This window comes from Schistocerca cancellata, chromosome 4 (assembly GCF_023864275.1).
Source record: "Schistocerca cancellata isolate TAMUIC-IGC-003103 chromosome 4, iqSchCanc2.1, whole genome shotgun sequence".
NCBI classification, from domain to species: domain Eukaryota; kingdom Metazoa; phylum Arthropoda; class Insecta; order Orthoptera; family Acrididae; genus Schistocerca; species Schistocerca cancellata.
The window spans coordinates 224826661-225403376 of NC_064629.1; the positions used below are offsets into that span (position 1 = coordinate 224826661).

General features: G+C 43.9%; 1 protein-coding gene, 1 non-coding gene and 1 pseudogene across 2 annotated transcripts; all 3 read left to right on the forward strand.

Moving 5' to 3' along the window:
- Nucleotides 1–19734: 19734 nt before the first annotated feature.
- Trnat-ugu (transfer RNA threonine (anticodon UGU)) lies at nucleotides 19735–19808 on the forward strand. Its single transcript has one exon. It is a non-coding gene; the product is annotated as a tRNA-Thr (tRNA).
- Nucleotides 19809–114232: 94424 nt separating this feature from the next.
- On the forward strand, nucleotides 114233–381166 carry LOC126183722 (glutamate receptor ionotropic, kainate 5-like). The gene is made up of 10 exons (XM_049925913.1): nucleotides 114233–114425; nucleotides 142277–142449; nucleotides 235921–236096; nucleotides 251582–251878; nucleotides 263636–263724; nucleotides 266810–266986; nucleotides 277782–278014; nucleotides 324718–324935; nucleotides 367315–367571; nucleotides 380502–381166. The coding sequence occupies exons 2-10, from the start codon at nucleotides 142290–142292 to the stop codon at nucleotides 380962–380964; spliced, it is 2070 nt and encodes a 689-aa protein (XP_049781870.1). The 5' UTR covers nucleotides 114233–114425; nucleotides 142277–142289; the 3' UTR covers nucleotides 380965–381166.
- Nucleotides 168378–168495, forward strand: LOC126185441 (5S ribosomal RNA; annotated as a pseudogene).
- Nucleotides 381167–576716: the final 195550 nt, after the last annotated feature.

Below are 576716 nucleotides of genomic sequence, written 5' to 3' on the forward strand. Positions count from 1 at the left end.
GCGTTTTCTTAATCGCCGTAAGGGACCACATCCTAACTACGAAAATCATCCCCATACCGTAACATCGGCTCCTTCACACTTTAACGTTGGCACTACAAATGACAGCAGGTAACTGTCTCCAGGTACTCGCCAAACCCAAACCCTTCCATTGAATTGGCACAGGGTATAGCGTGATTCTTCACTCTAAATCACTTGTTTCCAGACTTCCACTGTCCAGTGGCGTCGTCCTTTACACTATCTCAAGCGCCACTTAGATTCGACTTCATGAATGTTTGTTTCGGACGCTGCCCGACCATTGTACCCCTTTCTTTATAACTCCCTACGCACAGTCACTGTGCTACCTGGACTGCTGGTAGCGCTTTGGAGCTCACTAACGATTCCTTCGCTGATTTTATTCGATTTTTTTACAACCACCATCCGCAATGCTCCAGTACATGTGGTCTGCCTGTGATTGTTCGTTCGCATTTCCGCTTCACAATCACATCACCAACGGTCGATTTGGCCAGCTTCAGAAGGGTTGAAATTTTCCTTATGGATCTGTTACTCAACTGATATCCAATGACTAGTCCACGTTCTAAGTCACTAAGTTCTCCTGGTCAACACACTCTGCTGTTATTGCTTCACTACTGACAACAGAATACTTCCTGCCTTATTTTGTACTGGCGGGTCTGCCTCTCGTGACATCCAGTGGTCACTTCCACATTACATAGGAGTGTTCAGATACTTGTGATCAGATATGGTACTTCTGGAAACCTATCAAGGATTTGTCGAATGTATCCCATGCAGAACTGCTGTTGTATTACATTCCATAAATGGGCCTACATGCTAGTAAGCAAATGGTCGCAAAGTTTTAGCTTATCAGTGCAAGTATGTATGAATGAAATACTAAGTGCCGGCCGAAGTGGCCGTGCGGTTAAAGGCGCTGCAGTCTGGAACCGCAAGACCGCTACGGTCGCAGGTTCGAATCCTGCCTCGGGCATGGATGTTTGTGATGTCCTTAGGTTAGTTAGGTTTAGCTAGTTCTAAGTTCTAGGGGACTAATGACCTCAGCAGTTGAGTCCCATAGTGCTCAGAGCCATTTTTTTGAAATACTAAGTACTAGGTTATCAGCTTTGATAAAACATGTAAGATGTATTTCCTGTGTCCAATTACCAAATATAATGTTGTCAAAATTCAGTGTCTAGTCTTAAGATCACTTGTATAGACATCACATATTTAATATACGTACACAGGAAACCAATCCACGTGAGTGTAATCATTAATGTGGGATTATATCAACAGCTTGGCTGCTATACAGAGGAACTGGGTTTGATTCCCGGTACTGCCAGGGATTTTTGCTTGATGAGAGGACTGGACGGGGTGCATTCAGCCTCAAAATGCCAACTGAGGAGCTGCTTGACTTTGGATCCAAGGTCAAGGAACAGGACAGCAGTGTCATCACCCTATGCCCCCCTCCCCCTCCACACTGCATCCAGAGGATGACACGGCAGTTGGTCTGTTCCAATTGGCCCATCTTGGCCAGAACATGGAGCTAATACCAAAAGTCGAGATATATTTTTTTACAGTTCTACAATCTACCACTTTACATGGTTGCCATCGCAAACAAGTGAAACAGTTATACGGAGGCAAGATTTTGCCGCCATACACTTACTATTCTTTTAGATTTCTGTTATATTAGATCATCTACATCTACGTGATTACTCTGCAATTCACAATCAAGTGCCTGGCAGAGGATTCAATGAACCACCTTCAAGCTGTCTCTCTACCGTTCCACCCTCGAACGGCGCGCGGGAAAAACGAGCACTTAAATTTATGTGTGCGAGTCCTGATTTCTCTTATTTTATCGTGATGATCGTTCCTCCCTATGGAGGTGGCTGTCAACAGAATGTTTCCCTATCGGAGCAGAAAACTGGTGATTGAAATTTCATGAGATCCCGTCGCAACGAAAAACGCCTTTGTTTTAATGATCGCCACTCCAATTCACGTATCATGTCTGTAGCACTATCTCCCATATTTCGCGATAATAGAAAACGAGCTGCCCTTCTTTGTACTTTTTCGATGTCATCCATCAGTCCCACCTGATGCGGATCCCACACCGCACAGAAATACTCCAGAATAGGGCGGACAAGCGTGGTGTAAGCAGTCTTTTTTTGTAGACCTGTTGCACCTTTAAGTGTTCTGTCAATGAATCGCAGTCTTTGGTTTGCTCTACCCACAACATTATCTATGTGACTGTTCCAATTTAGATTATTTGTAATTGTAATCCCTGAATATTTAGTTGAATTTACAGCCTTCAGATTTGTGTGACTTACCGCGTAATCGAAATTTAGCGGATGTCTTTTAGTACCCATGTGAATAACTTCACACTTTTCTTTATTCAGGGTTAATTGCCACTTTTCGCACCATACAGATATCTTATCTAAATCATTTTGCTAGTCGTTTTAGTCATCTGATGACTTTACAAGACGGTAAATGACAGCATCATCTGCAAACAAACTAAGACGGTTACTCAGATTGTCTCCTATGTCGTTAACATACACTCCTGGAAATGGAAAAAAGAACACATTGACACCGGTGTGTCAGACCCACCATACTTGCTCCGGACACTGCGAGAGGGCTGTACAAGCAATGATCACACGCACGGCACAGCGGACACACCAGGAACCGCGGTGTTGGCCGTCGAATGGCGCTAGCTGCGCAGCATTTGTGCACCGCCGCCGTCAGTGTCAGCCAGTTTGCCGTGGCATACGGAGCTCCATCGCAGTCTTTAACACTGGTAGCATGCCGCGACAGCGTGGACGTGAACCGTATGTGCAGTTGACGGACTTTGAGCGAGGGCATATAGTGGGCATGCGGGAGGCCGGGTGGACGTACTGCCGAATTGCTCAACACGTGGGGCGTGAGGTCTCCGCAGTACATCGATGTTGTCGCCAGTGGTCGGCGGAAGGTGCACGTGCCCGTCGACCTGGGACCGGACCGCAGCGACGCACGGATGCACGCCAAGACCGTAGGATCCTACGCAGTGCCGTAGGGGACCGCACCGCCACTTCCCAGCAAATTAGGGACACTGTTGCTCCTGGGGTATCGGCGAGGACCATTCGCAACCGTCTCCATGAAGCTGGGCTACGGTCCCGCACACCGTTAGGCCGTCTTCCGCTCACGCCCCAACATCGTGCAGCCCGCCTCCAGTGGTGTCGCGACAGGCGTGAATGGAGGGACGAATGGAGACGTGTCGTCTTCAGCGATGAGAGTCGCTTCTGCCTTGGTGCCAATGATGGTCGTATGCGTGTTTGGCGCCGTGCAGGTGAGCGCCACAATCAGGACTGCATACGACCGAGGCACACAGGGCCAACACCCGGCATCATGGTGTGGGGAGCGATCTCCTACACTGGCCGTACACCACTGGTGATCGTCTAGGGGCACTGAATAGTGCACGGTACATCCAAACCGTCATCGAACCCATCGTTCTACCATTCCTAGACCGGCAAGGGAACTTGCTGTTCCAACAGGACAATGCACGTCTGCATGTATCCCGTGTCACCCAACGTGCTCTAGAAGGTGTAAGTCAACTACCCTGGCCAGCAAGATCTCCGGATCTGTCCCCCATTGAGCATGTTTGGGACTGGATGAAGCGTCGTCTCACGCGGTCTGCACGTCCAGCACGAACGCTGGTCCAACTGAGGCGCCAGGTGGAAATGGCATGGCAAGCCGTTCCACAGGACTACATCCAGCATCTCTACGATCGTCTCCATGGGAGAATAGCAGCCTGCATTGCTGCGAAAGGTGGATATATACTGTACTAGTGCCGACATTGTGCATGCTCTGTTGCCTGTGTCTATGTGCCTGTGGTTCTGTCAGTGTGATCATGTGATGTATCTGACCCCAGGAATGTGTCAATAAAGTTTCCCCTTCCTGGGACAATGAATTCACGGTGTTCTTATTTCAATTTCCAGGAGTGTAGATCAGGAACAGCAAAGGGCCTATAGCACTTCCTTGGGAAACGCCGGATATTACTTCTGTTTTACCCGATGACTTTCTGTCAATTACTACGAACTGTGGCCTTTCTGACAGGAAATCATGAATCCAGTCACACAACTGAACGATATTGCATAGGCACGCAGTTTGGTTAGAAGACGCTTGTGAGGAACGGTATCGAAAGCTTTCTTGAAATCTAAAAATATGGAATCAATTTGACATCCCCTATTCATAGAACTCATTGCTTCATGAATATAAAGAGCTATTTGTGTTTCGTAAGAACGATATTTCCTCAATCCGTGCTGTTTGTATGTCAATAAATCGTTTTCTTCGAGGTACTTCATAATGTTCGAATACTGTATATGTTCCAAAACCCTACTGCAAATCGACGTTTGAGATATGGGCCTGTAATTCAGCGGATTGTTCCTACTTCCTTTTTTGGGTATTGGTGTGACTTGAGCAATTTTCCAGTCTTTAGGTACGGATCTTTCTGTGAGCGAGCGGTTGTATATAATTGCTAAATATGGAGCTATTGTATCTCTTTATCTGAGAGAAACCTGACTGGTATACAGTTTGGACCGGTGGCCTTGACTTTATTAAGTGATTTAAGCTGCTATGTTACACCGAGGATATCTACTTCTATGTTTCTCATATTGACAATAGTTCTTGACTGGAATTCAGGAATATTTACTTCGTTTTCTTTGCTGAAGGAGTTTCGGAAAACCGTCTTTAATAACTGTGCTTTAGTGGCACTGTCATCAGTGATTTCACCGTTGTTATCGGGCAGTGAAGGTATTGATCGGAATATTAATCATTTCATTGGGTGATAGTGGCTAGCACAACATACCAACAACTTCTGTGGTACTGCATGTCTGGGAGTTAATTGAGGCTGAGCACGGAAATGGCGTTGCATTGCTTAGAAGCTGCTAGCAACTAAAGAGGGCCTGGGAAGCGTCTTATTGCGTTCTGCAGGGGGAAAATTTACTGCCCTGAAAGAGAGCGTTGGATGGCGGCGGTAGTTTGCGATGCTAATGGTTGCCTAACACCTGTAGCATGAACAGAGGGGGTGGAAGGTTACTCCTTGGTGAGACTAAGAAAAATCTGAATAGCGTACCTGGAGAAAGAGCTTTGATGGGGGAAGATGGTAAAGTAATAATCTTTTGGTGCAAAGAAATGCACGGAGTCACAAATGAAGGTCATAAGCTGACCGAAAAATCTTATGGGATGCGCCAAAGCACGCTTCCTGTCATAAAACAGGGACGTATTTCTGTTCGGTGGAGTGCAAAGGATGAAGTATGGGAAATGGAACCTTCCAGGAAATCTTCTGAAAGGAGTGTGAATTTCAGGTGATTGGCTGGCTTAAATACTATCCCACAAACGCTGAAAACGCGAAATAAAATCAAGTCCGTTTTCACAACCCACTTGCTCCTGTCACCAGCATATGGCTGCACTTTAGAAAAGGTGTCCTTCTGTCACCAGCAGATGGATGCATTGTAGAAAATGAACAAAGGTAATTCTTTGTACCAGAATTTTCGTTGAGGTTATTACTGCCACCAATAGCTGGCTGTACTGTAGAATAGTTGATAGTTCATTTTTTGTAGTATGAGTAATTCTCACTTTTACCAGCAGAGGGCTCCACTGCTAAAAACGCAATAGAGTCTTAAATTAACTATTTTCAACATATAATATGTTGCAATACTCTCAATGGTCTGCAAAATACATACACAGCGCAAAAACTGCGATGTTTGCACCCATTATGTAGATCCTAGTTGAAAACATGAAACAACGTTGTGAGACTCAAATTAATTACTGTGATTTCACGACATTGACAAAATATATCTGCAGTGTAAAAGACAGTGCAAGTTAATTTCCACATATCCACATATTCGCCAAATTAATGCCCAAAATTCTGAAGTAGGTACTCTAATGCAAGATTTTCATGCCCAATAACAGATGACGTTTAAGACGGTAAGCCTAAGGGTTTGCTGTTGTAAAACTAGCCTGATCAGGCTTATAACTGCAGAAAAATACTTATTAGCTAAAATGCAATGCTTAGCAGGCAAGCAAGCAAGTAAACTGACTGATTGAATACAACTAATTAGGCCTACTCTTGATGTAGGTCACAATACGCCTGCAAATTAAATATTTCAGCATTTAAATTCTTCTCAAGCACCATTTTGGAGGGGACGAAGATAATGCATATGGTTATTCACTAGAAAAAATATATTCGATGCTACTGATCGCCAATTAATGCTGCTATTACAAATGACACAGGTGTGCTGAAGGCTATGTAAAATAACAACAGCTATCTAAAAGCTTCATCGACTGTATTATTTTCCACAATTCCAAAAATGTTTGCAAAGTACATCGGCAACCCAAAAAGTGCTATGTTTATATCGAGTGTCTAGGTCATAGGACCTAATAGATATTAAGTACAAGAGAAATCGCTGTAAGCAGCTGCAGATGCATTTTGGGAAACTATGCATCGCAAAAATTGTAAAAAAGAACTATACTCAACTACACAACGATTCATAGTGTACAACACAATTGTCTTATAAGGAAGGAAGGAATGAGGCTCTTTGATATGATAAGTTACTTGAACTGCAGAACGAAAGGAATAGTTTGTAAACACACAGCCAAGGACGGTAACAGTGAGAGGTGTAACATTTCGAAAGACAATGTCAGAGTCGGTATCTCAGAAATCAGTAAAACTACCTACTATATATAATGAGATGTTACATATTTTTCAACCACAATGGAGCTCCAAAAAATAAATACTGCTTCATCTAAACTGTCTGGATAACTCATTAAAATGCATGCTTATCCTAATATAAACAAGACCTCTACGAAAATTCAAGCAAAAATAAAATTGTACTATTAGTAAGAGAACCATGAGGCATTAAATACGTTTAATGCAAGATATTGTACGACCACCTTTCATTGCTATAATTGCTAATTGCTAACTGAATGCCACGACACGTATTAAAAAGATGTTATTATTTATAACATACTAATATGCATATGTAGCTGCAGACGTATATGTAAAATTTAGTGTTCAGCCAGAAATGACGTGAGAGATCCTACCAAATCACGATGCTACCTCAACAGAAGTATACACTTAATATCAATAATTGCCAAAGTAAAGTAATTATAGTCCATAACAAAGAAGGGTACAAGTCATCGTGTAGATGGCTAAACAGTTCTGCACGGGGATCAACTACACGATCCATTTTGTAATGGTCTCTGGTTGGGTAATATCATGTTCTTTAGCCAAGGAAGACGTAAAAGTTTCCCATAGTCGCATGTCTGGATACTTTATGAAATCTGTAATGTGGTTACCAATGACTTTGTTCACTCCTGGGCTTGTGGTTTGAGATATAAATATATAGGTTTTACTCTACAACTGGAGGTTATCCATGTCAAACAGTCGATCCCAATTGTCTTATTGTATAGTATAATCCTAGATGTCACTGTGCATGCGAGATTCCACCTCCAAGGGAACATTATGCTCCACCTAAGAAACGTTGTTGGACTACAAAAGCAAGCTGGTTCTGCTAACGTATATTTATAGTGTAGTTTCATGAGGCAGAATAGCATGTGAATCCCGGTTGCACTGTGGATAAATTAATGATGTCATAAAATATTACACAAAAAATGGCTGTGACTAATAATGTAACGTAATAACTTAATGGTCAATTCCATGATTTGTATGTGTCAGAATGCCACTGACGGCGTTGTAGAGAACAATATTTCCCTCTGTTTTAATAAAGTACTTATGTGTCTCAGAGTTGCTCGTTATAGCTGTATGCAGACAGTATGTAGTCAATAGTCTACTAATATACCAGTAGACAAACAGCAGGAGCATTTTTAAACACCACACTGCGACTATTCTGTGAGTTATTTGTTAATTGACACCACACTGAAGCAATTTGCACAGAGTAGTGGTACTCCTACTCAGCACTCACTGCCCCTGTCAAGTCCAACATAGTGCTGCCCAAACCCTTGCAGCCCAAGGGCCCTCTGATTCAATGCTAGCAGAAAGTCACAGCATACAAGTATAGGAGACACATTACCAGATTGGGGGCTCAGTTAACATGAGTTGAACTTTCTACTTTCTATACTTGAGTGATTGTAATTTGTCGCACACACTCACACACACACACACACACACACACACACACACACACACACACACCGAAAAATCTAGCATTCTTTCCGTATTTGAGTCCACATATTTATGTGAGCAATCATTTAAAAATATGAACCCTCTGAAGAGTAAATTAAGTATTCTTAATGATGAGCATGTGAAATCGTGCCAAAAATTAAAACGACATACAAACTTAACATACCAAAACTTTCTGAAGAGATACAAGGCCATAGTTCACATTAGTGTTTGTTAATCATTTTTATGATTTCATTTGATTGATACCTTGCAAAGTAACTGTATCAATAAATAATATCAGTTTTAAGTTTCATTCAATGTACCTGTAGTTTATCTAAGACTTAAAACTTTAACTACGGTCTATTAAGTGAAATTTAAGTAGCATTGTGGAGTGAAGGAACATGTAGTATCGAGTATTGAGAGAGGTATGTTGAAATGATTTGGACATAAAGGTAGAGACGATGAACGAAAGGAGATAGACGAAAGAAGTGTACAAGAAGTGTGTGTAGGGAACATATTTAAGAGTACATCCACTGTTCACACAGTTATGCTACAAGCCGTGGCCACTCCATCTGTTTGTGTATCAATGTTATTGTTAAATTGAAAGTTGTTTTGTTGTAGTACTAATTTTAGAAGCTGTATAACTTTCGTTAGCGCCTGTTAACGAAGTTTTTTTCTGTATTGTAATAGGTTATTTTCAGTTATGATCCACACACAAAAAGAAAATTCAACACAATATAGAAATGCAATGCCCAAAAAGAAATCTAATACAAAACCAAACATCTCCATACAGCTTTATAAGATAACTGATAATCTAACTGATATTAGGTGATTCTTGAGTTTCTCCCGGCGTATTTGATAATCAAAATATCCACGGGTGTGCTGCCGGTCTATAGTGTCCAACGGGCACAATATTTCGGCGATCATACATGTCGCCATCATCAGGTGAACTGACGGACTGAGCTCCTGTGAACGTGCCGGCACGGAGATCCGTACGCTATGGCTGCTCAGAGGGAACTGGGTTCGGTCACCGTCACCGTCACCGTCACTTGTCCATACGGGTCTGCCCTGACCCGTGTAGGGAGCAGGCTAAGCATTGTCTGCTATTCCTGCGTAATCCTGTATCTGTGGATTGGCTTCCTCACGGTACGAATTGGCCTGAGGTGTTTACTGATGTGGTGTTGTCCTCTCTCTGCCACGAGATATTAGTCTCGTAACAGGTCAGGCCAACGCGTGGTTGGCCTGTGGTGAATAGGATGGCCCAAGTCCCTAATGAGCCTGTTATCGGACTGTACAGTCCGCTCATAGAAGAGCCACGCCGATTGTTTAAATCGGTCGCGGAGGAGGGGGATGCCGGTTTGGCGGTGTAGCCGAGCGGTCGAATAGAGCCTCGGCAGGCGCAGAGCGAGCTTGAGCGCCCTGTTCTGCACCCTCTGCAGCTTGTTGATGTGTGTGTCGGCTGCGTTGCCCCACACCACGGCCGCATATTCCAACACTGGACGAACCAGCGCCAGGTACAGCGTGATGCCGTGGTGGGGAGGCAGGGCAGACGACGGGTTGAGCAGAGGGTACAGAACGCGTAGGCGCCCTATTGCTCTGCCCCTGACTTCCTCGATGTGGGCTTTCCACGTCAGCTTCTGGTCGAGAGAGACTCCCAGGTAGCGGCCAGTCCTGCTCCATGGGACGGGGCTTCCCATGACGGTGACTGGCGGAAGATCTGGTGGCAGTGGTCTTCTTGTGAACACCACTGCCTGGCTCTTCGCCGCATTCTGTTTCAGGCGCCACTTCGTCGACCAAGCTCCAAGGGCCTCACATCCACGCTGTAGCAGGCGGCGCATCTCGACTGCCCTCATACTCCGCACGAATAGCGCCGTGTCGTCGGCGTAGAGTGCCAACTTCACAGGCGCCACGCGCGGAGCGTCGGCCGCGAATAAGGAGTAGAGCAGGGGACCGAGAACGGACCCCTGCGGCACTCCAGCACGGATGGGTCGGTGCGTGGACGTCCCCTCGTCCAGGCGGACGTGGAAAGTCCTGTCGGCCAGATACGACCGGAGTAGGACCACATGCGACGTCGGGACCCCGTGCACAAAGAGTTTGTACACGAGGCCGTCGTGCCACACGGAGTCGAATGCCTTGGAGACGTCCAGGAACACCGCCCCAAGGTATTCCCGAGTCTCCAGGGCGCGCATGGCTTCTTCTACCAGCCGCATCAGCTGGTGGACGGTGGAATGGCCCCTCCTAAAGCCGAACTGCTCGTCGGGTATGATGCCTTCCGCTGACGCGTGGCGGAGCAGTCGTCTGGCGTACAGGCGCTCGAACACCTTCGAGAGCGCCGGCAGCAGGCTGATGGGCCTGTAGTTGGCGGCGTCCCGTGGGTCCTTGTTCGCCTTGGGGATTGCCACCACCTCTGCATGTTTCCATACAGTGGGGTAGACCCCAGAGCGAAGGACCTGATTGAAGATGCCCGCCAGGAACGGGTATGCACCCGCCGGCAGGCTCCTCAGCAGATGGTTGGTGACGCCGTCAGCACCGCCAGCCTTCTTGGTGTTGAGCGCTGTAATCTGGGCGGCCACCTCCTCGTCGGAGATGGGGTCGATCTCGTCCGCGTCGTCCCTGGCTTCCAGGAACACAGGGAGCTGCTCCTCAACCCGGTGGAGGTGTTCTTCGTCTACGTTGCCATCCACCGGGGTGAATGACAGCTCGAAGTGGTCCGCCAGGGCGCCTGCTTTGCCGTCCGGGTTGCAGACGACGTCTTGTCCGACGAGCAGAGGCGGGACGCGCTGCCTTCTGCGTAGAAAGGACTTCACAGTCCGCCACGCGCTGCCGTCCTCAGGGTTTAGGGAGGCGACGAAGTCCGCCCAGACGTTGTTCCTGTGCGCCTCAGCCGCCGCTTTGATGTCTCTCCGCATGCGGTTGAGACGTCTTTTCGTTGCGGGTTGGCGGGTGAGTTGCCACTCCCGGAAGAGGCGGTTCTTCTCCCGTATTGCGTCCCGGATGGGAGGCGGCAGGTTACGGGAGAAGTCCCTGGTACCCTGTGGAGGGGGAGGGGAGGCCGCGTCGGCTGCTTGCAGCAGCTGGCGGGTGAAGAATTGAAGGGCGGCATCCGCCCCCACTGCCGCGGGGTCCGGTGAGTCCGCTAGCGATGCCAGAACGTTGTCCTGGAATCGGTCGCAATCCATGCGCCGGTACGTCCGCCGACGTGGCGGGAGCGTGGCACCAGCGATGTCGATTTCGTAGACCACCGGCAGGTGGTCGGACGACATCGCGCACCGCGTGGTGGCGGTCGTGTGATGCCCGATTCCCTTGATGACGGCCACGTCGAGCACGTCAGACCGCCCCCTGGCCGGGAAGATGGTGTGTTCCTGTGGGCCCAGGACCAGGGCGCCATTCCTCTGGGCAGCGCGAAGAAGTCGGCGGCCACTGATGTTCGTGAGGCGGGAGTTCCATTCCGGGTGCTTCGCGTTGAAGTCACCCGCAATGAAGGCCCTTCCCCCAAACGTCAGCAGCTCGTCGATGTCCGCCTCCTGGAGGTGTCCACGCGGTGGCCTGTATGCGGCCACGAAGGTTATTTGCCCCGCAGCTGTGGTGGTGTTCACCCCGGTGGCTTCCAGGGTGGTCAAGGCTGGGAGCTGTACCTGGTGGTGCCGGAGTGAGGCGCGGATGTAGATGGCGGTACCCCCGCCTGCCGTCGGCCTGTCGTTCCGGTAGCAAACATAGTTTGCTACCTTCACGTGAACTCCTGGCTTGAGGTGAGTTTCGCAGATCAGGCACAGGTCGATGGCCTCGTCCTGCATGAACTGACGAAACTCACCTTGCTGCGGAAACAGGCTGTTGGCGTTGAAGCCACAGATGGTCAGGCCATGGATAAGAGCATTATCCATGGTGTGGCTTCGCGGCGACGGTAGCGGCCTGGAGGGCCCCCGTTACGGCGGTGACGAACACCGGCAGTTGTTGTAGCAGGGCAGAGAGGGAGCTCAACATTGCTCCCAGGTCTGCTGCTGGTGTGGTGGCTGGAGGCGCCGCACTCGCGGGTGCGGGGGCGGCGGGGCGCGGAAGAGTAGTCGCGTCCGACTGCCGGGCCGCATGCCTGGCAGCTTGAGGCGTGGCTGTGGTGGGGGGACGGGTTTGCCGTCCGCCCTGGTGTTGGTCGTCCTGGGTGCCGGCTGCCTGGTTCGGCGCCGTGGTGGCCGGGAATTCCGCCTGCCGCCCCCTGGGGGCGTCCGAGGACTCCCCCTTGGCGGCAGAGGCGAAGCTGGTGCCTGGTTGCACCTTTCGGGCGGGTGCCGCACGTCCTTGCTGCCGTGGGCGGCGCTTGAAGGCGGCGCAGCCTCTGTAGCTCGCCACATGTGGCTCGCTACAGTTGCAGCACTTCGGCGCCTCCTCCCTCTTCTTCGTGCAGTCCCGACTCTGGTGGGAGTCGGGGCACTTGACGCAGCGGGCCGGCATCGTGCAATAGCGCGCCACGTGGTCAAGGCCTTGGCAGGAGAAGCACTGGGCGCGCCTCCCCTTGGCCTTGAGCGGCTCCACTTACCGATCCTGGCCACCATCTGTAAATGAAAAATCTTCCGGTTTTCGAAGTTGTCCGGAAGGACAACCAAGAACAGTGGCATGGGTCTCCTCGTCCTGGGAGACTTCATGAGCGTTACCGAGCTGGCCATGTAGCCCAGCTCGGCTAGTTCTCTCTTAAGGTGCTCAGTCTCCATTTTCAGCGGAAGGCGGCGGAAGACCACCACCTTCAGCTGCTTCACTGGCTCAGCATTGTGGGTGAAGCAGTGAAGCTTCTCTTCCTCAATGAGCCGCATGGCAGCTCGGTACTCATCCATTGAGCTGATCGAGACTTTGTACAAGTCCCGACCAGCGCATTTGACCTTGGCGGAGGACACCGCCTTGAACTTCTCGAGGAAGGACTCGTACGTGTCCTTCCACGACACGGTGATCGGTGGCGGAGCGGGTGCCCGCCTCTTGGGTGCCTCAGCAGCATCCATGGCCTCTTGCTCGTCAGGTATGTCGACGAATGTGTTCGCTGTCGGCAGCGGCTGCACAGTCTCAAGCCGTTTGGCCCGAGCAGTGTGCCGCCGCTTCGGGACAACGAAGCCGTCGTCGGTCACCTGTTCTGCCTCAGAGGGGGCAGGAGCTTCCGGCATCTTCTTCTTCTGACTCCGCCTGAAAGCAGAATCAGAGAATGCGGAGGACTCGTCCTCCTCCGACGCTGCAGGCCTCTTTCTAGAGGGCTGCGTTGTGTCCATGTCTGTCGCCTCGATCAGGTCGCCCAGGTTAGCCTCTGGGATCATGCTGTCACGTGGCAGGACGGTGACGTCTTCTGTCGTCACGCCTGGCGGTACAGCAATCGGTGTATCTGTGGTCTCTTCACTGGAAGAGACCGGAGTGGCAGTCAGCAGTACACCAGTTTCTTCTGTAACTGGGCCTGGTGACGCAACACTCATCGGGGCCGCCGCTGGCAGAACAATGTCGTCTTCATTCGACACGCCTGGCAGGGCTCCCGACGGTACCCTCTCCTCGGTCGCTGAACATTGTTTGTCGGAAAATCACGCCATGGAGTATGACCGCACGAGGATTCTGGTACAGACGTCGAGATACTGGGACAGCGTTGTTAGAGAGGCCATCGAAATTCGCACCAATGACGACCTCATAAACCGTGACTGTGGCTATAATCTTAGCAAGGCTTGGGCACAAATGGTTCAAATGGCTCTGAGCACTATGGGACTCAACATCTTAGGTCATAAGTCCCCTAGAACTCAGAACTACTTAAACCTAACTAACCTAAGGACATCACACACACCCATGCCCGAGGCAGGATTCGAACCTGCGACCGTAGCAGTCCCGCGGCTCCCGACTGCAGCGCCAGAACCGCTAGACCACCGCGGCCGGCGGCTTGGGAACCAGCGATTGGGTTAATCAAGAGTAAATCGAGCAAACGTATAGTTGTGACGACCACGGCGGACAGAGCCATCACACCGACGTCATCTCAGACGCCGTCGCAATCTGTTCCACCGCGCGACCGTGGCGTGGGGCGCGGACGGCGGAGGGAGCGCGCCGCGGGCGGAGGGTATTTAAATCGGCCGCCGCCGCGACCGAACCCAGTTCCCTCTGAGCAGCCATAGCGTACGGATCTCCGTGCCAGCACGTTCACAGGAGCTCAGTCCGTCAGTTCACCTGATGATGGCGACATGTATGATCGCCGAAATATTGTGCCCGTTGGTCACTATAGACCGGCAGCACACCCGTGGATATTTTGATTAACTGATATTAGGTTTATGGAGGAAGAACAAAATCTACTAGATAAAGAATTAAAATATAATCTTGAAACTAAATTTCATACTACTAACAACAACAAAACTAGCAACAGACTCCACTGAAATAGCAACAAAACGAAATAACCATTATGGCAGTTAATACAATAGAAAAAGAAATAACCTAAAAAGCTTACATTACAAAAACATATACAGACAACATTGCATTACGCCAGATCAACCATAAACTAACAACTAACAAAGCTATAGCAACAAAGACAAACAAAGCCAATAACATAGTTGTATTAAATCAAAACCGACAACATACAAAAGGTAGACAATTTAGTTAAGGCAAATAACAGCACACAAACAGGGATCCCACAGACAGATTTGCAGCAAAAATGAGGGAAATTGTAAAACAATGTAACACAATCCTAACAGACTATGAAAAAAGATTATACATATTAATGAACCTTAGAACACCTAGACTACATGGACAACCAAAAATCTATAAACCATGAACTGTGATCCACCATGTGGTAGATAGCACAGATAGCCCTACATCTCCTGATTAGTATAAAATTAAACAACCTTCTAGCAAAATTATATACATATAATAAAAAAAATATACAGTAAGAAACTCAAGATCATTAGCACAAAAAAAAGATATAAAAAGGCCAATAAATGGAAAATTTATATCATTTGATATTACAAACCTTTATGCTAATATTTTGAGTTATGAACAATCATAAGTATTGAAAATAACATACTAAAATACAGAAAAACTTTAATAACAAGCACCAACGAAATTATAAAACTACTAAAATTAGTGCTACAACAAAACTACTTCCAATTTAACAATAAAATTTATACACAAACAGTTGTAATGGCCATGGGATGCAGCATGTCTGGGAGAATCGAGGATATATTCTTAAACACGCTAGAGAATAATTTTTCAGCAACACGAACATGTTCGCTACAAAATTCCTGTATTATTATGAATACGTGTATAATACACCAATGTTAATAGCTAGAGACAAACACAAGTCACTGTGTTCACTGCAACATAAAATGAAATTTACAGTAGAACCAGAAAACAATAAAGCAATAAATTTCATCGACCTAACCATAAAAAACATTAACAAATTCGAAATTTACTGTAAGCCCACTCCAACAGATAACATTACTAATGCAAATCTGTGACACTCAAAAGCGCTCAAAAATGCGCACAAAACCAGGACAGTATACAATTAAAAAAACAAAAAACACTCATATGAGAAATACCAGAAAAACCAAAATTTACTTATATACCAATTACATATCTGAGAAAGATGTCTAACAAAGTTAAAGCACTAATAAAAGAAACACAAATGTAATAAGACATAATCATAGATCACAAATTCAATCGGGTAAAACAAAATCACCAATATACTCAAATCCAAGAATATACAAAATCCAATGTAAAGACTACAATAAATTCTACATAGGTCGAACGGTTATAAACTTCAACATTAGGTACCGAGAAGACGTTAGAGACAGTCCATCTACTTTTTTCCATCAACAGAAGACCGAGCAGCACACAGTAGATAATTTAGAGCAAGCTGTCCAAATGCAAACACATCCTATACCGAAATTCGTATACGAAAATAGATTACAATGTATTCGGCGATGTCATATGAACGTGCAAATAATACGTAAAATAAGTAATAACTAAGAAAACAGAAGTATCAAAATTTGTAAATAATACCGAAAGTTAAGAAATATGTACAATTGTAAAAAACAAAATATATAGACATAATACACGGAAAAAGTATGGCAGTAGCAAAGATCAAAAACTACATAGCAACAGTGATAAACAGAACTGTCTGCAACGAAACAAATCGCTCAATTATTTGTTATTTAAGCTGTCACGAAAATGCTGATATACAAAATATAGTCTGACAGTTACATGAAGTAGTAAGTTAGATAAGGTTATAACCAACCACTATTACTCCAATAACACTTAAGAAAAGTAATTAACAAACAAATAGATGGTGACAGAAATATCGATATCGCGTGGATGTCAAAACTACCACACTAATGTAAAAAATATATAATAACGAAATCCATTTAATAATTACCAATAAAATTAGAAAATGATGGCAATTCAGACGAAATAGGACTGTCGTAAAAATAAAAGAAGTCAAACTTAGCAGCGTACGTGGAATTACAATTACCTAATGACTGTATTCTGTTGATTGGACACGCAGTGGAAATATTTTAGACCTCGTAGGTAGAAACTGGACTGACCTAATCGACGGCGTCAGTATAGAGAGAGAAATTAGTGGCCATGATGTTACAATAGTTACGATGGGTACTTAAGTTAATAAATCAGTGAAGAAAGTTAGGAAAGTATTTCTGATAGGACGAGCAGATAGACAATTGTTAGCATCCCAAATATGTGAATTCCTAAGGGACCAAACTACTAAGGTCATCGGTTGTTAGCATCCCACTTAGACAGTGAACTGACATAAATTAGTTCCAGTACGATGGATGTAGAGGAATTATGGACAAAGTATAAACGGATAGTAAATCGTACTCTGGAGAAATATATGCCAAGTAAGCGGATTAAGGACGGAAAAGTCCCACCGTGGCTGTTGCACTCTCGGTTGAAAAGAGAACGCGCATATGACGACAGACAAAAGTCAATAGAAATCCATGCGTTTGTAAAAAGATCGATGCTCGAAGCTTACAACAGCTACCACCATCATACCTTAGCAACAGATCTTGCCGAAACCGAGAGAAAATTCTGGTTCTACGTAAAATCGCTAAGTGGGTAAGGCTTCTGTTCATACACTCGTTGACCAGTCTGTTGTGGCAGCAGAAGGTAGCAAAAGTATAGCCGAAGTTTTAAATATCGCATTTAATAAATCGTTCACGCGCGAGATCGTTCTAACATACCGTCGTTTGACCATCGCGCAGACTTCCGTATGGAGCACATAGTAATACTGACGGCCGAGCGGAGTCACCTGTGCGCGATGCCAGGATAGCTGTTGGGAACCTGTGAAGCGCCAACAACACCATTAAAATATTCTTAGAGTTCAATTATTTATTCACAATATTTAGAAGTTGTCGTTCTTTTGCAGCAACTTCAACTGTTGCTAATTCAGATGCGTATTGAATTCTAGTTGACATCCGTCGAGTCAGCTCAGCGTTTGCACGCCCAGGAAGTGATGTCGGCGAGTGGGGCGCCGGCTGTCTAGCGCGAATCGTTCTTACGCCGGCTGTGGAGTGTACTCGGTCCCAAACCGAATTTTTCGATGACCCTTGATGACCCATCAGCGATGTACCTGGTGTCAAAAGCCGCGTGGTCGGCTGATCTCCTCCTTACCCCTGGTAGGTTTCAGCACCCGAAGGTGCTTGAATGTTGAACGAGGTCCAGTTGCTGGCTTCCGTGTTGAAGTCCGGTACTGGCAGTACTTCTGAAATGTGTTGTTGACAAAAGACAGCCAGTTTCCCCATCAGTAGATGGTAGGTGGCGAGGAGCATGAAGTTCATCCGGTGAAGGCCACCGTCTTGAGTACATCTTCGGCTAGTTCATAGACTGTGCTGGAGCATCTAGTACGTAGATTCACTATAGTATCGTAATCGTGGAATCGGGTGTTATTACTATGAATGCCATAGATCCCAATGATCAACTCATCACGAGAGCTGGAGTATTTAAAGGGAGCCAGCGTGAGACTATGACGCAAAGGTCGGTTCGTAATGACTGAATGTGTCCTCAGAAATGGCTCTGAGCACTATGGGACTTAACATCTGAGGTCATCAGTCCCCTAGAACTTAGAACTACTTAAACCTAACTAACCTAAGGACATCACACACATCCATGTCCGAGGCAGGATTCGAAACTGCGACCGTAGCGGTTGCGCGGTTCCAGACTGAAGCGCCTAGAACCGTTCGGCCACACCGGCCGGCTACGAGCTAACAAACACGACTGACTCGCTTTCTTCGGTCTTATGTTCTATTTTCTGCTGAATGTTTATTTCTTACTCTGCATATAATCTGACCCTCTTGCGACATGATGGCTCGCTTCCTGCTTCCACCCCTGTCTCTGGCATGACTTGAATTTTTCTGAGGCAATCTGAGTGAGTTTTACTAAAAAATTTTCTAATTTATACCCCTTAATTTTTTGTGCCGTAACAGTACGAAGCATCGCTGGCATAGAGAAACAACTGATAGAGTTGAAAACAAATCAGTCGCTAGGTCCTTATGGACACCTATTTCGGTTCTACAAAGAGTACTTTACAGCATTCGTCCCTTACTTAGCTTGCATTTATCGCGAATCTCTATCCCAGCGCAAATTCCCAAGCGACTGGAAAAAAGCGCAGGTGACTCCTATATATAAGAAGAGGAAACGAAGAGACTCGGAAACTTACTGACCAATATCCTTAATATTAGATTTCTGCAGATTACTTCAACATATTCTCAGTTCTAATATAATAAATCTCCTTGAGAGGGAAAATCTTTTGTCCACAAATCAGCGCGGGTTTAGAAAGCATCGCTCTTGCGAAACTCAGCTCAGCTGCGACACGTGGATGAAGGGCAACAGACTGATTCCATATTCTTAGATTTCCGTAAAGCATTTGACACAGTGCCACTCTGACGACTGTTCTCGGAAGAACAGATACCATTGATGACCGTGCAGCTTCTCTAGGATAAATGATAATTAATTGAAATCCTCAGCTGCCGAAAGGTGTTGTTGATATACCTGGATGGGGACAGCTGAAAATGTGTGCCCCGACCGGTACTCGGACCCGGGATCTCCTGCTTACATGGCAGACACTATCATCTGAGCCTCCGAGGACACAGATGAATAGCGTGACTGCAGGTACTATCAGTTGCACGCTTCCCGTGAGAGCTACATTCCCAACTGTCCACGCCGGCCGCGGTGGTCTCGCGGTTCTGGGCGCTCAGTCCGGAACCGCGTGACTGCTACGGTCGCAGGTTCGAATCCTGCCTCGGGCATGGATGTGTGTGATGTCCTTAGGTTAGTTAGGTTTAAGTAGTTCTAAGTTCTAGGGGACTGATGACCTCAGAAGTTAAGTCCCATAGTGCTCAGAGCCATTTGAACCCAACTGTCCACAGTCTACATACGTAATGTTCCTGGCCATTGACCTTCGTCTGTGCGAATGCGCACATGTTGCCCGAACTTTTACGGGAATCGTCACCTTAGTGTGAGCGAGTAATGAGTGAATGCTCAAATATCTATTAGGAGCATTACGTATGTAGATTGTGGACAGTTGGAAATGTGGGTCTCACGGGAAGCGTGCAAGGGATAAGTCCCTGCAGTCGCGCTATTCATCTGTGTCCTCGGTGGCTCAGGTGGAGAGAGCGTCTGCCATGTAAGCAGGAGATCCCGGGTTCGACCCCCGGTCGGGGCACACATTTCCAGCTGTCCCCATCGAGGTATATCAACAACACCTGTCGGCAGCTGATGGTTTCAATTAATTATCAGGTACAAGATGACTTAGACAACATTTCTACTTTAACAAAGAAATTCGCCAAACAGCAGTGCAAATTGAGAATTTATTTTGTTTTATTTCTGATACGAGTTTCGGCAGTTCAATATGCCATCTTCAGGCCCCTTATGAACCTCTCAAAAATTGTCGGTATTGGTATACAGGGGATATCTGTTTTGCCGGCCGCGGTGGTCTAGCGGTTCTAGGCGCTCAGTCCGGAACCGCGCGACTGCTACGGTCGCAGGTTCGAATCCTGCCTCGGGCATGGATGTGTGTGATGTCCTTAGGTTAGTTAGGTTTAAGTAGTTCTAAGTTCTAGGGGACTGATGACCACAGATGTTAAGTCCCATAGTGCTCAGAGCCATTTGAACCATTTTTGATATCTGTTTCTGGATGTCGTGCATTCTCAAGTGCTTCCTTCCAAGACTTGATTGCAACCGCTGGAGGTAAGAAATTCGTATTGCAAATACTATGATCATGCTAAACGTCTGGACTTGCATCACTTACAACTCAGCAAGTTGTCAAGTTCAGTTGTTAGAAGTGCATATGCGGCCTGAAGATGTCATATTGAACTGCCGAAACTGGTAGCAAAAATAAAATAACTTCTCAGTTTACTAGGCTGTTTGGCGAATTTCTTTGCTAAATATTTGTGCAGCCGCTGTCCCATGTCCAAAATGAATCAACAGAAACTGAAATTTCTAGTTTGTGTGATGAATGTCGGCTAGCTTTAAATGTAGAAAAATGTAAGCTAATGCAGATGAGTAGGAAAAATAAAACCATAATGTTCGATTACAGATTTATCAATGTGCTGCTTGCCACAGTCACGTCGATTAAATATCTAGGCGCTACGTGGCAAAGCAACACGAATTGGAATGACTGTGTAAGGATTGCGGTAGGGAAGGCGAAAGGTCGACTTTATTTGGAGAATTTTAGGAAAGCGTGATTCATCTGTAAAGGGGACCGCATATAGAACACCGGTGCGACCCATTGTTGAGTTGTGTTGAGTGTCTGGGATACGCATCAGGTCGGATTAAAGGAAGATATCGAAGCAATTCGGAAGCGGGATGCTAGAAATGTTACCGGTAGGTTCGAACAACACTCTGGTATTACGGAGTTGCTTCAGGAACTCAAATGTGAATCAGTGGAGGGAAAGCGACATTGTTTTAGAGAAGCACTCTTGAAGAAATTTAGAGAACCGGCACTGAGGCTGACTACAGAACGATTCTACCGCCGCCAACGTACATTTCGTAAAAGGACCATGAAGATAAGACTAGAGAGATTAGGGATATAGACAGTCGTTTCTCCTTCGATCTATTTGCGAGTGGAACAGGGAAGAAAATAACTAGCAGTGGTGCACCATACTGTGGCCTGTGGAGTATGTATTTAGATTTAGATGTAGAATCCAGTTAACTGAAATTGAACAAATGTTATACTTTACTTCTATATCTATTCACGTGTTCCCTTTCCGGTAATTAATCTACCTTCTAGCTTTCTCATTACATTAAATGTACTTATATGTTTTATTGTGTCAGAGCTTATCTAATTAATAATATCCCTGCATTTTACGGTCTAAAGAGCGTGCTGCAGAGTTTCTGATATGTTGATAGTCCTTGTCTCGCCGAGTTTAGAGTGCAAAATGAGGCTACCGGCCCTGATATCAAAGATTTGAGTAATGAAGAGGCTCAAACTGCAGTATAACAGTTTGTATATTTAGCGAGGCCTGTAATTGGCTTCTCAAATGGATCTAATGTTCGAGAAAGATTAGGAGGCGGGAAAGAACAGGTACATCACATTAAAAGATGACAGACGGGACACAATTTAACAAATAACTCACCAGTTCAGAACTGGACGAGGACAATCGGTGAGCAGTAATACTATCGTGGTAGTGTGGTACAGGAGTCAGCAAACACAACCTTACGTCAACACGTCACAGTCACGAAATCAGCTTGGTTGCATGAGTACCGCCATTGGACGCTCAAAACATGGGAAAAGGTAACCTGAACGTATGGATACATAGTGGTTTATGACAAGCTATGAGTATGAAAGCGATGAAAGTCACATGATGTAACAGATATTTACAGGGGTTGAAATGGGGCACCTACAGTGATGTAAATGGACAGTGTTACACCAGGAACACTTTGACCGAACACCACTGAACGGATACTCCAGATTGTCCATTGCCGATTAACATTTCGTTTCTATGGACGTTTGCGAAGGAAAAAGTCATTCTCACGTACGAAGAATGGTTTGAGTATACAGGGTGAAGCGAAATTCGCGCACTCGGTCTTCGCAGCGCGACTCACAATATTTCGTCCGGCGAGTACATCCGGCAGAAAAAGGACGTTAAAGAGTGGCTATCTGGCAACAATGTAAAAACATGTATGGTAACTACCTCTGTCAGCACACATTACGTGTGCTGTACAGTAGGTGCAGTGAGTAGAGAATGCCGGCACGGTAGCTCAGCGTGTTCGGTCAGAGGGTTAGCAGCCCTCTGTAACAAAAAACTGAGTTAATCGATCAACAACGAACTTAAACGGATGTCTTACGACGTCCGCCCCGAGCAGATTCAACGAACAAAAGCGAACAAAATGAGATTACAAAAAAAAAAAAAAAAAAAAAAAAAAAAAAAAAAAAAAAAAAAAAAAAAAAAAGTTTCGGGTTAGCATACAGGAGGTTGAAGGTTCGATCCTGGGTTGGGGTGCATTTTTTTTATTTGCTAATTTCATTCTGACATTTAATACTGTAATATACACCATTTCTTAGGTCACATGTATCCTAAACTTACAACATTTTGTAGCGCTGAACATAACAAATACGTGATTAGACAAATAAGAAATAGACAGTTGAAACAAATGACCTGTCATAGGACAGAATAACTACAAAAACAATATCAATTTCGAGATGTTAAAGATGGTAGCTCATTACAAGAACACAACATTTCATTTATACTACATATAGTATGATCGCTCAGATGTCGCACATTAACAACCAGTGACAATAACAATAACCATATTAATGAGTGCAAGACCTTCACAACAGAATACATTGGCCTCAGAACAACAGATGCTTAAAGCGACATCCCTGCACGTCCAAACATTGCGCAACCCGCCAGATCATATAGCTCTGGACCCTTCGCAGCAAAGCTGTGTCCACAGTAACAAGAGCAGCATGAACACGCATTACCAATTCTTCCACATTCGTCGGCGGAGTAGAGTACACGTGCTTCTTCAGGTGTCCCCACAGGAAGAAATCCAGGGGATTTAGGTCAGCTGAACATGGTGGCCATACAACTGGGCCTCCACGTCCGAGCCATTTCCCTGGAAATTTTCTGTCCAAATACTGTCGCACATTAATTCTAGAGTGTGGAGGTGTACCATCATGTTAGAACCATATCCTCTGCCGAACATGTAGTGGAACATCTTCTAGCGCCTCAGGCAAATAGTTTGAGCGGAATGCATGATACCTCTGTGCAGCCAACCGGTCAGGCAGGCAACATGTAGGGGCCCAAAACACTTGTCGCCCAATATTTCGGCCCAGATGTTGATACCAGAGCAGACTTGATACCCACAGTAGTGGGTGATGTGCGGCTTAACCTCACACCAATGTTGGACATTGTGCATATTGAAGACACCCTCACGAGTGAATGCTAATTCATCCAACCACATTACGGTGTTCACGAATTCATCATTGGTTCCTTGTTCTTGTTGGAACCATTTAAAGAATTGCATCCTCTGTTGGATGCAGGATGCAGATGTTGCATGAAAGCATAATGATACGGGTACAGCCGATGCTCGTGCAGCACTGTACTTCGCTGAGGTTCTTGGCGTATGACTTCCAAAACAGCTTCCTCAGTAGCTGGAGTATGACAAGTTCGTGGACGACCTCTGTCATGGGATGGTGGAAGGTGAGAATCTGTCTCCCGAAGGCATGGCTCCAGACGACGAAACACGTTTTTATCTGGATTACGTCGACCTGGATATTTAGCAGCATATTCACAGATGGCAACACCAACAAGTTTATCAGATTCGCCACGGACCAGAAGCATATCCACATATCCATCGTTTCTGTATGACATACGTCATCCACATTGTTTTAGAATAACACACGAAGAAACTACGATATGCATAAAAATGTACATGGAGTCTGTCACGGGCGCGTTACACCGCTAGCTACTAATCCCTATCTGGTGGACAACGCATACAGTATAACCACACCAGGCATAATTAGTGGGGCCATGGTGATAATACATACAAATAGTAACCGAGTTTGGACATTACTCGCAAAGCACGTTGCTAGATCTACTGGTAAAGTAAGGCCCTAACGAAATGCAATGGACCTGAACGAAGCAAGAATAGTAGTTGGTACTAATCTATGGGATCCTTGGAGGAGGGAACAAAGAAAACTGGTTTCGCATCTAGAAGGTGAAGTGGTGCGAATAAATTCTCTTTCAAAGCTGACCAATCTTCCATTTCCAAGATTGTAGTATGTAAGTGCAAATGTTTTCTAGAAGACCCGCTGAAATCGCTGTTGATGATTAAGATGCCACATACCGTACCACCTGGACTACATTTACCAAATAAAAAATATATGCCTCAACTCAGCATGCTAAACCAACACTGTACCCACTGCACCATCTGTACAGCACACGTAATATGTGCTGACAGAGGTAGTTACTGTACGTGTTTTTACAGTGTTGCCAGATTGCCACTCTTTAACGTTCTTTTCCTGCCAGATGTACTCGCCGGACGAAATATTGTGACAGATATTTTTCCATCGCTGCCATGTGATGACTCACACGGCGAAGCCCGAGTGCGCGAATTTTGCTTCACCCTGTATATGGATATTGTGTGTATCTAAAATTACTGGTGCTTTCCAGGAGGAGATTCCCCTAGGACGTGCACGTACAGCTTATAGCCGTTTTTCGCACACTAGGGAAGGTCGAATCACTGGCAAGAGGGACATGGAGTAGTATCATACTGCTATATCGCCCAAATATATGGCTGTAGTGCGATGGCTGAAGAACAAGAGATGGACTCAAGGACGACCATTTAGCAAAAAGAGTACGGATTGGTCGTTCCAGAAGGACTACACTACGAGAAGATGATAGGAGTGTTCAACTAGCTCTGGTGAACAGATAGATGACAACAGCTAGAATCTCGGCAGAGGTGGCAGGCTGAATGTCACCGTCAACAGTCAGGAAAGGATTACTGGATGCTGAATTGAGATATCGGTTTGACTTTTGTGTTAGCAGAAGAGCCAACACCGTGTTACGAGTGGAGGCAGAAATGCACGCGTTTTAGCTCACGCAGGCTGGCGTGAGGAGGGAAGAACTATACTGACGTGAGGTCTGGAACATGACAAGGAATGAGAATTCAGAAAGCGGACGTAATTAGCTTGATACTTAACTTTAATCCATTAATGATGAACGTCGCCCTTTATGGTACATGATTCACAATATTATCTCTTCAGAATACATTCTTGAAGTAATTACAGTAACTGAATATAGCGCCTTGCTAGGTCGTAGCAAATGACGTAGCTGAAGGCTATGCTAAACTATCGTCTCTGCAAATGAGAGCGTCTGTAGACAGAGAACCATCGCTAGCAAAGTCGGCTGTACAATTGGGGCGAGTGCTAGGGAGTCTCTCTAGACTAGACCTGCCGTGTGGCGGCGCTCGGTCTGCAATCACTGATAGTGGCGACACGCGGGTCCGACGTTAGTGGCGACACGCGGGTCCGACGTATACTAACGGACCGCGGCCGATTTAAAGGCTACAACCTAGCAAGTGTGGTGTCTGGTGGTGACACCACATTGCCATGCGCCATTTACCACTGACATCATACCCAGACAACAGAGACCTGCCTGGTGCAGAGCCAGAGTCAACTTGCACACTGAGTGACATTCTGTGGTGTTCAGCGATGACTTTCATTTTGTCTGTGGTGATCACTTCGGGCCCAACGTGTGGGAAGAAGACGTGGTGAAAGGTCGCAGGAATCAGTGATTCTCTAGAATCATATCTCTGCAACTCCTGGGATCATGGTCTGGGGAGCTCTTGGATATGACAAAAGGGCTGATTTGGTACTTGTTGAAAGAAGACGCAATGCTCACCAATATAAGGTAAGAATGGTAAGCCCTGTTGTCATACCAAATGACGTAATCCAACAGAATAGTGCAAAATATTGCACCGCAGTTCACACCGTAAACTTCCTGAAGTTTGTATGGATCCCTGGCCGTTCCCGGAATAATATTTCTGGCTTTTGCAGCCATCATATCTACGAGGGGCATTCAATAAATAATGCAATACATTTTTTTATCTCGGCCAATTACGGTTGAAAAAATGTGGAAATTTTTGCGAGATGTCGTGGAATATTCCAGCTTCAGCTCCTATAGTTTCATGAAGTTGTGACAGGTGGCGGCGCAATATGTAGCCTTCAAAACGGCGTCGGTAACGGATGTGTGAGTACCAAGCAGAGAGCTGTCATTGAGTTTAGTTTGGCGGAAAACCAGAACATAGCAGATATTCAAAGGCGCTTGCAGAATGTTTACGAGATCTGGCAGTGAATAAAATCCCAGTGAGTCGTCGGGCCAGGCAACTGGAATCATCGCAACAAGGGCGCGCAAACATGTCCGATCTCCCGCGTGCAGGCCGGCCACACACGGCTGTGACTCCTGCAAAGTTGGAACGTGGGGACCCTCTCACTCTAGATGATCGACGGATCACAATCAAACACCTCGCTGCACCACTGGACGTCTCTGTTGGTAGTGCTGAAACATTTGTCCACCAGTGGTGCTGCCGGCCTGTGTGACCGAGCGGTTCTAGGCGCAACAGTCTGGAACCGCGCCACCACTACGGTCGCAGGTTCGAATCCTGCCTCGGGCATGGATGTGTGTGATGTCCTTGGGTTAGTTAGGTTTAAGTAGTTCTAACTTATAGGGGACTGATGACCTCAGAAGTTAAGTCCCATAGTGCTCAGAACCATTTGAACCAGTGGGGGTACTCAAATGTGTGTGCTCGCTGGGTTGCTCGCCGCCTAACAGGAGATCGTCAAAAACAACGAAGGACCATGTGTGTGGAATTGCTTGCATGTTACAAGGCTGATAGTGACAATTTTTGTTGAACATCGTCACAGTCTATGAAACATAGGTTCATCACTTCGAACCGGAAACAAAACGGCGATCCATGGAGTGGCGCCACGCCACATCTCTTCGGAAGAAAAAAGTCGAACTCGCACTCTCAGCCGGTGACGTAATGGAGACGATCTTCTGGAACTCTGAAGGAGCTATTCTGTTGGTGCTCTCCCCCATGGTGCAACGATCAACTCGGAAGGAGGAAATTGAAGAACAGACTTCAGCATGTTCATCACCACAAAAATGCGAAACCCATGGCATCACACGAGTCTGCGCAACCGAGAGCAGCTCACAGAACTTCATTGGACCGTTCTTTCTCAGCCACCCTACAGCCCGGAACTCGCACCTTCCGACTTCCATCTGTTTCTTCCAATGAAGGATGGACTCCGCGGGAAGCAGTACGTGGATGCTGGGCAGGTTGTTGATGCAGCAAGACGTTGGCTACGAAGTCGACCAGTAGTCGACCAGTCCTAGTAATATGGCGTACGGCCGTCGCACTGAACGGAGATTCCTTTCAAAAATAAGGTTTTGTAGGCAAAATCGTGGGGAATAATATGGCATATTGGAAACTTAAATAAAACCAATCTGCTTTCAGAAAAAAATGTGTTGCATTAGTTATTGAACGCCTCACGTAGCTCCAAGTGTCTCTCAGAGCACTTAAAAGTTCAGCCTTGAGCAGATGACGTAATAAGTTGTGTGAGAGACCTGTAGTGGATGGTATGACAGGTATCTCTATCGTGGGAAACACCGTCCGAATTGTAGTCCACCACTGTGATTTTCTGCTGTGTTCGGCGCCAGCGCACCAAAAAGCTACTCTCCTATTATTAATGTTGTAAAAACTACACATAAAATTTCCTTGACACTCAAATATAGGCATCTTTAAATAGCAGGCTATCGCTCACTTATTCCAGAAGTCATAATAATGAAAAACAAAAGTTAAACAAGAAGGTAGACGAAGCAATTTGGGTATCTTCGGGTCCCGCCTAAACTGCGCGCCTAATCGTCGTGGAAGGAGCAATCATGGGGCACAGACGCATTGTCTGGTGTGATCGGTTGCATTTCAGTTCTATAAAGAAGAGATGAATCTAGAAGAGTCAAAAGAATAAGTAAATATGTGATCATTTACCGGTGTTTGGACAGAGAACTTATGAAATTATTAATGACGTTTGAATTGTTAAATAGATAGTGGATACAGATTGTAATTGGCAGTTTCTCGTGTTCTGCTCAAATAAACACGAGTGGCATCTCATAAAAGTGAAAGAATCAGTCATTTAAACAGTATTAGTTCCTCGCTAACAGTTCATTACAGCCTCAAAACAACGATTCTACGACCTATGTACTGTTTTCTGCGCAAGGGACATCTATAGAAGACTGCAGGTTGGTTAACTTTAGGAAACCACAAACATTAAACTCAGAGCGGTGAAAGCAACTAGGCACCTCACGTGTACTGCTTTCTCCGTACATATTGGAACAGTAGCACGTGATCTGTGGTAACACAGAGGAGGCAGATATTTGGAAAAGCATACAAAGTCTTTCTAAAGGTAAAATCCTTTTACGCCGTTCAGGTCCCCTGCATGGAGGCTGTTATGAAATGAGATGGGAAAACATATACGTCAAAAAAATGGCTCTGTGCACTATGGGACTTAACATCTGTGGTCATCAGTCCCCTAGAACTTAGAACTACTTAAACCTAACTAACCTATGGACATCACACACATCCATGCCCGAGGCAGGATTCGAACCTGCGACCGTAGCGGTCACGCGGTTCCAGACTGAATCGCCTAGAACCGCACGGCCACACCGGCCGGCGTATACGTCATTAATGGCCTCCAGCCAGCAGTTATTATGAACCAACTGAAACAGCATGTGTTTCAGGCGCGGCAAGAAATTCGCCAAGATGACATTCAGACGCTGTTTACTTCAGTGCCACAACGAATTTGATGCCCCTGTGGACCACACCAGCCGGCCGCGGTTGTCTCGCGGTTCTAGGCGCGCAGTCCGGAACCGCGCGACTGCTACGGTCGCAGGTTCGAATCCTGCCTCGGGCATGGATGTGTGTGATGTCCTTAGGTTAGTTAGGTTTAAGTAGTTCTAAGTTCTAGGGGACTGATGACCATAGATGTTAAGTCCCATAGTGCTCAGAGCCATTTTTAGCCATTTTGGACCACACCAAATGCTGATGGACATAACTTCAGAATAGAATTGATTAATTATTTAATATTCGCTATGTTGTGAACATCTCCACGAAGTTTAATACATTTCGGACGGTTTTTAATGGTTTAATACCTTCCATTTCCGTCAGAGTGAAATGTACGCCATTGTCTCCCACTGGCGTACAATAGAGAAACTTACTGTTCTCTCATGTGTGTCCTTTTGTTTACCTTATCACCCTACAAGCGATTCGCAAGTGCATAATGACAGTAGTCTGTTCCATCAGTTCCGAAGTATGTGCGAATGGTTTGAGGATCGCCCTAAAAATGTGAGGGTGCTTGTGTGTCCACGAAAGTCATCTGAACTAAATCCTATTTGCACATCTGGGAAGCCATCTGAACTTGTGCACATTGGACCCAGCTATGACTAATATGAGTTGTGGGTGGCAGTTGAACACTCATGAATTTGGTTGGCTCCCCAACGGTTTGGCACCTCGTCGACTGCAACCTACATTGCATCACTGCTCACTTCAGAATGAAAGTGGAGTGCAACATGCTATTGGGTAGGTTTTTATAATTCCAGTGCTCTCGATTGCATCACTAAATGGTTAGAAACAACTAAATGTATAGAAAAAAAGGAAGATAAAAATGACACTCTGATTTTAGTCAACTAAATACAGTGTTCAGAACTACGTTTATTTTGTGTTTGAAATGGAACTTTTACAACGTGCGTGTATCAATTTTGACTTGTAACAATGACTCATGGACTTTTAATGCAAAAACTGAGGGCTGTGCTTGTAGGGACAGAGAGATGGTTTTGGGGCTTACTCGGAGAGACAGGAGAAGAGACGAACAGATGATATGACCTCTTCGTCTTTCCCAGAAAGTTGAAGTACTTGTAATAAGCACTTGTTAGATAAAACATTATCATCACATCCTATTGCGAGTGTGCATGCCTTTGGTGGCGTTGAACTTAAGTGACGTGCTAAGGAACGTATATAAACGCATTAGAGACGAATGAGAAACAGTTCTAGCACTGATGCAGGCCGCAAATGGGGAAATCCACTTTGATAAAAGACAGATTGTTATCGCCTACCACCTGGGACAGGCATTGTCGAAATGGCGAAGCTGGTAACTGTTCGCGTGCTACTGTCATGCGCACCTGTGGAAAGAGTCAGTATGGCAGCGAAACCGGAAGCAAGCGGCAAGGTGCTGAATACCCACACCTCGTACAGCGTGGAGGCGAGGAGCTTGTCCACACTGTGAAGCAGGACACAGCGATATGTGGCAGATACGACGACAGAGTGCAGCGTTGGTGCAGGTACAAGTGTTTCCGAGCACAACATTCAGCGCACGCTGTTGATGTGAGGCTCTCAGCTAAGAAAAGCTATAAAGGGTTGGCTGCACTACACGTGTCTACAGACTGCACTTTAACAGTAGCATGCTGTTGAAATGAGTCAATTTGTCCGGGTCTGGCCGAAAGTGCTAAATGAAGATAAATCCTTGAATTAAACAATTGCTTCTTTATTTCACTTTTGTCGTGTCCTAAAATGGGACAGACAGAAGTCAGGGGGTTACATGTCAGTCTGCAGTTCTGGAGCGGTTAGCAGCAATTGCAGGAGGACAGACTCCCAGAGATGGCAGGTTGATTGCTTAGACTGGAGCCAAACACTGTCTTGCCGGCACCTACAGGAGGCGCTGATTTAGGGACTCAATGGGGTATTCGAAGCGGGAGACTCAAGGAACTCAGGGATCCGAATAATACTATTGATTTTCATTCAGACTAGATACTACACAGAAGGCTAATTCTAAACATTAGGAAAAAAAAGGATGCAACTGGTTGCACAACAAAAATCAGCGTCTGAGACCGTGGGGTGAGAGCTAACAGAAAAAAAAAAAAATGAGTGTGTGAATTCCTAAGGGACCAAACTGCTGAGGTCATCGGTCCTAGACTTACACACTACTTATGCTAAGAGCAACGCACACACCCATACCTGAGGGAGGACTCGAACCTTCAGCGGGAGGTCCACGCAATCCGTGGCATAGCTTCTCAAACCGCGTGGCAACTAACAGAAGTAGCAATCACTAGCAGCATTCTAAGACACGAACTATGAGAGAAGCACTCCGAATGAAAGAAACAGACTTGTCGGAGTTTACGCGAGGTTAGAAGTCTGATTGGGAATTCTTCTGAATATTAAAAAAAAACATGGGTTCTTAAAACACTGTGGTGATGCACTATTTCTCCCTGTCAGTAGTGACCCGCCAATCCATCGGCACTTTACAGGCATCAGCCAGTCTGACGAGGGCTCTTCACCTCCTCAATGGCCGCGCGGTTTAAGGCGCTATGTCACGGATTGCGCAGCCAGCGCACACACACACACACCTTCCTAATGCCTCTGGCCAACCACGTTGACGTCATGCTCATCCTTTGTCTGTGGGGATGTTTCTAGCCTTTGCATTAACAAACTCCAGGTCTGGTAGCAACAGAGTTCACCTAAAAGATACACGCAACTGCCCTTTCTATTACGGCTAACAACAGTGTTTTACGTAACTTGGCCCAGTCCTGAGGCCTCTCGTGATTGATGACCGCTGTTACTGTAGTTTTATCCACTCCCCACCTCACTCTAACCTGTGTAAACCCACAGACGTTGCGGTTCTCTGGCGCAAGTATCAAACTGGCTGCCTAGGTTAAGACGTGCCTGTTTGTGACCATCTTCTACCGTGATGCCTTGGGCGTCTGCAATTCGTAGGCGCCTTCCGTTGCTGTTTATCCCTTGTATCCTAAACGCTAACACATTTTTCAAGACGCATAGGAATTAAAGACATTAGTTGCCAGTGGGCATTGATTTATATCAAAGGAGAAAGTTGAAAATTTGTGCCGGCCTGGGATTCGAGCCAAGACAGATGCTCTGACCACGGTCGCAGTGATCGTCACAACTTCACGGAACACCCTAGCATACCTCCAATCAGACCAAACTCTCAACTTATCCACACACTATTGATGTAGTGCCTCTTGCCCATTATCCTCACTACTCGCGGCATTTCGCCGGTTCCCGTAAGAGTTCGACCTTGGTGTGCATCTGCAGTGAAGGGATCATTGGCCGTCCTCACCTTAATTATATAATTATGTGGTGTCTATTCTTTCTGAATTGTTCAAAAGAACAGATACCACATACATAATTAAGGGGAGGACGCCCAACGAGTTCTTCAATGCAGATGCACACCAAGTTCGAAATCTTACGGGAACCGGCGAAATGCCACGAGTAATGAGGATAATGGGCAAGAGGCACTGCAGTGATAATGTGTGGATAAGTTGAGAATCTGGGTTTAATGGGAGCCCCTGCAGTTGTGATGACCACTATGTCTGGGTGGCGCAGTTGTCAACACATCTGCCTAGTAAGCAGGAGACACCATTTCTAATCCCATTCCAGCAAAAATTTTCAACTTTCCCCATTGATATAAGTTAATGCCAATTGGGAACTAATGTCTTTAATTCGTTTCTGTCTTGATTCATAATGGTTGCAGGATGAAAATGGTGTCTGTTCTCTCAGACGTGTCTGAAAGAACAGACACCACACGTATGCTAACACATTTGCATGCTCTCTGCCTATCTTAGAGTCGCGAGCCTTGCCATGGCATGTGTGTCACAGATCTCAACCTCACTACATTGCCACTTCACGCTATCTGAGGGGAAGAGGGGGAAACTGCGAATGCGTCGCATTTAAATGGCAGTGCAGTCCCACTGCATACGACTTAGTTTTGTGTTTCACATTTCGCAACATTATCGATCACAACGGAAACAAACTTTCAGTATTATGATTTTTATCTGTTGTAAAGTATCGTCATACGGAAAGATGCAGCAATTTCACAGACTCTCGCACTCAGGTTGGTTAGTTGATTCAGGGGAGGGGACCAAACAGTGAGGTCATCGGTCCCATCGGATTAGGGAAGGATGGGGAGGAAGTCGGCCGCGCCCTTTCACAGGAACCATCCCGATATTTGCCTGAAGCGATTTACGGAAATCACGGAAAACCTATATCAGGATAGCCGGAAGCGGATTTGAGCCGTCGTCCTCCCAGATGCGACTCCAGTGTGCTAACCACTGCGCCCCCTCACTTGGTCGCACTCAGGTTGCCTCGTAATTATGACTTATTTAGTTTCATAATAGAAAAAGGGTTTTTCACAGAAATATGTTGATGGAAATATTGTAGCACTTTTGCAACCTCTTTATGGAGACGTGGAAACTCTACCTGCGGAAAGCAACGAAGACGTATTGGACAGTTTTAACAGAAAAGGATTTGCATTAAACCGGTAATTATCTTGCGGGTCGATCATTTGCACATCCACAGCCGCGCTTTCAACTGAAACGGCAAACGGTCTCGAAAACAGCTCGAAAACAAATGTAAGATTGATAGTGTCCTCAAAATGTTTAGGAAACTATCCTTGTAAGTCTTTCAAGGCCACAATGAATTCTTCAACTCTCGCATTTTCTTTAACGGCAGTGAGCTTAGGACACTGGACTGTGTTTGTCAGAACGCGTCCTTTGTATTACGCGATTTTCTTTTTGAGTGCATCCCCATCAAATCAGAGATAAGTAGTTTCTCACCTTGTAATGTCTTACAATGGGCAATGTGCAGTCACGTCCACTTAAAATGCAAGATCTGCAATATATTCTGGATGTTCTAATTTTCGTTCCTTGTACGTCAATTCCTTCATAAATTCAACAAAAGTTAGTTTTAAACCGAAAAATCGTTCCATGCATGTCCCTTGACTTAATCGATGTAGTTTGCAGCAATATATAAAGCCTCCATACTATCCTTTCATTTCGATAGGAATCTTTTGCGCCGGCCGGAGTGGCCGAGCGGTTCTAGGCGCTACAGTCTGGAACCGCGCGACCGCTACGGTCGCAGGTTCGAATCCTGCCTCTGGCATGGATGTGTGTGATGTCCTTAGGTTAGTTAGGTTTAATTAGTTATAAGTTCTAGGGGACTGATGACCAAAGAAGTTAAGTCCCATAGTGCTCAGAGCCCTTTTTCAAACTGTTGCAACTGACAGTATAATAATGCATGTGACATCAGAAATTTTACTATTCATACCACGAATTTGTTCACGTGACGCATGTCTGCAAATTTAGGACAAAGTGCATCCTTATGTACAAAACAACCAATCCCGTCTGTCGATCTTCGTAATTTTTTTGCTCTTTCATTGTCAACTAAACCTTTAAATTCTTCTTACATTGTAATGTAATATCTTTTCATAGCCACTTTGTGTAATTTTCGCTTATGCGGCTGCATGATATATATATGATCATCCCCTTTTTTTAATCATTCCCACTAATTTTAAAGCCTTGTGACGATAAATCGCTAGACAACCTATTTTGTGCAAACAGCCACTGGACGTGGTACGTCCTTCGTACCGTGAACAAATCGCGAAGGATAAACAGCGCTCACTCCTCGATTCTACCGAAGTAAAGAGACTTGTGCCGACCGAAAAATGCTACAGCACAGTACTTAATGAAACGTCCCTCTGCACCGACAACTTCCAGAAGGAACGAGCAAAGCCGAGAGAGTCCGAGTCGTGGCCCTACACGGCCTGCACACACAGCTCGCGTGAACTTTGGCACACTCCGGCCGGTCCTGCTTCATAGTAAGTTTTATGTATCGGCAGTAGCGAAAACTGGCTACTTCACAATTAGCACTTAATCACCACGAGTGTGACTCACATCAACGATGTGCAGTCAGATTTCCACGCTTACTAACACTTAGTTATTCACAAACAATTGTTCCTTCTTCACGTGTGTGGCGAATCTATTCCTTCAGTCGGGCAGACAGCATAACAGATCCACTGAAAAAGACACTTTTTGCAAGCTGAGAACATAACATAATTAATGTTGTTGAACAAAATGTTCTTTAACTGTTTCGGTGACTAAATATTGAGTTTAATTCATCCTCTGATGTAACTCCAAAAACATTAATTTGTATGAATTTCGAATGTAAAGGGAAGTCATAACATCTACATCCACATCTACGTGGATACTCTGCAAATCACATTTAAGTGCCTGGCCGAGGGTTCATCGAACCACCTTCACAATTCTCTATTATTCTAATCTCATACAGCGCGCGGAATGAATGAACACCTATATATTTCCGTACGAGCTCTGATTTCCCTTATTTTATCATGGTCATCGTTTCTCCCTATGTAGGCTGGTGTCAAGAAAATATTTTTGCATTCGCAGGAGAAAGTTGGTGACTGGAATTTCGTGAGAAGATTCCTCCACAACGAAAAACGTCCTTGTTTTAGTGATGTCCATCCCAAATATTGTATCAATTTGAAATCCCTTGTCAACAGCGCTCTACACTTCGTGCGAGTAAAGAGCTAGTTGTGTTTCACAAGAACGATGTTTTCTAAATCCGTGCTGACTGTGTGTCAGTAGATCGTTTTCTTCGAGGCAATTCATAATCTTCGAACACAATATATGTTCCGAAATACTGCTGCATAGCGACGTTAATTATATGGGCCTGTAATTTAGTGGGTTACTCCTACTACCTTTCTTTAATGTTGGTGTGATCTGTTAAGTTTCGTAGGTAACTTTTAATATTACTGAAAAAACGGTTGCCGGCCGCTGTGGCCGAGTGGTTCTAGGCGCTTCAGTCCGGAGCCGCACTGCTGCTACGGTCGCAGGTTCGAATCCTGCCTCGGGCATGGATGTGTGTGATGTCCTTAGGTTAGTTAGGTTTAAGTAGTTCTAAGCCTAGGGCACTGATGACCTCAGATGTTAAGTCCCATAGTGCATAGAGCAATTTGAACCATTTTTTGAAAAGCAGTTAACCACTGCTATTTTTCAAGGTTTTATAAAATTTTGTATCCAGTGATCTATGTAGAAGGTCTTTATTAGTTCCCAGGTTGGTGTGTCTACAAAGTGTACATGCGAGACTAGGGCTACAACTGCAAATGTGGAAATGTTTTAGGCAGGGCATCAAAGACACTGAGATGAATCCGAGGCCCGTTTTACACTGTCAAAGTTCTACAACAAATCTTTTACAAAAGCTAGGAGCACACCTTCACTTTTATTAAAATTTATAATAAAAGTGCTACAGTGCACTGCCAAAAATTTTATTAAACGTCTATTGACAAAAAACTTTTACAGTATAATACGAGTCTTAATGTGGGAAGATGCAGAAAGCTGATAATCTGCGTGCCAACTCACTGTGCCATTTAGCACAGGTGCAGACAGAGAATGCTAATTAACCAGCCAATGACTGCAGCAAAAAATGTTCAAATGTGCGTGAAATCTTATCAGTCCCTAAGCTTACACACAACTTAACCTAAACACACACACACACACACACACACACACTCATGCCCGAGGGAGGACTCGAACCTCCGCCGGGACCAGCCGCACAGGCTATGACTGCAGCGCCTTAGACGGCTTTTTATTTATTGTATCGTTGTGTTTGGTCGTTGCGGTCGTCACATGACATCCAGCCAAGTTCGTTTGTTGATCCTACGACTCAGTTTTTTTTATTACAGAGACCAACCAGCTCTCTGACCGAACACGCTGAGCTACCGTGCCGGCCACTGTTTGCCGGACCTAGACTCGAACTCGGGACCTTTGCCTTTCGCGGACAAGTACTCTACCATCTGAGCTACCCAAGCGTGACTCACAACCCGTACCGCTCGGCTAATCCCGCGCGGCAATCGCTGCAGCAGTACTGAAGCATCAGCAGTCTGCCGATGACATGCTGCCTGTTCTACATTCTTTCTAACACAGATTTACAGAAGTTATTATGGTAAAAATTTTTAATTCTTTCATTACTTATAGCCTTATATGTCAGCTTCATGGCAAGCAGGCTGTCTTATCTTTAATGTTCAAAGTTATGGTGATACTTCCCAATTAAGTAAAATACGGCACGAAATTCGAATAGTTTGGAATGAAAAACAGGGGTCACTGTGAGTGTGCGTTTAGTTACACACTTCTGTGGTTGAAATGAAGCTAACATATCCCCAGTTTGAGAAAATGAGTATTATGTAGCACGCTATTTCCACCTATAAATGCTTCAATTCGCAAAAGTGAATTATTCATAAAATCCATCATATTTGGTAAACAGTTCAAGCTATCGAAATGAGTATTTGGCAAATGATAGCACACAAATAGGAGACTATTTTGCCATTTGGTTAATACGGGTGTAGTGTACTGGGCACGCTGGGGGATGAGTAAGTTGTGGTGGAAGGCGGTGGGGCCAACGACAAATACTTTTAACAATTATAAAGAACTTTATTGAACTTAGTCCGTGGCATAGTGAGGCAGGCACTTCTCTCCTCGTTGACCTGGCTCAGTCCGACGAATGAGCGGCTGCTCCCGCCTGGTCTGACGGGCTGGCAGCTCATGCTGCTGAGGCCAGCAGCCTCTGTAGGCCACGGGCATTGACGTCAGTCGCGCGTCGTTCTATGCTGGAATGACACCACGCCACGTGGGAGAAAGCCCCTCGGCTCCTCATGTAGATGCAGTGGCGTTGAGAGGAAACTTATGTGAACTGCTTCCTTCAGTATCTTGTAGGCCCGGCAGCCACTCGCACCTCTCACGTCACCCCGACGAAACTTAAAGACGGTTGTGTGTAGGGCACAACTCACAGCCCTCAGATAACAGTCAGCACCGAGTCCCGCTAGGAACTCAGCGTCGGAGTCGGCAGCTGCAGACAGCAGATCGTCAGGGCTGACGCACCGAGTATCTCGAAGGGCTTAGTGCAGATGGCAGGCACAGCCCAGTCTCGAACCCATCACTGGTGAAGCCCAGTCGTCTACATCTACATCTACATACATACTCCGCAATCCACCGTACGGTGCGTGGCGGAGGGTACCTCGTACCACAACTAGCATCTTCTCTCCCTGTTCCACTCCCAAACAGAACGAGGGAAAAATGACTGCCTATATGCCTCTGTACGAGCCCTAATCTCTCTTATCTTATCTTTGTGGTCTTTCCGCGAAATATAAGTTGGCGGCAGTAAAATTGTACTGCAGTCAGCCTCAAATGCTGGTTCTCTAAATATCCTCAGTAGCGATTCTCGAAAAGAACGCCTCCTTTCCTCCAGAGACTCCCACCCGAGTTCCTGAAGCATTTCCGTAACACTCGCGTGATAATCAAACCTACCAGTAACAAATCTAGCAGCCCGCCTCTGAATTGCTTCTATGTCCTCCCTCAATCCGACCTGATAGGGATCCCAAACGCTCGAGCAGTACTCAAGAATAGGTCGTATTAGTGTTTAATAAGCGGTCTCCTTTACAGATGAACCATATCTTCCCAAAATTCTACCAATGAACCGAAGACGACTAGACGACTATCCGCCTTCCCCACAACTGCCATTACATGCTTGTCCCACTTCATATCGCTCTGCAGTGTTACGCCCAAATATTTAATCGACGTGACTGTGTCAAGCGCTACACTACTAATGGAGTATTCAAACATTACGGGATTCTTTTTCCTATTCATCTGCAATAATTTACATTTATCTATATTTAGAGTTAGCTGCCATTCTTTACACCAATCACAAATCCTGTCCAAGTCATCTTGTATCTTCCTACAGTCACTCAACGACGACACCTTCCCGTACACCACAGCATCATCATTAAACAGCCGCACATTGCTATCCACCCTACCCAAAAGATCATTTATGTAGATAGAAAACAACAGCGGACCTACCACACTTCCCTTGGGCACTCCAGATGTTACCCTCACCTCCGATGAACACTCACCATCGAGGACAACGTACTGGGTTCTATTACTTAAGAAGTCTTCGAGCCACTCACATATCTGGGAACCAATCCCAAATGCTCGTATCTTAGGAATCTGCAGTAGGGCACCGAGTCAAACGCTTTCCGGAAGTCAAGGAATATGGCATCCGTCTGATACCCTTCATCCATGGTTCGCAAGATATCACGTGTGGCTGGCTGGCAGTTGCCGTGGCATCGTATTGGTACTGCTGGCTTCCAGCGATGACAAGTGATCCCTGCCTTAAAATTTGTATGCCTCCACTGGCCATTTGTTTCAGAAAAACCTGGCGCCTATTCACGTTGCCAAAACGAAAGACTTGCTTTGATGTGGTCATACCACCCCACTTGCTACATGGTTACGGCTGGCTGGTTCAAATGGCTCTGAGCACTATGGGACTTAACAGCTGTGGTCATTAGTCCCCTAGAACGTAGAACAACTTAAACCTAACTAACCTAAGGACATCACACACATCCATGCCCGAGGCAGGATTCGAACCTGCGACCGTAGCAGTCGCGCGGTTCCGGACTGCGCGCCTAGAACCGCGAGACCACCGCGGCCAGGTTACGGTTGTGCAGCTCGGCTATCATCGCTGCACATTCCACTCACGTAACCCACATATCGCCGCACTTGCGGCTACTGACCGGCAGCTGTTAACGCAGCGCTCTATGGCGGTTCCGTGGAACTTTTCCTTACATTTGTTAACGACTAATAACTTTCCGATCAAAGACTGGACTGCAGCGCTACACTGCCCTCCCAACAGAGAATATCTAATATCTTGGGTTTTGCCCCATTCCGGAATTCTATTATAATTACTTCTACCATTGATCCATAAAGCCTTTACCTAACACTTAATTGGCTATTCGTAACTTCTACACAAATTGCTGTGTTCATCCCTGACTCCGTAAACCTACCTTTCATATCTCACTCATGACACCCAGGCTACGGGAACTTGGATTAATCATCAACTGGCCTTCGCGTGGTTTGTTGTTTCAAACAGATGAGAGCTGGGCAGAGAAATATCAGTCACCACAGTGTTACAGAATTGCGACACTCAAAAAGAGTCACGGTTGCTTGACACCTACCATCCCAATACTGTTCCAATTGCTGCAACAACTGCTCTGCAGCGATCCACCCCTCCTGGGCTGCTATCAGTGAATGGTCCAGACTAGGTTCCCAGGTCTCGTTAAGGAATGTAAGGTTTCGCTTGGACAATATCTCTAAATGTTCGTCTGGCCAGTGCAGCTGTGGCTGTGTCACATTTGGTGGATTAGCTCCCGTCATAGTAGCTGGAAAATGAAACGTGGGTCCCAAAATATCACACATAATCCAATTTACGAAGAACCCACTGCCTCACACTTCCGAACGTTTCGCAACCATTAGTTTCCCTGTTCATAGCAAACATCATTACATTATTGTACACCGAGTATAGGCAATATAAACCTGTCTTACGAAAATACGGTTCTGATTCGATCACATCTTTTTGGCAAGAACATCTTTCTGTTTTACCCCTGAAGAGTTGTATGATGCCTATATTCGCACTTGTCACAATTTTGCGAGTCGGGCATATGGTGACTACTCCGCTCTGGCGTTGCTAGAGCTCACCCTCGATCTTCACCACGTGTTGATTCCCACCTTTTGCCAATAGCACTCCTTCCTCTCTTACTGGCACAAATTTTCCAACTTTCACTGAATTCAGTGGTTAGACGTGTACAATCTAATACCTGAACACCTTGTGCTTGCCGGCTTCCGGTACACTCAACAATAAATTCAGTCATGCGGTATCCATTGTTACACTCACTGTTGCCCCATGGTAGTATAATGGGAAGTTTGGCTGCTCGGCTCCACCACTAGCTGTAATTCTGGCGGTGTTCTCCTTGCAGCTTCCTCAGTCCTCTCAAATACTGTTTAGGTTATAGCAAGACAGGTCTTAATTGTTCATATAACACTCGATAGATGGCTTCCTGCAGACTCATTAATTTTTCCTTGGCGTCACAGATACTGTCCTCCAAGGACTGCAATAGCCTCGTTAACGTTTGCATCCAGTATCTGCATTAGAGTTTGTACTGCTTCCAAATCCTGGCGTAATCCACAACTGCCTTAGTCATTTTCCGGAGCGTGCGTGAGTTATTCGGCATGCCTCTCTCCAGGTCCATGATCCACGTGGAATGCCGCTCCACACTTGCTTTATTTCCTCCGCTGACCCCTTTGTGGTCTCTGACTTGATTCAACTTGCTTATGTTGCTTGCATCGGCTGTCCTGAAGGTGACCTTTAATATTCTGCCCCCAGCGTCCGTCCATCCCCTTATCACTCTTCTGGAGTCGTGCAAAACCACTCTGATGACCTCCTGCATCTGATTGTTTAATCGTCCATATGCCTTCCTGTATCCCAGTAAACACTTTTCAGAACCTCCTCATTTCATTCCACAACTCCCTCACAATAACCACTAAACATAATGACCACCTGTGGCTGGATAACACCACATCTTTTTGCCCGGAAAACATAGCTCTCCATCCACGTCAAAACTAGCATCCTTCTTCTTCGGCCTTTCTCCCGTACGGCAATCTCAGTACAGTACCTTAAAATTCTACATAGTTATGTGACATTGTAAGCGGAAGCGCTCCACAGCAGCCAGGTTTCGTGTTGTACAGCTTGTCTACTCCGATTCGACCAGTAGATGGAGTGTTTATTCTGAGAAGCTGGGGCTTGCTAAGGCCGGTATTACACTATCAAATATTCCGTCAAATATATTTGACAAAGATCTTTGACGTAGCGCTAGAAGGGGTATTACGCTGTCATCATATTTTTCGTCAAAGTTCAAGATGGCTGACAACAACTTGTTATTAACCGCAACAGTTGCATGTACCACAATTGCACTGTGTCCATATGCGGAATAGAAGCGGGGGAAAACAAGGAAATATACCTGGGTGAAGCCGTGGGTTTTGCGACGACACGATAAAAGCATTCAACAAAACTTGTTACTTGAGCTTATAGTGAAGGACGTCAAGTCGTACATCAATTACTTAAGAATGGATGAGCATACATTTCTGTATGTGCTCAATGAAGTGTATCCTCATATCACAAAGCACAATATTCACTTAAGAACTGCTACATGCCGGCCGGAGTGGCCGAGCGGTTCTAGGCGCTACAGTCTGGAACCGCGCGACCGCTGCAGACGCAGGTTCGAATCCTGCATCGGGCTTGGATGTGTGTGATGTCCTTAGGTTAGTTAGGATTAGGTAGTTCTAAGTTCTAGGGGACTGATGACCACAGCAGTTAAGTCCCATAGTGCTCAGAGCCATGTTTTGAACTGCTGAAGACAGGGTCACTGTAACACTCTGATTCCTTGCTACAGGAGAGGGTAAGGTTAGGTTAGGTTAGGTTAGGTTAGGTCTTCAATCTTCGTAATCTGTTTTTGTATTCAGCGTGCCTCACGTTGTAAAGCGCCGCATCAGGTTCATACATTTCTATTAATTTTGTAGTTGTCGGCACACACCAATTGTATTTACCCGCAATGTTTATAAAAACATTACAGACGACAGAATGCAGCGATGCTAGCGCTCCATGTGGTAACATGTCACATTGCAGTGACCAGAAGACAAGCGACCTCTGTCATCAAATCTACAGCGAGGCCCTAGATTTGATCAAATATTGGACGACATTTGACAAAGTTCCCTATTACACCATCAATTATCTTTGACAAAGATATTGGACAAAGATATTTGACAAAGAAATTTGATAGTGTAATACCGGCCTAAGGCTAGGCGCAAATTGAGACGCGTATAGCGTGTGTGGCGCGGCTCAGCGTAGCGCGCGTTTTTGTAACATCACAGGTTCAAATGGGACCGCGCAAATTGCGACGCTACGCGACTGGGACGCGACGCGCGCCTGCGCCAGGCCGCGCGGCGTTGTGGTTGCTGCACAGTTTCTCGCGCCGCGCGTCACGCGAGCTCTGTGGGAGGGGTGAGGCGGGGAGATGGAAGCCAGTCCTGCCATATACTCACTTCGGCCTTGCGCACATGGTCAGTGGATGTACTGCCCATTCGAATAATCAGCATTACAGTATACTGAGTTTTATTGTCACTGAGTAGTGTTTCGTTTTTCGCCGTTTAAGCCCTTCTTTTTGTTAATTCATAATAGTTTCCAGTTACATATATCAGTATACTTTTTGTTTTGTTCATTCTTTAGTCAAGAGCTATGTACAGTTCAATAACTGGAGAACCATTAGCTACTGAAAGTATATCTTCTGCTTCCACAATGTTTTCAGATCGTAAAAAGGGACGGACGATTCATCGCGAGGGTAATGAATAAGGTTCAATTGGCTCTGAGCACTATGCGACTTAACTTCTGAGGTCATCAGTCGCCTAGAACTTAGAACTAATTAAACCTAACTAACCTAAGGACATCACACACATCCATGCCCGAGGCAGGATTCGAACCTGCGGCCGTAGCGGTCGCTCGGCTCCAGACTGTAGCGGCTAGAACCGCACGGCCACTCCAGCCGGCCATAAGTTTCACTATCATTATTTGGATATGGATGTAATAAGAGACATTATACTACGTACATGTGGACATCACATTTCCACTGCAAGCCGCTGATAACCGCGCAGTTGAGCGCCCCACAAAGCGAACATCATTATCCACTGCAGGCTAGAAACAGTCGAGAAGCCCTCATGAATAACAATGTTTTAATCGGATCGTCGCGACGAGAATAAGCATTTCAGTGGTCGCATACACACTATCAGCATTAATCAACTAATTATACAACAGGCTACACAAATGAAGTAGGGGTTGGCATTAATAAGAAAGTGTGAGTATCGTGATAGAGAGTGGTGATTTTATATATTTAATTTGTTGAAATGTATTGCTGACAAAGGCAGATCTACTTTCATGACAATGTTTTTCGAACGACGTGAAGTCTTCCTCTCAAAAAGCACGCTTGGCTAGCTTCCACATTGCCATCGCGCCCATCATTATCAGATGCTGGCGATACACTGACCATTGTGTTGTGCCACGTATCAGTTGTTTACTTCTATCAATAACAACTACTTTATTCGCGAATCACGCATTGTCAGTTTGGCAAGGCGCAGGTGAGTAACCAGCATCAGGGATGTGCGTGTTATTCGGTCTGAAGTGTACGCTCGTCATTACTTTGATACTGCTCGGATGAAGAAAAGGAATTAAATCCTGTGGTAAGTTTCCATTCCAGTCGTTCAGTGTTAAAAATACGATGGGTTATGGGATTCAACCAAAATACCAAGAGAACTGGCGATTTATTTTTCTGTGAACTGTTAACCTTTTCTCATTCGAAGAAGCATCACCATTTAAGAGTAACGGCCACATTTCTCTTGTTGACAGGTTTGATAGTACTTCTTTTGCCAAAACACAATATAATTTGCACAAGCTCATTTTTTGCAGCAGCTATTGTGAAACACAGTGTCTCATTAAACGAGAAATTGGCGACCAGAGAGCTCAATAGCTTACGAAAAGCCTCATTGTGTCGGTTTGTGGTAAAATAATAGAAGAAATTTCATGTTTACTTTCATACTAGGAAACTCTTAAACAATTACAGTCACTGGAACGCAAATATATATATAAAGTACAAAAAATGGTTCAAATGGCTCTGAGCACTATGGGACTTAACTTCTGAGGTCATCAGTCCCCTAGAACGTAGAACTATTTAAACCTAACTAACCTAAGGACATCACACACATCCATGCCCGAGGCAGGATTCGAACCTGCGACCGTAGCGGTCGCGCGGTTCCAGCCAGTAGCGCCTAGAAAGTACAACTTCTGATACATCGTCATAGATAAGAAAGTCCATCGTTTTTACGAACTGGCAAAGTACTCTCCTGCTTGGGTGCCATCATTCGCCAAAATCTCGTTTCGATATCTCGAGCGGTTTATGAGGATGTAAGAATATTTCATCCCCGTGGGCGTGAGATCGGGAGTGAATGCGCTGCATAGGATCCATTTTCTTGAGATCGGGGCAGATGGAGACCTCCTCCCAAGTAAAAAAATAAAAAAAATCATGCTCATCCATGCGCACCATCGTAGTGTGTTACCAAAATGTGTACATCACAATGAGCATGACCATTAGCGAGATGATGGGCACTTCGCCAAGAAGCTGACATATAACGCTACAAGTAAGGCAAAAATCAAATATTTTCAGTGAATAGTTTCTGTAAAATCGTTTGAGAAAGGTAACAGGGTGGGCGTGCTTCCGTTCTATCAGCGCAGAGCGTCGCCAGTCGGCGCGTGCGAGGTATGTGTACGCGTCTCAATATGCGTTGGACCTGCGCGACACGTGCGGCACGTGCGTGTCGCGCTGTAGTGTCGTGTCACGTCACACGTGCTATACGAGTCTCAATTTGCGCTTAGCCTACAATTTAAGCCAGGTTGGCTTGCCATGAAGGGCACAAAACGGGGCATAGAATGTCGTCGACGTTCCGCTGTGCTGTAAGGGTGCTACGGACGACAATGAAAGGAGTCTACCAAGAAATGAAATGGCACCGCAGACCATTAGTCCCAGTTGCGGGGCCATGTAGTGGGCGACAGTCAGGTTGGTACCTCACAGCTGTCCAGAGTGTCTGCAGATACGTCTTCACTGGTCATCAGGGCTCACTTCGAAGCGGGTTTCATCACTGAAGACAATTCTGCTACAGTTAATGTGATTCCAGGCCGAAGATGTGACTGGAGGCGCCCCTGACAGCGGTGGAATATCAATCTGACTGTCACCCACCATAGGGCCCGACAGCCAGGAGTGATGATCTAGGGTGTCATTTTCTTTCATAACTTGTCATCTGCGGAACCTTTACAGCACAGCAATACTTGATAATATTCTACGCCCTGTTCTGTTGCCCTTCACGGCAAGCCATCGTGGGCAAGATAATGCCCATCCACTCGCAGCGAGAGTTTCTAGTGCTTGTCTACGTGCTTGCCACAACCTATCTTAGCCAGCAAGGTCGCCGAACCTCTCCCCAATGTTTTGGAACATTGTAGGCAATGCCCTCCAACCATCTGGGGGCCTTGACGATGTGACGCGCCAGTTGTACAGAATTTGGCACGATATTCCTAAGGAGGACATCCAACAACCTTATCATCAATGCCAAGCCGAATAGCTGCTTGCATAAGGGCCAGAGACAGACCAACATATTGTATTGTATGTAAACCGGGGACCTAGAAACGACGGAGAGGCTCCGTCCCCGCCGCAGCCGCTGTAGTCCACAACCTCACGACGACTACCGCAGTCCACTTCACCCCTCCGCCGCCCCACACCGAACCCAGTGTTATTGTGCGGTTCTGTCCCCGGTGGACCCCCCAGGAAACGTCTCACACCAGACAAGTGTAACCCCTATGTTTGCGTGGTAGAGTAATGGTGGTGTACGCGTATGTGGAGAACTTGTTTGCGCAGCAATCACCGACATAGTGTAACTGAGGCGGAATAAGGAGAACCAACCCGCATTCGCCGAGACAGATGGAAAACCGCCTAAAAACCATCCACAGACTGGCCGGATCACCGGACCTCGACACAAGTCCACCAGGCAGATTTGTGCCGGGGACCACACGCTACTTCCCGCTCCGGAAAGCCGTGCGTTAGACCATTCGGCTAACCGGGCGGGGTTGACCAACATATTACTGACTTGCTCAATATGTGAAGCTCTTTCTCTTGAATGTGTCATCCGATTGTTCCGAAACTATGATCATTTGTTTGTCTGTACAGGTACATCTACAGATTTCCGTCCCATTCAGATAATTCCTTCGTGATGCATCTTTTTATGTCATAGAGGCCAGTAGGGGGACAAAGGGTGCACCACCCCACGCTGCATTGTTGCCAAATTTATTCAAGATGGCGGCGATGACGTCATCCAAGATGGCAGCATGTAGACTTGGCAACATCGCATGACGTCATCCAAGATGGCGGCTTTTGGCGGGAAAATAGTCCAATTGTGCTACCTCCACTAGCCTAACCTTCAGAAAAAATGGCGAGAAGTTTAAATTTTGGCGAGAAAATAGTCCAATTGTGCTACGTCCACTAACCTAACCTTCAGAAAAATGGCTAGAAGTTTGAATTTTGGCGGGAAAATAGTCCAATTGTGCTACCTCCACTGACCTAACCTTCAGAAAAAATGGCGGGAAGTTTGAATTTTGGCGGTAGAATTGTCCAATTGTGCTATGTCCACTAACCTAACCTTCAGAAAAAATGGTGAGAAGTTTGAATTTTTGCGGGAAAATAGTCCAATTGTGCTACCTCCACTATCCTAACCTTCAGAAAAAATGGCGGAAAGTTTGAATTTTAGTGGGAAAATAGTCCAATTGTGCTATGTCCACTAACCTAAGCGTCCAGAAGAAAAAATGGCGGGAAGTTTGAATTCCAACAGGATAATGCATGCAAAGACCATACTTGTCTTTTTATTATTATTGATTATCATTCATTAACATTCATTGTCATTTATTATTATTTATTATTATTTATATCATGCACGTGTGGGTGCAATCCAACTGTGTTAGTTCATGCCCTTGCCACCAGAGAGCATCATCGTGACGTCATTAAGGATGGATGATTTTGGCGGGAAGAAAGCCAATTGTGCTACCTCCACTGAACTACCATTACCGTTCTCCTGGACATTCAGTCTTCGGTGAGCTGTTGTTGCCATGTGTTCGATCGTAGAGATAGATGTGGGTGATAGAGCAGCCTTTAATAACTGCAATTCATGTCGACATTCGAGGGAGGACTGTAGCCACAGTTCACTACATAAGGTGTGGAAGCGTATGATAATGGAGGAGTGTCGGAGCAATAAGTACAAGAATTCTGTTCAGCAGATTTCGGCAATGCAGTGGGATGGAGCTAGGATGCACCCCGTAACCAGCATATGCTCATGTGCATGCGCAAACTGCAGGCTTATTTACCATCAAACATTCACGCTTCCAAAACGCAAGAGACGTTCAGTTGACGCCAATTCGCTTCGGCTTCGGCGTAAGCATATTCATATACAACGTATATACCATCGAAGCCCATCCTCCAGAATGTGTTCAATTGATGAGTTATTGGTGTTCGACCGCGATGAGTTTAACAGCAGTGTAGATTGCAAGCATACAGCCGAGGACTGCCCCCATAACCTCCTACATGCTGAATGGAAACATGCATTAATCCTGGAACATATGAACAAGAACACAGTCCTCCAAATAAATTCCCTCCAACGAAATGCTTTAAAAATGCATTACCCATCTCATGGAAACATCTGCTACTGTTGGAACTGTCTACCTTTTCTAAAGCCCACATATAAGCTCCCAGCCAGCAAGAGACGACTGCCTCCGATCCAGCAGAGCGACAAACTGATCTAGTTCACGAGTTCTCCGCTAGAGTGCACTTCGATAGGTCACATGTTCACCTTATTCAACCAATAGCAGCACAGCATCATGATGACTTAGTTGGCTTCTATATAAGGAGGATTCAGCAGCTCCTCCATCTCAGTCGGTCAAAATGAAGCGTCAGTCACCACCACAGCAGAATAGGAGGAGGAGCAAGCAGCAAAAGAAAAGTAAGTCCTCAAATTATTATTATTATTGACTTTTTTTTCTCAGACTTAAGTCTGGTTAAAAATGGAACGTGACGCGGACCTCGGTCAAGCGTGACTTCCTTGTAACTGTATGGTATATGTTATATTGCATTTAGGAACTTTCGGGTAATTGAACATGTATCAATAATTACAGATTTTTGTAGTTGTATATATATGTTTGGATGTAGCTGTATTGCATTGATGTACTGGTGGATATTGTGAGGTATGACTCCTGTAGTTGATAGTATAATTGGGATAATGTCGACTTTATCCTGATGCCACATGTCCTTGACTTCCTCAGCCAGTTGGATGTATTTTTCAATTTTTTCTCCTGTTTTCTTCTGTATATTTGTTGTGTTGGGTATGGATATTTCAATTAGTTGTGTTAATTTCTTCTTTTTATTGGTGAGTATGATGTCAGGCTTGTTATGTGGTGTTGTTTTATCTGTTATAATCGTTCTGTTCCAGTATAATTTGTATTCATCATTCTCCAGTACATTTTGTGGTGTGTACTTGTATGTGGGAACGTGTTGTTTTATTAGTTTATGTTTTATGGCAAGTTGTTGATGTATTATTTTTGCTACATTGTCATGTCTTCTGGGGTATTCTGTATTTGCTAGTATTGTACATCCGCTTGTGATGTGATCTACTGTTTCTATTTGTTGTTTGCAAAGTCTGCATTTATCTGTTGTGGTATTGGGATCTTTAATAATATGCTTGCTGTAATATCTGGTGTTTATTGTTTGATCCTGTATTGCGATCATGAATCCTTCCGTCTCACTGTATATATTGCCGTTTCTTAGCCATGTGTTGGATGCGTCTTGATCTATGTGTGGTTGTGTTAGATGATACGGGTGCTTGCCGTGTAGTGTTTTCTTTTTCCAATTTACTTTCTTTGTATCTGTTGATGTTATGTGATCTAAAGGGTTGTAGAAGTGGTTATGAAATTGCAATGGTGTAGCTGATGTATTTATATGAGTGATTGCTTTGTGTATTTTGCTAGTTTCTGCTCGTTCTAGAAAGAATTTTCTTAAATTGTCTACCTGTCCATAATGTAGGTTTTTTATATCTATAAATCCCCTTCCACCTTCCTTTCTGCTTAATGTGAATCTTTCTGTTGCTGAATGTATGTGATGTATTCTATATTTGTGGCATTGTGATCGTGTAAGTGTATTGATTGCTTCTAGGTCTGTGTCACTCCATTTCACTACTCCAAATGAGTAGGTCAATACTGGTATAGCATAAGTATTTATAGCTTTTGTCTTGTTTCTTGCTGTCAATTCTGTTCTCAGTATTTTTGTTAGTCTTTGTCTATATTTTTCTTTTAGTTCTTCTTTAATATTTGTATGATCTATTCCTATTTTTTGTCTGTATCCTAGGTATTTATAGGCATCTGTTTTTTCCATCGCTTCTATGCAGTCGCTGTGGTTATCCAATATGTAATCTTCTTGTTTAGTGTGTTTGCCCTTGACTATGCTATTTTTCTTACATTTGTCTGTTCCAAAAGCCATATTTATATCATTGCTGAATACTTCTGTTATCTTTAGTAATTGGTTGAGTTGTTGATTTGTTGCTGCCAGTAGTTTTAGATCATCCATGTATAGCAAATGTGTGATTTTGTGTGGGTATGTTCCAGTAATATTGTATCCATAATTTGTATTATTTAGCATGTTGGATAGTGGGTTCAGAGCAAGACAGAACCAGAAAGGACTTAATGAGTCTCCTTGGTATATTCCACGCTTAATCTGTATTGGCTGTGATGTGATGTTATCTGAATTTGTTTGGATATTAAGTGTGGTTTTCCAGTTTTTCATTACTGTGTTTAGAAACTGTATCAATTTAGGATCTACTTTGTATATTTCCAATATCTGTAGTAACCATGAGTGGGGTACACTATCAAAGGCTTTTTGGTAATCAATGTATGCGTAGTGTAGGGACCTTTGTTTAGTTTTCGCTTGATATGTCACCTCTGTATCTATTATCAGTTGCTCTTTACATCCTCATGCTCCTTTGCAGCAGCCTTTTTGTTCTTCATTTATAATTTTGTTCTGTGTTGTATGTGTCATTAATTTCTGTGTGATGACTGAAGTTAATATTTTGTATATTGTTGGTAGGCATGTTATGGGGCGATATTTAGCTGGGTTTGCTGTGTCTGCTTGATCTTTAGGTTTCAGATAGGTTATTCCATGTGCAAGTGTATCAGGGAATGTGTATGGGTCTGCAATGTAACTGTTAAATAATTTAGTTAGATGTGAATGTGTTGAGGTGTACTTCTTTAGCCAGTAATTTGCTATTTTATCATTTCCAGGGGCTTTCCAATTGTGTGTAGAATTAATTGCTCGGGTGACTTCATGTTGCAAAATTATCACTTCAGGCATTTGTGGTATCATCTTGTATGTGTCTGTTTCTGCTTGTATCCACCGTGCATGCCTGTTATGTTGTACCGGGTTTGACCATATGCTGCTCCAGAAGTGTTCCATGTCTGTTATGTTCGGTGGATTGTCTATTTTAATGTGTGTGTTATCCATTGTTTGGTAAAATCTCTTTTGGTTTGTGTTGAATGTTTGGTTTTGTTTCCTTCTATTTTCACTTTTTTTGTATCTTCTAAGTCGTTTGGCCAATGCTTGCAATTTCTGCTTTTTTTCATCTAATTGCTCTGTTGCTTCTTGTTGTGAGATTTTACCTAACCTTTTTCGTTTTTTGTCTGATATTTCATTTCTTATAAATTGTGTTAGCTGTCCGATGTCTTTTCTCAGTTTTTCTATTCTGATCTGTAGCCTGTGTTGCCATGCTGGTTTTGTGGGTTTCTTCTGTGTGTTGGTTTGTTCTGATCTCTGCCTAGTGTGTATATTTAGTGTAGTGAGTGCTCCTATATAAACCAGTAGTTGTAACTCTTCCATAGTTGTGTTTTCATTTATTTTGTTGTGTATGATTGTGTTGATAGTTTTTATTGTTGTTTCGACTTGTGGGTTATTTGGCGGTCTATGCAAGAATGGTCTAATGTCTGTATTTGTGTCTTTGTATTCTATATATGTCAGCTGAAATTTCTCTTCTATGTCTAACACATGTGTCTCTTCGTGTTCTATTTGTGCTTGTTCTGGTGGCTGTCTTAAGATTTCGTTTTCCTCTGATTGTTTAATTGATGCGTGTTGGTCTTTGTTTGTTTGCTCTGGGATGTTTGAGTCCATTACTGTATTTTCTTCTTCTTCTGATTGCACATTACTTTGTTCCAGTATTTGTTGTACTTGTTGTTTGATGTTTTCTAATTCTGACTGGGGTATCCTGTTATTTTTGATTATTACACGGATCTGATCAGCTAGTCGTTGTTCTGTTAAAAATTTTAATTCCGGGTATCTGGTAATAAATGTTGTGTATACTTGTGATCTGTATCCAGTTGTGTTGGTTCCTAGGTTTGTTGCTTGGTAATAACAGAACATGAGGTGTCGATTGACTTCATCTGACCATCTCATCCTCTGTCTTTGTTTTCCTTCTAGGGTGGTTGCAGGAAGCATATCCTGCAAAACACCTCTATTTGGATTTAAATCATTTTCCAGTTGGCTAGCAGTGTCGTTACCATTGTGGGCGGGCATAGGGTTCAAGCGTCGTCCCCGACCATGACGGCGCTTGTCCGAGGCTTCTTTAGTTCTGTCCTGAACCAAGTAATCACACTAAAAGGGGGGTTAGCCCTATTAGTGGTTTGTTCTTTTCGTCGCCTTTTACGACTGGCAGAACATACCGGAGGCCTATTCTTCTCCCGGGCCTCCACGGGGTTTATTATTATTATTATTATTATTATTGCTATTATTATTATTTCTCTACCAACATCACATCATTTCTTATGGATATTCGTCTTGGTCCTCCAGCAGCTCCGCCCGTGACGCCAGCATCAGCAGGTCCCAGCATGTCCTGGTCCACACACGTGAAGGCCTCGGACTCGTCCATGCAGGATCCTGTAGCTCAGCTTCTCAGCATGCTGGAGCAGGATAGCCAGGTGTTAATGTCGGTGCCAGAGGCTGCGCTTGACGGGGCTTCACAGTACTGGGCTCCTTCGTACGCGCCGTCCACTGATCATAATCTCACAAGGGACATACCGCCATCAGTGCAAGAACAGCAGGCTAACAGCGCTGGTGTGGATGTCGTGGATGAGAAGATACCGACCGCCGCTTCACCTCATCCTTTACTATTCGCCTCAAGGTATGTGTTATCAGTTAGTGGTTCAAAACGTATCCATGTAGGACTTGAAGTTTCACAATACGGTAGCCTCTCAACTGTGTTAGTGCTGGAAAATGTGCTTAAAAATATTAAAGTGAAATTTTCTGACTATGAGTGGGATGAACTGTGTCGTTTAAAAACACAAATCAAGAATCATATGACTACCGAATATTATCCATCCCACTCCTACCAGGACATGTACTGTGGTAGTCTAGCTGTGAGTATTCTACCAACGTATGATGAAGCTACACTAAACATTAAAAGTGCTGATGGTTGTAGTATTTTCATGCATCACGCCACTGTTGATAACTTGTTCAATTTAGACATGGCTCTAACTAGTACGATAGAGAGACTAAATAGATGGTGCCCATATGTTCAGGCAGTGTATACAGACGTCATTAACTCGCTTCACACATGTAGCATCCACATAGATGATATAGAACATTGTTTTAGTATGTGTATAACACCAGTGCCCAAGTCTTGTGCTATTCCTCGAATAAGTGTTGAAAATGTCGAACTCAAATTTACTGATGGAATGCGGGACTATTGTAATTCACCCATAACATTACGAGATATACATGCTGAATTTCAAGCATACAAGAAGCAGCTGTTTTCCAAATACCGCTTAAAAAAGAGTGTACTGATTTTTTCTCATGCTGATCATATTTGTAAATATTTTAATAAATAAATATATTATTTTATAGTATTAAATTTGTCATTGCGTGTTTTTTATTTGCCAACACAAAATGTCACCTACGTTAATCTATATGACTGCTTTCACTTTAAATATACCACCTCGAGTTCATTCTATTGTGTAGCCGCTGTAGCTCAGTTGGTAAGGTGACTGCACTATAGTGACTACACACAAACACATATTTTTAATCATATAAAAGCGTATTCCACACCTTGACCTACCACAGTAGGTAGCATTGCGGGCTGGGTGAAACACCCTCGCCTCAAGCGCTTTGTTGTATGTGACTGGTCCTGTGATGATGACCAAGACCAGAAGACCAACAAGAATGGACCACTCTTTCCCGACAGCATACGAGCTATAATTGTAGGTCCATCCAGCTGTGGTAAGACAAATGTCCTCGTGGCTCTGTTAATGCACATAGACGGAGTCCGCTTCGAGCACCTTTTCGTCTTCTCCAAAACACTCTTTCAGCCCAAGTACCAGTTACTGAAGAAAATATTAGATGGAGTAGACGGTGTAACGTACAGAGCCTTCAGTGAAAGCGACGACGTCCCCCCACCTGAAGAGGTAAAGCCTAACACAGCATTCATATTTGACGATGTCGCTGTTGAAAAGCAAGATCAAATCCGTAAATATTTCTGCTTTGGCCGTCATATGGGTGTTGATGTATTTTATCTGAGTCAAACGTATTCCAGGATCCCAACACAGCTGGTGAGGGACAACGCAAATCTCATTCAAACAAGACAACCTCAATTTAAAGCACATTTACCATGCTCACGTAGGAACCGACATGTCGTACAATGAATTTGTAAAGATATGTGCTGATTGCTGGAACCACTCACAATACGGCTTTCTCGTTATTGATAGAACCCGTAAACTAAATGACGGTAGGTATAGCCGGAACTTCCAAGACTTTCTCCATATACAAACGTACGAAAATACCTAATCCCATCAGTTAACATTTCACCATGGACAAATTCGCACGCATGGCGGACGCTCAGTCTGAGATATTAGGTGTGCAAAGACAGAGTCCCCGAATGTACACCGATATCAAATTTAAAAATCTTGAGTCCAGACTAGTTAAAGGTTTAAGGGAATTAAAGGACACCCAGAAACTTCTTGCCATTAACCAAAACCGGATAGAGAACAGAATTAGCGCAATTGAGGGCCAGATAGAAGCCGAGGCCGTTGTTATTGAAGAGGGTGGCGTAGGAAAAAAGGAGAAGAAGAAGTACAACAAAGCATATATAAAACCACGTGATATTCAGAGCTCTGATTAGTACCCTTCGAGATGTCGACAAAGCAAAAAGTCATTCAGGCGCGCAAAGCAGTTCGAGAGAAATTACGTTTGCTGATGTTGGGGCATATAGATCGCGAGCAAACACTAAATGAAACTTTTAAACCTGTTACCGAATCTATCACCAAGATAGCTTTGTATAATAATGACCCAATTGCAGAATTCACCAACCAGTATCCGACCGTTAAGATAGATAGAACATTTGGTGTCAGCAGGGCAAGACCGTACATGCTGGGCTCTCAAACTATAACTTTATCCGCTAGCACAATACTTGTGTCGCCACTGTCAGTAATAGCAGACCGAGCGCCACCACACGGCAGGTCTAGAGAGACGTACTAGCACTCGCCCCAGTTGTACGGACGACTTTGCTAGCGACTACACTGACGAAGCCTTTCTCTCATTAGCCGAGAGACAGAATAGCCTTTAGCTAAGTCCATGGCTACGACCTAGCAAGGCGCCATTAGCCATTTATAGGGAGAGTCTCACTTGTATCATCAAGAATGCTGTATACAAATGATGGATTAAAGTTAAGTATTCATGGAGCTACGTACTTTTCTTTATAGCCTTCATTACGTATCCTGTTTCAGACATAAGCAAGCCTGCGTGAGTTGACGCGTGCCCTTTCGGCTTCCTCGCCTTGTGTCTAGACTGTCTTGTCTAGACACAACAACCTGGCTTAATGAACCTAATCTTCTCAAGGCCATCAAAAAACTTAAAATATTCAGCCGATGATCGCAAAGTCTATCGGGAAATAATTAACTTGACTGATCTGTATAAAAATCCCGACGGAACACTGAAAAAGCCTGAAAACTCTAAATACACCACCATTATACAACCTTTACTCAATGAGCAAACTAAAAGTGTCAGTGAGGGTGTAGACTTTCAGCATAAAGGAGTTAGCAATCAAGTCCCGCAGTATATATATTACGATGACCCAGATGAACTAATAGACAGACTTCGACTGAACCTAAGACAGACTTCGACTGTTGATGGCTTCGGCTGCTGCGGGCAATACAGCTCATTCGAATGAGGTTGTATCCATAATCTCAGAGTTTCGAGAGAGAGGTATCATCGAATAAGTACGGAAACCGTGGTTCGAGAACTGCACAAGCCAGCACACAAAACATACCCCCGTAGACATGTCATGATTAAAGGGCTGGATGACCTCTGGCAAGCTGATCTTGTAGATATGAATCGATATTCACCTCATAATAATGGATTGAAATACATTTTAATGGTTATTGATACATACTCTAAATTCGCCTGGGCATTACCTGTGAAAACGAAAACCGGTAGAGATATTGCTGTGGTGTTTGAGCGTCTGCTGCAGACAGGAACAAATCGATGCCCGACCAATCTTCAAACCGATCACGGTGGGGAGTTTTACAATGACAATTTCAAGACTGTGATGGCGCGGTATGGCATACACCACCACTCCACGTTTACCCACCTTAAAGCTAGTATCGTCGAGCGGTTGAACAGAACAATCAAAGCTCAAATGTGGATGCAGTTTAATCTTCGCGGTTCGTACAAGTGGGTAGATATCCTCTCACAGATAATTGCAAAGTATAATCGAACCAAACATAGTACAATAAAAAAGAGACCGATCGATGTACGCGATAATTCACTCATGGACACAGTATATTTAGGGATTGAAATGCTCGACCCTCGCAAACAGAGGTTCAGTATAGGTGACTTAGTACGTATTTCAAAACACAAGACCGCGTTCGAGAAATCGTACTTACCAAATTGGTCGGCTGAGATATTCACAGTGTCCAAAGTGCAGCGAACCAACCCTAGGACATATACCTTAAAGGACGGCAAGGGCGAAGAAATTGCAGGATGCTTTTACACGGAGGAATTGCAGAAGAGTTCTGAACCATATGTATTTCTCATCGAGCGGGTGATAAGACGTCGTGGGAATAGGGCACTGGTTAAATGGCTAGGATTTCCATCATCAGAAAACAGTTGGATCGAAGCTGACATGTTAGTATATAACGGGGAGAGTAGACCTCTATCTCCTCAGTAGCGTACCATGCACGATAGGAGGCACATCATAAAAAAAGGTGGAGGTGGTGTTCTCGACAAGTTGCCTGTTGAATTGCACATTCCCGGATATAACTTATGTGGGCCTGGAACAAAGCTTCAGAAGCCCCTGGCACGAGGCGATAAAGGTATTAACCTACTAGACGAAGCCTGCCTTGAGCACAACCTCGCATACGCAGCAAATAAGGATCTCCCAGCACGCCACGTCGCCGACCGGATATTAGCAGATAAAGCCAAGCAAATAAGGCGAAGAAAAGATCTCGGAATAGGTCAACGCGTTGATGCATTCGTGGTTGATAAAACCATGCGTGGGAAAATTAAGTTGGGCTTGTGTGTGATGAATTTCAAACGAATTATGAAAGCAGCGCGAACAGCTTTGCCAGCGAAGAACAACAAACTTGGTTGTTTGAAAAACTGTATTCTCACCTCGATGTCTGCAGCTAAACGTGTGTTCAATGGTGGGAACAAGAAGAAAAACACGACTTCAATTAAACCACCTAGGGTCCTACCACTACCAAAGACTTCGGGCAGAATTATCCCCTTCCTCGTTCCAGCCCTTGCAGCACTGTCCGCTATAGGTTCACAAACAGGCGGTGCCGCAGCTGTAGCCAAAACGGTCAAAAACGCACAGAATGCACAAACCCAACTAGAGGAAGCCAGAAGACATAATCGCGCTATGGAGGCAACAGTTATCGGAAAAGGTCTCTACTTGAAACCATACAGGAAAGGTATAGGTCTCTTCATAAATAAAAAAAAAGTCCGTTAGTTATCCTACCCGACCGAGCGCTCACGAATAAAGCTCTAGTTAAAATTATTAAACAAAAACTTCACATTCGTGGATTTCTCGGCGTCTTTATGCGGAATACATTACCGAAGACCATGTGGCGGACTAATGAGTGCGGAATTGTAAATTTAGATGTTGCTGGGGGTCCAGGGACCCATTGGGTTGCGTATGTTAAGAAAAGTCCAAATACAGTTCAGTATTTCGATTCATTCGGCGATTTACAGCCGCCTGAAGAATTACAGCGCTACTTCACCAGCAAAAGACGCGTCTTCTACAATGTCCGGCGATATCAGGACTTTAACACATATCTCTGTGGTCATCTCTGCGCTATGTTCCTCATCACAGCGACGGCGAACCCCCTCTAGAATGCGTCATCGTCAGATCATGTGCGCGATATATAAAAGAGCTGTCATTGAACACATGACCATCATTTGATGTTTAGATGCAATGTCGTACACTCTGACTTTAAAAGAGTGAGGATCAGTATTACACGAAAATTACTTTCCGCCGATTGATTTAAGTGCAGGGGACTGGAGTATTGCACTGATTGGTCTAGAGACGAGCAACAGCATTCCAAATATTACACAGAGCAACAATAAACTACATCTTGAAATTGACGGCCGGAAGGAGATTCTACAAATACAACCTGGTGCCTACGATATTGATGATTTAAACGAACTCTTAAAAACAGTCAGGAAAAGGTATTGAACTACTGGCAAACATTAATACCCTTAAGTCTGAAATACAGACAGACTTTATACAGAGACATTCAATTGGTCCACTGCTGGGTTTTGCGAAGGATCGTGTTTTGGTGAAGGACGGAAGTAAATTTTACCCATCAGATCATGTTGTAGATATACTCCCAGTGAGTACAATCCACGTTGACTGTAATATTGCCACAAACTCATACCTGAACGATAAATTGATTCACTCAATTTACGGATTCTTTCCTACAGTCGACACAGGGTATAAAATAGTTCAAGCCCCCACAAACGCTATATATCTGCCGGTGACTGTTCAGACACTGGACTACCTTGAACTGCGTATTGTGGATCAGAATAATCAGCATCTAAGGCGGGATGGGAATAAGGTATAAAGCTAGCACACCAGGCTCACAACCCGTTAGTGCAATGCGGAAGGGCAAGGTGATAACAGGCCTTAATTACGAAGTCCTCATTTCAGCAGGTTTAAAGCCGCAGAATGACGTCGCTCAACGTCACTCAGTCAGTAGAGTATGATGACCGAATTATTCGTCATGAATACCACTAACACAAACCCTACGCTTCAAGCACATTTAACAAAACTGATGAAATTAGGATTGTTATCCAGCATCAGGACGCGGTAACACTGCCTAGCAAGAGCTTCCTCTATCTGGACTACACATTTAAGAAAGCTGACGGGGCTGCCGTAGCGCTCTCGAAGCTCACTCGAAATGCCGTAGCATTCCTGTTTCAAGAGATACGCTATAAACTCAACGGAATTGAAATAGACCGAACTAGAAATGTTGGCATTACGTCAGCTCTTAAGACGTACGTTTCAGCCTCACCCTCTGATTCAAACAGTTTGGAAAATGCTGGGTGGTTCATAGATGCAGCAGATGGGGAGGGTGGACAAAGCCGATTTACCGCGTGCGTGCCACTAAAAATGCTTATGGGTTATTTTGAGGATATGCAGCGAATAATTATCAACGCTAAACAGGAACTTATTTTGGTGAGAAGTGCAAGTGACGCGAATTCATTCTCTCAAACAGCTGCAGAGAATGTTCAAATCAAGATTAATAGCATATCATGGAAAATGACGCACATCACCGTTGCCGACGAGGAGCGCTTGAAGCTCTTAAAAGTCCTGAATGCTGGCACCTACCTACCACTAACTTTCCGACCATGGGAGCTTTTTGAAAACCCAGTCCTACCTACAGCGTCCACACATACTTGGGCTATTAAAACATCAGTGCAGTTGGAAGCACCTCGATTCATCACACTAACATTTCAAACTCAAAGGCGTGCTAGTGTATCAAAGGACTCAACTGAATTTGACCACTGCAAGTTAACTAACGCCAGAGTCTACTTGAATTCAGAATACTACACATATGAGAATCTACATCTACAGTGGGACAGCAATGTATACAGTCTGGCATTTGACATGTATGCGAGATTCCGAGCATCTTACTACGAAGGTGTTGAGAATGAAGGATGCCTACTCAGCCCACAGAGTTTCAAGAAGCGCCAATAATCGTGATTGACTGTTCAAAACAGAATGAGATAATTAAATCAGGACCTATAGATGTACGGATTGAATTTGAATCTTCAGCAAACTTCCCTGATCAGACTTCGGTATATGCTCTGGTTTTGCATGATCGTTTCGTTAACTACTGTCCGCTCACTGGTGTAGTGCAACGAGTTGTATAAATTAATACGCACTGTGCTAACTCTAGCGTAGATCACGATGTTAGCTGAAGGTGTGAGGATCGTAGCTGACGTTCAAAGATTTTACTATGATGAGTGCAGGTGTTTCACAATTAAAGACTGTGCATTAATAGCATTCACGCGAAGTGATGGAGTAATAGGAACATTTGTATCAAGAGTTGAATCGCCGAAACCATTTAAAGAGGTCAAGTGCAATAAGACAGTCAGAAGCGCGATGTGGCTAACAAGATTCTATCATGGGATTAAGTGGGACGCCCCTGGCATCTCTTATAAATATTTGCTGCAATTGCTGAGAGTATTTGATCACAAGGAGACAGTAATCTACGTTAAAGGCGATGAGAAGAGTAGCTGGCTGCGTCGAATCTTGAAATATGCGGCTATCCAGAACCTGGAATACTACGACTGTACACCTATCCATCAACTTAGACAGCGAATGTGTGAAGAAGAAAAAAATAGTTTTGTGCTAGCATCTGAAAATGTAAACTTACTTTTAAAATGGCTCACAAACAAATAAATAATTTTTTTCTCCATACGAATTCTTGTTGTTTTCTTTCTGTGACACCTACTTCCATAGAAGTAAGTTTATTGGTGATACTGTTCGTGAAGCGTATTCCACTGGAGCTGTCTGAGGCAGTTTACCTGCTTCCACCTCGCCGGCGCGCCGATGAGTCAACCGTTGAAAGTGACAGGACCTGAAAGAGAGTGCTAGGGTGGGCTTCGCCAGATGCCCGCCGTTTAAAGTGACAGGACCACAAAGAGAGTGGCGGGGTCTGTTGTGACCGGCGGACGAAGTCCAGCACGCGTCATTCAGATTTCATCTCTGTCTTTAAATCAGTAAAAATCTTATAGGTCTCTCTCTGTGCCAGTGCAACGTATATGGATCATGACTGAGGGTCAAATAATAATAAACTCGGGCATTTTTTTTACAATAAAATAATTGAATTTATTATTAAATTCAGATTTTGTTTGCGACATATCAGTTTACAGTACAATGATTCACTTTTTTTCCCACATTATATGAATTTACAGGTACATTATTTGTCTTCAAGTAAAAATATGAAAGTTCTGATCTTTGCAGATACGTGTTTTTACATCATTCATAAAGACATAAGCACTGTACATATATAAAACTAAAGCAGAGATACTAGAATGGTTCTGAGCACTATGGGACTTAACATCTGTGGTCATCAGTCCCCTAGAACTTAGAACTACTTAAACCTAACTAACCTAAGGACATCACACACATCCATGCCCGAGGCAGGATTCGAACCTGCGACCGTAGCAGTCCCGCGGTTCCGGACTGCGCGCCTAGAACCTCTAGACCACCGCGGCCGGCGAAGTTCCACTGGAAGCACTTTTTTAACTGAAGGCAAACGTATTTTTAGTTCAAGATAGTGGCTCTAAAACATTTTCCTCTAGCAATTTAAATTATATTTCATTGAAATAAGTAGCTCTAGACATTTTCCACTACAACAAGCAGGTGAACACATATTTGTGGGTATAAAGATTTTTTTTCCACAGTGAAGTATATATAAAGAATTTAATTGGTGGAACTCACATTCTTAAAAAACTAGTTCTGACTGTATGGCTAGCGGCAGGTGAAACTTACAACTACTACTAAGATCAAAGCAGATACGCACTGTGAAAATTGTATTTTCGTCTTCTTCTATTTGATTATAAGAGGTGTAAAATTTTTATCTGCTTTCAGTCATATAGTCCGCAGCTCGTGGTCGTGCTGTAGCGTTCTCGCTTCCCGCGTCTGGGTTTCCGGGTTCGGATCCCGGCGGGGTCAGGGATTTTCTCTGCCTCGTGATGACTGGGTGTTGTGTGATGTCCTTAGGTTAGTTAGGTTTAAGTAGTTCTAAGTTCTAGGGGACTGATGACCATGGCTGTTAAGTCCCATAGTGCTCAGAGCCATTTGAACCATTTTTTTTTCAGTCATATAGCCATTGACTAGTAATAGTGGAGAAAAAATATACAAATATATACAGGGTGAGTCACCTAACATTACCGCTGGATATATTTCGTAAACCACATCAAATACTGACGAGTCGATTCCACAGACCGAACGTGAGGAGAGGGGCTAGTGTAATTGGTTAATATAAATCATAAAAAAATGCACGGAAGTATGTTTTTTAACACAAACCTACGTTTTTTTTAATGGAACCCCGTTAGTTTTGTTAGCACATCTGAACATATAAACAAATACGTAATCAGTGACGTTTGTTGCATTGTAAAATGTTAATTACATCCGGAGATATTGTAACCTAAAGTTGACGCTTGAGTACCACTCCTCCGGTGTTCGATCGTGTGTATCGGAGAGCACCGAATTACGTAGGGATCCAAAAGGAACGGTGATGGACCTTAGGTACAGAAGAGACTGGAACAGCACATTACGTCCACATGCTAACACCTTTTTATTGGTCTTTTTCACTGACGCACATGTACATTACCATGAGGGGTGAGGTACACGTACACACGTGGTTTCCGTTTTCAATTACGGAGTGGGATAGAGTGTGCCCCGACATGTCAGGCCAATAGATTTTCAATGTGGTGGCCATCATTTGCTGCACACAATTGCAATCTCTGGCGTAATGAATGTCGTACACGCCGCAGTACATCTGGTGTAATGTCACCTCAGGCTGCCGCAATACGTTGTTTCATATCCTCTGGGGATGTAGGCACATCACGGTACATATTCTCCTTTAACGTACCCCACAGAAAGCAGTCCAGAGGTGTAAGATCAGGAGAACGGGCTGGCCAATTTATGCGTCCTCCACGTCCCGTGAAACGCCCGTCGAACATCCTGTCAAGGGTCAACCTAGTGTTAATTGCGGAATGTGCAGGTGCACCATCATACTGATACCACATACGTCGACGCGTTTCCAGTGGGACATTTTCGAGCAACGTTAGCAGATCATTCTGTAGAAACGCGATGTATGTTGCAGCTGTTTGGGCCCCTGCAATGAAGTGAGGACCAATGAGGTGGTCGCCAATGATTCCGCACCATACATTTACAGCCAACGGTCGCTGTCGCTCTACCTGTCTGAGCCAGCGAGGGTTGTCCACGGACCAGTAATGCATGTTCCGTAGATTCACTGCCTTTGTGAAACCCGCTTCATCGCTAAACAGGTAGAACTGCAACGCGTTCTCTGTTAATGCCCATTGACATAATTGCTAGCCGGCCGGCGCGTCAGTTTGGAACCGCGTGACTGCTACGGTCGCAGGTTCGAATCCTGCCTCGGGCATGGATGTGTGTGATGTCCTTAGGTTAGTTAGGTTTAAGTAGTTCTAAGTTCTAGGGAACTGATGACCTCAGTAGTTAAGTCCCATAGTGCTCAGAGCCATTTGAACCATTTTTTTTGACAGAATTGCACTCGATGATTAAAGTCATCACTATGTAATTGACAATGTAGCGACACATGAAACGGGTGAAAGCGGTGACGATACAGTATGCGCATGACACTACTTTGACTCAGTCCGCCGACTCTCGCAATGTCCCGTGTACTCATGTGTGGGTTCATGGCAACAGCAGCTAACACACCAATTGCACCCGCTTCTCCTGTGACGGGCCTGTTACGGACCCGTTTGCGTGCTACGACCATACCTGTTGCATACAGTTGGCGGTAGATGTTTTGCAATGTGCGGCACGTTGGATGCTCTCTGTCCGGGTACCGTTCTGCATACACCCTGCAGGCTTCAGCTGCACTTCGTCGACACTCGCCATAGATGAGTATCATCTCCGACTTTTCAGAGTTCGAATACACCATGGTCACAGTTCCTACAACACTACACCATCACAGACGTCTGGTAACACGGTGTACTACAGTTGGTCTGCGTGCGGAGACGAATGCAGAATAACAATAGCAGCAAGCGCTACATGCGGACACTGCGACAGCTAGACCAAACCACAACAGTGCACTACAGCCACACTCGTAAACACGGTCGTCATCGTAAACATGTCGCTGCAGGTGCTGCTCGCCGACCGTGGCCCGTGTTTGTTACAACACGCAACTGAACGTCGGAGGTTTCAAGCGTCAACTTTAGGTTACAGTATCTCCGGATGTAATTAACATTTTACAATGCAACAAACGGCACTGATTACGTATTTGTTTATATGTTCAGATGTGCTAACAAAACTAACGTGGTTCCATTTAAAAAACATAGGTTTGTGTTAAAAAAACATACTTCCGTGTATTTTTGTATGGTTTGTATTAAACAATTACACTATCCTCTCTCCTCACGTTCGGTCTGTGGAATCGGTTCGTCAATATTTGATGTGGTTTACGAAATATATCCAGCGGTAACGTTAGGTGACTCACCCTGCATAAAGACTTTTTTTTATAAATGAGATTATTTTAGTATTTTTCTTTTTTTAAATGATTTTTTATAGAATAAATAATATTTACACACATGCACACTTAACACAGGCTCACACACATTCACACACACTCAGACATACACGGAAGTTCAAATGGTTCAAATGGCTCTGAGCACTATGGGACTTAACATCTATGGTCATCAGTCCCCTAGAACTTAGAACTACTTAAACCTAACTAACCTAAGGACAGCACACAACACCCAGCCATCACGAGGCAGCGAAAATCCCTGACCCCGCCGGGAATCGAACCCGGGAACCCGGGCGTGGGAAGCGAGAACGCTACCGCACGACCACGAGATGCGGGCTACACGGAAGTACGCAAGCTGATACACACTACAAAACACTCCCATTCAATATTTACACTATGATAAAAGGGTCATACTACTACTCTACAGACACCCTCGCCGTCTCTCCCTCTCTCTCTCTCTCTCTCTCTCTCTCTCTCTCTCTCAGTCAGAGTCCCCCCACCCCTTCTCTCGCTACAAGTGAGTAGTGTGAGTACGGGCGAGTTTCAATGGCGTCATCACAGATGACCCTTTTATCGTCATGAGGCGACAGACCGATTTTAAACTGCAGCACAGTGTACACCTCGTGCTCTATCGATCGAATACTAGTTTGCCGGACAATATGTGGCGGCTGCAGCTCAGCACCGCGAACACCACCACGTAGGCACTGCAAATAGTCTTCGATAGACAGAGCTCGTGATGCCATTCGTCGTACCCCCTTAGCCCGTCTCTGAGTGGGACCTTCCAATGTGCGATATGCATACATCTTGGACCGAAGACCTACAAACTCCACAATCGGCAATCCATTCGATTCGTCTTTCATGAGGCCGATAACCTTCTTGTTTTGCGGAACAATACCATAAGGATTATCGGCTGCATAAGAAGACGTGTCGAATTCATTGGCGTGGTACCTAATTACTTCATATGGATCGCAGTTCTTCACCCAATAGATGAAACTATCTGTATCCATATAAAGTAATTTAGGATCTGCGAAATGAGTTTTCGCAAACTCATAATGAAAGCGGTACATGTGGAGTTTGGATAGGTCTAGTATGCATATCCTAACATAGATAGGTTTAGTAAACTCTACTGCAGTTTTAGCCATCTCCACAGCAACAAAATTCCTATTGAAAATAGTGACCCGTTTAAAATTTGGTCTGGCAATGCATTTTCGTACGCCATAACGCCCATCCCATTGCGTTCTAATAAAAATTTCACGTCGTTCCCTCAAATTCTCCATAGTTTTTCCGAAAATTGAATTATTCATTAATTTATAAAAATCTTTCTCAAAGTCACACGACGCGGAACTTCTCTGTCTCGTATTCAGATCAATATACTCCTTCAACCAGGGGGACTGCTTGAAGGAGATGGCCCGGGTGATTTTAACCAGCTCCATACCCAAGCTGAGGCATTGCTGGAGGTTAAGATAGTGAATGATGTACCTCTGCTTGCCCCCCAGCGTTGTTATCAGTTTCGGTGTGGAACCTCCTCGCGGAACTAGTTGCTCTGGACACAGCGGCAAATCGGCATGCGCGTCATGCAAACTAATAGGATATGTGAGTTCTGCCTCCACAACATACCCTACATCAGAATCGGCGGCCGCCGACCCCCCTCCCCCCCCCCCCCCCCCCCCCCGCTGATTTTTCCACCTAATCCCTTGCATTCAACTTCGGACAGCCAGTGAAACTCGCGAATAGACAGACATTCATCCATAGCATGTCCGTATAAGTTATTCACATCTAGATACAATATATAACTTGAATCAAGGGATGCGTTAAACCTGTCACCCATCCGTGGGTTATGTGCTTTTGCGTGTCTATGAATACATTGGCAGAGCCCACCACGGATCCCTCGCTCAAAGGAAAGAAGCATGTCAGCATCGGTCAATAATTCGATACTGCACTTCGTTTTCTTGAGCATCGCGTCCCAAGACAACCCCGGTGCCGTGTAATAAAAGGCAGGGTCCAGAGAATATGTGGTCATACATAGACTCCGGAACTTCTCGAAAACGTCCGCAAGCAAGCGCACGTCTGTGTCCATGTAAAAACGTGGATACTCTCCTAAATTAGAAATGTTGAATTCCCGCCAGACATTCACGGCATGCTCGTACTCTGCATTCGTTATCGTGTCGCCTGTGAGGTTGCTGGAGAATGCAGTTATGTCCGGTAGGCTGGTTTCGTCGAGTTTGGCCATATTATTCACATACTTGTATGGAAAACCGAGCGGGGTGGTGCAGTGGTTAGACACTGGACTCGCATTCGGGAGGACGACGGTTCAATCCCGCGTCCGGCCATCCTGATTTAGGTTTTCCGTGATTTCCCTAAATCACTCCAGGCAAATGTCGGGATGGTTCCTCTGAAAGGGCACGGCCGACTTCCTTCCCAATCCTTCCCTAATCCGATGAGACCGATGACCACGCTGTCTGGTCTCCTTCCCCAAACCAACCAACCAACCAACTTGTTTGGAAAAACCCCTTTCCTAGTCACAAGTTGAAACTTTTCCTCGTCGGGAAATGCAGCTCGAGTGATATGTATATCCGCCGGAGGTAGAGTTTCAACAAGTTTCTGTAGTGGTGCCTGCATAAAACGTAGTGTATCGAGGAAGCGCAGCGTAATTCTTGACGTCATTCGTTTGGAGAATGATATATACTTCTCGACGCTCTCAGGTAGGACACTCACCTGATCTTTCTCCAAACCGAAATCGGCCAAGTGCTCAACTAGAAAATGAGCATCATACCCACCTAAATTATGAAAGAAAACTGGTATGAGCCTAGGTAATTGGTACTTCAAATTGCACGCATTGTGAGCAGCGCCACGGAATTTCCCTGTAAGATGACAGTGGTCCCTACGAGGAGTTTGCCGGCCGAAGTGGCCGCGCGGTTCTGGCGCTGCAGTCCGGAACCGCGAGATCGCTACGGTCGCAGGTTCGAATCCTGCCTCGGGCATGGTTGTGTGTGATGTCCTTAGGTTAGTTAGGTTTAACTAGTTCTAAGTTCTAGGGGACTAATGACCTCAGCAGTTGAGTCCCATAGTGCTCAGAGCCATTTGAACCATTTGAACCTACGAGGAGTTTCCGCTTTTCTGTCCAACGGCAGCCCACAGATGTGACGCTCGGTGGCTTTATTACGCAAATCTTCATTCTTCTTCGATTTGGTCATTGGAACGTTGCCGCTGTACAGCTTATCAACTTTCAGTGAAAATTTCTCAAGCTCAGAGAGCAACCAAATCGATGGATTATCGCCGACGTAAGATTTGTATCGGTTAAGGTTGGTGTCATATGACGATACAATTTGGTACGCTGCAGCATAAGGTACGTGTTTTTCCGTAAAGGTGGTGTGTGAGGTCGTAGGATCGCCTTCACAGCGGGTCACAGGAGCGAGGAGGCACTCAAAGTCGGCGTACACAACAAACGGGCACCGCTCCTGGTGGTGAACATTCCTAAACTTTATGAATTTGTTTTCCTCAGTGGGCATAATAACACGTACCGCATCCTTGGAACTACAGTCTACTAGATGTGTAGCTAATAATCGTTCAGAGGAGAAATAATTGAGACACCTTAAACAAATATGTTTTTTACCGTTATTGTAACTTAACCGGGAATAAAGGAGGCGGGACATGTCCTTGATCCAGACATAGTGATAATTGTCACCTTCAGAAAAGAGAAGCATATTTACATGCAGCTCACGCTCACCGGCAAATTTTGAGAAATGGAGGGGGCCGACTACGACATGCTTGTCTTGCTCGTCTGACTTGCTTTTCTTCTTCTCCAGGCCATAAACGTGTACCGATATTCTGGTATTTTGTGCCTCGAATTTAGGTATGTCCTGGATCTTGACGGGGAACTCAATACCATTAAAGTTATAATATGTGTTAATATCACTGACTTTGTATGTACTGGGACGTTCAGGATGAGCTCTATAATTATACTTTCTTTCGCAAGCCAGGATTGACCATGCAAAACAAGCCTGATCTTTTGTATTTTCGACATTAATGCACGCTTGTTTATTAGCTATATCTTTAGGGAGCTTGATATAGCTAGACCCTCCATTTAATGGATCGTGGACATGTATATGGATGTCCAGGTGTAGAATTCTGCTGTGTGCCTTAGCTGAGCCGTAGACTTCCATCTCGGAAAAGCGGCCCAATATGACACTCAAGGTGGATTTACGAAACCACTCGGCGATTGATGTGCTCCGCGTTATCACGCCATTATCGCCCCAAAGATAATGAATGCTGGTCTCTTTCTGACCAGACTGAACTTTGGGGAGGGGGGGGGGTTCGATAACTCAATGCATAGCACTGCACTGCACTTAAACGGCGGGATAAAGCGGATTATCGACTACCCTGAGGAGCTCGGTTTCCAGGACAGGGAGGCATGAGTTTATAAATCCAACAGGATCGCGGTACCCCCCTGCCGGGTTTTCGATGCTAGTGACCGAGATTCGCTCCTCGAAGGCGTCGGCAATCGCCGAGTACTGCAACTGAGGTATGGTGTCACCGACTTGATCTACTTCACTAAAAGGGCGTGTTAGAGAACTGCCACTAGCCACAGGATGATCACTAATACTATTAATGCTAATGATACTGGGGGTCCAGCCAGTGGATGACGGTGTTGGCGATAGTGCGTCATCATCATTTAATGGGAGGGGTATGCGTCTTGGTACACGGACCTTGCGCTGGCGGTGTCGTGGACGGTCAGCTTGCGGAGGCGGAGAAGGCGGCGAGGGACTCCTGACAGTGCTGCTACCCGCTTGTTGAGATGCCCGTGGATGCAAGATAGTTTGGGCCGCTGTCGCCGCGGCCTGTCGAGCTGCGGTGATCGGTGCGATGCAAGGTGGAGCGTGTCCTCGCCCACCCTCGAGCCCCGCGACTGCAACCGCCGCTCGCGGAACACGGGCAATGCCGTGTGATATACCTGTAACATAAATATAAGTTTAATGATCTGGATTTAAAAGAGGGATAAATAATAATAATTATTATAACAGTAAATAATGGTAATTATTTTGGACTAATGATGAAAACTATTCACCTTCTCCGATCTCATTCCACGGCTTCAGCAGTTCATTGCCGGATTCGACAAGCCCCTCAAGCCAGTCAGGCATGTCCAGTTCGTCCTCATCTAAAAAGTTATTACTGTGTTCGGCTCCCTCGCTCTGCGTGGAATTAGGATGATCTAGAAACAAAATATATGTTAAGGCTAGATCAATAGACTAGGAAGAAGGGTATATATTAAGAGAACAAGAAGAAAAAATTATTTAATTTTTTTAGCGAGTATGATTTTTATTATTATTAGAGATGTACTGACATTCACGACGAGCTCTCTCCATTTCGAGTTGGCGATCAAGCTCTTCTAGCGCTGGGCCAATGTAATCTAGAAAGATGGAATATAATGGGTATAATATAAAGCAAAAAAAGTTTGTAGAAGAAGTTTGGTGATATAGAAATGAGAGGACGAAGGTAGAAATGTATGAAAAAATGAAATCTTTATAGAGAACGAGTATAACACACACACCAAGTGAAAAGCGGATCTCTATATATAGCTATCGAAAACAGATGTAGCGCTGGTACACCGAGTTAATGAGTAGAGATATCAAAACATTGAAAAAATGTACTTACCAGGTAATGGAACTTGTTCAGGACAAGGCTGATTGACGCCACCTGCTCGCTCCTCAGACTCGATGATAAAGTCCGCGAGTCCAGCTATAACAATGATATATATAATTAATAAGGAGAATATATAAGATATAAAGGAAAAATGATAATTAAAAATAAAAATTATTTACTTACTCGATAATGGCGAATCGTGGATCTAAGTCTCTTCGCAGCAGCAGACTCCTGGGTGTTGTTAATTCGCTTCATCTTAATAAAACAGATACAGCACACACACACACACACACACACACACACACACACACACACACACGAGAACAAACGCACGATGCGGCTGACAACTGAAGAGTGAGAAAGATGACCAGGGGATGACTCCTTATACAAGTGTGATGACATAGTATCACATGATCTTAGGATGAACGAATGGCTGTTGAGAATTCTGTGGGGGTGGTGAATGAGTTCTCTAGCGCCCCTACTAGTTGAAAGCTGAACTAGTCAGATGGTTCCTGGAAATGGTGGAGGGCTGAGCATTTTATAATTTATAAAACTATACACAAATAATTCATAGTATCAGTGAAGATCTTATTTCGGTTAGAGAGAGGATGATAGTGAGATCCTTATGTGTGTGTTAGGATGAATGATTATTATTATTATTATTTAAAAGTATGTTATATAGGCGTAATTGGAGGTTGATGGTATTAAGAATGGTGCTAAAGGTAATGTTTTTGGAGATGAATATTATTAGCTATTTTTTTAATGGCGAGGAGTTTATGGTAGGGAGCGAATATATTTTGAATGAATAACGGGGAGGTTAAGTATTTTGGGAACATATAGAATTTGAGTGAGTTGATAGGTATGTGAGTTGAGAAGTTTGCTAGGAGCGTGCGATGGCTCCCGCATGTGCGCGTGATATTGACTTGTTAATTTTTTTTGTTTGAGTTGAGAGCTTCGTGTTAAATTGACTTGCGGAGGTATGTATCTTGACGGGAGCGACGGTTCACGCGTATGTGTGTGTTTTCGCGTAGATCCTGGATTAGGTAATCGGGGTATGTGGGGTGAATAATTAGAATTGGGTGATCAGTTAACTTAGTGAGAGCGTTCTTTGTCCCACAGAGCCATGTGGTCGATCGCCCGTTGTAACGTCAAGGAAGTTTCCAACTCGGAAGCAAACATTCCAGTTCGAGCGTGTCGGTTCCTGTCTATCAGTGAGAGAATTGTAGAGTTTATGGGGCGAGAGCGTAGTTTGTGCTCCATCATCACACGTGCTGGTGGCGCCGTGGAGTCGCGAGCATGTGGCGTGAGGGTGGTTTGGACAAAGCAAGCGTGTCTGTTCCTGTCCGTCAGTGCTGGGAATTTGTGAACTTTAGAACCGATATAGCTTTTAGTGTGTCATGTGATAGAACTTTCCAAACATCTCAGGCGGTTGTGTGAGGTAGGTATCGGCAGGTTGGAACACGTTCAAAAAAAAAAAAAAAAAAAAAAGAATTTGGAGTGGAACGTGTCCTTGTACGGCACGTGGTCGACAGGAAACATCGTGTTCGGTGTCAAGTGCTCGCGGGCGCGGCCGACCGTTTGTGGTGGGACCCTCAGGCGCCACTCGCCGCCGCCCCGCTCACGTGACAGGTGTAGGCAGTGTCTCCGCACGCTGGCCAGGGAGTGGCGAGGATTTGAACTAATTCAGTTGGAGCGCGGACGTCATGGTGACTGCACTGCGATATCAAAGATGTGTGTGCTGACTGTGTTGGAAAACAACTGATGACCGTACTGCTTGAAATAATGTCTTCAGCCCCCCTGCAAAATCAAAGGACGTGAATTACGTTACTATAAGTACAGTTTATTATTTGACGCGATTACGATAGGCTACCAGTAAAAAAAGATAAGTGATGGAGAAAGCTCATACTTGTGATCAATTATAGTGCTGGGGATTTGAACTTGTGATAGATTTTTGTTATGGATGTAAGGAGAATGGCTTTCTTCAGACATCTTAAATAAATAATAAATGATGATAATACATAGAAGTACAGTTTTCGAGAGAATATCAGGTTGGAATTTGAATTTGGCGCAATTTTCTAGTGGAGGTAGGACCTTTAATAATAAATGATAATGAATGATAATAAATGATAATGAATGACAATGAATGATAATGAATGTTAATAAATGATAATAAACAATAACAAACAAAAGTATGGTTATGCAGCCATTATCGTGTAGGAATTAGAATTTGGAGGGAATTTTCTAGTGGAGGGAGGTCAATAATAATAAATAATAATAAATGATAATAAATGATAATGAATGTTAATAAATGATAATGAATGATAATGAATGTTAATGAATGATAATCAGTAATAATAATAAAGACAAGTACGGTCTTTGCATGCATTATCCTGTTGAAATTCAAACTTCCCGCCATTTTTTTTTCTTCTGGAGGCTTAGGTTAGTGGACGTAGCACAACTGGACTATCCTCCCGCCAAAATTCAAACTTCCCGCCATTTTTTCTGAAGGTTATGTTAGTGGCACAATTGGACTATTTTCCCACCAAAAGCCGCCATCTTGGATGACGTCATGCGATGTTGCCAAGTCTACAAACCGCCATCTTGCATGACGTCATCGCCGCCATCTTGTATAAATTTGGCAGCAATTCAGCATGGGGTGGTGCCCCCTTTGTCCCCCTACTGACGACAAACAAATTGTTTAACATACGCGATCGCTAACCCATATTCACGAATCACAGCATCCAAACATTTAATGTAAATGTATTATATAGTATCAATATTTATCGAGTGCCTGTATAAAATTTCCAGTAGTTTTCTGAAAGATAAAAAAGCCATTAATTATGCTGATGTTGGCTGCAATTTTTGGGTGAGTCACACACACAATTTGCCTAGAGAACTAACATTTTTTTGTAGGATTCATGCACACACCGTAATGTCAAAGTACACTACTGGTCATTAAAATTGCTACACCAAGAAGAAATGCAGATGATAAATGGGTATTCTTTATACAAATATATTATACTAGAACTGACATGTGTTTACATTTTCACGCAATTTGGGTGCATAGATCCTGAGACATCAGTACCCAGAACAACCACCTCTGGCCGTAATAACGGCCTTGATACGCCTGGGCATTGAGTCAAACAGAGCGTGGATGGCGTGTACAGGTACAGCTGTCCATGCAGCTTCAACACGATACCACAGTTCATCAAGAGTAGTGACTGGCGTATTGGGATGAGCCAGTTGCTCGGCCACCATTGACCAGACGTTTTCAGTTGGTGAGAGATCTGGAGAATGTGCTGACCAGGGCAGCAGTCGAACATTTTCTGTACCCAGAAAGGCCCGTAAAGAACCTGCAACATGCGGTCGTGCATTATCCTGCTGAAATGCAGGGTTTCGCAGGTATCGAATGAAGGGTAGAGCCACGGGCCGTAACACATCTGAAATGTAACGTCCACTGTTCAAAGTGACGTGAATGCGAATAAGAGGTGACCGAGATGTGTAACCAGTGGCACCCCGTACCATCACGCTGGGTGATGCGCCAGTATGGCGATGACGAATACACGCTTCCAATGTGCGTTCACCACAATGTCGCCAAAAACTGATGCGACCATCATGATGCTGTAAACAGAACCTGGCCGGCCGGGGTGGCCGAGCGGTTCTAGGCGCTACAGTCTGGAACCGCGCGACCGCTACGGTCGCAGGTTCGAATCCTGCCTCGGGCATGGATGTGTGTGATGTCTTTAGGTTAGTTAGGTTTAAGTAGTTCTAAGTTCTAGGGGACTGATGACCTCGGATGTTAAGTCCCATAGTGCTCAGAGCCATTTGAACCATTTTTTAAACAGTACCTGGATTCATCCTAAAAAATGAAGTTTTGCCATTACGCACCCAGCTTCGTCGTTGAGCACACCATCGCAGGCGCTCCTGTCTGTGGTGCAGCGTCAAGGGTAACCGCAGCCATGGTCTCCGAGCTGATAGTCCGTTCTGACCCCATGACTTATCTTAGAAGCTAGATTAAGGAAAGGCAAACCTACGTTTCTAGCATTTGTAGACTTAGAGAAAGCTTTTGACAATGTTGACTGGAATACTCTCTTTCAAATTCTGAAGGTGATAGGGGTAAATACAGGGAGCGAAAGGCTATTTACAATTTGTACAGAAACCAGATGACAGTTATAAGAGTCGAGGGATATGAAAGGGCAGCAGTGATTGGGAAGGGAGTGAGACAGGGTTGTAGCCTCTCCCCGATGTTATTCAATCTGTATATTGAGCAAGCAGTGAAGGAAACAAAAGCAAAATTCGGAGTAGGTACTAAAATCCATGGAGAAGAAATAAAAACTTTGAGGTTCGCCGATGACATTGTAATTCTGTCAGAGACAGCAAAGGACTTGGAAGAGCAGTTGAACGGAATGGACAGTGTCTTGAAAGGAGGATATAAGATGAACATCAACAAAAGCAAAACGATGATAATGGAATGTAGTCGAATTAAGTCGGGTGATGCTGAGGGAATTAGATTAGGAAATGAGACACTTAAAGTAGTAAAGGAGTTTTGCTATTTAGGGAGTAAAATAACCGATGATGGTCGAAGTAGAGAGGATATAAAATGTAGACTAGCAATGGCAAGGAAAGCGTTTCTGAAGAGGAGAAATTTGTTAACATCGAGTATAGATTTAAGTGTCAGGAAGTCGTTCCTGAAAGTATTTGTATGAAGTGTAGCCATGTATGGAAGTGAAACATGGACGATAAATAGTTTGGACAAGAAGAGAGTAGAAGCTTTCGAAATGTGGTGCTACAGAAGAATGCTGAAGATTGGTTCAAATGGCTCTGAGCACTATGGGACTCAACATCTATGGTCATCAGTCCCCTAGAACTTAGAACTACTTAAACCTAACTAACCTAAGGACAGCACACAACACCCAGCCATCACGAGGCAGAGAAAATCCCTGACCCCGCCGGGAATCGAACCCGGGAACCCGGGCGTGGGAAGCGAGAACGCTACCGCACGACCACGAGATGCGGGCCCTGAAGATTAGGTGGGTAGATCATATAACTAATGAGGAGGCATTGAATAGCATTGCGGAGAAGTTTGTGGCGCAACTTGACTAGAAGAAGAGATCGGTTGGTAGGACAGTTTCTGAGGCATCAAAGGATAACCAATTTAGTATTGGAGGGCAGCGTGGAGGGTAAAAATCGTAGAGGGAGACCAAGAGATGAATACACTAAACAGGTACAGAAAGATGTAGGTTGCGGTAGGTACTGGGAGATGAAGAAGCTTGCACAGGATAGAGTAGCATGGAGAGTTGCATCAAACCAGTCTCAGGACTGAAGACCACAACAACAACAGTCCATGCTGCTGCAAACGTCGTCGAACTGTTCGTGCAGATGGTTGTTGTCTTGCAAACGTCCCTATCTGTTGACTCAGGGATCGAGACGTGGCTGCACGATCCGTTACAGCCATGCGGATAAGATGCCTGTCATCTCGACTGTTAATGATATGAGGCCGTTGGGATCCAGCACGGCGTTCCGTATTACCCTCCTGAACCCACCGATTTCATATTATGCTAACAGTCATTGGATCTCGACCAACGCGAGCAGCCATGTCGCGATACGATAAACCGCAATCGCGATAGGCTACAAATGGCTCTGAGCACTATGCGACTTAACCGCTGAGGTCATCAGTCGCCTAGAACGTAGAACTAATTAAACCTAACTAACCTAAGGACATCACACACGTCCATGCCCGAGGCAGGATTCGAACCTGCGACCGTAGCGGTCACACGGTTCCAAACTGAAGTGCCTAGAACCACACGGCCACACTGGCCGGCGCGATAGGCTACAACAATCCGACCTTTATCAAAGTCGGAAACGTGATGGTACGCATTTCTCCTCCTTACACGAGACATCACAACAACGTTTCATCAGGCAACACCGGTCAACTGCTGTTTGTGTATGAGAAATCGGTTAGAAACTTTGCTCATGTCAGCACGTTGTAGGTGTCGCCACCGGCGCCAACCTTGTGTGAATGCTCTGAAAAGCTAATCATTTGAATATCACAGCATCTTCTTCCTCTCGGTTAAGTTTCGCGTCTGTAGCATGTCATCTTCGTGGTGTAGCAATTTTAATGGCCAGTAGCGTATCTTACGTTAATATTTATTACGATTTTGCGGAATGTGCTCTGTTGTGTCACACACACTGCAGTGTCAAAGTATCTCAGCTCGCCATTTTCTTTGTTAACTCTAAACGTATAGACTCTTTGGTGGTTAGTAAAAAATGTCTCGGAGCACTATGGGACTTAACATCTTAGGTCATCAGTCCCCTAGAACTTAGAACTACTTAAACCTAATTAACCTAAGGACATCACGCACGTCCATGCTCGAGGCACGATTCGAACCTGTGACCGTAGATGCGTTATCTTAATGTCAGGCACTTGTCTATTCGTTCCCTTTTTAGGCTTGTTACCCTTGACAAAGGCAATATATAGACATGCTTAGCATTTAATGAAATAGTAGCAATAGTGACTACCCATAGATTGCACTGAAAATGTGGGAATGGAGACCCTTTACTGCATTAAGGCATACACGAAAAAAAACTATTAATACAATTCCATTCACATCTGTATCTACTCAGATGATGCATACCTAGCAGTATAACAACCATTTTTGCAGAGTTTAAAGCAGATTAAATAATGGCTTTTAATGGTAATTCGTTTGGAAAAGTTGTTAACTTAAAGTTCTACACGGAAATTCAGCAGGAATGCGGAATAGAATAACTAGCAGCGATCTACCAGGCACATATGGAGTGTTATTAACAGCAGCCCTATGCAGAAGATGCTCTGCACTGGCAGACATGCGCTGCAGGCCGTTTGGGCCACAGGGCCCCACCACCGCTTATCGTTGCGAGAACACAGCTGCGATCTGTCCATAGTGGGTGATGTGAGCATGTACTGTATCTTGCGCATACCACTGGTATGTCCGTATTTCATCATCTTAACACGTCCTGCAAAGAAAAAAGTATGATTTCTCAATGGTATGGAAGCAGTCAGGATACATACGCATAATTTCGGGAACTCAAATCGTGCCACAGCGTTCTTCTTTCATCAGCTTACACATACCATCATCTCAACATGTCCTGCAAAGAAAAGAGAATGGCTGCACGATGGTATGGACGCAGTCAGTGCGTATATACGTAATTTTGGATACTGAAATCACACTATAGTGTTATTCTTTTGGGCTATTGGGAGTGCAGTGTATTTGGATTTGGCAGCAGCACTCATATGCATAATTTTGCGAGTATGATTGCGTCATGGAAGGGCCTGCGGCCAAATCGACCCTCAGCGTTCGCGCTTAACACATCGCGTCTGCCAGCGCAGAGGATCTCCTGCATAAGGCTGCTGGTAAAAGCGTAACACATCTGCCTGGCTGTACTCTCCTAGCGAATAAATTCCACATTCTTGCAGAATTTCCGTGTAGAACTTTAAACTTAATAATATTTGCAAACGAATTACCATCAAAAGCTGTTATTCAATGGGGTTTAAACTCTGCAAAAACAGTTGTTATGTTGCTATGTGTGCAAAATTTAGTCCATGAGCTCTATAAATCTTAATGCATTAAAGGTCTCGATTGCGACATTTTCGATCCAACTTATGGCTGCTCACCATTGCTATTTTTATAGTAAATGCTAAGCAGGTCTACATATCGTCCTTTTGGACTGTATCATAATTTATGAAGTGTCACATTAGTTGTAGTTGACAGGAGTGATCTCCTGGGATTTGGTTTGAGGTTAGCTTCCCACAAATTATACACTAATACCGTATTTTTCACAAATAACATACATGGAAGGGAGCTTTATTTTTTCCCACAGGGGAACGATTAAGTAGGATGCTGTTTAGTTACTTGCAGTATACATGCAAATCACATCAACTCACTTATATACAGTCAGAGAACCAAAGAACTCAAGCCACACGTTGCTCATTCTCCCTCTGAAAGAGACACTTACGAACATAAAGGAAAACGTACTGTCACACAGAGGGGCTAATGTGCACATGCAATGCACAAAAATGTACCAAAATATATTTTGATGTGAAAGGAATTCAGAAGGTAGCTTCAAATACTAGGGCCTCAGTCCATTGTGGCTATTTGCAGTTTCTGGTGTGAGGAACTTAGGTTTATACTACATGGTATATGTTTCAACAGCAAGATCGAATCAATGGAAGTCCTAAGTGAGTTGTACATTTAACTGCATGTGATATATCCAGATGAATACGAGGTTTAGGAGTGGCAGAAAATTTTATTCACATGAGGTTGTTGTGCACTGTGAATGCAATTGTTGGCTGGGATAAAACATCTAAGTATGCAATGCCGACTTGTGATTTGTTGGAACTGTATTTCGAAGCGTTCAAAAAATGTTTCGCATCTGAAAAAAGACGCGAACTGCCATGCCATCCCATGCCCCTATAGCGTCCCTAGTGAAATAATAAGAAAAGACTTAAAAACAGGTATTTATAAAGAAGAGACATATAAAAATTGAATAATATACATTTTTCTCATGTATCCGTATTATAATAATTTCTCTGTGTAAGTTTCAAGGGCAAAGAAATATAACAAAATGATCTAAAGAGACGATAAGATACGCTCTTTTGTTAATTTTTTAGTCGTCTTCACTTCTTCTCTTGTCTTGGTTGCGTGTAGACGGACATCTTGCGAGTGCTGGCAAATGTAAGCATATTTGTACTTATTAAGCAGATAATATATGGATTTAATATTATTGTGCACTTTTAATTTGTAAGAGGCGATCCCGATTTCATGTCCGCCTTCCTTTGAAGTAACCTGCATTCGAGTAATTTACAGTTCAACAATCGCAGCGGCCGATGCAGCCAACGACGCCATTACGTGGCGATATTATAAAAAAATCAGCGGAAGCGAAAAACTCGCCCGCTATTAACATAATATACATTTTTCTCCACAGCCGACCGATGTTGCAGAAAATACGTAGCTTTAAGATTCTTATTTTCAGTACAACAGCCGAGAGCCAGAGCCAGGAGTCCGACTACAATGCAATGGTTAACGGAGGTAAGAAGAAATACTCTCGCGCGTGTATGGGCCGCAATTCTAATTAATAACTAAAGATTTTTTTGCTTTAAAGTGAGCTGACTAGCCGAGGGAATTAATATGAAAAGCTTATTCCATTGTTCAACTTATATGTTCATGCTTTAAGATTCAGTGAGTCTAACGTTCATTAACGTAAAAAATAATTTCCACTCAAGTTTAATATTGTTAAGAAAAGGGAAAACTTCACAAAAGGATTTCATTGTAAATCAAAATAAAATGAAATATCGTCTTTATTAAGGCCCACCACGTAAGTCGGCAAAAATAACCATTACCAATAAGTAATATATTAAATTACGACGGCCGACGGACGCGAGATTGGCGCCGCAACTTTGGGGCCCGATCAATATGATACTTACTATTGTAATGAATGTAATCATGTATGTGCCTAATTGTTGTAAAATATTAATGCCTATATGAATTCTTTTACATGTACAACAACAAAACCAAACCCTGAGGAGATCTGGAGAAGAAAAAGTGTAGAAAAGGAAAAGGATTACGTGAAAGAGAAATAACAAAGGTAAGGCCTATTGTGCAAATATCCTGTGTAGGTCTGTGCGGAATATCGAACCCATGTGCACATGAGATACCTTCGGTGAAAAAATAGTAAGTAAAGTGCAAATTGAAAAGTGTGTATTTGTGTGTTCATGTGTTTATTTTTTGGAGGGGATAATTATTTCTGTATGTGTCAGTGTTAAAGATTTGTCAATGGCTTAAAGTGAATTTATTATGGGTAAGATAGAACAACCTAAAGCATCCGCACCAGAAGAACAAAATTCTGTTAACATGGAAAGTGAGGATCAATTGCGAAACGTAAACGAATCCCAAGCCACCGCCTCGGGTAACATAATTTCCGGAGAGTGGGGCGAGGATCTGTGGACGGTGAATGACGCTCCACAGCAGAGTGGGAATAGAATAACAACTCCACTCCCTTGGCAGGGGGGGGGGGGGGGGCAACCGAGTGCTAGATTACACGGGGCACCAGTATGCTCACCGACTGCAGACCCATTTGCAGAATTTATGCGCAGGTTAGAAGAAAGAGATAGGGAGAGAGATCAGAAATTTGCTCAGATGCTCTATGCACAAGAGCAACAAAGAGAACAGAAAGAAAGGGAAAAAGAAAGAATGTCAGAACAGAGGGAAAAAGAAAGAGACGGAAACTGGCTCAGATCCTACATGAGCAGGAGAAAAAATTAACGCAAAAGCTCATTGAGCAAGAGCAGCGCAGTAAAGCGAAACTAGACAGTATCCAAAAGCGAACTTGCCGAGATGCGGGACGCTTGCAAAGAAATACCCGATCTTGTGCAAAGCTTAGCCGGCGAGATGCAAAAATTACAGATATCGCAGGCTAGGCTTGAAGACAATGTCCAGACTTTAACCACCCGCGTGGATAATGTGGAGAAAGATGCACGGAAAAGTATTGATACATATTTGGAAGTGCAAGCTCAAAAAGTCGAAAAAGAATTTAATGAATGGCTAGAAGTAAAGGATCGCGAGATATCTGCAAAGATTGAAAGCGATGTAAAAACAACTGTAGAACAAGCGACTGCGGCCGCGAGTGTAAACATTAACGCTAGCTCTGCCGCACTACACGCCAAATTAACACAGATCAAATCCCGTGTGACAACGTAGTTGCCGAATTGGCAACAGGAGGTCGCGCGGAGACTGTGTTGGAAAGCAATGTAAACAGTGGCGGACAGATAATGAATCCGACTCCGTGTACTGATTACTATAATAACGCAGACAGTATGCAGGGTGCGAGTGCGCAACCGCAACCTAATGTGAATTACGAGCACGAACAACATGCGATACCGTGCAGCACACATCTCTAAGTAATGAATGCCACAGAAGGTAGCAATCAGATGTGCAAAAAGGGAGCCGGCCGGAGTGGCCGTGCGGTTCTGGGCGCTACAGTCTGGAGCCGAGCGACCGCAACGGTCGCAGGTTCGAATCCTGCCTCGGGCATGGATGTGTGTGATGTCCTTAGGTTAGTTAGGTTTAATTAGTTCTAAGTTCTAGGCGACTGATGACCTTAGAAGTTAAGTCGCATAGTGCTCAGAGCCATTTGAACCATTTTTTTGCAAAACGGAGGACAATGTGATGAAACACAGGACATTCCAACCCTTCAATAGCGAAAAACGAAATGTCCACCCTGTGGTGTTCATTAAGAGCTTCAGGAATGTGTTTCCTAGGACATGGACGGAAAGACAAAGAATACAGTTCGTGGTCTCCTTTATTCAAGGTGACGCGGCACTGTTGGCGACCGACGTGTCCGAAAAATGTCTAACGATGCAACAGTTTGAAGGTGCATTCTTGCAAAAATTCTGGTCCGATAGCATCCAAGAAAGACTACGCAAGGAGTTGTACAGTCCAGATATGTACAATCCTAATGTGGGAACGTTACGCAAATATTTTGAAAAGTATATAAACAAAACCAGGTACTGGGACGAGCCCATGTCCGATCGTGACATAATCAGATTAATAAAAATGAAGTTGCCAAGTGAAATTAAAAGATATTTCATCAGTGTGCCGGAATATGATATAGAACAATTCATGGAAATAGTGGATTCTGTTGACTTATTGATCGAGGACGTGAAAACCGAAAACAAGTGGAACCATGCAAGCTGTAATCAACAAAAAGCCGATTACAATGGCAGCAGCAGTAACGGTAGTAACTTAGTACCAAATGGTAACGGGAATAGGTAAGAGAACCGGCAACAGAATCGAGGCACAAACACTGGCAATGGTTATAACGGCAACGGTTATAATCGTCAAAATCGGAAGAGACGTCATGATGGACGCGTGACTAGTGGATATACTGGTAACGGCAATCCACAATGGCGGAACAACCGAAACCAGTGACGTGTTTGTAGTCAACAAACACCACTGTGGCAACAAAACACAGCACCACAATGGAACGCCAATCCAGGTCCATCACAGAACATGTCAGGAAGTTACAACCGACCACCGCAAAACCAGAGCCATACACAGTATCAAAATACACCATCGGGGAGGCAGGGCGGCCAACCCAACAGTAGCAACAACAACAACAACCAGAATGTGAGATCACTGGAAGTGACAGACAACTGTCAGCCCACTAATGCTCATCCGTTAAACTAAAGACAGCCACAATACGCTCTCCGTTGTTGGCTGCAGGATGGTGTAGTGAGGGCACATTCACGGATGACAGCCATAAACTTTGTATGCTGAGATACAATGAGAAATAAAAGTAGAAAAGGAACTTGTAGACATACCGCAGAAATGTAGCCGAACCGACAAAAGTGTTGTGCAGGCTATATTGCAAGCAGATATGTACGGAGCACCAGTACAAATACACTCCTGGAAATTGAAATAAGAACACCGTGAATTCATTGTCCCAGGAAGGGGAAACTTTATTGACACATTCCTGGGGTCAGATACATCACATGATCACACTGACAGAACCACAGGCACATAGACACAGGCAACAGAGCATGCACAATGTCGGCACTAGTACAGTGTATATCCACCTTTCGCAGCAATGCAGGCTGCTATTCTCCCATGGAGACGATCGTAGAGATGCTGGATGTAGTCCTGTGGAACGGCTTGCCATGCCATTTCCACCTGGCGTCTGTTGGACCAGCGTTCGTGCTGGACGTGCAGACCGCGTGAGACGACGCTTCATCCAGTCCCAAACATGCTCAATGGGGGACAGATCCGGAGATCTTGCTGGCCAGGGTAGTTGACTTACACCTTCTAGAGCACGTTGGGTGGCACGGGACACATGCGGACGTGCATTGTCCTGTTGGAACAGCAAGTTCCCTTGCCGGTCTAAGAATGGTAGAACGATGGGTTCGATGACGGTTTGGATGTACCGTGCACTATTCAGTGTCCCCTCGACGATCACCAGTGGTGTACGGCCAGTGTAGGAGATCGCTCCCCACACCATGATGCCGGGTGTTGGCCCTGTGTGCCTCGGTCGTATGCAGTCCTGATTGTGGCGCTCACCTGCACGGCGCCAAACACGCATACGACCATCATTGGCACCAAGGCAGAAGCGACTCTCATCGCTGAAGACGACACGTCTCCATTCGTCCCTCCATTCACGCCTGTCGCGACACCACTGGAGGCGGGCTGCACGATGTTGGGGCGTGAGCGGAAGACGGCCTAACGGTGTGCGGGACCGTAGCCCAGCTTCATGGAGACGGTTGCGAATGGTCCTCGTCGATACCCCAGGAGCAACAGTGTCCCTAATTTGCTGGGAAGTGGCGGTGCGGTCCCCTACGGCACTGCGTAGGATCCTACAGTCTTGGCGTGCATCCGTGCGTCGCTGCGGTCCGGTCCCAGGTCGACGGGCACGTGCACCTTCCGCCGACCACTGGCGACAACATCGATGTACTGTGGAGACCTCACGCCCCACGTGTTGAGCAATTCGGCGGTACGTCCACCCGGCCTCTCGCATGCCCACTATACGCCCTCGCTCAAAGTCCGTCAACTGCACATACGGTTCATGTCCACGCTGTCGCGGCATGCTACCAGTGTTAAAGACTGCGATGGAGCTCCGTATGCCACGGCAAACTGGCTGACACTGACGGCGGCGGTGCACAAATGCTGCGCAGCTAGCGCCATTCGACGGCCAACACCGCGGTTCCTGGTGTGTCCGCTGTGCCGTGCGTGTGATCATTGCTTGTACAGCCCTCTCGCAGTGTCCGGAGCAAGTATGGTGGGTCTGACACACCGGTGTCAATGTGTTCTTTTTTCCATTTCCAGGAGTGTAGTAGTCGATACCGGTGCGTCAACCAATGTCGTGAGTGCAAATTTTTACAAGTACTTGAGTCAAAATAATAGAATACCAGTATTTTCAGTGAAGAATTGTCGTTTAACAGGTGAAATAGGTGCACAATCTCATATCATAAAGCACCAGGTGCAAGTCGAGTTTACGATAGGAAATGAAGCAATGAAAAGCTCGTTCCTAGTAGTTAAGGGATGAGGTGTTGATTGCATCCTGGGGATGGAATTTTTATGCCAGAGGGACGCAAAAATCGGCCTCTTGTGCGGGGAAGTAAGCCTAATGAATGAGGGTAGACGTGTAATTTTGCCATTGTTGAGGACACGGGAAGTACACGGTAAATATTGCCGGAACTTTCAGTTTAGAAAAAAATGGTGCAAATGGCTCTGAGCACTATGGGACTTAACATCTGTTGTCATCAGTCCCCTAGAACTTAGAACTACTTAAACCTAACGAACCTAAGGACATCACACACATCCATGCCCGAGGCAGGATTCGAACCTGCGACCGTAGCAGTCACGCGGCTCCGGACTGAGCGACTAGAACCGCGAGACCACCGCGGCCGGCCTTCAGTTTAGATTCGAAGGAATACAGGTAATGAATTTATATTCTGACTTAAGTACAAGACAAGCATATTATAAAGAGTTTATTACTGAAGACAGAGAGGAAAAAAGGAACTGATAGCCATGAAAGTCATGGAGTCAGAACATTTGACTGAAGCACAACAAAACGAATTGTCTCAGCTACTTACAGATTATGAGAATGTGTTTTCGGAAAAAACCCGGTGTTATCGAGGGCTACACCTGTAACATGGAAGTGGTACCTCACGATACTTTGTGTCACGCAAACTACACCGTCCCGTGGTCCAACAGGGAGGCAGTTACGAAGGAAATAAGAAAAAATACTTACAAAGACTTACAGAAGTTTGCGCAATAGAGCAACTTTTACATATATTGTGGGGCGGCGAGTGGGTACTGCAAATTGCTTGTGAAATAAAGTTTGTTATTTAAACGTGGGAAAAACACTGCACTTCCCGGCTTTTGGAATGTTGTATAATGCTGTCTTTCGCCGTTCTCAACACTGGCTCTCTCTTTACTTCTTAGCACCCAGAAAGTGATTTAACGAAACGTGGAGCCTGTAATGAGAGTTCCTAGTGCCCACTTAACCTGAGAATATTGTTATAGTTGCAGCTTATAGCTCTGAGGAAGTAGGAGATTGTTCGGGATTTCTAATCAAAAACGATTTTCCAAAATAGTTGAGTATATTCTGAAAGTCACTGATAACATCACAATTATCCCAACAGCCTAACAAACAGAGCAGTTCAGAGTTTAATTCGCTGATGCAACTATAAATGTCCGAATTGAATGTCAAAAGAATGCTCGCCAAAATTTGATGAGAAAATCTCATCAAACGCCACGCTAAAATGATTGGTAGAATGTCTGTCCCGCGACGGCACGTGAAAATACAACAACACGCAAACTGAAGCTAGATAATGAAAATCATTCCAAAAATAATCCTTCATTTGAAATGTTTTCACAGTTACGCGTATACATCGTAACTCAATACGGCACCCGAGGCAGTTTGTAGCAGCGCTACCGTAGCGAAGCGACTCCCGACACAGCTGACGTGCTATTCAGCGTCTGGAGAGAACTGGGGCCTTCCTTACTCGCGCAGTGCTCTTATATATATAGCCTCGGTGCGGACGGCTAAGAGAACGCCGGCTCTAACTTGGCTCTCACGACTGGCCGCTGGGCTAGTAACGCACCACTTCAAGTTACATAATAATTTATAGCTTCTTTTGCTGATGGCTTATGAAGCTGTTAATTTAATCGTGCATTTAGCACGCAGGTAAGTATTTATAATAAAATTATGACGTGGCTAAGTTAAATATCTTGGGCGAGAGAAATAATGAAGTTACGCTGCACGCAGCAGATGAGCTCTGAACTGGTCCTTTTTAGATCCGCTATCGCTATAATTTTATAGGTATTCGAAAGAAACTTTTCACATCTTCATAGTCATAGCGGACCTCCAACCTATTTAAATCTAAACATCCTAGTCTTATTCATTAGCCTACTTAATCTATCTTGCTTCCTTCAGTTTTGAGATGAAAACCAGAAAATCATGAATTTCCACTAAGGTCTTAACCTGTGAAATCCAAAGTACTGTTTTTATTAAATCATTATGAAAGATGAGTCTAAATATAAATTTTGAAGTCTCTAGCTCCTTTCTGTTGCGCCAATTATTTTTTTAGAAAAACGCCCAAATTACAAAAATGGCTGAAGTTATCGCACTGATTTTTAATACACATTAATTTAGTATTATTCCTTACATGCTGGAAAAGTTTCAGATCATTTGCTTGAATTTTAAGGTATTGCGCAACATTTATGACGTCAGAGCTAGTTACAGCAGACTGGCTGGCACACAATGGAAACTGATGTGAATTTACTACAGCGTGAGTAGGCTGCTTCCCTACATCACCCTCTACTTAAATTTTTTGTTTATGAATGTTAATGAATGAGAAAAAAAAATTTAATTACAAAAAGGGAAGCAAGAGTACAAATTAACTCCCTATAAAAATCAAAATTGAAATATAAACATGTAGAAACATTAAAGAAAACTGATTATCTACATTAATTATTTAAATTGTGGGCATGTTCACTGCCTTTTAAACAATGTCAGTACTCAAAATTTTAAGCGAAGTCACTGAAATATTTCGGCATACATATTGCCTTAGACCAACAAACACATAATAATTGAAAAATTATGAAAATCTTAGGCCCATTAAATACATTAAATACACTTTTACATACACAAATTCAAAGAAAATAACATGATACATAAACAGATGATTATCTCTTAGCAGTCTTTTCTAAACCTGAAAGAAAGTTCACAAATAATTTTTACACACGTGGTTGTAGCCGCTTTGGCTGGCGTCCTACACTTCCATTCACAAGGGTAGAGGAGGGGAAGTTGCTATGGTGTGCGTCCTTCACGTTCTCTCTAACTTACATGGGGGAAAGGGGAGGGTCACTGTGAGTTGTGTCCAAGTCACTCCACGCTTTCACGCAGCTACCAGGCTGCCATTATCTGGTTTGTCCTGTAGAACAAACAAAAAGAGTGCCTCAGACTCTGTTCACTTAACATCTAAGGGTGGGTCACAATGAAATGGGGTTATATACATTTTATCCTTAAATATTTTGCTGGAACAAAGTTAACAGAACTTTTTCAACATTATTCTCGCGGTTACTTAAAGGTCATAAAATCGGTAAATAAATGGCTCAAAACGCCGTTAGTCACGTATTAGAGACAATTTATGCTCATGGCATACAATCATGAATCCAATTTAACGTCAATTTATTATTTCTGGGCCGGAACACTGAACCAATGCTCGTTACATTCCTGACACATTTGTATATTAAGCACTTAACTGAACCATCTTTGATTATCTTAGAGATAGTATGAGTATGATTAGTGGTTGTTTTCTCAGCTTTTTTGTATATGTGAGTAACTTTTGGTAATAGTACAGTCCTGAGTGTTCAAAACACACTACGTTTAGTTGCCTACAAAATCCACTTATTGGTCCTCTGCTGTTGTCAGTTCCACATCTGCAATTAGGTACTTACTTACTTTGAAGTGTATTTATGCTGAGCTAAAATAATGTTCCACGTCTGTCAGTATGTTATTTATTTATGTTGCTAGTGTATGTCCTTATTTAATACTCACTCCATTACAATTTAAAGCATAGGATAGCACATTTATTTCATATTCATAGTGTATTGCGGCTGATTAGTTTGCTCACGTGGCAATCCATTTCCACTCGATCGGATGGTGAAACCTCAGGTAGTCTCTCTCGGACCTACCACTAAAGTGCATCAAATAATTATGGACGAGCGTAATGCTAAATTCCTTAAACCTATAGGACACCATGAGCTGCTCTGTCTCATCTAACATAAGGGTACCTATGGTCGCATTCACGCTTCCAACTCACAACCTCAATACACGTAGGTGTATCCTGTCACACACTACACTAAAATAATGGCCAGCTCCAACCTTATAAATACTTCAGGGACGTGTCCTTCACGACTCAACCACAAACACTGCTCACTTCTATTACACTGCCTTTCCTTGCTACATCAGGTGAGTTTAAACTTACAACTTATCTGCATATTTTTCATAACACTTAGCAATCTCTTTCTTATTATTTATTAGTTAGCTCTAATGTATCCACTAGGTTTCATTACCACTTCAGATTCTGCTTGTACACGAATTCATACATCTCTTTAAATTACTGTTGATGGACCATTTCCAACCAAACAACACTTTGTACTTACTATATTACCAGGGTACTACACATAATTGTTACTCAAATACATTTGTATCTTAATTACGTCATACTTCTCTATTGTTTGTCACTATTCAGTTTATCACATTAGGTATCTTTCTTCACTGATCGGTAGATAGAATGGTAACATAACTCATGGCCTGATAGTCATGACAGAAAAATTTCATGTCTGAAAGAAGAGATCTAAATTTTGGTGGATAGGAAAGATGAAGAATGAGTGAGACCTGAAAGGGAAAGAAGATCTCACACAGCTGGGACTGCACAGCTGCCACACTGTGTAGAGGTTACAGAACAACCTCCTCCCTACAGCCTTCATTGGCTGCCTGCTGACTTGATAGTCATAACGGAAAATTTTAGTGTATGAAAGAAGAGGTCGAAATTTTTTGACGACAGGAAAGAGGAAGAATGAGTGAGACCTGAAAGGGAAAGAAGATCTCACACAGCTGGGACTGCACAGCTGCCACACTGTGTAGAGGTTACAGAACAACCTCCTCCCTACAGCCTTCATTGGCTGAATGCTGACTTGATAACCATACCGGAAGATTTTAGTATTTGAGAGTAAAAGCCGAAATTTTGGTGGATAGGAAAGATGAAGAATGAGTGAGACCTGAAATGGAAAGAAGATCTCACACAGCTGGGACTGCACAGCTGCCACACTGTGTAGAGGTTACAGAACAACCTCCTCCCTACAGCATTCATTGGCTTAATGCTGTATTGATAATCATACCGGAAAATTTAATGTATGAAAGAAGAGGTCGAAATTTTTGTGGATAGGAAAGATGAAGAATGAGTGAGACCTGAAATGGAAAGAAGATCTCACACAGCTGGGACTGCACAGCTGCCACACTGTGTAGAGGTTACAGAACAACCTCCTCCCTACAGCATTCATTGGCTGCCTATGACCACGCCACGTCGATCTGAAAATACCTTATGATGCCTTTTTAGAACCTGTCTCAGTTCTTCCTTCTGATTGTCTGAAATCTTATCTATTTCCTGCAATTTAGCTTCTATTTTGTCCAAAATAATTGCTTCTTCTTCTTCTGTGTTCAGCTTATTGTTACTAAGATTAACACCTTCGTCCCAATACCTCCTATTTTTCAAAATTCTTATAGGCAACTCCCAAGTTTCATGATCAGTTACTACATGCTTATCACTAAAAGGTACTATAATTACTCCGGTTATTGGTAAGACCATTTTTAATTGGCTGTTCTCAAAGTCCACAACACTCTGATATTTTGACAAGAAATCTATGCCAATTAAAACCTCAATACTGAGATTGTCTACAATTAAACATGGATGATCTATTAAATTACCATTAATGTTAAAGGGTAGTAAAGCTTCTTGCTTTACCGTTTTTGAAACCTTGCCAGTAGCACCAATTATTCTTAGTCCTGATACTCTCATTACTGTAAGCTTATCTTTACCAGGTAATGCATCAAAGAAGGACTGAGATATTGCACTTACCTCACTTCCACTATCTAAGAGACAACGTACATTGATACCCAACATATTTACTATTATTATAGGGTGGCTTATTCTAGGTTGTACAGGTGGTTCCTCAAATTCATCTAGTAGTTCCTTTTGGATTTGTCTCCAACTAAAGTGATCGACATCTGTCTTCATTACCTTTAGGTCACAGTGTGTAGGGGTTTCCTGAATTATATTTTCAGCTGCCTTTTCCAGTCTGTCTATTAATTTTAAATCGAAACACCTCACGACTTCATTACATTTAGTTTGCTGAACATAACCCAAATTACTGTAGTCTGAGCGATTCTGCGTCTCCAGACCGGGCATAACACTAGTTACAGCTAAACTATTTTCACCATTATCGTCGGTTTCCTTCTCAAGTGACAACTGGTCACAGCTACTGGGTTCATTGACCCTCAACAGCCTACCCTCTACATTCTCACTTATCTCCTGTCCTAAGTCTATTAGTACATTATCAACATCCTGCACAGGCACTTTAGATAAGAGCACATCATCCTCATCGTAAATATAAGCATGAATTTCTTCTGCTTCTTCACCTGTCAATTCAATATTTTGTAGCTCTTCCCTATTGTTACACTGCTGCGCCTTCTCTTTCTCTTCCCACTTAGAAAGCGTTTCTAACACGGTATCTATCAAATACTGTGAGTGATCTAATATTTCTGTTGTATCTTTAGATGCTACCGACTCTTCATCCACATGTTCAGTTTGAGTATTCTGATCTGTCTTACCAATTCCCTTAACTACTGGCTTAGGAAAAGTAACCGCCTGGTGAGCGCCAGTGTCCTCATAGACGGGAACTAGTTTTCCTGCCTCGGCCTATTGCTGTTTTCTTTAGTTTCATTATAATTGACTGGCACAGCATTGCTTTCCGTACTGTTGTTTACATGCATATTTCTGTTCGGAACAAAATTATTATCTCTTGGACGCCATTGTTGGTTCTGATAATTATTTCCCCAATTCCTACGTCTCTTAGGATGGCGAATACCTACTGTTCTGATGTTTACATTACCATTTTGCTCATTCCTAAAATTACTATTATTGTTAGTGGCATTTCTGTTATTACGTGCCTGCTCCTCATTGGCAGCAACACGTTCTACACGTTCCAAATATTCAATGAAACGATCAAGATTGTCTCTAGGGGCCGATATAATTCTGGTTTGCCAATACCATGGCAGTTTGGCTTCAAGACCTAATATAATCATTTCTGGCTTTAGTTTTTCCGACAAATGTGACAAACGTGAGATCCATGACCTAGCAAACTCTTTAATCGATTCCTTGCCTGCACTGAAGCGTTTTCCACTCCAAAATTCTCTTAACACTTCATTTTGCTTATTGCTAGACCAATATTCATTAATGAAAGCTGTTTTAAACTCCGCTAATGTTTTACACTTTAACATAACATCAGCTGACCAACGCATGGCGTCACCTGCTAAATGACTTCTAATAAATGAAATTTTCTCTCGTTCAGACCAAGCTGATGGAATCACATCTTCAAAATCGTTCCAGAAATCTAGCGGGTGGATATTTTTATCTGGATCAAACCGCAAGAACTGCCGACACCCGATAAAAGCGGCGTTTGCAGCTACAACTTGTTGTACATAACCATTACCAGAAGTTACTGAAGCTACTTTACTCTCAATGTTAGCAATGTTAGTACTGATATTTTCTACTCTCAATTCGACATTATCTACTCTTTGTACAATATGAGTAGTATCACTTCTGATTGCATCTACGTCTGCCTGACATATGTTTACTTTTATATTAACATCTTTAAATCTATCTGAGCACAGTTCAGATTCCGCCTCGATCTTTTCTGTTAACTTGTGCTCTAGCTTCGCATCTTCCATTTGGAAGTCTTTGCGAACCTCAGCAACTTCGGATTTAACTGTTTTATACATTTCAGAAAATTGTTGAGCAACCTTTTTCTTAATATCCTCATGGTTGTAGTCAATTTTATAATTCAAACTGTCTAGATCCTCTTTCAACTTATTGCAACCAGCCTTGAAGGTATTGTCCATTGCCTCAAACCGTTTATTAAAATTAGTTTGACTGGCAGCTATTGCTTGTAATATAACATTTAAATCAACAGCCCCAGCATCTTTGGGTTGCTCACTAGCTGGCTTTTTATCACACTCAGGTGACGAAAAACTAGCTCCAACACCAGAATCATCAAAACTAAATGAAACTTCTGATTGATTAGTCATATCTAACTTCTCCTTCTTAAACTCTACCATCTCTGATGACTGATTCGTTTTTAATTCATCAGATAAACTGTCATCCAATAAATTTACAATTTCTACTTTCTGCTTTACTACAGGGGTCTCTATTATTGAATCATTGCCCCTTCGCACACTACTGTCAGGAGACAATACTTCATATTTTACTTTAACATTACTACTTTCATGCATATTTACACCTGAACCGTTGTCTGGATTTACAGTTCCTTCAACAGACATAGGTTCTGATTTAAGTTTAACCTCAGTTTCTTTTGGCGGTTCCATCGCAGACAGTCTTTTAGTGCAGGTTAGTAAAATTTTTAACAGTTTTTCACTTAACTTAGTTCCTTCTGCAAGACGTTGTCGGTGCGGCGTACCAGGATTACTGATGCGACGTGGCACGTTGAACTGCAGACGGCTCTCCGACGGCTGATGTGTGTTTCCGTGGCCCGCAATTGCAGGCGCTGCGCCGGCTGCTCCAGCGGACGTCTGCGGTACGGCAAAACTGGCTTCTCGCGATGCCGGCAGCACCGCTAGACTCAGTGCCAGCTCCGTCAATCCAGATGCGTTGTTACTCCAACTGCGTTGTGTACATGCCCACGTAACACTTTCACTGTTCTATTACTCAGCTGCGTGTCGCATTCCACTCGCGAATCCGAATAGTTAAAAATCACTTTCACTTAGTTAATTTCCCGGCCGATGCACCATATGTGGGGCGGCGAGTGGATAAGCAAAATTGCTTGTGAAATAAAGTTTGTTATTTAAATGTGGGAAAAACACTGCATTTCCCGGCTTTTAGAATGTTGTATAATTCTGTCTTTCGCCGTTCTCAACACTGGCTCTCTCTTTACTTTTTAGCACCCAGAAAGTGATTTAACGAAACGTGGAGCCTGTAATGAGAGTTCCTAGTGCCCACTTAACCTGAGAATATTATTATAGCTGCAGCTTATAGCTCTGAAGAAGTAGGAGATTGTTCGGGATTTCTAATCAAAAACAATTTTCCAAAATAGTTGAGTATATTCTGAAATTCACTGATAACATCACAATTATCCCAACAGCCTAACAAACAGAGCAGTTCAGAGTCTAATTCGCTGATGCAACTATAAATGTCCGAATTGAATGTCAAAAGAATGCTCGCCAAAATTTGATGAGAAAATCTCATCAAACGCCACGCTAAAATGATTGGTAGAATGTCTGTACCGCGACGGCACGTGAAAATACAACAACACGCAAACTGAAGCTAGATAATGAAAATCATTCCAAAATAATCCTTCATTTGAAATGTTTTCACAGTTACGCGTATACATCGTAACTCAATACGGCACCCGAGGCAGTTTGTAGCAGCGCTACCGTAGCGAAGCGACTCCCGACACAGCTGACGTGCTATTCAGCGTCTGGAGAGAACTGGGGCCTTCCTTACTCGTGCAGTGCTCTTATATATATAGCCTCGGTGCGGACGGCTAAGAGAACGCCGGCTCTAACTTGGCTCTCACGACTGGCCGCTGGGCTAGTAACGCACCACTTCAAGTTACATAATAATTTATAGCTTCTTTTGCTGATGGCTTATGAAGCTGTTAATTTATTATGTAACTTGAAGTGGTGCGTTACTAGTCCAGCGGCCAGTCGTGAGAGCCAAGTTAGAGCCGGCGTTCTCTTAGCCGTCCGCACCGAGGCTATATATATAAGAGCACTGCACGAGTAAGGAAGGCCCCAGTTCTCTCCAGACGCTGAATAGCACGTCAGCTGTGTCGGGAGTCGCTTCGCTACGGTAGCGCTGCTACAAACTGCCTCGGGTGCCGTATTGAGTTACGATGTATACGCGTAACTGTGAAAACATTTCAAATGAAGGATTATTTTGGAATGATTTTCATTATCTAGCTTCAGTTTGCGTGTTGTTGTATTTTCACGTGCCGTCGCGGTACAGACATTCTACCAATCATTTTAGCGTGGCGTTTGATGAGATTTTCTCATCAAATTTTGGCGAGCATTCTTTTGACATTCAATTCGGACATTTATAGTTGCATCAGCGAATTAGACTCTGAACTGCTCTGTTTGTTAGGCTGTTGGGATAATTGTGATGTTATCAGTGAATTTCAGAATATACTCAACTATTTTGGAAAATTGTTTTTGATTAGAAATCCCGAACAATCTCCTACTTCTTCAGAACTATAAGCTGCAGCTATAATAATATTCTCAGGTTAAGTGGGCACTAGGAACTCTCATTACAGGCTCCACGTTTCGTTAAATCACTTTCTGGGTGCTAAAAAGTAAAGAGAGAGCCAGTGTTGAGAACGGCGAAAGACAGAATTATACAACATTCTAAAAGCCGGGAAATGCAGTGTTTTTCCCACATTTAAATAACAAACTTTATTTCACAAGCAATTTTGCTTATCCACTCGCCGCCCCACAATATGAGTAGAAGGTTAAGTTTATAGCGTATTTTTTTCTGTGTGTAAATGTTCAAATTTTAGTGTAACAGGTAAAGACAATGAGGCACACAGGATTTGTACGATTCAATTTTGTAGACGTTAAGGAATAACAGTAATTTTAAAGTAATTACATTTAAAAAGAATGAACGTAGGTTTAAGAATATTTTACAAATTTCATTTAGAAAATGCTTTAAAATATTAAAAAAAATTCAACAGCATGTAATGACGAAAGAATTTTTCATTAGTGTGTCATGAATATTTTTGAACTGTAGTAGTAATGAAACTTACGAAATTCAACATTATAGTGTATATGTTATTCCATGTATTTATGTCTATAGCGATCCTGAAATATGATCAATCATAATTTACCATACAACATGAGTGCAGGGTGTACATCATCCAAGGTACCTCATGTGTTGTGGACAAGGTACAAAGCAAATTAGTAAACGCGACTAACGCTAAGCACTGTTAAAATATATTGCCATCTGCTAAGACAGAGATTTGCACGAATTTATCGAGTAAACAGAAGTCACAAATCTAACATTAATCTAGGAACTTGCACGCTAGGCCTAGATTACAAAATGTGTAAAATAATGCGAGAGGCAAAGTTTTGTAAGGTCGAGCCTGGCTCTGGAGGGCAAGTATGCAATGAATAGGCAGACATGATATGGGGACTTACCTCAGATGAGACGGAAATGCAATTGTATAGTCAAAAGTCTGAAGGCAAGTACGACTCTGTAAGTGAAAATGAAACGAGGTAATTAGTGAGAGAGACTGGTAAAATCCAGCACGAGCCAAAATCCAGTTCAGACTGTTTGAAATACATTAGTGGTTGTGAACTAATCGAAAGAGTTACTTTAAGCAGTGTGAAAAACTGTGAAGGTGAAACTTTGATACGGACAGCGAAGTGCTAGTATTGAACGTTCAACAGCGGTGAAGACGCAAAACGCCAATATTACGCACGAAAAACTGTTAATTTGCTTATAAATATGAACAGTTAACATGAAGTGAACCCACAGTCAATATTTTTGGGACAGACTGTAATTTCAGTGAGTACAATAATGCGAGATTTGAATGCGATGCGTGGACTGTTGCAAAACAGCGACCGCAGAAACGGCGAATGCTTGTGCTAAGCTCGTATTGGGACACTCACCAGTGCCTGCGAGTGCTGCGAAAACATAAATAATTTTATCAAAAAAACTGACGTGTAATAGAAACAGTATCGAATCAAAACTGCATTCACGGGAGAAGATCCATGTCATGTATTCTGCAGGACAATGCTGGCTTGACACTCGGAAACTGGCGAAAACTTAACAACAACTGCCGCACTAGTAAATGCTTCTTTCCCACTAGCGTAACCATCTGCAGCGGGAGGGAAATATTACGTTGGTTGCGTGTATGTTTCATGTACTACGTCGGAGATGCGTAGCAGAGCTGATTCCTGCCAACAAGCGCGGGGGGCGGGTATCATCCCACTCCGCCAAGCCCAGCCGAGACAGAAGCGCATCGCCAACGGTGCAGCGGATCAGCTGATTCTGACGTTCCGCGACGGCGAGAGACACGCTGGCGTCGAGCTGGCGTTGACCTCTCCGAAGCCGCCGCGAACGCCGAGCACCGAACACACCAACCGGCGCCGTCGCAAGCTAAACGTCGCGGCGTAGATCATCAACTACACCGCAATCAATAACGACGATATATTAATTGTTATAATGACCTAATTTCTTTGCATAGTGCAACGAAAAATTGTTCGTAACGTATGCACATCCTGTACTCCAATGACATCATAGAAAGAATTACGTGAAAGTAACCAAAGCAGATAGTCTGTCGCTCCGCCGAGGTTTTCCTTAGAGTTTCCCTACGGCCGCGCCAAATGGGGAGCGAACAGTTGACACCCCTGGGACTTCAAGAATTACAGACTAACTCGTAATTGTACACCTTTGAACACTGCATAAGCTGCAACCCCAAAAAGAAGCAGCCAAAATGAATGTATCAATATAACATGTCATAACATAACTGTCAAACCAATTGTATTCTATATCCTTTTCTTTTGTACATGACTATATTCGTAACCAATTGTATATTATATTGTTATGCAAATAACTTCATCTGTATTACTTTGTGTGCAACAAACATTATTAAGTACAATGACTAAAACATACGATGTGACATATGTAGACTGTGAAAGAAAAATCTGCTTGTGGACACTGTGGACATGAAATAGGAAATATTTATGTCAAAAACCACTAACATTTTTATGACATAAACATTTCGGCGTCCCCAGTGATATAATAACAAAACAAAACTATTCATTTTTTTCATGTATCCGTATCATAATAATTTCTCTGTGTAAGTTTCGAGGGCAAGGAAATATAACAAAATGATCTAAAGAGACGACAAGATACGCTCTTTTGTTAATTTTTTAGTCGTCTCCACTTCTTCTCTTGTCTTGGTTGCGTGTAGACGGACATCTTGCGAGTGCTGGCAAATGTAAGCATATTTGTACTAATTAAGCAGATAATATACGGATTTAATATTATTGTGCACTTTTAATTTGTAAGAGGTGATCCCGATTTCATGTCCGCCTTCCTTTAAAGTAACCTGCATTCGAGTAATTTACAGTTCAACAATCGCAGCGGCCGATGCAGCCAACGACGCCATTACGTGGCGATATTATAAAAAAATCAGCGGAAGCGAAAAACTCGCCCGCTATTAACATAATATACATTTTTCTCCATAGCTAACCGACGTTGCAGAAAATACGTAGCTTTAAAATTCTTATTTTCAGTACAACAGAGCCAGGACTCCGACTACAATGCAATGGTTAACGGAGGTAAGACGAAATACTCTCGCGCGTGTATGGACCGCAATTGTAATTAATAACTAAAGATTTTTTTTGCTTTAAAGTGAGCTGACTAGCCGAGGGAATTAATATGAAAAGCTTATTCCATTGTTCAACTTAAATGTTCATGCTTTAACCCTAGAAACACAAAGCACGGGCAAAAATTGCAGTACATTTATATTTTTTAAAAATGTCATGGCAAATATACTTCTATGTTTTTGGATCTTTTTCTATTTGTCTGTTACCTTATAATACACTATGCTGTATTTTTTATGGTTAAATTTTTATAACTGCCAGTACAAAAAAGGAATTTTACACCCAAGGGCACATTTTGCGTGGGGTTGGTACTCCACGCGACCATAATTCTTAGTATCTTCCCTACAACCACCAAGCATGGGCGAAATTTGCCCATACGTTTTTCTTTCTTTTATTCAGTTGGCAACCTCGAACATGAGTTTTACAGTGGTTTTGTTGAGAGTCTAATTGTTGAGTTTCACTTTCATTGTTGATTGTAGACTTTCCATTATTACTATTAGCAGTTTGTCACAGTAGAGCGACGCCTTTATAGTAGAGTATATTTTGTAAGATGACTTATAGAGGTCTGAACGACGCAGAAGTTCTTCCAAAACTGTTACTCGACGACGAATTATCAGATTTAAGTGATTTTGAGTCAGATCATACGGAAGTGGAAAAGGATTCCAGTGAAGAAGCGGAGGTCAGTGAAGAAGAAACAAACCATGCAGTAACGCTCCAAATAAATATGTTACAAGTTCTGGCATAGTGTATCTTGCAGAAGCTCCGAGACATAGTGAAAGGGATTCTGGTAACATAGTCCGTGAACGTCATGGAATAACCAGTGCTGGGAAAGTAACAAGCATATGTGAATCATTTTTAAAAAAATTCACTCCTGAATTAGTATGGAAAATACTTGACCATACAAATGAAGAAGCTGAAAGAGAAAATGTATCTCCTGTTATCGATTCTGAAATATATGCATTGATGGGAATTTTAATTGTAATGGGAAGTTTACCAGGACACCAATATTTCTTTATCTGATTTATGGTCAAATTTATTAGGAAGAGCGATTTATAGAGGAGCTATGGGTAAGACAAGAGCATATCAGCTATTGAAAACTCTTCGCTTTGATGATAAAGGCACCAGGTCAGAAAGACATGTACATGACAAATTTGCGCTGCTGCATGAAGTATTTGAAGTATTGAATGGAATATTCTCACGTTACTTCAGAAGTGGACCTGACAATACAATTGATGAAATGTTGTGTCATTTCAGAGGTCGTTGTCCTTTCAAAGTTTTCCTCAAAGACAAACCTGGAAGATATGGAATATTAGTAAGAATGCTTTGCAGTGCAACTGAACGATACATAATAAAAATGGAAGTGTATGCTGGAAAAGACAGTAGACCTGCCAGTGAACAAGGTCCTCTTGAGATTGTGAAGAGACTGGTGAAACCAATAAAGAATACAGGCTACAATGTCACAACTGACCGCTTCTACACTTCTGCGGAGTTGGCGGACATTCTCTATCAAGACTACAAACTTACATTGGTTGGGACACTCAAATCAAACAGAAAACATCTACCGCAGGAACTTAAGACGACAGCAGGTAGAAAGCAGTATTCCTCCAAATTCGCATTCAGAGACCCATCTTCTAAGAAGCCGCCAGTAACAATTGTCTCTTACATCACAAAGGAAAAACCAAAGAAAAATCTGTTGGTGTTGTCTACACAACATCGTAATGCAGGAGTAGAAGTTGACACACCAAAAAAGAAAACCTGTACTATAATTCCACTAAGGGAGGAGTGGATGCCGTACATCAAACGATTAGGACATATTCTACAAAAAGGGGTACGAGAAGATGGCCACTGTCAATGTTCTACAGCCTACTTGATATAGCTGCAGTTAACTCATACACTCTGTTCAAGATGAATGCGCATAAATGGAATGAAGAGAAACCAAACACCAGAAAACTATCTCCATGAATTAGGCCACGAACTTTTGAAACCATACATAGAAGAGCGAGCCATGGATTTGAAAGGACTCCAGTTACCTATTATTTGTGCGATGGGAGAGATGCTAGGAAAGAAACTAGAGGTAAACAAAACTGCTGCAAATGAAGAACCAACTAGGAAAGCAAGGTGATACTTACACTTGAAGAATGCAAGTAACCAGAGAGCAAGAGAGAACATCAGAAAAACCAAGTTAACATGTGGAAGCTGTGGGCGCCATCTGTGTCAGACTCTTTCAAAATCAACCATTTTGTGTGCAGGAGGTCAGTGTCATCTGTAAGTGAAAATATTCTCTCCAAGTGAAAAGTGTTTTCCGAGAGTTTTCAATGTGCAATAAGATGTATTTTAGCAAATGTTTTCATTTCCGTTTTTGAAAATTTCTCTCAATGACAAAGCTGTATTATACAGTTCATAGATCAAAGAGTGCATAGAAACTTTAGACAGCCTTTATATTCAATTACAAACCTTCTTAACTTGTTTATACAAACTTCCATTGATCAAGATTTGATCATTCTTGGTTGTTATATTCACCCTATGAGTGTTAAAAAATTAAGCTTTCAATTATGTTGTCACTATTTCCTGTTAAACTAATACCTCAATGAAAACAAAATTACATAAAATAAATACATATTACAACAAATTACAAGATTTACAACTTATTGTAACACGGGCAAAATTTACCCTTGGTTGGTGCTCCGTGTAACCTAAAATACCTTGGTGTTTCTAGGGTTAAGATTCAGTGAGTCTAACGTTCATTAACGTAAAAAATAATTTCCACTCAAGATTAATATTGTTAAAAAAAGGGAGTACTTCACAAAAGAATTTAATTGTAAATCAAAATGAAATGAAATATCATTTTTATTAAGGCCCACCACGTAAGTCGGCAACAATAAACATTACCAATAAATAATATATTAAATTACTACGGCCGACGGACGCGAGACCCCACAGACAGTCCATAAGATAACAGTACGTACTGTTAAAAACGCATCAATAGGTCAAAAAACACAGAAGCCAGTCGGAAACAGATGGGATGAAATGGGAAGACATACTAAGTTTTAGGTGGTGTTGGTAGGTATGAGTTGAATCTATATCACATTTGTTGCATCCATGGCTGCACGATATAAGTCAATGAACACAAGGCAAAATCTTGTAAAAAATAACACCACGTACAGCTGTATGACGATATTTAATGGGACACGATCAGCTTCGTGCCCTATAGCCACATCCTTAGGTGCACATCTGAACAGAAAAAATCCGAATGATTATCCATATGGTCCAGTGAACCCACGTCATAACTTTACAGTCACAAAATGCTAATAATGAGAGTCCCTAAAAATATTCACAGCACTTTAAGTCATTAAAGACATCGCTGTAGAAAAGAAGGGAGACTCAACGTTCACCAGTAAAACGGCATTGCCTACCAAGTGCACACACACAGTTACAAAACAGGCAACCCAATATCACCTCATAGAATAATACGAGGTGCTGGACTAGTATATCTAGCAACGTTTGTTCTACTTGAAGCCTTCACACATGGGTCCGTCCGTCATACAGCTGCACACAGAACAGGCACTTACCTGAAAGATGGTGTGGTGCCACTCCTCTGTCCAGTGTTGTCGTTGGCATGCCTCTTTTGTGCTGCTGCAGTAAAGGAAGTCATAACATTGGTCGCCGTCCTGACACTCAGTGGTGCTCTAGATGTTGTCGCCCTGTCCATGTGGACACATGTTGCTGCAAACAACCATGTTTCCTGAATAAAGGTACATGACATTGCTCTTCAATCCTGTACATTTGAGCAAACAATATGCCTGTCCTCTCAGGTGCTAGTCGAGTGTGGCCATTACGATTCTGCATGGGGTTGAGTATCGCCCTCCTGAATACCTCAGTTTCATGTTTGCTCACAGATACTTGTCTTGCTGCAAAAAACCTTCTTTCATAACAAAAAGGTATGTGGCATAGCAACATGTAAAATCCTACTTGTCTGAGCAAATAATATGCCTGTCCTCTCACGCGCTAGCCGAGTGGAGCCGTTGCTATCCTTCATGCGGTTGAGTATGGTCATCCTGAATACATCAGTTTCACGTCTGCATGTGAGTTGTGGGATTCTGAACAACACAAGCAGCAATTTCGCCGAACTATAAATCACACTCTCAATAGGCCACGATCCAGCTACTGTCGAACTGGTAGCCGCTTCTCCTTTTACTCAAGGTATAAAATAATCTTCTCACAAATAAAAAACATGCAAATGCGATTTATCAATGAGAAACAAACTCCATGATCTTTCTTTACAGGCAGAATTTAAATCACGTTACTCCTACCCACTTCGTGTGGCTCTGCTGAAATGATAATCATCTGCACAGCCACATATGTAGAACAGTTGACATTTGTTGCAGGTCGCAGGTTCGAATCCTGCCTTGGACATGGATGTGTGTGATGTCCTTAGGTTAGTTTAAGTAGTTCTAAGTTCTAGGGGACTGATGACCTCAGAAGTTAAGACCAATAGTACTCAGAGCCATTTGAACCATTTTTTTGAGGGATGTATATTAACTGACGATATTCGAGGGTATTCCCGACTGGAGATGACAGTGTTTGGGGAGTATGGGTTTCTTCAAGGTTTATTCTTTTTATTAGGAATATAATTTTGGATTGAATGAAGAGTGTTTCGGGTTCCTTAAAATTTAAGTATATTTGGAGTTGGAGAGACATGTAAAATTGTAATGATATTGGTGAGGAGTGAGTCCATACAATTGGTTTTCTTAACTACATCTCATGTTCATAGTTGGAGCCGATAAGCTTCTGATTCTTTTGGTAGATAGAATGCAGAAAGGTTTTCCTGTGGCGGTAAGGGATAGCTGGTGTTGGGTTTGTAAGTTTTTGAGCTGCCAATTGCATTCTCAAAAGAAGTCACCAAATTGCATGTAATGAAGGTAGAATTTAATTAAATATAAGTTATGTTGCTGCTGTTGTTGATGATAATGAAAGTTCTCCTGTTACAGATACTACTGTAACTGGTAAAGTCGAAAGCTGTGACTCTCATGTGAAAGCTGATAGTGAGTATGTGGTTTGGTATTCTAGAGTCATTTGACATTTATTATTATTTAACTCATTTCGTACAGTATGCAGCCAGGTTATAGGAATGGGCAGTACTATTTCTGATAAAACTGTTTTAGTCATATCCACAGTAAGAAATTATAATGTAAATCCTATAGTACAGCCTCTTTTAAATCATTGTGCTTAACAGCTGCCATATAATATCATTGCACTTAATGTCATCATGAAAAAGAGCAGGTAAGCGGGAAGGCTAATAACTGAAAACAAAATAGACTAAACTAAGAAGTATTTATGAATCAGATTGTATAGGAGTGCAAAATTGATCTAGTCGGCGTGAAATACATAAAGTCTTCTATGTGTATAGACATAGACAATGTTGAACAATTTTGCTTTAAAATATGTAATTCTATCAGTAGATAAAATACTCATAAGATATAGATTACACGTTCCGTCAAAATATCATGGAAAATTAAGAGAGGACTATACATAATACCAAGTAACACTGATATTATTGAATTACTCACGTTCCGTTCTAGAATTTTTTTTTAAATCTCTAGGCTACTGAAATTTAGATACTTCCAAGAAAAAATAAGCCCCTATAGCAACAAAATAAGAACTATTTGGAACATAATCCGAAATGAAATAGGAAAATGAGAAATTTCTTTAATTTCAAGAAATTTCTTTAATTTCAAAAAAAGAACTTATTACAGACAGCAAACAAAAATTTCGAAGAAGAGCATTCTGATTTTGATGTAATTAAGGTGTAGCCTACATCAAGTCTCTGCAAGATAAAGTTTTCCAGCTGTTACATGGCAATCAAAAGTAAGACACAGGAAGTTAACAATATAACGAACTACTTCATACCTCTAGTTTTATAGACAGACCTAAATCTACTATTGTGAAGCCACTTTAAAAGGAAGAAGAAAGAATACTAGTAATTTATTGCCTAATCTAACCACCAGCAGCGTTTCCCAAATTTATTTCAGAATAAAATTGTTTCATGAGTGGCTTAGAAAATAGCAGCTATGAATAAAATAATTCCACAAATGTATTTAGAAAAAAACACATAACAACAGAAATTATAAGTAATCTGACAAGAACAAAGTTTTAGTAACAAACAGTTTGAACTTCAAAAAGCACTGTAAAGTAAACAGATAAAGTTCAGTTACCCCTATGGTATGTTATATTCATTAAACTGAAATTTCTACTATTGGAAATATTTTGCTACTTAGATAGGCTTAAAATTGTGAGAATAATGAAACCTTTGTGCAAAAGTTAAAACATTATAAAATAGTCAGTAGAACATTTTTATGGTTTTTACCCAAGATAGCCGGCCGTGGTGGCCAAGCGGTTAAAGACGCTACAGTCTGGAACCGCGCGGCCGCTACGGTCGCAGGTTCGAATCCTGCCTCGGGCATGGATGTGTGTGATGTCCTTAGGTTAGTTAGGTTTAAGTAGTTCTAAGTTCTAGGGGACTGATGACCTTAGAAGTTAAGTCCCATAGTGCTCAGAGCCATTTGAACCATTTTACCCAAGATATATGATAAAGAGCTGCAAGCCCACAATGTAGCAATGAGCACTTTGAATTTGATCGATTCAAATATGTTGATTCGCTAAGATTCTGCCTTGGATTATTTGTTGTTTCTAATTCATATTAATGATCTCCCACTTTCACTGTCACAGGATGAAAACTGTAGTATTTGTATACGATAGTAGCATAGTAAAGAAACGTGGCATTTAAACAACCGCATCACTACAAACACCATCAGTAATATCCCTAGCCGTAACTAATGTTTCTTTTTCCTCATAAACTTAAACAAGGGATGATTGTAATACTATGACCAAAACCAGTCTCTACCAAGACTTCAGGGGTTTAATATCAGTATGGAAATGAGTTAGATGCATATGTACACATATATTCAACAACCTGTCTTCCAGACAGTATAGTGGAGTTTAAGAGTTAATAATGGATTAAAATTAATGCCAAAGCTTTTGTGAACCGAGGAAGTGGTCCAAAAACTCAATTTATATCTACTTCTTATGGACAATGTCTGTTATCTGGTTTACTTTCCGACGCATTGAGGTTCATTCTGTGGCTCGTTATTGAAGTATTAGTGCTTGGATGATTTTTTTAAGAAATTTCCATTTACAGGATCCATTGGTGTCTGTTTCTACAAATAGGATCCCCATCACACATGATTATCTTTTAATCTCCAAGTCCAGAAGTGTAAGTATGTCTCCAGTTTCCGTCCAAGGGTTTGTTACACTGCCAGCAAGAGTCAAAGATTTCACTTCAGTGTCAGGCTATATGATTTTACAATCTTCCTCTAAAGGGTGGCTGATCACAGATATCCAGTGCACATTTACTTCTAGAACTAAGTTTTTGTAGTCTTCGTGTAGATTAGAGTTTAATGTCTTCGGGTCATCGCTGTCAGTAGACACATAAAATTAGAATATACTGCACACAGGTGGGCGAAGGGTGATATATAACATTGTAGATGAATGGAATTACCCAGATATTCGTATAAAGTATTGTAGAGAGACCATGTAAATCCTAAATCAGAGTAGTTTTATTGGGAGTTGAGCTACATTCTTTTGGAATAACAGTCCTATGTTTTATCTGGCCTGCACCATTCTCGTTCATGTTACTTGATTAATTCAATCTGCGTGTGCTTTATATTTTCCTTGAGTTCAAACAAAATTTCATTACGCTCCCCCACCCCCACAATTTTTATCTGAAAATTTAAACTACTTATACATGTTATTTAAAATGTGCTTATCATACGACAGATGTTATTTTCTCACCAAAGGTTATCTCAGCAACATGCTTTTGTGATGAAAAAATCAAATAAACCTTAAACGTTTTGCAATTTTTTTGTATTTTGTTTCAAAGAAGCAAGTACAGGTTGGGATCAAAAGAACTTTACAAATTCAAAAATTCATACAACCGAAACGGTACAACTTATTCACTTCAACGGTTTTCATATCGTTCCCAAACCTTGTGCAACGTGTCGGTGGTTGATGGTCTTTACCACAGACGTGATTCGCTCCTGAAGTACTGAAAGATTGTGACAGGAGTTGAAAAAACATTTTGTCTTTCATTTAACCTCACTAAACATCATAAGGGCTTATGTCTTGCCGGCCGCTGTGGCCGAGTGGTTCTAGGCGCTTCAGTCCGGAACGGCGCTGCTGTTACGGTCGCAGGTTCGAATCCTGCCTCGGGCATGAATGTGTGTGATGTCCTTATGTTAGTTAGGTTTAAGTAGTTCTAAGTCTATGGGACTGATGGCCTCAGATGTTAAGTCCCATAGTGCTCAGAGACATTTGAAGCTTATGTCTTGTGATCGTGGTGCCCATCTGCAACACACGTAATCATCAGCACATGCACGGGCGAGCCTTCGTCTAGACAAATGTGTGTTCAGGTATTCCCGTACAGCCAAGTGGAAGTGAGGAGATGTACAATCTTGTAATATCAAGTTGTTAAAGTCTTCTTGCGACTGAAGTAGATCCCAGAAAGAAAGCATGTCGAGATAGCAGATGCCTGCAACAGTTTTCCCCATGAGAAAGAAGGGGCTCGACATTGTGCAGAACACGTTGATCTTCGGGGGATCTTGTTCATGTACGATCGAAAAATTAGAGTTTTCTGTTCTCCAAAAACGAACATTGTCCCAATTAACTTTACCATTACTGTGAAAAGCTGCTTCGTCGCTAAAAGTTAACCACTTTGATGTGTCATTTTCACTATCCATCCTTGCCAACATCTCAGTGCAGATGATGGATCGTGCACCATAGTCTCCTGGAGTGAGTTCTTGGAGCAACTGCATTCCGTACGGTTTCGTGCGCAAGTGTTTAAGAGAGATTTTGGAAACGGTTGTTTGTGTGAACTGAAGCTCACGACTTGCTCGAAATGTTGATTTTTGTAGGCTTTACTGGTATGCTGCTCAAAAGCGATCAACGTTTTGCTCCGATACATGTGGTCGAAATAGACTTTTGCCTTTGTAAATGCAGCGATTCTCTTAAAACTGTTTGTACCAGGCATAGACGGACATTCTGCTGGGTCGCTGCTGGTGAAAGTGTGCGCGAAATGCTCGTTGAACGGCAGTTACCGACGCTCACTTTGCAAAGTGAAGGACACACTAGCTCTTCTGTTGTGTTTTAATTGCCATTTTCTACAATAAAATTTTCTAATGGCAGCAGCTTGGAACGGACGAACCGAGCCAATACACAGAAGAACTTACAGAGACACTCTGTCAACAAGTTAGGGGTTGAAGCCCATGAGTTGTACCATTTCGCTTGTACGAATTATTGAAAGTGTGAAGGCCTTTTCAATTAGCTGTCAATTGTTGTTGTTGTTGTGGTCTTCAGTCCTGAGACTGGTTTGATGCAGCTCTCCATGCTAATCTATCCTGTGCAAGTTCCTTCATCTCCCAGTGCCTACTGCAACTTACATCCTTCTGAATCTGCTAAGTGTATTCATCTCTTGGTCTCCCTCTACGATTTTTACCCTCCACGCTGCCCTCCAATGCTAAATTTGTGATCCCTCGATGCCTCAGGATATGTCCTATCAACCGATCCCTTCTTCTAGTCAAGTTGTGCCACAAACTTCTCTTCTCCCCAATCCTATTCAATACCTCCTCATTAGTTACGTGATCTACCCACCTAATCTTCAACATTCTTCTGTAGCACCACATTTCGAAAGCCTCTATTCTCTTCTTGTCCAAACTATTTATTGTCCATGTTTCACTGCCATACATGGCTACACTGCATACAAATACTTTCAGAAACGACTTCCTGCCATTTAAATCTATACTCGATGTTAACAAGTTTCTCTTCTTCAGAAACGCTTTCCTTGGCATTGCCAGCCTACATTTTATATCCTCTCTACTTCGACCATCATTAGTTATTTTGCTCCCCAAATAGTAAAACTCCTTTACTACTTTATGTGTCTCATTTCCTAATCTAATTCCCTCAGCAACACCCGACTTAATTCGACTACATTCCATTATCCTCGTTTTGCTTTTGTTGATGTTCATCTTATGTCCTCCTTTCAAGACACTGTCCATTCCGTTCAACTGCTCTTCCAAGTCCTTTGCTGTCTCTTACAGAATTACAATGTCATCATCGAACCTTAAAGTTTTTATTCCTTCTCCCTGGATTTTAATACCTACTCCAAATTTTTCATTTGTTTCCTTTACTGCTTGCTCAATATACAGATTGAATAACATCGGGGAGAGGCTAAACCCCTGTCTCACTCCCTTCCCAACCACTGCTTCCCTTTCGTGCCCTTGACTCTTTATAACTGCCATCTGGTTTCTGTACAAATTGTAAATAGCCTTTCGCTCCCTGTATTTTACCCCTGCCACCTTCAGAATTTGAAAGAGAGTATTCCAGTCAACATTGTCAAAAGCTTTCTCTAAGTCTACAAATGCTAGAAACGTAGGTTTGCCTTTCCTTAATGTTTCTTCTAAGATACGTCGTAAGGTCAGTATTGCCTCACGTGTTCCAACATTTTTACGGAATCCAAACTGATCTTCCCCGAGGTCGGCTTCTACCAGTTTTTCCATTCGTCTGTAAATAATTCGCGTTAGTATTTTGCAGCTGTGACTTATTAAACTGATAGTTCGGTAATTTTCACATCTTTCATCACCTGCTGTCTTTGGGATTGGAATTATTATATTCTTCTTGAAGTCTGAGGGTATTTCGCCTGTCTGGTACATCTTGCTCACCAGATGGTAGAGTTTTGTCAGGACTGGCTCTCCCAAGTTTGTCAGTAGTTCTAATGGAATGTTGTCTACTCCCGGGGTCTTGTTTCGACTCACGTCTTTCAGTGCTCTGTCAAACTCTTCACGCAGTATCATATCTCCCATTTCATCTTCATCTACATCCTCTTCCATTTCCATAATATTGTCCTCAAGTACATCGCCCTTGTATAGACCCTCTATATACTCCTTCCACCTTTCTGCTTTCCCCTCTTTGTTTAGAACTGAGTTTCCATCTGAGCTCTTGATGTTCATGCAAGTGGTTCTCTTTTCTCCAAAGGTCTCTTTAATTTTCCTGTAGGCAGTATCTATCTTACCCCTAGTGAGATAAGCCTCTACATCCTTAGATTTGTCCTCTAGCCATCCCTGCTTAGCCATTTTGCACTTCCTGTCGATCTCATTTTTGAGACGTTTGTATTCCTTTTTGCCTGCTTCATTTACTGCATTTTTATATTTTCTCCTTTCATCAACTAAATTCAATATTTCTTCTGTTACCCAAGGATTTCTACTAGCCCTCGTCTTACCTACTTTATCCTCTGCTGCCTTCACTACTTCATCCCTCAGAACTACCCATTCGTCTTCTACTGTATTTCTTTCCCTCATTCCTGCCAATCGTTCCCTTATGCTGTCCCTGAAACTCAGTACAACCTCTGGTTTAGTCAGTTTATCCAGGTCCCATGTCCTTAAATTCCCACCTTTTAGCAGTTTCTTCAGTTTTAATCTACAGTTCATAACCATTAGATTGTGGTCAGAGTCCACATCTGCCCCCAGAAATGTCTTACAATTTAAAACCTGGTTCCTAAATCTCTGTCTTACCATTATATAATCTATCTGATATCTTTTAGTATCTCCAGGATTCTTCCATTTATACAACCTTCTTTTATGATTCTTGAACCAAGTGTTAGCTATGATTAAGTTACGCTCTGTGCAAAATTCTAACAGACGGCTTCCTCTTTCATTTCTTAGCCCCAATCCATATTCACCTACTATGTTTCCTTCTCTCCCTTTTCCTACTGTCGAATTCCAGTCACCCATGACTATTAAATTTTCGTCTCCCTTCACTACCTGAATAATTTCTTTTATCTCATCATAAATTTCTTCAATTTCTTCGTCATCTGCAGAGCTAGTTGGTATATAAACTTGTACTACTGTAGTAGGCATGGGCTTCGTGTCTATCTTGGCCACTATAATACGTCCACTATGCTGTTTGTAGTAGCTTATCCGCACTTCTATTTTTTTATTCATTATTAAACCTACTCCTGCATTACCCCTATTTGATTTTGTATTTATAACCCTGTATTCACCTGACCAGAAGTCTTGTTCCTCCTGTCACCGAACTTCACTAATTCTCACTATATCTAACTTTAACCTATCCATTTCTCTTTTCAAATTTTCTAACCTACCTGCCCGATTAAGGGATCTGACATTCCACGCTCCGATCCGTAGAATGCCAGTTTTCTTTCTCCTGATAACGACGTCCTCTTGAGTAGTCCCCGCCCGGAGATCAGAATGGGGGACTATTTTATCTCCGGAATATTTCACCCTAGAGGACGCCATCATCATTTCACCATACAGTAAAGCTGCATGCCCTCGGGAAAAATTACGGCTGTAGTTTCCCCTTGCTTTCAGCCGTTCGCAGTACCACAACAGCAAGGCCGTTTTGGTTAGTGTTACAAGGCCAGATCAGTCAATCGTTCAGACTGTTGCCCCTGCAACTACTGAAAAGGCTGCTGTCCCTCTTCAGGAACCACACGTTTGTCTGGCCTCTCAACATATACCCCTCCGTTGTGGTTGCACCTACGGTACGGCTATCTGTATCGCTGAGGCACGCAAGCCTCCCCGCCAACGGCAAGGTCCATGGTTCATGGGTGGAGGAGCTGTCAATTAGCAGCCTCAAAGTCAGACAGTTAATTTAAAAATGCAGAAAATTCAGTACCCCTTTAGTTCTTTGTTTCGTGGTCTATAGCAAGGCTTTCGACTGTGTTCGACAGAAAGAACTGTGGAGTGTGCTAGCAGAAATGGGCGTTCCTGATCTTCTTGTTACCCTTATCAGAAATATCTTCTCTGATAGTACGGCAATAATCAGAATATATAGGGTGCATTCTGTCACCGACTCTATTTAACATCTATTGAGAAAATGTTTTGAGAAAAAGTCTTCATGACTGGACTGGTGGGATCCGAATTGGAGGACGAAGAGTCAGTAATTTAATATTTGCTGATGGCACCACGTCGTGCTCAGAATCACAAGTGGAAATGAAAGATTTACTGGATAGAGTTAAGAGAGAAAGTGAGAAACTTGGATTGTCATTTGATAGGGGAAAGACTAATTGTAAGATCATGATAAGTGAAAGAAGTGAGTCGCTACAAGCTACGGATCTACTATCAGGATGTGGAGAAGTTGATAACTTTGTCTACCTGGACTCAGTGGTTCAGGAAGAGAGTGGCTCTACATAGGAAATACAACGTAGAATTGCTCTGGGAAGGGAGCTGCATCGAAACTGACAGTAATTTGGAAAGACCGAGCCCTAACCAGACGTACCAAATTAAGAGCGCTGAAATCTCTGGTATTTCTAAGTTTCCTTTATGGCGCTGTAACATGGACAATAACTGAACAGCAAAAGAATTGATGCTTTTGAGATGTGGACATATAGGACGTTTCCAGAATGAGATTTTCACTCTGCAGCGGAGTGTGCGCTGGTATGAAACTTCCTGACAGATTAAAACTGTGCCCCGGACCGAGACTTGAACTCGGGACCTTTGCCTTTCACGGGCAAGTGCTCTACCAACTTCTTTTTTAAAATCTCATTTTGTTCGTTTTCGTTCGTTGCATCTGCTCGTGGCGGACGTCGCAAGACACCCGTTTCAGTTCGTCGTTGATCCACGAACTCAGTTTTTTTTATTACAGAGGGCAGCTAACCCTCTGACCGAACACGCTGAGTTACCGTGCAGGCAAAAAACCAACTGAGCTACCCAAGCACGACTCACGACCCGTCTTCACAGCTTCAGTTCTGCCAGTACCTCGTCTCCTACCTTCCAAACTTCACAGAAGCTCTTCTGCGAACCTTGCAGAACTAGCACTCCTGGAAGAAAGGATTTGGCTTAGCCACAGCCTAGAGGATGTTTCATATCAGCGCACACTCCGCTGCAGAGTGAAAATCTCATTCTGGAAACATATCCTAGGCTGTGGCTAAGCCATGTCTCCACAATATCCTTTCTTCCAGCATTGTTAGTTCTGCAAGGTTCGCAGAAGAGCTTCTGTGAAGTTTGCAAGGCAGGAGACGAGGTACTGGCAGAATGGAAGCTGTGAGGACGGGTCGTGAGTCGTGCTTGGGTAGCTCAGTTGGTAGAGCACTTGCCCGCGAAAGGCAAAGGTCCCGAGTTCGAGTCTCAGTCCGGCACACATATTTAATCTGTCAGGAAATTTTATATAGGAGGTTGCTGAGAATGTCATGGATGGACAAACAGACCAAAAAACTCTATCCTTCAAGAACTCAGGGTGGAGAAGGGGTTGTGCGGTATTGGTTTCCATCGAATCCTGCAGTTCTTTGGCCACATAGTTCGAGAGAGGAGGATAACTTGGTAAAGATGATCGTCCAAAGCAAAATCGAACGGAAGAGATTGCAGGGAAGACCACCGAGACGATGGAGGGAGCAGATAAAGGAGAAGACACACGAAACATTGAGGCCTGCTACATTGAGATGCAGAAGACCGCAAAAAAATGGAAGGAAACAGTTAAGAGGATTGTGTGATGGGCCACCAACTTTCAGGTAGAAAAGACCAAGTGTTTATGATGAAAGTTCTTTTGTGCTCACTCTGCACGTAGTGACATTACAGTTACATTGAAAAGTCCATGCAAAACACAGACTGAGGACTGATTGCACTCTTTATTGATAACCATTTATAGAGTAGAATGTAATAAACATATGGGTGCAATTCTGATGGAGAAATGGAAAGAAATGTTATTTTAGTTGGCCTTTGTAATAAATAAATGGGGTAGTCCATCTGTAAGTTAGGAGAAAAAACTGGCTGTGTTTTTCTAAAAAAAAAAAAAAAAACACCATACATCAGTTAACTATAGCATTCGAAACTCGATGACGAAATGTGTATAGTGTAAACAGAAAGTGGAGGGGGCAGAGGAACTATTGAGGTTAGCAGGGTCGGGACTTTATGTAGAATCAGCAGCGACGAGTGACAGTGTGTGCTGGATCGGGATTCGACCTCAGGATTTCCTGCTTACTACACAATTGCGTTAACGACTGCGCCACCCAGACACAGTGATGATCGTAACTGTGCGGACTATAATGGAACGCCTTTCGGCCGACCCTCTCCGTAGTCCCTGCCCATGTTCTCCATGCTCCTAATTTGAGATCCCCACATTCATATAAAATGGGAAAATGGGTATAAAATTTTGACCTGTCAGTAACTACTCGATTTTATCTAAAATGCATGTAAGATACTATGTCACATAAGAATATAATTACATCTGGACCTGAGAAAGGGAGAAATGTTAAATAGACAGATGATGTTTGTTTCAGGAAGATAACGTGTACTGAATTTTTTTACTGCCATGTGCCGTATGGCTCTTGTTCTCTGATTGCCGTAACTGTTGCTTACTAATGTTCGGTTATAGAACTTGACTGTCGCAAATTGATAGACAGTGTCTGAGTGCATAAGGTAATGCTACGTGTCTAGGGATCGTTTGAAGCCGGTTCATTAGTTGTCCCTATGTTTGCATAGGGCGCGAGGAAAACAAACTAGAATTAGTTTAAGTGAGTGTGGATAACTACGTAAAAGCCGTAGGTAGACTGACCCGTAATTCGTAGGGAGTTAGATGTCCTCTTTTGGTCTTGACAACAAGCGCGTAGTCCATTACGTTATCCGAGTAGGTCAAAAGTGAGATAAATGTGAAGACGAAAAACCCGTTGTATTTAAATGAGAAAGGACGTGAATGGCAAACTAAATACAATGAGAATAACAAAGGCTCAAATGTAGAATGTCATTTATCACAGAAATCGATAGAAAAGGGAAAATATTGTGAAGTAATGGTTCTGCAGGTGTATTGTCTAAAGTTAGGAAAATACGAGCTCATCTTGTGTAACCAAAAATTGGTTTCAAAATTGCTCGGAACTAAATTTAAAGCCGGCCGGGGTGGCCGAGCGGTTCTAGGCGCTACAGTCTGGAACCGCGCGACCGCTACGGTCGCAGGTTCGAATCCTGCCTCGGGCGTGGATGTGAGTGATGTCCTTAGGTTAGTTAGGTTTAAGTAGTTCTAAGTCTAGGGGACTGATGACCTCAGCAGTTAAATCCTATAGTGCTCAGAGCCATTTGAACCATTTTTGAACTAAATTTAAGATAGCACAGTGAGTTACCACGACCCATTGTAAAAAAAATAACGTCGATGTAGAGGAATGAAAATGTTAATGCACAAAAACCGAAGATAAAGATTTTCTAGGAAAGGGATTATCAAGTAGGTAGTTTCAAGTAGTAGCTAAACAGGCAACTACACTACACATTCTATGACATTCAAATCATATTCAGTTTATACTACGTCTTTGACGGCAGTGAAATGTTTCTCAAGGTACAGTATAAGTTTTATTTTGCAAGTGAATTTCCATTTCAATGTTAGTGTAGAAATTTCTTACGAAATATTGCAAAAATTTCTTGTTTTTGCAAGACACTGTTTACTACATTTAAGAAGCACTGAGATAGTACCTTTCACTATTTTGTAGCATAAATTTCACGTGTGTGTCGTATACGATACAGTGGATTTGTATTTCGTAAAAACGTTTGTTCATTTGTGCATATTCAGCAGTAATTTGCTGTCAATTTTGGCAAATTCCGGTGTTATTGAACGATAATAAGTGAAGTAACTATAATAACAACAACTAAAAAAACGTTAATAACAGTGATAAGGAAAGTAAAGTAAACAAACATTATTCCGTAGTGTCAGAATAAGAGATGCTTCGTGAGCTGGAGAAGCCATTCGACTTCCTTCCACGAAGCTCCACATTTAACTTCACGAGAGCGGCTCTTTGCACCGTGTGCAGCAGAGAAAGTATTGACTTTGTCCTTGTGAGCAGATTACAGACACACGCAACTCTGTTTCACGGCTTGCGGGTTGGCTAACGAAGCGGTTCGAATTTTTGCATCGATCACGCATGCGGTTCGTGGCGGATGGCGAGAAGCCATTACTGCGGCAAAGATGTAGCTGCCGATACCCGCTGGGGGTGCATTAGGTACCGGCATTTGCTTTTAACGTATCACGCTGTTCGGACCCCAATGGCTGATCTTTGGTTTAAAAAGCCGCGGGTAAGTGCAAAGACCTCGCACATCGTGGCCACAACTGTTGCTGTGTTGAGAAAGGCTACACCTCTTCTCTTATCAGTGGGATAAACCGGAAGGACCACCGAGATATTCTTAGCTGAGTCGCTCGTTAATTTGAAGAGCAGTCTGTTAGCAACCGAGGGGTAAGTTCTGATCCACAGGTATATATTTATTTTCTGTAGATTATTGCGGATATTGAGAAAGAGATATATGTTCATTTGGAATAAGTGAATTATTCTGTTGGAGTAACATAGAATTACGTATTTCTTGAAAATTTTGAAAAACATATTTATTGTTTTTAATGAATTCTTCTGCCAGATTCCATTTTTTAAATTTTTAATTTGAAGTTAAACTAAACATTTAATTTATTTAGTACACACAGTCGTGGTCGCAATAACTTGTTACTTTTTATTTATGGATGACCGGTTTCGATCTACTACAGAGATCATCTTCAGATCTACATTCCTTGGTGATAGTAGGAATCCCTCGTGGTAGAGCAGACCAGTCAGTATCCCCCCCCTCCCCCCCCCCCCTCACTGGTAGTAAACGTTACTGAAAGTGTAATGATATTATCGACCGTACTTACACATCAGTACGCATTTAAAAAGTATTTTGTTGATATAAGTCAACAACGAATAAATACTTTTATATTTTTTGATTGGGCAACGCGCATTATGGAAAATGTGTTGGTATTGCTAGGGTTAAAGCTGAGCGACCTACTATATAAGTACTTAATATGTAGCGCTATAGTTTATGGGAAATTCACAATATTAACAAGTGAGTTATCATTTTAGCATCTAGTCAGCCAGAAACGTTGCCGTCACAGTTTGACACGTTGTAGTTAGATTTATATATGTATTATAAGTGATATATGGCTGTAGTGCCATGCTGCCTTTGGCAATACGTTATCATGTGCTAGCCAATGAGAATCGCTCACTATTATAATCCGGGTTGTCACTTATATTTGGCTGTTTTTGCCGTATATGTCACGATTACTAAGGTTGTGGTTGGGTTGGGACCTGAGAGGTCCTCCAATAATAAAAAAAGAAGTTCTCATCAATGAACTTTGAAACAGTCATGCAACACACACGCACACTGACGAATAAACGACGAAAAAAGAGAATGAAAAAGTTGTTAGCGGCACTGCTTCTAGATCGTGGCGTCCCAGGTTCGATTCCCAGCCAGGTCGGAGATTTTCTTTTTTCAGAGAGTGTGTGTTGTATCGTCGTAAGCATTTCATCTTATCTTCATCGACGAGCATGTCGCCAAAGTTCTTTCTATTGAAATAATGCACCAGGTGGCCGAACAAACTCAGAAGAGCTCTCCCTGTCAATCATGCCACACAATCATTGCACCTTAACTGTTATAGCTGACTATTCACTTTTATTACTGACCGAGTTACACAGATCTGTGGATGTTAGGTTCACACTGATTCAAAACACTTCGCTTCCCGCGTGCTGTAAACGTAACTTCATCTGCGTCGTGGGCCTCGGTCTGCATGCAGAACCTACGTAATGCCAACAGTTTCCTCACCTTCCGCTAGGTGTCACTACCTACCGTAGAACGTTTCAGCGCCCTGCGGCGTCGGTTATTGCAGTCAGTCGTTGTTTCCCTAACGACTGCAGTCGAGGAACAGCAAAAAGATGTCGACACAACGTTGTGCAAGGGGCTGTTTTTATTCGTTTATGCGCGTCCTGTCTACCTTGAGTCGATCCTATTTCATTGTTAACAGAATGTCCTTCGAAGCACTGAAATAGTACAGGGTAGGGCAAATAAAAGTGGTCTGGTCGAGTGGATACGATTGGATGTGAATGTACGCATATATACACACCCGTGAAGCGCACATCACGTGTACACCCGCCACGTGATCCATACCGGTTCAGAGCGTAAGGCGGGCTGTGTCAGTTTGAGTGCAACAGTGCAAAGGGGACGATGGTACTCACAGTGGAACAGCGGGTGTTGATTTGTTTTGAACAAGTCCAAAAACATTCTGAAACATGGCGGCAGTTCACCAGAAAATGCTTCAGAGTTCTACCAACTCAACCCAACACATGTCACTAGAAACCGGCATATCACATCGATGATGCGGTCGAATACCTGCACACGTACCCCTACCGAGTGTCTGCTGTTCATGCATTAAATCCAGCAGACGCTCTCAGCGCATCCAGTTTTGTGAATGGCATTTCACTGAGGCAGCAATGAATGACTTGGACATGCATCTGTTACTTATGTCTGATGAAGCTTGGTTTCACCTGAATGATTATGCCAACTCACAGAATCACAGATTCTGGCCAACAGAGAATCCGCTTAACTTCCACGAAACGCCATTGCATTATCAGAAGTTTGGTGTTTGGTGTGCAGTGTCTGCAAGCCGCATTATCGGTCCCATCTTCCTTCATCAGACGTTGACTTCGGTGCGCTAGATTGCCAACATTTTGGAACCATTTGTGGCAGCATTAATGGAGGAGGAAAAGACCTACAGTTACTTCCATTAGGATGGGGCAGCTGCCCATACAGCGGGAGGAATCTTGTAGCACACTTACAAAAATTTCATGCCTGACAGAATTATTGGCTGAGGTCTGGCCACCTAGGTCACATGATCTGTCAGTGTGCCATTACTTTGTGTGGGGAGACTTCAAGTCTAAGGTACATCGCAACAACCCTCACAGCCTTCAATAACTGCAGCAGAATATTTCGAATGAGACTGCAGCATTTCAAGCAATCCAGATTCCAACCAGGGCCCAAAAGCGCCAAGAGACGAGTGGTGGTCACTTTCACCATTTGCTATAGTCAGGTTAGTGATGTATTTCCTTTCCTCTGTTTTTTTCTGTGTACCCAGCAACTCTGTTCTCCAGATCACTTTTACTTGCCCCACCATGAACTTTCCACTATTTTGTAGCACGAGTTTTACGTGTGTGTCGTATATGAGACAACGGATTTGTTCATTTGCACGTTTTCAGCAATAATTTGCTATCAGTTTTGGCAGATCCTGGTGTTACTCGGTGATAATAAGTGAATAACTATAAGAACAACAATAAATAATGATAATATTAATAAAATTGGAATAATGATTTGATTGAATGTAAAATAAAATAACTTTTTTCTTCGTGTCAGAAGATGAGATGCTTCATAAGCTAAAAACGCCATACAACTTTGATGGGAACCAAACAGAACATGATGAAATGTGAAGCGTTGATGAGGATGATGAGACCTTTGTTGCACGTACAGGCACAGCATATGTCGTATTGCCGTCTGATGACGACTCGAACGTGACAGATTCAATATCAGTTCTGCCCAACGACGAAGTTGTTCTCCTTACCGTCACACAGATGTGTCTGAGCCCTTGCCATTTGCTCATTTTTCAAGAAGCAGTCTGGGAATGCAAAGTCTATCAACCATACCAGTACTTCATAAAATACATCACAGCAAGGATTTTTGAATTGATCTCCATATACGCAAACCAGATGTCATTCATTCATACTGGAAAAATCACTGAACACAACAGCTGAACACAAAAGCTGAAGAAATAAAGATACTTTTCGGAATATCTATTAAGATGTCATATCTTGTACTATTCTAGAGTGCAAAAGTACTGGTTTTGGGTATCAGAGCCCATGATATGTGTACAAAAAGTCGAGGAATTTTTTCTTTCCTGTAAGGAGTGCCTTGAAAACTGTTGGTCCCAGTCACTGCTCGCCTAATAGATCTATGTTTAGCTGAAAAGTTGTAGAAGATACGGCCAGGACCAGTTCGAGAACACTTTGCCACACAAGTGACATTGTAGTTTGGCGCCTCCCTTCCCCCCACTCCCGCCAGCCCCTACGCCCTTTACCTCGTACACCCTTCACTCGTTGTGATGTGTGCTGTATACAAGTCTTGCTCTTGGTTGACACTGGCATCCCTCCCCTCTTGGGTCCCCAAGCGACAGCTTATGTCGCTTGGGCCTTAAGCTGGCCCTGGAGACGCCCCATACGGAAACTGTAAAATCTGGCTGCTTTTAGAATCCAAGGGAATTGAAAGTATCCTTAGATGAGAAGATTGCTCCATCCTGGGAACAAACTACAATGAGACAGTATATTGGTGACAAACCAAATCCATGTAATTTGAAAAATTCCATTTGTATGTCACGAAATTGACTTCTTTTGGATTTCTTTATGTGCGGTGGAAATATTGATGCAGCACTGGAATGTTTTGATTTTTAATTATTGGAGGCAAAGTTGTGATGAAATTGGCAAATACATTACCTGCAGGTTCTATTATTTATATGGAGAGATACTTGCATCCACTGAGCTGTTAGACACTCCACTTAGAGCTAGATTGTAAGGCAGCTGGAACCATACAACTAAGCTGAACTTCATGGTGGTGAAAGCTACAGCCTCACAATGAAATGAGAAAGGCAGGCCTTAGTGCAATTGACCAGTTCATACGAGGAGACTGACTAATTTCTGTTGTCAGATGGTATGACAGCAAACAAGTATTCCTTACTTCGTCTGCAGAATGCAAAATTCCTATGGGACAAGGCAGGCAGTGGTCAAAGAAAGAGAGAAAGTAAATCATCATCAAGACACCACAAATAGTTGAAAGTTACAACGAAAATATGGGAGCAGTCGATTTATTTGAGCGCGTCATTACAGCATGCAGGCAAACTGCAAAAACTACGAGGGTCACTCCAAAAGAAACGCACACTATTTTTGTAAAAATAGTTTTCATTCTGCATGTGTGAAAGTTTTACAGTGTGTAGATACATCCTTCCTGCTTGTTTTCAGACTTAGTTCAACCTGTTCCCGTGAGTGGCGCCTTCACAGCATGTCTTCAAGATAGCTGCCACACTTGACGTTCGTCAGAAACAACGTGCTGTCATAGAATTCCTGTGCTGTGAAAACGAGACAGTGGGGAACATCCACAAGAGGTTGAAAAAGTTGTATGGAGATGCTGCTGTCGATCGAAGTACAGTTAGTCGGTGGGCAAGCAGGTTACGTGATGAAAGCGGGCACCGCAATATTGAGGATTGTCCTCACAGCGGCAGGCCTCGTATTGCACACACTCCAGACAATGTGCAGAGAGTTAACGAATTGGTGACTGCTGACAGACGCACCACAGTGAACGAATTGTCACGCTACGTTGGGATAGCGGAAGGAAGAGTTTGCAGAATACTGAAATTGTTGGCGTCAAAAAAGTTTTGTGCCAGGTGGGTTCCCAGGATGTTGACAGTGGCTCACAAAGAAACAAGAAAAACGGTAATCAGCGAACTTTTGGAACAGTACGAGAATGGTGGAGATGGATTTCTTGGAAGAATTGTGACAGGTGATGAAACATGGTTCCATCATTTTTCACCAGAGACGAAGAGGCAATCAGTGGAGTGGCATCATGCAAATTCACCCAAGAAAAAAAAATTCGAAACCACACCTTCTGCTGGAAAAGTTATGACTACAATGTTTTTCGATTCCGAAGGACTCTTGCTTGTGGACATCATGCCAAGTGGAACCACCATAAATTCTGATGCATATGTGACGACACTGAAGAAACTTCAAGCTCGACTGAGTCGTGTTCGACCACATCGCCAAAAGCAGGATGTTTTGCTGTTGCACGACAATGCACGCCCACATGTCAGTCAAAAAACCATGGAAGCGATCACAAAACTCGGATGGACAACACTGAAACACCCGCCTTACAGTCCTGACCTGGCTCCCTGTGACTATCATCTCTTTGAGAAACTGAAAGACTCTCTTCGTGGAACAAGATTTGAAGATGATGACTCCCTTGTGCACGCTGCCAAACAGTGGCTCCAACAGGTTGGTCCAGAATTTTACAGCGTGGGTATACAGGCGCTGGTTCCAAGGCAGTTGAGAGGGATGGAAATTATGTGGAGAAATGAAAATATTGTTCCTAAAGGATGTATCTACACAATGTAAAACTTTCAAACATGTAGAATAAAAGATGGATTTTTTAAAAAAATTATGTGCATTTCTTTTGGAGTGACCCTCGTAGCAATCGGAGAGTCCACTTAATATTACATTTGTTTTTCGTTTTGCCTGTGCTGCCGGATGGATTCAGTACAGGCGGAGCTGCACTGCTCTGAAAATAAACAAAGAAGCAGTTCACGATTCAGGTATCACAGTGGCTGCTCCGCGCTAAAAAAGGAGCACATGACAACACAAGAGAGTATAATAAAAACATGTAATGCCATATCTAGCCCTCCAACAAAAAGGAAGCTCCTTGTGCCGCATACAGCTCAACAAAAAAGGAATACAGGAGCAGCACACATGCCAGAGATTGTTAGTTATGATAAGACTCATCGCTGCACAATTTCTGGGTGTGAAAGTTTAAGAGAAAGAGTCTTCTGCACAGAATGTCATGTTCAATTGTCTCTCTTGAGAAGAAAATTAAAAAAAAGAATTTGCTTAAAAGCTTATCATATGATTTAACCCATAAGTATTGTGTGTCACAGATCATTCTCTGTATGCAAATATAAATTAGTTTTTCCTGTACCATGATCCAACTGAATAATTTACTTTTGTTGGTTTCTTCTTCATAACAATGTTGTTAAATATAAAATCAGTACATTATACAACTTTATTCGTATAATTTCCTTAGTGCCAGTGTGTCTGAAGTAGGGATGGGCTATGATCGCGCTCGAGAAACGGGCGACGCGAAGGCAATTTCTCGAGAATGTCTCGGGTACGCTCGAAAAGTTGACAGTGCTGCGCTCTCTGAGAAATTGCGCAAACCTTCAGTACACGAAGCACTGAGCCACAGTGGTCGTACTCGTCGTAGTATGTGCACGGAAAACTTTGAAATTCTATGATTGATATCAACTGTACTACCGTTATTAATGTGTACTGAAGTATTAGTATATGTCTCATAAGACAAAAGTCATAGAATTGTTTAAAAAAAAAAGCACAGAATTCGCATGAAACAGAAGCTTTATTCTTACAAAATAAATTACCTTGTACATTCTGCATGTATGCATGCATGCTTAAACGTAAAAGAAAAGTGCTGTAGCCTTTTATATACAGAAACTGCGTACATGCGTTTACTTACTGAAGAAAGAAAGGAAACAAAAGTTGTTCAGCAGAAGGCATTTTTACATCCCATTTGCTGCACTGCCGTCGATTTTTGTTTAGAAATATGATTTTATTAACCAATTGGCCTTTTAGTCGGCTTCTTTGTTTGTTTGTTTATAAGTAGTCCTGTTTTCGAAAATATTCTTTCACTGGGAACAGAAGTTGCAGGTATTGCAAGATATTTTTTTGCCACGACAGCTAGACCTGGGTAACTGTTTTCTCCTTTTTTCCAGTAGTGTAAAGGATTATCCGTGCGTTGTAGGTACGGTTCTTTCAAATATCGTTGTACTTCCAGGTCTATGCTGTCACAACCGCTTTTCATTAGATTTTTATTGGAAACCTCTTCATCGAAAGAAGCACATAAGGAACTACTGGCGTTTTGTACGAAATGGTACTCGTGGTTAGTGTCGTTAGCAGCCGAATGAGTAGATTGTACGGTCTCTACCACGTTTGTGCACTCTGCAATTAGGCTTGCAACGGCATGTTTTGAAAGAATGGGATTCGTAAATGGTAACGTTTTGAATCTTGGGTCGAGAACTGTGGCAACGGCATGTACTTTGTTTCTATTAATCCTAGCCGGGCTATTTGTGAGTTGTGCAGATGTTGCTGTAGCTCTTGTGCTGTCGTGGTACTCCACTTCCCATTGCATACGGTTAGGATGAGCTGTCTGATTATTGGAATAGTTTTCGGAAGAGAGGTATAGTTTTCAAAAACAGATATAATGTCTTATGGGATAACAGCAATCAGTGATTTTATAGTGTTACTTAAAATGCGTCTTGATTGCAAAAAAAAAATTTTTTTTATTATTCATATGACCGGTTTCGGTTCATTCAGAACCATCTTCAGATCTGTAAAAATAATTATACTAATTTACTATTTTACGGAAGCAAATGCTTTTCATCCTATCTAATCAACATCAAATGTACCAGAACGTACCTGATATTTCAGTTACAGGAGTAACCCGTCCAAATCCAGCAACTTTCACATGCTACGTCACATAAAATTGGTTGGCAGAGTGCACGTCATTTATATTAATTATAACACTATTACCGACAGGTGGCGTCTGGTACATTTGTTACATTCCATTTGTACATACTGTATTCAGTACTGTACTGAATACAGTATGTACAAATGGAATGTAACAAATGTACCAGACGCCACCTGTCGGTAATAGTGTTATAATTAATATAAATGACGTGCACTCTGCCAACCAATTTTATGTGACGTAGCATGTGAAAGTTGCTCGATTTGGACGGGTTACTGCTGTAACTGAAATATCAGGTACGTTCTGGTACATTTGATGTTGATTAGATAGGATGAAAAACATTTGCTTCCGTAAAATAGTAAATTAGTATAATTATTTTTACAGATCTGAAGATGGTTCTGAATGAACCGAAACCGGTCATATGAATACTAAAAAAAAATTTTTTTTTGCAATCAAGACGGATTTTAAGTAACAGTATAGTTTTCAGTTGAGATTTCACTTGTTACCACTTCAAATCGCTCCAGTACACATAAACATTCGCTCAAAATTCGTCACTCGTCAGCTGTGAGGTTCTCTACACCTGGATACAAAGATGATAAACAGGCTGCAATGCATTCCTTTTGCTCCACTAGAGGTTGTAGCATATAAAACGTACTGTTCCATCGGGTTTCGGTTTCCTGAATCAATTTATGAACAGGTTTTTTCAGTAGATCCTGGATCTCATGGAGTTTTTCATTAGCATTGCAACTTGTTTTAAAATAGCTAACAATTTTTCTGGCATTTTCCCGCATTATGCAGAGCTCACCGTTGCTTTTCAAAGAATTTTTCACAACTAAATTGATGGTGTGTGCTAAACAAGGCACATATTGCATTTCTACACTCCTGGAAATTGAAATAAGAACACCGTGTATTCATTGTCCCAGGAAGGGGAAACTTTATTGACACATTCCTGGGGTCAGATACATCACATGATCACACTGACAGAACCACAGGCACATAGACACAGGCAACAGAGCATGCACAATGTCGGCACTAGTACAGTGTATATCCACCTTTCGCAGCAATGCAGGCTGCTATTCTCCCATGGAGACGATCGTAGAGATGCTGGATGTAGTCCTGTGGAACGGCTTGCCATGCCATTTCCACCTGGCGCCTCAGTTGGACCAGCGTTCGTGCTGGACGTGCAGACCGCGTGAGACGACGCTTCATCCAGTCCCAAACATGCTCAATGGGGGACAGATCCGGAGATCTTGCTGGCCAGGGTAGTTGACTTACACCTTCTAGAGCACGTTGGGTGGCACGGGATACATGCGGACGTGCATTGTCCTGTTGGAACAGCAAGTTCCCTTGCCGGTGTAGGAATGGTAGAACGATGGGTTCGATGACGGTTTGGATGTACCGTGCACTATTCAGTGTCCCCTCGACGATCACCAGTGGTGTACGGCCAGTGTAGGAGATCGCTCCCCACACCATGATGCCGGGTGTTGGCCCTGTGTGCCTCGGTCGTATGCAGTCCTGATTGTGGCGCTCACCTGCACGGCACCAAACACGCATACGACCATCATTGGCACCAAGGCAGAAGCGACTCTCATCGCTGAAGACGAAACGTCTCCATTCGTCCCTCCATTCACGCCTGTCGCGACACCACTGGAGGCGGGCTGCACGATGTTGGGGCGTGAGCGGAAGACGGCCTAACGGTGTGCGGGACCGTAGCCCAGCTTCATGGAGACGGTTGCGAATGGTCCTCGCCGATACCCCAGGAGCAACAGTGTCCCTAATTTGCTGGGAAGTGGCGGTGCGGTCCCCTACGGCACTGCGTAGGATCCTACGGTCTTGGCGTGCATCCGTGCGTCGCTGCGGTCCGGTCCCAGGTCGACGGGCACGTGCACCTTCCGCCGACCACTGGCGACAACATCGATGTACTGTGGAGACCTCACGCCCCACGTGTTGAGCAATTCGGCGGTACGTCCACCCGGCCTCCCGCATGCCCACTATACGCCCTCGCTCAAAGTCCGTCAACTGCACATACGGTTCACGTCCACGCTGTCGCGGCATGCTACCAGTGTTAAAGACTGCGATGGAGCTCCGTATGCCACGGCAAACTGGCTGACACTGACGGCGGCGGTGCACAAATGTTGCGCAGCTAGCGCCATTCGACGGCCAACACCGCGGTTCCTGGTGTGTCCGCTGTGCCGTGCGTGTGATCATTGCTTGTACAGCCCTCTCGCAGTGTCCGGAGCAAGTATGGTGGGTCTGACACACCGGCGTCAATGTGTTCTTTTTTCCATTTCCAGGAGTGTATGTTGCCACTGTGAATAAGTCGTACGGCTGCCGTCATGTTAATGGCGTTGTCAGTTGTGATGCTTACAACATTGTTTTCAATGTTCCATTTTGAAATCACGTTATTTAACGCCTCACTAATATTTAGCGCTGTATGCCTCTCCGGGAAACGGAATGTGTCGAGAGCTAAAGCTTTCAGGCACCAATTAGTGATAATGCAATGACCAGTTACAGCAATATATGCCTCACTATTGAGTGAGGTCCAAATATCGGTCGTTAAAGAAGCACAAGTAGAGTTTTCCACTGCCAAGTTTACAGCCTCTTTCTGTTTATGGTAATCGTCCTCAATCATGAGGCGCAACTTTTTTCGATTTGGTATCGAGTATTGTGGGTCCAACAGTGAAACAAAATGTCGAAAACCAGTGTCCTCGACGATTGAAAGCGGTTGAAAATCGTCTGTTATCACAGCCACTAGTGCTTCATCTAGCTGTTGTTGCCGTTTACTTCCCTCTATGAAGAGAAACGTAAGATTTAGATCAGTGCTCCAGCAAGGGGATACATTATTCTCGACAACTAGTCCAATAAAATTACATATCGTATCGTGCTAAAGCTAGGATAGTATAGGTTTGATTTTGGGGTATGTTGTATGTTATCGGAGTACGATTAAAAAATCAATGTTTTTTTAAGCGTGCCGGACCGCTTCGGACACTATCCGAACTTTTGCACGGAATTCACCTTTTGTACCATACGTACCTGGATATTTTGTCTGCCTCGCACTATTGGAAGAATGAACTTCTGTATCCACGGACGTCGCTGTTTTATTGCTCGATAAATTGTGCAGTTTAAGATGTCTTATCATGCCCGTTGTATTTTTTGATACATTACGGACATTTTTACGACAAATGTTGCAAGTAACGTTATCTCCATCCTCCGGAAAGTATTGCCAGCACCATGATGTTCATTTTCGAGTGTCCATATTGATGTGAATAACAACTTTACTCGAATGAAACCTGAGACATACTAGTTGCGAGCAGCGAGCGTGCTTGTCTAGCGGCGGCATTCAATTCATAAAACAACAGGGGTGCGGCGTATGTTGTCGCAGCCAATTGGCGCGCAGCGGCACACACCGCCGAGCCGTTTCTTGTGAGCTTCTCGAGAATTGCTTGAGAACTAGAGGCTCGAGGAATTCTCGGTGCGCTCTAGTCGCCGCGCCTCGCCATCCCATCACTGGTCTGAAGAGCAAGTCAATAAGTTTTAAAAACAATTACATTTTCTTCATCTTGTTGGTGAAAAAAAGTGTGATAAAAATTAGATGGATGAAAATACTTTTCTACTAGTGCTCTAAATAGAACAATATTTTTTAAAAGTTATGCTTTTTATTACTCCGCATTTTTACTTGCGACTCTTGTCTTGAAGGTTCCAAGATCTTCCCCCTCCCCCCACCTCCCTCCCCCCCCCCCAGAGCAGTCTGCGCTGTGTTAGTAACCATCTAATCATTGTCATAGTATTAATTACAGACCTGCTTGGTCATGTATAGACAACAAGGTTGGTTGGGTTGTTTTGGGGAGGAGACCAGACAGCGAGGTCATCGGTCTCGTCGGATTAGGGAAGGACGGGGAAGGAAGTCGGCCGTGCCCTTTCAAAGGAACCATCCCGGCATTTGCCTGGAGCGATTTAGGGAAATCACGCAAAACCTAAATCAGGATGGCCGAACGCGGGATTGAACCGGCATCCTCCCGAATGCGAGTAGACAACAAGGGCACCGAAAACTTAGCAGCCGGCCGCGGTGGTCTAGCGGTTCTAGGCGCTCAGTCCGGAACCGCGCGACTGCTACGGTCGCAGGTTCGAATCCTGCCTCGGGCATGGATGTGTGTGATGTCCTTAGGTTAGTTAGGTTTAAGTAGTTCTAAGTTCTAGGGGACTGATGACCACAGATGTTAAGTCCCATAGTGCTCAGAGCCATTTGAACCATTTGAAAACTTAGCAGCTTTGACGTTTGTGGGGAAAAAACCTCAATTTAACTCAGCAAGAATTTTGCACCCTCTCGGACCTAGTAGCATATCTTAAAATTGTGCGAGTGAAACGAACAGCTATGAAATTTATAGTCTTTTTTTCGCACGGCTATTTTTTCGAATATGTCACGATTTCCGAGGTCACAGTTATGTTATGATCTAATGGGAAAAGGGCAAAGCTCCCCTTTCTGGCCCCAGACGAGCCAATAGGGACTGTGGGAGCGCAGATTCATCGTCTGCCTGGGGCGTCATTTGGATGTTGTCTGGAGGGGCAGGGGGCTCAGCACACCACCCACACGACCGTTGCTGACTTTCTTGATCTTGGAGCCACTCCTTTTCACTCAAACAGTTCCTTATTTTGCATCACAAGGCTGAGTGCGCTCCATTCCAGTCCTCTCGCCAAGGAAAAATGCTTGGTGGGGCCGGGAATCGAACTCAGGTCCTGTCAGTACATATCAATCAGATACACTGCCCACCGAGCTACAGAGGCGGGCTTGGGAGCTAACAGCCCAGTAAAAATTGCTAGGATTAAAGCAAAATACCAGCTAATATCATTTACGAATCAGCTTTTTGTTCGTCACGCCAACCATCACCAGCAGCACGCACCACTGTAAGTACACTCTTACCTATGTTTGGACTGATGACCATAGATGTTAAGTCCCATAGTGCTCAGAGCCATTTTTTTTACCTAGGTTTCTTTCAGTGTGTGCAGTGGTGGAGGCTCTGAGCACTATGGGACTAAACATCTATGGTTATCAGTCCCCTAGAACTTAGAACTACTTAAACCTAACTAACCTAAGGACAGCACACAACACCCAGCCATCACGAGGCAGAGAAAATCCCTGACCCCGCCGGGAATCGAACCCGGGAACCCGGGCGTGGGAAGCGAGAACGCTACCGCACGACCACGAGATGCGGGCACCAGTGGTGGAGCTTGGAGTCATGAAGGACGAGCAGGTGATCGCTACTAATACCCAAAATCCAATTAATTGCCAGTGTCTTTACTCTTATCACGACACATAGATACAGGCAAGTTATTGCGGCCCTGGATGTCTACAGACTTAAATCCGGTGCAGACGTCACTAGCGGCGACAAGAGTACAACAGCCAGCCTTGGTCTGACAGGGACAGCTTTTATTGGCTGTTGGCGGCCTCCCGTTGTCAGCTGCGGCAGGAGTGTGCGTACTGGGTGCTCCAAGGCTCTTAGACAACTATCATTAATAAAAATGAGCTAGCAGAGTGGCTCCGATATTGTGTCAAAAGTGTGGTGCGCTTAGACACCTGACTTGTTACGCTTCATTTGTAACAGGTGGCAAACCAACCGCAATGGGATATGCAGTATGATGGCTGGTTCAAATGGCTCTGAGCACTATGCGACTTAACTTCTGAGGTCATCAGGCCTAGAACTTAGAACTAATTAAACCTAACCTAAGGACATCACACACATCCATGCCCGAGGCAGGATTCGAACCTGCGACCGTAGCGTTCGTCGGCTCCAGACTGTAGCGCCCAGAACCGCACGGCCACTCCGGCCGGCTATGCAGTATGATTGTTCTTGCGTTTGCACATCAATAATCTCAACAAAACCTGTATTTCTTCATTCCATCTGATGAGTTCATTGGAATAATGACAACAGCTGCTCGCCACAGACTATCACTCTCCTCAATAATGCCACCAGCTGACTGCTGATTGATTAATTCTTACATTATGCACTCCTGGAAATGGAAAAAAGAACACATTGACACCGGTGTGTCAGACCCACCATACTTGCTCCGGACACTGCGAGAGGGCTGTACAAGCAATGATCACACGCACGGCACAGCGGACACACCAGGAACCGCGGTGTTGGCCGTCAAATGGCGCTAGCTGCGCAGCATTTGTGCACCGCCGCCGTCAGTGTCAGCCAGTTTGCCGTGGCATACGGAGCTCCATCGCAGTCTTTAACACTGGTAGCATGCCGCGACAGCGTGGACGTGAACCGTATGTGCAGTTGACGGACTTTGAGCGAGGGCGTATAGTGGGCATGCGGGAGGCCGGGTGGACGTACCGCCGAATTGCTCAACACGTGGGGCGTGAGGTCTCCACAGTACATCGATGTTGTCGCCAGTGGTCGGCGGAAGGTGCACGTGCCCGTCGACCTGGGACCGGATCGCAGCGACGCACGGATGCACGCCAAGACCGTAGGATCCTACGCAGTGCCGTAGGGGACCGCACCGCCACTTCCCAGCAAATTAGGGACACTGTTGCTCCTGGGGTATCGGCGAGGACCATTCGCAACCGTCTCCATGAAGCTGGGCTACGGTCCCGCACACCGTTAGGCCGTCTTCCGCTCACGCCCCAACATCGTGCAGCCCGCCTCCAGTGGTGTCGCGACAGGCGTGAATGGAGGGACGAATGGAGACGTTTCGTCTTCAGCGATGAGAGTCGCTTCTGCCTTGGTGCCAATGATGGTCGTATGCGTGTTTGGCGCCGTGCAGGTGAGTGCCACAATCAGGACTGCATACGACCGAGGCACACAGGGCCAACACCCGGCATCATGGTGTGGGGAGCGATCTCCTACACTGGCCGTACACCACTGGTGATCGTCGAGGGGACACTGAATAGTGCACGGTACATCCAAACCGTCATCGAACCCATCGTTCTACCATTCCTACACCGGCAAGGGAACTTGCTGTTCCAACAGGACAATGCACGTCCGCATGTATCCCGTGCCACCCAACGTGCTCTAGAAGGTGTAAGTCAACTACCCTGGCCAGCAAGATCTCCGGATCTGTCCCCCATTGAGCATGTTTGGGACTGGATGAAGCGTCGTCTCACGCGGTCTGCACGTCCAGCACGAACGCTGGTCCAACTGAGGCGCCAGGTGGAAATGGCATGGCAAGCCGTTCCACAGGACTACATCCAGCATCTCTACGATCGTCTCCATGGGAGAATAGCAGCCTGCATTGCTGCGAAAGGTGGATATACACTGTACTAGTGCCGACATTGTGCATGCTCTGTTGCCTGTGTCTATGTGCCTGTGGTTCTGTCAGTGTGATCATGTGATGTATCTGACCCCAGGAATGTGTCAATAAAGTTTCCCCTTCCTGGGACAATGAATTCACGGTGTTCTTATTTCAATTTCCAGGAGTGTATGTTGTAGGTGCCTTGGTAATCTGTACGGCTTTTAGTAGACTGTGGGTTATTGCCCGTCCGGATTTTATGCTGCATCTCGGATGTCGCTGGTAATGGTCCACTAGGTCTTAAAAAATCCACATAACATATTAACAAAGCCTCCATAGTTGACAAATCCCTTCCTTTTACGTGCTCTGCTTGCTCGCGTAATGCAGATGCGTTGATAGTTTGCTTGTGGAAAAGGTCTCCGCTTGACCTCATATAGGACGTCTAAATTGGCAGTCAATAAACCTTTTGTTAGATCTACTTCGTCAGAGCCAAAATTATCCACACTCACCAGAAGCCTGTTATCTCCATCTATTATTTCCTGCACGCCTGCACGCTTCTACTCGCATAAAAATATAAAGTATGTATTTCGTCAGTGTGTTCCAACGCTTCTTCTCGTATAATACACAACACATCGTTCAGTAGGTCATTACCCACAATCATCCAAAGTAATTTTTCTGTAAATCTCGGTATTTCATGACGCGAATTGAGCGCAATGTGCACTCAGTTTATTCGGTTCCATCTTCATGATCGGCGATCCTTGCGGCACTGCACCAATTGCAGCTGTTGCTCCCAGCTGGAACGACGTCTCACTAAGTTTTATACAATACTGCAAAAGATCGGTTTCTGCATGATACTTATTCAGAAAATGCAGTCCTAGGATTGTGCAGTTAACCTGAGTGGTAAACGGTAATACTTCCATATATTTCTGAAAATTGCTTGCTCCGATACAGAAATTGAGCAATACTGACTCCAATGATTCCATATCATAGTCCCCTACCCGACATAACCTACACTGCTGACCGTTAAAATTGCTACACCAAGAAGAAATGCAGATGATAAACGGGTATTCATTGGACAAATATATTATACTAGAACTGACATGTGTTTACATTTTCACGCAATTTGGGTGCATAGATCCTGAGAAATAAGTAACCAGAACAACCACCTCTGGACGTAATAACGGCCTTGATACGCCTGGGTATTGAGTCAAACAGAGCTTGGATGGCGTGTACAGGTACAGCTGCCCATGAAGCTTCAACACGATACCACAGTTCATCAAGAGTAGTGACTGGTGTATTGTGACGTGCCAGTTGCTCGGCCACCATTGACCAGACGTTTTCAGTTGGTGAGAGATCTGGAGAATGTGCTGGCCAGGGCAGCAATCGAACAGTTTCTGTATCCAGAAAGGCCCGTACAGGATCTGCAACATGCGGTCGTGCATTATCCTGCTGAAATGTAGGGTTTCGCAGGGATCGAATGAAGGGTAGAGCCACGGGTCGTAACACATCTGAAATGTAACGTCCACAGTTCAAAGTGTCGTCAGTGCGAACAAGAGGTTACCGAGACGTGTTACCAGTGGCACCCCATACCATCACGCCGGGCGATACGCCAGTATGGCGAAGGCGAACACACGCTTCCAATGTGCGTTCACCGCGATGTCGCCAAACACGGATGCGACCATCATCATGATGTAAAAAGAACCTGGATTCATCCGAAAAAATGATGTTTTGCCATTCGTGCACCCAGGTTCGTCGTTGAGTACACCATCGCAGGCGCTCCTGTCTGTAATGCAGCGTCAAGGGTAACCGCAGCCATGGTCTCCGAGCTGATAGTCCATGCTGCTGCAAACGTCGTCGAACTGTTCGTGCAGATGGTTGTTGTCTTGCAAACGTCCCCATCTGTTGACTCAGGGATCGAGACGTGGCCGCACGATCCGTTACAGCCATGCGGATAAGATGCCTGTCATCACGACTGATAGCGATACGAGGCCGTTGGAATCCAGACGGCGTTCCGTATTTCTCTCCTGAACCCACCGATTCCATATTCTGCTAACAGTCATTGGATCTCGACCAACGCGAGCAGCAATGTCGCGATACGATAAACCACAATCGCGATAGGCTACAATCCGACCTTTATCAAAGTCGGAAACGTGATAGTACGCATTTCTCCTCCTTAGAAGAGGCATCACAACAACGTTTCACCAGGCAACGCCTGTCAACTGCTGTTTGTGTATGAGAAATCGGTTGGAAACTTTCCTCATGTCAGCACGTTGTAGGTATCGCCACCGGGGGCAACCATTTGTGAATGCTGTGAAAAGCTAATCATTTGCATATCACAGCATCTTCTTCCTGTCGGTTAAATTTCGCGTCTGTAGCACGTCATTTTCGTGGTGTAGCAATTTTGATAGCCAGTGGTGTATATTGAGGGAACAGTCCCTTCCTACCCAGTGGGCCCAGACTAGTTACGTTACTGACATACAAGTCTCTGTGTCCACTAAAAACTTGCTTTCCGTTCCGTTTACCATGCCCAAAAGCGGCACCCCGCCTCAACCGCCTTTGCTGCCTTCGCAGCATTCTGTTCCACAGGGAACGCCATCCAGCGGCTGAGGATTTCTCATTGGCATTTAACGAAACGTTATTATGATGCCGCTCGCTTTGCTTTCTGCTTCGACAATCCCATGCCCGATACCCCACCATCTCACACTCATAACACCGCAGTTGGTGCCATTGTTTCGGAATGTACCCTGTGCGTCTACAGCTACGGCATTTTGCTTCTGAGAAAAATACATTCTGCTTATCCTGTAGGCCTACTCGCGTTTCTATACCCACCCCCTCCAGTTGTGTATCAACCTTAATGGTAGCAGCCAAATCCTTCGGATTTTCCCTCCACACTCGCCTTGGCATATCGAGTGGGAGCCTTCTCAAAAATAAATCAGACGGCCTGTGCTCCATCTCCAGCAGAAAAAATTCATCCACTTCCTCCTTCTGTGTCAACTCCTAGGTCTGTGCATTGATTTTCCTTGATTTTCCTTATCCTATCTAAGATTGCTACCATCAAGTCATTTAATTTAAGGGACATCTCAGAAAGTTATTCTCTGAAGAATCCAGCACTGTTCAGCTTGCAGTAACGCTGAGTTCCGTCTTAATGTGTCAAAATGTACCTACCTTATTCAAATTCTAATGATATGTAAGATGTATGTTCGTGTCGCCCACTAATCGTAACTCAGCCACATACATATCTGTATGTGCGTCGTATTGTGAATTACCAAAACAAGCAGTAACTTCCAGATTCTCAGTAAACGTTGACACATCCTCGTTGCTGATTTACCTGACAAAGCAACCACTAGGCTAGCCGTAACACCATCTACAGAAGCAACAGTATACTGCAGCTTTTGTTTCCACCGTTCTGGCTTGTCTATGCTCAATATCCCCTGTTAACGTGTAGACCTGCCTTTGTAACGCTGTATTCTTCCACTCTAGTTTGGCCGTCTGTTTCGTCCAAATTTTGACTGCTTCCTGTGTCGTCATTGCTCGTGTTTCAGGCATTTGTGTAACCTCTATCTAATACAATACAATACAATACACTTAAAGGCCCGCATCTCGTGGTCGTGCGGTAGCGTTCTCGCTTCCCACGCCCGGGTTCCCGGGTTCGATTCCCGGCGGGGTCAGGGATTTTCTCTGCCTCGTGATGGCTGGGTGTTGTGTGTTGTCATTAGGTTAGTTAGGTTTAAGTAGTTCTAAGTTCTAGGGGACTGATGACCATAGCTGTTAAGTCCCATAGTGCTCAGAGCCATTTGAACCATTTGAATACACTTAAAGTCCACCATAAAGCAATGCCATCTACCACAAATACTCGTTTAGAGGTATAAAAGAACTGACAGTAATCCTTATAATGGGTCGTAGCCTGTCAAGACTCTGAGAAATGATGTACACTTCATGCCTATAGCGTCGCCATGTGTCACTCGTAGCTGGCCCTGCCTGCGTACATTGGCGTACATTGTTATTCATGACCCACTAAATTACAATATTGGCACCTCACTGGCCGCAAGCACACTGACGGAAAAAAATCGCAGCACCAAGAAGGGGTTGTGTTACATAAACGACTGTTGGTAAGCGTGTTTCTACATCCGAAAGATGATGTCTATTCAAACTTCAAACCAGTCGCATAAGAGTGGCGTTGGTGACGCCACTGTGAGTACGCAAATCACGTTTGCTTTAAATACACGCCGTAGCTGTCCTGGGCGTTAGTTATTTTTGAGACTGGACTGGTGACTTGATGTTAGTGAAGAATGTCTATAAGACGACAAAGGCGCCATTATCAGCACGTCACTGAGTATGAACGAGGTAGTGTAATAGGCTATGAGAAGGTGGATCTTCCTTCTGTGGTACTGCACAAAGACTTGGCAGGAATGCAGCCACAGTAAACTATAGCTGGCAGCGTTGGTCACGAGAACGTACGATAACAAGAAGACCGGGGTCAAGACGGCCACTTAGCACTACCGTGAGGGAAAACTACCATGTTTGGCGTATGGCTCTGGTGTATCGTACTGCATCTGGAGCAGCGATTTGGGCAGCAGTTGGCACCACAGTGACACAACGAACTGTTGCAGGTCAGTTACTTCAAGGACAGCTCCGAGCCAGACGCCCTGTACGTGCATTTCACTGACCCAAAACCACCGCCGTTTGTGTCATTGGAGGACAGGGTGGAGGTCTATTGTGTTTTCTGATGAAAGCCAGCTCTGCTTCGGTGCCATTTAGGAGGAGGTCAGGTGACCGCCTGCAACGAACCTGTCTGCAGCCTAGACACACTGGACCTACACCTAAAGTTATGGTCTGGGGTGCGATTTCGTATGACAACAGGAGCACCCTCGTGGTTATCCCATACACCCTGATTGCTAATTTGTAAGTCAGTCTGGTGATTCGACCTGTTGTGCTGCCATTCATGAACAATGTTGCAGGGGGTATTTTCCAAAAGGATAACGCTCGCCCATATACCACTGTTGTAGCCCCACATGCTCCACAGAGTGTCGACATGCTGCCGTGGCTTGCTTGATCACCAGATCTGTTACTAATCCAGCATATATAGGACATCATCAGTCATGTAATAGGGCTATTAGGAGCTGGTTTTTCCTTCTGTGATAATGGAGAAAGACTTGGCAGGCATGTAGCGACTGTGACTTGGCAGTAGTGGTCAGGAGATTGTACGGTCGGAAGAAGACCAGGCTCCGGACAGTCACGTTGCATTACCGAGAGGGAAGACCATCATGTTTGGCGTATGGCTCTAGCGCATGGTAGTGCGTCTGCAGCTGCAATTTGAGCAGCAGTTGGCACCACAACTGTGTGACAGCGAACTGTTACAAGTCGGTTACTGTAAGGACAACTCCGAGCCAGGTGCCCTCAAGCGTGCATTCCAATGACCCCAAACCACCGCCATTTGCGACTTCAGTGGTGTCAAGCGAGAGCTCATTCTAGGGCAGGGCGAATGTCTGTTGTGTTTTCTGGTGACAGGTGGTCTGCCTCGGTGCCAGTGATGGCCGTATGTTGGTTAGGAGGAGGTCAATTGAGGGTCTCCACTTAACTGTGTGGGTACTAGACACATTGAACCGACAAACCTGGATTTAGGGTCTGGGGTGCGATTTCGCATGACAGCAGGACGAGTCTCGCGGTTATCCCACGCACCATGACTGTAAATTTGTAGATCAATCTGGTGATTCGAACTGTTGTGCTGCCATTTATGAACAACATTCCAGTGGCGTTTTCCAACTGGATGGCTCATCCACATACAGCTGTTGTAACCCAACAGTCGACATGTTGCCGTGGCCTGCTTGATCACCAGATCTGTCACTGATCGAGCACATATGGGACATCATTGGACGGCAACTGCAGCGTCATCCACAAACAACATTAACTGTCCCTGTATTCGACCAGATGCAACATGCATGGAACTCCATCCCACAAACTGACATCTGGCACCTGTGCGACACAGTGCATGCATATTTGCATGTTTCAATTCAACATTATGGGGGTTACACCGGTTACTAATGTACCAGCACTTCGCACGTGCAATAGCTTATTTCGCACATAACACATCAAAAAAAGTTTTGCATCACCTTGGTTCCGAGAGTTCCGGAACCTGTACAGAAAATTGGAATAGGGATCAATATAAACATCATTTCTGCCCTTTTCATTGCTCATTAAAACCACACATTGCATGTTGTACCACCACACAGCGAGACCTTCAGAGGTGGTGGTCCATATTGCTGTACACACCGGTACCCAGTAGTACGTCCTCTTGCATTGATGCATGCCTGTATTCGTCGTGGCATACTATCCGCAAGTTCATCAAGGCACTGTTGGTCCAGATTGTGCCACTCCTCAACGGCGATTCGGCGTAGATCCCTCAGAGTGGTTGGTGGGTCACGTCGTCCATAAAAATCCCTTTTCAATCTATCCCAGGTATGTTAGATATGATTCATGTCTGGAGAACATGCTGGCCACTCTAATCGAGCGGTCTGTAGCTCGTGGTCGTGTTCTCGCTTCCCGAGCACGGGGTCCCGGGTTCGATTCCCGGCGGGGTCAGGGATTTTCACCTGCCTCGAGATGACTGGGTGTTTGTGTTGGCCTCATCATTTCATCATCAGTCATGAAAGTGGCGAGTTTGGACTGAGCAAAGGTTGGGAATTTGCACGGGCGCTGATAACCCCGCAGTTGAGCGCCCCACAAACCAAACATCATCATCATCATCATCCTCTAGTCGAGCGATGTTGTTATCCTGAAGGAAGTCATTCACAAGATGTGCACGATGGGGGCGCGAATTGTCGTCCATGAAGAGGAATGTCTCGCCAGTATGCTGCCGATGTGGTTGCACTGTGGGTCGGAGGATAGCATTCACGTATCGTACAGCCGTTACGGCGCCTTCCATGACCACCAGCGGCGTACTTTGGCCCCACATAATGCCACCCCAAAACAGCAGGGAACCTCTACCATGCTGCACTCGCTGGGCAGTGCGTCTAAGGCCTTCAGCCTGCCTGGGTTGCCCCCAAACACGTCTCCGACGATTGTCTGGTTGAAGGCATATGTAACACTCGTCGGTGAAGAGAACGTGATGCCAATCCTGAGCAGTCCATTCGGCATTTTGTTGGGCCCATCTGTACTTCTGCATGGTGTCGTGGTTGCAAAGATGGACCTCGCCATGGACGCCGGGAGTGAAGTTGCGCATTATGCAGCCTATGCACACAGTTTGAGTCGTAACACGACGTCCTGTGGCTGCACGAAAAGCATTATTCAACATGGTGACGTTGCTTTCAGGGTTCGTCCGAGCCATAATCCGTAGGTAGCGGTCATCCACTGCAGTAGTAGCCCTTGGGCGGCCTGAGCGAGGCATGTCATCTGCAATTCCTGTCTCTCTGTATCTCCTCCAAGTCCGAACAACATCGCTTTGGTTCACTCGGAGACGCCTGGACACTTGCCATGTTGAGAGCCCTTCCTGGCAAAAAGCAACAATATGGACGGTATTGACCGTCAAGGCATGGTTGAACTACAGGCAACACGAACCGTGTACCTCCTTCCAGGTGGAATGGCTGCAAGTGATCGGCTGTCGGACCTCTCCGTCTAATGGGTTGTTTACATCTTTGACTGGGTTTAGTGACATCTCTGAGAAGTCGAAGGGACTGTTTCTGTGATACAATACCCATAGTCAACGTCTGTCTTCAAGAGCTCTGGGAGCTGGGGTGATGCAAAACTATTTTTGATGTGTGTACATTAACGTGTGATCTTGCGATGTTAATCACTTACATGTATTACCTTGACAATTGTATTCCATAAATTTCATTACACTACATTGATTATTTTCTGGTGATCCGATTTTTTTAACTTCAGTGTACTACTTTCTATGACCAATCCCTTAACTTTTCACCGGACTTGAGTCCATCTGATTTCTGAACTCATACCCACGAATTCTTATGCACCTAAATCCCATCCACCTTGATTGTGCACAAAAACAATACAACAAATGCCACAAAAATATAAAGGCCATTCAACGAATTGGTACCGTTGGAAACGCAGTCCAGAGCCGCTGATGACATCAGAGATGGAGTGTCCTGACGTTGCAGTACATACTTCTGACACCAGATGTAGAGACTGAGGGTGTGACCTTTACTGTGGTGGAGAAAATGGCTATGCAAATGGAAGGAAGTAGTACTGCCTACTTCACCAGGATGTGGGTTGAGAGTGGTGACGGTGACTGGTAGCTATTGGCAGACCGCTAGTAAAATATCCCTAGTTGAATTAAACTTTTATTCGTGTTAGGTACACAGCTGTGATCTCTGCTGGAGAGTCAAGGATGTCAACCCTGGAATGACATAGGGAGTTGCAGGCCTCAGCGAGCCATCTTCAGTAGGTACACACTGGCAGCAATGTGAATAAGGAGCGTCACCTGCTGTGTCTGCAGGGTAGCCATGCCTGGGGACGAATTGATATCCTATGAACTTTGAAAACTACGATGGTGGTGAGTTTTATAAGTAATTACAGATATAATTTGTAATGGAGGGTATGTAATACATCACTGTTCAACATTTTCCCAGATGATAGCAAGTACGAGGGAACATTTGTGACAGAACAATAAAAATTCACATGTGGATGCATTTTAATCTTCATGGATCATGCGAATGGATGGATATTCTTTCACAAATAAATGGGCAGTATAACTGGACCATACAGCAAACAATAAAAATAAGGCCATTTGATGTTAGTGATAATATGATTCTAAATGTAGTATACAATCATATTAAAATTGTGTATCTACGCAAGCAGATATTTAATGTAGATGGTTTGTTACATATTTTAAAATAGAAGACAGCACCATACCTGTTGAACTGGTCAACTAGCTGGTAACTTTTACACAGAAGAATTACAAAGATGCAGTGAATCAGATGTGTTTCTCATAGAGCATGTCATAAGATGACAGGGGAATAAGATCTTTGTTAAATGGCTTGGCTCAATAGGTCAATGTTAAAGACTTGGTATAAAATAAGGTGCGCAAACGCTTATTACCCACTTAAGAAGAAGAAGAAGAAGAAGAAGAAAATGCAAAGATATTTAAAAAGTTGCATCCAGCCATCAGCAGTTAAAAGGATCCTGAAGCAGAAAGGAGTAAGAAGAAGAGGATTGGTTAAAGCACATCGAGTTGTACCATTACCTAAGGCACTGGGTGGAATTGTCCGATTCCTAATTCCTACACTGGTAGTACTTTAAGTTACTGAATCATTAGCCATCGCCCACACACTGACGTATGTACAAAGCGCTCAAGAACAGCTTGACGAGGCGGAAAACCGGGATAGGGTGATGGAATTTGTCGCCAACAGAAAATGACTATGTTTAACACCACACAGGAAAGGTTTCAACTCTTCACAAAAGTAGCTCATAGCTTTACTACTTGACAGAGCACTTACAAATACTGATCTGTTTAAATTCATCAAAAGTTCCTGCATTCCAAAATTTCATGGAATCTTTATGCAGAATGTGATGCCTAAGGCTGTGTAGAAATCTAAAGAAAGCGGAGTTGTAAATTTAGTTGTTGCAGAGGGACCTAGAACTTACCGGGATGCACATGTTAAAAAATAATGGAATAATGTCTACTACTTTGATTCATTTGGAGACTTACACCCACCTGAAGTACTTACCAACAGTCGTCTTTTCTACAATTTTCAACGCTACCAAAGCTTTGACACATATCTGTGAGGACATTTATGCCTGATGTTCCTCCTGGTGCCTGCATAAAATCAAACACTGGCACAACGATGCATAAGTTGAGGTTTACATGTAATGTTGTACTCTCAAAACTTTAAACGAATGATCGTCAGCTCTACGCACGAAATACGTCACACCAGTTGATTTAAACAAGGAGGAGAGGAGTACTGCATTGATTGGGCTATTCGTAATATCACTTAGTCAAACAATAAAGTGCATCTAGAAAGTGACCTAGTTGTTAGAAATACCCCCCTGGCTCATACGATACTAATGATTTATATATATATTTATAAAATGAGCTATAAAAGACATCGAGTTATTTACGATTGTTAATACAATTAAAACAGTGATAAAAGCAACAAAAAAGACAATATACTTTCGATATAAAGGTTTAATAGGACCACCATTAAGTTTCTCAAGGAATTAAGTTTTGCAGAGTTCTGAAAAAAAAATTATGAGTCAGCTCAACCAGTAGATATTCTATTGGTTAGTACAATTCATATCAAGTGTAATACTGAAACGAATGTGTACCTCAGCAGTAAACTGACTCACACAATCTATAGATTCTTCCCTACAGTGAGGTACCCGCCAACACCTTATTCCTTCCTTTGACTGTCCAGACATTAGAACATTTCGAGCTAAATATTGTAGGCCAGGATTGGGATCTAGTCGACTTCTGAGATGAAGAAATCGTAATATGCCTACATTTCAATCAGGAGCAGCATGGGTGCAATCTATAAATCAAAAGCACACAGCAGTCCGTACACCACCTCACACTGGAAGCACAACATTGCAACGCGGGAGAATTAAAAATCCTTTAAATTGATAGGCTTGAAACCATGTAATGATTTCACTTAATACAACCACCCTAGTTCAATGTAATCAGTGAATTATACATCTGGAGTATTTCTCCCACAAACCTTATGCTTTGGTGACATTTAATAATAATGATGAGATCAGGATTCTCATTCAACACCAGGACGATTTAACAAATCTGAGAAACAGTATCCTAAGTTTGGAAGGAAAGATTATGAGAAAGGATGGAGACTGTAGAGTGACATTGCAACTTACCTGTAATGTTTTCGGCTTCCAGTTTCTAGAATTAAGAAATAGACTGTACAAGAAATTGTGGAATCGCATCATCTCTTAAAACATTCGTTTCTCTGTTTCTGTGTCAACTGTGGGCTTGAATGGCTTAGAAAATGCAGGATGATTCATAGATGGAATGTTAAGTGATTAAACATGTATTAGCATGTGTTCACCACCCAAGATGCTAATGGGATACTTTGAGGACGTGAAATGCATTACCAAAGCAAGAACTAATTCTGGTATGAATTGCAACGGATAATAACTCATACATCCATGTACAACAAAGTGATCAGAAAAGAACAAAATGTGCTTGAGAAATCAGTATGGAAAATGTCTCATATTTCTGTAACCAATGAGAAGAATTTAACTTTTTTAAAAGTAATGAATGCTGGTATTCATTCATGAAATCTCTTTGAATATCGTGAAGTACCAACTATATCCAGACCGACATGGACTGTTAAATCAGTTGTTGGATTAGGAACACCTAGAATCGTTATAATATCACTGGAAAGCAGCTAAAAGGGGAACCTGAACTGTGATTACAATAAATTTGATAACAGTGAAGTAAATAATTCTGAAGTTTACCTTAATTCAGAGTTTTACCTATAATTCATAGCTGAACTGGGGCAATAACGTTTACAGCCTACTGTTTGACATTTATGCAAGGTTTCGCCGTTCTTTCTACGAGAGAATTAAAAAAGATGAATTTGGGTGCATGCTCAGTCCACAGAAATTTAAGGAATTAGCGCCATTCATCTTGACAGATTGCTCAAAGTAACCAGTTAAGCAAACCTCATGCAAAAGATATATTTTAGATCTTGTAGCTACTAACAGGCTTTGCCTTATTGGCAGCGTCAGCATAGAGACAAGGATCGGTGATCATGGTGTCTTCATAACGACAATGCTTACTTAAGTTAATAAATCCGTCAAGAAGGCTAGGAAAGTGTTTATACTAGAAGAAGTAGATAGGCAGTTGCTAGTATCTCACTTATACAGTGAATAGATATCATTTAGCTCCAATATGACAAATGTAAAGGAGTTATGGGCAAAGTTTAAACTGCTCGTAAATCACGCTCTGGAGTAATATGTGCCAAGAAAGTGGATCAGGAATGAAAGTGGTACTCTGTGGTTTAATAATCAAATTCGAAAAATGCTCAGGAAACAGAGATCGTTGCATTCTCAGTTCAAAAAGGAACACATAGATGTTGACAGCCAAAAGTCAGTAGAAATTCACGGATCCGTAAGAAGATCATTGCATGAAGCGTGCAACAGCTTCCACCGTCATAACTTAACGAAAGATCTTGCCGAGAATCGGAGAAAATTCTGTTCATATGCAAAATCACTAAGCAGGTCAAACACTTCTATTCATCGATCAGTCTAGGATCACAATAGAAGACGGACAAAGGAAAGGTGAAGTTCTAAATTTCGCGTTTAAGAAATCATTAATGCAGGATGATCGTACAAACATCTTTGGACCATCGCTCAGACTCCCATATGGAGATACAGTGATAGGCATCCGTGGCATAGAGAAGCGCCTGAAAGAGTTGAGAACAAGTAAATCGTCAGGTCTGCGTGGAATCTCAGTTCGGTTTTATAGAGAACTTGACGGCGTTGGCCCGTTACTTATCTTTCCTCCATCGTGAATATCTCGCCCAGTGCAAAGTCCCCAGTTACTGGAAAAAAGCGCAGGTGACTCGGTATATAAGAAGGGTAAATGAACAGACACGAAAACCTACTGGCTATCTGATGAATGTTCATTGTCTTCTTCTCAATGTTTTCCTCTGTTTTTTCATAGGACAAACATACCTATCATATCTAAAATAATTACCTTAATGATATGGAAGCTAACAGAATACTGTTCTGATTTTATTCACAGAAAAGCCAGACCGATGGGGAAAGCATATGTGTGGAGCATCCTCATATTGAGTGTACCAGCGGCGTGTGAGCTGCTTAGCGTGCCATCATATGCGAATCTCGTCGCAGCTTTACACAAACATTTTGCGTCAAGATGCACTTACATTATACACGATGAACACTACAATGAAGGCAGTAAGTACAATTCATCGAAATTGCTAATAACCTACAGGGTGACAACTATTGAACTATATGAAAAAAAACGTAAATTAGTTACAAACTACTACACAAAAAGGAGTCGCATGTATTCGGAGCCGGAGAATATGGTGGCCAATCAAGGCCCATGCCAGTAGCCTCTGGGTACCCCAGAATCAGAATGCGGTCCCAAAGTGCTCCTCCAGGTGATCAAACACTCTTCTACTTCGACGGGGTCGAGCTCCGTCTTGCATGAACCACATCTTGTCGAAATGAGCGTCACTTTGGATAATGGGAATGAAATCATCTTCCAAAACCTTCACGTACCGTTCGGTAGTCACCGTGCCATCAAGAAATATCGCACCGATTATTCCGTGACTGGAAATTGCACACCACACAGTCACCCGTTGAGGGTGAAGAGACTTCTCGATCGCGAAATGCGGATTCTCAGTCCCCCAAATGGGCCAATTTTGCTTACTGACGAACCCATACAAATGAAAATGGCCGACAACAACAAGGCGCATACGCATACGCATACGCATACTATTCCCATCATGCCAGTGGCCAGTAGTGCACTTTGAGCGTCCTATCTGAAACTGTTCAGAAGTTTATTTCATATAGTTCAACAATTATTACCCTGTAGATGAGTTCCACAACTGATCAAAACGCAGAATCGTAATGCCACAAACTGGACCACTAGACCCTACGATGTGGTTAATACATAGGTTGTTCCACGCAATAGATATCGAAACGAGGTTTTCTGTTAATGATAGTATGAAAAGGGTTGAGTATGTTTCTTAGTCTGTAATATTTGTCACTTTTCATCGAACGACATGTTGAAGGAACGTCGGTTTTTCTGAAAAAAGAAAATGGAATTGAGCATTTTTAATGGCACAGCACACTTTCAGCCCCACGACTTCATTTCCACTTGGTAAGGGAGATGAAACTGTATTCTGACAGCAGACTTGTGTCTAACGTAGTTCACATTTCCCTGATATTTTTTCCGAAAGGCTTTGCTTCAAATACTAACAAGCGTTACATCAATGTAATCCCCTTTTGAACATCTCTTGAAGACTGTTAACGAACCCTCGTTGTCAATAAGCAGAAGTATTGCTTCAATATCCTGGTAGGCAAGGAAGTTGCGAATATGAACTATACAGTAGAATGTTCTTCCTTTAATGACCAACACTTCCCGTAAATCCTTCGCGATTTCTTGAACCGTTTATGACATATTACAGCTGTACAAGTTATATATTTATCTCTACTCAAAGTCACGTTTACGTGTGGCAACATTTAAAAAAAAATGGTTCAAATGGCTCTGAGCACTATGGGACTTAACATCTGTGGTCATCAGTCTCCTAGAACTTAGAACTACTTAAACCTAACTAACCTAAGGACATCACACAAATCCATGCCCGAGGCAGGATTCGAACCTGCGTGTGGCAACATTCATCACCAGGTCTCATACATATATCAAACACTGCCTGCGATCATTAACAGCAAACCTCTCTAGACCATAGTCATGAGACGACTTCCAACTCATGTCCATCGATGGAAAACCTGTTTCAGTACCCTCCTCTAGACGAACGAAGGTACATTTCCCATTCCCCTGCCGCATCTTGTGCATAAATCGAGTCTTCAGTGTCATATAGATACGAAGCGACTGTTACTATACTTTTCATGTTCGTCCTATCCGAAATGTATGCATGTGGGTCATCGAGGAGAGGGCAAGTCTTAGGATTTTTTAGTTCATTGGTGTATAATATGCTCAAATATCCTCGCAGAAAATCAGACAGCACATGGGTATGTCAGCAATATGACCATATACATATTGAAAACTGTGTAAAAAATATGAACAATGACGTAAAATCGGTAAAATTCGAGGAAAAGCTAGTGTAATTACGAAAAATTGATGTGAAATACGTAAAAATTGAGGGAAATACGATGAAATATGTAAAATCGAGAAACAGTAGTAAAACTATGGACATTGATTGAGAATGCATGAAATCAGAGCAAAAAACTCTGAAATGAGTACTGAGCAAAATTAATAACATTGCTTGTTCTGGAGGAGGAGAGTAGACTGATGCCACAAATACACACACCTTAATAGTGGAAAGATGAGGCATTCTAGAGATCTGGCGTCAAGGCGAAACGGCAATATTGTCCCACACATTAGCAATACAGTCTAACACTGGATCATGATTTCTATGTGCAAGAGGAAGGTTACCAGGGGCGGTGCCTACTGATCGTGATGATTATTTACTTCTTCGTATACATTTTCGGATGACGACGATCATTTCATAGGACTGTTGTGAACATGTCATAATTTCCGAACCGTAATCGGGCTTGAACTTCATATACGGCAGCCATCATACATCTCTGGAAACGTATGTAGTGATTGTGTTACAAAGATGTTTTCTTCGGTGTGCATAGTAGTAGCTTTATCACTTTACAGTTTGTAACCATAGTTTATCGTAGAGAAACTTGTATGGAGAATGTATGTCATGTGCTGGAAATATATTTCTTGCATTAGAATATAGACAGCGTTGCATTCCACATTATTAATAGGTCGGAAACCACCTGGTTTTAACATTATAGTGTGTTTAAGTGCAGAACCGTGTAGTCTTAAGAGTGCACGTGTTTATCTTCTACAATCATATTTCCCTTATCAATATCTGGTATGTACTGATCCGAGACACTAGGACAATACTTCAGAATTGATAGCGCAGCTGATTGACATAAAATGCTTAAACTCCCTATGTCTGGAGCTCCATCATCGCGAAAACCACATGTTTCTTCTCAACTGTCGTATATATCATCACAACACTCTAACATCTCCTATACACTGATAATGGGTGGTAGCCTCTTTGACATGTGCGCATCTGGAATGGTCTTGAGCACTTGGAGGGTGCCGTGAGTAAGATTGGTATGGAACAGTCTTCACTGAACAGCAGTTATGGAGTCAGCTAGCTGAGTTCCTTCACGAGATGTGGAATGTAGTGTGTATAGTAGCCTCCTATTTCTGGTCTGCTGCAAATTAAATTGGTGACAGTGTTGCAGGAAGGGTTGGTCAAAGACAATGCGGGCAGATCTTTCAAACTCTAACTTGATCCTAAGAATGCGAGCATGCTCTGTGACTCCCATCTGCATAGGGAAAGTTGGCAATAGTGCTAGAAATATGTAGATCAGTACAGGATGCTGATGTTGGTATATACATTTGAGAATTAACCACCAATGGATGTACTGCACTGTCATCTATCTACATTTGTAATCTAGTGAAGTAGTGAAGGGGTGGTTAGTGATGATACAGAAATTGAGAAGCATGCTGTCATGTCATTTGTCAGAGTTGAAATTGCAGCAAAACTGGCAAAATTGGTAAAATTGCTAAAATTGATTGCACTGTCAGTTGTGCTTACTGAAGTACATTGTCCCATATCGACAGTGTCTTTTCCATTCAGTCCATCCAGTGGTGTGCTGTTGATTACCACATAATGATTGACTGATGAAACTTGTTTCAGATGGAGAGAGAGTCTTGGTAGAAGCAACACCTTCAGGGGATGGCCTGCGTGAAATAGTGATTGTGTACATGACTGCGGTATAAGGAATCAATTGAAATGGAGCGCCGGTACATCTTCTACCACGTCATTGTGAAAGATGAGTTTAAATGTAGGGGTCATGAATCACCTTCGAGCAGCTGTTTGGATATGCTCCACAATGCAGAAAAGCTCTTCCAGTTTCCATATGTTTGGTTTCTTCCAGATTTTTCGCAATAAGAAACACACCCTCCGTCTTTTATTTCAGTCATCCTGTGTGTTGTGAGAGCAGCATCAGCATCATAATTTGTACTGTGCAACGTCTAGGTTTCTGTGAGAGCCAATGGATCAAGATGTGTTAATGTCAGTTTAGCGCCTGACACAGACCTCGAAGTCGTGGAGGAAAAACAAAATGTATGGTGGTGTACAAAGCTGCAGTCATACAATGCTTTGATACGTTACAGCAGAAGAAACACTGTATCAAGCAACAATACAGGGACCCTCTCTTCCGACTGATGATCTGTGGAATATGGTCCTCCTACATTGAAACTTTACACTGGTCTGTGCAAGCAACTTCGATCACTTACCACCTGCTCCCATGGACCAATACATGTATATGGGATCATCATGTATGATAAACATCCACATGCAGATTATTTTTGTTTTCGATTTATCGTGAGAGAGAGAGAGATGCAGTAAAATCTTATCGAGTTCTCTGCTGGATGACGCTAGCAGAATTTTTACAGTTTGTAGTTTTTCTCTGTTGGATGGTACAAAACAACGAGGATAGAGAAAATTTTTGGGTGACAGACATGATTGCACCCTGAGAGATACAGATCTCCTTCGGACTGTGGTAACTTCATGGAGTATGGAGACACGCTGCGGTGCAGTAGCAGAATCCTCATACTTCTTTCAGTCCCTCTATGATGCGCAATCTTCCTAATTTTCCTGATAAGAAACACTACCTTAAATGCTTGTACTGTCTTTACTACTACTGCGTACTGCAGGATAAATCTGCATTAGGCACTGGCCTTCAACATTGTATCAGGTAGGCAGAGCTACAACATGCTTACATTTCCACTGAGTCGTCAAAACATGGTCTTGTCACATAACTCACCTAACCATGTTTGTCCACGGGATGTGGAAGGAATTTTATACAGCGCTGACTGACTTCCGTTCAGTTCTGACTTAAACTGAAAGATCACATGTACATAGCTGCAGGGGAGGTGGGGCAGAGGCTGAGGAACAGTTACAAGATGAGCAGGGACTGTCTAAAATCCACACTGGACATATTGTCACGTAGAGGAAGGTGTAAGTAGATGAATGACGAACACTCACTTCACTTAACGAAGGTTTATTCAGCACTTGCACATACAAGAGAGTGGAGGGAACTGCCTCCGGACAGACCACATATGGTGTATACATAGCTACAGAACATTCCACTACAATGATTCTTGCCATTTGTGGATACTTCTAGAATGTACTCGAGCCGAATACAGAAATTAAAATTTTTCAGTTCAGGTGACTTTGGAACTAAGGAGCCTCCATGCAACTACCTGGTATCATAACCACTACACTACGGCGACTGCGCTACTCGGCTTCTTCTGCGACATTGCTCCCTCCTTAAGAGAACAGCGTCTCGGTGTTACGTCCTCCTAGTCCGGGAACGAGTCATCGGTCCTGCATTCTCCGACTCCCGATGACTGATGTTCGCCCTGGCGGTGATCTTCTTAGAACTTCCCTTGCCGCTACGTTCTTCGTTGCCTTTCTGTTTGTTGCCTGTCGCTCGAGCTTCGAATTTACCCTGGGTTGCAGGATCCTTATAGGGCTTCATTCGCAGGACGTGGACTGTATCTCTGATCTTTCGTCGTCTTGTGTCGGGGTCGAAATATTCAACTTCATAAGTAACAGCAGACAACTGTCTTACAACCTTATAAGGTCCAAAGTAGCGCCTGAGGAGCTTCTCAGAGGGACCAACCTTCCGAACAGGAGTGAAGATCCAGACAAGGTCACCAGGCTAGTAGACAACAGGGCGGTGGCTCGCGTCATACCTTCGGCGATCGTTTTCTTGAGCCTGCGGAGTAGAGGTAACTGCTCAGCTTCCTCAGCTATGGTTAACACCTGGCTGATGTAGTCGTCATCCACGTCATCAGGATGTAACGGAAACACAGTGGCCATCGTCGTCGCCGCCTCACGCCCATGCACCAGAAAAAATGGCGTAAATCCTGTGGTGTCTTTTTTGGCAGTGTTGTAGGCAAACGTCACGAAAGGTAGCACCTCATCCCTGTTGCTCTGCTCAACATTGACGAACATTGATAGCATGTCGGCCAAGGTCTTATTAACGTGTTCAGTAAGCCAGTTAGTTTGCGGATGGTAGGCAGTCGTCATGTGATGAGTAATGTTACACCGATGGTTTATCTCTGTCAGAAGATTCGATTGAAAAACTTTCCCTCGATCCCTAATTAACGACCTTGGGGCACCATGTTTTAATACAATGTCTTCTACAATGAATTTGGCTACCTCGAATGCTTCGGCTGTATTCACGGCTTTTGTAGTGGCATAGCGCGTCAGATAATCAGTGCAAACAATAATCCACCTATTGCCACTAGCAGACGTTGGAAATCGTCCGAGGAGGTCAATCCTAACACGCTGGAAAGGCGTTTCGACTGGTGGAATTGGTATGAGTCGGCCAGGTGGTTTCTAAAGAACTGCCTTTATCCTCTGGCACTCTCGACAGTGCGACACATAGTGATGGACACCCCTAAATAAACCTGGCCAGAAAAATCTCTTGCGGATCCTATCGTATGTCTTAATAAATCCTAAATGTCCGGCCTCAGGTGTGTCATGGAATTTCTGTAGAATATCTAAGCGCAGGTGTTTAGGAATCACTGGTAGCCACCTCTTTCCAAACGGATCTAAGTTTTTCTTGCAAAGTAATCCATTAACTACCTTAAATTGTCCTTTCACATCCTCTGACCGGTTTAAGTCAAGCATAATTTGAGATAGCTTGGCGTCCTGCTTCTGCTCATCAGAGAGATCCTGGAGTTTTCTTCCACTTTTGTACACTGTGGTAATGTCGTACTCTTGTAGACGTAGTGCCCACCTGGCGAGTCGTCCTGTTGGAACCTTAACACTTGTCAACGAACGAAGTGAATGATGGTCTATAACAACTGTGAATGGCATTCCATAGAGATACAGTCGAAATTTGCACTTGGACCAGATCACAGCAAGACATTCTCTTTCTGTAGTTGAGTAGTTTCTCTCGGCTTTTGTAAGTGTACTAGGCTATAACCTTCTCTTTTCCACCCGAAATCTGCACCAGAACAGCACCGATCCCATACCCACTGGCATCTGTGTGTAGTTCTGTAGGTGCTCTTTCATCATACGGACCAAGTACACGGTCAGTCGTCAGAGCTTTTCGCAACACATCGAAAGAATCTTGTTGAGCACCACCCAAGACAAATTTAGCATCGGCTTTTAACAACTCTTTGAGTGGCCTGGCTTTGATACAAAAGTCTTTGATAAAACTACGGTAATAAGAACACAATCCGAGGAAGCTTCTCACACCTCTAATACTTTTAGGAGTATGAAATTCCGTCATATCTCTCATCTTTTTTGGGTCTGGGCGCACACCTTCGTTTGACACAAGGTGCTCGAGTATTTTAATTTCTTTTGCTCCAAAGAGACACTTTCTTGGATTAAGTTTCAGTCCGGCACTGGTGGAGACACTTAAGAACGGCCTTCAGTCTTTTTATGTGTTCATCAAATGTCTCTGAGAACACAATAATGTCATCTAAATAACAAAGACACATCGTCAACTTCTGGTGCCTTAGAAGATTATCCATCATTCGTTCAAAAGTTGCTGGTACATTACACAAACCAAACGGCATTACCTTAAACTCATACAGACCCTCAGAGGTGATGAATTCGATTTTCTCACGATCAGCCTCATCTACTTCGATATTCCAGTATCCCGAGTACATGTCCATGGTTGAGAAAACCTTAGCCCCCTTCAGACAATCTAGTGTATCGTCAATTCGTGGAGGAGGGTAAACGTCCTTTTTAGTTATCTTCTTAAGCTTCCTGTAACTAACACAAAAGCGCCAACTGCCATCCTTCTTCCTGACGAGAACCACTGGTGACGACCAAGAGCTCTGCAAAGGCTGATTGATGTCATTCTTCATCATTTTCTCTACCTCGTCGCGAATTATTCGACGTTCCGTTGCTGACACACGGTATGCTCTCTGGCTTATTGGTTGATGGTCTCCAGTGCTAATCTGGTGCTTCACCGTCAATTTGTCAAATTTGCTCTTCACCTGTGTATTGAAGCATTCAGAGAAATCTTGAAGAATTGCAAGTAGCTTTTTCTGTTGTTCCTTAGTGAGATCTGGTGATGGTCAAGCTAGAAGATCTTGTCTCGTAGTAGTAGCGCTAATTTCGCCCACAGAATCGGCATGGGAGGTTACTATGACGCTCAGCTGTTCTGCAATTGACAGCTCAGCGTTTGTTACGCACATGCGTCTTGGAAGGGTCTGCGGTTCTCGGCGACAGTTAACTATCCATAATTCACCGAATCCGTTCTTAAACGAGACGGCAGAGGCTGGGATGACCAAGTTATTCTTCAGTGGTATGCTTCTCTTATATTCCACTACAAGATCCATGGGTTGATGCATGGCATGACACATGACAGCTACCTTTCTAGCGCTGACTGCAGGAATGATCACTTCATCCAGCACACACAGTCTCCACACACTCGGATGCGCATCTTCCTGTCCACAGTATCTCATCTCGTCTAGCATAATCTTCGAGCGACCACAGTCTATAATTGCTTGAGAAGCTTTCAAAAGTCCCATCCGAGAGTGACATCATGACGACACTCTTGTAAGACGATGAATTCTAAGGGCTGTGTATGGCCACTTATACCCACACGAATGACACATCTTCCTGTAGGTTTTACATATTTCCCATTAGTCGCCTTCAGCAGAGATGTTTTGCTGTCGAGGAATAGGGTTTTCTGCAACTGGCGACGGTACTTCTCCGAAGTGACTGAATATGATGCTCCAGAGTCCACAAGAGCTTGGGCTGGTCGGCCATCCATGAGAGTATCGACGTAGTTTCCTATCATTTTTGTATTGATCGACTGCGGAGGATTTTTGTGTTCGGCGGCCTCACCTCCAAGGAAGGTCGCACCCTTTAGTTTACCAGGTTGCGGCGGCTAAGAGATCGTCTGGAGATTATAAACGACGACGGAGACCTTGATCGGCGTGTTGGGAAGCGTCCTCTCCAGTGGCTAGCTTGCGGCGATGGTGACCTACGTCGTCCTGCACCCACATCTTCTTGTTTATCTCCGTCGACCCAGAGTTGGTGCCGGGCGGGGTGGCCGAGCGGTTCTAGGCGCTACAGTCTAGGACCGCGCGACCGCTACGGTCGCAGGTTCGAATCCTGCCTCGGGCATGGATGTGTGTGATGTCCTTAGGTTAGTTAGGTTTAAGTAGTTCTAAGTTCTAGGGGTCTGATGACCTCAGATGTTAAGTCCCATAGTGCTCAGAGCCATTTGAACTATTTGAACCAGAGTTGGTTAACATCAGTCTGCTGTCTTCTGGCGCGGGCGTCATCAAATATCCGCCGTCTTTCTCGAGAACAGCGCACCACATGTCCCGGTCGTCCGCAGCAGAAACATACTGGATGGTTATCCTGGGTCCTTCAGACGTTTTTGTTTTTCATGCTGCGATATTTTTTGATTAAACTTCAATCTCTCACCTAGACAAGGGAGAAACGACGGTCGTAATAAAATCGGATGTATTACCGAAGTTACTAAGTAATACATAGTATAAACCTGATATTTACAACTTCTCTGTGCTGTCATCTTAAGAGATTTCATATGTGGCGAGGCATATGGTTACTTTAAGAGAGAATTTGAAAGTGAGGAGGCATCCTGTGACAGACGTACAGCATGCTCTTATGAGCCAAAATTGAGTTTAATATTGTAGTCCAGTGATGCTGGTCGTAGCAGATAAGAAGATACTTTTTTCTACGTGACGAGATAATACTTAGAGAAAATGTAGCCTATGTCATACTGTTAGAGGATTTTCACAACAGGTAACGATAGTTTAGCGATGTGAAAACGCGTATATTCACCGATTTCTTGTCTTCGAAAATAACTTATATAAAAGAGAGAAATCTACATTTGATGTGAGAAATTCTAAGTTTATGGCCAACAAAATTTCTGTCTCGGATTGGATAAAGTGGATTTTATAAACTGGAGGATCTACGTTGGGGTGGAACTGGTTAGAACTACTTTATACGTCAAAGCCACTGGGAGGTTCCTACCCCATTCTGTGGCATCTAGTAGTTAGGCCTACCAGATGAGTGGCTTGCCAAGCGAGTGCAATTATTATTCCTACATCAGAAATATTTTCATGAGTATCATACCCATTAAGCTATGCTTGAAAATGAGCCATAGTGCCTATCAGTTAAGCTATAATTTATTCTCATCCTTACTTCTTAATGCAACGGAATGGATAACGCATCTGACTAATAGCTAGTGCACATTTCTGATGGACTCACTACACCGTGGCAAGGCCACATTTCCTTCCTGTCGTATATATTTTATCCAAAGCTTGGACATCCCAGCAAGAAAATGGAGGTTATGGTGAAATACCTCAACAAAATGGCTACCCGCAACTCAATAATCAAGACCACTGTTTGTCTCACATATCTCCTCTATTATTACAATAAAATCTTTCACGCTAATGTTGCAAAATTTCTTGCACTAGACTTAAACACAATAGTTAAACAAGGAATTCTCTACCCAATGGGCATGACATAACATAAGCATTTCATTATTCTATGGTCTCTTAATATTTCTGTCTATTGCTACTGTGCACTTTCTGGATTGGTAAGGAACCTTTCGCTACTTCATTCTCCCCCACACTCTCGTAATCTCATTCATTAGGAACATAACGAATTTACTGACGTTCGTGCTGTACTAGGAAAAATCATTCCTGACCCACTAAAATCGCTACTATCACATGCAAATCCCACATTAAATACCCATAATAAATCACTCTGACAGTATAAAACACATCTCAAAAAACAAAATGTTTGGTTTTCTACTCGTTCTACATTCCCACATAAAACAATAGTCATCCCAGATTCACACGTCACTGACCCACGTAATAATTTTCCTACCACAAACTCTGGAGGATTTATGCACATCTCCCTGTGCAATGCAACCCACATGTAGTTGCCGGGTAGACGGCTGACTCACCTTATTTCACTCTCAGAGTATCTGAATATCAAGCTGGCGTCACATGAATGTATCTCATAATGGAAGTTTTGGTATCTTATTTATCTCACACACGGATCCTCAACCGAGTGCTAGACCAAGCACATCTAATTCTTTTTATTGTCATAGTCAGGTTGAGATTCACACTGTACTCACCACGTGGAAGTGCTTGTCTCTAATTCAAGTTCTGCACACGGAAATCTTAATTATTTTCAACTTAGATTTACACACGCAAGTATTTCATCTTAATACTACCACACGCTAGTATTTCGTCTTATAATTACAACACGTGGTTTCTTTGTCACTTCCGAAGAATCCTACGTTTCTCATGAGTTTTTACCTGCCTATCTTTTTCCGAACAATTTACATGAGCGTCCCACCAAATGTTTCTGAAAAGAGAAATTATTAGTTCATCTACTACCATTTTCATTTAAATTTGTTTTCCTGTAGCACATATAGAGCACGTCTTCACACCTCAGGAACCAGCGACAGAGTGCTGAAACATGGCCATTCATGCGGTCATCCCGCGCTTCCGCAGAAGTGGGGTAGGACCTTGCCACCGTATTGGTCAGCCACATTCCAGGCCCTCTAGTGCTCTGGTATACTTCCTTTCTTTGGTTTGGCCAAAGGTGACCAGAGAACCGCATCAAAGATGATTACAGAATCTACCTTCACTATCTGTGATCAGCAGACGACCAGCCATTCATTTAATTCACAAACATTACCAAACTGGATTCAAGGATCTATTTTAAAGAAGTGCACACCTGAATAATTAAACATACAAATTGCCCTTCTTTCCTACATTGGTATCTGGCTTCGGTGTATTAAATAAAATGGTGATGTTATACAAAAAACGCTGTTCTGACAAGAACAACGAAGTATGTTGTTGTCCATCTTTTCTATGTTGGGCAGTACTGTACCCTTTCACCACAAATGTTTGTTTTGCAGTGCACTGCAACAGGTGGCAGGGGTGGTCATGAGGAGTTGGCAGCTGGATATAACATATTAGTTCAATTTGTGATGGGTGGTTAGGTACAGAGAATGCGCCGACCTGTCTGACCTTGCCCATGGCAGCAGGGTCTCGCAAAGTAACCAGTGTTCTGCGGGTGCAGGGATAGAAATGGAGGTGTGTGTTGTGTGAGAGAAGATTCATAAGGACAGGTGTTTACACTGGGCGTATTGATAGCATCTGAATTCCTACCACTTGAGTCACCCCCTGATGCCCTCCATGGCCATTACTGGTGCACTCTGGCATACATGTGCGTCCACGACTGCGGCTGCAGCAGTGGCGGTAGTTTTCGCCGACCGCTGGGTATTAGCGCCAGCAGCATATGAGATTATTGGCGTGCTGTGTGTGGGCCTCAGGATATGAGCGTACAGGATGTGTGACTGTTTCAGTGATCTCCACCATCTAGTATTTCTCAATATACACTCCTGGAAATGGAAAAAAGAACACATTGACACCGGTGTGTCAGACCCACCATACTTGCTCCGGACACTGCGAGAGGGCTGTACAAGCAATGATCACACGCACGGCACAGCGGACACACCAGGAACCGCGGTGTTGGCCGTCGAATGGCGCTAGCTGCGCAGCATTTGTGCACCGCCGCCGTCAGTGTCAGCCAGTTTGCCGTGGCATACGGAGCTCCATCGCAGTCTTTAACACTGGTAGCATGCCGCGACAGCGTGGACGTGAACCGTATGTGCAGTTGACGGACTTTGAGCGAGGGCGTATAGTGGGCATGCGGGAGGCCGGGTGGACGTACCGCCGAATTGCTCAACACGTGGGGCGTGAGGTCTCCACAGTACATCGATGTTGTCGCCAGTGGTCGGCGGAAGGTGCACGTGCCCGTCGACCTGGGACCGGACCGCAGCGACGCACGGATGCACGCCAAGACCGTAGGATCCTACGCAGTGCCGTAGGGGACCGCACCGCCACTTCCCAGCAAATTAGGGACACTGTTGCTCCTGGGGTATCGGCGAGGACCATTCGCAACCGTCTCCATGAAGCTGGGCTATGGTCCCGCACACCGTTAGGCCGTCTTCCGCTCACGCCCCAACATCGTGCAGCCCGCCTCCAGTGGTGTCGCGACAGGCGTGAATGGAGGGACGAATGGAGACGTGTCGTCTTCAGCGATGAGAGTCGCTTCTGCCTTGGTGCCAATGATGGTCGTATGCGTGTTTGGCGCCGTGCAGGTGAGCGCCACAATCAGGACTGCATACGACCGAGGCACACAGGGCCAACACCCGGCATCATGGTGTGGGGAGCGATCTCCTACACTGGCCGTACACCACTGGTGATCGTCGAGGGGACACTGAATAGTGCACGGTACATCCAAACCGTCATCGAACCCATCGTTCTACCATTCCTAGACCGGCAAGGGAACTTGCTGTTCCAACAGGACAACGCACATCCGCATGTATCCCGTGCCACCCAACGTGCTCTAGAAGGTATAAGTCAACTACCCTGGCCAGCAAGATCTCCGGATCTGTCCCCCATTGAGCATGTTTGGGACTGGATGAAGCGTCGTCTCACGCGGTCTGCACGTCCAGCACGAACGCTGGTCCAACTGAGGCGCCAGATGGAAATGGCATGGCAAGCCGTTCCACAGGACTACATCCAGCATCTCTACGATCGTCTCCATGGGAGAATAGCAGCCTGCATTGCTGCGAAAGGTGGATATACACTGTACTAGTGCCGACATTGTGCATGCTCTGTTGCCTGTGTCTATGTGCCTGTGGTTCTGTCAGTGTGATCATGTGATGTATCTGACCCCAGGAATGTGTCAATAAAGTTTCCCCTTCCTGGGACAATGAATTCACGGTGTTCTTATTTCAATTTCCAGGAGTGTGTTTCAGTGCACTCTGTCCTGCAGTGGTATATGCCCATTCTATCACGCAGTAGGCTCTTGCTCTTTCCGAATGTAGAGGAGACAACAGATTTAGGAATCCTATAGTGCTTTAAAAAGCCAGTCACGAAGTCAAATTCCAGATTGATAGCTAGCTCCGACATCTAGCCATGATAACTTATTACTATGGATATTATCGCAGTTTAAGTGTGTTGTGTTTAGTGCTTCAATACATTGCAGCGATATTTGTGGTTGTTGTTACTATCCTATCATACGCTAGACCCTTTCCTCCCTTCTTCTTCGTCGTGTTGTAACTGAGAAAACCGGTCGACTTAGGAACTGTATAGTACTTTTTAAAGGTAATATACACTTAGCAAACCTGTTGTGGTCGGAAATTCCATAATCGTGATGGTCTAAATCCACCTCTAAATTTGAAACTCCAATTATCATTTCTTGCATCACAACTTCCAGGCATGAAATCAAGTAATAATAGGTTTGGATTATTTAATCAAACTTCTCAGCAAAAGCATAACACTATTGTTTAGGCTCGCAAACTACTTTGCAAAGTAGGTCTTTTTATTTCGAGTAGTTTTAAAATGTGTGTGTGTGTGTGTGTGTGAAGCAAATTATTTAAACGCTGCCTATTTAACGATTTAATTAATATTTCTGTCGGCACATTTACTGAAGCAACATTTATGACATCTTCAAGATATGTGTGTGTTTGACAATATCCCGCACATTGCGTAACACCACATTTAATAACTCCTGAAGCAGTTTGTGATGTGTACCACAAGAAAGCAAAACAATAAGGCTGGAGGCAGTATAGAGTCCATGGCGGAATGAAGAAGTGTAATTATTTAAATATTCCCTGCTAGTTCCTATGTCAGCTGCAAAGCAGACTACAGTTCTCTCTCTCTCTCTCTCTCTCTCTCTCTCTCTCTCTCTCTCTCTGTATACAACATTTAGTTCCGATCTTTTTAAAATGTATTTCGAGTCAGCTAGAAGTTCTATGACACTGTCAATTGGCGTGTGTGTGTAATATCTACTGTGTCTGCCTTGTATCCCCTATATCACGATCATGTGACCAGAAATTAATTATTTATTAACTTCAGCAGTATTTCTGGATCGATTCCCTGTCAGGCATTTGCTTTGGAAGGAAGACGTCTCTCATGTGTGCTGGTATCCGACAGATTGGTTCATGCATACAAACCACTTGAGATGGCACGATACACCGACGGGATGTGTGCTTTTGTTCCAGGCATTAGTACAGTACTTCATGGAGATGTGGGGGCAGCCAAAATCTAACGGCCTGCACTGGTGGCGAGCTGCGAGAAAGTTTTTCAGATGCTTTTAATTGATCTGTGGCGGAGTAATTACATGTTTCCTTATGTGATTGGAATGAAGAAATGTAATTATTTAAATATCCCATGCTAGTTCCTATGTCATCTGCAAACATTAACTATTCCAAACACTGCAACCGATTTGCTGACAAATTCTTTAAATAAACGCTATTCCATACACTACAATGTGTCCTTAAATTGTTTAAACAAACAGTATTTCATACACTGCAGCCAATTTCCTGACAAATTCTTTAAATAAATGAATAACCTATTTTTCAAAGTCCGCCTTGTATCCCTTAAATTGTTCAAATAAACAATATTCCACATATTGCCTAAATTGTTGAAACAATATATCATATGCTGCAATAGATTTCCCACCAAATAGCCAGTTAATTCAGTCTTGAGGTAGGGGTGAGGGAGGGCTGGGGTGGTTTCCCAGGGGGAGAGGGCTTAATTAGTTTATCAAGTTATTTAATTAGTCAATCAAACTGATACCAAAAGTGTGCATGTATCGGTAAGTGGAGTTCCCAGAGGAGTGGGGGACTAGAAGGTAGTGGGGGAGGAGGAGGGGGCGGGGTGGGTGTTGCTCTGTAGAATGAGTTGTACCCAGGTGCTCATAATCCACTTAGCAGAAGAATATGTTAAGGACCTTTTAATCAAAAGGAGAGCTTATCGCCAGAGGTCATAATCCACTTAGCAGAACAATAGGTTAAGGACCTGTCAATCAGAAGAAAACATTAAGTTTGGCCCTGAATGCATACTTGCCCCTGACGTAGTCACCCCGCACTAACGACTGTTCTGATGCTCTTATTGTCTCACTGCTAATGGCAATAGGGGGCGAGACTGGAGGTGTCCAATGGTGAGTATGGAAGAAGGCTATAGAGCGTAGTTCAACTACTTAGTCCATGAGTAACTCCAGCCTGGCCTGGCTGCACGGCTAGAGGCGCCATGTCACGGATTGCAAAGCCTCCCCCATCGGAGGTTCGAGTCCTCCCTCGGGCATGGGTGTGTGTGTTGTTCTTAGCATAAATTAGTTTAAGTCAGGGCTTCACAACATACGTGCTTGCGGAGCAAGCTGTGAGCAGCAAGGCGCGAGCACGGAGCAGCGCGAGCACTCTACCCCCACTACCGGACCAGAGCTGAGAGTGGGGAGAGTCACGTGGGGCACACAACAGCTGCCGCCAGTCAATGTAAATCCGCGGCCACCTGCAGGGATATCACTCACGAATTATTACTGCTACAATTGAAACAAATAAAGGAGAATGTACACGTGCCACATAATTTTATTAGCTTAGTGTATGCCTCTACATTCGTATTATTACACAATAAAAGGTGTCACTGAAGTGTGAGATTCTCGGTTATCTTGTACTTTTTGCCCTTTACAATTGCGTCTATGTTCGGAGTAATTGTTCTTGTGCATCGCAGGTGCAGCGTGCAGTTTAAATTTTGATCAGACAATGCGTTTCTCAGGCGCGTCTTGTTACATTTCATTGCAGAGAACAGTTGTTCACAAACATACGTGGAACCGAACATTGATATTATTGTAGCCGCCAGTTTGTGCAAACGAGGAAATCTATCCTGAGGAAAGTGTCTGTAGAATTCCAAAATGTTTTTCTTGTTCTGAAATTTGTCCCTGTATTCTCTGTCACACTGCAGGTCAATAATTTCTAGTTGCAGCTCAGGACGAATCTCTTCAATATTCGCTGAATATGGAGAGTAGAACAGATCAAAATCACTGTCTAGTGCTGTCAGATCTTGAAAGCGTTGATCAGATTCTTCCTTAAGAGCAACTAAACTATGTGAATAACGTTCACAGTCTTTGTGAACATCTTGCATGGATGATAATTTAGGAAAATGAGCTAGATTTCCTGTTTCCAGCTGACTCACCCAAAGTGTCAATTTCATTTTAAAAGCTCGTATTCGATCTATGAAATGAGTAATTATCAGATCTTTACCTTGTAGTGGAATGTTCAAAGCATTCAGATGGCTAGTTAAATCTGCTAAGAATGCGAGATCACATTTCCATGAAGGCTCTTTCAATTCAGGAACACACATGTTATTTATTTCCATGAACATATTTATCTCATCAAATAGGCAAAAAACTCGATTTAATAATTCGCCACGACTAAGCCAGCGGACCTCACTGTAATAAGGCAGGCTGCCACACTGGCTTTCTACATCCTCAAGAAAGCTTTTAAATTGCCTGTGTTGTAGCCCATGTTGCCATATATAATTGGTTGTACGAACAACACTCATTACATTTTTTAGAGTGGTACTCTTTGCACATAAGTTTTCCTGGTGGATCTCACAGTAAACGCCGCATATTTCATTCGGCACGATCAGTTTTTGCATTTTCTCCTTCAACAGCGCAACGAAATCTGATTTTTCTCCTCTCATCGCTGGTGCACCGTCTATAGACACTGAAACTAAAGAATTCCACGACAATCCTATATTTTCAACACTTTCTTCAATACTACTTAAAATATCACCTCCGGTTGTAGTGTTCTTCATGGCTACTACATCGAGGAGCTCCTCCCTCACCTGAAGATCTCTTTTAACACCTCTAATACATATGCAAGCTGCGCTATTCCAGTGATATCAACACTTTCGTCCAGAGCTATAGAATAAGCCATAAAATCTTTACAGATATTTGCAAGCTGGCTCTGGACGTCGTCTGCCATGTTCTGTATGCGTCGCATAATGGTCATGTTAGATAATGGCACAATCCGAAACTGTTCAACTTGAGATGGACACAAATGTTCCGCTGCAACTGCCAAACATTATTTTATTAAATCGCCATGAATGAAGGGGCGCAGGGATTTGGATAAAAACAAAGCAATTTTGTAACTCACTCTTAGAGCTGCCTCAGTTTATTTTTCTTCATCGTCCAGATCTTCTTCGGATGGCTTTCTTTTAAGTTTAATAACTTCCTGTGCACGATCTGGTCCATCACATTTTCCACTTCCCTAGTCTTTCGCGTGGTACGACATATAATGTCGCTGCAAAATAAATTTCCTAAAAGAATTCAGCGTTTTGTGACATACTAAACATTTTGCAACACCATCTTTTACTGTAAACAGATACAATTCCTCCCAACTGCGAAAGCATGGTTGGGGTTGCACAACGGCGACTTAACACGATTCTTAATGTACGTTGTCCAAGACGCGACGCACACTAGCGACTGCGACGGGTCGCTACGTGACGTCAGAAGTTGCCTGCTGGCGCATGCGCAGTTCGAGTTTGGGATGCGACGCGCGACTGTTGCGGCAGCTGCCGCAGCGCTGCACCAGTGAGCAGTGTTGCGACAGAAGTCGGACGACACAAAGACGTATGGCTGCCAGAAAGATGTCGAGCCACTCAAGGAAAACTGAAATGAGCCACTCACAGGATGTGATGCTCTGTGAGCTGGTCTCGCAACATCCTTGCCTTTACGATTTGAAGAACCCTAAATATAGAAACACTATGTTCAAAGACAGAATTTGGGAAGAAATTGGTGCACAGTTGAAACTGGCAGGTGAGTGAAATATATAATATTTTCCCATTAATGCAAATTTTTCAGGCCTGTTATGAAAATCAGTATAATCCATGCAGATGTAGAATTAGAATGATGAAAATGAACTTGAAGGTCAGTTTTCGCATTACTCTTTTTTGTGATGATAAAAATTGGAAACGGCAAGTACCTTATAAAATGAACAATCTAAAGTACAATGAGAAAGTTACATTTTACAATACCTTCACTTTGAAAGTAAACGGAAGATTGGTGTCTTGATGATACCTTCTAGTTGTGAAAATCCACCACCAGATTGTTGTACAGCTTTCTGTAATCAATAGATGTTCGTTTTTGAGGAAGGCGTTTCTCAACAGATTGCGCAAACAGTATGCTGCAATAAGTAATTTGTCACATTCACTTCAATTCATTGGTAGAAGATGGTGCTCTAAAAACTTGTGCCAAAAGTGCACTACTGTTTTACAAGGCCCTTCTGGTCTGACACAGTTCACAATTGAAATTCATCTTTTGTAAATCCTGGAGTCATCATTTGAGTGCAGCTTGGCAAGATTAAATGTTCATGTCATCCATAACGATGTATGCTGTCAGAATATAAGAATATGGAATTTCATTTGGATGGGAATAAAGAGTCAGTCGGCTATGAAAGTTTCCTTAGCTTGTTCCAAAAGTTTCTGCATGGGAGAAACTGACAAGTATAATTTGGGGAAATTTTGTGAACAAGCACGGACATTATTTCTTCCACATTTCTGCCAGTGTATACTGTAGACGTTCAGAATGAAAATTCTAGAGATGTTTAAGGTGTAACCCTATCTTGTTATCAAGAACTTGAAACAATGCAATGACGCTAGCGTGCGCTTATTGTTAATAAACTTATCTTTCATTGGAATTTTAGGTGAAATGTGCAAAAACAGATGGAGGAATATTCGGGACTCGTATCAGAGAAATAAACGAGAAAGAAAGCTTGGAACAGGTTCAGATGCCTCAGCAAAACCAAGAAAATGGGTTGTGCTTGATCACTTGGCTTTAAGAAACCTACATTTCGTGGCATTTTAAATGAAATTGTCAAGAGCATATGGAGAAATATTAGTAACTCATACCGGAAAAATATATGACATAAAATGATTTCATTAGGTCCAAATGTGGCAGCGAAACAAAACAAATGCATTCTCTATCGTGTGATGACCACACGATTCTCGTTGCGCGTCGACAGAACTGGCGGCTAGTCGCGACGCTCCCGGAGATATATGAGCCCAAATCTCGGAAACGGAGATCGATATCATTCTGATCTCAACTTTAAAAATAATTTCGATATGTTAGCTTCTTTTCATCGGCAACGATGTATGACCTAACGTGAACCATACGTAAAGTAGCCAGCGACCACATTTTTCACTGTACACAATTCAAATTTTATGCAGTAGGTTATTTGTAAATTAAGTATCGGATTAACTGTAACGAATATCGGAAAAATAGACACCCCATTATCAAGCTGTGATGTGAAACTGTAAGATACGCAAACATAAATTTTTTGTGCCTTTTACTTTCCTCACAATTGATAGAGAAGTAATATACAGCGAAAAAAATACGCGAAACCGGAAGAGATACTTTTCAATTTTTTAAAGTAAAAGGAGAATCTGTATCGAAAAACTAACTCTGGGAGCCGATGTAACTTTGTTGCATTAACATACAGTATTTTTTACAGCAAGAAAATCAGAATTCTTATTTTTCTTATGTATTTGAATCCGCCGCCGCCGCTTGGGAAACGGCGACGACTCCAGTCGTGTTGCGGCCGTGTCACCGTCTGCCAGGGTTGGAAAAGAGGAGGGGGCAGCGTCGCAGTCGCAGCCAACTGTCGCGTCTTGCACAACGTAACTTTAATCAGCGAAGTGACTGTTAGAGCTGATCGTAGTACTTTAAACGTTGCACAGTCGTCGCGATTTCAATAGGCAAGCTGCGGCCCTATTCAAACGTGCGCGCGCATTTCCCCTCCCTCCCTACTCCACACTGGACTCGCATTCGGGAGGACGATGGTTCAATCCCGCGTCCGGCCATCCTGATTTAGGTTTTCCGTGATTTCCCTAAATCGCTCCAGGCAAATGCTGGGATGGTTCCTTTGAAAGAGCACGGCCGACTTCCTTCCCCATCCTTCCCTAATTCGATGAGACTGATGACCTCGCTGTTTGGTCTCTTCCCCCAAAACAACCAACCAACCTCCCTACTCCGCGACCTTGCACCTGCTCGCGAGCACGTGCCTGAGCAGACGCGAGTACTCGCGCTCAAAACCGGCCAGTTGTTAAGCCCTGGTTTAAGTAGTGCGTAAGTCTAGGGACCAATGACCTCAGCAGTTTGGTCCATTAGGAATTCACACACACACACACACACACACACACACACACATGAATTACTCCCAACAATGCTACAGTGCTAGTGGAGTAGTGGAGTTGATACAGAGCAGAGAACTGACAACGATAAACAATGCAAAAATTGCATTATATCTAGAACAACAATTGCCAAATTTGACATTTTGTCAGAAAGGAACCTAAGGAATTTCGCGTAGTGAGAAAAAAGTGGCAGATAAAATATTAGTGAGTCATTGGAATGTGTGGTGTTGTATACACACAACTGTGCGGACAGTGTATATGAGAAGTAAAATGATGGGGATACGTGCTTAACAAGTGAAAGGGATATTGAAACAGGTGTCGAGCCATGTAGTTCATCGATCTTGTCGGACAGGAAGCCTTAAGTCCCGTTTCCAATTAAACGTCGTAAAGGGTAATCATTGTCCAGGAAGCGGCTACTGAAAATTATTACGTACATGGAAGATCATACGCAGCATAGTAAATAAACAATTATGAACAAATATTGAATTAGTTCGCAGCAATATGATCGTATAGTGCATAAGAAAAACTACGGATATTCAAGGGAGGACAAGGCGCATTTGTTACAACAACTGATATTTGCGCATTTCAAGGATGCTCGATACAGTTTACAGTATGTGCATGATAACGGCCTACTACATTACGCACATCAGATTGCGTGCGAGCCGGCCGGTGTGGCCGTGCGGTTCTAGGCGCTTCAGTCTGGAACCGCGTGACCGCTACGGTCGCAGGTTCGAATCCTGCCTCGGGCAGGGATGTGGGTGATGTCCTTAGGTTAGTTAGGTTTAAGTAGTTCTAAGTTCTAGGAGACTGATGACCACAGATGTTAAGTCGCATAGTGCTCAGAGCCATTTGAACCATTTGAATTGCGTGCGACATACCATAGATGACAGTGATTTCAAGGGAAGCAGTGGATGGTTATATAACTCCAAACGGTGCTACAGAATTGGAAGGCGTTAGATAACAAAATTTCATACGAAACGTCAACCTGACCATACACAGCAAACTGCGCAATCGGCGCGAAAATTTGTAGATGAGATAAATGAACGTATCCCATCATTTAGTAAGGAATTCGTTTTGAACTCTGACCAACCCAGATTTGAAGAGGAAATGCGTATCAAAGGTACCAAGAGAGTTGTATTAAGATCGACTAACATCAATGCCTTAACGCATTCGTATATACACTGAAGATTCAAAGAAACTTGAACACCTGCCTAATATCGTGTAGGGCCCCCGCGACACGCAGAAGTGCTGCAGAAGGACGTGGCATGGACTCGACTAATGTCTGAAGTAGTGCTGGAGGGAACTGACACCATGAATCCTGTAGGGCTGTCCATAAATCCGTAAGAGTACGAGGGGGTGGAGATTTCTTCTGAACAGCACGTTACAAGGAATCCCAGATATGCTAAATAATGTTCGTGTCTGGGGAGTTGGGTGGCCAGCGGAAGAATTTAAACTCAGAAGAGTGTTCCTGGAGCCACTCTGTAGCAATACTGGACGTGTGGGGTATTTCAATGTCCTGCTGGAATTTCCCAAGTCCGTTGGAATGTACAATGGACATGAATGGATGCAGATAGACAGGATGCTTGCTTACGTGTCGCCTGTGAGAGTCGTGTCTAGGCATGTTAGAAGTCCCATATCACTCCAACTGCACACGGCCCACACCATTAAAGAGCCTCCACCAGCTTGAACAGTCCCCTGCTGACATACAGGATGCGTGGATTCATGAGGTTGTGTCCATACCTGCACACGTCCATCCGCTCGCTACAATTTGAAACGAGACTCATCCGACCAGGCAACATGTTACCAGTCATCAACAGTCAAATGTCAGTGTTGAGTGGCCCAGGCGAGGCCTAAAGCTTCGTGTCGTGCAGTCATCAAGGGTACACGACCGGGCTTTCGGCTCCGAAAGCGCATGTCGATGATGTTTCGTTGAATGGTTCGCCGACTGACACTTGTTGATGGCCCAGTATTGAAATCTGCAGCAATTCGCGGAAGGTTTGCACTTTTGTCACGTTGAATGACTCTCTTCAGTCGTCGTTGGTCCCGTTCTTGCTGGATCTTTTTCCGGCCGCTGCGATGTCGGAATCTGATATTTTACCGCATTCCCGATATTCATGGTACACTCGTGAATGGTCGTACGGGAAAATCCTCACTTTATCACTACCTCGGAGATACTGAGTCCCATCGCTCGTGGGCCGACTATAACACCATGTTCAAATTTATTTAAATCTTGATAACCTACCATTGTAGCAGCAGTAACAACCTAACAGCTGCACCAGGCACTTGTTGTCTCATATAGGCGTTGTCGACCGCAGTGCCGTCTTCTGCCTGTTTTCGTATCTCTGTATTTGAATATGTATACCTACAACAGTTTTTTTTGGTACTTAAGTGTAATTATGTCGACTGTTAATCTGGATGGTGAATTGGCTAGAAAGTTGTGCTGCGATAAGTTTTAGGTGCTCTGCCCCCTAAGGTGCTTTCTCGTGTACGTAATCTTGCCATGGAAGTTTGGAATATTTACGTCACAGCAGGAAAGAGTGGAAAAATGGGTGAAAGAGAAGTACAACTATGGTATGAGAATTGCTTTTGGGCAATAGCTGGTCAAAATAACTTAGTTTTGTTTGATTCCTGTTCAGCGTATAAAAGTCGTACTCTCTTAGAGCAAATTATCCCTCCCGAAACGTGTGTCAGATGGCAGTTAATACCATCTGGAACTACTGGACAAATTCGGCCTCTGGATGTTTGTTTTTTCCGTGCCTATAAAACGTATTATCGCACTATTTGCAGCCACGTCTTAAAGAATAGCCAGTGTCACGATACGCTTCACGAAACTCGGTTTCGCATTCGATTAGATGCCATCACATTCCACCAGTTTTCATCACCCCGCTACACCAATACAATTCTACATTCATTTTTTAAGAGTGAGTACCTATCTGAACGTCCTATACGGTTTGAAACTCCCAAGGAGTTAACCTTCGATCGTGATGGTGCGAACCTTTGTGATCCAGTGATCATGGTGCAAGTTACTGGTTTGTTTTGAACGTTTCTTGAATGTCGAAGACGCCCATTTTGTTAAACGTAATATATACATCCCACAGGTGGTTGATCTCTGCACCTCCTAGACACTCATTTTCTGTCACTCTCCTGATGCACATGGTGAATCGTTAGTAAATGGTTCAAATGGCTCTAAGTACTATGGGACTTAACAGCTGAGGCCATCAGTCCCCTAGAACTTAGAACTACTTAAACCTAACTAACCTAAGGACATCACAAACATCCATGCCCGAAGCAGGATTCGAATCGTTAGCAGCTAATATTTTTCCTGTCATAATTGTTAATACAACTCTTGCAAATGAGCCTTGCTAATGATTGAACTTGGGACCACGCACTCAAGGGGCGCCTTGGGAGGTTCAGAAGGCAGTAGAAAGCTGTGCACAGTTTGCTGACGTGTTATTTGACTTCCAGAACGCGTTGTTATGGTTACACACTGTGGCGTAGTGAGCATGATAGAAGCATACGTAATATGGCCAGAGCTTTGCCACCGGACCGCGGACTTTGAGGCACACAAAACCTAACACGTCGTTCTTAACAGAGAGAAACCGTCAGAGATGAGACTAACTTCGGGCGTGTCCCAAGTGAGTGTTAGTGAGCCACTACCGTTCACGATACATGCAGTGTGTCTCATTTATTTTGACCACCACCAATAACTTTTTGTCTAGAAGTACCTTACGAAACCATCACTCAACTGCTTCTTAAGTATTTCTCGGGAATCTGGGACCCTTACCAGGTCAGCTTAATTGAGGAAATAGAGAAGACCAGAAGGAGAGAAGCGCATTTCGTGATGGGCATATACACTATCTGATCAAAAGATTAAGAAGGGTTGAAATCGCACTGATGGACTTATTACTCAATGTCTAGTCCATGTTTGAACTCAATGAGCTCTCCTAGTCGACCCATTTTGTTGTTATTAGTCGACCGCAGTATTACAGCACGTGGGAGTGGGGGCGCTTCGGTTGGCTCATTGGCTTGTGTGTTTATCTGTTCTCTGCTGTTTAAACGACCAGACAACTTGCGCTCGAATCAATCCAGAATTTGACATTACATACGACAGTCGAAAAAACTGATGTAGTTTACGTTTACTGTAATGCCGCCGCATGTTCCGATAACGACCACGGGAGGCAAAGAGCAGTATGAGCGTGGCAGGGTAGTACTAAGAAATTATCCAGCAAATGTTTTTTAACTACCAGAGTAACAGTTACCATCATAATTGCCTTTCTTGTATATTCGTTCGTTACGAATGTATGAGCGGCAGTAAGTTTTTTTTTTTCAAATAGGACCCAATATTTTTTATTCCACCCTTCATATCCAGTCCTGAAGGCCTGTACAAAAACGTATCGCATATTCACGTAAACGCAACTTCCAACTTAATAAGAAACAGAAACAGGGATCTTGAATACCAGTTTGCAGTACGAGAGAGGGTTGCACTTTGGATCACTTTTCATACTTTCGCCTCTAGTCAGCCCTGTAATAAAAGTTTAATGTATTTTCTTGTTACGTTTTGAAATGATAACATTCAATTAATATGTAATGCAGTCTTTTTCTCAAATTGCGAATATTACTCCGGAGAAGTAAGGTTTCTCCAAATGTGAAAAACTGTTCCAAGATACGTAGGATTAAATATTTAAGTTAAGAGTTAAAAATACGTCTTCACTGGTCATCGGAGATCAGTTCGAAAGGGGAGTCATCACTGAAGTCAATTATACTCCAGTCAATGAGATTCCAGGCCGACGACGTGTCTGGAGACGACTCGGACGGCAGTGGGATACCAGCATGAATGTCGCCCGCCGTACCGCCCGACAACAAGGAGTGATGGTCCGGGGTCTCATTTCTTTTCATAGCAGGACCCGATTGCTTGTCATTCGCGACACCCTTACAGCATAGCGATACGTCGACGATATATTCTATGGCTCGTTTTGTTGCCCTTCATGGCAAGCCATCCTGGGCTTACATTTCAACAAGATAATGCCCTCCTGCCAACGGCCTTGCCGCTGTGGAAACACCGGTTCCCGTCAGATCACCGAAGTTAAGCGCTGTCGGGCTGGGCTAGCACTTGGATGGGTGACCATCTGGTCTGCCCAGCGCTGTTGGCAAGCGGGGTGCGCTCAGCCCTTGTGAGGCAAACTGAGGAGCTACTTGATTGAGAAGTAGCTGCTCTGGTCACGAAAACTGACAACGGCCGAGAGAGCGGTGTGCTGACCATATGAACCTCCACATCCGCATCCAGTGATGCCTGTGGGCTGAGGATGACACGGCGGCCGGTCGGTATCGTTGGGCCTTCATGGCCTGTTCGGACGGAGTTTAGTTTAGTTAATGCCCACCTGCACACAGCGAGAGTTTCGACTGCTTGTCTTCCTGCTTACCAAACCCTACCTTGGCCAGCAAGATCGCCAGATCTCTCCCCAGTTGAGAAAGTTTGGAGCATTATGGGTAGGGCCCTCCAACCACTCGGAATTTTGACGATATAACACGCCTATTGGACAGAATTGAGAAAGATATCTCACAGTAGGAGATCCAACAAGTCTACCCATCAAGCCCAATAACTGCTTGTATTAGAGCCAGAGGTTGACTTGCTGAATTTGTGAAGCTGTTTCTCTTGTATAAATCATCCAGTTTTTCTGAAATTTTAATCATTTGTTTGTCTGTACGTGTACATCACTTATACTTAATCTCTTCCCATTCGGATAATTCCTTCGTGATGCAACGTTTTTTACTGTTTAGAGTGTATCACGTACTCCGTAATATAAGATCTTCCTCCTCTTCAAGGTACAAGAGGGTGCTAGACCGACGAAGTATAGCTTATCCGTCTTCATGGTGTATAACTAGCTTTAGAAATATGCAGAATTTTCCTCCCCATGAAACGCTATAACTGAGGAATTGACCCGCTGTGGCCGAGCGGAGCCGGCCGCAGTGGCCGTGCGGTTCTAGGCGCTACAGTCTGGAACCGAGTGACCGCTATGGTCGCAGGTTCGAATCCTGCCTCGGGCATGGATGTGTGTGCTGTCCTTAGGTTGGTTAGGTTTAATTAGTTCTAAGTTCTAGGCGACTGATGACCTCAGAAGTTAAGTCACATAGTGCTCAGAGCCTTTTTTGGCCGAGCGGTTCTAGGCGCGTCAGTCCGGAACCGCGCTGCTACTACGGTCGAAGGTTCGAATCCTGCCTCGGGCATGGATGTGTGTGATGTCCTTAGGTTAGTTAGGTTTAGATAGTTCTAAGTCTAGGGGACTGATGACCTCAGATGTTAAGTCCCATAGTGCTTAGAGCCATTTGAAACTTTTTTTTTTTTTTTTGAGGAATTGACAATATCCTCCAACTAGCTTTAATATATTATAGAACACTAAAATATTAGAACTCTTAATATTTACAAAGTCTGCACAAAACACAAAGTCATGCCTCACAACAAGAAAAATGGCGGAAAAAGACGGAAACTGATGATGGCGGTTTCTATGCGCATTTATAGGTACTGCACTTTCCCAAACTCTGATTCACTGTAGGCATAAAAACGGGTAGAACATTCATTGCTGTTCAAAAGGGTGACCGTGGACAGTAATACACTGGTTCACCCTTTGGATGAAAGAATTCATCGCTGCTTCCAGTGTGGTCTGTTGATGTAATTACAGACAAGCACGATACGTTCCTGTATGTTTTCCTGAATTGTTGAAATATCGCGATAGACAACACCTTCTGTGCATCCCAAGAAAAAAGTCCACAAAAGTTAAGTCAGGAGACCGAGTAGACCAATCGACTGTTCCTCCTCGACGAAACCCTCTTTCAGGATACCTTCGGCACGGAGCACGACGTGCACACAAGACATTGTGTCCTGGACATCCTTCGTGTTGGTACCACATAAGCATTCCGGTTCTTAGCGGCACTTCATCCAGGAAACAAGGAAGAAGTGGTTCAAATGGCTCTGAGCACTATGGGACAACTGCTGTCGTCATCAGTCCCCTAGAACTTAGAACTACTTGAACCTAACTAACCTAAGGATATCGCACACATCCATGCCCGAGGCAGGATTCGAACCTGCGACCGTAGCGGTCGCGCGGTACCAGACTGTTGCGCCTAGAACCGCTCGGTCACCCCGGCCGGCAACAAGGAAGAATTCGTGTGAGGAAGTTGGAACACGCCCTGCGGTAGAGGCTACCATTGCTGATGTGTCACGTTCTTAAGGTGACATTTCCGTGAATGGTACACTGTGATACGTTTTTGAATAGATCTTGAGGAGAGGAAGGAGATTACCAAACAAAAACTACATGGAGCCATTTAAAAAGAGAAGGCGCTAGCGTTCAGACATTCGTAACGACCGAAGTTACAAGAAAGGCTATCATGCTGGTTATTGTGTGTCACTGGTAACTAAACTACATTTGCTTAATACATTTCTTATTTTGTTTATGGATGAAAAGTTATTTGGGTGGTCAAAATAAATGGAACACCTGTATAAATGATTCGGTGGAGAATATCAGAAACTAAGCAAGTCTTTTCGCTGTTATTTACAGGGAAGTCACAAAGTCAGAAAACTGTTACGAAATGCAGGATCGACGCTTCATGCAGTGGTTGACAGCTGACTATCAGTACAAGCAATTATAAATTATAATACATAAAGAGGTGGAAAGCCTTAGCATTGTTCGATTACACTATCAGAGATAAACACTGGATACAGTCAAAATCGCAGCAAGTTTAGTAATGTGCTCCTAGAGTGAGTTAAAGTGGGACAGACACGTAGAACTGGTTGTGGTAAAGGTAGGTGACAGACTGTGCTTCAGTGAAAGAATACTAGGAAATGCAGCTCATACACGGAAGAGGTACCTTACGAAACCGCCACTCAACTGCTTCTTAAGTATTTCTCGGGAATCTGGGACCCTTACCAAGTGACATTAATTGAGGACATAGAGAAGAACAGAAGGAGAGAAGCGCATTTCGTCATGGGCATACAGGGTGTTACAAAAAGGTACGGCCAAACTTCCAGGAAACATTCCTCACACACAAATAAAGAAAAGATGTTATGTGGACATGTGTCCGGAAACGTTTAATTTCCATGTTAGAGCTCATTTCAGGTTCGTCAGTATTTACTGTACTTCCTCGATTCACCGCCAGTTGGCCCAATTGAAGGAAGGTATTGTTGACTTCGGTGCTTGTGTTGACATGCGACTCATTGCTCTACAGTACTAGCATCAAGCACATCAGTACGTAGCATCAACAGGTTAGTGTTCATCACGAACGTGGTTTTGCAGTCAGTGCAATGTTTACAAATGCGGAGTTGGCAGATGCCAATTTGATGTATGGTTTAGCACGGGGCAATAGCCCTGGCGCGGTACGTTTGTATCGAGACAGATTTCCAGAACGAAGGTGTCCCGACAGGAAGACGTTCGAAGCAATTGATCGGCGTCTTAGGGAGCACATTCCAGCCTATGACTCGCGACTGGGGAAGACCTAGAACGACGAGGACACCTGCAATGGACGAGGAAATTCTTCGTGCAGTTGACGATAACCCTAATGTCAGCGTCAGAGAAGTTGCTGCTGTACAAGGTAACGTTGACCACGTCACTGTATGGAGAGTGCTACGGGAGAACCAGTTGTTTCCGTACCATATACAGCGTGTGCAGGCACTATCAGCAGCTGATTGGCCTCCACGGGTACACTTCTGCAAATGGTTCATCCAAAAATGTGTCAATCCTCATTTCAGTGCAAATGTTCTCATTACGGATGAGGCTTCATTCAAAGGGTGGTCAAACTGTAAATTTTCACAGTCAACATGTGTGGGCTGACGAGAATCCGCACGCAATTGTGCAATCACGTCATCAACACAGATTTTCTGTGAACGTTTGGGCAGGCATTGTTGATGATGTCTTGATTGGGCCCCATGTTCTTCCACCTACGCTCAATGGAGCACGTTATCATGATTTCATACGGGATACTCTACCTGTGCTGCTAGAACATGTGCCTTTACAAGTACGACACAACATGTGGTTCATCCACGATGGAGCTCCTGCACATTTCAGTCGAAGTGTTCGTATGCTTCTCAACAACAGATTCGGTGACCGATGGATTGGTAGAGGTGGACCAATTCCATGGCCTCCACGCTCTCCTGACCTCAAACCTCTTGACTTTCATTTATGGGGGCATTTGAAAGCTCTTGTCTACGCAACCACGGTACCAAATGTAGACTCTTCGTGCTCATATTGTGGTCGGCTGTGATACAATACGCCATTCTCCAGGGCTGCATCAGCGCATCAGGGATTCCATGCGACGGAGGGTGGATGCATGTATCCTCGCTAACGGAGGACATTTTGAACATTTCCTGTAACAAAGTGTTTGAAGTTAAGCTGGTACGTTCTGTTGCTGTGTGTTTCCATTCCATGATTAATGTGATTTGAAGAGAAGTAATAAAATGAGCTCTAACATGGAAAGTAAGCGTTTCCGGACACATGCCCACATAACATATTTTCTTTCTTTGTGTGTGAGGAATGTTTCCTGAAAGTTTGGCCGTACCTTTTTGTAACTCCCTGTATACACTGTCTGATCAAAAGATTAAGAAGGGTTGAAATCGCACTGATAGATTTGTTACTCAATATCTAGTCTATGTTTGAAGTCAATGAGCTCTCCTAGCCGACCCATTCTGTTGTTATTAGTCGACCATAGCATTATTGCACGTGGGAGTGGAGGCGCTTCTGTCGGCTCATGTGTTCACCTGTTCTCTGCTGTTTTAACGCCCAGACAAATTGCGCGCGAATCAGTTCGGAATTTCACATTATATACGACAGTTGAAAATATTGATGTAGTTTATGTTTACCGTAATGCCGCCGCATATTCCGATAACGACCACGTGAGGCAAAGTGCAGTAAGAGCGTGGCAGGGTAGTACTACTACTCTACTGACAACACACATCGCGTCTTCTTATACTGGCGGGTTCGCCTCTCGTCATATTTAGTGGTCAGTTCCGGATACTTTTGATGAGACAGTGTATAGCAAGCGCGGGGGAGTCACGGGTGTGCTCATCGAACTACAGTGACAGGCGTTAGAAGAAAGCGTTCAGCGTCGTGTGGATGTTGAATGATAGAATGTCGAGAACGTACGTTCCAAGAAGAATTAAGGAGCACGATATTTTCTCGCACATACACATCGCGATATGACGATGACGTTAAAGTCACGCAGATGAAGGGTTACTTAAGCAGTAACATTCACAAATGGAACAGCAAAGGCAGGAAATGTTATTGATACCACAGGTACCCTCAGCCACACAAATTTGGTGGTTAGCGTAGTAAAGAAGTAGGTGTAGATACATTAGTTGCGTACAAGCGTGTACTCGGTAAACCCTTTACGAAATAGTTAGGTAATCCTGATACTGCCAGTAAAACTTCAAATAAGTAAAGTATTAATTTTTGAGAAAGTATGTACTGCATTAGTGCTCTGAAATCTTTTTCCTACGGTAGTTTCGCGTTAGACCAGGCTGCAGTCAAGTTTTAAGAATTTCACTATTCCATAAGAAATGAGCGAAGGCTTACTGTGTGAACCTTCGCGAGCAGTCTTTCCGGCTCGTGAACATATCTGGAAAATTGCTTTTTCTTTAACGACCCGTACAAACAGCTATATTAGGAGCACACCAGCAGCCTTAACGATGGGATCCCGGATCTCAGGTCGCTGCACGCCAGAGTAGTATCATAACTGGCCTTCCCATACAGCTACTGCCAACAGTGCTTCATCTGCCGTTATCCACACCTTATGTTAGCGTGTTACGTAGGATTACCGTGCACTGCCCTTGCATCACCATCTGCTCAGTAATCACAACTCCACATATCTGACTTTAGACACAGCATTCGTTCATTAAAAACATGCTAGACACTATACCACTGAATTCTAATTTTCTTTCAGAACCTCCTCATACCACAAATATTTACACAAAGACCCTCTGTGCTAAAGCTGTTCGACTGTTGGATAAACTAACTCGTAGCAACAGATAACCTACAATTTTGTCAATTTCAAGAATAAATAAATGATTTATTTCTTGAGAAAATTTTGGCTCAGCTTCACATGCCGCAGCGTTAATGTACACTGTTAACATTAATATTTCATAACTTATAATCTGAAAGTTATACACTCTCTCTTTTTCCTCCTGTTCGCGGTGTAACGGGTCCCTACTGAATAATAAAAGTTGATTAAGAATATACTTTATGATATCACGACAGTGTGCTGTCCCGTAACCACCACTACTGCGTCTGCTACTTGATATTACATCGTACAATAATTTACTGCCCCTTTCAGGATAATAAATTGTAACTTTGGCATTGATGGAACTTTCAAGTCGGAAACTACGTTGTAATCATAAATATACTAGACTTCTATTATCAATACGTAATTTCTTTGACTCTACTCAATTCACAACGTGCTTACCTACAGTTCCGCCTGAACTGAGGAAAGATAAAGCAAAGAAACGAAGAATCTTCTCTGATACCACTTTCAAAAATTGTGGTAAAATCAATTACTGTTTCTCTTCGTTGCCCAAACAGCGATGCTGTTTTTAACAAACCCTCGATAAAGTCGGTGGATCATTGCCTTATGTACCAAGAAATACACTTAGAAGTAATACACTGACGGAAAAAAGTCGTAACACCAAAAAATAGTTAATGTAGAGTAATGAAATTTCGGGAATACATTTGTCTAGGCAACATATTTCAGTGAATAACGTTGCAAGATCGCACGTTAATGTAAGCGCGAGATAAGCCTTTGCAAATGTGAAATGCTGCCACATTAATAACGGGTGTAACCACCGGATTCCTGAATAAAAGCATGTAGACGAGCATGCATTGTGTTGCACAGGTACCGAATGTCAGTTTCTGGGATGGAGTTCCGTGCTGTTGCACTTGGTCGGTCAGTACAGTTACGGTTAATGCCGTTTGTGGATGACGCTTGAGTTGTTGTGCGATGATATCCCACGTGTGTTCGACTGAAGACAGATCTGGTGATCGAGCAGAGCAAGACAATCTGTCGACACTCTGTAGAGAACGTTGGGTTACAACAGCGATATGTGGGCGAGCGTTATCCTGTTGGAAAACACCCTTTGGAATGCTGTTCGTGAATGGCAGCACGGTAGGTCAGTTTACCAACTGAACAATTTTGCAGTCAGGGTGCATGGGATAACCACGAGAGTGTTCCTACTGTCATACGAAATCGCAACCTAGGCCATAACTCCAGGTGTAGGTCCATTTTTCTAGCACGCATACAGGCTGGTTGCAGGCCCTCAAATGGCCTCCTCCTGACCAACGCACGGCCATCAACGGCTCTGAGGCAGAAACAGTTTTTATATGAAAACGGAACAGACCTCCACCATGCCCTGAAATGAGATCTCACTTGACACCTCTGAAGTCGCAAATGGCAGTGGTTCGGGGTTAGTGGGGTGCACGCTACAGGGCGTCTGGCTCGGAGCTGTCCTTGAAGTAACCGATTTTCAACAGTTCGTTGTGCCACTGTAGTGCCAACTGCTGCCCAACCTGCTGCTGCAGATCCAGTACGATGAGTCAGAGCCATATGCCGAACACGATGGTCCTTCCTCTCGGCAGTACTACGTGGCCGCCCGGAACCCGGTCTTCTTGCTCGTGGCCATCGCTGCCAACAGTCATGCACAGTGGCTACATTCCTGCCAAGTCTTTCTGTAGTATCACACAATGAATATTCAGCTTCTCGTAGCCCCATCAAACGACCTAACTTAGTAAGGTGTTGATAATGACGTAGCCAGCCGGTGTGGCCGAGCTGTTCTAGGCGCTTCAGTCCGGTACCGCGCGACCGCTACGGTCGCAGGTTCGAATCCTGCCTCGGGCATGGATGTGTGTGATGTCCTTTGGTTAGTTAGGTTTAAGTAGTTCTAAGTTCTAGGGGACTGATGACCTCAGATGTTAAGTCCCATAGCGCTCAGAGCCATTTGAACCATTTGATAATTACGTCTTTGTCGCCTTAAAGGCATTCTTGACTAACATCAACTCACCACGTCTAGTCTCAAAGGTAACTAGCGTTCACGACCGTTATAGCAAGTATTTAAAGCAAACCTGATTTTCATCCTCATACAGGCTCTACTAGCACCACTCTTACGCGACTGGCGCGAAATTAGAATAGATATCATCTTTCGGATGGAGAAACACGCCTACCAACTTTCGTTTACGTCACGAAACTCCTTTTTGGTGCTGCGATTTGCCGTCCGCTGTGGCCGAGCGGTTCTAGGCGCTTCAGTCCGGAACCGCGCTGCTGCTACTGTCACAGGTGCGATTCCTGCCTCGGGCATGGATGTGTGTGATGTCCTTAGATTAGTTAGGTTTAAGTAGTTCTAAGTCCAGGGGACTGATGACCTCAAATGTTAAGTCTCATAGTGCTCAGAGCCATTTTTTTGTTGCAATTTATCTTTCGTCAGTGTATTCTACACCATTAATATTCCATCGAATTAATTCTCAGATAATCCGACTGAGTACCTTTCATTAACATATAGTTCGTATCTCTTTTCTACCCTTGAAACAACCATGTAGTCTTTCGTAAATTCACATCGTCGAAGTATTTTTAAGGCCAAAGATATATACATTTAACCAGTTAATTAAAATTCCATGATAAATACAAGTGAAATTATCTTTCACTGAGATAAATAAGACAGTGTCAGTCTCCAATAAACATTTTAATTTGATTAATTCATAACAGTGATAATCGGAGATTGGCCACGTATGAAACTGTGCTCATACCATAAAAGTGGACGTCATTCGAGAGTGGCCCTTAAGAGACTGACTACGTTTTTAAAGATGTACGACAGTCATTATTGATTTATTTATTTCATTAAAAGATCATAATTGCCGCGCCGGCATGAGTGGCCGAGCGGTTCTAGGCGCTACAGTCTGGAACCGCGCGATCGCTACGGTCGCAGGTTCGAATCCTGCCTCGGGCATGGATGTGTGTGATGTCCTTAGGTTAGTTAGGTTTAAGTAGTTCTAAGTTCTAGGGGACTAATGACCTCAGAAGTTAAGTCCCATAGTGATCAGAACCATTTGAACCATAATTTCCGCAGGAGCTGTGGTATAGGTTCACGCTTCTAATTGCTTTGGACGACGTAAATTTTACAAATGAAAACAAGCAAAATACTCTGTAGTTCGTAGTAAACAAAAATATTATTATAATAAACACATCAGGGGGCAAAATTCTCTGACATTGCGCAACTTATGCATCACTACCTATTCTCCTCAGTTTCTTCTCATTTCCTTTTTCTAGTCTTCACTGTAATTTTTCTATTAGCGTCTCAGTTATTGCAACAGTGGGATAAACAAGTATAAAACTGGCCAGGGTAAAAACCGAATAAAAAAAAATTAGTTTCCTGTGTTTCTGTACTGAGTTTCTAAAGTGTACCGTGACATACAGTCACGTCTGTGATCGCTGGATCATTTATAAGAAAATCGTGAAATTTGTGTTACATGAGATCACGAAACAAGCAAACAAAGATTCAGGCGTGATAATCAGTACTGTGCGGAAGTATCACGAGCTACTGGAACAAAAAAATGGCTCTGAGCACTATGGGACTCAACTGCTGTGGTCATAAGTCCCCTAGAACTTAGAACTACTTAAACCTAACTAACCTAAGGACAGCACACAACACCCAGCCATCACGAGGCAGAGAAAATCCCTGACCCCGCCGGGAATCGAACCCGGGAACCCGGGCGTGGGAAGCGAGAACGCTACCGCACGACCACGAGATGCGGGCTACTGGAACAGCTTCTGTTCGTCGTGACGTCAAATAAGGAGGCGTCGATTACATTTAGTGAATACTCTTTACGAAGTTATGTCCACCTGAGTCTATAGTAGTTAGTAACTTGTCTTTGCTGTCACTTGGTAAACAATCACGTAGCAAATATGTTCGGTTAACAATAGGACATTATAACAGTATTGATATGTGCTACAAAGCGAATTTCGATCTGGATATTCCAGTGAAAATTCTGTCACTCTTGATTTTATCGGATTTTAACATCGGGAATGTGGTTAAGGAGGAATATGATGTCAAATCCCTTCCTCATGCACAATTTTGTTGGGCTTCTTGCAGTGTCTAGTGATCTGAAGGAATGAACACAAGAATGCGTCCACTGCTTCATTGATTTGATAACAGCGCTGCGGAAGACCTTACGCAAGCTAGTAATGGCTTTATAAAAAGAATGGTTTAATCCCACTTCATGAAAGTGATGCCTTTATTTGTGTCAGCATATTCTTTTCTTTTGTATTTTCTCCTGACGAATTCTTCATCACGTTTCTGTTATCACGAAACCGAGTGATTACATTATGTCCTGAGTGGTAAATTAACTGTAAGAGAGAGATAAAAACTTCCTTATGAACATGGCTGTTTCGCTGTGGTGCTTATATACTCTTAAAAATAGGCATAAGAGTTGTGGTCATAGTACATCCAAGAATTTTTTTCAGTTTCCACTGCTGAGGCACTTACCTCTGCGAGCGATTTGCTCAGCAACAGCAGCAGTGCCAAAAGCGAAAATAGCTACCTGAAGGAAGTGTGATAGGAGCGTTACTGTTTGTAATAAGCACACACCAACGTGGCAGGCAACATTTGTTCTATTAGCTCTCTAAGACAGATCACACAACTGTGAGCTTTGAAGTCATATAATTAGAATATATGAAAGATTTCCGTTTGTGAAGGTAACCAGGAAGAGGGATTTGAAATTGAGAAAGATGTTAAATTATTGGAAGTCAGATTAGAGTTATTAGGAATCTGGGACAATCACTCTCGATTGTTGTGTCGCTATTGGGACTGTTGTGAAGCATAAGAACACCCACTGTAAGTTCGTTCATACCATCTGCACTCTTAACACTACTAATTTGAGGAAAGGAAGACTAAAATCTGATGTTACGTTGGCTTCAAAGTTATAAGGAAGGGAACACCATCGCAGATTAGGCCGGTGAATGGCCAACACCATAATATTTTTTAAGGTCGTCAGGCAGTCGTCTGAAGCGTTTTATGGAATCCACGGAAGACTTTAATCATAATGGATGGACGTATACAGGACGTTTAAAAATGTGACATACTGGCCAAAACTAGAGGAAATTTTCTACAGTAATATGCCCGGAAATCAAAACATTAAGAGACCTGGACCAGTCTGTCGTCTCAATCTAATCTGCCTCGTACGGATAAGTAGAAGTGCTGTATGTGGTTAGCACGCGTGCTGACACATCCTTCAGCCTTCCTTCGCAACGAATCACGCACTCTTTCAAATACACCAGGCTCCACTGCTCCAGGCTCCATTGCATCACATGCACTGGGCACACGCTGCTGTAGTGTCTGCATATTGTCGATGGGTTGGGCATATAGCAATGCTTTTGAATGTCCTCTTAGCCAGAAATGGGACGGGTTCACGCTTTCGTGAACGTGGAGGCCATGCTGCCAGACCCCCTCGACCAATCTGTCACCCATGAAACGTCGCGGTGAGGTACTGTCGCATCGCACGATCCGTAGAAGATGGAGTAGTGCCCCGTCGTCTATAAACCACGGTCGTTGTCTTTCTGCGGTTGTCCTCCAATATTGCTGGTAATTCATTGTGGATAAATCGGTAATACCCAGCGGCAATTAATCCCTTTGGTAAAATGTACGCCCCAATGGGTCTGTTATCCACATACATTGGTACTGAAGCGATTCTGATGCCTCACCTGCACGACTACTCGATGATTTGCATCTGCCCCACGTGTATCTTGAGGCAATTTACTACACTCTCTCTTGTGAATCCTGCCTCATCTGTAAATAAGATGAAGTCTGTGAACTGCGGATCGCCAACGGCCCGTGTCTCAACAGCTATGGGTTTCCAGATATATAATTATAGGAACTTTTGTTTTAGTTTTGATCAATACCATCTGCAGTAAGAATATGTGACACTTTTGTAACAATCTGTATATAGGGTGGTCCATTGATCGTGACCGGGCCAAATATCTCACGAAATAAGCGTCAAACGAAAAAACTACAAAGAACGAAACTTGTCTAGCTTGAAGGAGGAAACCAGATGGCGCTATGGTTGGCCCGCTATATGGCGCTGCCATAGGTCAAACGGATATCACCTGCGTTTTTTAAAATAGGAACCCCCATTTTTATTACATATTCGTGTAGTACGTAAAGAAATACGAATGTTTTACTTGGACCACTCTTTTCGCTTTGTGATGATGGCGCTGTAATAGCCACAACATATGGCTCACAATTACGTCTAATGTGAGAAGTGGGTAGTGATTTATTGTTTGCATGCGTGACACATTACAGGAGCTACATTTCGTGACCGAGGGCAATGTACAAAACACTCAACTCGCATTCACGACTTATACAGCGTGGTCCATTGATAGTGACCGGGCCCAATATCTCATGAAATAAGCATCAAACGAAAAAGCTACTAAGAACGAAACTTGTGTAACTTGAAGGGGAAAACCAGATGGCGGTATGGTTGGCCATCTAGATGGCGCTGCCATAGGTCAAACGGATATCAACTGAGTGTTTTGAATAGGAACCCCCATTTTTATTACACGTTCGTGTAGTACGTAAAGAAATATGAATGTTTTAGTTGGACCACTTTTTTCGCTTTGTGATAGATGGCGCTGTAATAGTCACAAACTTATAAGTACGTGGTATCACGTAACATTCCGCCAGTGCGGACGGTATTTGCTTCGTGATACATTACCCGTGTTAAAATGGACCGTTTACCAATTGCGGAACAGGTCGATATCGTGTTGATGTATGGGTACTTTGATCAAAACGCCCAACGGGCATGTGCTATGTATGCTGCTCGGTATCCTGGACGACATCATCCAAGTGTCAGCACCGTTCGCCGGATAGTTACGTTATTTAAGGAAACAGGAAGTGTTCTGCCACATGTGAAACGTCAACCACGACCTGCAACAAATGATGATGCCCAAGTATGTGTTTTAGCTGCTATCGCGGCTAATCCGCAAATCAGTAGCAGATAAATTGCGCGAGAATCGGGAATCTCAAAAACGTCGGTGTTGAGAATGCTACATCAACATCGATTGCACACGTACCATATTTCTATGCACCAGGAATTGCATGGCGATGACTTTGAACGTCGTGTAGGCCACTGGGCATAAGAGATATTACGGGACGATGACAGATTTTTTGCACGCGTTCGATTTAGCGACGAAGCGTCGTTCACCAACAGCGGTAACGTAAACCGGCGTAATATGCATTATTGGGCAACGGAAAATCCACGATGGCTGCGACAAGTGGAACATCAGCTACCTTGGCCGGTTGATGTATGGTGCGGCATTATGGGAGGAAGGATAATCGGCCCCCATTTTATCGATGGCAATCTGAATGGTGCAATGTATGCTGATTTCCTACGTAATGGTTTAAAATGGTTCAAATGGCTCTGAGCACAATGGGACTCAACATCTGTGGTCATCAGTCCCCTAGAACTTAGAACTACTTAAACCTAACTAACCTAAGGACATCACACACATCCATGCCCGAGGCAGGATTAGAACCTGCGACCGTAGCAGCCCCGCGGTTCCGGACTGATGCCTAGAACCGCTAGTCCACCGCGGCCGGCTCCTACGTAATGTTCTACCGATGTTACTACAAGATGTTTCACAGCATGACAGAATGGCGATGTACTTCCAACATGATGGATGTACGGCACATAACTCGCGTGCGGTTGAAGCGGTACTGAATAGCACATTTCATGACAGGTGGATTGGTCGTCGAAGCACCATAGCCCGCACCTTCACCGGATCTGACGTCCCTGGATTTCTTTCTGTGGGGAAAGTTGAAGGATATTTGCTATCGTGATCCACCGACAACGCCTGACAACATGCGTCAGCGCATTGTCAATGCATGTGCGAACATTACGGAAGGCGAACTACTCGCTGTTGAGAGGAATGTCGTTACACGCATTGCCAAATGCATTGAGGTTGACGGACATCATTTTGAGCATTTATTGCATTAATGCGGTATTTACAGGTAATCATGCTGTAACAGCGTGCGTTCTCAGAAATGATACGTTCACAAAGGTACATGTATCACATTGGAACAACCAAAATAAAATGTTCAGACGTACCTACGTTCTGTATTTTAATTTAAAAAAATATACTTGTTACCAAATGTTCGTCTAAAATTGTGAGCCATTTGTTTGCGACTATTACAGCGCCATCTATCACAAAGCGAAAAAAGTGGTCCAAGTAAAACATTCATATTTCTTTACGTACTACACGAATATGTAATAAAAATGGGGGTTCCTATTTTAAAAAACGCAGTTGATATCCGTTTGACCTATGGCAGCGCCATCTAGAGGGCCAACCATACCGCCATCTGGTTTTCCCCTTCAAGCTAGACAAGTTTCGTTCTTTGTAGTTTTTTCGTTTGACGCTTATTTCGTGAGAGATTTGGCCCAGTCACGATCGATGGACCACCCTGTATAGTATTAAAGTTCGTGGTGTTTTTGAGCGGTCTTCGAGATTTCACTCCTGGATTTAATTCTGTGCTTAGCTATCATCATTCGTGAGTTAGTGTTTTCAAAGGGACATGTAAACATATTCAAAATGTTCTGCTTTCATGTATGCTAGAGATTTACCATGACCGTATAAGAATGAAAATTGTTACCACTGATTTTGTATCAGTTATCGGGTATAAGTCAATGGTATTTCAACAATTTCACAGTTTGTCGTAGTTATCAGACATGTTTTCTCTGAGGTTAAACCGGTAGAGTCGTTTTTACTGCCCTCACTGCTTGTGAATATGAACTAAAAACGTTAACAGCATCACTCAAAGAAACTTTGCTGGATAATGTGGATAACCCAAATACGATTATTTGTCAGAGGTACGATGGTGCAACTCTTGTGAGTGGTCGTCCTTCGGGTGTACAAACCCTTCCAAATGAAGACGCGAAACATGCCTGTTTTGTCCATTGTTATGACCATAATTTGAATCTGATTTTCAGCTCAGCAGCGAGTCAGAATTCGGACGTGAGGATTTGTTTTACTAACCTTAGTGAGAGTATTTTCCAGAGTTCTTCACAGTGAACAGCTCTGCTAATATTACTGATATAGTGAAAAGGAAAGTTGACGACACGAGATGGAATTTTGAACCAAGGACTATGCAGGTTGTATACGAAAATAGAGTGTCACTTGTAGAAAGCCTGGAGCAAACTGAGCTTACGTCTCGACAAATCACTACAATTACTCAAGAATCAGAGCTCCGCCCGAAATTAAGGCACCCAGCATTTCAATTTTAGTTGTCTCTAATTAATCATGCTGTGCCAGACATTGCTATATTGTACAGCCAATTACATGAATGACTAGTTGGCCCACTAACTGCACAACAAGGGGTAGGCCGGCCAGTGTGGCCACGCGGTTAAAGGCGCTTCAGTCTGGTTCAAAAATGGTTCAAATGGCTCTGAGCACTACGGGACTTAACTGCTGTGGTCATCAGTCCCCTAGAACTTAGAACTACTTAAACCTAACTAACCTAAGGACATCACACACAACCATGCCCGAGGCAGGATTCGAACCTGCGACCGTAGCGGTCCCGCGGTTCCAGACTGTAGCGCCTAGAACCGCACGGCCACGACGGCCGGCACTTCAGTCTGGAACCGCGCGACCGCTACGGTCGCAGGTTCGAATCCTGCCTCGGGCATGGTTTTGTGTGATGTCCTTAGGTTAGTTAGGTTTAAGTAGTTCTAAGTTCTAGGGGACTGATGACCACAGCAGTTAAGTCCCATAGTGCTCAGAGCCATTTGCACCATTTTTGAACAAGGGGTAGAACATTTCAAAAATATATCCGAGATAGCATCATTGACATGATTTCCATGTGCAGGGAGGTGCTGCATCCTACGCAGAGAGACAAAAATGGAATCGAATTCCAATAATTGTTGTTGCAAAAGAAGTATGAGATAAAAGTATCGTTCAGGTGTTGCTGAACACTTTGGGTATCTCGTCGCTGCAAATTTATTTAATTTCAAGAAGTTAGTTTTTTACGCAAGTCAGTTTACGTACACGTTCGGCAAGGGGCCCGGGTTCGATTCCCGGCTGGGGCAGGAGATTTTCTACGCTCAGGGACTGGGTGTTGTGTTGTCCTCATCATCATTTCATCCCCACCTCCGACGCGCAAGTCGCCCAATGTGGCGTCGAATGCAATAAGTACTTGCCCTCGGCGGCTGAACTTCTCTGACTGGGGGAGCGCTGGCCCACAATACGGTACGCTCATTTCCATTACGCAAACGTTGCTGCAGAGGTCTTGCAAAATACTGTATAACCCTTCCTTGAATGCAGTAAGTTGAGACCAGAACTTCGGGTACTGTACACGAAGAACGTATTCATAACTGTCACAGGTGCTGTTCCACTACTGCAATTCCTGTTCCAAAATAATTTGCAGAAGTTTTTAGTGAAACAGTGAGACTAATGACAATGATAGTTACCACTCCAGTGACATCGGCTGAGGCGGAGCGATCTTTCCCTAACCCGATGAAAATAAAAGCTCAACTGCGAATTACGTTTGTGGTAGGAGGACATAGGACACAGTCGCACAGCCGGTGTGGACGTGCGGTGTAGCGCTCCGTTTTGTGGCTCAATGGTTACGTAACCAAGTAGTACGGTACGTGTATATTACGTTCCTTGGGCAGCCACCGAACTTCTAAGTAGTGATACTTCTCGTTCATCGCCATCGTCGTCTTTGTGTATAGTTGGTTAAGCGGAGGTTCCGCTTCATACTCGTAAATAATGTCCATGAATTCGATCAGGAGAAATACTTTGAGGTTCACCTGTGTCAAGAATACAAGACATGTGCAACACACGGCTTTGGGCGTTCATGATTGCCTACATGAAAATTTTAGTATTTCTGGTCATAATGCAGAGTCCATTCAAATGGATAATGAGAAATACTGTGTTTCTGCTAAATTTCATATTTCTGTTATGTTAGATGGAATGTTACTGAAAACCCAGGGCAAATTTGAATTCCGTCATCGTGATGATGCAGTTAGTACCGTTGATATAAGTAACGCCTACAGCGAACTGGAAACTGTCAAGTTGTTAAATCTTCCCCCAGACCTTGTGACGTCCGTTGGGATTCGTTACGTCATATACAAAAAAAATTACATATATATTTTATATATATTTTTATTTTTAATTTATCAGCATGATTCTTTCTCTCAGGGATATTGTCTCTTTTTATCACTTTTACTTACGTGCATAAGTTGAAACGTCCCCTTAGAACAAATTATACAAGACTGTGCTTAAACTGACATACAATATTTTTAGCGCAACGCAATCTGACTTTCAGAAATCCCTACGAAAGAATGGCCCTGACTAACATTAACCTATACCTTTCACAAATCACTTACCTCACAAAAATCTTCGTTACTCAAGCTACAGCAATACAGCGAGCGCCACTACTGCCAGCTAAATAAAAGATTCAAACTACAGAAGGCACTAACTACTAGTAGGCATAGTTAGCAAATGAAAGATTTTAATAGAGAACAAACAATGTATTTACCTTAATAGTGTTCAAAAGTCATAATATATACAGCAGTTCATGACATCCATTTTTACAAATTTCAAAACTCCGCCATTTCTCTCCCCACATCCAAACACTGCTGGCGGCTCAACGCCAACAATGTATTTACCTTAATAATCATAATATATATAGCAGTTCATGCCATCCAGTATTACAAATTTCAAAACTCCGCCATCTCTCTCCCCACATCCACCACTGCTGGCGGCTCACCTCCAACTGCGCAACGCTACGCGCTGTTCACGTCCAGCTGCCCAACACTACAATGGCAGACAACAATGCAGACTAGCCACAGACTGCACACAGCACAGCCAGTGATTTTCATACAGAGCGCTACGTAACGTTGCCAATAAGAAAACATAAACAGCCTACTTACAACGTAAATATGAAACGGGTTCTTGAAGGGCCTCAGTTATTCATGTACCAACTTTAGATTTTGAACTTGATGACTAAAATACAGTTGCCGTTAACTGAATTGAATGTAATTTTGTTAATTTCTATTTATTGATTGCAAAGCAAGGCTTGAGAGAATTTCGATTGTTGCCGTGGAGCGGCCAAGATGAAACTTACTGAACTTATGGAATCTGTATAATTTAAAAACCTTAACTTTAACATAAATTAATTATCTGTTGCAATTTTAAAAGGCTCGTACAACGAAATCTCTCGCATTTACATTTACTGTTAACACTTTGATAAATAAATTAATAGTTCGGCGCGTAATGGCCGCCCAGAGCCTTCATCGGATGATGAGCTTCTCGCAGCGTAATTACTGAAAAAATGCTTATTAAAAATAATTAGCCACTGCGAGCATTTGAGGTGACAACTATTACAAAGAGATTCATTTTGTAATAATGATAACAAGTTTATTTTAGCAATAAATACAAATAACTTATTTAAAATATGTGTAGCCGCTCAATGGCTGCCTTCCGTATAGCGAAACAAAACAGTGTGTCCACCACAAAATACGTCCTTCCTCCACGGCCGTACAATCGCGTCTCTTTCGATCCTTTTTTATGTTCATAGGCATTAAATAAAGATGCTATCGCTGCATATCAGTTGTTTCAAGAACATTAACTATATCTTTTACACTAATTATATTCATAAAATACGTAAACTATGATTTACAACCGCTAAAAATGTCAATATTTATGTGACGTACCGTCACAACCTGGACAACAAGCACTTAAATACAGGCACTTTCTAATTACGTACAGGTAAGGAAGGAAGGAAGATTGGATTTAACGTCCCGTCGACATCGATATCATTAGAGACGGAGTACAGCTCGGATTATGACAAGGGTGGGAAGGAAATCGGCCGTGCTCTTTCAAAGGAACAATTCCAGTAATTGCCAGGAGCGATTTAGGGAGATCACGGAAAACCTTAATCTGCATGGCCAGACGCGGGATTGAACCACTTACAGATAAAAAACGTCGAATTCTAAAAGTGGTTTACTGGATACAAGTTCCAAGCTACAATGGGATTAGATCTGCACGATTTGTCACTTCTGACATTCCATCCCACATTCTTGTAGGTGGATGCAAGGCACACATAATATATATTGGACAAACTCCCACACGTCATGTGAGCAATGAACCAGGACATCTTCGAGAAAACTGCCCACGGCTCATTTTTATTCTTGGAAATAATCTGCAACAACGGACAAGATTGCAGGCGCAAGAATTGATTCCTTCAAGTTTTGCAACAGGTAACACCGAAAATACTACGTGGAATCCACTGGCCACTCTCCTAGTTTAGTTGAAGAGGAGTTCCCTTCCTTGAACAAGAGACTAGCAACAAATGAAGTACACAAGAATGCAGACAACGATCAAAAGGTTCAAATGGTTCAAATTGCTCTAAGCACTATGGGACTTAACATCTGAGGTCATCAGTCCCCTAGACTTAGAACTACTTAAACCTAACTAACCGAAGGACATCACACATCCATGCCCTAGACAGGATTCGAACTTGCGACCGCTGCAGCCACGTGGTACCGGACTGAAGCGCCTAGAACCGATCAAAAGGATGAAACCGATAAAGACAAGTCTGCTGCAAATATTGTCCAGGAGAAAAGCTACCGAGTCCATGAGATTTCAATTCAAGAGCAAGAAGACGAAACATACATGGAAAATTAAAGGCTTTCTTGAGCTCATCGAAATCAGACCACCAAAAAATGCCCTTAGAAAAGGGCAGTACGAGCTCCGAAGAAGACCCTGAAGAAAAATCAGAACAGATACCAAGGAAACAGAAGCCCGATAATGTTCCAGGAATAGAGGGCGGGCCCGAGTTTGACGTGGAAAATCAAGCGGAGACAGATATTCTTCAGTTTCGACAACCATACGTGACGAGCCCATTGAGCCGTCCACAACAAGAAAGTAAACACCGACCACTGCAGCAAAAAACACGCCAGGCAACAACACAGGAACAGCTGAGTGTAACCACAGCAGCTGTGACTTGAGCATGTGAATGGGAAAAAAGAAAGTAGAAGGTTGTGTGGAAACAGCTTTCAGTGTCACAACACGATCTGCAAAGCACACAGTTAAAGCAGTAGAGGGAAGTATTAGCAACAAAAAGACTGTAAAATCTTTAGGTGTTGAGAAGGCACCGAGAATGAAAGCCAAACCAAATCTAAATGCGGCACGTCGGAAAAGATAAGAAAGGTGCAGAAAGAGAACAGAAAGACGACGAAAAGAGAGTAATGAAAAGTGAAACTCATGGAAAAGAATCCGGACAAGACAACTAAGTAGGGAAATATGAATGGTCGTGGAAACTGACAAATCGCTCGCAATGGGCAATAGGAGGGTGCTTACTCTACTCGCACTAAATATCTGTGGAATAACACAAGAAAAAAAACGATGAGGATTCTGCGGAATTTCTTGAAAACCAATGACGTGGGCATTGCCTTCCTTGATGAAGTGGCTTGCGAAGAAATTAATCTACAACAACAATACAATGTGTACAACAGTGTCGGCTCTAGCGGTAGCGATTGCTGCATTTTAATCAGAATTGGACTGGAATTAGAAAAACAACCGGATGGACGAGTTATCGGAGCCAAACTAAATGAAACAACAATATTAAACATTTATGCCCCATCAGGAACACATTACAGAACTAGTAGAGAAAAGCTTTTTAGTGAGACTACTTCATACTTTATGAGACACGCAAAGGGTGACATAATAATGGGAGGAGATTTCAGTTGTGTTGTAAGACCGGCAGACACAACAGGATCAACCCCTAAATGCGGCTCCTTAAATACTATGACTGGAGAACCAAAACTGATAGACGTCATAGGTGGACTAGCCATCAAGCGATCCCACTACACGTGAGTATCTCCACTGTCAGGCTCGAGACTGGACAGACTTTATACGACAACGGGAATAGCTGTACAGGACTATGAAGTAATCTTCGTCAGCTACTCGGACTACCATGCAGCTGTTGTTAAGCTAAAAGGCTTAGCCCAACCCACAGTAATGGGAAAGGGATACTGGAAGTTAAACTGCAACTTGCTCAACGTTGAGTGGGGAAAAACAAAATTCTGCGAATGTTATCGAACCTGGGTTCCTCGGAAGCGGTTCTTTAGTAGTGTCCGTGAATGGTTGGATAAAGTGGTGAAACCTGGTATTCGTAAACTGTTCAGAAACGTAACGTATAGGATCAGTGATACTAGAAGGAAAAACATCGAATTCTATTATGTGATTGTTCGAGAGTTCCAAGAAAATATGGATAACAGAGGAGCCCGAACGCGTGTTTTTAAGAAATTCAAAAAGAAGATCCTAGAACTACAGGAAAGAGATACCGAAGGCAAAATAATCACTTGCATAAATAAGAGACAAATTCCAGACGAAAAATGGAGCATCTACCACCTCAGAAGAGAACGGAAATGGTGCAAACAGAGATTTATCGGAAATCTAATGTCTTCCGACGGGAACGACACTGTTAATATGGAAGATATTAAGGACCAAAAAATGGTTCAAATGGCTCTGAGCACTATGGGACTTAACTTCTGAGGTCATCAGTCTCCTAGAACTTAGAACTACTTAAACCTAACTAACCTAAGGACATCACACACATCCATGCCTGAGGCAGGATTCGAACCTGCGACCGTAGCAGTCGCGCTGTTCCAGACTGGAGCGCCTAGAACCGCTCGGCCACCCCGGCTGGCATTATTAAGAACCACTTCCGGGGATTGTTCGGAGAACAACCATCAGATCCTACCAAGACCGCAAGTTTGCTACAATACTGCACGACTTCATTCACCGACGAAAATCTCACTACGTTGATAGAGCCCATATCCGAAGAAGAAATTGCAGACATTATAAAGCAATTACCTCGAAATAGGAGCCTGGGAATTGTCAGCATACCGTAGCAAAGAGAGAGTCAGACATATTTAGAAAATGAACCAGGAATTATAGTCCTTGTACCTAAAACTTCGAAACCAAGAAGAGTAACTGATAATAGGAAATAACTTTGTTATGTGTCGACTCAAAAATAATGGCGCGCATAATAGCCACAAGACTAAAAGAGACTCTTCCAGAAGTAATCGGGCCTGGCCAAACGTGTAGTGTTCCCAATAGGAAGAACATCGAAGGACTTTGTTCTGTAAGGGACACGACCTTCTTCTCATGAATGTACCAAACCGGAACAACGGGATTGTTGAACATCTACCTAGAAAATGCTTTTGACAACGTGTCACCAATATATAAGGAATGTGTTGCAACGCCATAACTTCTCACAGGCCACAATACATCTGCTACTACCAGACCGGAGTCCAGTGGCCTACGAAATACAAATAAACTGCCGCTTCACGGGAGAATTCTCAATTCAGCGCTCAGTCCAGCAGGGATGCCCGTTATCCATGATATTACTTATAATTTCCTTGGAGCCAATGATCCACTCAGTCATCAATCTCTGGAATAAATGTTGGTGCTCAAAGATTCGCCGTTATCGCTTATGCCGACGATGCAACAATTGTACTCACACAGCATTAAGACATTGGGAAGATACCAGAAATAATGGATTCTTATAAGGAAGTAGTTGGAGGAACAATAAACAACAACAAAACCCGGCTCCTATTGTTGAACAAAACTTCACAACTCACGCCACGTCCCTCCACAGAATACGACGAAATGGAAGTGCTCGGCTTTAAACTGAAGAATAACATGAACGAACTGGTTGAGGATAGTTCCAAATCAACGGTGGAGAAAGTAACAGACGTCTTTAATAGCGAACAGCACTGGGAATTTAAGTCTTTTCCAAAGGATACCATATGTCAAGATGCTGGCCGTTTCTAAAATGTGGTATACCGCTCAAATACAGACATCGAAAAAAGGTTTGCATCACCTCGGTTACGAGAGTTGCGGAACCTGTACAGCCAATTGGAATAGAGATCATAAACATCGTTTCCGCCCTTTTTATTGCTCATGAAAACAACACACTGCTTGTTGTACCACCACACAAAGAGACCTTCAAAGGTGGTGGTCCAGATTGCTGTACACACCTGTACCTTTGATACCCAGTAGCACGTCCTCATGCACTGATGCATGCTTTTATTTGTCGCGGCCTAGTTCATCAAGGCACTGTTGGTCCAGATTGTCCCACTCCTCAACAGCGATTCGGCGTAGGTCCCTCAGAGTGGTTGGTGGGCCACGTCGTCCGTAAACAGCCCTTTTCAATCCGTCCCAGGCATGTTCGGTAGGGTTAATGTCTGGAGAACATGCTGGCCACTCTAGTCGAGCGACGTCGTTATCCTGAAGGAAGTCATTCACAACATGTGCACGAAGGGTGCACGAATTGTCGTCTATGAAGACGAGTGCCTCGCCAATGCGCTGCCCATACGGTTGCACATCGGTCGCAGGATAGCACTCACGTATCGTACAGCCGTTACGGCGACTTCCATGGCCACCAGCGGCGTACGTCGGCTCCACACAATGCCACCCCAAAGCAGCAGGTACCCTCCACCTTGCTGCACCCGCTGGACAGTGTGTCTAAGGCGTTCAGCCTGACCGGGTTGCTTCCAAACACGTCTCCGACGATTGTCTGGCTTAAGGCATATGCGCCACTGATCGGTGAAGAGAAAGTGATGCCAATCCTGAGCGGTCCATCGGCATGTTGTTGGGTCCATCTGTACCGCACTGCATGGTGTCGTAGTTGCAAAGCTGTACCTCGCCATGGACGTCGAGAGTGACGTTCCGCATCTTGCAGCCTATTGCGCACAGTTTGAGTCGTAACACGACGCCCTGTGGCTGCACGAAAAGCATTATTCAACATGGTGACGTTGCTGTCAGTGTTCCTCCGAGCCATAGTCCGTAGGTAGCCGTCATCCACTGCAGTAGTAGCTCTGAGCGAGGCATGTCATCGACAGTTCCAGTCTTTCTGTTTCTCCTCCATGTCCGAAAACATCGCTTTGGTTCACTCCGAGACGCCTTGCTGAGAGCCCTTCCTAGCACAAAGTAACAAAATGGTTCAAATGGCTCTGAGCACTATGGGACTTAACTTCTGAGGTCATCAGTCCCTACTTAAACCTAACTAACCAAAGGACATCACACACATCCAAGCCCGAGGCAAAGTTCGATCCTGCGACCGTAGCGGCGGTGCGGTTCCAGACCGTAGCGCCTAGAGCCGCTCGGCCATTCTGGCGGCACACAAAGTAACAATGCGGACGCGATCGAACTGAGGCATTGACCGTCTAGGCATGGTTGAATTACAGACTACACGAGCCGTGTACCTCCATCCTGGTGGAATGACTGGAACTGATCGGCTGTCTGACCCCCTCCGTCTAATAGGCGCTGTTCATGCATGGTTGTTTACATCTGTGGGTGGATTTAGTGATATCTCTGAACAGTCAAAGGGACTGTGTGGTACAATATCCACAGTCAACGTCTATCTTCAGGAATTGTGGGAACTGCGGTCATCCAAAACTTTTTTTGATGTATGTAATACCTATTGCTCAAATAAATAAGTATATAGGAGGGTTCATCTGGAAATTGATGCTACTCCGTGTAGGCAGAGACCAGTTAACAAAACCGTCAAATGATGGTGGATTAGTCTTAATGGACTGTGAGAAAAAATACACCGCTTTCCTAGTTAAAAATCTTATAAACTCCTTGAAACGACCAGCTAGTCAGTCGGATTTATTAAAGGCCACGTGAGGAATTACCACAAGAAGTAGAATTCACATCACAGCGACACCACCTGAGACCCACGGGAAACCCTTATTGCGAACGTTGTGGCTTGACTGACACAGCGCTGCACCGCTGTTCACGAATTCTGGGCTTGTGGAAGTGGATTAAATTTATATGTGCAATACTGTTAACGACAGCAACGGCTGAAATTAACACCAAGAAGATAATTTTCACGGATTTCGAAACGTTCCCTGCTTCAAAGACGAGAACAGTCACGTGGCTTATATATCCCTGTATAAACTGCGTCATCAACGATAAAGGTGAATCTGCAGCCGATTTCAAACTATAATTGCACCAACAAAGGAAATAAATTCTCAGAAACAAATGGGAAAAAGAAAAATTTGGCCCATTCATACACCTTTTGTAAGAATAAGGATGTTTGAAAGGGGAGACACCAAACAATTACTTTCTAGAGGGAATCTCGAGTTGACGTAGATGTATAGCTTTGTGCCCTTATTTCAAATGCAGTCAAAACAAAAATTTAATTCTCCTAAAATGCCACGAGTTACATAATAACATACCCCTAAGAAGAAGAAGGTTTTGAATTCGAGAGGAAATAGGAATAGTCCACCCAAAAAAATCATATTAAGAGAGAAATGACAATAGTTCTGAATACTTTTGCAACTTTGAAAGATGATGGAATTGTACTTTTTTGTAACTTGCAACTGTAAATTTGTCATAAATTATCAATAAAATATATGTTGGAAAAGAAAGATAAGATACCTGCCTAGTAAGCAGGAGACCTGGGGTCGAGTCCTGGCCTTGGCACAAATTTTAATTCATTACTTCAGCTTCTGTCCTTATCGAATATAAAGTTGAGACTCAATACATCCTCAGGAAAATGTAAAGGCATCAGATAAACTATTTTTTATTTATTATTGGCCTTTTCATGTTAGTTATTTGAAACTTTGTAGACTATCTTCCAATGAAATTCTTGGAAAAAACTTCACGAACTGTGACTGCAGGTGACTTGTCGTACATCGAGAGATGGGTGACATACGAGCTTCAGGCCAACGTGGACGTGTCGAGAGTACGAGGCTCGTAATACTGACAATGTTACATAAAATATACGTCTCTCTAAGTTATCTTTAAAGTTGATTTTTCATTCTTCCTTTGCATGATAATATTATGTTAATGATTTTTAGGTTGAGATCGCCTGTAGGCCGCTGAGTAAAATCAATATTTCTTTTGCCATACGCGCTTCGCAGCAGTTTATTAAGGCGTAATCAGTGGCTGTGTGTGTTGGTATTGATTTAAATGTGCGCTTTCAGTACTACTGGTGAAGTTATCTATGCTGTCTGTAGAACAAGTTTTAGCACAGGACACAAACTGCACAATACTCTCAAAAGAGGTTTTTGTTTTAAGCGCTAGCCTCACCAGCATACAGCGCACACGTGGGACGATATCAGTACATACAGACGCTGAGTATGCAGTAATAAATTGGGTCGGAACAAATATTGCCTTCATTGAGCTGCATACAGACGGTTCAGACCTCTAAATCATTAATAAACACACCGGACAAAGAATTGGTGACGCCAGTGCGCACGCACAGATGAATCTTAAAGCCTTTACAGATGACGCAACGATCGTGTCATGTGTACAACCCAGCGCAATGCCTCTACGTGAGCATAAGGCAGTGGCGATTAGTGAGACACCTAGGATTCAAGCGGACGTTGTATTCGTACGTGTACATGGGTAAACTTAAGAACGTGAGTTGCAAAATGGGACAATCGTGTTTGGCCGTGCCCATAACCATACACTGTGTGAAGCTGCTTTGTATGTTGAGGTTCCATTTCGGACTGTTAAACGTGTCTACCAACAGTGGTGTATCTCACGTGCCCACGAAACAAGACGTCAAATTGTGGTAGGAAAAAGATCCTGACAGAGGGACAGGAGACGGCGTTTCACGGCCAACCTGTTAGCGAGAGAATATTGCGATGGGACCTGCATGCAATGTACATTTGGTATCGGACACGAGGCCATTGCAAATGGTTCAAATGGCTCTGAGCACTATGGGACTCAACTGCTGAGGTCATTAGTCCCCTAGAACTTAGAACTACTTAAACCTAACTAACCTAAGGACATCACACACATCTATGCCCGAGGCAGGATTCGAACCCGCGACCGTAGTGCTCCCGCTGTTCCAGACTGAAGCGCCTAGAACCGCTCGGCCAGTCCGGCCGGCAGGCCATTGCACACCAATACTTTTCAAGACGACAGGAGCAAATTTCATCGAGTGGAAGAATATGTGACTGGTTTTCTGAACACTTCACCACCCTATAACATCTCGACAGGCCTGCATGCCCACCTAACTTGAACCCCATAGAACAGTTGTGTGACATGCTGGAACATCGGGTTAAATGCCACCATCAGCATCCCAGAAATTTGGTGGAATTGCGAGATCAAATCGTTAACGAGCGGCTCAATATCTCGCAGGGGATTTTCAACGAATGGGGTACTTGACTGTTATCTGGAAATTGTCTTAAATAATTAATTATGTAATTTTAGGCTTCTAACTTGCTTTTTTTTCGCACTTGAACTTCAGTATTATTTTATAAAAATGAAAACGAAATTCATATAATTTGGAAGCTCGCTAAAACGCTCCATTCTAGTCATGTGACGCCCGTGACGTCACTGGCTTGCTCGCTACTCCTACTGTCATAGTGATAATTCATTGTGAGGTCTTGTTTTGGAATTAACGTTTCGGAAAATGTGTTAAAATGGTGTGTAGTACCATACTGTACAAATATACCAGTAAAAACCTCGTGAAAAGTTGTTTTTGAGTGTTCCAGGGAATGAGAAGATGCGCAAAATGTGGTTGCACTGTACCGGTAAACTGCCACCATGTCGACGCAGAAGTTCACTAACTTAATTAAAAATGTGTTGCGGTGTGAATTAACATTAACTTACTTCCGAGATATGCTCTCCCACTGTTACAAAGAATAGCGCCATTCAACGAAATTAAACTCCTTGTGAAAATTGTCGTTTTACTCGCCTACACCTGAATTATTCAGTAGCACAGTTGTTAGAGTGATAGACCGTTGAATTTTATAAAGTTATGTCCCTAGATCGCTGGTTCGAAACTAACAAGAAAAAAAATTTTAACTTATTTTTAAAGCGACAGCCTTCACATATGAAAACTAAATCACAATTACAAAACCTCAGCACGTCGATCAGAAACAGATTATTATTGTGTTTTCCTTGTTGTTTATATGCGCTTACATTTGCAAACGCTGTGAACACACGTCGCGTTCAAAAAGATATTTTCTAGTTAATGTGAGCCGCCCCCCCCCCCCCCCCCCCCCCCATGAACCTTGGATCTTGCCGTTGGTGGGGAGGCTTGCGTGCCTCAGAGATACAGATAGCCGTACCGTAGGTGGAACCACAACGGAGGGGTATCTGTTGAGAGGCCAGACAAACGTGTGGTTCCTGAAGAGGGGCAGCAACCTTTTCAGTAGTTGCAGGGGCAGCACTCTGGATGATTGACTGATCTAGCCTTGTAATACTAACCAAAACGGCCTTGCTGTGCTGGTACTGCGAATGGCTGAAAGCAAGGGGAAACTACAGCCATAATTTTTCCCGAGGGTATGCAGCTTTACTGTATGGATAAATGATGATGGCGTCTTCTTGGGTATAATATTACGGAGGTAAAATAGTCCCCCATTCGGATCTCCGGGTGGGACTACTCAGGAGGACGTTGTTATCAGGAGAAAGAAAACTGGCGTTCTACGGATCCGAGCGTGGAATGTCAGTTCCCTTAATCTGCCAGGTAGGTTAGAAAATTTAAAAAGGGAAATGGAGAGGTTAAAATTAGATATAGTGGGAATTAGTGAAGTTCGGTGGCAGGAGGAACAAGACTTTTGGTCAGGCGAATACAGGGTTATAAATGCAAAATCAAATAGAGGTAATGCAGGAGTAGGTTTAATAATGAATAAAAAAAAAATAGGAGTGCGGGTAAGCAACTACAAACAGCATAGTGAACGCATTATTGTGGCCAATATAGACACGAAGCCCACGCCTACTACACAAGTACACGTTTACATGCCAACTAGCTCCGCAGAGGATGAAGAAATTGATGAAATGTATGATGAAATAAAAGAAATTATTCAGACAGTGAAGGGAGACGAAAATTTAATAATCATGAGTGACTGGAATTCGGTAGTAGGAAAAGGGAGAGAAGGAAACGTAGTAGGTGAATATAGATTGGGGGGAAGAAATGAAAGGGCCGGCCGCGGTGGTCTAGCGGTTCTGGCGCTGCAGTCCGGAACCGCGGGACTGCTACGGTCGCAGGTTCGAATCCTGCCTCGGGCATGGGTGTGAGTGATGTCCTTAGGTTAGTTAGGTTTAAGTAGTTCTAAGTTCTAGGGGACTTATGACCTAAGATGTTGAGTCCCATAGTGCTCAGAGCCATTTGAACCATTTTTGAAGAAATGAAAGAGGAAGCCGCCTGGTAGAATTTTGCACAGAACACAACTTAATCATAGCTAACACTTGGTTCAAGAATCATAAAAGAAGGTTGTATACATGGAAGAAGCCTGGAGACACTGACAGGTTTCAGATAGATTATACATTGGTAAGACAGAGATTCAGGAACCAGGTTTTAAACTGTAAGACATTTCCAGGGGCAGATGTGGACTCTGACCGCAATCTACAGGGCTATTACAAATGATTGAAGCGATTTCATAAATTCACTGTAGCTCCATTCATTGACATATGGTCACGACACACTACAGATACGTAGAAAAACTCATAAAGTTTTGTTCGGCTGAAGCCGCACTTCAGGTTTCTGCCTTCAGAGCGCTCGAGAGCGCAGTGAGACAAAATGGCGACAGGAGCCGAGAAAGCGTATGTCGTGCTTGAAATGCACTCACATCAGTCAGTCATAACAGTGCAACGACACTTCAGGACGAAGTTCAACAAAAATCCACCAACTGCTAACTCCATTCGGCGATGTTATGCGCAGTTTAAAGCTTCTGGATGCCTCTGTAAGGGGAAATCAATGGGTCGGCCTGCAGAGAGCGAAGAAATGGTTGAACGCGTGTGGGCAAGTTTCACGCGTAGCCCGCGGAAAATTGGTTCATGCCAGAACTGGAGACCGACAGCGCCGACTTCATCTTTCAACAGGATGGTGCTCCACCGCACTTCCATCATGATGTTCGGCATTTCTTAAACAGGAGATTGGAAAACCGATGGATCGGTCGTGGTGGAGATCATGATCAGCAATTCATGTCATGGCCTCCACGCTCTCCCGACTTCACCCCATGCGATTTCTTTTTGTGGGGTTATGTGAAAGATTCAGTGTTTAAACCTCCTCTACCAAGAAACGTGCCAGAACTGCGAGCTCGCATCAACGATGCTTTCGAACTCATTGATGGGGACGTGCTGCGCCGAGTGTTGGAGGAACTTGATTATCGGCTTGATGTCTGCCGAATCACTAAAGGGGCACATATCGAACATTTGTGAATGCCTAAAATAACTTTTTGAGTTTTTGTATGTGTGTGCAAAGCATTGTGAAAATATCTCAAATAATAAAGTTATTGTAGAGCTGTGAAATCGCTTCAATCATTTGTAATAACCCTGTATTGCTTATGAACTGTAGATTAAAACTGAAGAAACTGAAAAAAGGTGGGAATTTAAGGTGATGGGACGTGGATAAACTGACTAAACCAGAAGTTGTACAAAGTTTCAAGGAGAGCATGAGGGAACAACTGACACGAATGGGGAAAAAATACAGTAGAAAAAAAAAAGGGTTGTTTTGAGGGATGAAATAGTGAAGGCAGCAGAGGATAAAGTAGGTAAAAAGACGAGGGCTACTAGAAATCCTTTGGTAACAGAAGACATATTGAACTTAATTGATGAAAGGAGAAAATATGAAAATGCAGTAAGTGAAGCAGGCAAAAAGGAATACAAACGTCTCAAAAATGAGATCGACAGAAAGTGCAAAATGGCTAAGCAGGGATGGCTAGAGGACAAATGTAAGAATGTAGAGGCTTATCTCACCAGGGGTAATATAGATACTGCCTACAGGAAAATTAAAGAGACCTTTGGAGAAAAGAGAGCCACTTGTATGAATATCAAGAGCTCAGATGGAAACCCAGTTCTAAGGAAAGAAGGGAAAGCAGGAAGGTGGAAGGAGTATATAGAGGGTCTATACAAGGGCGATGTACTTGAGGACAATATTATGGAAATGGAAGAGGATGTAGATGAAGATGAAATGGGAGATACGATACTGCGTGAGAAATTTGACAGAACACTGAAAGACCTGAGTCGAAACAAGGCCCTGGGAGTAGACAACATTCCATTAGAACTACTGCCAGCCTTGGGAGAGCCAGCCCTGACAAAACTCTACCATCTGGTGAGCAAGATATATGAGACAGGCGAAATACCCTCAGACTTCAAGAAGAATATAATAATTCCAATCCCATAGAAAGCAGGTGCTGACAGATGCGAAAATTACCGAACTATCAGTTTAATAAGCCACGGCTGCAGAATACTAACGCGAATTCTTTACGGTCGAATGGAAAAACTAGTAGAAGCCAACCTCGGGGAAGATCAGTTTGGATTCCGTAGAAATATTGGAACACTTGAGGCAATACTGACCCTACGACTTACCTTGGAAGAGCGATTAAGGAAAGGCAAACCTACGTTTCTAGCATTTGTGGACTTGGAGAATGCTTTTGACAGTGTTGACTGGAATGCTCTCTTTCAAGTCATGAAGGTGGCAAGGGTAAAATATAGGGAGCGATAGCCTATTTACAATTTGTACAGAAACCAGATGGCAGTTATAAGGGTGGAGGGGCATGAAAGGGAAGCAGTGGTTGGGAAGGGAGTGAGCCTCTCCCCGATGTTATTCAATCTGTATATTGAGCAACCAGTGAAGGAAAGAAAAGAAAAATTCGGAGTAGGTATTAAAATCCATGGAGAAGAATTAAAAACTTTGAGGTTCGCCGATGACATTGTAATTCTGTCAGAGACAGCAAAGGACTTGGAAGAGCAGTTGAACGGAATGGACAGTGTCTTGAAAGGAGGATATAAGATGAACATCAACAAAAGCAAAACGAGGATAATGGAATGTAGTCGAATTAAGTCGGGTGATGCTGAGGGAATTAGATTAGGAAATGAGACACTTAAAGTAGTAAAGGAGTTTTGCTGTTTGGGGAGCAAAATAACTGATGATGGTCGAAGTAGAGAGGATATAAAATGTAAACTGGCAATGGCAAGGAAAGCGTTTCTGAAGAAGAGTAATTTGTTAACATCGAGTATAGATTTAAGTGTCAGGAAGCCGTTTCTGAATGTATTTGTATGGAGTGTAGCCATGTATGGAAGTGAAACATGGACGATAAATAGTTTGGACAAGAAGAGAATAGAGTATTTTGAAATGTGGTGCTACAGAAGAATGCTGAAGATTAGATGGGTAGATCACATAACTAATGAGGAGGTATTGAGTAGGATTGGGGAGAAGAGAAGTTTGTGGCACAACTTTACTAGAAGTAGGGATCGGTTGGTCGGACATGTACTGAGGCATCAAGGGATCACCAATTTAGTATTGGAGGGCAGCGTGGAGGGTAAAAATCGTAGAGGGAGACCAAAAGATGAATACACTAAGCAGATTCAGAAAGATGTAGGTTGCAGTAAGTACTGGGAGATGAAGAAGCTTGTACAGGATAGAGTAGCATGGCGAGCTGCATCAAACCAGTCTCAGGACTGAAGACCACAACAACAACCTCATCATCCTACACCTAGTTGTACTGTGGGCATATGGTGATATATTCATTACTAGCAAAAGTAGATAGTTTGTTCCCATAGTAAATGCATTTATCCTCTGTTGTCTAATTCTCAAACTAAGACTAATGTGAAGCTATATACGGGGTGTATTATAATTAATGGCGTAAACGCATGCAGTTGAAAGTACACAATACTAGAAGGAAAAAAGTTTCAGTAAACATAGGGTCGAAAATGCATACCTGAAGAGCTACGAGCAATTTTTCATCTAAGATACTGTGAAACAAATCTCGTCTACTGCAAACTCTTTGCTTCCCATATTTTTCGAAGTGGCAGTATGGACCAAAAAACGAAAAAAAGTCCAGTAAACATGTGCTCTAAAATGCATACGTTAAGAGCTATGAGCATTTTTTCGTCTTCGCTACTTTGAAACATAACTCTTCTAATAAGCAAATGCTCATAACTTTTAAGGTATGCATTTTAGAGCGCATCTTTACTGGTCATTTTTTTCTTCTTTAGGTCCACACCGCCACTTCCCAAAATATGGAAAGAAAAGACCTTGCAGTAGAAAAGATTTGTTTCACAGTATCGAAGATGAAAAATTGCTCGTAGCTCTTATGGTATGCATTTTCGACCCTATGTTAATTGAGACTTATTTGCTTCTAGTATCGTGTACTTTCAAGTGTATGCGTTCACGCCATTAATTATGATACATACTGTACAATACATCCCACAATCAAACAACTGCTTCAATCAGTTATTGCTGACCCTATTTTCGTATTTCGTGTAAAACTTCTAAAACTATATGACCCTCCTACCATTCGAACATGTGACCTCTTTACCTGCTGTCGGATGCACTACCTGTTGCGCCACCGAACACCTGCTGCTCGCTGGTGTCTTTTGCTGAGTGTCTTCTACAGACGAAATCAGCACTAAGTTTTGACAAGAATAATTCTATTGTGCTTTGGATCGTAGCTCTTGACTGGTAGTCGACAATCTAGTTATAATATACGGACTCTTTTGCAAAAGCCGGCCGGAGTGACCGAGCGGTTAAAGGCGCTACAGTCTGGAACCGCACGACCGCTACGGTCGCAGGTTCGAATCCTGCCTCGGGCATGGATGTGTGTGATGTCCTTAGGTTAGTTAGGTTTAAGTAGTTCTAAGTTCTAGGGGACTTACGACCACAGCAGTTGAGTCCCAGAGTGCTCAGAGCCATTTTTTTTCTTTTGCAAAAGTTCTACAATTAGCGAGTTTAATGATGTTACACGGAGCAGGGAAAAGAATGCCCGTCGTTGTGCATACCGCCGCTCTAAATGCCTAAATGGGTGAGCATAAACGCATCAACTTTCGCAATGCTTCCGCTGTCGCCATTCACAAAATTCCTTTCTATTGCTACTTAAATGTTGTAATGGCGTTTTCCATCACGAAATAGCTAATTCGTTTGCAGCAAAAGTATGTAACAACCTCGTAACTTCGGCTAACGCGGCTAAAACACGTATCGTTTCGTCTTACTCCTAGCCAGTGACGTCACCAGAGCATTAGCCAATAACAGAGCGTTTTCTATCACGTGACCAGATCTTGATATTTAATGATTTTTAAGCTTTAATTACGTAAAAATAACAGATATATTGTGAGAATACTGACTGTAAATGTTATAATGAATCAGAATAACAATCTGAACCATATTTTAACGTAGGAAGATGGCCTATTGTTGAGTACATGCCTCGTTGAGTTGCTGCACTACTCTGGGCAGAAAGTGGTCTGCCACGATATTAGGAAGTATCCGGTGACTTTTGTCACCTCAGTGTATTATAAGAATACGCTTGGCGATTGAACACGACCACCGCTCACGACGAAAACCAGCGTCGCCAGAAGATGGATAGCACGAATACGCGCGCAGCCCTACAGCGAGGAAAACAATTCTCAGCGCCGGTGTGAACGTGTTTATCAACAGTTTGGGCAACGGTTGAAAGATTTGGACGACTAATTCCAGAAATACAGAAACAATGCAAGAAAATAAGTCGGTTCCTTTTTTTGTGCCACACACCTTCACTCGTTTACTGAAAATGAAACAGTGAAACTTTCTGTTCGATTTACCTCAGTTGTGTGTTAACAGTTGATCACACTGGGCGTGGTTGGTTGGTTGATCAGGAGGGGGGACCAAACAGCGAGGTCATCGGTCCCATCGGATAAGGGAAGGATGGGGAAGGAAGTCGGCCGTGCCCTTTCGAAGGAACCATCCCGACATGTGCCTGAAGCGATTAAGGGAAATCAAGGAAAACGTAAATCAGGATTGCCGGACGCGTGTTTCAACCGTCGTCCAACCGAATGCGAGTCCAGTGTGCTAACCACTGCGCCACCTCGCTCGGTCTGGGCGTGGTGCCGCACTTGTAAGGCACTGGACTTACATTCGGAAGAATGTTGGAACAGATCTCTGTCCGGTCACCCAGTTTTCTGCGACTTTCGTAAAACATTTAAAGTAAATGCCAGGACCGTTCCTTGAAACAGATATTAACGTTTGCCGCGTGGGGTAGCCGTGCGATCTGGGGCGCCTTGTCACCACGGTTCACGCTGCTGCTCCCGTCGGAGGTTCGAGTCCTCCCTCGGGCATGTGTGTGTGTGTGTGTGTGTGTGTTGTCTTTAGCGTTAAGGTTAGATTAAGTAGTGTGTAAGCTTAGGGACCGATGACCTCAGCAGTTTGGTCCCATAGGACTTACCGCAAATTTCCAAAATATAACCGTTTCCTGCCTCAGTCAGAGCTTATGCCTCGTCTCAAATGAGATCGTCCTCGGCGGGATGTTAAGTCGTCAGTCTACCTTCATTTTTTCAACGGTAGACCAATGTAAAGCTTGAAACATCCGTTGGTCTCGAAATCTGAAAATTTGAAACGTAGTGTTGGCGTTGTTTTCTAAATCTGTGAACTTTGACAGTGCCATAACTATAGCAGAAAACTCCATTGTTTGACGTGCTCGTGTGTATTCATAACAGTTCATAAAATATTGTGGCCGAGCGGTTCTAGGCGCTACAGTCTGGAACCGCGCGACCGCTACGGTCGCAGGTTCGAATCCTGCCTCGGGCATGGATGTGTGTGATGTCCTTAGGTTAGTTAGGTTGAAGTAGTTCTAAGTTCTAGGGGACTGATGACCTCAGAAGTTAAGTCCCATAGTGCTCAGAGCCGTTTGAGCCATAAAAGATTGAAGGTATCTGTAAGAATGCTGAGCCTCGCGGCGGTGACATTGAATAATATGTTCTCGGGCTTCCAGTAGGGTCACGTGGTTAAAATGTCACGAGCTTTCGACCAACTGCTCCTTGACCGTAAGTGCGGCCAATCTGATGTCGGGTAAGCAGTGCGCACAGTAGAACAACACTGAAAAAAAGCATGACAGGTTTTCTGGCCTACGCTACCTACCCAGATGTATCCGCTTTAGTTAACCATGTTACAAAAACGGTCACCGGATCAAATATGAAGAAACCTCTGTCATGACTCGCACTAGTGGTTTCTGGGACAGCGTAATTAAATAAGCTATTGAAACAAAAGTCACTGCCGACAGTGGTAATAGACCTGGCTGCCTGCAGCTCAGCGTGGCGTGGGATCTAACGGTCGCACGGTCGAAGCGGGCGCATCGAACTTGGAGTCAACGTATGCCCGTATGTGGCGATACCATGGGCACGAGTGACGTAATAGCCGGCAGCAGGTATTACCCTTGCTAACGGCCAAGGAGTAGAAAGCTCGTGGCATTTTAACCACTTGACACATTTGGAAGCCTGAGAAAATTCTGTTCGATTGAAGATACCGGACTCACGTTTTCGGCAGGAGGTACTACTCGTTCGTTTATTACCAAACGAGATATAGATGCAGTAATATGTTTCTGAAGAGAATGACAGTGCTTATTAACGGCAGTCAATAACAACTGTAAAGATCAGTATAGTACTGTAACACATTCCAAACGACGCAGTGACAATTTTCGCAAAAGTAGCCCGGGAATATGAAGACAGTGCGGGAGAAGTCTGCCAATACAAAAAAATTCCAGCCTTGCTAAGCAATACTAGCATGCAAATGAAATGCACTATTCTGACTTAAGATTCACATTTAGCACAGTTACTGACTACTTTTGTGAATACTTCTTAAACCTCCGCTCTTCGCTTTTACGAATTCTACGGACAAAATTACGATCATTGTTCCAGGATATTTTCTGAATATTTTGTTATAGGGGTGCCCTGGTAACCGTTGCCTCGTTATAGAGTAATAATGTACATCTACATTATATCTACATTCTCAGTCTGGACTTCGCAGTTATGTGCCTGGCAGAGGGTTCATCGAACCACGTTCGAACAATTTATCTTCTGTTCCACTCTCGAACAGCGCGCGGGAAAAACGAGCATGTGAATCTTTCTGTGCGAGATCTGATTTCTCCTTATGTAGATGGGCGCCAAAAAAATATTTTCACAGTCTGAGGAGAAAGTTGGTGATTGAAATTTCATGAGCAGATCATGCCGCAACGTAAAACGCCTTTGTTTTAACGATTTCCACCCCAATTTGTGTATCATATCCATGGCACTCTCTCTCTCTCTCTCTCTCCCCTATTTCGTGGTAGCACAAACGAGCTGCCATTCTGTGAACTTTTTCGACGTTTACCGTCAGTCCTTTATGATGCGGACAAGCGTAGAGTAAGTAGTCTCTTTTGCAGACCTATTGCTTTTTTTACGTGTTCTTCTAACAAACCGCAGTTTTTGGCTTGCTTTCCCCACAACATTATCTATGTGATCGTTCCAATTCAAGCTAGTTGTAATTGTAATCTCTAAGTATTTAGTTGAATTTATGGTCTTTAGGTTTGTGTAACCGAAGTTTAGTGGATTCTTTTTATTACTCACATGAATAACTTCACACTTTTCCTTAGTTAATTACGGTTTATTCGGTTTGTTACTCGATTCCATCTGTCTTTGCGAAAATACCTTCTTTACAGATGCCTGTAGCATGCAGTCACGAAGCAGAGAACTGCAACAGTCCTCAGATGCAAAAGTACTGTGATTTGGCCTCTGTCGCTAGGAAAACAGCTCAGCGTAGCTACTATATTGCAGTGCTTCTGTTATTCCGAATTACGATGCAAAGTTCCTTCGGACATGCATGCATGTAAAATATCTCCCCTGCACGGGAATATACATTATGGATGTACTAGTAAATAGGGACACATGGTTGACGACATATTCAGGGTGGCGCAAGATAAGTCACCTGATTTGTGTCATGAATAACACATTTGTTATTGACAAGATTTGTAATTTGTTGATGTAGAAGTAAAGAGTACAGCTTGGAAATTCAACCTAGTGAATCACATGTTCAATATGAGTGCCGTTTTGGTTTACAACTTCTTCAAGCCGCACACGTGCATTTGTGATGACTCTCCGACACAAATCTTCTGGAATGGCGCGGCGTAATTCCACAATGATGGCCCTAAGTTGCACCGCATTTTCGATGATTCTATGGCTGGAAATCGCGATCCACACGGATACTTTCTCCCTGGAGGTGTCTTTCGTGTGAATAATTCGTGGAGGTTCACGTGCCCAGAATCGAACGTTCTGTTTGTTCACAACACCCTTCACGTAAAAATAAGCTTCGTCAGAAAACCATGTGGTGTGCAGCACTGCCTCTTCGCATTGCTCGATTGCCTACCTTGCAAACTGCAGTCTCCGCTCCTTATCTCTCGCATGCGCCACAGTCATCTTGTATGGATACAAGCGAAGATCGGATTGAATAATTCTTTGTACAGATCGGCGTGAAATTCCCGACTCGGCACTGCCTCTTCTTGTTGATCTACTCGGGCTACGAGTCGAAGCCACTCGAACTGCTTCAAAGTTCTGCGGCGAACATATGATATGTGCATGTGGCCGCTGGCACTCCAAAACAGGTGCAGTACCTTCAAATTTTTTATGTAATCTGCGTATTGTCTGTGGGCTGGGAACCCACCGTGTGCCGAAATGAGCACGAAACCTTCTCTGTGTCAATGTACCGCTGTTCGTCGCCGCGAACAGTAACACATCTTCGTCTTTTGTGCGACGGTCAACCGTCCTTTGTCCGCCATCGCGGCAAACTGAAATGACGGACTCACAACGGAAGCGATGAACTCGCAACATCTGGCGTAATTTCCATGAACTGCACGAAGTAGAGCGCACAATTTGAAAGCTGTTGCCCCAATAGTATACTTGTAGGATCAAAATTCAGCCCGCATCTCGTGGTCGTGCGGTAGCGTTCTCGCTTTCCACGCCCGGGTTCCCGGGTTCGATTCCCGGCGGGGTCAGGGATTTTCTCTGCCTCGTGATGGCTGGGTGTTGTGTGCTGTCCTTAGGTTAGTTAGGTTTAAGTAGTTCGAAGTTCTAGGGGACTGATGACCATAGCTGTTAAGTCCCATAGTGCTCAGAGCCATTTGAACCATTTGATCAAAATTCAATCGGGTGACTTATCGTGCGCTACCCTGTAAATGTTTGGGTCTGGCCGTGAGTCATGTTCGGGTAGCCAAATGGTAAGGCGACCGCTCACGGTAAGCGGCAAATCTGGGTTCGAGTCCGAATCCACCACAAATTTTGACTGTCATCGTTCCATTATACAGCTGATGGTTGTCCATATTCGCAGATGCGAATAAATTTCATGTAGGTCAGCACAGAGTCGTTGTGCCGCTATTCCGTTACGTTCCGTCAACCCATTCACGAGGTGCGTATCGGCCAACTGTTTATCGTTAAACCTATCCATACCGATGTGTATCACTGTTAACGTTCAAACAAGACTGACGAAAAAATGAACTCCTGACAGAACCGAGCAGTACAGAGTACAACCCTGAGAGCGAAGAGTAAAGGGGACATTACTGTTGTCAAAATCTAGTACCGTAAGGGGAAACAATTTGTTTTCACACAAGACACACAGCGCGTGACATCGAAATTTGCACTGTAGTGCAAATGTTTTAAGTTCAGTACAGATACGAAGATAAATGGGTGCAAGACATCAAATGATATGCAATTACTATGTAGGGAGCCACCGAAGACCACGGGTCCCTGATACCAAAACACTCATAGTATGTACCTAAACAGCCACCGGACTGTCGGCCGGTGTGGCCGTGCGGTTCTAAGCGCGTCAGTTTGGAACCGCGTGACCGCTACGGTCGCAGGTTCGAATCCTGCCTCGGGCATGGATGTGTGTGATGTCCTTAGGTTCGTTAGGTTTAAGTAGTTCTAAGTTCTAGGGGACTGACGACCTCAGTAGTTAAGTCCCATAGTGCTCAGAGCCATTTGAACCATTTTTTGAGCCACCGGACTTTTATTGGAGTCGTTCGGCTTCACCCTGTAGAGAGTTTCATCGTAGAACAGTAATGGTTTCAGTATCTCAGTCGATAAAAGAAAATTGCGAGTGTTAATCCTACTGCAAAATACACATCCCTTCCCTGATAAACATCTGCCGAAAAACTTTTTTCCAGCAACTCGAACTGTTCTTAGAATACTAACGTATCCACTAGAATAAATTGACAAAAAAAGCAGAAATCGTTTGAATAAACGATCGGCGAACACTCACTGAAACCTATCGAAACCGTCAGATATGCAGGAGTATCTGTCGTGAGATACTGAAGGTGGAACGACCACACTACGATGAAGGCAATTGTCCGACAGATTTATCGGATGAATCCTAAGAAAGTGCATTTGAGTTACGAATCAGATCTCTTACAAAATTCTTGTTCGACCTATTCTTGAGTCGCCCGTATGAGTCTGTAACAAAAATAAGTTAACGGTAGGGAAAAAGAGGGCTGTAAGAAGCACTGTGCTATTTGTTACTGGATTGTTTTGCAAGCTCGATGAAGTTACATAAATACTCAACTGACTTCAGTGGAAGACGTTTCATAAAAGGCATTGCGTTCCACAGGGAACCTTACTCTCTAGTTCACACGTCCTGTTACGACTCAAGAAACATGTATCTGTTTCCAGCATAATGACCACAACGGCGAACTCAAGAAGTTTGAGAGTATGCTGACGGATAGCCCCTTTCTTTCCGTACAACTGTCTGGGAATGGAACGCGTTGAGAAGGAAACAAGTGTCGTTCATCACGCACTTTCCGCCTCTCAGAGCAATATAATACAGACGTACATGTAACGTGGGACAACCGGTACGATATGTTATTTTTCATACACGTACCAGTCATATTTCGAGAGATATCATACACTAAATGTTTTATTCTAAATCAGTGAGGCAATAGGCCGCACAACAAAACAAATAAACATACACTACTGGCCATTAAAATTGCTACACCAAGAAGAAATGCAGATGATAAATGGATATTCATTGGACAAATATATTATACTAGAACTGACATGTGATTACATTTTCACGCAATTTGGGTGCACAGATTCTGAGAAATCAGTACCCAGAACAACCACCTCTGGTCGTAATAACGGCCTTGATACTCCTGGGCATTGAGTCAAACAGAGCTTGGATGGCGTGTACAGGTACAGCTGCCCATGCAGTTTCAACACGATACCGCAGCTCATCAAGAGTAGGACTGGCGTATTGTGACGGGCCAGTTGCTCGGCCACCATAGCCCAGACATTTCCAATTGGTGAGAGATCTGGAGAATGTGCTGGCCAGGGCAGCAGTCGAACGTTTTCTGTATCCAGAAAGGCCCGTACAGGACCAGCAATATGCGGTCGTGCATTATCCTGCTGAAATATAGGGTTTCACAGGGATCGAATGAAGGGTAGAGCCACGGGTCGTAACACATCTGAAATGTAACGTCCATTGTTCAAAGAGCCCTCAATGCGAATAAGAGGTGACCGAGACGTGTAACCAATGGCACCCCATACCATTACGCCGGGTGATATGCCTGCATGGCGATGACGAATACACGCTTCCAATGTGCGTTCACCGCGATGTCGCCAAACAAGGATGCGACCATCATGATGCTGTAAACAGAACCTGGATTCGTCCGAAAAAATGACGTTTTGCCATTCGTGATCCCAGGTTCGTCGTTGAGTACCCCATTGCAGGTGCTCCTGTCTGTGATGCAGCGTAAAGGGTAACCGCAGCCATGGTCTCCGAGCTCATAGTCCATGCTGCTGCAAACGTCGTCGAACTGTTCGTGCAGATTGTTGTTGTCTTGCAAACGTCCCCATCTGTTGACTCAGGGATCTAGACGTGGCTGCACGGTCCGTTACAGCCGTGCGGATAACATGCCTGTCATCTCGACTGCTAGTGATACGAGGCCGTTGGTATCCAACACGGCGTTCCGTATTACCCTCCTGAACCCACCGATTCCATGTTCTGCTAACAGTCATTGGATCTCGGCCAACGCGAGCAGCAGTGTCGCGATACGATCAACCGCAATCGCGATAGGCTACAATCCGACCTTTATCAAAGTCGGGAACGTAATGGTACGCATTTCTTCTCCTTACCCGAGGCATCACAACAACGTTTCACCAGGCAACGCCTGTCAACTGCTGTTTGTGTATGAGAAATCTGTTGGAAACTTTCCTCATGTCAGCACGTTGTAGGTGTCGCCACCGGCCCCAACCTTGTGTGAATGCTCTCAAAAGCTAATCATTTGCATATCACAGCGTCTTCTTCCTGTAGGTTAAATTTCGCGTCTGTAGCACGTCATCTTCGTGGTGTAGCAATTTTAATGGCCAGTAGTGTAAAACCTAATTGAGCGTATCATATACAATAATGTGAGAAACTTGCGCTTAGGAAAATCGGCTAATCTAACAATGTAGTTAACGAAATTTTTGACCAGGATGAGTAATACGTTGCCACTTTTCTGTTCGAATGATATACACTGAGATGACAAAATTCATGGGATTCTCCTAATGTGGCGTCCGACCTCCTCCAGCCCGGCGCAGTGCAATAGTTCGACGTGGCATGGACTCAACAAATCGTTAGAAGTCCCCTGCAGAAAAAAAAATTGAGCCGTACTACCCCTATAGCCGTCCATAATAGCGAAAGCGTCGCCTGTGCAGGATTTTGTGCACAAACTGACCTCTCGATTACGTTCCATAAATGTGCGATACGATTGATATCGGGCAATCTGGGTGTAGAAATAATTCGCTCGAATTTTCCAAAATCTTCTTCATGCCAGTCGCGAAAAACTGTGGCCCGGTGTAATGGCGCATTGTCATCTGCAAAAATTCCATTGTTGTTTAGGAACATGAAGTCCATGTATGGCTGCAAACGGTCTACTCCAATCAACGATCGGCTCAGTTGGAGCAGAGGGCCCTGTCCGTTCTACGCAAACACAACCTACACCATTATGGAGCTACCACCAGCGTGCGCATTGCTTTATTGACGACCTGGGTCCATGGCTTCGTGGGGTCTGTGCCACACTCCAACCTACCATCAGCTCTTACAAACTAAAATTGGTACTCACCTGACAAGGCCACGGTTTTCCAGTCGTCTAGGGTCCAGCCGATATGTCCATTATAATTATCCGGGCTGTTAGGCCGTGGTCGGTTGATGAATTCTGTGTCAATTCCCAACGTTTCGTCTCCGACTGCGGGAGACATCTTCAAGGGGGTCCGTAGGTCAATGGAAGGTCCAACACACCCACTGGCTCGCTATGGGAATTGACACAGAATTCATCAATCGACCACGGCATAACAGCCCGGATAATTATAATGGACATGATATTTCCAGCAGTGAAAGTCTACATTTTAGTACCAACCGATAGGGTCACGAAACTGCGAGAGGTGCTATAGGCGATGTCGCGCTGTTAGCAAAGGCACTCGCGTCAGTCGTCTGCTGCTATAGACCGTTAACACCTAATTTCGCCGCTCTGTCCTAACGGATACGTTCGTAGTACATCCCACACTGATTCCTGAGGTTATTTCATGCATCGTTGCTTGTCTGTTAGAACTTACAAATCTACGCCAACGCCGCTGCTCTCGGTCGTTAGGTGAAGACCCGGCGGCCGCTGTGTCGTCCTTGGTGACAGGTCATGCATGAGATTCTCACACGTTCTTGGCACACTCTTATCACTGTTGATAGCGGAACACTGAATTCCCCAACATTTTCCGAAATGGAATTTCTCATGCGCCTAGCTCCAACAACCATTCCACGTTAAAAGTCTGTTAATTGACGCCGTGCGGCCGTAAGCGCGTCGAAACGTTTTCACACTGCCCTTCTATACGTTTTGTACGCAATACGATCGTCATCTGTATATGTTCATATCACTATCCCATGACTTTCGTCACCTCAGTGTACTATCGCAGCAGGAGGGCACCGAACCGGTGAGAAAACTTTAGCAGGTGAACTAGTTTCTTCCGCATGTGTGTCCTTGTGGAGACACGGTTCCCCACTCGCGGGGAAGTGAAAGGGCGAGCCCCTGTCACCTTACTCGAAATCGTTGTGAGCGTGTCCTGCCTGAGAAACGGCAGGAAATGCGCTTCAGCGAGCGCCACCTGGCTTGTTAACGCGTCCACCCCGGCTCTTTCCGCAGTGAGAATCTCCAGCTGCGCATGCCTCATGCAAATATATTCCAGACCAGGGGAAATTTTATCACTTTAACCCTTTCAGAACCTCTTGCTACAATTGTGTACATTAATTTTTGCTGTTTCTTAGCTGCAACGGAAGTATTTTTTCCCAGTGGAAACGTGAGGTACACATTTTTAAATGTTCAAACTTTTCATCGTGCGCACGTGCTGCCTATTGTTGGGAATCACTACGAAAATGTCAGCAAGTCAATGTAGCAGTGCGCAGCAGCTTGTGACCACCAGAATACACGGATGTGATTTAATACCGTTATTGTTATTTTGGGTAGTAATTACTGAATGATCATTTTACTATTTATTACAATAGATAATATTTTGTAACTAGCTATTTTAGTCCATAAAATGAAGCCAAGTGTTCGAAGTGTGTATTGAAAACGAGTATGAGTTCTTGTATAAATATTTTACCTAAAATCACAAAACACTCACCTAAGAGCGTCACCACATAAAAAAATTTCCTTCCTCCAGAAAATATTAAGGTTTGAAAGGGTTCATGTTACGCACTCAGCTCATTCGATAATCGTCTGTCCGCCGTAAGCGTTCGGTGTTGCATCGGAGACAAATGTTCAGACGTAAAAGCAGCTTCATGCGTACCCCAATATACATAAACGACCTATCACATAATATAAAATGCTCAATGAGGCTGTTCGCGGATGATGTTGTTAGTAGTGCAATGGAGGAAGTCCTGCAGAAGATCGATGGTTGGGACGAATGGTTCAAATGGCTCTGAGCACTATGGGACTTAACATCTGAGGTCATCAGTCCCCTAGAACTTAGAACTACTTAAACCTAACTAACCTAAGGACATCACAAACATCCATGCCCGAGGCAGGATTCGATCCTGCGACCGTAGCGGTCGCGCGGTTCCAGACTGAAGCGCCTAGAACCGCTCGGCCACACCGATTGTTGGGACGGCGATTGACTGTTGATCTCAAGCAAAATAAACAATGTCGACCGTAACCGAGAGTTTTAAAAGATGTCAGGACTCTGTTATAAAATTAATGAAGATGCATGCAGAAATTGAAACGAACGCAAAATGTCCAAGATTGGTGTTGGCTTAGAGGTGCTAGAAGCTTAGTTCTGATTTCAGTGTGAGATACTTTTAATAGTTATCACAACGAAACTTTGTCTCGAAATCTGGAAGAAAATCCAAAGAGTTTCCGCTCGTGTGTTAATTATAACAGCGTCAAGACACAATCAAGGCCTTACTTTGTGACAGCAATGGTAACGTTGCTGACGACCGCGCCACTAAAGCTGAGTTGCTAAATTAAGGTTTCTGTTATACTTTCACCAAAGCGGATGCAGAAAATATTCTAGAATTCGAATACAGAACAGCTACCAACACGAGTAGTTCGATAGTAAATACCCTTTCTGCAGCGAAGCAACTTAAGGCGCTTAATAACATAGTCTTCTGATCCTGATTGTTTACCTATAAGGTTCCTTTCAGAGTGTGCTGGCGCAATAGTTCCATTTTTAGCAGTCAAGTACAACCACTCGCTCAATGAAAGATCCGTACCTAAAGAGTGGAAAATTGAACAAGTCAAAGGAAATGAAAGTAATCCACTGAATTATAGACCCATATCATTTACATCGATTTGTAGAAAATTTTAGAACATACATAATGAAATACTTCAAAGTAAACAATTTGATGGGACATAACCAGCGTCAATACAGAAAATATCATTCTAATGAAACGCAACTGGCTATTTATCCACACGAAATAATAAGTATTATCGACAGGGGATCTCAACTTGATTCCATATTTATAGGTATTCAGAAACCTTTTGACACTGTTCTTCAAAACTGGCTTCTAATTAAATTGCGAGGCTATGGAATATCGTCTCAGCTCTGCGACTGGATCCGTGATTTCCCGCCGGGAGGTCAGAGTTCGTAATAACTGACAAGAGGTCTTCTGGTGAAACTGGAGTTATATATCCCTCGTTCCTCTTGCAAGCGATATTGCCCCTCTACTGCGCACAGTGTGTATAAACGATTTAGGTAACACTCTGAGCAGCCGTCTTACATTGTTAGCAGATGATGCCGTCATTTATTATCTAGTAAAGTCATCAAAAGCTCAAGAATTACAAAAGGGTGGCTTCAGCTGCCGGAGACTGTGCTCATGTGTGAGTGAGTTGCGTCTGCGTGTGTGTCTGTCGTCTATTTTTGACAAAGGCCTTGCTGGCCGAAAGCTTATTTGGAGACAATCTTTTTGTTGTGCCTATCTGCGACGCATTATCTCCGCTATATGGTGAATAGCAACTATCCGTTTCATAATATTGTTACATTCCAGCGTGGATTTTCCATTGTTTGGAATTGCAAAAGCCGGCAGCGGTGGTCTAGCGGTTCTAGGCGCTCAGTCCGGAGCCGCGCGACTGCTACGGTCGCAGGTTCGAATCCTGCCTCGGGCATGGATGTGTGTGCTGTCCTTCAGTTAGTTAGGTTTAAGTAGTTCTAAGTTCTAGGGGACTGATGACCATAGATGTTAAGTCCCATAGTGCTCAGAGCCATTTGAACCATTTTTTATAAATGTAGAAATGTAACATACTGCGCGTAAATAAGCGGGAAGACACTTCTAGGGATTATAATTATGAACAAACTGAACTGAAATTGTAACATAAAATATTTGTGATTTCATTTTATTTAATCATATGGCGAGGGCCCCTCTTCGGGCAGACCGTTCGCCGGGTGCCAGTCTTCCGATTTGACGCCACTTCGGCGACTTGCAGTCGATGGAGGATGAAGGTGAGAGCAGCACAACACCCAGTCCCTGGGCGGAGAAAATTTCCCGACCCAGACAGGAATCGAACCCGGGCCCAGAGGATTGACAATCCGTCACGCTGACCATTTTATTTATTTTTTTAGGCAGTTCACAAACACTAAATGAAATGCATCCTCTGGAAAAACAAAAAAACAAAAAAAAAACATTGTAAAACAAATCACAAATGTAAAGGAACAGGGATACAGGGACGTTGTTTTTATTTATTCATTTATTTATTTTCCATAAAGATCACTCTGTTAAAAGGAACATGTAGATCATTTCATGGTATAGTATGTGCATTATATATGGAGCCGTGAGAGAAGCGTGAGGTTCATTATCAGCTGTCAAATGTGCACACCGACTGCACCCGGCACATCCCAACTGCGTGGAGGGTCGAGGAAGACTGCCTGAAGATAGTTGGCAAAGGTTTTCCGATAGTGTGACCACCTATGAACCTCATTGTGGGCTTGCTGCAAGAAATACCAAAAGTCGAGTCGCGACTTGGCAGCATCCCCATAGAGGTACGTGATCGTCCAACCTTTGACCCAGATGACGGGGGTGATTTAGTCTCCGGAAAGTAGTCACTCTCCGGATGTAAGAAGGAAGCAGGTGTAATATGTTGCGAGGTCACACGGAGGTAGCAAGCCACCATTTGTCTTCCTAGCAGCCATACGTCCTCCAACGCGATACAAGTTAAGCGGTGATGGTCGTCATCCACTTGGCGACATTTCGGGCATAGTGGAGTGTCCACTAGTCCAATTGCATGGAGTCGTTGGTTGGTGTTGAACTTGCCACAGGTGACAGAGAACCACAGTGCCCGAACGAAGGTAGGAAGGAATTTTTGGTGCACATGTCTCCAAATCTTCGGCTAATGCAACTTGGGGTGTTTGAGTTCAATGACATTACGACTTATCCGTCGTAGCAGCCAAACCTAAAAACCCTTCGCGCATGGTGGTCTCGTGCGCGGAAGCTCGTCTCTGATATAACTAAGTTCCACGATAAATGTTGATACATGCGCAAAATGTGACGTAATGTTGCCCACCGCCACCGGAGGTGTGAGGGACGCTGGAACTGGGAGATCCAGTAGGCAGGATGTAAGGGAATCACGCCCGCTACGCCATTGCTTGTACATCGTGGCTAGAAGGAGCGCCGTCCCTCGGCAGTGAACATTCGTAAGTCCGAGTCCCCCCTTGTCCGTAGGGAGCGTGAGCGTTGCGTATCGCACCTTGAGGGGCGATCCAATCATCACAAAATAGCCTAGTGCTGATTGAAGTCGACGTCCGAGCGTGAGTGGTAGGGGCAGGATCTGCGAAATATGCACCATTCGAGAAACCACATAAGTGTTCAGATATTCGACTCGCTGCAAAGAATCAAGGCGCCGTAGGAGATGTTGTCGGACCATGGTACGTGTTGTCTGTAAAATACGTCGGTAGTTAACTGCTGCAGTATTTTTACAGATGAGGTAAAGTCTATGCCGAGATAGCGGAATCGTTGCACAGAAGGAAACGGACTGATTGCTTCCGGCGTAGGGCCCCTTCCAACCGGCATTGCCGCCGATTTGTTCATGTTCACTGCACTACCCGCCGTCACACTGTGGTCCAACAACAGTTCGAGTACCGTCTTCACCTCTTCCTCAGAACGAACGAGCAGCGGGAGGTCGTCCGCATAGGCATGACATTTGAAGGTGTAGCCCCGCAGTTCCATCCCAGAAAGATAATTTGTTAGCCTCCCAATTAATGGTTCCAACGCTATCGCGAACAGCAGCATCGAAAGAGGGCAGCCCTGGCGAATGAATCGTCGAATTTGAATGGGCCCTGCTATACGCCCATTAGCCTGTACCAAGGATTGTGCGCCCCTATAAATCCTTCTAATGAGACCAGTAAAACGGTCTGGAAATCCCATTTGTTCCAGTACAGCGTACAGATAGTTGTGGCGCACCTTATCAAAAGTACTGTCAAAATCAACCGCCACCATCGCCGCTTTAAGCCGGCACTCCTCCGCCAGCGCTATCACATCACGGCATTCGCCAGTAGCTGTTTGCACATTCACCGATCCACCCGGTGTCGTCTGTTCTGGAGAGAGAACGCTACGAATTAACATACGACATCGGGACGCTAGCGACCGTGCAAAGATCTTATAGTCGGCATTAAGCAGGGTGATGGGGCGATAATGTGTGACCGTAATTCCTGGCTTCGGTTTATGTACTGGCACCAAGAGGCCTTCCATAAAAGCCGGTGGAATAGGCGTATCGGAATTTAACATCTCGTTGTACATTTCCGTCCATCGCGGTGCCATTTCGTTGCGAAATTCTCGATAAAATTCAGCAGGAAGTCCATCAATGCCTGGGGACCGATTCAACGCACCCTTTGCGATCGCATCATGTACTTCCTCACAGCTAATGGCTTCCAGTAAGGTTCCCGCGGCTTCCACCGTCAGCGTACGGGAGACGTACGTGGCTATACGTTCGAGGTCATCGACAGGGGCTGCTTCTTCCCGATAGATGTGTTGGTAATGGTCGACGAATGCAGAGACAATGTCCGCTTGACGCGTCACTCTTCGGTCTTCGCGGGTAATTAATTCCCGTACCAAAACGCGTCGTCTGTGCTTTCGTTCATTCACGACGTGGTGCATGGAAGGAATCTCGTGCATTATCGTATCGTGACATCTGGCGCGCACCATGGTTCCCTGAAGATGTTTCCGAGCTAAAGCCACAAGTTTAGCTTTTATCCTTTTGCGTTCGATCCAGACGTCCTGTCCCGGTGGACCATCGTCCAGGTCGCGCAGCGCTGCAAAATAAAAGTCGGTCTACGGCGGCGCCATTCTGCCATCTCCCTGCTATATGAGATGAACGTACGGCGAAGCGCCGGTTTAGCACAAGTCAGCCACCAATCAAGCTTCGTCGCATACCTTCCAACCCTTCGCTCGCACATCGTCCATGTCTCAAGGATCCGGTGACGGCATTCAGGATCATGTAGATGTTGAATGTTTAATTTCCACGGGGCCTTACTGTTCCACACCTCTCTACGGGGAAGAAGCACCGTACAGATGTAAGCCCTGTGATCGGAAAATGCCTATGGCCAGCGTTCCGCGTCCTGGACATCATTTGCATGAGCCCATGAGATATAAATGCGATCTAACCTGCTCGCCGAATGACTTGTCACATAGGTGTATCCCGGTGCATCTCCATGTCGTAATTCCCACGTGTCACTAAGTACAAGGTCGTTGACAACGATTCGCAACTCCTGGCTGATGTTTGCTTGCGGCCATTGGTCTTTCGGGCTGAGAACACAGTTGAAATCTCCACCAATTATTACACATTCATAACGTCCATGGAAAAGTGGGGCAATGTCTTCTGCACAAAATCGCGCCCTTTCCCGCCGCCGATTGTTTCCCGACGGTGCATAAAGATTGATGATGCGTGTCCCAAACGTCGTGAAAGCCATTCCCCTGGCCGACGGAAGGTAACACACGTTTTCCACTGGGAAGCCATCTCGCACGTAAACTGCCACCCCACTCCCATTGTGATCTCCATGTGACGAATAGGATTGGTAGCCTGCGATGTATGGGAGTGCAGCCATGGGACTTCCTGCAGCAAAGCAATATCCACATCAGATGCCTAAATCGTTTCCTTCAGTAGGTGTATTTTGGCCGGTGAACGCACGTCATTTATATTTAATGTCGCAATACGGTTCGCATGGCGTTGAATCCCACTCTGTCGATGCGCAACATCTCTCTGCATCGGCGCTAGGGGCTGAGTTAGAAGACGTTCTTTCGCCCCTCTCCCTTCACCTTCAGCAATTATTAGGCTGTCTTCGTGAGTTCCGGCCGCCTCTGTATGACGTCCGACGCCTCCTCAATATCGTCATACCACATCTTTGCAGGCAGTGATATATTCGTGTCCATTGCCACAGCATCTGCGTCTGGAGAGCCAACTGGTTGTGATTCCTCTTCAGCATCGCCACGTCCCGGTACCGTCAATGTGACAGACCGCTGCGGGTCTGATCGAACAGTTTCCATTGCCTCATCCTGTTTCGTAGAGGCTGTTGTGTCGTCTTGGTCCACAGGCACATCGTCGTCGGGGCAAGGGGAGTCATCCCTAGGAGATGTCGTGCGACGACGCCGTTTCCTCCTTTTCGGGGAACGTTGTTTGCGTGGTCTTCCTTCCGTGTCCTCAGATTGTAGGGAATCACGGCTGCCCGACAGAAAAGCATCCGTAGGAACTGGAAGTGTTTAGAGTCCCATCGTTGTACTTGGCGGGAGTTCGGTCGAAACTCATGTTGTCGTCACAGAGTGCGTTCCAGACGGAACAGCATCCGTAGTGGCTGGAACTGCTTCGTGTACTATCGATGTGCTTGGTGGGAGTTCGGTCTTATCTGATGTTGTCGCCGTAGATTGTATGCTCGATGGAGCAGCATCCTCTGTCATCCCGACGTCTGCTACAAGGTTTCGGAGAGTGCCATCTTGATCTTCCACCGGGGCTGTGTCCTTTCGGTCATCAGCGGACGCAGTGAGGGCTTTTGCATAGGTGATCGGTAGTACTGTCATCGCCGGCGACGGCTCCCGCACATCTGAAGGCAGTTGCGTAATCCGCCGTTGCATACAGTTCGACCTGAGGTGTCCCTCCTGGCCACAGCCAGAACATGTACGTGGTTGACCATCGTAAATCACCACCGCCCGACAACCACCAACTGTCAGATAGGACGGTACATGCTTCTGAAGATCAATAGTGATCTGTCGCACTCCGTTAAGAACGGGGTACGTGGCGAATTGCGTCCAGCGTTCTGCTGTGTGACCATGTACCGTGCCGTATGGCTTAAAAGCCTCGATAACTTCGTCAGCCGGGAGCTCAAATGGCAGCTCAAAAACACGTATTGTCCGTACAACCAGACCAGCATGTTCTACAGTTACCGTGCCGACATTCGCTTCACTATGGCAAAATCGGAGACCTGCTTTTGTCGCCTGTAGAATTCTCTCACACGCCGCGTCATTTACCATCTTAACATACACCGTGGGACTAACGATGGACAGGTGAATTCCGACAATATCGTTTGGTGGTATTTTGACGTCCTCTCGAATGAATCGTTCCAGTGCTAAAGCCTTTGGTCGTTCGTAGTCTTTGCAGAAATTGAATCGTAATGTAGTTTTCCTGTACTTGTTCGCCATGATCGTTGTTACTAGCCCGCTCGCAGACTAAGTCCACAAGTAAACAAACACTCGCACACGCCGCACAGGCGGAAGTATCGGACCTCCGCTTCGCACGGCCGCTAGTGCCGAACTGTTCATTCAGCTACCGGGGGCGGACGATATTTGTGATGAAAGCAACAAATATGTAAATGTAGAAATGTAACAGACTGCGCCTAAATAAGCGGGAAGACACGATGTTTGACAACACGATTTCTCACAGTCAGCGGGGACCGTCATATGTATTAAATTACCGGAAGTATAGGTGTGGAGCTGTTTCAAGCGAAATGATCAGATAAAACTAACCCTAGCTAAGGTAGATACCAGAATGAGATTCATTTAAAAGCCTTCAAAAAGTACGGTTGACACACGGAGTAAATTGCTTACAAGACCTTCGTTCGTCTGTTATTGACTGTTGTTCGTCATTGCGGGATCCAAAAATGGTTCAAGTGGCTCTCAGCACTATGGGACTTAACATCTGAGGTCATCAGTCCCCTAGAACTTACAACTACCTAAACCTAACTAACCTAAGGACATCACACACACACCCATGCCCGAGGCAGGATTCGGACCTGCGACCGTAGCGATCGCGCGGTTCCAGACTGAAGCGCCTAGAACCGCTTGGCCGAAAGTTAGTTCAAAAATGTTCAGATGTGTGCAAATCTTATGGGACTAACTGCTAAGGTCATCAGTCCCTAAGCTTACACACTACTTAACCTAAATTATCCTAAGAACAAACACACACACCCATGCAAGACGGAGAACTCGAATCTCCGCCGGGACCAGCCGCACAGTCTATGACTGCAGCGCACTAGACCGCTCGGCTAAAAGTTAGTCCAATGCTTTTTATATAATGGGTTGATGCATAAGTTCATAGCGATTTTCCATAAGTTTTATAAACAGAACAGGTACACTTAATAGAGACTTATTCATCGATAATATATTCTGCTTCACTATCTACAATAGTCTGCCAACGCTGAAGTAACTTTTCGATTCAGCGACTATAGGTGTTGTGGATTGGCAAGACAGCCAACCCACTATGAGGAAGCCGAAAGGCACGCGTTTAAACTCACGCAGGCTGGCGTGAGGTCTGGAACAGGAGAAGGAATTGAGACTAGCAAACAACGTACGGAGCTTCTGGAATACTTAACTTTAATCCATAATTGGTGAACATCGCTCTTGACGGTACATGTTTTACAGCATCAATAGTAACTGGTAATGGCGCCTTGCTAGGTCGTAGCAAATGACGTAGCTGAAGGCTATGCTAACTATCGTCTCGGCAAATGAGAGCGTATTTTGTCATTGAACCATCGCTAGCAAAGTCGGCTGTACAACCGGGGCGAGTGCTAGGAAGTGTCTCTAGACCTGCCGTGTGGCGGCGCTCGGTCTGCAATCACTGATAGTGGCGACACGCGGGTCCGACGTATACTAACGGACCGCGGCCAATTTAAAGGCTACCACCTAGCAAGTCTGGCGGTGACACCACAATAGGAATCACGAATGACTCGTCAGGCCAGCAAGGTCCTCATTTCTGTCCCCGATAGAATATATGTGGGGCCAACTCGAGTGTCAACTGCGTCCCATTTCCAGTATCCAGAATATCGAGCACTATTTACATCAGATGTGGACAGTCTTATCTCAAGAGAATTTACAACAGCTGTATGACACCGTTACCAATCGAATGAATGCATGTATCCAGTCCAGAGGAGGTGCAATGTCATACTGATAAGTGGGCTCGTACTGCCAAGTTCTTTCTAAATTTCACTCGATACGAAGTATTGTAATCGCTGAAATAACATCACATACCCTTTCAACCCATGAAGTTTCGTCCTCTTCCCCTTTTGGATGCCATACTTTTTTTGTCAGGCAATGTGTTAGTTGTTGGTTGTGTCGTAATATCTGTCAGTTTGGGCACTAAACTTTTGAACACATTGTAAATTGTGAATAGCCCGGTCTTGTCACACTACCTTCAGGTATTCTTGAATCTACCTCTACCTCTGACGACGACTTCCAAGTAGAATGACATACTGACTGTTGATTGCCCGGCAGTTTTCTGTCCAATCGCATGTCTACTTGGATATTCCCTGTAAATCTATTTTGTTCGTTAGATTCCGGTGAGGAATTGTTTCTAGGTCTTTTCGGAAATCAAGAAACACAGTTGTTCATCTCTGTAAAAGTCATCATACACGAGGATAATATATTTTCTGTTGTGGATTGGCAAGAGAGCCAACCCACTATGAGAGGAAGCCGAAAGGCACGCGTTTTAGCTCACGCAGGCTGGCGTGAGGTCTGGAACAGGTCAAGGAAATGAGACTAGCAAAAAACGTACGTAGCTGCTGGAATACTTAACTTTAATCCATAAATGGGGAACATCGCTCTTGACGGTACATGTTTTACAGCATCAATAGCAACTGGTAATGGCGCCTTGCTAGGTCGTAGCAAATGACGTAGCTGAAGGCTATGCTAACTATCGTCCGGGCAAATGAGAGCGTATTTTGTCAGTGAACCATCGCTAGCAAAGTCGGCTGTACAACCGGGGCGAGTGCTAGGAAGTGTCTCTAGACCTGCCGTGTGGCGGCGCTCGGTCTGAAATCACTGATAGTGGCGACACGCGGGTCCGACGTATACTAACGGACCGCGGCCGATTTAAAGGCTACCACCTAGCAAGTGTGGTGTCTGGCGGTGACACCACATTTTCCTTAACTAAAAGAAAAAAAAAAAAAAAACTGCGCTGCGCTCTTTTGACCCCTCTTACTGATTGGATCGAAGTGATATTTTTTCCATATCCGTAGCACGATTTGTTGGCCAGAGCCATGAAGTGAACTGATATTAGAAGACCGGCCAGTTCCTCCTCATGTTCAGTGTAAAATCTACTGGGCACGCTGTTGATCCTGTTGCCTCTCGCTTATTGCTATGGCTGTCAGTGTCTCATTATCGCGACGGTCGAACGTAAAAACTGTGTTGAGATCTTCTCCGGTGAATCAGTTTTGGAAGACAGAGTTTAGTATTTCGGCCTTTATCATCTTCAGTAGAGGTAAGTTTATCCGAACAGCTGAATTTACGAATGACCAACACATTTTATGCATCCGTCACGACACAGCAGGGAAGTTGTTACTATCGAATTCACTGAACACTTCTCATTTACTTCTCCTTAGGCTTGTTCTGATATCGATCAAATTTTGTTCGTACAAAAGGGTTCGGATTCGTTTCATTCTACGTTCAACTCTCTAAACTTTCGTGGTAGCATCCTAATATTATCGTACTACAATGGGTTCTTCCCATCCCTCACTACTTCCGTGGCCTCTGCGTACACTGGTCAGCCAGAACATTACGACCACCTACCTAACAGACGGTACGTCCACGGCTGGCACGGATAACAGCGGCACGGAAGCAATGAGGCCTTGGTAGGTTGCTGGAGGGAGTTGGCGCTACATCTGCACATACAAGTCTCCTAATTCCCCTAAGTTCTGTGAAGGAGGGACATCAACTCTGATGCCACGTTCAGCCACATCACACATGTCTTCGATCGGGTTCAGGTCTGATGAGTTTGGGAGGGGGGTGGGGGGAGCAGCACATCAGTATGCACTCGCCACTGTGTTCCTCGAACTACTCGATCACGCTCCTGGCCTTGTGGTATGCCGCATTATCTTGTTGAAAAATGCCGCTGCCGTCGGAAAACATGATCGTCATTAACAGGTGTACGTGGTCTGCAACCAGTGTACGATACTCCATGGCCGTCATGGTGGCTTGCACGAGCTCCACTCGACCCGTGGATGTCGACGTGAATGTTCCATAGCGCATAATGGAGCCACCGCCAGATTGTCTCCATCCGGCAGTAGAGGTGTCATGGAGCTGTTCGCTCGGAAGATGACGGATTCGCTCCCTCACATCAGCATGATGAAGTAGGTTCAAATGGTTCAAATGGCTCTGAGCACTATGCGACTTAACTTCTGAGGTCATTAGTCGCCTAGAACTTAGAACTAATTAAACCTAACTAACCTAAGGACATCACACACATCCATGCCCGAGGCAGGATTCGAACCTGCGACCGGAGCGGTCGCGCGGTTCCAGACTGAAGCGCCTTCAACCGCGTGGCCACACTGGCCGGCTGATGAAGTAGGTATCGGGATTCATCAGACCATGCAACGCTCTACCACCGCGTCAACGTACAGTGCCGATGGTCACGTGCCAATTTCAGTCGCAGTTGTCGATATCGTGGTGTTAACATTAGCTCATGCATCGGTCGTCGGCTGCGGAGGATCTTCGTTAGGAGTATTCGGCGCATTGCATGTTCGGACACGCATGTACTCTACCCAGCATTGAAGTCTGATGTTAGTTCCACCACAGTTCGCCGTCTGTCCTGTTCTACCAGTCTGCCCTACCTACGAAGTCCGACGTCTGTAATGAGGGGTGGCCATCCAACCCCACGACGTGTGGACGTGGTTTTACCTTGATTTCGCCACGTGTTGAAGACACTCACCACAGCACTCCTCGAACACCTGACATGTCGTGTAGTTTCCGCAATGCTCACGTCGAGCCTCCGGGGTATCACAACCTGCTCTCGGTCAAACTCAAACAGATCGCGCGCCTTCCCCATTTTGCCCACTGACAGCACGCTCACCGATATTACACGCACCCTGCGTGTGTCTGACTAGCATTCATTCCTCATCAGCTGACGCTGCTATGGCCTAGACGGGTTTATATCGATAATAGATCGGTGGCGATAATGTTATGACTGTTCAGTATATATAGTACATGTCCTGCAACACGACTCAGTTTCTGGCAGAAGACCTTCATGTCCTCCGCCTCAGAGCAGAATGTTTGTTTCAGTTTGCTCGGCTAATTTCTAATCTTTTTACTATCTTAATGATTAAGCAGAAATATCTTCCTCTCTTTCTTCAGTTTCCCTGTGAATCCGGTGATCAGTGATACTGTAACGGCATTGTGGTCGCTGATTTTTATCCCTACGTTGATTGCATAAAAAAGTTTATTACTTTGGCCTGTTCGTAGCCAACTGACTCAATGAGCTTCCTTCGCGGCTGCGCTGTCTCACAATCTACTCAAATTAGTTTTCGGAAAATAATGTTTACCACAGAGTTGCAAAATTCATTGTCCGGCCGGGGAATTGAACCGCCATGCTCCCGAATGCGGTAACAGTGCCACCTCGCTCGGCATCGTTGGGAAACGTGATTAGACTTGCTATTGAGAATAGGTTTGACGTCTCCTTTGCATCATTTTCGTCCTTATCTGAAAAAGAACACACAATATAGTTCAATTTCAGACATCGAAACTTAATGGAAGAGGTAATGGGTTGTTGTTTTGTTAAAGAAACCATCTTCGTATTCACTTAGTAAGATCTGAGGAAATCAGGGAAAGCTAAAATTGGGATGGTCAGCAGTGGATATGAACACAACTTCTGCTGAATGTGTCCAGAGTGTTACTACCTTGACTACAGCTCGAACGTTGAATTCATAAAACTTTCTATTAATTATACTTTTTTTCGTAAGATGATTGCTAAACACTATATGAAATTTCATCTCCATTGCGTATCACAAAGTCCTTACACACTTAAAAAGAGGAAGGAGGTTTAGTGAGTAATGTTTCGGTGCAGAGTCTGAAAAGATTTTAGGTTCGAAAAAAGATGGAATAGGAAATTGACCGCATTCTTTTGAAAGGAGTAATCGCGGAATTTGCTTTAGTTGCTTTATGGAAACAACGGATAACAACTTTGCATGACTGGACGGGTATTTAAACTCGCTCTTTCATGTAGCGCCGCCTTAGTCGGCCTTCGACAATGTATCATTTACAGATTGTATCAGGTCCGGGCACAGATTGGGTTTATTATGTTTTGTTCGCTTTATTTCAGTTTGGAAAATCTTCTGGCCTTCGTAGTTTGCATTAAGACCAAGTTGACTACATAGGTTTATCCAAAAGTCAGGAGTTGTTTCCCACACTACCAGAATCCTGCCAGCCCAAACATTTTACTGGATGATTAGACGAAATATATTGTAGAGTTACCGCGTGAAGCAAATGGATAGCTAGAATTATAATAACGGTGTCCAATGTTACAGGAACTACACTAAATCCAGCGATAAGTGCTGGTAATCAAACATTCTAATTTTACTGAAGTCACTGGGTTAAACAGGACTGAGTATCGAAGAACAGACTATGTGGGAGTATTACATTCATTGTTAAATTTAATGTACGAACCGAAGTTTAGGTTGCTAGCTCTGTCGTAAGTTATTAATCAGAAGTGCCAAAATGAACTTCATCGTTTGAAGAATATCAGGTATCCTGAACCAGATCGCAGCAGGAGTGGGAATATGGGGGCCGTCGTTTTTCGAATACTCAGCGAAAGCTCACATTCGTGAGTACTACATTTAGACATACAGTTAACTGCCACCGGGACGACGAAAAAGTACACTACTGGCCATTAAAACTGCTACACCACGAAGATGACGTACAACAGACGCGAAATTTAACTGACAGGAAGAAAATTCTGTGATATGCAAATTAATAGCTTTTCAGAGCATTCACACAATGCTGGCGCCGGTGGCGACAACTACAACGTGCTGCCATGAGGGAAGTTTCCAACCGATTTCTCATACACAAACAGCAGTTGACCGCCGTTGCCTGGTGAAACGTTGTTGTGATGCCTCGTGTAAGGAGGAGAAATGCGTTACATCACGTTTCCGACTTTGCTAAAGGTCGGATTGTAACCTATCGCGATTGCGGTTTATCGTATCGCGACATTGCTGCTCGCGTTGGTCGAGGTCCAATGACTGTTAGCAGAATATGGAATCGGTGGGTTCAGGAGGGTAATACGGAACGCCGTGCTGGATACCAACGGCCTCGTATCACTAGCAGTCGAGATGACAGGCATCTTATCCGCATGGCTGTAACGGATCGTGCAGCCACGTCTCGATCCCTGAGTCAACAGATGGGGACGTTTGTAAGACAACAACCATCTGCACGAACAGTTCGACGACGTTTGCAGCAGCATGGACTGTCAGCTCGGAGACCGTGGCTGCGGTTACCCTTGACGCTGCATCACAGACTGGAGCGCCTGCGCTGATGTACTCAACGACGAACCTAGGTGCACGAATAGCAAAACGTCATTTTTTCGGATGAATCCAGGTTCTGTTTACAGCTTCATGATGATCGCATCAGTGTTTTGTGACATCGCGGTGAACGCACATTGGAAGCGTGTATTCGTCATCGCTATACTGGCGTATCACCCGGCGTGATGGTATGGGGTGCCATTGGTTACACGTCTCGGTCACCTCTTGTTCGCATTGACGGCACTCTGAACAGTGAACATTACATTTCAGATGTGTTACGACCCGTGGCTCTGAGCACTATGCGACTTAACTTCTCAGGTCGTCAGTCGCCTAGAACTTAGAACTAATTAAACCTAACTAACTTAAGGACATCACAAACATCTATGCCCGAGGCAACATTCGAACCTGCGACCGTAGCGGTCGCTCGGCTCCAGTCTGTAGCGCCTAGAACCGCACGGCCACTCCGGCCAGTGACATGTGGCTTTACCCTTCATTCGATCCCTGCAAAACCCCACATTTCAGCAGGATAATACACGACCGCATATTGCAGGTCCTGTACAGAAAATGTTCGACTGCTGCACTGACCAACACATACTCCATATCTCTCACCAACTGAAAACGTCTGGTCAATGGTGGCCGAGCAACTGGCTCGTCGCAATACGCCTGTCACTACTCTTGATGAACTGTGGTATCGTGTTCAAGCTGCATGTGCAGCTGTACCTGTACACGCCATCCAAGCTCTGTTTGACTCAAAAAAATGGTTCAAATGGCTCTGAGCACTATGGGACTCAACTGCTGAGGTCATTAGTCCCCTAGAATTTAGAACTAGTTAAATCTAACTAACCTAAGGACATCACAAACATCCATGCCCGAGGCAGGATTCGAACCTGCGACCGTAGCGGTCTTGCGGTTCCAGGCTGCAGCGCCTTTAACCGCACGGCCACTTCGGCCGGCTGTTTGACTCAATGCCCAGGCGTATCTAGGCTGTTATTACGACCAGAGGCCGTTGTTCTGGGTACTGATTTCTCAGGATCTAAGCACCCAAATTGCGTGAAAATGTAATCACATGTCAGTTCTAGTATAATATATTTGTCCAATGAATACCCGTCTATCATCTGCATTTCTTCTTGGTGTAGTAACTTTAATGGCCAGTAGTGTATTTATTATTGTATGTCAGGAACAAACTGATATTGAGAAGACAAGATCTTATTGGAGGTACGCTATAAAGTGAAAGCATCTGAAATAGAAGCCGGGCCAAAGATTAAAAAATGGAAATAAAATAATGCGTCAGCAGAACGATGAACATGTTCGCAGAATATAGAGCACATGATGCAGGGAAAACAAACGCCCCCTCACAGGTGACTGATGCGGCCATTCGTCTTACTGCGTGTAGGTAATTAGTTGCTCCTTGGTGCACAGCCAAGTTGGTGTTTCATCCAGACGTGATTTATTTTTGAATTAGTCGTTGGCTCAGTTGCTATATATTTTCTTGGTCTTGAAAGCCTGCCCTACTTTTTACATACCTTAACCTGGGAGTTCATAAGAGATTATGACCCTGGTTTTATTCTGTGAGCCGGCGGCGGTGGTCTAGGCGGTGGTTCTAGGCGCGCAGTCCGGAATCGCGCGACTGCTACGGTCGCAGGTTCGAATCCTGCCTCGGGCATGGATGTGTGTGATGTCCTTAGGTTAGTTAGGTTTAAGTAGTTCTAAGTTCTAGGGGACTGATGACCACAGCTGTTAAGTCCCATAGTGCTCAGAGCCATTTTTTATTCTGTGAAATGTTACCCCTTTATATCAAATCTGACTCATGCGCAAATAAATGCAATCTGGCCGAAATTATTTACGTTTCGGAGTGGCAAGAACTTTCGCATAGCGCAAGGGAATAAAAACTGAAGGCTTAACCGGAGTTAACCAAGACAATTTTGAAGTTAGAATCTATACTGTAGGCTTTAAGCATTTACCAACACGATATCTACATCTACATAGATAATCTGCAAAGTGCCTGGCAGAGGGTTCATCGAACCACTTCAAAATGATTATTATTCTACTCTCGAACAGAACGCGGAAAAAGCGAACACCTATATCTTTCCGTGCAAGCTCTAATGTCCCTTATTTTATTATGATTATCATTTCTCCCTATACAGGTCAGCGTCAACAAGATATTTTCGCATTCGCAGGAGAAAGTTGATGATTGTAATTTCGTGAGAAGATCCCGTCGCAACGAGAAAAGGCTTTGTTTCAGTGATGTCCACCCCAAATCCTGTATCATGTCCGTGACACTCTCTCCCCTATTTCTCGATAATACGAAACGTGCTGTTCCGCTTTGAACTTTCTCGATGTACTCCGTTAATCCTATCTGGTAAGGATACCGCAGTACGCAGCAGTACTCCGAAAGGGGACGGACAAGCGTAGTGTAGGTAGTCTTTCTAGTAGATCTGTTGCATCGTCTAAATGTTCTACCAATAAATCGCCGTCTTTGCTTCACCTTCCCAACAACTTTTTCTGTATATTATTTCCAATCTAAGTTGTTCGTAATCGTAATTCCTAGGTATTTAGTTGAATTTATGGCCTTTAGATTAGATTGATTTATAGTTTAAACGAAGTTTAATGAATTCCTTTAAGCACTTTCCATCATTTAGGGTCAATTGCCAATTTTCGCACGGTGTAGATATCTTTTATAAATCGTTTTGCAATTGTTTTGATCTGCAGATGACAGCATCATCTGCAAACAGTCTAAGACAACTGCTCAGATTTTCTCCTAAATCGTTTATATAGATAAGGAACAGCAGAGAGCCTATAACACAACATTGGACAACGCCAGAAACCACTTTTGTTTTATTCGATGACTTTCCGTCAATTACTATGAATTGCGACCTCTTTCACAGGAAATCACGAATCCTGTCGCATAATTGAGACGATATTCCATAAGAATGCAATTTGATTACAAGCATCTTGTGAGGTACAGTGACAAAAGCCTTTTGGAAATCTAGAAATATGGAATCAATTTGAAATTCCTTGTCAATAACACTCAACAGCTTGTGTGAGTGAAGAGCTTGTTGTCTTCCACACGAACGACATTTTCTGAATCCGCAATGTCTGGTTTGTGGGATGATATGGCAACACAAACACCCAGTCCCCGGGCAGAGAAAATACCCAGCCCGGCCGGGAATCGAACCCTTGACTTCTGAATCAGTGCTGACTATGTGTCAATAAATCGTTTTATTCGGTGTAATACATAGTGTTCGAACACAGTATATGTTCTAAAATCCTGCTGCATACCGACGTTAATGATATGGGCTTGTAATTTAGTCGATCACTCCTATTGCCTTTCTTGAATATTGGTATGACCTGTGCAACTTTCCAGTCTTTGGGTACGGATCTTTCGCCGAGCGAGCAGTTGTATATGATTTCTAAGTATGGAACGATTGCATCAACAAACTATGAAACAAACCTAATCGGTATACAGTCTGGACCTGAAGACTTTGTTTAGTTAAGTGATTTAAGTTGCTTCACTAATCCGAGGATGTCTACTACTAATTTACTTGTCTTGGTAGCTGTTCTTGATTCGCATTCTGGAATATTTACTTCGTCTTCTTTGGTGAAAGTATTTCGGAAGACTGTGTTTAGTAACTTTGCTTTAGCAGAATTGAAAAAAATGGTTCAAACGTCTCTGAGCACTTAACATTTGAGGTCATCAGCCCCCTAGAACTTAGAACTACTTAAACATAACCAACCTAAGGACATCACACACGTCCATGCCCTAGGCAGGATTCGAACCTGCGACCGTAGCAGTCGCACGGTCCCGAACTGAAGCGCCTAGAGCCACTCGGCCACAGCGGCCGGCAGCAGCATTGGCATTGACCGTATTTGCATAGCTATCACGTAGAGAAGGCATTGATTGTGTCTTGCCGCTAGCATACTTTCCATACGACCAGAATCTCTTTGGATTTCGAGACAGAGTTTGTTTGTGGAAACTATTGTAAGCGTCTCGCATTGAAGTCCGCGCTAAATTTCGAGCTTGTGTAAGCTATCGCCAATCCTGAGGATTTTGTGTTCGTTTAAATTTGATGTGCTTTTTTCGTTGTTTCTGCAACAGTGTTCAGACGCATTTTGTGTGCCAAGCGGGATCAGCTCCGTCGTTTAATTTATTTGGTATAAATCTCTCAGCTGCTGTCGACACTATTTCTTTGAATTTAAGCCATATCTGGTGTACACTTATATGGTTGATTTGGAAGGAGTGGAGACTGTCTCTCAGGAAGGCGTCATAGGAATTTTTAACAGATTTTTTGAACAGGTATATTTTCGATTATTTTTGGAGGATTTGGGAGTTACGGTATTCAGTCTCGCTATGACAATCCTACGTTCACTAATCCCTGTATCCGTTTTCATGCTCGTTATTAGCTCAGTATCCTTTGTTGCCAAGAGTTCAAGTGTTTTTCACAACCCTTTACTAGTCGAGTGGGTTCATGAATTAACTGCTCGAAATAATTCGCAGAGAATGAGTTTGGCACAATTTCGGATGATGTTTTATGCGTACCTCCTAATTTAAACATGTATTTTCACCAAAATATCGAGGACAAATTGAAGCCACCACCAACGCGGTTGAAATTTGACACAAGTTTTCTTTGAACTTTTCAGCAATTGGATCATCTGAATTGGGAGGTCGGTAAAAGGATGCAATTATTATGCACAAAAATTGCATCTTACAGATAGAATTCGTCCGATGCACATGTTTTTGCCATGTCTGCCCTACTTCAGCTAATAACCTGATACCCTTGGAATAATGCGCTAGCAGAAATCATCTCTATGTCCGTCGCTCCGCTGTCACGTGTCTGGAATTACAAGAGTGAGACGTACTTAGCTGCGTAGCTGAAATTTTTATTTACGAGGGTTGGAGCTCAAATAGTGGCAACTATTTATTCACAGCTGATACAAAAGAGTTACATGTTTGCACCGTTTACTGTCCTACAAAGTAGTTACCAGCGTTGTGTACAACCCGTTCCAAGCGATGTGGAAGGCGTGGTAAACTGTTAGCAGAGCCTGTTCTGTTGGTGGTGCGAATGGAACGGTCTACTGCCTGTCGAATCTCTGGAACATTTCTGAAGCGAATGCCACGAAACCAAAACTGAAACGCCAGTCCAACGAATGGCGTCACTATGGGTCGCTGCGAGTAGAAAGTGCGTCAGAGTCCCAGTATGGTGATTCTCGTGTACGACTGTGGTGGTGTTCCTCCACGGCAGACCGTCAATGTACAGTATTACTGTTCGTTTTTAGAGTATCACCTACGACTGACTTTGCGAAAGAAGCGGCGACGCTTTCTGCGCAACCCACCCATCAATTTGCACGACAGTGCGCGGGCGCATACAGCACAAGCTGTGGCTCCTCTGTTCGGTCGATGGGACTGGGAAGTACTGTACCACCCACCATACTCCTCGGACCTAAGTCCTTGTGACTTTGATTTGATTCCAAAGATGAAGGAACCACGACGTGGGATTCGCTTTAGAACTGTTCCAGAGATTCGACAGGCAGTAGACCGCTCCATTCGCACCATCAACAGAACAGGCTCTGCTATCGGTATACTACGCCTTCCACATCGCTGGTGACTACTTTGAAGCACAGTAACAGGTGCAAACATGTAACTCTTTTGTATCAGTTGTGAATAAATAGTTGCCACTATTTAAGTTCCAAACCTCGTAATAAGTCTGCAATCTCTGCTTAAGGCAGGCTAATTCACCACAGTTTTGGATACAATAAAAATGAATAGAGTATGTTTAAAGAACGTGGTTTTTGAGAAAACACATGTCCTTAGGTAAGGGAACACTTGACTTCCTCCCAGATTTACTAATTCGAGCTTGGGTCCATTTCTGATGACGTCGACATCGATGGTGCCTTAAATCCTTACCTTTCTTTTTCTGATCTTGGTATACCTGGATTTATTGTTGAAGCATGAAACAACATTTTCTTTTGTCTGTGCAGAACCCAAGGAACAAGAATCGAAATACCAGACAGTGTCCTTGAGGGAATGATTCGAAACTCTGTTAGAAGAAAGGAATACTTTTTGGTGCCTTACCCTTATGGTACAGTCTGATTATTTTCTGAAACAGAAATAAAGTACGTTCATCAGTAATAAATTCAGTGTAAGAATGTGAGTAGGAGAGCTAAGTACTATCTTTACATAAAGTTACCTTGGATATTTGGGTAGCTTACGTACAAGGGCAGGAGCTACATTACTGGCCATTAAAATTGCTACACCAAGAAGAAATGCAGATGATAAACGGGTATTCATTGGACAAATATATTATACTAGAACTGACACGTGATTACATTTTCACGCAATTTGGGTGCACAGATTCTGAGAAATCAGTACCCAGAACAACCACCTCTGGTCGTAATAACGGCCTTGATACTCCTGGGCATTGAGTCAAACAGAGCTTGGATGGCGTGTACAGGTACAACTGCCCATGCAGCTTCAACACGATACCACAGTTCATCAAGAGTAGTGACTGGCGTATTGTGACGAGCCAGTTGCTCGGCCACCATTGACCAGACGTTTTCAATTGGTGAGAGATCTGGAGAATGTGCTGGTCAGTGCAGCAGTCTAACATTTTCTGTATCCAGAAAGGCCCGTACAGGACATGCAACATGCGGTCGTGCATTATCCTGCTGAAATGTAGGGTTTCACAGGAATCGAATGAAGGGTAGAGCCACGGGTCGTAACACATCTGAAATGTAACGTCCACTGTTCAAAGTGCCGTCAGTGCGAACGGGAGGTGAACGAGACGTGTAACCAATGGCATACCAATACCATCAGGCCGGGTGATACGCCAGTATGGCGATGACGAATACATGCTTCCAATGTGCGTTCACCGTGATGTCGCCAAACACGGATGCGACAATCATGATGCAGTAAACAGAGCCTGGATTCATCCGAAAAAAATGATGTTTTGCCATTCGTGCACCCAGGTTTGTCGTTGAGTACACCATCACAGGCGCTCCTGTCTGTGATGCGGCGTCAAGGGTAACCGCAACCATGGTCTCCGAGCTGATAGTCCATGCTGCTGCAAACGTCGTCGAACTGTTCGTGCAGATGGTGGTTGTCTTGCAAACATCCCCATCTGTTGACTCAGGGATCGAGACGTGGCTGCACGATCCGTTACAGCCATGCGGATAAGATGCCTGTCATCTCGACTGCTAGTGATACGAGGCCGTTGGTATCCAGCACGGCGTTCCGTATTACCCTCCTGAACCCACCCATCCCATATTCTGCTAACAGTTATTGGTTCTCGACCAACGCGAGCAGCAATGTTGCGATACGGTAAACCGCAATCGCGATAGGCTACAATCCGACCTTTATCAAAGTCGGAAACGCGATGGTACGCATTTCTCCTCCTTACATGAGGTATCACAACAACGTTTCACCAGGCAACGCCGGTCAACTGCTGTTTGTGTATGAGAAATCGGTTGGAAACTTTCCTTATGTCAGCACGTTGTTGGTGTGGCCGCCGGGACCAACCTTGTGTGAATGCTCTGAAAAGCTAATCATTTGCATATCACAGCATCTTCCTCCTGTCAGTTGAATTTCGCGCCTGTAGCACGTCATCTTCGTGGTGTAGCCATTTTAATGGCCAGTAGTGTAAAACATGACGACATCATCCCTGCCTCCCCTCGCCTCCCGTCTCCTGACCTCTCTAAAAACATGCCGCTCTCATTCCCCTCTGCTAAGATATTGCACTTTCTTGCAAATAAGGGAATCAGAGAGAGTGTAAGGTAACACACATGTATTTCACTCTCTGTCACAACCTAGTATCTTACCTACATTAAAAACCAAAGAGCCAATCAGAGTGTACCCAAAGCCTGCCATATTCTTCTTTGTACCCCACTTGGCACCAAACAGAACAAAACATGTGGTGAGGAGGGAGGCAGAGGGGGTGGCAGGAGGGCTGCGTAGGTGCAACGTTAGAGTGCTAAGATACAGTATGTACATATGCTTAGGTAGCAAGCTCTCACACACATCGAGACCTGCTGACATGCTTAAACTTGCATGTGTCTTATTTCTAATATTACAGAAATGCAGACTGCAGATGTATCAAGTTGCTACCAGATTGGGGGCAGCTGTGTACTAGTGAACTGGCAAGAAGGAAATATCTCTGTGGCTTCAGGGAATAATGTTTTTCTGCTAAATCAGAGATCGGGGTTTCGAAAGCAGGACGATTTATAAACAGTTATATGACACCCTTTGTTAGGGATATGTGTACGAGAAAAATTATAAACTGTGTAGCAGATCAGATACCACTTTAAACTGTTCGCGTCAGTACGTAGTTCAGAGGGTAATTGTTGTGTACAAATCTTAGCAGGAGTAGTATGCCTAGTGAAACACCGTAATATCAAACCATCTTTTGGACTGATGACTGAAACCTCCAGATTCATTTTTTTCGTCCAGATTACTTTTTAACATGGCACGTGAAACATGTTTAGAATAACGATATTGCTATTGTATAATGCATTTTTGATATGCTACATTTTCGAAATAAAGTTCATAATGGTTTAGATACTTATATTTCCGGTAATATTCCAAATAAAATTGTTTTCTTTTTCAGATATTCGAAGCAGTATGAGTTCAACGAAGTTCAGAAAAGAGCTTTCACACTTGTTTATTCCGGCTGGCTCCATCAAGTTTGAAGGAAGCGTCGTAAGCCGACTGTCTTGCAATGAACAGAATCCATTCTTCATCATCATATTACACAGTAAAAAAATACATCTTTCTTTACAGACGGTGAGCATTATTTTCGATCCTGCATTTACTAACTATAGTGACGAATTTAAATGTTACAGAAATTCAGTGACAACGAAGCACTAAGATATTGTGGTAAATATGCATAAGAGATGCAGTTAAACTGACACCTTATATTAGAGGTACTGACAAAACTATCTGAAATTAAACTACGTAAATTCTTTAGTATTAGTGCTACAGGAAAGTCTATTTGTATTAAATTATTTACACTTTCGTGAAGTACGCACATATCATTTAGCGCAATAGTATCTGGTAGCAAGAAAGTCGAAGACAGATGCACAACTCTGGTTCAGGGAATAGTATTTTTTTTTTTTTGTGGTTTTAGGGCGCACAACTTCAATGGTCATTAGCGCCCTGACTACTCTAAGAATGTACCGCGAGGCAAAAGTTGACAACAACAACTAAAAGGGAAAACACGATAAAAGACAGACTGACAGGCATAGGATTAAAAAACAGCATCATCAAATGTCCTTAGAGAGTTTTGTCAAATTGATAAAACGAAGAACACGAGCAACTGCTCGTGGGTCATCCGCTAAAAATGGCATCGAAAGTACTTGGCAGGTTAAGATCTACACGCAGTGTGTTAAAATCTGGACACGACATTAAAATGTGTCGAACCGTCAGCAATTGCCCACATGGGCAGAACGGCGCCGGCGCAGCCGTCAGCAGATGGCGATGGCTGAACCGGCAGTGTCCAATTCTTAACCGGGCCAAAACTACCTCCTCCCGCCGAGAAGGGCGTGAGGAGGACGTCCAAGCCACGGGAAGAGGTTTTAAGGCCCGAAGCTTGTTGTCTGTAAGTGCAGCCCAATCGGCATGCCACAGCGATAAAATGCGCCGACAAATGACCCTGCTAAAATCGGACGAAGGGACACAACAAGAAGCTGTCCGAGGCTGGAGGACCGCAGCCTTGGCCGCGGCATCTGCAGCTTCGTTCCCAGGGATACCGACATGGCCAGGAACCCACATAAAGCTAACCGGAGAACCGACGTCCACCAGCTGCTGAAGAGAGCGTTGGATCCGGTGTACGAAAGGGTGAACCGGGTACGGATCACTGAGGCTCTGGATGGCGCTCAGGGAGTCGGAGCAGATGACATAAGCAGAATGTCGGTGGCGGCAGATGTAAAGAACAGCCTGGTAGAGGGCAAAGAGCTCAGCTGTGAAGACCGAACAATGGCCATGGAGCCGGTATTTGAAACTTTGTGCCCCGACAATAAAGGAACACCCGACCCCGTCATTGGTCTTAGAGCCATCTGTATAAATGAAAGTCATGTTGATGAACTTCGAACGAAGTTCCAAAAAACGGGAGTGGTAGACCGAACCGGGGGTAACCTCTTTTGGGAGCGAGCTGAGGTCAAGGTGAACGCGGACCTGAGCCTGGAGCCAAGGTGGCGTGTGGCTCTCGCCCACTCGAAAGGTTGCAGGGAGTGAAAAATTAAGGTGTTGAAGGAGGCGACGAAAGCGAACTCCAGGGGGTAGCAGGGCAGAGACATACAACCCATATTGACGGTCGAGAGAGTCGTCAAAAAAGGAACGATAAGACGGATGGTCGGGCATTGACAGTAGCCGACAGGCATACCGACTAAGCAGTATATCGCGCCGGTAGGTGAGTGGCAATTCGCCAGCGTCAGCATGAAGACTCTCTACGGGACTAGTATAAAATGCTCCGATCGCAAGTCGTAAACCCCGATGTTGTATGGAGTTGAGGCGGCGTAAGATGGATGGCCGTGCAGAGGAGTATACGAAGCTCCCATAATCCAGCTTAGAGCGGACGATCGACCGATATAGACGAAGTAGGACGGTTCGATCCGCTCCCCACGACATACCACTGAGAACACGGAGGACATTTAAAGAACGGGTACAACGGGCGGCCAAATATGACACATGTGGAGACCAGCTAAGTTTCCTGTCAAATGTAAGGCCTAAAAATTTGGTTGTCTCCACGATTTGGAGAGCAACGGGACCGAGTCGTAAGGACGGTGGGAGAAACTCTTTGTAGCGCCAGAAGTTAATACAGACCGTCTTCTCGGCAGAAAAACGGAAGTCATTGGCGACACTCCAGGAGGAAAGACGGTCAAGAGAACGCTGAAGACAGCGCTCCAGGACACGTGTACACTGCGCGCTGCAATAGATGGTAAAATCGTCCACGAAAAGGGAGCCTGATACATCATCTGGGAGGCAATCCATTATTGGATTGATCGCGATGGCGAAGAGAGCGACGCTCAAAACTGAGCCCTGTGGCACCCCATTCTCCTGGCGAAAGATGTCGGACAGGACAGAACCCACACGTACCCTCAACTGTCGATCCATTAAAAAGGAACGAATAAAAAGAGGGAGGCGACCGCGAAGGCCCCATGTATGCATGGTGCGGAGAATGCCCGCCCTCCAACAGGTGTCGTAAGCCTTCTCCAAATCAAAGAAGTTATTCATAATGAAGGTCGACAAGGTAACCAGATGGTCAACAGCAGAGCGGCGCCTACGAAATCCACATTGTACATTGGTAAGTAGGCGTCGAGACTCGAGCAGCCAAACCAATCGAGAGTTAACCATTCGCTCCATCACTTTACAGACACAGCTGGTAAGCGAGATAGGTCGATAACTGGAAGGCAAGTGCTTGTCCTTCCAGAGGAGGGAGGGAATAGTAGTCTTCGTCTTACATTCATGAATTAGGCAGCTACCCTGTTCCGTTTTCGCAGTGCTTATATCCATTGTTTCCTTGGTCGACCTATGTCGCTCCTTCGTTTCAGGCTGTAGCTCAGGATTTTCTCTGGATAACTTTCCACATCCCTTTCTATTCACTTGCTGTTTCTACCCATCTCTGTATTATGTTATTTGCTCTTTACTGGCACGTACATTCAACCCATTCCAAAAGTTTCCACTTTTAATGAAGTCTCTTCTTGCGTAGCCATGCCCTCTCCATGCATTTTTCTCTGCTGCTTTTATTGTGCTGTTATATTTCTTTTCGTCTATCTATCTCTCGCCTTAACACACCTCTTATGTTATAGCCAAAGTTAAAAAAAAACAATTTTTGTAGCTTTTCTTTCCAGGTTTTGTCTCTGCATGCCCTGTCTATAGTTTCACATACTGCTTGAAATTTGTGCACGATTTCATCTACATCATTATCATAATCGTAACTCGTGTCGTAGATGTCTGATTTCAGATGTGACAGGTATATAGTTATTTAGTTGTTTATGCTATCTTCCGCTGAATTACGTATTTTCTTGAAAGGAAAACAGATAGTTATCCAGCAATTGAATTAGATAAACATACTAATCTACGGGGGCGTGCTGAAAAGTAATGCCTCCGAATTTTTTATTCTGTTCTCAGTAGCGGATGAGATGTTACAAGCCATGCATATTGCTCGGTCGACCTTCCCGCTTCGCTGACTCAAGTTGCAACCCTCTGCTATTTGCAGGTTATAAAGTAAACATACAATGAAGTGAAGATGACCTCCAGTTAGCAGTCCAGCAGAGAAAACAAATTTTTACCGAATAAAATCTTAAAATTCGATTACGTAAGATAAAAGCCCCGCCAAGAGCCATGGAGCTTGTCGAGGAGAGATGACTTACGTGTCTCAGCGATACAGATAGCCGTACCGTAGGTACAACCGTAGCGGGAAGATATCCGTGAAGAGGCTAGACGAATATGCGGTCCTTGAAGAAGGGCAGCAGAGTTTTCAGTAACTACAGGGACGACACACTGGATAATTGGCTGATCTGGCCTTGTAACGTCAGTCAATATGGCCTTGCAGTGATGGTATTGTGAAGGGCTGAAAGCGAGGGGAAATTACAGCCATTATTTTTCCCGAAGGCCTGCAGCTATACTGTAAGGTTAAATGATGATGATATCGTATTGGGTAAAATATTCTGGAGGTAAAATAGTCTCCTATCCGGGCAGGGATTACGTAGGATGATGTCGTTATCAGGAAAAACAAATCTGGAATTTTACGGGAGGAAACGGGGTGTGTTAGATCTCTTAATCGGGTAGGTAGGCTAGAAAACTTAGAATGGGAAATGGGTAGGCTGAAGTTAGATGTAGTTGGAATTAGTGAAGTATGGTGGTAGAAGGAAAAAGACTTCTGGTCAGCTGAGTACTTGGTTAAAAATACAAAATCAGATACGGTAATGCAGAAGTACGAGGTCTGTCTAAAAAGTATCTGACCTTTGATTTTCGCGCACAAAATAGAGACGATAGCGCGGCGCCACTGTAAACAGTAAAGGAAGAGACGTTAATGCGCATGCGTGAATTTTGTCCCCGCTTTCCAGCGCGTCAGCCGCTGAGTGAGGTGCTACACAGCGTGTTCGTCGGATTGCCGATTCTCTCAAGATGGCTGAACGTGTTGAGCAAAGATACTGCATCAAATTTTGTCAAGCTTGGTGATTCTCAAAGCGAAACAATTCAGCAGGTGTTTGGAGAAGATACGATGTGTGTAACACAAATTAAGGTGTGGTTCAACCGATTCAAAAGTGGCCGCGCATCAGCGGAGAGTAACCAGCGTTCTGGCAGGCCCCAAACTGCTCGGAGTGCAGCTGTTGTTGATAGGAGGCAGAATTTGGTGATGGCAGACCGTCGTATGATTGTGCAGGAGATTGGTGGTGGTGGTGGTGGTGGTGGTGGTGGTGGTGGTTAGTGTTTAACGTCCCGTCGACAACGAGGTCATTAGAGACGGAACGCAAGCTCGGGTTAGGGAAGGATTGGGAAGGAAATCGGCCGTGCCCTTTCAAAGGAACCATCCCGACATTTGCCTGAAACGATTTAGGGAAATCACGGAAAACCTAAATCGGGATGGCTGGAGACGGGATTGAACCGTCGTCCTCCCGAATGCGAGTCCAGTGTATGCAGGAGATTGCCCAAGAGGTTGGAGTGAGTAAAGATTCTGCACATGCAATTTTGTGTGATGGTTAGAACATGCACCGAGTGGCTGCGAAATTCGTACCCTAGTTGTTGTCGCCAGAACAAAAAGACGTTTTGATGTTGCACAGGACCTTCTGGACACCAGCAACACTAATCCTGGGTTTCTGAACACCATGATAACTGGAAATGAGTCATGGGTGTACGGGTACGACCCAGAAACAAAAAGACAGTCGTCGAAATGGAAGCACCCCGAGTCTCCAAGGCCGAAGAATGTGCGGCAAGTGCGATGCAAAATCAAGGTGATGCTGACTGTCTTCTTTGATGTCCGTGGAATTGTGCATCACGAATACGCACCGGAAGGACAAAGAGTGACAAAGGAGTACTATCAAGATGTTCTCCGTGACGCAGTTCGGCACAAAAGACCAGACATGTGGACGGCGAAAAACTGGCAACTGCATCACGATAATGCTTCCGCACATTCATCGCTATTGATCCAAAATTTCTTGGCCAAACATGGAATTACAGCCGTTCGCTAACCTGCCTACTCTATAGACATGGCTCCTTGCGACTTCTGGTTTTTTCCAAAATTGAAGACGCCACTGAAAGGATTCCGTTTTGAGAGTAGAGAAGAGATAATGCGGAACACGACGACGGAACTGAACACCTTTCCCAAAGAAGACTTCCAGAGGTGTTTCCAGCGGTGTAAGCATCGGTGGGCTAAGTGTGTGCAAGCACAAGGGGCCACCTTTGAACGGGATTAGAGTCCCAACCCCGTCAGGTATTCGGAATATTTTTTCTGGCCAAAGGTCGGATACTTTTTATACAGGTTTCGTAGGTCTAATAATGAATAAGAAAATAGGAATGCGGGTAAGCCACTACTATCAGTATAGTGAACACATTATTGTAACCAAGAAAGACAGGAAGCCAACACCCACCACAGTCGTTCAAGGTTGTATGCCAACTAGCACCGCAGCTGATGCAGAGATTGAGACAATGTATGATGAGATAAAAGAAATCTATCGCGAGGAAAATTGAATTGTCTCATTCAGTATGGTCCACATTTACTTGGTTAGAATTTTTGTTTACTTTATCTTGCATCCTGCGTGAAAATATTAAGAAGCTGGATAGGTGTATTCCCTTTGGGCTCCGTGTATGTACGAGGCGTAGTAGCGAGTGAACAGACCAATGTTCTTGCAAGAGGTGCCAACTATGGCGCAGCGATACTTAATACGACAATAGTGTCCCTTATAGTACAACGACGTTCATGCTCTACTGTTTCTTAGGAACAACGGTTTCAATTTACTGCCGCTAACTGCCCACTTAACCACGTTCAGGCGCACGACGAACACTTATTAATCATACAACTCCAGGGAAGCGCTGGTACGAATGCCTTCAGCATTGGAAACTATAACGAACACCACTGGGATCCTCGGAAATGATTCAGTGAAACAGCACTGCCTCATTAGCAGGATTCAGGCCTTAATAGTTGGTAACCTCTCTTGTGATGGGGTTGGAGAAGTGAAGTGCCTGGGTGGGATATCCACGTAGGTGACTTCAACGTAGACCGACATCTACATAGTTACTCCTCAAGCCACTGTACTCAAAGTACATGGCGTAGAGTCATGCAAAACGGAGATACAAGAGAAGATATAGACCAGATCTGCAATTTGATCTTACCAAAATCTCAATCAAGAGTTAATGTCACGCAGTCAGTAGGAAAACTAAAAATACCAGATGCACTAGACGATTACAAATGGGTCTAAACACTATGGGACTTAACATCTGAGGTCATCGGTCCCCTGGACTTAGAACTACACTCCTGGAAATTGAAATAAGAACACCGTGAATTCATTGTCCCAGGAAGGGGAAACTTTATTGACACATTCCTGAGGTCAGATACATCACATGATCACACTGACAGAACCACAGGCACATAGACACAGGCAACAGAGCATGCACAATGTCGGCACTAGTACAGTGTATATCCACCTTTCGCAGCAATGCAGGCTGCTATTCTCCCATGGAGACGATCGTAGAGATGCTGGATGTAGTCCTGTGGAACGGCTTGCCATGCCATTTCCACCTGGCGCCTCAGTTGGACCAGCGTTCGTGCTGGACGTGCAGACCGCGTGAGACGACGCTTCATCCAGTCCCAAACATGCTCAATGGGGGACAGATCCCGAGATCTTGCTGGCCAGGGTAGTTGACTTACACCTTCTACAGCACGTTGGGTGGCACGGGATACATGCGGACGTGCATTGTCCTGTTGGAACAGCAAGTTCCCTTGCCGGTCTAGGAATGGTAGACCGATGGGTTCGATGACGGTTTGGATGTACCGTGCACTATTCAGTGTCCCCTCGACGATCACCAGTGGTGTACGGCCAGTGTAGGAGATCGCTCCCCACACGATGATGCCGGGTGTTGGCCCTGTGTGCCTCGGTCGTATGCAGTCCTGATTGTGGCGCTCACCTGCACGGCGCCAAACACGCATACGACCATCATTGGCACCAAGGCAGAAGCGACTCTCATCGCTGAAGACGACACGTCTCCATTCGTCCCTCCATTCACGCCTGTCGCGACACCACTGGAGGCGGGCTGCACGATGTTGGGGCGTGAGCGGAAGACGGCCTAACGGTGTGCGGGACCGTAGCCCAGCTTCATGGAGACGGTTGCGAATGGTCCTCGCCGATACCCCAGGAGCAACAGTGTCCCTAATTTGCTGGGAAGTGGCGGTGCGGTCCCCTACGGCACTGCGTAGGATCCTACGGTCTTGGCGTGCATCCGTGCGTCGCTGCGGTCCGGTCCCAGGTCGACGGGCACGTGCACCTTCCGCCGACCACTGGCGACAACATCGATGTACTGTGGAGACCTCACGCCCCACGTGTTGAGCAATTCGGCGGTACGTCCACCCGGCCTCCCGCATGCCCACTATACGCCCTCGCTCAAAGTCCGTCAACTGCACATACGGTTCACGTCCACGCTACCAGTGTTAAAGACTGCGATGGAGCTCCGTATGCCACGGCAAACTGGCAGACACTGACGGCGGCGGTGCACAAATGCTGCGCAGCTAGCGCCAATCGACGGCCAACACCGCGGTTCCTGGTGTGTCCGCTGTGCCGTGCGTGTGATCATTGCTTGTACAGCCCTCTCGCAGTGTCCGGAGCAAGTATGGTGGGTCTGACACACCGGTGTCAATGTGTTCTTTTTTCCATTTCCAGGGGTGTACTTAAACCTAACAAACCTAAGGACATCACACACATCCGTGCCCGAGGCAGGATTCGAACCTGCGACCGTAGCAGCAGTGCGGTTCAGGACTGAAGCCCCTAGAACCGCTCGGCCACAGCGGCCGGCAGATGATTACAAGTCCAGTAATACTGAACTGATATAAGATGGGAAGCACCTAGAAAAAAGATTTATATTAATTCCTTTGTTTCTGAGCAGAAAGATGTGTGATGTGTCTTCAGTTCTCCACAGAATGTAGAAACTTTAGAAGTCGAATCCAGTGCACTCGTAATCGAGATGAAATATACAGCAATCTAAACACTTTAGGCCTAACGAGACATACATTTCTCGCGTGACCAGATCTCGTCGCTCCAACGGATACCCGTCAATAGTTCATAACATTTCTCGGTTTTATTCCAGTGCCGGCCGTTGTCGCCAAGCGGTTCTAGGCGCTTCAGTCCGGAACGGCGCAGGTTCGAATCCTGCCTCGGGCATGGATGTGTGTGACGTCCTTAGGTTAGTTAGGTTTGAGTAGTTCTAAGTCAAGGGGACTGATGACCTCAGATGTTAAGTCCCATAGTGCTTGGAGCCATTTGGTTTTTTATGCCAGTGGCAAGATTCAAATGGTTCAAATGGCTCTGAGCACTATGGGACTCAACATCTTAGGTCATAAGTCCCCTAGAACTTAGAACTACTTAAACCTAACTAACCTAAGGACAGCACACACACCCATGCCCGAGGCAGGATTCGAACCTGCGACCGTAGCAGTCCCGCGGTTCCGGACTGCAGCGCCAGAACCGCTAGACCACCGCGGCCGGCCCAGTGGCAAGACATGCTGAATATTGTCATATGTTACGACCTAGTTGGGCTCATTCCTCTAGGCCTCATCGCAATGTACGAGTTGTCAATCACCTGCATCTACAGTGTGTTACCGAAACACTTCGTAGAGTTTTAGAGGGTGTCATGAGGAACAAATTGAGGATAGGAATCAATATCCGGAAACGTCATTCAACGACGTTACAGGACGTCCAAGTTATAGGCGACGGCTCCTGCCAGTAGCCACCCTTTCGGCAGAAAACGTGACTTTGCACATTGACGGACCATCTTCGGAGCGTCTCGAAATGTTGTTTGCTATTGAGTGATCGCGACTGACTGCCACGATCAGCAGTGGAGCAGATGGAGCTAGCTTCTGTGTAGATGGGCCTCGTATTCTATACAGTTCATTTTCTTCCTGGAACCCTCTAAAATCTCCAATGTTTTTCGGTGTACATGAAAAAAAAAAAAGAACTCCTGGATCCAAACCTGTGTCCAAAACCACCATCCACCGAGGCAACAGAACATCCATAGGAGACAAGGACTATCTACGCAGCGGCTAGCCCCATGTTCTCCACCAGCGATCGTGGCAGTCATTCACAATCACTGAATAACAAACATCAAAGATTCAGGTGTTCCTTTCTCCCACGCGCCATTCGAGAGTGTAATGGTTCAAATGGCTCTGAGCACTATGGGACTTAACTGCTGTGGTCATCAGTCCCCTAGAACTTAGAACTACTTAAACCTAACTAACCTAAGGACATCACACACATCCATGCCCGAGGCAAGATTCGAACCTGCGACCGTAGCGGTCACGCGGTTCCAGACTGTAGCGCCTAGATCCGCAAGGCCACTCCGTCCGGCTGTAATGGTAGAGAAGTAGCATGAAAATGGTTCGATGAACCCTCTGCCAGGCACTTAAGTGTGAATCGCAGAGTAACCATGTAGATGTAGAATAGTATGTAAGCGGAGCAAACACGGGCTGCAAGTGGGGGAAATCCATTGAGATAAGCGACTTTGACAAAGGGCAGATTCTTATTAAGCAGAGCCTGTGAATGAGTATCTCGAAAACGGCGAAGGTGGTCGATTGTGCACGAGCAACCGTCGCGAGTATCTACAGAAAGAGGTATAAGGACAGTGAAACTACCACTACGCGATAAATCGTTGGATGTCCACGACTCTACACAGAACGTGAGGTTAGAAGGCCTGACCGCTCTGTAAAGGATTGATGGTGATCTGTGACATCTCTGCCGAAAGAGCACAATGCTGGTTGACTCCCAAGTGTTTCGGAGCACACCGTTCATCGTACACCGTTGAACACGAAGCACCGCAGTAGACCCCTACGTGTTCGCATGTTGACCCAACGACATTGTGAATTACGACTGCAGTGGGCACAGGGCCATCGGAACTCGACCGTCGATAATGGAAACGTGTCCGCTCTTCGAGTGAATCACATTTTTGTTACACTAGGTCGCTGGTCGTCTCCACAAACGCCGTCATCGAGGTGAATGGCGGTTCGAAACGTCCGGTGCACCACGGACGCAGGCAGGTGGGAACAGTATTATGCTATGGGAGACATTTTTCTGCGTTTCGGTGGGACCTGTGGTAGAAATCAAAGGCACGCTGACAGCTGCGAACCATCGGCACACGCTGGATGTCCTACCCGACGACGATTTCCTCTTTCAGCTGTACAATTTTCCGTGCCTGTAGTGAAGGCAGCAGAGGGTCAAGTTGGTAAAAAGACGAGGGCTAATAGAAATCCTTGGGTAACAGAAGAAATATCGAATTTAATTGATGGAAGGCGAAAATATAAAAATGCAGTAAATGAAGCAGACAAAAAGGAATACAAACGTCTCAAAAATGAGATCGACAGGAAGTGCAAAATGGCTAAGCAGGGTTGGCTAGAGGACAAATGTACGCATGTAGAGGCTTATCTCACTAAGGGTAAGATAGATACTGCCTACAGGAAAATTAAAGAGACATTTGGAGAAAAGAGAACCACTTGCATGAATATCAAGAGCTCAGATGGAAACCCAGTTCTAAGCAAAGAAGGGAAAGCAGAAAGGTGGAAGGAGTATATAGAGGGTCTATACAAGGGCTATGTACTTGAGGACAATATTATGGAAATGGAGAGGATGTAGATGAAGATGAAAGAGGAGATATGATACTGCGTGAAGAGTTTGACAGAGCACTGAAAGACCTGAGTCGAAACAAGGCCCCGGGAGTAGACAACATTCCATTAGAACTACTGACGGCCTTGGGAGAGCCAGTCCTAACAAAACTCTACCATCTGGTGAGCAAGATGTATGAAACAGGCGAAACACCCTCAAACTTCAAGAAGAATATAATAATTCCAATCCCAAAGAAAGCAGGTGTTGACAGATGTGAAAATTACCGAACAATCAGTTTAATAAGCCACAGCTGCAAAATACTAACACGAATTCTTTACAGAAGAATGGAAAAACTAGTAGAAGACGACCACGGGGAAGATCAGTTTGGATTCCGTAGAAACATTGGAACACGTGAGGCAATACTGACCTTACGACTTATCTTAGAAGAAAGATTAAGGAAAGGCAAACCTACGTTTCTAGCATTTGTAGACTTAGAGAAAGCTTTTTATAATGTTGACTGGAATACTCTCTTTCAAATTCTAAAGGTGGCATGGGTAAAATACAGGGAGCGAAAGGCTATTTATAATTTGTACAGAAACCAGATGGCAGTTATAGGAGTCGAGGGGTATGAAAGGGAAGCAGTGGTTGGGAAGGGAGTGGGACAGGGGTGTAGCCTCTCCCCGATGTTATTCAATCTGTATACTGAGCAAACAGTAAAGGAAACAAAAGAAAAATTTGGAGTAGGTATTAAAATCCATGGAGAAGAAATAAAAACTTTGAGGTTCGCCGATGATATTGTAATTCTATCAGAGACAGCAAAGGACTTGGAAGAGCAGTTGAACGGAATGGACAGTGTCTTGAAAGGAGGATATAAGATGAATATCAACAAAAGCAAAACGAGGATAATGGAATGTAGTTGAATTAAGTCGGGTGATGCTGAGATAATTATATTAGGAAATGAGACACTTAAAGCAGTAAAGGAGTTTTGCTATTTGGGGAGCAAAATAACTGATGATAGTCGAAGTAGAGAAGATATAAAATGTAGACTGGTAATGGCAAGGAAATCGTTTCTGAAGAAGAGAAATTTGTTAACATCGAGTATAGATTTGAGTGTCAGGAAGTCGTTTCTGAATGTATTTGTATGGAGTGTAGCCATGTATGGAAGTGAAACATGGACGATAAATAGTTTGGACATGAAGAGAATAGAAGCTTTCGAAATGTGGTGCTACAGAAGAATGCTGAAGATTGGATGGGTAGATCACGTAACTAATGATGAAGTATTGAATAGAATTGGGGAGAAGAGAAGTTTGTGGCACAACTTGACAAAAAGAAGGGTCCGGTTAATAGGACATGTTCTGAGGCATCAAGGGATCACCAGTTTAGTATTGGAGGGCAGCGTGGAGGGTAAAAATCGTAGAGGGAGACCAAGAGATGAATACACTAAGCAGATTCAGAAGGATGTAGGTTGCAGTAAGTACTGGGAGATGAAGAAGCTTGCACAGGATAGAGTAGCATGGACAGCTGCATCAAACCAGTCTCAGGACTGAAGACCACAACAACAACAACAAAAACTGAATCAGAAGCGTGCTACAGTGGTTTGAGGAGCATTATAGGGAACTCACGTTGATGTCCCGGCGACCAAATTCGCCTGATATAAACCCTATGGAACCCAACTGGGTCGTTATTGGGCGCCATCACCGCGTATGCAGGTCAGCGGCCCGTGATTTACGCGAATTAGATGACCTGTGGATCTAATGCCACATACGTCCACAAACTTACCAAAGAACGGTCGGATCCCTGATACACAGAATCAGCAATGATTTCGTTTCAAAGTCGGGCAAGTAAGTAATTACGCAGGTGGTCATAATTTTTTGGCTCATCACTGTATACTGCCTTGTAATCAAGTCTGAGCTCATAACGGAATAGTTGCTCTATTTTTATTACGACCATGTTGTGTCAGTAAGATTACATGGTGTACAGATTCATTCTTCAAGTGTGAAAACTTGCAGTCGCATTCTGACACCGTCTGTTGAATTATGTGGACTTCTACCTTTCGTCATTCCGTAACGCCGAGTCTCTTGAGCAATGGTTGGATACTTAAACGTTACGGCCTCACTTTCCAGCTGGCCCTGTCGACAGCGACAGTTAAAAGAAACTGCTCGCTCGATGGAAGTGTTTAGATGTTTCAAGCACTGGAGATTCAGACGTAGGCAGCTGTTAATGGCTCACTATGTAAGCGTGGAACACAAGGAAAAAGTAAAGTTCACAGAATTTCGTTGCGGTTCACTAATGAAACGCTTACTGGCGCCGATTAGTTGACTTGAGTCGATATTTCTTTGGTCGGCTCTATAGCAAGAATTTTTCTTCCTTTGTCATTGATGTAAAAGACTCACAGAATTCGACTTCCGAACAAAGTTTAAAGGAACTTTCGTCTCAAGATTTAGGTGCTATCTCACTATTCATGATACATGTTATTTGCCGTGTCACGCAGTTGAAGTTCAAGTTATCTTTATTTTGTCGCATGGACTGTGCTGTGTATATTAACGGCCGTTTAACGTTTTCCTTAAACAGGGAGTTGACTTACTGTAAATGATTTTTCCATCTGCTAACTGCGTGCCACAAATCTGGCTGTCCTAAGCAGTTTAATTATAAAAGGTTTCGTACTCTGTACGAACTGTAGGATCTTTATCACCGTTGTACTCTTCATCACTGATTTATCAAAATTTTCTTGTAGACGTAGCTCATAGGAATGTACTACCACAAAACTGATTATTTTACATGAAATGCCTGTCCGCTTTTGCATTTCTTGGGATTATGATGAGTTACAGTAAAGGAAGGAAAATATTGGTAAATAGTAACTATTTATTAATTATTTACTTAGCTTATTGCATTACGTGCCCATAAAGGTACAGTCATAATAGACAGCAGCTACAAAAAAGCATAAAAGAATTAACAATTTTCACAACCAATATAGATATAAAAGGCATTATATTCCAACCTCAAGGTGTTCAATACATTCTAACGCCGATGCGGATGCCTCTAGGAAGTCAATCCAGTTTTCCTTACAAGAGCAGAAAGACAGTCGCTGCGAAGATCCTGGATGGATTGTCTCGGTTCGCTACAGTTACAGTCCGGAGATGTTATTTTTCCACATTTATAGTGTGAAGCGTCAGAAATACAATCTCGTGAAACGTCTTTATACATCGATCCAGACTCCTTTTAAGTAGAAAATCAGTAGTGTAATCTTCGTCTCAGCCCATTTATTTCAAACAAAATTTCTAGCATCTTGACAAACCGAATAAAATTTGTTTTTGAAAACCGGCTAGTAAGAGGACATGCAAACGTTATGAGTTGTTCGTGAACATAAGACACTTTGCGCCTATACGTCAAGTTATTTGGTTAATTAGGGGATTTTCACGTGGGTCAGGACTAGGAAAGCTCTACGAAGAAGTACAATAGCATTTGTTGTACGTGATTATAAAAACTAGAGAAATATATATTGTTAATATTTGCAAAAAAAAAAAAAAAGGTTCAAATGGCTCTGAGCACTATGGGACTTAATTGCTGGGGTTATCAGTCCCCTAGAACTTAGAACTACTTAAACCTCACTAACCTAAGGACATCAGACACATGCATGCCCGAGGCAGGATTCGAACCTGCGACCGTAGTGGTCGCGCGGTTCCGGACTATAGCGCCTAGAACCGCTCGGCCACCCTGGCCGGCTAATATTTGCAACTATTCTTCAGTTGCTACTACGAGTGAGAGGGGAAAATGTCATCCGACTTTTGCAAATGATTGTTAGTTTGTTTTTAACCAAACATGTTTCACGTATTCACATTTTTATCTTTTCCATTCTTTTCGCGTGTCCCTTGATTCTTGTACAAGCGCTAAAGGATAACAGTACAGGTTTCCAATCCATAGCATGTCACAACTCTGCATTTTACTGCACATAACCATGTGTACAGTGATATGAATAGTGACGAAGGAAGATTATGTGAAATGAAAAGCATACTTGTGACACAACTGGAAACCTATATTGTGTTTATCTAACGCTTACACAAGAACCAATGCACACACAAGAAGAATAGGAAACATACAAAATCAATGACGATGCCTAACATGAATAGACGAAACAGGTCTGGTTAAAAACAAAATAAATATTCTCTTGCAAAAGACTAATAACATTTGTTTATATATACGTGGCAGAAATATAATTGATGACTGATAGATTTGGAGACCAGCAGAATTACTTTGAGTATTAGTTGCAAAAGACGCATACCGATGTTGCATTTCTAATATCTAGGCACCTTCCGGAACTTCATTGTTCCTCTGGTATCAAAAAATTTCCTTCTTGTGTAAAATATGCTTCGCCATGCGTCGGCTTTTCGTGCTTACCATAAATTAAAATTTTAGCGCTTTGGAATTCAAGTATGATTGTTGATTTGTTTCCTTTTCTTTCCCTTACAGCTATCACAAAGCACGATTTCAAAATCCAAATGGCTGATGATTGCTGAAGAAGGTTTCGATATCGATAACATTCTCGCTGGGGCATTCATCCCTTTTAATACAGAGTTTGTGTTAGCCTTGCGTAAAGGAGAAATTTACAATGTTAGTGAAATATATCAAGTTTCTCCCGAACTCTCTTTAACTACAGTGGCCCTTGGTGAATGGGATCCTAAGAGGAATCGCAGCTGGAATATACCGAGCATGTACAGACGTAGGACAGACTTACAGGGCGTTACTTTAAATGTTACAACTTTGGAGGTATGTATAGCCATGAGTTTTCATTAGTTCTTGTTAAAGCTGTAGCTACTTTTAGTCAAGTAGTTGCTACAAAGTCTGAATTGAAGTAGTTTAAATTAAAGCTTAGGTTTTCATATGCAGTATATTTGGATACTGCCGTAAACATACGAGATTTAAATAATTTAAGTGGCTTACGAGAACTATTAAATACCCCATTAATTCTAAGACATTAACTTTCGTAGCTTTTCTTTCAGAAGAGAATCTTAAGTTATTCGGTTCTTATGTGGTTATAATTAAATTATATGTGGAGTCTCGAAAACGCTATGTAGAATTCCAACCACTTCTGTACACCTCTCGAGAGGTTAACTACATAGGACACTTAGAGGAGATAAATTTAAAAACGCTAGGTTATTTCTCGTTCAACACTTAACAGAGAAGGTAGTTCTCTAGAATACCTGGCACCTATATTCATATTTAGACCGCACTGACAAAATAGACCCACAGATTTGTAGTGTCTCGGACTGTCACGATTTTCCTTGTTTTCTCTAGCTGTAATGCTTGTGGTATTATTCTTGTCAATATTTTTTGCAGCATTTCCTATAACACATCAAATTATTCTTCTCTTTTTTATGCTGCTTTTGTGTGATGATAAAAGTATGGCTAAAAACAGGCAGTTAAATCCATTAAAAAGCTCTGCTATAACAGCCATGACAACAAAATATTAACACTTAATGGCCGAGGGTGAATATAACAGAACTCAGTAAGCTGCGTTATGACTGTCACATATCGGTATGTGTTGCTGTTTCATTTTCTGCCACTATTTTGAGCGTACTGGCGTGTGTGCTTAGGAGGAAAACTCTGAGTTTTTCTCACTACGAATGTGTGTTCCCCGTGTGGTCTTAGTTCCTGTTTGTAGGCATGTGGCGGTTAGTAAGTCTCATAAGGAGATACGAGCTTCCCCAGGAATGGGACAGTTTTTGCGGAAGTAGGGTCGTGGACTGCTCCGTGCTTTGTTGGCAGAGCCTGCACCTCAGGGCAGAGGACACCGTGCCGCCACCGCCGACCCCAGAGAATAATTGAGCACGGCCTTTTTGCATTTTCTCTGCGCACATGAAAGGACGGAATGCGGCTACGCCACCAAACCAGTGTGCGAAAGTCAGTTATTTTCGCTCCAAAATTGTGGTGTAGTCAATAGAATGAGTCGCCTACCAGCACTGCGTATGTATAACATAAAGAGGCTGACCACTCGAGGAGACACTGGTCCACAGGAGTACCTACATCGTGTTTGTTAATGTGTGTTTTGTATGCGAAGAGTGAGAAGTATCTTCTGTGTTCAAAAATGGTTCAAATGGTTCTGAGCACTATGGGACTTAACATCTATGGTCATCAGTCCCCTAGAACTTAGAACTACTTAAACCTAACTAACCTAAGGACATCACACAACACCCAGTCATCACGAGGCAGAGAAAATCCCTGACCCCGCCGGGAATCGAACCCGGGAACCCGGGAACCCGGGCGTGGGAAGCGAGAACGCTACCGCACGACCACGAGCTGCGGACTTTCTGTGTTCCCCTGTCTTTTTTCTTAAATAAGCGATATTCTCATTTGTCACATTGGCATCAAAATTGAGTCATCCCCTTCAAGAAGAGTCTTTTTTTGTTAGCAGTTGAGGGTTTTGAACTAAGATTCCGGGTGATTCATCTTCCAGGCACCATCTGATACGTTGATCGGTGCACGCTGGCTGATATTGGGGAAATGTAAACGTCGCAATTGTGGTAGTGCGATCCATATTCTGAGCAGTTCGCTACTTACCTAATTTGTCACACAACTTCTGTTACTGAATTGCTTATAATATGCCGTCTCCTTCTGTCTCGTTACCTATGAATTCGTGAGCTGTTCAGATGAGGAGATCTCGTTACCTTTTCTCGGTAGAGTCGTCCACATAATTTGGTAACTTTCCACAGTATTAGCGCCATTTTGTAATTTCATTTGAGATTTTAGAGGACTTTACTCTGGGTTAATTTTATTTATATTATGTCAGTCATTATGACTTGACTTAGATTTCAAGATCCTCTACTGTCCTACAACTTTCAGATGGTCAGGTGACGCATAAGCAATAAATATAATCTATTGTACCCCTGTGCTGCTGATCACATTGTGACGCTGGTTTCGTTGACAAAACTCAACAATCAGTTTGTTAAAAATTCAGAGAAGGGGACGAGCTTTGCATTCGCTCATCTTGTATGCTTATAGATTTGTTTATTGCCCAGAGAGTAGTTTCGATTTCCCCTTGGTCTAAAACTGATCGCAACTTTCAACGTGCGGATACAAAAGGCGCAGAAACCAATGTTCCGCAGGTACTATGCCGTCTTCACAATTCAGACAATATTGACATGCACAAACTAATTTTTAAAAATTCCTATAACTTACTTTATATGTGACAGGGGTGAAATATCTCGCAATACTGATCAGAAGATCTTCCGCTATCAGTATCCTCGAAAACTGTACTGCACACAATCACATTGGCATTCACAAAATATTTTTAAAAATTTCTGTAACTTACGTTATTGGTGACAGACGCGAAATTTTGCGCAGCACTGATCAGACGATTTTGCGCTAGCGGAATCCTTGGAAGTTGTACTGCGCACAACCCGATTAGCGAGGTATTCATATTGATATAAACATGTGGTGAAAAGAACAGAAGGTAAGAGATTGTATGTAACTCAGTTTCAATCGGCTTTAAGCGCATTTCTTCTCGGAATATGTGACAATGAAAGGAGAAAATCACTGGAGAGATGTGTGCTCCAATATAATGCCGAGGGAGACCTGTATTGGCGATATCTGTCACGATAAATAAAATAGATCTCCTATAGCTTTAGCGCAGGCATTAGCAAACTTTGGCAGCCCGCGGGCTTGATTCACGTGCTTACATAAACTGGCGGACCTCCTTGTCACTTGACGCGACAATACCGCTCCTAGCGCATAAAGGCAAAGCTATAGCGCCAGTGACGTTAATGTTTATGGCGTAAATCACCAATAGCGACCCTTTCCCATCATGCCACGGCAACAAATTGTGCCTCAAAATACACGTTTTTGAGAGTACATTCATTTCACGTTCACCCCATCTTCAGATGTTTACGTTTACTAACGTGTCGTTCAAATGTTCAAATGTGTGTGAATTCCTAAGGGACCAAACTGCTGAGGTCAACGGTCCCTAGACTTACACACTACTTAAACTAACTTATGCTAAGAAAAACACACACACCCATGCCCGAGGGAGGAACCTTCGGCGGCAGAGGCCACGCAATCCGCAGCATGGCGCCTCAAACCGCGCGGCCACTCCTCGCAGCTAACGTGTCGTGAAGACTGTTTCTTTACTTAAGACGTTTTAAAAAACCTGTGCTAAAAACTGACGTTACAAAATTCTACAACGTCGTTAGTAAAGAAACAATGTTCACGACACGTAAATAAATGTAAACATCTGAAGATGGGACGTCAGACATCATGAGATGTATCATGGAAAAATAAATGAACTTAAAATTAACTAATATTTACTATCAAAAACAGTCTTGATCACAATTTATTTATTACGGTGACCGGTTCCGACCACTGCATCTACATGTACATTTATACTCCGCAAGCCACCCAACGGTGTGTGGCGGAGGGCGCTTTACGTGCCACTGTCATTACCTCCCTATTCTGTTCCAGTCGCATATGGTCCGCGGGAAGAACGACTGACGGAAAGCCTCCGTGCGCGCTCGAATCTCTCTAATTTTGCATTCGTGATCTCCTCGGGAGGTATAAGTAGGGGGAAGCAATATATTCGATACCTCATCCAGAAACGCACCCTCTCGAAACCTGGGCAGCAAGCTACACCGTGATGCAGAGCGCCTCTCTTGCAGAGTCTGCCACTTGAGTTTGCTAAACATCTCCGTAACGCTATCACGCTTACCAAATAACCCTGTGACGAAACGCGCCGCTCTTCTTTGGATCTTCTCTATCTCCTCTGTCAACCCGATCTGGTACGGATCCCACACTGATGAGCAATACTCAAGTATAGGTCGAACGAGTGTTTTGTAAGCCACCTCCTTTGTTGATGGACTACATTTTCTAAGGACTCTCCCAATGAATCTCAACCTGGTACCCGCCTTACCAACAATTAATTTTATATGATCATTCCACTTCAAATCGTTCCGCACGCATACTCCCAGATATTTTACAGAAGTAACTGCTACCAGTGTTTGTTCCGGTATCACATAACCATACAATAATAGATCCTTCTTTCTATGTATTCGCAATACATTACATTTGTCTATGTTAAGGGTCAGTTGCCACTCCCTGCACCAAGTGCCTATCCGCTGCAGATCTTCCTGCATTTCGCTACAATTTTCTAATGCTGCAACTTCTCTGTATACTACAGCATCATCCGCGAAAAGCCGCATGGAACTTCCGACACTGTGTACTAGGTCACTAGTGGTAGTGATTTACCACCAGAAGGAGGTTCTTACTCATTAGTCTGAAGATGACCACAGTAGTGGTCGAAACTGGTCACCGTAATAAATAAATTGTGATCAAGACTGTTTTTGATAGTAAGTATTTGTAACACATTGATCACTGTTTAATCCCACAATGTATTCAAAAGTAATTAAAATTAACTGATCGCAGCTAACTGAATATAGATTAACTTCAGTTTCAACCTTCGCAGTATTCTAATACAGCGATAAGCCAAAACATTACGACCACTGTCCACCTCGACGTAGGCTGCCTCCTGGTTGCGTCGAGGGCACGTGACAGAGTAACGGAAGTATGTAAGCGGAGCAGACACGGACGGCGGAACATTCTAGCGAAGACATGGGCTGAAATAGGGAAATCCACTGAGATAAGCGATCATCTACGGAAAGAGGTAGGACAGTGAAACTACCACCAGGCTCTAAACGATTGGACGTCCGCGACCCTTCATATAAAGTGGGGTTCGGAGGCTTTACTGCTTGGTAAAGTAGGATAGATGGTGATCTGTGGCATATCTGCTGAAACAGCACAATGCTGGCGCACGCACAATGTTTTGGAGCACACCGTTCATTGTACATTGTTGAACATGGACCTCACGACTGCAGTGGGCACGGACCATCGGGATTCGACCGTCGATCAATGGAAATGTGTCGTCCTTTCGGGTGAATCACATTTGTGCGACGGACACAGACTGGTGGGCACAGTATTATGCTATGGGAGACATTCTCCTGCGCTTGCATGGGACCTGTGGTAATAACTGAAGCCACGTTTACAGCTGCGAACTACCTGCATCCAATCTTCCTTAATGTCTTCCCCGACGGCGATGTCATATTTCAGCAGTATAACTGTCCGTGTCTCTGAGTCAGAACCGTGCTACAGTGGTTTGAGGACCATTATAGTGAACTTATGTTGATGTCTCGGTGACGAAATTCCTCTGATGAAACCCTGTAGAACCCATCTGGGTCGCTAACGGGAGGCATCACCGCGCCCTTTGGTTCAAATGGTTCAAATGGATCTGAGCATTATGGGAGTTAACATCTATGGTCATCAGTCCCCTAGAACTTCGAACTACTTAAACCTAGCTAACCTAAGGACAGCACACAACACCCAGTCATCACGAGGCAGAGAAAATCCCTGACCCCGCCGGGAATCGAACCCGGGAACCCGGGCGTGGAAAGCGTGAACGACCGCGCCTTTATTTACGCTGATAACATGACCTGTGCATAGACATCTAATGCCACATACTTCCACAACTCTACCAACAAATTTTCGAATCCCTAATACGCAGAATCAATTATACGTTTCATGCCAAAGACGGACACACAAGCTATTAAGGAGGTGGTCATAATGTTTTGGTTCATCAGTGTATGCCCGCAATGTACAAGAATTCTTTAATAATGTTAATACATAAATATCCGGACATGTGGGCGGAACCCAGAGCGAGAACCTCGGTCTCTCCCCCACGATTTTTTTCCGGGGTCCGGACTAAACCAATCGCGGACCGGATCCGGCTCGCAGGCCACCAGTTGCCCACCCGTGCTTTAGCAGATGGAATAGTTCGGCGTCTTATGTTATTGTGATGTCTTCGACTTTTTCCACTGGTCTTGTGTGCACAAGATGGACAAGACATGAGTTTCCAGCGCACTTGACAGCAGGAAAGTCATCTGAGACGGACTTGCAGTGCACTCAGGCGCTAAAGTCGTGTATGAGCTGGGCTTTGCACAGGCCACCATGACAAGAGTTTTCAGTGCATACATCGATTCAGGCAGAACGCAGAGAGAAGTGCTGCGGCCACAAAGTTTGGACGATATGTGGCGCCGTCGACTGACTTGGGTTGTAACAGCAAGTGCATGGGGCTCAGTGCGGCAGATTAGGTCCAAGATCATTGATGGACGAAAACAAATAAGTAATCATGTTAGGAACAATGTCAGTGAAGCAAATATTCTGACTTTTGGATCTTATATCACTACGACGAGGTACGAGTTCATTGACAAAATCGTGGGGCACTGGATGTTTCCTGTCACAAGGATGTAATTCGTGGGATACCCTAGAATTCATGAGTGGAAATGGAATCCTTAGGTGGTCTCTCAGGGCTTTCACAGGGTTTGTTCACCTGGAGCTCCACGCAGGTGAGATGTATTATAAGCACCACAATTTACCGCTACATCTCTTTCGAGCTGTGCTAGAATGGTCCAATGAATATTCCACATAAAGATGCTATCCCGCACCCGGAAATGACTTACCCGTCATCCTATCAAGAACACCTGGAAGTCTGTTGAACAGTATGTGCAAGTCTACGACATTGCGCCGATCAGTCTCCGTGACTTGTGAGTGAGTGATGAATTGTTGTGTGTTAACATGACTCCCTGTTGCCTCCACTGCTTTGTGGATCACATACTACGACACACACAGAAGGAGAAAAATTGCAGTTTGTAGCGGAGCTGGACTCGGGCCATCATCCCTGCCACGTGAAGTGAAATACCAACTGCGTTATCCCGGTTCGCCTCGCAGCCCAGCTCGAAGCTTTAGCTTCCCTGTAGTTTCTTACCATTACTTCCAAACTCACAGTCGTATTTGCACAATTCTGAGGGACAATTCCCCCCCAAAAATTAACCATAGTGACAGAGACCTTCACCCCCATGAACCAGGGACCTTGCCGTTGGTGGGGAGGCTTGCGTGTCTCAGCGAAACAGATAGCCGTACCGTAGGTGTTGAGAGGCCAGACAAACGTGTGTTTCCCGAAGAGGGGCAGCAGCCTTTTCAGTAGTTGCAGGGGCAACAGTCTGGATGATAGACTGATCTGGCCTTTTAACACTAACCAAACCGGCCTTGCTGTGCTGGTACTGCGAACGGCTGAAAGCAAGGGGAAACTACAGCCGTAATTTTTCCCGAGGGCATGCAGCTTTACAATATGGTTAAATGAAGATGGCGTCCTCTTGGGTAAAATATTCCGGAAGTAAAATAGTCCCCCATTCGGATCTGCGGGTGGGGACTACTCAGGAGGACGTTGTTATCAGGAGAAAGAAAACTGGCCTTCTACGGAACGGAGCGTGGAATGTCAGATCCCTTAATCGGGCAGGTAGGTTAGAAAATTTAAAAAGGGTTCAAATGGCTCTGAGCACTATGGGACTCAACTGCTGCGGTCATAAGTCCCCTAGAACTTAGAACTACTTAAACCTAACTAACCTAAGGGCAGCACACAACACCCAGCCATCACGAGGCAGAGAAAATCCCTGACCCCGCCGGGAATCGAACCCGGGAACCCGGGCGTGGGAAGCGAGAACGCTACCGCACGACCACGAGATGCGGGCTTAAAAAGGGAAATGGATAGGTTAAAGTTAGATATAGTGGGAATTAGTGAAGTTCGGTGACAGGAGGAACAAGACTTATGGTCAGGTGAATACAGGGTTATAAATACAAAATCAAATAGGGGTAATGCAGGAGTAGGTTTAATAATGAATAGGAAAATAGGAATATGGGTAAGCTACTACAAACAGCATAGTGAACGCATTATTGTGGCCAAGATAGACACGAAGCCCACGCCTACCACAGTAGTACAAGTTTATATGCCAACTAGCTCCGCAGATGGCGAAGAGATTGATGAAATGTATGATGAGATAAAAGAAATTATTCAGATAGTGAAGGGAGACGAAAATTTAATAGTCATGGGTGACTGGAACTCGATAGTAGAAAGGGAAGAGAAGGAAACGTAGTAGGTGAATGTGGAATGGGAGTAAGGAATGAAAGAGGAAGTCACCTGGTAGAATTTTGCACCGAGCGTAACTTAATCATAGCTATCATTTGGTTCAAGAATCATAAAAAAAGGTTGCATACATGGAAGAAGCCTGGAGATACTGGAAGGTTTCAGATAGATTATATATTTGTAAGACAGAGATTCAGGAACCAGGTTTTAAATTGTAAGACATTTCCAGGGGCAGATGTGGACTCTGACCACAATCTATTGGTTATGAACTGTAGATTAAAACTGAAGAAACTGCTAAAAGGTGGGAATTTAAGGACATGGGACCTGGATAAACTGACTAAACCAGAGGTTGTACAGAGTTTCAGGGACAGCATAAGGGAACGATTGACAGGAATGGGGGAAAGAAATACAGTAGAAGACGAATGGGTAGTTCTGAGGGATGAAGTAGTGAAGGCAGCAGAGGATCAAGTAGGTAAAAAGACGAGGACTTGTAGAAATCCTTGGGTAACAGAAGAAATATTGAATTTAGTTGATGAAAGGAGAAAATATAAAAATGCAGTAAATGAAGCAGGCAAAAAGGAATACAAACGTCTCAAAAATGAGATCGACAGGAAGTGCAAAATGGCTAAGCAGGCATGGCTAGAGGACAAATGTAAGAATGTAGAGGCTTATCTCACTAGGGGTAAGATAGATACTGCCTACAGGAAAATTAAAGAGACCTTTGGAGAAAAGAGAACCACTTGCATGATTATTAAGAGCGCAGATGGAAACCCAGTTCTAAGCAAAGAAGGGAAAGCAGAAAGGTGGAAGGAGTATATAGGGGGTCTATACACGGGCGATGTTCTTGAGGATAATATCATAGAAATGGAAGAGGATGTAGATGAAGATGTAATGGGAGATACGATACTGCGTGAAGAGTTTGACAGAGCACTGAAAGACCTGAGTCGAAACAAGGCCCCCGGAGTAGACACCATTTCATTGGAACTACTGACGGCCTTGGGAGAGCCAGTCCTGACAAAACTCTACCATCTGGTGAGCAAGATGTATGAAACAGGCGAAATACCCTCAGACTTCAAGAACAATATAATAATTCGAATCCCAAAGAAAGCAGATGTTGACAGATATGAAAATTGCCGAACCATCAGATTAATAAGCCACGGATGCAAAATACTAACGCGAATTATTTACAAACGAATGGAAAAACTGATAGAAGCCGACCTCGGGGAAGATCAGTTTGGATTCCGTAGAAATATTGGAACACGTGAGGCAATACTGACCCTACGACTTATCTTAGAAAATAGATTAAGGAAAGGCAAACCTACGTTTCTAGCATTTGTAGACTTAGAGAAAGCTTTTGACAACGTTGACTGGAATACTCTCTTTCAAATTCTGAAGGTGGCAGGGGTAAAATACAGGGAGCGAAAGGCTATTTACAATTTGTACAGAAACCAGATGGCAGTTATAAGGGCCAAGGGGCATGAAAGGGAAGCAGTAGTTGGGAAGGGAATGAGACTGGGTTGAAGCCTATCCCTAATGTTATTCAATCTATAGATTGAGCAAGCAGTAAAGGAAACAAAAGAAAAATTCGGAGTAGGAATTAAAATCCATGGAGAAGAAATAAAAGCTTTGAGGTTCGCCGATGACATTGTAATTCTGTCAGCGACAACGAAGGACCTGAAAGAGCAGCTGAACGGAGTGGACAGTGTCTGGAAAGGAGGATATAAGATGAACATGAACAAAAGCAAAATGAGAATAATGGAATGTAGTCGAATTAAATCGGGCGATGTTGCGGGAATTACATTAGGAAAGGAGACACTTAAAGTAGTAAATGAGTTTTTCTATTTGGGGAGCAAACTAACTGATGATGGTCGAAGTAGAGAGGATATAAAGTGTAGACTGGAGATGGAAAGGAATGCGTTTCTGAAGAAGAGAAATTTGTTAACATCGAGGATAGATTTAAGTGTCAGGAAGTCGTTTCTGAATGTATTTGTATGGAGTGTAGCCATGTATGGAAGTGAAACATGGACGATAAATAGTTTGGACAAGAAGAGAATAGAAGCTTTCGAAATGTGGTGCTGCAGAAGAATTCTGAAGATTAGATGGGTAGATCATATAACTAATGAGGAGGTGTTGAAAAGAACTGGAGAGAAGAGAAATTTGTGGCACGTCTAGAAGAAGGGATCGGTTGGTAGGGCATATTCTGAGGCATCAAGGGATCACCAATTTAGTATTGGAGGGCAGCGTGGAGGGTAAAAATCGTAGAGGGAGACCAAGAGATGAATACACTAAACAGGTTCAGAAGGATGTAGGCTGCAGTAGGTACTGGGAGACGATGAAGTTTGCACAGGATAGAGTAGCATGGAGAGCTGCATCAAACCCGTCTCTGGACTGAAGCAACAACTGTGGCAGAGATGCCATGGTGTAATTTATTGTAACTCCATAATAGAATTCGAGACCGAACCCCATGGTGCGTTGTTGCAGACGGGATTGTTTTATGCAGCACCAGGAAAGTTGGTGTGGAGTGCAAACTGTAAGGCTGGAGGCGAGCACTGCAGGACAGAAGGCTTAAAATCAGCAGAAGGTAAAAGCAGTATTTATGCGTGGGAAACGTGTGTGGTGATTCAGTCGCAATGGATGAGGAGAACCTGAAGAAGGTAGATCACGTCAAATACCTGGCATCAGCTGTGACAAGTACAAGAAATCTGAATTCTGAAATAGACCGCAGAAGGAATTCTGGATGGAGGAATTTGGAAAGGATGTCCGGAATCCTCTATGACGAAAATGTAAATATCAAAGTCAAAGGGAAAGCATATAAGGCACTCATAAAGCTAGCATTATTGTATAGAGCTAAGACATGGGCAACAACTAAGAACCGGTACAACAGGCTAGATGTAGCTCAGATTAAGATGTTTAGGTGGATGTGTGGAGTCACCTGTATGGACAGAATCTTAAACGGAAAATTATGAAGTACTGTAAAAATGTTAAAGTGTCCAAGAAAGTGCAGTGGTGTGTAGATATCATGAGAGCAGACCAAACAGACGAGTGGTGTTTTAAGGTTATGGGCATAAGCATGCGACGAACTGAATCTCTGAGTCGATATATGAGGCGTTATCCGAAAGTGCAGGGCAGGAGTCTGAGGTCGAATCCCGATCCGGCGCCCTGTTATAGCTTGTAAGAAGTGTTCATCAGAATAAAAATTGTGAATTCTGAGTTTTTTTTTAGTCCTGGCAGAGAGGAATCAAACTATTATAGCCCGCAGCATTTGATGAAGACTGTCGACGAAATATTCTGCACAAAAATTGAATCGTCACCGTATCTGGACACCAGAAAGCAGACAGAACAGCAACGTTTCTGAGCTAGTCTGTAATTTACAAAAACTAGAGGAAATGAGTTGCAAAATTACTTCTTCATGAAAAACTCTTTCATTTTAATTCACATAATACTTTATAAATGTTTCATGTGTTGGTCTTTAAATAATTTTTAGGTTTTAACAAAATTTCTTCTGCTTTTCTAACTTAAAGAAACAAACTGTTAATCTCAGTCTTTTTGTTCGTGTCTTTCTCTAGTATTCTCCAATGTTAAAGCTGAACGAGAATGGCATTGGTGGTTTCTTTGGAATTGTTTGGACCCACCTCGAGAAAACACTAAATTTCAAGTGAGTACGAAATTGGATTAACTTAACGTTGTCAGTATCTTTACTTTAGACTCCTTTCCATTGACTATATACATAAACATTTCGTTTTTACACGTTATTTATTAACTTCTAGATAATTGTTGGTTTCATATTGCTCAAGGTCATATTATATTGAAACAGAACAGTTGGATCAATGTCAAAAACACGGTAGACTACCGTACAGATTTATAGCAACATGAAACTATTCTAAGAATATTCAAGAACGCTTCTTTTTGGACACGTTTTTCTGATTGTAGATTTTTCAACCCAAATAGTTCCTCACACGTCATGACAGCCCGTAAATTATATATTTCGCACTCATATTAAAATGGAAGTTTGAGGTGGAAAATAATACTCCATAATCGAATATATCTTTTACATATATTTCCCGATGTATGTCTTCGATAAGACCATCTGAGGAAAATCGCAATATTGAAAAATATTCATATACCCATGAATACGAGTATGTCTCTAATATAGAAAACATTTCGCAGTAGTTATTTATTGTTATAGCCAGTTTGAGGGTGTAATGAGACCAATTTGTATCTGTATCATTAGCGAGAATCAAATAAGTATTAAATTGTAGATTCCTTAAAAAATAATAATACTGTGTCTAAGCACCCCTCGTTTCTTCATAGAAGCTTTTACAGGCAATTGATTCCCGTAGGTTATTTTAAATGTTTACATTTTCTCCTAACAACTACTAGAATTAGGTCATTTTGTTATTACAACAGGTATCTAAAAATACGAAACTAATCTGCTTTCCCTTCCATTTGTTTCCTAAATAGAGCTTGATGAGAGAAGTAACTGTCCACCATGTCTTCGCAATATAGAGGCTACAATGTTAGCACCTAGATAAGAAAAAGCAGGTGTAGGGATGTGACGCTCAATAATTTCATCACCTACTGAGCGTAGATTGTATGGACGTCCTCGAAGGACCTATTACTAGCTGAAATTTATTTTTCACGAGGCGTGGTAACTTTCATCTTTTCTTGGATCCCGCTGCAAGACTTAATACGACAGATTACAAAATAAATAAGAAAAGTAGGCTCATTAAATGGACGAGTCGACATTTGCTGATAATGATCTTGCTATCCACGGGACGCTAAAATTATTCAGTAACGAACTCCCCGTAACCACATGAAGAGCAATGTTGGTTTCATGCATAATATATTTCTCAACTGATCTGGCTTCCTGCACCCGCTGAAAATGAGTGTGAAATGAGATCGATTAGAACTGTGGAGGGACCAGTGACCTTGATATCTAAATAAACCCAAGAATTTGCACTGTTGCTCCCATTTAAACAGCTTCACAACAGACATCAGAGCATCGACGGACATGGGATGTAGACGACGTACACACGCTCGGTGTATTGCTGCTCTGATGGTGTTTGTGAACCTGCGTAAGTAAATCAAAATGTGATCACTACTGTAGATTTGACTTTGTTTAGTTAAGTGATTTAAGATGCTTCACTACTCCGAGGATGTCTACTACTAATTTACTTGTCTTGGTAGCTGTTCTTGATTCGCATTCTGGAATATTTACTTCGTCTTCTTTGGTGAAAGTATTTCGGAAGACTGTGTTTAGTAACTTTGCTTTAGCAGAATTGAAAAAAAAATGGTTCAAATGCCTCTGAGCACTTAACATTTGAGGTCATCAGTCCCCTAGAACTTAGAACTACTTAAACCTAACTAACCTAAGGACATTATACACGTCCATGCCCGAGGCAGGATTCGAACCTGCGACCGTAGCGGTCGCGCCGTACCAGACTGTAGCGCCTAGAACCGCTAGGCCACTCTGGCCGGCTGGTGTTCTGTGAAGCTTTCCGTACGTACGACACGACTGCAGTTACATCCCGGCGGCAACTAAAGCAGAACCGTAGGGACACAGATGCATTGTATTAGTCACGATAAATGATTTTCATTCTCTGTTTCTGCCGCATCTGTGCCAAACCAGCGGCTCTGCAACGTTTATTACTACACACTTTGCGACGTAATTAGTAAGCAGTTTTTCTTTCTGATCTCAGTATTCACTGGCTGTACACTTTCTGGAAAATGTGACCACCACCTTGCCCAATAACAAGGTTTAAGTGTCAGCTTGATCTGTGGAACACTTTTGTTTAGACGGCCGTGAAATAATTAGTGCTGAGTGTGTTTAGTTCAAATGGTTGAAAAAGTGTTAGCAAATTATTAGCTGAAAAACGTTTATAGCCCAACGAAGATGTTTGGTAGCTGTGGTGGGTGTTTGCTAGACGTCTCGAAACCGCACTTCTTCGGTGGAATACGCTCACTGGAAAAACGTTGGGCAAAGTGTACTGACCTCTGTTGTAACCAAAAACAGATGCATGTTTACCTAAATAAACAGTGTTCCCAGCTAGGTTGAGAAAGATTCACAATGCCCTCGTAAGGAATTAATTTGTCGCGATGATTTAGCGTAAACTGAGAGCTGCGTACCATCGAAAGTATTCAGTCTGGCGCAAGGGTGTACTGTTCACATCTATGAGGAATAAACGAAATTATATCTTCTTACTGCAGTTGTTGCTTTTACTTTTGTGTTCCTCCTCGATTACCGCAACCGTAAAGTCTGTGATCTCCGTTTTGGGTTCATTGGGTGTGGAAAATTGGAAATTTGTGGTAAGTTCTATGGGACCAAACTTCTGAGGTCGTCAGTCCCTAGGCTTACACACTACTTAAACTAACTTAAACTAACTTACGCTGAGGACAACACACACACACACACACACACACACACACACACACACACACACACACACACACCCATGGGAGGACTCGAACCTCCTATGGGGGGAGCCGCGCGTACAGTGGCAAGACGCCCTAGGGCCTAGACCGCACGGCTACCCCGCGCAGCCATTGGGTGTGAAAGACTCCCTTGTATGTGTACGGTATTTACGAATTTGAAATATTTTTTACTCTAAAAAATTGTTATTCATACTACGTATTTTTATTTTTCAAGCTGCCAACTTTCTTCATAGTAAATAATTTAAGGACTACATAAATAATTGTTAGGGGATTAGAACTAACGAAACTTCGCCTTTGTTTAATTTCAGGAGCAGATTTAAACGACCTCCTGATAACGCCTGGGGGACAATGGACGAAAATGGGACGTGGGATGGGATGATAGCGTTGCTGTTGAGTGGAGAGGCTGATGTAGGCGTCAATGCCTTTACGCTGACGAAAAGTCGCTTAACTGCTGTTGATTTTAGCTCTCCAGTCATCTACACAAGGTGAGTAAGGACATTTGACATGTGCCACGTCTAAAGCTGGTTATGATGTGATAGACATTCATAGTCTTCCAATGCTTGTTTCATGTTGCCTTAGACAGGCACTGTAAAGATTTGGATGTACTGATGTAAATGCTGTGTTAACAGGCTTACAGTATGTATGGGTAAGTATCAGCTTATGCATCAAAAGGTTCGGTATTCTCAGTCGGTCTTCTGATTTTTTTCTGCCACCTATAACTTTTTTCGCTCCTGGAAATGATTAATATGCGAGAAAAATGCCAGGTAGCATCGTCATTCTGGGTTATTGTTAAACCGTAGATCTTCGTTAAACTGGCTGCTGTAGGGTGCCAGTTCGTGGTCCCTCCAGTGGTGGGTGGATCGGGCAGCAGAGGCAGTAATGGCTGCTGGCCTGCTTCCAAAGCACTGGCAGAAGACTGGCCCGGGCAAGCAGGGTCAGACCCTACTCTCTGGAACGGCTGGTGACGAAGGCGTGTGTCTGCCCGGGCATTGAACAGCAACAATATAGGTTTGAACGGGACAGTGAACATAGTGATGGCTGGGCAGCTATATGGCCCAGGCTCAGATCCACAGCTCACTGGGAAGATAGCCATCAGCAGGTGTGAGACACCTGGTGGGGGCTCCTTGATGCGAATGTGTCATGTTGACTGCGGACAGACTTAGCTCAGGCCGAGGCCTGCTGCTACTGACAGCAAAGTCGGATGATTGTGGCTGACTGCTTGACCTTTGACTGCAAGCCGACTTCGTCTCGTTAGTAGTGGCTGGTATAGACTGCGTAGCTGGGCATACTGTGTACAATTGCACACGTTTGATACTGAAGGTCGCAATTAAATGTTATATATGTGAGCTGGGCTGGCTAGTTTTTCCCCAGTGACAACGATCCTGGTCTGTAAGTCGCAACAGTCGGGGTTAGCTGGCCATCACCGCTGGGAAACTACGACTCCATTCACCTAGGTTTTCTGTCTGTTCAGCTCCTTCAGAAGACATATTGGTGGTGTAAGGTGTCATAATTTGGGCTTTCAGGGATGCTGGCTGCCATCTTGCGCATTGTGGTTCAAATGACTCTGAGCACTATGGGACTTAACATCTGTGGTCATCAGTCCCCTAGAACTTAGAACCACTTAAACCTAACTAACCTAAGGACATCACACACATCCATGCCCGAGGCAGGATTCGAACCTGCGACCGTAGCAGTCGCGCGGTTCCGGACTGAGCGCCTAGAACCGCTAGACCACCGCTTGCGCATTGTCAGCATACAGAATATGTGGTCTTGTGCATAGTGAATATGTGGTCCTGTGCCATGGCACGTAGCTATTGAGCTGAAGTCATTTCCCCCCTTATGATGTCGTACTGCTGAATCGATGCAGAAGCTATTTGTTACCTGGGCTAGGCTGCGGTGCTACACTCCTCTCCCCTACAAGAAGTTCATTCTCCAGGTTGTGACCTGTTTACAATCCTGAAGAAAGAATCTTAAAACGTTAGCTTATGGGTGCAAAGGACTAGTTATTAGTTTCTGGATTTGTAACAGGTGACACAGTTGTTCCATTAGTTCTGGCATGATGTCTGTGCCCTGCTCATAATTATTGCGTCAGAGGGGCCAAACTTCAATAGCCAGTCATTTAGTACAGCTTGTGCTACTATATTTGCTTGCAGATTCGGAATCGTAATGCAAAAAATGGTCTCTGATAGTCAAAATGTAGTGGTTGCTTGCCAGTGTTTGGCTAAATGGACGCTGGATGTACATTACAACCATTTCAGATTCCACAAATAATTTGGTCAGTACACACAACTGAAACACAATCACGCCAAAACAACACGTTAGTGTACTCCTGAATATATTCATAAGAAATGGTCATCTAACCAAAGGAGAAACCGATTTCAGATTTACCACTGTTATTCAAATTCAGAATCAATGTGGAGTCTTAGTGCAATGTGTTTTGTGAAAAACAAAAAAAAAAAAAATACTGAAATTCATTGTGCGAGACTTGATTGACATCATTAGGAAGACAGAGAAGCACAAGATCAGAGTTCCCCGTCAGCACAACAAGTATTTTCATAAACAAGAGGACTGACCCAGTGCACTTCACCTCCTAGATACACAAAGAATAAGTTAAACTGCGAGCTGCTCAGAGTGCAGACTCAAATATGAAACTAACTCCTAATTCTAGAGCAAAAAACAGCACTTACATCTTCAGATTCCACAATCAGCACCAGACGAAGGCCAGGGAGCGTATGATATTCCGAATGGAACAATTTCCAGGAAACAGGTATCAAAATGCCAGCATCTTTCAACTCAACCCTAACTTTCTTTCGAGGGGTGGTAGCAACTTGCAACCAATGTTACGAATACAAATGTGCCTCGAAGCATGAAAATATAGGGAAACGCTGCAGACATTTCCCTGATATGGCATACAATAGGCATAGACGATTTCTAAGGCACTGTGTTTTAACGGTCTTTTAGTATTGGCTAACGAAGCATGCTGTGTCTAGAAAAGGGATGCAGTACACAGGATTTCCCAAACAGAAAATATCTTTGAGAAGGTGCTAAATTTCTCATATTTCATGGGAACAGAAAGACAGGATTCTTGTTGACATCCATGCTGAACAGATACTTGCTAAACCTCAAATGGCTCTAAGCACTATGGGACTTAACATCTGGGGTCATCAGGCCCTAGACTTAAAACTACTTAAACCTAACTAACTTAAGGACATCACACACAGCTATGCCCGAGGCAGGATTCGAACCTGCGACCGTAGCAGCAGCGGGGTTCTGGACTTCAGCGCCTAGAACCGCTCGGCCACAAAGCCCGGCGCTAAATCTCAAGTAGGCAGTTTGGGCTGACTCCATTGCGGATGTGCGTCAAGGATTAACTGTGGGAAACCACAACTTCACAATGTGCCGAACAGGCGCTGGGAGTCACCTAAGAATTGCTACCCAGCTTGAGCAAAGCCTTCTTTCTATAACTCCACAGTAGACGCGGGATGTCCTGGAAACCGCAACTTCCTGTGAGAACCTTTCAGCCACCACCCAGAAGTCAGCACTGCCCACTTTGTATAGCTACTTCCTAGTGGAAATTAATACTGGCTAGACATGTTATGGTTGATGTGATTTTTTTTCAATAACATAAAAGACAGGAACTTTCTGTAAGCCATGTCTTCTGCTCATGTAAATAACAGAAACATAATAATTCTAAGACACATTGAACAATTATGCCTTGACAAAAATTAACTGCCATGGAGGATTACATGTCAGCATAACGGCAAAACCGAGCGCACTGGACTCGCATTCGGGAGGACGACGGTCCCAACCCGCGTCCTGCCACCCTGATATAGGTTTCCCGTGATTTCCCTAAATCGCTTCTGGTAAATGCTGGTATAGTTCCTTTGAAAGGGCATGGCGGATTTGCTTCCCCCATCCTTACCTAATCCGATGTGACCGATGACCTCTCTGTTTGGTCCCCTTCCCCCAAATCAACCAATCAACCAAAATGGCAAAATAAAAAAATACGTTTAACTTTTTAACTGTGGATGAAATGACAGAAGCGTTTGTGTAGGAAGAGACTTACAACTAAATATACAAGTTTGCCAAAAGGAATCAATTGCTTAACAAAAATCATATCCCAGCCTAATAACAAACGAAAAGGTTTGCTTTTAAAGAGTTAACTTTGTGAAAATGAGGAAAGTGCCTGTGCAAGAAAAAACTTATGTCTAAGTATACAAAAAATAATTGTTTAATAAAATTAAACAGTAGCAAAATGGCAAGTGAAAATGGTTTTGTTTAAAAAATTTAACTTTGTGAGTGTCAAAGTCAGCTCAGACGGATTCTAACACAGTAACGTGATCTTCTCACGCGATTCATCACTCTGTAATGACAAACTCGTCCCCTAAAGAAGACCTACACTAAGAGCGCAATTTTTACATTAGCACGTAACATTAGGTATCGTATAAGTCACTTTACAGCCTTTGACAAAACAGATAACACCACAAATAAATGGAATGTTTCCATAGATGCTTTGCTTTGAATTTAACGTTTTTAAAAGGCGAATCCTCTAGAACCGAGGCGTGCAAAACTATTCAGATTTATTACCATTTGCTTTACAACGTGCTGTTTATCATAACAACAAACAAACGAAACATATTATTTAAAATTGTCTCCTTTGCGACGTAATCAACAAAAATGATTGTGGCATGACAGTTCCGACCATTCTGTGATTTTTGGCTTGTTGATATAGTTCATCGACTTTCTGGCGGCTTACTACAGACAGGTCGCTGCAGTTTTGTCGTTAGCTGCTGTAACAGCGCGACTTGGTGATAATGATCTCGGTATTCAGTACGGTCCCCAGCAGCTTGTCCGTCTTGTAATCTGCCTTCTGCCTGCTCTGACATCTACACTCCTGGAAATTGAAATAAGAACACCGTGAATTCATTGTCCCAGGAAGGGGAAACTTTATTGACACATTCCTGGGGTCAGATACATCACATGATCACACTGACAGAACCACAGGCACATAGACACAGGCAACAGAGCATGCACAATGTCGGCACTAGTACAGTGTATATCCACCTTTCGCAGCAATGCAGGCTGCTATTCTCCCATGGAGACGATCGTAGAGATGCTGGATGTAGTCCTGTGGAACGGCTTGCCATGCCATTTCCACCTGGCGCCTCAGTTGGACCAGCGTTCGTGCTGGACGTGCAGACCGCGTGAGACGACGCTTCATCCAGTCGCAAACATGCTCAATGGGGGACAGATCCGAAGATCTTGCTGGCCAGGGTAGTTGACTTACACCTTCTAGAGCACGTTGGGTGGCACGGGATACATGCGGACGTGCATTGTCCTGTTGGAACAGCAAGTTCCCTTGCCGGTCTAGGAATGGTAGAACGATGGGTTCGATGACGGTTTGGATGTACCGTGCACTATTCAGTGTCCCCTCGACGATCACCAGTGGTGTACGGCCAGTGTAGGAGATCGCTCCCCACACCATGATGCCGGGTGTTGGCCCTGTGTGCCTCGGTCGTATGCAGTCCTGATTGTGGCGCTCACCTGCACGGCGCCAAACACGCATACGACCATCATTGGCACCAAGGCAGAAGCGACTCTCATCGCTGAAGACGACACGTCTCCATTCGTCCCTCCATTCACGCCTGTCGCGACACCACTGGAGGCGGGCTGCACGATGTTGGGGCGTGAGCGGAAGACGGCCTAACGGTGTGCGGGACCGTAGCCCAGCTTCATGGAGACGGTTGCGAATGGTCCTCGCCGATACCCCAGGAGCAACAGTGTCCCTAATTTGCTGGGAAGTGGCGGTGCGGTCCCCTACGGCACTGCGTAGGGTCCTACGATCTTGGCGTGCATCCGTGCGTCGCTGCGGTCCGGTCCCAGGTCGACGGGCACGTGCACCTTCCGCCGACCACTGGCGACAACATCGATGTACTGTGGAGACCTCACGCCCCACGTGTTGAGCAATTCGGCGGTACGTCCACCCGGCCTCCCGCATGCTCACTATACGCCCTCGCTCAAAGTCCGTCAACTGCACATACGGTTCACGTCCACGCTGTCGCGGCATGCTACCAGTGTTAAAGACTGCGATGGAGCTCCGTATGCCACGGCAAACTGGCTGTCACTGACGGCGGCGGTGCACAAATGCTGCGCAGCTAGCGCCATTCGACGGCCAACACCGCGGTTCCTGGTGTGTCCACTGTGCCGTGCGTGTGATCATTGCTTGTACAGCCCTCTCGCAGTGTCCGGAGCAAGTATGGTGGGTCTGACACACCGGTGTCAATGTGTTCTTTTTTCCATTTCCAGGAGTGTATTTCTCTAAAGTGTCCCTTTGTGCATACCACGTCTAACATTTGCTGCAAATATGGAAAGAGATTCTTATAAGCATATTTCTACTTAAATACAGACTTTTATGTAACCATTTGGTAATCATATGATAAATTTGATTATATTTGATTCTAAAAGCAGGAAGGGTGTATAACAGTAAAATTTTAAAAAATGGCTCTGAGCACTATGGGACTTAACATCTATGGTCATCAGTCCCCTACAACTTAAAACTACTTAAACCTAACTAACCTAAGGACAGCACACAACACCCAGTCATCACGAGGCAGAGAAAAGTAAAATTTTAAGTAAGAGTTGTAATGCTTAACCCCAAGTTAATTTATTTAATGGAATTTGCAACATGATCAGCATGGTTTGCACGGTTGTGTTTTATTACGTGCAAAATATTTTAGTTTGTCGTCAAACTTTTGTATCATGTGAAGTGCTACCCCCGAAAGATAACATATTCAAAATCATGTTTTTATCATTGACCCTCTTTTATTGGTTTTTTTTCGTCCTAGTAATTATGTTCGTGAGACGTGCTTGCGCGGAAAGTTTGTACAGGGTAGTGAAATGAAGGCAAAAACAAATTGTTCCTGCTGCCAATAGTAACAGATCAAACTGGCATGGAGAAAAAACGTAATCCCTACCACGAACAAAAATTGAGGTCGCCCTATGCTCTCGTGAAAAACTGGCGTCTAGCACTTTATCTAGGCTAAAAATGGCTAAATGGCTCTGAGCACTATGGGACTTAACATCTATGGTCATCAGTCCCCTAGAACTTAGAACTACTTAAACCTAACTAACCTAAGGACAGCACACAACACCCAGCCATCACGAGGCAGAGAAAATCCCTGATCCCGCCGGGAATCGAACCCGTGAACCCGGGCGTAGGAGGCGAGAACGCTACCGCACGACCACGAGATGCGGGCGCACTTTATCTAGAACATGTCATAACACAAGGATTATATTCTTGCACTACAGGATTACCGTACCATGTGCTTCATGGTCGACAAAAACAAACAGCATTTTTAACACACGAGCAGCTTAGTAATAAGATTTACATAATACCAAATGAAGCCTAAATACTGACAAGGATACTGGGGCAGGTGTGCCTATTTACAGCCCATAAACTTTTACGACATGTTAGTTGCGGCAAATGAATCTAAATGCGTAAGGGCTAGGAGCATAAATTACAAGTCAGGTATATCCAAACAAAAGCTTACACTTACCACGCACAAATAAACTCTACTGAATGAAAGTCTTCTGTTCGAGATCTGGTGCGTGCCTGTTGTGTTTTTTGTGCGTAGCGTTTGCAGGACTGCCACATTTCAGAAAACTAGTTTCTTTATGAAAAAGTGCCCAAGTTACAGAGAAAACAGTTTGCGCAACTTATTTTCCAATTTGCAGGACAGATGGTGACTCCTCACAAGTATCTTTTGGCCCACGTAGAAAAATTACTTCTTTCCTCTCTTGGCGTTTCGTCTCTGTCTCTGTAACATCGCTTTCATGATGTTCGCGATTGTCTCCTCTGTCGCCTATTTGTGTCTAGCCGGTTGCTGCACCAGAAAAGACCGCCTCTTCCCGTCTTCAGGTCTCTTGTTCGTTAAGACTTTGATTGGTGACATCTTCATCGAGTCGCATGAGATGATTCAGTAGAAACTCATCCTTAACGAAAACGTGCCAGGTGTCCTGCCGCTTGTTGCAGTAAACGTGATAGAGCTTCCCTAATTTTTGCATTACTCTCTCTGCTGGGTTTGCCTGCAGATGGTACTTTGCAGTATACACACTATTTCGTCTATTTTCTAGTTGTGCAACATTCATTTCCATTTCCATGGAACAAACTATTTCTCATTGTCAGACAAAACGACCCTGACATATCCCACACTTCCTAGTAAACCTCTGGTGAATGCCTTAGCGATTGAGCTTCCCCTTCTCTTGTCGCAGCCAGTTAATCCTGCATACGTGTTGTCTACCTTGAACATCTGTACTTGGTACAGCCAGGCCAGTCCATTCGCCGATTATTGTCTCGTTCCATGAGCTCCTCCACATGCGCAGGCCGTACCTTTTGATTCCACTGACGTAGAATCTTAAGTTTCTTATACCGCCGTAAACCTTAGCATTTGACATAAATTTCAACTTGATAGCTGTGCCTTTTCCTGAGAAAAAGGGGTCTTAGCAGATGATGGCACGAAATCCTAAAAATGAAATGAGGGTCGAATGTACCCCTGAAAAGGCACACATGGGGAAGATGTAAAGAGCCGGCCGCTGTAGCCGAGTGGTTCTAGGCCCTTCAGTCCGGAACCGCGCTGCTGCTACGGTTGCAGGTTCGAATCCTGCCTCGGGCATCGATGTGTGTGCTGTCCTTAGGTTAGTTAGGTTTAAGTAGTTCTAAGTCCTAGGGGACTGATGACCTTAGATGTTAAGTGCCATAGTGCTCAGAGCCATTTGAGCCATTTTGAAGGTGTAAATTGTCACAAATGAATTCACTGGAGAGTGTACCGTGTTCAAGAATTTGGAGGCCAGTACGCCAACGTAACATTATGCCTTCCACACTATAACACCTGGACCACGAAAACGATCATATTAGACATTGCTTGACACATCCTCATATGGCGAGAAGTGTGAACACGAAATTCACACAGGAAAACTGTCTAACACTATCGTTTTGGTGATACAGCTATGAGGAGGCTATAATTTTACATGGGTGTACTTACTTCCAAATCGTTGAACACAGATTCTTATAAATATCTAGTTTTGAAACAGATTCCTTTGTTTAGATAATCTCTTAACACTGATAATTTAATTAAGAAATGAAATTATATAGTCTGTGATATAAACAATGGAATCATTATCTTTTGAGGTTAAGCACGTCGCCATGACAGTTACACAATATCAGATCTATATGCTGATTACCACTGGCTTATAATAAAATAATTGTTTGTATGTTATTGGCAAACGTCTCTGGCATTTGGTAAGAAAAGTGTACAGGATGTCTCTCCTGAGAGCCATCAGGCGAATTTTCTCTGGTGTTCCGGCAGATGCTCGCAATTTCGTTTTCGCATTGTGTAGATGCAGCCAGCCCAAAGAAATACTGTTCATCACGCCTGTCATACGACGGTCGGTGCCGATGAGAAGCGTCGGTTTGTTTCCCGTTACAAGCACTTCGTCTTCAGGCCACAAGTGGCACATCGGGACCATCCGACCGCCGTGTCATCCTCATTTGAGGATGCAGATAAGAGGGGCATGTGGTCAGCACACCGCTCTCCCGGTCGTTATGATGGTTTGCTTTGACCGGACCGCTACTATTCGATCGAGTAGCTCCTCAATTGGCATCACTAGGCTGAGTGCACCCCGAAAAATGGCAACAGCGTATGGCGGCCCGGATGGTCATCCATCCAAGTGCCGGCCACGCCCGACAGCGCTTAACTTCGGTGATCTGACGGGAAACGGTGTATCCACTGCAGCAAGGCCGTTGCCATCCCGTTACAAACAAAATGTTTTTTTTTAAGCGGAATTTCAAGTGCCCATTCGATAGACCGGTCCTGAATTAGTATAGTGCGTATTTGTTTTATCGATATGTGTGAACAAGGACTCTAGCAGCGATCTGAACAGCTCTATCTGACGGCAGCAGTCACCACGAGCCGGGGTGGTGCTATCGCTGCTGGAATGCTAGTTATTTTTTGTGTTTTACTGTCCCTGTTAACACAGATCGATAAAACAAATATCGCACTAGACTAATTTCGACCGCTCAACGGAATGGGCAATTAAAATTCCGCTCTAAAAATAATTTTACTCGTAACCGGAAACAAATCGGCGCTTTTCATCGACACTGGGCGTAGCATGAAAGATGTGATGAGTATTTGTTTGGACTTGGTTTTCTTCGTTTTGTTTTGCTTTAGGGCGCAAAAAACAACTGGGGTCATACGCGCCCTTTGTTTTGGCTGATTCCAGCTACGCATTGCAGAAAATAAATTGCAAACATCTACCGAAACATCGGAAAAATGCGCCTGACGACCTATAGGAGAGGTGTCCTATATAAGGCAAGTTCAAGTACCGGGTGATCAAAAAGTCAGTGTAAAATTGAAAAATGAATGAATCACGGAATAATGTAGATAGAGAGGTACAAATTGACACACATGCTTGGAATGACATGGGGTTTTATTAGAACCGAAAAAATACAAACGTTCAAAAAATGTCCGACAGATGGCGCTTCATCTGATCAGAATAGCAGTAATTAGCATAATAAAGTAAGACAAAGCAAAGATGATGTTCTTTACAGGAAATGCTCAATATGTCCACCATAATTCCTCAACAATAGCTGTAGTCGAGGAATAATGTTGTGAACAGCACTGTAAAGCATGTCCGGAGTTATGGTGAGGCATTGGCGTCGGATGTTGTCTTTCAGCATCGCTAGAGATGTCGGTCGATCACGATACACTTGCGACTTCAGGTAACCCCAAAGCCAATAATTGCATGGACTGAGGTCTGGGGACCTGGGAGGCCATGACGAAAGTGGCGGCTGAGCACACGATCATCACCGAACGACGCGCGCAAGAGATCTTCACGCGTCTAGCAATATGGGGTGTTCCTTTTTTGGTTCTTATAAAACCCCATGTCATTCCAAGCATGTGTGTCAATTTTTACCTCTCTATCTACATTATTTCATGGTTTATTAAGTTTTCAAATTTATACTGACTTTTTTATCACCCGGTATATGGAAAAAAACAGTCAAATTAAGTAATAAGAAACACTATACAATAGAAATAAATTTATTTTGAAAGATATGTAGTCTTTTGTAATGTAGATGCCGCTGATGTACGCCTGATACTAGCCTGGCAATAAATGAATATTCTCTTTTTGGTAGCTTATTTCATTTGTGGTTTACGCGTCTTTCCCACTATACTTATCTGCACTTACATATTGACCAGAGTAACAACATGTCTTCTGTTTCAGTATATGTATTTTCATTGCGCTACAAAAAACTCGCGAGTTCGCGTGGACGGACTACGTGAGACCATTCAGCTCCTGGCTGTGGCTGGCAGTGTGTGTGTGCATGATGGGCCTATCGCTGTGCATGCCTCTGCTTCACCACGCAGGAAGGCTCGCCGGCACCTACACTTACGAACCGCAGTGCCATAACCCTGTAATAAGCATTTTCTACGTATTTGGTATATTCTGCCAGCAAGGTGAGTACGCGACCTTTAACTTACTTACGAGAAACATGTCACTCAGTTTGAAAGAAAACCTTGAACTTTTAATTCCAGGCCAGGTAACTAGCATATGTTTTCTCGACGTGCCTAATTAATAGTATTATCCTTGGTTTTCCACCCGAATTGATGACTATTTCCGCACACAATGCAAAAGAAAAAACCCTCCCGAACAGGCCACGAAGGCCCAACGGTGCCGACCGGCTGCCGCGTCATCCTCCCCCACAGGCGTCATTGGATGTGGATATGGAGGGACATATTGGTTCGCCTCTTACTTTAAGAACAGAAAGCAGAAGGTAATTCTCCGCAATATGGAGAGTGGTAGTGGTGTTCAGTCCCAGTGGGGCACTGTTAAGTGAGGCGTTCTCCAAGGGTCGGTGCTGGGGCCACTGCTGTTTCTTATTTATATAAATGACATGCCTTCGAGTATTACAGGGGATTCAAAAATATTTCTGTTTGCTGATGACACCAACTTGGTAGTGAAGGATCTTGTGTGTAATATTGAAACATTATCAAATAAAGTAGTCCATGAAATAAGTTCGTGGCTTGTGGAAAATAATTTGATGCTAAATCACAGTAAGACTCAGTTTTGACAGTTTCTAACTCACAATTGAACAAGAACCGATATTTTCATCAGACAGAATGGGTATGTTGTAAGCGAGACGGAACAGTTCAAGTTCCTAGGCGTTCGGATAGATAGTAAGCTGTTGTGGAAAGCCCATGTTCAGGATCTTGTTCAGAAACTAAATGCTGCTTTATTTACCATTAGAACAGTATCCGAAATAAGTGAGAGTTCAACACGAAAAGTAGTCTACTTCGCATATTTTCATACGGTTATGTCATATGGTATTATTTTTTGCGGTAATTCTTATGATTCAAAAAGGGTATTTTTGGCTCAAAATCGGGCTGCTCCAGCTATATGTGGTGTAAGTTCGAGGACCTCTTGTCGACCCCTATTCAATAGTCTGGGAATTCTGACATTGCCCTCACAGTATATATGTTCTTTAATGTCGGTTGTTGTTAGCAGTATTAGCTTATTCCAAAGAGTTAGCAGCTTTTACTCAGTTAATACTAGGCAGAAATCAAATCTGCATGTGGAATGCACTTCCTTGACTCTTCTGCAGAAAGCAGTGCACTATTCTGCTGCATCCATTTTCAATAAGCTACCACAAGAACTCAAAAATCTTAGCAGTAGCACAAACACTTTTAAGTCTAAACTGAAGAGTTTCCTCATGGCTCACTCCTATTCTGTCGAGGAGCTCCTGGAAGAGCTGAAAAATAAAGCAAATTTCGGTGTTACATTGTTGATTTTCTTTATTTAAACTTGCGAATTGTCGCCTGAATACGTTTTTTATATTTCATTTTATCTGTTTCTACTATCGTTTTATAATTTCATGTATTGACTCGTTCCAAGACCATGGAGAATTCTCCTTAATTTGGTCCCACGGAACCATAAATAAATAAATATGGTCAGCATACCGCTCTCCCGGCCGTATGTCAGTTTAAGAGACCGGAGCTGCTACTTCTCAATCTAGTCTGGACACCTGTTAGCGGGCATTAATATGGGGTGTATCCACCATTCACCATTATGACAACTTGAACTCTGCTGGGGATCCTTTCAATGAGGTGTCCGAATGTCTGTGGACAAATGAGAGCCCATTCTTCCTCAAGACCCGGAACCAGAGACGGTAGTGACGTTGGAGACTGGGGTCTCGAGCGAAGCTGACTCTCTGACTCATCCCAAAGGCCTTCCATTGGGTTCATGTCGGGACTCTGGGCTGTTGTTGTTGTTGTTGCTGTTGTTGTTGTTGTTGTTGTTGTCTTCAGTCCTGAGACTGGTTTGATGCAGCTCTCCATGCTAATCTATCCTGTGCAAGCTCCTTCATCTCCCAGTACCTACTGCAACCTACATCCTTCTGAATCTGTTTAGTGTACTCATTTCTTGGTCTCCCTCTACGATTTTTACCCTCCACGCTGCCCTCCAATACTAAATTGGTGATCCCTTGATGCCTCAGAACATGCCATACCAACCGATCCCTTCTTCTAGTCAAGTTGTGCCACAAACTTCTCTTCTCCCCAATCCTATTCAATACCTCCTCATTAGTTATGTGATCTACCCATCTAATCTTCAGCATTCTTCTGTAGAACCACATTTCGAAAGCTTCTATTCTCTTCTTGTCCAAACTATTTATTGTCCATGTTTCACTTCCATACATGGCTACACTCCATACAAATACTAATGTAATCATACAGAAGCATATATCACCTCGGTTCCGGAATCTTAGAGAAAACTGGAATAGAGATTAACATAAACACCATTTCTGCCCTTTTTATTGCTCATGAAAACCACACATTGCATGTTGTGCCACCATACAGCGATACCTTCAGAGGTGGTGGTCCAGATTGCTGTACACACCGGTACCTCTAATACCCAGTAGCTCGTCCTCTTGCGTTGATGCATGCCTGTATTCGCCATGGCAGACTATCCAGAAATTAATCAAGGCACGGTTGGTCTGGATTGTCCCACTCGTCAATGGCGATTCGGCGTAAGTCCTTCAGAGTGGTTGGTGGGTCACGTCACGTCGTCCATAGACAGCTCTTTTCAATCCATCCCAGGCATGTGCGATAGGGTTCATGTCTGGAGAACATGCTGGCCACTCTAGTCGAGCTATGTCGTTATCCTGAAGGAAGTCATTCACAAGATGTTCACGATGGGGGCGTAAACTGTCGTCCACGAAGTCGAATGCTTCGCCAATGCGCTGCCGATGTGGTTGCACTATAGCTCGGAAGATGGGATTCACGTATCGTACAGCCTTCCATGACCACCAGCGGTGGATGTCGACCCCACGTAATGCCACCCCAAAACAGCAGGGAACCTCTACCTCGGTGCACTCGCTGGACAGTTTGTCTAAGGCGTTCTGCCTGCCCAGGTTGCCCCCAAACACGTCTCCGGCGATTGTTTGGTTGAAGGCAGATGCGACACTCATCGGTGCAGAGAACGTGATGCCAATCCTGAGCGGTCCATCCGTCATGTTGTTGGGTCCATCTGTACCGCACTGCTTGGTGTCGTGGTTGCAAAGATGGACCTCGCCATAGACGTCGGGAGTGAAGTTGGGCATCTTGCGTCATATGCGCACAGTTTGAATCATAACAAGACATCCTATGGCTGCACAAAAAGCGTTATTGAACATGTTGGCGTTGCTGTCAGGGTTCCTCCGAGTCATAATCCGTAGGTAGCTGTCATCCGCTGCAGTAGTAGCCCTTGGGTGGCCTGAGCGAGACATGTCATCGACAGTTCCTATCTCTGTGTCTCCTACATGTCCTAACGACATCGCTTTGGTTCACTCTGAGACGCCTGGACACTCCCCTTGTTGAGAGCCCTTGCTGGCACAAAGTAACAATGCGGACGCGATCGAACCGCGATATTGACCGTATAGCCGTGTAGCTCCTTCCTGGTGCAATGACGAACTGATCGGCTGTCGGACCCCTCCGTCTAATAGACTTTGCTCATGCATGGTTGTTTACATCTTTGGGCGGGTTTAGTGACATCTCTGAACAGTCAAAGGGACTGTGTTTGTGATACAATATCCACAGTCAACGTCTATCTTCAGAAGTTCTGGGAACCGGGGTGATGCAAAAAATTTTTGATGTGTGTACAATTGACCTAATCTTTACCTCATGAACGTCATTTCAGTACCGAAGATAATATATCATTTACTCTTCAGAACAAATTTGTATAACTGTTCTTTCCCCTATGCCCGCATCTCGTGGTCGTGCGGTAGCGTTCTCGCTTCCCACGCTCGGGTTCCCGGGTTCGATTCCCGGCGGGATCAGGGATTTTCTCTGCCTCGTGATGGCTGGGTGTTGTGTGCTGTCCTTAGGTTAGTTAGGTTTAAGTAGTTCTAAGTTCTAGGGGACTTATGACCACAGCAGTTGAGTCCCATAGTGCTCAGAGCCATTTGAACCATTTTTTTTCTTTCCCCTATTCTCCTGAATAATCTAAAAGACATGTTTTTTATGATCTGTTATCAGTTACCATGTATTCTGTATGTACTTATACACGTTTTAGTCGTCGTATGTATGGTATATGCACGAAACAATATACTGTGTACCGTGACCTCTTCCCTGTTAAAGCTGAACCCCTATTTATGAAGTTTGCAGATATAATTATTCGAGTACATTCCTATATAACTCTGTATCAAAATACACGAAAGTGGTATTGAGGTGGAAGCCTTAGGTTTGTACGAAAACGTAATTGAAGCGTCTCGTAACGTGAGACTGTCGAAAACAACAAAAGAGGCGGCCATTTCAATTCAAACAATTCTATGTGTGCGGTACTCCATTTTTTAAGACCTTGCCCCCCTTCTCGTCCATCAGAAGCGGTAAATACGGAGGGGTTACGTATTTTGCTGAATGACGCCAAGGGCACTGGATGAGACAAAAATGCAGATCTAAAGGCGTAGCAGAAGCCTGGAATCGTACTCGTCTGTAAATAGCGGTCCGAGGCACCTCACAGACTGATTTCATTCCTGGCAGTCAGCAAACATGAGATCACCAATCACAGCATCTGAAGATGGTGGCTAGATCAACCGTCGAAAACCAGAAAGTTGAGTTGTTGCCTCGTCTGGAAACTCGAAAACATGCTACTAAATATCTCTTTCTGATTTTACAAACAAGTTCCTAAAAATCTCTGGTCAACATGATGAAAAGTAACTTCTACTACCCAAACATTTATCAGATAATTTGCTTGAAATACAGGATGGTTTTTACTAAACATTCGTTACCTGAGAGGGATCTCAATCTCATGAAAAACGGGTGATTGCAGGACAATACAACTATTTGGAAACATTTGAAAGGACATGCATAGGAGAAAAAACGAATAAACCATTGAAAGAAACACATTTTCATTTCCACATGAGATGGCAACATTTGTTAATTGCGTAGCATGTTTACGTTCCAGGTTACAAACGTGGCTCAATGTGACGACTATCTGCAACTCCGACAGCCTGTAAGCGCACTAGAGATTGCTGTACTGCTGCTCGAAACATATCAGGTGGGATGTTTGACCATGGAACGTTCACCTACCGTGACACAGTTTGTGCACTGTTTGAAGACCGCACATCGCGTCCAGCATTCTCATTCATGGCAACAGCAACTTCTTCAACAATTTGTGGAGCAATTGGTCGGCGGCCTCTCCCAGGAGCAGTTCCCAAATCGTCATTTAATTCGAACTTCCGAATATTGTTCTTCAATCTTGATGCGGAAAGAGAACCTCTCCGTATTCCATTAATGCGTCGATACTTGCGAAGAGCAGCAGCACCACTGCTGTTGTCTTGATAAAACAGCTTTACGAGTAAACTCTTTCTCACCTTGTCCAGACTCATATTCACAATCTGCAACTGTAATGTACACCGATGCTTGTGTTTCAGCCCTACGTCGCCGTACCAGTAGTGGCCCGTAACGGCAAGTCATGACTAACACTACTAACAACGTAAATAATATTTTTTGTTGGTTCAAATGGCTCTGAGCACTATGGGACTTAATATCTCAGGTCATCAGTCCCCTAGAACTTAGAACTACTTAAACCTAACTAACCTAAGGATTCCACACACATACTTGCCCCGGGCAGGATTCGAACCTGCGACGTAGCGGTCGCGCGGTTCCGGTCTGAAGCGCCTAGAACCGCTCGGCCACAACGGCCGGCAATAGTTTTTGTCTACGCTGGCTCCAGTAATGAAGTTTAATTATAACCACCCTGTAAATATAGAAGTAACACATCACAAGTGATAAGCTGATCTAAGATACCGAGATAGTGAATATATCTTCGTCGCATTATCCTCAGAAAAGTGACAAGTCAAATAATGATAGAAACCTGAGCAGTTATAATCTGTGTTACACTAGGACTTGTTTATAGGTGGTGGTGGTGGTTAGTGTTTAACGTCCCGTCGACAACGAGGTCATTAGAGACAGAGTGGTCTCGCGGTAGCGTTCTCGCTTCCCGAGCACGGGGTCCCGGGTTCGATTCCCGGCGGGGTCAGGGATTTTCACCTGCCTCGAGATGACTGGGTGTTTGTGTTGTCCTCATCATTTCATCATCATCCAGGAAAGTGGCGAAATTGGACTGAGCAAAAGATTGGGTAATTGTACGGGCGCTGATAACCACGTAGTTGAGCGCCCCCCTAACCAAACAAAACATCATTAGAGACAGAGCGCAAGCTCGGGTTAGGGAAGGATTGGGAAGGAAATCGGCCGTGCCCTTTCAAAGGAACCATCCCGGCATTTGCCTGAAACGATTTAAGGAAATCACGGAAAACCTAAATCAGGATGGCTGGAGACGGGATTGAACCGTCGTCCTCCCGAATGCGAGTCCAGTGTGCTAACCACGACTTGTTTATAGATTATCGCTAACAGGCGAGTATCAAAACAAACTTGGCCTCGTTTTCGCAAAGATGGAGAGCACCTGTTGCCGTCTGTAAGGGAGAAATCAATACGAGCATTTGCCACAGAACGTATGCGTTCTGTTATATAAACAGTCTTCATTTACGAGCTCAGCTGTACCCTACCATCAGATTTTAAGAGCAGCATTTATTTTGAGCACGCTGTAATATAAGGCCATCATGGAAATAGTATTGAAGGGATAATAAAATAAGAGTGCTATTCGGAAAGAAAGGAACGATCGGTGACTAAATGGAAACCACAGAAAAATCAAAATTTTTTTATTTGCAACAGATAGCCTCACTTTCCAGCTACTTCTCTATATAGTCACCGCTCTGACTTAGACATTTGTCGTAGCGTGATAGCAAATTTCCAGTATCTCGTCATAGAAGGTGGCCTCCTGTGCGTTCCGACAGTTTTCTACGCTGGATTGCAGACTGCTGTTTGTGACAAAAGTTGTCTTCATAGCAAGCGGTTCATCTTTGCGAATATGAAAATCAGAGGGAGCCAAGTCCGGGTTGTATGATGGGCTATCAAACTCTTCCCATCGAATACGCTGCAGGAGCGTCCTCATTGCCCTTTCAGTGTGCGGCCAGGAACGGTCATAAAGAAGTAAATACGTAACAGTTAATGTTATGGGGGTTGTATAAGATCAGGCAAAATCTCTCGGCAGGTACCCATACTTGGCGGGAGACACTATTTTCTAGGCATCTAGACATCTGTCCATGGGCATACTAGAGACACTGCCCAACACATGTGTGCAAAGCCTCATCGGGTTTTTACTGTGGTATCCATTTTGCGACTGATCGTTCCTCACTCTCCGAATAGCCGTCGTGTTTCTCATTAATCGCCATAATACACTGCCTGAGTAAACAGTGAATCACCTAAAAAGGGAGGAAGAAATGAAATGAAACCTCACCAGCTGACATGATCTCTGACGTTATTTCAGCGATTACAGAATCGAGTCAAGTTTATAAAGAACTTTTCAGCGTGTGCCCACTTATCAGTATGACGTTACACCTCCGCTTGCCTGAATGCACGCACGGATTCGATTGAGACTGGTACACTACTGGCCATTAAAATTGCTACACCATGAAGATGACGTGCTACAGACGCGAAATTAAACCGACAAACACAAGATGCCGTGATATGCAAATAATTAGCTTTTCAGAGCATTCACACAAGGTTGGCGCCGGTGGCGACACCTACAACGTGCTGCCATGAGGAAAGTTTCCAACCGATTTCTCATACACATTCAGCAGTTGACCGGCGTTGCCTGGTGAAACGTCGTTGTGATGCCTCGTGTAAGGAGGAGAAATGCGTACCATCACGTTTCCGACTTTGATAAAGGTCGGATTGTAGCCTATCGGTTTATCGTATCGCGACATTGCTGCTCGCGTTGGTCGAGGTCCAATGACTGTTAGCAGAATATGGAATCGGTGGGTTCAGGAGGGTAATACGGAACACCGTGTTGGATCACAACGGTCTCGTATCACTATCAGTCGAGATGACAGGCATCTTATCCGCATGGCTGTAACGGATCGTGCAGCCACGTCTCGATCCCTGAGTCAACAGACGGGGACGTTTGCAAGACAACAACCATCTGCACGAACAGTTCGACGACGTTTGGAGCAGCATGGACTATCAGCTCTGAGACCGTGGCTGCGGTTACCCTTGAGAGCGCCTGCGAATGTGTACTCAACGACGAACCTGGTTGCACAAACTGCAAAACGTCATCTTTTAGGATGAAGCCAGGTTCCGTTTACAGCATCATGATGGTCGCATCCGTGTTTGGCGACATCGCGGTAAACGCACATTGGAAGCGTGTATTCGTCATCGCCATACTGGCGTATCACCCGGCGTGAAGGTATGGGGTACCATTTATTACACGTCTCGGTCACCTCTTGTTCGCATTGACGGCACTTTGATCAGTGGACGTTACATTTCAGATGTGCTACGACCCGTGGCTCTACCCTTCATTCGATCCCTACGAAACCCTACATTTCAGCAGGATGATGCACGACCGCATGTTGCTAGTCCTGTACGGGCCTTTCTGGATACAGAAAATGTTCGACTGCTGCCCTGGCCAGCACATTCTCCAGATCTCTCACCAGTTGAAAACGTCTGGTCAATGGTGGCCGAGCAACTGGCTCGTTACAATATGCCAGTCACTACTCTTGATGAACTGTGGTATCGTGTTGAAGCTGCATGGGCAGCTGTACCTGTACACACCATCCAAGCTCACGGCCAGAGGCGGTTGTTCTGGATACTGATTTCTCAGGATCTATTCACCCAAATTGCGTGAAAATGTAATCACATGACAGTTGTAGTGTAATATATTTTTCCAATGAATAACAGTTTATCATCTGCATTTCTTCTTGGTGTAGCAATTTTAATGGCCAGTAGTGTATTATAAGGCCGTTGCATCGTTTCATGAGACAATCTGGCCCACAAGTATTGTAACGGCTCCTTAATATCCTGATTACTGGCACAGGGACATAGTTAGCGTCAGCTCTGATCCCACACATGTTTTTGTTGGCGACGAGAGTACCTCAACATCAGCCAGACAGTTCTTAGAGACATGTGTCATATGTGAACGAGCATTGGGCTGTCGAAAAGTGGTACTACAATACCGTCACATAAGAGGTAAAACACGAAGACATAGGATGTCCCTGACGTATCATTTTGTCGTCAGAGTTCCCTCAATCACTACTAACTGTGACTGAAATCATACCCGATCGCTACCCACTCCATGATACCAGTAGTAGCACAGTTTTGCCTCTCAAAAACATTGCAAGCATCGGATCTCTTTCCTGTCACCACAGACATTCGCTGTCGATGGTCATCCGGGGTAGTGCAAAACTGCAATTCGTCGCTGAACACAGTTCGATGCCATTAATCAGCAGTCCATGCTTCCCGATTATGGCTCCGGTTTAAACACAGCCATTGGTGTTGTGATGTTAACGGCTGCCTACACATTGGGCGGTAATTCTCATCGTTGGACTGTGCTAGTCTCCGATCAACGATGAGGGGTGACGCAGCACCTTGTCCTTCACAGTGATCATTCAACATCTGGCACTATTCGCTCCCCTCACATACCCTACCAGTTGTCCTGACAACGCTACGGAGGAACAACATTAATGCAGTCTGGTAGTCTATATCTGCATCGATACTCCACAAGCCACCGTACTCTGCGTGGCCGAAGGTACCCAGTACCACTGCTAGTCATTTCCTTTTCTCTTCCACTCGCAAATAGAGCGAGGAAAAAACGACTGTCTATATACCTTCGTATGAGCCCTAATTTCTCGTATCCTATCTTCGTGGTCCTTAAGCACGTTGTATGTTGGCGGCAGTATAATCGTTCGGCAGTCAGCTTCAAATGCCGATACTCTAAATTTCTCATTAGTGTTTCTCGAAAAGAACGTCGCTATCCCTCCAGGGATTCCCATTTAAGTTTCCGAAGCATCTCCATAACACTTACGTGTTTTCGAACTACCGGTAACAAATTTAGCAGCCCGCCTCTGAGCCGGCCGGAGGTGGCCGAGCGGTTCTAGGCGCTACAGTCTGGAACCGCGCGCCCGCTACGGTCGCAGGTTCGAATCCTGCCTCGGGCATGGATGTGTGTGATGTCCTTAGCTTAGCTAGGTTTAAGTAGTTCTAAGTTCTATGGGACTGATGACCTCAGAAGTTAAGTCCCATAGTGCTCAGAGCCATTTGAACCACCTCTGAATTGCGCCGATGTCTTCCTTCAATCAAACCTGGTTCGGATCCCAAAAACTCGAGCAGTACTCAAGAATAGGTCGCACCAGCTTCCTATATACGGTCTCGTTTACAAGTGAAGCACTCTTTCCTGATATTCTCCCTAGAACAGTTCTCACACGCTCGTTCCATTTCATATCACTTTGCAACGTTACGCCTAGATATTAAAATGACTTGACTGTGCCAAGCAGGACTCTAGTAATACTGTATCCGAAAATTGGAAGTTGGTTCTTCCTACTCAACCGCATTAACTTACACTTTTCCACATTTAGAGCTAGCTGCCATTCATCACACCAACTAGAAATTTTGTCTAAGTCGTCTTCCATCTTTCTACAGTCACTCAACTTCGACATCTTACCGGACACCACACATCATAATCAAACAACCGCAGATTCCTGCCCACCCTGTCGGCGGTCCTATAACAATTCCCTGGAACACTTCTGACGATTCACGTGTCTCTGATGAACAATCGCCGTTGAGGACAACATACTGGGTTCTGTTACCTATCTGTCGCCAACCATTGCAACTCTAATCGCTCAACACATGGGCTACTCGACGATGGCGTGTACATCTACGAAGTTGCATTGATATCTGACCAAGTCATCTAAGTGCTTCACTTGTTTCGTCAGGCAGCATAGTTAGCAGGCATGGCTTGTTTGTCCGGAGATAAATATTTATCACCCATAAATTAGTGAGTCTGCTACTTAAAGGGGTAGTTCTCCCCCAACGCATGATAAATAAGTTCAAAAGGTTCAAATGGCTCAAATGGCTCTGAGCACTATGGGACTTAACATCTGAGGTCATCAGTCCCCTAGAACTTAGAACTACTTAAACCTAACTAACCTAAGGACATCACACACATCCACGCCCGAGGCAGGATTCGAACCCGCGATGGTAGCGGTCGCGCGGTTCCAGACTGAAGCGCCTAAAACTACTCGGCCACACCGGCCGGCGATAAATAAGTGATTTTCGTGATTTTTGAAAGTAAAGTAAAAAGTGAAGCTAAAGCTGATGATATAGTTTCATTCCTTACACTTTTGTTTTTAGGAAATCATTCCTGTGTCCACATCGGACGCTCCCTGTAACAGATTCTCCAGGTGGAAGGACCCCTTGCAGCCGGAATATTGGTTATCGACGAGAATTCCCGAAGCCCTTCTATTGGGCTTCATACGAAATAATTTTTTTATAAATTGTTTTCAATATATTTTGTATCTGCATACACAGGATAATCGAAAGATATTAAGTTGTAACGAAATGGTGACGTGTTGATAGAAATGTCATTTTCTTCGCCCACAAAATCGAAACAAAAGTGTTCACCGAAAATAGAATTTTTGAAGTTGTCACAAAGTGGCTACTTACGCTGATAGAGAATTCAATTTATAATGACTGCATCATATCCCGGTCAAAATCATATGTACGGTTCTCAAGTTATGTTTTCCGACAATTTGAAAAAATACGGTTTCGATAAAGAAGCGTATAAAGTTTTGGGTTATATTTTTTGTCGTTAAGTTAAACATACGGCTCGTGAGCTATCCCTGGACCAGTCAGCAATCCTTCCAGATCGAAATGAATGTCCTCCTCCATCTTCTTCGTAGCCACGATGGTCCTGCGGGCCCCTTTTGCAGTTTCTGTCATCCGCTGCTCTGCGATACGCTTTTAGTCCGCCTTTGAGCAGACGTAATTGGGTGGTCCGATCTTAAGTTCGAGTACGTTCACAATTTCTATAACGCGTGTCACGTCGTCGTTGAAGATACATGGAGAATATTTTTTCCCGCCGTGAACAGTTTTCGGAGACACTTTCTCACAAATCGCCTTTTAACTCGATAACATAGTGTCTGGTGAAATTAGGATGATCATTACAATAAAGTCGACATCGCGGAGAACATGTTAAGCAAAACAGATCTATGTTTTTTTGTATTTACAAAGAGGACTACCATCTTAACTTGCTACTTCGAGGAAAAAAAAAGGACATACTGTGCAAAATGAAACCTGCAACTTTGGCATCACGCCAAGTGTCTCCTACTAAAAACAGAGGTTGTGGTTTTCAAATGCTTCCGAGAGTACGGTATAGACGAGCAGTAATACGTTATAGCATGTCCTAGTTAGTTAAAGGAATCTCTCTTTTCATTGGAGATAGAGAGAAATGCAAAATGTTGCAGCCAATCCCTCGCTAAAAGCTAACCTTAAAGCACTGAAATAGTGGCTGCTTTCGTGCGTCTGCTGCGTCGCAGACGCTGGCCGTAAGAACGACGAAATTCTGTTTCGCAGATGAGCCGCATAGTAGAGACTGCACGACATGAAATTCACGCGAGCTAAAACAGACACCGTGGCGTCGCTATTGGAAACGGATGTCATGCATGGGCCATGCGGGAACATCTGTTGCCCATCGATCTGCATGGGTTGCGGCTGCGGCTGCGCTAACGCTGCTGCGATAACAGCTGTTCTTTATCTACCCCACACTGCACCACGTAATCCCGTGCTGCCTGCAAAAAATCCGCTGACTAACAGAATATTTATAAGCGTCCCTCGGTACAGCCATGCTCTCCTAGCAACAAGCTGGCAGTTTAAAGATATCAGATCAGACATCCATAGTGGACATAGGTAGACTGTTATTATACGTTAAATGCGTGCCGTTCGATTTCCATCTGTGGATGTGAATGTGACCTAACGTTCCAGATAGCTACGTTCAATGTCTTTACGAGGGCGTGCTGAAAGGAATGCCTCCGAAGTTATAGTGTGAAAGTCTGAAAGACTTTTAAACAAACCAAGTCTCATTAAAATTCTACATCTTTATTCTTCATGTCTACATATTTGTTACTAAACACAATCACCCTGACAATGAACAAATTTCTCGCAATCTACATCTACATTTATACTCCGCAAGCCACCCAACGGTGTGTGGCGGAGGGCACTTTACGTACCACTGTCATTACCTCACTTTCCTGTTCCAGCCGAGTGGGTTCGCGGGAAGAACGACTGCCGGAAAGCCTCCGTGCGCGCTCGAATCTCTCTAATTTTACATTCGTGATCTCCTCGGGAGGTATAAGTAGGGGGAAACAATATATTCCATACCTCATTCAGAAACGCACCCTCTCGAAACCTGGACAACAAGCTACACCGCGATGCAGAGCGCCTCTCTTGCAGAGTCTGCCACTTGAGTTTGCTAAACATCTTCGTAACGCTATCACGGTTACCAAATAACCCTGTGACGAATCGCGCCGCTCTTCTTTGGATCTTCTCTATCTCCTCTGTCAACCCGACCTGGTACGGATCCCACACTGATGAGCAATACTCAAGTATAGGTCGAACGAGTGTTTTGTAAGCCACCTCCTTTGTTGATGGACTACATTTTCTAAGGACTCTCCCAACGAATCTCAACCTGGTACCCGCCTTACCAACAATTAATTTTATATGATCATTCCACTTCAAATCGTTCCGTACGCATACTCCCAGATATTTTACAGAAGTAACTGCTACCAGTGTTTGTTCCGCTATCATATAATCGTACAATAAAGGATCCTTATTTCTATGTATTCGCAATACATTACAATTGTCCATGTTAAGGGTCAGTTGCCACTCCCTGCACCAAGTGCCTATCCGCTGCTGATCTTCCTGCATTTCGCTACAATTTTCTAATGCTGCAACTTCTCTGTATACTACAGCATCATCCGCGAAAAGCCGCATGGAACTTCCTACACTATCTACTAGGTCATTTATATACACTCCTGGAAATTGAAATAAGAACACCGTGAATTCATTGTCCCAGGAAGGGGAAACTTTATTGACACATTCTGGGGTCAGATACATCACATGATCACACTGACAGAACCACAGGCATATAGACACAGGCAACAGAGCATGCACAATGTCGGCACTAGTACAGTGTATATCCACCTTTCGCAGCAATGCAGGCTGCTATTCTCCCATGGAGACGATCGTAGAGATGCTGGATGTAGTCCTGTGGAACGGCTTGCCATGCCATTTCCACCTGGCGCCTCAGTTGGACCAGCGTTCGTGCTGGACGTGCAGACCGCGTGAGACGACGCTTCATCCAGTCCCAAACATGCTCAATGGGGGACAGATCCGGAGATCTTGCTGGCCAGGGTAGTTGACTTACACCTTCTAGAGCACGTTGGGTGGCACGGGATACATGCGGACGTGCATTGTCCTGTTGGAACAGCAAGTTCCCTTGCCGGTCTAGGAATGGTAGAACGATGGGTTCGATGACGGTTTGGATGTACCGTGCACTATTCAGTGTCCCCTCGACGATCACCAGTGGTGTACGGCCAGTGTAGGAGATCGCTCCCCACACCATGATGCCGGGTGTTGGCCCTGTGTGCCTCGGTCGTATGCAGTCCTGATTGTGGCGCTCACCTGCACGGCGCCAAACACGCATACGACTATCATTGGCACCAAGGCAGAAGCGACTCTCATCGCTGAAGACGACACGTCTCCATTCGTCCCTCCATTCACGTCTGTCGCGACACCACTGGAGGCGGGCTGCACGATGTTGGTGCGTGAGCGGAAGACGGCCTAACGGTGTGCGGGACCGTAGCCCAGCTTCATGGAGACGGTTGCGAATGGTCCTCGGCGATACCCCAGGAGCAACAGTGTCCCTAATTTGCTGGGAAGTGGCGGTGCTGTCCCCTACGGCACTGCGTAGGATCCTACGGTCTTGGCGTGCATCCGTGCGTCGCTGCGGTCCGGTCCCAGGTCGACGGGCACGTGCACCTTCCGCCGACCACTGGCGACAACATCGATGTACTGTGGAGACCTCACGCCCCACGTGTTGAGCAATTCGGCGGTACGTCCACCCGGCCTCCCGCATGCCCACTATACGCCCTCGCTCAAAGTCCGTCAACTGCACATACGGTTCACGTCCACGCTGTCGCGGCATGCTACCAGTGTTAAAGACTGCGATGGAGCTCCGTATGCCACGGCAAACTGGCTGACACTGACGGCGGCGGTGCACAAATGCTGCGCAGCTAGCGCCATTCGACGGCCAACACCGCGGTTCCTGATGTGTCCGCTGTGCTGTGCGTGTGATCATTGCTTGTACAGCCCTCTCGCAGTGTCCGGAGCAAGTATGGTGGGTCTGACACACCGGTGTGGCTGGCTCTGAGCACTATGGGACTTAACTGCTACGGTCATCAGTCCCCTAGAACTTAGAACTATTTAAACCTAACTAACCCAAGGACAGCACACAACACCCAGCCATCACGAGGCAGAGAAAATCCCTGATCCCGCCGGGAATCGAACCCGGGAACCCGGGCGTGGGAAGCGAGAACGCTACCGCACGACCACGAGATGCGGGCCACACCGGTGTCAATGTGATCTTTTTTCCATTTCCAGGAGTGTATATCGTGAAAAGCAATGGTCCCATAACACTCCCCTGTGACGCACCAGAGGTTACTTTAACGTCTGTAGACGTCTCTCCATTGAGAACAACATGCTGTGTTCTGTTTGCTAAAAACTCCACGATCCAGCCACACAGCTGGTCTGATATTCCGTAGGCTCTTACTTTGATTATTAGGCGACAGTGCGGAACTGTATCTAACGCCTTCCGGAAGTCAAGGAAAATGGCATCTACCTGGGAGCCTGTATCTAATATTTTCTGGGTCTCATGAACAAATAAAGCGAGTTGGGTCTCAATGAGACACCAGTTTGTTGATACCGTCATTTGCAGATGTTTGACTTCGTTGATGTGCTTGCACCGCTTCATCACTATCGAAGTGAAGACCTCGAAAGCGTTCTTTAGGTTTTGGAAACAGATGAAAATTGGATGCGGCCAAGTCGGGACTGTATGCAGGATGATCGGTGGCAATGAACCGAAGGCGTCGGACTGTTGCAGATGTCGCAGCACTCATGTGTGGTCTGGCGTTTTCATGCCGAAGGAGAGGATGCACCATGTGAGAATGAGCTCTTCGAATTCGAAACTCGATTACAGGACTCTGTTTCTCATGCACCGACATAATTACGCCCTATCCTCTAGCGGCAGAGGGTTGCAGGTATGTAGACACGAAGAATAAAGAAGTACAATGTTAATAACGTTATTTTTATTTAAAAAGCTTTAATAGTTTTCACATAAAAATTCGGTGACATTACTTTTCAGCACGCCCTTCTATTATGTTGACTCTTTTGTCGTTTGTGCCGGCCGATGTAGCCGAACGATTCTAGACACTTCAGTCTGGAACCGTGCGACCGCTACTGTCGCAGGTTCGAATCCTGCCTCGGGCATGGATGTGTGTGATGTCCTTAGGTTAGTTAGGTTTAAGTAGTTATAAGTTCTAGGGGACTGATGACCTCAGATGTCAAGTCCCATAGTGCTCAGAGCCGTTTGAACCATTTGTCGTTTGTTATAAGGGAAAACAGACAATTCTATACAAGTAAAGCTCTATAAGGTGATAGGAGTCACCTTGTTGACATGCGCTATCAAGAACTGAACAATAAACGGATCAAACATTATATGTCGGAAGAAAGAAGGAACTAAAAGTATTCTCTGGGAATTGCCTGATTAGAAAACGTGAATCATCCAGAAGGGAAGGAGGAAACGAAATGAAACTTCAGAGTCTGAGACGGTATGTGATGTTATTTCAGTTATTACAAAATTTAATCAAATTTACAAAGAACTTGGTATTATGTACCCATACATGAGTACTACTTTCCACCCCATCTGGCCTGCATGAATGTAGTGATTGGGTTGTGCCCTCTCCCGAGGGCAAATTATCTTTTATATTGTTGGTACTAGCACAGTTATGAAACTGGTCCAACTCATGTTCTATCAGGGTCACGGCTGGGAATCTTGCTGGCCACAGGAGTATCTCAGCATCACGCAGATAGTTCTTAAGAGACACGTGCCGTTGTGAACGAGCATTGGACTGCTGAAAAACGGCACCACGATACTGTCGCATGAAACAGACAAGGACGCAGGATTTGCGTGACGAACCGTTGTGATGTCAAAGTTCCTTTAATCACTACCAGCTGTGACATACCCGATGGCTCCCCATGCCACGACACGAGGAGCATTTCTGCTGAGCCTCTCCAAACCATTGGACGAATTGGATCTCTTCCCAGGTTGCCGACGTACTCGTAGACGATGGTCATCCACGTTGGAGCAGAACCACTTCAAAAGAAGCCGTTTGTGTAGCGTACGCATTGGACGGTAATTCCCTAATCTGATGGTAGTCTCCGATATATGGTGCCGGGTACCGCAGAATGTTGTAGTCTACATTCTACATGGCAGGCGTCTGTTTGCTGTTTTTTGGTGCTCAGTAAGGCGATCCTCCCTAATAGTGGTCAGACCTGGTCGATTGGAAGGTTATCGTCGAGTACGTCTGCCTTCACGCTCCCATGCAGTCCAACATCACACCATTGTCACATCCTAATGCGCCACATACCTGGGTATCACTGAGCGATGTGGCGTAGAGGTTAGCACACTGGACTCGCATTTGGAAGGGCGACGGCCCGGCCATACATATTTAGGTTTTCCGCAATTTCCTAAGTCGCTCTAGGCAAATGCTAGGATGATTCCTTTGAAAGGGCAAAGCCGATTGCCCTCCCCCCACCTTTGGCACAATCCGAGTTTGTGTTCCGTCTCTAATGACCTCGATGTAGACGGGACGTTAAACCCAATCTTTAATCCTTCCTTTTTTACCTGAATGTTGCAAAATTCTATTAACTGGCAAAATGGAGACTCCCAATGAAGTCCCTACAAACTCTGTCAGGTGCTGATAACGCGCTCTCACACGAGTACAAAGCAGTTATGATGTTACGTTAATCACTAGTAAAGGTCTGTGCAAAGTTAATCCCAGATATAAAAATGTACACTCCTGGAAATGGAAAAAAGAACACATTGACACCGGTGTGTCAGACCCACCATACTTGCTCCGGACACTGCGAGAGGGCTGTACAAGCAATGATCACACGCACGGCACAGCGGACACACCAGGAATCGCTGTGTTGGCCGTCGAATGGCGCTAGCTGCGCAGCATTTGTGCACCGCCGCCGTCAGTGTCAGCCAGTTTGCCGTGGCATACGGAGCTCCATCGCAGTCTTTAACACTGGTAGCATGCCGCGACAGCGTGGACGTGAACCGTATGTGCAGTTGACGGACTTTGAGCGAGGGCGTATAGTGGGCATGCGGGAGGCCGGGTGGACGTACCGCCGAATTGCTCAACACGTGGGGCGTGAGGTCTCCACAGTACATCGATGTTGTCGCCAGTGGTCGGCGGAAGGTGCACGTGCCCGTCGACCTGGGACCGGACCGCAGCGACGCACGGATGCACGCCAAGACCGTAGGATCCTACGCAGTGCCGTAGGGGACCGCACCGCCACTTCCCAGCAAATTAGGGACGCTGTTGCTCCTGGGGTATCGGCGAGGACCATTCGCAACCGTCTCCATGAAGCTGGGCTACGGTCCCGCACACCGTTAGGCCGTCTTCCGCTCACGCCCCAACATCGTGCAGCCCGCCTCCAGTGGTGTCGCGACAGGCGTGAATGGAGGGACGAATGGAGACGTGTCGTCTTCAGCGATGAGAGTCGTTTCTGCCTTGGTGCCAATGATGGTCGTATGCGTGTTTGGCGCCGTGCAGGTGAGCGCCACAATCAGGACTGCATACGACCGAGGCACACAGGGCCAACACCCGGCATCATGGTGTGGGGAGCGATCTCCTACACTGGCCGTACACCACTGGTGATCGTCGAGGGGACACTGAATAGTGCACGGTACATCCAAACCGTCATCGAACCCATCGTTCTACCATTCCTAGACCGGCAAGGGAACTTGCTGTTCCAACAGGACAATGCACGTCCGCATGTATCCCGTGCCACCCAACGTGCTCTAGAAGGTGTAAGTCAACTACCCTGGCCAGCAAGATCTCCGGATCTGTCCCCCATTGAGCATGTTTGGGACTGGATGAAGCGTCGTCTCACGCGGTCTGCACGTCCAGCACGAACGCTGGTCCAACTGAGGCGCCAGGTGGAAATGGCATGGCAAGCCGTTCCACAGGACTACATCCAGCATCTCTACGATCGTCTCCATGGGAGAATAGCAGCCTGCATTGCTGCGAAAGGTGGATATACACTGTACTAGTGCCGACATTGTGCATGCTCTGTTGCCTGTGTCTATGTGCCTGTGGTTCTGTCAGTGTGATCATGTGATGTATCTGACCCCAGGAATGTATCAATAAAGTTTCCCCTTCCTGGGACAATGAATTCACGGTGTTCTTATTTCAATTTCCAGAAGTGTACATCATCCCAGCAGTCAACTAAGTCGCGGTGCCATTTAGCATATGTCAGTCACATCGTGGGTATCTCTCCTCCTCTAGGCACGAGGTAGCAATGTGTTTAATCTGTATTATTGTGTGGCCGAGCGGTTCTAGGCGCTTCAGTCCGGAACCGCGTGACTACTACGGTCGCAGGTTCGAATCCTGCCTCGGGCATGGATGTGTGTGATGTCCTTGGGTTAGTTAGGTTTAAGTAGTTCTAAGTTCTAGGGGTCTGGTGACCTCAGATGTTAAGTCCCATAGTGCTCAGAGCCATTTGAACCATTTTCGTCTGTACGCGAAATTTCCGCACTCCTAAACATTCCTAGGTCCACTGCTTCCGATGTGATAGTGAAGTGGAAACGTGATTGCATCAGGATCCACTGCAAATACTATGGCAGTTAGGCGAGAGGTGAGAAAACTTGGATTTCATGGTCGAGCGGCTGCTCATAAGCCACACATCACGACAGTAAATGCCAAACGACGTCTCGCTTGGTGTAAGAAGTGTAAACATTGGACGATTGAACAGTGGAAAAACGTTGTGTGGAGTGGCGAATCACGGTACACATTGTGGCCATCCGGTGGCAGGGTGTGGGTATGGCGAATGCCCGGTGAAATTCATCTGTCAGCGTGTGTATTGCCAACAGTACAATTCGGAAGCGGTGGTGTTATTGTGTGGTCGTGTTTTTCGTGGAGGGGGGCTTGCACCCCTTTTTGTTTTGCGTGGCACTATCTGAGAACAGGGCTAAATTGATGTTTTAAGCACCTTCTTGCTTCCCACTGCAGAAGAGTAATTCAGGGATGGCGAATGCATCTTTCAATACGATTGAGCACCTGCTCATAGCCGGCCGGTGTGGCCGAGCGGTTCTAGGCGCTACAGTCTGGAACTGCGCGACCACTACGGTCGCAGGTTCGAATCCTGCCTCGGGCATGGATGTGTGTGATGTCTCTAGGTTAATTATGTTTAAGTAGTTCTACATTCTAGGGGACTGATGACCTCAGAAGTTAAGTCCCATAGTGCTCAGAGCCATTTTGAACCTGATGACAATCCACGGCCTGTGGCGCAGTGGTTACACGACAGTAACATCCCTGTAATGGACTGACCTGCACAGAGACCTGACCTGAATCCTATAGAACACTTTTGGGATGTTTTGGAACGCCGACTTCGTGCCAGGCGTCACCGACCGACATCGATACCTCTCGTCAGTGTACAATGGGCTTCCATTCCCCAAGAAACCTTCCAGCACCTGATTGAACGTATGCCTGCGAGAGTGGAACTGTCATCGAGGCTAAGGGTGGACCAACACCATATCGAACTCCAGCATTACCGATGGAGGGCGTATTTTATAAGTCATTTTCAGGCAGGTGTCCGGATACTTTTGATCACGTAGTGTACAATAAAGGTGTAACTTCATCCTCATTGTATCTTATGCGGTGGCCACGAGGATGAAATCACATCAGTTCGATTGCTCGTGGAGGAGTACCGACAATTTTTCTTCTCATGGTAAAATATTCGAATGGATCTAGCAAGGGGAAAATAATTACCATACACTAACACTATGCACCCTTCGCCGCACACGGTATGGTGGCATGCAGAGTACAGGCATAGATGAACATGTAAGCGACGTAACGTGTCAGTGTCCAGTCTAGGAAATGTTCTTAGCATTATTTCTTACTCCCTTTTGGTTCGAATATTAAGCTAAAAGTGAACAACAACTTGTGAAAGCGACGTAGTCGTCCAGAGACAGATACACACTTTCAACAATAAGTCGAGAGGAAGCGAGGGAGGCTGCACTACTACACTATTGTTAAAGTATGATCACGAGCGCTTGTAACTTGTACCTCAATGTTTGCATTCGATCCGATTACTAAGTCAATATCAATATTTCAGAAATTTTGTTTTCACAATCTCGTTACAAATTCACTGAGATATGGTTGTTGATTACTTACACGCTCTGTTCATCTAAGGTCTACTAACTTACTCGCACTGAGCGAGATGGTACAGTGTTAAGGACAGTGGAATTGCATTTGGAACAGCGAGGTTCAAATCACTGTTACGCAGCTATGTTTTAGTTTCAGCAAGCTTTTTTTAATCGCTTCATGCGAAGCCGTAATAGCTACTTCGAAACAGCAGCAGCCATTTTCTTTCCTCACTCCTCTCCGATCCGAGCTTGTGCTCCCTCCGTGTCTAATAACCTCGTTGTTGATACGACATTACAGCCTCAGCGTCCCACCTTTCTTCAGATACGTAAGGCAGGCACGCAAGAGGCTGTGGCCGCAGAGGGCAGGAGACTACCAGAAAAGAAAAGAGCGCCGTTTATGCAACATCTGCGGTTGAAAAGGGGGGCCGATCTCATTTACTTTGGTTGCCACACTAGAAGGTGTAGCAGGGAATTATCAACTGTGTCATCATTTGGCCTCAATAAAAAGCTTGCTACAGCACTCTACCGCAGGAGAGTTGTGGCTAAAAATAATTATCATCACCATCCGACGCTGACACCAGGTGGTGAAAATACGAGGTGTCGTTTGTATTAAGGAACTTGTATTTTATGTGTTAATGTAAAGCAGAAAGTACGGTGCTTCCACGTTAAATCAAGCGGTTTCTTTTTTAACTGTAACTTCCTGCCATAGAACTAAGTTCACGACGATTTCAGTGCATAGATTGGGTAGCAATAAGACATGGTGAGATGACAATATCTTTTAGGGAAAGAAATGAATATTTGGGACAAGTTCAAACCGTATGCCGACCAGGGATTCGCGGATGTACACTACCAGTTGTGACAATCGAGATCGTCTCACGGATCTGCTCAAGGCTTCAACTGATCACTATTTTATCTCTATACCTCTCAAACCACGCTATGCGAGAAGATGATATGCTGAGTAATGGCAATTTAAAACTTTGAATCGTTACATGAGGCGTGTTTTAATACAGCAACTGAAAGGGTATTGCCGCGAAAGGTAGAGATCGAGATTAGAGTCCCATTGCAGCATACAGTTTGAACTTTTTAAAAATGTTAAGTAAGCAGAAGTCACCGTGAAGTGGAGCATCAAATGTAGACAACTTTCATCGTTTTGCGAATGCGTACACCTATCAAAGTCTTTTGTGTCGATGCACTGAACATAGACCAGCTTGAACGGAGCTTCTAAGTGGAAAGATGCCACTGGAACACCCTGATTCGGAATTCAGCATTTCTCATGCAAGATGTTAAGTGTGCCATACTGTCTCCAAGGCATCACAATCCAGTATCAATAGCCCAACGGTCGATCATCATTGTTTCATTACTTCTGTTTTTGTAGGCGGTTGATGTAGGGATATGAATTATGCTTTTTAACTGAAAGGTAGTACTGTAGCAATGATTGATGTCATGCGGTTTTCTATTGAGTTTGCCAAAGTTCTTTTTGTTGTATTATTAGTATCTGTTAGGCAAGTGGACGGTTGATCTATCGTGGTATTTCCTTTATGAATGAAGGGGGGGGGGGGCTGGAGTGGACCAGCGCCAAGAATCGTATCACGTATCAGACAGTACAGTGAGGCCTTCTTTAGCCAGCATGACGTAAGGTAGTAGAAGAGCAACGTAGTGTTTTTGCTGAGGTCAAAGTACAGGAAGCAGTAAATCGCCTGGATTCACTCAACTATAAAGGAATCGGAACGTGTGCCTGAATTAGTGTCACGGTATAACTTCCCTGCAAGGCATATTTTCATTCAGGTATGGTACCGACCACATGAACCCTTGAATATGTTTTTCAACATGTCAGTGTATGGGGCAATTCAAAAGTCATTTATCATAGGACTTAGTCTACACTGGTGATTCAGTAGCCTTGGCCCATAGCAGAAAGTCGCATTTAGCGATATGTCAGGAACAATCATTCGAAGCAAGTAAAGTCTAGTAAACTTGGGCTCTAAAATGCATGCCATAAGAACTACGATCACTTATTCATCTTCGATACTGTGAAACGAATCTCTTCCACGCAAGCTCTTTGCTTTGCATATTTTGAGAGGAGGTAGTATGAACCAAAACAAGAAATTTTTTGATAAACATAGACTCTAAAATGCGTACCTTAAGAGCTACGAGTTCTTGTGCAGCAGAAGAGATGTTTTTCACAGTAGCAATGATGGACGAGTGCTCACAGCTTTTAAGATATGGATTTTAGAGCCCATGTTAACTAGACTCTTTATCCTTTGAATGATCGTTTCTGTCATATCCCTGAATACGAATTTGTCCTACGGACCAAGACTATTGGGTCGCCAATGTGGACTTTGTCCTATAGGAGATGACTTTTGAATCACCCTGTACAAGCCTGGTTTCAATTATTGTGTTCACTGATTTTTGTTAACAGGAAGTTGATACTGGACTGCATAGAGGATTTCTTGGTGAGCATTTTGCGGGGTTTAACGTTCTGTCGACGATGATGTCATTACAGACAGTACCACTTCATATAGTTCATTCATCGACGGAAAAATAGATACTTACGTTCAGTGTTCAAGCTCGCTGTGATGGACGTTCAGACAAAGAATTGTCCTTATCCTTACATGATATGCATCTAGATGAATATTTCTGGCACCTGATGCGAAAACTGCTCCTACCAATGATCCATTTCAGGTATTTTGGTACAACCGTTTGGCACATCATCTCTAGGGAAGTCTTTCAGTCATTTGTTGATTCATCTACTTAGCCATTTATAGCGTTTTCTCTATGGAGATCATGGCTTACATTGTCGGTTGATGGTGGTCTTGTGGTTGGCGTTTCTTGAGTCTCTATCAAGGGGCTCCGGGTTCGATTCCTGGCCAGGTTGGATATTTCCTCTGCTCGGGACTATATTTGTGTGTGTAGTCATCATCATTTCATAACAGCGAAGCACAAGTCACTTAAGTGGGCTCAAATAAGACGACTTGCACCATGCCCCCGAACATTCCAGAAGAGGTCTCCTGGCCAAAGATGCCGTATTAGCTTCCTTTTCCACGACTTTTTAACATGTCATGCAATCATTCTGACAACCATAGTATCGTTTGGGGACATGTATAGTCTGCATAATATTCGGCAGAACAAATAGCAGAGCCTTAGGCAAAATGCAGCGAAGACTTTTCCTCAGGAATCTACCGAACAATGCTGATACAAGAGCTTCTCGTGATTCCTGCGTTAGATCTAATTGATCTACATATCAGTGGCACGTAAGAATATACTGTATGTGAGAGGGAGACAAGTGCAGAATGGAAGCAAGCGACTGTTAGTAGATTTGGGACAAGGGAAAGGTCATAAGTGTAGCCCATCACCGTCTATTAGTTCTCGTGGCGTGTCGAAAGATGAACTATCAGCAACGGAAAGGAAGGACGTTTAACTTCGTCAACGGCGAGTTCATTAGGGATGCATCTCAGATTGAGGAAGGACGGGGAAGACAATCGACCGCGTCTTGTGGAATGAAAAACCCGGCCATTTGCTTTAAGTTATTTAGGGATATCACGGAAAATCTAAACCTGGATAGCCGGACGGATATTTAAACTGACATTCTCCTGAATACGAGTTCACTCTATTATCATTGCACCACTTCGCTCGGTCGTCAGGAAGAGGTACGATACCTTCCGTTTAGGCGACAGTCCATATCCAGTGTTCTTGTACAAAACAAATAGTTTTCTCGCAGAGAGAGCACAGAGCATGTGATATTTCAGTGCAACTACCATTGTGAATGTGCTATGGCGGTGAAAGACCTCATCAGAGGCAGCAGTCTACGCGACATTTTACGAAAACAGTGACATGTGTGAAGTGAAAAAGTGCCCTAACCAAAAAGCATACAAAACTAAGAGTTACAGCTATAACTGCACCCTTCTGCAGGCGGCTGGACCAAGGCCAAAACTGATAGTTAAAACCAGAACCTTGGTACGAATACATAACCAGTATTATTCCGCGGTCTGGAACCTTTACCAGTTGGGATTAATAGGGGAAATAGAGAAGATTCAAAGAAGAGAAGTGCATTGTGTCACGGATTCGTTTAATAAGCGGAAGACGGTCACGTGTATGTCCATCTGACCCTAGTGGCAGACGCTACAAGAGAGGCGCAATTCACCACGGCGTATTTCACTTTAAAATTCCAAGATGGTACATTAGTAGAGGATTCAACTAACATATTGGTTCGTCATACATATATCTCACGCAGAGGTCGCGAAGAAAAAAGTGTAGAGGCCGGAGTTCATAAGGAAGACCACGAACCCCATTCGTGACGGGAACAACGGTGGTGATCAGGCGGAGGCGGTATAATGACAGTGGTACACAAAGTACCCTCCGCCACAAACTGTAAGGTGGGTTTGGGAGTATAAATATAGATGTAGATGTATCAGATAATTATATGAAAAAGGTTTGCTTTTTAAGATTTTAAACATGGCTGCGATGCAGCAACTGTGCATGCTAGAGTTTCAGCGGATTGGAAGTAACAGCCAACCAGTTGCAAAATACAGGTTTATTAAACATTGACCTTGTTTTCGATAGTTTTAAAACTGTCTCCTTCAGAAGGTATTGAACTTACTAACAAATATTACGACATTGTGTGTGGAACGACATGGTATCGTTACAGTGAGCAAAACTACAGGGAATGTTTACATATGACTTAAATGACTCATACTCGCATAGAATCACATATTATCTATATCCGATGTCGGACTAGTTGACAGTGTCTAGTGTATGTGCGTGCCAGCCACTTAACCACCATTTAAAATACATGATTTAAGAGATTTTCTATCTTTTGGTTCAAACAATCGATTTTTTAAAAATTGCATTTTTGGATCGATAAAAGTCTGAAACGGTTTTTCCGAATACGGAACGGAAATGTTTGTTATTCGCGGTTGAACAAAAAAATGCACCTGCCTGAAATCGGCATTTTTCATGCACCAGGTTTTTTCTTTCGGAGGACGAGTTATTGTACCGGTGCTTGGGAGGAAACACACAAAATTCAAATGAAAGTTTGAAGGCGTGTGTTTGGAAGTTATCCCCCAAGCATTTGCATTCTGGTGCGAAGACTGTAGAGATTGCGACTTTCCTGGCAGTGAGCAGCTTCAACGAAGGGTATTCAGCAATTCTGAAGACCATGACAACGATGGACGTCACCCTGAGACTATATTCGACATAGTTCGCCAAGCATTCGGACGACCACCGGATTCCAGCGGCCGAAAACCGCTTGTCACCGGCCGTACGAGCAGCTCTGGAGCGGCTCTGCGATGCTCCAGAGCCGCTCGTACGGCCCAGACCGACTAGAACGCCCTCTATGAGGAAGAGGGAGGACTATTTTATGGACCCGGAATAGCAGAGTGAACGTACGTTGCATAGTATTGCATTTATATGTAGTCAAAACTTCAAACGCGTTTTTCTCGAAATGACTTTTTTTTTATCGCGCGGTATGGCAACTTCAAATCTATTGAACCGATTGGCATGATTATTTGTTTCCGACGAAGCTAACTGAATTGTCTAGGAGTTGTACCACTTTTATTCCGATCCATCAACTATATAAATATTTTTACTTGGCCAACGAAGTCGAAAAATCGATGAAAGAACCCTATTTTTTCAAATGGCCGCCATTTTGTTTCCTACTGTCCAAATAATTTAAGCGAGGTACACCTCCTAAATAATCTTATATACTTAGCTAACGTCAATTCAGTTTTGATTTCAGACGAGCCGGCTGACCTGTGACATACCGCGAGTGTAGGTCTACATCGAACTTCTGTTTCGTTCCGACGGCGCTTCCGCCTCTGCTCTTCGACATTTCCGGTCGAAAAAATTCCAGTTTGTAGAGGATATATGAATAAAAATTTTGACCAAATTTCACATTTATGTCTAACACATCCAGAAAAAAAAATTATCAAAGAACATGCTTTTTTCGGGCGAAAGATAGTAAATCTCCCCTTTAAAGTAATATCTCACTACTGTAGGGCTTTGCCTTAAAACTTTTCAAATTCCACACATTTGACAATGGATCCAACAACATTTAGTTTGCCACTTGAAATACTTGCGTATACATACGACGTTTAAAAATAAAGCGTGGCATCGATCCTACAGGGCGTGAGTATGCCACGTATAGAGCTCGCCGACTGGTCGAAGAGTAGAGGCACTTGCCCTACGTCGCCCCTGGTAGGACGCACTCTGCGCGTACCTGTATTGAGCAGCGTGTGTGTTTACAAGTCTATATTCATTACTAGAATTAACATATTAACTAAATAGTTGAGAAAAGGAGGTGGGGTGGGGGTAAAAAAATGTGCTATTAATACCACACTTTGGCTTATAAAGAGCCCGCAGGCTCAGGTAAACAGAGGAAACTCTTTACAGTATGTGCAAAAACGCACGAGAAGCACTTGCACGCGAATACGCAGCTGCAACAAGCATGTGTGTCAAAGCAAAAACGTTTCAAGCAAAAATTATCAGTGTATAGGTGGCCCAATACTTCACTGTCAAGTTGACACTTGACATGAAGAAATACCGTAAAAGGACGCTCTATGGCTGAGATGCTGCAAATATTAAAAGACAAATGCAAATTGGAAATTTGGAAATTTGTGGTTAGGTCTTATGGGACCAAACTGCTGAGGTCATCGGTCCCTAAGCTTACGCACCACTTAATCTAACTCCAACTAACTAAGAACAACACACACAAATGCCCGAGGGAGGACTCTAACCTCCGAGGGGGAGAGCCGTACGGACCGTGACAAGGCGCCTCAAACAGCGCGGCTACACAGCGCGGCAATGCAAATTGGGGAAAGAGAAAGGTGGAGGGGGGAAATAGGGGGTAGATCATCACTTGTGAAGCATCTGACAAAGCATGTTATATGAACAAATATACTAGAATTAGGGGGGGGGGGGTGTTATCAGTACGACCACTTCCCTTATAATGATGTTTGTAAACATTTCCTGTAATTTTGCTTATTGTAATTATGCGATGTCTATTCCACGCACAATCTTGTAGGGTTAATAGGTACAGTATCTTCTAAAGAAGACAGTTTTAAAGTTGTCGAAATCATTGTCAAGGTTTAATAAACCTGTATTTTGCAACTGGTTGGATGTTATTTCGAATCCATTGAAGCATTTCCTTTTTACTCTCAAATCAATCTATTATTCCAACAGCCGGTAGATATGCACTCCTGGAAATTGAAATAAGAACACCGTGAATTCATTGTCCCAGGAAGGGGAAACTGGGGTCAGATACATCACATGATCACACTGACAGAACCACAGGCACATAGACACAGGCAACAGAGCATGCACAATGTCGGCACTAGTACAGTGTATATCCACCTTTCGCAGCAATGCAGGCTGCTGTTCTCCCATGGAGACGATCGTAGAGATGCTGGATGTAGTCCTGTGGAACGGCTTGCCATGCCATTTCCACCTGGCGCCTCAGTTGGACTAGCGTTCGTGCTGGACGTGCAGACCGCGTGAGACGACGCTTCATCCAGTCCCAAACATGCTCAATGGGGGACAGATCCGGAGATCTTGCTGGCCAGGGTAGTTGACTTACACCTTCTAGAGCACGTTGGGTGGCACGGGATACATGCGGACGTGCATTGTCCTGTTGGAACAGCAAGTTCCCTTGCCGGTCTAGGAATGGTAGAACGATGGGTTCGATGACGGTTTGGATGTACCGTGCACTATTCAGTGTCCCCTCGACGATCACCAGTGGTGTACGGCCAGTGTAGGAGATCGCTCCCCACACCATGATGCCGGGTGTTGGCCCTGTGTGCCTCGGTCGTATGCAGTCCTGATTGTGGCGCTCACCTGCACGGCGCCAAACACGCATACGACCATCATTGGCACCAAGGCAGAAGCGACTCTCATCGCTGAAGACGACACGTCTCCATTCGTCCCTCCATTCACGCCTGTCGCGACACCACTGGAGGCGGGCTGCACGATGTTGGGGCGTGAGCGGAAGACGGCCTAACGGTGTGCGGGACCGTAGCCCAGCTTCATGGAGACGGTTGCGAATGGTCCTCGCCGATACCCCAGGAGCAACAGTGTCCTTAATTTGCTGGGAAGTGGCGGTGCGGTCCCCTACGGCAGTGCGTAGGATCCTACGGTCTTGGCGTGCATCCGTGCGTCGCTGCGGTCCGGTCCCAGGTCGACGGGCACGTGCACCTTCCGCCGACCACTGGCGACAACATCGATGTACTGTGGAGACCTCACGCCCCACGTGTTGAGCAATTCGGCGGTACGTCCACCCGGCCTCCCGCATGCCCACTATACGCCCTCGCTCAAAGTCCGTCAACTGCACATACGGTTCACGTCCACGCTGTCGCGGCATGCTACCAGTGTTAAAGACTGCGATGGAGCTCCGTATGCCACGGCAAACTGGCTGACACTGACGGCGGCGGTGCACAAATGCTGCGCAGCTAGCGCCTTTCGACGGCCAACACCGCGGTTCCTGGTGTGTCCGCTGTGCCGTGCGTGTGATCATTGCCTGTACAGCCCTCTCGCAGTGTCCGGAGCAAGTATGGTGGGTCTGACATACCGGTGTCAATGTGTTCTTTTTTCCATTTCCAGGAGTGTACTATTGTAGACGTCACACTGTACACATTTAAAATGTATAAGATGTTACAAGAGCACTGGTATATCTAGGGGTACTCCAGCGTTTTCACGTTTCCGCCTATATTCAGCAATGCTGCTGCGTCACTGCAGTCACTGATCGTGGCCAGAAATTAAAAAATTCAACATGGCAGCCGCCTTGCACCCCTTTTTCTATTACGTGGCAGTCCACGCTCCCCTTACCTATCGCGTGACAAGTCACACACGTATCCTCCACGTCCCCCTTCCTCAGCCCCTCCCACACACCGTCTCCCCACAACCTCCTCTCTCCAGCCAGTATCAGTATAGTATTGAAACGAAACGCTATGTCACAACATAGTATTTTAGTAGACATTAATAAAAAATCATAATGTAACCACAGAGCAGCCATCTTGGCTGTGCTCGAAAGTATCCGAACAATCTGTTTTTTTTTTAACCAGGTTAAAATGTATTTATCCAACAAATTACATAAAATGTGTATTCTAAATTGTTTTCACTTCCAAAATATATAAGTAAAACATACATACACACACGCACACATACAACACAAAAAAACGCAAAGTTTATGTCAAGTATCACAACGCTATTTCCAATAAATTAAATATTTTCCAAATCTAAATTGTTCTAAGGTGCGTGCATAGTATCACAACGTCTTTTACACAGCTGAAATATCTGCGAAAATTCATAACTAAAACATGATTATGAGCTGGAATGAGATTTTCACTCTGCAGCGGAGTGTGCGCTGATATGAAACTTCCTGGCAGATTAAAACTGTGTGCCCGACCGAGACTCGAACTCGGGACCTTTGCCTTTCGCGGGCAAGCGCTCTACCATCTTTTTTTTTTTTTTTTTTTTATTTTTTTTATTGAACAAACGGAGGTTACATATATATATATATATACACAAAGCAAAAGTTCTTCAAGGTACCAGTTAAACATATACAAATGAGTGTTAGGTAAACAAATTATTAGAATAACATGAAATACAACAAAATAGAACATATCCTGTTTTCCTTTTTTTTGTTTTTTTGTTTTTGTTTAAAAATTTGTATTGAACAAAATAAAAGTACATGTATATTCACTATGCAAGAGTTCTTCAAGGTACCATTTAAAAAAACATACAAATGACTGTTAGTTAAACAAAAAAATATTAAAAAAGAAAAACATTAAATACAACAAAATATAACATATTCTGTTTTCTTCCTTGCTTTTTTTTCTTTTTAAATTGTGTTTGTTTTTGGTCGATGCATGAGAACGTGGATAAGGGTGTTGCATCATGTGACAGGTAGGCATGGTACACCCCAACTTTGAGGGGGGTCAAGGAAGACGCTGCGGAGATAACCGGCAAAAGTTTGTCGGTAAGATGGTTTTCGGGTGAGGGTGCTATGCGCGGTCACAACTTTGTACCAGAAGTCAAGGACTGTATGCGGACCACTCTGAAAGAGATATTCTAAAGCTTGTCCTCGAAACCAGATTAGGGTATGGTGCTTAGCAAGAGGGTAGTGAAATGTCTGGGGCAACAACAGGAAATCCGGGGTTACCGTCGTTGGCGGGGCACGGAGGTAAAAGCCCACGATTCTTTGGATGAGGAGCCATACGTTTTGTTTCAGGGGGCACGTAAGACGGTGCTCGTCGGTGTCTTCGAGCTGACAGTCAGGGCAGAGTGGGGAGGTGGCCAGTCCTATGCGATAAAGGCGACTATTAGTCGGGAATTTTCCATAGACTAAAACATACCAGAGTGCAGACACAGACGACGGTAAAAAGGGTGCATGCACACACCCCCAAACCGTGCGCCAGTTAATGTCAGGATGCTGTAGCACCATGGGGTCGCAAGGGTTGGACAGCATAAAACAAACGATAGTAATCTTTTGTACGGGGAGGACGGGTGACTGGAAGATCGGCCCGAACGTAGCTGAGTTCTATGAAACAATTGGCGACGTAGTACAATAATGGAGAAATAGGTGCCACATTGATCGGTGGATCGAGAGAAGCTGGTCGGAGGATATCTAAGAGACTGCGTGTTAAGGACGGGACCGGCCCCTGCCAGTGTCGCAACAGAGTGTGGACAAAGAGTGCAGAAGAGCGTGCCCGCACGTTGATGAGTCCGAGGCCACCTTTTGCAGGAGGCAGTGTTAGAGTGTTGTAGCGGACTTTGAAAAGTGCCCCTGCTGACACGAAATATCCAAAGGCTGATTGGATGCGGCGGCCAAGGAGTAACGGCATTGGGAGGATCTGGGCGACGTGTACCAGTTTAGGGGCGACATAGATGTTGAGATAGGACACACGTTGGAGTTGGTTTAAGTTACGGTGCACTTGACCGCGGACATGGTGCCGAATCGACTGCAAAAGCCGCCGGTAAGCCAGGGCCACTGTGCGGCGTGTGGAGCTCGTAAATTCGATACCCAAGTAACGAAGGGTGGCACTGACTGGGAGTGGGGTCGGCACCATAGCCGGGAGGCCGCGCCCAATGTGCATCATAGTCGATTTACGGACATTAAGAATGCTACCAGAAAGACGTCCATACTGGTGGATCCATTGGATGGCGTCATTGAGTTCCGTGGAGGAGCAGGTGAGAAAGAGGAGATCGTCCGCATAAGCCCTACAGTAAAAGGTGTGGTCACGCAAAGTGAGGCCCTGCAGTCTAGAGGTAAGTCCAGTGATGAGGGGCTCAAGTGCAATGGCATATAGTAAAGTAGACATAGGGCATCCTTGACGCACAGAGCGGCGTATAGGAATCGGTCCTACAAGCCTCCCATTGACGTGTACCATCGAGACCGCGGGAAGTAGTAACCGGCGAATGGCATCGACAAAAAGCAATGGGAACCCCATACGTGTCGCCACCATGAGGAGGAATGGGTGTCGAACGCGATCAAAGGCACTCGTGAAATCGACGGATACCAGTGCTGCACGAAGGCGACAAACCGACGCCAGTGCAATGAGGTCACGGCATTCCCCTAGGGCTGTTTGTAAGGTGGCCCCACAACCACGTGCAGTCTGCTCAGGTGAAAGGACCGTAGGTAAGACGGTGCGTATGCGCGCTGCTAAGAGGCGTGCATAGATTTTATAGTCTGCATTCAGTAGTGTAAGGGGGCGATATGCAGAGACATGAGACCCTCCCTTCGGTTTAGGCACAGGTAGAAGAATGCCAGTGACGAATTCAGGCGGAATTGGGAAGGACGGAGTAAAGAGTTCCTGAATCATTTCCGTCCAGCGAGGAAGCATTAACGTGGTGAACGCCCGGTAAAACTCCACTGGGAGACCATCTGGTCCGGGTGATTTGTTCTTGGCCCCTTTGTTGATCGCATCTACCACCTCTTCTGCGGTGATTGCAGACATCATGGACGTTGACTCCGCTACGGTGAGGGTCCGAGCAGGGGAAGGACGGAGATCATCAGGAATGGGCGTCGCCATCGGTTCATCGTCATAAAATTGGCGATAATGTTCAGCAAAGGCGGACACGACTGCCGCCTGTGTTGTGTGGTGAACACCATCGGAGGTCGTGATGTTGGGGACGAAAAGCCGACGTCGACGACTATGGTCGGATGCGGCATGGATTGTGGATGGGGTTTCGTCGTGGAGGAGGTCTTGCCGTCGGGAACGTACCACGACACCATGCAGTCGTGCACGCTGAAGAGAGAGGAGACGAGCTTTAGTACGTTGTCGTTCCCTGTGGGTGTCAAGTGATGGAGGGAGCGCATCGAGCTCACGGAGGACGGCGTAGTGAAAATTTGTGGTATCTCGATGCCATGCTGCTGCTTCCTTGCCACATTGTATGAAGGCCTTTCTGATCGCAGGTTTGGCACATTTGAGCCACCAATGGAACGTGGATGTGTACTGCGGAAGGCGTCTTTCGCAAGACGCCCATGTAGTGGCAATACATTGTCGGCAGTGTGGATCATTAAGGAGGGAGGTATTAAGCTTCCAGTAACCTCTGCTGCGCCACACTGACTGAGGTGGCAGAGCCAGGGAGCAAATGACGGCGCAATGGTCCGAAAATGCAAGGGGCCATCGTTCAGCTTGGGCGACTTCATTGCCGAGGTGAGCAGAGACATAAAACCGGTCCAGTCTGCTCGCAGAATGTGCTGTGTAATGGGTAAAACCGGGGGTATTGCCATGAATTTTCTCCCAAACGTCCACTAGATGAAATTCTTCGATTAAGGTGAGCAGCGCCGGGCATGGCGAATAACCAGGCACTTGGTCCTGCGGATGGAGGACACAGTTGAAATCGCCTCCCATGATAAGGCGATCATAGCGTCCAGAAAACAGGGGCGCCACGTCGTGTCCGAAGAAAGTGGACCGCTGCCGACGGTTCGTGGAGCCAGACGGAGCGTAGATGTTGATGACGCGCGTGTCGAAGATGGTAACAGCCATGCCTCTTCCACAGGGAAGGATTGTCGTGTCCGTGAGTGGGATTCCTTCGCGTATGTAGAAAGCCACTCCACGCCCTGATTGATCACATGTGGACGTGTATGAGTCGTAGCCGTAGACTGGTGGTAGTGTGGCAACGCGGACTTCCTGAAGAAGGGCGACGTCGACGTCGGAGGCCCGAAGCATGTCACATAGGAGTTGCAGCTTGGGTGCAGTGCCGACCATGTTGATGTTCAGTGTGGCAAACCGGTATGTTTGTTTCAGTGGTGGTGGACGCGCATCTACCATCACCAAGGGAAGTAAGAGGAGGGCACCGACCGGAAGTCCCGTCCCATCAGCTGCAATGCCTCGCTTTTGATGTTAACAGGCAGCCTCGCCCGGCGGAGGTAACTCATCCGGAGGAGGGGGCGTACCTTCCTCAATGTCGTCGGCCCATGCTCCTGTGCCGTGGGTCTGTCCAATGTCCATGGGAATTGCGTCGTGGTGAGAGAGATCTGGAGTTGTCGGTGGGGAGACAGGCGTCTCAACCGGCGCACCGACCGTTACATTGTGCGTGGCGACCTCCATGGTGGTCCCGTCCTGCGAAACGTCTTGTTCATCGTGAAAGTTGTCCGCCGACCTCTGCGTGGAAATGTCGGCTGCTTGGGTGTCGTCTTCGTCGTCGCGGGTGGCAATGCTCTGAGAGCCCGTGGGTGAACGGCGACGGCGTTTGCGCCTACGTGGCGAGCGTTGTTTGCGCACGTGTTCCTCAGTATCGGACGACGGCAAGGAGGAGCGTCGACCTGGTTCGAAGGCGTCGGTGGGTACAATGAAATTGTCAAACAGGTGCTGTGAAGAAGTACTGGTCTCCTCAGCGTCCGGTGCGGGAGCCTGTTCGGCGGCAAGGGTGTCAGGTGGGACGTCCGCACCGTCCGTTGGTGACTGGGACGGTGGGACGTGCCGATCGGAAGGACCGGGCGACGGACTGGACGAAACTGTAGACGTGGCGAGAGCCGCTGCGTAAGTGACCGGTAGGGCGGTCATCGTGGGTGTGACGGACGCTTCCGACAGCGGGAGCTGCGCGACACGTCGTTGAATGCATTCGGACCGTAGGTGACCTTCTTTCCCGCAACCGGAACAGGTCCGAGGTTGGCCGTCGTACATTATAATGGCACGGCAGCCTCCGATACGTAGATAGGAAGGCACGTGTTTCTGCAACTCGATGCGGACCTGTCTAACACCGTTTAAAACTGGATAGGTCTGAAATTGGACCCATCGTTCGGCAACATGTTCCAGAACGTTGCCATAGGGACGGAGCGCCTCGATGACGACGTCTGCAGGTAGTTCGAACGGCAGTTCGAAGATCCTTATCGTCCGTGTGCCGAGACCTGCGTGATCGACGGTAACGGGTCCGACGTTGCCGTCGGAATGACAGAAGCGCAGTCCACGTTTTGCCTCTCGAAGCACCTTGTCGCACGCCGCATCGTTGATCATTTTGACATAGACGGTACTGCTAACTATGGACAAGTGGATACCAATTAGATCCGTTGGTGGTATTTTAACTTCATCGCGTATAAATCGTTCTACCTCCAGGGCCTTGGGTCGGGCGAAGTCGGAACAAAAGTTGAAACGTAATGTCTTCTTCCGATAGTTGTGCGCCATGGTGGTCTAGAAGGAAAACGGCACTTACAGCGGCCGAAGTAAACACAAACACACCGTGCGCGCCTCGCCCGCAGCGCTCTGGCGCGTGACCGCCTCGCAGCACTGCCGGCGGCAGACTGAATAAAAAATCATAATGTAACCACAGAGCAGCCATCTTGGCTGTGCTCGAAAGTATCCGAACAATCTGTTTTTTTTTTAACCAGGTTAAAATGTATTTATCCAACAAATTACATAAAATGTGTATTCTAAATTGTTTTCACTTCCAAAATATATAAGTAAAACATACATACACACACGCACACATACAACACAAAAAAACGCAAAGTTTATGTCAAGTATCACAACGCTATTTCCAATAAATTAAATATTTTCCAAATCTAAATTGTTCTAAGGTGCGTGCATAGTATCACAACGTCTTTTACACAGCTGAAATATCTGCGAAAATTCATAACTAAAACATGATTATGAGCTGGAATGAGATTTTCACTCTGCAGCGGAGTGTGCGCTGATATGAAACTTCCTGGCAGATTAAAACTGTGTGCCCGACCGAGACTCGAACTCGGGACCTTTGCCTTTCGCGGGCAAGCGCTCTACCATCTGAGCTACCGAAGCACGACTCACGCGCGGTCTCACAGCTTCACTTCTGCCAGTATCTCGTCTCCTACCTTCCAAACTTTACAGAAGCTCTCCTGCGAACCTTGCAGAACTAGCACTCCTGAAAGAAAGGATATTGCGGAGACATGGCTTAGCCAGGAAGTTTTATGATTATGAGCTCTCAGATTAAGTGCCCCAAAGCTATTTTCATGCCTAGAAAGCCAGTGGATAAGAAATATCATGCTAAACGTAAGATACACTTCACGTTTAGGCTTAGTTTAGCTGATGTAATAAAACTAAAGTGACCAAGCCTGTAAATACAGAAAACACATGTTATAATACAATGGGAAACAGCCAAACACTCAAACAAATATGCAGTCTGAATTACTGCCAGCTACTGGAATAATGCAATTAATTCCATTTTTAGGTCTACGAAAGATGTAACACAATATCAAATTAAATATATCCACCTCTAAATTGTTCTATATGCTTGTTAAGTATTCCAAATGTGTGTAAGTAAGGGTATTGGCATTTTAGTCTAATGGTCTGTTATTGGTGGCTCGAAGAACGAACTGACATAACCTTGCAGTTTTATAAGTTTTTTAGTGTTGCCTCTCCTTAGCAAGCAGCATTTCCAGTGGAAAGAAAATTATGCGTCATGTATTACACTAGAAGATCTAATGAGTAGTACTAACAGCCTAATACCACTTTTTATTTGAATTTGAACTGTATGTATTAAAGATTGTGGACAAAACGAAAGTCTGAGGAATGCTGCACCATTTGCCAATCGGAACTATCGTACCAAGGGTCTCTAAGACATTTACAGACTGTATTTTCTAAAATCAACTACTGAATAGCGCGCGCGCGCGCGCGCACGCACGCACGCACGCACGCACACACACACACACACTGCCAAAAGACAAACGAACTGTCTAAACACGATTTTAGGCAGGAAGGAAGAAGGTGTTTTGACGAGTTTTTTTTTATTGAGATGTAACACTTGAACTGTGAATATTCGCAATACACAAGGACCTTATCGACGGTGTCAGTCTGAAGATAGGTACTAGTCATCACGATATCATTGCGACGATGGTTACTAAAGTTACAAATCAATCAAGAAGAGTATCAAGGAGAGTATATTTGCCAGAAAGAGCAGATAAGCAGTTATTAGCATCCCACTTAGATAATGAATGACATAATTGAGTTCCAGTATGTTGGGTGTAGAAGAGTTATGGACAAAGTTTAAATGGATTGTAAATCGCGCTCTGGAGAAATATGTGCCGAATAAATAGATTAAGGACGAAAAAGACCCGCCGTGGATTAATAAATTCGAAAAACGCTGAGGAAGCACCCCGTTAGCAGAGATTCATTCGTGTGTATGTAAAAAGATCGATGCGAAGCATAGTACAACTATCGCCGTCATACCTTTGCAAAATATCTTGCCGCGAACCCGAAAAAATTCCGATCCTCCGTAAAATCACTAAGCTGCTCGAAGCCTTCTGTCCAGTCACTTCGTAACCAGTACTGTGTGGCAACTGAAGATTGCGAAGGAAAAGCTGAACTTTTAAATTTCGAGTTTCAGAAATCCTTCATGCAAGGCGTCAATACAAATATACCGTAGTTTGACTGCCACACAGACTCCCGTATATAGTAATAGGTATCCCTGGCATAGAGAAGCAACTGGAAGGCTTGAAAAGGAGTAAGTCGCCAGGTCCGGGTGGAATTCCAATTCGGTTTTACAAAGAGTAAGTCGTTTTTCCTTCACTCTGATTGCGAGTGGAACAGGAAAGGAAATGACTAGTGGTGGTACCAAAGACGGTGCTGGAACAAGGCAGAAATGAACATTACTAAACACAGATGAAAAGACAGTATTTCGAAACTATAGTATTTGGCAGCCAAAGAAAATTATTGATCATAATAACTTCCTGTTTTGAGCATAAAACACATGCAAGTTGATTATTGTATTACGTGAATATAATTACAGATCTCTGATCGTAAATGAAAATGCAAACTTGGCATCAAAATAGGATGTTATTACGGAATAATTAAATTATGACAGTAGTGCCATGTGTGTTTCGTGCTCAAAGCCTTGAACACGAAACTCTCATGGCACTACTGTCATAATTTAATTATTCTGTAAAATTAAAAATAATATATATATATACAGGGCTATTACAAATGATTGAAGCGATTTCATAAATTCACTGTAGCTCCATTGATTGACATATGATCACGACACACTACAGATACGTAGAAAAACTCAAAGTTTTGTTCGGCTGAAGCCGCACTTCAGGTTTCTGCCGTCAGAGCGCTCGAGAGCGCAGTGAGACAAAATGGCGACAGGAGCCGAGAAAGCGTATGTCGTGCTTGAAATGCACTCACATCAGTCAGTCATAACAGTGCAACGACACTTCAGGACGCAGTTCAACAAAGATCCACCAACTGCTAACTCCATTCGGCGATGGTATGCGCAGTTTAAAGCTTCTGGATGCCTCTGTAAGGGTAAGTCAACGGGTCGGCCTGCAGTGAGCGAAGAAACGGTTGAACGCGTGCGGGCAAGTTTCACGCGTAGCCCGCGGAAAATTGGCTCATGCCACAACTGGAGACCGACAGCGCCGACTTCATCTTTCAACAGGATGGTGCTCCACCGCACTTCCATCATGATGTTCGGCATTTCTTAAACAGGAGATTGGAAAACCGATGGATCGGATGTGGTGGAGATCATGATCAGCAATTCATGTCATGGCCTCCACGCTCTCCCGACTTAACCCCATGCGATTTCTTGCTGTGGGGTTATGTGAAAGATTCAGTGTTTAAACCTTCTCTACCAAGAAACGTGCCAGAACTGCGAGCTCGCATCAACGATGCTTTCGAACTCATTGATGGGGACATGCTGCGCTGAGTGTGGGAGGAACTTGATTATCGGCTTGATGTCTGCCGAATCACTGAAGGGGCACATATCGAACATTTGTGAATGCCTAAAAAAACTTTTTGAGTTTTTGTATGTGTGTACAAAGCATTGTGAAAATATCTCAAATAATAAACTTATTGTAGAGCTGTGAAATCGCTTCAATCATTTGTAATAACCCTGTACATACAGGTCGTGGATATTGGCACTACCGATAAAGCTTACGGATTAAGCAGTGACTGTTTATCGCTGTATCGCACTTTGCAAGCCCTATGGCTCTTCAAATTAAATATTTCGGCATCTAAACTGCCTGTATTACTTACTAAGATACACACTACTCACTTACTGGCACATCTGAAACAAATTATAGGTTGGTCGACGATCACAGCTAGATCTTCATGCCACGCATTAAATTCATCAAAATAAAAAAAATTAGTTCTATAACATTGTAAAGCACGTATGGGCGCTACTGCTGATCTAACATACAGTTTAAAGTGCACTTGTAGACGTGAATTACCAAAATAAACAATGTTATTTCCAAGACGTTGGCACTGACATCATCTTATACTAGCAAAACGTACTTTCAGCTAACACACCATTCGTCTGTACATCTCTCCATGCTTGGAATGCGTATGGTCAGAGTGCCTACCATCAGAAAATACTTTTTGTTGACACGGAAAATGGCTATTGTCTATACTAGTTACAAAAACCTCTGGGGAAGTGTAGCCATTGATGCACGTTTCCCTGTTATCATAACTTTACCCAGTCGTGGTTCAGTCAGGAACTACCCAGTCTTGGTTCAGTCAGGGAGATGCAGCAAGAAACTCTGAAACAATTAGAAGAGTGAAATAAGAAATTCTGAGTGATTCCCATTCCACGTCACTTCATATATTTAGAATGAGGTAAGAAAATCTGAAGAATTTCCTAAGCACCCACCTTGCTGAGTTGCCCAGATAGTTGGGCATACTTCCGAGTAGTTTTGAGTCTTTCTGCTGAATCAGTAGATGATGGAGAAGTAATTTCCAAAAATTTCTTATTTTATGTACGTATGATATGTTTCAGAGGAGTTGGCTACAGTTTTAAGGAAAACTGTTACAATTGTGTGGCAAGTTGTTACAGTCACGGGGCAAGGGTCTTGTTACAGTTGTCAGGCAAGTTGTTACACTTGTGAGGCAAGTTGATTCCATTTTTGGGGTCAATTGGTACAGTCTGGGGGCAATTTTTTGTGGTTGCTGGGCAAGCTGTAACAGTTGTGGGGCAGGTTGTTTCAGTTGTAGGGCAAGTTGTTACAGCTTTTATGTAACATGAGGAAACTGTTGGAACAAGTTGCAACTTACTTGAAAAGTCTCAACTTACGTAGTCAGTGTCATGATTGTACCTGCTGACATCTACATATGCACATTGAGCAATGTTTTGTGAATAATAACATTCCTGAACTAGCCTGCTGATAATCATGACCTGAACCCAATGGAAAACCTTTGGGATGAGTCAGAATTTCGACTTCACTCCAGAGCCAGTGTGCAAAATCTCTACAGTCTCCGATGTTGGTCCTCGAGAAAAAATGGATTAGCATTCCAACAGATATTCAGGTACACCAATGAAAGCAATCCCTGGAGACATCATATTGTGATTCTTTGTGCCATGACAACACGATTTTCGTTGAGTAGGCAACAGGAGAAATTCTGAAAAGAAGACAGAGGCATAACACCAACATGAACATACAGCAAAGTGGCAAAACAGGTAATAGCTAGTTCTTCACTGGCAAGACATCTAACAAATGTTGAATAAATTTCATGGTGCTATTCTGTCGAAAGATGAAAACAGATTGTAATGGTAATAATATTTATAGTTACACATAATTCTACAGTTTAATTAGCTAAGAAAATATTATATAATGTAAAGTAATTGAATAATATTTTAACATGAATTAATTTTCTAATTTATTGCTATCATCCATAACAAACAGTGAATCAAAACATAAAAGAACATTAAATACAATTTTATATAGTCTATTACTGTCGCTTAATAAAAAAATACTACAACATTGCCAATTTCAGACACTATTCCAGCTGAGCCCAATGTTGGACGCAGAACATCTTGCCACATTTGTCAGAACGAAATCCGAAAGACGGTAGACCAAGATATTAATGAAAGAAAACAATGTATTAACGATAACAGAAAATCGAGAAGAGGAAGACGAAGAAGATGAATATTATAACAATGGTGATAATTTTGATGAAGAGTGACAAAAGGAAATTCTCAAGGCTACCAATGCTCGTAAGCCTCAATGACGGTCTTGGCTGCAGCTGCCTAGACCTGCGTTATCGTGTGGGGATTTGTAGGACTCCCCTTGAGAGGTCAGGGGTGTACTACACGAAGGAAGCAGGTACTCGGGTAGCAGAGTACTGAGTACTTGTGAAGTGCACACGAGGTTTTTTTTTTTGGGCTAGACGGTAGTTTGAAGTGCTCTAATGCACTCGCCAGTCGATACGCAGCAGGGGACGACAGACAGCGTTCAGAATAATGGCACTTCGACCGTCAAAATTTTTTCAGTAAACTGTCGAAGTGTTCGCAACAAAATTCCCTGATTTACTGACCTCCAGAAAAGTTCTCGCACACAAGATATTATTGGGGCCGAGAGCTGGCTGAAGCCCGAGGTGGAAAGCTCAGAGATATTTAGCGAGTCATGGAACGCATATCGGAAAGACCGATTAGAGGCCCATGGAGGGGGAGTGTTCATTGCAATTGACAAAAATATTGTATCTATTGAGGTCGAAACTGAGCGTGACAGTGAAATTATCTGGTCGCGTATAACAGGTGTATATGAAACCAAGTTAAGTCTTGGATGTTTCTACCGGCCACCCGATTCCGCAGTGACAGTTCTAGAGTCATTCAAAGAAAGTCTACCGTCAGTAGCGTGTAAATACCGAGATCATTCAGTACTAGAAATGTTCAAATGTGTGTGAATTGCTAAGGGACCAACTGCTGAGCTCATCGGTCCCTAGACTTACACACTATTTAAACTAACTTACATTAAGGACAACACACACACCCGTGCCCGAGGCAGGACTCGAACCTCCGGCGGGAGGGGACGCGCAATTCGTGACATGGCGCCTCTAACCGCGGGGCCACCCTCAGTACTAGATGGAGCGGACTTTAACCTACTGAGTATAGACTGGAAGGTCTATGGATTCATTGCGGGGTGGGGGGTCGGGGTTAAAGAGACAGATGGTCGTGCGAAATACTTTTGAACACGTTTTCTGAAAACTGTCTTGAGCAGCTAGCTTTGCATCCCACGCAGAATGGAAATATCTTAGACCTAGGTTCAAATGGCTCTGAGCACTATGGGACTCAACATCTTAGGTCATAAGTCCCCTAGAACTTAGAACTACTTAAACCTAACTAACCTAAGGACACCACACACACCCATGCCCGAGGCAGGATTCGAACCTGCGACCGCAGGAGTCCCGCGGTTCCGGACTGCAGCGCCAGAACCGCTAGACCACCGCGGCCGGCTATCTTAGACCTTGTAGCTACAAATAGACCGGAGCTTATCGGCAGTGTCAGTATAGAAACGGGGATCAGCGACCATGATTACGAAAGTTAATAAATCAGTCAAGGCGGCTAGGAGAGTGTTTCTGCTAGACAGGGCGGATAAGCAGTTGTTCGCACCTCACTTAGACAGTTAATCACTTAGCTCCAGTACATGGATGTAAAGGAATTATGGGCAACGTTTAAGCAGATTGTGAATCGTGGTCTGGAGAGTTATGTGCCTACTAAGTGGATAGACGATGGAAAAGATCCGCCATGGTTTGATAACAAAATTCGGAAGATGCTGAGGAAGCAAAGGCTGTTGCACTCCCGCTCAAAAGAGAGCGCACAAATGACGACAAGCGAAGATTAGTAGAGATTCGTGTGTCTGTGGAATGATCTATGCAAATAAATCACCAGTTCCCGGTGGAATCCCAATTCGGTTTTACAATGAGTACTTTTGGCATTGACACCTTACCTAGCCTGAATGTATTTTGAGTTTCTCGCCCAGCACAATGTCTTTAGCGACTGGAAAAAAGCGCAGGTGACTCCAGTATATAAGACTGAGTAAAAGAACGGACCCGCAGAATTACAGACAAATATCCCTAACTTCAGTTTGCTGCAGAATCCTTGAACATATTCTCAGTTCGAATATATTAAACTTTCTTGAGACAAATGCTTATTTCCACGAATCAGCATGGTTTCAGAAAGTATCGCCCCTGCGAAACTCAAGATTGTACTTTTCTCACATGATATATTGGGAACAACGGATGAAGGGCAACAGGCAGATTCCATATTTCCAGATTTTCGGAAAGCATTTTACACGGTGCCCCATTGCAGGCTGTTGGTGAAGTTACGAGCATATGGAATAAGTTCACACTTCTAAAGTAATAGACCCCAGGGAAAAATGTAAGTTAATGCCAATGAGTAAGAAGAACAAACCTGTAATGTTCGGATACAGTATTACTGGTGTCTTGCTTGACACAGTCAAGTCGTTTAAATATCTGGGCATAAAGTTGCAAAGTGATATGAAATGGAACGAGCATGTGAGAACTGTGGTAGAGAGAATTTTGGAAAGAGAGGTTCACCCATGAAGGAGACCGCATACAGGACGCTGGTGCGACCTATTCTTGAGTACTATTCGCGTGTTTGGAATCCATATCAGGTTGGATTGAAGGAAAACATCGAAGCAATTCAGAGGTGGTTACTGGTAGGTTCGAACAACACGTACGTGTTACGGAGATGCTTCAGAAAGTCAAACGGGAATCCCTGGACGAAGGCGACATTCTTTTCGAACAACACTATTGAGAAAATTTAGAGAACGGGCATTTGAAGCTGATTGCCATACGATTCTGCTGCCGCCAACATACATCGCGCTTAAGGACCACGAAGATAAGATACGAGAAATTAGGGCTGATACGGAGGCATATAGACTGTCTTTTTCCCCCCACTCTGTTTGCAAGTGGAACAGGAACGGAAATGACTAGTGGTGGCTTGTGGAGTACCTATGCAGATGTAGATAAGCAAAATTATCTCTTCCACAAAACATTAAATTCAAACAGATGCTATAAATATACACAAACCGTCAAGCCTGCATCCAATACCAGTAGTGGATCATTACTGAGAAATGATGATACACATATCGATAGGGGTGAAAACGAAAATGGGCTTGACCTCTGCAATGGTAATAACCGAAATGAACGGATGGAGTGATTAGCTTCTTTGCTCGCTTCAAAAGCGATAAGTAATAAAACAGATGATAATGAAACGATATCAATTGAAGACGAACGCCGAGAAGCGTCGATTACTGCTTGAAGTTTACAATGGCTGTGGAAAATACGGAAAGACTAACTGCAGTATGGGAAGTCGTGCAGACAACATAAAGTCTTACATCGACAAACGGAATGCTTAGAAAAATAATGATTAACGTCCTCCTCTGAGCAGGACCATTGCTGTGTTTCCGATTGGACCAAGAGATGGTATTTACGATGAACTTACGTCATTCAGTCAGATACTTGATAAGTTGCTGATTGAACCAAGCCTGGGTATGATGGTGAAGGAAATTGTTGTGTCTATACAAGACAGTCTAGACACAGGGTGAGGTTACCGATAGGCACGCGTACACACACGCCGGCTGGCGTGAGTTCTGGAACAGGATACTTGGTGAATGCTATAGAGAAAAATATGCAGTTCCTCGGATACTTAACTTTATTGCATCCTTGTGGTACATCGCTCTTGACTATACAATTTAGACTATCTTCAGATACGGTTAATGGCGCCTTGCTAGGTCGTAGCCATGAACTTAGCTGAAGGCTATTCTAACTGTCTCTCGGCAAATGAGAGGAAGGCTTCGTACGTCTAGTCGCTAGCAATGTCGTCCGTACAACTGGGGCGAGTGCTAGTCCGCCTCTCTAGACCTGCCATGTGGTGGCGCTAGGTCTGCAAGTACTGACAGTGGCGACACGCGGGTCCGACATGTACTAATGGACCGCGGCCGATTTAAGCTACCACCTAGCAAGTGTGGTGTCTGGCGGTGACACCACAGAAATAATGCAGCATTCATCAAAATTTCAGTTTGTACATAACCTCTAGTACGTTAAGTTCAAATGCAAATAAAACGCAATATTAGGCTGTTAATAACGTCAACTGTATTTTCTAGCATATTACATGATGCACCATCTTCGTTTCCCCTAAAATGCTGCTTGCTGTGGTCAAGTAGATTGAAAAACTTGTGAAAACGCTGGTTATGTCAGTTCGTTCTATGAATAAGCAATAACGTTTCCTCAGACTGAAATGCAAACACCCTTACCTCTTGACAAACATCATAGAACAATCTAGATGTGGAAATGTGTTTTCTTGAGATATAAGCTTTGTCAGGTTTGTTTTAGTATTTTGCCAACATTAGGCCCAAACAAAGTGTACCTGCATGTATAGGATGTTATTTTTTAACCACATGTTTTAGGCATTAAAATAGCGTTGCGACACTTAAATCACGTTTTAGGCACCAGTTTGATGGATGTGTGTGTGTGTGTGTGTGTGTGTGTGTGTGTGTGTGTGTGAGAGAGAGAGAGAGAGAGAGAGAGAGAGAGAGAGAGACAAATCAAAGTTTACATGCTCGATAGTGCTGTTTAATCTGCAGATTCGTGGAATAAACATTTTGTGCATGTGCACATGTGTCTGTTGCTGACTATTAACATAATTTTTTGGATAAATACTTTTGAATGTGGCGCAAATGAAAAAAATTTCAGGTCGTTCAGATACTTTAGAGGATAGCCAAGATGGTGGCTCTGGGGCTACATTGTGTCTTATTTTTAATGCCTGCTAAAATAATGTGCTGTGACTGACTATTTCATTTCAATGCCTTGCTGACATAGGATGGACTGGCGCGAGGTAGAGGGAGTGGGAGGTCGGTAGTAGATGAGTGGCATGTGATGTGATAGATACAAGGGGTGTTGTTTGTCATGTCATAAATAAGTGGAGTATAGCTCCCACTATCTTGGGTTTTTTAACTTCCAACCACTGCCAGAGACTGCAGCGATGTGACAGGAATGGCGACTAGCAGCGGAAACTTGAATTCTTTACTGGAATCCCGATAGATGTAATACTTCTTGTGTATTTTCTTATAATATTAATGCTATATCTGATTATTTTTCAGGTCATGACCTTACTCCTGAGTCTCTACCCTGCCGTGTTCTGTATTTTACTGCATACATAACAGCTGTCATTATTCTGGCATCGTACTCAGCTGGCCTTATAGCTTTCCTTACTGTGATAAAAGTGTCCATCCCGTTCACGGACTTCAACAGCCTCCTAGACCTTGGAACATATCGCCTAGGCATGGCCCACAAGTCTGGGGTGCTGAATGTTTTCAATGTGAGTATATTGCTGGTCACTAAAGACAAAATATTTTCTTTTGAAAATGCTTATATGTTTCTGACACTGAAGTGGACGCAGTCTTTCTCTTTAGTTAAGGGAGAACCACCAAACCACAATAAAGTGTTAGCTTAGTTTTTTGTTTGTTCTGACGACCATATTTGAGACAACTTACTATGATGTGGAAGGTTTTGGTAGTTTTATAAATATTACACATTAGTTACATCCTGACCATTTGCGTAATTGGACTAATTTATGTGAAATCCATTCACATGTATATGCTATGCAGTTAGAAGTTCGTTGCATTCCATCTGATTTTTTTATGAGGAACGGTTCAGGTATTTTGTAGACGCATACTTTGCTCTTTCCTGTGCCGGAGGGGGTTAAGTTGTGGGTAACTAAGGGCACTTTTGGCCCTAATTTTACCTTTATGAATGCTAGAACTATTTTCAAATTGTGACTGATTTTTCGCAACAAATTTCGTGTGAAAGTAGGTATACTGAGGGCTGCTGTTAGTATGACAATTTTTTTAAGGAGTTGCCTACAAGAGATTCGAGGATGATCGCCAGATTTTACCCTTATACTTCGTTACAGTATAGTGAACGATTTGAGTCTAAGTCTGGAATTACTCTGGAAAATAACTTCAAATGACATCAATGAATAGATATATGCAAATTAATGAAAACATTTGATGCTTTGCGTCACGCAGATAAGTAATCACACGTAGAACAAGTGTTGATCAAGTCAAGCGTTGGAGGTCTGTGGTGTGTGATAGCTATTCAAAATTCTGATCGATAAGGACTCCCAGCAGTTTTTAACATTCAACTTTTCATATTATTTCACCTTTTAGTATGTTGTTACAGAAGGTAATACGCTGCCCAACGCAACAGTGAAGAACCCGAAGAGAGGAGGAAACGAAATGCTGCGAGGGGGCGTTTGAAAAGTCCGTGCAAAGTCCGAGAGATGACACGACCGGCGAGTATCGAGTTCATGTTTAGTTAGTAGCATCTTTGGAAAGAACGCACACCATGTTTCAGCCATATTGGTCTATTTCTGTATATTTGGCATTCGTTTGCGTCAAGGAAGTCGAGTGATTGTCAAAAAATGGACGAAGAAGAATTTCGTATGATGATTAAACATCGCTTTATGAAAGGCAAAACGCCTCAGGAGACTAAAGAGGAGCTTGATAAACATTACGGTGACTCTGCACCTTCGATTAGAACAGTTTATAAATGGTTTCAAAATTTTCGGTGTGGCCATATGGTCGCAAGTGATGCTGAACGTTCTGGACGCCCTGTGGAGGTTACGACTCCAGAAATCATTGGTAAAATCCATGATATGGTGATGGATGACAGAAGAGTTAAGGTGCGTGAGATTGCTAGTGCTGTGGGCATCTCGAATGAACGGGTACATGATATTTTGCATAAATATTTGGACATGAGAAAGCTATCCGCAAGATGGGTTCCGCGATTTCTCATGCTTCACCAAAAACGGAATCGTGTGAAGTGTTGCACGGATGGTTTGCAGCTGTTCAGGAAGAATCTCCAGGACTTTAAGCGTCGTTTCGTCACTGTGGATGAAACATGGATACATTACTATACTCCTGAGGCCAAACACCAATCTAAGAAATGGATTACCATGGGAGAATGTGCACCAAATAAGGCGAAGACCAGTCCTTCGTCCGGAAAGGTTATAGCGACTGTCTTTTGGGATTCGCAAGGAATAATCCTCATCGACTATCTGGAAAAGGGTAAAGCTACTACAGATGCATATTATTCATCGTTATTAGACCGTTTGAAAACCGAGCAGCAAGAAAAACGCCGGCGATGGGAACGCAAAAAATTTCCTTTTCCATCACGACATTGCGCCAGCACACACCTCAGCAGTTGTGGTCGGAAAATTAATGGAAATAGGATTCGAACTCGTTTCACATCCCCCCCCCCCCTCCTCTACAGACTTGGCTCCATCGGACTACCAATTGTTCCCGAATTTGAAGAAATGGCTGGCGGCACAAAGATTTTATTCAAACGAGGAGGTTATTGCAACAACTAATAGGTATTTTGCAGACTCGGACAATTCCTATTATTCGGAAGGGATCAACAAAATAGAACAGCGTTGGACGAAGTGTATAAGTCTAAAAGGAGACTATGTCGAAAAATAAAAACGGTTTACCCCAAATACGTAAGTAGTTTTTATTTTTGCACGGACTTTTCAAACGCCCCTCTTACTTCACACTTTGAGGTGGTATGTGACGTCACTTCACTGATTACAAAATCGAGTCAAATTTAGACAGAAATTGGCTATATGAGCCCACCTGTCAGTATGACATTGCACCACCTATGGTTGGTTGGTTGTTTGGGGGAAGAGACCAATCAGCGAGGTTATCGGTCTCTTAGGATTTGGGAAGGATGGGGAAGGAAGTCGGCCGTGCCCTTTCAAAGGAACCATCCTGGCATTCACCTGGAGCCATTTAGGGAAATCACGGAAAACCTAAATCAGGATGGCCGGACGCGGGATTGAACCGTCGTCCTTCCGAATGCGAGTCCAGTGTGCTAACCACTGCGCCACCTCGCTCGGTACCACCTATGGTCTGGATGCATTTATTGACTCGGTTAGTATATGTGTCCTCATTTCATTGTGTCCTCTCCAGAGGAAAACTGGCTCACAAAAGTACCAGTGCAGATTCTAGATTTAAAGGGACATGTATATCAAATTAATGGGATTTAAAAGCACGCAACTTAAAGGGACAGTGGGATAGCAGGGCGGGTGCTGCCCGAGATAACGAGCTTATCACACCCGGTGTCAGGTTACACATCCAGTGTCAGGTTACACATCCAGTGGCAGGTTACCCATTCAGCTGACTTCTGACTTACACCCTCCCCCCCCTCCCCTCTCCCTGGGGAACCGCCAAGAATTAATCAAGGTAATCCATGGGAACCACACCCCATCCCCTCCACACCTTCCTCTCCAATCCCATCCCCCCCTCTCCCATGGACCACTGAGATTCAAAAATCGCTCTCCTCCCCCACTCATCTTCATTTTCCATAACTAGGGCACTTGAGTGTGTGGAGCTCACTTTGGAGCTGGACAGCATAGGCTGAGGTAGCAGGCTGTGCCTATTTATTAATAACAAATTAATGTTGCTATACTGTCACATCACTTGAGTTATAGGCTACGGCTGTCTGTTAATAACAATTTAATACTACGTGATTATCGTCATTCGAGACACCAGCAGAGGCCACACCCAAACAGATATGTAAGTGCTCCCATTATTCTATATTTTCCTCAATTTTATGTATTTTTAGTTTCACGTATTTTCACGTACTTTCCACAGTTTTATGTATTTTCCACAATTTGTCTCTTGTATAACTGGGAAACTTCAGAGGGTATATATAAAAAATCTGGCATATTTTGCTTATTTTCATTCCATTATGTCATATGGTATCATATTTTTGGGTAATTCCACAAACTGAGAAAAAAGTTTTAGAGTACAGAAGCGTATAATAAGAGTAATGTGTAGTGTAAGCCCAAGAACATCATGTCGAAACCTATTCAAAGAACTGGGCATACTAACCACAGCTTCTCAGTATATTTATTTCTTAATGACATTTGTTGTAAATAATACATCTCTTTTTCCAACTACTATCAATACTAGGAATAAGAACAATATACATAAAGATTTAAAATCACTAACTCCTGCCCAGAAAGGAGTCCAGTATTCCGCAAAGCGTATTTTCAGTAAGTTACCAGCAACCATTAAGAGTTTAGTTTCAGACGAGGCACAATTTAAACATAATTTAAAAGAATTTTTGGTGGCCAACTCCTCCTATTCCATCCATGAATTTCTCAAGAAGTGCAGTAGACCATTTTAATGAGTATTTATTATACTTTAATTTTTGACAATACTTGGTTGTAACAGCCAAGTGTGAATGATGGATTTAATTAAAGCAGATGTAAGTATTAAACCTGTAAATATTAGAACTTTAATTTTAATTCATGTACACAATTTTAATGTTTATTGACTGAGGATTATTAAAATTAATGAAACTCAAGTTTTTCTAATGACATTTTTTTAATGTGTTTATCTGATATGTCCCACACCCAGGAGGATCCCCTCTTTTGTGGGTCTATCGAATGAATAATTAATCTAATCTAATCATCTAATCTAACACATAGGTCTTGACACCTATTTTTCTGTACGACAAAATGCAACCATAGAGAGCTGCAGAGTTTGCGCACCATTTGTCGATAAGACGATTCTCTAAAGAGTCAATTACAACTTAGCTAATACCAAAGGATCAAATTATTTTGAACACATACACACACACACACACACACACACACACACACACACACACACACACACACTGACTGTTGAAGGAATACGGGCTGCACATGCCTGAGAACAAACAGTAGATTCCAAAGGCCCCGCGAGGCCCCAGCTAGGTCAGACGTGGTGTCGCAACGGCACTCTCTATGTAAATGAAACGGCTAACCCCGGGGAAGAGGCACTGACACCTCAACGTGCGGACACTGGGTGACGGCAACTATGGGAAAATGTCCGAAGCAAACTGATAAATGGAGGGAATCACCAGCCTGCGTGTCCGTCTATTTATCGGTGCAGAATTCCTGCCCCCAACATATGCGAATCTCCACGAGGCGTGTTTTTTAAGTAAGTACCATTTTGAAATCAAAAAATACGTGCTAAGATATCTCAATAATTTTATTTTTACATGAAAGCCTGTACCTTAACCTACTTTTCTACATAATTTCCGTCAATATTGAGGCACTTGTCATAACGTTGTACCATTTTCTGAATACCCTCCTCATAGAAGTCTGCCTCCTGACTTGTTAACCACTGCATCACCACTGTTTTGACTTCGTCATTGTCTTGAAGACGCTGACCGCCCAGGTGTTTCTTCAAGTGCGGGAACAGATGGTAGTCACTGGGCGCAAGATCGGGGCTGTACGGAGGATGATCTAGAGTTTCCCATCGAAAAGATGTGATGAGATCTTTGGTCTGATTCGCCACATGCGGACGGGCATTGTCTTGCAGCAAAACGATGCCCTTTCCCAACTTGGACTGTTGCTTTGATTCTGGTGTGACGTAGGCCACCCGTGTTTCATCGCCCGTAACAATTTGGCTTAAAAAATCATCACTGGCGTTGTGGTACCGCTCAAGGAAAGTCAGTGTACTATCTAAACGTTTGGTTTTGTGCACATCTGTCAACATTTTCGGTACCCAACATGCGCACAATTTTCGGTAATTCAAGTGCTCGGTCACAATGTCATACAAAACACTACGAGAAACATTAGTAAAGTCATCCCGCAAGGAGGAAATCGTAAAGCGTCTGTTTTCTCTCACCTTATTGTCCACTTCCTGCACAAAACTTTCATTAACGACTGAAGGACGCCCGCTCCTTTGTTCATCATGCACATTTGTGCGCCCATCTTTAAATGCTCTCACCCACTTTCTTAGCATTCCATCACTCAATGTTTTCTCCGTAAACTGCACAGACCTCACGATGAATATCGATCTCTTTTAGGGATTTAGCACTAAGAAATCTTATAACAGCCCGTACTTCACAGCCGGCGGGACTGACGATTATGGGAGGCATCTTAAACACTCAGTACACAACGTAAACAAGGAAGAATCAGACTGTAATGGCGTCAGTGCGTAGATTAAAGTACAGGATTTCATGTAAAAATAAAATTGAGATATCTTAGCACGTCTTTTTTTTTTAATTTCAAAACGATACTTACTTAAATAACACGCCTCGCATTATCCAGAGACTTCTCTGCGACCATTTAACAGAACAGAAGATGAGATGCTGTTTCGTCAGATAACTTGCACAGCCTCTTAAGATGGCCTCCAGATAGAGGAGCCCTCGCACTTAAAAAGCGGGCTCTCCGAATGCAATATGAGGATTCAAAATGGTTCAAATGGCTCTAAGCACTATGGGACTTAACATCTGAGGTCATCAGTCCCCTAGACTTAGAACTACTTAAACCTAACTAACCTAAGGACATCACACACATACATGCCCGAGGCAGGATTCGAACCTGCGACCGTAGCAGCCGCGTGGTTCCGGACCGAAGCGCCTAGAACCGCTCGGCCACAGTGGCCGGCGCAATATGAGGATAACCTTCAGAAAACTTTCTAAAATTATTTTTTTGTTACAAGGCGCATTTGTGTCGTAGAACAAGTCTGTGAGTTGCTGGATTTACATATACAGTCTTATTAACAAAAATGAACTATTTAGTAGCAAAAACACCCCTACATGTAGCCGATGTAATAATGTCATCAGGTGTGAAGTGTTGGACGATAAGATTTTACCACAAATCCACCTCTCACCTGATTCTAATATATCGTTACAGTTCCGACAACATCCCGTCTACCAGACTGCCATTGATAACGAAGCACGGATTAACTAATATCAGATTCATTTTCAGAGCCTGACGCTGCTGATAGGAGACGTCTTTATATAGGGTATTACTAAATCTTTTTTCCGTTCTCTTTCAAGGCGGTTAATGCGACAACTCATTTGTAAAATGCGCAGAATCCTTACATACGATCGCATGGTTCAAACCCGCGTCCGGCCATCCTGATTTAGGTTCTTCGTGATTTCCCTAAATCGCTTCTGGCAAATGCCGGGATCGTTCCTTTCAAAGGGCACAGCCGACTTCGTTCCCCATCGTTCCCTAATCCGATGGGACTGATGACCTCGCTGTTTGGTCCTTTCCCCACAACCAACCAACCAACTCTTCATCTCAGAGTAGCACTTACATGCGACTTTTTTCTCTTAAAGGACACTGATTTTTTTGTTGTTGTTAAGGGACAATATGTTTAAGGTAGGGTGTGTAATGATTATATCCTACTTCTCATGATCCAACCTGGAATGAGTCCAGACTGATGATCAAATTCCATAACGTGGTTTTATAGGGTTACTGGCCACACTTCGCAGCAGTGAAACTTTTGTTGCTTGTGGATTTGCTGTAACACACCTTTACTAACTATAAAACTTCTCCCAAATTCAGTAACGTAATACTGGCTTGTTACCGTTAGCTTCGGTCAACACTATACAGAGCCGATATTCACAGCCAGTGTAAGACAAGAGAAATGTGTGTATTCTAAAAAAAAATTAGGAAGAGAGAGACTTCATGATCACAAGATCCTCTTGTAAGAGACCTTCAGTTCAAACAAATACTAGGAAAAAAAAACCACGACCACAACACAGCTGGGAAGGCTGTGTTTCTTCCAGACATAGCTGCGAATACATAATAAAGTATGTTTCCCGGCTTTGGTGCTACAGGAAGTAACGGGGAAGACGGAAGTTCCGTCATTAGATCGGCTACAAAACAGATGCCAATATCGCTGTTTTGTATAATCGATTTCCACTTAACTGTAGGCATACAGCGCGTCGTTTTATAAATCATTATATGTTCTGGCTGTCTTTTTCTAAACAGAGTATCGAAGTTAGGAACTGCATCCTGCCATAACGAAATAATCCATTAAAATTACTTCTTCCGTAACATGAATACATCCAGATAGAAACATAACACTTACGTGATCTAACTTGGCGTCTTAACAGTAAAAAGATGTCATGATTGCGTGATCAACATTTTTAGCTCATATTACTTCCCCAGTAAACTAATAATTGTACAACGACATCATGACTGTAAGTACGAAAATTTAATAGGTAATAGTCTAAACATCCTCGACAAACATTGCCTCCCTTACGAATCAAGAACGCATATTTGCTCTATAACTTTACCAGTAAGACAGCCAGAACTCACCTTTGTATTATTTGAATTGCTGTCAATAGATTTTTCCATATTCGTAATACACTAGCAACTACATTTGCGGAAGGGGTTGCGTTTGACAGCCGTAGTAACTGCAAATAACAATCATGTTTCTCAGCCTTGATCATGTAGCTTGTATCTGACACCATTAACTTGGCTGATGAAACCATTAGATGAATAGACAGCTGCCGGCAGCGGTGGCCGAGCGGTTCTAGGCGCTTCAGTCTGGAACCGCGCGACTGTTACGGTCGCAGGTTCGAATCCTGCCTCGGGCAGGGATGTGTGTGATGTCCACAGGTTAGTTAGGTTTAAGTAGTTCTAAGTTCTAGGGGACTGATGACCTCAGATGTTAAGTCCCATAGTGCTCAGAGCCATTTGAACCATTTTTTGAATAGACAGCTACATCCTTTCGCCATTATCAACTGCTCCGTTAAAACAGCATTCTTGTAATACATATGCACACCATACTCATCTCCTTATGACGAATTGAGACTAACCTAGCAGCACGACACAATGATACTGACAGTCATATTGTGGACTGTCTCTTGGCAGAATACTATTTGTGTAATCAATATCCATGTTGAAACAATAGGCATACAGTGTATAGTAACTCATTATAGGTCTTAATTGTCTTTTTAAGTAGAGTGTAGAGGTATGATATTGCAGGTCACCGTTTAATCCATTAATGTACACATGTACACATCCAGCTTAAACATATATGTTATATGTATTCTAATTTTAGAAGTTCTCACCATAGAAGACGTCGTGATCACGTCGTCAACAACGTATGAGTTAGTATTACATCGCCTACAGACAAACTGCAGAACGATCTTAGGACTGCGTGTACGGAAATTTTACTAGGTAACGGTCTAAGACTGCTAAACACACGTTGCCTCCTTTATGTATGAGAAAGGTATATTTTGTTCTACATCTCTGCCAGCATGACAGTCAGGTCCTCTAGAGCTGTATAGTTGTTCTTTGGATTCTGGTATTTACTGTCACTAGAATTTTCCATATTCTTCACTTTACCAAAAAACTTCTGGGAAGATAAAGTATCCCATACTGATTTGCTTACTATGAATAAACAGTATAACTGTCACCATCGTTGTTTGGGAGCTCATGTTATTGATATCCAGGCTAAATGATTAAAATTGTACACATAAAGAGCATAGCTTTATTTAGGTCCTGATTACCTGATGTGTATGTATATCCCGACAAGTCAGCACCTCCTGTCGCCATCCTGTGTTTAATATTTTACCGTCATATGCTGTTATTACTTAAACAAACAATTACCCTGGGTGTATTTAAAATGAATTTCTTCCATTAATATGCGATTTGGGTTACACCAGACATCCAGAAGAAAAAAAAATTACGTCCACCCTACCCCGGGCCTTGGTGGTATCCAATTCGCTGCACAAACTCAACAGTATATAATTACATCCACACTCAAAGGGTACGACTGAAAGTTCTGCCATATTGGGTCTTTACTTAGATGTTGCTTATACGGATCATCGATTAGACTGTGTTTGACTTTTGGGAGTCTAATGAAAAATATTATCTACCTATCCATATTTTTAAATATAATGTGGAATTCGATAATGTAAACTTATGCTGTTGATGTATGTTCGTATAAAATAATGCATTCTGAAACGCTTCCTACTACTATAGACAGTGTGTAAGTGCTGGACTGTGCACCTAAGTACAAATTGTGTGTTTTATCAAAATAAACGTCTTAGTTGCTCTTCAAAAGATATCAAAGACACCCATACATTATGACAGCCTTTCGTGCTAGGGCTAGGGGTTGTATTATCACATTCATCCATACGGTCGTCGGGTTTGGGAGTGGCGTCTGACATTTTTTAAGGACATCGGTGCTGATACTTTAATAAATATATTCCGCTAAGTATGCGTTCCTTGTGTGCATAGTAGCACTATGCATATTCCATGTCGTTTCTGGACCCATGTCCATCCCCATTACCCTAGGGGTATCCGCGTCACAACATACACAACATAGTGTAGCTGGATTGCAAGTCCAATCACAGTTAGAAGATATGACCAGAAGATTACGTGACTAATAGTGTTGTGATCATGACCTTTCCTGAAGGTTTTTACTACATGTGTGAATAAACATCAGGAAAAAAAGCAACAATATTTTGCAGTTGGTTGTTATATTGCTGCGCTAAACCATATTCCTGCGTTACAATTACGAAGACAGATTGATGTTGCATCTAACACAACATCTTCCGGAGAGATAATGTAAATACTGATTGGGGGGGGGGGGGATATTCCTGGTAATCAGGACCGGTAGTTGGTTATAAGGCTATGCTCTGTATGTCTATGCCAACAGCCTTGATGCAGTGGTAACGCCGGTTCCCGTCAGATCAACGAAGTTAAGCACTGTCGGCTCTGGCTACCACTTGGATGGATAACCGTTCGGGTCTGCGTCTGCCGAGTGTTGTTGGCAGGTGGGGTACACTCCGCCCTTGTGAGGCCAATTGAGGAGCTACTTGAGAGAAGTAGTGGCACCAGTCACGAAAACTGACAACGACAGGGAGAGCGGTGTGCTGATCACATGCTGCTCTATATCCGCATCCGGTGACGCCTATGGGCTGAGGATGACAGTGACCCATCAGTACTGTTGGGCCTTCAAGGACTGTTAGGACGGTTTATATGTCTATAATTTTAATTATGTTGCGGCCACATGTAGTAAGCTTTGCTTCACGCAGTGGAGAATGGCAAAACAGAGGCACGCCAGCGACTGAGGCGTTGCGAAGCAGGCAGGCACAGATAGCTCTGCTGACAACAGCAGTCTACCAACAGACTGACGCAAGGATGCACATAGACCGACCACCGAGCGAAGCCTGGAGGGTGAAGAGTAAGGGGAAGTGAGGCCAGCACGCTAAGTTACGCTGCAATATACTGCGGGAGTAGTAACAAAAAGCTACCACGGAGGGTAAAAAACGTCCTCCTGCTGGATATAAATGGTGGAGCGCAGGCAGCATCAGACAGAAGCGATTAGGAAACAGTTCGGATCTGAAGACGGACGTGGTCCGTGTCCCAATGTTCAATCCTCGTAGGTGACGATTCCGGAAGTCTGTTCCAGCTCGCAGGACTCATCCGTTGTCAACTTCAGCTCTGGAGGTCGGCCCGAGTTCAGTCGACACCATGGCTGACTAACTACAGCGAGAACTTCCAGCAGGACCGGCCGCAGCGCGGTCTTGGTCACAGGCGCCGCTGGGGACTGACGCCCCGACTTCACGGCAACCCGGCCCCACGGCACGTGGTCCGTCCATGACGGGACCTTGCGGACATCGCGACTGACGGCTTCCCAGCCGCCGGTGCAGCAGGCGTTGGCAGCTGACCTCACGGCGACGCGGCTCCGTGGGCGTGCCGTACTGGGGCGCCGAGCGGCGACGAGTTCTTCTCAGCCACAGGGCATCCTGGCTTCAGCGGCGCACTGGTGGCTTGAGGCTCCCGAGTGCGATCTGCGGCGTGCGTTGTGCGCATTGTCGGAGAATCTACACAGCAGCAGCCAGGCGGAGGGATCCGCAGGGCTGGGCAGCAACGTCAAGGGAGAAATTGTGAAGAAAGTTCAATAAATAATTGTAAAACTCCACGTCTTCTCAATCTTTCGCGCAGCCACTGTGACCGCTGCTAAAAAGTGGTCCAGAAGCCGTAACAATTATTTAAACCGGAAATAAATTATATGAGCTACCAAACAACGATGGAGACAGTTTTACAGTCTGTTCATCTTAAGCAGATCAGTGTGGGATAGAATACCTTCCCAGCAATTTTGTTGCCAATGTTAAGAATATGGAACATTCTAGTGAAAGTAAATACGAGAATCCAAAGAACTACTATGTGTCACTAGAGGACGTAACAGTCTTTCTGGCAGAGATATAGAATAAATTCATTCTTCTGGATACGCAAAGGAGACACTGTGTGTTGAACAGACTTTGACCATTGCCTATTAAAGTTTTCGCTCGCCTCCGTAGCTGAGTGGTCTGCATAGATGGCTGCCATGTGGAAGACCCAGGTCCGATTCACGGCACTCCCGAGGATTTTCCCTTGGTGGGAGGACTGGTACAGCGAGCACTCAGCTTTGTGATGTCAATTGAGGACCTACTTGGCGGCGTAGTAGCGGCACCACGGTCTGGAAGGCCTGCAACGTGGCCGGGAGGTGTGCTGACCACATGACCCTCCAACCGCATCTGTGTGACGCCGCCAGGCATCGACTGGGCATTCATAGCCTGGCGAAGAGCTCATGTATATAAGTTTTCGTGCATGTAGTCCTAAGATAGTTCAGCAGATTGTTTTCTGAGGAAGAAATACTAGTTTATACGTGGGTTGGAACTTTAATAGTGGCCACTATCTATTTACAGCTCGTACAAAATAGATACGTGTTTCAAAGTTTTACTGACCTTCAAAGTAGTCACCAGCATAGTGTATAACCCGTTGCCAGCGATGTGGAAGTCGTAGGATACTCTTAGCAGTGCCAGTTGTGTTGACAGTTCGAGCGGCGCGGTCTATTGCCCGACAAATTTGTAGCAGTTCTGAAGCGAATGCCGTGAAGAACTTCGTTCAGTTTAGAAATAGAGCTGAAATTACGAGGGCTCAAGTCAGGGGAGTGCAGTAGGTGGTATATCACTCAGCAGCCCCATCAGTCAACTAAATCAGTAACAGCTTGCACTCTACGTGCTTGCAAATTGATGGTCAGGTCCTGCAGAAAGTGTCATCACTTCTGTTTCTAAGCTGTTTGTAGGTTGTGTTCCAAAAATGTACGGCATAGAGACAGAAGTGATGGCACTTTCTGCAGGACCTGACCATCATTTTTCAGGATAATGCTCAAGCACGTAGAGTGCAAGCTGTTACTAATTTGTTTGGCTGATGGGGCTGCTAAGTGCTATACCACCTACTGCACTTCCCTGACTTACGCCCTCGTGAGTTCAACTCTATTTCTAAACTGAACGAAACACTTCACAGCATTCGCTTCAGAACTGTTACAAATTCGTCGGGCAATAGACCGCGCCGCTCGAACTGTCAACACAACGGGCACTGCTAAGAGTATCCTACGACTTCCACATCGCTGGCAACGGGTTATACACAATGCTGGTGACTACTTTGAAGGTCAGTAAAACTTTGAAGCACGTATCTATTTTATACGAGCTGTAAATAGATAGTTGCCACTATTAAAGTTCCAACCCACGTATAAACTAGTATTTCTTCCTCAGAAAACAATCTGCTGAACTATCTTAGGACTACATGCACGAAAACTTATATACGTGAGCTCCTCGCAAGGCCATGAAGGCCCAGTCGATACATCCGTGTCATTTTCTGCCTGGCGGCGTCACACAGATGCGGTTGGAGGGTCATGTGGTCAGCAGAACACCTTCCGGCCATGTTGCAAGCCTTCCAGACCTTGGTGCCGCTATTACAGCGTCAAGTAGGTCCTCAACTGGCATCACAAAGCTGAGTGCTCGCTGTACCAGTCCTCCCACCAAGGGAAAATCCTCGGCAGTGCCGTGAATCAGACCTGGGTCCTCCACATGGCAGCCATCTATGCGGACCACTCAGCCAAGGAAGCGAAAGAAAACTTTAATAGGTAATGGTCAAAGTCTGCTCAACACACAGTGTCTTGGTACTTCTTGCCTGGGGCTAGCCATTACATTTACGCAGGGAGAACCATTCGGACGACACCTCCGACCTACCCGGAGACTTGCGGTGGTCTCAGGAATTTACTGTTAACTGGCACGTGCAGCCTGCTTTTCATTTCGGCATCTACATCTACATCCATACTCCGCAAGCCACCTGACGGTGTGTGGCGGAGGGTACCCTGAGTACCTCTATCGGTTCTCCCTTCTATTCCAGTCTCGTATTGTTCGTGGAAAGAAGGATTGTCGGTATGCTTCTGTGTGGGCTCTAATCTCTCTGATTTTATCCTCATGGTCTCTTCGCGAGATATACGTAGGAGGGAGCAATATACTGCTTGACTCTTCGGTGAAGGTATATTCTCGAAACTTTATCAAAAGCCCATACCGAGCTACTGAGCGTCTCTCCTGCAGAGTCTTCCACTGGAGTTTATCTATCATCTCCGTAACGCTTTCGCGATTACTAAATGATCCTGTAACGAAGCGCGCTGCTCTCCGTTGGATCTCCTCTATCTCTTCTATCAACCCTATCTGGTACGGATCCCACACGGGTGAGCAATATTCAAGCAGTGGGCGAACAAGTGTACTGTAACCTACTTCCTTTCTTTTCGGATTGCATTACCTTATGAGTCTTTCAATGAATTTGTCTGGCATCTGCTTTACCGACGATCAACTTTAAATGATCATTTCATTTTAAATCACTCCTAATGCGTACTCCCAGATAATTTATGGAATTAACTGCTTCCAGTTGCTGACTGCTATATTGTAGCTAAATGATAAAGGATATTTCTTTCTGTGTATTCGCAGCACATTACACTTGTCTACATTGAGATTCAATTGCCATTCCCAGCACCATGCGTTAATTCGTTGCAGATCCTCCTGCATTTCAGTACAATTTTCCATTGTTACAACCTCTCGATACACCACAGCATCATCTGCAAAAAGCCTCAGTGAACTTCCGATGTCATTCATAAGGTCATTTATGTATATTGTGAATAGCAACGGACCTATGACACTCCCCTGCGGCACACCTGAAATCACTCTTACTTCGGACGACTTCTCTCCATTGAGAATGACATGCTGCGTTCTGTTATCTAGGAACTCTTCAATCCAATCACACAATTGGTATGATAGTCCATATGCTCTTACTTTGTTCATTAAACGACTGTGGGGAACTGTATCGAACGCCTTGCGGAAGTCAAGAAACACGGCATCTACCTGTGAACCAGTGTCTATGGCCCTCTGAATCTCGTGGACGAATAGCGCGAGCTGTGTTTCACACGACCGTATATTTCGAAACCAATGCTGATTCCTACAGAGTAGATTTCTAGCCTCCAGAAAAGTCATTATACTCTAACATAATACGTGTTCCAAAATTCTACAACTGATCGACGTTAGAGATATAGGTCTATAGTTCTGCACATCTGTTCGACGTCCCTTCTTGAAAACGGGGATGACCTGTGCCCTTTTCCAATCCTTTCGAATGCTACGCTCTTCTAGAGACCTACGGTACACCGCTGCAAGAAGGGGGGCAAGTTCCTTCGCGTACTCGTAAACTCGAACTGGTATCCTATCAGGTCCAGCGGCCTTTCCTCTTTTGAGCGATTTTAATTGTTTCTCTATCCCTCTGTCGTCTATTTCGATATCTACCATTTTGTCAACTGTGCGACAATATAGAGAAAATTTCACTGGATTCTTTATCCCTGCCACCCGTTATGAACGTTTGAGTCTCCCAGTTTATATCCGGCAAATCAAAATCTCCACCCAGAACTATAACATGGTGGGGAAATCTACTCGAAATATTTTCCAAATTATCATTCAGGTGCTCAGCCACAACAGCTGCTAAGCCAGGGGGCCTATAGAGACATCCAATTGCCATGTCTGAGCCTGCTTTAACCGTGACCTTCACCCAAATTATTTCACATTTCGGATCTCCGTCAATTTCCTTCGATACTATTGCACTTCTTATCGCTATAAACACGCCTGCCCCTTCACTGTCCAGCCTATCTCTGCGGTATACATTCCAATCTGAGTTTAGGATTTCATTACTGTTTACGCCTGGTTTCAGCCAACTTTCTGTCCCTAGTACTACGAGGGCAGTTCAATAAGTAATGCAACACATTTTTGTTCTGAAACAGGGGTTGTTTTATTCAGCATTGAAATACACCAGGTTATTCCCCAATCTTTTAGCTACACAACACTATTTTTCAACGTAATCTCCATTCAATGCTACGGCCTTACGCCACCTTGAAATGAGGGCCTGTATGCCTGCACGGTACCATTCCACTGGTCGATGTCGGAGCCAACGTCGCACTGCATCGATAACTTATCATCATCCGCGTAGTGCCTCCCACGGATTGCGTCCTTCATTGGGCCAAACATATGGAAATCCGACGGTGCAAGATCGGGGCTGTAGGGTGCATGAGGAAGAACAGTCCACTGAAGTTTTGTGAGCTCCTCTCGGGTGCGAAGACTTGTGTGAGGTCTTGCGTTGTCATGAAGAAGGAGAAGTTCGGGAACAAACCTTTGAATATCCCAACTGGTGAGCAATTGTGACAGCACTACCAACAGAGATGTCAAGTTGAGCACTGAGTTGTTTGATGGTGATCCGTTGATCATCTCGAACGAGTGTGTTCGCACGCTCCGCCATTGCAGGAGTCACAGCTGTGCACGGCCGGCCCGCACGCGGGAGATCAGACAGTCTTACTTGACCTTGCGGCGATGATGACACACGCTTTGCCCAACGACTCACCGTGCTTTTGTCCACTGCCAGATCACCGTAGACATTCTGCAAGCGCCTATGAATATCTGAGATGCCCTGGTTTTCCGCCAAAAGAAACTCGATCACTGCCCGTTGTTTGCAACGCACATCCGTTATAGACTCCATTTTAACAGCTCCGTACAGCGCTGCCACCTGTCGGAAGTCAATGAAACTATACGAGACGAAGCGGGAATGTTTGAAAATATTCCACAAGAAATTTCCGGTTTTTTCAACCAAAATTGTCCGAGAAAAAAATGTGTTGCATTACTTATTGAACTGCCCTCGTATATGGGCGTTGTGACCGTTTATTAATGAGAGCAGTTCTGGGACCTTTCTATAGACGCTCCTGCAGTTTACTATTAACACATTAGTACTGTTATTCCTTGTTGCATTTTGCCTACTCCTACTTTGCCGCGTCTCAGGAGGCGTCTTGTCGGGCCTAGGGAGGGAATTCTCTAACCTAAAAAACCCCCATGTGCACTCCACACGTACTCCGCTACCCTAGTAGCCGCTTCCGGCGTGTAGTGCACGCCTGACATATTCAGGGGGACCCTACATTTCTCCACCCGATAGCGGAGGTCGAGAAATTTGCACCCCAGATCTCCGCAGAATCGTCTGAGCCTCTGGTTTAAGCCTTCCACTCGGCTCCAAACCAGAGGACCGCGATCGGTTCTGGGAACGATACTACAAATTGTTAGCTCTGATTCCACCCCGGGAGCGAGGCTTTCCGCCTTAACCAATTCCGCCAACCGCCTGTACGAACTGAGGATGACCTCTGAACCCAGACGGCAAGAGTCATTGGTGCCGACATGAGCAACAATTTGCAGTCTGGTGCACCCAGTGCTCTCTATCGCCGCCGGCAGGGCCTCCTCCACATCTCGGATGAGACCTCCCGGCAAGCAGACAGAGTGAACACTGGTCTTCTTCCCCGACCTTTCCGGTATTTCCCTAAGGGACTCCATCACCCGCCTAACGTTGGAGCTCCCAATAACTAATAAACCCCTCCCCCCGTGTGCCTGTTCGGACCTTGCTGAAGGAGCGTTCACATGTCCACTCACAGGCAGAGCGGGTGATGCCACACGGCCAGCCTCCACATTTACCCTCCGCCTCGTGCGCCGCTGAACCCGCCACTCCCCTTGGGGAGAGGGTGGCCCAACCGCGCCCGGTACCCGCGAAGATGTCTCAACAGCAGGGACAGTGGGTGAAGCATGTAACACCTGGGGTGTACCATGCGACGCACCAGACTCCCCACTGCCGCTACACTCCGAGGCAGCAGCCTGAAGACGGCTGACCGCGGCCATCAACACGTTCAGCTGTTCACGAACAGTGACCAGCTCCTCCTGCGTCCGTACACAGCAGTCACACATCCTATCCATCCTAAGAAGTCAATTTACTGTAGAGAGTTAATCAACTTTTAACTAGACTGCTAATTCACTAAAGGCGGCTGATTGTTGACTAAACTGTGGTTGCTAGCCACTTCTTGTAGAAAACAATGAAAATAGCACTGCCTGTCTCTGGACTGTATTGAAAACAAACACTAGCACTACTGGCACTATGGTTGACTAAAGGGACTCTCTCTGACTGTATTCAAAACAAACACGAAATCTATGGAACACTATTACTAGCACTCGACAATTAAAGCTTCCTGAAAGCAAAAACACACGGAAGAAGAAGTGACAAGTAAGAAAAATACAGTTAATACTTAATTTAACGTAGCTCGCTGCACAGCAGACATGAAGCAGACGGCAGTTACGACGACATTGTAGGTGTGTTTTTCGCAATTTGACCCTATTATCGGTAGCTTAATTGTGAGTGAGTCTTTGGAGGGTCGTCATTTCGTCAGACGGTGCACAAACTCTGCAGCTCTCAAAGGTAGCATTTTATCATATAGCGAGATAGGTTTCCTTACCTCTGTGAGTCACTGACTTTGCTCAGTCTCAATTGCATGTTGCGAGGACGTATATATTTAGGATTATTTCCACGTCTATTTACGAGTCTTACAGTGATGTTGCACTCTCATATTCCGAGAGTTAAATGACCTTTTTATTCTGCCTGGAGACCCTGACAGATCTCGCCCACAGTCAATGTGCTATCAAGATTGTATTTTCGACTCTTATAGCATCGCCACAAATTATTAATGTTGCAGGGTGTATTTGTATAAATATCATGTTGTGGCAAGTCAGTAGTAATACATTGGTTTTGCACTATTAGAGCATTTATATACAATGTCACTCATTGATGCGCAGCTAAGTTTTCGTAGCAATATTTTTTTAAAAAAAATAACGCAGTGTGCTAGCTATCCAGGGTGTGTCTTTCTAATTCTGTGGATCAGTCAAAATTATGTTTGTATCAATGGCCATCCTCGGAATTTCTGGTAGTTAATATACGAGACTTATAGTAATGCTGCATATATTAATAATATCAAACAGTTTATTTCTGATTAGTATCACAATTATGGTCATATATATTCAGTCCATGTGGGAGTAAGGTTCATTACGATTAGCTCAGAGAGTAAGGAGGAGGGGAGAGGGGAGTGTTTAGCTCTCAAACCTTTGGCAACCTATATCCGCAAAGTCGACCACAGATTTCCTCTAGCGGGCGTGCAGGTGGCTGGAAGTTGTAACTGGTTTGCTGTGGAGGGATGCCATATTTCGTAGCAGTGTCTTTTATGCCAGCCACAAGGTCGGTCGCGTTGTAAATGATTACCCACACACATCGTTTAAATAACGTAAATTTTTCTACTGTTCCTCGGGAGATGGTCTAGTGTAGTGTTGGGCAGACATGTGGAGCTCTCCCGTCCGTGGCCAGGGATCCAGTGGCAGCCGCGGCTGCTCGAGGTGTTCCATACCCTACCAATACCTCACTTGGCTCGTTCAACCTGCATTATCCAGTGAATACAAGGCGGGAGTTCCTCATAACCTAGGCGTGTATTTGTAAAGTCTTCGATATTTCCACCGATGCTGTGGGATCTGACTGCAGTTATTACCATGAGTGGGACGTACCTTGGCCACAACAGATATAGCAGCAGCGTCTCTTGTGCTGGCAACCTGGTCAGAGACGATTGCATCTATTATAATGGAACTTTCTTGCCCATCGCTGGGTTGCGGGGTGCGTTCGTGGGTATACATCACACGCCAGAGAGTTTGAGGTGTATGGAACTCTGCAGGTAACATATTTTTCAGTGTGGTGGCTGCGGATACTGGTCAACTCTCACTCACTCTCTCTCTCTCTCTCTCTCTCTATCTCTCTCTCTCCCTCTCTCTCCCTCCCCCCATCCCTCCCCCCCCCCCCCCTTCCTCTCTAGGCGCGTATTTTGTAGCATTGTGCTACACACACAGTATCTTCGGTTGGAAGCATCAGAAGTTTGCTATGAAGTCACACAATGTAGTAATGTGGTGGTGGCTTATCAGGGGGTTTATCTATCACGGTGTGTTATTTCTTATACATACTGTGTTTTTGGTTGGAAATCGGTACTGCGTATAGAATTTGCTATGACGTCATTATTCCCACCAACGTGTTCATTTCTAACACGTGCACTAGGACGACACACACACACACACACACACACACACACACACACACACACACACACACACACAGTTGTAATATAGTGGTACCTTAACAGTGATAAACAATTGCAGAACATGGTGCATTGTGATTATTTAAGAGCATCGTCGTGTCGATGCAGTGTCGATAACAGTAGGATGGAGCTTGCGAAATCGCATAAAATATGAAAAAAAATATGTAAAATTATATAAAACACGGAAGAATACGAAAATAGACGAAAAATAAAAGAAAAGTGGAAAATAGGGATTAATACATAAAATTGTGGAAGAATGAGAATACTTGTATATCTGCCAGTGTGTCATCTCTGCTGGTGCCTCGAATGATGGAGATCATGTAACATTAACTTCTTATTAAGAAATAGACCTCAGGTGAAATGACTTAACATAATTTGTTATTAATAAACAGACAGCTTGATCCCCTCCATATGCTGAACAGATTCAGAGTGACCCCAAGGGTCCCATATCTAAAAGAGAAAAATTTTGGAAAATATATAAAATTGTGGAAAATATATAAAATTGTGGAAAATATATAAAATTGTGGAAAATATGGAATAATGGAAGTACTTACACATCTGACTGGGTGTGGCCTCTGCTGGTGCCTCGAATGAGGAAAATAATGTAATATCAAATTGTTATTAACAAATAGCCATAGCCTGTAACTCAAGTATCATGACTTAATATAATAACATTAAGTCGTTATTAACAAATAGACCCAACCTACAACCTCTCCCTGTGATGTTGAGCTCCAAAGTGAACTCCACCCACTCAAATGCCCCAGTTGTCAAAGATGAAGATGGGGACGGTTACTTCTACATTCTACATTCTACATTTATACTCCGCAAGCCACCCAACGGTGTGTGGCGGAGGGCACTTTACGTGCCACTGTCATTACCTCCCTTTCCTGTTCCAGTCGCGTATGGTTCGCGGGAAGAACGACTGTCTGAAAGCCTCTGTGCGCGCTCTAATCTCTCTAATTTTACATTCGTGATCTCCTCGGGAGGTATAAGTAGGGGGAAGCAATATATTCGATACCTCATCCAGAAACGCACCCTCTCGAAACCTGGCGAGCAAGCTACACCGCGAAGCAGAGCGCCTCTCTTGCAGAGTCCGCCACTTGAGTTTGTTAAACATCTCCGTAACGCTATCACGGTTACCAAATAACCCTGTGACGAAACGCGCCGCTCTTCTTTGAATCTTCTCTATCTCCTCCGTCAACCCGATCTGGTACGGATCCCACACTGATGAGCAATACTCAAGTATAGGTCGAACGAGTGTTTTGTAAGCCACCTCCTTTGTTGATGGACTACATTTTCTAAGGACTCTCCCAATGAATCTCAACCTGGTACCCGCCTTACCAACAATTAATTTTATATGATCATTCCACTTCAAATCGTTCCGCACGCATACTCCCAGATATTTTACAGAAGTAACTGCTACCAGTGTTTGTTCCGCTATCATATAATCATACAATAAAGGATCCTTCTTTCTATGTATTCGCAATACATTACATTTGTCTATGTTAAGGGTCAGTTGCCACTCCCTGCACCAAGTGCCTATCCGCTGCAGATCTTCCTGCATTTCGCTACAATTTTCTAATGCTGCAACTTCTCTGTATACTACAGCATCATCCGCGAAAAGCCGCATGGAACTTCCGACACTATCTACTAGGTCATTTATATATATTGTGAAAAGCAATGGTCCCATAACACTCCCCTGTGGCACACCAGAGGTTACTTTAACGTCTGTAGACGTCTCTCCGTTGATAACAACATGCTGCGTTCTGTTTGCTAAAAACTCTTCAATCCAGCCACACAGCTGGTCTGATATTCCGTAGGCTCTTACTTTGTTTATCAGGCGACAGTGCGGAACTGTATCGAACGCCTTCCGGAAGTCAAGAAAAATAGCATCTACCTGGGAGCCTGTATCTAATATTTTCTGGGTCTCATGAACAAATAAAGCGAGTTGGGTCTCACACGATCGCTGTTTCCGGAATCCATGTTGATTCCTACATAGTAGATTCTGAGTTTCCAAAAACGACATGATATTCGAGCAAAAAACATGTTCTAAAATTCTACAACAGATCGACGTCAGAGATATCGGTCTATAGTTTTGCGCATCTGCTCGACGACCCTTCTTGAAGACTGGGACTACCTGTGCTCTTTTCCAATCATTTGGAACCTTCCGTTCCTCTAGAGACTTGCGGTACACGGCTGTTAGAAGGGGGGCAAGTTCTTTCGCGTACTCTGTGTAGAATCGAATTGGTATCCCGTCAGGTCCAGTGGACTTTCCTCTGTTGAGTGATTCCAGTTGCTTTTCTATTCCTTGGACATTTATTTCGATGTCAGCCATTTTTTCGTTTGTGCGAGGATTTAGAGAAGGAACTGCAGTGCGGTCTTCCTCTGTGAAACAGCTTTGGAAAAAGGTGTTTAGTATTTCAGCTTTACGCTTGTCATCCTCTGTTTCAATGCCATCATCATCCCGGAGTGTCTGGATATGCTGTTTCGAGCCACTTACTGATTTAACGTAAGAGCAGAACTTCCTAGGATTTTCTGTCAAGTCGGTACATAGAATTTTACTTTCGAATTCACCGAACGCTTCACGCATAGCCCTCCTTACGCTAACTTTGACATCGTTTAGCTTCTGTTTGTCTGAGAGGTTTTGGCTGCGTTTAAACTTGCAGTGAAGCTCTCTTTGCTTTCGCAGTAGTTTCCTAACTTTGTTGTTGTACCACGGTGGGTTTTTCCCGTCCCTCACAGTTTTACTCGGCACGTACCTGTCTAAAACGCATTTTACGATTGCCTTGAACTTTTTCCATAAACACTCAACATTGTCAGTGTCGGAACAGAAATTTTCGTTTTGATCTGTTAGGTAGTCTGAAATCTGCCTTCTATTACTCTTGCTAAACAGATAAACCTTCCGCCCTTTTTTTATATTCCTATTAACTTCCAAATTCAGGGATGCTGCAACGGCCTTATGATCACTGATTCCCTGTTCTGCACTTACAGAGTCGAAAAGTTCGGGTCTGTTTGTTACCAGTAGGTCCAAGATGTTATCTCCACGAGTCGGTTCTCTGTTTAATTGCTCGAGGTAATTTTCGGATAGTGCACTCAGTATAATGTCACTCGATGCTCTGTCCCTACCACCCGTCCTAAACATCTGAGTGTCCCAGTCTATATCTGGTAAATTGAAATCTCCACCTAAGACTATAACATGCTGAGAAAATTTATGTGAAATGTATTCCAAATTTTCTCTCAGTTGTTCTGCCACTAATGCTGCTGAGTCGGGGGGTCGGTAAAAGGAGCCAATTATTAACCTAGCTCGGTTGTTGAGTGTAACCTCCACCCATAATAATTCACAGGAACTATCCACTTCTACTTCACTACAGGATAAACTACTACTAACAGCGACGAACACTCCACCACCGCTTGCATGCAATCTATCCTTTCTAAACACCGTCTGTACCTTTGTAAAAATTTCGGCAGAATTTATCTCTGGCTTCAGCCAGCTTTCTGTACCTATAACGATTTCAGCTTCAGTGCTTTCTATCAGCGCTTGAAGTTCCGGTACTTTACCAACGCAGCTTCGACAGTTTACAACTACAATACCGATTGCTGCTTGGTCCCCGCATGTTCTGACTTTGCCCCGCACCCGTTGAGGCTGTTGCCCTTTCTGTACTTGCCCGAGGCCATCTAACCTAAAAAACCGCCCAGCCCACGCCACACAACCCCTGCTACCCGTGTAGCCGCTTGTTGCGTGTAGTGGACTCCTGACCTATCCAGCGGAACCCGAAACCCCACCACCCTATGGCGCAAGTCGAGGAATCTGCAGCCCACAAGGTCGCAGAACCGTCTCAGCCTCTGATTCAGACCCTCCACTCGGCTCTGTACCAAAGGTCCGCAGTCAGTCCTGTCGACGATGCTGCAGATGGTGAGCTCTGCTTTCATCCCGTTAGCGAGACTGGCAGTCTTCACCAAATCAGATAGCCGCCGGAAGCCAGAGAGGATTTCCTCCGATCCATAGCGACACACATCATTGGTGCCGACATGAGCGACCACCTGCAGATGGGTGCACCCTGTACCCTTCATGGCATCCGGAAGGACCCTTTCCACATCTGGAATGACTCCCCCCGGTATGCACACGGAGTGCACTTTGGTCTTCTTCCCCTCCCTTGCTGCCATATCCCTAAGGGGCCCCATTACGCGCCTGACGTTGGAGCTCCCAACTACCAGTAAGCCCACACTCTGCGACCGCCCGGATCTTGCAGACTGAGGGGCAACCTCTGGAACAGGACAGGCAGCCATGTCAGGCCGAAGATCAGTATCAGCCTGAGTATCAGCCAGAGACAGAGCCTGAAACCGGTTCGTCAGACAAACTGGAGAGGCCTTCCGTTCAGCCCTCCGGAATGTCTTTCGCCCCCTGCCACACCTTGAGACGACCTCCCACTCTACCACAGGTGAGGGATCAGCCTCAATGCGGGCAGTATCCCGGGCAACCACAGTCGTAGCCCGATCGGGGGATGCGTGGGACGAGCTGGCCGTCCCCGACAAACTCCCATCCGGACCCCCACAGTGATGCCCATTGGCAACAGCCTCAAGCTGTGTGACCGAAGCCAACACTGCCTGAAGCTGGGAGCGAAGGGATGCCAACTCAGCCTGCATCCGAACACAGCAGTTGCAGTCCCTATCCATGCTAAAAACTTGTGCAAAGAACGTCTGAACTAATCTACACAGAGCGCAAACAAATCGACACAAAATTTAAGCGGTTATTAAAATACGAGATTGCCTAGTAAATGCAGTAACTTGTGCACTGCTGACACACTGCTCGGCGGCGGAAGGAGACTACGCGAATTTACACTATTCAGGTACTAAAACGCGATGCTACAACTCTCAAATACTATAATACGCCCGAAATTTATGAATTTAACAATGCAAGTACCAAAAACACGCAAATAAATTAAGAATTAAACTATGTAACAAATGAGTGAGCTAGGAGTATACGACTTGCTGCTGCAGCTGCTTATCCAACGGCGGCAGGGAGCACACTGACTGTGACCAACCGACACTGGCCGTTCAAAACAAAAACATAAGACAGACGACTACGCGAATTTACACTATTCAGGTACTAAAACGCGATGCTACAACTCTCAAATACTATAATACGCACGAAATTTATGAATTTAACAATGCAAGTACCAAAAACACGCAAATAAATTAAGAATTAAACTATGTAACAAATGAGTGAGCTAGGAGTATACGAGTTGCTGCTGCAGCTGCTTATCCAACGGCGGCAGGGAGCACACTTCAATCTCATTGGTCCAGTGGGATGGGTTGGGAGGAAGGGAGGTGAGGACGTTTCCCTGGATGATCTTGATAAATTCCCCGTGATTCCCTGGGGGGGGGGCGGAGGGGAGAGAGAAGTGGGAATGTCCTTTATTATAAGTCACCCAAGTAGGTAACTTGACATGGGATGTGTAAACTGTCAACGCATGTGATAAAATCGTTCTGACAGAACGCGCCCTGCTATCCTACTGTCCCGTTAATTCCCATTATCTTAAGACACATGTCGCTTCAAATCTAGAATCCACAGTGCTGTCCTACTCAAAACTTCTGTAACTGGCCTTTGATATCCTGGATACTGGCACTAACACTGAGGTGACATCGAACTGGTCCCACACGTGTTATATCTGGGATGGATCTGGGGATCTTGGTGGCCCCTGGGATATACCTCAGTACAAAAACTTCTACAGTTCATGAAGACACGTACCACGTGTGGACGAGCAGTGTCCTGTGACACCACGATTTTGCTACATCAGAGTTAACTCTCGAGGATGTTCGTAACGTATCGTTGTGCCGTCAGACACCCCTCAACCACTATTAGCTGTGACCTGAAGTCATACCCAATGACTCCCCATACCATGAAACCAGGAGGATCATCGCTGTGCCTCTCCTAAACATTGGAGGAATGGGATCTCTGCTCAGGTCGTCGCAGTATTTGCCGACAGTGGTCATCATCAGAATTCACTGCTAAACAGAATGCGACACCTTTCATTATCCGTCTGTGTTTCCCCTTCACAGCACCACTCCAAACACGGACATTTGTGTTGTGGTATCAAAGGCAACATATGCATAGGTCACTAATTCTGAAGCCTGGCTGTTGCTAGTTTACGACCTATGCTGCGATATCTCTCAGAATTCTGCATGGAGTACGTCACTTGTTCTCGGATGCGGGCAGGTATTTGAAGGGAATACAATGTGGTGGGTGCAGAATATGTGAATCTTCTCTTGTAATGGTCAGACGGAGTCAACCGGAATCTTATGACCAGTATGCCTGCCCTCACCTTCCATGCTCTCCAACATAGGACTGCTGTCAGATTGGAATGCCTCAAAAATCTGGGTATTGCATGATTCGACCAGTCGGCCAGAACACTGAGGCGCCTTTCAAAGTCTGTCAGGCGCTTATAGCGCAGCCTCACACAAGTACGCCTTATCTCCATGTCCCTCGCAATGATCACTGAACATCTGACTGAATGACCTGCATCTCTTTTTAAGTTGAGTGGTAGACTGTTTACCGAGAATAAACATTGTTTGAGAATAGTGATTTTCTTGTTACTTCTGTCGTTGCATTTCTATTGGAATTATGATCCGGGGTGGGGCAGATAAAAGTCTCCCGGACGAGTGGATACGATTGGACGCGAATGTATGTATATAACCATACCCTGTGATGCGCACACCACATGTGCGCCCACCACGTGATCCACACCGGTTCAGAGCCTAGCGCGGGCGGTGTCAGTGTGTGTGGATATGTGCAAAGAGGACGATGGTACTCACAGTGGAACAGCAGGTGGTCGTTGTGGAAGGTTACGTGACAACAGAGTCATGGGAACAGTGTGGCCAGTGCTTTGCTGAGATGATTAATGGTGTCAAAGTGCCAGCAAAGAGTGCCATGCAACGATTAGGTCGAAAATGACGTCAGACAGAATCTGTTTTGATAAAGCCAGAAAAACACCCCGAAACGTGCCCGCACACCAGAAAATGTGGCTGCAGTTCACCAGAAAATGCCTCAGCATCATACCAAATCAATCCGACACCTGTCGCAAGAGACCAGCATATGTTGTCGATTGTGCGGAAGAATACTCCACCTCGATCTCCACATCCGTCCCTACCGAGTGTGTGTTGTTCGTGTATTAAAAACCAGCAGATGATCCTCAGCACCTCCAGTTTTGTGAGTGGCTGCTCACTGATATAACAACGATTGGCTCGGATATGGATCTGCTATTTATGTCTGATTAAGTCTGGTTTCACTTGAGTGCTTATGTCGACTTATAGAATCACAGGTTCTGGGCAGCGCAGAATCCGCATAACTTCCACGAAACACCACTGCATGATGAGAAAGTTGGGGAGGTTGGTGTGCAGTGTCTGCACACCGCATTATTGGTCTCAGTTCCTTTTATCAGAGTCTGACTTCGGCTCGTTGTATGCCAACATTTTCAAAACATTTGTGACAGCATTAATGGAGGAGGGAAAGACATACAGTTACTTCCAACAGAATTGGAGCAACTGCCCGTACAGCCGGCCGAAAACCTTGGAGCACATTTACACAATCTTCACGTCTGACAGGCTTGTTAGCAGAGGTCACTTTGGTTGCAGCCCTAGCTGGCCACCCAGGTCACCTGATCTGTCAGTGTGCGATTACTTAGAAAATGGGGAGCAGTTAGATCTAAGGTGTATCGCAACAATCCTCATAGTCTTCAGGAACTACAGCAGAACATTTCGGATGATAATGCCGCAATTTCAGCAGTCCAGCTTCGATCTGCCGTCAGCAACTTTCTGGCCAGGACCCAAAAATGCCAAGAGATGAATGGTGGTTACTTTCAACATCTGTTATAGTCATGTTAGTACTGCATTTTTTTCCCTCTGCCGTATTTCTTTGTGCCCTGGAATTCTGTTCTCCATGTCACTTATATTTTCCCCACCCTGTACTATCAGTGTAACATGGAAGATAAATTATCAAACACCCAGAAAAAGCTTTTGTACCGTCCCCTTGACTTACATAGCTTTTGTATTTTTGTGGTAGTGAAATCGTAATTGAATCGTCTTGTACACCGAGACTACCGAAAACAGCAAAAGAGGCTGTCATTTCAATTCAGATAATGCTATGTGTTCGGCACTCAATTTGTTAAGACTTTACCGGCCTTCTCGTCCATCAGAAGCGGTAAATACGGAGGTGGCAACATGAGCAACAACTTGCAGACTGTTGTACCCTGCGCCCTCGGTAGCCGTAGGCAGGGCCTCCTCCAAATCTCGGATGAGGCCCCCCGGCAGACAGATTGGACGATAATTTCCTAAGGGATTCAATAACGCGCCTAACATTGGAGCTCCCGATAACCAGTAGACCCTTCCCCCGTGTGATTGCTCGAACCCTGACGAATGAGCGGTCACCTGTCCATTCACAGAGTGAAAAGGCGAGGCCAGACAGTCAGCCGCCACACTGACACACTGCTTCTGTTGTGGAAAGATTGTCGACGAATTTACCCACGTACATATACACTCCGCAAGTCACGATACTCTGCTTGGTGAAGGGTACCATGTACCTTTGCCAGTCATTCCATTTCTTGTTCTACCTGCAAATGGAGCGAGAGAAAAAGGATTCTCTCTTTGAATACGTACGAATCCTGATTTATTTTATCTTGTCTTAGCAGTTATTACGCGAAATGTTCGTTGAAGGCAGTAAATTTGTCCTACAGTCTGTAGCAGCTGCCGGTTAGGACCATCTCTTCCCTCCGAGGATTCCTATTTGAGTTCAGGAAGCATGTCGATAATACTTACGTGTTTGTCGAACCTACCGGTGGAAAATCTGGCAGCACGCCTCTCAACTGCTTCGATGTCTTCCTTTAATCCAACCTGGTGGGGATTTCAAACACTCGAGCAGTACTCAAGAGTGGGTCGCAGAATGTTCTGCGTGCGGTCTCCTTTGCAGGTGAGCTACACTTGCCAAGAATTCTCCCATTAAACCAAAGTTGACCAATTAATTTTCGCACAACCTACCTCACACGCTCGTTCCATTCAATCTCGCTTTGCTACGTTACTTTTACATACGCACGCCAGTAATATTGTATTCTACGATTTTAGGACCGTTTTTCCTATTTATCTGAATTACCTTAGGTTTTTCCACATTTAGAACAAGCTGCCAGTCATCATATCAAATACAAACTCCGTCCAAGTCATCGTGTATTATTCTACAGACACTCAACGACGAAACTTGCCCGTACACTACTGCGTGATTAGCAGACAGTCCACGGTTGCTATTTACCCTATCCATCAGATCGTTTAGTTATAACCTCCGAATCATGAATGACACTTCTTGCAGCAGGGGAGGCAAAGCCACTCGCAAGAAACGCCGGTAGTTCCGGCCTGTTAGGCGACGTGGAAGGACATTTTGACTGCACCGATGTCGATGATTCGCAGTCACCATACCATGGGGGTTCTGCATACTGTCCCACAGATGACTGTTACGAAAGTTGAAGATACCACTCCACGCAAAGGTGGCCTCAGCTGTGAATGGCATGAATAACACAAATCCCGGAAACATGGTTCCCTGGTGACAAAACTGCTCCCGATGTGGAAAGCCTGTCGCTAGTAAGCCCTGCACACGCTGCAAGTGATGAGGGTAGTAACAACTGCCATGGAGAATATTCCATACGGTTGTCTGGCTTACCCTGTACTGGCGGGTCAACTGCCTGGTACTGACACGGCAGTCGCCATCCATAGTGTTAATCACATTTTCCTCCAAGTCTGGTGTTCGAACATTTCGGACTAAAGCACTTCTTAAAAAAATGACCCAAGGTGACGGTTGTGGGTTCACTGTGGCGACGGATTTGGTAGTGCAAGATTTCATAAATTCCTGCTTCCTGAAACGACCCTGTCTCAGACAAACGGCGAAACGCTGTTGCAGACACTGAATGTTGTTGTTGTTGTTGTTGTTGTTGATGATGATGTCGGTGGGGTTAGGTCTCCTGATACGACCTTGCTGCCTGCCACCCGTTGCCATTTGCCTTTCCGTAAGTAAACACCATGTCGGCAAGCTCTCATTTCGAATGCGGAACCGTTGTGTACAGCGCTGAATCATATGCACTACAAGGTGAGTTAGCAAGACAAGTGAATGAAACACAACATTACCAGTGATATTGCAGGAGAGGGCGCTAGAGCATGACGTATGAGGAACAGTACCACACTCCAGGAGGAAACAATGCATACTGTCACTGCATGGTACAGCAATCCATAGAGTTTCTACACGGTGAAAAAAATCACCCTGTATTCAGAAACTGCGCGGTGCTATCACACTTCCCTTGGGCAGTCTTGTCGACATCCTTGTCTCTGATGAACAGTCACCGTCCAGGACAACGAACTGGGTTTCGCGCTGTTAGGAAGGATTGGTCCGTGTGATTCTGATGGTCTACAACGTCTTATAATCACGTTTCCGGACACAGTCTACTGTCCTCAGATTTGTTCAACAAGGCACCTTCCACAATACGCCGAAGTTCTGCGATATCATTCCGAAACACAGTGAATCTCTGTACAATGCGTGTCGCAGGAAGTGAACATTAAGTCTTGGGAACCTCACCCGGCTATCGTCTTACACGTAAAGACGGCGTATCTACGCCTTTCACCGGAGTGGAAATTCCGGTTTCACACCTCTTAACGGCTGCCAACGCCTGATAACGGACGCTGTTAACACGTGGGAAGCTCTCGAGTTCTGCACGCAACCGGCCAGTTTTTCCGTCTACGAGGATAGCACTGCACGCAGTCTTAGACCAGTCGCAGTGGTAGGCATCGTTGCTTTCGATACTGATTTTAGGTATCAAAACTATACGTTCAGTGTCTGGAGACCAAAAGTTTACACGAGAAATTGACAGTATTCAGATAGCTCAAGCATCATTACGAATTCTGTTTCCCACTGAAAGACAAGGTGATTGTGGTCAGAACACAAGCATAAATTACACAAGGACGAAATAAGTAAACGACTGTGGCCCTTTCAAAGAAACCATCTCGGCTCTTAACTGAATTGAGGCCGGGAATCTGTTTCGAGTCATACGTAGAAGCTAATGAACTATCGTCTATCTGCAACGTATATTATCACGTGTGTGGAAATGAATGCACAACATCTAAGGATGTGTTTCGATTTAAACAGGAAATTACATAAGTGAATGTAATTTAAAGTGATCAGTTGCAGTGACATCTTTAATACTAATGTTTGAAACGCCAAATCAGCCAAGTCACAATGTCATCGCAAGGTAGTACCGCCTATGTGAAACATGTCTATGTCCCCAGCTAAAGATGGGACCGATGACCTTGCTGTTTGGTCCCCTCCCCCGAATTTACCAACCAAACATCCCAGCTAAAGCACGTTTAAAAGAAAGACCCAAGGTTGACGGTTGTGGGTTCACTGAGGTGACGAGTATGTGACGACTTAGTAAGGATGTCTTGTCTTGGAAGAAACCGAGCGAGATTAAAATACTGTGGAACGATTTCGGCAGAGGCAGACAGACACTGTAAGTTGAAATTATGAGGGGGATTGAAACCATGGATCTGACAGGGCAGTAAGCCTTTGGTAAAAATTGTGTAGCAAAAACAGTTAAATCCTGTAACTGCAGAATGTCAAAGCGGTAAGTGGATCAAAACAAAATGTCCAGACACTCTGAGACAAAGATGGTAGTGAAACAGAGGATGACAGACTAAAGGCCGAAATACTAAATGTCATTTTTCAAAGCTGTTTCACAGAGGAAGATTGCACTGTAGTTCCCTCTCTAGATTGTCGCACAGATGACTAAATGGTAGATATCGAAATAGACGACAGAGGGATAGAGAAACAATTAAAATCGCTCAAAAGAGGAAAGGCCGCAGGACCTGATGGGATACCAGTTCGATTTTACACAGAGTACGCGAAGGAACTTCCCCCCATTCTTGCAGCGGTGTACCGTAGGTCTCCAGAAGAGCGTAGCGTTCCAAAGGATTGGAAAAGGGCACAGGTCATTCCAGTTTTCAAAAAGGGACGTCGAACAGATGTGCAGAACTATATCTCTAACGCCGATCAGTTGTAGAATTTTGAACACGTATTATGTTCGAGTATAATGACTTTTCTGGAGACTAGAAATCTTCTCTGTAGGAATCAGCATGGGTTTCGAAAAAGACGATCGTGTGAAACCCGCTCGCGCTATTCGTCCACGAGACTCAGAGGGCCATAGACACGGGTTCACAGGTAGATGCCGTGTTTCTTGACTTCCGCAAGGCGTTCGATACATTTCCCCACAGTCGTTTAATGAACAAAGTAAGAGCATATGGACTATCAGACCAATTGTGTGATTGGATTGAAGAGTTCCTAGATAACAGAACGCAGCATGTGATTCTCAATGGAGAGAAGTCTTCCGAAGTAAGAGTGATTTCAGGTCTGCCGCAGGGGAGTGTCGTAGGACCGTTGCTATTCACAATATACATAAATGACCTTGTGGATAACATCGGAAGTTCACTGAGGCTCTTTACGGAAGATGCTGTGGTATATCGAGAGGTTGTAACAATGGAAAATTGTACTGAAATGCAGGAGGATCTGCAACGAATTAACGCATGGTGCTGGGAATGGCAATTGAATCTCAATGTAGACAAGTGTAATGTGCTGCGAATACATAGAAAGAAATATCCTTTATCATTTAGCTACAATATAGCAGTCAGCAACTGGAAGCAGTTAATTCCATAAATTATCTGGGAGTACGCATTAGGAGTGATTTAAACTGGAATGATCATTTAAAGTTGATCGTCGGTAAAGCAGATGCCAGACAAATTCATTGAAAGACTCATAAGGTAATGCAATCCGAAAAGAAAGGAAGTAGGTTACAGTACACTTGTTCGCCCACTGCTTGAATATTGCTCACCCGTGTGGGATCCGTACCAGATAGGGTTGATAGAAGAGATAGAGAAGATCCAACGGAGAGCAGCGCGCTTCGTACAGGATCATTTAGTAATCGCGAAAGCGTTACGGAGACTCCAGTGGAAGACTCTGCAGGAGAGACGCTCAGTAGCTCGGTACGGGTTTTGTTGAAGATTCGAGAACATACCTTCACCGAGGAGTCAAGCAGTATATTGCTTCCTCCTACGTATCTCTCGCGAAGAGACCATGAGGATAAAATCAGAGAGATTAGAGCCCACACGGAGACATACCGACATTCTTTCTTTCCACGAACAATACGAGACTGGAATAGAAGGAAGAACCGATAGAGGTACTCAAAGTACCCTCCGCCACACATCGTCGAGTGGCTTGCGGAGTATGGATGTAGATGTAGATACTTCAGGAACCTCACAGACCAATGCATTTTCAGCAGGAGATGTAACACTCAGTTACTAGCCAACAGTTTGGTATTTGTCCTGATTGTGGTAAGTTTTATGTTGGTGAATTAGACACAGAAATGGCAACTAGGCTGATTGGGCATTAAGACCGCAGCTACCATCCACAGTCCTATACCCTCGCATAGAAGAAAAAAAAACTTTCTCCATTGGAAGCTGTAAAAGTCAATAAACATCTAGCCCACAGTCTTGATTTACTTTTAAATGACCAAACACAGCTCAGTACTACCTCTCTTCTAATCTTCGCTTGACCCTCCCAGTTTTCCAATGGTTCTCAAATTTTTTGTTCCTTTATATTCCTCCATTTACCTGCATTTATTTATTTTATTACGACTGTCAGTGTACTTCATATGTTCTCTTGTTGCAGTTGTTAATTGTTTCTTTTACTCCGTTTCTGTATCACTTTCCATATGTAATACCTCTTCAAGCTATTCTGTAGTACTCTGGGCGAGTACTAAGTTTATTTGATTGGAACTGTTTATGTAATTTAAATTATTATATAGGCACTGATTTTCAAGTTTATGTTAGTGTTTTTTCCTGGTTTTCTTCCTTTGTATTTATTTACTGTAGATCTTTATACTTTTTTACTTGCATTACCACTGCACTGTCAAAGATGACATTAACTATGCGTTTGCGTCTCAGTCTAAATCAGTAACATCTTTTCCAGTGTTGTTTACAAATACTGTAACTTATTTGAAGACGACAGCCAGTTAAAGTCTGATGGTGGCATTGCTAGCCGAAAACTGGTTAACTAATTAAATTAATCGTGTAAAACATACACAATATCGTGTTTTCATTTGTACAGATTAAAATTAATAGGCTCACCACAAGTCCCCAATTTCGGCTTTAGATACCATTGACAACTTGTTGGAGTCGCTTGTAAAAATAAGTCGATTTTCATAATCTTTAGAAAAAGGGAATAGCACCTGTCTGAAAGTTGATTGTTTTTGTAATTCTGAGGACAAGTTGAGCATGCTGACAAGTCACAATACATAACCACTATAAGCCAAAAAAAAAGCAAAGGATGGATATGGAATGAGCAACACGATGGGCTAATCAGTCTACTGAAAGGACTGAACCATCTTAAAAAAATTGTTATTACGAGAGTTTGTAAACAAATTCTGTACGTTGGAAAGATATAATATTGAAGTGGGAAAAACTGTCAAGATTTGGTCGGAATAGGGCTTCTCCATGCAAAGAATGGTTGTATACTTCTTGAGAGCATTCACGTATCAGGTGGAACGCATTTAGAAAATCGGTGAACAACAGCTACACTGAGTGTGGTTTTTGCATATAGGTCCCTGTCCTCTAAAACAACTCCTACTTTTCTACTCTCATTTTAAAGCGCTGAGTACAATACAATGCCTGAACACACTTGCAATATTGCGTAAAAATAAATGTATAATGTAAGCCCAGGATACCTCTTAGAACAATAATCTGCTGTGAATGTTAATAACGACAAATCTGAATCAGCTCAGTCTAACTCTCGAACAAAATATCCTGCTTGCTGTGGTTTAAGACGAAAAATCTGTCACTGAGTGGAATTTACACTGATGTGCCAAAACATTATGACCACCTACTTAATAGCTTGTTTGTCCGTCTTTTGAACGAAATATTCTGTGTATCAGGGATCAGACATTGGGTTTGTAGGTGTGTGGTAGTATGTGACGTTAGATGTCTACGCACAGGTTATGTAATTCGCGTACATAACTTGCCGCTGATTTGCGTACGCGGTGATGGCGCCCGGCAGCGACCCAGATGGGTTCCGTAGGATATACATCAGGCGACTTTGGTCGCCCAGACATAAACGTGAGCTAACTACACTCCTGGAAATTGAAATAAGAACACCGTGAATTCATTGTCCCAGGAAGGGGAAACTTTATTGACACATTCCTGGGGTCAGATACATCACATGATCACACTGACAGAACCACAGGCACATAGACACAGGCAACAGAGCATGCACAATGTCGGCACTAGTACAGTGTATATCCACCTTTCGCAGCAATGCAGGCTGCTATTCTCCCATGGAGACGATCGTAGAGATGCTGGATGTAGTCCTGTGGAACGGCTTGCCATGCCATTTCCACCTGGCGCCTCAGTTGGACCAGCGTTCGTACTGGACGTGCAGACCGCGTGAGACGACGCTTCATCCAGTCCCAAACATGCTCAATGGGGGACAGATCCGGAGATCTTGCTGGCCAGGGTAGTTGACTTACACCTTCTAGAGCACGTTGAGTGGCACGGGATACATGCGGACGTGCATTGTCCTGTTGGAACAGCAAGTTCCCTTGCCGGTCTAGGAATGGTAGAACGATGGGTTCGATGACGGTTTGGATGTACCGTGCACTATTCAGTGTCCCCTCGACGAGCACCAGTGGTGTACGGCCAGTGTAGGAGATCGCTCCCCACACCATGATGCCGGGTGTTGGCCCTGTGTGCCTCGGTCGTATGCAGTCCTGATTGTGGCGCTCACCTGCACGGCGCCAAACACGCATACGACCATCATTGGCACCAAGGCAGAAGCGACTCTCATCGCTGACGACGACACGTCTCCATTCGTCCCTCCATTCACGCCTGTCGCGACACCACTGGAGGCGGGCTGCACGATGTTGGGGCGTGAGCGGAAGACGGCCTAACGGTGTGCGTGACCGTAGCCCAGCTTCATGGAGACGGTTGCGAATGGTCCTCGCCGATACCCCAGGAGCAACAGTGTCCCTAATTTGCTGGGAAGTGGCGGTGCGGTCCCCTACGGCACTGCGTAGGATCCTACGGTCTTGGCGTGCATCCGTGCGTCGCTGCGGTCCGGTCCCAGGTCGACGGGCACGTGCACCTTCCGCCGACCACTGGCGACAACATCGATGTACTGTGGAGACCTCACGCCCCACGTGTTGAGCAATTCGGCGGTACGTCCACCCGGCCTCCCGCATGCCCACTATACGCCCTCGCTCAAAGTCCGTCAACTGCACATACGGTTCACGTCCACGCTGTCGCGGCATGCTACCAATGTTAAAGACTGCGATGGAGCTCCGTATGCCACGGCAAACTGGCTGACACTGACGGCGGCGGTGCACAAATGCTGCGCAGCTAGCGCCATTCGACGGCCAACACCGCGGTTCCTGGTGTGTCCGCTGTGCCGTGCGTGTGATCATTGCTTGTACAGCCCTCTCGCAGTGTCCGGAGCAAGTATGGTGGGTCTGACACACCGGTGTCAATGTGTTCTTTTTTCCATTTCCAGGAGTGTATAATGCTCCTCAAACCACTGTAGCACCGTTCTGGTTCCGAGATAAGGACAATTATACTGCTGGAAGATGCCATCGCCTTTGGGCAAGACATCAAGCATGAAGGATGCAGGTGATTCGCAGCTGTTAGCGTGTCCTCGATTACTATCACAGATACATGTAAGCGCAGGACAGTGTGTCCCAGAGTATAATACTGCCCTCACCAGCCTGTGTACGTGGCGAACGCTTCACATTTCAAGCCGCCGTTCACCTCGATGATTGCGTTTGTGTACACGGCCATGGACTTAGTGTAGCAAAAATTTAGTCACCTGAGGAACAGACACGTTTCCATTGATTGACGATCGAATCACGACAGTCCCGTGCCCACTGAAAACGTAATTGACGATATCACTGTGTCAACATGTGAACGCGTGGTAGTGGTCAGTTGCGGAGCTCCACGCTCAACAACGTACGATAAACAGCGTGCTCCAATACACTTGTCAGCATTGTGCTCTTTCGGCAGATATGACACAGATCACCGTCTATCCTACGATACTGTGTGCACAAGTGACAGAAACCCACGTTCGGTGAAGAGTTGGGGACGTCCAATCATTTAGCGTCTAATGGTAGTTTCACTGTTCTTCTACCTGTTTCCATAGATGCTCACTACAGTAGCACGTGACCACTCAACCAGATTCGCCATTTTCGAGATACTCGTTCACGGGCTCTGCGAAACAGTGCTATACCCTTTGTCGAAGTCGCTTATCTCAACGGATTTCCCCCATTTGCAGCCCATATCATTGCCGAAGTGATTCCCCGTCCATGTCTGCTCCTCTTACATACGTTTGTTACCGCGGTACCAGGCTGCAATCAACGTTGCGGTGTGCAGTGGTCAATATGTTTTGCTGATCAGTGTATCTCATTAAGGAAAGCCTTCGAACAAATGAGTGTGGAGTAAAACACAATATTCGATTATTATTATTGTTACTGGGGAGGGCCACTCTGTGTCCGCTCTGGTGATGATATACGAGATGTCAATAAAGTCCGGGTATCATTTCAAAAAAATCATAATTTGGAAACTATTAGAGACAGAGAACTGTGGTTTGTTGTTAAACGTTTAGACACTCTCAAAGTATTTTTCTATTGTTGCGTATTTGACTTGGAGAGCATGGAAATGGCGACATATTCGGAGAAGGTGCAATGTTTCATTTGGTATGCAGGATCCAAATATGTGACAATGGTACTATAGAATTATCAACACCAGTTGGTTGGACACCACCGGCAGAAACAAGAATAAAGAAATGGTTCAAAACCTTTAAAGAGGCAGGAAGTGTGATGGCGGTCTCATCGCATGGCGCCGCACTCTCCTGACGCCGCGACATTTAGTCTCCTTTTTGCGGAGTTTCGTCAAGGAACGCGTGTCTGCTAAACCAGTTGATGACATCGCTATCTTTCGAGCACGACTCAATAAAACAATCGGATCTGTTGATGCTTCTATGCTGGCCAGTACGTTGGCAGAATTCTAAAATCGCTTTGATGTTCTACGAACTACGAGCAGGGCACACCTTGAAATTCTGGCGAAACAGAAAAAAACTTTGAAAGCTGTTAAACGTTCTACAAAAAAACCACGATGCTCCAAGTTTTAATTTTTTGAAACGATAACGGGACTTTATGAACGTACTATATAGGGGGCGGAAAAGTGAGACGGATGGATTGTTGGACCTAAGCGATTTATTTATGGATGTAATTGCTTAATAGCCAACGTAAAGAGTCAGTTTCAAAAGTCAGAAGTCCTTAATGCAACAACGAATCTTACTGATGCTGAACTGCAGAGAAGGCTTTACTCCCAAGCAATATATTTTGTTTTGACTGGTCTTGTGGGATAAAGGCTTCTCAAATTTTCCAGGTTTTTGCTAGTTCTTTAAAGCTGTGGAATGATTCTACGCCATTATACTTGGGTGAATACTTTACAATCTGTTGATGAACAAAAGCAAATAACGCTGATAGTGCGTCGACCTTCAATAATGATATTGCACGTCCATAGCGTTTTATACATTTACTGGATTTCTTAGCCTCATTTCTATTTATCGGTTGTGGAGTTAAGGTTTCTCTCTTCCTCAGCTCTTAATTTTTGCCCTTCAGTGATCTCATTTAGTGACGTTTAGGATGCCACATTAGTTAAGAAAGGGGAGTGAGTGAATTCCCAGTCCAGTAGCCCTTATTTAGGATCTCCGTTGCTTCACTAAACGCCTTCAGTCGGATGCAGGAATGGTTCCTCTAAAACGCACACCTCATATCCTTCCATGTAATCGGAGACTGTGCCCTATCTCTAATGACCTCGATGTCGACGAGTTATTAAATACTAATCCCTAAATTGTTCTATTGCTTTTCTTGTTTTTTTGCTGCATTTTATTGGTGCTAAGTGTATAGCAATTTTAAGATGATATTGTTGTAAAATGTAAAGAAGTTGAGTTGATTGTGCGCCTTCCGCATCATTGACAAACGAGACAAAGTGACCACAGATACAATTAAAACGATGTTTTACTCTCCTGTCAAGATTTTTCTTAATCATATTTGGCTGTGTGTCGTTCCACTGTTGTTAATGATGATTGAAGACTTCAGACAATAGACTATTAGAACAAATGCGACGCAGAATAATTCTCCCCGCATATGTCCGATTGAACATCACAACAGAATTTTGCTTATAGAGTTATCAGAACCAACGGGGTTCATATTTTTTATAATGACAACAATGTGTGTTAGAAGTCCGGAAGGTAAGCCATTATATTTAGGAGCTATCCTTTTTCGTGTTTGGTACGAAAATAATGTTGAGTTTGATTAAGGCGGTCAACAGCGTTTGTAATGGCTTTCATGTTGTGTTGTGGTATGTTGTATGTTAACCGGGGACCTAGAAACGACGGAGAGGCTCTGTCCCCGCCGCATCCGCAGTGGTCCACAACCCCACGACGACTACCGCAGTCCACTTCACCCCTCCGCCGCCCCACACCGAACCCAGGGTTATTGTGCGGTTCGGCCCCCGGTGGACCCCCCAGGAAACGTCTGGTGTGAGACGAGTGTAACCCCTATGTTTGCGTGGTAGAATAATGGTGGTGTACGCGTAAGTGGAGAACTTGTTTGCGCAGCAATCGCCGACATAGTGTAGCTGAGGCGGAATAAGGGGAACCAACCCGCATTCGCCGAGGCAGATGGAAAACCGCCTAAAAACCATCCACAGACTGGCTGGCTCACCGGACCTCAACACAAGTCCGCCGGGCGGATTCGTGCCGGGGACCAGGCGCTCCTTCCCGCTCCGGAAAGCCGTGCGTTAGACCACTCGGCTAACCGGGCGGGCTCATGTGTAATAGGCGAGAGGAAACTTGAAATCTGCTAGCTTTTTGCTGTTGAGACTTCGCGGCCAGCTGGTACGAGAAGATTTGTAAGGGATGCAAGTTGACTGCAATTATTACCAGCCTCTACAGCAGTTTGTATTAACGCAAATATTTCTCGGTACATGGCAGGCGTAATGTGGTTTGACTCTCATAACTTCATTGGAGAAGACTAGTATCAAGGTGAAACAAGGTTTTAAAACAGAATTCCAAATGGATTTAAGCGAGGTGTAGAGCTGCGCTGTTGTTTGTTCGGATTCTGTTAGTGAGCTGCATCTGTAGTTAGCCGTTTCGCTGAATGACGGTCATAGTTAAGTCTTACGGGAATTTTATCGCTGTAGGTCTCAGAGGTATTGTCGCATTCTGCCACTATGGACCTTTTGCTAGCGAAATTATGATTTGTTTACTTTTTCGTTACATTATTAGTCGATTTTGTTCTTCTACATCTACATCTACATGATTACTCTGCAATTCACATTTAAGTGCTTGGCAGAGGGTTCATCGAACCTCAATCATACTATCTCTCTACCATTCCACTCCCGAACAGCGCGCGGGAAAAACGAACACCTAAACCTTTCTGTTCGAGCTCCGATTTCTCTTATTTTATTTTTATGATCTTTCCTACCTATGTAGGTTGGGCTCAACAAAATATTTTCGCATTCGGAAGAGAAAGTTGGTGACTGAAATTTCGTAAATAGATCTCGCCGCGACGAAAAACGTCTTTGATTTAATGACTTCCATCCCAACTCGCGTATCATATCTGCCACACTCTCTCCCCAATTACGTGATAATACAAAACGAGCTGCCCTTTTTTGCACCCTTTCGATGTCCTCCGTCAATCCCACCTGGTAAGGATCTCACACCGCGCAGCAATATTCTAACAGAGGACGTACGAGTGTAGTGTAAGCTGTCTCTTTAGTGGACTTGTTGCATCTTCTGAGTGTCCTGCCAATGAAACGCAACCTTTGGCTCGTCTTCCCCACAATATTATCTGTGTGGTCTTTCCAACTGAAGTTGTTCGTAATTTTAACACCCAGGTACTTAGTTGAATTGGCAGCCTTGAGAATTGTACTATTTATCGAGTAATCGAATTCCAACGGATTTCTTTTGGAACTCATGTGGATCACCTCACACTTTTCGTTATTTAGCGTCAACTGCCACCTGCCACACCATACAGCAATCTTTTCTAAATCGCTTTGCAACTGATACTGGTCTTCGGATGACCTTACTAGACGGTAAATTGCAGCATCATCTGAGAACAACCTAAGAGAACTGCTCAGATTGTCACCCAGGTCATTTATATAGATCAGGAACAGCAGAGGTCCCAGGACGCTTCCCTGGGGAACACCTGACATCACTTCAGTTTTACTCGATGATTTGCCGTCTATTACTACGAACTGCGACCTTCCTGGCAGGAAATCACGAATCCAGTCGCACAACTGAGACGATACCCCATAGGCCCGCAGCTTGATTAGAAGTCGCTTGTGAGGAACGGTGTCAAAAGCTTTCCGGAAATCTAGAAATACGGAATCAACTTGAGATCCCCTGTCGATAGCGGCCATTGTTTCGTGCGAATAAAGAGCTAACTGCGTTGCACAAGAACGATGTTTTCTGAAACCATGCTGATTACGTATCAATAGATCTTTCCCTTCGAGATGATTCATAATGTTTGAATACAGTATATGCTCCAAAACCCTACTGTAAACCGACGTCAATGATATACGTCTGTAGTTCGATGGATTACTCCTACTACCCTTCTTAAACACTGGTGCGACCTGCGCAATTTTCCAATCTGTAGGTACAGATCTATCGGTGAGCGAGCGGTTGTGTGTGATTGCTTCTTCCACTCGTGACTGGGACGGAGTAAAAATGACGACCGTCTGTTTGCCTCCTCGCGGGAACTGACCTTTCGTACCCTGCCTTTATGATTCTTTCACCTAGATTAGGTAGACTGCCTAAACGAAAGACTAGTTCTCAAGAAACGTCCTTGTGTAAATTTATAGAAGAACATCGTCTTTTTTAGAACGATTTTCATCTAACCCACCTGAGCATTTCCATAGCTCACGGGGCTGGACAGCAGCGGGTTGTTAAAATCAATCCTGTGTTTCTCTGAATTCGTTAGATGTCTTCGTTCGAACCGACCTTATGAGGAAATAAAACGCTCAGCCTTCATTCAAGAACTGGTTGCAACGGTGTCTTATACGCAATTAAAAATAGGAAGCTTGGATTCCAATGTTCTGCCATTAGAGACGAAGTCCAAACTGAGATAAAATATGATGGGGAACTAAATAGACAGCGTCCTGTTAGAGAAATGAGCTCCAGCAATGGTTTGAAGTGATTTGGGGAAATTATGAAAAACCTCAATCACAATGGTCGGACGGTATTTGAACCCCACTCTAACGCAATGGTTTGCTTTACCACTACGTCATTTCACTACTTCGCGTGCGAGACGACCACGTTTAACGATCTGTTCATTAAATGTGTGTTATGTTCAAAAGTGTGACATGAATGATGTGCGATACTTCTTTCGTGCTAACACTCAAAACATGATTTTATATTCTGTAATTTTAAATATTTCGAGTAATATCTCAATTGCTTTGCAGGAAGCTACAGTACCTCTGCTGAAGAGTATATATCGCAAGCTTATACTACCAGGTATAAACAACTTGCCCAAAAACCAAGACGATGTAGTGAAGCGACTGTGCAGCTCCAAATACGCTTACATGCGATCGCGGATCCTTGGTGTGAGGGACGACAGCGGTAGCTGCAACATCGTGCCCGTTCCACAAGCTTCTCTGCCGGAGACACTCGGCTTGGTCTTCCCCAAGAACAGCTCCTACAGGGGGCTCATCAACGTTGTGTGAGTACACTGCACCATGTATTGTCTTTTGCGTAATACATGCTCACACCTGGTCCAAGTTTGCGTCTGTACTCTGCAAATCACGCTAACTTAGTGACAGATATTACTTTTCATTGCACCATCCAGTCGTAATGTTCTGGATTTCTAGATCCCTTTAGAACGTGGGAAAGAGGAAGCCTATAACCACCTGACGGAAAGAACGAGGCTTAACTACACGGCGGGGAAGTTATCACTTGTACCCGAAGCTTTACTAAAGGCAGAAGTATAAAAAAAATGGTTCAGATGGCTCTGAAGACTATGGGACTTAATATCTGAGGTCATCAGTCCCCTAGAACTTAGAACTATTTAAACGTAACTAACCTAAGGACGTCACACACATCCATGCCCGAGGCAGGATTCGAACCTGCGACCGTAGCGGCTGCGCGGTTCCAGACTGAAGCGCCTAGAACCGCTCGGTCACAGCGGCCGGCTCAGCGATTATCACTGCCGACACCTACGTGGCATGCTTCGTATAAGTCCACGGGGATCAACCTGTGGTATCCGTTACTATTCTTCAATGAGAGCCCATGACAGTTCTTGGAGATTCTGTGGTGGAAGATGGCGACCACGAACAAGTCTGTCATGTGTGTCCCACATACGCACGATGGAGTTTAGGACGGGACTCACCGCCGGCCATTCCATCACTTCAATGTCCAGGCTTCGCAGGACGTCCCTGCCAACGCCGCACACAGGCCTTGGCATTAGGAGGGATTCAGGGCCTCCACCGTATGAAGCAGCCGCCACATGGTCCTATAGGATCTATCTGATGTACTGTTTGGTAGTAGACGACCATGGACAACGGTAAGATCCATATGGCTGTCAACACTGAAGCCTCTCCATAACATCACAGAACTTCGGCCAGTTGGTAGAGACCGCTCTTGGAGGGTCTCTGCACACAAGGACTGCCATCACCTTGTGTCATAGGATATCTGGACTTGTTTGTGAATAACACGTTTCACCAGCGACGAAGATGCCAATTGAAATGGGAACGGCAGAACTGAAGGTGAGCTGCAAGATAATGTCGTGTTAAGCGGGCTACTTAATGGAATGTATGGGTCATAATGTCCTTTCTCGTAACCTATTCATTAAAGTCTGACCGGACGCAGCGGTTACAGTGGCTCTTCTGAGATAGTCTTACATTGTCCTGTCGATATCTGCACTAAGCCGTACAGCAGAGATGGCCAGATATCGGTCTTCACGTATTCTTCGGCAACCTTGTTGAACTCGCCTTGTGTACTGACTTGTCTCCCTATAGCCTGTCCACAACCAATGGATGACACATGGAGAGGCATTGGCATTCACAACAACACGGCCGAGAGTCCGTCCTTTTTGATTCAAACAGACCGTCCTTGCAACTTGCACTGCATTAAGATGTTGAATTGCATGTGCTTGGTTGAATACAACGTCCACAAGTAACTTCCATCTCTGATCTCACTACAAAACACCGGGACACCGGTACTCACATCCTTCTGAAGAGGCACCTAACACTCCAATGCGTAACACAACCAATAGATGGCGAATGATCTTAATTGTTGCCTACATTGAAAGCGAAGATCTCAAGCCATGGGAAGAGAACACAGGTAACGCCTGCATCAAAATAGATTTAACATACCGGATGTTGACGCACGTGTTCCCCTAATTCTTTTGAACAGTGTATTTTACCTCCGGAAATTTTACCCAACAGGATGCTCAAATGGTTCAAATGGCTCTGAGCACTATGGGACTTAAATGCTGAGGTCATCAGTCCCCTAGAACTTAGAACTACTTACACATAACTGACCTAAGGACATCACACACATCCATGCCCGAGGCAGGATTCGAACCTGCGACCGTAGCGGTCGCGCCGTTCCAGACTGTAGCGCTTACAACCGCTCGGCCACTCCGGCTGGCCAAACAGGATGCAATCATCGTTTAACTTTAAAACAGCGCTGCATGCCCTCGGGTAAAACAACTGCTGTAGTTTCCTCTTGCTTTCAACCGTTCACAGTACCACCACATCAAGGCAATGTTGGCTGATGTTACCGGGGTAGATCAGATAGTCTTACAGACTGTTCCCGTGAAACTACTGAAAAGGCTGCGGCCCCTCTTCAGGAACCACACATTTTTCTGGCCTCTCAAGAGATACTTCTCAGACGTTGTTGCACCTGCAGTACAGCTATCTGTGTCGTACAGGCACACAAGTCACCCCAACACAGCAAGGTTCATTATCCGTGGGGAGTACGCTATCCGATAAAAAGTATCAGATCACCCCTAGGTAATGCCGAATTGAACACTAAATGTCACGAGAGGGGACCCGCCAGTATAAAAAGAGGAGGGGCTATTGTGTTGTCAGTTGAGCGCTAGTAACAGCAGAATGGGTCGCTCAGTGACTTCGAACGTGACCTAGTCACTGGATGTCACCTAAGGAACAAACACAGCGAGGACATTTCAACTCTTCCAAAGCTGCCTAAGTGGACTTTTAGTGATGAGATTGTAAGATGGAAACGCGAAGGAAGAACCACTATTAAACCAAGACTGGTCAGACCTCATGCACTGGCGATCATTGTCGTGGATGAATGGAAAAAGTCGCATGAAATCAGCGGAAGGAATCATTCGTGAGTTCCAAAGAACCACCAGCAGTCCAGCTAGCAAAATGACTGTGTACAGGAAGATACAACGAATAGGGTACAATACTCGAAAACTCTTCGCAAGCCACACGTTTCTATAGCCACTGCTAAGCGACCCTTAAGGAGGTATGAGTGACCCCAGATGGCAGTGGATGACTGGAAACTAGTGATTTGGAGTGACGAATCATGGAATATCCTGTGGCATTCCGACGGAAGAGTTTGGGTTTAGTGAATGCCTGAAGAAAGTTACCTGCCCTCGTGTGTCGTGCCAATAGTTAAGTATAGAGGAGGTGGTGTACGGTATGGGGGTATTTCTCGACGATAGGGTGTAGTCCCCTGAGTGTGTTTAAAGAAACGCTTGTTGCGGAAGGATATCAAGGCAATTTGCAACATTATGTACGGCTTAGAGTAGAGTAATAGTTCGCAAACGATGATTTTATCAGCTTGACAATGCACCCTGTAATATGTGAGGCATGGTTTGTGGAAAATTACATTCCTGAAATGGGCTGGCCTGCCCAGAGTCGCCGGACAGAGTGGCCGAGCGGCTCTAGACGCTACAGTCTGGACCCGCACGACCACTACGGTCGTAGGTTCGAATCCTGCCTCGGGCATGGATGTGTGTGATGTCCTTAGGTTAGTTAAGTTTAAGGAGTTCTAAGTTCTAGGGGAGTGATGACCTCATAAGTTAAGTCCCATGGTGCTCAGAGCCTTTTGAACCATTTTGCCCAGAGTCCCTACCCGAACTCAATGGAACACCTTTGAGGATCTACCTCAACTTCTCTCCAGACTGCAGCGTCCTAATCACTACCTTCACTGGTTTCGGTTCTTGAGAAAGAATGGACCGCTATTCCTCCACAAACTTTCAGGCGCATCATTTAAATTGTCCCCAGCAGACTTAAAGGTGCCATTAAGGCGAGGGGTGGACCCAGTCCATATTAACATGTGTGCGGATACTTTATTCCAACATTCGAATGACGTCATCGTTCTATACGCCAGTTCTGCCTGCAACATCCCGTACTGATAACCTTTTCTTGTCTAAGCTTGAAACGCGCCTTCGCTGCTCGTTGGCAGACTGAACAGTGTACAGAAACCGCACTGCACCGTTCACGATTCAAGAGTGTGTGCTCTGCTCAACTAAGTTGAGAATGCAGGTTTATTTTTACTCCCATTGCACAGGTGAAAATTTTCCGTTGCGTAAGACGTAGTGAGAAAGAAGTTTCCTACGAGACAAACACGAACAAAGTTTTGTATCAGCCCGATACGTCGTGCAGGTGAGCTGCCATTGTCACTGTTCCTGTACCGATCGGAAGGTCAGCCCTAACGTTGTTTGTAAACCTACACGCAGTTAACATGAGCGCTACTTACGAGTAGAATGCCGATCTCGAATGGATTGCAGAATTTCAATTGAAAATAAATCATCAACAGAGAAGCATTAAAAACGTCTGTTAATGAGTAGACTGAACATCTATCATGCCACGAAGGACAATCGCGATCAAGACTTGAGTCTACATCATCACATTATGAGCAGAAGGCTTGTCAACCACGGATGTTGCTCGACGTGCGCATCCGGGTCGAAATGATGTGTTGTGGACGTGGAATCAGCTCTAGCTGACCTGCAGTATTGAGTACTCACACCACACAGGCCATCCACGTTCCGCAGGTACACAGGATGATCGTTAGCTTCGACTTTGAGTCAAAGGCACTATGTTCTTAGTGGTCCGGAACTGAATCCTCCGTTCGACGAGGCTGCAGGATGTCATGTGTAGTATCAAACTGTTTGGGGACGATTGTATCATGCGAATGTCCATTCCCGACGAGTACGGAGAGCACTACATCATTCACCACAGGCTGGTCTTACACTAAAGTTGCGTTCTGGTATCTTAATAGAAGGTTTTTAAATTACTGACTTTGCGGAACTTAAGTGTAAGCCCTGCCACAATCCATCCCCCACCCCCTTCCACCCTTGCCTTCTTTGTGCCTGCTGTCAATCCTCCCTCAGTTCATTTTATAATTTCACTATTTTATACCGTTTGAATTTCATGTACACATTATTCTATACTATTAGCGTTTCAACGAGAAGTTTCACATAATTATACATTCTATAATTTTAATGCGACCCCTCTTGTTGAATTCATGACATCCCCACCACTCCCTCCCTGCTTTCTTTCCCCTCCTCCAATCAGTCTCAACAAAAGACACAATTAACTCGTAAGAAAGTGTCACCACGGACTGATAAAGGAATTTTCAAAGTCGTGTACGAGTTCGCGGTCGCATAGTTGCGGCAGATGTCTGCGTTTACAGGTTCGCTAAATGAAAATAGGCCTCTTCTGTCCATACTACTTTTGATTTGTAGGAAAACCTTACTTACAAATTATTGTAGTGAAATATTTTTTGTAGTTCCTTCACGTCCTGAATTTTGTAAGGATTCCTCGTGCAGACGAACCTGAAGTGACAGCTCGTCTAGAAATTTTACGCACAGCCCTCTCCGAAGTGCAGAAGCTGCTGTCTGTGTGCCGGGCTCGTGTACAATCAGCGTTTCGAACCTCTCATTTCTTTGCTTGCAAGAAACCTTGTTTCCAGTTTTTTCGCCTTAGCCTTCAACGATGAGTAAGGCTTTGATCTCTCTTCAGTTTCCGTAACCTACATTGAAAGACAGGAGTGAAAAACTCCATTTTCGCATTCTGATTGTAAAGGCATGTCATCCGTTAATACTACTTTTAACTGTAGCAAAAATTTGAAACGCAGAAAGCTGAAGTTCAGAATACACTGCAACAGAAATTAACTCCACTCTGAGTTAAGTTTCCCTAATCAACTCTCTCAGTCATATACGTAACGAACAGCGACAATAAGAAAAGATGTTTAATTAAGCATTTCGAAAATCGGATATAAGTCACGTCGTAATTAAAACATATCCCATGTGTTTCGATGCATTCCTGTGAAAACTGAAGTTCTACTGGCAAAAGTTTCCTGTTATTTTTGTATCATCCAGCAGTGAAGATATTTTTGTAACTCCTTTAGGACAACATATCGTCTAGTATTATCCTTAATTGCGTCCAAAGAAAGCATGAAGAGTACTGGTCAAGAATATGATCACGCAGCAGCCAGCAAGTACGAAGGTGAGTCAGATGAATACCTTAGCCGGCCGTGGTGGTCTAGCGGTTCTAGGCGCTCAGTCCGGAACCGCGGGACTGCTACGGTCGCAGGTTCGAATCGTGCCTCGGACATGGATGTGTGTGATGTCCTTAGGTTAGTTAGATTTAAGTAGTTCTAAGTTCTAGGGGACTGATGACCACAGATGTTAAGTCCCATAGTGCTCAGAGCCATCTGAACCATTTTGAAAAACTTAAATATTTTTTAAAATATTATTTATTGTGCAGAAGTGGTACAAAGCTGTATCACTTTTCAACGTAATCTCCCCCACGCTCAATGCAAGTCTTCCAGTGCATAAATTCCTTTAGAAAAAAATTCTTTTGGTACTCCGCGCAACCGCTCATGCACCGCGTGGCGTACCTCTTCATCAGAACGGAACTTCTTTCCTCCCATTGCGTCTTTGAGTGGTCCAAACATATGGAAATCACTTGGTGATGAGGAATGGTGCCATTCCTTGCTCGCTCTATTCGTTTCCGGTTGGTGGAGGTGAACCCAGGTTTCGTCCCCAGTAACGATTCTTGCAAGGAAGCCATCACCTTCTCGTTCAAAGCGCCGAAGTAGTTCTTCAGAAGCATCAATACGTCGTTCTCTCATTTCAGGAGTCAGCTGCCGTGGCACTCATCTTTCAGACACTTTATGAAACTGGAGCACATCATCATGGACAATGTGGTGTTTTGATCCATGACTAATCAGTAAACATGCTACAATGCCATTCAGTGTCACTCGGCGGTTTTCCTTCACTATGGCTTCAACTGCTGCAATGTTCTGTGGAGTCACAACTCGTTGTGCCTGACCTCGACGAGGAGGATCTTCCACTGAAGTCACACCATTTGCGAACTTCCTACTCCATTCGTAGACTTGCTGTTGTGACAGAAATGCATCACCGTACTGAACCTTCATTCGTCGATGAATTTCAATAGGTTTCACACCTTCACTACGCAAAACCCGAATAACATAACGCTATTCTTCCCTGGTGCTAGTCGCAAATGGGGCGGCAATTTTTATACTGATACTGCGACGGTATGTGTGCATCTGCACTATGCTGCCACCTACATGCCATTCTGCACGCTGTTTGTAGCATGCTTACCAACTTACAGGACAACGACGCGAAATTTCGATTTGTTATTACAAATTTAAGGTTTTCAAAAAAATGGTTCAAATGGCTCTGAGCACTATGGGACTTAACATCTGAGGTCATCAGTCCCCTAGAACTTAGAACTACTCAAACCTAACTAACCTAAGGACATCACGCACATCCATGCCCAAGGCAGGATTCGAACCTGCGACCGTAGTAGTCACGCGGTTCCGGACTAAAGCGCCTAGAACCGCTCGGCCACCGCGGCCGGCTAAGGTTTTCATTTGACTCACCCTCGTATAATGCATGCCTTCTGCCAGTCTCCAAATTTTCACTTCGGTCACAAATTAGACTCTACAGGGGTTCCTACAATGATTAAATGATCTTTCAGATATACGAAATCCACAGGACTGTAGCACTTGCAACCTAAGTCCTCAATTATTTGCTTGACGTATTCCAATCTCTGTCTTCCTCTACAGTTTTTGCCCTCTACAGCTCCCTCTAGTACCATGGAAGTCATTCCCTCATGTCTTAGCAGATGTCCTATCATCCTGTCCCTTCTCCTTATCAGTGTTTTCCACATATTCCTTTCCTCTCCGATTCTGCGTAGAACCTCCTCATTCCTTACCTTATCAGTCCACCTAATTTTCAACATTCGTCTATAGCACCACATCTCAAATGCTTCGATTCTCTTCTGTTCCGGTTTTCCCACAGTCCATGTTTCCATGTTTCACTACCATACAATGCTGTACTCCAGACGTACATCCTCAGAAATTTCTTCCTCAAATTAAGGCCGGTATTTGATATTAGTAGACTTCTCTTGGCCAGAAATGCCTTTTTTGCCATAGCGAGTCTGCTTTTGATGTCCTCTTTGCTCCGTCCGTCATTGGTTATTTTACTGCCTAGGTAGCAGAATTCCTTAACTTCATTGACTTCGTGACCATCAATCCTGATGTTAAGTTTCTCGCTGTTCTCATTTCTTGTATAACACTCCCTAACTGCTACTGTTATACCATAACCTCAAAACTGGAGGCAATTTACAAAACAGAATTATTTTGTTGGATTAATAATGGTATAAAGCAACAGAACAGTGTTACCCTCTGAGAGGAATTTTGCTAGGTTGACCGTGTTGTTCCTAACGGAGGTGGCTTATCGGAAATGAAAGTCAGAATTACGTAAATATTAGAACAGTTACAAACAAAATTTTTGCCTATCTGCACCGTTTAACGTATAAAGAAAACGGTCGCCAGCCTAACTAGGCAAGAGAATGATTAACATTCTCGTTCAAGAAAATAGTTATTAGTCACTTCAATGGATAAATACAACCTATACTTTGTCACACGCGAGTGCAGTGAACTCCGACACATACATATGTTTACGGTAAGATTGAAACTAACAGAGCAGCAGAAACAATTTGCAAAATTATAACAGATACCGAAACACACTATTACTTTCAGGGTTTACACAAAGTGAATGGTCTTTAAAACATTACTATTAATATGCACTTCTAATACACAAGAGAGACAAACACTTAGCAAACATGAGTATATAACGTTTCACAACTGCAGCTTTCTCACTTTTACTACAGCGAAACACAATGTTGACAAAATTGCAATAAAGAGACTCACCTTTTAGAATTTACTACAGACAACAATGTGATCATTTACTTTATAAGCCTCAGTCTTAAGAACTTTTAATTTGAAGTTGGCAACAACACATTAATAAGCAGTTTTACTAGGAAAATTATTTTCAGCAAACATCATTAACTTTAACTCACTCTCTTGCCACATTAACTTTAACTTTCTTTTTACTATGTTGAAGAGGCATTAATGAGCAAAATATTGGGCTATAATGTTCTTTTAGTAAGGACACTCGGATATCACTTTAGCTCAAACGGAGAGGAACCTGAGAGGTGTTATGATGAGGAGAAAAATAAGGGTAGGTACATAAATTCAGATATAAATTACCTTATATTTGAGCACACTAACACATCCATTAAGCTGATCCTTCACTGTACATCATTGTAGTATTCCGATGCAATGATTGCGCAATGTGGTGGCAACTTCATGTTGGTAGGTGGAATTGCAGGTAGAATTGCTGGACTCTGTCATTTCTTGGTGGCGATGATTGATACCAATCCCAGAATATTTCCAGCTATTTATCCATTCTTCCGAGACATTGGAAAGCGGCAGGAAAAACCTCTCTCGGAACCAGCACAATATGCATCTTTTACATGGCAGTGCACAGACTCGTAGCTCGTCTCGTCCCCGACTCGTCGCTCGTCCCCGACTGACTATCAGTTCCACCTTTTCTACATAGGCCAACCACAATTTGCGCGCGCTACACAGTTCCGTTCCCGAGTGGAACCACTACACCATTTACATACAAACTAACTAAGAACCCTAAGTGAGGATCAGCAATTTACATAACAGGAGCCAAATGCATTAAATATAACAAAACATTTACACATATTGACATCTCTACAAAAAATTATTCACACAAAATTACAATTATATACAGTAAGTTTTGTTCCCTCCAAATGGGACAAAGAGTTTAAATGAAAGATACACTACTTTGCATTGAAACAAACCACGACATCAAAGTTTTAACAAAGAAAAGAGTATACAATTTTGTGTTATCTATTCAATCAAAAACATTTACAGGAGCTTAACGATGTAATATTAAATGAAACAAAAGCAAAATAAATCAGTAGAGCATTAGAGCTATGGTGTTACACTACTACTTCTCATTACCTTCGTCTTTCTCCGATTTACTCTCAAACCATACTGTGTACTCATTAGAATGTTCATTCCGTTCAGCAGATCATTTAATTCTTCACTTTCACTCAGGATAGCAATGTCATCAGCGAATCGTATCATTGATATCCTTTCACCTTGTCTTTTAATTCCACTCCTGAACCTTTCTTTTATTTCCATCATTGCTTCCTCGATGTACAGATTGAAGAGTAGGGACGAAAGCCTACAGCCTTGTCTTACACCCTTCTTAATACGAGCACTTCGTTCTTGATCGTCCGCTCTTATTATTCCCTCTTGGTTGTTGTACATATTGTATATGACCCGTCTCTCCCTATAGCTTACCCCTACTTTTTTCAGAATCTCGAACAGGTTGCACCATTTTATATAGTCGAACGCTTTTTCCAGGTCGAAAAATCCTATGAAAGTGTCTTGATTTTTCTTTAGCCTTGCTTCCATTATTAGCCGTAACGTCAGAATTGCCTCTCTCGTCCCTTTACTTTTCCTAAAGCCAAACTGATCGTCACCTAGCGCATTCTCAATTTTCTTTTCCATTCTTCTGTATATTATTCTTGTAAGCAGCTTCGATGCATGAGCTGTTAAGCTGATTGTGCGATAATTCTCGCACTTGTCAGCTCTTGCCGTCTTCGGAATTGTGTGGATTATGCTTTTCCGAAAGTCAGATGGTATATCGCCAGACTCATATATTATACACACCAACGTCGTTTTGTTGCCACTTCCCCCAATGATTTGAGAAATTCTGATAGAATGTTATCTACCCCTTCTGCATTATTTGATCGTAAGTCCTCCAAAGCTCTTTTAAATTCCGATTCTAATACTGGATCCCCTATCTCTTCTAAATCGACTCCTGTTTCTTCTTCTATCACATCAGACAAATCTTCACCCTCATAGAGGATTTCAATGTATTCTTCCCACCTATCTGCTCTCTCTCCTCTGCATTTAACAGTGGAATTCCCGTTGCACTCTTAATGTTACCACCGTTGCTTTTAATGTCACCAAAGGTTGTTTTGACTTTCCTGTATGCTGAGTCTGTCCTTCCGACAATCATATCTTTTTCGATGTCTTCACATTTTTCCTGCAGCCATTTCGTCTTAGCTTCCCTGAGCTTCCTATTTATTTCATTCCTCAGCGACTTGTATTTCTGTATTTCTGATTTTCCCGGAACATGTTTGTACTTCCTCCTTTCATCAATCAACTGAAGTATTTCTTCTGTCACCCATGGTTTCTTCGCAGCTACCTTCTTTGTACCTATGTTTTCCTTCCCAACTTCTGTGATGGCCTTTCTTAGAGATGTCCATTCCTCTTCAACTGTACTGCCTACTGCGCTATTCCTTATTGCTGTATCTATAGCGTTAGAGAACTTCAAACGTATCTCGTCATTCCTTAGTACTTCCGTATCCCACTTCTTTGCGTGTTGATTCTTCTTGACTAATGTCTTGAACTTCAGCCTACTCTTCATCACTACTATATTGTGATCTGAGTCTATATCTGCTCCTGGGTACGCCTTACAATCCAGTATCTGATTTCGGAATCTGTCTGACCATGGTGTAATCTAATTGAAATCTTCCCGTATCTCCCGGCCTTTTCCAAGTATACCTCCTCCTCTTGTGATTCTTGAACAGGGTATTCGCTATTACTAGCTGAAACTTGTTACAGAACTCAATTAGTCTTTCTCCTCTTTCATTCCTTATCCCGAGCCCATATTCTTCTGTAACCTTTTCTTCTACTCCTTCCCCTACAACTGCATTCCAGTCGCCCATGACTATTAGATTTTCGTCCCCCTTTACATACTGTATTACCCTTTCAATATCCTCATACACTTTCTCTATCTGTTCATCTTCAGCTTGCGACGTCGGCATGTATACCTGAACTATCGTTGTCGGTGTTGGTCTGCTGTCGATTCTGATTAGAACAACCCGGTCACTGAACTGTTCACAGTAACACACCCTCTACCCTACCTTCCTATTCTAAACGAATCCTACACCTGTTATACCATTTTCTGCTGCTGTTGATATTACCCGATACTCATCTGACCAGAAATCCTTGTCTTCCTTCCACTTCACTTCACTGACCCCTACTATATCTAGATTGAGCCTTTGCATTTCCCTTTTCAGATTTTCTAGTTTCCCTACCACGTTCAAGCTTCTGACATTCCACGCCCCGACTCTTAGAACGTTATCCTTTCGTTCATTATTCAATTTTTTTCTCATGGTAACCTCCCCCTTGACAGTCCCCTCCCGGAGATCCGAATGGGGGACTATTCCGGAATCTTGTGAGGTAGAGCTGCACAACTGCGCAACAGTCGAAGTGAAACTAAATAATAGAGGAGTTGTCGGATCGGTTACTCTCCTAGAAAAAATATGGAGAAATGTGCGTCAAAAGGAATTGGCGAACAGTAAGCGTACCAGATACAAATTCGTGCTAAACGAGTTTGTAATAATAAGCATCTCTCTCTGTTTGTGGAATGCTTCTGGAAGTCCCTTAATAGATTGCACACAAAAATGACAGGATCGATATCAAATTTTCAAAAATGGGAATGCGTAGTATCGTCTGATATAAGCAAATGTGGTGAGTTCAAAACAACCCACAACATATATTCTTCCCCTGATTATTACCTCATCGAATGAAGTTTCGAGGATATATCAGCAAATTCTAATGCACTGGCTTCTTCCGATTTGGGACTATACTGGTCTAACTAGTGCGCCCTCTTTTCTAAGATATAGTTTATAATATTTCAGTTGTTTTATAGCCCGCATCTCGTGGTCGTGCGGTAGCGTTCTCGCTTCCCACGCCCGGGTTCCCGGGTTCGATTCCCGGCGGGGTCAGGGATTTTCTCTGCCTCGTGATGGCTGGGTGTTGAGTGATGTCCTTAGGTAAGTTAGGTTTAAGTAGTTCTAAGTTCTAGGGGACTGATGACCTAAGATGTTAAGTCCCATAGTGCTCAGAGCCATTTGAACCATTTGTTTTATAAATGCCATACGTGCAGAACAGTTATATTGCCATATCTTATATTTCCTCTCCTTTTTTAAAAAAAATAATTTGATGCTTCTGAAAAAATAGAAATGACACTCTTCTATTGGAGTTTCGTTACAGATCCTACTCTTCTTAGTAGACGAAGAGTTGCGAATATGAATTGTATCTTTGCCTGTACTACAGCCCACCTATTTATGAAATTTGTGAAAAAATAACAAAAAGTCTTAGCCTCGTTCTTGGTAATAGAAATATTGTTGATAACAAAGTTACTTACTTGGAATATTGCTTGTAACCCGTGCTTTGAATGTTTCAGGTTGCAGAAGTATAAGGAAATTGGGGTCTTGAGAAGAACTGAAACCGAAATATGGCCGAAGGCCGTGCATTTCGAGGACAACAGCTTCACAACAGTGGGCTTTGACAAAGTAATTCCAGTGTTCGTAGTACTGTCCGCGGGCATGGCTCTGTCTATCATTATTTTCTGCCTCGAGTACGCGAGGGTTTTTCCGATAGCGAAGTTGCAGGAGCTCTGTTACGGAGAAGAGTATGCCGGCGGCGTGTATGAACAGCCGGATGAGGGCCTCTTTGCCAGTACTGTCATACGTTCGGCGCAGTCTTCATCTGGTTCGCAGGAGATCAGGCCTATTACTCATGCCGTCGGAGAAGGCAGTGTTCCCGAGGATGGTTCAGCTAGAATGGTTGATGGGACGGACAAATACCTGGCTGTCGATCTACAAGGAAGCATGAATGTTCGGCATACTTCACCTCCTCGCAGCTAACAGCAGATATTTTTTCGAGTTTTTACTAAGAGAATTCCAATTTATGAAACTAATTCTTTTGTCAAAAAGTGTAACTCACTGTAATTTTGTTACTTCAAGCATTAAATAAATTTTCTATGAGTACGACTTTATGATTTATTCGTTTCAATGAAATTTGGAAAATCCTATGATTTTCTTCCTCAAATGTTTGTGTAGTGATGCAAATGTAGGGTGTCATATCATGAATACGTTTACCGAACGCAGTCAAACGGGTACTCCAGTATTTCCACACCTGTGGAATAGATTGAGTCCAATTTCACCTTTAAAGTTAACGATCTGCTAGTGCTGATAATCCTGTGTGCTGAGTCGTGTTAAAAACTACCGGCAGAAGGCTGTCTGTCAGCCTACAAAGTTAAGCGTCATTGTGGACAAGCCGCACGCTTGATGATTTGACGCGACGTTGGTTACTATGTGGGACTTCTATGTCGTGAGAGTAACCTGAACGGCAGTCACATCAGGGATGTCTTACAGCTGGCAGTACTGCCAATAGTACTTACAGACCATTCAAGCTCTAAACGACACGGCATGAAATAAACGAAGCCGTGGATTTATTCTTGGGGAATCTCACTCTGCGTGGTTTATGCGAGACTATGCGACCGATAGTACTTATCGATCAATTAGCTTAAGGGGTCCGGAACGTCACTGTCTGTAGTTTTTAATAGTATTTTAAAATTTAGCATCTCAAAAACTAACAGATACTGGAATGAAACTTCAACGAAATAATTTATATTGTGATGTCTATGTGACAAAATTGAAAAACTAGAATACATGGTGGAGTGAGTATTGATTTTTATCTTATGAAATGAATTACGTGTAATTTTTAATTCAGATACACTGTACTTCCACACTATTGAAAATAAAAGGTCAACACAAATTTTATTCTTTTAATTATTATTTTGTTGAAACAGTAAATCAGGAATTTTTGCAATTTGTCGTTTTATGTATTAATTCTTTTTAAATCAATTTTTCTCCCAATAATTTAAGAAGTTATGACATGCTCCAACTTAAAATATTTAATACACTGTTTAGTAATGCAAAAATTTTGTTTTTGAAGCTTTAATACTGGATGAGATAATGATGCCTAAGTATGCAAAAACATTGATTACGGGAAGTTGAAACTTAAGATTTGCATGTCACTTTCTTCTCAATGATGACATGTCACAACATTCTGGCTCCATAATGATTCTGAGTGTCCTTTTCATCTTTAGTTTCCTTTCTTTCCTTTGTTATTGTGGCCTCCTTTGTCATGCTCTCAGCAGCGTTTTTAGTTTCAGCGACACGTTGCCTGTCCACACGTAGCTGCCCACTTTTCATGTTGTTCACAGTTTTCATGCCTGGTCTGCTAATGGTTTTTAGTCTGCTTATTATTCTATCATTAAAACATATTATGGCGTCCGTCACACCAGTCTGAAAATCTGACGTATAACAAAACCAGATGTGACAAACATTCCAAAATTCAGCTATTGAAGCTTTCATTTAGATTCTGTGTTTTGCCATGTAAACATTTTTCCAGAAGTATAGAATCCGAAAGAACATATTATTTCTACCATAACAGATTCTGGCATGGGGTGTGCATGTGTATGTTCCTATTTTCTTTACATCTATTGTACTCGCACCATGAAGTGTTTTCTTTTGGGCAGAGGCTATGCTGTCGGTTCTCATCAGTGGATATTCTGTGAAGAAGAGTTGCCCAAGTTGCTTTCTTCATTTCATTGAAATTTTTGCTGTTTCTCGTGATGGCTAAACCATAAAATTCTGTAAGGTTTTCTATTTCTGATTTGGTGAGGGTGCCTTGTCCCCAATGGCTTTCCCATCAGGGAGTTTTTTCCTGTCAGGTCCTTGCAGAATTTGCTAAGTGTTGCCCCCATTCCCTTCTGCCCATGTCCTATACATTCCTTTTTTTTTCACCATGTCGTCTAGCAGCCAAAACACTAATGAAGGATTTAGTCACCATCGCCAAGGTAGTGACTATATCTCATACCACGTCTAGCAACTGACCTACTAAAAATAGAGACTGCACCCAACCTTTCTATACCTCCAATGAAACCTTCAAATTTTTTGGCACATTTGGGTTCATTTACCTTTCTGGGACAACCTTGGAAGTATTTTTTTTTTCAGACATTCATGGTTCAAATGGCTCTGAGCACTATGGGACTCAATATCTTAGGTCATAAGTCCCCTAGAACTTAGAACTACTTAAACCTAACTAACCTAAGGACATCACACACACCAATGCTGAGGCAGGATACGAACCTGCGACCGTAGCAGTCCCGTGGTTCCGGACTGCAGCGCCAGAACCGCTAGACCACCGCGGCGGCTCCAACACTTTCCTTGTATCTACAGAGGTAAAGCGATGTATGGCACCTCTGCTACCAGGAATCGTCCAGTGCAGCAACAACATCAGTAGACACAAATATCTACAGTTTCTTTCACTGCCCCCTGCATAGATGCTTCGTTAACTTCTGTTGGGGCATTACGCAAACGTTTATAAAACTCTCACAAAACTCTCAAATTTGACAGGTGGTGGTGCGAGATCCATTACAGCACAGAATAATATCTGGGCTGCTTTTTTTCCCCTCCCAATACACGTCACGGCATAATCAAGGCGAATATTCACTTCACTGAGTGTTGTGCATGTTACAGGAGATGTCAGTGTACATTTCGTAACTTTCCACACTTTACATTCTACTACAATTATGCTGTATAAGCCTCTTCTCTCAACTGTGTCCTCACTAAATTAAGGGATTTTTCACTATCATAGTATTTGTATATAGCAGCAGACGAAAGCAATTCTAAAAGCTTGCTCTTACTAATTAAAATGTAACAGTTATTTTTACTATTTACAACACCGACATACTGTTCACTTTCGGTAAGATGTTTCAACTTGCGTTCTGAAGCACTACCTAGCGCACTTTTAGGCCCAGCCACACTTCACTGCGGCTCAATAGTTTCTTCATTTTGACGTTTTGCAACAACAAGCTTGTGTTGATTACCGTAAAATTTACGACTACAGTTAAAGTTCTTCGTTTCTGGCATTTTTCAGTGTAAAAAGGTTGAAATTAACAACGAGTTTACAACACGAACGCACATGCAAAATAGAACTTAACGGAAGTAATCTACTTGTATCGACAGAAAGATCGGTTGCAATAAATACCTGCTTCTAGTACAATCGATATGTTTTTTCAAGGATATTACACAAACGAGTTGCTATGAAAATAGCGGCGCAAAAATTAAATAACGAGACATTGTATGCAAGGTTTTATGTTTGACAGTAGTGTAACAGCTAGGCTTTCACGCACCACATCTGTTTTAGAAAGGCATTTAAACGCGAAAATAATGACGTACTTTACGTGAAGTATATATTTTTAGAATCAAGAATAATAATAGAATTTTCGATTGTTTGAATCCTCATAACGTTCAGGTCCCTTTGACATAGGTTTGGTGAACAGTTCAACATTTTCTCATTTCGAATATGATAAATTTCCTTGAGATGGGAAAGCTGCTGTCCACGAATGGGCATGGATTTAAGAAACATTGCGTGTGTGAAATTAGTCTTGCCCTTTTGTTACATGACGTACTGCGAACCATGAAGAACAAAAGGCAGATCCCATATTTCTTCATTTCCGTGAAACGTTTGACACGATGCCCTGCTGCAGACTTTTGACTGCCTGACAAGGTTCCCAGAAATGTGAGTGGCTCAAAGACTTCTTAAATAATGGAAGCCAGTATGTTGTCCTCGACGGCGAGTGTTCCTCAGAAACAAGAGTATTGTCAGGAGTGTCCAAGGGAAGTGTGATTGCATCGCTCTTACTCTCTACATGCAAGCTCGTATATCATCAGATGGGCTGGCTGAGCAGCAATCTGCGGCTGCTTGCTGACGACGCTGAGTATGTGTGTGTGTGTGTGTGTGTGTGTGTGTGTGGAAGGTGTCGTCGTTGAGTGACTGTAGGAGAATACAAGGTGAGTTAAAAAAACTTTTTGTGGTAGTTGTGATGAATGGCAGCTAGCTATAAATGTAGAAAAATGTAAGTTAATGCGGATGAGTAGGAAAAACAATCACGTAATGTTACAATACAACATTATTACTGTACTATTTTAGGCGTAACGTCGATTAAATATCTTGGCGCAACGTTGCAAAGCGACCTGAAACTGGACGAGCACGTAAGATGGTGGTAGGGGAGGCAAATGGTCGACTTCGGTTTATTGGGCGAATTTTAGGAAAGTGTGGTTCATCTGTAAAGGAGAACACGAATGGAACACCAGAAGACTAGTACGACCCATTGCTAGAGTGTCTGGGATCCCCTTCACGTCGTATTAAAGACATCGAAGCAAATGAAAAGCGTGCTACTAGATTTGTTACCGGTAGATTCAGTCATCACGCGACTATTGCAGAGATACTTCGTGAACTCAAATCGTAATCCCGAGAGGGAAGACGACACTATTGAGAAAATTTAGAGAACGGACATTTGACGCTAATTGCAGAACGATTCTACTGCTGCCAACATATATTTCGCGTAAGGACCGCGAAGCGAGATGAAATTAGGTCTCGTACGGATGCAAATAGACAGTCGTTTTTCCCTCACTCTGTTTGCTAGTGGATGAGCCAAGTAAATGAGTAGGAAGTGGTACAATGAACCCTCCGCCATGCAGCATACGGTGGCTTACCCGGAACGTGTATGTAGTTCTTTCAATTAAAATACGCTGTATTTGACCAAGGAAATGTCTAGCCACATTTGGGGAGGAATGTGCAAACCTTTCTGAAGAACGACGTGTACCACTGGTTTCCTGTCTTCACCTGTCAGTAATCGAATATGCCTGGCACATGGGAACGTTTCTGTCGCTGTCCTTCAGCAGCTATTATTAATGGTTTATAGACACACATACAAGCCACGTAGAGAGGGGAACGAGTCCAGGCCATCTTTTCTTTCATACCACTTCGTTTGAAGACTGAATGGCGGAATGTAGACCGAAGAGGGAATTTGGGGGAGGAAAAACAGACTAGTTTGGGGGGAGGTGTGCGGTGTAGCATAGTTAGCCTAGCATGTGGGGTCCGATGTATAATGAAGGGTTTTTGATTGGAAAAATATTGGCTGTGAGGACAGATATAACTGAATGGGGTTTGGGCTGTAGTTATGGATAGGAAAGTGGAGCATGAGAAGGAAACACATTGTATGAACTAGCTACTGGAACTTCTACGAAGTATTTGGGTAACATCACTGACAGTTACTCCGTTTTCCAACGGACACCAGGTTAAACGACTGTCAACACTGTAGCAGAATAATATAGTTTGGTTACTGATAGATTCATTTTAAACTTCAGACAACTGTTGTCCCTCTAGTAACAGATGCGGAACTTCCTAGCGTTGCTCGCGGCGCAAGCGTTGCCAACTCATCTGGCGAAGATGGAGGGTAACAGCAGCTGCCTGTGACAGCAGCACACGGTGCCATGAGCTGATACTGTCCAACCGATGTTACTGTGCGCATTTGATTACTTATTATGCCGGCCTTGTTACTCAGAAGAGATTTTCTGGTTCGCCACACGCACTCTCACAACGCCCCAAAACGTTTCAGAGCCTGTTGATAAATATGTTAACTCCTAGATTCGATTGATCCCCAGTAAGTTGAAGAGCTTGTTGTGTCTTCAGTCTCCGGCATTTTGAACGAGCCAATTCTTTAGCGCCAGCCAGCAATGATTATTCAAAACGTTTTGCTGCATATTGTGTGAGAGAAAGCAAAAGCTCACACACATCATCTCTCTATATTTTTGTTCGTATGAAAATATTATTCAACAGTCTTTGTACTTCAGTTTCTTGTTTTACAAATCCATTCAATTCGTTCCATTCGCCTTTCAGTGAAAGCCTCGTCAGAAACAGGGACAGAACTGTCACCGTAATAAACTGGTGAATCTTTCTTAGTGACAGGTCTTCCAGCTGCTGTGTCAGTCCAGTCATATGTAGACATATGTGATAAGTAATAATTTTACATTAAAATTTTCTAAAATATTCTCAATAGTATCTTCATTGTGTCAAACTAGAGAGCTATATCGGCCGAACTCCAGTGTTCCATGTAACAACATGATCGACTACGTAAGACAGCAATTAGTTTTGATGCTTAAAAAAATAAGCCTAAAGATTTGTGACTCCTCTAAGCTACATGTTGGATTTTTGAGAGCGAAATGTGGTAGATTCCGTCTCTGAGATCTAGTGTGTTAACGGCAGAAATTATAGTTCCATTTGAAAAAGTGAGCTAAATACTGATATCTCTGTCAGTAATATAGCTACTCCTGAAGACTACATATCGTTCAGTGATGACTTTTAAGAAAGTTATCTGAGGGAAAACAGAATTACGATATCTTAAACTATTCTCGCAATATTTAAGGTGAACAGTTCAGGTGCATCATTCTGTATATATGATTTATTTTGTTTCTGGGGTCGCAGCAGTGGAACATTTCACCCACACTGGAGCCCGATGCGATAAACGAATACGTAACCTCCGCTTTGTGGGACAGCATTGCTACTCCGAGAACAAGATGGATTGGCTAGCCACCATCTTTCCTTATCTTGCCAGTAAATTAGTGTAAGAGAGTAATTTGTTCATCCGTTAATTTATAGCATCAGCGTGTTGGCATGTGTCAGATACCGTGGCTATGGAGTTCATTGCTAGCAGCGGAGAGTGTTAAAACCTGGAGCACTTATCAGATTTCTGCCAGTCCTGTAATAGAAGTCTGATAATTTTCTTATTCCATTCACCTTATATGCTTTTCAGCCTTTTTCATAAATTACCAAAATCATCCCGGAAGAGTAAGGTTTCTCCAAATGTGAAAGTGTTTCTAGGTACGATATGGTTATAGCCTAGGAACAAATATTCTATTCAAATTTAGAAGTGTTGTAGTTGAGAAAATCTCTTAAATACTGTATTTGATAGCTTATGTGTCGGATTACTACTCTACTACATACCAATAATGTGAAATCGAATTAAGAAGCATTATAAATAAATTAGTTACCGCTTTATAAAATTTTAAAATAGGAACTACTGGTAACTAACACAAATTTCCCTTTTCGAGACAGGGAAATGTGTTGAGACACTAAAGCAACCAAGTTCATTTTCACATGTCACGCGTTAAACTGTAACGAGACCTCCCAATTCAAGGTATAAGATGGAACACGGCTGGCGAAGTATGGCTTAACCGTCCCTTTGTGTAAATTAATCTCATTAGAAAAGTGGACTTTTGGCCAGCTTTTCGGGCAAAATACCACTATGTGCGGTGGAATTGCAGAACACGCATGGATTCTGTCGCCCGGGTCTAATACGACATCCGTACATGCTCTTTACCGATGAATCAACCTGTATAAATTATTGAGCCACTGAGACTCCTCACTGGCTAAGGCGGGTTAAATATGAAAAGCAATGGAGAGTGAAAGTTTCGTGTGGAATTATTAGAGACTACGTAACTGGTTCTTATTTACTACAGAAACTATAACGGATAAAGAAAAGCACTGTTTCTTGCCTGCTAGCTGCCGGCGCAGTTATAAAATCAGTACGGTGGATGCCTTGCTCAGTACTCTCCTGTAGTCAACTTAGGCTCAGCCACCTCTTTTCTGGTCGGTGAATGAGACGTGAAGGCTCTCTATTGACATGCACTGATTTAAGTTTCTGGACTTTTTTCTCTGTTGTAATCTCAAAGACATTCATAATTTCTGATGATCAAAGGGAATTATATTTTTTGTATTTTGCAGCATATGCACCTGTATCTAAGGAATCTCGTCAGTTCGTCCGGAAGTCCTTCCACCAATGACTGAAAATGAGCATTGCAGTAGACGATGGGCATTTCGAACACTGTCTCATGATAAATGGATGTTCGTGGCAACTTTTACGGCCACTCTCTGTTGTAATTTCCCATTTGATAGTGATTCTAGAGTTGTAATTTTACAATGTAAGTGTGTATCTCGAGATTAATGTAATTTTTTTGTTTGTGTGATAACAGTTAATAATCTTCTAGTTTCTTCTTTCAGAAATTTCGTTAAATTGCTTACATTCACCTTTCTTGACTTGATCAACAAATTAATTTTGGTTTTCAACAGATGACACATTTCGGGACAACGCCATCATCAGACCTGTGGCATGGAAGATAAGATATAAGAAAAGTTATTAAAGAGACTAGGCTTCAACAACGTAGTAACAGCGGAAGACATACTTGCTAAGATCAACACAGAGTACACTTACTACTCCGTAACACCATCAGTTCCCAACTGACACAGGTAGTTCGAGCCTGTTCAAAGAAAATAATTTCATCAGCAGGTAGCGTTAGTGAAAGCAGTGCCTGCGACATCATAAGGTACAGAGGCTACTTAACGAATATTATACTGACACTCAGCTAAATAAAAGATTCTAACTACTAAAGCCACTATCTACTAATAGGTATGTGGTTAGCAAAGGAAAGATTTTGTTGCAAACCAAATAATGTATTTTTCAGCTTAATAATGTGACATCCAGTTCAGACACGAATCTAAATCGTCATTGACATCCGGTGCAAAGATATATAATCATGAATAATTTTCAATCTCCAAGTCGGATACTTCCAGGTCGTTAGCCTACGCTAACACTTCAGACCTCTACCCTCCATCAATACTAACTTCTCACATTTAACATCCATCATTGCTGGCTGTTCGCCTCAAACTGCCCAACAAGTCTTCCATCACTGTTGGCGACTAACTTCCAACTGCCCTGCACTACTGGCTATTAACTTCCAACAACGAGTCCAACCAGCCACAGAGTCTCTTACAAAGAAAGCTCAGCCAGAGATCCAGTGCAAAGCGCTACACAGCGCTGCCAACACAGAAGCAGCCCACTTACAATTGCAAAGAGTATGACGATACAGTATGAGAGATCAATAATAAACTCAAAGAGAAAGATGCCATCGCTATTAAGCCAGACGAGGGTAGCACACTGATTGTGAATGAATACGAAAGGAAAGTTCATTAATTATTTTTAAAAGGAGGATGTTACTACATTTGACAGGGGCTCAACTAATGCATTAATAGAAAAACTAATGAAAATGCAGAGTAATTTACACAGAAAATAAACTTAAAGACTGTGAAACAATAAATCACCAGACACAAAAACTCAGTGCTCAGCCAGAGATCCATAAGGAGAATGCATCAAGCTGCCTAATTACTAATTAGTTAAAATAGATAATTATGTAAAAAGGAAACGTGAACAAAGGTGGCTTAGGAATGACATAGGCGAAAACAATAACCATAAGGATTGACTTAACGAACGGCTACATTTAGGACAACTCTTGTTAGGCAAAACAGTGTCTCCCCTCAAATTTGAAAATAGTATTAGTTTGGGAGATAGTTACACTGATGCGATCAGATAGTATGGACCTTTTGTGCCGCAAAAAGAAAACTGCACTGTTCATAGAAAATAAACAAGGATGTAACAGGCAGAAAGTAAGAATCCGGTTGAAGATTAAGCCTTTTTTTCTTTAGAGAGTAGCAGATTCAACAGGTTAACAGTTTACTGAGGTAGAAATTGCGTTGTCGAATAAGAAAAAAAATGGTTCAAATGGCTCTGAGCACTATGGGACTCAACTTCTGAGGTCATTAGTCCCCTAGAACCTAACTAACCTAAGGACATCACACACATCCATGCCCGAGGCAGGATTCGAACCTGCGACCGGAGCGGTCTCGCGGTTCCAGACTGCAGCGCCTAGAACCGCACGGCCACTTCGGCTGGCTGTCGAATAAGAGACTTAAGTACAATGTCACACAAATTCCATGGTAACTCGATACAAAATTTAACATCCAGCACTAAGGTTTACTAGACAAGGCACAACTGTCAATTTGTAAGCAGAATGTGCTCACTTGCAAAGTCTGGAAACCAATATCTGAACAAATATGGAAATGCCGTGTGGCTAGGGCCTTCCGTCGGGTAGACCATTCGCCTGGTGCAAGTCTTTCGAGTTGACGCCACTTCAGCGACTTGCGTGTCGATGGGGATGAAATCTGAACAGATGAAGTGTGAGAAAAAAATTATCACTTACTAATAGGAAAGAGTACGATACAGTATGAGAGACTAATAATAAATTCAAAGAGAAAAATACGATTGCTATGAAGGCAGACAAGTGTGGTGCATTGGTTTCACGCACAAGGACAAAAAAAAGAAGAGAAAGCTCATTGATTTTTGGCAAAGAGCACCATTTAAATTTAACGCAGTAATAAAAAAGTATAAAATGCGGTCCTGTTTTCACAGATAAGAAAATTAAGTTCGTGTAATAATTTATCTCCAGAAACGAAAATTTAGGGCCTGGCCGGAGGTTCATAAGGAGCATATAGCAGTTCATCGAGTTATTAGCTGCAGAGGCAGTCCTGTATATTTTTAAAGCAAGAAGTGTAATCACATCACTAATAAACAGTATTAACTCAAAATTAAATTTATGGTTAGAAACTCCGAAGACCTAGCAAATGAGATTAAAAACATTAAAATTCCTAGGAACAGGAGTTTGTTTTAATCGACATTACTAACCACTATACAAACGTTCCAGTAGCAGAAACGATAAAGATTATCAGGAACAACTTATTAAAATACAGTAACGCCAGCACAGTCAGTTGATTTATATATTACAGCTCGTGCTTATCATACAATTCCTTTTCGTTTGAAGACGAACTAGAATCGTATAAGGATGGTCTAGCAATGGGAAACTGTCTTGTGAGCATGCTTGGGTATATTTTTGTTAACCCCATAGAAAGGGACTTTCTTAATAAAAACAAACAGAACACAGATAAAATCAAATATTACAAATGATATTTAGACTATACATTGATCCTTTGCAACGGTAAAACTGAAGAAATACTGCAATCGCAAACAGCTAAACAGTATGCATAAGCATTTGAAATTTGTAATGGAATTAGAAAAGCGAAAGAGTATCAACTTTCACGATTTAACAGTAGTAAATAGCATTTTGAAATACAAATTCGGAGTTTAAGAGAAGCCTACAACAACACTGGGGAGAATTTTAGGAAAGTGTGGTTCATTTGTAAAGGAGACCGCATATAAGACGCTAGTGCTACATATTCTTGAGTACTGCTCGAATGTTTGGGATCCGCACCAGGTCGGATTGAAAGAAGACATCTAAGCAATTCAGAGGCGACTTGATAGATTTATTACCGGTTGGTTGGATCAGCTTGCAAGTGTTATGGATATGCTTCGGGAGTTCAAGGGGAATCCCTGGAGGGATGCAGACATTTCGAAGAACACTACTGAGAAAGTTTAGAGAACTGGCATTTGAAGCTGACTGCAGAACGATCCTATTGCCGCCAACATACATTTCGCGTAAGGACCACGAAGATGAGAGTCGAGAAATTACAGCTACACGGAGGCACACAGACAGTAGTTTTCCCTCGCTCTGTCTGCGAGTGGAACAGGAAAGGAAACGACTAGTTGTGGTGAAAGGTACCCTTAGCCACGCACCGTCCGGTGGCTTGTGGAGTTTGTATATATGTATGTATGTATGTATGTTGATGTAGACGATTTAAACTTGATTAACGGAAACTAAACAGATTACAATACATTTTACATTGGGCAAATGGGGAGAAATTTTAATACAGTGTTTAAAGAACACCTCAGAGTGTAAGTAATACATCCACGTTTAGCATACAACTGAGAGAAAACATCCAGTCTGTATTAGACACAAACAAAATATCAAAAATTTTACTCAGAGCAGACAAGGCAAAATCACTGATATCTTGGAAGGGATAAAGATATATGACCTTCAGATAAAGGAGGCAGACAAGTACAAACGAGCAAACAGGCTTCCGAAGAAGGTTTTTAGGTAATTTTAACCATATTTTGAGTTTTTTGTGAATTAACAAGACTGACTGTTCAAAATTATCATTAAATTTGGTGCTGGTTACAGAGCAGCAATGTATCGATATGTAGAAGCGGTTTTTTTAATTTTTTTTAGCGACGTCCTTGCTAATTTTAATCTACTGGTTTAGGGAAAACGATCACAAGAGGCTATTATTTTTATACAACAATAACGAACGTAAATATTTTGACAATATTGTAAACAATTTTAAAAGTTCACAGATTTATGGCATAGGGTTTTCCATCAGATATAAAGGTCTGCTTTTTACTACAATGGCGGGAGACAGTGATGATGTACCACTTTATGGTTTGGGTAATAGAAACGAGAGAAGAGACTATTTTTAGTAGTGGCATCGGAAACAAAAATTAACTTTTAAAAAAGTTTAATAAGACCTTGAAGCATCGGCATAGCACTAACGAACAATTTATTATACTATTAATGGTTGTAAGAAATTTCAAACTCCATTAAGTAAGAATTTTATGAAGATTTAAGAAGTACCCAAGAGTGTGTTCACATGACTATAGCTCCCTCATTCGATAAACTTTGACTCTCTGGAAAATGGATTGTGCAAATATAGCGTTGGGATGATTCCTTTTTTGCCACAGTTTGGTAATAGATATATTTATGTATGAGGAACCAAGAGTAAAAGTTGTGACATAAAACAAATCTTAGTAGTGTTTTTACTTACATCACATGTTGTAGAACGTGTGCTTGGAAGTAGGGAGTGACGTGCAATACCATATCTGTTATAAAGGGAAAAAGTTATAATGGGGTTTGAAGTCAGCGATGGAGTGCCAAGACGGACATTAGGTTACCCTGGAGTTTGCCAAGCACTAGTCAGTGACCCCTCATGCTGAGTGGATCAACATTTCTTCTGCAACACAGAGTTCTGCATGACGATCTACGCCAATCGCCAGCAAGAACTACAGCCAACCTACTGCCAGTTATCACAGCCAATCACTGCCTCTTTTCCAGATAACTGGGCGAGACACACAAGCACTGCGACTACCTCATAGTCAGCTGGGAGCTCCAGCACTGAAGACTGCCCTAATCACCCATCATTGTCTAGCCAGTTGGGCAGTGTGTGACACCCAGTCTATGTCAACCAGAGTCTTTTCCATTACTATACCGACGCTGGGCCATGATTGAGAGACCTCCACCCCTCTGAGCACTTCAGTAGCCACCCAACCTTGCTGTTCTGCCACTGATAGAGATTTACATTCTGGGCAATGCTATGGCCATGCGTTGCTGCTTTGCTCCACACTGCGCCACAGCTGAGCAGCCTGCAGTGGCCCTAATCACCACCATCAAGTCACTGCGCCATATCAGCAATCCAATGTGTAAACAGCTTGCATCCCTGTGCCTCTTGCCATTTCTACACTTGCCGCTACAACACCAAAATATGACATGAAGACAGAAACAGCCCAAATGAATGTATAGGTTGGATCGATTAATTAAAAATTCGTTTGTGTTCGTCTTCATACATGTGCACAGCCAGTTCTGAGCAGTTACATTGTGGAGATAGGGTGAAACAATCAATAAATAACATATTTAAACTCTGTAGTGCGACTTTCCGCCGCGCCGGATTAGCCGAGCGGTCTAAAGGCGCTGCAGTCATGGACTGTGCGGCTGCTGGCGGCGGAGGTTCGGGCATGGGTATGTGTGTTTGTCCTTAGGATAATTTAGGTTAAGTAATGTGTAAACTTAGGGACTGATGACCTTAGCTGTTAAGTCCCATACGATTTCACACACATTTTTTTGAGACTTTCCCTGACCGCACAAATTATAAGTGGTGTCAGAAGAAAGATGAAGATGGATAACCAGAAGACAGCAGCCTGTTCCGTGGTTCCATAGCAGCATTTTTCTAATGGTGAGGAGGAGGAGGAGGAGGGGGGGAAAGGAGTGTGAATGCATCGAAGACAGATTGCTGAAGAATTGTCTGGGACAGCAAGACACCTAAGTGGCATCCAGAACTTTAATTTTCACTCCTACATTCCTACATAATTTGGTGTGACCTTTCCTTATCTTACCATAATATAGGTATCAGATACCACTACAGTGTTCGGTAAGCGACTGACGGCCGAATCGTTAACTCTTGTAATATACCCCAATTACAATTTAATAGGTCTACTGAAGGCGTGGCCGAGCGGTTCCAGGCTCTTCAGTCTGGAACCGCGTGACTGCTGCGGTCGCAGGTTCGAATCCTGCCTCTGGCATGGATGTGTATGATGTCCTTAGGTTAGTTAGGTTTAAGTAGTTCTAAGTTCTAGGGGACTAATGACCTCAGATGTTAAGTCCCATAGTGCTCAGAGCTATTTGAACCATCTACTGAAGGCGGCGCAGGAAAATACCCATGCAGAAAATAAAGTTATTGTAGTACACATAAACAGTCTTCTCGTATGGGAGATAGCTTGGGACACAATAATGGAAAACAAGGCATTTCTTGAATACTGAAAGAACAATAATAATATAGGAAGGCCGAAGGCCTGGATATGTCACAGTAAATTAAAAGTTCAATATCGGATGTCCATTCACTACGAGTACCACAATCAAAGTCTGGAAGGGACTTCAAAAATCAAAATCAGAAGCCGAACAAAAGTTTAAGTCTTGAAGGGACGCACAGAAGTTTAATTCCAGCATATTGCCAATGAAACACAAAGATAAATGTTATAAAGGACAATTGCTGGTCACGGCGTTGGGAGGCCACATGTCTTCAGTGTAGAAGCCAAGAATAGTTTAGGTATATAGCTGGAAGCTCATTGAGGCAGAGATCGACTTGGACAGCGGCGGCGTCGTAGTAGCGGCTCGAAAGTGGGATCCTGAATGTGGGAATGCTTTTGCAATTGGTGCCTGACCCAGGAAACTCACTAGGAGCGAACTGCTGGAGCATAGGCTGGGCGCCGGCCTAAATACTGCCTGGGCGCCAGGATACTGAAGGTATTATTTTAGGGCATTTGATCTGCAGAAGGGAAGAGATTCACATGGTCATAGACCTCTTGCGGCGCCTGGTGGCAGGACATAGCACAACCATCACGTGTCTGTCGTCTGAAGAGCTGTACCCTGTGAGTTCTGTGCTCACACAACCTGTCTGTGTAGTTGGTTGCTGGCTAAATAGGCATAAGGCCACGACATTGCACAATTTGCCTGGTCATTCTATTCTGTGCACTGAGACGTATCCCATAGTTTGTTGGTTTGTGATGAAAAAGAGCGTGCCTGGTTCAGATGTGGTAAACTTTGGGTACTCCGAAAACTTTGGTAATTTCTTAAGGATAACCCAGAATAGGCGTAGGGTTTTTATTGTCAGTAACAAATGTATAGAATAAATGTCTTAATATGAGTAAGGACGATGGGAGTACGTATATTAGAAATTAAAGATAGGCACAATGTCGTATTTAAGGTAATGTTTAAGTCAGGTGCACTAGATGTGGTAATCTGGGGAAGATGTGATGGCCAGGGACAATAGTTCACAGGTAATACTTAATCCTTTAAGATAGGTTTAAACCTTAATTCAATGCCGATAAACTAGAACAACAAGAAAGAGTCACAGCGGTTTTGCTTGATTATATTTTATTGTCTTTACATTATGTGGCATTACCACAAAAAAATCAAATCACTGAGATACCAGATGGATGCGATATTGTCGCTAAATTTTCGTCATCAATTAAACTGCTCCAGGTACCTCAAGAAGCAATGTTCATGATATCGGTAGATCCACTCACAGCAATCGATCAAGTGAAAGAAATGATACCGTGGGGAATCTATCAATGTGGAAGTAATGGGATTAAAAGTATTTTTATTTATTGTATGAGACAGGTGGGGCTGATACACTGCCTGTAATCGGCGAAGAATTATGGAAAATCTGGTATCGAGCTCCGCAGAAGTTGAATGCCTCCACAGTAAATGTATCCAGATGGCCAACAGAGAACATAGTTTTACCGCAGTACTACGCTTACATAGTGAGTGCGCCACTCATTTGGTTACGTCGATACACTGGTCAATAGCGTTTCTCTCTGCCGGTATAAGTATGGCTGCCCAGCGAATGGTGAGTCAACACTGTACTTACATCTTATACTGAAGAGCCAAAGAAACTGGTGCACATGCCTAAGTAGTGCTGGAGGGAACTGACACTGTGAATCCGGCAGGGCTGTCCATTAAACCGTAAGAGTACGAGGGCGTGGAGATCTCTTCTGAACAGCACGTTACAAGGCATCCCAGATATGTTCAATAATGTTCATGTCTGGGGAGTTTGGTGATCAGCGGATGTGTTTAAACTCAGAAGAGTTTTCCTGGTGCCACTCTGTAGCGATTCTGGACGAGTGGGGTGTCGCATTGTCCTGCTGGAATTGCCCACGTTCGTCGGAATGCACGGTAGACATGAATGGTGCTGGTGATCAGACAGGATTCTTATGTACATATCGCCTATCAGAGTCGTATCTAACTGTATCAGAGGTCCCATATCACTCCAACTGCACATGGCCCACACCATTACAGAGCCTCCCCCAGCTTGAACAGTCGCTGCTGGCATGCAGAGTCCGTGGATTCATGAGGTTGTCTCCATACCCGACACGTCCATCCGCTCGATACAATGTGAAACGAGACACGTCCGACCAGGCAACATATTTCCAGTCATCAACAGTCGAATGACGGTGTTGACGGGCCCAGACGAGCCGTAAAGCTTTGTGTCGTGCAGTCATGAAGGATACACGAGTGGGCCTTCGACTCCGAAAGCCCATGTCGATGATGTTTCGTAGAATGGTTCGCGCGACGACACTTGTTGATGGCCCAGCACTGAAATCTGCAGAAATCTGCGGAAGGGCTGCACTTCTGTCACGTTGAACGATTCTCTGCAGTCGTCGTCGGTCCCCTTCTTGCAGGCTCTTTTTCCGGCCGCAGCGATGTCCGAGATTTTATGTTTTACCAGATTCTTGATATTCACGGTACGCTCGTGAAATGTTCGCACGGGAAAATCCCCACTTCATCGCTACCTCGGAGATGCCGCGTCCTATCGCTCGTGCGCCGACTGTAGCACCAAGATCAAACTCATTTAAATCTTGATAACCTGCCATTATATTAGCAGTAACCGATCTAAACCCTGCGCCAGACACTTGTCTTAGGTAGGCGTTGCCGACCGCTGCGCTTTATTCTGCCTGTTTACGTATCTTTGTATTTGAGTACGCATGCCTATAGCAGATTCTTTGGCGCTTCAGTGTATATTGTCAGTTGCTGCCATCACTGTACTGTGGAGTATTTAGTAACAACTTCACTTGGGACTTGGTTGTTCTTTCTGGTCGCGTTTCAGATTGTATCTCTGTTCTTGGTATGCTGACTTCGTTGTGGCGAAGGTTTTCACTTTGCGCCTCTTTGTTGCGCAGGTAGGTATGGGCTTGGCCTAGTCCGTGTCTTGTCCGCCGTCAGCCAGCCGTGTGTAGCTGGACTACTGCTGGACCTCGTGCTCTCTTCCTCAGGCGGCCTTTCTGCCTTGCCATTTGATCCATTTCTCTTCTGAAACGTGATTTAATATCTGGGTACTCTTGGCTATAGCATTGGCGACGAGGAAAAAGGAAGTCCACCTGTAGCATGGACGCAAAATTGCTTTTCCCGCTGGTGCAATAGCGTCTGGAGCGTCTGGTAATGCAACAGCAGCAGCTACGTGTATACTTGTTACAAAAGTCACTTCAGTTTTAGGCCGAAAAATTGCTAGTGTATGAGGCCACATTGTTCCAGGCCTCAGGAACCCCTGCCCCCTCCCCCCCCCCCCCCCGTACGTCCTCCTCCTCCTCCTCCTCCTCCTCCTCCTCCTCGGTGCCCCAGTACGTCCTCCATTCCTCCATGGTTGGCGCCTTCCATCATCACTCTGTCCTTTCAGGAGATGTGTGTTCTTTTGATTAATTATTATTGGCAAAGATATCATGCGGTTGACTCCAGGCTCGACTTTAACCAATACCATAAAAAGCCTGGACAACCATACCGCTCCTGGGTCGCTGACTAGCAAGATCTCAGCCGCAAATGCAATTTCACTTGGGCCAGTCAAGACTTGCAAGCCTTCCTACGCGAACTCCTTGATTCATGATGTGACTCAGCTGGCACCTGATTCAAGGTTTGCACAGTGGCACTGCAACTGGATAACCCATCGTTGACGGGACGGACATCTTGTGCATCGCACACTCGTTCGGAACTGTGCGGCTCATTGCAAACTTCAGGGCGAGAGCAGCTGCCATTTACATGAGCAACGAGAGGAAACGATGGAAAAGTCAACATACCTCTCTCACGGGTCGTTTACTGCAGGTTCTGATGCCAGTCTCTCACGTCCCGCCGGTGTTGGTTGCACACGTCACACCACAGCTCTCCCATGTGTCGACCTCCATTTTTGATTACAGCTATGTCAGCTCGAACCTCCCCGCCACACGTCCACCAAAGACGAAATATTTTTATACAAACCTTCTGCCAGCTGTTCACCATAACGTGGTGGAAAACAAGTACCCTACGATTTATTGGCCAAAAGTGTGGAAAACGATACACCACAGCTTTCTGTCGTGGAAGTGGTATCAGATCGCCAACAAAAAATATGCGACACGACAGCGACTTCACGCTATTGGACTGGCAGACTCACCTTATTGCCCAGATTGTCATCTCTTGGATACCGATGAACATCGTATCGTCGTCCGGAGTTTGGCGACTAACACAGAAGATGTTGGCTTGTTACCTCCGGGACACGCCTGATATGACTGACTCTCAGACCCTTCTGTGTCCAGATGAATCTTACTTTCCCGCCGCAAAATACCATGTGCTTACATGGTTCAAAGGAATTACCGTCGCCTATATCTTTAGCGACGGAGAGAAAGAGCACCCTGATTACTGGTGGTTCCTACAAAATGCTCACAATGCCCTTGAACGCACACCGAGATACCGTACGCTCTTCGCAAATTATTTACGCAGTGTTTTAGTTAACCCGCCACTAACGTTCTGCCTTGTCAGCAAGGGAGAAGGAAGAGAGAGGCTTCTTTAAGGATTGTTATTTTCCTTAAGGCATTACAGAAGCCGAATAGCTGCGTTGCAGATACCCTTCGAAGGCGCTGCTGGAGATATAAGATAACGATGGTGAAGTACCAAATGGAACCAGTTACGTTTATTGAAGAACTGTTTTAGCTGGAATTGCAGTAGTGATTTACATTTTTATTTTCTGTTTACTCTTTGAATGCCACCTTTGTTGTTGTAGTAATACTCAGTTACTAGAATTATCCTTTGTACTCGTTTCCTAAATGTAATCATGTAGGGAAAATAAAAAAAAAGAGATGGATAGAGCGTCTGCCATGTAAGCAGGAGATCCCGGGTTCTAGTCCCGGTCGGGGCACATATTTTCAACTGTCCCCGTTGATTTATATCAACGCCTGTCGACAGCTTAGGTTCTTGATTTAATTATCATTTCATCTACATTTATATTCAAGCATGCATTTCTCGCGGAATCCCCATATTTGTGTCCAACACCTGTACACTAACAATACAGTATTTGCGCTTTTCAATATGAGGCTCTGAGCACTATGGGACTTAACATCTATGGTCATCAGTCCCCTAGAACTTAGAACTACTTAAACCTAACTAACCTAAGGACAGCACACAACACCCAGTCATCACGAGGCAGAGAAAATCCCCGACCCCGCCGGGAATCGAACCCTGGAACCCGGGCGTGGGAAGCGAGAACGCTACCGCACGACCACGAGCTGCGGACTTTTCAATATGAAAATGCTAGTGGTGTGAGTAATGATCATTTGAGGTGACTAAACTACCCCTTGAGATTTTCTAGCCTCCAAAGTCAGGCGACTTCTTTTCCTTTTAACAAGCAAGCTCGAAATCTGAATATCAGATACCAACTGTTAAATGTGCTGGATACAATAGGTTTGTCATACTGAAGGTGCTGGTACGACGTAGGAGTAATTAGTGAGACGAATCAGAAAAATTGAAAGCTAACGATAACAGGTACATGGAATAAGTTGTGAAATTTTCGTGAAGAAAGTCAGGTCTTCTCAGAAATCGAGAATTCTTCCGTACGAAGACAACCTTCAAAAGTAATATGTAAATTAGTATGCAACTATAAAACAAGAGCCCGAGAAATACATAACTTGCAGGAGGAAACCTCCATCGGTAAACAAACGCCCAATGGCTGGTGTATCGTTAGCACGTCATTGTGTCAGCTCCAAGTCCCCCCTTTTCTTTCTTTTTTTCCTTTTTTTTCTTTTAAGACACTGGAGCTTCAGCGTTATTTACGAGAAAAGTGTCCACCTTGATTTCTAACCTTCGTATATTCGTAGACGTGGTAGTATTTGTTCGAGAAACTGAGCACGAGTGCGAAACAAAGCCACCGCCCCACCGCACCTGGCACTAACAATAAATCAGAAAACCGCCAAGGACATGGCGCGACTAATCTTCACAATGTTGCCATTTATACATCGTCGAGTGGTGTCACTGCGCCATCGTAGCTTGAGCTGCAACATGAAAGTAAGAAACTAATTAAGATGCATGTTCTATGGGCTCTTCTCCAACAAGGGGAGGTAGCATCATCTCAGCTTGACGTGAGAAATGACAGAAATAGCGTCACAGATTCGCAACGTGACAACTCTGATTCACCACGATAATTGAACTATAGGTAGAGAAATACGAAAGACTGAAATTGTAATTTTCTTGCTGAGCGCAAGTAAAATTCCTGTAAGTGTTAATTCTATTGTGACAAGCCGGCCGAAGTGGTCGAGCGGTTCTAGGCGCTACAGTCTGGAACCGCGCGACCGCTACGGTCGCAGGTTCGAATCCTGCCTCGGGCATGGATGTGTGTGATGTCCTTAGGTTAGTTAGGTTTAAGTAGTTCTACGTCCTAGGGGACTGATGACCTCAGAAGTTAAGTCCCATAGTGCTCAGAGCCATTTGAACCTTTTTTTTTATTATCAGAAGTGAATATATAAGAAATGTAGATGACATTTCGGCACCTGTACGTTTTGCCTCTCTCATTCTAAGTTGCATGCTTAACCATTAATTGGTTTCACCTGACAAAGATTGCACATATATGTAACCATACCCTCAATACTCTTAAGAAATATGATTTTACCTTTAGATGGAAGATAGACAAATTAGCCTTGTCGGATGTATGGGAGTCTATAGAGTCGACAATACTATTGGAAACGTGGCACAAGCACAAGGGAAAATAAAAAAATGTCTCAGATGTGAATAATTCATAGCGTACGGAAATTACAGAAAGTGTTACACCGTTGTGGTTAATGCTGCCTTTTAGGTATAAAATCGAGACCTATTGGCTATGAAATAAATATTGCAATAATTAGGTACATGACACTGCATGATAAAAAGAGCAGGGTTTGGCTTCCCTTCGAGACGGAGTGTAAGCTTAGATTACGTAGGGAACTGTCCGTGACTTCTTCAAGTGTAATATCCCCGCATATGCTGATCGCTGCAGGGACTTACATATGGGTGACTAAATGGAGAGTCTATCTCCACTCTTTCCGAATACATGTTACTTAATTCCTTAACCAACAAGCTACTTCTGTCTACATATTAGTCGCACGACTGACGATGTCAAATAAACCCAGTGTTGTTATGAAACGCAATTACCACCAAAATAATAAAAATGCTTTGTCAGATTTACAGTTCAATTCCGTTCACAGCAACTGTCTACAGACCACGCTGATTCTCAAAAACAAAATAAAAATCACAAAAAAAGATAAGTATGTGGAACGTGGTTTATTTATTTAATCGTGTCTGAGCTACATCTGTAATTAATTAATACGCTATATATACTAGATTACAAATACAAGTAAATGATAGTTATTCATACATATATACATTCATGGTTTTCACATATTGTAAGTCGTCATTATTGTCTAAAGCAAGGCTCATATCTCTCTCCAGTGTTCGGCACACTTCACTGCAGCGTCGTTGGCCAACCACAGGTCTTGGAAAGTGCATGGGGCCAGCAAAGATGGACAGGTCAGTAGGTGTGTCATGGTTTGTGGTGAAAATGAGTGTAAGCGTACAAGACCTTCCATATTGTAAATAAATGTCAAGGAAAAGCTGTAGACAAAAACATTATATTCTTACTTAGAACAAGTTTGGAATGAATAAAGCGGGTATGAACGTCTGAGAGAGCGTAAGTAATGTGATCACCTCCAGTAATAATGATGCACGTATACTTGTGATGCTACCGACCATTAGATATGTAGAAAATGATTCCCATTCACCTTCAATAACTTCTCTCAGGAGGAGAGGAATACTAGCAGCGGAAATCTTCACGTGATGATCCCAGATATGCTCTGTGGAATTCAGGTTGGAAAATCCAACTATTCATTCCACGCCATGAATTACTTACGACAGGAAATGTGCGACCATGATGCAATCTCTGGGTGATCGAGCGTAGTCGTCATGTAGGATGGGAACTTCCCTTGCATAGAAAAAGACACCGAACAAGATGGCTCAGTGCAAATAGATGGGACTCACATTCGGCAGGTCGGGTCATATCCCCGTCAAGCTATCTAGATATTTCAGAGTTTCCCCAAATTCTTAAAGAGGGCCGCCGAAACAGATCCTTTTAAATCGACAGTCAGTTTCCTTCTTCAGCGTTCCCTTATCCGAGCTGGCCCCTTGTCTCGAGTAACCCCGTTTGCGATGGAACGTTAAACGCTACTCCTCCTCAAATCCTTGTGAACAGAGCTTAACACACGTGATGTACATACCATTCTCGAATTCTTTTGCATACAGTAACTGAGATTACCCTTGTCGTGGTTGAAGCAAGAGCAGATGGTAGTTGGGCTATGGTGAAGGGCCTTGGCCGTTAGTTTCACAGCAACTATGAGTTTGATGTTGCGGAAGGCTTTATTCTAACTTTACTCGCTTCGAAACAAGCACGGTCACATGAACACCATCTCTTTTCTAGTCCTGAAAGAAAGACGAAAAATCATAAAAAAGATTCAAAACAGCTACCCTCTGCCATACCCATTAAAGCCACAAGTATTGTATAAACGTAATTTTAGATTTGCAAGCGATGTAATGTAGCTAGAAGCGGGAAATTGTCTTCCCACCAAAACTGCAGTGAGGCCAGGGCAGACCGACATTACTGTAGGGCGTGCACGGGTCAAAGCGCAGCTGCGGGTCGCTCATATCGCCGACACCAAACCCGCTGCGAATTTGCAGTGCAGCGAAAGCCAACAGGATCTTGCAAGTGTGAGCACCATGGATTTCATCCTTCCTCCGCCATCCTACGCCTCCATCGCTCAGATTAATTTCTTGAACAGTAGTAAAAGCAACTTTGGGTATAACTGAAGGGAGTTTTATAGGAAAGTCACTCTTATTAATGTGCATAAATGACCTGTGGATAATGTCTGAAGTTCCATGAAATTTTTCGGGGATGATGCCGTCGTAAACAGACGAATGATAACACCAGAAAATTGCACCGAAATGCGGGAAGATCTACAGAGGATCAACGCTTGGTGTAGAGACTGGCAGTTAACACTGAGCATAAACAAATGTGACGTACTGCACATAAATAGGCAGAGAGACCCTTTTGTGTATGATACACGATTGCAGAACAACCACTGGAAGTAGTCACATCCATGAAATATCTGAGAGAGTGTGTACGTAGCGATGGAAAGCGGAACGGCCACATAAAACTAATAGCAGGTTAGGTACATGCCGTACTGAGATTCATTGGAAGAACACTCAGGAAGTGTAGTCCACTCAGAAAGAAAGTAGCTTACAAAACCTTCGATCGACCCAGACTTGAATAATGCTTATCAATTTGGGATGCATACCAGATTAGATTGATAGAGAGAATAGAGAAGGTCCAAAGAAGAACAGCGCTCTTCGTTAAAGGTCCATTTAGCAAGAGCAAGCATCACTGAGATTCTCAGCCAACTCCAATTACAGACACTAAAAGAGAGACGTTCTACATCACTCTGCGGTTAACTATTAAAATTCGAAGAGCGTACGCTCCTAGAAGAAGCAACCATCTTGCTTCCTCTCATCTCGTGATAAGATCATGAAAGCAAAATTGTAGAGATTAGAGCTCACACCGAGTCTTACCACCAGTCATTCTTCCCGTGAAACATTCGCGACTGGATCAGGAAAGTGGAGAAGTGATAATGGTACGCAGAGTACCCTCCACCACACGCCATAATGTGGCTTGCGGAGTGTAGATGTAGTGCAGCTCGGATGATGTTTGCCGGTTAATAGTAAGTTGATTCAGGGGTCTTTCTTTTTTTTCTATGCAAAGTAAGGCATGCTTCCAAGTGCTAGCCATTCTGAGAGTATGAAGGGCAGTTGGAGAATTCAGGAATTCTCCTACACATCTGATAAAAGAGGGTGTATACAGGCCTCTGGAAGGCTCCATATAGGATAGTCCGTTGGGTTGGAATTATCATCGAGTCGATCTGAAGAAGAGGCACTAATGATTTCAGAGCAATTGTGACCTGAAATAACCATGGATGTGTTCAACGAGAGAGGGTGAGAAAGGATACGAACAATCAGTACAAGAATATGAAGAAGAATAAATCGGAATATAGACACAAAAATGATAAAGGAAATTAAAAAAGATCGAAACAAACATGAGTAAAATGTGGAGATTCACAAAGAAGTGCCATAATGTTATGGACCGGAAAGAGACTTACGTACGCGGAGAGCGATTTCATCCAAAACTAACAAAGAATTGCTCAATACAAAAGATATCTACAGCGAAATGACTTATTTTCAGTTTGCTACTAACACAAAAGTAAACGAAATAAATTTATTTCGTTCTCAAAAATAAGTTTTAGGTTAGTTTTCAGAAAACATTACATCAAAATCAATACACTACAACGTGAGCCGCTGTGGGGACCCAAAGATTGTCTATTCTGTATTCAGTTTCCATACAGGCCAGCTGCAACAAGTCGGGAAGGATGGTACCAGTCACTTCCACAATTCGAGTATGGAGGTCTTTAAGGTCCTGTGCTGCAGTGGCGAACACCCTGTCTTTCACGTAGCCCTAGAGAAAAGACGTTCAATATTGTTATGTCAAGAGGACGTGGAGGACTTTTAATGGGTCCATCTCGTCCAGTCCAGGGTACTGAAAATGTTAGACTGAGTTGTTCGAACATTCAACGACCAGTGAGATGGTTCTCCATCCTGCTGAAACCAAAGGTTTGCTTGCAGGTCTTCAATATGGGGAAAAGCAAACACCTCCAACATGTCTAGGTACGCCGTCCTTGTGACGGACTCCTCAGGAACGAACAACGGTCCAATTATATTGTCGCACTTAACATTTCACCAAACGTTCACTTTCTGGCTCTCTCGCGCCTTTTCCCTGATACTGTGTGGATTCTGTCACCCTAGATGCGATCATTATGCTTATTCACAGTTCCAGAGAAGTGGAATGTGGCCTTATCAGAAAACATTACACTTGACCAGAAAGCAGGATTCTGGTCCATTCTGTTAAGCAGTTCACATGCAAAGCCATATGGCCGTTGCTTATTATCGTGCTTTATGACCTGCAGAATCTGCACGTTTTATGAATACGGACGCAACCGCTTTTTGAAGGCGTTACGGATAATAGCACGTGGCATCTGAAGTTTCCGTAAATCCTGACGAACTGATACGCGTGGACTTTGTTGGAACGCTTGGCGGACATTCTAAACTTTTTCTTCAGAGACGCGCCCACCTCCTGCATGCTGCTTCAGAATACTACTAGTGCCCACAAACTACCTATGCCCTGCATTTATCTTCTTGGCGTCTTGTGCTAATTTCTTGTAAACAGAATGAAACTGCATTTGCAACATAACAATGGATTTAACAACAATCAACAATGAACGTGAGCCAAATGTTGACAAAAATTAGGCAGCAATTTTAGGTCTTTCTGCACCCAACGGACACGGCAGGTCTGATACAAAGAATATTTATTATTTTTAAACCACCTCAAAAGATAGGGCATTTGGGTGTAGACACGCTCGATGCTACGAGATGGTCCGGAAAATAAAGATTTGACTGAAATCAGAGAGTGTTTAAAGAAGGTTGTGGTTTTATTCAAAGATAGTCAGACCTCTCAGATTTTTTTATTCGAGCGAAGGAAGTTTGATAAAAATCTGAATGTGAGAACAAAAACCGAATCGGCAGACCAAGGAACCCTTGATGAAGGTAAAGTGTGGAAAATTCACGTCGTTTGTCTAGTAGCATCTCTCCTAGGTTATCAAGTAAGGCACTGACATATACAAACATCTGAGTGTTGCTATGCATCTATGCCCGAAAGCATGGAGGGCTATGACTCGTCGAACGACAAGACAGATGAAACAAAGCTGGTGACTAGGCAAGTTACAATATTTCCCACAGTGGAAATGTTCAACAAATCTGAGGAAGGTGTATAGGCGACTGCAAGAAGATAGTAAATACGGTTAGATTTAAGTACTTCTCCGGTATAAAGGTCATTATAAGAAGGAAAATGGTATAGTTGGACAAATGCGGAGAAGGAAACCGATTGTGGTATTGTCAACGGAATTTTATCGGCAACGAGTCGTAGTGATAAATGAAAGCGGTAATGAAATTACACTAGTATTGCCAGCAACAGAATTGATCTCTGCTCTTTCTGAATACAAGCCAATCGTTGTTCCACTTCACTCAGTCGCAAGGTAAGTTGCTGTCAGTTGTGGCTGATTATGCCCACCTGTGTAAAAGGTAATTAGCAGTATTGCCCAGATTTTTCAGTGACTTTAATAAGCGAAAGAGACAGCTTCAAGAAGACCGTGAGGCACGCGTTCAAGAAAACAATGTTCAGACAGTAAGAGAATGTTACACAGATGCCCAGATAACGTAAACTCAAATCACCCTAAGCGATTTAGGGAAATCACGGGAAATCTATGTCTGGATGGCTGGACGGGGTTTGAACCGTCGTCCTCTCGAATGCGAGTGCACAGCCACACCTCTGCAGTACGACGATTCGGAGAGCAGCGGGTATGGGAAAGTAGTTCAGACACCAACTTGCAGAGTCGACGCAAGTCTTGTCGGAAGTCTTTGAAAGCAGCTCCTTGTATCACGAAGCTGGCATTCGTGATGCACGGTTTCTCGCTAAACAATGGCTGAGAGTGCGTGTTTGGCACCGCTTGGTGTCTAGTGTCCCTTTGGGGTACTAATGAATTCAGTCCGTGATTCGTCGTGCTAAATGAAGTAATTTCATGCAGGCAGCAGCACTTCATGGACGATCTCTGTACCGGAGCGATGTTCTGTTTTTGAATTTCTTCTTGTTCTCTAGACGTGTGAGAAGCAGTCACCCTGTGTAACTTGTTAAGTACTGGTGTTGGTTTCAGGATAATTCATTTACAGAATTACTGTTTGAAAGTGTGCATATACTGATGGAACGCTTTCACTGTATAACACGGGAATGGCTAGCTCTATGTTAAGTACGCCGTAGGTAATCCATACATGTTATAAGAAAATATATGAATGTTCTACATCTCCTCCTAAACCACTGCACCGCTTTCAGCCAAACATGGTACCATATGAATTACTGTCTGGAGCGAATCGCTGCGGGAGTGGGAACTAATAACGTATCAAAGGGATGGAGGAGATAGAGTAACTCACGACGTTCGGGTACCCGAACTGTTCATCCAGTATTTGAGAATGACAGCTTTTAGCGACTTTCAACAGAGTTTACACATAATTTCAAATTTTTACAAATTTTCTTCTAGCTAGCAACCACCACAAAATGATTAATGTAAAATATTTATCGTTTACTACATTTTTTTCTGTACGTGCAGTAAAACTGGTGCATCAAGCATAACGTTTTAGTTTATTACTACTTTACTACAAACTGGGCATAACGTTGTAAAGCGATATGAGAGGAAACGAGCATGTGAGAACTAAGGCAGTGAAGGCGAATGGTCGACTTCGGTTTATTGGGAGAATTTTAGGAACGAGTGGTTCACTTGTAAAGGAGATCGCATATAGGACGCTCGTGCGACCTATTCTGAGTACTGCTAGAGTGTTCGGGATCCGTACCAGGTCGAATTGAAGGAAGTCAGCGAAGCAATTCAGAGGCGGGCTGTTATATTTGTTACGGTTGGTTCGAACAACGCGTAAGTGTTACGGAAATGCTTCAGGAACTCAAATGGTAAACCCTGGAGGGAAAGCGACGTTCTTTTCGAGAAACACTTTTGAGAAATTTAGAGTACGTACGTTTGAAGAAGACTGCCGCCAAAATACAATGTGCGTAAGGACCACGAATATACGAGAAATTAGGGCTCATACGGAAGCGTATAGAGTGTCTTTACACTCGCTCCATTTGCGAGTGGAAATTTGTGGTGAGTTCCTATGGGACCAAACTGCTAAGGCCATAGGTCCCTGGGCTTACACACTACTTAATCTAACTTTAACTTACGCTAAGGGCGACGCACACACCCCTGCCCGAGGGAGGTCTCAAACCTGCGACGGGGTGGAGGGGGGGGGAGGGGGGGGAGGGGGGGGCGCCAACCGTGGCAAGGCGGTGGCCTCAGACAGCGCGGCCTGCGAATGTAGTGGTACAGGGTACCCTCCGTCACGCACCGTACGATGGCTTGTGGAGTATTTATGTAGATGTAGAACTAAGATACATGAGACAGTTTTTAACGTAGGTACCAAAGTCTCTGTAAAAAATGGTCGGGACGTTCTACCGATCTTTCAACTCCTCGACGATAGGAACGTGCTCGTTGGTCACGCAGCCATTCGAGAACCGCTGTGTGAACGTACTCGTTGCCCGAAAAATCACATTCGCCCCAGTTATTCTCTCAGCTTGCCGAAAAGATGGAAATCGCGTGGTGCAAAACGTGGGCTATGACGGATGCTTCCAAATCCTCAACAGAAACTGTTAAAGCAATGCTTGTGTTGTGAGTTGCTTTGTCGTGTAGCAGAACAATGCTTTTGCTTAATATTCCACGCCTCTGTCTTTACGGTGTTGGGCAGCGACGACACTGTTGCAAAGTACGATCTGGCATTAACGGTTGTACGCTTTGCCATAAACTGTGTGTAGACAAACCCATCACAGATGAAGAAAACCGTGGCCATTATCTCCCATGCTGACGACAAAAATTTGTATTTCTTCCACGGAGGTGAGGAGCTATGTCTTCATTCCACAGCCGCTCTCTTTGTTGCAGGTATGAAATGATCGACCCGTGTCTCATCGCCCGTAGTGATTCGGCTTAGGAAATCATTGCCTTTCACTGAATCACATTCAAGGAAGTCCAGAGACGCCATAAATCTTGCGCTTTTGTGTACAGGTGACAGTGATCGCCGAAACCAGCCTCAGCATGATCTCCGACACTGCTGAAGTCCTCTGACGACTGAATGAGCATGTGTTAAGCAACGTCCACGATGGCCACTCTGCGACTGCTGCATGGCCTCCCTTCTCAATGAGCTCACCCGCGTCTGTGAGGCCATGGTTAAATTGTTGGCTCCATTTCACTACGGTAGGATGTGACATAGCATTTAGTCATATACAACCAGAAATCCACAGTGAATCTGTGTGAAATTTAGACTTTTGCTCACAAGAACCGTAATATCCCGCAAACTTCAACCGTGAACTACTTTTTCAGTTTCCACGTCAATTCACTTCCCACTGTGATGCACCTGTTATCCACACCGCGGCAGTAGGAAACGGAAAACACGCTCTCTTCTGACAATGTGACATCCTCGCTGCGCAATGGTCTTACCGTGGGATGACACGTGTAACTTATTTTCTGAAGACCCTAAGTAGCTCCACAGGTAATGAACACGTACAAAGGGTGCATGATATGATTAAACAAGTTATTCAGTTCTGGTAGAAGGAAAACCTCCTTGTAGAATTTTGCACAAAGAACAGTTTAATCATTGTTAAGACTGTGTTTAAGACTCAGGAAAGGTTATATACGTGCAAGAGTGATGGAGACACTTCAGATAGATTACATACTGGCAACACAGAAGCTTCGAATCCAAACTTTAAACTGCAAACTATTTCTAGGTGCAGATGTACACGTTGGAGATATTTCAATGCTTGTTAACTACAGATTAAAAGTGAAGAAATTGCTGAAATTTAGGAAATTTGGGAGATGCGATCTAGATAAATTGAAAAAAACAGAGATTCCTGAGTGTTTCAAAGGCAGCATTAGGCAACGCTAGAACGAAACAGGGAAGGAAGGAAGGAAGATCAGGGTTTAACGTTCCGCCGACGTCGAGATAAATAGAGACGGAGCACAAACTCGGACTAATTCAAGGCTGGGGTAGGAAATAGGCCGTGTACGTGCAAAGGAACCATCCCGGCATTTTCCTGGAGAGATTTAGGGAAATCTATGAAAATGACAATAAGGATGTTCAGTCGTGGAGTTGAACCGCCGTCCTCCCGAATGCGACGAAACGTGGGAAAGAAACAATACAATACTTATGGGTAGTCTTGACGTATGAAATACTCATGGCAGCAGAGGATTAAATAGGCCTAATGACAAGGGGCATTGGGAATCCTTGGAAAACCCAAGAAGTACTGAATTTAACTGACAAAAGAAGGAAATAAAAAATGCAAAAAATGAAATAGACAAATGGAAATACATGGGTCTAAAAATGAGATGGACAGAAACTGCAAAATGGTAAAGCAGAAATGACTAGAGTAGAAATACCAAGCTGCTGAAGCATGCATGACTATGAGAAAGATTGCGGCTATACGAAAATTAAAGAAACCTTTTAAGAAAAGAGAAGCAGAAGTATGTACACCATAACAAAAAAAAGAGGTACTCGAATGGGATGGAAATCGTTAGACGTGATGTACTATCACATCCGAAAGTATCCGAACGACCTGAATTGCGTTTCGCCTGATTTGGATACAGCCCACATAATGTAGCTGTTTTGTAGGTCCTCTAATCGCTTTGCATTATAGCCGTTTGACAATACAAAATGGATACCACAAGAGGTCTCTAAAGAACACCGTTCTCTTAGGAAATCAGTTCAGATATAAATCAGCACCACGATATTGCAAATAGTAGGTAATGCGTCATTAGAGATGAGACAGTCCTTAACTCAATTTTATTACGGCAAGTGACATTTCAAAATCACTACCACACTAATCAGAGTTTGAGTTAACTAACTCCGTCACATAAGTCATTCCAACAATCTTTAGGCAAAATTAAATATTTTTATGAACAAGAGATTTTGCGATAATATAAGGACTCCGAAAGTTCTATGACAGTTCGAAGTATTTTTGCTCTTTAAAACGTTTTCCCATACTTGTCAAACGTCGTTCTTGATACTTGAGGTTTGTCATAAACTGGATCTTGAACTAACCAGTTAAAAGCGGCGCAATTAAGAACGCCAAGTGCGCTATGGAAATCTCAGAATTGACATTGTATGACCAGCAATTTCTCTATACTCATGATTGAGGAATTATTTGCGCACATGTTTGAGCTTTAAACGAGATGAACTTTTTTGTTTTGGATTGAAATCAAGCACCTATAGCCACTGTAACTAAGAAAAGCTGTCGTGTCTGACCGGGACTCGATCACAGAAACGTTTGTAATTGGTGACTAGGCATAAAGAGTCGTAAATTATCGAAGTTTTCACCAGCACCGGCTAGCAAATCTGAACTTTAAAATTCTTGCGCTCTGCTTGGAATCACTTCAAAACCCTTATCTCCCTGTTAACTAACCACAAAAAAGTTTAACTAATATTATTTCAAGTAATAAAATTTGACCATGTTTCAAACGAGGTGGTATGATGTTAAGTTTTGTGACAGGGAATCCTTACTCAGTTAACAATCTGATTACGTACTGAGTTAATCAGATGTTAGATATCAAATTTTGTCCACCAGCAGCGAAATGTTTGAATTTGAAATGAAGACATAAGTTTTTGTCCGAGCGGGACTCGAACCCTTGCATCTACCACCGTTGTTTCCTACCCACGAATTGTTTGCTCACTAGTAATGAGAGATGTACATGTTTGACTCGACACCTATCGTCATTGTTGACAACACTTTAAGAAACATTAAAAATGAAAATTATTTATAACTAGTTGGTCGGTGGGCATATGCTAGGGCTTGAAATGAAATACCTTTGTGCTGGACCATAACTCGAAACCACATTTGTGCCTTTCGTGGAGACCAAGAGGAGTTTTCAATCTTGGGGGAAACAAGGAAATGATCGAGCTATATCGTTCCATGTGTCAGGTACCACGGAAGAGGAGATCCGAATTCGAATCCCCGTCTAATTCCAAATTTTTCAACGTCTCAACTTCAGATAAGTGTCCTGTGACATTAAGTGACCACTGGCTCATTAAATAAAGTACTGTTTCTTGTGTAGGGAAGCTCATTGGGGATAGAGTTTGTTTGGTGGGACCTCCGCCTCTGCTGTGGCCCAATGATGATGATGATGATGTTTGGTTTGTGGGGCGCTCAACAGCGCGGTTATCAGCGCCCGTACAATTTCCCAACCTTTGCTCAGTCCAATTTCGCTACTTTCCTGGATGATGATGAAATTATGAGGACAACACAAACACCCAGTCATCTCGAGGCAGGTGAAAATCCCTGACCCCGCCGGGAATCGAACCCGGGATGCTGTGGCCCAACCTAAACCGGCTCTTCCCCAGTTGGTAGCAAAGGGATATGGCGTTTATAATGCGGGTTCCGACTTCAATGAAACCTGACGTTCTTCACCTGGTATTAATAGAGGTGAAGGAGATCTATCAGTGTGTGTTTAAAGTAGATGCCGGAAGTGGGAGTCGAACCCAAACCACGCAGCTAACAAACTAGGATCAATCCACCAGACCACTGACGCCTACATTTGCTCCATTCATGACTGTTTCGTAACGCATGAAGCGCTTAGCTAACAAACTAGACACAGTGAAAGAGAGCCACACAGCAATGAGTCGCTATCCCATTAGTTGTTATTATACTTGCACATCTAGGCTGCAGCTATAAATAGCCACCTTCAGAGCTAAAATAGAACATTCTGCCCACAATTTCCTCATGTAAAAAGTCATAAACCACACATACCAAATATAGTACTGGGGAACACCGACATCATGGAGTAAAATATGGATATTAATTTGACTGACAATGTTGTTAAAGTAAGAGAGTGGCCTGCCACCTCTCAACATGAGAGTTGTCAGCTGTACAAGTTAACCTTGCAGACAATCAGCACCAAGAAAAGATTATAAACCATGTTCTGTCTGCCTGGAATTTGTTAACACAGACTCCAACAAGGAGAAATCAGTAGAAACAAATTTTTCTTTACCTAGAGCATTTTACTTCGCAATATCGTCAAATATAGATATTGGTAAATTAAGATTGGTTCCCACAGATGTCATCCCCCAAGTCTTAACGGGAGAAAGTAATGTATTGAAACCATTCTCTATTATACAAATTTCTCTTTTAACTGCTATTTATGCTTTATGTATACACAGAAGAAAACGGAATGAAAGAGACTGTAGTAACAAAACGCAAAATGGAGTATTTGGTGAAAATAATTACCATGAAAGAACATAAATTGCTATTGGAAACAGAATAAGCCATTGCAGATGTGCAAACAAGGCTTACAGACTACTTCAAACACAGTACATGGAAACATCCGTATACAACTGGGGAGTACAAAATATCAACATATACTGTAAATAACATGGACAGTGGCCATATATTGGAGTACTGACAGAAATTATAGTTGCAAGGACTTTTGATACATTACAGAATATTCCAAAAGTTTATTTCTAAAGTTTCACCTGCTGATTGCAATTCTTTTCCCTCTAATCTGTCATAGATTATGAGCTGCAGTGTGAGACGTGGAAATAACATTTTGGTACTTAATTTGAGTGTCCACTTTGCCTTGCACGATAGTGGGTGCAATGATCGAGTTACATTAGTGTTTAAAATAGAGAACAAGATGGATGGTTCTAGAAGGTACATACTAATTGCCTGTTTCGTTTTTAATGACTGGTAAAACACTGGACTGTGACTGGTAGAGCGAAATGTGTGTATATTGGCTTTTGTGGTTCTCTCATTGGCCTATTTGGGGTATAAAGATCGAATCACAGTCATCGTCAAGTGTACTTTAACCTGTACGTTACGCAAATAGTATCAATAAAATGAGCCGTGTGTGTTTTGTACTGTTTTAGAACAAAGCTTTACGTATTTTGACAAATAATTCATACAGCTAGACACAGAAATAACTTCGCTGCACATAATCTGAAGGTCCATTGTGCCTTGAACTAAATGGGGTGCAAAAATCGAATCATAGCCGTCGTCAAGTGTACCATAACCTGCAAGTTATAGCAGTAGTGTCAATAAAGTAAGCCACATGTGTGTTTACTTTTATTGTACAATAATACAATATAGAATTGTAAATGACATTGTGACACTTAGTTTGACGCTCCATTGTGCATTGTACCAAGTGGCTGCCAATATGGAACAGTAGTCGTGTTTTGGTGTCATGTGGAGTACAAAGAACAAGACGGTCTGCTGTAGAGATACATACTGATTAGATGTTTCGTTTTTAATAGCCAGTGTGTGCCCTTGTGCACTAGCTCCCTTCCCCGACCTCTCCCGTCACCAACCCAACACACACCTTCGTGTAAGCAACCGAGATATGCACCGTCAAAGGTACACACACAATCCAATCCCATTAATGTGACCACCGCCGTCGTTAGACGTCAACGTACAATAGCTGTTCACAGACGGCAGGTGGCAGCACTGGGAGTGGAAGGTATACAATGGATGTCTGGGAGATACCGAAAGCAGTGACGTCGTCGTCGTATAGCGGAAACAGAGTGATTTATTTGACATCCAAAAGGGCATTTCCATTGGCTTTCGTGACAAGGTTGGAAGCATTTCCTAAGCAACCGAGATATGCACCGTCAAAGGTACACACACAATCCAATCCCATTAATGTGACCACCGCCGTCGTTAGACGTCAACGTACAATAGCTGTTCACAGACGGCAGGTGGCAGCACTGGGAGTGGAAGGTATACAATGGATGTCTGGGAGATACCGAAAGCAGTGACGTCGTCGTCGTATAGCGGAAACAGAGTGATTTATTTGACATCCAAAAGGGCATTTCCATTGGCTTTCGTGACAAGGTTGGAAGCATTTCCTAAACAGCTAAGTTTGTAAATTGTTTGTGTGTCACCGTGGTTAATTTATACGATGCATGGCTATGCAAAACCGGCGCCGACGCAGCTGCGATTCAACAGAGGTCACAGATGATAGGACCGAACGACTGCTGCGTAGATGCATACGGGCTAATAGACATGCAATTGTTCAGCAACTGACCGCCCAGATGAACGAATGGCTACCATAATGTCTCCTCAACGATCGCTCAGATAACGTTGCTGCATATGGGCATCCACCACAGAACCTGGGTTCATACACCCATGCTGAGTGCGTTCATTCGCAACCGAGGTTGGGATTTTCAAGCCAGTACTGCAACTGAGTGATGATAGGTAGCCTTTTCAGATGAATCAAGTTTTATGCCCCAATTGGACAGATGGCCGTTGGCGTGTACAGCGTGAAATGTCTGAATACAAACATCCTGCAGCAACTGATGGAGCGTTGTAGTCTGGGGAATGTTTTCGTGGCATTCCCTGGGCGATCTAGTCATTCTGAAACTCTGGAAGGCACAACGGATCAACACAGCTATGCATCTATCCTTGGAGACCATGTCCACTACTACAAGCAGTTTTTTTTTTTTTTTTTTTTTTTTTTTTACAAGGCACGATTTCATCTACCTGTAGGACAATGCAACATGTCAGCTGCAGTGTATGTGCGTGGCTTTGGATGAGTTTACCGTACTCCCCTGGCCATCAGTCTCCTCGGATTTGAACCCAATCCAGAATCTGTGGGACCCCGTCGATCGGGCTGTTTGCGTCATGATCCCCAGCCAAGAAAATTGGAAATTTGTGGTAAGTTCCTATGGGACCAAACTGCTAAGGTCATCAGTCCCTAGGCTTACACACTTTTTTAATCTAACTTACACTAAGGACAACACACACACACACACACACACACATGCCCGAGGGAGGACTCGAACCTCCGACGGACGGAGCCGCGCGAACAGAGGCATGGCACCCTACACCGCACAGCTACCCCACGGGGCCCCAGCCAAGAAATCTAGTGCAGTAGACCACGACACTGGAATCAGCATGGGCCCACATCCCTTTCAATACCTTCCAGAACCTCTGACTTTCTTGCTGCTCGTCTCACAGTGGTCTGCGCTGCAGAAGGTGGTTATTCAGGCTTTTGATAGGTGCTTATATTAATGTGACTGTACAGTTTATATTGTGGGCCAGAAGCGCCATAAATAAACTAGTAATGTCGCTGTTGTTTTCAAGACAGACGGACCATGCAGGATCGCCACACCTTTGTAGAATCTGTTTTGTACCTTGTGGTGTGTGCTTTACTTGTTAATGTTACATCCTGCTGTACGCAGTGATAGTTGTTTATGTGCCCTTAGTTTTGAAGACAAGGAGGAAAACCGTTTCTTATCACATGGGCACGTAACCCAGTAAGAGGTTATCTATTAAGGAGATTTAACGTGCCGTAGAGACGATTTTGTTAGAAACCGAGCACAGGCTTGCGGTTGCTCAGAATGGGAAAGGAAATCAGCAGAGGCCTTTTTCAAGGAACCGTATCAGCCTTCGCCTCAAGTCATTTAAGAAAGAAAACGGGAAACCTAGGTAAGTATTTACGGATGTGTGTGTGTATGTGTGTGTGTGTGTGTGTGTGTGTGTGTGTGTGTGTGTGTGTGAACCCTGCTCCTTCCTATGTCTTACCCACTACATGACCTTGACAGTGCCTAGGCAACAGTTAACGAATGACATGTCAGCGGCAAAAAGGGGTTTGTCACTTCAATCTGTTACCGAACCATAGGTCCACAGCTCACTGACCCTTGTCCGGAAGAGGGAACAACAGTCCGCTGGATAGCCCCCTGGTACTTTCAATGCAATTTAGAGCAGGAGCATTCAGGTGATAAAGTTCACTGGTTACAACAACATACTCGTGTTCAGTATGAACAGGTTAGGCAGCCATATATAATGAAGTTTCTGTGCTTTCCTAAACGACTACTTATCGATTTTTATTTACTTATTTATTATTGCTTACTATCTCAACAACCGCCACCTGGAATCTAATTTAGATTGTATTTCCACATAACTACAGAAAGTTGTATACAACTGTGATTGAACATTCGCTTCCTGATTTGTAATGTACGACGATTAAGCATTTACAGTAATTAACAAATTAAATATAAAATAAAGACGGAAAAATATTCAAAATCCTTAAGCCACGATACTAATTTTGTTGATTATCATTACTACCATCGTAGCAGATATCTCAGTGAAAGTTTCTGATCTCAACCACTGGAACACCTCAGGTTTTAACGAAGTTACGTTGTTCATTCTTTAGGGAACGCTTGTAGCGGAATTATGCATCTCTTTATAATAATGTTACTTATATGTATTCGGGAGAATCCCTAATTGCCGGGGACAACATGCTACATATATAAAAATATAGCACTAAGAAAATCCATATCACTATGAAACAAACCCAAATCGATAGTGCGCCAACCTTGAGATGTGGCACATGAAATGGCACCATCGTCGACAGTCCCAGTGACGTCAGTCAATCGGACTTAACGGATCCAATCCCATGGCTCAATTCGCCCTTGCTGAGAGACCTACGTAAGTCACCTACAAGATTTCATTAATTCTGATGTTTGTCATGGCTACCACGTTTTTGGCCCAATATCCACAGCTTCTGATCGTTCTCTGTGTAGGAATCAGTGCCAGCGACGGTGAAACCTTCGTTATATTCACTACACTCGCAGTGTTCATTTCAGCTCTGCCACATACAATCGGCTTTTACCTTACAGTGCCTTTATTTTATAAATATTTGCTAAGCTCCCTTCAGGATAACTTATTTGCTTTTTCGTTCACGAGATAGCAGAGGTCCAGAAATCTGTAGCCATGAGCGTCACAGAATTGACGGAGTCTCTGATTTACACACTCCACTCGGCACAAAACCGAAGGACCCCTATCGACTCTGGGCAGGATGCTGAAAATTGTGAGATCTGCTTGCCAGCGGTCTTCATCTCTTCCGCCCACTGCCCGTAGAAACTGAGGATGTCCTCAAAAGCCAAGCAAAAGATGTCATTGGTGCCGATTTGGGCAATAACTTGCAGACTTCTTCACCCTGCGCCCTCTGTAACTGTAGGCGAGGCCGCCTCCACATTTCGGATGAGACCCCCGGCAGACACACTAGAATTCTTCCTGGCCTTGGACGCTATTTTCCTAAGGCGTTCCATAATACGCCTAACATTGGAGCTCCCAATAGCCAGTAGACCCTTCCCCCGCGTCCTTGCTCGAACCCTGACGAAGGAGCTGCCAACTGTCCGCTCACAGAGTCAATGGGTGAGTCCAGACGGACAGCCTCCATATTGACACATTGCTTCGAGCGACGCGGCCGCATAACAACGCGCCATTCACTCTGCGGACATGTTTCAAGGACACTGCATTAGACTATACAGACACTGAACAGTAGAGACATTTCTGAGATGTTTATCATGCCACAGCAAGGCAAAACGATGAGAGTAACCATGTCACCGCCATGCGGGAATGAACGGAATATGTTGGGAGGATGGGACGTAGACACTTTGACATCAGGTGGTCTACGTCGGCCAATGTTTAAGGTGACCATTTGCGTTAAACAATAACTCCAGGTTCTCGTCCCTGTTCGGCATAAATTTCCATCTGTTATCAATCATTTGTAAAAATGGTTTATAACCGTGTTCATAAAAAGCATGAGCAGGTTGCGAATATATTTCGTTAAAGAACCGCAATTATTTTAAGAAGGTTCACAGACAATCTTTCTTGAGAGAGTAGCGGGCAGCTGACTTCAGATATTGCCATTGTAAGGCGAAATTCCTTCTGTTTTGAGTACAACAAAGATGATACTTCACTTGACAGTGTCGTATAATAGCTCGGTGTGACTGTTCAAAGTTGTAAACAGGCACATCCCGACATTATGCCCTGCTAAACTACATTGCTTTGGAATATTCTCGAGAGATTTAGCTAATCTACGAAAGAAGTAACTTGAAAGACATTAGTTTGTCCCAGCCATAAATATTGCTTGTCTGAGATTGTTACATCAATTTGGCTATGGAGACAAAAAAATCTCTTTTAGAATCGTACGTATTGTGATAGACTGCGTCTAGTTGTCATGAAATATTTACAGAGGTTAAATAAACTAAATCAGGCATCAATAGAAAGTCTCGTTTACAGTTTCCAAGGCTTTAAAATGACACCTTCCGTTCCTATATGTACACAGGGTGAAACACCAAAAGAGCCGGCCGGAGTGGCCGTGCGATTCTAAGCGCTACAGTCTGGAGCCGAGGGATCGCTACGGTCGCAGATTCGAATCCCGCCACGGGCATGGGTGTGTGTGATGTCCTTAGGTTAGTTAGGTTTAAGTAGTTCTAAGTTCTAGGCGACTGATGACCTCAGAAGTTAAGTCGCATAGTGCTCAGAGCCATTTGAAACACCAAAAACTTGCACCGCTAAGTGGAAAGTGCTGTTGATGTGAGGTTTTCACAGAATGGATTGATAGTCAGGGGCTCATACTGTTAGCCAATCAACAGATTGCAATAACACTTAAAATGTATGTTTGTGCAAACATACACTTCTTTAAGGAGAGGTTTACTATCTTTTGGTTCAAAAATAGATTTTTTTTAAATTGCATTTTTGGATTCATAAAAGTGTTTAGAATCCAACCCTGAAACGGTTTTTCCTAATACTGAACCGAAATGTTTGTTATTCGCGGTTGAACAAAAAATGCACCTGCCTGAAATCGGGAATCGTGTTTGGAAGTTAGCCCCCAAGCATTTGCGGTCTGGTCCGAAGACTGTGGAGATTGCGACTTTCCTGGCAGTGAGCAGCTTCAACGAAGGGTATTCAGCAATTCTGAAGACCATGACAACGATGGACGCCACTCTGACTATTCGACGCATGTCGCCAAGCATTCGGACGACCACCGGATTCAAGCGGCCGAAACCCGCTTGTCACCGGCCGTACCCGAACGGCTCTGGGGCAGCGCAGGATGGCCCAGATCGATCAGAACGCCCTCTATGAGGAAGAGGAAGCACTAGTTTATGGACCCGCAATAGCAGATTGAACGTACGTTGCATAATATTGCATTTATATGTAGTAAAAACTTCAAACGCTCTTTTCTCGAAATGATGTTTTTTTTATAGCGCGGTATGGTAACTTCAAATCTACTGAACCAATTAGCATGATTCTTTGTTTCCGACAAAGCTAACTAAATTGTCTAGGAGTTGTTCCACTTTATTCCGATCCATCAACTATAAATATTTTTACTTGGCCGACGATGTCGAAAAATCGATGAAAAAACCCTATTTTTTCAAATGGCCGCCAGTTTGGTCCAAATAACTTAAGCGAGGTACAACTCCTAAAGAATTTTATATAGTTCGCTAACGTAAACTCAATTTTGATTTCAGACAAGCCAGCTGACCTGTGACATACCGCGCGTGGAGGTCTACATCGAAATTTTGTTTCGTTCCGACGCCACTTCCGCCTTTGCTCTTCGACATTTCCGGTCGAATAAATTCCAGTTTGTAGAGGAAATATAAATAAACATTTTGACCAAATTTGACATTGATATCTGTAACATATCCCGAGGAAAAATTCTCAAAGCACATGCTTTTTTCGGGTCAAAGATAGTAAACCTCCCCTTAAGTGGAACAATGCGTATTGACATTAATATATTAAAAGTAGGGTAAATGAGAATGTCAGTGGTGTCTGTTGCAGGATTCTAGTGCGAGCCGTTTACGAGATACCGTATTTTGAAAAGATTCCACAACGACGCTTTTACATTACCTGTGGTAGCACACACTAAACAACAACGCAAGTGCATACACTAAAAAAAAGTGCGCGTCATTTACGACGGCTGCCGAGTTTAGGTTCGTTCTGCGCATCTGACGTCACAAAACACAGTCAGCCAATGAACAGAGAACGACGTTGCCAGAGCTCGACTGCAGTGCAGAGCACAGACGAGTGTCTTCAGTTTTAGAAACGTTCAGTCATAAATAAATTAATTGAACAAAAGCAATGTCTTGATAGCAAACTTTCTTTGGAAAAGCACTCTTTATACCAATTACTTCATATCCTATTAATTAATTAAACCAAGCAAACAATAAGCCTCCTAATTTCAGGCGATAGCAAGGAAAGGTGTTTGTATCATTCTCACGAACCGCTTTTTCGCAATGATGAACAGCGGTAATTGTTTATTTCCTATTGTTCTTCGACGAAACTCGAGTAATTCATAGTCATGCCAACAGTGTTTGTCGGTATTTTGCGTGATAGGTTAGAGTCCTCCTACACTTCCACTGAGCGGCGAGCTGCGTTAGCGTAATGGTTAAGGTGTTGCCGGCACGGTAGCTCAGCGTGTTCGGTCAGAGAGCTGATTGGCTTCTGTAATAAAAAACTGAGTGGGAGGATCAACAAACGACCTTTAACGGATGTTATGTGACGTCCGAAACGACCAAACACAACGATCAACAACGAACAAAATGAAAGAGAGAGAAAAAAAAGCGTGTTCGGTCAGAAGGTTATGTGCCCTCTGTAATAAAAAAACTGAGTTAACCGATCAACAACGAACTTCAATGGATGTCTTACCACGTCGCCCCGAGCAGATGCAACGAACAAAAGCGAACAAAATGAGATTAAAAAAAAAAAAGGTGTTTGGGTGCTATGCCAAAGGCTCTGCTTTCAAACCTTGTGCGATGCTTCATTATTTTTTATTTAAAAACAATTTCGAAGTGTCTTACTTCATGAATTTTATTCGTTTGAATGTAATTTTTTTGAAATTTTTAGTGCTTTGTCTCTCCATTATAATCATAATAAGTTTCCGGTTTTTCTAATTTTGTCCTCCAATATTTCTTTTCACAGCAATCAAAAACAGTGAAAAGGCACACATACAATATTCATGTTATCTGTTTTGTTTGTATATCTTCTCTTCCGCAGTCGCTGTTTTACTATTCATATTCAAATATATTCTTTGCGACAGTATTAAAAGTATTATTTAGAGCAGAATTTCGGCTCGTACGTTACCGAACTACTTGACTGTCTGACGCAGTTCTTTGCTTCGCTGCTTTGGCAACATCATATTCAATGTTTTCGTCGACTGATCTATGTTTTGGCAAGTATTTGCTATCCGTTGCGACAAACACAAACTGTTTGCGCACTGCGCCTCACTGACAATATATTTTAGTTTCTGTGCTTTATTACGTCCACAATTCAGTTTTGTGTACTTCGCCAACTTTGTTTTAATCAGAACGTTTTAGAAAAAAGCGAAATGACTGGTATAAATAAAAGTTTTATTACAATCGCGAAAGGCGGAATATTTCTCAATATTACATACGACACCTATCTGGTACTTAAATTAAATGAGATATTGCTATACATTAAATTTTATATGAAATTTAGGTATCTTGTTCACATTTCATTCTTAACATTATGGCAACTAAAATCGACCATAGGGAAAGTATACGCTGTGAACTTCTACCTCTGCAAACTCTTCAAAATTTCTTGCAATGGTTTACTACATTTAATGCTGCACAGTACCTGCGTTGAACATCGAAACAAAATTAAGTCATTTATGGGGGAAGGTATCAGTCAAGAAGATGTGTAAAAATCAAATTTTTGGGCCAAATCATTTTTGTGAGATCGAAAGATAAGTGTGTCAAAGCAGTCGGAACACCACGTGTCTGTATAGGCGAGCAGTGCAGTGATGACAAAATCGCGCACAGCGCTGAATGCGGGGAACACGTCTCTGTAGCAGCGAAAGGGTTAATGCGGCCGTGGTGGATTTACTTCAGAAACTGCGCCCTTCCCCCTAAACGTAAGTCTGCGAACTATACCATACTACTGTGATGTTTCTCTTGGCGTTTGCAACTGGCAACGCAGCAATCTCCCGCGTCTGGACGGGCATACGCGAGCCGCCAAGATAAAAGAATTGAACTATAGTTATGTTGATTCTGACCAGCAACGAGGCAATTGACCATCGCAGGTTGTGTTCAAAATGACCATCGACAGCGGCAATACACGCTTCCAGTCTGGTATGGAACGACTGCTGCTAATGTGCTAGCATTTCAGCGGAAATATCCGAGCAGGCTACAGTAATGCGTCGTCGTACATCATCGGGTGTAGTTGGTATGTCCTTGAAGACAGCGGCTTTCAGCTTTCCCCACAGAAAAAGGTCTGCAGGCGTCAAATTCGTGCAACGAGCCGGCCAAGGTACGGGTCCTCTGCGTCGAATCCAAGGTTTTTAAACAATTCGTGAAGACATGCTGTAGTACTTCACGTACTACGGGCTTGTGAGCTGTATTGTTGGTACTACAGGTTCCTCCTCCTAGCATCCGTGGAAGATTGTGTATTAGGAGGCTGCAATACTGCCGCGCGGGATTAGCCGATCGGTCTGGCGCTGCAGTCATGGACTGTGCAGCTGATCCCGGCGGAGGTTCGCCGGCCGGTGTGGCCGAGCGGTTAAAGGCGCTACAGTCTGGAACCGCACGACCACTACGGTCGCAGGTTCGAATCCTGCCTCGGGCATGGATGTGTGTGATGTCCTTAGGTTAGTTAGGTTTAAGTAGTTCTAAGTTCTAGGGGACTTATGACCACAGCAGTTGAGTCTCATAGTGCTCAGAGCCATTTGAACCATTTTTGAACCGGCGGAGGTTCGAGTCCTCCCTCGGGCATGGGTGTATGTGTTTGTCCTTAGGATAATTTAGGTTAAGTAGTGAGTAAGTTTTGGGGCCTGATGAACTTAGCAGTTAAGTCCCATAAGATTTCACACACATTTTTTTTTGCAATACTTGTGAGCGTTCCGTGTTCGGCGTATGAAAAAGGGGCCTATGACCTGATAGTTCACTATTGCACACAACATGTTTACACTCCACGGACGCTGACGTTCCACCTGACGAAGCCAACAGGATTCGTCAACAGACCAATAGTGCACGTCTCGGCGGTTGACCTGGCCATGATTGGTAAATATGGCTTCATTACTGAACAAAATACATGATACATCTGGAGTATCCTGTCTTAACTTCCATGTACAGAAGTTAACACGATTCTCGTCATTGTTGCATGAAGCTCTCGATGAAGAGAGACGCGATAGGGATGGAACCTATGTCGATGAAGAATACGTAGGACACTCACCTGACTCATGCCACTTCCTCGTGCGATTATGCGGTAGCTAACGTATGGATCACTTGCAACAGCCACAAGAACATTAATTTCCCCCTCTTCTGTCGTCTCTTGTTTCCTTCTTTTACGTTGTCTACATGTTACACTGCCACTTTCATGTAACTGATTGAAGAGGTTGATAAATAATTGCCAAGATGGTTGACATCTATTGGGATATCTTGCCGCATACACCATACAAGAACGAACTGCATTCTTCCTACACACTCCACGAGCATTGAAACGTCCCCTTAGAAAAATTTATACATGACTGTGCTTAAACTGACACACAATATTTTTAGTGCAACGCAATCTGACTTTCAATAATCCCTACAAAACTATGGCCCTGACTAACATTAACCTATACCTTTCACAAATCGCCCGCATCTCGTGGTCGTGCGGTAGCGTTCTCGCTTCCCACGCCCGGGTTTCCGGGTTCGATTCCCGGCGGGGTCAGGGATTTTCTCTGCCTCGTGATGGCTGGGTGTTGTGTGCTGTCCTTAGGTTAGTTAGGTTTAAGTAGTTCTAAGTTCTAGGGGACTTATGACCACAGCAGTTGAGTCCCATAGTGCTCAGAGCCATTTGAACCATTTGAACCTTTCACAAATCACTTACCTCACAAAAATCTTCGTTACTCGAACTACTGCAATACAGCGAGCGCCACTACTACCAGCTAAATAAAAGATTCAAACTACAGAAGACACTAACTACTGATAGGCATAGTTAGCAAATGAAAGATTTTAATAGAGAACAAACAATGTATTTACTTTAATAATCATAATACATATAGCAGTTCATGACATCCATTTTTACAAATTTCAAAACTCCGCCATTTCTCTCCCCACATCCACCACTGCTGGCGGCTCACCTCCAACTGCGCAACGCTACGCGCTGTTCACATCCAGCTGCCGCTGCCCAATGGCAGACAACAATGCAAACTAGCCACAGACTGCACACAGCACAGCCAGTGATTTTCATACAGAGCGCTACGTAACGTTGCCAATAAGAAAACATAAACAGCCTACTTACATAGCCCCCATGCTCCCCACAAAAAATTTTACAAATTGTTTTGGGCAGTGGCCAATACAGGTTTGAAAAAAATTTTCATAATTACAGTAAGAAAGATATCAAATGCACACACTTATTAATACAATGTTCGTCAAACGCTAAAATTTTCTCACAGTCCATAAAGACAGTCCATTCATCACAGTAAAACTGCCGTTTCTTTTCTCAAAGTCTGAGCAGTAAAAGACAATGCACACGGAAGTAGTGGATTTCCATGCAGTCTTGAAGAAGTAGTGTTGTCCTTCCAACGGAAAGACAGTGCTGACATGCTGACAGGTAATGGGCCACAACAGAGCAAACCCACAGCAGAGTCATTCGACGTTTTGAACAATATTGGTAGGTAGGTCATCACAGAGCAGACCCACTGTAGTCCTGGTAGAGAATATGGTACTGGTGAGCCACCAGAGGCGCAGACCCACTGCAGTCCTTGTAGAAATAATGGTATAGATGAGTCTTCAAAGATGCAGGCCCACTGTAGTCCTTGTAGAGATGGCCAGCAGCCATCTGTTGTGACTGTGCTGGTGCACAATCACCATTGAAGAGTCTTGCGGATAATATAGCAAGTCCATAACCACCACTTGTGCGCTCACAAAGTTTTTTGGAATTGTCCTTAGAAGTCTTGCAGGCAATATAGCAAACTAGCCACAGACTGCACACAGCACAGCCAGTGATTTTCATACAGAGCGCTACGTCACGTTGCCAATAAGAAAACATAAACAGCCTACTTACAGCATGTCTGCTTTTTCTGAATTGGTAAATCCCATCTTCCACATCGAGCGACGTGGCACACTGGTTAGCACACTGGACTCGCATTCAGGAAGACAACGATTCACACCCTCGCGCAGCCATCCTAATTTAAGTTTTCTGTGATTACCAAATGGTTCAAATGGCTCTGAGCACTATGAGACTTAACAGCTGTGGTCATCAGTCCCCTAGAACTTAGAACTACTTAAACCTAACTAACCTAAGGACCTCACACACATCCATGGCCGAGGCAGGATTCGAACCTGCGACCGTAGCAGTCGCACGGTTCCGGACTGCGCGCCTAGAACCGCGAGACCACCGCGGCCGGCCTTTCTGTGATTACCCTAAATCGCTTCAGGCAAATTCCGGGTTGGTTCCTTTGAAAGGGCACGGCCGACTTCCTTCCCCACTCTTCCCTAATCCAAGCTTGTGCTCCGTCTCTAATGACCTCGTTGTCGACGGGACGTTGAACACTAATCTCCTCCGCCATCCTCCTACCGGCCACTCACGACCTCCTGCTTGGACTATCACGCACTATCCGACTAGCAGTACACTTAACAAATACGCGGGATGAATGGCACAAACAAGTGTCGGAGTGGAAACTTTTCAAAATATGATACCTCGGCAACGACTCGCAGCAGAATCATGCAACAAACACGAGTGACATTCTAATTTATCCTACTTTTAGTTTTTTAATGTCAGTAGGCATTTTTTCCATTTAAAAATTATATGTTTGCACAAAAAATACACTTTGTAAGTATTAGTATAATCTGTTGTCTGGCTAACAGTACAGTTCCCTGACTACCAATCCATTCTGTGAAAACTGCACATCAGTAGCACTTCCCATTTCCGCAATATCTGCGGTGCAAGTTTTAGGTGATTCACACTGTATTGTGCAGTAACTATGATGGTTAAATTAGAGGCACTGAGGCCCACAAAACGCTTTCAAGTCGCTTCACTCACCCCTCCCTCCCACACAAATCAACGCTTTCATGTAATACGATGGTATATCTGAACGATTTAGTATAAAATGGAAGCGGGTGGGGGGGGGGGGGAGATATTCCTATAGTACAGATTTCTGTTTACTTACATCAAGCGCCAGAGCAAGTAACGTGCCCTACTGCTGACGCTCTAGTTTTATTTTGTGATATACTGGACTTAGATTTCAGTTTACGTTTTATATCAACGACTGCACATTTCACATAAAATCGATCGAGCTGGTGCAATGGTAAAGCAAGCCGCAACTACGAACCCTACTACTCCCGTATTGATACACATCACTGATGATTTCTCCAAATCACATCAAGTGGATGTTAGAACGATTTCTTCTGCACGACGCGCGGCTGATTCCTTCACCATACATTTAAAAAAATATTAGTGGATTCATTACTTTCTAAGATTTCCAGTAATATCACATTTTATCTTTACTAATTGTATTAAAACTATCACATGTTACTCTGTATGAATGTTTTTCCGACAGAGCTGGATTTTTAAAGACAGAGCCAGTTTTGCGGAATTCCAGCTGCTGCCATGTTCTGCTAACCGTACTGGCGCACCTCTGCCTGCGTGTCTGCGCACAATGTTCCACACTGATTGCAGATGAAGCTTTAAACGCCACGTAGTACAGTTACACGCCAAGCCATTAAACAGATTTGAAAACAGGCATCACTTTTTGTTTAGCAGCAAACATGTCAGAGGACCATTACTAATTGGATCGTATCCTGTATAATATGTTTTGAAGGGCCAGTCATGACGCACCTTTAGGAAACACACTATCCTGCAATAGATAGGTGTCGTACCGCTTTTCCACTTCGATTCTAGTACACAAATCGCAAGTCTGCAATCGAGAACAGCACCCAACTTGTACCATTCATCTGCGTGCTATGGTTTACGCCAAATTTCGGTACCGATTTCATTTGATTTATTTAAGATAACGGAATTATGTTTTTACGCTACAATATAGCCACTACTAACCAATGCAATGCAAACATACGCATGATCCTTATGTTACTGCGCTGATCAAGGTAACGATTTTTCTTAATAGAAAAGCTTTCTTTTTCATAGATCATTAGCTGTCACCGAGAGAAAATCAACGATATAAATTCGCCCTGCTTATAAAAAGTAACTTTTATACTAAAGTACTTAACATAACCGGTTTTCTGTTTTTGACACATTTAATATAATTGTAATCACCATAACTGGAGTCTTACGCCTTGTGCTATTCCATTAATTTAAATACTCCAGTTCAATGTTGGACAGTCATTTACGTGGTGGACAGTTATGCCTGTCGCTGAGCAAATGTGAGACATTCAAATTAATTTTTAACCATCTAGCATGTGCGCTGTTGTAAAAAGTACAAATGCGGGGATTTTTATGTCTAATCGATGCCTTCACCTTGAGCTATTGCGCCAGCCGTTCCACGTATTCCACTGCTGGTGTTTTCTCGACAATGTTAACGCGGCTCGAGTTGCCTTTCGTTGTTTTTTATTTGGTATAAATGCGCATTAAACGTTAATTTGCTTATACTGACACCTGAATTTATTTATTTAATTTCTTTTGACGTTATATTTCAGTTCAAAGGATGTATCAGACAGGAAAATTCGCTAACTACTGGAAGAAAGTGATGTCTACCCAGACTTTTTACACCTGAAGGAAAGTGAAGTGAATTTTAATGATGAAAACATTGACTATGAGTACTAAGGCTATGAATCTTAACTTAATATGAGGGTAGTAATGATCTCGAAGAGAGAGCAGATTTGCGGGTGTTCATTTTGGGAAAGACAGAGCTACGCGTTGGTGTAAAAGCGAGTGTGCTAAACGTCAAAAACCAAGAGAAAAATCATATTGCAAATTCTACCAGATCAACAGCTGTGTATGATGGATGTAAATGACGAAGTTAGTGCTTTTCTGAAAATAAATGACCTTGATATTATTGATGAAATCGCAAACTATACAAACTCGTATATAAATAGACAGCGAGAAACATATCAATTCTCGCGCAAAAGAGATGATAAACTGACGTTGAGACACGAAATAATGTCTATTTGGGATTCTTTTTTTGACTGGGACAAGGATAGACCATCATCTGGGTGGCAGATGGAACAAGAATGTGACTGCCTAGGGGCGCAATGAGTTACTAAAGTTTTCTGTTTCTTCTACGCTGTAAGCGGTTTGGTGACATGAGAACTAGGAACGACGGGAGAGAAACTGATACGATGGCTGCAGTTCGTACAGTATTGGACTCTTGTTTCTAACTGTCAAGGTAGTAACAGCTTGAATATATTCACCACTGAAGGTGAAATGCTTCACCCTCTCAGAGGCTGCTGTGGATGGATTCAGCACGTACCCAGCAAATATGGGGTAACAACGTCTGTACTATGTGACGCAAAAACATTTTATTGCAGTAATATGGAGGTTTACTGCAGCACGCAGTAAGAAGGGCAATGTCGGACATTAATACTCGTGAGGATATAGTGAAGAGACTTGGGATGTTTATAAAAAACTGTACCAGGAACTTCATAACTGACAATTGTTACACAAGCTACGTCCTTTCTCAATACTTGCTGCAGAAGAAAGTCACTTGCATTAGTACAATGAGGAAGAAAAGACGTAAAATTCCTCCAGAAAGTTTCCCAAAGGAGACAAGAGAAACTGGATGTGCAGTCTGTGGATTTAAGCATGATAAGATTATATGTTCCTCGTGAAAACCGTGCTGTCATACTTTGGTCTAGTATGCATAACACGGCGACAGCTGATGAAGAAACGCACAAACGTGGAATCTTAGCTAACTACAATGTGACAAAAGGTGGGGTTGACGTTGTAGATAAAATGCGTGTGTTACTCAGCTTCAAGAATTATAAGGTGATGGCCATTGGCTAATTTTTTTAACATTGCTGGAATTAAATCACAAATATAGTTTTCCTTCACAAAGCGAGAACTTCGTGAAGACATATTTATCTCAAAAGGTCTTATGAAAGAACAACTCGTATGTAGAGCTGAACTCAGATCGTTGCCAGCCGATCTCACTGTATTTCTTATGCAGTTTCGTGCTAAAGCATCGACAACCGAAGATTAGTACCCTGAACCTCCAGCGAAAAAACGCGGGACGTGTATCCTTTGTGGACGACAAAACAGTTAAATATGTTAGATTAATAACATTGCTTTTAAACAGCACACTAGGAAAAAAGTTGTCTGTGAAAGATGTTATGGAAATGAACATTTATCAGATGAACTGGCGAAATTGTTATTAAAAGAATCAAAAGAGCAAAAACTTGTAAATGTTGAGGAGAGTGAACGTGAACTGCTTTCGTCAACAATTATGCTTGTTTTTATTGACAAATGTCGATATAAATTTTGCAATGCGCGCCTGCTCGTTTGGCAAGAATAGGCACGCCACGCCTGTTGGAAGGTTCATTACGTAGCACTAAAAAATCGCACACTTAATTATGGTAACAGCAATTAGAATTTCGATGGCGTGCTTTCCAGTAATGCCTACGAATTCTTTATGTGAATACTCTTAAAGCCTTTTATGTACAACCAACTCTATTAACATCCTCCAGCTTCATTCTTCATGTCTACATATGAAGACATGCGAGAGAAAACGCGATAATCCTCAAATGTAAAAGCTTATCTGTAAGTGTTCCCATCTGTTGCTGGGTAGGGGAACTATCAAAATTGATATTGGTCTCACCTCTAAACATGCAACGGCCTTGCCGCGGTGGCTACACCGGTTCCCGTGAGATTACCGAAGTTAAGCGCTGTCGGGCATGGTTGGCAATTACATGGGTGACCATCCAGGCCGCCATACACTGTTGCCATTTTTCGGGGTGCACTCAGCCTCGTGATGCCAATTGAGAAGCTACTCGATCGAATAGTAGCTGCTTCAGTCAAGAATACCATCATAACGACCGGGAGAGCGGTGTGCTGACCCCACGCCCCTTCTATCCGCATCCTCCCCTGAGGATGACACGGCGGTCGGATGGTCCCGGTAGGCCATCGTGGCCTGACGCCGGAGTGCTCACCTCTAAATATCACTTAGGGGCTAGACCAATGTCAGTTTTGATGTTTCCTGCACCGAGCAACAGATGGCAACACTTACGAGATAAGCTTTCACATTTGAGGGTTAGCCCATTTTCCATGCATGCCTTCATTTTTACCACCTGAGGTGACAAAAGTCATAGGATAGCGATAAGCCCATATGAAGATGGCGGTAACGTCGTGGACACTAGGTGTAAAAGTCCGCAGCTCGTGGTCGTGCGGTAGCGTTCTCGCTTCCCGCGCCCGGGTTCCCGGGTTCGATTCCCGGCGGCGTCAGGGATTTTCTCTGCCTCGTGATGACTGGGTGTTGTGTGCTGTCCTTAGGTTACTTAGGTTTAAGTACTTCTAAGTTCTAGGGGACTGATGGCCATAGATGTTAAGTCCCATAGTTCTCAGAACCATTTGAACTAGATGTAAAAGGACAGGGCATTGGCGGAGCTGTCATTTGTACTCAGGTGATCAATGTGAAAAGGTTTGCCACGCGATTATGGCCACTCGACAGGAATCAACAGACTTTGAATGTGGAATGGTACCTCGAGTTGGATCCATGGGACAGTCCATTCCGGAATTCGTTAGAGAATTCAGTATTCCCAAGATCCACGGTGTCAAGAGTGCGCCGAGAATACAAAATTTCAGGCATTACCTCTCACTGTGGACAACTTAGTGGCCGACGGCCTTCACTTAACGACTGGGATCAGCGGCGTTTGCGTCGAGTTGTCAGTGCTAACAGACAAGAAACACTGCATGAAATAACTGTAAAAATGGATGCGGGGCGTACTACAATATTAGGACAGTGTGACTAAATTTGGCTATGGCAGCAGGCGACCGACACTAGTGCCTTTGCTGCTGACAGGACGACTTCACCTGCAGCGTGTCTCCTGGTGACCATATCGATTGGACCTTAGATGATTGAAAAACCGTGGCCTAGTCAGATGAGTCCCCATTTCAGTTGGTGAGAGCTGATGATAGGGTTCGAGTGTGGCGCAGTCCCCAAAAAGCCATGGACTCAAGTCGCCAGCAAGGCACTGAAAGCTGGTGGTGGCTCCATAATGGTGTCGGCTGTGTTTATCTGGAATGGACTTCCGTCCTCTGGTCCAACTCAACTGACCATTGACTGGAAACGTTTACGTTCGGATACTTGGAGGCCAACTGCAGCCATTCATGGACTTCATGTTCCCAAGTGACGAAGTCCCGTCACCAGGCTGTAACGGGTTGCAATTCATTTGAAGATCATTCTAGACAATTCGAGCGAATAATTTGGCCACCCAGATCGCCCGGCATGAATCCCGTCTAACACTTATGGGACATAATTGAGAGGTTAGTTCGTGCACAAAATCCTGCACCGGTAACACTTTCGCAATTATGGACGGCTATAGAGGCAGCATGGCTCAATATTTCTGCTGGGGACTCCGTACGACTTGTGGACTCCATGTCACGTCGAGCTGCTGCACTACGCTGGGCAACAGGATATCCAACACGATATTAGGAGGTATCCCATGACTTCTGTCACGTCAATGTATTACTCAATGCAGCCAATCTGTCGAACAAAACATTTCACTCAACGAGAGACCAGTGTGTTGATACCGTCACTGCAGAATGTTTCACTTTCTTGACGGAGCCACAGCCTCGCCTCTACTTGCATCGTTTCATCACTGTCAAACTGAAGTCCCCGATCGGATGGAGCGAAGATGAGGCTAGTACCACAGTTTCCCTCATTACGAGCATGAAGAATACAACGTCGCACCCAGCGAGGTGGCGCAATGGTTACCAAACTGGAGGACGACGGTGCAAACCCGCGTCCGGCCTTCCTGCCTTAGGTTTTCCGTCAGTTCCCTAAATCGCTTCAGGCAAATTCCGGCATTTTTTTTGTAAGGGCACGGCCGACTTCCTTCCCTACTGAGATGGGACCTTTGACCTCGCTGTTTGGTCCCAACCAACCAACCAACCAACAAGCGTCGCACACTGCTGATGACAATACAATCACCACCATACCCAGCTCTCTTTCTTATGTGGGTTTCAATTGGAGGCACGTTTTCTGTGGTTAGTAACTCTCTTATAGCGGTCTGTTTCTCATGCACCGACATAGTTACGTTACACACCGTCATGTTAGACGCAACAACTCTGAGCCCACTGGCGGCAGAAGGTTCCAAATTGCGTCGGCGAAGCGGGAAACTGGACTGGGTAATATGCATGACATGTGATACCTCAATCGATATAACAAAATAAAAAATTAGGCGACATTACTTTTCTGCACGCCTTCGTATATAAGGGTGATACGCACGGGCTACAAAAATGGAATACTAATATATTGTGAATAATTCTATTTACCATTACTAAGTAACTTCAGAGTACAGCTAACTTAGGTTGTTGTTACATGTTTCAGAACACTACAAAGCTAGATACACTACATTTCTCGTATCCAACCGCTTGAATTTTTTCTATTATAAATTTATAAATTAATACTTCACAAAATTATTTATCTTTGATTACGGTCTCAGAATCGACTATCTAGATGATAAACCTTCGTGGCTTTGAAAAAAAAAAAAAAAAAAAAAAAAAAAAAAAACTCGTCTTGCTGCTACTATTGTGCGCAGTGCAAAAATGGTTCAAATGGCTCTGAGCACTATGGGACTCAACTGCTGTGGTCATAAGTCCCCTAGAACTTAGAACTACTTAAACCTAACTAACCTAAGGACATCACACACATCCATGCCCGAGGCAGGATTCGAACCTGCGACCGTAGCGTTGTGCGCAGTGCATTTTCAGTCTTAGTGGCGGGAGGCGATTGCAGTGGAATGTGACACGGAGTTTGCGAAAACAGGTGATGCTCCAGATTTAGTGAAAAGCAGCGTCATTTTGCGCTTGGACGGAATCAGGGTTCCATTATATTATTTACTTTAAATATGTCAATTTATGTACATGGTGAGTGTAGTAAAATATAGGTATTTTCTATGTGTTTCACGTTGCACAGAGGAGATCCTGGTGATTCATCGGTATTCCACTGACGCAGCCAATTGGCAGTGCGGCTCACTAATCACAAGAGTGCCTGCCGACTGTCCGCGGCAGCGAGAACACTGGGTCAACATTGTCAGTTACCACGTTTGTACATTGTTAAAAAGTGATGTTTGAAATGAATATATGGAAATGCATTAGTTCTACGTAATGTCCTGAACTTGTATGACCATTGTATGTTATGAGAGTTTCTATAATACACTGAAAGTTAACTAAATGTGTGTCAATTACGACTACCGATTAAAGTATTAATTTTATAGCTGAACCATACTGAAGTTCTTGAAGTTGGACTCATTGCAAGACTATCTTTAAAGGCAGCTGACTGATACTATATTGGAAGATAGGTGATCTACTTTAAATTGAAGGTGACTATTGAAACCAGTTTTTAAGTTATTAACGAACAAGATAATTTTGTAAATTAATGCACGACGAAACATATAGTGAAAGGGTTTCCGATTTGTGGAAAGTGTCTGCATTAAATTTGGAAAGTGTTATACCACTGAAATCATTTTCTTTCTTTAAAGTGACTAACTCTGAACAGTGATCCAAATAGTTTCGTTTGATTGCTTGATTTCGAATTTCATCCTGATGGGCACTCGAGTAATCGATATCATGACGCTAATTTTCGTCTTGCATTAAGAGCTGTGACGCTTACCGATAATCGTTTTAGGTTAAAGAGGTATTTCACGGCAAAGTGAACCTAGTGATTCAGAAGAGTAATACTTTTTACAGTTTCTTATCTGTTACCGACTGACATTTAAGAAGAAAGTAATCGGCAGTAACGTATTGTACAGTTACACAGCAGAACTTTTAAAGAATGTCTGTGGCTGATCAAATTTTTATCAGGTTGATGTGTCATTGTTTTAGCAAAGGAAAGTCCGCAGCTCGTGGTCTTGCGGTAGTGTTCTCGCTTCCCGCGCGAGGGGTCCCGGGTTCGATTCCCGGCGGGGCCAGGGATTTTCTCTGCCTCGTGATGACTGGGTGTTTTGTGTCTTTCATCATCGTTTCATCCCCATCGACACGCAAGTCGCCGAAGTGGCGTCAACTCTAAAGACTTGCACCAGGCGAACGGTCTATCCGACGGGAGGCCCTAGCCACACGGCATTTCCATTTCCAGCAAAGGTAAAAGCAATTCTTACACAACAGAGACTAAACGCATCTGATATATACTCGTCTGATCAGGCAACTGTTTTCCAGTCGTCTAGGGTCCAACCGATCTGGTCATCTGCCCAGGAGATGCAGTGCAGACGATGTCGCGCTGTTAGGAAGGGCACTCCCCCGGTCCTCAGCTGCCATAGTCCATTTACGCCATATTTCGCCTCACTGTCCTAGCGGATACGTTCACCGTACACCCACCATTGATTTCTGCGGCTATTTCACGCAGAGTTGCTTGTCTGTTAGCACTGACAACGACTACGCAAACGCCGCTGCTGTCGGTCGTTAAGTGAATGCCGTCAGCTACTGCGTACTCAGTGGTACGAGCTAACACCTTTTGGTATTCGCGGGGCACTCCTGACACTGTGGATCTCGGAATATTGAATTCCCTATCGGTCTCTGAAATGCAATGCCCCACGCCTCTAGCTCCAAGTTCCATTCCGCGTTCAGAGTACGTTAGTTCCCATCGTGCGGCCATAATCAAGTCGGAAACCTTTATACATGAATCACCTGAGTACTAATGGCAGCTTTGCCAATGCAGCGCACTTTTATACCTTGCGTACGCGGTATTACCGCAATCTACATATGTGGTTGTCTGTATGCCGTGACTTTTGTCACCTCAGTGTAATTCCGCTTAAAGAAGATATCGAATCATCTAAGAAGAAATTTTCGTATGAGATGTGGTTCCGGAGATAACGCGGTTATTTGCGTTATTGGGAAGAGATCTTGAAGAAATTTAATTAGCTGTTGGTACTTCTGAAGGAGTACATCGTTTTATCATAACTGAAATACACCGGCTTTGCTCTACGAATTACTGAAGACAGTGTGTTCTTTAATTATAAATATAAGATTGTATCAAGGAGAGAATACCAGTGGAAAAGAATACCACTGCAAATAGCGGGACGGGCTATCTCAACAGACGCTGAGGTTCAGAATTTTGGGTGGCTGGATTTTGTTGCAAGTAACCGATAAGGCACCCAGCTGTGTCTCTAAGGAAATCTACCAGGAAAATCAAACCAGACGGCATTCACAACCAGCGCCGTGAGCGAAGCCTCAAGAAGAAATTTCCAGTCAGAACTGTCTCTTCGTCTTCTCTAGCTGCTTCAGTAAACCTCGCATACAGCGTATCTTGCATTTGATTGACGAGCTTATGTTTTCAGTAATATCAATCACTTATTTGCTAAAAACATTTATCGTATTAAGGAACGCCAATCTTCACATTCCACACTTCTTTATCCAACACTACCCTTTAAAAGTATCGTAATTGATATCCAGTTTCACTAACATCTTTTCCCTATTGTAAGACACTTCGTCGTGTCTGCAGGCCTTGAGGTCAAAGGTTTTGCTAGTCCATTTGGCGATAGTAATCGTCCAACACAAGATTCCTTACGTCATGTTTAACCAACCAGTTGAGTAGCAAATACATCCATCCACGGTAAACATCCCACATTTATTGAGAAACTGTATACAATTGTTTTTACTCTGAATACCTGTTGAAACTACGAATGTAACATATTTATACAAATGAATGTTCTGCATACAGGCGTAGAATACAGGGTGATTTTTTTCCAACGTGAACAAACTCTAGGGATGGAACGATGAGAGGATACAGAACAAAACAGGTCTAATGAACTTATGTCTGGAAATGCATGGTTTCCACAACAGACCATTTATTCAGCCATACTTTGTTGCAGAGGCTGCGTTGTAATACGCTCTGTACCACGCAACCACAGTTCCAGTACGCATGGTTTCCTCCTAGAGGGTGATACTGTTCGCAGGTTCGAATCCTTCCCCGGGCATGGATGTGTGTGATGTCCTTAGGTTAGTTAGGTTTAATTAGTTCTAAGTCTAGGGGACTTATGACCTCAGATGTTAAGTCCCATAGTGCTCAGAGCCATTTGAACCATTTCTCTTGCTGACTCGCCTAGTAGTGCATGTGAGACAGCATTATATACAATGGTTCCGTATTCGAATCTAGAGCTTGCCGACATGGTGTTTACCTACGGAAAGCCGTGCGGTCTGTACCGCCTTGCCACGGTTTGCGCGTCTCCCCCCGTCGGAGGTTCGAGTCCTCCCTCGGGCGTGGGTATGTGTGTTGTCCTTAGAACAAGTTAGTTTAAGTTAGATTAAGTAGTGTGTGAGCCTAGGGACCGATGACCTAAGCAGTTTGGTCCCATATGAACTTACCACCACCACCACCACCACCACCACCACTACCACTTACGGAAAGGCAAATGGCAATGGGCGGCGGGCAGCAAAGGTGTATCCCCGGCGACAAAAACCACAGCATTCAATGTTTGCAACAGTGTTTCGCCGTTTCTCTGAGACGGTCGTTTCAGGAAGCAGGAATTCATGAAGGACGTACCCGAAAAGTTCGGACTCCAGGCTTGGAGAAAAATGTGATTAACACTGTCGATGGCGACCGCCGTGTCAGTACAAGGTAGTTGGCCCGCCAGTACAGAGTAAGCTAGACGACGGTGTGGAACATTCTCCATGGCAATTGTTACTACCCTTACCACTTACAGCGTGCGCAGGGCTTACCATCTACATACTTTCAACATCGATAGCAGTTTTGTCACTGGTTTATTCATCAGGCAACACGATTTGGGATTTGTGTCATCCATCAGATTCACAGATCAGTCAACCTTTATGCGGAGTGATATATTCAACTTTCATTACAGTCATCTGTGTCATAGTTTGCAGAACCCCCATGGTATGGCGACAGCGAATCATCAGCATCGATGCAGCCGGAAAGTATGGGCTGGGATGACTGACGACCATATTTTGGGACCAGTCTTCCTTCCACGTCTCCCAACAGGCCGGAACTATCTGCGTTTCTTGCGGCTGACTTTGCCTCCTCTGCTGAAAAAGTGCCATTGATGATTCGAAGGGTTACGTGGCTGCTACATGGTGGTCCCCCACCCCACTCCGCCGTTAACGTCGGGACGCATCTCAATCTGGTCGATGGATCGGACGAGGAAGTCCAGTTGCATGGCCTGATCGTTCACCGGATCTCAACCCGTGCGATTTCTGGTTATGGGGCCATCTCAAATGTATCGTGTATGCGTTTCAGATGTGGAGACACTGGAGCAGCGTATTCATGCTGTCTTTGACACTGTCCGGATGCAGCCTGGCCGATGTGAACGTGTGAGACAGAACATGCTGCAGCGCCTGAACGCATGCTTTGAGGCACACGGAAACCATTTTGAACACATACTCTAACTGTGGCTGCATTATATAGCGCATATTAGACTGCAGTCTCTGCTCTGTAACAATGCGTGATTGAATAAATGGTCTCCAGCATGGGAACCATGCATTTCCGGACAGAAATTCATTAGACCTTTTTTGTTCCGTATCCTCTCATCGATCAATACCTAGAGTCTGTACACAGCGGAAAGAAACCACACTGTATTGCGAATACAACATAGCGGATTCTATTCTGTTACCTTTGCAGCGAAACATGCTTTGCAGAATGCTGGTGTCACCCAAAACACTTGTCAATATGTTGTATTCTTACCCCAATGTAACTTCAACGGGATAGGAATGTGAGCACGTCAAGTATTGCGACACTGTCTTCCCCACCTTCGTTTCTGAATAGTATGAACCAACGCTTAATGTTACTACAGGACTCCTAAGCTAACAACACTCAGAGATGGAGAAGTACTGGACGAGAACAAATACTTCCGTATCAGAAGAGTAGAAGTGAAAAGCAAGGTGAAAGACGACGTCAGTCCTAAATTCTGTTTTTTCTCATGGATAGTAATGTGAAAAATACAAATTTATACTTAATGAATAGCCTAACGTGATAACTATCGGCAGTATATTCTTTTATTGTGTTCTTCGGCATTAGAGGTCAGAAGCGCTGTAGGATTTTAGGATGGTTTTTTGTTCATAATCATCTTTCCCACAGAATTACGCAGAATCTGATCTTTTAAATTTTGTATCTGTAGCAGCCCACGAGAAAAATCAATGGCACATACTGGTGACATCCTAATAGAGCAGCCGTTCTCTCACTAGTCTGCTACGTGCTTTTCACGTAATGATCACAGATCGCTGAAAAATAAATTATCATTAATACGACATACACTCACAGAACGTGTTGTAAGCAGAAAGAACAACACAGGGCTGCAGTTCATGTAAATCTCTCAAGAGCGTGTTGCAAATATTGTAGCCGTCATTTTCTCACCATTTTCTTTCTTCCTACAGTTATTTCCCCCTCCTCCTTCCACCCACCATTGGAGTCCTCTCACTTGACAGCTTCCAGTCGTCTCAGAATGGATAAATATCTGTCTTGTATAGTTTTCAAGGGAGTCTTATACTATTATTCCTGCAAAATAGTGGCAAGTTCAGGTAACAATGAAGGAAGTAGGTAGAAATCATGCACCCTTCTCTCGAAAGTAGACCACAAAGTCTCAACAGTGTTGACATCTTGCGAGTGTCGTGACCAGGGGAGATGCGACAATTCACCCTCGTCCTCACAAAACCAGTTCTGTACGATGAGAGCTCTGAACAGGACCCTATCATGTTGGAACACAGCAACACCCATGAGAAAAAATATTGAACGATGGTATGGACCTGATCACAAAATCCTTCGCAGTAATGCGAAATTGCAGAGTAATCATTGAGCCCATGGAACTCCACGACATGGCTGCACAAATCGTAACCAAATACCCGCCATTTTTCACTCTTGGGACGTAAACTCGGCCGGAAGTTGGAAACAATTCGACCAAGTGGCTCTTCCATTGCTCCATAGCCCAGACTTTATGTCTTCGGTTCCGCGTTTTCCTGTTACGAGAATTTTAATTACTGAAGAGTAGTTTTGGAAATCCACGACGTCCTGCAATTCTCTAGTTATGGAGTTCCCCTCGTGTTATTTTATTGCTGACGGTGCTCGCGAGTGCGACATTCAGCCCTGAAGTGACTTTATCACCTGTCATCTTCCTATGTTTTGTCACAATCCTCTTCAATGGCTGTCTGTCTCGATCATTCAACATACACTTTCGTTCGCATTGTGACATAGTGGATGATATTTTCCTGCTTTACCTGTATGCAGTATAACTTTTCGATACGGTACCTCTTCAAACGCTTCGGCTTCCTCGGTTACGGAAGCACCTATCATGCGAGCACCAACCATTTGGCCACGTTCGAGTTCACTTAGCTCCGATATAATGCAGTCACAACTGAACAGAACAGTGCTCCCACCACGATTGACACTTGCAGCGTATTGAGGACATTGGCCGGCAGGAGTGGCCGAGCGGTTCTCGGCGCTACAGTCTGGAACCGCGCGACCGCTACGGTCGCAGGTTCGAATCCTGCCTCGGGCATGGATGTGTGTGATGTCCTTAGGTTAGTTAGGTTTAAGTAGTTCTAAGTTCTAGGGGACTGATGACCTCCGATGTTAAGTCCCATAGTGCTCAGAGCCATTTGAACCATTTGAGGACATTGCACAGGTGCCGCTCGTGGTCAAATACAACTGCGCAAAATGGAGGCTTGGCTGGCACCTGCATTGAAGGATGCATCTCCCATATTTTTCTCCAACCTCTGCAGATAGATAAACTTATCATTCCATAAATCGTTAATTAGTACATCCTGATGTACATAGAACACGTAATAAAAACAAAAATACGTCATATTTACAAAAGGACGTATTTTGTTACGTTTCTTCCACAGAGTCCAGCTGAAATTGTGGTCATTAAAGTGGTATAAGTCATCTAAAAACTAAAAACTAATTTTTCACGGACATGTAAACGTCTATGTACTGAAGTTCATGAGAGAATTCTTAGACTCTTGTAGCCACACTTCACTGAACAGAACGCTGTTTATAGCAATTACACAGATCGCATTACTGCAGTGAACGTATGCAGAATTAAGATTTTACATAAGATTCGCATTATCTACTTAGTACTAACAATATATGTATGTCTTGCTTTTACTCACAAATTTTTCAGATGAGTAGAAGTAGTTAGCCACTGACAAATCGGTTAGACTTCTTAAATTGTACTGTATCAATAGAAAAAATTTATTGGTGTTCGAAAATTGTGCAACATGTGTGTTCTTGAATAACGAACATCATTCAGAACCAAGGAAAGTGTCTATAAATCTTCACGTAGACTATTCTGATTTCTAGTGCTGATTTCCTGAACTGAGTTGCAGGTCGAAAAAGAGTATGTTATTTATAACAAATTTCATTAAGGAATAAATATACTAGGAATGAGTAGTTAGCATTTCCAGTTCTTTGAACAGGCTGTATTTCACGTTCCTACATTCGCTGTGCGCTACACACTGTATATATATGGTGTACCAGAACTCTACCGACAAGCTTTCAGAGGCTGTGCAGGGATACCTTCTGAGTATTTTAGTTCAAAGGACCCACGGCCTCAAGAGGCCCGTTACAGAATTATTGCGTTTCGTTACGATTCTTGCCCCAATGAGCTTTGTATGTGTATTGCACTGAAAACAGTGCATAACAGTGAAAATGACGACGTGCGCTGTGTGACTTTTCCATTCACTCACGGTAGCCGCTGTTCACAATTTTAATGCCCTCCTTATCTCGTTGCTCACAGGTTTGCTTTCGCTACTGCTCGGTTATGTCTAGGGTTTTATTATCCATCAGTGTTAGTTGTGCGTTATCGGTGATATATAACAGTACTATGGATAGTTTGACCGATATGCACCGCGTGTGTGGTTTCGCTAAATGTCATGTCCCCGTAGTGACGCCAACCACGTCAGATGTACATGGTCGCCTACGAGACACCAATTCCTGTGTTTCGTGTTGCACGTTTTGGCGATTAATCACTACAGGATTTTCCACTGCTAAGGTATTTTCACAGAAACAAAGGTAATTGGTGTTACAAACTAAATAGTTCATAATTACGTTATTACGTTAACAAGCTAGAATTATGAAACTTTACACCTTTTCTATAAACCAAAAATGTATATATGTGGTGTCTGTTCTTTAGGACATGTCGGAAAGAATGTACACTATTTTGAACCTACAGCCAATGTCAGTCAAGACACAAGGGAATTACGACATGCAGCTACCAATGAGCAGTCATTTACAATTATGGAAAAAGTTGAAAATTTGTGTTGTACCAAGATTCAAACCCAGGACTCCTGCTTACTAGGCAGATGTTCCGACCAAAGAGCCATACGGACACAGTAGTCATCGCAGCTGCACGTACTGCCCTAGCACGACTACCGTCAGACCCAAGTTCATCCTATCCGCACACTACTGACAGTGTTCCCGCCTATCGCCCACATTACTCGCGGCGTTACGCCGATTCCCGTGAGCGTTCGAGCTTGGTGTCCATCTTCACTGAAGGGATCATTGGCCAATCTAGCCTTAATTATGTGTGTGGTGTCTGTTCTTCCGGACATGTCCGTTAAATCAAATGCACGTTCTGGAAGTTCTGAATTCTACTGAAGAACGTGATATTGATTATTTTATATAAAGCGAGATGTCTAATCTTCTTCGAGTTGGAAATATAACATGATTCAGGAAGGTAAATACTTGCAACGAATATTCGTAATAGGAGCATTCGGATATTTTCATTTCAAGGACAACAGATTACGTGTGTATTAACCATTGTCTTATTTACTGTATATGTCAGCAGGGGATAGTACGATTTATTACCCCTAATTCTTTGTTCTGCCATCTAACTATGCTGTGGAACTTTGAGCGCCTTTTTGCAAACTTGCACTGTCGCTTGACAAGCGTTGGTGGCTGCATTTCCTCACGATTAGACAGCATTTTCAGGCAAATTTCCACACAACAGCCAGTAACTCTGTTTTGGTGTCGACTATGTAACCATATGTACCTCTGTTTCTAACGCTTCTTCCTCTCACTTTCAATGGGCCAATAGTTCATTCTGTTTAAATGGAAGGTTATTGTGGCTCTCAGTACCATCTCTGATTGCTCGTAAAAAGTTATTGAGATACATTTTCTGAAATTACCTATTCTGTAGCAACGAAATAATTATTACTGATGCGTAAATCACCATAAGTCAAAGTTTATTGGGATCACTGTTTTTCCTTTATAAATTGAGAAATGATGGCAAATTCAGAAGCAACAAATGACCTCTCACTTGCTTTGCATGAGTGAACTGTTTCAGAAAGTTGTGTGTGTATTAATGAAGAATTTTCCGGTCGATGCTTAGGCAGGTAAAGAACACTCCTACTTTTAAGAAACTGTTGTTTAACTGATCCATAAAGGGACGAATCCTGTAGCGTTTATTCCTTTGTTCTGATGGAATGCTGCTGAGTAGCATTGTTGCTCAGATGAAATAGCACTTTATTTCTAAATATCTGTTACGAATCAGATATTTTGGCGCACATTTTTCCAGTTTAGTTGTCCTGTGGGTGGTGTGGTATCCTGTGAAAAGCAATATTCCCACAAACTTCTTGTTACATTCTTTCGACAATACTACTACACCAAAAAGCCTTAAAAGCATTCATATGCTTCGTTTTATAGCTGTTGTCAAATTACTTCTCTACTGTTCAGTTGATGCAGAATTAGGGTAGCTATTACCGTAAGTTGCGTCTTTCCCAACTGTTTCGAATTGATACCAGTCTATACTTTCTTCAGCCAGCTATTTATTCTTATTATTGTTATTTCTATTTTTCTCAGACCTTAGGTCTGGTTAAAAATGGAAAGTGACGCGGACCTTCATCAAGCGTGACTTCCTTTTAACTGTACGGTATAAGTTACATTGTATTTAGGAACTTTCGGGTTATTGAACACGTATCAATAATTACGGATTTCTGTAGCCGTATATATACGTTTGGATGTAGCTGTATTGCGTTGATGTACTGGTGGATATTGTGTGGTATGACTCCTGTAGTTGATAGTATAATTGGTATAATGTCAACTTTATCCTGATGCCACATGTCCTTGACTTCCTCAACCAGTTGGATGTATTTTTCAATTTTTTCTCCTGTTTTCTTCTGTATATTTGTTGTATTGGGTATGGATATTTCGATTAGTTGTGTTAATTTCTTCTTTTTATTGGTGAGTATGATGTCAGGTTTGTTATGTGGTGTTATTTTATCTGTTATAATGGTTCTGTTCCAGTATAATTTGTATTCATCATTCTCCAGTACATTTTGTGGTGCATACTTGTATGCGGGAAAGTGTTGTTTTATTAGTTTATGTTTTATGGCAAGTTGCTGATGTATTATTTTTGCTACATTGTCATGTCTTCTGGAGTATTCTGTATTTGCTAGTATTGTACATCCACTTGTGATGTGATCTACTGTTTCTATTTGTTGTTTGCAAAGTCTGCATTTATCTGTTGTGGTATTGAGATCTTAAATAATATGCTTGCTGTAATATCTGGTGTTTATTGTTTGATCCTGTATTGCAATCATGAATCCTTCCGTCTCACTGTATCTATTGCCTTTTCTTAGCCGTGTGTTGGATGCGTCTTGATCGATGTGTGGCTGTGTTAGATGATACGGGTGCTTGCCATGTAGTGTTTTCTTTTTCCAATTTACTTTCTTCGTATCTGTTGATGTTATGTGATCTAAAGGGTTGTAGAAGTGGTTATGAAATTGAAATGGTGTAGCTGATGTATTTATATGAGTGATTGCTTTGTGTATTTTGCTAGTTTCTGCTCGTTTTATAAAGAATTTTCTTAAATTGTCTACCTATCCATAATGAAGGTTTTTTATGTCGATAAATCCCCTTCCTCCTTCCTTTCTGCTTAATGTTAATCTTTCTGTTGCTGAATGTATGTGATGTATTCTATATTTGTGACATTGTGATCGTGTAAGCGTATTGAGTGCTTCTAGGTCTGTGTTACTCCATTTCACTACTCCAAATGAGTAGGTCAATATTGGTATAGCGTAAGTATTTATAGCATTTGTCTTGTTTCTTGCTGTCAATTCTGTTTTCAGTATTTTTGTTAGTCTTTGTCTATATTTTTCTTTTAGTTCTTCTTTAATATTTGTATTATCTATTCCTATTTTTTGTCTGTATCCTAGATATTTATAGGCATCTGTTTTTTCCATCGCTTCTATGCAGTCGCTGTGGTTATCCAATATGTAATCTTCCTGTTTAGTGTGTTTTCCCTTGACTATGCTATTTTTCTTACATTTGTCTGTTCCAAAAGCCATATTTATATCACTGCTGAATACTTCTGTTATCTCTAGTAATTGGTTGAGTTGTTGATTTGTTGCTGCCAGTAGTTTTAGATCATCCATGTATAGCAACTGTGTGATTTTGTATGGGTATGTTCCAGTAATATTGTATCCATAATTTGTATTATTTAGCAAGTTGGATAGTGGGTTCAGCGCAAGGCAGAACCAGAAAGGACTTAATGAGTCTCATTGGTATATTCCACTCTTAATCTGTATTGGCTGTGATGTGATATTATTTGAATTTGTTTGGATATTAACTGTGGTTTTCCAATTTTTCATTGCTATGTTTAGGAACTGTATCAATTTAGGATCTACTTTGTATATTTCCAATATTTGTAGTAACCATGAATGGGGGTACACTATCAAAAGCTTTTTGGTAATCAATGTATGCATAGTGTAGCGACCTTTGTTTAGTTTTAGCTTGATATGTCACCTCTGCGTGTATTATCAGTTGCTCTTTACATCCTCGTGCTCCTTTGCAACAGTCTTTTTGTTCTTCATTTATAATTTTGTTCTGTGTTGTATGTGTCATTAATTTCTGTGTAATGACTGAAGTTAATATTTTGTATATTGTTAGTAGGCATGTTATGGGGCGATATTTAGCTGGGTTTGCTGTGTCTGGTTGATCTTTAGGTTTCAGATAAGTTATTCCATGTGTAAGTGTATCAGGGAATGTGTATGGGTCTGCAATGTTAGTGTTAAATAATTTAGTTAGATGGGAATGTGTTAAGGTGAACTTCTTTAGCCAGAAATTTGCTATTTTATCTTTTCCAGTGGCTTTCCAACTGTGAGTAGAATTAATTGCTTGGGTAACTTCATGTTGCAAAATTATCACTTCAGGCATTTGTGGTATCATCTTGTATGTATCAGTTTCTGCTTGTATCCACCGTGCGTGCCTGTTATGTTGTACCGGGTTTGACCATTATTATTATTATTATTATTATTATTGACTTTTTTTTTTTCTCAGACTTAAGTCTGGTTAAAAATGGAACGTGACGCGGACCTCGGTCAAGCGTGACTTCCTTGTAACTGTATGGTATATGTTATATTGCATTTAGGAACTTTCGGGTAATTGAACATGTATCAATAATTACAGATTTTTGTAGTTGTATATATATGTTTGGATGTAGCTGTATTGCATTGATGTACTGGTGAATATTGTGAGGTATGACTCCTGTAGTTGATAGTATAATTGGGATAATGTCGACTTTATCCTGATGCCACATGTCCTTGACTTCCTCAGCCAGTTGGATGTATTTTTCAATTTTTTCTCCTGTTTTCTTCTGTATATTTGTTGTGTTGGGTATGGATATTTCAATTAGTTGTGTTAATTTCTTCTTTTTATTGGTGAGTATGATGTCAGGTTTGTTATGTGGTGTTGTTTTATCTGTTATAATGGTTCTGTTCCAGTATAATTTGTATTCATCATTCTCCAGTACATTTTGTGGTGCATACTTGTATGTGGGAACGTGTTGTTTTATTAGTTTATGTTTTATGGCAAGTTGTTGATGTATTATTTTTGCTACATTGTCATGTCTTCTGGGGTATTCTGTATTTGCTAGTATTGTACATCCGCTTGTTATGTGATCTACTGTTTCTATTTGTTGTTTGCAAAGTCTGCATTTATCTGTTGTGGTATTGGGATCTTTAATAATATGCTTGCTGTAATATCTGGAGTTTATTGTTTGATCCTGTATTGCGATCATGAATCCTTCCGTCTCACTGTATATATTGCCGTTTTTAGCCATGTGTTGGATGCGTCTTGATCTATGTGTGGCTGTGTTAGATGATACGGGTGCTTGCCGTGTAGTGTTTTCTTTTTCCAATTTACTTTCTTTGTATCTGTTGATGTTATGTGATCTAAAGGGTTGTAGAAGTGGTTATGAAATTGCAATGGTGTAGCTGATGTATTTATATGAGTGATTGCTTTGTGTATTATTATTATTATTATTATTATTATTATTATTATTATTATTATTATTATTATTATCTTCTTTCCTTTCTCAGACCTTAGGTCGGTCAAAAATGGAAAGTGACGCGGACCTTGATCAAGCGTGACTTTCTTTTAACTGTACGGTCTATGTTACATTGTATTTAGGAACTTTTGGGTTATTGAACAAATATCAATAATCACGGATTTCTGTACTTGTATATATACGTTTGGATGTAGCTGTATTGCGTTGATGTACTGGTGGATATTGTGTGGTATGTCTCCTGTAGTTGATAGTATAATTGGTATAATGTCAACTTTATCCTGATGCCACATGTCCTTGACTTCCTCAGCCAGTTGGATGTATTTTTCAATTTTTTCTCCTGTTTTCTTCTGTATATTTGTTGTATTGGGTATGGATATTTCGATTAGTTGTGTTAATTTCTTCTTTTTATTGGTGAGTATGATGTCAGGTTTGTTATGTGGTGTTGTTTTATCTGTTATAATGGTTCTGTTCCAGTATAATTTGTAGTCATCATTCTCCAGTATTATTATTATTATTATTATTATTATTATTAAGACTGCATAGGCATGTCGTAGTGATGTTTTCGGTTTGTGTGCAACTCCAGACTACCTGGAACATCCATAAGTATCCTCACAACCTGATTTTCATTTGGATGAAATTCTTCAGTAACATCGGATTCATTCACATTAGTATTATCGTGAGACCTGAGTTTCTCCTGGCATATACAATTTTCAAACAACTTACGGGAATTCAGCCAGATAATATTAACACTGACCGCCGATATTTCGGTGGGAGCACACCCCACCATTTTCAAGGCAGTCACTGTTAATAATACCTAGATGAATTCCCGTAAGTTGTTTGAAGAAGTATCATCGTGATAATTGGTGTATCACTGTTGATTCCCTCAATTTTATTAATACTCGAAACGCTGTAAGGACTCGTTGCAATCTGGAAAATTGGATTGAATGTATCAAAGCACAACTGGAGATCAGGGTTAGAGACGCCCAAATGGGAGAATTAAAAACAACTGGTAATATAAAAAGTGATAAAATATTCTCCAGATAGATTGGAGCCCAGAGCTTTTTAGTTATTTGTTGTGTACTTTGTAAGTAGGCTGTTTAGGTTTTTATGTTGGTAACGCCACGTTCCTGAAGAGGGGCAGCAGCCTTTTCAGTAGTTGCAGGGGCAACAGTCTGGATGATTGCCTGATCTGGCCTTGTAACATTAACCAAAACGGCCTTGCTGTGCTGGTACTGCGAACGGCTGAAAGCAAGGGGAAACTACAGCCGTAATTTTTCCCGAGGACATGCAGCTCTCCTGTGTTGATTAAATGATAATGGCGTCCTCTTGGGTAAAATATTCCGGAGGTAAAATAGTCCCCCATTCGGATCTCTCAGGAGGACGTCGTTATCAGGAGAAAGAAAATTGGCGTCCTACGGATCGGAGCGTGGAATGTCAGATCCCTTAATCGGGCAGGTAGGTTAGAAAATTTAAAAAGGGAAATGGATAGGTTAAAGTTAGATATAGTGGGAATTAGTGAAGTTCGGTGGCAGGAGGAACAAGACTTTTGGTCAGGTGATTACAGGGTTATAAATACAAAATCAAATAGGGGTAATGCAGGAGTAGGTTTAATAATGAATAAAAAAATAGGAGTGCGGGTTAGCTACTATAAACAGCATAGTGAACGCATTATTGTGGCCAAGATAGACACAAAGCCCATGCCTACTACAGTAGTACAAGTTTATATGCCAACTACCTCTGCAGATGATGAAGAAATAGATGAAATGTATGACGAGATAAAAGAAATTATTCAGGTAGTGAAAGGAGACGAAAATCTAATAGTCATGGGTGACTGGAATTCGTCAGTAGGAAAAGGGAGAGAAGGAAACATAGTAGGTGAATATGGATTGGGGGAAAGGAATGAAAGAGGAAGCCGCCTGGTAGAATTTTGCACACAGCATAACTTAATCATAGCCAACACTTGGTTCAAGAATCATAAAAGAAGGTTGTATACCTGGAAGAATCCTGGAGATACTAGTAGGTATCAGATAGATTATATAATGGTAAGACAGAGATTTAGGAACCAGGTTTTAAATTGTAAGACATTTCCTGGGGCAGATGTGGATTCTGACCACAATCTATTGGTTATGAACTGCAGATTGAAACTGAAGAAACTGCAAAAAGGTGGGAATTTGAAGAGATGGGACCTGCATAAACTGAAAGAACCAGAGGTTGTACAGAGTTTCAGGGAGAGCATAAGGGAACAATTGACAGGAATGGGGGAAAGAAATACAGTAGAAGAAGAATGGGTAGCTCTGAGGGATGAAGTAGTGAAGGCAGCAGAGGATCAAGTAGGTAAAAAGACGAGGGCTAGTAGAAATCCTTGGGTAACAGAAGAAATATTGAATTTAATTGATGAAAGGAGAAAATACAAAAATGCAGTAAATGAAGCAGGCAAAAAGGAATACAGACGTCTCAAAAATGATATCGACAGGAACTGCAAAATGGCTAAGCAGGGATGGCTAGAGGACAAATATAAGGATGTAGAGGCTTGTCTCACTAGGGGTAAGATAGATACTGCCTACAGGAAAATTAAAGAGACCTTTGGAGAGAAGAGAACCACTTGTATGAATATCAAGAGCTCAGATGGCAACCCAGTTCTAAGCAAAGAAGGGAAGGCAGAAAGGTGAAAGGAGTATATAGAGGGTTTATACAAGGGCGATGTACTTGAGGACAATATTATGGAAATGGAAGAGGATGTAGATGAAGACGAAATGGGAGATAAGATACTGCGTGAAGAGTTTGACAGAGCACTGAAAGACCTGAGTCGAAACAAGGCCCCGGGAGTAGACAACATTCCATTTGAACTACTGATGGCCTCGGGAGAGCCAGTCATAACAAAACTCTACCATCTGGTGAGCACGATGTATGAGACGGGCGAAATACCCTCAGACTTCAAGAAGAATATAATAATTCCAATCCCAAAGAAAGCAGGTGTTGACAGATGTGAAAATTACCGAACTATCAGTTTAGTAAGTCACAGCTGCAAAATACTAACGCGAATTCTTTACAGACGAATGGAAAAACTGGTAGAAGCCGACCTCGGGGAAGATCAGTTTGGATTCCGTAGAAATATTGGAACACGTGAGGCAATACTGACCTTACGACTTATCTTAGAAGAAAGATTAAGAAAAGGCAAACCTACGTTTTTAGCATTTGTAGACTTAGAGAAAGCTTTTGACAATGTTGACTGGAATACTCTCTTTCAAATTCTGAAGGTGGCAGGGGTAAAATACAGGGAGCGAAAGGCTATTTACAGTTTGTACAGAAACCAGATGGCAGTTATAAGAGTCGAGGGGCATGAAAGGGAAGCAGTGGTTGGGAAAGGAGTAAGACAGGGTTGTAGCCTCTCCCCGATGTTATTCAATCTGTATATTGAGCAAGCAGTAAAGGAAACAAAAGAAAAATTCGGAGTAGGTATTAAAATTCATGGAGAAGAAGTAAAAACCTTGAGGTTTGCCGATGACATTGTAATTCTGTCAGAGACAGCAAAGGACTTGGAAGAGCAGTTGAACGGAATGGACAGTGTCTTGAAAGGAGGTATAAGATGAACATCAACAAAAGCAAAACGAGGATAATGGAATGTAGTCGAATTAAGTCGGGTGATGCTGAGATAATTATATTAGGAAATGAGACACTTAAAGCAGTAAAGGAGTTTTGCTAGTTGGGGAGCAAAATAACTGATGATAGTCGAAGTAGAGAAGATATAAAATGTAGACTGGCATGGCAATGAAATCGTTTCTGAAGAAGAGAAATTTGTTAACATCGAGGATAGATTTAAGTGTCAGGAAGTCGTTTCTGAAAGTATTTGTATGGAGTGTAGCCATGTATGGAAGTGAAACATGGACGATAACTAGTTTGGACAAGAAGAGAATAGAAGCTTTCGAAATGTGGTGCTACAGAAGAATGCTGAAGATAAGGTGGGTAGATCACGTAACTAATGAGGAGGTATTGAATAGGATTGGGGAGAAGAGAAGTTTGTGGCACAACTTGACTAGAAGAAGGGATCGGTTGGTAGGACATGTTTTGAGGCATCAAGGGATCACAAATTTAGCATTGGAGGGCAGTGTGGAGGGTAAAAATCGTAGAGGGAGACCAAGAGATGAATACACTAAGCAGATTCAGAAGGATGTAGGTTGCAGTAGATACTGGGAGATGAAGAAGCTTGCACAGGATAGAGTAGCATGGAGAGCTGCATCAAACCAGTCTCAGGACTGAAGACCACAACAACAACAACGCCACGTAGCGCTGTGTATGAAAATCACTGACTGTGCTGTGTGCAGTTTGTGGTTGTTGTTAGTCAGGGCCATTCTTTTGTAGGGATTATTGAAAGTCATATTGCGTTACGCTAAAAATATTGTGTGTCTGTTTAGTAATGATCAGAATAAGTAAAGAGAGAAATGTCTGAGTATGTTCAGTTTTGCTCATCTGTTTGAAAATCAAATAACGTAAGAGGTTCACCAACACAGCAATTCATAATTTTTCTAAGGGGATGTTTCAACTTTTAGTCTGCTATCTCGGTTCTAAAACGTTCTGTATCATGTACACAGCATCATGTGTGTATAACACTTCGCATAAAATTTGAAATGGGTTAGTTTATTTTAACATTATAGAGTTTTACAAATGAAAGTAAAATACATAGGACAGGTGAGCAACCGAGTGAGAGGGGAAGGGGTAATCGCGTACTAAGAAAAGAAATATGCCCTCTGACACGCAAATACATGCGTATCAGGAATCCAAAAGACATACTGCGTTCTGCTGTATTGTTGTACTATCCCTCACTGCTACACCACAGAGTGTGTATTTTGTAGTTTTACACCAACACTACACAACTGTTTAGAACTGACCTACTGAACTGGAAGTAAAAAGTAAATTTTTCCGCCAGTCACTCAGAATTCTTAATGCTTTTCCCCGAGGCCGATCTCGCTGCTTCAGGATGAACGTTGAAGATGGCTGTTCTGTCTGGTTCGCCTGTTTCCCTTGATGTATAGCTTCTTACAGTTAGTCTCTCGAACAAATACCATTGTAGTTCTCAGTCTCTCAAATTTCCTGTCGGCATATTCAGCTTGTTCCACCTTATCCTCATTTCTTATACTGTAGATATTTCTATCACCAAATATTCTCTTTTCAGGTCTCTAACGTCTCACCTGCTGACAAACTACCACATGATGTGTTTGGGGTGCTGATTTCTCCACATTCTCAGGTATCTGGGGGTACGCCGTATTGTAGGTAAATAGATGGGTAGTGTAATGCGGCTTCGGCTGGCGAAAGTATGACAACTTTGTTATTTCCTATACATTAGGGAGGGACTTAGTTCCCCTCCTTCCTTCTCCCTGTCCCATGGTTGTTGACAGTCTATCGATGCGTTACTTTATTTCTTTATTTATACTGTTGTGTCTAGGATCTCCCCACACCTTCCCGTATTTGTTCTTTTTGAGCTTCTCTTGTCGTAGGCCTAGTATCATTAGGAGTGTCTCAATTAGTATAGTTCTACATGGTAGATGCGAACTTCTTCAAAAGGGATGTTTTTGGGAGATTTTTAGTAAAAGGGGCCCATGGACTCCTGTGATTTGTTAAAGAGTAAACATTTCGTCTGCTTTCTTAATTTACTTGTGTCTGTATTACACTGGAAATATCTGCACTGGAACTATTCTATCCCCCAATCATTATTCCACTTAGTATGTGGAATATATGGAACAGGCGAACTATCCTCAGACTTCAAGAAAGACGTAATAATCCCAACATCAAATGTTCAGATGTGTGAGAATTCCTAAGGGACCAAACTGCCGAGGTCATGGATCCTAGGCTCACACACTACTTTAACTTAAACTAATGTATGCCCGAGGGAGGACTCGAACCTCCTGCGGGAGGGGCCGCGCAATCCGTGACATGGCGCCTCAAACCACGCGGCCACTCCGCGCGACAATCCCAAGATCAAAGGAAGCAGGTGCTGACGGAAGTGAGTGCTACAAAACCGTCAGTTAACTCGAGGCCTGCCAAAAATTTACGCGAATTACCTACAAAAGACTAGAACGGCTAGTTCCAAATGTTCAAATGTGTGTGAAATCTTATGGGACTTAACTGCTAAGGTCATCAGTCCCTAAGCTTACACACTACCTAACCTAAATTATCCTAAGGACAAACACACACCCATGCCCGAGGGAGGACTCTAACATCCGCCGGGACCAGCCGCACAGTCCATGACTGCAGCGCCCGAGACCGCTCGGCTAATCCCGCGCGGCAGAACGGCTAGTATAAGTTGACCTGGGGGAAGATATGTTTAGTTTCCGGAGAAATGTTGGCACATCTAAAGTAATACTGACTATACGACTTATCTCAAAAGTTAGGTTTAAGAAACGCAAACCTAGAAAAACCTCTTTACAATGTTACCTCGAATACGCTCTCTGAAATTCTGTAGTTATTAGTGAGACAAGATAGGGAGTGGAAAGTAGTCTACAGGTTATTCGGAAACCAGAAATCAGCTACAAGAGACGTAGGGCATGAAAGGGCGACAATTATTGTCAAAAGTGTGAGACGGGATTTTTACCCGTACTCAATTTGAACATAGAGCGAACAGTAAAGATAACCAAGCAGATATCTGAAAAGGAATTGAAGAACAGGAAGAAGAAGTAAAAATTTCAGGTTTATCGGTGAGGCAATTCTGCCCAAGGTGGCAAATGACTTTAAAGATTAGGTGAATGGAATGAATAGTCTTGAAAATACACTCCTGGAAATTGAAATAAGAACACCGTGAATTCATTGTCCCAGGAAGGGGAAACTTTATTGACACATTCCTGGGGTCAGATACATCACATGATCACACTGACAGAACCACAGGCACATAGACACAGGCAACAGAGCATGCACAATGTCGGCACTAGTACAGTGTATATCCACCTTTCGCAGCAATGCAGGCTGCTATTCTCCCATGGAGACGATCGTAGAGATGCTGGATGTAGTCCTGTGGAACGGCTTGCCATGCCATTTCCACCTGGCGCCTCAGTTGGACCAGCGTTCGTGCTGGACGTGCAGACCGCGTGAGACGACGCTTCATCCAGTCCCAAACATGCTCAATGGGGGACAGATCCGGAGATCTTGCTGGCCAGGGTAGTTGACTTACACCTTCTAGAGCACGTTGGGTGGCACAGGGTACATGCGGACGTGCATTGTCCTGTTGGAACAGCAAGTTCCCTTGCCGGTCTAGGAATGGTAGAACGATGGGTTCGATGACGGTTTGGATGTACCGTGCACTATTCAGTGTCCCCTCGACGATCACCAGTGGTGTACGGCCAGTGTAGGAGATCGCTCCCCACACCATGATGCCGGGTGTTGGCCCTGTGTGCCTCGGTCGTATGCAGTCCTGATTGTGGCGCTCACCTGCACGGCGCCAAACACGCATACGACCATCATTGGCACCAAGGCAGAAGCGACTCTCATCACTGAAGACGACACGTCTCCATTCGTCCCTCCATTCACGCCTGTCGCGACACCACTGGAGGCGGGCTGCACGATGTTGGGGCGTGAGTGGAAGACGGCCTAACAGTGTGCGGGATCGTAGCCCAGCTTCATGGAGACGGTTGCGAATGGTCCTCGCCGATACCCCAGGAGCAACAGTGTCCCTAATTTGCTGGGAAGTGGCGGTGCGGTCCCCTACGGCACTGCGTAGGATCCTATGGTCTTGGCGTGCATCCGTGCGTCGCTGCGGTCTGGTGCCAGGACGACGGGCACGTGCACCTTCCGCCGACCACTGGCGACAACATCGATGTACTGTGGAGCCCTGACGCCCCACGTGTTGAGCAATTCGGCGGTACGTCCACCCGGCCTCCTGCATGCCCACTATACGCCCTCGCTCAAAGTCCGTCAACTGCACATAGGGTTCACGTCCACGCTGTCGCGGCATGCTACCAGTGTTAAAGACTGCGATGGAGCTCCGTATGCCACGGCAAACTGGCTGACACTGACGGCGGCGGTGCACAAATGCTGCGCAGCTAGCGCCATTCGACGGCCAACACCGCGGTTCCTGGTGTGTCCGCTGTGCCGTGCGTGTGATCATTGCTTGTACAGCCCTCTCGCAGTGTCCGGAGCAAGTATGGTGGGTCTGACACATCGGTGTCAATGTGTTCTTTTTTCCATTTCCAGGAGTGTAGGTTATAAGAGGAACACCAACCGATCAAAACAAAGGCGATAGAGCGTAGTCTAATTTGATTAGGAAATTATATCCTAAAGGTAGAAGCCGAATTTTGCTATCTGGAGTGCAAATTAACTGACAACTACTGAGGCCAAGACGATATAAGAAGCCTACTGACAGCAGCAGGGAAAGATTTTCTCAAGAAGAGAAACACTTTAAAATCTATATTTAAGTGTTATCAAATACTATGTAAAAATATTTGGAATTTAGCTTTATATGTAAAAGAAACGTGGACGATAAGTGTCACTCACAAGACGAGAAACTTCTGAAATGTGGTGTTACAGAAGAATGATGAAGATTATATGGGTAGATCGAATAACTAACCAAGAGTTATTTAATCTAATCGCGAAGAAATATTTTCGGCTAAAATTGACTGAAACAAGTTTCGGGTTGATAGGGCACAGCCTACGACTTCAAGACAAAGTTAATTTGGTAACTAAGGAGAATGGGCGAGAGTGAAACAATGAAGAGGAAGATCGAGCCTTGAATGCAGACTGTAAGTTCAAATTGATGTCAGTTTCAGTAGGTAAGCAGAGATCGAGTGTTTTGCACAGTACAGGTGTCATGGAGAGTTGCAGCGAACCAGTTGTTAGACTGAAGACTACAAAAGCACAATCTATACACTCTTTACTGTTTACTAGTTGGTAATCTATTCCGACTGCAGAGTTTATAGCTCTTGAAAATGATCCTTTTAGTAAACTGAGACGCTGCTGTCCTTGATTTATCCTCTAAGCACCAATCTCTTGGAGTTTTGAGAACTTACGTTCTCTGCTTTCTCTCCTCGTGCTTACAGCCGAAAGGTGTGTCTCATACCTTTCATGATAGTATACTCGTAGTAATTCACTTAGCTTCATCTAGTCTAGCAGACTGCTTTTCTGCTATTTGCTTATCATATAACCATCCCTGGATTTTGTTTCCTTTTATCTCGTACCAGCGTCCTATATTGTCCTTTACCCATAACGTAATCACGGTTATCCCTGTGATGTATGAATGTGTGGTTAACTGAGAGTGCATTTGCGATAGGATTAGTATAGATTTCTTGGTTCCCATTGCAGGACTGTCGGGACGTACGTTGAATTTTTAGCTATAAAAGCTGGCTTGTGGCGTGGGCGGACACGAGACAACAGTTTGTCCCGATCTTTTTAAAAGTTCGTCTTGCTATTGGCGACACAGACCAGTGTGCGAACTATGGAATTTTCCGCCCAGCTCTTGCTCAAATTATTGTTTTGGAAATTGAGGGGGGCTGCGAATCAGCACCCACATGACTGAGCAAGTCGTTTCGCGCCGCGAGGTAGTTTTTCATGGCAGCTGCCTAGCGGCCACTCCCACTCATGGAGGTTACACTGGAGCACAGCATCTGGGACATTTTATAAAGTTTTTGGAATAATAAGTTGCGGTCAGACGATGCTGTAACATTTGAGTGCACTTATGATAGAACATTATGGTTGGGAATCCAATTAATCGTTTTGTTTTGTAATGTGTGTTGTGTGTGCAGTAATCAAATGTAGTTGCAAAGGGAGCTATGTAGCCAACTTTCACGCGTGAAAGGTTTATTAGATTTGGAAGAGTGATTTGTTTCTCATTAGTCACTCACTCAACGATTTATATGTAGTGGTCTATGCTCTACATACTTTCTTGAGCGGAATGAATGGTCGAAAGCAAGTTTTGATGCCAGCCGCTTGCAATTCATTGCATTCCACTGCTGCAGCGAGTACTTTGGTTTTTTGTGTGTTCACAAGAGCAACTGTGTCCCTTCTTTCAGATCGCACGACCTTCTGCTGACCAAATAACGTACACAGAGTTTTGTTAATAAACAGACCCCCATAAAGAACCATAATATTAAGGTGATTTCCACTTATCACATGATTGGTGAACTCGAGGGGAATATACCTTGTGTTAATAAATGTCCTTTTTGGTGTGGAATGTGTTCAGCTGGTCATTTCACCTACGTACTTTCCACCGCTTGGTTTGTTGGTTTAAAAGAAGGGAGGGGGGGGGGGGGGGAAGGGACCAAACTACGAGGTCATCGGTCGCTTGTTCCGAAAGAAACAATGCCACAAAGGTGAGAATAAGACAATGAGACTTACAAAACAAAACAGAATGAAAGGAAAAACTACAACAACGACTGAAGGGCGACAAACACTTAAATGGACAAAAGGTGACAAGAAAACCACAAAGATGCAAGAAACAGGTAGAAGAGGTTGAAACAAGAAAGCAGGTTACCATGGCTGGCTGACCATGACGATAAAAAGGAAAATCCAGCCACTCTGCAACATATTAAAACCTCCGCCCTGAAAGCAAGGGGGTGGAGGACACACAGGGGCAAAGGGCACGTGCTAAAACTTAGAGAAAATGATAAAACTCACCGTCACGAATAAAACGTAAAACTAAAGCTGATGTTCAGGCATTGTCTCTCAACACCGAAGGTAGGGTGGTGGGAAAGTTAAAAGACCGCCGCAGAGCGGCTAAAAGTGGGCAGTCCAGCAAGAGATGGACGACCGTCATTCGTGAACCACAGCGACACCGAGGTGGGTCCTCGCGATGGAGGAGGAAACCATGCGTCAGCCACGAATAGCGAATGCGGAGCCGACAGAGAACCACAGAGTCCTTGTGAGAGGCGCGCACGGAGGTCTTCCACACATCCGTAGTTTCCTTAATGGTACGTAACGTAGTGCGTAGGCCTACTTAGGTTATGCCATTCTGTCTTCCAAATGCGCAAAACCTTGCGGCATTGTGCTGAACGCAGGTCAGTTGCAGAGAAGCGGTTTACGCGTAGCCTGTTTGGCTAGCCTGTCGGCAAGTTTGTTGCCTGAGATTCCGACGTGACCTGGTGTCCGGACAAACACCACTGAAAGACTGGACCGTTCCAGGGCATAGATGGATTCCTGGATCGTCGCTACCAAAGGATGACGAGGGTAGTGCTGGTCGATAGCTTGTAGGCTGTTCAAGGAGTCAGTGCACAGGAGAAATGACTCGCCTGGGCATGAGCGGATGTGCTCAAGAGCACGAGATATGGCCGCCAGTTCTGCAGTGAAAACACTGCAGCCATCTGGCAAGGAGTGCTGTTCTATACGTCCTTCATAGACATACGCGAAGCCAATGTGACCATCAGCCATCGAGCCATCGGTGTAAACCACTTCATGGTCCCAGTACATGTTGAGAATCGAGAGGAGGTGACAGCGGAGAGTCGCAGGGTTAACTGAGTTCTTAGGGCCATGTGGAATGTCCAGGCGAAGCCGCGGCCTAGGTATATACCAGGGAGGTGTTCGTGAATGAACCTCAAGTATAGGCGGTAAAGGCAAGGACTCTAGTTCGGAGAGAAGGGATCGCACACCAACTGCAATTGTAAGCCCTGACCTGGGCCACCGATGCGGGAGATGAACCGTCGTGGATGGGAAAAGGAAATGATAATTCGGATGCGCAGGAGAACTACGAACGTGTGCAACATAACTGGAGAGCAACTGCAACCGCCCTCCACCGCCCTCCACCAGGACGCTGGTCACCAGACTCGTCCTAAAAGCTTCTGTCGCTAGGTGAACGCCACAGTGGTGCACTGGGTCGAGTAAACGCAACGCTGAGGGCGCCGCCGAACCATAAACCAGACTCCCATAGTCAAGGCCGGACTGAACAAGGGCTCTGTAGGTTGCAGCAGCGTAGAGCGATCTGCACCCCAGTTGGTGTTGCTTAGGCAACGGAGGGCGTTGAGGTGCTGCCAGCACTTCCGCTTATGCTAAACAAGGTGAGGAAGCCAAGTCAATCGGGGGTCGAAAACCAGTCCTAAGAATCGACATGTCTCCACTACAGTGAGTGGATCGTCATTAAGGTAAAGTTCTGGATCTGGATGAACGGCATGACGCCGACAGAAGTGGGTAACACCCTACTTTTCTGCCGACAACTGGAAACCGTGGGCTAGAGCCCATGACTGCGCCTTGTGAATGGCTCCCTGTAGGCAACGCTCAGCAACACCAGTACTGATGCAGCAGTACGAAATGGAGAAGTCGCCTGCATACAGAGAAGGTCAGACGGACGGCCCTACAGCGGCTGCTAGACCATTAAATGGCCACTAAAAATAGAGAGAGACTCAATACAGAGCCCAGAAGGACCCCATTCTCCTGGATATGGGGGAACTATGGGAGGCACCAAAGTGATTCCATGACCCAACCCAAACGCCGACACACCATACGTTCCAGCAGCTTACAAAGAAGGTTGTTGAGGCTGATGGGCCGATAGCTATCCAAAAAAATGGTTCAAATGGCTCTGAGCACTATGGGACTCAACTGCTGTGGTCATAAGTCCCCTAGAACTTAGAACTACTTAAACCTAACTAACCTAAGGACAGCACACAACACCCAGCCATCACGAGGCAGAGAAAATCCCTGACCCCGCCGGGAATCGAACCCGGGAACCCGGGCGTGGGAAGCGAGAACGCTACCGCACGACCACGAGATGCGGGCTATCCACATCAAGCGGTGTTTTACTGGGTTTAAGCACCGGAATGATGGTGCTCTCCTGTATTTGCGATGGAGAGTTTCCATTGCACCAGATCCAGTTGAAGATGAGGAAATGTCGCTTGTAGTCAGATGAGAGATGTTTAATCATCTGACTGTAGGTCCAATCTGGTCCAGGAGCTGTGTTAGGGCAATGTGCAAGGGCACTGAGGAGCTCCCACTCTGTAAGTGGGTCGTTATGGGATTCACTGTGGTGTGTAGTAAACGAGAGGACTTTCCCTTTCAGCCACTTTTTGAGAGTGCGAAAGGCTGGGGGGGGGGGGGGGTTAGTTCACCAATAAAGAGGCTCAAGCATAGTGCTCAGCAAAGTGCTTGGCATTCGCGTCTGCGTCGGTAGATAACGCGCCATTTATGTTAACACTGGGAACACCTGTTGGGGTCTGGTACCCGAAAACACGTTTGATCTTTGCGCTGACTTGGGAAAGTGATGTATGGCACCCAATTGTCGAGACACATCTCTCCCAAAACTCCTGCTTCCGTCGTTTGATAAGTTGGTGAACGAGAGCATGGAGTCGTTTAAAGGCTATGAGGTGCTCCAGGGAAGGGTGCCGCTTATGCCGCTGGAGAGCTCGCCGACGCTCCCTAATTGCTTCAGCGACTTTTGGCGACCACCAAGGGACTTTCTTTCGCTGGGGCACCGTAAAGAGCGAGGGATAGTGTTGTCACCTACTTAACCATCACATCGATGTTCCTGTGTGGGGGAGATTCAACGGTGACATCAGAGGTGAAAGTTTCTGAGTCCGGCATGTTTGGCGTCCATGAGCTTGACACCGGGGCAGTTACAGGAAGATGGGGAAGTGGTCACTACCACACAGGTCGTCATGTGCTATCTAGTGGATAGATGGAGGAAGTACTGCGCTGCAAACGGATGAATCAATGGCCGAGTAACTACCTCAAGCCACACTGAAATGTGTGGCGGCCCCAGTATTTAAGAGGCAGAGGTCGAACTGAGACAGTAAAGTTTCGACATCTCTGCCTCGGCCAGTAAGCATGGTGCCACCCTACAAGGGGTTATGGGTGTTAAAATGTCCCAAAAGTTGGAAAGGTTTAGGGAGTTGATCAATCAGTGCAGTTATTACATTCAGGGATGTACACCATTTAGAGGAATACACTCCTGGAAATTGAAATAAGAACACCGTGAATTCATTGTCCCAGGAAGGGGAAACTTTATTGACACATTCCTGGGGTCAGATACATCACATGATCACACTGACAGAACCACAGGCACATAGACACAGGCAACAGAGCATGCACAATGTCGGCACTAGTACAGTGTATATCCACCTTTCGCAGCAATGCAGGCTGCTATTCTCCCATGGAGACGATCGTAGAGATGCTGGATGTAGTCCTGTGGAACGGCTTGCCATGCCATTTCCACCTGGCGCCTCAGTTGGACCAGCGTTCGTGCTGGACGTGCAGACCGCGTGAGACGACGCTTCATCCAGTCCCAAACATGCTCAATGGGGGACAGATCCGGAGATCTTGCTGGCCAGGGTAGTTGACTTACACCTTCTAGAGCACGTTGGGTGGCACAGGGTACATGCGGACGTGCATTGTCCTGTTGGAACAGCAAGTTCCCTTGCCGGTCTAGGAATGGTAGAACGATGGGTTCGATGACGGTTTGGATGTACCGTGCACTATTCAGTGTCCCCTCGACGATCACCAGTGGTGTACGGCCAGTGTAGGAGATCGCTCCCCACACCATGATGCCGGGTGTTGGCCCTGTGTGCCTCGGTCGTATGCAGTCCTGATTGTGGCGCTCACCTGCACGGCGCCAAACACGCATACGACCATCATTGGCACCAAGGCAGAAGCGACTCTCATCGCTGAAGACGACACGTCTCCATTCGTCCCTCCATTCACGCCTGTCGCGACACCACTGGAGGCGGGCTGCACGATGTTGGGGCGTGAGCGGAAGACGGCCTAACGGTGTGCGGGACCGTAGCCCAGCTTCATGGAGACGGTTGCGAATGGTCCTCGCCGATACCCCAGGAGCAACAGACGCGTCAGACTTCAAAGAAGGTCCCTGTGAAATATGATACCCTGGGCCATATTTAAGCTCTTATGAGGCGTGATGGCTACAGAAACATCCCCCAACTTGTCACAAGCGAGTAACGCCCGTAACTGGGCAGAGGAGGCTGTTTTGCTGAAGACTGACCCAGATCTCATTTTGGACAAGCCCTCCACCTCCCCAAACTTGTCCTTTAAATGCTCAACAAAAAACTTAGGCTTCATCATCATGAAAGACTCCCCATCAGCTCTCGAACAAACATGGTAATGGGGCGAATAAGAGCTGCTGCCATCCTTTCACCACCAGCAAGAGATGATGTACTATGCTTCATCACGTGGAATCCACCCTGATGCCACCCACTCCGACCAGGGGCGCTCCCCATGGGCGCCACCCAGCCGCAGCAAAGGCCACCTGGCAGGATGGCCATTGCCGGAGGTCCCTATGCCCCAGGGGGATGGGCATATGTGGGGAGTGCAGGCATCAGCCGAGAGGTCCCTGTGTGGTCAGGGGGCTACAACCAACAGGGTACATGGCGGCCCCACTACAACGAACTAGCTATCATGCTGGATATAAGGTGTAACCAAGCAAACAAGTCCATTGTCATCATCAGCATTGAAAACGATACTTCACAGCTGATGGAAAAATATGCACCCAGTTGGGTGACCTCGCCCAACAGTTGGAGAATGAAGTGAAGTGCAGATCCACGTGAACAAAGGATGCGATAGGTCTCAGCGCATGATGGACACGATGCACCATGTAAGGCTCCCTTCTCCAATTGGCTCGCTCTTCGGAAAAATTTTGAAAAACGGAGGTCAAACCCTACAGGGGACCATCACATAAAGGCCGAAACGTTTGGGACTACTTTTAGTCGCCTCTTACGACAGGCTGAATACCTCGGGCCTATTCTAAACTCCAGACGTGCAGGGGGGTAACATTGATGGTTTCCAGCATCTGTAAATCATCATCTTTGCACCTGATTTTTTTTTTTTTGGCTATGGCGAAGTGTTTTGTTCATGTCCTATTGAAAAATGGTCTCCTAAGTTTAACAGATTCTAATTGATGTACATAGTCTTAAGTGTGCAATAAATACTAACAGTGCCACACATCAAAAAATTCGGTATAAGAAAATTCAGGGGTAGCAAGTTTACTTGGAGAGAAAATGCGGAGGGGAAATCCTAGTAACGGCCCATAGCCTGTCCTTGAGGAATTCCCCAAAGGGACCGCCGAGTTGAACGTCCCTATCGCATGGAAGGATCAACAGCACCAGTCCCTCACTCCATGAAACAACGCTGGGGAAGTTTGTAACTTAGCCGAAAAAAAGCGGCTGTCGGGAACTGTACGCCAGGAGGTCTCTTCCCCTTGCTAGCCAACTCTACTGATGTAAAGAAAATCACAAAACCAAGGAGGCGTTGTGCGACATAAACCGAAGTTGGTAGAAGTGTTTCTACATTTTAAAGGGTATGTCTATTCAAATTTTGTGCTAGTAGCGTCACTATGAGGATGCTGATCAGATTTGCTTTAAATACACGCCTTAACGATCGTGAGCATTAGTTACCTTTAAAATTGGATGTGGTGAGTTTACGTTAGTCAAGAATGCCTTTAGGGCAACAAAGACGCCATTATCAACACCTCACTGAGCTTGAACGAGGTCATGTAATAAGGCTACGAGAAACAAGATGTTCGTTCCTCTTGTGATACTGCAGGAAGATTTGGCAGGAATGTAGCCACTGTGCATGATAACTGGCAGTGGTGATCACCAGATTGTACGATCACAAGAAGATGAGGCTCCAGCCGGTCACGTGGCACTACTGAGAGGGAAGACCATCATGTTCGGCATATGATTTTTTTTGTTTAGGGCGCTCAAATATTAAGGTCATTAGCGCCCAGTCACAAACGTTAGTGCACTAATAGCGTAGAAAAACACAAGGGGGGCAACATCAGAAAGTACTTACAAAGACGCAGAGAATAAAAAAAATGAGTTAGACATTTTTGGACAAGTCCATCAGTGTAATAAAACGAAGGACACGAGCAGCTGCTCGAGCGTCATCAGCTAAAAGTTCCTGTAAGGTAGACGGCAGACACAGGACAACATGAGAGTGAATAAAACGGGGAAAGGACAATAAAACACGGCGCATCGTCAATGGAAGACCACAGGGGCACTGCGGGGTGGGGTCACTGGACAACAGGTAGCGGTGGCTAAATAGGCAATGCCCAATCCGCAACCTGGTCAAAATGACCTCCTCTCGCCAGGAAGGGCGTGAGGAGGTCGTCCAAGCCGTCGGGATAGGTTTGATGGCCCTAAGCTTATTTTCATGGACAGAGGACCAAGCCTGATGCCACAATGATGAAACGCGCCGACAAAGAACCACATCAGTTGATAGGACACAAAAGGAAGCTGTCCGAGGCAAGAAGACAGCAGCTTTGGCCGCACCATCAGCAGCTTAGTTCCCAGGCACACCAACGTGGCCAGAAATCCACAAAAAAAGGACATGAGCGCCGGTATCAGCTAGCGACTGAAGGGACCGTTGAATTCGTTGCATGAGAGGGTGGTCCAAATATGGGTCACGGAGACACTGAATGGCGCTCAAAGAATCAGAGCAGATGGCATAGGAAGAATGACGATGGCAGTGGATATACTGAACAGCCTGATAGAGATCAAAAAGCTCACTGGTCAAGGTATCATCTCGAACGACAAAGGCACATCCGACGCCAGCAGTAGTCTTGGAGCCATCTGTATAAATAAAGACGTTATTAGCGAGCCTTGAACGAAGTTCGAAAAACCCCAAGCGGTATATCGAATCCGCGGTCCTCTGCTTTGGGAGCAAGCTGAGTTCAAGGTGAACGCGAACCTGATCCTGGAGCCAAGGTGGCGTCGGGCTCTCACCCACTCGAAAAGACTTAGGGAGGGTAAAATCAAGTTGCGGAAGCAAGCGACGAAAGCTAACTCCAGGAGGTAACAGGGCAGAGACAAACAGCCCATATTGGTGGTCGAGAGAGTCGTCAAAGAAGGAGAAATATGTCGATCGGTCGGGCATTGACATCAGTCGGCCGGCGCACCGACAAAGCAACATATCGCGCTGATAATTTAGCGGTAATTCGGCAGCTTCGGCATACAGGCTCTCAACAGGGCTGGTGTAGAATGCTCCAGTCGCCAGACTAACCCACGATGGTGGATAGAGTTTAGATGGCGTAAGATGGATAGCCGGGCAGAAGAGTAGACAAAGCTCCCATAATCCAGCTTTGATCGGACAATGGACCGATATAAGCGAAGCAGGACCATTCGATATGCTCCCCATGACGTACTGCTGAGAACACGGAGGACATTTAGGGAACGGGTACAACGAGCAGCCAAGTAAGACACATGTGGAGACCAGCAAATTTTCCTGTGAAATGTAAGGCCTAAAAATTTTGTTGTCTCCACAAATGGGAGAGCAACGGGACCGAGATGTAGGGATGGTGGAAGAAACTGTTTGTAACGCCAGAAGTTCAGACAGGCCGTTTTTTCACCAGAAAAACGGAAACCGTTAGCGACACTCCAGGAATATAGACGGTCTAGACAACGCTGAAGACAGCGCTCCAGGAGACATGTTCTCTGAGCGCTGCAGTAGATCGTAAAGTCGTCCAAAAAAAGGGAGCCTGAAACGTCATCTGGAAGGCAATCCATTATTGGATTGATAGCTATGGCAAAAAAAGGCCACGACCAAAACGGAGCCCTGGGGCACTCCAGTCTCCTGGCGAAAGGCATCTGACAAAACAGAACACACATGTACCCTGAACATTCGATCCATTAAAAATGCATTAATAAGAAGAGGGAGATGACCACGAAGCCCCAAGTGTGCATGGTGCGGAGAATGCCCGCCCTCCAACAGGTGTCGTAAGCCTTCTCCAAATCGAAGAACACAGCCACCGTCTGCCGCTTACACAAAAAGTTGTTCATAATGAAGGTCGACAAGGTTACTAGGTGGTCAACAGCAGAGCGGCGCCTACGAAAGCCACATTGGACATTGGTAAGGAGGCGTCGAGATTCAAGGAGCCAAACTAATCGAGAATTTACCATGCGCTCCATCACCTTGCAGACGCAGCTGGTAAGGGAGATGGTGCGATAACTGGAAGGAAGGTGTTTGTCCTTTCCTGGTTTCGGTATGGGAACAACAATTGCTTCACGCCAGCGTGTGGTAACATGACCTTCAGTCCAGATGCGATTATAGGCGCGAAGAAGAAAGCCTATACCTGCAGGAGAAAGGTTCCTCAGTATCTGAATATGGATACCATCGGGCTCCGGAGCACAGGATCAGGACCGGGCGAGTGCACTTTCGAGCTCCCACACGGTGAAGGTGGCATTGTAACTTTCACGATTCAAAGACTGGAAAGAACGTGGCCGTGCCTCCTCCGCTTGTTTTCAGGGGAGGAAGGCAGGGTGGTAATGGGCAGATCTCGAAACCTCCGCGAAAAGCGGCCGAAGGCATTTGAGACATCCTAAGGATACACAAGGACTTCATTCGCTACAGTCAGGCCAGAAATCGGGGAGTGGACCTTGGTCCCACATAGCCGGAGCAGGCCACCCCAGACAACCGAAGAAGGAGTAAAACTGTTGAATGAGCTGGTGAAAGCCACCCAACAAGCCTTTTTGCTTTCTTTGATAACACGGCGACATTGTGCACGGAGTCGTTTGTAACTGATACAATTCGCCATCGTAGGGTGGCGTTGGAAGGTGCGTAAAGCACGTCGCCGAGCACGAATAGCATCGCTGCATGCCGTAGTCCACCAGGGGACTGGGACTCGACGGGGGAAGAGGAAGTATGAGGGATGGAATAATCAGCAGCAGTGTGAATAACGCCCATGAGGTATGCGACCTGACTATCGCAGCCGGAAAAGTCTTTATCATGGAAGGTCGCCAGGGAGGTGAAAAGCCCCCAGTCGACTTTGGAGATGTTCCAGCTAGTGGAACGTGGAGAAGGGGTGTGATGCAGGAGATGGATTACGCACGGGAAATGGTCGCTCGAGTATGTGTCAGACAGAGCATACCACTCGAACCGACGTGCAAGTTGGATAGTGGATAATGAGAGGTCCAAGTGGGAACAGGTACGTGTGGCGTCCAAAAGGAAGGTAGGTGCAGCGGTATTTAAGCAGACTAGATTGAGGTGGTTGAAAAGGTCTGCCAAGAGGGAGCCTCTCTGGCATGATGCTGGAGAGCCCCAAAGGGGATGGTGGGCATTAAAGTCTCCAATCAACAAAAATGGTGTAGGAAGCTGAGGAATCAGTTGTATCATGTCTCCCCTAGTAAAGGTAGACGATGATTGAGTGTAAACAGTACAAATGGAAAATGTGAAAGTGGGGAGAGTAATTCGGACAGCAACTGCCTGCAGATCTGTGTACAATGTGATTGGATCGTAGTAGACATCATCCCGAACCAGCAACATGACCCCTCCATGAGCCGGAATACCTGCCACAGGGGGTAGGTCAAAAGGCACGGAGGTATAGTGTGACATGTCAATACGATTGCATGGGCGTAACTTCGTTTCTTGGGAACCTACGACAAGCGGGCAGTGCATTCGAAGGAACAATTTTAGTTCCTCTCGGTTGGACCGAATGCCGCGAATATTCCATTAAAGAAGTGCCATTATGAAAACGAAAAAAAAAGAAACAAGAAAGGGTCACCTCAATGGCCGCTGAGGGCCTGGCTTGGAGGGAGCACTGCTGCTGCAATCGATAGGTGGTGAGTCATGATCCATAAACTCAACAGCTGCGGCTGCCACCTTCCTGAGCTGGTCAGGAGGGGCAGCTTCCTCCACCGGTGAAAGGCCAGATGATCGGCTACCAGCGGTGCGGCCTGGCGAAATTGAACATGGCCGGGGACGGCAACCGCTGGGTGGCGCAGGAGAAGAAACGCGCCTCGGCAGAGATGGAGAACTCTTTTTACATGAGCATTCTTTGAAGAATTACGTTTTGTCGAAAGAACAGTTGATGGCTGTGAAGTCGGGTACGCAAGAAATCTTCGCGTGTCAGTTCGTTTTTGAAGGTCCGAGCATATGATTTAGAGGTTCTCGTCTTAGCAGTAGCAGATGATGATGTTAGGGCCTTAGGGTTGGTGGGAGGAAGAGGAGACGTTGATCGAGCGATCTTAGCACTGGCCGATCTGACGACCGAATCGCTAAATGTTAGATCGCATGTCTGTGTAGCTACCTCCCTGGTAGGCCGAGGAGAGGCGAGAACGGTACTGTATTTCCCTGACGGACGCACAATGGGCTTTCTGCTACTGAATAACTTGCGAGCAGCCGAGGTCGACACCTTCTCTTTCACTCGAAATTCCTGTATACTTTTCTCATCTTTGTAGAGGAGGCAGTCGCGAGAGGAGGCAGTATGGTCGCCCATGCAGTTGACGCAACGAAGGACGGATGTGGACAGTCACCCTCATTTCCGTCCCTGCCACAGGTAACGCATTTAGCCACACTTGAACAAGACTGCCTTGTATAGTTAAACCACTGACATTGGCAACACCTTGTAGGGCTGGGTACATACGGCCGAACAGAAATGATCTCATAACCCGCTTTAATTCGTGAAGGCACTTGCACATTGTCGAATTTCAGGCCGTCACTCCCTGATCAGAGAGGAAAGACAGAATCTCCTAATCAATTAGTCCGTCGAGTGACCTGGTATACACCACGCCACACGACGAATTCAAGGTGCGGTGGGCCTCCACCTGTACAGGGAATGTGTGTAAGAGAGTGGCTCGAAGTAATTTTTGGGCCTGGAAGGCGCTCTCTGTCTCCAACAGCAAGGTACCGTTGAGCAACCGAGTACAAGATTTCACTGGTCCTGTAATCGCATCTACACGCCTTCTGAATGACGAAAGGATTGACTGTTGAGAAATCGTGACCGTCAGATCTTGTGACAACAAGAAACTTCGGTGTTGGTGATAGAATTTTCAGAACAGGAGTTTCATCTAGCTTTCTTTTTTGGGCAGAAGACGGATGAAGAGAAATCCATTGCGGATGAATCCCCTATGATTGCCAGCGTCTCCAATGGCGCGCTCCTTCCTTGTGGGGGCCCCCTCAGAGGGCACTCCCGCCTTAGGTGATTGTCCACACCTCAGGTCACACCTCCCGAGAAACGGACGGAGGGACCAATCGGCACGTTCGGAAGGTAACAGCTCAGGCAATCACCCCTCCCTGGGCGTGGCCTTTATCAGGGGGTATGTGCGTACCTTATTTGTCTACCCAGGGCGGGGAATGACGCGTGACCCCGTCACTGGATACGCGTGCGAACGCGTGGGTCGGCCTTCAGACACGCACAGGGAGGAAAGAGAGAGAGGGATAGAGGGATAGAAGAAAGAATCTCAAACGCCGAAGTGGAGAATAAGACACGGAAAAGAAGACAAGGAGAATAGGGCAAGGAGAATAGGACAGAGATAGAAGTAAGGGCATGAAAGCAAGGAGAAGAGTGAACGTAGGGAAAGGCCAATAGAGGAAGAAAGGATGGAGAAAAACATAGGAAACAGTATCCTGGAGTGTTCAAACGTCTGTCTCCGGACGAAGGCTCGATACATTACTCCCAAGAAGAGGGAGTGTGAAGGGGGGTAAGGGGGGGGGGGAAGGATTGAGGATGAGGAGGGATGGGGAAGGGGGGTAGGGCAGTCCGGAAAGGAGGAAGAACTGCACTAGCTCGGGGCCCCGTGCTCGCCACACACGTGTCCACAAAAGAGTTGTGGAGCCCCTGGGGAAGTGGGGGGTTCGGCATACGGCTCTGGGCTCTGGCGCATCGCACTGCATCTGCAGCAACAATTTGAGAAGCAGTTGGCACCACAGTGACAATGAACAGTTGCAAATGGGTAGAGTGCATTCCACTCATCCCAAACCACCGCCAGACGCTGTGGCCGAGCGGTTCTAGGCGCTTCAGTCTGGAACCGCAACGCTGCTACAGTCGCAGGTTCGAATCCTGCATCGGGCATGGATGTGTGTGATGTCCTTAGGTTAGTTAGGTTTAAGTAGTTCTAAGTCTAGGGGACTGATGACATCAGATATTAAGTCCCATAGTGCTTAGAGCCATTTGGACCAAACCACCGCCATATGCGACTTCAGTGGTGTCAAACGAGAGCACATTTGAGAGCAGGTTGGAAGTCTTGTGTTTTCTGATGAATACTGATTCTGATTCGGTGCCAGTGATGGCCGTGTGCTGGTTAGGAGGTGGCCAGCTGAGGACTGTCAGCGTGCTTGACACACTGGACCTACACATGGAGTTCGGTCTGTGGGTGCGATTTAGAATGACAGAGTGGCACTCTCGTGATTATCCCACGCATCCTGACTGCAGATTTTTACGTCAATCTGGTAATTCCATCTGTTGTGGGGCCATTCATTAACTGCAGTCTAGTGGGTGTTTTCCAACAGGATACCGCTCGCCCAAATACTGCTGTTGTAACCCATAACGCTCTACATAGTTTAATTTCTTTAGGCACAAGGATTCGACCGATATCCACTCAGTCGATGGCCGCCACACAAGAGTGCGTTAGCGGTCTCACAGACGGAGACACGAGCGAGTTGACGCAGTGCTTATCACAAGGGACTCGCATTCTGGACTATGACGGTTCAAATGTCCGTCCGGCCATCTAGATTTAGGTGTTTTGTATTTTCCGGACATCGCTTATGGGAAGTCCCGGGATGGTTCCTTTGAAAGTGTTCGGTAGATTCCGTTCCTCATTCCTCCGTAATTCAACCTTGTGTTACGTCTCTAACGACCTCGTTGTCGACGTCACATATGTCTTGCTTTTCTTCTTTCGAATGCAAAGGTGGGGTGTCAAGTGAATCATTCCGTGTGATCTGTGACACCTTTTCCGCAACACACACACATTTAAATTAACTTCACGAATGTTATTTACGTTAGCAAAGCCACGTACTGAAGCTACCGTCAACACAAAGATTGGATGGAACGCCGCAGTGATTTAGTACGCATGATTTTATTGGGGATTCTCCGACCATACAACTGATTTATCCAGTCAGTTGCAGGGAGGATGTATTTAACTTGGCATATTTTTCCATTCAGAATTTCTACGAATAACTGGGGATCAAACCTCTACCCATTTCAGTCTTATTAGATTGCTTCATCTCCGAAAATTTCGCTGACGATAACACTTTCAACTCAAATAAGAATTGAAAGCATGAGAAATGATGAGCGACAATAGTTTTGTCCATTGTCTACCACTAAAGAGTTTTTATCACTCCTAATGCATATATTGTTTTGAAAACCTTCAGTAGCAATGTTTGTTGCTGCTACTCTACGAAAGGGCTCTAATTCAAAGCTGTTCTGCCTTTAATAAATAATGGTGAAACGGGAGCGGTATGCTTAAATTGGTTTCTTTCAGTTGCACATAAACGGACCTAACGTGACACCTGTCAACAAAATACACTACTGGCAATTAAAATTGCTACACCGCGAATATGACGTGCTACAGACGCGAAATTTAACCGAAAGGAAGAAGATGCTGTGATATGCAAATTATTAGCTTTTCACAGCATTCACACAAGGTTGGCGCCGGTGGCGACACCTACAACGTGCTGACATGAGGAAAGTTTCCAACCGATTTCTCATACGCAAACAGCAGTTGACCGGCGTTGCCTGGTGAAACGTTGTTGTGATGCCTCGTGTAAGGAGGAGAAGTGCGTACCATCAAAAAAATGGCTCTGAGTACTATGGGACTCAACAGCTTAGGTCATAAGTCCCCTAGAACTTAGAACTACTTAAACCTAACTAACCTAAGGACATCACACACACCCATGCCCAAGGCAGGATTCGAACCTGCGACCGTAGCAGTCCCGCGGTTCCGGACTGCAGCGTCAGAACCGCTAGACCACCGCGGCCGGCGCGTACCATCACGTTTCCGACTTTGATAAAGGTCGGACTGTAGCCTGTCGCGATTGCGGTTTCTCGTATCGCGACATTGCTGATCGCGTTGGTCGAGATCCAATGACTGATAGCAGAATATGGAATCGGTGGGTTCAGGAGGGTAATACGGAACGCCGTGCTGGATCCCAACGGCCTCGTATCACTAGCAGTCGAAATGACAGGCATCTTATCCGCATGGCTGTAACGGATCGTGCAGCCACGTCTCGATCCCTGAGTCAACGGATTGGGACGTTTGCAAGACAACAAACATCTGCACGAACAGTTCGACGACGTTTGCAGCAGCATGGACTATCAGCTCGGAGACCATGGCTGGGGCTACTCTTGACGCTACATTACAGACAGGAGCGCCTGCGATGGTGTACTCAACGACGAATCTGAGTGCACGAATGGCAAAACGTCATTTTTTTCGGATGAATCCAGGTTCTGTTTACAGCATCATGATAGTCGCATCCTCGTTTGGCGACATCGCGGTGAACGCACATTGGAAGCGTGTATTCGTCATCGCCATACTGGCGTATCACCCAGCGTGATGGTATGGGGTGCCATTGATTACACGTCTCGGTCACCTCTTGTTCGCATTGACGGCACTTTGAACAGTGGACGTTATATTTCAGATGTTTTACGACCCCGTGGCTCTACCCTTCATTCGATCCTTGCGAAACCCTACATTTCAGCAGGATAATGCATGACCGTATGTTGCAGGTCCTGTACGGGCCTTTCTGGATACAGAAAATGTTGGACTGCTGCCCTGGCCGGCACATTCTCCATATCTCTCACCAATTGAAAACGTCTGGTCAATGGTGGCCGAGGTACTGGCCCGTCATAATACGCCAGTCACTACTCTTGATGAACTGCGGTATCGTGTTGAAGCTGCATGGACAGCTGTACCTGTACACGCCATCCAAGATCTGGTTGACTCAATGCCCAGGCGTATGAAGGCCGTTATTACGGCCAGAGGTGGTTGTTCTGGGTACTGATTTCTCAGGATCTACGCACCCAAACTGCGTGAAAATGTAATCAAATTTCAGTTCTAGTATAATATATTTGTCCAATGAATACCTGTTTATCATCTGCATTTGTTCTTGGTGTAGCAATTTTAATGGCGAGTAATGTATTACGTTCACTTGAGGAGGACAGGACGACGAAAGTTTATTGACGGCGAAACTGAGAAGTAAAATGCCAAAAAAATATTTATACTTCGGCAGATTTATGAGAAATCAGTCCACAACGTCGAAATAATTTACCTGAGATTAGAACGTGCATTTCGCAAAACGCAACGCTGTACAAATGTGTAGCTCTTCGCACGCAATTAGCAGCCTCACGCCGACGAGATATCCGCTTGCGGTGTAGTAGCTGAGAATTACGCCTGACCTTACACGACACTGGATGATTAGCGGCTCAGACTTTCATTACATGGACGCGACGTTTATGAGACGCTTGCAGAACGGATGCGCTTCAGGATTCCCGGCATATCGAGGCCGCATTGCCCTCAAGGACAGACTGCGTAATAGTTGCGGTAACTCTTACTCAGCCTGGTAAATTATACCGAAAGGTCTGGCGGCGACCCGCGTGGATTTCATTTATCACCACCTTACAGCCGCGTTTTTAATTTCACCCTCGTCCGTAAGACGGATACCAGGTTGAGATTCATTGGGAGAGTCCTTAGAAAATGTAGTCCATCAACAAAGGAGGTGGCTTACAAAACACTCGTTCGACCTATACTTGAGTATTGCTCATCAGTGTGGGATCCGTACCAGATCGGGTTACTGCCCGTCACGATTTTCTTTATTTTCTGCACGATACGTTTTTAGTAATAATACGCATAATCAAGTGCGTTATTGGCAAATTTTAGCAGTTTTAGGCGCGATGTGTGTGATGCTAGATTGTAATGGAGCGTTTAGGCTTTCTTGTTGTCCTGTTATGCAGAAACTTACAAATATTATCCATCATCTACACAGTCTATAGTCCACAATACCTACTAGAAACAGAAACACACAATCAGAAAACCTTATTTTATAACTGACGGTTGTAGCAATTGCAGTAGTTCTTTTATTTATTCGCAGATCACTTCTAAAAGAATACTGGTCGTGTAATTTTTACCCTTTGACTCCGAACAGTATGACAAAAATATTTAAAACCTTTTTACAAAATTAACCTTTATTGTCATAGTAGGCAACGAATACAAAGAGAAATTGTCAACAAGTAAACAATTGTTTTATTATTTTAATGAAGTGGTTTCACTTCAGAGCCACTAGGACATACAGTTTTCAAGTATCCATTTTATGTGATATTTGAAAGCAATTTCACCAAAACAAATTATAGTCCTAAATAGTAATCCCAAGTACGCACAAAATTTAATAAATTATAACAAAAGTACATAGCCCAGTGTTTTCGTTCCGAAAGCACTCAAAGGCGATAGTACAAATTGAAATTTACGGCCTGCCGCGGTGGCTGAGCGGTTCTAGGCGCTTCATTCCGGAACCGCGGGACTGCTACGGTCGCAGGCTCGTATCCTGCCTAGGGCATGGATATGGGTGATGTCCTTAGGTTAGTTAGATTTAAGTAGTTCTAAGTTCTAGGGGACTGATGACCTAAGATGCTAAGTCCCATAGTGCTCAGAGCCATTTGAACCATTTTTTTGAAATTTACGTTACAATAATTTCAGATTTACTTTTCCTGTCAATGGTCTCCTTAATTTTATCACAGAAAAACAATCATGTCTCCTTCAACTACGTAGCACTATCTCCACGCCGATTGTTGCATTTAACACTAATCTGACAGCAACAATGCACTACATTCGAAGAAGTACCTTGGTGTGCAACAGCATCGTTCGTTTAGTGCTAAAGGCAATGGTGCTTCAAAATAAAATTAATAAAATCGTGGTTTAAGCCAGAAACCACTGGTATTCAAAGGATTAATGCTTCTCCCAGTTTCAGAAAAAATCATATATACCGGGTGATCAAAAAGTCAGTATAAATTTGAAAACTGAATAAATCACGGAATAACGTAGATAGAGAGGTACAAATTGACACACATGCTTGGAATGACATGGGGTTTTATTAGAACCAAAAAAATACAAACGTTCAAAAAATGTCCGAAAGATTGCACTTCATCTGATCAGAATAGCAATAATTAGCACAACAAAGTAAGACAAAACAAAGATGATGTTCTTTACAGGAAATGCTCAATATGTCCACCATCATTCCTCAACAATAGCTGTAGACGAGGTATAATGTTGTGAACAGCACTGTAAAGCATCTCCGGAGTTATGGTGAGGCATCGGCGTCGGATGTTGTCTTTCAGCATCCCTAGAGATGGCGGTCGATCACGATACACTTGCGACTTCAGGTAACCCCAAAGCCAATAACCGCACGGACTGAGGTCTGGGGACCTGGGAGGCCAAGCATGACGAAAGTGGCGGCTGAGCACACGATCATCACGTAACGACGCGCGCAAGAGATCTTTCACGCGTCTAGCAATATGGGGTGTTTCTTTTTTGGTTCTTATAAAACCCCATGTCATTCCAAGCATGTGTGTCAATTTTTACCTCTCGATCTACATTATTCCGTGGTTTATTAAGTTTTCAAATTTATACTGACTTTTTGATCATTCGGTACATCCATTTACATACGCACTCCCGAAACTCGTGACCTAGTAGATAGCGTTGCTTCCTACAGGTCGTGAGGCCCGACTTCGATTCACGACCGGGTAGACGATTTTCTGCGCTTTTGATCGGCGCACAACTCGCTGATGAGGCTTCAAATAAAAAGAATTTTACCCGGCGGCCGAACAACCCGTGCCAATAATGGCATACGATAAGTGCGTTTATGTACGTATGGGTCTTGCTTGTCAAGGCTATGGCAGGTAGTCGTCCTTGGCCTTGAAGTAGGGACCACGTTCCTGCCTGAAGTAATTTAACGAAACCAGGAAAATGTAAATCAGGATGGCAGGATGAAAATTAGAGCCTCCATCTTCCCGAATTCAACGCAAGTCTGTTTAAAATAGCGTAATCTCATTTGGGTTATTTCTAGCGCAAACTAACGTAAAAAGCTAGAGCTTCACTGTGTACTCATTTCTCTCATTTTATCTATCTACAGGGGTTGTACAAAAGTACGTAAACAGCACGAAAATTGCATGTTTCATTATAACTGTAGATGCCAGCCAAGCCTAGAGGTTGCGCTGTAGAAATGACCACGGACGGACCCTGTGCATTGTCCTTCATTCGTTGCAAATATCAGTCGTGGTCGGAATAACGTTCTGCGTGGTTATGAGCGCACCATCCCGGAATTCAAAGAATTCGGACGCGCGAAAATTGTTGGGGGGTGCTTCCGTAACCTAGGTAGCCGGAATGTATGGTATTTCAAACGGCACCGTATCTAAGATTTATACAGCACTCAGTGAAAGCGGAAAGACGTCATTTAAGTAACAACATGGACGGCTGTGTGCGTTGAGTGATCGTGACGAAAGGTCATTCAAGAAGAATGTGACGAAAAGTAAGAGGACGACAGCTGCAAAAGTCACTGCAGAGCTGAATGTCGCACATGCGAACACTGTCAGGACGAAAACAAGCAGGGATCTCCATAATTAGGGAGTTCAACAGTGACGCAAATACCCGTTACAGGAAACAGTGTCAAAGGCAACCTGAACTATGGAAAAGGGAGGAATGTCATTATTCGGATGACTTGTTTCTCAGTTTCCAGCTTCTGGTCAAGGTTAAGTCCCCAGTGTGAAACATGGTGGGGACTCGATTTGGTCAGCCTTATCGTGGTATTCCGCGAGCCTCATGGTTACTCTGCAGGGTCTCATTACTGTCAACGATTATGTGACCATTTTGGCTGTTCAGGTCCATCCCATAGTACAGTGGTGTTTTCCAAGCCGGCGAGGCCCCTGTTCACACAGCTCGCACCTTGCAGGGCTGGTGTTGTGTGCACGAGGATGAATTTTCGAATCGCCCCTGGCCACCACAGTCGACAGCTCTCAATACTATTGAGCCAAACTGAAGAGAATTTGCTACCTACTTCCATCATAGTTACCTGAATTAGTCACAATTTTGCAGGAATATTGGTATAAGGTTCCCTCGATAACCACACAGGGTCTATGTTTATCCATTCTGAGATGACTGGGGGCTGTTTTGAATGTCAACTGTTCCCCTGCACCGCATTTGGGGATGGTAATGTGTTGTGCTTTTGGTGTTTCGATTGTTTTATCCATCCCCTGTAGTTCCTAATGCAACTCTACAAGCAATATCAGCTGACATCAGGACCATTGCGATGGTGTTTGGTTTCCTTTTCGTGTACCACAATTTCCTGTTTGCTTGCCTGAAAAATCGAGACAGTAACCCTTTTAACATGTGAGATATTGAGCTCAGAACCAGTACAAGATCTTAGTATTATCCATTGCAGAGTTTTGAAACATGGTTTTTCAGAAAGAAATAAATCTTAGTGCGAATGTGTGGCTTGAAATGACAGTGTTGTTTAACTATTTTGATCACACTGCTTGACCAAGAATGTGAAGCACCCAGAAGACATGGTCGGATGTCAATATAACTTCGTATTGTAACGTGTAGTTAGTAGAATAAGTTGGTGGAGAATAAAATTTTATTTTTCAACTAATCAAACTCTCATGTACTCAATGAAGGGTATGTTAGTATTTAACTCTTGAAATCCTATATTCAAAGCGTACGCAGGTTTGAGTGAGAAAACTCTCGACTCGACATGTAATGTCGCCTAATGCGTGTTGGTACATTACCAATCGGGAACTGCGGCGGCGTTGTCTCCGTGCTGGATCTGAAACGCTAATTCTCATTACTCTGGCCTTGACTGAATTACTCAGTCTCCACTTTCCTGCGTTCCGTAGAACGTTAAATTTTCCCTAGTCGAAATAATGGCTATTGCGCACTCGCTAAGGGATGGAGCGACGTGCACAATACTCTGCCCGCAAAAATTCCCGCAGGAATATGAACTACCACTTTACATCTGTCACCACGATACGTGAAGCGTACCGCCCTCACTTCGCAGACGTAAAAGTCTGAATGTCTTCGCTATTTTTCCACACGTAGGTGTGGTCCGCTGCGAGACGAGAGAGCTCGGTTCATTTAGTTATCAAAAATGCTTTTATATGACGTGACTCTCCCCACTGTGTCTCTTCTATGTCACACAGTATGGTTTCAGCCAACCACTTCCTCGTTATAGGTGAATTTATTGCCGGGTCGCTGCTAGCCTTGTAAATGCTAGCTAACCAGTTACCTACAATTTCGGCTGTATTTATTTAAAATTTATTATGTTGTTCTCGCTTTATTTCCTCCTGCGCTGCAGATGGGCCTTCTTTTGTTAATGTTACTTGGGGTTTCCCAATGATGCCATTAGCCATGTGAACAGTCCGCCTCCAAACTGCGTTCACTTTATCTCATTTACGCGAACCCCTGTCGTTATAAGGGTTGATATTGTTTTGTTATTCGGTACATGAGATTATTACAATTGCTTCCTGTTAACAATAGAGTTGCATTTTGGGGATTTTATTCTCTATCGTAATTATGAAGTTCATATAAGGTACGAAAAATGCGGACGCCTTACAGTATATGTACACAGCATTGGCAGTTATGTAAATGATTAGGGTTGCAGTTCTCCGTGGCAGACAGAACGCCCACCAGAGAGCAATAGTGTTGTTTCGGTTTACTGTCACTATGCCTGGTCGAATATAAATGGTGCGTCAACAGCTCCAGATGTAGAGAGATCACTGTCAATTACACGGAGATGTCGGATACTCTCAGCACCTGAGAGTATATGAAAGGGGCTTCATTGTGGGTCCCCATTTGGTTGGCTGGCGGAATTGTGAAGCATCCATATCTTTGGGGCATTAGGATGTGACAGTAGCCCCATGTTGGACTGCATGGGGAAGTAAGAGCAGACATACTGATCGTCGTGGTTCCAGTTAACCATGTCTAACACAAGAGAGGATCTTCTTACATGTGCACCTGCCATCTGTGAAGAAGTAATTAACACCCTACAATATTCTGTGCCATCCCGCACCATTGCTCGGAAACCAATGACAGCCGGACTAGGGAATTATCTTTCTATGCGTGAGCCGCCGTTAATATAGAACAGGGCTTCCAAACGTGTGGTCCGCGGACCCCTTAGGGGTCCGCCGGCTGATTCTAGAGGGTCCGTGGCCACCTTCCACCAAATCGTGTAAAATAATGAGTAAAATTATTGAATAAAAATGTGAAAAATCAAATTCATCACTATTTTTTTTTTCCGTGTGAAAAACGTGTACTTTTACTTTAGGTCGTATCCCCAAGCAGCCTTTGCGGTTCCTAAGTGAGAACGCATACACAGTTTAGTGCCGGAGAATGCGGCTTCTCTGATCGACTGTTTAGCAACAATACGGGGGTCGTTTGTGCGCCGGCTCACGGCGCTAGATGCGCTGAAACCTTTTACGCATGCGCGGAGCGAGCTTCGACCAATCACAGCGCTCGCTGGCACGTATGCGTCCCCAGGCATCATTAAATGTCGAAGTTGCTTTGTCAGTGCACTACCTATTTCATAAGTCGATTTTTGACCAGTTTATTACTTCTAACATGGATCGGTGGTTGAAGTCAGGACCATTGAAGAAGGGTGCAGTTTCTCCATTGCCTTCACAACAAGGGAAGTTCCCAGTTGAACTGAATGAGGAGGGAAGACGACCAAAGGAAGACTTTACATACATTTGAACATTTTTCTTCGGATTTCACGAAAAACCACACACACACACACACACACACACACACACACACACACACACACGCACTCACACACGACTGTTACGAAATATGCATGCTCCTTACACAACAGTAGCCAAATAGTGGAAGTGAACAGACCGTAAGCGGCAGCTTGTCAACAGCGAATAGTGTGGACGTGACGTTGATTGCTGTTGGAGGAAGACAGCTCCGTCATGTGAAATTTCAATTACCAAGTAACTTTAATCAGGCTACAATGTGCTGAACAAAGGGCGTAAATCCACTAATTCAAATTGGATCGTTAATTTCAAGTTGTTTTCATTCATCTCTAAACCAAAGACTATTGATACTTCGGGGGGTGGGGGTGGGGCACATTGGAAACATGGCACTTGCATTAAGAAGCTTTCAGTTCCCATGTGTTTCGCTCTGAAATTTAAAATTACTGTGCTCTTGACTGACTAGGGGTCCGCCATGGATTTTCGACTGAAGAAGGGGTCCGCCAGCTGAAAAGTTTGGGAAGCCCTGATAGAGAACAAACGGCTGCGTTCGTAGTGGTGCCGTGACTGGGAAGCAGACTCCTGATGCGTTCAGCGATGAATCGTCGATCTACGCTTCCTCGGATAACTATTTTCGGCAATTATGGCACCGACCTGCAGTAAAGGTCCCATTCTTCCAGTGTTTTGGAGAGGCACAGCGGTGTTACTGCTGGCGCCATAGTCTGGAGAGACATCGATTACGACTTCAGGTAACACTCGGCAGGGATCCAGGGAACTCTGACGCCACAACTGTACTTCACGGACATTCTACATCTGCATCTGTGTCTATACTTCGCAGTCCACCTTATGGTGTATTGCGGAAGGTACTTTGTACACCTGTGTCATTTTCTCTTCACCTATTCCAATCGCGAATGGTTCGCGAGAAAAGCGATTGCTGGTAAGCCTATGTGTGTGCTCGAATCATTCCCATTTTATCTTTATGGTCTTTTCCCGAGATATACACTTCGGAGGAAGCATTATACCGGCTGACTCATGTAGAAATGTATGCTCTCCGAACTTAAACAGTAAACCACACCGTGATGCAGAATGCCTCTCTTGCAGCCTCTTTCACTGGAGTTGGCTGAGCATCTCCGAGACTCTTTCGCCCTTACTAAATGAAACTGTAACGATACGTGCTGCTCTACTTTCGATCTTTTCTATATCCTCTATGAACCGTAGCCGGTGTTGATCCCAGACTGACGAGCAATAGTCAAGTTGGTCGAACGAGTGTTTTGTTAGTTACTTCCTTTCTTGATAAACTACATTTCCTTAAAATGCTTCCAATTAATCTCAGTCTGGCATCTGACTTACCCGCTATTAACTTTATGTAGCAATTCCATTTCAAATCGCTCTTTACGCGTCCTCCCAGATATTTTATGGAAGCCACTTTTTTCAGTGATTGTTATGCAATCGTGTAATCATACAATAAAGGAGCTATCAGGCTATCTATTCGCAATACGTTAATTTTTTTTATGTTGAGGGTCAATTGTCACTCCCTGCACCAAGCATCGACCCCTCTGCAGGTCTTACTGCATTTCGCTAAAATTTTATAGCGCTGAGACTTCTCTGTATACGGCAGCATTATCCACAATCCTAATGGAACTTCCGATGTTATCCACTATGTTATTCATACATATCGTGAACAGTAATGTTCTTATAAAACGTCCTTGGAGCACACTCTAAGTTACTTATACTTCAAGACTTATCTCCGTTGAGAATGACATGTTCTGTTTGCTAGAAACTCTTCAACCCAGTCACATGGCTGTGCTGATATCCTGTATGCTCGTATTTTGTTCATTAGGCAGCAGTGCGGAACTGTATCGGACGCCTTCAGTAAGACAAGGAACACGGTAGCAATCTGGGTGCCTGTATCTACTGCTTTCTGAGTCGCGGGGACAACCAGAGCGAGCTGGTTCGTATGATCGTTGTTTTCGGACTCCAGATATGTCATAATACGCGAACATACATCAGTTTCCAAAATCCTACGACAGACCGACGTCATTTAGGCCTGTAGGTTTGTGCGTCTGTTCGACAATACTTTTTGAAAATGGAAAGGACATTTGGTTTTTCCAATCATTAGGAGCATGCCCTGCAGAGACCAACAATACAGTGCTGTTAGAAGAGGGTCAAATTCTTTCGCTTGCTCTATGTAGAATCGAAGTATTATCCTGTCACGTTCTGTGGTCTCTCCTCTTTCGGGCGATTTCAGTTGCTTTTGTCTCCCTCGGTCACTAATTTATATAGCTGTCATTTTGTCGTTCGTGGGACGATTTAAAGGAGGAATTACAATCCCATCTTCCTTTGTCAAACAGTTTTGAAGCAATACTTGTAATATTTCGGCCTTTTCTGAGCCATCTTCCATTTTAGAGCCATTATGGTCAGATTATCTGGACAGATGGCTTCAACTAGTTTACTGATTTGACATAAGACCAAAAGTTATGGAAGTTTTCTGCGTCCTCATGTGTTACCTCTCATGTGACAGCATTGTGTTGCCATCTTTCAACAGGATAATGCTCGTCCACACATGGTATGTCTCTGTAAACAGGGTGCGTAGTTTTGAGGTACTCCCCTGTCCGGCGAAATCCCCACATCTGTCCTTGGTAGCGCATGTATGGGACCAGTTCGGACGTCATCTCTCTCTCTCTCTCTCTCTCTCTCTCTCTCTCTCTCTCTCTCTCTCTCTGTCTGTGTGTCTGTCTGTGCTAGTATCCAAGATGTCAAGGACCAGTTATGAAAGTTCTGGGACAGCTTGTGTCAGGAGAGACTACAATGGCTTTATGATACCCTTCCGAACCTAATCAGTACATGTATGCATGGCAGACGGGGTGTAATATCATACTGAGAGAAGGCCCCATACTGTCAAATTCTTTGTAAATTTGATTCGGTTTTGTAAGCACAGAAATAACATTACATACTTAATCTTTAAAGTTTCATTTTGTTCCTCCTCCCCTACCAAGTGCTTCACCATTTTGTCACACAGTGCACTATTTGTGTTACATTTTTTACCGAATTCCTACTCTAACTTCTTGGCATATTAAAACTGTGGCTGACCGAGACTCGATCTCGGGACCTTTGCTTTCAGAGTGAAAATTTCGTTCGAAATACATCCCACAGACTGTGACTAAGCCATGTCTCCGCAATATCGTTTCTTCCAGGAGATCCAGTTCTGCAACGTTCTCAGGAAAGCTTCTGTGAAGTCTGGAAGGTAGACGAGTTACTGGCAGAACTGGAGCTGTGAGGACAGCTCGTGAGTCATGCTTCGGTAGCTCAGTCGGTAGAGCACTTGCCCGCGAAAGGCAAAGGCCCCGAGTTCGAGTCTCAGTCTGGCACACAGTTTTAATCTGCCAGGAAGTTTCACGTCGGCGCACACTCCGCTGCAGAGTGAAAACTTCGTTCTTCCTAGTCTGTGTTATTTAAGTAATCTTTCAGTGTATAGAATGCACTGCTTAACATATACTTTTTAATTGACTTAAAATAATTTCTTTACGCAATTTAATGCACAATGTTTGTTCCTTGGAAGTGCATTTCTGAGTTTAACGTTTATTAAGCATCGGTAAATTTACTCACATGGTTTAGTTAAAAATCCCTAATATTTCGAACAGTTCTTTCCAACCAACCCGATTCTTACTTTTGATGATGTTACATAAAGTACTTAGAATTCACCTGTATGAAATTATTTGTATATTCAAAACTTGTGAAAGGGTATGAGATGTCGCAAACAGTGGAACTTAACAGCTAAATTCTGTAGTAGACCAAAGATAGCCTAACTCACTATTATTGTCTCTGTCTGTAACGGATGCAGTTGCTTGATACGTACGACAATAAGACCTTTGGCCATTGCTGTATTCATATAATGTAATGCCTGTATCAGAAACACTGGAATACGGAAGTAAGACAGAGTCTACGCCGGGGCTCAAACAAGTTGGAGTACGTGTGGCGACAGGGACAGGTATGAGAACACAAGTATACTACAAACTAAATTCATGGTTATCAGCAAGAAGAGAAGGGAGAATGTGGTCATCAACTTATACGGAAACATACTCTAAGAACAAGTAAAATCAATTTCGAGTACTAAAACGCTGGCTAATTGAAAATGTGGTCATATGAGGGGCTAAGAATCAGAAGTGGCACTTCATGGTCACATTTCAAAATTTCAAGCAGCTACAATATAGTTGTGACCTCCAATTTAGCAGACGTTTGTAGTCGTGACGTATGATTTATACTGCTCGATGAAGCTGAAATTTCGTCCTAGATCATGGTGAAGGACTCTCAAATGTGGATGTACTGCTAAGATTCACAAATTTCACGGTTGAATAGAGCGAGAAGAAGCTCTTGCTCTTGTATTGTGAGACTTTGCTTCTTGCGAAAAATGTCATGATTCTAGGCCAACGGGAAGTACCCTACAGGTTTTGATGAGTTAGTTTTCAAGCATCAAAATATGTGACAAATGTCCGTATCTTTTGATTGCATTGACTTCGCAGCTTACATTTATTAAAACGCCAAGACACTATATACCTTAATGCATCAAATTTCAACCTGACATGTCCACCCATCCCTGAGGTAAAGGGGTCTTTATATACGGACGGACAGACAGATGGATAAGAGATGTCAAAAAAAATTTTCGGGAGATTTAATTACAAATTAACAATTTCAAATTTTTTGTTGTACTATGAAACCCTGTTTCTTGCCAAATTTCATTAATCTAAGTAATCTGGAAGTACAATATGGATTTTAATGAACGAGTTTTCGGGTATCAAAAAATGACAAATGGCCGTATCTTTTGACTGCACTGATTTATAAGCTCCAATTTTGTATACGACCGACGGACTGTACGCATTCGTATGTGACAGTTTTATGCATGATATGTCTACCCGCTATGAGAAGAAGTGTTTTTAACAGTAGGACAACAAAGTGATCCTATAAGGGTTCCGAATGGTAAAAACTGAGGTCAGACAAGCATTCAGTGCCCGAACAATCATGAGACTAATCTATTACAAAATATAATGTTATTAAAGATGTTTTTTGCCGGTGCTATTCCTGGAAACGTATTGCAGTTTAAACTATGGTTTTAAAATTGCTATTTTACAGTTATATAATTAATACGAAATCTCCTGCTGTATCCAAGTCTCTTCGACGAAAACAACCTTCTTTCATGAATTTTAAGGCAAGTGGTGTTAACGTTTAAATTATTCTCTGTGCAGAATTCTTTCTTGACCTTTCATTTCTTTGCCAAAGTCCACGCTCTACCATATTTCCTTGTTTTCCTTTCCCTATTCTCGAATTGCCGACTCAAATAATACAGGTGCTGAACAGTTCAATGAAAAATTGAATCATTTCCAAGAGGTATCCCACTCATACGTTTATTCTCGGTGGTGACTTCAAACTATCCACGATATGTTGGTGAAATTACACTTATAAAGTCGGTGGTAGGCATAAAACATTGTCCGAAATGGTGCTAAATGTTTTTTTCGAAAATTCCTTTTAACTATTACTTCAACAGTCCACTAACTGCAACTGGTTGCTAAAATATACCCTAACTCTTAGCAACAAATAACCCCTCCAAAATAGGGAGCATTATGATGGATACATGGATTAGTGATCACTAGATCGTTGTAGCGCGACTGAATACTGTATTATACAAACTCACTAAGATAAACGCAAAATATATCTATTTAAAAAAGCAGGTAAAAATTCGCTTGATGCCTTCTTAAGAGACAGTCTACATTGCTTCCGAAATAACTATGCAAGCGTAGACTGGATGTGGCTTAAAATCAAAGTAGTAGTATCGACAGCAATGGTGAGATTTAAACAAAACTAAATAAGAGACAGAACTGACCCCCCCATCTCCCCCCCCCCCCCCCCCACGCCACCCATAGTTTACAAATCAGATCTTAACACTGTTGCAGAAGCAACAAAACAGTCACACCAAATTTATAAGAACGCAATGTCACCAAGATTGGGAAAGTTTTAAAGAAGCTCGAAATTTAGCGCAAACTTCAGTGCAATATGGTTTTAGTAGTTTCCACAGCGAAATTCTGTCTCTATACCTGGCAGAAAATCCAAAGAGATATTGGTCGCATGTGAAGTACATCAGCGGCAAAACACAATTTGGTTCAAGTGGCTCTGAGCACTATGGGACTCAACTGCTGTGGTCATAAGTCCCCTAGAACTTAGAACTACTTAAACCTAACTAACCTAAGGACATCACACACATCCATGCCCGAGGCAGGATTCGAACCTGCGACCGTCGCGGTCGTGCGGTTCCAGACTGTAGCGCCTTTAACCGCTCGGCCACTTCAGCCGGCAAAACACAATTTCTTGACTGTGCGATAGTGATAGTAGTGTTACCGATGGCAGTGCCACAAAAGCGGAGTTACTAAATACCATTTTCCAAAATCCCTTCACCGAATACTACTGAAGTAAATATTCCAGACTTTAAATGAAGAACTGATGCCAGAAGGAGTAGCTTGGAAGTAGTTATCCTCGGTGTAGCAAAACAGTTTAAATCACTTAATAAAGGCAAGTCTTGCGGTCCAGATTGTATACCAATTAGATTCCTTCCAGAGCATGCTGATGTAATAGCTTCGTACTTAGAAATCGAATGCAACCACTCCCTCCACGGAAGATCTGTAGCCGAAGACTGGAAATTGGCACAGGTCACACTAATACTCAAGCAAGGAAATAGAGTAATCCCATAAATTAGATACCAGTATCACTGACGTCGATTTGCAGTAGGATTTTGGAACACACTATATACTGTGTTAGACCATAATGAATCACCTCTGAGACGACGATCTGTTGACACTGTCAGCACGGATTCAGAAAATATGCTTCCTGTGAAACAAAACCAGCTCTTTTTTCTCACGAAGTAATGAGTGCTATCGACAGGGGAACTCTGATTCCATATTTCTAGATTGCCAAATGGCTTTAGATACTGCTCCTCACAACCGACTTCGAAACAAATTACGACTGATGCCATATTTCTAAATTTCCAAATGTCTTTCCATACAGTTCCTCACCAGCTACTTCTAATCAAATTGCGTGCCTATGGAGTATCGTCTCAGCCATGTGACTGGATTCGTTATCTCTTACAACAAAAGTCACAGTTAGTAGTATCTGACGGAAAGTCATCGTGTGAAACACAAGTGATATGTGGCGTTCCAACTAAGTGTTATAGGTCCTCTACTGTTCCTAATCTGTATAAACGATATAGGAGACAATCTGAGCAGCCATCTTAGATTGTTTGCGTATAAAGTTGTCATTTACCGTCCAGTAATGTCATCATTAGATCAAAACCAACTGCTAAATGATTTAGACAAGATATCTATATGGTGCGAAATGTGACAACTGGCTCTAAATAATGAAAAATCTCAGGTTAACCACACGAGTTGCCAGGAATCCACTAAATTTCGGTTACACGGTAAATCACATAAATCTAAAAGCTGCCAATTCAACTAAATACCTAGAATTAACAATTACGAACAACCTAAATTGGAACGACCAAACAGATAATGTGGCGGGAAAGGCGAGCCAAAGACTACGTTTTATCGGTAGAACACTTAAAAGATGAAACAAATGTACCAAAGCGACAGCCTACTCTATACCTGTACGTTCTCAGAATATTTCTGTGCGGTGTGCGATCCTTACCAGATAGAATTGATGAAGGACATCGAAAAGTTCAAGGAAGGGCAAGTCTTTTAGTATTATCGTGAAATAGGGAAGAGAGTCACGGATATGATACGTGTGTTTTGGTGGCAGTCATTAAAACAATGACGTTTATCGTTTCTGCGACAGATTTCATGAAATTTCAATCTCCAACTTTCTGGTCATAATGCGAATTTTGTTGACACTCACCTAAATAGGGAGAAATGATGATTATAATAAAATAATAGAAATAAGATCTCGCAAAGAAGGGTCTCAGTGTTCGTTTTACCCGAGCGTGAATTGCAGAGTAGTCTTGTAGCTGTAATCACCTAGATACAGAGTTACAAAACCAGATTTGTTTATTTATGGCGGCACCATCTCCGTAGGCCCCGCATGGAGATCAAAATGGGACATTATTTTACCTTCGATTATTTTATCCATGAGGATGGAATCACCATTAAACCTTACAGTAGAATTGCATGTTCTCGAGAAAAATACGGCCATAGTTTCCGCCACCTTTAAACCGTTCGTAATACCAACAGATCTGCCTATAGGTCATGTTGGATAATGTTACGAGGCCAGCTTAGTCAACCATCCAGAGTGTTACCCGTGCAGTACCGTACTGAAAAGGCTGCTACCGTTCTTCAGCTACGGTATGCCAGTCTGGTCTCTACACAAATATCCATTCCATGTGGTTGCGCCTATGGCATTGCTGTCTGTGTCGTTGAGACGTGCAAACTATCCACCGGCGGTTAAGTTCGTGAGAGGTAATAAACATTAAATAAAGTCATCTGAAATTTCAGAGTGAGCTGTAAGTTGTCATTTTAATTGAATTTGTTAAACAAATGTTTGCAAATTTATCAGAAAATGTTTAGTTTGATCTAACGTTTTTCTCCAACTGGACTATATAGTTTTCACATCCATAACTCTGAAATTTTATTGCTCTTTTCTTGCTAGTAAAACCGCTGTTACTGTAATGGCGGACTTCTATCCCAGCTAACCAATTTTAGTTCATTCCAGTCTTTTTCCGTTGTCTCTTCGCGATGGTAGAGCAGCATATTAATGGAAAGATGTTGCCAAGGGCACTAGCTAAATGGTGGTGAAGTAATGTCATACTTAAAAATAACCAATCTAAAAATTTTTACATCTAAAATAATAGCAAACAACAGATCAAGAGCCAATTAACAACTTATTAATTTTTTGGTTCGGTTCTGAGTTTTAATTTTAATACTTTGATTTTCTTTAATTGCAATGATTTGTTTTGCCCGCATCTCGTGGTCGTGCGGTAGCGTTCTCGCTTCCCACGCCCGGGTTCCCGGGTTCGATTCCCGGCGGGGTCAGGGATTTTCTCTGCCTCGTGATGGCTGGGTGTTGTGTGCTGTCCTTAGGTTAGTTAGGTTTAAGTAGTTCTAAGTTCTAGGGGACTTATGACCACAGCAGTTGAGTCCCATAGTGCTCAGAGCCATTTGAACCAATGATTTGTTTGTGTTATTGTTTTTCTGGATCGACTGTGTGTTTAACAGGGCAGCTGTGGGATAAGACATATCCTTCAATTATAAATCAGTTATGAATTTTCAGATTATATGTTTGAACATAAATTAGTAATATTTTTGAACTCTCCTGTCTGTCATTAGCAGAAAAAATAATATTTGTGAATAAAACCCAATATTTAGAAAATTCGGGTATCTCTGCGTAAGGACATCCGTATGTTAGAAATACAGCGTTAGCCGCATACTTGGCTATACAGTAAGTAGCGTTAGAGGGAGTTTGGAACTGGACAGTTTGTAGGGTGCTCTCGTGCCTGTTACGAGCAAATGACCTGTTTTGTTACAAGGCCTTGAAACAGACAAAACAGACATTTGCTCGTAGCCCTTAGGGACACATTTTTAGGTGTCTTAGAAAAAATATAGAAACATAGTAAATACATTTGTACTATTTAAGTCCTCCTCTTAGCTGGGTAGTAACGTGCTCGCCTCCCACGCAAACAGACCCCGGTTCGATTCCCGGATGGGTTGAAGATTTTCTCTGCTGGGTGTTGTGTTATTTCATCCTCATCACCGGCACGCAAATCGCCCAACGTGGCGTCGACGGAAATAAGACTTCGGTTCTAGGTGTTTCAGTCCGGAACCGCGCTGCTGCTAGGGTCGCAGGTTCGAATCCTGCCCTGGGCATGTACGTGTGTGATGTCCTTAGGTTAGTTAGGTTTAAGTAGTTTTAAGTCTAGGGACTGATGACCTCAGATGTTAAGTCCAATAGTGCTTAGAGCCATTTGAACCAAATAAGACTTGCACTTGGCGGCCGAACTTACCGGATGAGGCCTCCCGGCCAACGATTCCGTACGCTCATTTCTATTTAATTGTACTATTTAAGCTGTAAATGTTACTGAGCTTGTATATGAACTCTGGGCATTTAATACGCAGGGAAGTGTTGCAACTTGCTACACTTTTCAGACTCATCTAGCTTGCCCTGTAATAGAAGTTTAATGTATTTTCTTATTTAGTTTTTAAATGATGGCATTCACTTTTCATGTGCTGCCGTCTTTTTCTGAAATTACAAAAATTACCCCGAAAAAATTAAGGGTTTTCCAAATATGCAAACATGTTCCAAGGTACATGAACATGTACCTAGAAACAAAAACTAGATTGAAATTCAAAAATTTTTCAGTTCAAAAAAATCTTGTCAGTACAGTATTTAACAGTCGATTACGTTATAAATCTACTACACAGCAGACAATAACTGAAATCACATTAAGTAGACGTATTATCGAAGACCAGTTACAAGTTAAATATATTTTGAAACAGAATCAATTGGAAAGTAACACCAATTCCCATTTTCACGTGTTGAAAATGTTAAGACATTAAAGAAACTCAGTACATTTAAAAAAAATCACATTTTCGCGGTAAAGACCTTTTTCTGACAAAGCAGAAGATTGTGGTCGACCGATGAATATATATCATTTTACTCACCATAAAATTTTGTACCTGAAGAATCAGCAGTATGTTCCACATAGTTTTAATAGAGGGTGTATCAAAAACAATCGCCCGATTTTAAAAAAATCTGAAGTGTTATGTTGTTTGAGATAAGGTGTATGGTCCATTTTTCTTTGCCGAGAACATTGTTACAGGAAGCACATAAGCACATATCTCGATATACTTGAGAACTTTGTCTTTCCACTGTTGGAGACTGGATGCCACATTGGCGTCTGGAAGAGCGGGAATGTTTAAATCGAAGGACTGCTGAAAGATGGATCTGTCGCAGTGGAAAAATTGATTCAGCCTTACATTACTGGCCGCCAAGGCCACCGGACCTGACTGTATGTGATTCTTGTGGGGATTTATAAAAGACTATTTATGTACCTCCGTTACCAATAACAATGAATGAACTGAGACATCGGGTAGCAGCAGCTGTGTTAACTGATACTCAAGACATGCCCGCTGCAGTGTGGGACAGTTTGAATAACGCATTGATATATTCCGTGCATCTGAATGGAGGCATATTGAACACCTATGAAAACTGAGTTTCCCGTTCAAACAACAAAATTTATGGTACATGTTTATTAGTTTCAGAAATTTGGAAGTGCCAAGTCGGATGATTCTTTTTGATGCACACTGTATACTATACAGTACTTAAATGGGTAGACCGCGAAATATTTACAAATGCTGTGCAAAACACAACTTCATATCTAACAAGGAGAACTGTAGAAGACAGCGGAAACTGTTTATGCTGTTTCTGACGAGCTTTCCTTCATGTGATTCTAATATCAGCCACTAGACTGAAGTACCGACCAAAACCGTGTGTGTTGTTAGATACACTATGCTATAGGTACAACACTCTCCCTAGTGAAAACAGGACTAGCGCCCGCGAAACGATATACCTAAGAGAGCTTCCGAAGAGAATAATGATTTAGTAAAGAATAAGTTAAGGTACTGAACTTTAATTCGGGGAGAGTGTGGTTCAAAACCATTCCCGGCAATTCTCAGTCACGTTTACACAATTTTTTAAATCACTTCAGGCCGGTTCCGGAATGCTTTCTTCAAAATTATCGAAACCGATTTCATACATCACCTTTGTTCAGTTCGAGGTTGTTCTTCATCTCTAATGACCTCGGTGTCTACGGAACGTTATGTTCTTATCTTCGTTAGATCATTGTTCCTAAGAAGATACGTAGACATACGTTCAAGAATACTGAACCAGTAATTCAAGAAATAGCTATGGTGCTAATAGGATTGCTCTTTTATGACTATACGTATATGTGTAGTCAAGAAGAACTAGTTGCTAAGGCAACTGTAAAATGTGTACTAGGTCACAGTTAAGGTGTGAAATCTGGGAGAAATAGATTAATAAGCAGCAGTTTTATTGTAAAGGCGAGAAGGTTACATTAATCGCTGAAGTGACTTCTGAAAAATGGTAGAAACCAGTGTGAATATAATAGCAGAAAGTAGGATGTATTGAAAATAATTAGAAACACTTACAGACCCCCAACGACGTAGCAGACTGTCTATGTAGGAAACCGTACTGGAGGCTGGAAATTAAACAGTCCTGAACAGGTCGTTTAGCCAACGACGTAGGATGGAGACGTGCTGCGCATCTCGTTTTGAACATCTGGTTTTACCGCAGCCATTAGCACGCTGCTGTCCAGCCTCAGTGTTGTTTTCAAGCTGTTTTTACTAGCGTGCCGGTTTTCGGATACCAAGTTTCCACGCCTTTCTTGGCCATATACGATTATAGTCATATTAGACAACACAAGTCCTCAATGGATGGTATAAAGAATTTGCAAGCTTGTAGAGTGTGGTGGGGTGTAACTTTTTATGCTGCAATCCGTCAGTGAGAAATGACGGATTTAGTGCTCTGTAGTATATAACCCTTATTTCTCCGATTGTCATATGAATGAGCGAAGTAAGATTAACGATTAACGTCTCGTTAGAAATGGAACAGAGTTTCGGAAAGGACAAAAATGAGAAAGGAAATCAGCAACATGAGTCTTATAGGATTCATCCCTTTATTTACTTTAAACAACATGGATAACCTAAATCTAGGTGGCCGGATGAATATCTGAACCCTGCTACTCGGAAAGGAAAAAAAGTGACACAATGAGAAATAATCACAAGATTTTAATTATTTCGGAAAAAACAAGTTACGCATTTAATTTTTTGTATGTTTGCAGGTACACACATGCAGTCCTGGTAAACAATGTTATCCTCTTACCACAGTATCGTAGGCTGCCGCTAGTGGAGCGAAACAATTCGGTGCAGTCTCTTTTAAAGCATGGATTATTGCGCGGTAACTCATTTTGAACTTTAAGGGGAACAACGCAGCAGCAGGCCATGCTTAGTTGGTAAAATTGTATGGCAAAACTGCACCATCATACGACACAGTGGTTAGACTGACAGACGCTTCCAGTGTGGTCACACAAGTTTGACTGTCTAAGAACGAAGTGGCAGACTAACTCTCTGTAGGGATCCGAGAACAGAAAAAGAAATGGATCCCTACTGTTCCAAGAGCGCAGTATCACAATCGAGGAGACAGTATAAAAAGTGAAAATTAGTCATGACATCATTTTCAACATCATAGAGGTCGCCGACGGCGGAGTCTAACGACTGCTCACAGCCATTCAAAAGCCCCGACGAAACGAGAGAGCAGCGGAAATGTTGCAGCGGTGGCATGCCAGTCCAGAGGACTTCTTTAGCATCCTAATCGCCTTGGATCAGTGCAGAGTATATCGCTATGAACCCGACAGAGGAGCAAAGAAAGCAGTGGAAACGTGGATCCGCCACGCTTATTTGGACTATCAAATTGTGACTCCACCCCCGAGTACTCTTGACATGCCACCACTGACTTCTTCCTCTTCCCTCACATGAAGAAATCATTGCGTAGCAGGCGTTACAGAATGACAGTGTATCTCGAGGTAGACTTTTCTGAACAGTCCAAATGCGTGCATCTACAGCGAAGATCTCTACCAAGTTATTCATAGTTGAGAAAAATGTGTCACATTGCAGGATGAATATTTAGAAAGGACTAACATCAATTTTCATGGTCACAGCTTGATTTTTTGAGGAGATGAAAGTTTATGAATACATTTCTTAAGATAAAAATCTTTTCTTTCATCAGCAGAGTGGTAGTGACGTCTTATCGCAATGTTTCAGTGAGTTTCGTTTCCATCGTTTTCAGGCAAAGATGGTGGGGACGAAAGACACTGAATCGTCGCTACAAGACGACGCCACGACTCGGCCAATCACCCGAGAAGCTTTTGCCATTGGCATATGCTGAGAATACCTGAAATCACGAACATCTCTTAATCCAATGTTATGACATTGTATTATCGCGAGCTAAGGTAGAGAGTGTTACGGATATGATACAGGAATTGGGGTGGCAGTCATTAAAACAAAGGCATTTTTCGCTGCTGCAGGACCTTCTTATCAGATTGTGAAAGAACTTTGTTAGCGCCCACCTACATAGGGAGAAATGATCATCGTAATAAAGTGAGAGAAATCAGAGCTCCCACGGAGAGATTCAAGCCTTCGTGTTTCCCGCGCGATGTTCAAGACAGGCAGGATAGAGAAACAGCTTAAAGGTGGTTGGATGAACCCTCTGCCAAGCACTTAATTGTTAATTACAGAGTAATCATGCAGATGGAGACGCTGATGAAGACATGTGTATGAGGAATGTGTTTTATGATGTTAGTGGTAAAATTATTTTACATTGATAGTCAGCTGTTGGCCTCTGTGATGATTTTTTCGTATATTATGGACACTGAAGGCGTGGATTACAGTGTGTCAACTATTGTGTTCCCATGTAAAGCGTGGTTTAGCAACATTAATCACTAATTTATAAGGGAGGGGGAAGAATTATGAAGTCGTTATGCCCTGTTGATAAGCTCTCTGGAGATGGAATATATGCTCGGAACGTACGAGAAAAGGGGAGGAAATCTCTGTGTTCTTACCAATGAGATAGCCCCAATATTTTCCACAAACAATTTAGCAATATCACGGCAAACACAAAACTGAATGACTGTACGGGAATTTGAACTTTGCTCTTCCAGAAAGCGAGTCCGGTGTTCCATCTGCTACAGTATATTACCTAATCGTATGGCTTCTGGAAATGACATCTAGAGAAGTTCACCAGTAGATTTCAACTTACCAGCAATACGCGGGTAGACTCAAGTGATTATGGCGGGTAGTAGGGAGAAGGAATTGCTTGAAACTGTTCTGAATGCCTTATCCGGAAATTACCTCTGAACATATTTATGAGACACCTGACTCGTGAAGTTAACATCTTACATCTGCTCTTGACGAACAACCCGAACTTTTCGACTCATTTAGCACAGAACAATAAGTCAGCGATCAAAAGGTTGTTACAGCATCTTTGAATACGGCTATGATTGAACCCCTTCCCCCTTGGCGTTTTTTCTGCACTGTAGCGGGGTCCAGTCTTTTGGCTCTACTCCATTTGAAGCGATCTTGTGCCAGATCAGGGTGGAGGCCCTTTATCATGAGGTCAATATGGAGGGTATCTAGCCACAAATGGTTCAAATGGCTCTGAGCACTATGGGACTTAACATCTGTGGTCATCAGTCCCCTAGAACTAAGAACTACTTAAACCTAACTAATCTAAGGACATCACACACATCCATGCCCGAGGCAGGATTCGAACCTGCGACCGTAGCAGTCGCGCGGTTCCGGACTGAGCGCCTAGAACCGCGAGACCACCGCGGCCGGCGTATCTAGCCACAGGTCCCTCGATCTCCCAGTAAGCCGTTTGATATCGACTTTCAACGAAAACACGCGTTTTGCTCCTGTATTTTAGTCTGCTTGATGTATTTGTCCATGCTACAGTAGACAGCCTCCCTCATCTTGACGGTAGGCGCCACTCTGCGCACGCTGACGTGTCAGGTCAGGTATCCACCGAAAAATTTTGGTTTCCATTACAGCAAGTCGTTGCTCCGTATCTTTTGTTGCCGGTCAGTATTTTGCATCTTATATGGCGATGCTTAGACTTCTCATAGTGTTTCTCAACAAGCAAGCTTTATTTTAATTCCGTGACTTTTGTAAACAGAAATATTCAGTAGAGCACTAGTCTCATAGCAGAGCGGATTTCAGGGGTATTAGCCTTTAGTTTGTGCATTGACTGTTTCCATCGTTTAGTTTAGTGGTACTTTTACGTGCTTCTGACTAGAAGTAAACGGCAACTGTTTATTTATCAGTTTGTGGTAATGCCATTTATTTTGTTGTAAGACTTTGCACATTTTTCGATCGTTCGTTTGGAGTGAGTTTAAATTCTTGGGTTAGTATTACATTAGTTATCAGACAAAAATTGTTCAAAGATGTATAGGAAGTGCATCTGTTGTGCACGGTGCAGGGGGAACTGCCCACTATCCATAATCCGTAAAAGGCTCTACCAGGAGCGACCGTGTGCACTGAGTGGTCAACAGGCTTCAGGCTGCTGCGCTGGGCTCCAGTGGCGTTGAGGCATATGAGACAATTGCTTTGGATCCTCTGGAGCTTAAAGGGACGCCTGGGGTCTCTGATGCCACTGTGCCTTCCGATTTGTACGTCCTGATCGGTCGACTCTTACCTGACGGTGACTGGCGAGCAGTGGCAGGGTCTCGAATCTCTGGGCAGAAGGCGAAAGTGGGTACCGGTCGCTCGGCTATCCTCTCCCGTCTTAAAAACATATTTGAGGTACTGTCTACTGCTGAAAGTACGTCTGAGCCGGCACGAGACGCTTTACCTTTTGGACCTGTGGACAGCCATCCTGACAGGTCCAGACAGAAGCAGAGGTTGGGGTTGATTGTCGTTGGGAGCTCCAGCATTAGGCGGATGCAGCCTCTCAGGAAAATAGCGGGCAGGTCGGGAAAGAAGGTCATTGTCCACTGTTTGTTTGCTGGGAGTCTTGTCCCAGATGAGAAGAAGGCTCTACCAGCAACGACTGAATGTACTGAGTGCATCCAGTTACAAATCATGGCTTATGTCAGCACCGATGATGCCTGCCACCTGGATTCAGAGGCCATCCTTGGTTCCTACAGGCGACTGGCTGATTTTGGTGAAGACAGCTAGCCTCGCCTGTGGGATATAAGCAGAGCTATCGTTTTACACATCGTACCCGAAACCTTTGGTTTGCGGCTAGTGGAAGACTTAACCCACAGGCTCAGACGATTCTGTAACTACCTTGGGTGCGGATATCTCGACCTCCGCTACTGGGTGGAGAATTGTAGGACCTTCTTAACAGGTAAGGCAGGACGCAGCTACATGGGATAGCATAGTACGTTTGATGTGCATATCTGAGTTTTTAGGGTAGAGAAATTCCTCCACAGGCCCGATAACGCGTTCTGATTCCAGACAGGCTAGTTAGTTTTCTTCATAGCTGTTCGGAGAAAGAAAATGTTAGTATACTATTAGTTATATACAGGAGCGACTATGGAAGGTCCCAGACGTAGTCTCGCTTATAAACGTTAACAGTGTCCACATAGTACTGGCTGAAACCGTATGTCACCAGCAATGAAATTCTAAACCCTGCCTGGAATATATGGAGGTGTGTCTATAGCCGTAAAGTATACGATAATATCTAGTGAGATTAGTACAGATTCCGAATGCTAAATAATTCGGATGAGGACACGTGTTGAATGCAGATCAAAGATGGTCGTTGGATGCTCTTATAGATTCCCTGCCTCCCTAACAGTAGTGGCGAAACATTAGAGGGGAAACAGAGAAATTTTCGCGTAAATTTCCTGGTCATCGTGCACTATTACATGGAGATTTCATCTTACCAGCAATACACAGGTAGACTCGAGTGATTATGGCGGATAGTAGAGACAAGGAATTGCTTGAAACTGTTCTGAATGCCTTATCCGAAAATTACCTTGAACATATGAGACACCTGACTCGTTAAGGTAACATCTTATATCTGCTCTTTACGAACAACCCGAACTTTTCGACTCAATACGCGCAGAACATTGAGTCAGCGATCAAAAGGTTGTTACAGCGCCTTTGAATACGTCTATGAGCAAGGGTAGAAGGAAGTGTTAAGATCTTTCTGTTTAGCAAGAGCGATAAGAAGCAGGTTTCTGATTACCTGACAGGTCGACATGAACATTTCATCTCCAGCACTGACAACGTTAAGCATGAATGGGCGAAGCTCAAGAGCATCGAACAATACGTTTTCGACAGGTACGTGCCGACCAGATTTGTGAGGAATGAAAAAGACCCGCCACGGTTCGTTAGCAGTGTTAGAACGCTGCTACTGCAAATATAAAAACTCAAAACCTCACAGACAAACAAATCAAACGAAGACAAATTTAGCGTAAGGAGAGCTATTCGTGGAGCATTCAACGAATGCGGAAGTAAAATTTTGTTTACCGACTTGACAGAAAATCCTAAGAAGTTTTGGTTTTATGTTAAATCAGTAAACGAATAGAAGCAATCTGCCCAGACACTTCGTGACAATAACGACAGTGACATGGAAAAAGAGACACAAAAAACCCGAAATAATAAACGTCTTTTTCCAAAATTATTTCACAGAAGATCGCACTATAATACCTCCTTTAAATCGTCACTCTAGTTCACGCGCTCTTCCCGTCATTGTAACAATACTGAAAGTAGCAAGATGTTTGCCCAGAACTCCCTTGTTCATCTGGCATCGCTCCCATCATGTCTGTATCCCTGGCATACATCTCAAGTGAGTCTAGCCCAGTGGTAACGTGTTGCCTCCGGGGGAGACCCTATCTTTGTTGCTGTTAGTAAATGTTCACTTTGAGCCCTAGTAATATGACAAGAGTATTAATCAGCCGACCTATCACACGGATCTGTCGCTGAGCCACAGTTTTAAACTGCGGGCCTAGCTCTAGATGATCTAACATCCAATTATAGGACGGTAGTTCGCCTGTTGGTCCACGAGAGGTATTCCATTTCCCTCCAGCCACCCATATCTCGGAGGCAGCCCCTATCCAGAATCAGAACGCACCTTTTAGGGATTACATGCTCACCTGGACATCTAAGACGATGAAAAACATCGAGGTGTAACCTTTTTATGACCCCCTCGTTTCTTCCCGATCTGAAAAGGATGAGCACACGGAACTGGATGTAATGGCCCTATACATGGTGAGTCACTAACTACTGCCACCTAGAATAACTACGAAAGTATGACAGTAGCTGAAAAGTTTGTGGGACAAATGCTGCATGAGACAACAGGGTCCATAATATGACGGTTTTTTGTTTGCTAGATGGGGACGCGCCAGAGATAGGAAGGTCAACTGTTTTTCTAAATGGTATGCTATGGTTCGGTACTTATTTTCTGATAGCGGATATCGAGACGCATCCAACGATGTGTAACAGTAAGGTTTTAGAAGGTCAGCGAAGGTAAAAAAGGTGGCATGAACGTCCATTTACAGAAGGTGTTCGAAGTGATGACCATTGGTATCAATGCAGTGCTGTAATCTTATCAGGGACTGAGTGGTATTCCTTATTACATCGGCACTTATCGTAGCACCTGCTCTGACAATTCTCTCTCGTATATCGTGCAAATAGTAAATATTCGCCGAATACGGCGTATCCATCTAACGTGCCATTGACATGTTAACACCATTCGACGGTTTCGCAATAGAACACTGACAGGAACGATAAGAATAGTATCTTTGAACCTAGCGAATGTGAATGATGTATTCCTTCTAAGAACAAGTCGATATACTTCTCATTTACGGAGAATGAAAACGAAATTCAGTGAGAGCTAGATACTTAAACTCTGGAAGATATCCTCAACATACTCACCCCACACGCCGTACATTTAAATGTGTGTATGATATATTGAGAAAAACTGGATCTTTAACGCATCGGAAACATATCCGGCAAAGGAAAGTTACTAACAAGGAAACGGAAACTGGTACTCTTGCCACTGTGGTTCGAAATCTTTGTGTTAGTTCGCGTCAAATCGCAAGGGAATCTCGCATGAGCCAGAGTAGTGTTGTTCGTGTTGTGCATCACCATAAATATCATCCTTACTATATGCTTCCACCAAAAATTAACTGGTACGGATTGTACGCGTCCCATTGAATTCCACCGATGGTCTCAACTTCAGATTCAGAGGGATGATACATTCATTAATTTGATTTTATTTACTGACAAGGCTACATTCACCAACCATAGAAATGTTAATTTTCATAACACGCATTATTTGGGAACTGAAAATCCATGTCGGCTGCGGCAAGTTGCACACCAAAAACCGTAGTCGGTGAACGTATGTTGTGGGATTCTGGGGGACAGAATTATAGACCCCTACTTCATCGAAGGAAATCTTAATGGTAGAAAGTACACCACATTCCTGCAAGAAACATTAGGCCTGTTATCGGAAGACATTCCTTTAGGAACAAGGAACAGAATGTGGTATCAACATGATGGGTGTCCGGCACGTTTTTCGCTAATGGCTTGAAATGAGTTGCAGAGACGATTCCCAAAGCGTTGGATTGGACGCGGAGGAGATGTGTCGTGGCCGGCTCGTTCGCCAGACTTGACGCCTTTGGATTTTTTCTTGTGGGGATTCGTAAAAGACATTGTTTATAAAGACGTTCCAATTACACCTGAAGATATGCGAGAGCGAATTGTCAGAGCATGTGCTTCGATAAGTGCTCGTGTGTAAGGAATACCACTCAATCCATGACAAGGAGATTACAGCACTGCATTGATACCAATGGTCATCACTTTGAACACCTTCTCTAAATGGATGTTCATGCCACCCTTGTGACCTTTGTCGACCTTCAAAGACCTTACTGTTACACATCATTGGATTCGCCTCGATAGCTGCTGGCAGAAAGTAAGTACCAAACTATAGCATCCCATTTAAAAAACAAAGTTGACCATATTTCTGAAGCAACCCCACCTAGCAACAAAAAACCAACGTCATATTATGGCCCCCGTTGTCCCATGCAACTTTTGTCCCACAAACTTTTCAGTTCCTATAAAACTTACGGAGTTATTCTCGCTGGCAATAGTTAGTGACTCACCCTGTATATTGGTTGCAGGAGGGAAGGTGTGTGTGTGCGCAAACAGTGCCTGTCTGTTGGAGAGACGTAGTGATGATTGAATGGGAGTTCCATATGGGGTCGTCTGACGGATTCAACTCAGGTTGTGTGTTAAACAACGACTAAAAACAAAAATTCTTTGGAGGTGTTGGTTCTTGTAAAAAATTCGTTTAGAAGAATACGGTCTGGGAAATGTAAGTGTACAGTTTTTAGTCCCAGTTAGGTGCACTCTTCTGTATCAAACATTCTAGTCGTATTCCAAGACACTCATATGGCTATGTATTGTGTATCAGGAATTCGTATGAAGTATGAGAGATAAAAGAAATTTCAGGACCAAAATGATAAGTACGTAGGTTTTTATGGTCGGAGTCTCTTAATATGAAACTTTTCTAGGTGTAGAGCCGCGACCTCTAAAATAACTGTTACTAAATGGATGAGACAGACATTTCATTCATGGGCACAGTGGCCTTTCTCTGTACCCTTAATGGAGAAATTTACGGTAAACCATGACTCTACAACCATTTAGTCTTAAGTGAGTAGTGTTGTGTGAAGTTCGTTAAGATGGATATAAACTGGAACACAGTGCTCACATGCAATTGTTTTAGTCAGCTTATCTGTTATCCAAATCTAGTGGAAAATTTTAACGAGTCTGCTCCTTGATCTTCACCAGTAAAAGAAAGGAGTTGAATTAAAATGAGGCTGTGCTTCTGTTTGATGATGATCCACATCAATGACTGAAACCACAGACTGAACCATGCATAATGTGCGCAGCATGGTACTGGACCAACGGAAATTTTTTTTAAATAGCTGAGGCTATGGAAGTATTAGAACGAAGAGTAACCTATTGCTGAGCCCGCCCGATTAGCCGTGTGGTCTAACGCACCGCTTTCTGCGCGGCAAGGCGTGACGCTCCCCAGCACGAATCCGCCCGGCGGATTAGTGTCGAGGTCTGCTGTGCCGGCCAGTCTGGATGGTTTATAAGGCAATTTTCTGTCTGCCTCGGGGTTCCCCCCCCACTCCCTGTTTCCTTTCCTTTAGGCACCCTCCCTCCCTTCTCTTTCCTTTTTCCCCTGTCCCCCGTCCTCCACCCCTCTTCCCCCGGGCTTCCCCTCCCCCTTCCTCCCACCCCCACTCTCCCCTGCCCATGGCATCTCTGCTCTCCCCTCTCCCTCTCCCACTCCCCTTCCTCCTCCTCCTGTCTTGGCAGGTCCCCGGACTCGCACACGCTCAGTGAACATTCGCGCGCCGGAGGTCATCGCCATTAGTGTCTCGTGTGTGTGCCTTCGTTTGTGTTTAGTGTTTGTTCGCCGAAACGCCGCCACTGTTCACGTGTACCATCGCCGTCATCCCTGTTTTGTGCGCCGTGCCTACTAGTGTCAGTGATGTTTTCTCGTCAGGCGTGAACGGCTCCGTGTTTTTTTTGTTTTTTGGTGTCTACATTGTTTTGCCCACCATTTTTGATTGTATTCTCTGTGTCCCCTCGATTTATTACTTCTTGTAAATCTCAAGGCTGAAGAGCGGCGTACTCAGCTGCTGACAGCCCGCCTTGTGTTAAGGTGATAAAAATTACAATAAAGAAAAAAAAGATCTGCCTCGGCGAATGCGGCCTGGTTCCTCTTATTCCGCCTCAGTTACACTATGTCGGCGATTGCTGCGCAAACACATTCTCCACATACGCGTACACCGTAATTACTCTACCACGCAAACATTGGGGTTACACTCGTCTCTTGTGAGACGTTCAAATGGTTCAAATGGCTCTGAGCACTATGGGACTTAACATCTTAGGTCATCAGTCCCCTAGAACTTAGAATTACTTAAACCTAACTAACCTAAGGACATCACATACATCCATGCCCGAGGCAGGATTCGAACCTGCAACCGTAGCAGTCCCGCGGTTCCGGACTGCAGCGCTAGAACCGCACGACCACCGCGGCCGGCTGTGTGAGACGTTCCCGGCGGGGGAGGGAGGAGAGGGGGACGGGGATTCCACAATAACTCTCGATTCCGTGGGGAGCGGCGGTGGGGTGGGTGAACTGCTGTAGCCTGTTGTGTACCACTGCGAGCTACGGCGGGGACGAAGCCTCTCCATCGTTTCTAGGTCCCCAGTTCCATAGAATACAATACAAGCTATTGTTGACATGAATTATTAATTATAAGAGGTGTAAGAAATATATTTGCAGTTGCAAATATGGACGACCATCAACTGTATAATGGAATGACAAAAATTTGTGCCGGAGCGGGACTCGAACCCGAATTTCGCGCTTATCGCCAGTGGCCGTCTTACCTTTTTTTTATGGGTGAGAGGGATCAGGTCACGTGCCACGGGCTAGCGGAGGCAGGGTGGGTAGGCGTCGCAACCCGAGGCCACCATGTCTCCACCCTCCCTTTTCTGGGTATGTGGTCCGAGGTATAAAAGGGATTTTTTTATATTTTATTTTATTGTTTAATTTTTGAGATGTTTCTTGTGTCTTGATTTTTATCGTCTTTCATAGGTGCTGAACACAACATACAGAACCTAAATGTGCCATTCCACACTTCCGAACGTAGAATCGGCTCCTAAAGCCGTCTAGATTTAAAGAGTTTGCTAGAAAAAGAAAGGAAACGGGACCCTGCAACGTCCCTGTTGACGTGTACCCAGGTCGGCTTCTCGCTAACTTAAAAACTATATATAGTCCCCTTAATATATCAGGCTTGAACGTTAGTTCCTGAACGTTGAGCTATCTCCTCATTTCACTTCTCATACCCGGAACACCAACTAGCCGGAGCGTCCGTGCATAACGTACCCAAGTAATTGGAAAAACATGTTCTATATTTCACGTGTCGCCGCAAGATGATATGCTGTTCTTGCAGTATGTACCAGAAGTCTATGATGTTCCTGTCATCGGTGCGACACAAATAATACGTCGCCATCCCCTTTATCCAGTTTACAGCATTTGTCCTGGCGGTGGGAAAGTATCATTTGTCCGGGAACAGTAGGTCGTCAGCTCTGATCGCTGTGTGCGCCGTACGCAGTAAAAGGGCCAGCATTTTCCTCGATAAGAATCTAACAGTCGCTTGCCATGCAACAAACCAAACGGTGCTCGTCGGAGTCGACGATCGCGCAGTCGGGGCATATCGACGTGCCCACCAGATGAATAGAGTGCAGTCGTTGACGGTTCGGGAATATGCCGTTCACCACTACGTACCACAATGCACGTACCTCTGTAGGGAGAGAGGGAAGATGGATCGTTCTCCATATTCTCTGCTACTGTATCGCGGGTACTTATGTTCGGTCACATTGCGAGATTGTTACTGAACAAAGCTTCGATATAAGTCTTTCATTGTGGGCAGCCTGATCTCCAGCAAACTGTCCTGAACGTAACTGTATTCGACGAATAAGTCCCGAAGGTGTGCGAGCGGTGCCGTGACCATTAAGGTGACGTCCTAAGAGTCCGCCCCGATAGCTGAGTGGTCAGCGTGACGGATTGCCGTCCTACTAGCCTGGGTTCGAGTCCCGGCTGGGTCGGGGATTTTCTCCGCTCAGGGACTGGGTGTTGTGCTGTCTTCATCATTTCATCCCCATCCGGCGCGCAGGTCGCCCAATGTGGCGTCGACTGTAATAAGACCTACATCAAGGCGGCGGGACCTGCCCCGCAAGGGCCTCCCAGCCAATGACGCCAAACGCTAATTTCCATTTTCCATCGTCCTAAGAAATAGCGCACGCGCCCTGTTCTTCACGTTTACGAGTTCGATGTCTCATCCTCTCGGAGACAGCGTCAAGGTATTGTAGCGGATTTTGAAGAGGAGGTCAGCACTTAGTCTTGACGCGATCGTGGTGGTCAACGGCAGTGTGTGTGCCAAGTGACTTATTTTCGGTGCCAAATAGACGTTGACATAATGTGCGCGATGGAACATATCTATGGCGCGCAGTGCATGTCGAACCAATGCGCGAATCTGTCGCAGTACCCGTCGATAATTATCCGCCGCTGTACGTCGTATGTTTCCATGAAATACCACTCCCAAACACTTGAGAGTGGGTACCTTGGTGACGGGCACTGCTGTCCCTGGTGGCTGCCCACTTCCATAGATCGGGTCTTTCGTAGGTTGATGAGACTACCTGCCACCGCTGCATACTGCTGAAGCCATTCCAGCGCCGCCTGGATTTCGTCTCCTGACTTGACCAAAAGAGCGACGTCGTCGGCGTATGCGCGGCATTGGAAAGATGCGGTCCGTAGTTGCACGTCTTAAAGTCGTCGTCGGTCGCCGTGTAGTGCAGGTTCAAGAGCAATTACACATAAGATGGTCGAAAGGGGGCAACCTCGCCGCACTGAGCGCTGGATCGTGAAATGTTCGGAGCTAACACAGTTCACCAAGACTCTCGAGTTCGCGCCATTAATCAACCTCATGATCGTGTCCACAAACAGGAGGGGGATTCCCATCCGTCCGTGACCCCTCATAGGAACACATGGTCCACTCTGTCGAAGGCGTGATCGAAATCCACTGCCACGAGGGCTCTTCGTAATCGACATGCTGACATCAATGCTATGACATCCCTGTATGCACCTAGCGCTGTGTGTATATTGCTCTTCCCACCTAGACACATTTGATTTAAATGTACAGGGTGTCCACAATGAGACTCCAACATTTTAATATGCTATATCTTTCTCATTTCAGATGGTGGACCTGTGAATCCTGAAGGGGCAGACAGAGTTTGTGTTGTGCAAATTTGATACGCCAAGTGGCCGTAGTGGAGCTGCAATCAATTGTTTTAGCAAAATGGAGGATACGAAGGAGCGTGCACAAGTGGTCTGGTGGTATGCAGAGACAAAACCGGCGACCCAAGTGCAAAGAAACTTTCGTCGGGTTTACAACAAAGCGCCCCCGTCGTTCAAGACTATAAAGAAGTGGTGTGAACAGTTTTAGGCTGCTGGGAGTGTTGCGAAAGGGCACGGTGGTGGTACGCCTGGGATCAGCGAACATCATGTGGAACAAGTGCGGCGGTCATTCGAACAAAGTCCACAGAAGTCAGTGCGACAGGTAGCACGAGAACTTCGTATGAAACGTTCAACAGTGCACAAAGTGCTTCATCAGCGATTACGTTTGTACGCATAAAAAGTGCAGGTTGTGCAAGAAATCGAGCCTGATGATCGACCAAAGCGAGAAGAATTTGCGTGTGTCATGTTAGATCGCATTGCCGCGGACGAGACATTTTTATCACGCGTGATGTTTACCGACGAGGCAACCTTTCACGTGTCACGGGCTGTCAATCGTCACAATGTGCGCATCTGGAGGTCCAAAAGTCCACATGCACCTAGGGAACACATGCGCGACAGTCCGAAAGTTAATGTGTGATGTGGTTTAATGATAAATCGCATTGTTGGGCCGTTTTTCTTTCAGGAGCCGACTGTGGATGGAGCTATCTACCTGGACATGTTGGAACAATTTGCCGTGCCACCCATAACAGACCTGCAGCCAAATGTGATGTTTCAACAGAACGGTGCACCACCGCATTGGAGCCTTGATGTCCGAAAATTTTTAAATGACACATTCCCGTAACGATAGATTGGCCGTGGAGGTCCAATTCCTTGGCCGCCACGTTCGCCCGACATAACCCCCCTCGATTTTTTCTTGTGGAGTTATGTGAAAGACCGGGTATACGCTACACCAGTAAAGGACCTGCAAGACTTGAAACAGCGCATAAGAATTGTCATCAACTCTGTCACAGAACAGATGCTCCGCAACACATGGCACGAAATCGATTATAGACTTTATATTCTTCGCGCTACCCGTGGCTCCCATGTTCAAGTGTACTGAACCGCCCACCTGTGTATGAAAACTTGATGAGCTGCTCTATGAAATAAATGAAATGTCGTGTGACAAGGGCCTCCCGTCGGGTAGACCGTTCGCCTGGGGCAAGTCTTTCGATTTGACGCCACTTCGGCGACTTACGCGTCGATGGGGATGAAATGATGATGATTAGGACAACACAACACTCAGTCCCTGAGCGGAGAAAATCTCCGACCCAGCCGGGAATCCAACCCGGGCCCTTAACTGCTCTATGATTTCCCTGTATTTATTCGTCAATAAATTGTTTTTCCTCTCAGATTTTATGAGTTCAAACGTTGGAGTCTCATTGTGGACACCCTGTATTTTGTCCTTTACCGCCGCTTGAAGGCGAACATTTTAATGAAAGTTTGGTGTTTCTAAATTAAATAGTTTGAGAGATATGGGCGTGTGAACTTTCTGGCCGTAGTAACAACTCCGAGTGGCGTGTTTCGCGCTCTGTACTGAATATTTTGGTGAGCACCTCTTACGAAGAAGACCACCGAAACGACCGAATATTTAAGTCGCGAATAGTTATGGGTCGGACTTACTAAAATTCTGGCTGCTTTACTACTGAATATTCGTTATACAGACAATGAACTTTGAATGATAACGTTTTACCATATTAAATACGGACTTGATAGCTATTTCATGTGTTTCAATATGAATAAAAATCAGAATTAATTTAATTTTAAACGCGTTTATTGTCTGTTGACTGAAGGCCCCGAACGCCCGATTTTTTAATCATCAACTTTCGGGAACTGACTTTCAACTAGAGTTAAAGTGGTTCAAATGGCTCTGAGCACTATGGGACTTAACATCGGTGGTCATCAGTCCCCTGGAACTTAGAGCTACTTAAACCTAACTAACCTAAGGACATCACACACATCCATGCCCGAGTCAGGATTCGAACCTGCGACCGTAACAGTCACGCGGTTCCAGACTGAAGCGCCTAGAACCGCACGGCCACATCGGCCGGCTACGGCGCGTTATTCGCTGATTAGATCAGGAAACGGAGGGGAACGTGGGTGCAATGATGGTGGTACCAGAAGAACCTCCCCCTGCATACCGCTAAGTGGTTCTCGAGTCGACAGGCAGGTGTATATATGTCTACATATTCTAAAAAGGCGAAGTAGGCTTCATCTACTGATAATTTTTCTCCATTGTTTTTTGGGAACCAAAATGAATTCTTATTTATGGTTTTTCGGAGACCGGAAGAGTAACTGGTGAATCCTATACAATTCCTCTGGAGCAACTGGATGACAATACACAAAAATGGTTCAGAGCACTATGGGACTCAACATCTGAGGTCATCAGTCCCCTGGAACTTCTTAAACCTAACTAACCTAAGGACATCACACACATCCATGCCAGAGGCAGGATTCAAACCTGCGACCGTAGCAGTCGCTCGTTTCCGGACTGAAGCGCCTAGAACCTTTCGGCCACAAAGGCCGGCGACAGTACACAAAAAAGTCAACTTGCATCAGGACAATGTACGAGTATCTGCTCATGAAGGTATTTTTGCATTGGAACAAAGACATTTAAAGTGTAATTTGTTATAATTTGTTGGAATAGTCACCAAATTTTGCACTCACAGATTTCTGTTTGTTGCCACATCTCAAGAAGTTTGTGACGACCAGCTGATTTGAGTTACGTGAAGAAGCTGTGGAAGTCGCGGGTAAGCGTTTTCAGTCTTTCTAGAATTGAACTTGAGATATGTAGCCGGCCGGTGTGGCCGAGCGGTTCTAGGCACTTCTGTCTGGAACCGCGCGACCGCTACGGTCGCAGGTTCGAATCCTGCTTCGGGCATGGATGTGTGTGATGTCCTTAGGTTAGTTAGGTCTAAGTAGTTCTAAGTTCTAGGGGACTGATGACCTCATATGTCAAGTCCCATAGTGCTCAGAGCCATTTGAACCATTTTTTGAGATATGTAATCTGCACTCTGGAAAGACCTTGCACAAAGTATGTTGACCTGAAAGGAGGTTATTTCGAAACGTGTCAAATTTTCTTCCAGTCATCTTATTCTGAGAGAAGAATAGAAAACCGGTGTTATGATGACTTGGACGCAGTTCCTTTTACTAAGCCACCTCGCTGGGTCACTGACTAATTGCTAAGATGGGTCCACGTCACCAACTGTGAAGATAGAAAATTGACTCACAGTGTGTGTTTTACGAGTGTGAATGGACCGTCTCCAAGAAAATGAAACAGCGATCAACAGACATGGCAGAGATGGTGGCTGTGTTGGTTTTAACGTTTAACGCTACCCCAGCGTCACTCGAAGCGAGGCGAGCAATGGCTTTCGCAAACTGGAGAGACAGATGAAGGTAACCGGCTTGGCGCGTTTAGAGCAATGTTTGTGTAAGTGTAATAAAACAAAGACGACCTCTGTTCTTACAGCTTTTTGCATACATGCCCACACGAGTTTCAAGTTTGTTTGTAATGGCAACACTCCTTACAGGGATGTAACGTACCTATAGCTCGTTATGTACACAGACAGTGAGAATATTTGGACGAAATGACGTGCTGTTTGCGACTAGGAGACGCTCTGGAGGAGGTTTCAAAGCCCGCGGAGAATAGCTGCCGAAATATGTAATACTAAATTTTTTTGATTTTAATAACCGCTGAATCATCAATTTACAGCACGTATAATCAAAATAGGGCTGCACGAATACATAATCTAATCTCGATTGCAATGCATCGTCTTCTAAGAACTTCAAACTGTTAAGATACTATACTTCACTGAAGGAAAGAAATGCTACAGCCTTCTGTTGGAAGATGAATAACTGCAGAATCATTTTCATCTTGCTATTTCTTTAGATAGCGTTTCACGTTCTTAGACAATCACAAAAAGGCCTACGTCAACAATTTCAAACAAAGAAATTATAAAAAAAGTGTAAAACCAAAGATAAGCGTTCTGCTTACCCACTCAATTGCTTTAGAGCTAGAGATCTGGTGAAAGCCAGCAAGGGACATTCCTGAAAGATATGTGGCATCGTCCGCGCATCTGCAGCTCATGGTCTGTGTCTCACGGTTTGTGCGTATAAGGTGCTAGTTACTTACAATAGACAGATGGGAACGAGTTTTATTTGAAGTCAATATTACCATCACAGAAAGAATTATCCAAGACGGATTTTCGTTTTGAAAAATTCGCTAGAACAGCGCAGGAAACTGACATCAGCTGAAATCGTGACGGAGGATCAAATCATGGATACTGAAGCGCCAAAAACGGGAAGCAGAAAAGCCACCCCATAAAAATGACGTGCAGCCGCAAGAAAGCAAGAGGTGTCGGGCGTGTAATGGAAGTAACACGGACCAAGACGCATCCGAGTTAGAACAGACCGTACGGAATAAGACTTCGCAACCGGTACCTAAAATGAACTTTTCAAAAAGGCAGCAGGCGAGGTAGTAGTGCAGGACACCCCACTGGCCAACTCACAGGCGTCTCCCACACCACAAGAAGTAGAGGCCATGTTAACGCCGCGCCCACCGCGCGCACCACAGCAGTTAGCCAAATCGATACACGCAGAACCGCGACAAGTACGAACTCTCGAAAAGCACAACATGGAAAGCAATGCTTAAATGCTAACAGAGTCCCGCCCAAAACAAGAGGAGAGAGAGTGCCAACGAGACAATACACAAGAAAAAACGAAACGGGAAGCGGAAGCAGAGTGCCTGTTGAGGAAAATACACTACTGGCCATTAAAATTGCTACACCAAGAACAAATGTAGATGATAAACGGGTATTCATTGGACAAATATATTATACTAGAACTGACATGTGATTACATTTTCACCTGATTTGGGTGCATAGATCCTGAGAAATCAGTACCCAGAACAACCACCTCTGGCCGTAATAACGGCCTTGATACGCCTGGGCAATGAGTCAAACAGAGCTTGGATGGCGTGTACAGGTACAGCTGCCCATGCAGCTTCAACACAATACCACAGTTCATCAAGAGTAGTGACTAGCGTATTGTGACAGGCCAGTTGCTCGGCCACCATTGACCAGACGTTTTCAATTGGTGAGAGATCTGGAGAATGTGCTGGCGAGGGCAGCAGTCTAACATTTTCTGTATCCAGAAAGGCCCGTACGGGACCTGCAACATGCGGTCGTGCATTATCCTACTGAAATGTAGGGTTTCGCAAGGATCGAATGAAGGGTAGAGCCACGGGTCGTAACACATCTGAAATGTAACGTCCACTGTTCGAAGTGCCCTCATGCGAACAAGAGGTGACCGAGACGTGTAACCAATGGCACCCCATACCATCACTCTGGGTGATACGCCAGTATGGCGATGACGAATACACGCTTCCAATGTGCGTTCACCGCGATGTCGCCAAACGCGGATATGACCATCATGATGCTGTAAACAGAACCTGGATTCATCCGAAAAAAGGACGTTTTGTCATTCGTGCACCCAGGTCCGTCGTTGAGTACACCATCGCAGGCGCTCCTGTCTGTGATGCAGCTTCAAGGGTAACCGCAGCCATGGTCTCCGAGCTGATAGTCCATACTGCTGCAAACGTCGTCGAACTGTTCGTGCGGATGGCTGTTGTCTAGCAAACGTCTCCATCTGTTGACTCAGGGATCTAGACGTGGGTGCACGATCCGTTACAGCCGTGCGGATCAGATGCCTGTCATCTCGACTGCTAGTGATACGAGGCCATTTGGATCCAGCACGGCGTTCCTTATTACCCTCCTGAACCCACCGATTCCATATTCTGCTAACAGTCATTGGATCTCGACCAACGCGAGCAGCAGTGTCGCGATACGATAAACCGCAATCGCAATAGGCTACAATCCGACCTTTATCAAAGTCGGAAACGTGATGGTACGTATTTCTCCTCCTTACACGAGGCATCACAACAACGTTTCACCAGCCAACGCCGGTCAACTGCTGTTAGTGTATGAGAAATCGGTTGGAAACTTTCCTCACGTCAGCACGTTGTAGGTGTCGCCACCGGCGCCAACCTTGCGTGAATGCTCTGAAAAGCTAATCACTTGCATATCACAGCATCTTCTTCCTGTCGTTTAAATTTCGCGTCTGTAGCACGTCATCTTCGTGGTGTAGCAATTTTAAAGGCCAGTAGTGTACGTCGACGACACTGAATGAGGAAGCGGCACAAGAACAGATGGATTCGGATATCGTGCCGCCGGTTGAAGACGGGCTTCAGGTCTTCTTCGCCAATGAGTGCCCCAAAGACGCAATGAAGGCGGACACTGAGAAGAACGTACACGGTCATCTGTGACGTCTTCTAACTACGAAATCTCACGGGCAGGGGTCGAGCTCTCAAAGCACTGTCAGCTACAGCGATTATCTACGTCACGAGGTTGTTCACAGTCATCCTACTCAGAAGCATTATCCTCAAGCTTCGAAACATGCGGCTGTGGTATCCGTGGCGAAGCCTGGGAAAGACAGGAAGGACTCTACCACTTAAGTCTCCTTCCGATCATTAGCAAGGTTTTCGAGTATATCTTTCTTACAAGACTCAAACTGCATGTGGAGCAAGGTAGCACATTACCTACTGACCAATTTGACTTCCTCCTGCAGCAATCTATCACTCAGCAGAGGTTACGCGTTGTTGAGGAGGCTACGTTAGCTTTTAACATTAAAGAGTATTGTGGAGACATATTTTTCGTGTGTCAAAGGCGTTTGACGTCATCGAGCACCGTGTCCTACTGTATATGCTCTTTGTACAGGGCTGCCCGATAGCGTTTGAGAAAATCATTCGCAGCTGTTTTGAACACTACACCTTCATTGTTCGTGCTGGATAGGCGATATCTGCTGAACGGGAGATTAAGGCCTGATGCACGTCCCTGTTTTAGGTCCAGGTCTTTATCTTGCCTACACGGCAGATCTCCCGGAGTCGCCGAAGGCATCAACGTCATGTACGCCAATGACACAGGGCTTCTCATGCACAGCACGTGACCAGTTGCAGTGCATCGTCGACTACAAAATGCCTGTGTCAAGCTTGAAGAATGGGCTGCGAACCAGAGGCTCTGTTTCAATGCCGCCAAAACCTAAGGCATGATTCTAACCAAGCGCCGTCTACCAGCGGTCGCCAATGTTGTGCTCTTTGAGCATTAGACTTGTTGTTGTTGTGGTCTTCAGTCCTGAGACTGGTTTGATGCAGCTCTCCACGCTACTCTATCCTGTGCAAGCTTCTTAATCTCCCGGTACCTAACGCAACCTACATCCTTCTGAATCTGCTTAGTGTATTCATCTCTTGGTCTCCCTCTACGATTTTTACCCTCCACGCTGCCCTCCAATGATAAATTTGTGATCCCTTGATGCCTCAACACATGTCCTACCAACCGGTTTCTTCTTCTCTTCAAGTTGTGCCACAGACTCCTCTTCTCCCCAATTCTATTCAATACCTCCTCATTAGTTATGTGATCTACCCATCTAATCTTCAGCATTCTTCTGTAGCACCACATTTCGAAAGCTTCTATTCTCTTCCTGTCCAAACTATTTATCGTCCATGTTTCACTTCCATACATGGCTACACTCCACAAATACTTTCGGAAACGACTTCCTGACACTTAAATCTATACTCGATGTTAACAAATTTCTCTTCTTAAGAAACGCTTTCCTTGCCATTGCCAGTCTACATTTTATATCTTCTCTACTTCGACCATCATCAGTTATTTTGCTCCCCAAATAGCAAAACTCCTTTACTACTTTAAGTGTCTCATTTCCTAATCTAATACCCTCAGCATCACCTGACTTAATTCGACTACATTCCATTATCCTCGTTTTGCTTTTGTTTATGTTCATCTTATATCCTCCTTTCAAGACACTGTCCATTCCGTTGAACTGGTCTTTCAAGTCCTTTGCTGTCTCTGACAGAATTACAATGTTATCGGCGAACCTCAAAGTTTTTATTTCTTCTCCATGGATTTTAATACCTACTCCGAATTTTTCTTTTGTTTCCTTTACTGCTTGCTCAATATACAGATTGAATAACATTGGGGAGAGGCTACAACCCTGTCTTACTCCTTTCCCAACCACTGCTTCCCTTTCATGCCCCTCGACTCTTATAACTGCCATCTGGTTTCTGTACAAACTGTAGCCTTTCGCTCCCTGTATTTTACCCCTGCCGCCTTTAGAATTTGAAAGAGTATTCCAGTCAACATTGTCAAAAGCTTTCTCTAAGTCTACCTATGCTAGAAACGTAGGTTTGCCTTTCCTTCATCTTTCTTCTAAGATAAGTCGTAAGGTCAGTATTGCCTCACGTGTTCCAATATTTCTACGGAATCCAAACTGATCTTCCCCGAGGTCGGCTTCTACCAGTTTTTCCATTCGTCTGTAAAGAATTCGTGTTAGTATTTTGCAGCTGTGACTTATTAAACTGATAGTTCGGTAATTTTCACATCTGTCAACACCTGCTTTCTTTGGGATTGGAATTATTATATTCTTCTTGAAGTCTGACTTAGCATTAGACTTAATGGCCCAAATCCTCGAAATACCTGGGGTCTTCTTAGTTCAGAAGCCCATGTAGAAGAAGCAAATTATTCGTGTGCATAAACAAATAACGCACCAGCTTGGCCCGCTATATCCATAAGGCAGCAGCTTGGCGCGCTATATCCAGAGCTCGGTGCGAGGTCTTCCCTGGCAGTTGGATCTATAGCTAAAGGTTGAGTATTCGGCCCCTCAAGAACTACGCCAGCTAAGTACGGGGAAATATAGCTCCTAGCCCACATCAAGCGCTTACACTTTCTCCAGAACAAAATCATGCACCGAGTGTCTCGTGAGGCCTACGACTTTCCGGCATACTAAATGCACGTCGTGGCTGGCGAGCACAAGGTCCTTGATAGATGACGACGTGCGGCGAGAAGACTCTACACAAAGTCCCGATATTCCACTATTAGCGGCTTCAGGCGCTACTTCATCGGTAGGCAGCGTATTTCGAGCGTTGAATTAAACTCAAGTAAGACTTGCACCCTGAACACCACCAAACACACGAGAAACTGAACCATGTACCACCACAACTCACGACTACAGTAGGCTAGGCCCTAGGGTTAATACTACGATAAGTTCGTTGTGGATTTACTGTCCCGTGCATCCCATCGGGATGAGCACATTATATACGTGCTAATTTATCCGTAGTCCATAATATACTCACAGCTATGTTTTGGTACGCTACATTTTAAGCAGAATCTCATCGAAGTTTCGTCTATATTGGCCGTCATTCAGTTTCCTAGTTTTATCGGTAACTAGAAAGCCACACTGAGTTATTCCAGAAATCCCAGGTATGTTGTGATGAATTCATTGAATGACATGCGGTTCCCACGTGAGCTTGCTAAATACGCTTGACATTCAGATTGTCCTTTTCGACAGCGATAATAAGCTTCTCATCCCAAACCAACTGCTCCAAGATGCTTGAGTATGTCTGGCTCAAATAAAACATATCCGACTTGCATATGGTGGCCAAAGCAAAAGCAGTTCGGGATCTTATCCTCGTTTTCCACTGAGAAGTCAACAAATATGAATACACTGTTTGGCTTTACTTTTTCAGACGATGGAATATAACTGCTTTCGCGGAATGTCTGGTACAGTACTCACTCATTGCCTTGCCTCATAAGTAAGTGTAAACTATGGTAGTTTTCCTAGTGGATTTGCTCAGTTAAGTTCGTATTACATTACCTGTACATTGGTTGTTTTGCGTACCTCCTGTGCGTTACCTCACAACGATCGCTTTATTTACATATGCGATCAGTTTCTTCCTAGATTCCCCTAAGAACCAGAAGCGGTGAACTGTCTAGAAACTGAGTGAGGATATGTAATGGGCCGGGTAACCTGCGGAACATAGTTATCCTCCGGTCTATTACATAAGAAACAGTATTTATAGCAAAACAAACTGTCAATGTTTGACTCAGGTTTTATTCGAAAACTTGATTTGTAATGTGAAACAAATGTTTTAGTAAAAATAAAGAAAGCAATACAAATTTATGATATTGTTCTAGAAAACGCACTTCTCTCAACAAAAATGTAAAATAAAAACACACAAAAATATATAAAACACCATTTCAATACTTCGTCTAACTTATATATAACATTTTTAGAACTTTTTCCAATCTATGGTGGTGTGTTACAGCAACCAGTGGCAATAGGAAAGAACAAGCAGTCTTGGTTGTAAAACTGGATTTTTTTATTGCATTTGTTCTCCAAAGAGGCGTTTCGCCTTATTCAAGGCATCTTCAAATAGGCCTACGAGAAAGAATACAATCTTTCATATAAATAGCATGAACCAATTTAGCAAAATTGGACCAGCAAGAAAAAATAAAATTTACTGGCAAAATATGGAGTTATGCACATACGATGCCGCTCATACAAATGTCTCAACAGGAAACTGCAGTGGTCAGAATTTTAAAAAATAATAAAACGTTGTGCGGTGTCACAAGATAAGAGTAAAACGTATCGAATATGGCCAATAAAATGTTCAGAAGCTGGTAAACAGTCTAATGCACTAAAAGCCCAAAAGACATACAAATTTAAAAATATGTAAAATATGTAAAATATAACTTACTGATATATAGATAAGAGGTATACGGGAAACCGCGACTAGAAAATATGAAAGCCCCAGCAGGTAGTTTCGCTTGTCAAATTTTTGAAAAAGTCCTTGCGCAGAGTCCTGTAAAGCATATCACCTCGATAATAGCCAAGAAGTATTCAAAAGCAAATAACAAGCTTACGCTCATAATAAGCACGTATATCTGTATAAACAGGCAGCAGGTTACTTTGTCAGATATGCGGCGCCGTCCACATCCACTAAAAGGGGACGAAGACGACGTAGATGCATCGCACAGTAAATATGTAGGAGGCGCTGTTGCTCATGCTCCCCCGGCTGTGCACATAGTACTGGACACATAAGCGTACAGGGAGCATCCGGCTAGCATACACAGCTCACAGCGAATAGCGCATGTAGGTGGTGACTTGCGACACTTATTAGGTCTCCAGATAGAATCACAGAGATAAACATGACAAACAGTAAAGCCAAATAAGAAATCTTCCTTAAAATAGCAGGTAAAATGTTTGGTCATAATAAACTGATAAATATTACCTGATAAATAAACATTTAAAAAATTAGGAAGTATAAAAGTATAAGCTGTTGTGGCGCAAACGAATAAAATGTGCACGAGTGAACCAAGATAACTAATTTCTCAGTTGGCCAGCAAGTATTACGGCTTAAAAATACTTTCGTACACATTCATCCGTTCAAACAAAACTATGCCACAGACACGGTAAATAGCGTCATATTGTAGTCAGTAACCTCAGAAAGTAAAACAGAATCAGTAATACCCTATCTGGATGCAAATAAATGAGTCATAATATCTTCCACTAGAACAATGATAAGATATAACATTGCATCAGTGTAAAGGATAGAATGTGATTATCACGTTGTGTGAAACAGTAACTCTCACAAAGTGCAAGCGCTACAAATACAAAACTAATGACGTTAAAAATAGGAAATTTTAAAAACTACAGTAAGGCTTTTAACTGCAGAAAATTACAAAAACATGAGGCGGCTCAAAATGACAGACAGCATCCAGATTTAACAGCGACGTCGTGGAAAGCGCCGGAGGTAGAAGTGGGAGGGGGGTGTTACGCGAGTATGCACGCTGTAATTCCCAGTAAGAAGCTATAATTTTTTAAAGGTAGTTGTGTAGACATGAGAGGACTGTGCGTGAAACATACAACAGTTTCTGAAACACACGGTGCTTTATTGATTACTTTTTGTGCAAGCTGCATTACATAATGGTAGCACAGAATTTTTAAAATAGCTGCCTTCTGTACGCCTTAAATTCGGACTGAATCGCATTAGGCCAACAGGAGACATTACCCACAAAGGAATTCCCTCAGTGAACTCATCCTCCACAGTCGTGACAGGTTCTACTGTAACTTACACTACTGGCCATTAAAATTGCTACACCAAGAACAAATGCAGATGATAAACGGGTATTCATTGTACAAATATATTATACTAGAACTGACATGTGATTACATTTTCACGCAATTTCGGTCCATAGATCCTGAGAAATCGGTACCCAGAACAACCACCTCTGGCTGTAATAACGGCCTTAATACGCCTAGGTATTGAGTCAAACAGAGCTTGGATGGCGTGTACAGGTACAGCTGCCCATGCAGCTTCAACACGATACCACAGTTCATCAAGAGTAGTGACTGGCGTATTGCGACGAGCCAGTTGCTCGGCCACCATTGACCAGACGTTTTCAATTGGTGAGAGATCTGGAGAATGTGCTGGCGAAGGCAGCTGTCGAACATTTTATGTATCCAGAAAGGCCCGTACAGGACCTGCAACATGCGGTCGTGCATTATCCTGCTGAAATGTAGGGTATCGCACGGATCGAATGAAGGGTAGAGCCACGGGTCGTAACACATTCGAAATGTAACGTCTACTGTTCAAAGTGCCGACATTGCGAACAAGAGGTGACCGAGACGTGTAACCAATGGCACCCCATACCATCACGCTTCCGATGTGCGTTCACCGCGATGTCGCCAAACGCGGATGCGACTATCATGACGCTGTAAACAGAACCTGGATTCATCGGAAAAAATGACGTTTTGCCATTCGTGCAGTCAGATTCGTCGTCGAGTACACCATCGCAGGTGCTCCTATCTGTGATGCAGCGTGAAGGGTCTCCGAGCTGATAGTCCATGCTGCTGCATACGTCGTCGAACGGTTCGTGCAGATGGTTGTTGTCTTGCAAACGTCCCCACCTGTTGACTCAGGGATCGCGACGTGGCTGTACGATCCGTTCCAGCCATGCGGATAAGATGCCTGTTACCTCGACTGCTAGTGGTACGAGGCCGTTGGGATCCAGCACGGCGTTCCGTACTACCCTCCTGAACCCACCGATTCCATATTCTGCTAACAGTCATAGGATCTCGACGAACGCGAGCAGCAATGTCGCGATACGATAAATCGCAATCGCGATAGGCTACAATCCGACCTTTATCAAAGTCGGAAACGAGATGGTACGTATTTCTCATCCTTACAAGAGGCATCACAACAACGTTTCACCAGGCAACGCCGGTCAACTGCTGTTTGTGTATGAGAAATCGGTGGGAAACTTTCCTCATGTCAGCACGTTGTATGTGTCGCCACCGGCACCAACGTTGTGTGAATGCTCTGAAAAGCTAATAATTTACGTATCACAGCATCTCCTTACTGTCGGTTAAATTTCGCCTCTGTAGCATTTCATCTTCGTGGTGTAGCAATTTTAATGGCCAGTAGTGTACAGTCCTGTTCATACAATGAATACTGAAGTTTGTAATCAATGCGTTGCCCGTTTTCAACTACTATCTGCACAATAAAGACGTTATCTGGAGTCAGAACCACATTTATTCATTTAGATCCACATGCATAACGTCCTATGTGCTGGCTAACTGTAGTAATGTTGATGGGCGATTTGTGTTTTCCCAAAGTTGGATAGTTGTCATACTATTGAATCATTATACATAGTGCAGAAAGATATTAAAGCACAGGAAAGTACACATTTAACTTTTTTGGGTGGGGAGAGGGGTGTAAAGCATACCTAGCAGAAGCTCCAACGGTGGCGGCAGCTGCTGCTGCTGCAGTTGCAGTGATGGTACAGTATAGCTGAATGATTGCAGCTGCTGCTGCAGCTGTGGCGGTACAATATAACTGAACGACACCAAGTCCAATAAATAATGAAGTTCATCTGTGGGCTGCTGCTGTGTCAGTGGAGAAAATAGTACCTGTGTGAGTCTTTGTCCAGCAGTTATACTACCACCGGATAATAGGCAGGTGGTGCTGCTATAACAGTAAGAAACTAAGTATAATCGAATATGCTGTTGTTGAAATGAAATGATCGATGGTATTGCTGGCCGGGAGGCCCAAACCGAGGAAGTTCGGCCGCCGAGTGCGAGTCTTATTTCAGTCGACGCCAAGTTGGGCGACTTGCGTGCCGTTGATGAGGACAACACAACACCCAGTCCACGAGCGTAGAAAATCTCCAACCTGGCCGGGAATCGAACCCGGGCCCGCTGTATGGTAGGCAAGCAAGTTACCAGTCAGCTAAGCAAGCTGACTATGTATTCGTGAATTACAGTATTAGTAATTATAATATTGTTAGATACTTACTGTCAGATCTAACAGTTTTATTCCTCGTGTCTGGGGGCTCTTACTTGCTGCTGATGCTTCATCTTCGCACTACGAATATCAGACCTCGAATGAGGGGGTTCGTGCAGCTGGATTCATAATATAATAATGGGGGCGTAGGAGATCTCATCTCCTACTGGTTCAGCCTTCCTATTTGTCCATATGGATTGGAAGGAGGTGGAAGGATGGGAGTTCTCTGGGTGACCTTTATCAGTTGCTGGTGATTCCCCTCGGGGAGTGTAGTGGGGGGTGGCCATGGATATAGTGACATCAGAATCCCTTATCAGTAACGTTGAGATAAGATCGTTATTTGAGCTGTAAACAGCATAGGTAACCTATTTTAAAATGTTCAAATGTGTGTGAAATCTTATGGGACCTAACTGCCAGGGTCATCAGTCCCTAAGCTTATACACTACTTAACCTAAATTATACTAAGGACAAACACACACACCCGTGCCCGAGGGAGGACTCGAACCTCCACCGGGACCAGCCACACAGTCCATGACCGTAGCGCCTAAGACCGCTCGGCTAATCCCGCGTGGCGTAACCTATTGTAAAAGCGTACTTTTGTGTTCTGACCAGGCCAAGTAATAAATAAATAAATAAATAAATAAATAAATAAATAAGCAAGGTTACTGGCTGTACTAGTCCATTAACAAGCTCGACAAATAAGGCATTATCTGGACAGCGGAAGGAAGGGTTGAAGGGAAGGTAGGAGGCCCTAGTTGTTGAAAAGGAAGAAGTAGTCTAATGGTTAGAGTCGCTGCCTCCAGATCGTGGGGTTCCAGTTTCCATGTCCAGCTGGGTCAGCGATGTTCTTTGATCGTGGACCCTGGTGTTTGTGTTGTCCTCATCACTTCACCTCACCTTCATCGACGCAAAAGTCGATGGAGTGGCTGGCGTTGCACTAGGGGGCCGAGCAACCTCAGTCGTGGTCTCACGACCGATAATGCCATACGATCATTTCACGTAATGTCTGCGCCACTTCGCTCCGGTCACTGTTTGGAGAGTCTAGCCATGCCCAGCTGCAGAGAGTAGCAACTGTTCTTCTTGTTCCACATCTCATTCGATTCAGTTTGCGCTAGGTGACGAAAATTAAAGGCAGGAAGTTATACATGAGGTCTGTTCAAAAAATTCCGGAACTTTGTCCACAAAATTTTTCTACGCCTACGTTCTACATATTGTGCAGTCCTTCGAAATACTCTCCTCCACAATTGATACATCGTTCTCAAGGCCGTTTCCACTTCCGGAAGCAGTCTTGCTACGCTTCTTGCCGGATCGCGCGAAGCGCCGTCTGCGAATTTTCTTTTATCTCGTCTATCGTTGCAAATCGTCCTTTCAATGGGGACATAAAAAAAGTCCGCAGAGGCCATATGATTATCTTAAGGAACATCTCGTTCTCATCTGCGCTATTCAAAAGCTCTTCACAGATTAGGAGGCGAAGGTTTTTTTGGTCTTGGCACGTGAGCCGTTTACTTGTTCCTTTGTTTTAGAGCGCAAAAACAACTGGGGTCATACGTGACCAAGCCAAAACTACAAAACACGAAGACAGAGGCGTTAAAAACGACTATACGTCGGTCCCAATTGACATAAGGGAAGACAGCTAAAAACAGGCACGTGGAAAAAGGGCTAAAAAAGAGACACCATACGGAAACAGAGGTCCGAAACTAAAAATTAAATGGCCTTCGCCATATTGTTTTGACTGATAAAATGTAAAATACGGATGACAGCCTGCGCGTCATTTGCTAAAACGGCCAGTGAATCAGACGGCAAACCCAAGCGGGAATGTAAACTGTTAAAAAATGGGCATTCCATCAGGAAGTGGCGCACAGTTAAAACTTGGGCGCAATTTGTACAGAGTGGTGGAGCAGCGCCACTTAGCAAATGACGATGGCTAAAAAGTCAGTGTCCAATACCCAGCATAGTTAAAATGACCTCCCGGCTGGAGGGAAGAGAGGAGGTCGTCCAAGCCGCTGGGAGAGGCTTAATAAGCCGGAGCTTGTTACCGTGAAGGGAGGACCATTGGCGATGCCAAAAGGACACCACCTGCCGATAGACGGCAACACACAATCGGAGGGAATAGAGGTACTCGCGGGCTGAGGTACGAGGGCTGCAGCCTTGGTTGCAGTATCAGCAGCCTCGTTTTCTGGCAGACCCACATGATCAGGAACCCACAGAAACGTTACACTGGCTCCACCAAGAGTGAGCAAGTGACAGTTTTTGTGTGTGTGAATTTCTAAGGGACCAATCTGCTGAGGACATCGGTCCCTAGACTTACACGCTACTTAAACTAACTTATGCTAACAACAACATACACACCCATGCCCGAGGGAGGACTCTAACCTCTAGCGGGAGGGGCCGCGCAATCCGCGTGCAGTTTTCCTGGACTCGCTGCACTAAGGGATGGGGAGTGTACAGCGGACATAGACTTTAATGAGCACTGAGTGAATCTGAGCAGTGGACAGGACTGGAAAGTGTGTGGCCGAAAGTACTCAGTGGCCTGATACAAGGCGATGAGCTCGGCTGTAAATACTGAGCAGTGTGCCAGAAGCCGATATCGAAAGACACGGGTGCCAATGACGAAGGCACACCCGACCCCACGGTCAGTCCGAGAGCCATCAGTGTATACAAAGGTACTATCGCGAAGGTCGTGGAACTGAAGGCGATAGACCGAGGCTGGAGTAGTGTCCTTAGGAAGCGAATGAAGGCCAAGGTTAATGCGGGCCGCTTCACGAAGCAAAGGTAGAGAAAGGTTCACAACCACCGGGAAAGTCGCAGGTAGTGAGAAGTTAAGCCACGGTAGCAAGTGCCGAAAGCGGACTCTAAGAGGTAACAGAGAAGAGGGACGCGCCCCGTACTGACTATCAAAGGAGTCATTAAAGAAGGAGGCATAGGATGGGTGGCCACACATGCCGGACAAACGGCATGCATACCTGCTGAGGAGAAAGTCAAAGCGGTAGGACAGCGGTAGTTCAGCAGATTCAGCCTACAGATTCCACCGGGCTCGTGTAAAAGGCGCCCTTTGCCAGACGAATGCCACGATGGTGGATAGTGTTGAGACAGCGTAACTGGGATGGGCGTACAGACGCATAAACAAAGCACCCACAGTCGAGTTCCGAACGGACAAGGGAGTGGTACAAACGGAGGAGGGTGGTTCGATCGGCAGCCCAGGAAGTACCATCGAGGAGACATAGGGCATTGAGGAATCGCGTACAGTGGGCTGCTAGGTAAGACACATGGGAGGATCAAGAGTTTCCTGTCGAGCATGAGCCCCAGGAATTTTGTAATTTCAACGAACGGAAGGGCACGAGGCCCAAGATGTAAAGTTGGTGGGAGAAATCACTTGCGTTGCCAGAAATTCATACAAACGGTTTTGTCAGTGGAGAAGCGAAAACCGTTGTCGATGCTCCAGGAGTAAAGCCGCTCAAGACATCGCTGAAGACGCCGATCAGTGAGACAGGTCTTTGGAGAGCTGCAATAGATGGCAAAATTGTCAACAAAAAGGGAGCCGGAGATGCCCAGTGGGAGACAGGCCATGATAGGGTTGATGGCGATAGCAAATAGGATCACACTCGGGACAGAACCCTGAGGCACACCGTTTTCATGGACATGTCTGACAAAGCAGCCTTGAAAACTATGTTGTAAAAATGGCTCAAATGGCTCTGAGCACTATGGGACTTAACATCTTAGGTCATCAGTCCCCTAGAACTTTAGAACTACTTAAACCTAACTAACCTAAGGACATCACACACATCCATGCCCGAGGCAGGATTCGAACCTGCGACCGTAGCAGTCCCGCGCGTCCGGACTGTAGCGCCCAGAACCGCACGGCCACCGCGGCCGGCGCAAAAATCCCTGAAGGAAACAGGGTAGGCGCCACGGAAGCCCTACGTGTAAAGTGTATGGAGGATATCAGTTCTCTAGCAGGTGTCGTAGGCCTTCTCCAAATCGAAAAACACGGCCACAGTCTGGGATTTCCGCAGAAAGCCATTCATGACATGGGTGGACAAAGTAATGAGATGGTAAACTGTAGAACGCCGTGCTCGAAATCCACACTGTGCATTCGTTAGTAAATTGTGAGACTCGAGCCACCATACCAGCCAGGCATGTATCATATATCCCATCACCTTCAAATGCAGCTGGTAAGAGAGATGGGGCGCTAGCTAGAAGGAAGGTTTTTGTCCTTACTAGGCTTAGGTATGGATATGATGGTGGCTTCAAGTCAGTGTCCGGGAAATGTGCCCTCTGCCCAGATGCGATTGTACGTGTTAAGCAGAAAGTGCTTACCCGCAAGAGAAAGGTGCTGCAACATCTGAATGTAGATGGCGTGTGCCCCTCGGGCGGAGGATCGGGATGAACTGAGAGCATGATCGAGTTCCCTCATAGTAAAGGCGGCACTGTAGCACTCACAATTCGGAGAAGAGAAGGGTATCGCCAGAGTCGCCTCCGCTCGTTTCCGATGGAGAAAGGCAGGGTGATAGTGGGAAGAGCTCGAAGCTTCCGCAAAATGGTGGCCCAAGGTGCTGGAGATAGCAATAGGATCCACGATAACATCGTCTGCTAATGTCAGGCCGGAAATTGAGGAAAGGATCTTGGTCCCAGAGAGCCGTCAGAAGCTGGCCCACATGACAGAGGAACTGGTGGAACTGTTAAAAGAACTAGTGAATGAAATACAGCTAGTTCCTTAGTTATCCCAAAGAACGCAACGACACTTTGCACGCATCTGTTTATAATGAATGCAGTTGGCATCGTAAGATGACTTGAAAACGCGGAGAGCACGTCTCCGTGCACGAATTGCGTCGCGGCATGCCTCAGTACACCAAGGGACTGGGACACGGCGTGGTAAAGTGGAAGGAATGGAACCTTCTGCAGCAGTAAAGAAAAGTTTGTGAGATACTCCACCTGGTCATCACAACTGGGGAAATCTTGTTCTTCGAAAGTCGCCAGAGAGAAGTAAAGCTGCCAGTCAGCCTTAGTAAGCTGCCATTTGGGCGTGCATGCAGAAGGGGTAGGAGTCAGCAAACGGAGAGCACACGGGAAATGGTCGCTCGAGTAGGTGTCAGAAAGAATGGACCACTCAAGAAGATGGGCAAGCTGGGCAGTGCAAAAGGAGAGTTCCAAATGGGAATAAGTGTGCGAGGAGTCTGAAAGGAAAGTGGGTGCTCCAGTGTTAAGGCAGAAGAGGTTAAGTTGGTTAAGAAGATCTGACAGGCCCTGGGAGAACCCCAAAGGGGATGATGTGCATTAAAGTCACCGAGTAGCCAAAATGGTTGAGGTAGCTGCCCAATACGCTGAAGGAAGTCTGCCCTGGTGACATCGAAGAACAGAGGTACATAAATGGTCAAGTGGGGAAGGAAAAGGCATACTGCAACAACTTCAAGACGGGTAGTCAGGGAAATGGGGTAACTCTGATGAAGGTCATCCCGTATGAGCAGCATGACGCCCCCATGAGATGGAATGCCGACCTCAGGGGGAAGGTCAAAACAAATCGTTAAGTAATGTGAACGCTCGAAGCGGTCGTGAGGGGGCAATTTCGTTTCCTGACGGCAGAGTGCAAGGGGTTAAAGCGATGCGAAAAGCAGCCGTAAATCCTCTTTGTGGGATCGAAGCCCGCGAATGTTCCATTGGAGGACAGTCATCATGAGGAAGAGATGTAGAGGTGTCAGCTCGGCGGCTGCCGAGCGACAGCCGGTGTAGAGTCGCTACTATAGAGCGCAGAAGTCGGAGGATCCTGCTCCATGGGGTCCACAGTAGCATCAGCCTCCTTGTGTGGTCGGTCCGTGGAGTCCACCGCTGAAAAACGTTTGGTGGTGCGCACCGGCGATACGGAGGCCGGCTGGACTGAGGTACGTGGCGACACCGTCGAAGATGATCTTCGAGTTGGCGAAGGAGAAGACGGTTTGCCTTTGGTGGACTTCTTCGAGCCCTTTCGGTTAGAGGAAGACTCGGGTGTTGTTTGGATGGAGGGACAGAAGAAGTCTACACAGGAGTACTACTCCTGTCCTTTCTGGCCTACCTGTTGTGTAGATGGTGGCTTCGCCCCTTGAGGCCAGAATTTGACGGTTTGTTGCACAGCGGGACCATGGGATGGCGATGCTAGCTTGACACTGGGTTATTTCACAACCTCAGAGCTGAATTTGAGGTCACATGTCTGCGTGGTCATGTTCTTCATGGAGCGAGGGGTAACAAGAACAGAACTATAGGTGCCAAACGGGAGAACACAGGGTTTGCGACTAGCCAATAACTTGTGAGCGACTGAGTAAGGTACTTTTTCCTTTACCCGGATCTCTCGGACAGCCCACTCATCAAGATACATGGGACAATCACGATTGGCGGCGGCATGACCGCCATTGAAGTTGATACAGCGAGGAGAAGGAGGCGGACAATCCACCTCGTGTGCAACCGTACCACAGGTTATACATTTGGCTGGGTGTTGATAAGACGTTCTAGTGTGGTTGAAACGATGACATTGGCAGCAGCGCATCGTATTCGGAATGTACGGCCGAGCAGTGAATTTCATACCATGCTTTGATCTTGGATGGCAGCACCACTATCAAAGGTGGGGAAAAGAGTGCTGGTGGGCACTAAGGCGGAATCTACCTTTTTCATTACACAATGGACAGCAATGACACCCTGCTCAGAGAGGTAAGATTGTATTTCGGCCTGGGTTAGACCGTCGAGCAGCCTTGTGTCCAACACGAACAGGGTAGCCGTGGAGAAGCGAGGCAGCAAGCAGTTGCTGTGCTTGAGAATCAGAAGTAGCCTCCAAAAGCAAAGTGCCATTCCGTAAACGAGAACAGGATTTCACAGGGCCGGCAATTGCATCAACAACTTTCCGAATAAGGATCAGATTTACAGTGGCGATAGACTGACCGTCTTCAGTACGTGAGACTACGAGGAACCGTGGTGCAGCTGGAAGGGTCTTTTAATCGTTAGTCAGGTATCACGAAACAAAAGCAGTGATTGAGAAGGGAATGAGACAGGGTTTTAGCTTGCCCCCAATGTTACTCAATGCGTACATTGAGCAAGCAGTAAAGGAAACCGAAGACAACTTTGGAGTAGGAATTAAAGTTCACGGAGAAGAAATAAAAACTGAGTTTTGCCTATGACACTGTAATTCTGTCAGAAGCAAAGCAGTTGAATGAGCAGTTGAACGGAATTGACAGTATCTTGAAAGGAAGTTATCAGATGAAGAACAACAAAAACAAAATAAATGATGGTCGAAGAAGAGAGAATATAAAATGTAGATTGGCCATGGCACGAAAGGCGCTTCTAAAGAACAGAACTCTGCCAACATCGAATATAAATTTAAGTGTTGGGAAGTCTTTTCTGAAAGTATTTCTATGGAATGTAGCCATGTACAGAAGCGAAACATGAACGATAAACAGTCTACATAAGAGAGTAGAGGCTGTTGAAATGTGGTGCTACAGAATAATTCCGAAGATTAGCTGGGTAGATCACGTAACTAATGAGGATGTCCTGAATAGAACTGGGGAGAAAAGAAATTTGTTTCACAAGCTGACTAAAAGAAGGAACTGGTTGATAGGTCACATTCTGAGACATCAAGAGATCATCGATTTTGTGTTGGAGGGCAGTGTAGGGGGTAAAAGTCCTAAAGGGAGAACAGGAGGTGAGAGCAGTAAGCAGCAGTTATTCGGAAATGAAGATGGTCGCATAGGATAAGTAGCATAGAGAGCTGCATCAAACCAGTCTTCGGACTGAAGACCACTCCAACACCACCTTGGGTAGTGTGCAGTATTTCTTATGGACGAATAGATGTTTCATGAGTGGATGCATCAGAGAACTACTGTTAAGATTATACTTCACGAAACGTTTACAGTAAGAAAAGACTGTTTCCCAAGTTTACCTTACTTATTTCACTTTTTAATTCAAGTTGAAAGAGGACAGGGCATTTGGCTGTGAGACGATGTGGGGCGAGGTTTTGTAGAGTTGAGAATGGGGTGGGTGCAGCAGGGGGCCCCACTTTATGAACTTGCCTTGGGGCCACCTTTACTGTACTTACGCCCTGGAGATTAGGGTGCGTAATAAGGAATTCAAATAGTCATTTCCCCTTTATCCATTCATTAATGGACTCGGACAGGGAGTGGCTAGTACTGATACGAGGACACTCCTTCATACACTCTACAGTGGCTTGAGTGGTAAGTTCGTAGTCGTAGATAAATCTCGTTATAGCTGTATGGTAGCCACTTCTGATCCTTTATAATGCACCCTCACCAATGCTGCATTCCGATCTCATCCCGAAAGTGTTTGTTAGGTGATGTGTCAACATCTTTGAGGCAAATTAGGGAAATCCTTCTTTGTGAGAGCAGGTCAGATCCAGATAATGTTGGGTTTTGAGGGTGCTCTGGTTTCTGCGACCTCTATCTTCTCCTGATCTTTGTTTCGAACTGCTATGCGAGGGCAATCCACAGCTCGTTAGTGTGACTACAACGTACCTTCGGGCTCTCCACTGCTTAGGAAGTTCCGATGCCTACGTCCAGAAAAATCTGTATTCATCGCTAAATATAACTGAACGCCACTTACGCGGCCATTCGTATACTTACAATAATCGGGTCAAAGGATCTACCGTTGGCGTATTAACCGGACGACCTACAAGGAGTGCCGGAAGTAGTGATCCCATTGTGCAACACGTTGAGGTATCATACTGATTAAAGACAAAGTGACAACCGATCACTCCATATGTGCTCGAATAACATTAGATCAATAAATCCTTGGAAAACGACGAAAAAAATTACAGTATCTGGAAATGCAGTTGAGTCGTGTTCTTGCAGAATCTTGCTGATGCTCATACATTTTACCCACATTCCGACAGTTGAAGTACCATTTCACGGTTAAGGTGGAGGTTATCAGCGTGCACGTTACGAAGATAATGCTTCCAAAAGGATCCAACTGATTTTATTTGCTGGTATGTCTCTGTAGATAGGACGTGGGTTTTCCACTTCATAGTAGAACCGAAAAATTAGTCAAAGCAGTGTCTGGAAACCGACAGGAACGTACCAAACATCTATTCACTGCAAGACAGGTAATGGATAGTGTTTCCTAAGACGTAAACGGAATTATTCATATTGACTACCCCGAACAGTGTTAAACAACTGGTGAATGGTGTGTTATGCTTCTGGACCAACGAGATAAGAAACACGCGAAACGACGGGCGGACTGAAAAAGGAAAGAACCGTTTACTAACAAGACAATGGACGTGCCGATAAAGGGCCGTTAGGAACGGAAAGAAAGGTTTAAAGTACAAATTGTCGGAAAATCCACCCTATCTACTAAATTCGGCACCGGCTCACTTCCACACACACACACACACACACACTTAAAATAACAAGTGACTGGAGAAACAGTGATTTGGTTGTTGAAACTGTCAGTATTTACCATATTTGACATCCTTTGTATTTCTCCCCGTCATACAGTTGGGGACTGGAAAATCTTCTGGGTTCAAGGAAAATTTTATGTCATCCAGTTGGGTATTTTCCAAACCTTCCCAAACTACACGTCAGGGATGATATCTGCTGTCTGGAGAAATAAGCAAAATGAATTGATGAAGAAGTTACAATCAAAAACTAGCTTGCATTTGTAACGCAAAAAATTTTCACTGCCGGGTTGGAATATTTTCTCCTTTCCCTGGTAAGTCCGACATGCGGCCTCTTGAAAAAAATACCGATTATCAAAATATTGGCCAGTACGTCTCCTGTGCATGCGTGTATAGACCAGCCAAACTGATCAACCTTCCACGGTATGGATTACATTGCTTTTCAGATAATTGTTAACTTGTTTTCACCGAATGTGATAACATGCTGAATGTCCGTGTTTCATCCAAGAACGTAGAAGTCAAAGTCTTGTTCGCTCAGTAAAAATGAACTGGAAATCTGTGCCAGAATTAATGGCAGATTACAAGGTCGAGGAATGTAAAGGAGTTCTTCAAATGCAAACCCTTCATTGTAGCTTGTTAATTACCGCTGTACAACAGACGACTTGTTAAATTAACGGCGTACTCACATTGCAGTAGGTCCAAGAGACTCCAAATTTGGACAATAGAAATGCTGCATCTAGTGAGATGACTGACTCATCAGTGTACACTGTGTATCCGGAAAACTAACACGACTTACACCATGTGAAGCATGCAAGCTAGTGATTGGCGGCCAAAGCAGCAGGGCTCAGTGAAAATTGTTTTTCTATTCAGTCCATAGTGCCTAAAGTAAGAAAGTATTTCATTACGAAAAAAGTAAATTCTGTGTGATATGCTTAACAATAGCACAGTAGACAGATACTGCGTACTATATGCCAACCGAGCCATCAGTCTTCTGGTTGGTTTCATGCTGTCCTCCACGATTTCTTCTCCTCTTCACACCTTTTCTCCTCAGACTAACATTTAACACCCGAAGTCGAATATTTCTTGGGTGCATTACGATCTCCGTTTTCTCCTACAACTTCTCTCTTTAGGTCCTCCTACTACCACGAAAGATTTGGAAATTGGAAACCTGTGGTAAGTTGCTATGGTACCAAACTGCTATGATCATCGGACCCTAGGACTACGCTCTACTTAATCTAACTTAAACTGACTTATGCTAAGGACAGGCAATACACCTTAAACCGCGCGCCTGCGGAAGATATTCTGATCTTTTATCTCGTGTCCCGCCATACCGTCCCTTCGTCTAGTCGGTATTTTGCACATATTCCTTTCGTCGACGATTCTGTGGAGCTCCTCATTTCTTATCTAAGTGTGCCTACCTGATGGAAAGACAAACTCTGCATAGGATAGCACTAACAGTTTCACGAAGACACTGTTTGCTACTAATCTCTGGTTGAGCGCCTAAACCTAAATAATCCAGTAAACTGTTAAAATAAATTATGAAAAAGACCTATTTTACACACATGGTGTTAAAATAATATTCCATATTTTTTGAGGTGGCAGTATGGACCAACTCAAGACAAAAGTGTCCAGTAAATGCAAACATTAAGAGCTATAACCAACTGTTCATCTCCGCTTCTAGGAAATTTACCTCTTCTATTGCAAGCTCTTTGCCAATACGAACTACCTAAGGAATGCTGTCAACAAGTGGGGGTACACTCCCCTGTTATTGTCCATGGATACAGCACACAAACATCTGTTAGTGTTTTCGTAAACCGTATTTACGTATCTGGATAAATGCATCGCATACATTAGTTCTAATGTAACTAGTTCGTGTTTTCATAAGTTTGTGAAATACTTCTACGTTGTAGTTTTGTCTTTGTGCTTACCAACATAATGGAAGCTTACTATTCCACACGGGAAACGTCATACATCTTTTGTTATGATCAGGTAAACGGAAGCAACGGTTGAGCACGTGTCTTGTATGCTGAAAAAATATCCAAAACCCAAGGTAGTATCCGCGTAATTATTCGACCGTCTTTTCTAGCAATTAACAGACTGCTTTTGCATCTCCAACAACTGATGATCGTGACAGACCTCGCACTATCTGTACTCCACTTGAGGAGGAGCGGCCGGCCGAAGTGGCCGTGCGGTTAAAGGCGCTGCAGTCTGGAACTGCAAGACCGCTACGGTCGCAGGTTCGAATCCTGCCTCGGGCATGGATGTTTGTGATGTCCTTAGGTTAGTTAGGTTTAACTAGTTCTAAGTTCTAGGGGACTAATGACCTCAGCAGTTGAGTCCCATAGTGCTCAGAGCCATTTGAACCATTTTTTGAGGAGGAGCAAACGTTGCAACCAGTGGAAGAAGATCCTGGAACTAGTATAGTAGAATTTCAGCATCTATAGTTAGTCATACTCTGGTCTGGCCGACCCGCCATGAATAGTTACTATAGTCATATCATGTACAGAGTGTCGCAACCCCGTTGGCCAAAAGATGAGCCTGCCAAAATGCAGGTCTGCCAATGACTGTTATAAAGATGTAATGAAGACCCGCTTTTTACGGCAAAGATACTGTTCACAGACGATACTGGTTTCACGTGAGATGGGATTCTCGATTTTCATAACCAACATGTGTGGGCTGATGCAAATCCACATGCAGTTGAAGAAGCAAAGTAGCAGTGCCGATTTTCAATTAATGCAAGGGCAACAATTATTTGCAGTAGACTAATAGGAAGTTACATACTACCAGAAAGGTTGACTGGTCCAAGATATCGTCAGTTCCTATCAAACTGGCATGCAGTAGACGAGACGTGTTTGACAACAAAGATGAAAAGGTTAAGATATGCATTTTAGAGCACATATTTACTGGACATTTTACACTTTTTTAGCCAATAGTACCACATCTCAAAATATTCAACACTGTGACACGTCATATTTACTGCTCAAAGGTTTAGCCCACGCTGCATATTCAAAGCTCCATGTTAAAAAAATCTTAGTGACTTTTTTTGCATAATTATTGATTTTCTTCAGTATTCCTACGAAGGACAAAACAAGTGCTTTAAACTAGATTTTATTTCGTGGCTGATGGCCTGTACAACGCCGACCGATCTTACACGAGGTGTCCGAAAGTTGGAAGCTGACATTTATGGACAACGACTTGCGTAATTGTTTATACGATTAAAAGCTAATTCACTTTTGTTTCAAGTACACCGTGTACTTATCCTGTCGCTATGCTTTTATGATACACGACTCGTTTCTGACTTGTCATCAGGAATGTGGAATTTCACCCTTTTGAGGCATCGTCAGTCAGATTGTCTAGATAAAATATGAAACCAATCAATTACGATACGTGACCCATTAGTCATAAAACCACACATAATGTAAAATAAACACCAGGGTAAGCGGATACATAATTAATCGGTCACGAAACCTCTAAGCCATGAAGTAGACCTATCGAAAGGAGAGAAACCGCCAGAATAATATCGAGAAAGTAGAGATATGCGTGGGAAAAATTTTCCACGGCTATCGTACATTACCTTGAGCACACCAGCCGGCTCCGGCATGCAGTACAAGACAAGGCCAGGCTTACAAAACGCTGTACAAGCCGCACACGGCACAATGTCTGAATTGGCGCGCACACGAACGTTAGTATGACAGATTGAGATACAAGTGCCGCGTATAGTGTGGCAAGAAGTACCCAGGTGGCGCGCATTACCGACTTAAGGCACATTTTCGAAAACCAAAATTAAAATGTATATAAGCAAACCAATGCAGACACATAAAACCCAAAATAAAATAAAATGAAAGCACCCCCATATGAAGAATAGGTAAAATGATAACATGACAAACAACGAATAAAAATACGTCCTTAAAACTTCGTCACTGGGAGTAAAACAGCTAAAGTTTGGAGTACATTCATAGCATATGCATTCTGAATCGATAAAACTTCAAAATACCAGGATCGGTGGCAATATTAAGCATCATAAACAAGAGACAAAAATATTCTTCGTCGTTAAAATAACGAAACATAAGTCATAAAATGTAAAGAGATAAAGCCATCTACGATAAAAAGTCATTAAAAATCTCCGTTTAGAATATGGTTCCCCTAACTTACCACACAAAAACCAATAAATTGAGAGAGATGCTGTCGATATATAATAATCATCGCAGCAACATTCGGAACATTGTAAAAATTGTACCGTAATATACTCGATTACTGCTAATTAGTTGATCGTTCAGCTACCTACATTTAGCCGGCCTCGGTGGCCGAGCGGTTCTAGGAGCTTCAGCCCGGAACCGCGCGACTGCTGCGGTCGCAGGCTCGAATCCTGCCTCGGGAATGGATGTTTGTGATGTCCTTAGTTTAGTTAGGTTTACGCAGTTCTAAGTCTAGGGGAATGATGACCTCAGATGTGAAGTTCCATAGTGCTTAGACCCATTTTTGAACCTACATTTATCAACATAGAGATGTTTAACAATTTCCAGCTCTTCTAGTAGATTCACCTTTTTCCCTTTCTGAGCAAGGTACAATATCCTCAGGTTTTATAGTGTGGGGAACTCGTGCCTGCTGGACTTTAAACGATCAGCAAATACAGAGTTTTGTTTAATCTGACCTTTTTTAGTTAACAAGTGCTCCCTGCACCTGGTCTTGAACCTTCTGTCAGTGTAGTCTATATATGACTTTTCGCAGTCGCTACACTCCAATCTACTATATGCCCCACCTGGCATACCTACACTACTGGCCATTAAAATTGCTACACCACGAAGATGACGTGCTACAGACGCGAAAGATAACCGACAGGAAGAAGATGCTGTGATATGCAAATGATGAGCTTTTCAGAGCATTCACACAAGGTTGGCGTCGGTGCCGCCACCTACAACGTGCTGACATGAGGAAAGTTTCCAACCGATTTCTCATACAAAAACAGCAGTTGACCGGCGTTGCCTGGTGAAACGTTGTTGTGATGCCTCGTGTAAGGAGGAGAAATGCGTACCATCACGATTCAGGCTTTGATAAAGACCGGATTGTAGCCTATCGCGATTGCGGTTTATCGTATCGCGACATTGCTGCTCGCATTGGTCGAGATCCAATGACTGTTAGCAGAATATGGAATCGGTGGGTTCTGGAGGGTAATACGGAACGCCGTGCTGGATCCAAACGGCCTCGTATCACTAGCAGTCGAGATGACAGGTATCTTATCCTCACGGCTGTAACGGATCGCGCAGCCACGTCTCGATGCCTGAGTCAACAGATGGAGACGTTTGCAAGACAGCAATCATCTGCACGAACAATTCGACGACGTTTGCAGCAGCATGGACTATCAGCTCGGAGACCATGGCTGCGGTTACCCTTGACGCTGCATCACAAACAGGAGCGCCTGCGATGGTGTATTCAACGACGAACTTGGGTGCACGAATGGCAAAACGTCATTTTTTCGGATGAACCCAGGTTCTGTTTACAGCATCATGATGGTCGCATCCGTGTTTGGTGACATCGAGGTGAGCGCACATTGGAAGCGTGTATTCGTCATCGCCATACTGGCGTATTACCCGGCGTGATGGTATGGGGTGCCATTGGTTACACGTCTCGGTCACCTCTTGTCCGCATTGACGGCACTTTGAACAGTGGATGTTACTTTTCAGATGTGTTACGACCCGTTGCTCTAACCTTCATTCGATCCCTGCGAAACCCTACATTTTAGCAGGATAATGCACGACCGCATGTTGCAGGTCCTGTACGGGTCTTTCTGGATACAGAAAATGTTCGACTGATGCCCTGGCCAGCACATTCTCCAGATCTCTCATCAATTGAAAACGTCTGGTCAATGGTGGCCGAGCAACTGGCTCGTCACAATACGCCAGTCACTACTCTTTATGAAATGTGGTATCGTGTTGAAGCTGCATGGGCAGCTGTACCTGTACACGATATCCAAGCTCTGTTTGACTCATTGCCCAGGCGTATCAAGGCCGTTATTACGGCCAGAGGTGGATGTTCTGGGTACAGATTTCCCAGGATCTATGCACCCAAACTGCGTGAAAATGTAATCACATGTCAGTTCTAGTATAATATATTTGTCCAATGAATACTCGTTTATCATCTGCATTTGTTCTTGGTGTAGCAATTTTCATGGCCAGTAGTGTATTTCTCGGGGGCCGTTCATTGTTAATATAATTATACTGAAGCTTATTAGCAATAGTGTAAGCAACATGCAAATCGTGGTTTTTAAAGAGTTTAGCCCAACCGTAAGAGAGGTTCCCCACGAACAGAGTCTTCACAAATTTGGACCTCGAAGACCATGAGACGGGAAGACCTCTGCGCTGTGTTGTTGATGAATTATGTATCCGGTTACCTTGGTGTTTATTTTACATTATTATATGTGGTTTATTACTGATGGGTAGCGCTTCCAGCTATTTTTACGTAAGTTTTTGTTACTTTTAGTTCACGTTGTCTGCGTAGCCGTGCAAGATACGACCATGGTCCTTTCCTCCATTTGTATGTAATTGATTGGTTTTTCTCTTTTTGTATACAATTTGATTGTGCCCCAAAAGGGTGAAACGCGTCATTGACATTAAATCATTTTTCTGAAACACTTTTAAACCGGTTGCTATAACAGCCTGCCACGATGGAGTGGGAAAATTTTTATTAGGTAGTACCTTCTTACCTGTACCGTTTAGCGTCTGTGTGTGGCAAGTTTCTTTCATTGGAAATTCCTTTTAGTTTGAATCAGTGCATCGTCTCTGGTGACTTTTTTGTCTGAAAAATGTTGAGCTGCCAGGATACAAATTGGAGAAACAGCATTCGTAAAATTAGAGCCATTTTTTGGTAAACAAGTCACACGATGTATTGTACCATGAAATTAGTGAGACACTGTCAGAGAATCGAATCTGGGTGCAATTAAAAAATGTAAATGTCGTGTGACTAGCGCCTTCCGTCGGGTAGACCGTTCGCCGGTTGCAAGGCTTTCGATTTGAGGCCACTTCGGTGACTTGTGAGTGGATGGGGATGAAATGATGATGATTAGGACAACGCAACACCCAGTCCCCGAGCGGAGAAAATCTCCGACCCAGCCGGGAATCGAACCCGGGCCCGTAGGATTGACATTTTGTCCCGCTGACCACTCAGCTACCGGGGGCAGACTGGGTGTAATTTCAAGTATATAATTACATAAACATGATTTGTTAGATTCAAATGGCTCTGAGCACTACGGGACTTAACATCTATGGTCATCAGTCCCCTATAACTTAGAACTACTTAAACCTAACTAACCTAAGGACATCACACAACACCCAGTCATGACGATGCAGAGAAAATCCCTGACTCCGCCGGGAATCGAACCCGGGAACCCGGGCGCGGGAAGCGAGAACGCTACCGCACGACCACGAGCTGCGGTCCATAAGTTGTTAGATAAACGAATAATATTGAATGTAAAGAGATGACGAGAAAAGCAGAAAACTGCCTACATTGTTTTATGTAATGAAAACACAAAAGTTTCCACAGTTACGTTCTTGTCTCTAAGTAATTTGGACGAAAATGAAAGCAAATTCAGGCCCAGTGGACAAGAAATGAAAATAATTTTAAAATTAATTGTTGAATGTGGTTTCGTGGCGTCTGAGAAAGTTAGTTTTACGTAACACAAGCTATACTTCACGTTTAATGCCTTGTAACAGGCAGCTGGTGTTATGTTTTCAGAGGGCTATCGACCCTAACGCGTCGACGCAGTTTTTCACCGCTTGGGGTTAAGCGAGCAAGTAAGATAACCCGCCGATTTTCTTCTCACTTTCTCTTATACCTCATGTGATTATATGGTCCCACTACCAAACTCGTTCACTTCTCTGCTTATTCCCGCTGCATATCGCTGCAGTGACGTAACAATTTGGATTGCTTAAGAAGGAACGACATTCAAGCACGTAACTTCTGGTATCACGTAACCTGCTCTGTGAGCTCAGGATTTCTCCCACATCTTAATATCTGCACTGCACGCCGAGATGAGTACTGTTTTCTCGTCGACAGACTGTCCTCCTCTCTGTGGGCATCACGAAGCTGAGAGGTTAGCTTCATTTCATTTAGAAATTAGGTACAAAGGAAAGGCTGTGACAGGAATGGATTAACAGAACGTCAAACTCTTAACGAAGGTTTGTTACATCCACCGCGAGTGTGGATATTTTTCAGTGGACTTAACAAAGGCTGTTGACAGCAATCTATTACTCATCACGCTGAACGTGATTCACTATACAAACTCAGTCATAACAAAAATTACCAAGCCATGACTTAAACAGGCAAGTTTTATTACTTTATGGTGCGAATCGTTGAACAGAATGAGGGTTGTCAAAGTTTAACTTTCGCCGACTTTGAGGACATCTGAGACGGAGCTCTAAGCCGATTAGAGAAGAAGGCTGGAAGGAAGTGGTCGTATCCTGCCTAGCATTCACCTAAGTTCATTTAGAGACACTATGGAAAACCTAAATCGGTGGACAGTTGCTGAATCTCGCTGCCACGGAATACAATTGTAGTGTCTCAGTGGCTGTACCCCGTCTTTCAGTAGCACGTGTTATCGAATGGTTGTAGAATTTATCATCAGCACAATCTTAAGTCCACAGAGTAGGACAATGTCTTCAGTGCCTCTGCCCACATCCGAGGCCGACACGAATTGCAAAAAATATGTGGCACCATAAAAAGTTGGGAAAAGGATCCTACACCACGAATGCACATCGCTTAACGCTGTATGAGCGTGTCTTTTGTATCTTAGACAATGCACATTAGGAAAGCCATGTTTGTGGGCCCGTATAAATTACGGTACATTTATACTACGAATTCCCATGCTGTTTACATACCCTATTCATAAGTCAAGAGCAAAACATGTTGCATAAAGACAACCTATTGTGTAAGGTCCAGGAAGTAATCAGATCAGTCTCAGGTAACATTGGAAACTACAAGAGTCGGAAGCCACTGCTACAGATTTTGGCTGCTACGGTTTAGTTTGAAAAAGTCTTCTGAGGATACAGTTTAATTTAAGCTCACCAGCTTCTACTGAGATACTTGTAGCAAAATCGTTTAAAATAGTCTCATAGCTGGTGACCACACGCATTTGCAGGAAATATGATTTTTTGCGTGGTTTGCCTTCTAAATGAGCTCATTTTCGAGAGGTTTTTTTTTTTTTGCGTTCTGCCTCACTGGCCGCTGAAACCTTAATTAAATCTTCATTGAGGCATTTTATTATTATTATTATTATTATTATTATTACGATGTTTCTTTAGTTTGAAAGTTGCTTGTCGCTATTTCAGCTTTCAAAATAGTTCTTTCTTCAGTGCGCTATGAATCGCAAGCATACTGGAAAGATGTTCTCTGCCAAGTGATCGATTATTTTCATCACGGTCTTTGACTAGTCGAGAAGACATGTCTGACAATAGGTACTTCGGGAGTAGAAGTGCCAATGACAACGCAGCTTAGCCGGATGGTGTCCCATTTGAACGACACAAATCCGTCTAGTCGGTTCCTGCCCGTGTATCGAGCTGGTCTTCCGCTAGTGGCTCTAGCCGTTGCTTCCACGTTTTTGCTATGGACTTTTTGCTGATGTAGTAACTTACTTTGAAGGCACTTTCTGATGGCCATTCTCATGCAAAGTGTTCCAAAAGTATGGTGAAATTGTGGCTTGCATTTTGGAAAGTTGGCGTGATATTAGCTTTCAGCATTTTCAGGTATTTAATGTGCTATTACTTGTCTTCAGGAGTCGATTTAGAAGAGATAGGGGATCCAGTATTGGAATCGGAATTTAAAAGAGCTTTGGAGGACTTAGAGTCAAATAAGGCAGAAGGGATAGATAACATTCCATCATAATTTCTAAAATCATTGGGGAAGTGGCAACAAAACGACTGCTCACGCTGGTGTGTAGAATATATGAGTCTGGCGATATACCATCTGACTTTCGGAAAAGCATCATCCACACAATTCCGAAGACGGCAAGATCTGAGAAGTGCGAGAATTATCGCGCAATCAGCTTAACAGCTCATGCATCGAAGCTGCTTACAAGAATAATATACAGAAGAATGGAAAAGAAAATTGAGAATGCGCTAGGTGACGATCAGTTTGGCTTTAGGAAAAGTAAAGGGACGAGAGAGGCAATTCTGACGTTACGGCTAATAATGGAAGCAAGACTAAAGAAAAATCAAGACACTTTCATAGGATTTGTCGACCTGGAAAAAGCGTTCGACTATATAAAATGGTGCAAGCTGTTCGAGATTCTGAAAAAAGTAGGGGTAAGCTATAGGGAGAGACGGGTCATATACAATATGTACAACAACCAAGAGGGAATAATAAGAGTGGACGATCAAGAACGAAATGCTCGTATTAAGAAGGGTGTAAGACAAGGCTGTAGGCTTTCGCCCCTACTCTTCAATCTGTACATCGAGGAAGCAATGATGGAAATAAAAGAAAGGTTCAGGAGTGGAATTAAAAGACAAGGTGAAAGGATATCAATGATACGATTCGCTGATGACATTGCTATCCTGAGTGAAAGTGAAGAAGAATTAAATGATCTACTGGACAGAATGAACAGTCTAATGAGTACACAGTATGGTTTGAGAGTAAATCTGAGAAAGACGAAGGTAATGAGAAGTAGTAGAAATGAGAACAGCGAGAAACTTAACATTAGGATTGATTGTCACGAAGTCAATGAAGTTAAGGAATTCTGCTACCTAGGCAGTAAAATAACCAATGACGGACGGAGCAAGGAGGACATCAAAAGCAGACTCGCTATGGCAAAAAAGGCATTTCTGTCCAAGAGAAGTCTACTAATATCAAATACCGGCCTCAATTTGAGGAAGAAATTTCTGAGGATGTACGTCTGGAGTACAGCATTGTATGGTAGTGAAACATGGACTGTGGGAAAACCGGAACAGAAGAGAATCGAAGCATTTGAGATGTGGTGCTATAGACGAATGTTGAAAATTAGGTGGACTGATAAGGTAAGGAGTGAGGAGGTTCTACGCAGAATCGGAGAGGAAAGGAATATGTGGAAAACACTGATAAGGAGAAGGGACAGTATGATAGGACATCTGCTAAGACATGAGGGAATGATTCCATGGTACTAGAGGGAGCTGTAGAGGGCAAAAACTGTAGAGGAAGACAGAGATTGGAATACGTCAAGCAAATAATTGAGGACGTAGGTTGCAAGTGCTATCTGAGATGAAGAGGTTAGGACAGGAAAGGAATTCGTGGCGGGCCGCATCAAACCAGTCAGTAGACTGATGACAAAAAAAAAAAGAAAAAAAAACTTGTCTTCAAACTTAACGTTCTTTATTCTGTATTCTGTGAGGTAGTTTACTTTCGATGCGTATGTTGCAGAACCAGATTTTCATTTATCCATCCGAATCGAAAGCGAGTTGAAATGAAATGTATCGTGGTTAGCGCCTCCCGTCGGGTATACCGGTAGCCTGGTGCAAGTGTTTTGAGTTGTCGCCACTCCGTTGACTTGCGTGTCGATGGTGAAAACAACACAACACCCAGTCCCTGAGCGGAGAAAACCACCAACCCATCTGGGAATCGAACCCGGTCCCCTTTGCATGACATTCTGCCGCGCTGACCACTCAGCTATCGAGGCAGACAGCGTGTTGAATACATAGCACTCTCATTTATTTAAATGATTCCAGGATTTTGTAATGTATCTAGAATTCTTCTTTGTTCAATAATTTCTAATTTGGTGGTCCTGCCTGCGACGGGGAGCACGTACAGATAATTGTACTCTTTCTTTTATCAGTATTTATAGTTTGGGTAGAAACAATTAAGAATCGATCTGAAGCTTCTATGATTTATTTAAATTTACGTGTCACTGATCAGTTCATGTTTAAAGATACGAATACTACGTGGAATTGTACTCGTGTACATGTTCGACACTGCGTTAGCTTCAGGTGAGAACTATTATCCATATTCTGTCTTCAGCAGGAATGTCAGTCTGTGCAAGTCACAATCACAATGATATAAACTTTTTTCAGAATGGCAATCAGCAGAAACTTTTGGTTTCAAGTTTTCGCTTCTTCGACATGATTGCTTTGGATCTTTATGTTCCATGTTTTGTACAGAAAGATTGCTTAAAGTAACTGTGATAATAAAATTCACTCAAATATTCATTTATGCCCCCAATTCTTTCCGTTGCTCAAAGTAAGCACCAACTACTCTCGAATGTGTAGAAGTATAGTCAGATTGCGTTATAAATCATTTACTGGGTCAAAAATTTATGTAGAAAGGGGCATTTATTTAAGGAATTTTTGCTGAAAACATACCTTCATGTAGTCAGAGCAATATGCAACACTAGTTGGCTCACAAGTTTTATCTAAATTTTTAGTTTAAAAAATAGAATCTTTGCACCAACTACCAAAAAGATGGTTTACCAAGCAATAAAAGCTGTGGCGAAGGAATTGCACTGGAAAAAAGATAGAAGAGCAGCACAAGAAATGGAAAACGAAGACTATATGCTAATTTCGGAAGAAAGTAGGGAAAAAGTGATTGAAAAAGCAAGAGGAAGAAACTTCCCGTTTACTGTCACACAATAACAACTCGTGATGACATGCTAAACATTGTCCTATGGAGAAATTAACTGTGTGTAGCATCTAGAACTTTTTTAAAAAAATTGTGTATGCACTGACATTGAAAAATGTAACTGTGATCTTGTTGTAGGTTACTCAGCCGTTAAATGCGAGTTTCTTTTAATGTAGTATCTGTCAATGTGACTAAAAAACAGATTTTAAAATTTTAACAATATGTGCTTCAAGTCGCTAATTTTGATGCATTCTCATTCGCCTGCAAAACATGACTACTCCTTACTGAAGAGTGTCGATATTTCTGAAAGAGGTCCAGAGTAGCACTGATGTAGTAAATGACTAAGTGAATAATGTATAAAGCCAAAAACAGCATTCGTAAAAAGTTTTTTATTGCTTTTAGAAGCTAGGACCACAATCCAGGTGCAGTAAGCTATTAGAAATTATCTTAATGTGTCTGGTGTACATGTTAAATTCCTGTAATATGTTATTGGTCACCGAGAACGCTTCAGTAAAACGCCTATGAACTATATTTCAAACTTTTTGTTTTGTCACAAATTTCACTTAAGCAGATAATCACAACTAACACTGTCGACGCTTTAAAGTAACGGCACCTTAAATATGCAACGCAGTTTTAACCATACGCCGTCTACCACTAATGAAACTAACCATGTGAGTTTCCTCCAGGAAAAGTACTACATTTTAGGGTCAAACACATACGCCAACTAAAAACGAATCATTTTTAAGTTACGTGCGCTTCCTCACAGTTGTAGTTCTATAAGACAGGCTTCCAGTCCACGAATGTCGTTGCTGGTAAAGTATGAAGAAAATAAGTATCATCACTTTTTATCTACTGTTGGAAGAGACTTGGTGGGAAGAACTTAGAATAAAATAATAAAATGCATTCAAATCAGCTAACTGTTTGTATGGGACTGAAATCGTTTTCAAACCAACGCAGAACCGTTGCAGGTACTTCCAGTGTGCGAATGACGTGAGGCACATGGAACAGTCCATTACTACTAAGACTGTGTGTCGAGGTGTTTCCAACAGTGAGCACTGAGGGAGAAAAACCAATGGGACTACGTCAATGGTGGGTAGATTTTTCGACAAATGAAAGAAATTTTGTGCAACTACATATGAAGATACATGAGTTATATCGTTGTTGTCGCCGAAATGTTTCTGGAACCCCAGAGTTACATTTCTCTTGTACCGAGTCTGGTTTGTGAATATAACTTAAAGAATTGTGTACACCAATTTTAGCAGGCAACCGGCAGACTCGATCTGGTAATGTTCTTTTCAGCTTCGTGGTATGAATATAATAATTTTCGTTCTGCGTCTAAAATGGTCTTTGCAATGTGTCAACGGGAGAGAAAAAGGGAAGGGGGTTCTTCAAGAGGTGCTCAAATTCAGCGCAATTTGCTACAAAAGACGTAAGGAAATCCGATGTTACTCGTGCTTATCTGTAATGTTTGAGCTGATGGTTGGTGATGGTGTCTTCTAGGATACCGACGTGCATTCATTTTAGGACTTGTATGTTGGTGTCGGAGTTAAATTCTATAAATCAAATGAGTTAACTAAGTTTAAGATAGTAGAAACATTCATGTTTATTGACGCAGTTGCGGTAGACGGATCAAATTTCATAGCAATGTAGTGAAGCCAAGGTGACAAATGGTTGGTACACCATATATTTTGTCCGCCGCTCGTGGTCTCGCGGTAGCGTTCTCGCTTCCCGAGCACGGGGTCCCGGGTTCGATTCCCGGCGGGGTCAGGGATTTTCACCTGCCTCGAGATGACTGGGTGTTTGTGTTGTCCTCATCATTTCATCATCATCCAGGAAAGTGGCGAAATTGGACTGAGCAAAGATTGGATAATTGTACGGGCGCTGATAACCACGCAGTTGAGCGCCCCACAAACCAAACATCATCATCATCATCACCATATATTTTGAGTGCATCATCAGATTTTTAACTTGTAAGACTCAAGGTGATAGTCTTAAGAAGTCAGTAAGAGATGCCTGTATCATCTTCTCTGTTCTGTCCTGCCTACTCATCAAATATGGGGTGCCTAGGAAACCTGCTTTTTCGGATCGCTAGACAACAATTCAAGCAAATTGCATTAATGAAGTTTATTACAAAAGGAAAAGATTACAGTACTTAATTTTGTGAAATACATATGTGTCACAGGCAGAAGGCGACAGACAAAATAAGAAATCTCTTCAGTATAGACAATGCTACACAGTAGAAGCGAAATGATCAGTCTTGATGCTATTCTTGAACTCGCTGCTGTAGAACTGCTAGTCTTCAACTGGACCGCGGCCAATCGGGTGCAGCGCTTTATGTTCTTCGCGTAGAGGGCGCTGCCGTCACGTTGACATCTTAGAGAGGGGTCGGTCCGCGTGAAATTGACTGACTTCTACATAGCCCTCTCTGCTTTGACGTTCCCGACCGGCGTGCCGGCTCTTGACTTCACGCCGAACATTCCCTACGTCATGTGTACGTGCACCGCACTTAAAGTAATGCGCAGGTATAGTAATTTCCACAATTAAGTGGTTCGTCTGAAACATAGATTTTGTAATCTTGGTGAAATGACCATAACGCAGGTTTTTTTTTTAAAACATTGAATATGATACTAAACAGACATACCTCCCGAGGTGGCGCAGGGGATAACAAACCTGAATCGCATTCGGGAGGACGACGGTTCAAATCCGCGTACGGTTACCCTGATTTAGTTTTTCTGTGATTTCCCTAAATCGCTCCAAGCAAATGCCGGGATGGTTCCTTTGAATGGGCACGGCTGATTTCCTTCCTCATCCTTAAAACACTCCGACCTTATACTCCCTCTCTAATGACCCAGCTGTCGACAGAATGTTAAACCCTAACCTTCCTTCCTTCCTTCCTTCCTTCCTTTTCGAACAGTTATCAACGCTTGCACCATCTACATTTTCTGTCAATTATACTTAAGCTGCGCTACATGAAATACCACTGTCCAGTCCATCGACGGAAGGAGTCTCTCTAGTTTTGGTTTTACTAAAAAGAAATGATGTGGCTTTTACCACGTGCTCTTATATACATTTCGTCCATAATGGACAGCTTGTCAAGATCAACAATTGATTAGATAACAGAATTAGATAATAGACACAAAAATCATAGATTTTCAGCTTCAGTTTATCTTATTTTAAACACCAGTTCGCATTTCAGTGGCCATGCCATTAATATCAGGTTGGTTAAATTGCGTTTATAGCGTGGAATGTACTTGTGACATGCACATGTGTCGTCTACTTGGCTGACAGGCTCAAATGGCTCTGAGCACTATGGGACTTTGTTAAGTCATCAGTCCCCTAGAACTTAGAACTACTTAAACCTAACTAACCTAAGGCCAGCACACACATCCATGCCCGAAGCAGGATTCGAACCTGCGACCGTAGCGGTCGCGCAGTTCCAGACTGAAGCGCCTAGAACCGCTCGGCCACACCGGCCGCCACAGAACTGTTATGGAATAGTTATTGGGCAAAACACACACAGTGTCGATGAAATGAAGAAGGCTGTTTGTGCTCTTTTTTTCATACCTTTTCAACTGATGAAAATCCCCATCATTATTTGGGTTCCAAAGGAGAAAACAGTTGGTGTAAGTACAACAAGGGATTGCTAACTAGTGAAGTGTACACTCATAAACATAGTCAGCCTGCTGTGATAATGGAGGTTATGAAACCTATTTTCAGAGACTTAGCAGCACCTCAACTGTTGAAAATGAGTGTTCATGGATAAAATGAAAACCCCTATGTAAGTTTAAATAGTGTTATAAGGTCAAGAACCTCCAAGACTGTGTTTGTTCGAATAGAAACACTTTACTTCGGCGTGTATGATGCTGTTGCTACTTTCAATGATTGCAACATTGTAAGGTGTAAGGTATTTAGGAATATGGGAATGAAGATACTGCGAACGACGCTTGCTTTAGACAAGGAACGTCTTTGGGCTGCTGACAGGGTTGTAAATAGCCTATACATACAACACAGAGTAAACAGGAGGAGGACAAAGATCAAGCTGGAAGAGGAGTTGCAGAAGATGAAGATAATCCATCCTATGGACCTGGAATACACTATAAAGGTAATCCAAACTTTGTCTCACGATTCCCAAAAGTTATATTTTTTCATACAAATTACATATTTTTTTTAGGATCTACCAAACCAATTTGCTTCAAATTTTCAGGAAATGTTACACAGCCTTTTTCCAAAATCCTGTATATTGTTGAATTTATAAACAAAAAATGGCACAAAAAGTAGTGAATTTTCATTACAATAGAAAAAATTAAACTCTAACAACTGAATTCAAATTTTTAAAAATACCTTGTCAACTTGTAGCCAATACTGTAATAAACATCCTGTAAAAATTTCAACTTCCTAGCTCAAATACTTTCTGAGAAATCATACGATTTATAAGCGCTATTTTAACATTGGAAAGATAGGGCTTTCCGGAGTCCTTTAACACAAGCTCGGATGGAGGAAAGATGAGTCAGCATTACTCTCTTACCTTCTTCAACGGAAATATCGCAGAACTGCCACAAAGCTATTTGGGGAATCCACTGAAAATCTAAAACTAGTTAGACGGACGGGGATCTGAAGCGGGCGTCTTCCGAGCCAAATGCATCAATCACTGCGTCACTTGGCTCTGAGGTAATGGCAGCAGGAGTTCACGGGTTCGTAACATAAAAACAGCTAACTTCTAACCTACAGACGTCTGTGTGTAAATTACTCTTTTAAACGGTACAGAAGTCTTGAGAGTCATTACGTACTCTACAGACATCTAAGGCCAATCTTATGCTGAAACCGCAACACGGCGTGAAGGCCATGGGGCGCCATGACAGACGCCTTTTTGTTGGCGTGTCTCACCGGAAGTGCTACCTGAAGGCTGCAGCGTCACTCCGCTCAGGAACTGCAGACGTCACAGAGCAGAAAAATAGTTGCACCGCTTTCACCTCCTGCAACCCCTGCTCCACGTCCAGCCGCGCGCTCCTATTGAATTGTGGCCGAGGAAGCTTTTTCTTTTATTCATTCACTTTCTCTCATTCTGCGAGCTTACGACAAACTGTACCATCTACAGCACAGCCCTCATACCTGAAATCTTATGATTGTGGGAAAATATCCTTTCATGCTGTTGGGTTGGTTATGCGGTTCGATCGAGGATGTCGTATTGGTAGATCAGAATATACCGTTCTGGTTGGAGAGTCGATATTGGGATGACGACAGGAGAGTTAGTGTTAAACGTCCCACTGACATCGGATCGTTAGAGACGAAGTACTGGCTCAGATGAAGAGGAACGAGGAAAGATGGGAAAGGAATTGTTAGTGCCCTTGTTGAAGAAAAGTCCGCAGCAATCGCCTGAAGCGACTGTAGAGGAAAGATGGACATCTAAATTATTTGGCCGGTAAGAACTTGAACCTCGCTCCTCCGGAATACAGACAGAGGAGACCGGGGCAAGTCGACGAGCAGGGTAAGACAAGTCACATAGTCAAAGTTCATGCTTCTAGGTAGCTACATCATACGAGTATTAACACTCCGCACGACGAGACACTAGAAACATGCAGTGCCATCGCTTCCGCCAGTTTAGAGTGCCTCAGGTAACTATCGTATATATTGCCTGACGTGTTATAATTTTCAAGATATTCAGCATGAGTTCTTGTGGAATAACTGGTAAAATATTTGGTTATTTATTTTACATGATTGAACAAAAAATATGCATTTTATAAGTCTCCATTTGTTTGTCTTATTTTACATGATTGAACAAACAATATCCTTTTTATAAGTCTCCATTTGTTCGTCTTATTCTTGTTAATCGTACTCAAAAACTTAACATTCCCTCCTTAGGCAAGTTGACTGAAGCAAACTGACTGGAGCAAGTTAGTTCGAGCAAGTTGACGGCCTCGTCATCTACTGAGCACTGCTCAAGCAGTTAAGATGGAAATGCAGTTAACGGTTTCCGTGAATGTGAGATCCCCTTGTGTTTAATGAGCATTTTTTTGGCTGCTGCGAAAATCACAGGTGATGTTGTTGTTATGGTCCACAAGAAACTGAGAATGTTCTTGTGCAGGCCTCATTTAAAGGCTAACCCACAGAAATTCCTACACATTCGTATGATGAACATCAGGCAGAGCATACTGAAGAACTAGAATCTTCAACAAATGCTGCTCCTATGAAACCGAAAAGTTGCTGAAATTTCCATTATGAACGATTGCCCAAAAAGGCTAAATATGATAAAACGAAAAAATATCGCAGTACGTAAATTGCAAGTGTTTTAATAACTTCACGTATAGAGCCGATGCTTTATAGAAGTTGAAAAGAATGTTGAAAATTCCCAAAGGAAGTACAGTGCAGCGTCCTGCCTGCGATGACCCTATACCAGGAGACTAGATGGAGTGTTGCAAATGTTACACATGGTGGGATGAGGATGGCTCAAATTTTGAAGGAAGAAAATCTGTGTGTAATTTTTGTTGGTGAAAAACACTGATCAAGTGTTGTATTAAATTTGGGTACAATTATCAAATGTTCAAATGTGTGTCAATTCCTATGTTACCAAACTACTGAGGTCATCGGCCACTAGACTTACACACTCCTTGAACTAACTTAGGCTAAGGGCAGCACACATACCCACGCCCGAAGGAGGACTCGGACCTCCGACCGGGAGTGACCGCCCGATTCGTGACATGGCGCCTCTAACCGCGCGGCCACAATTATTCTTTCACTAATCCTGCTCAGTAGGAACTACCAGTACATAGCTATAGTAAATTAATTAATATATTGTCATATTGAATATAACGATAAAAATATATTCAGCTTTTGTGACTATTGACATCTTGCCCGTGGTCGACGATATTTTGGCTCTGAGCACTATGGGACTCAACTGCTGAGGTCTAGTTCCCTAGTACTTAGAACTAGTTAAACCTAACTAACCTAAGGACATCACAAACATCCATGCCCGAGGCAGGATTCGAACCTGCGACCGTAGCGGTCTTGCGGTTCCAGACTGCAGCGCCTTTAACCGCACGGCCACTTCGGCCGGCGACGTTATTTTGCCTGAGTACTGGGGTAAGATAACACTTCGCATCAGCAACGGCATTGGCAGTTTCAGTGGCATAATTATTGTGATCGCATTAAAATAAAAATTTATAAAACTAGGTACAATACAATAAGATGTCGGTTATGTAACAGGTTTAGCGAAAAACAAACTATCTCCGTAAATGAATTAAATTAAAAATGTTAAATAGTTAACGTCGTGAACGTTTCCCAGTCTACCCTACTACGCCTTAACTACTCGCTCTATCAGTGACCAGAAACGGGAGTAACATCGTGCGTGCTTCTATGTATAACAGGTATTCGAAATACTATACAGGGCGTCCCAGGAGGAATGGGCAATATTCAGGGACATGACAGGGACGATAATTCGAAGCAGAAATGTCTAGTAAATATGGACCCCAAAATGCATACCTTTAAGAGCTAGGGGTACTTGTTCATCTTCGATACAGTGAAACAAATCTCTTCCACTGCTTGCTCTTTGCCTTCCATATTTTGGGAGGATGTAGTATGGATCAAAACAAGAAAAAAATTGTACGGTAAACATGGAGTCTAAAATGAATACCTTAAGAGCAATGAGCACGTATTCAGTAGAAGAGATGCGGTTCACTCTAAAGGTATGCACTTTAGGGCCCATGTTTACCGAACATTTTTTTCTTGTTTTGGTCTCTACTACCACCTTTCAAAATATGGGAAGCAAAAGGCTTGCAGCAGAAGAGATTTATTTCACAATATCGAAGTTGAAGAAATGCTCATAGATCGTAAGTCATGCGTTTTAAAACCCATGTTGACTACACGTTTTTGCTACGAATGATAGTTCCTGTCATATCTCCGAATATAGTCCACTCATCCTGGGGCACCTTGTATACAGTGTTGAGAAACTGGATGCATTAAACCTCCAAAACGTTTTATCGGCGGAAAAGCGTCATCACATTGAGCATATGAGCCACTGCAAGCGTTGGTCTCCACCGTGATATGTAAGAGCCAACCGGCGCCATAGCCCACTGAGACTGGTCAGAACTCGATTCAAGACGCATACATCCCTTTCGATGGGCTCCCAGATGTGCTCGATACCACTGAAGTCAGGTAACGGGATTCAAGCAACCTCCAAGCAATTCCGTAGCGATTGTGTGATGCGTTGCTGTGCTGAAGGTATAGGTCGCTTTCGGCGTGATGTAGGCGAACAAAAAGATACATGGTTGGCAGTAGGTTACCGCACCACTGTCGGTTAGAAACGGTGGCAGACAGTCAAGAACTCTGTTTACAGAGGAAAGATCACCTAAAGCCGGCTGGGGTGGCCGAGCGGTTCTAGGCGCTACAGTCTCGAACCGCGCGATCGCTACGGTCGAAGGTTCGAATCCTGCCTCGGGCATGGATGTGTGTGATATCCTTAGGTTAGTTAGGTTTAAGTGGTTCTAAGTTCTAGGGGACTGATGACCTCAGAAGTTAAGTCCCATAGTGCTCAGAGCCATTTGAACCATTTGATCACCTAAAACTAGGTGCTGAAGTAAGAGTCATTGGGAGAGTCCTTTTGTTTAATCGGCGCTAGAGTGTCGCCGTAATGTTGATCAAACCCGAGTGACAGACGCTGCAAAAGCGGTGCTCTGTATCATGATTAGTTTATTGTTAAAATTTCGAAATGGAAATGGGTAATAATAGTAGTAGATGATTTACCTACTGCTACACACTGTTTTGTAACTTGCACAGCATAAACATTGTGCCCACCATGCAATTTGAAGCATACCAATCATGTTTACAGATGAAATGAAATTGTTGCCATTGTGTTCTTTTACGATACTGTGGCTCAGTACAGTGTGTAAACTTTTAGATGGCAGACCTCTCCCTAGTCCTGAACCGGCAGAAGTCGGTAAACGTCGGGAGGCTTCGGTAGGCACGCAGTTTCGACTGCTGCCAACATTACGTAGCTGACTGTGTTGTACAAGGCAGCCATTGTCGTCTGCTTCGTTATTGTTTTGCACTGTACTGTTCTGCGTGTTTTTATTGTGGCGTTGTGCTAAACATTATCAAAATGAGTGAAGAGGCAGTTGCTGGCCCATCTCGGGAGTCGTCAACAACCCCTACCGGTAGGCCTACGGTTAGAAGAAAACCAGTATTACGTAGCGATGCTCGCAAAATTATATTGCGTGTGATTGAATGCTGCGAAAGGGAAAGGGAGCAGAAAAAATTGCTTCACCCCATTTACAAATCTTCAGTGAGAGCTGCTACGTACACAGGACAAAGCATGCGTAGCTTTGGAAGATTCAAACAGTTTTCCAAGAATCATCGTGTCGTATCACCACAAACGCCTGGCAATAAAAGTTGAGTTTCCATTTCAGATATTTTGTTCGCGATCACTTTGAAGGAGCCCCCTATTTCGTCCGACGGCTCCTCTCCCCTCGCCAGCAAATGCTTGCTTCCTCCTCTCCCCGCACTCCCCTCACAACTCTGCCGTCTTACAGTTAACACACTGTACTCTACTGCATATCACACACTCACAGTGCTAGCCTTCCACTTTACTGTACGTTTATTTCACTTATGGATACCAGTAAGAGAGCTTAAGCTGTTGAAGTTATACTACGGCCTTTTCAGTCATTCTACATTTTACTATAGTACTTTTTATGTCTTAACCAACGTGCAATCTATATTGGAGACCAATGACCGGTGAAAATGCCTCGAAGGGTGAAATTGACTAAAAGTGAAACTATTGTATTATGGAACGTTAATAATTGTTTATTTAACGGCCAAAACTACCCTTGAAGTTCAGGTGAATACCACCGGTGATCTACTCAACGATTATTGTCAAGCATATCGAGAAGTCATGTATGTAAATCCTCTGGTGGATATGTTTATATTTTTAATCTTTCTGCTCCTTTTCTAAGGACCACAGCTTCTCTTCGGTATTAGAGCTTATTTCTTTGTCACGTTGCTGGCGAATAAATTAACTGAAAAATTTTCTGCTACATTGTTCTTTGTTTGTTTTTCGTATGTAAACAGACAATAACATCGCCCTGGTATGAAGAATTAAATATGCCTGATATCAACTTTGCCAACTTCTGTGCCATGCGGACACACTGACACGCGTGGCATAGACCGTATCACAAACTGTATTTGCCAAACACCAGCCCAACACCTAAGTCATAATTAGAATGCCAAACGAGTTATACGTCAAAACAGCAATACTTAAATTCAATTAATGGTTTGCATGACATTTAGTTGAGGCTGAAATAAAATTTTCTGAATGACTTATTGATTCATAACACAAAATGGACCCCCTAAGACTCGGTTTTGTATAGATGCAAAACATGTGCACAAGTTACTAATTGAACATTGACAGCGTAAGAATAGAAGTGATAAAAACATAAAAATTAACAGCATCATATTTATTTTACCCTATGTAAGACGTCGTGGTCTCCTGACCTTCATTGCTTACATATTCCGCCCTCACAATCATATTCCGCACATCAAGACGCTTCATTCAAGCCCAAACTCGATAAATCGCAAGTGCGCACCGAGATTGAAATAATCGAGACTGGCGTACACACACACACACAAACACACACACACACACACACACATTCAAGACACGACGGTCACAAAAGCTTTTAGTTTGGCAGGCGCAAACCGCACGCCAGGAGGCCGGTCCCTTCAGAGGACGAGTCAACCTATCTACATTGGCTGGCGACCACCCGTAGAGCAGACAGCATCTGCCCGAGTGAAAGGGAGAATGACCCCGTGTTCGGCTTAAAAGTAAATTCCGCTACATTGTGTGGGAGCGCCCAGCCTACGAATTCTTTACAAATATAGCACGCAGTTTCAGAGGTTTTCACAGGGAGACAGCAAACGCCAAATGCTGATGCTACAGATTTCCAGAATTGGTCACCTTAAACGTCATTCTCCCGTTTCAGAAGAGCAATGCTGATTGGCAGACGATATTCCTGACGCCTTGAGCTGTAGGAGTAATGGAAGAGACCAAAAGATATACCCCTTCACATCTGGCATGGAGAGGGGCCATTCCGTTGTCACTCTTGGAGTGAGAACACGTAACGAGAGCATGTGCGCTTGTACGTGTACTCAAAGAGCGAGGACCAAGTCTCTCCTCGGTACTTCACTGGGAGAGCACCTCTGTCGAGAGCGAATCGGAGTGCGACTCTATATTGAGTCCTTGCGATTAAGTGTTGTTCACTGTGTTGGCCACCACACTTACTGTGCGGTGTGGGCGGACAGAGTTATAGTTAAACGCCTGTGAACGAATTTTTGAGTGGCATCACGGTGGACTGGTTATCTGACCAGTGTACCACGCCAATAGTTAGACTAGGGGCATATAGGAGTCCTTGACTTCGTTAAAGCATAGCGAGAGTTTGATTGGTGAAGGTCAATCCAGATAGAACGAGAGGTATCTTATTTGGAGCAGTGAGCGGCGCAGACAGCAGTCATCGCAGCTTACGGTATTGTACGTTACAGCTCTTTCAAGCCTCATATTTCCTCCACAACAGTACACTTCACTGCATTTCACACGCAACAGCCTCGACTGTACCTAGCAACATTCTAATGAATAATTATTCAAGTGGAGTAGGTGCAGCTCTCAGCCATTCTGCCAAGTCAATAACAATCTTAAACCTTGTATAGAAATTTCATCAGCGAATCCTATCCTTAAGAGGTAACTTCGCATTCCGAAAAGAACCCGGAAATAACTTGTTCAGTTCGTAACTAAAAGTGCCATTGTGATTTCTCAGAATTTTTGCAAAAAAAAAAAAAATAAACATTTTCGTTAGTTTCATGTTTTTCTTACACTAACTAGCACTACTCCAGTACCCAAGTATCCCACTAGTTACGTAAGAAATTTTGTGGATTTTTGTGTCATTTCCTTACAGCGGACGACTCCAGAAGATATTTATTGCTGAAAGTTTTTCACGCATTTGTCTTTAGAACGTTAGGAGCGTCTGTCTGACTTCTGTAGTAGTGTCGGGGTGGAAATTGCATCTTGCAGAAGCCACAGGGTAAAGGGTACATCTCAGATTAATCCGTTGTGCAGAATAACAGAATAGCACCCACACGTTCACCACAGACCTAATGAAAACTGAATGGAATATCACTATTATATAACATTTGGACCGGGAAATAGTATCGGGAATCAAATTTTTTCTTGCCCGCATTCATGCAGTGATTCCGTTTGGAAGAGTGTCGTAACGCTGTTGTATTCTCTCCTGAGCTAAGCTGGCCCACAGCTGTTGTAACTAATCCAGGATACTGGCACTGACATGGAACTGGTTCGACACACGTTCTATCGGGGACATATCTGTGGTAGCACACACTAAAGAACAACACAAGTGTATACGCTAGTTGTGTGGATGCAGACGAGTAACGAGACAATTGACCGTCATAGGTTGTGTTCAAAATGACCACTGCCGGGGGCAATACTCGCTTCCAGTCTGGTATGGAACGACCGCTGCTCACGTGCTAGCATTTCAGCGGAGATGTCCGAGCACGCTGCAGTAATACGTCGTTGCATTTCATCGACTATAGTTGGTATGGCCTTATAGACACCGTTTTCGACTTTCCCCACAGAAAAAAGTCTACAGGCGTCAAACCTGGGGAATGGGTCGGTCAACAATTCGTGAAGACATGCTGTAGTATTTAGCGCACTATGGGCTGAACAGCCATCATGTTGGTACCACAGGTTCCACCTAGGCTGCAGAGGAACGCCTTGTAGCATCCGTGGAAGATGGTGTGTTAGGAGGCTGCAGTACTTGTGCGCGTTCAGTGTTCCGTGTATGAAAAACGGGCCTATGAACGGATGGTTCATTATCGCACACAACATGCTTACACTCCACGGGCACTGACGCTCCACCTGATAAAGCCAACGGGGTTCGTCAACAGACCAATAGTGCATGTTTCGGCGGTTTAGCTGGCCATGATTGGTTCAAAATGGTTCAATGCCTCTGAGCACTATGAGACAACATTTGAGGTCATCAGTCCTCTAGACCTAGAACTACTTAAACCTAACTAACCTAAGGACATCACACAGATCCATGCCCGAGGCAGGATTCGAACCTGCGACCGTAGCAGCAGCGCGGTTCCGGACTGAAGCGCCTAGAACCGCTCGGCCACAGCGGCCGGCGCCATGATTGGTAAATGTAGCTTCATCACTAAACAAAATACATGATACACCTGGAGTATCCAGTCTTAATGTTCATGAACAGAACTTAACACGATTCTCATGATTGTTTCCATGACGCTCTCGATGGCGAGAGATGTGACAGGGATGGAACCTATGTCGATGGAGAATATGTAGGACGCTCATCTGACTCACGCCACTTCCTCGTCGATTATGCGGGAGCTAACGTGCGGATCACTTACAACAGGCACAAGAACATTTATTTCAGCATGGGTTCCAAATAAATGGAAATGGAAAACGTCCGAAGTGTAGCTTTTTCACAAAATTCACTTTCAGTGCTGTATGCCCATAGACTCGATCCAGGTGCCACACCATGGACAAAGTCTTTCAAACATGCGTTAGGAGAAGCACCTGGTCTTCGGCCAAGTTGTGCAGCCCTTTGGAATTAAAAAATTTAAATACGTGATAAGAGTTTTTTTGTCGACTGAAGCTCTACAGGTGAAAAACCTAACGCCTTATTTTTGTACTTTTACTATCACAAATAAAACTTAGGGCGTCAGTATTAAAGGCACTTGGAACAGAATCCTCCTTCCTGCTAGTTTGTCGAAAACTGACATCTCTGAGATCGTACTGTACACAAATTACAAGCTTTAAAAGAAGAAAACAGTAACTAACCATTGTTAACCAAGATATTTCTTTTACATAAATAGCGCCGTTACCTGTTTCGAAATAAGAGGTTCATTTTCAAAAGACTTTTCACATATGTATATTATATCTGATGTTGCAGAAAAACAGCCAACAACTAATGTACACAACAATAAATGTAATATGAACATGAAAAGTCATCTGGAGATGGACCTGTCGGATCGGAACCAGTAACGGTGCCGTTTGTGTAAATACTCATAAACAGCATTGTTAACAGTGGCTGGTTGCTGTTCCCTTCTTTGCAAGAATCAACTTATTGGAACTTTCTTTTTGGAACTTAGAACAAATCGGCTTCCTGGTATGACGCCTGTTCCGTTCTTAATCTAGTACTTATTTTCCAACTTGTCTCATCACTTCTTTTGCGGTGATGCGGTGAGCAACATAATTTTGTGGTATCCGTATACCTTCTGAATTTTTTTTTTATACAAGCGAACTATGTACAAACAGAGAAACATTGTTTTTCCTTTCTCTCAACAAATGCCAGTTTTGGCACTTAGAAAGTTTTCCATTTCCACTCTTCAAATGTAAGCCAGCACTGCACAGTCTTTGTGAAATGATGCTAGCATACACTAGTTAAAGCCTGGAGCAGAGTATCTGCTCCTTTTCGCCGTCTGGGTTATACATAGAAATTCTCTGTCCATTCTATGCTTTTGTAGATGAACACACATACCTACACCCACACCCACTCGTGCACGCGGTATACAGCTGTTCTCTGGTAACCGTAGTTTTCACCAATAACAAGGTGGCATATTTAGCGCCTCTTATAGCTGAAGTAGTGGTGACACTTTTTATCCCTAGCCAGCTAACTGCCGTTTCACAACCATTACATGACCCCCTCTCAAATGTTTTGAGATGTCAACTGGAATGGTTACTAACAACAGATGGTTTGAAATTACAAACTCCTGGTCCGTTGTTTCTATTTTGGAATAAAAATCTTATAATGTCGAGTCATTAATTTATTATTATTATTATTATTACAGAAGGGATGGATAGATAAGATGTCCTCAAGCATTAAGGAATAATTAATTTATTAATGCAAGGGAAGTGTTGGTGTGTGTGTGTGGTTAGGCGTTTGTTTGTGTGTGCGTGGGGAGCGGGGACTTGTGTGTTTGTGGGTGGGTGATTGGTGTGTGTGTGTGTGTGTGTGTGTGTGTGTGTGTGTGTGTGTGTGTGTGTGTAGGTGGGTATCACTACAAAAAATGCTTGAATACAGCATGTTGGATTGGATGTAGGTAGTCCCGAACTAGATTTAAAAATGAATGAGAAAATAAAATGTGGGTAAGCTGCTATGAACAGCATCGTGAACACATTATCGTAGCCAAGATAGAAACAAAGCTAACACCCACCACCTTGGTACAAGATTACGAGCCAACTAGTTCCGCAGATGATGAACAGATTGAAGAAATGTATGATGAGATAAAAGAAATTATTCAGAGAGTTAAAGGCGACGAAAATTTAATTTTCATGTTGGACTGGAATTTAATAGTAGGAAAAGGAAGAGAAGGAAAACTTATAGGTGAATATGGACTGGAGGAAAGGAATGAAGGAGGAAGCCGCTTGGTACAATTTGGCAGAGAATATATTTTAATCATCGCTAACACTTGGTTGCAAAGTCATGAAAGAAGGTTGTATATATAGGTGAGACCTGGAGACTCCTGAAAGTTTCAGATTGATTATACACTGAAGAGCCAAAGAAAATGGTACAACTGGCTAATGCCGTGTAGGGCCCCCGCGAATATGCAGAAGTGCCGCAACGCGATATGGCATGGATTCGACTAATTCCTGAAGTAGTGCTGGAGGGAACTGACACCATGAATCCTGCAGGGCTGTCGATAAATCCGTAAGAGCACGAAGGGGCGGAGGTCTCTTCACGTTGCAAGGCATCCCAGATAGGCTCAATAATGTTCACGTCTGGGGAGTTTGGTGGCAAGCTGAAATATTTAAACTCAGAAGAGTGTTTCTGGAGCCACTCTGTAGCAACTCTGGACGCGTGGGGTGTGGCATTCTCCTACTGGAATTGCCCAAGTCCAGCGGAATAGACGATGGACATGAATGGATGTAGATGATCAGACAGGATGCTTACGTATGTGTCATCTGTCAGAGTCGTATCTAGCGTGTCAGGAGTCCCATATCACTCCAACTGCACATGCCCAGTACCATTATAGAGCCTCCACCAGTTTGAACAGTCCTCTGCTGCCATGCAGGTTCCATGCATTCATGAGATTGTCTCCATGCCCGTACACGTCCATCCGCTCGATACAATTTGAAACGAGACTCGTCCGACCAGGCAGCATGTTTCCAGTCGCCATCAGTCCAATGTCGGTGTTGACGGGTCCAGGCGAGGTGTAAAGTTTTGTGTCGTGCAGTCATCAAGGGGCCTTCGGCTCCGAAAGCTCATATCAGTGATGTTTCATTGAATGGTTCGCACGCTGGCATTTGTTAATAGCCCAGCATTGAACTCTGCAGCAATTTGCGGAAGGGTTTGCACTTCTGTCACGTTGAACGATTCTCTTCAGTCGTCGATGGTCCCGTTCTTGCAGGATCTTTCTCCGGCCACAGCGATGTCGGAGATTTGTTGTTTTACCGGATTCCTGACATTCACGGTACACTCATGAAATGGTCGTACGGGTAAATCTCCACTTCATCACTACCTCGAAGATGTCGTGTCCCATCGCTCGTGCGCAGTCTATAACACCACGTTCAGACTCACTTAAATCTTGAGAACCTGCCATTGTAGCAGCAACAACCGATCTAACAACTGTGCCAGACACTTGTTGTTTATATAGGCGATGCCGACCGCAACGCCGTATTCTGCCTGTTTACATATCTCTGCATTTGAATACGCATGCCTATCCGGAAGCATATTTTAAACTGTAAGACATTTCCAGGGGTAGATGTGGAGTCTGACCATAAATTATTGGTTGCGAATTGTAGATTAAAACTAAACAAGATTCCAAAAAAGGTAGGAAATCAAGGAGATGGGACCTAGATAGGTTGAAAGACTCAGAGATTCTCTAGAGTTTCAGAGGTAACATTAGGCACCGATTGACAAGAACAAGGAAAAGGAATAGAGCAGATGACGAATGGGTAGCTTTGAGGGTTGAAATACTGAAGGCGGCAGAGGATCAAAGGTAAAAAGGCAAGTACTAGTAGAAACCTTTGGATAACACAGTAAAAATTGGATTTAACTGATGAAAGGAGAAAATATAAAAATGAGTAAGTGAAGCTGGCGAAATTGAAAACAAATATCTAAAAATGAGAATGAGTGGAAATACAAAATGACTAAGCCGGAACGGCTAGAGGACAAATGTAAGGATTTAGAAGGATATTTCACTAGGGGAAATATGAACACTACCTGCGGGAAAATTAAAGAGACCTTTCGGGAAAAGAGAAGCAGTTGTATGAATATTAAGAGCTCTGGTGGAAAACCAATCCTGTGGAAAGACGGGGAAGCTGAAAGGTGGAAGGATTATATAGAGGGCCTATACACGGGAGATGAACTTGAAGGCAATATTATATTAATTGAAGAGGATGAAGATGAAAATGAGATGGGAGATATGATACTGCGAGAAGAATCTGACAGAGCACTGAAGGACCCAGGTCAAAACAAGGCCCCAGGAGTTGACGACATTCCGTTAGAACCACTGATAGCCTTGGGAGAGCCAGCCATGATGAAACTCTTCCATCTTGTGAGCAAGATGTATGAGACTCGTGAAATACCCTCAGACATCAAGAAGAACAGAATAATTCGTATTCCGAAGAAAGTAGGTGCTAACAAGTGTCAATATTATCGAACTATCAGTTAAGTAAGCTATATTTGCAAAATACTAACACGAATTTCTTGCAGGAGAATGGAAAAACTGATAGAAGCCGGCCTCGTGGAAGATCAGTTTGGATTCGGGAGAAATATCGAAACACGCGAGGCAAATTTGACCCTACAACTTATCTAAGCAGAGGGGTTAAGAAAAGGCAAATCTACGTTTATAGTATTTGTAGACTTATGGAAAGCTTTTGACAAAGTTGACTGGAATACACTCTTTGAGATTCTGAAGGTAGCAGGGTTAAAATACAGGGACCGAAAGGCTATTTACAACAGTGCAGAAACCAGATGGCAGTTACAAGAGTCGACGGGCATGAAATGGTAGCGGTGGTTGAGGAGGGAGTAAGACAGGGTTTTAGCCTATCCCTGGTGTTATTCAATCTGTACACTGAGCAGGCAGTAAGGGAAACCAAAGAAAACTTTGGAGTAGGAGTTAAAGGTCAGGGGAAAGAAATGATATCTGTGAGGTTTACCGATAACATTGTAGTTCTGTCAGAGACAGCAAAGGACTTTGAATAACAGCTGAATGGAGTGGACAGTGTCTTGAAAGGAGGATATAAGATGAAAATCAACAAAAGCAAAACAAGGGAAATGTAATGTAGTCGAATGAAATCAAGTGATGCTGAGAGAATTAGATTATGAAACAAGACATTTAAAGTAGTAGATGAGTTTTGTTATTCGTGCAGCAAAATAACTGATGGCTGAAGTTGAGAGGACATTAAGTATAGACTTACAATTGGAAGAAAAACGTTTCTGAAGAAGAGAAATTTGTTAACGCCGAATATAGATTTAAGTGTTAGGAAGTCTTTTCTAAAACCATTTGTACGGAGTGTAGCCACAGATGAAAGTGAAACATGGACGATAAACAGTTTAGATAAGAAAAGAATAGAAGTTTTTGAAACGTGGTGCTGCAGAAGAATGCTGAAGGTTATGTGGGTAGATCACGTAACTAATGAGGAGGTAGTGAACAGAATCGGGAAGAAAAGAAATCTGTGGCACAACCTGACTAGAAGAAGGGATCGGCTGATAGGACATATCATGAGGCATTAAGGGTTCACCAACTTAGTATTGGAGGGAATTTGGTGGAGAGGGGGGGGGGGAGGTAAAAACCGTAGAGGGACACGGATGGATGCAGTAGTTATTTGGAGATGAAGAAGCTTGGACAGGACAGAGTAGCATGGAGAACTGTGTCAAATCAGTCTTCGGACTGAAGACAACAACAGCAGCATGTACACACACCGCTTGTTAGAGCCCTCTGCCAAAAAATTCCTCGTAGATGCGTCACTACAACGCAGTGATACATGTCGAAATATTGTTGTTCTCTTTAATTTCCAGAGTAGCGTCTACAGGTAGCCCTGTAACTCATAATAAATAAGAGATTTTAGACCTACAGTAATAGACAAAGTTTTACATCAGTACGTTTGTCAGGAAACGGCCGGTTTCCGCGTTCAGAGAAAATAAAATCTTCTCGCCAGTTTAGTTCCCCCATAGCTTTCGTTTGTGGTATGTTAGACAGATGGCGTGCTTACATGATACAGTCACCTGATCTCACATCGCGTCCTTTCTTTCGACGCGATTGTGCTGCAGCTCAAATTGTAGTCCCTGTCTGAGATTAGCCGGTTGCGACATTCGCGGAAAGGTGAATAGGTCGAGGTGAACTACAAATTCGTCGCCACGGTCGCCGTATCTGAGTCCTTCAGAATTTTTACTGTGCGCCCACTTGAGGAGTTTTGTTTACGACATTCCTACGCGGTCGGAGGAAGACCTAGTTGTGTGCATTACGGATGTGTCAGAAATGATTCACTGCTCATCGTGTGTTAGCGATGGAGTGTGTAAGACCGTATTTCACGGATGAAATTTGTGCAAGAGCCATGGTAGGCGTATCGAAGTGTTACTGCAATTACCTACACGAGAAGCATCAATATTAGCGTGAGGAGTTGGAACGTGGGCTGATTTTGCTTTCCTTGAAAGATGGATACGGACCGTTTCCGGGCCCATGTTCGATGTAAAACTTTACTATGTCCCCTGCAAACAAAGTCCCCTGTAAACAAGACGGTGATAATTTCACAATAAGCAATTTAAGTTTTAAAATCAGTGAACAAGAAGTGTTAAGGTGTTTGTATTTCTTATTAGCCATTATTCCTGACGAAATTTTCGTTAAGTCACCCCATATATTTGCGTTGTCTGACTCCGCAGCCCGACGTTAACCAAAGTAGAAGCAAAGTAGTCCAAACCATCTGTCCGTGAAACTGCCTGCATGTCTCGTAGCAAATGTGGAAAACTACCTTAAAATCATACTTCAGCTGCTTTTTTTATGATGCCCCAAGAAAAAATTATCATTGTCTGATTCATGCAAGACGTCGCGCTATGTTGTACGTGCAGGTAACAACTTAATCTTAGCGTATTTCAAAGGCTGTGATGAATAACAAAACACAAATAATCACTGGTTCAATTATAGGATAATTAGAGTAAAAAAAACTCATTGTCTGAAGTATATCGTTTTCTCGAAGACACTCTATGTTCTGTGCCCTGCTCATTACAGTCTGCCCGCATCTCGTGGTCGTGCGGTAGCGTTCTCGCTTCCCACGCCCGGGTTCCCGGGTTCCATTCCCGGCGGGGTCAGGGATTTTCTCTACCTCGTGATGGCTGGGTGTTGTGTTCTGTCCTTAGGTTAGTTAGGTTTAAGTAGTTCTAAGTTCTAGGGGACTGATGACCGTAGCAGTTAAGTCCCATAGTGCTCAGAGCCATTTGAACCATTTTGAGCCATTACAGTCTCCATAATGAATGGAAGCTGTTAATCTGACACAGAGAAATATATTTTATGTAGTTCGTCACAAAAAAGAGAAGACAGAGCCAAACGTCTCGCCGACGTCCAGGTCTTAGGCTGAAATCTAATGCTCGATTCAAAAGTAGACCCAGGTATCGCCGGGTATGAAGTAGCTTACCAGCACACGACCGCATGCTAAACACTAGCATGAAAATAATACCATTAATGTTGCTGTGTACCACGGTAGTTCCTTTGAAAAGGACACGGCCGATTTCCTTCAACAAAATTGATCCTCCATTCATCAGTCGTCGACAGAGACGAGAAGTGAGAGGTTGGTTGGTTGGTTTGATGTGTAAAGGGACCAAACTACATCGTCATCGGTCCCGAAGTGACAGGGATCAATACGAACACTACAACGACGAATCACGCAACATAACGGTTTAGTTTACATGACGGTCTGTCAGTCCCCAAATAAGATCTCGACAGTGTTAAAATGGCTTCACTTTGAGTGCACTTTAACCCGTCTCCTTGTCGAATGCCGGATGGGCAAGCTAATTAGACAGGAATGCTATTATAGCCACTCTACAGTACTAACTTTGCCCCTTTTCGTGTAATCTTCGTCCTGAAACTTGGGACAGTATTTATGTTACTAGGCTTATATTCGAAATTTCGAACCAGCTGTCCCCACATAAATTTCCCGTTTTTTCTGATAATCATCGTAGAGTAATTCCCGGATTCCTCCTTCAGCAACGCCACGGCTGATTCCTCTTCAGCTTATTGTGTGCCCTGTTGTGTAAACTACCTCGAAGATGGTGTCTCCCGGGCAGAGAGCTGCGTCAGCAGCACGGCAGAAAGTTCACACAAACGGCGACCGAACCGGTAGTAGAGTCTCATGGCTAATAGCAGTGGGTGCAACTTCAACGAGGAAACCACTCGCCTCAGAGCTCTAAGATAATTAATATCGGACCATCAGTCCGGATTATGCAGCTAAGTGTATAAGGCATCAGTCACAACAAATGTGAACGCCTTGGTATAATGGGTAAGGAAAACCATGTTGATGTAATCATATTACAAGAGACACATTTGGCAGGGGAAGCAGATATCTCAACCACGACTGAAGTCCACGGATACAGTGTTGTGGTGCCGGTTCTTTCTGAAACGTATTGATCCATCATATACATACGTAAAGGTATCAGTGGCTATAAAGAGGCAAACAAGTCCAACACCTTACAGTTCACCCCATACCCAACATCAATCAACGCTAGTAAATGTAGGGATATAACTCCCAATGATAGAATCAGTCAACAGGCCGAGATGGAATTTCAGGAAAGCAGAATGGGCAATATATAAAAAAGAAATTGATGCCAACACATGTTTTATTCAAGCATAGAGAGATAATTATACGAGATTTGTTGGCTTAATAACGGCGACGGCGAAGAGAAAAATCCCTAGAGGATATGGAAAGCAGTATGTACCATGCTGGAATTCTAAAATCAAAGAACTATACAGAAAATACCAGAAAAAATAACCTGCAATTAGGAAGCTAGTTGCTAGAATTACTCAACGAGTGAAAGAAGGAAAGATGGGAAGATGTTACTAGAAACATGAACTTCACCCATTCAAGTCGGGAAAGTTGGTCACTCTTAAGATGTCTGGGAGCAGCTACTCGTATACCAGCTCCGACGCCAACAGTATCACCAAACCATACTCGCTAACACGTAAAACAAAGAGCTGAAAATGTAACGTTCAGTGCGGAGAACCAAACATCAGTCAAGGAATAGCTCAAAGAAGTAAAGAGCGCTTCGCAAGAAAACAGAAAATTTTCAAAACCCTTTAAAATTGACGAAATGAACAAAGATATAAAAACCCTAAAATTAAGAAAAGCAGCTGGGGCTGATAAAATATTTCCTGAGTTTATAAAAAATCTGGAAGCAGTAGCGAGAGCCTGACTTAAAGACGTTTCCAATGTTATACTAAAAACAGGAAACATTCCGCAGGAATTTAGAACATCGCTCAGTCTGACCGTTCTTGAGCCGGGGAAATCTCCCGAAAATCCTGCAAACTATCCTTCAGTAGCCTTGCTGTGCATTTGCTGTAAGTTGCTGGAAAGACTGGTCTACAACAGGCTATACCCAACGATAGATAAACACCTGGCCCATGAACAAGCCGGCTTTAGATCAAACAGAAGTTGCTGCGAACGAGTATTAGCCCTCACATTAAACATAGATGCAAGGTTTCAGAAAGATTTCTGACAGTTATAAGAAATCTTTGTTGACCTCAGCGCAGCTTATAATACGATATGGCTAGATGGTCTTATCTTGAAGTTTGCCAACATGATTCCATACTTGAAAGTGACAAACCTGTTCGAAAGAATACTGAAATCCAATATTTCAAGGTAAATCCGGAGTGACAAAGAAGCAAATCAGAAAGAATATGGCTGTAGCCACTCAAAACAAGTGGCTAGAAGAAGCAGTAACAACTTTAACAGCTGACCTAGAAGTGCTACATCAGTACTACAAAACATGGAGACTGCGCCCAAATCCTAATAAAACAGTGACCTGAGCCTTCCATTTAAATAACCGGCTGGCAGACAGAGAACCAAACATTATCTTTTGCGAAGAGAAAGTCAAACACAACAGATACCCAAACATCTAGCCATAACTCTTGACAGCTCACTTACCTTCAAAAAACATCTTGAACTAGCCAAAAATGGAAAACCAGAAATAACATCAGCCGGGAATTAGTGGGTACCACATGGGGAGCAGATGCAATTACGCTTCACACTGCAGCACAAGAGCTGGTCTACTCTGTGGCGGAATACTATGTCCCTGTGTGCAGTAGGAGTACCCATGTGAAGAAAATTGACGTCCTGCTCCATGAAATATGGGAATACCAACTTGACTAGCATGGCTTCATGTTCTGTCAAATATCGCTCCACCAGAAATCCGAAGACAGTAGGCAACGATCCAGGACTGGCAAAAAATAATATTTACTCTTGTAAAACCATACGATAAATAAATTTCTATATCAAGCGATACGTTAAACTATTAGCTTTTTCAAGAATCACTGCCTTCGAAACAGCAAAATTATATTTGATCAATGTATCTAAAGAATCTTCCCATCTTAATTGAAGGTTAAATATTTGTACTGCAATATTCTTCTTGGGAAATTTATACCAACGCGTTGTGTAAGCCATTTCACGTGAATACTACCAAGCGTGCCTTAAAATCGGACGCTGTTAGGCGACAGTTCTCCAAATGCCAGTCTGGCAGTTAACGCGCCTCAAAACTTCTGTTTTAGTTTATAAAAAAAAATCGTCGCTGCGGATGCTATTTTCGGCTAGTCGTGTTAACTTTAAACTAACACTAACTCCCTACATAATACACTCCTGGAAATGGAAAAAAGAACACATTGACACCGGTGTGTCAGACCCACCATACTTGCTCCGGACACTGCGAGAGGGCTGTACAAGTAATGATCACACGCACGGCACAGCGGACACACCAGGAACCGCGGTGTTGGCCGTCGAATGGCGCTAGCTGCGCAGCATTTGTGCACCGCCGCCGTCAGTGTCAGCCAGTTTGCCGTGGCATACGGAGCTCCATCGCAGTCTTTAACACTGGTAGCATGCCGCGACAGCGTGGACGTGAACCGTATGTGCAGTTGACGGACTTTGAGCGAGGGCGTATAGTGGGCATGCGGGAGGCCGGGTGGACGTACCGCCGAATTGCTCAACACGTGGGGCGTGAGGTCTCCACAGTACATCGATGTTGTCGCCAGTGGTCGGCGGAAGGTGCACGTGCCCGTCGACCTGGGACCGGACCGCAGCGACGCACGGATGCACGCCAAGACCGTAGGATCCTACGCAGTGCCTTAGGGGACCGCACCGCCACTTCCCAGCAAATTAGGGACACTGTTGCTCCTGGGGTATCGGCGAGGACCATTCGCAACCGTCTCCATGAAGCTGGGCTACGGTCCCGCACACCGTTAGGCCGTCTTCCGCTCACGCCCCAACATCGTGCAGCCCGCCTCCAGTGGTGTCGCGACAGGCGTGAATGGAGGGACGAATGGAGACGTGTCGTCTTCAGCGATGAGAGTCGCTTCTGCCTTGGTGCCAATGATGGTCGTATGCGTGTTTGGCGTCGTGCAGGTGAGCGCCACAATCAGGACTGCATACGACCGAGGCACACAGGGTCAACACCCGGCATCATGGTGTGGGGAGCGATCTCCTACACTGGCCGTACACCACTGGTGATCGTCGAGGGGACACTGAATAGTGCACGGTACATCCAAACCGTCATCGAACCTATCGTTCTACCATTCCTAGACCGGCAAGGGAACTTGCTGTTCCAACAGGACAATGCACGTCCGCATGTATCCCGTGCCACCCAACGTGCTCTAGAAGGTGTAAGTCAACTACCCTGGCCAGCAAGATCTCCGGATCTGTCCCCCATTGAGCATGTTTGGGACTGGATGAAGCGTCGTCTCACGCGGTCTGCACGTCCAGCACGAACGCTGGTCCAACTGAGGCGCCAGGTGGAAATGGCATGGCAATCAGTTCCACAGGACTACATCCAGCATCTCTACGATCGTCTCCATGGGAGAATAGCAGCCTGCATTGCTGCGAAAGGTGGATATACACTGTACTAGTGCCGACATTGTGCATGCTCTGTTGCCTGTGTCTATGTGCCTGTGGTTCTGTCAGTGTGATCATGTGATGTATCTGACCCCAGGAATGTGTCAATAAAGTTTCCCCTTCCTGGGACAATGAATTCACGGTGTTCTTATTTCAATTTCCAGGAGTGTACGTTGAATTCAATACAAGTATTCTGAGAGCTACTTATGTTACCTGTAGTTACCCATCATTAGCCATTTGCGATTAAATGCTGAATGACGATCTTCTCCAGACTTTTCCATGCATTACGGTTCTGCAGAGAACTTCCATTATGTCACCGTTAAGGTCTTTTCTTGTCCCCTGATAGCCAGAAAATAGCTACGTTGGTCGTTATACTGGATGTCACGCCAATCTCCACTTCATTTTGAGGACAATCAAAATTACGTTTCCTCTCCAGTTTGCCCCAGGTCCATTTTTTCTGCTTCCATTTTTCAGCACTTTGCCTTCTTTCACATTTCATATACCCACTATGTCCGAAAGGAGGTAGCTGTTTTATACTTCCGGTCGAGGGTATGTTGCTATTGCCCTCATAGGATTCTTCCCTCGATAATGCTGTCTCATTGCAGTGATTCAGCTCTCTGTCATTTCTTTCTCATATCTTTTTCTTGTGCCTATATACTGCATCAGTGCAGGGTCAGCATGGTTGTTAACAGATTTGACTTGGTTCGTATAAGAGGTGGATGAAATTTGTGCATCTGTGTAGCGTTATTCATGTGAAAGTTGGAAAGTTGTCGAAAATTTTCTACATGTTTGCAAATCGTGTGACTGAGGTGCGACTTGGGTACCAGCTCAGTATTCACATAGTGAGCGTAGGAACCCACCTAAAAACAACATCCAGGTTGGCTGGCACACCTCAGTATTTACCAGCTCATAACTTTACTTCTTCACAAGTATTATGGTAGAATTACTCCGCCTACTCAATACTCTCTTATTATATGGGTGTGCATCGCTGGCCATCTACCCAGTAAATACCTTTCAATAAAATGTGGCCCATTACTGGTCACTTAAATTTGTCAAATTCCCCTTAAATCCGTTCATCTCCTTTACATCCTTCAGTATTATGAGCTGCTTGCTCCAGCTGATTTCCTATCAGAGATAACCCTTCTTAACTTTATTACCACACGTACCTTTTTAATATGTAAAGTTATTGACTTACATTTTGTCGCTCTCCTAACTTACAACTTTTAATCAACGTGTGTACTATGTTTACTCTTGTGTGCTCATACAGCTTTGGTGTATGTTATGTCTGTATAGCATAATGATGCATTCTTAGTAGTTGATAATTTTCTTTGCACTGCCATGTTCTTTAATCTTTGTAATGCCAGATTCCTTTTCTAACCGATTGTGAGAGCCTAAGTTGGAAGTAAAGACAGCGATTCGAAGATAGTGATTCTGTAATTGGTTTCTTGCTCATTAATAGATCAGTAAGAGAAATTTTTGTAGCTGAATGGGATAATTAATTTATCACCTGTTCAAAGTTTGTGATATACCCATATCAGCTGGAATGCTTTTAGAGCAAAAGGTTCTGTACAGCCTATTTCCTTCTCTCATATTCCATATGGAAGGATTGAAAGAGTGATAATACTGAGAAACACAAATGCTTATTATTCCCAAATACTCCAAAGTTTGTTTCCAAATTTCAGAATGGAACTGAGGTCGTTTATCACTTATGATGTGTTCTAGCTTACCTACAACAATTACGTAGTCACTTTGGATCTTATTATCTGATCCACTCCATGAGCTTTTTTTCAAAAGGTACATATATGTACATAAGTTTTAGGTAAAAATTCCAGACCTTGGTTTTTTGACTCTTATCACATACTTCCAACAATTTGCTAACCTTTTTCTCCATATTGTTACAAACGTAAGAGTCCCTGAGTTCCTGAGGACACTTCTTTACACCAGAGTGCCCATAGCCTAAATGTACATGTGATTCGTCTATCTCATTTTCTAGCCAGCAATACTTTCCAATCACTGCAGTCAGGATTAATCCTCCCTATGCAAAGTATCATTGTGCGCTTAACTACTATTATCTCAGTTTCACCTTGTTTCTGTCCTCCCACAGTCGTTTCGCCATTTTTAGTGTTTCTTCTATGTTTTGCTCCGTGTGCATGTTTTAACTTACCTTTCTACAGTGTTCTTCCAAGTCAACCCCTTCATGTGCACAATTTTCATCTATCGTGGTTCTGACTTATTTAGTGTTGTCATTTAAACTCATCGGCAACGAAGGCAAGGATTCATTCACGCTATTTTCAGAATCTCATTTTATATATATATATATATCCTATCAGTCTAGCAAATTCTACTTTGCAGTCTGGTGAGAAGGCTAATCCTCATATATATATACCCACGAGATAATATCTAAATTGGAAAACCTCATACTACAGCAAAGGCTACTTTTCTCTCACAGTGAAACTTCTTTCTCACTTATTCAGAATACTGCCAGCAAAGTTCATTGATTTTCTTTCTCGTTTTACGATCTTAAACTACAGTGATGTAACAAAAATTCATGGAATAGCAATATTCATGCATGCAAATGGTGGTAGAATCACGTATACAAGTTACAAAACGGCAGTGCATTGGCGGATCAGTCATTTGTTCTCAGGTGATTCATGTGAAAATGTTTTCGACGTGATTATAGCTGCATGAAGGGAATTAACATACTTTGAATATGGAATGGTAATTGAAGCTAGATGCATGCAACATTGCATTTTGGAAATCGTTAGAAAATTCAATATTCTGATATCCATAATGTCAAGAGTGTGCCAAGGACACCAAATTTCAGGTATTACTTCCCATCACGGACAATGCAGCGGCCAACGGTCTTCACTTAGCGACCGAGAGCAGTGGCGTTTGCATAGAGTTATCAATGCTGAAAGTCAAGCAACACAGCATGATATAACCTTATACATTAATGTGGGACGTACAGTTAAAATGCCCATCCCCTGCAACACCTCTCCTGGGCTTGTGACCATATAAGTTGTACCTTAGACTACTGGAAAACCGTGGCCTGGTCAGTTGCGACCCGATTTCAATTGGTAAGAGCTGATGGCAGGGTTAGAGTGTGACGACGACCCCACGAAACCATGGGCCCAGTTTGTTAACAAGGCACTGTGCATGCTGGTGGTGGCTCCATAATGGAGTGGGCTGTGTCTACACGGAATGAACTGGGTCCTCTGGTCCAGCTGGACCGATCGTCGACTGGAAATTATTACGTTCGGCTACCTGGAGACCATTTTCAGCCATTCATGGACTTCATGTTCCCAGACAACGATGGCATTTTTGTGGATGACCGTGCGCCATGTCACCAGGCCACAGTTGTTCGCAAATGGTTTGGAGAACATGCAGGACAATTCAAGTGAAAGGCTTGGCCACCCAGATCTCCCGACATGAACCCCATCGAACATTTCTGGGACATAGTGAGAGGTCAGTTCATGCTCAAACTTCTGCACCAATAACACTTTCACAATTATGGACGGCTATACAGACAGCATGGCTCAATATTTCTCCAGAGGCTTCCAACGACTTGTTGAGTCCTTACCGCGTCGAGTTGCAGCACTACTGTGGGGAAAAGGATGTCCGACACAGTATTAGGAGGTATTCCATGACTTTTGTCATCTCAGTGTATGCTGCACCATTCCCATATATGAACACAACCACCTTTAAACTAAAATCTGTGATATGGCAGGGTGTGACAACATGTTTGTTCTACTTATTTCTTCCACAGTTTCGTCACGTTTTTTCTTGTGTTTTTTGGTCCACACCCAAACCTCATTCTTCTGATCTAAGTCCAACAATGTGTTCGCACCGAGTACCTGATTTGTCACGAATTTGCGATAAAATCTGTAGAGACGAAGAAATCCTTTTATATGCTTCCTGTTATTGGACTCAGGAAAGTTGGTATTAGCTTCAGTTTTCTCAGGATTCCGTCTTATTCCAGAAGCTGAAGTCTAGGGGACTGATGACCTCAGATGTTAAGTCCCATAGTGCTTAGAGCCATTCTTTTGTTATTATGGCCTTCAAGTACGTCTCTGCTCACGCAGCTCTGTATGCTTCTCGACTAACATTGATTCATAAATGCCCTTATTAATGGATCATATGTGTTCCATTGCGATCCTATTCGCATACCCCAAGATAATGCTTCCCCTTCTAACCTACTAATTAACCAGTCAATGTTCTTATTACCGTCGCATTGTTCCAGAAATGTTCCCTCAAACTTTGAACTTGTAGCAGAAAAACCATGAAACTTCCACATTCACAAATACTGATCATCAGATATTACATAATTTTTTATCTTTCTGTTTTTCCTACTCGTAACAAGCTTCAAGCCTTTGATTTATATCACACTCCATCTAAGTAGCATACTGAGCTACTGACTCCTATTCTTTCTCAGATCTATTGTCAATTTTTCACTTTTTTTACGAATTTATTTCGGTTCTGAATGATGTTCGCCTGCACCCATAGCTAGCAGTTTTTAATACTTCTACCCTCTTATACAAATCAGTACGAACCTTTTCTATTTTTGTATCCTGATGCTTATGAGCCATTTCACACTTCTCATTAGTTTCTTTTTGATCATTCACTACTTGTACAACATGATTCTAAATAAGTTATTCAACAAGGCTCATGTGCTTCAAACAGTTCTTTACTTTTAGATGCTTCTCCTGATATAGCATCAGTTACAAATTTTTACTTCTCTTCGTACTCCTTAATTTTGATTAAGGTTTCTAAGGGAATCTGGCCTATTATTTATCAAAGTGTTTTTTCAAATTTTTCTTCGATAGAAGTTTTATGTTCTTTAACTGCGAATTTAATTTCTTCATAGTTTTTCTCTTGATTATCCATTAATTCCCGAAAAACTCATCACTTCATTTCCATAATCAGTAACAATTACTACTGTATTCTCACTAGACAATTCATCATCGCTGTCGAGAGATACGGTGTCTGCTGATATAGTATAGTGTCTTTCACTTGGTGCTTTCACTTCTAACCCACTATCATCTGAATGCACTTGAGCAACCGTGACATCTGACATGTCTCATCACTGAACTTTCGTCATGTAATTCTGACAATTTGTCATGTGATTCTGACAAAAGTTCACTATCGCCATCTCTCCGATGAGAAGACTAATATACTTCCCTATTCCTTAAAATCACAATTTTGTCTCTATTATCACTCGTGGTTCAGTTGTTACTGATATTTATAACTAAAAATCTATTTACTAATTGCCAACCTAGAGTGCACACTGCTCTTCACTGCACTGTGGAACTAAGCAGATATGTTCCTGGACTTTTAAGAGAGAGAGATCAGATAAGATTGCCGCAAAATTTACGACGTCTGGCAGTTGATTGTCGAGGGTTGCTGACGTCCGTAGTTCACCGGTGATGATTTTCGGTTTCTGCTACCTATGCTGCAGTCTGGTACGAATACACTCTGCTGCACTGCATGCTACCCATTGGCGCACTCTGTGGCCTCGACCCAGTTGATGTGTCGCGCATCCGATGTGTTGCATCACAAACTAAGACTTCAAGCCTTTTTATTTTGATGTCGGTCTTTTATTACGTCTCATATCAAAATACATCGAATTCCATAGGAATTGCGTACATTTATACAACATCAACTATAATTGAAGCAACGGTCAATGAAATGTTGCGTAATTTTAGTCAACAACAAAAAATTGTTATTCATTTCCACAGTATGTAAGAAAATTGTGCCCTTCAGAAAATTTGTTCTTAATTGCAATTTAGTGTCCATCCTAGCGAAGTCACTGTTCTCAAATACATTCCCATATAGGATGCCATTAAAAACATATCCATCACTTTGTAAAACATGCTGGTTGTAACAGACTGACCATACTCATGAGGGCTGTAGTTGGCATCATAGATCATACTCACCTCACATCTCCAAAAGATATCGCTCTCGGTGCAGATAATACTTAGCCGTGGCTTTGTTTGTGAAGTGGTTATTCATGTACAGGGTGGTCCATTGATCGTGACAGGGCCAAATATCTCACGAAATAAGCGTCAAATGAAAAAACTACAAAGAATGAAACTTGTCTAGCATGAAGGGGAAAACCAGATGGCGCTATGGTTGGCCCGCTAGATGGCGCTGCCACAGGTCAAACGGATATCAACAGCGTTTCTTTTTAAAAATAGGAACCCCCACTTTTTATTACATATTCGTGTAGTACGTAAAGAAATATGAATGTATTAGTTGGACCACTTTTTTCGCTTTGTGATACATGGCGCTGTAATAGTCACAAACATATGGCTCACAATTTTAGACGAACAGTTGGTAACAAGTAGGTTTTTTAAATTAAAATACAGAACGTAGGTACGTTTGAACATTTTATTTCGGTTATTCCAATGTGATACATGTACCTTTGTGAACCTATCATTTCTGAGAACGCATGCTGTTACAGCGTGATTACCGGAAAATACCACATTAATGCAATAAATGCTCAAAATGATGTCCGTCAACCTCAATGCATTTGGCAGTGCGTGTAACGACATTCCTCTCAACAGCGAGTAGTTCGCCTGTCGATGGAACACGATAGCAAATATCCTTCAACTTTCCCCTCGAAAAGAAATCCGGGGACGTCAGATCCGGTGAACGTGCGGGCCATGGTATGGTGCTTCGACGACCAATTCACCTGTCATGAAATATGCTATTCAATACCGCTTCAAGCGCACGCGAGCAATGTGCCGGACATCCATCATGTTGGAAGTACATCGCCATTCTGTCATGCAGCGAAACATCTTGTAGTAACGTCGGTAGAACATTACGTAGGAAATCAGCATACATTGCACCATTTAGATTGCCATCGATAAAATGGGGGCCAGTTACCCTTCCTCCCATAATGCCGCACCATACATTAACCCGCCAAGGTCGCTGATGTTCCACTTGTCGCAGCCATCGTGGATTTTCCGTTGCGCAGTAGTGCATATTATGCCGGTTTACGTTACCGCTGTTGGTGAATGACGCTTCATCGCTAAATAGAACGCGTGCAAAAATCTGTCCTCGTCCGGTAATTTGTCTTGTGCCCAGTGGCAGAACTGTACACTACGTTAAAAGTCGTCGCCATGCAATTCCTGGTACATAGAAATATGGTACGGGTGCAATCTATGTTGATGTAGCATTCAAAACACCGACGTTTTTGAGAATCCCGATTCTCGCGCAATTTGTATCCTACTGATGTGCGGATTAGCCGCGACAGCAGCTAAAACACCTACTTGGGCATCATCATTTGTTGCAGGTCGTGTTTGACTTTTCACATGTGGCAGAACACTTCCTGTTTCCTTAAATAACGTAACTATCCGGGGAACGGTCCGGACAATTGGATGATGTCGTCCAGGATACCGAGCAGCATACATAGCACACGCCCGTTGTGCATTTTGGTCACAATAGCCATACATCAACACGATATCGACCTTTTCCGCAATTGGCAAACGGTCCAATTTAACACGGGTAATGTATCACGAAGCAAATACCGCCCGCACTAGCGGAATGTTACGTGATACCACGTACTTATACGTTTGTGACTATTACAGCGCCATCTACCACAAAGTGAAAAAAATGGTCCAACTAAAACATTCATATTTCTTTACGTACTACACGAATATGTAATAAAAATGGGGGTTCCTATTTAAAAAAAAGCGCAGTTGATATCCGTTTGACCTATAGCAGTGCCATCTAGCGGGCGAACCATAGCGCCATCTGGTTTCCCCCTTCAAGCTAGACGAGTTTCGTTCTTTGTAGTTTTTTCGTTTGATGCTTATTTCGTGAGATATTAGGCCCGGTCACTATCAATGGAGCACGCTGTATTTATCGTACGGTGACAACAGAGAATATTAAGCAATACATATAGTTGCAACTATATATTTAAGGACACAAAACTAATATTTTTAAATTCCGAAAATTAATAATTTAACAATACTAACGAAGAGAACATTTAAACTACAATATTATGGCTTTTTCATTAAAACAGATACATTTAATGAGAATTCAACATCTAGCGAATGAATCCAATTGATAGCAGAGGGGGTAGCATTAATGAAGTCACTTAATGGTTCTGAATACATTCTCGGAGGGCAATCTCTGAGATTGTGCAGTTGCAGGCTGGAGAATTTTGGAGTACATCATAGCATTGCAAGTCTCATGGTCGGTTCTTATCCTGTTCAATCTTGTCAGCTCACTTCAGATCAAATCCTGATAGGATGTCAGATGGATCTCTAACACCTTGATGTTTTATTGTTGCAGCATTCCCTCTCTTGCGCCACTCTTCTTTAATGTCAAGCTTCTTATTTCTCCCATTATGTCACAGTGTGTGTGACATCAAGCGATCTGGAGGAGGGTCATTTACGACTGTATGAACTGGAAGGTTTTAGGTGTAGTCGGGGGGGATACAACTTCCTCCATTCTCGATTGGTTGCCTTCTTGGCGTTGCAATACATATGGATGAACGGTACTGACAATTAGGTGTAGTCGGGAGGGGGGGGGGGGGGGGGGTTGCAACTTCCTCCATTCTCGATTGGTTGCTTCTTGGCGTCGCAATGCAAGTGGATGAACGTTACTGACAATGTGAAACCAAGGGATCAATGTGAATTTTAGTGTACCCGTAATAATTCTCAGTGATTCATTCAGATGGAAGTCGAGTTTTCTTGTATTAGCACTGTGTTGTCACATTGTGCCACAATATTCAACTACCGGTTATATTACTGTCAAAGCTTCAGTGCGTAGAGTGGATGCTTGAGCACCGTATGTTGTGCCAGCATATTTCTTTATTATATTATTTACTCATTATACAGGGTGAAAAGTATTTAAACCGACAAACTCTGGGAGGTTGTAGGGGATATCAAAACAAATATTTTTCCCTAATGTCATTTTTTCCTATGAGGATTATTTAAACCGGTGGAGGCCGTATTAAACTCTTCAGTTGTTAGAGGCCGTATTACGCTCTTCAGTTGCAGGCAACTGCTGTCCGCCAGTTTATTAGTGCATTGTCTCTGTTTACTAATGGAGCGATACACCTGGAGTGATTACACTGATATGGTTGGTGCGTACTACGTAGCGCACCACAACGGACGAGCTGCACAGCGAGTTTATCAACAACAATATCCTAATCGCCGTATCCCACATAATACGACCTCTGCTGCTGTGTACCAACGTCTGCGTCAGACCGGGTCATTCAGCAGATAACCTGGACAGGGACGTCATCGTACTGTAAGAACGCTGCAATTTGAGGAAGCTGTCTTGCAGCATGTGGAGCGGGATCCTTCAAAAAGCACTCATGCAACTGCACGTAACATGGGGACGAATCAGACGAATGTAAGAACAGTCCTTCGAGAGAAATTGTACCGTCCATTTCACTTACAGCGTGTCCACAACCTGGAACCAGTTGATTATCCTGACAGAGCATAGTTTTCGCAGTGGTACC

Bases quoted from the DNA above. Each gene is read 5' to 3' on its own strand.
- LOC126183722 (XM_049925913.1), top strand. From the start codon at position 142,290: ATGGGGAAAGCATATGTGTGGAGCATCCTCATATTGAGTGTACCAGCG. The intron at 263,725-266,809 runs GTGAGTACGAAA...GTTTAATTTCAG, and splicing joins GAGAAAACACTAAATTTCAA to GAGCAGATTTAAACGACCTC. The intron at 266,987-277,781 runs GTGAGTAAGGAC...CTTCTGTTTCAG, and splicing joins TCTCCAGTCATCTACACAAG to TATATGTATTTTCATTGCGC.